Source organism: Rhineura floridana, chromosome 4 (genome assembly GCF_030035675.1).
Source record: "Rhineura floridana isolate rRhiFlo1 chromosome 4, rRhiFlo1.hap2, whole genome shotgun sequence".
Classification (NCBI taxonomy): domain Eukaryota; kingdom Metazoa; phylum Chordata; class Lepidosauria; order Squamata; family Rhineuridae; genus Rhineura; species Rhineura floridana.
Window position 1 is genome coordinate 119,617,218 of NC_084483.1, and position 576,716 is coordinate 120,193,933.

Here is a 576,716-nt window from a genome sequence, read left to right on the forward strand (position 1 = left end):
CAACATCTGGAGGGCACCATGTTGGCGGCCCCCGGGTTAGTCCACTAACTCACGGCTGAATTTTATGTCCTTGGATTGGGTGACTCAGCAGCATGTAATCCTGCAGCCCTTCTATTCACTGTGGGCATAGGTTGGTTTAGGATATGCAGCAAGCACAAGGCCCTGCTCCCCTGTGGTCTTCCACCAGGTAACCAGGGTGACACTGATGCAAAGGCAGCCCTGCATTTTCTCCTGATCCTCTTCATGACCTACAGGTCTCCTTCATACTCATTCCACTGTTTCCAGTAGCTTTGTCTGCCAGCGATCAGTCCTATCTGTTGTCCACTTGCCTTGCAACTGTGGTTATGGAATCCCTACAGTCCCACTCATTTCGATCAGCCTCTGTCATACTCACATACCCCCCTACACACACATCCCTACCAACCAGCTTACAGGATCTCAAACAATCCCAATTATTGTGCTTGCCTCTCTCTCCAATCTCCTATATGATGTATGCTTTCAGCCCTCAAGAGACTCGGCAGATTTGGGTGGCCCTACTGGAAATCTCCTTTCCTTTTGCACACTGAGTGACCCCCAACTATCCTAAAGCTATCTCCTGACTATCAGGCATGCTCAGTCATATATACAGTTATGAGTTATTGTAGCCATCAGTTTCTAGGTTTCTTCACTGCAAGTTACATTATTCACACATCATAAGTACCATTATGGCAAACTGTAACGCAAGAGTAGTTTCACAGGAGCAGAGACAAAGACTGAGTAACTGAGCACTCACGTTTATTTATGACTCCATGCTGATATGTACCCCAAGCAGTTAACTGTTAAGGTGTATTACACATGCACAAATGCAAGACGCAATGGCCTGAATCCAAGAAACATCAGCTTCTTTCAGAGCTAAAGTTTCCACACTGCTAAATATGGAAGGCTAATGTTTCCCTTCAATTTGTCATTCCATTCACAGCTATAAGATTGTTATGTGGCTATGCAGCTCGATTCTGCGGTCACAATCTGCTATTATAAAGATGTATGATGTAGTATTGGATGTGATCTGGTGCACAATCGTATGTAAATGCAATTGAAACTGATGTTCCAATATGAAACTGTGAACTGGCCTCAACCCTTTATAGACACTCTTTTTTCCTATACTTTATTATTCCTTACTTTATTATTCCTTAATTACCATCTGTATATATTCATAATTTACAGCACTTTTGTTATTTACTCCAGTATTTGAGACCCAGGAGGAAGCCAACAATAAGAACATAAGGAGAGCCTGCTGGATCAGGCCAGTGGCCCATCTAGTCCAGCATCCTGTTCTCACAGTGGCCAACCAGGTGCCTGGGGGAAGCCCACAAGCAGGACCCGAGTGCAAGAACACTCTCCCCTCCTGAGGCTTCCGGCAACTGGTCTTCAGAAGCATGCTGCCTCTGACTAGGGTGGCAGAGCACAGCCATCATGGCTAGTAGCCATTGATAGCCCTGTCCTCCATGAATTTGTCTAATCTTTTAAAGCCATCCAAGCTGGTGGCCATTACTGCATCTTGTGGGAGCAAATTCCATAGTTTAACTATGCGCTGAGTAAAGAAGTACTTCCTTTTGTCTGTCCTGAATCTTCCAACATTCAGCTTCTTTGAATGTCCACGAGTTCTAGTATTATGAGAGAGGGAGAAAAACTTTTCTCTATCCACTTTCCCAATGCCATGCGTAATTTTATACACTTCTATCAAGTCTCCTCTGACCCGCCTTTTCTCTAAACTAAAAAGCCCCAAATGCTGCAACCTTATAAGGGAGTCACTCCATTCCCTTGATCATTCTGGTTGCCCTCTTCTGAACCTTTTCCAACTCTAGAATATCCTTTTTGCGGCCTATTGCCGAAATAAAACACAGACACAATTTCTTGGGTTAAATAATGGGCCACTTTATTTAAACAGAAACAATTAACTAACGAACCTGCAGAGGGAAAATAAAGTGCGGGAGTATTCTGGTGCTCCAGGCGAAGCCTGCTTGCAGCTATCGGGTGAACAGACCCTGCCTGAGCCCGGGGCTGCCCTGTGCCAGCCCCCGGCTCCAGCCACACCCTGAAGATGTGTAGGGGGTCCAACCCGCATCACCGCCCCTCGGAGCCCTGAAACTCCGAGCGGATGAGGAACGTTGGCCCCAAAGGCGGCCTGTACCCTGCCCCCGGGCCGTGTAGCCCTGAGCTGCAGGCCTCCAGACCGCCTGTCACCCCCAAAGGTGCCTAAAGGTGTCACCTAGCTGTCCTTTCGCTTTAACCTATCCCCGCACTTCTGCGCCCGTACCCCGAAAGTGACCATTGACACATTAAGCCAAACAGCCCAATCAACCTAGTGACTCGAGGAGCACCCGTGCTAACCTTTGACCATTCCCCCTTAACCACAGTGCGGAGTAGGCAAAAGAAACCTGCCAGCAAAGTGAAGCAGGCAGGCCAAAAATTCCTAGTCGGCCCCGTAGCAACCAATGGATCACACTGTAGCAGAGGGAGGGTCGGGCGGGTGCCGCCGGAATTCAAACAGACGGCGGGAAGCTGGCGGGGTGGCCTTAAATGGCCTTTGGCTGCCCCGCCCCACAGCCGCATCACGCACCGGCGCGCCGGTGCGCCAGGTGCGTGCGCGGCCCCAACATGGCGGCCAGGACATCGGCAGCGGCCGCAAACACGCCCCTTTGCCCGGTAAGTCCCGGGCATGGAACGGGATTGCGGCCTATTGCCGAAATAAAACACAGACACCATTTCTTGGGTTAAATAATGGGCCACTTTATTTAAACAGAAACAACTAACGAACCTGCAGAGGGAAAATAAAGTGCGGGAGTATTCTGGTGCTCCAGGCGAAGCCTGCTTGCAGCTATCGGGCGAACAGTCCCTGCCTGAGCCCGGGGTTGCCCTGTGCCAGCCCCCGGCTCCAGCCACACCCTGAAGATGTGTAGGGGGTCCAACCCGCATCACCGCCCCTCGGAGCCCTGAAACTCCGAGCGGATGAGGAACGTTGGCCCCAAAGGCGGCCTGTACCCTGCCCCCGGGCCTTGTAGCCCTGAGCTGCAGGCCTCCAGACCGCCTGTCACCCCCAAAGGTGCCTAAAGGTATCACCTAGCTGCCCTTTCGCTTTAACCTATCCCCGCACTTCTACGCCACAAAAGGGGGGCAAGCCTCTGCTTAGTCTCCCCAAACAGACGGCGGGAAGCTGGCGGGGTGGCCTTAAATGGCCTTTGGCTGCCCCGCCCCACAGCCGCATCACGCACCGGTGCGCCGGCACGCCAGGTGCATGCGCGGCCCCAACATGGTGGCCAGGACATCGGCAGCGGCCGCAAACACACCCCTTTGCCCAGTAAGTCCCGGGCACGGAACGGGATTGAGATGAGGCGACCAGAGCTGTACACAGTATTTGCACAATATTAATGAACAGTGCAATCCTATCCACGTTTACTTGAAAGTGAGTCTCACAATGTTCTGTAAGATGTGAGACTTTCTCCCATGTAAGTACCCATAGGATTGCAGCTGTAGGCCCATTTCAATTAATGGATGGTTAGTTACCTTACACATAAGTATTCACTACTATGTAAATAGATGACTTCTTGTGGCTAGGGTTAAGAGTCTTTGCATAAAGTTAATTTGTACAGCTTTGTAGAACCTCAAAGCTCAACAAAGCAATAAGAACATGTAGCCATTCATTAGGGAATCCAAAAGGCACAGTATGGCCATACCTCTGTTAGGACCAACTAAAGTATTGCAGTCATGAGCAGGCTTTTCATCAGGCAGGATGGGGATCAAAACTAGTTAGGCATCAGGGAGGGAAAAATTGGGCACAATTCTATAGCCCCAAAGCCTGCAGTGTGTAGTAGTGAAGTGGAGGAAGAGTTACACAGACCTAACTGGATCAATCACACTAAGTGCAAGGCAAATTGCAGAATGCACCAAGGATTACTGGGACCAAGAAGCAGAAATGAATGCTTGAAAAGATAAAATCTAGCCATTACTTGGTTCTCTCTCCAGCAATAAATCAACCACATTGTTCCCTTGTGTAAATAGAACATGATGGACTTTTTACTGGCAAAGTTGGAGATAATCTGTTACAGACTGGGACAAAAATGTATGCCCAACTTTTTCTCCCCCCCCCTTTATATTTTTAACATCAACCCCGATGAGCTCTGGAGAACTCAAAAGCTTGTTCACAGGCTTATGACATTTTAGTTGGCCTCACTGAGTGACCTTGGGCCAGTCACTGCCTCTCAGCCTCAGAGGAAGGCAATGGTAAACCCCCTCTGAATATCATTTACCATGAAAACCCTATTCATAAGGTCGCCCATAAGTTGGAATAGACTTGAAGGCAGTCCATTTCATTTTCATTAAAAGGATTACCATGCTGTTGTTTTGAAACATTTTTCCAGACTTAATTTAGCATTTTTTCTTGTATAGCATTCTAAATAAAAGTGAACTGGATGTATAATGCCCTCTGTTAGCCAGCTTAAGAAGATATTCCCTCAAACTGGGTAAAAGACCAACCTATTTTCCTCTGTTGTTTCTTAGAATAACTGGACTTGAGATGTTCTCAGAGTTACTCAGTTTATTCAGGACATTGGAACCCCAAGGGCTTCTGACACTGGGTCCTCTCTATCATCAGTAGGAGAAGTTTATTTGAAGAAACCACTATTATTAGTTGAAGTAGAGTTAATGTTTCTCATTTCCTTAATGACTTTTAGAGGTTAGTCATGCGCTCATCAATCTGCTTTGATGCCTTTTCCACCACAAAATGTTTTTAAGGGTGATGTCATCATGAGAATCTTGGATTCATGTCAAATCTTCATGTGGCAAAGTGGATATAAACATAGTATGCCTTTCCACATCTTGCGAGTAGGACACGTTGTGGTGGAATCAGTCACCAGGATATGGCTGCATACTCTTTGTTTGATGGCTTTTCACTTTGGGACTTCTTAGTTCAGGGCCATCCAATGAAGTTGAATATTGGAAGATTTAAGACAGACAAAATGAAGTACTTCTTCACACAATGCATAGTTAAATTATGGAATTCACTCCCATAATGATGGCCACCAACTTGGATGGCTTTAAAAGAGGACTTGACAAATTTATGGAAGATAAGGCTACCAATGGCTGCTAGCCACAGTGCCTATGTTCTAACCACTGTTGGAGGCAGTATGCCTCTGAATATTTATTTATTTTTTTATTTATTGCACTTTTAGACCGCCCTTTAGCGACAAGCTCTCAGGGCGGTGTACGACAAGATAAAAACAGATTAAAATACAGGTGTGGGTACAATACAATATGAAAACATATTTAAAAACAAAATTAAGACAAAAAATTAAAATTAAAATAGATTAAATTTAAAATTTAAATAGCAGTTGCTGGGATTCACAAGGTGGGAGGGTGCTGCTATACAGTACTCAGGTCCTGCTTGTGGGCTTCCCATGGGCATCTGGTTGGCCACAGTAAGAACAGGATGCTGGACTAGCTGAGCCTTTGACCTGATGCAGCAGGGCTTCTTTTCTGGCATTCAGTCATATGCAAATTTCTCTGCATTCAAGACTTGGCACATTCAAGGCATGGTCTCTGGCAATTAAGAACTCAATTGCTAGATTCAACTTTCATTCCTTTTCTGATTCACCATCCCTAAATTCAGAATTTTCTCTATCCAAAATAAGATATTGTTTGCTTAAGGGGGCAAAGGAAGGAAGGCGGGTACTAAATATAATACTAAGTCATTGATTCCATCAGTGCAAAGATTTCTCCTTGTGCAACAGAACATTCTCTACCTCCCCCCTGCACCCCATAAATCTAAGCAGGTTTGGAGATGGCACAGGGCATCCACAGGAGGAGGAGACAGGAGTAAGCCCCATTGTGCAAGCTCTAATCCATGTCCTAGCACTATTATTTAGATGAATACCAACCCCAAAGTCCTATGCAGAGATGTCGTTATGGGCTATATCACAATTTTTTCCCCTTCAGCAGAATTGTCTCTGTCTTTATAAATAAAATAATTGAAAAGGCAGAAAGTTTAAAAGATATGATGGGAATGATACCAGCATTGGCTACATTTGAGAAGACATAGAATTATTCGGGGCTCTCTTAGAGATGGCTAGGATTGTAACAGATAGAAAAGGGGATGGGGGAGAAATTCAATTCATGTTGCATTTAGAAGCAAATTTACCGAATTTGCACTTGGCAAAACAATGTATGAATCACAGCTCAACCATTGTTTTAAATTTGCACTTCTCTGAATTTTGCAGTGTAGTTCTCTAACCAAGTCCTGTGTACACAAATGCATATACTAGTGTAAAGTGTGCATATAAATTCATATACACATACAAAACTTCATTACATTGGGAAAAATTGGTTTTCTGAAATGTGTATATTAGGAGAACATTGCACTAAACTGCAGATGAACTTTCATGAGAACTTTGTTTGAAATTGCAAACTGATGTAGAAATGCAGAGAACTGAACTTAAGACTGGAAAAATGAGAAACAGAGAGGAAACCCAAACTGACACATTTGCCTAATCCTAGCTTTTACCAAGTTCATTTTTCTTTTGCTTTTTAAGAAACTCGGAATATGAGTATTATCTTTTATGTAATGGCATTATTTTTCTAATCAAGAAAAAAAACTCAGTTTTATTTTAGGCTTAATGTACAGATTTCATCAGGGAACCCTGCAGCTGAACAGAAAAGTTGCCATACTGGATCAGGTCACAGTCCAGTTAGGCCAGTATTCTGTCTTGAATAGTGGCTAGCCAAGATGTTGCTTCTGAAAGCACACAAACAGGGTAAGAAGGTGATGGCTGTTCCCTGTCTTTTAAACATCTGTCACTCAGAAGTAGATTGCCTCTGAACAGGAAGGTTCAATTTGACTGGTATCACTAGTAGCTGATGATAGACCGGTCCTCCTCTCTTCAGTTTTGGTTGAATTTTCTTCTATGAAGCAATTAGCAGTCTTCCGGAGTTATTATATGCAGTTGTGATGCCTCCTGTTTACACTAGGGGGAGCTCTCCTCTAGCCTTATCCCTCACCTGGCACACTACTGCAGCTGTAGAATTTTTATCACCATTTACAGATCACATACTGTACTGAGTGGAACTAGACCATTTTTCTAATAGTTATGAGAAATAAAAGCACCCCGCCCATTTATTCAGTGTTTTTATTTCTTTTCATACTTGTTTCCAATGACCTTTTCAGAGCTGACGTTTGAATAATTACTCATTTCAATTTGCTTTTATTATTATTAACTTTTGACTGAAGATGAATACAGAAATGGGGCCATGTGATCTGTCTTCCAGTAAATAAATTGCCCTGAAAAGCAAAATGATTATTCTAAATCATTCCACTCTAATCTGAAAGCAAGCCCTGAGCACACTCTTTGTGTCCCAAGCACAATAGAAAAAAGCAACAACAAAATTCAACTTTTGGTTTTAAGCCTTCAAAATAATTGAATCATTGCTCAAAGTCTCTCTCTCTATATATTGGGATCTGCCTGGTAGATATAATCCATAAGAAAGGTCCATCTGTACCGTGAAGATTAAGCAGTCTATGAATTGAGAATAATCAGTATAGTTTTGATGCTTGAATTCACACAATTGCAGATTCAAAAGGTTTTCTAGGTGTGCCTGTTGGCACTGGATCACGACTAATTCTGCTTCTCTTGAAGACTACCAAACAATCAAATACCATAGATTGTCAAAGAAAAGAAGTGTGTGTGTGTGTGTATTTCTTTCTCACACACAGTTTTCTGCTTCCAGGAGTGATCACAATTACTCTAGAGACCAAAGCTGCAAAAATTATACCACTGTAACCACTTCACATACATACCTATAACAGGGCTGGATCACAAAGTTTAGTTTCATCATAATGAATGTGGAGTTTTACTGTATGGAGAAAGGCTAATATAAATTGATCTGTTCACAGAGGAATATGGCAGCCATTTCCAAGATGCTGGTTGCTGGGAAAAGAATAACTGTCATCATGGAAGGAAATGGAGGCTGGCTTCTCTTTTGTACAAAGCAATTTGTCTCCACATTATTGCATATAAGATATTGTGGAGGACTTGACAGTGTGAACCACTCCTGTCTCTTCTTGGCTGTGGAAACTCATCCAACAGCTGACATTTCTTTATTTCTGATGATTTCTACAGCCTGTAGTGTGTTTTTCTCTCTGGGGTTCTTTATGTTTGTAAATCCTCCAATCCCCTAACAGTTATGGCTGATGCTAATGACTACTCTGGTGAGGTTTGTTCATCCAAACAGCCTGAATAATGCCAGCATCCTGATTACTGTTTCAAAAGAGGCACAAACTTGGAAGCCTGCCTGGTGCTTTGTTTTCCTTGCTAGGAAGAGAAGCTATAATGGCACTCTCCCAAGTGACTGAATTCAAAGCCGAAGGAAATGGGAAAGATTTTACTTTCCCTCTGTGACACTCAGTGTAAAGGGAATAGATGAATAGTTACCATACAGGACCACAAGGCTGGAGGTTGTACTGTTGCTCTTATTTGCTCATATCACAAGGCTGCTTCCAATGATAAAGTGACATCTCCAGTTTATCAGGTTGGAGACGTCAAAGATGGGTGTGGAGCAAGCTGCTATCACAATGTGGTGTATATGCAGTATTGATTTAGGAAACCAATGTTCTAGCCCAAGTAGGTGTGACTTCCTTTGATCATAGCAGAATTGTAACATGTGGTCCAGATGCAGTACAAAGTCAAACTGTGACTTAGTTTTCTTTAAAGGGAACTATACAAATGATTGCTCTCTAAGCTATTAGCAATAATATTTATTCCCGTCACTTCACTTACACAGGGGTGTGGTGCTTGCATAGGACAAATAATTAAAGAATACAATGGAAACACTACATTGTGCTTAACCTCTTAGGATTCTGGGAGTACATTTGCAACTACTTTCTGGTTTCTGTCCTCCACTGGACAATGAGAAGCAAAGAACAGGCATCCAATTCATTTTGATTCATTGTATTTAATGTGCTGCTTTCTATTCAAGTGAATGCTAAAGTGGTGTACAAACAATAAGTAAAAACAGCAATGAACATTATAGGTATGGGGAAACTTTGGCCCTCCAAATGTTGCTGAACTGCAACTGCCATCAACCCTTGCAAGCATGGCCAATGGCCCAGGGTGATGAGAGCTGTAGTTCAATAACATCTGGTGGGCTAAAGGTTCCCCACACTGGTAACAGAAAATCAATTTCAGCAGAAAACATTGCAACGCCTGGGCCGAAAAAAGCTGGCCCTACCAAGTCATATAATATAATTAACATATCAGTGATCAAGTAATTATAATCTACAAAACAATACTAACAAAACAGCAGCTAAAGAGTAGGCTAAACATTATTACGTTCATCACACCTTGCCAGACACCTGACCTCAATAATCATTCATTCTGCTCAATTAATTAAAACATCCCAACACACAAGAGGACCCTGATCCAACAGAAGTACCTACAAGCAGAGCCATACTATAACAAACCCCCAATCTCCCAAATACCAGTTGCATAGATGTGTGTCTGAAGGCTAACTGAGAATGGTGTCACAGCCAATAATAAAAGGAAAAGGCTATTCTAGCAATAAAGCTGGGATTTGCTTATGACACTTAATTTATATACTCGGGAAATGCAGATATGCGAGGAGGGAGAAGGCCAAAGCACAAGAGTAAATGTGAATGGTGAAATAGGCCACAGTGTTTGGATAGAAGGAACCCTGGCAGACCGGTTCACTTCTGCCTTTGAGACAAGGCAACGGGTGTGGGGGCTGAAATAACAGTGTCGCATTTCAACCTAGCAAAGCATAAGAGAAATTGAGAGGGCAGAGAAATAAATGATAGGTCAGACAGTGTGGAAGGACAAAACATGGAACATTGAAGTTTCCTTGTGCAGGATAGCTTAATTTCATCCCTAGAAGGACAGATTTCAAGGGGGGGGGGACACCCAAACCCAAAAAACAAAAAGCTTTCCTTTGAAAGAGGATAGATAACAATCTGACACTGGTCACCTCTCCTTGCCCCCAGGCACTTTATCAACCCCCCCATTTGCCCAAATACTTTCCCAATACCCCCATTCACCACCCAGGCACTTTCAAACTCCCTCACTCACCATCTTCTTTCATCAGCGTCCTGTGCCGGGTGTTTACAAGCCTCCTCCAACTCGACCTTGGGGGAGGCCTGGGCTCACTAATCTCCATCACCTTTCATCTGCCACTGTCATCTCGCTGCCCTTGCCTCTTGCCAGGTCCAGTGCTATCGCCTGGGACTGGGACGATGGAGCTCCTGCTCCACAATCCCCACAAGCATTGCAGCCAGAAGGTGGTGGGGATTACAGGTCAGGAACTTCACCCTCCCAGGGAACATCAGGCAGCCGGCATGGCCTATCTACATCTGATCACACCACATTGTCATGTCAGTGTGCAATGCCTTCCACCATCCATCATCTTGGGTTATGCCAGGATGTTGCCAGGTCACTGGGCTGCCAGGCGAGTCACTCTGGAAAACTGGAGACTAGGGCATATTAGGGGGACAGCTGGAAACCCAGAGAGTAACCCACAAAAAGAGAGTCTCTGGGTAAAACCCAAAAACCTGGCAATGCTACCTCCAGATGTTGCTGAACTGCAGAGAGTGGCAGCTAGCTATTCATGAAGGACAGGAGGGCAACAGCTGTGGACAATGAAGCAGCAATCTCCCAGGATTTGAGCCCTGAACCTTTCTCTCCTCTCCTCAGATGCAATTAATTCCTCTTCCTCTCTTCTTCCCTATAACCCCAAGCCACCCAATTGGCTCCAGAGGGTCCTCCAGGGCACACAGGGAGTTGCAGGAGGAAGGGTAAGTCCTGTTTACACAAGTGGAAGTCTGTTGCACAAGTCACAATAGGATGTCACACAATGTTCCAATGCAATAGGGTGGGGATGAGGAACCTGTGGCCCCCCAGCTGTTATTTGACTACAACTCCCATCATCCCTGACCATTGGCCATGCTGGCTCGGGCTGATGGGAATTAAGAGTTCAACAACATCTGGGGGGGACACAGGTTCTCCACCCCTGTTCTAGAAGACAGAATAGGAGAACAAATAACTCTTCAGACTTTATAGAGAGAAGATTGCTAGTTTGATCACCTGGTCAAAACTGTTCTCTACAAGTCTGTTGGAAATATCTGGGACCCCAACCAGTAGAGCATCTGGAGGGGGAGTCACAAGAGGGAAATGGTGGGGAGAGGAGAATTAAGTATTTTTCTCCCTTCCTAGTTCTTCCCCACTGAAAATATCTCCCTCCCGATGCCACTTTGTATTGGAGAATGGCAGTCATCTTTTGTAAATATGGCTTCATCTCAAGGTATGGTTTGTAGGGATATGAGGCCACCACCTTGGTCATTGTTTAGCTGTTTAGAAGCTAAACAGGTCTGGATTTGGATGGGTAACTGCTTGGGAACCACATGTATCCTGCCTTGTGTTCTGTGATGGAAGAAAAACAGGATATAAATGTAAGAAAATAAATACAAATTATGAAATCCTGCCCTTTTACTCCCTTCTGTGGTAGCTTTTAGTGGGTCTCTAGAAACTTTAATTTTCTGACACATAGGTATATCACCTTTGGAGTAAAATATGACTATACAGTTTCTGTGCTTGCACAGCCATTGGGAACCCAACACATGTGCTGGTTTCAAATGCCTATTTCTGAGATGAAAAGGTCTCACCATCATCCATCCATGCATTGCACTGATAAGGCATACATTATGTATATATTACACAGATATCTCTGTGTTGGAAAAGATGGCCAATGACTATCCAGTCACTGGCCTCATGCATGAAATTGTCGCTCAGGACATATATTGCAGGCAAATAAGGGTTGCAGGCTAGACAAGTTAATCCATTAACAGGCCCATCATATATTGCTGTTTTTTACCAACCACCAGGAATGTAGCTGTCCAGGGTCTCAGGGAGTCTTAGAACCCTCGCTTTTTGGGGAGCAGCAGGGTCCCTATGTCTCCAGCATCCTGCGAGCCAATCAGCATGAAAAGGGAGTGTGTTAGCCACTGAGAAGGGTCTCCTAACATGCCTCTTTGTCCTTTTCTGCTGATTGGAGCCAATCAGAGTGAAAGGAGGTGAGTCAGCCACTGAGAAAAAATGTTTCAGTAGCTAACACTCTCGCCTTTCATGCGTATTGGCTCCTAGGGACCTCTGTTGTTATGGGGAAAGGCTTTCATAAGCAACTCATTCTCAACTCAGCAGCAAAAAGGGTGTGTGTGTGTGTCTGTGACTATCATGAAGGGAACCTGCACTTCTGAATTTGCCAGTATACTACTTTTTAAGAAAACATTTATTTTCTTGTTTCATTCTGTTTCTATTTTCTCAACTCTCTCTTTCGTCAAGCCTTTTAAGTAGAGACCTTACTCCAGTTTGCAACTGTAAGAATTGTTTTTAGTCTTTTTTAAAAAAGATGTTTTAAAGATTTATTTTAAAAAATGTTTTAAATATGTTTTGTTTCTAAGATGTTTTTAGTGTTTTTGTTTGCTGCCCTGGGTTCCTTCTGGGGCAGGGGATGGGATATAAATTTAATTAGTTAACTATTAATAATAACAACTTTGTAAACTGCCTAGACATCTTCAGGTACAAGATGATATAGAAATGTATCAAATAAAACAGATAACTTGCCAAACATTTTTATACCGCTGAAAAAGGCCACTGAATGTCACATCACTACTAACAAGCACTTTCTTGTCCAAGTGTCACTCATTCCAGTAGCCTTGAACAGAACTTCCCATTAAATAGTGCCCTTAAAAGGAAAGAGGTTTATATATCATGGAAAGACAGGAGCAGCCATGGCTCCATGGTAGAGCACATGCCTTGTGTGTAGAAAGTGCCGAGTTAAATTCCCCAGAATCTCTAGACAAAACAATCTCTGGTGGCTGGATGGGAGGGCCCCCATCTGAGCCTGCAGAGAGCTACCAGCAGCCGCTGTAGACAGCAATACTGTGCAAGAGGGTAACCAGTTGTCTGACATGGTTTGAAGCAGCTTCCTAAGATTCTTCCAATTTTTATGTCCATGTAGCTTTGAGGATGCCAGATAATTAAACTGTATGCATCTGGTAAACTTTATCATACCATTCATTCACAGTTTGCCTCAGTATGATTTTTTAAAAATCATGGAAGACCAGGGGGAGTGGGGAATGAGTTAGAACACAACAATTCTTTATAATGTCTTGGGTACTGAATCTCATGCAAATGATGGTAAATCTACTGTCCATGAATCATTTGTGGAACGTATTGATTTAATTTATCTGCCATTGTGAAGTGACTCATCTCCAACTTGGAGATCAAAATTACTCATGGGGGGGAACCTAAGAAGAAGAAGAGATACTTCATATGTTACCATTCTGAACACACAGAATTAACATGTGTGCTGGAGGGGGGAAGAAAATGGCTACAGACACACATCATTCTACATGTGTCCTGGATACTTGCCGTTCCAAATCCTGCATGCACAGATTCTTTTATGTATGTAGATTGTCTCTCTCTACTTAAGAAGATGAGAAAATCTGCAGATGACTACATTACAAAGACATCAGTCTGTACTCTGCAGCGATTTTCTGGAAAGGGCTCTAAAAACTGTGATTTATTTCTAGATTTAACACCTGCTAAACACAGTGTACAATGGCATGGCTTGCTAAATGTTTTTGCATGTGGTGTTTGGCTGCCAGGCTTCTAACGGCTTTGTTGATTAGCAAACAGATCCGGTGACAATAGTAAGAGGATAATTATACAGCCACAAGTGTGGCTGTATACTATAGCCAGCATGGATTTTTCACATTCCTCAATGTTAAATTAAAAATATGCCCCCATGTCATTCTGCTGCTTCCCATAAGCTCATTTCCAAACAAAAACATATGAAACTTACAGTCCTAAACTCAGAAATGCTTGCTTAACAACCCTTTAAATTTTCATGGTGATACACAAAACACTCAGAGAGAACCAAAGTGTAAAACAAGTGAACAAGAGTTCAAAGTGTAAAACAAGAGAAAAAAATCCAGACCCTTGTTGGACTTTTTCTTGTCAGTGGTCTCATAATTTGTTGAAATTAATTAAAACTCAGCCATGTTCACAGAGTACCTGTAATCCTATTACTGGCTTTGCCCCATACCCTGACCTTCATCTTCTGCAGTTTAAACATTTTAAAAATGCATGGCTGATTTTTAATTAATTTAAGAAATTTAACATTGGAGTCTATGATAGTGCAAACATGCTCAGTAAGAACCAACTGTGTTCTAAAGGCCAGACTAACAGCTGTTTGGCTTTGCTAATCACGGGGCCACACCCACACCAGACATTTATTCCATTTTAAACTATCATGGCTTCCCCCAATAATTATGGGAAGTGTAGTTTGTAAAGGGTGCTGAGAGTTGTTAGGAGACTCCTATTCCCCTGACAGAGCTCCAGGGACCAGAGTGGTTTAACAGTCAGCACCTCTCCTGGTGATTGTAGTTCTGTGAGGAGAATAGGCATCTCCTAACAATGCTCAGCACACTTCACAAACTACACTTCCCAGGATTCTTGGGGTAAAGCCATGACTGTTTAAAGTGGAATAAATGTCTGGTGTGGATGTAGCCAGGGACACTTTTGGTTTATATTTGGGTGGGAGACTACATGTATCTGCTGTAGAATAAAAAGGTGGGGGAAACCCTGAAAAATAATGATACTGTTCACAATGTTTTCCTTTTGGAAAGGAAAGGGGCTTTCCCTCTGCCCAGTGCCCACCTACCCAATCTCCTCACCTCCCTCCCCATCCTCCTCCCCCATCCTCCTCCCCCTCCCCTCCCCTACTCCTTCCTCCCTACCCTTACCTTTCCTCCCCTTTCCTCCCCCTCTCCACTCCTCCCCTTCCTTGCCCCTCCCACATGTCAGTTTCACCTGTCCTAAGCATGATTGCAGAGGAGTAAATCCCACTGAACTCAATAACCATGCAAATGATCAAACCTATCCTACCCCCCTCCTCCCTCCTATCCCCTCCCTCCTGCCCCTGCCCCTCCCCCCCACCTTTCCCTCCTCCTCCACCATGGTAAGTTTCATTTATCCTAAGCATGATTGCATGGGAGTAAATCCCATTGAACTCAATACGCATGTAAATGATCAGACCTGCCTTTCCCCTCCCTCTCCTCTCCTCTCCCTTTCTCCTCCCCCTCGTTCTTCTTCCTCTTTCCCTGCCTGCTCCAGCCCTTCCTACGTGGTCAGTTTCACCTATCCTAATCATGATTGCACTGAGTAAATCCCACTGAACTCAATAAGCATTCAAATGATCAATCCATTCTTTGCAAACTTGCACAGGATCCCATTTCTTACCTCCCATATTAAAAAGCAGAGAAATTCACTAATAGGCAAGAATAAAAGTCTTGTGGTTTAAGAATGTACCTATAGCCCACAGTTTTTTCTACCAAGTTGGGAAATTGGGCATCTATAGTGAATGCACCAAGGGAGCAGGAGACCTGACCTCCTTTGTGAGATATTGTACTGCCTTACAAAAACATAAAATGCAAACACATTTTTGGGTTGATCTTTATTTCCCGCTTTTCTGCCTTTGGATATGATGTTTAAGACAATAGCATGAAACTACATCCCCCTACCCCCCCTAAAAAAAATGGCTTACATTCAGCAAGTTTTCCTTCTGACTCATATAAAGGAATATAAGCTTGTTCTGATGATGATGATGATGATGATGATGATGATTAAAAAGATATATAGTCAAATGATCCAATGCATGACTAATATATTTCCTTGTTGCTAACGGGGATATTTCCGTTACATGTGGGGAAAAGAACCTCTTCAATGTCTAATGATATTATCACTATCCGGATGCAGTCCCAAGTGAATCAGCTTGGGAGCAAATCCCATTGCTGTCCCGTCCAGAGCCGAAAGAATGAGGCGGGTGCGTGTGTGCGAGTAAATCTCATTTTATTAGAGTAATAGATACATCAAAAGCATTGCGCTTCATAGGGAAACCTACACTAACTCACTAAAGTCCCTAACTATACTTTAGACATGCTCTGCAACGTGTGAAGGAAGTTGACGCAACGACCCCCCACTGAAAGCAGCTGGCTTATATAGGAGATGTCTTTGAATGTAATCTCTGACTCCTTCGTAATTCCTGTCTCTGCCCTGTCCGTTTCTCGCGGCGGCGGGAATGGGGGGATAGGGGGCGCACCTCCAACTGCTCATCGGAAGACACCTGCTCTCGAGCAACAGGCCCGAGGTCAGCGGGCAGCGCCACACTGGATTCCTTATGGGAACTGCTTGGGAAAGGAGGAGCTGGTTCTAACTCTGAAGCTTCCTCCCACTGGTCCTGTGCATCAACTGGGGGCGGCGCACTCTGCTCCTCTGCAAGAGCGTTACTCATGGGAACTGGCTGAAAAGCAGACTGTTCCCCTCCTCCACTATCCCGCTCAGACACAACAATCTCCAACTCTGCTCCTTCTGACTGCGGAGGTGCTTGAAACTCATGCCTCCCCCTTTCTTGTTCCTTCTGAGTTGACTGTCTCACAACAATTGCAGTCAATGTGACATACATGGTTAGGATTAGGCTGCAAGCTGCACATGTATGCAGGTCATGGGCAAATAGCATGAGGACCACAGAGGATAGGAATGGGGGATTTAACCCTTTCTTAGAATCATAGACTCATAGAGTTGGAAGGGGCCTATAAGGCCATTGAGTCCAACACCCTGCTCAATGCAGGAATCCAAGTTAAAGCATTCCCAACAGGTGGCTGTCCAGCTGCCTCTTGAATGCCTCCAGTGTTGGAGAGCCTACTACCTCCCTTGGTAATTGGTTCCATTGTTATACTGCTCTAACAGTCAGGAAGTTTTTCCTATGTTCAGCCAAAATCTGGATTCCTGTAACTTGAGCCCACTCTGGGATGATCAAGAGATCCTGACCCTCCTCTGTGTGGCAACCTTTCAAGAACTTAAAGAGTGTATCTCCCCTCAGTCTTCTTTTCTCAAGGCTAAACATACCCAGTTTTTCAGTCTCTCCTCCTAGGGCTTTGTTTGCAGTCCCCTGATCATCCTCACTGCCCTCTTCTGAACCTGTTTCAGTTTCTCTGCACTTTTCTGTGGTGTCCAGAATAGAGAGGAACCAATACTTCACACGATTTTGAAACTGTACGTTTGGTAATGCAGCCTAAAATAGCATTTGGCTTTTCTGCAGCCACATCACACTTTTGGCTCATATTCAGTTTGTGATCAAGGCAATCCCAAGATTCTTCTCGCATGTAGTATTACTGAGCCAATTATCCCTCATCTTATAACTGTGCATTTGGTTTCTTTTTCCTAAGTGTAGAACTTTGCACTTATCCATGTTAAATTTCATTGTGTGGTCTTCAGCCTAATGCTCCAGCCTATCAAGACCCCTTTGAATGTTGTTTTTGCCTTCAGTGGTATTAGCTATTCATCCCAATTTTGTATCATCTACAAATTTCCTGCACCTCATCATGGTCAGCATTCCCTGCATCATCCAAGTCATTAATAAAAATGTTGAAGAGCACTGGACCCAGGACTGAGCCCTGCAGTACCCCACTCATTACCTCCCCCAGTTTGAGAAGGAACCATTGATATGCACTCTTTGAGTACGATTCTGGAGCCAACTGTGGATCCAGCTGATAGTTGTTCCATCCAGCCCACATTTAGCTAGCTTGCCAATCAGAATATCATGGGGAACTTTGTCAAAAGCTTTGCTGAAGCCGAGATATAGTATGTCCACAGCATTCCCACAATCTATCAGGGATCTTACCCAATCAAAAAATGAGATAAGATTAGTCTGGCAGGATTTGTTCTTGATAAATCTATGTTGGCTTCTAGTAATCACTGCATTGTTTTCAAGGTGCTTATAGACTGACCGCTTTATAATCTGCTCCAGAATTTTCCCAGGGATTGACTGGCTGACTGCTCTGAAGTTCCCAGTTTCCTCCTTTCTGCCCTTTTTGAAGATAGGGACAACATTAGCTCTCTTCCAGTCATCCGGCACTTTTCCCATCCTCTACGATTTCGCAAATATAATAGACAGCAGTTTGCAAGTTATTCAGCTAGTTCCTTCAATACTCTAGGATGCAGTTCATCGGGCCCTGCAGATTTGAACTTGTTCAAAGTGATTAGGTATTCCTTGACCATTTGTTTATCAATCTCAAGCTGCAATCTTGCCCCTTCAATTTCACATTTCCCAGGGGGGTCATAGACCCTCTTCTGGGAGAAGACTGAGCCAAAGTAGGAATTGAGCACTTCTGCCTTTGCTTTATCATCTGTTATCATTTTGCCATCCTCATTGAGTAGCTGTGCCACCATTTCTTTTCTCTGTATTTTACTATGGACGTACCTGAAGAAAGCTTTTTTGTTGCTTTTGGAATCTCTTGCTAACCTCAGGCCTGGCCTTCCTTCCACTTCTGTGAAGCCACATTGGCTTATTTTGCTGTCCTCCCCCTTTTTTCATTGTTGGACCTGTTTGCAACTGTGCCTTCAGAATTTCCTCTTTTAGAAACTCCCACCCATTTTGGACTCCTTTTCTCATTAGGTTCACTTGCCACAGAAACTTACTTACCATTGTTCTGAATTTATTAAAATTGACTTTCCTGAAGTCCAGGGTACGTGTACGCTACTCTCAGCTTTTGCTTCCTTTAAAAACAAGAACTCTAGTATAACATGGTCACTTTCCCCCGAGTTCCTGTAACCGCCACTTCATCCACTAAGCCATCTGTGTTGGTTAGAATCACGTTAAGGATAGCCGATCCTATAGTTACTTCCTCCATTTTCTGTAGGAGAAAGTTATCTCCCGCACAAGTCAGGAATTTCTTGGAGGGGCCATGTTTGGCAGAATTTGTCTCCCAACAGATATCAGGGTAATTGAAGTCCCCCATTAATAGTACATCATGCCTCCTCAAAATATTGGCAATTTGCTTTTCAAAAGTTACATTATCGTCTTCTCCTTGATTGGGTGGTCGGTAGTAGACTCCAAGTACCACATTCCTTTTATTACTTGCCCCATTAATTTTAATCCAGATACTCTTGGTGGAGCTACCAAGCTCATCCTCCTATTTCTGTGCAGGGATAGATATTTTTAACATATAGCATGACTTAACCTCCCTTTTTATTCCTTCTGTTCTTTTTAAACAAGTTATATACTTCAATTGCTGTATTGCAGTCATGGGAGTCATCCCACCAAGTTTCAGTTATATCTATTCCTGCTGTTACCACAGCTGCTACTTGCACTGGGAAAGAAGCCTCTATTGGTGCCAATGGAGGCTTCGCACCCAATGCAAAATAGCATCTGGGGGCGGGGGCAGTGGTTGAGACCACAAACTGGGAGGGAGAGAATAGTTAAACCATCCCTCCCCACTTCTGCCACCCTGATGCTGCTCTGGGGAGGGGGAATGTAGGTAATATATACTTTTTAAAAAAAGCACCTTTACACAATTGATCCCACACTGCATTTAGCCCTCTTTTTCAATAATATTTTCTTTTTTACAACTGCTAAAAGAGTTTTTTACAACTCCTGAGAATGGGTTTGGGTGTTACTGGGTATTTTTGGTAGAGGTTCCTGCAAAACAACAACTAACCAATATTGAAAAACTCAGCTCCTCTGCTGCCTTATTTCCACCTACTGAATAGAAGTAAGTGGATTGGGGGAAAGTGCCTATTTGTGCACTCTTTAATTTTCTCACATCCTTTCATAAAATGCATGCATAAGATAGAAAGTTAAGCATGGCATTCGCACGCCAGCTTGGGATACTTCTTGGCATCCTAATATTGGCACCACTGTGTTTACCTGTCATTGCTAGTATTATGTCAGGTTTTGTTACTTTGCACTGGGGAGCTGTTGCTATTTCCTCTCTTAAATACTTAATGTCCTTCCTTACACATTAAGTGGAAGATTAGGGATTTACTAGTTACCATTCCATATGGTCTTGTTTTCACTGTGTCTCTGAACTTACGCAAAATTGAAAGTCTAGTACCAAAGGGTGAGTTGGGTGTTTAAGGGCAATTTGGGTGTTGGCTGTGTAGGAATTACTCAGGAAGAATCCTTTGCAATCAGGGTTCTAAGTAAACCAAGGAGACATGCATGGAGCAGGCTCCCCTCTCTCCAGACCTCTCTTCTCCAAGGCAGCAAAAAGGACGTGACAGAAGAATCAGGGACTCCAGCAAGCATGAACTCCCTTTCCCCCATCATGCAACTGAAACTGGGCTTATGTTTTTCTGGTACATATAAACGAATGTCCTCCAGGCTTTTAAACCAATGCAAGACAGGTGACAGCACATCAATTAATATGGCAAACAGAAGATGGGATAGAGCCTTCAACAATGCTTGCATCTTGCTATTGTTCAGTGGTAGAGCATCTGCTTTGCACGCAGAAGGTCCCGGGTTCAATCCCCGGCATCTCCAGATAGGATTAGGAATACCCCTGTCGGAATTTCTGGAAAGCCACTGCCACTCAGAGTGGACACTACTGAGCTAGATGGACTCATAAGGCAGCTTCTTGGGTTTCTAATGTGCAATGAAGGGGGTGTGGAGTGGCATTGGGTAGTGATCCTTAGTGTGAGAATTGGGGTGTTACAAACACATCCCAATATTTTATTTGTCTGTGAAATGTTGGAGGCCATTCCCTTTGGAATGTGCAGTGGGTTTTCGTCCTTCCTAGGATGAATTCAGGATCCAGACAGGGCAGAGACTTCTTGCAAGGTTGAACTCCCACATTTCTCTTGTTAGACGTCAAACAATTTTGCAGATGTTTCTGGAACATGGAGAGTAATAACAAGCACTGGCTCATCTATGATATGCCACTTGTGTGTATTTTGCACTCAGGTAGGCATAGAAGGGTTTTTCATGGTCTGCATAATACCTGACACTGCTGTTTGCAAGGATCACACCTTGTGCATCACATAAACCAGTGAACCTGGCCCTGTAACCATGTCCTGTTAACTGGCTTGTGGATCAAAGCCTCAATGCAGAAAGCCTGAAAGAAAGATATTTCTTTGCATTTCACATAGTTTTGACACCCTTTAAAATAGACACAGAAAGTACACAAGAGGTTAATGGGAAACAGTAATTTTATTCATTTTCTTCTTTAAAATGCAGTGTGAAAATGTGCTGGCAAAAGTGCTGAGACATTGCACATGCTGCAGTGTGCTGACATATCAGTGTTGGCTCATGCAAAATATCTGAGTGTGTGACTATGTTATAAAAGCAATAAATCAAATTACTAACATGTCCCTTGGTTTCTTTCTTCTGTCCCTCCACTCCTTGCTGTGGTGGCATTTGAATACCTTATTCAGGTATTTTATGTCTGGGATTTTGAAATTTTTTGAAAGGATATATATATGTATATTACTTAAATACATATATATATGTATATTACTTAAAAACACATTCACTAGAAAAGACAATAATGCTGGGAAAAACAGAAGGGAGTAGAAAAAGAGGAAGGCCAAACAAAACATGGATTGATTCTATAAAGAAAGCCACAGATCTGAACTTACAAGATCTGAACAGGGTGGTTCAAGACAGATGCTCTTGGAGGTCACTGATTCATAGGGTCGCCATAAGTCGTAATCAACTTGAAGGCACATAACAACAATAAAAAAACTTAAAAACACATGACTGAATAGAAATACAGTAGATCTCCTGAAATGGGAAAGACTATAATGAGGTAATCTTTGTGCCTGCTCAGTTTGTATATGTATGTGTAACTTCAAGGCCCCTGCTTTCTTTTCTTTAAATTAGACTTGAACAGGACAACCCTTCAAATAGAGGACATCTTCAAAAGGACTGTAAAGTAGGGCACATGGCCACTTTTGCAATAAACCTTACGCTATTTATTTATTTAAGGTATTTATATACTGCTTGATATTCAGAATTTCTTAGCAGCGGATTGAACGGAACATATGAAATTATATATTTTTCCTTCAAGGAGTTCAGTGCAGCATTCATGGCTCTTCCAGCCACCACCACCATTTTATCCTCACAATAGTCCTTTTACATGGAGGAACATTAAAATGTTTGCAGACTGAGGCAGTACAGTCCATAATTCCATCTCTTCAGTGCATCATTACAAGTTTGTATTAGTTTGTCAAGAGAACCTGAAAGAGAGCTTAGAATAGATTAAAAACTTCATCTGTTGAGACCTTCACTGGAGAAGCAATTAGTGAAGCTCTTCAAAGTTTGGGTCAAAATTCAGCTGTGAGTTCTGGATTGACCACTATCATCCAATAACACATCTTTATGGCAGATATTTTTATTTATTTTTATTTATTTGTTTCATTTTTAAACCGCCCATAGCAAATAGCTCTCTGGGCGGTGTACAAAAAGATTAAAATACAAAATATCATAATAAAAACAACCAAACAATAGTAAACACAAACAAGGAACAACAGAAATATAGAAGTTAACATATTAAAATGCCTGGGAGCATAGCCAGGTCTTAACCTGGCGCCAAAAAGATAGAAGCGTAGGGGCCAGGCGTATTTCTTCAGGGAGGCTATTCCACAGTTCAGGGGCCACTACAGAAAAGGCCCTAGATCGAGTAACTGTCCTCCGGGCTTCCTGATGAGTTGGTACCCGGAGAAGGGCCTTAGCTGCTGAGCGAAGTGACCGGGTAGGTTCGTAGTGGGAGAGGCGTTCCACAAGATATTGTGGTCCCACGCCGTGTAAGGCTTTATAGGTCATAACCAGCACCTTGAATCTGGCTCGGAAACAGATAGGTAGCCAGTGCAAACGGGCCAGAACAGGTGTTATATGTGCTGACCGGCTGGTCCTCGTCAGCAGTCTGGCTGCTGCGTTTTGCACTAGCTGAAGCTTCCGAACTGTCTTCAAGGGCAGCCCTACGTAGAGCGCATTACAGTAATCCAGCCTAGAAGTTACCAGAGCATGAACAACTGAGGCGAGGTCATCCCTGTCCAGATAGGGGCGTAGCTGGGCTACCAACCGAAGGTGGTAGAATGCATTCCTTGCCACCGTGGCCACTTGCACCTCAAGAGACAGGGAAGGATCGAAAAGCACCCCCAGACTACGAACCTGTTCCTTCAAGGGGAGTGTAACCCCATCTAGAACAGGGTAAACATCCACTATCTGAACAGGGAAGGCACTCACCAACAGTGTCTCAGTCTTGTCTGGATTGAGTCTCAGTTTATTAGCTCTCATGCAGTCCGTTATCGCGGCATTTGGAGCGGCAGCGGCTGAGGGACGGTGAAGGCTCTCTCTGTTCCAGGAGCTGGGATTATACTGGCTGGCGGGTACGCGAAGTTTGTTCACTGGGAGAATGCATTATGAGGAGTCCTCCTCGCCGGCCTTGCAGAGACCCCGCTATGGCTGGCATGAATGGACGGAGCAGAACAGTCGTCACCCCCTGTGCTAAACTGAGTCGGTTACCCTCCTACCTTGCTCCGGGTGGTGCCGCGGCGGCGGCGGAGGGGCGTGGGAGCACGTTACGGAGAGCGGCCGAGGAGCGGAGAGCGGCCGCCTGGACTCGAGTTTGGTGCGGGCCGCTGGCGGGGCGTTGCTACCTGGATGAGAGCGGAGCTGTGGGCGTTGGACGGCAGGATGGCAGGTCGCGGGTGGTGAGTGGCGGTGAGAGCGCCACAGGAGCCAGCCCCGACAGCAGTCCTGGTGGCGGTGAGAGCGCCATAGGAGCTAGCTCCGATAGCGGTGCAGTTTGGTGCAGGCCGCTGGCGCTCTCTGGTTTGGAGCTGCGACTCTGCATGGGCCGCTGCCGAGACGGCGTTGTCCTGGCAATCTTGGGACGTTGCTCCCTGGATGAGAGTGGAGCTGTAGGCGTCAGACGGCAGGATGGCGGGTCGCTGGCGGTGAGTGGCGGTGAGAGCGCCACAGACAGCCCCAACAGCAGTCCTGGTGGGAGGACGCAGAAGAGACCTGGCTTGGTGGTGGTGAGGAGGTGCCGAGAAGGAGTAGAAGGAGCGGCTTGGGGGCGACGGGAGAACCGCGGAGAGGCCCTGGAAAGCCGGCAGTGAGTGGCGGTGAGAGCGCCGTGAGAGCCAGCTCGGAAACGACCGTGGTGGAGAGAAGGCGCTGGAGAAGATTGGCTGCTTTTGCTGTTGTGTGGGTGTTTTTAATTGTTTGTTTGTTTTGCTGTTGCGTGTATGAATGAGATCGTGTGGATGTGTTTGTATGTATTTATGTGTATTTATAATTTGCTGTTGTGTGAATATATTGTTTGTGCTTAAGTGCTTTTAAAAATGTGCCTGGGAGAGCATACTTTGCACTTAACGGGGGGGCTTTCGGGGGCCCCAATTAGCGTAGTGACGGGTAATGGGAGGTATGGCGTTAGGAGGAGAACGTGCCAGGTAAGGGGAACTCGCCCCAGACAAGTTGTGTCTGTGCCTTGTTCCGGTTCTCCTCATGGCCACAGAACTGCTGGTTGTTCTATCAGCCTGCCCTTAGATCTCCAGGTGCTGCTTTTGAATGCCAGGTCGGTATATAATAAAACCTCCCTTGTCCACAATTTAATTGTGGATGAGGGTGCCGACCTGACATGTATAACCGAGACCTGAGTGGGTGAGGAGGGAAGAGTTGCCCTCTCTCAGCTTTGCCCACCTGGGTATTCGGTGCAGCACTATGGTAGATCTGAGGGCCAGGGAGGTGGGGTCGCTGTGGTCTATAGGAGTACTTTCTCACTCACCAGGCATCCTGTCCAGACGGCGACTGGTCTAGAGTGTCTCCACCTTGTGCTGGGCCAAGGAGACAGACTGGGAATCCTGTTGGTGTACCGTCCACCTTGCTGCCCAACAGCTTCCCTAGCTGAGCTGACAGAGATGGTCTCGGAGGTGTTGTTGAGGTCCCCCATACTGTTGGGGGACTTCAACATTCATGCCGAGGCTATCTTATCTGGGGCGGCTCAGGACTTCATGGCCTCCATGACAACCATGGGGCTGTCTCAATTTGTTACTGGCCCAACGCATGTGTCGGGTCACACTCTTGATTTGATCTTCACCACGGGTCATGGAGATGGTGATCTGGAGGTGGGGTGTTTCTCATCTACCCCATTGTCATGGACAGATCATCGCCTGTTGAGTTTTAGACTTACGACGACTCTTTCCCTCTGCAAGGGTGGAGGATCTATTAAGTTGGTCCGCTCCCGGAGACTCATGGATCCTATTGGTTTTCAGAGGGCTCTGGGAGTTTTTCCGGCTGATAGTACTGGCGCTCCTGTCAAGGCCTTGGTCGAACTGTGGAATACGGAGATGACCCGGGCTATTGACACGATCGCTCCCGCGCGCCCTCTTCGTTGCAGAGCTCATACAGCTCCGTGGTATACCCCGGAGCTGAGAGCGATGAAGCAAGAGAGAAGGAGGCTGGAGTGCAGATGGAGACGAACTCCAGACGGATGCAATTATGCTTTGGTAAGTGCCTCCACCAAGTCGTATATAAAAGCGGTAAGGGCGGCGAAGAAGTCTTACTTCGCTGCTTCTATTAGGACATCTCTTTGCCGCCCAGCAGAGCTTTTTAGGGTTGTAAGAGGACTTTTACATTCAGGTCCTCAAGATACCATTGAAACATCTGAAGCTCGCTGTAACGACATTGCAGGGCACTTCCAAAATAAAATCGCATGCATCCGTAGGGACCTAGACTCTGATGTTATGACAGATGAATCCACTGAAGTGTCCAGAACACAGTCTTGTCCTTTGTTATTGGATGAGTTTCAGTTGGTGCAGCTTGAGGAAGTGGACAAGGTGCTTGGAATGGTGCGGGCGACCACGTCTGCGCTAGATCCTTGTCCATCTTGGCTAGTGAAGGCTAGTAGGACTGGTACCACCGGCTGGGCTAAGGAAGTGATAAATGCCTCCTTGAGTGAGGGAGTAGTCCCTGGTAGCCTCAAGGAGGCAGTAGTAAGACCTCTTTTAAAGAAACCTTCCTTAGACCCAGATAACCTGAACAACTATAGACCGGTGGCGAATGTCCCCTTTTTGGGCAAGGTTCTGGAGCGGGTGGTTGCCGGTCAGCTCCAGGTGCTCTTGGATGAGACCGATTATCTGGATCCGTTTCAATCCGGTTTTAGGCCTGGTTTTGGCACTGAAACAGCCTTGGTCGCCCTGTACGATGACCTTTGTCGGGAGAGGGACAGAGGGAGTGTGACTCTGCTGATTCTCCTTGATCTCTCAGCGGCGTTTGATACCATCGACCATGGTATCCTTCTGGGGAGACTCGCGGAGTTGGGAGTTGGAGGCACTGCTTGGCAGTGGTTCCGCTCCTACTTGGCGGATCGTCGCCAGAAGGTAGTACTTGGGGAACATTGCTCGACACCTTGGACTCTCCATTGTGGAGTCCCTCAGGGGTCGGTTTTGTCCCCCATGCTTTTTAACATCTACATGCAGCCTCTGGGTGCCGTCATCAGGAGTTTTGGAGTGCGTTGCCACCAGTACGCTGATGACACGCAGCTCTATTTCTCCTTTTCATCCTCTACAGGTGAGTCTGTGGATGTGCTGAACCACTGCTATGATGTGAGCTATGGTGGTCTCCTTCAGCAGTTTTTGTCAAATGCAAAAGATTCTAATCGGCACGGAAGTAAAAAGTGCCTTGTTACACTAGAGATGTTCCCTCTTGCTCAGGGCACAAGGCATTTCTCTGAAGAAATGTACAGAGTGTCTGCTGAGGCTTGCACTGTAGTTACCTTTCCAGAATAAGTTAATGGAGGAGAAAGAAATCATGAGTTTCAGGGGCTTTTGCCTCTGATGAATTTCATCATCGACACAATTTAGAAATAAACATCAGGCAAATAGCTCTGCCCTATTCTGTCAGAACAAATTAGTATGGGAGGGTTTCATTCTCCCCTCCATTACACCAATTTTTTATGCTGGTGTAATTTCATTTCCCTCAAGTGACTTCTGTCAGTGTAAACCTGGTGTGATTGAATAGTGAACTACCACATTATCAAATACATACCTAGCTTGTTGCTATGTTGTGAAAAAAACTCTGTTTCAGGGCAAAGCAAGAACCCAGCACAGAGAGAGTAGAGTTGCCTCCCATTCTTCTGTGTTTAACAGCAGCCTGACAGGTAGAAATGCAGCAAGTAGTGTTGGCTTGTGTGCGTTGTTGTGTGAAACAGCATACATTACGTTGGAGTTAAGTTGAGCAAGAAACTTCTGCAGAGCATGTTAAGAGTCTTTATTGAAAGACATTAAGGCCAGAGGCTTAAGAGTAAATACATGTAGAGATTCTTCAGTCACCCCCCTTCTGGTACATCTCTCTCCATAGATAAACACAAAAGACAGCCTCTCAGCTCAGAGGCATAATTCAGAAGAACGACAACACATAGACTCTGTTAGAACTTTCCCAGTCGCTATCAGATGGCTACCATAGCAACGACCCTGGCAGTCCGTTCCCAGACAGAGCATAGACATAACTCCCCCTTAACCACAGTTACGTCTTCACACTTGCAGGCTTCATGGAAAACTACTAGAGACAGTAATGCCTACTGGTCACCAGCCCAACAAGTAGTACTTTATAGAGAGCTAGAGACCATCATAAAGGAATAGGGAAAGTTCACCCACTCTACAGAGAGAGGAAGGGAAGGTGTCAAACGACACACTACACTTAATGCATAGTGTGCAGCTATGTCTCTTATTTTTCTTACATTAATTACATGCATGGGTAGGTGATTGCTATAAGGTTTGCAGTGCAGGGACTGGGCAGGTTTATCTCGTCCATATTCAGCTGCTCCCTCTGCCCCCAGCTATGTATCATAGCAAATGTACCAACTGGAAATGTTTAACTATGCTTATGTGGTTTTTAATATGTCTATGTAGTTTTTATCGTTATATTATTTTTTTCTTGGTTGTGAATCACTTTGGGAAGCAATATATTAATTTAATAAAGCTAACCAGAACCAGCTCACCAGGTGGGGCAGAGCTCTATGCTAGCTTCATGGCAGATGGCTTACTTTTGCTGACTGGGAGGGAGAGTGGCAAGGGGGCCTGGAAGGGTTGGTGCGGTGCAAATGCACTGGCTGGAGCCAATCTGGTGCCCCTACACATCTGTTTGCACCACGCTAACCTTTCTGCCCCCTCATCCCTCCCAGGAAGCAACAGTGACTTCTCTGGCAGGAAGCTAGTGTAGCATCTATGTGCCACCCAGCGAGTAGCTCATGACCTAACCTAACCAAACCTAACCCAACTAAATCTTATCGTCTCACAGGGAAGGGTTTTTTTTTAGAGGGGGTAGCAGCTGGGAAAACCATTCATTGCAATCTCGGTAACAGTTGACCCCTTGAGAGCTGTAATTAATTTCAGAAAAACAAGAGACATTGCTGCACACTATGCATTGAGCATAATGTGCAGTTTGACCCTTAGGCAGAAAATAGTTAGATATTTTAAGCCCACTTATTTCAGTTTCCTTATATATTCTACTGCAGCCTTAATGCAATGCCATCCTTCAAAGTATCCTTGAGATCAGTGCCTCACAAAAAAACCTGCAGAATCCGTGCAGCAAATGCATGTTAAAATCTGCGTTTTCAATTTGTGTTATTGTGGCTTCTTGTGTTTTTGTGGCTGTGTGAAAATAAATATTTTTCAGCTGGTGCATATAAATCATTTTTTAAACATGCTGCTCCTTTAAGAAAAAAGGATGGAAGAAGAAAGATTATATGATGCATAGGCACTTCTAATTTACTTTATAGTTGCTGAAGAGTCATCTGGTTTTGTTTGCTAAGGGTGGGTTCTTCTCTAAGAGTGTACAATTTTGCACCTTTTGCATTTTGACTGTACAAAACTAATAAAAATGGTTAATTGGGAGAGTGCTTTCTTCACTGTGCTCAGCAAAGGCTGTGCATGTGGTGAAAGGGTGGGGTCTGTCCAACAGTTTGCCCAGCTGTCTTAGCTAAGTAATTAGCCTAATAGCAATTTGGAAGGTTGCTGCCTCTTAGGCATTGTACCTCTTTGATTCTAAGTGAAGTGTGAATCCAATGACTGACATTTTAGAAATGTGTGGAAGAATACTATAATCACGCAGCATCTGCTTTCTGTTTTCTTATTCAGGAAGCGCCCTTTTAAAAAAAATTGCTCGCCTCTCAGAAAAGCAGGGCAGCAAGCAAGGGTTTGTGTGAAGCAGACCCAATGTAAATGTGGCACAACGTGATATAATGTGTGTGAAGTTCAGTGCAAGATTGTTTCTCCAGCTAGCACTCTGAGATTGCCCCTGTATGGTTGATTTCCTCTTCAGAACAAGTTCTTATTCTGCTGTTGTAGTGACTACAGGTTTTTGTAGTTTAGGTACAGGCTCTGTGGGACAGGCAGGAAATCAACAGTATTCCGGATGGCATGAAAGGTTTGAACTGTTTTATGTGCTTCTAAAGAAAATAGTTTACAAAATAAAGTAAGCACTTAAAAAATAGGGGAATTAACTCTCTTTTCAAAGGGTACACCAGGACAAAATAAAACAAAAGACTCTGTTAACAAAGAGCCAACCTAAATAAGCTAATACATTTATGTTACTGACACATTTGTACCCTTCTCTTTCTTTGAGAAGCTCAGACCAAAATAAAGTGTGTTTTAATTGGAGGTCAGGCTAGCCTAGAGAATGAGTTGGTGCCTCCAGACTTTTAATACTTTTGCAGGGGGGATTCAGACACATACCGGGAAATTTAGGTTTGCACAATTAGAGTGTATTAAAGCACTCTATCACTCTAGTGCAACAGATCCACTTTTAAAAAAGAGACTGACTTTCCCCCCAAAGTGATGGGGAAATTCATTTAAAGGTGTGGAATGAATGAATGATTAATGGGAAAATGTATAAACACCCAACGAGCAAATCAGGATGAATGCTTATTGTCGTATAACTACCCTGCAAACAAATCAGAACAAATGCGCAGTAAAGGCCTGCTGTAATCTAACCTCTGTACAAGCTTTGTGCCAGCAAATCAGGATGAATGTTCAATAAATAGGTCACCTGGAGGAACGTAGGAAGTCAGGCCAGTGGTCCATCTAGCTCAGTATTGTCTAAGTTGACTGACAGAGGCTTTCCAGGGTTTCAGGCAGGAATCCCTCCCAGCTGTACCTGGAGATGTCAGTGATTGTAGGCAAGGCAAATGCTCTCCTACGGCCCTTCCTCAGTATCTTCTGTCATTAGTTACATTCCGTTTAGATTACTGTAACGCGCTCTACGTGGGGCTGCCTCTGAAGACTGTTCGGAAACGTCAGTTGGTACAACGTGCTGCAGCCAGAATGTTAACTAGGGCTGGTTACAGGGACCGTACTACCCCCTGTTAAAAAAGCTCCACTGGTTGCCAGTCTGTTTCCAGACACAATTCAAAGTGCTGGTGCTGACCTATAAAGCTCTATACAGCTTAGGTCCAGGCTATTTATCAGACCATATCTCCCTGTATGAGCCTGCCCGGGCCCTGACATCCTCAGGAGAGGCCCTTCTCTCAATACCCACATCTTCTCAAGTACGACTAGTGGGGACGCGTGAGAGGGCCTTCTCGGTGGCTGCCCCTAGGCTTTGGAATTCCCTTCCTAGGGAGGTAAGAATGACCCCCTCTTTGCAGTCCTTCCGCCGACAAGCAAAGACTTTCCTATTCCAACAAGCCTTTGGAATTGAAGGCTAAGGATAGGGCGTGAAGGGTGCTGCATTGCTAATGTCTATTATATTTTTAAACTAGTTTGAACTTTTTTAGCTATATGTGTGTATGATTTTAATATTGAAAATAGTTTAATCTTATTTTAATGTAGACTTTGTATGTTTTTAATTACATGTATTTTTTATCTGGAAGCCGCCATGAGTTCCAGTTTTGGAAAAATGGCGGGGTATAAATAAAGATAATAATAATAATAATTAATCTTTAGCCTCCCATAACATTTTCATGTTAGCCCTTTACATTAGTCTTTGGAACACCCTCTTCCTTCTTCCTCAGCTGTGTAGCAGCAGGGCTATGTTGATTCTCAGACTCTCTGGACTCCCGTTGAAATGGCATGCTTCCTCTTGCTATTGACTGCACTTGTATCCCACCTTTCCGCTAAGGAACTCAAGATAGCCTATATGGATCTTCCCATCTGCCCCATTTGAGCCATTTGTGGCTGAGAGAGGAATTTAATATGTGCCTCCCCAAACACCAACTACTACGCTGCAGTGGGCAGGTGTATATGTTCCCTTACAGCATGGGGGGTACATGAAACAGTCTCCCCACCTCTATGGTATGTATGAACTGGCCCTATAACTGCCTTCTTCCCTGCCTGTGTATAAAACAAAACCCTCAATGCCCTTCCCAGTTTATACCTTCAACAGGGTCAAGCAGTAGAATCTCTTCTACGCTGTGCTGTTGGACAGGTTGAAAGGGAGTTGAAAGGGAGGTTGAAAGGGAGGGTTTGAAGGGTTTAGATGTCCCCCGACCACCACATAAAACCTATCCTGTACATAGAAAACTAGCATGCTCAGAAGTCTTTCTCAGAGACAGACGTGTTTAAACATGTAGTTACCCCAATCACAGTGAGAACAAAGGATAGCATCTGTTTTTAACAGCAAAAGGCGTGCACATGTGTTACCATCACAGCAAATCACAGGTATATTCTTTGCACAATTAGCATCCACATAGACTGTTCAAACAATAGATGGCTGGTGTGAGCAGTTTCAATAGTACTAATCACCTGTTTGGTGCCATCAAAACTGCACAATGTGTGATTGACATCTATAAAATCTGTTTAATGTGATTGGCCCCAAGCAAAACTGAGACCTGTAAACACATGCATATCAGGTTCCGTAGATCAAGAACAGCACAGCCAAATGTAAGAATAAGCAGCTCTACAGAATACAGTACTGACTCAGATCCAATATATTTTTACACCTAACTTGGCTAAGCTGTCCCTGGTGAATATAAAGACTGTTCTGTTGCTGTATTTTTAGACCATAAGACTTGAAGCAGGAAAAGTGCAAGTGTGACTATGAGTCATTCTACACACACACTTGCATTTTTATAGATACTTTTCATGATAAAAAGGAATACTGTAGGCAGAACATCCTATGATTAATCACCCATTGAGAACCAAGCACCATGTGACAGTCCAGATGAGTTCTCTGCATGGGTTGCAAGATAAACTGAGAGCTCCATTGTCACACCTACCTTTTTAAGGGGTGGGGGAGAATTATGGAGACCAGAGTACATTGATGGGGGTAGTCAGGCATAAATATAAGAAACATTGTGATAGTAAATTTAGAAATAGCACTGTGGTGTTTATTTTTCAATTAGTTTCAGATGTTTTTTGAGTATAAAAGTAACTGTGAATAAATGTTAATGGACAAGAGTGTTCTGTTTGTGTCTCATAAATGTGTTGGACGACAGCCACAATGCATATATTAAATTTGCTAAATTGGGACTCTGAGATGCCTTCCAGGAATTTGGAGGCATCTCACTGCACCAAGCTCAAGTTGCATTTGCATAGAAGCTGCTTTGTACCATTGGCAGAGCCACACCATACATTAAAAGCACATCTAACAAACATGACACTCCCCAAAGAATCCTGGGAACTGAGGTTTTCCCCCGCACAGAGCTACAAATTCCCAGCAATCATGTGCTTTAAATGTCCCTTGGATGTCATTTAATAGGCCAGACTCTTTGTCCATCCAGCCCAGTCTGAATGGGAGTGGCTTTTCAGTATCTCAGGCAGAGGTCTTTCCCATTACTTCCTACCTGATCCCTTTTAAACTAGAGATGCAGGGATTGGACCTGACCTGACTGGACCCGACCTGAGACCTTCTACATGCAAGGGAGATTGTAGGTGAAATGTTGCAAGTCAATATACCTCGTGATTGTTTCCAGGCATAAGAGAGAGCTTTGTGCTTACTCAAATGCCTGTGTGCATGCACACATATGCATAGATATAAAAGCATCAAACAGAACTACAAACAAGCTTGTTTTGGATCCTTTTCAGGATTTGGTAAATCATTAAAATATAACTGTCATGAACAAAACAGAGATGTTATTTTTGTGGCAAAACAAACCTGACAAAGGCAGAAGATGACAAGTTTTCCCACATAAATAAAATCTCTGTTTTGTTAATCTCTCTCTGTCTCTCTGTCTCTGTCTGTCTGTCTGTCTGTCTGTCTGTCTCTGTCTCTCTCTCTCTCTCTCTCTCTCACACACACACACCATCCTGGGAACTCTAGTTTGTTAAGGGTGCTGAGCATTGTCAGCAGACTCCTCACAGAGCTACAGTTCCTAGCCCTTAACAGACTACCATTCTCAGGATTCTTTGGAGGAAGCCATGACTGAAGATTATAAAAGTGCTTTAAATGTATGGTGTGGATGTGATCAGTCCAGCAGAAATGATGAGAGTTGTTAACACCACGTGCTAAATAGTATACTTCAGTGGCACAGTAAAGCTTATTGCCATGGGGCAGGGGGGCACAAACTCAAAACAAAGTAAGGATATTGGCCGCAATAGCTTTTTACCATAATATCTATTGCTGAAAATATTAGAAAGGAATGGCAAGAGGTTGAAATGTGAAACAAACAGTCCAGCTGATCTCAAAATGGATGCTGTCCAATGTTTCAATTGTTTACTGGTATTCTTCACAACTATGCACCCACTTGTGGAACAGTCTGGTCTTACTATCATTACATTTGGAACAAAGTGGGTGTTCTCCACATTCAGTTGTGGGTGCAACTGCAAATTTAAGAACAGCAAACAAAAAAATGGTACCAGAGCAAGTCATCATGTCATTTTCATGCTGGGACTTGCCCCATGGCTATGCTGCAGTGCTGAAATTTAATGTAAGTGTAGCAGAAAGAACAAAAGGGAGACATCCCTGTTCCAGCTCCTTGCATGATATCCTATGAAGAATATTGGCTAATTTCTGGGGGACCACATAGTTTTCACTAGTTGCTGGGATTCTTGTTCAGATCCAGCAAGATACTGCTGACTTTCTTAACCAAGAGTGCATATCCAGGATTGTGTGTTATTTATATCCCTCATCTTCAGCCATAAAAAGGGTCGATAAAGCAGTTAACAAAAATAAAAACAGCATATTAAACAATATTTTAATATTAAAATAATCAACAATAAAACAAACAAAACAAGAATTTAGCAGTAGTGTCATAGAGAATCAAGCAACAAGCAACCAAAATGCTTATGATATAACTGTTTTTGAGAGCCTAAGTATGCTTTGTAGATTCATGATTTAAGATCATCTGCCTCTGGTCTCCTCTGCGTACCTGGAATGAAAGACGTTAGATTGACAGGCACGCGGGAGAGAGTCTTTTCAATTGTGGCTCCCAGACTTTGCAATTCCCTGCCCCAAGAAGCCCACTTTGCTCCCTCCCTAATGGTCTTCCGGAAACTTGTAAAAACTATTTTGTTCCGGAGAGCCTTTGGTTGGGACTGATGGGTCAGCTTGACACTGTTTGAAGTTTTTTATCTTTTAAGTTCTTTTATTCTCACTCTTTTATATGTGTATGCACATATATACATGTATGTATGTTTGTATGTGTGTGTATGTGTATGCATACTGCATTTTATATGTGTGTATACATAATGCATTTTATGTATTTTAATAGTATTTTATGCATTTTAATTTACTGTAATGTTTGTGTTTTTATTGTGTATTTTATTATATATGTGTGCTATTTTATTGTAGCCGCCCTGAGTGCCCTATTGTAGGATAGAAGGGTGGGCTAGAAATATTTATAAATAAAAGTTTTGTGTATCTAAAATCCACTGCTGAATGACAGGGGCTTTAGTCAAAAAATAAATAAAAATAGGTGATCATGCAAGATGAGAGTTAGGTCATCCCTATCCTGGGTTGGAGACTGAAATAACTATACTGTGTTTCATAGTAAGGATGAAAGGGGGTGGAGTTATTGCCTGGGATTAATAGAAGCAGACTGCCCAACCTGTTTAGGGTAAAATGCAAAAGAAGGGACTGCCGACACCTCAGAAAGCTATTGTGGCTTTGGGCAAGTATGGGCCGTTACTTATTTCTCTGTCTCAGTAGTCTAAGACAGAACCTGGAACTTGCATAGCGTCTAGTAGAGCTGGTGTAGGAAACTTGTTTCAGTCCAAAAGGTGCATTCCTTTGTGGGCAGCCTTCTGAAGGCCACATGCCAATGGTGGGTGGGGCCAGAAGCAAAAAATTGATGGAGTAACAGATGGGACTCTTACTTTTGTACAATAGGCTCCAATTCAGCCATTAAAAATTCAAGAGGTTTCTATACACACACACACATCCCACTCCATCCCTATCCAAGCAAGCAAGAAGCATTATCACTGTCTAAGGATACATTCCAGCCAGGCAAAAACACTCAAGGAAGGTGCAGAACAGAGCAGAGGTATAGCCTGGGGAAAGGGTGCGTGGCCTAGGGAGGAAGCATGGCCTTGGGAGAGTTTCAAGGATCAGCTAGAGAGGCCTGAAGGATGTGTTTGGCCCCTGGGCCTGAGGTTTCCCTCCTCTGTGGTATAGCCTAAGCCGATATGCTATACAATCCTATTCATGTGAGCATGGACCTTATTCCCAAGTATGTGTCTATAGGATTGCAGCCTACACCTGTTATCGCAACCTATACTCCATATTAAGTTTCTGACTAAATGCATACTTTATGGGTTCAGCACCATCAGCTTCTCCATCTCTCCCCCTCCACATAAATAAAGTGGCTTTGCTTAACATCCAGCCTGATGAAGAGTTGTTGAGAATTCAAAATCTTGCCCACTAATTTAGTGACTGTTCCTAATTTTTGGTTGGTCCTAATCAAGGTATTGCTATGCTGTAGTCATCAAAATTCTAGATCTCCAGCCACTTTGTCTCCATCCCGCCTCCAAATCCTTAATGTTTTGCTCCCTTCATGTTGCATTTCACTATTAAACTGGGGTCCTCCTGCTATTTAAGCAGGGATGTATGGGATGAGATGATCTATGAAAAGTATCAGAACTTTCTCTGGAACATCTTCCTCTTTTGAGACTGCCTCAGTTTTGTTGTACTCTCAGCTGTTCTAGTTCAGGATGTGGTTTCTAAATCATGGTTTACAAATCTATACAACTTATTAAGTGGAATTTGACCCAAAGTAGTTTATAAATGTCCTCAGTGTATTTTGCTTGTGCATATCTCATGTTCATTTTCTGTTTTGTGACAACTAACTTTGCTTATGTAATGGTTTTTGTTGTTATGTGCCTCCAAGTCAACTACGACTTATGGCGACCTTATGAATCAGTGACCTCCAAGAGCATCTGTCATGAACCACCCTGTTCAGATCTTGTAAGTTCAGGTCTGTGGCTTCCTTTATGGAATCAATCCATCTCTTGTTTGGACTTCCTCTTTTTCTACTCCCTTCTGTTTTTCCCAGCATTATTATCTTTTCTAATGAATCATGTCTTCTCATTATGTGTCCAAAGTATGATAACCTCGGTTTAATCATTTTAGCTTCTAGTGATAGTTCTGGTTTAATTTGTTCCAACACCCAATTATTTGTCTTTTTCACGGTCCATGGTAATTTCTTCCTGTACTTCTGCATAAAATGTTTCCAATTCCTCTTCTTCTGCATTTGCTGTCAGAGCATAGACTTGAATGATGGTTATGTTGTAGGTTTCCCATTTAATCTCATTGATATAACTCGCTCAGACCTTGTGTTGTAGCTTCTAATTGCTCTTGCTACATCACTTCTCACTATTAAAGCAACCCCATTCCTTCTTAATTTCTCATTTCCTGCATAAAATATTTTGTAGTTGCCTGATTGAAAATGTCCCATTCCCATCCATTTTAGTTTGCTCACACCAAGTATTGTAATGTTGATGTGTTCCATTTCTTGCTTGACAATGTCTAACTTTCCCTGGTTCATGCTTCTCGCATTCCATGTTCCTGTTGTGTGCATTGTACAACTCCGGACTCTACTTTCGCATCTGTACGCATCAGCCTCTGGGCTTCCTTTCGGCCTTGACCCAGCTGCATCATTAGTCACAGCACTACTCATACTTATCCTTTGTTCTTCCCCTATAGCTCGGTGAGTGCCTTCTGACCTGGGGGTCTCATCTTCCAGCACTATCTCGTGTTGCATTTTGGATACTCTGTTCATAGGGTTTTCGTGGTAAGAGATATTCAGAGGTGGTTTACCATTGCCTTCCTCTGAGTTTGGATGCATCTTAGTCTTGTGTCTCCGCTTTGACCATTCTGCCTTGGGTGCCCCTGCTAGGAGTCTAGCCTCTTGGTCTAGACTCCTGACGGCATTGCTCTTAGCTTCTTCAACACTCTCAACCCCCTCACCATGTTAAGGTGTGCATCCAAGAGGGGGATGGTTTTACAGGGATGCTAACAATCATCAACAGCCAAACTAGACGTGACAGCCCTGGTGCATCTCTAGATGATATTTGTTTTTACTGTTCAGAACTTTGATTAGAACAACTGTAGAGGAAGCTGCTTTTCTCCCTTCAAGGGAAAAGATACATAGACCCAGTATTTTTTCCCCTATGGGTGGAAAAGCAGTTGGGGAGAGCAATTTTGTCTAGGGAAATGGTATTCAGAGAAAAGGACAAACACCTGCTCTTCCTCTCCTCCTTGGAGAGCAACACCCCTGCTAGTGGCTGCATTTAATAAAAAATAAAAAATAAAAATAATTTTGGGGAGGCAATCAGTGTGTGTTCCATGTCACAACTAGTTGATGTGGACAGTCTGTTAGTCTACATGATCTTCAGCTGAAAAGGTTTTATGCTCAAGCTAGAGCAGTTATATTCACCCCCCCACCCCCACTCTACTGCAAATGTCAACTTGTTTGTTTAATGTGAGTGCCACCCTAAGTATTTGCCTGGGGTCTAGCAAAGTGGCTAACAGACTGGGATGTGTTGAGATTCCAAATCCCTGCTAGCTTTATCCATGAGTCGCATGGGTAATTTTAGGCGGGACACTCTTACAGGCCAATACTATCACGTGTATTCAGGAGTCTGTCCTGCTGAGTTCAATGGAGCTTACTCCATTGTAAATGGGTACAAGATTGCAGCCTTCAGCTCATTACTCTGGTACCATGGCAGTGACACTCTTTCCTGGTCTACTGGAGTATGGCAGCTTGTAAATCTTTTAATGGAGAGGCTGAAGAAAAATCTTTTAAATAAATAAAACAAATTGTGAGAAGCCCTGGGAGTTGTGGTAGGAGCCCATACTATGGCTGTTGCTCATATTATTTCCATAGGGTTTATGCTGCTGTGATAAGGAGGAGCCAGAGTGTGAGATGCTCTCATGTGGCCTGGGGCTTCTCATGCTATCCTAGCAATATAGGAAGAAATGTCGGTGTAGCTGTTCCTGTGATGCCAGAGTAATGTGAATACCATCCTCTATCCTGAACTTGCCAGTTATAGTTTGAGGATATTAATATTGATCCACTCTGTAGCATTCTTGCAAGGTTTATATTGAGACATATGATAATGTAAAGTTCTTGAACACCCTAAAGTGCTATATAAATGCTAAGCATTCTTAATAAAGACCTTGTTTAATTAAATAGACTCTGAGAGGCTCCTCTGGATCTTATCATGTAAAACCACACTGTGTTCCGTCGCTGCAGTACATACACAACATTATTATCTATTATCAGGACTGTTGGAATCTACAGATAAAAATGACCTTGAGACCTCAACCACCCACTTCCTTTGTCATAGCAACATCTTTATTTATTTGCAAAAAAATTATATCACTTTTCCATCTCAAGAATGCCGAGAGCGTATAGACGTACATTTGAACTTTTTCACCTCCAGGTTTCATGAAGACTATTAATGCTTTAAACCCATTTGAAGAACTGTCATTGCTAAACTGAACTTATTGTGCAAGATCTGAACACTCACATTTCCTCCCTTTGAATGCGTGACAATAAATCTCCCCTCCTGGTGTACAGATGGTAAGGCTATGACCCAGTGGGAGAATGAGGCTTGCTCATCAAACTGCTCTGACAATGTATGCTTCCTTCATCTCAATGGACCAAGTGCCAATCCAGTGCTTCGAGGATTGAGGTGTTTGCTTGCTTTCCCTGAAATCCTAGAGAGCACAAGAGCATGGAAGAAACTGAGCAATGATGACATATAAATCTGCAGCACTTTTATTGCTTTTTTTTAGTAACACACCATAAATTGAATAAATGGGAAATCTAAAACAAAGAACCAACTGTTAGTGCATCGTGGCTTGCAGTTGCAGAGAGGTTTTGTTATTGTAACTGAGGTGCTGTCTCAGGAGTCTTTTTAGGAGATGAGGAGGACGTGGAGGAGCCCCAGGGGTTTCATTGGTAACTAGATTCCATGGCAAAGACGGGGCCCACCCTCTACCTTTTGTAATGTCCCCTTTTAAGCTAGTGTCATTAGAAAACTACAGGCATGATTTGGCTAACAGTGGGGGCAGTGAAGGGCTGGGAGCTTGTGGATTTCATTAAGGGCCCCCTTACCTCCCTCCCCAATAATTTGAGCACTTAATTTGACCTTAAATTGCCTCCTCAGAGCATGTTAATTTTGTAAATGCCGAGGTGATGTGAAATGTGGGTGGAGGGGGCATTTGTATGGGAGGAGGAAGGGTTAGCCCTTCTGGTAGCCAACTCTCTGCTGCAAGTGATCCATCATGGCTGTTTTTCTCCTCAGCCATGGGCAAAAAGCCCCCCTTGTGTGCTGTAAACTCCTGCATAGAGTGTCATGAGAGAGACAGACATGTAGATGGGAAGTTCCACTCTTAGTTTTAAAGGTTTTATTGAGGGCTAGTGATAGCTCAAGTTTGTTCTCACTTCATGAAGTCATTAATCTGGATTAATCCTCATAATCTGAGCTAAATTCAGGGAGGATGTGTACACAGCTATTCTCATTTGGACTAGTTTCTCTACTTAATCCCTTCAGACCTTCTTGGGGTCAATTCCCAGCTCAGAACTATACTAATGAAACAGCTATTGACAATGTTAAACTAACACAGAATATTAATTCCATGTGGTTGCCTGGAAGGAATCACATTTTAAAAAATTAACTATGGTTTTGCTACAGAACAATTATTTGTGACACATACTGTCTAAGTTATAAACCATCTGGACACAAGTATCTATTCTATGAAGCTTCTTTATAAACCCATGTCAGTTAACTTGCAGCTCATTGTCTCTTGTGAAAGTAGACATTTAGTACAGCCCATTGCTAGGTTTTGTGATCACATGGTTGGAGAGGGCTACTTTGTATGATCACACTCTATACACGATGAAAAAATATGTGACATTATAGGACACATTGTGGGTACTCACATTTTATGTGAAAGAACGCTTGTTGTTACATGCCTTCAAGTCGATTATGACTTATGGCAACCCTATGAATCTTTTGGATATATTCATAGGGTTTTTATGGTAAGAGGTATTCAGAGGTAGTTTACCGTTGCCTTCCTCTAAGCCTGTGGCACCTGGTATTCCCAGGCAGTCTCCCATCCAAGTACTAACCAGGCCTGACCCTGCATGGCTTCCAAGAACAGTTGAGATCGGGCATGTTCAGGGTAGTATGGTTGTACATGAAAGAGCTGTAGTGCCTTTAGTATTTGCATATTTCTGCAGGTGAGGCTTTCCTGTATTTCCATGCCAGGAAAATATTCAGCTACTGAAATTCTGTCTGTCACGATATGTTAGACACAGGATCCAGAGCATGAAAGAAATGGTAGCCCTAGGTGCCCCTATTAATTCTATGCAATGTGAACTGAACAATTCATGAATATAGCTATAGTGGCATCTCACAGAACCAGAATTTTGGTTTTGGAAATAACAATCATGTACATTGATGGAAAGTCTTGCTCTCTAACCCAGACATGTCACAAATTTTATTATTTTATATTATTGTTGGTTACCACATGAAGTGTGGGAAAGGTCAAATACAAACAAGCAAATATGCAAAGCTGATAGAAGATAATTGATCAGCTACATTATACATGATAGTATTTGCAAAAGATAAATTAGGTTTAGCCACATCTCTTTCTATAACTACATCTCACACCCCATGAGGTTCATTAATCTATACAGATTTCAGTTTTCCTAGATTTTACATTTTCAGCCTTCTAAGCTATTGCTGAAGATAGTTGGATCATTCTGAACAGACCAGATCTTTACTTCTGACATGCTCCAAGAAAGCTCAATATCTTCTGAGGCATTATTTTGGAATTAGTGTTTTGTAAATGGAAGTGTCACTTTGTCACAAAGTCACATTGTCACAAATATTTCTATGCATTTAGTAAGTTCAGGCTTCCGCAACTTAAGTTATATATAATATCCCCTCCTACCCAGGACATATTGACAAATATCTTGTTTTTGCTGTCTGCTGTAAGCAGCTACTGTCAAGTCTCTGACAGGCCACAATACATAGCTATGTTAGGGTTGGTAGTTCACAGGTGCAGGTCTGGAATAGTGTTTGGTAGTGTTATAGACAATGAGGAAAGGTGAAGAGGAAATGTCAGATTTTCCAAAGGGCTGCTGCAACTGCTTCTAGTGTTCTGTGGAGTAGATGTTAGCTTTTCCACACTATTCCCGAGTATATTTTCTTCCTGTTCTGGACTTTGATTAACTCAGATTGTCTTTTCATCTGTAGGGCTTTGTAAAAGGTGCTTTATAAGCACCAATATATCTCTAAAGTTGCTGCTGCTGCTGCTAAATTCACACTATTCAGCCTGTGCACACAAGGCCCTAACAAATAACTTAGCGGTTTTGCCAGGCTTCTGTGCACCTTGAAAGAAGTGGATCCTCTCATAAACCACATTTCTTTTAGGGATGAAACAACTAGAATATCCTTGTAAGTTGTGCTTACAGCCTTCTTCAGCAAAGCTAAAGGACATACCAACACTACTGGAGGATTCCCCTATAGCATAATGCAATGAGCTTACTTTGTTACAACTAAATATTTCTTTACATTCAGACAATGCTGAAGGATTATTAAAATGGATGAATGGGAGGAAACCATGCCATTTTCTTTGTTTTTTTAATAAAGAATATTTTTCATGTGAGTTTAAAACCTAACTTCTGACACCATGTAAAAAGACATAAAGGACACAATCATCAGGAAGCTAGAGAAGTCTTTATTGTCTCTCCTCAGTAAGAACAGAAGAGTTACAGGAAACTCCTGGCTCCATCCAGCTAAATCCAGTCCCACTTAAGCCCTATTCTGGTGTTTGACACATAGGGTTCATCCAGACGACCTGTTTGTTGAGTATTCACCCTGATTTGTTTGCACGAGGTTGACTGATGTTGTATTAAAGCAAGTGTTATCCCACACTTCCCAGTGTATTTTCCCATCACTTTGTTTGTGGCAATAAGTCAGATCTTTTGGAGAAGTGGGTTTGTTGTGCAAGACCTCCCAATGAACTATACTTGCAGAACCTGAATTAGGCAGTGTGACTGTGACTGAATCCCACCCCAAAATAGCAACAGTCTGGAAGTTCCCGCATGGCTTAAAATGGAGAGTGCACACACACTCCCTGCCATGAAGTCTGTGCATGCATGAGCTTCTCTTTAGACCTTTGTGCACTCAACCCATCAGACCTTTGTGCACTCAACCCAAAGGTCTGAAGGGGTCTCTACATGCTTAGAAGTTCCCCCACAATTGGGAATTCTGCATACACATCCTTCCCCACCCCTTCTAGGCCCTGTCATGTTCAGGCAAATTCCTGAATAGGGCTCAAGTGATTAACTATGTAATGACTACATTCATGCATCTGGTGTGATTATAATGTGAAAAAAGAGAGAAAAATATTTTGTTGTCTTGTTAGTATAAATTATAATTTTCAGAGAATGTGAAAACACTAGTTTAGTGGTAAGCTAAAATGCACACAACACAGTGAAAGAAGAGATGAGGCCTCCTGCCCAGACTGACAGCCAGAAACCTTTTTTTAATATAAAAGCTCAACTGAAATAAGATCACTTAGTGGTTATGTTGAAGACCAAGATATTCCAATGGAGAGACAGGCTTACCCCCAACACAACACAGTGGCGAGAGTGGTGTAGTGGAATAATCAAAACATACATTTGGGACTATGTCATAGAGGGAGGAAAGACACATTAATTTAATCCAGCACTAGGCTTTCTGTGTTGCCACAAGTTCAGCACGCAAAACAGAACACGTATTTAGATATTTCCAGACATTTCTCTTTTCTAACCTAAGGAGTATGTCACCCTTCATCACTCAAATTAGCTCCCTGCAACTTTGCCACTATTCTTATCAATTTACCTCAGCTGATGTTAATGTAGCTACCATCATCATGGACTATACTCACAGGGAGTTCTGAAACACATGGGCAAAGCTTGATTCAAGTTTGGGTCTCACAGAGAAATGAGATCAACATGGGAAACAGTGCCTTTCTCCCTTAATTCTGTTCTCACAACCAGCTTTCAGTGTAAAGTTGTCCTCCAAATATTGTGTGTGTGCTCATGACAGTGAAACATTGAACATTCCAAAAATGTAATAAGCAAGCAAGCAAGCAAGCCTTGTGTCACAAGCTGGGCAGGCTTTATCCAAATAACAAGTGTTCTTCATTGTTTTCCCAACCCCTTGGTTTCCTGGTTAGCTGCATGAACTGTTATAATAGAGTAGATGAGTTTCACACATGCCATTTTACCGTTGTGGATGCATGTGACTGTATGTAGGTAAAACATGTGTTCTATGTTCTGGGAAAATTCCATTTCTCATGCATACACATTTTGGGAAGGAAGCTGCAATTGGCCATGGATGTTCAACTCAAATACATTTAAACAAAGAAAAGATAGACATGCACTATATTAATGATGACATGTTTGTGCCCTCCCCTCCCCTTGACACACACACACGCGTAAATGTGTGAAAGAGCCCTTAGGGCAGTTTTGCAGTTTATGATGCAGCAAGTAATGATGCATTTAAGTAATTTTAGACCCTGGTCTTTATGGTCCTACCAAGGGTGGCTTTTTAGGTGGCAATGTGTATAACTTCACTTACTTTAAAATGTGGTAAGCTAGCCCTGCTGAATCTGAGGTCCTCATGCTCATTGTACTTTGTAGGGGACTGATATCTACTTTGCTTTATGTGCATTGTTTGCTCCCATCATCACTTTATGCGACATTATGAGTAATATATAGGATTGAACTGAAAAGGTTTGTTCCCAATAGGTTGAAGACTTAGGATCAGAGTGCCTCCCCACATACTATCAGAGGTCAAGGCATATTTGTTGTGTCCCGTAGGGGGATAGGGGACAGTGAAAGAGCTTGCCATGCAGGATAGTGAAATCACCTCTTGCCTATTTCCTATAGTCATATTACTTCTCTAGGTTAAGTAAGGATGTATCTACTATATCAGAAGTATTGGAAGATGTTCCTCAGAAAGTGCATGATAGATTGTTAAGGAGAAGCCCCTTTTCTCCTAGTCAGGATCTGCTGATGGATAAAAGCCCTTATAGGCTCACACACAGGACAGAAGACTCTGTAGTCAGACATACCCACACAATTCCTCCCTGCAATATGGTACAGCGCACTAATGCCAGGAACTTACACTCTGGCTCACAGCCTGATTTCTGACCACTCTTAGCTCTCACAATCCTAACTACCTACAACAGAGAAATGGTGCAAGTAGGATTTTCTTCATGTAAATATGTGTGTGGGCTCCCTGTTTTGATCCTTTGGGTGATGGGGTGGAGTGTCAGGAGTTCTTGACACAAGCAGAGCAGTCAGCATGCACACATACTTTAAGTGGGGTATGCTGTTCTGAATTATGCCCATGTTGCATGTAATAAGCCAAGACTTCACTGGGTCAGCATTGCCAGAATGCAATGAGATGCTTTGACAGAGATGAATGTGAATGGCTTTCTCTGGTTACAGCGCACTTGTACTACAAGTAGATATAAAGTGAAAAATTCCCCACAGAGATATCTGAAATGTCTGTTCCTTTGCTTATGCTGTTTGTTACTAAATAAAAATATTCAGGAGTGATTTTTCTTTTTTTTTGGCAGAGCAGGGTTAGGAATGTCAAGATCCAGAGACTATTCTAAATGACCTCATCCATCTATATATCTAATAAAAACTACTATGAGGAGACTCTTTAGTTTATGGCAAATGAAACGATGCTAGCTAGATTTCATTCTGGGGTCCATGCTAGTTAGCTCTGATGTCTTTATATTTGGACAGTTAAAAGTTCTTAGGCTCCACAAACAGGAGTCTGCTGATATATCTATGCTTACCTTTGTTAATGAGTTAGCTTTACAAACTATTATTTATTCCTTTTCTACACTATAAAAAAAATTGATCAAGGCTTTATGGATTGGCCAGAGCTTTGAACATAGCAACAGAAAACAAAGATAAGATTTATTCAGGAACACAACATCACCCCAAAAGGTACATAAAAAGACACTTAAAACTGCATTTAATTATTAGATTATCCTGTCAAACATCTAAAATAAATTCTAATGACAGTGATGAGGGTACAATACTTTATGAAGTTACAAAAAAGAGTTACATAGGATTAATAGGTTTACTTATACCATTCTTAGAGAATGGCTATTTTATTCAGTATGACATTGTCCATGCAAACAGTGACCCACCCTCTCAGTGCCCTCTATTTTAAGGTAGAATGAAATTTCAAAATTTTTATTTGAAATCTTTTGAAAGCAATGGACTTTTACACAAGATTTAAATATGAAGGAAATTTAGAAGTGCTATTCGCATTATTAGCCAATGCTACCACACAGATACATCAGAAAGACATGGGAGTCTTTCCAAGCCCTGAGCTACAGCCCTTCTGTGAAGAAAAGAAAATGGGAAAAAGGATGTATAAGAATAGTAAACAGCATCAGTGCACAACTATGTGTGCTCATGAGCAAACTGTCTGATGATATTATGGTGTAGTAGTTGAGATATAAGAGCCGTCAATACTTTACCAAGGCAAGGCTGGAAAGTAAGAGACAGTCAATTCTAAAATAATGTGTGGCTTTTGAAAATATCCAATAGGGGCTGGCAAGCATATGAAAAGTGTTACATAAGAATCAAGGCACACAACTTTTCAGAGTACAGTCCCATTAATGAGGAGTAATTTGGATCCTCCTCATTTGATCATCTCTAGGTTAGGTAAGAGAGCAATCCAGTTTGACATAACTAGGTTTGCTGTATATTTACGCCCATGAGACAACTTCAGAACGTGGTTGCACAACTCTTAAATACTGCATCAGAAACAACAGGTGAAGCTTTCCCCATCATCACATATCCAATTGGAATGGCTATACCTGTTGAATTTCTACACAAAAGCAGGACTACAGCTGAACATCAAGAAGACTAAAGTAATGACAACAGAAGAGTTATGCAACTTTAAAGTTGACAATGAGGACATTGAACTTGTCAAGGATTTCGGCACAGTCATTAACCAAAATGGAGACAATAGTCAAGAAATCAGAAGGCAGCTAGGACTGAGGAAGGCAGCTATGAGAGAACTAGAAAAGGTCCTCAAATGCAAAGATGTTTCACTGAACTCTAAAGTCAGGATCATTCAGACCATGGTATTCCTGATCTGTATGTATGGATGTGAAAGTGGACAGAGAAAAAAGCAGATAAGAGAAAATAAACTCATTTGAAATGTGGTGTTGGACGAGAGCTTTGCAGATACCACAGACTGCAAAAAAGACAAAATAATTGGGTGTTAGAACAAATTAAACCAGAACTATCATTAGAAGCTAAAATGATGAAACTGAGGTTATCATACTTTGGACACCTCATGAGAAGACATGATTCACTAGAAAAGACAACAATGCGGGGAAAAACAGAAGGGAGTAGAAAAAGAGGAAAACCAAACAAGAGATGAATTGATTCCATAAAGGAAACCACAGACCTGAACTTACGAGATCTGAACAGGGTGGTCTTGGAGGTCACTGATTCATAGGGTCGCCATAAGTCGTAATCGACTTGAAGGCACAGAACAACAATTGAAGCTGTCAAATGACAGATTGGTGGTAGTGGTAGAAGTCCCTATGTACCTCTATAGGTCAGTGTGTGGGAGTGGGCTTAATACTGCTTGAAAGGAGACACATGGCGGGGGGAGTCATAATTTTAAACTCTGGACCAGGGCCTACCCTATCATTAGACAGAGGGAGGCAACTGTTTCAGGTGGCAAATGCTGGGGGGGGGAATGGCATCAGCCCCCTGGCTGCTCTTCCCAAGCCCCCTGGCTGTACTCTTCTGCTGGCGGACAGAGCTCCATGTGCCACATAGCCTGTCCTGCATCCCCATAACTAGCATGAAGACAGAATGAAGGTGGGGGTGCCATCTTGTCCTTTGAGAAGAGGCTGTAGCTCAATGGTAGAGCATCTGCCTTGCATACAGGAGGTGCCGGGTTCAACCCCTGGCATCTCCTGGTAGGGCTTGGAACGTCCCCTCCATGAAATCCTAGACAGCCGCTGCCAGTCATACTGAAGTAGATAGACCATTGGTCTGACTACGTATAAGGTGGCTCCCTGCCGGTACTTCAGGCAGTAATAGGTCAGCCCTAATTGTCTTGAGAGTAAAGTGCCAACCAATAACATCAGAATGAGACTCGCAACTTTTTCAGAGTAAGTCCCAGGCAGAAGGAATAAGATGGACCCGCCCCACTTGACCGTCTCGAGGATGGCAAGCTAGGCCTGCTGCATATGGGGCCCTGCTGCTCAGTGTAAGTGGAGCCCCGGTCTGTCTTCTGTCCCAAAGTCCTGCCCTGACTGTTCCACTGACCAAAGACAACTCCTTGCAAGACCCCGAGGAGTGGGAGGGGGCAGCCGCCAGGCAGAGAAAGGAGTTGAAGCTTTCGGGGGGGGGGAAGGAGGAGGATGTGCTTCTGCGTTGCTGTTGTCACACCCCTGCCTCGGAGCCGACAAGGGAGCAGAGTCCAGTAGGAGTCAGAGCAGATACAGCCGCCGCCGTCGCTGCGGTAGACGACCAGTTTCCGAACAAACTCCAAGGCACGAGCGACTTCCCTCCCCCCCCTTTTCTTCTTGGTCTTGGCGCGAGTTGGCCGCGCGCGACGAGCCGCGCGCAGCGGCAGCTGCCAGCAGACTGAGAATAGCGAGGCGGGGCTTGGTTTGTGTGGGATTGTACCAGCCCGCTGGGGGAGATAGTGCGTGGAGCCCTCAGGGCGGAGACAGTGGCTTCTCCTCCTGGGGAGCTAGGGCGAGCTCTCGAGGTAAAGCAGCGAATTGCTGAAGGGGATTAAGTCCTGTTGAGCCTATGTTAACAGCAACCATAACGACAGTTCTGTAGCACGAACAGTACGAGTCTATTCAGAAGGAAAGCCGCACTGAGGTAAGTAGGGACAGGACAGCAACCTTTTTCTGCGGCGGAAGCTTTTCGGGGACTAGAGCTCTCGCTTGAATTAGTAAGCAGTAGAGTAGACCCGCTGAAAACAACAGACTGAAGTGAGTCAGGACGAACTTCAAAGTCAGTTGATTTCAGTGGGTCTCCTCTGAGTATTGCTTAATCGGTTACAACCCAAAGTCTTTAACATGCCACTCTTTTTTTCTTTTTTCGGGTGGGTTCAAGGTGAGGTGCAAAGCTCGCCGCCGCCCTCTCCCCATTTAATACAAAGCTTACCTTTCACTTCTCTTCCCCTGGTGGTTTTTAAAAGCGTTTCCTTCTCTTGGATCTCGTATTTGGGTGTGCGTGAAGATCTTGCAGGTTCTGCTGTAGAAAGAGATGTTTGGTCTCTCTTGTTTACTCGATAGACCCGCTGAAGACAACAGGTTGACTTTACTGTGGCTGGATTCTCAGTGCTGCTCTCTGTCTCTCTGTGTGTGCTGTGTCTGATTCAGGATGATCACTTCACATGTAAGATGAATACTTCCTTCTGGAACTTGCTTTGCGACCCTCAAAAGTAACCCAAACCCCACTATGTTTAACGGGATTTATTGCCCATTACGTGTGTTACGGATTGTAGCCACTGTAGGGTTGGCGAGTTAGGGCATGGACACAAGAGGGAGGGAGGATATCCAGGGTTTATGATGCTTGTCTTGAGAGTAAAGTGCCAACCAATAACATCAGAATGAGACTCGCAACTTTTTCAGAGTAAGTCCCAGGCAGAAGGAATAAGATGGACCCGCCCCACTTGACCGTCTCGAGGATGGCAAGCTAGGCCTGCTGCATATGGGGCCCTGCTGCTCAGTGTAAGTGGAGCCCCGGTCTGTCTTCTGTCCCAAAGTCCTGCCCTGACTGTTCCACTGACCAAAGACAACTCCTTGCAAGACCCCGAGGAGCGCGAGGGGGCAGCCACCAGGCAGAGAAAGGAGTTGAAGCTTTGGGGGGGGGATGAAGGAGGAGGATGTGCTTCTGCGTTGCTGTTGTCACAAATTTACTCACATGGTAGCTTGTTGAGTTGGTAGAATCTGCTGTCTGAAATGTGTGGTGTAAACCCTGCCACATTTGAAAAAAACATGTCTAAGTTGTTGCTGAGTTACTGGACCAACAGGATAGGAGCCTCTTAAGTGACGGTCCCCTTTGCACATCCTCAATATCATGTGACATGTTTCAGTTACCCACTTTTAAAGAGATTAAAGATTATAAAAGGGAGGATCCCTCTCCTAATGGATGAGTTTTGATTTGTGTTAGTGATTTCCAGCATATAACTAGAGGTTGTTGTTGTTATGTGCCTCCAAGTCGACCACGACTTATGAATCAGCAAGGAATATGAGTTTATGTATGTGTTGCTAGTGAACCATTTATTCTGGCTACACACCTCAGAACAGCCAGCTTTCTTGCATATTTATTTATTTTTATTTGCAAAACAAATTCTATACTGCCAAAATATGGTGGTGAACAGCATAAAAACAACAATAAAATTACAATAATAAAGCAATGACTAAATACATCACAAATACATCAAAATACCTGGATTGTTTTTGTTTTTCTGCATTTTTAAATTTATTGCAGTTTTATATTTTTGGCAGAGAATTTAAGTTTAAGAATTTAAGAATTTAAGTTACATGGTTTGAATGGCAAGTTCTCCTTGCAAACTAATTCTGTGTACATGTGTTCAAGTTGCTTTCCTTCATGCCCATCAGGGAAAGGTACGGCTACCAGTGTGTCTGGTTAATTTCACTGCAGCTCTTTCATCAGAAAGTATCCAAGAAGATACTAAAAATAAGCATGTTAGTTGTTATGAAAATGTTTCTGAACCTTTTCTGCTGGGGGGTCCTGGCTGAGCTACACAAATGCAGATTAGAAAGTATCTGGTTTACATTAATTCATAATAACAAGTATTTTTTTTCTAATTGAAGTGTTTAATGGCTTCCCTGTGTAGTGAGCAAGAGAAAAGAAACGGGACAAACTGCTAAGCTAAATTGTATCCAAATCTTTGGTTTGTTTGTTGAAAAACTTCACTTTCTTTTACAAAGGCTGGAGACAGATAATAGCTTTTTTTTCACAGTCTGTAAAGGGATTGTTGCTCATGGTGTGTATGCTTATCCCATTTTTGCCTTTGGTAAACTAGCTTAGCATAGTTCTGTATTTAAAAACCTGTTTGATTAGCAGCATCAGTGGGACAAAGTGCTTACACCATCCGAAGTGATGCCTCTCTCAAACCACTTTCAGTTCTCTTGAAAATGGTCTCTGGTCTCTTTCTGATTTACACACTCGACATGTATTACAGCCCAGAGCACTGGGGTTAGAGTAGATTAATTTTGCATAAAAGACAATACAAGAAAACCAACACTTAAAACTAGAAATATGGGAGACTGAAAGATGTTAGCTCTGCTATAGGAATGTAGGTTAGAGGAATTTAGTGTTGTTGGGTTAGCATTAAAAATTGTATTTCTTTTTGTTTTGAAATATAGTACGATTAGAAACAAAATGCTAACTAGAGAATTTTGGTGACAAAGAACTCTGAGAAATAAGGGAAGAATGATGGATTGATGATTTTGCACACTGATTATTAAAGTTACCTCTTCACACTCAAGAAGTTTTCAATGGAAATTGACCTTTATCTGAAGAGGTGGAATCTTGCAGTAACCTTTATGCAGCTAGAACCTTTGCAGAGCTGAAGGTCCCATAACTCCAAGTATGTGGAACTCCCTACCCTTAAATATTAGACAGAGACCATCTCTGTTATCTTTTTGGCGCCTAGTGAAGACCTTCCTCTTGCAACAAGCCTTTTAAATTGAGACCTTATCCCATTCTGCTTCTGTGTTGGAATGGCTTTTTAATATGCTTTTAAACCTTTTTTTAGAAAACCCCAATATGTTTGTAACGTTTTAAAAAAATGTCTTCAAAGCTTTTTTAAAATTTTTTTAAAGTTGTTTTGTTTTAATGTTTTTTAATGTCTGTTTTTATGATGTTTTAAAGTGTTTTTTTGTGCTTTTGTTTGCCTCCCTGGGCTCCTGCTGGGAGGAAGGGCGGGATATAAATCAAGTAATAAATAAAAACAAATAAGTATTTGCTGCCTGGTGACACTTGATTAAGGCACCTGATTAAGGCATATGAGTTTTATGATAAGACTATTATTCACAAATAAGATGTGGATGCCACCTCCAATTTCTCCATCTCATGGATAGTGTTTCCCTTCCCCCAGCTGCTGTGGCAGGCAACCTACTTATTAAAATAAGAGGCATCTGCTTTTCTTAATACTTTTCTTGAATTTAGATTTATTTTTCTTCTATACATCAACAGATTTTAAAATAAAAAGTTATTCTTTTATACTTGAATAGACTTTTATTTATTCAAATCATTTCTATACCACTATACCTTTGGGGGGGGGGAAGTTCCAAGTGGTTTTCCATCTATTGTAAGACATCGTAAAATCTCAGATTTTTTTTAAAAAATAAAGTTGCACAGATACTGAGTGCTTACTGTCACAAACCTTCATCAGAACACAGAATTCAGATGTATAAAAAGTAGCATGCCGGAGAGATTATTGTAAGATCTCTTTGACTACAATTAAAAGAAAAATACTATAGCAATAGACAAATATTTTAAAAACCAGACCAGCGTGCAAGGAAAATTTTGAATTTAGCAATAGTAAATATTTCAATGAAACTTGTGGCCTTGTGTTGTGTGCATATGATTTCCACTGGTGGCTGCTACATGAGAATCTTGATAGTAGGAGAGTATAATGAATTTCTGCAGGGACTTCATGGACGTTGCATTTCTTGCTTTAGTGAGAGCTCTGTTGAAACTAAATAAATGTGTTCATTAGTGCTTATACTGATGCTTTTGCCACTTGGTTTTCTGCATAAAGATGCAGACACAATACAGTAAGCTACTGCGAATTGCAATTAAAAGAAACACATGATTATCAAACACATTCTGTAGGTGTTAAGTGGGTTTGATGCAAATCATCTCTTGCACTGAGACTACTATTTTATAGCCCCCTTCCTTTGGTTTTTGAAAACTTTCATACTGTTTAACCATAGAAATGCATATTCTCTTTAGAAAGTTGTTTGCAAATGGCATGTTAGCAAGAATAATTGTTAACTACTTACCAGTTGTAAATAGGCTTTTTTTTTAGTGCATTGATTAAAAGTGTCTTTGTTCCCACTGTCTCTTTCTAATGAAGATTATGTATAAAAATCCACACTTTTAATTTATCACAAGTAAAAGTGAATGGATTTAAGTATCTCCCATGAGGAAAGTTAACTATGAACTGTGGAATACTACTTGGGAATGTAAACATTCTTTTTTATGTGTTCTCATGTCCATGCTACTTTCTGAGAAACTGAAATTATATTTAGAAAATAATTATACAAAACCTGAATAATCCAGTGGCCCTGGACTATGTGATAATGCTGCTTTCAGTATTATGCTTTAAAAAATTATTAGTTACTTAGTGCTATCAATTTATGTTGCACTTTGTAGGATAGGAAGGGCCAGAAAGATGCCCCCCTGCTCCAGGAACTTACAGTTTAAATGTACCTAAAAAGCTTTATTTTCATAGAAGATGAAGGCTGAGACAAACATTTTATTGCATAGTTATAGAAAAAGTACATACACAAAAAATTACATAATGTCACATACCATTTCAGTAACAAACATAAAGTAAAAGAAAAGAAAACTCTGAAATCTGAAATCCCAAAGTCCAAAAATAGTTATGCATTCATTCAAGCTAAGTTATGGAAGAGGTTTGTTTTGAGGTAGACTTTGAAGGAAGAGAGGGCATAAGCATCTTCTGGGAGTGCCTTCCAGACAAGACATAATGGGGAAGTCATTTAAGTGAGCCAGAAACCTTTTGGGTGGCTGAGACTAGTAGAGTTGGATGACCTAAGGAGGACAAGAATGTATGGCCAGAGGCCACTATGGGCTTTGAAAGTAAGCATAAGGAGCTTTTAAAGGCTGCAGGGCAGTTTGGTAGAAATCCAGTGTTAGGATTTGATGAGGAGTGTCAAATGGTCTGAATGATTAGAGTGGCAGCATTGCCAATACAGGCAAGAGGCAGACATAAAGCAACAAAGGACCAGAAAGGAGAAGTTTTTGGTAATTAAAGAGTGGATATGATGAGCACATGAACAAAAGCTTTCACTGAGGGAATGGATAAGAAGGGCTGGTTTTCCTAGTGTTGTCCAAGGAAAAGTGACACAGTGCCTCTAGTATACGTTTTGTTAGTTTATTAGAAACATACAAAACAAGTATGTACAGTAGGGTTGCCAGATTAGAAGCATCCCAAACCCTGAGATTTCAGGGGAGGGCCCTAGTGACTTCATAGGCGTGGGTCCTAGTGATGTCATTAAGCATGACACATTAAGCATCAACCACAGTTGCTTGGAGCATACCACTCAAAACAAAAAAAAATATCTGATGGGAAATTAAAATAGAAATCTAAGCTAAATGAGGGTGTTTCTAAGTCCAGCTAATGGGATCATTCCTCCTCACCTGCTTAGACAGCCTGGGTAAGGAACATATAATCTAGCCTACATGCTTCTGGCAAGAAGGGTTTAAATGCCCTCAGGTCCAGTCACCACAAGGCCATTGTAAGAAGAAAGGAGCTTAGTGTTGTGGAGATGTTAGATAGGAGCACTCAGGAGTAAAGATGGATGCCCCTGAAGGCTGCAATTCTAAACACACTTACTAAGGGACTAAGCCCCATAGAACTAAACAGGACTTACTTCTGAGTAGATATTGTTAGGAATGTGCTGTTGGTAAGGCTTGACTAAGGATCCTCTTCAATGATATCCATATCCAAGCAGGGTTGGCAACCCCCTGCCTGCCTTTTAATGTGGCTGCTCCAAAATTCTTTACACACTTGACCCTTCACAGCAGGGAGAGGTTTGAGAAATGAGTAAGAGTTAAGAAGATTCTCTACTCTTTCCTGCCTACTCTGTGGACTGCTATACATTCACTTTGACACCCAACCCAATTCCAGTGAGTAATAATTTTCAGAGAGAAAACACACGTGGTTTGGTCTACCTTCATAGGCAGTAGATTGGGAACAACAGCAATTGAAGCCACACTTCCCAGTATGTGAATTGTCTTTTACTACTATTGGGCAAGAAACAAACCAGCATGCAAATAACAAGGTGAATCATTATTAGGTCTAAGGGGGTTGGGCTGAGCACATTTTAATTTTATTTACTAATTTATTTATTATTTGATTTGTGACCCACCCTTCCTCCCAGGAGGAGCCCAGAGCTGCATGGAACCACTGCTGTTGCTTCTATGGATGTAAGGGAGTAAGGTCAGAGGTAAATGAAATGCCAATAGAAAAAGAAAAGTCAGTGAGGATTTCCTAAATTCAGTACCATACCAGCCACAATAAGATTACTATAAGACAGAAAACTCAGCATCCCACAACCAGTGAGGTTTCTTAACCAAAACTAAAAAATCCTAGCATCCAGTCAGCCAGGGTCACAGAAATCCCCATGCAGCACAACCTGACCCAGGGGTTGCAGTTAGTGCAGAATGCTGTGGCACGATTGCTGACATGAGTGAGACCCTATCAGCACATAATACCTCTGCTTTGAAATCTTCACTGGTTGCTGATTTGCTACCAGGCCAAGTTCAAGGTGTGCTTTCCATATTGCGGGTGCCATATAGTACTTTATTATTATTATTATTACTCTTTATTTTTACCCCGCCCTTTTTCCAAAACTGGAACTCAGGGCGGCTTACAAATAAAAACTGCACATAGGTAAAAAACATACAAAAATATACAATTAAAATAGAATTAAACTGTTCGTAACATTAAACCTATGAAACATACACTTAAGATACTAAGACAATTTAAAACATTAAGAATAGGACCATAGAACAATACAACAGACCTTATGAGGTCCTATCTTAAACATCTTCTAGTCCAAAAGCCTGTTGGAATAAAAAAGTCTTTGCCTGCCGATGGAAGGATAGCAAGGAAGGGGCCATTCGTGCTTTCCTAGGAAGAGAGTTCCAGAACCTGGGGGCAGCCACTGAGAAGGCCCTATCTCATGTCCCCACCAATTGTGCTTGTGAAGGTGTTGGGATTGAGAGAAGGGCCTCTCCTGAGGATCTCAACGCCCGGGCAGGCTCATATGGGGAGATACAGTCTGACAAATAGCCTGGACCTAGGCCGTATAGAGCTTTATAGGTCAAAACCAGCACTTTGAATTGTGACCGGAAACAAACTGGCAGCCAGTGGAGCTGTCACAACTAGGGGGTTGTATGGTCCCTGTAACCAGCTCCAGTTAGCACTCTGGCTGCAGCTCTTTGTACCAGTTTAAGTTTCCGAACAGTCTTCAAAGGCAGCCCCACGTAGAGCGCGTTACAGTAATCTAAACTGGATGTAACTAAGGCATGCATCACTGTAGTCAAATCAGGCGTCTCCAGGAACGGGCGCAGCTGGCACACCAGTCTTAGCTGGGCAAAAGCACTCCTGGCCACTGCAGAGACCTAGGCCTCCATGTTCAAAGCTTGTTCTGCTCTTATAAGAAATCAGTCCTTTAGCGTGGCAGTACCTACACTTTTGACATTAGGCAGGCGCTTCATTGTACTCATTTTGGCACCTGCTAAAACATTTTTGTTTAGGCAACCCTACTCAGGATGTAGAAGCTATTGTGTTTTTTTATCTATTTTCAACTCATTGTTGGTTTTATTATTTTGAATGTTTTTAAATATCTGCCTTTAACTGTTTTTGCCAATAATTTTGTTGTTTTAATTCCTTCTGTAAACTGCTTTATAAAGGCAGTATATAAATGTTGTAAATAAAATGCATAAATAAATTTTGGAGTCACTGTGGCCCTTGGGTCTCTTTCCTCTTTTAGGCACAAAGGAATCTGCCTTATACCAACTCAGGCCATTTGATACCATCTAGCTCAGTACTGATGACGTGGGCTAGCATTGGCTCTCCAGGATTCCAGGCAATAGTCTCTTCCAGAGATTGAATTTTGGACCTTTGCAAGCAAAGCATGTGCCCTACCCCTGAGCTACAGCACTGTTAAAAAGTATTTTTTAAAAATTGTTATTTTCAGTTCACTAAATAATGCGCAGCATACTAGGGCAGATCCACACCATACATTTAAAGCACATTCAACATACATTTGAAGCACATGAATCCCACCACAGAATCATGGGAACTAGTTTGTTAAGGATGGTGGGAACTATTACTATGAGGGGGAACTACACTTCCCAGGATTCTTTGGGGGTAGTCATGTGCTTTAAACCTCACCTCAGGGTGAAAACAACAGAGGGGGACTGTGACCACCCCAAGGAAGAAGGGTACACTTAAAATGTAGAGGAAATAATCATTTGTAAATAATAATTTACAACCATAGTGTGAAATCATATACATATCGAGACATAGTATGAATAAACATTTATATAAGCATGAATGTCAAAGATGTTTCATCCAGAGCCAGTTTGCACAGGGCCACCCCTACCATTTGGCAGGGCGAAGTGACCACTTTAGGCAGCTCATCAAAGGGCAGCAAGCTGTTAGTTGTTTGATTTACCATGATTGTGTTGCTATGGCCAGGGAGGTAAAGAGGCTCCTGTGGAATATTTCTGCCTTGGATACTATGCACCTTGACTTGAAGAGGGAGGGGTGCCACTTGCTGTTTACTGTATCCATGTGCAGGACACCAGAAATATCCTTGTAACATTTACAAGCAATTATGTTGTGCATTATTACAGTCGCATACAATATCTCCTAGGAAGCTGTATGTGAACTGGAGTGGAAACTTCCTAGGTGACTGGAGGTGAGGTATGTCTTTACAAATCCCCTGCCACATGTGGGTTCCACTGCACAGAACCAGTGGCCTCCATGTGACCAGTTATGTTTGAGTGGGTCCATACTCTTCTCACTGCTTTATCCAATATCCTCTACTGTGATGGTCTGCCCTTTTATGTCTCCTTTGATTATCACCCCAGTTGATTCAGAGGGCATAGACCTACATGAATAGCAGTCAGACTTCTGGACTAACAGTGTGCCACCTGGGTAAGGACCCATAAAAATATGAAAATTCACTTTCATTGTAATAATTTTACCTCTCATATTTCTGCACACACAGTTCTAGGTCTGTTATGCTATTTTTTTAAAAGGAAACATTTAAAGGCTATTGATCAAGAAGTTAGACCTGTTTAGTCTCTTGTGGAAATATAAGTTAGTCTACATTCTTTGTAGTTAGCAAGAGCAATAACAACTTTGCATGCATGCATTGTCTGCCCAAAAGGAAATTCCTACTTTACAGAAAGAGGGAGAGTGGCCAAGGAAAGGAAACATATTCTTCTAATTAATTTGGTTGGTTTGCATCTATAGACATACGTGTTTCTCTTAAACAACAACATAGTAGCTCTGGAATTACAGAGTTCAATTAAAAACAGAAAGGTGGTTGGGGTGGTTGGCATTGGAATATGGACAGAACCTGCATTATGCCATATAGTATTGTTACGCGCCTCCCCCATCTGTGAGTGGTGAGATTTCAGGGGTCCCTGCGCTCACCCAGGGTTTGGTTTCCTTTGGGAAGAAGGTCAGCGGAGACTGCAGTGTCTTTATGAAATATGGTTTGTTTATTTACACACATTCCAACCTGAGCTTAGGATGGAGGGGTTCAAGGCATCAGCAGTCCAATATCCATCTTTTCTATCCGTGTTACAGGAGGTATCCTAAAGCCATGGTGCAGAGGGATAGCCTCTCTGCCTGCCTCCAGTTCCCAGCCTTTCTTCATGACACACTAAACACACTCAAAGCACAAACTTCTGCTAGCTGCCTGGAAGGGGGGGAGCTCTCCTGCAGAGTTTAAATGACAAAAGGATCTTCCTGGCCCATTCACCAGTTACTGGGCACTTGAAAGACCCATTTGCAAACTGGCCACTCTATTAGCTGAACAAAAGAAACTCCAGCAGAGCCAGCCCCTCACCCCAAGGCACAGGATTCCAAATCAGAGGCTGGAAGGAGACTCACAGGGATCATCCATTCCAACCCCCAAACTCACAACACTACCCCCTTCCCTGAAAAGGTTTGTCCCAGACCTGCAAAGAAACTACAGAATACAGCTTTTCCTACAAAGAAATAACAGGTACAGGTTAGTAAGACATTGAAATATACATCATTAAAGGCATAGTCATATTACAGTCTCATTTCCACACAAGTAGAAAAACAATCCATTCCTTTACAGCAAGTTGTAAATAACTGTTCTCCCTTTAGGCTTCCTCTTCTTTCTTGGAGCCCCCAGTCACAGTTCTGTATCCAAACAGCTTACCCAGTCCTCATAACTTGGCAGTGGCCAAGATACTGAGTTCCTGACACGTTTAAGCAATATTACAGCCTCAGTACTGGAGCTCCTTTGTCCTGCCTTGTGGCACTGCAGCACTGTAGCCCTCAACCACATGCACATTTTTCCTTGCTCCCCCAAACAGTTGTACACATACCCACAATCCAACAGACACAGAATAGTAAATCTTAAACATTAAAACCTTATTTCAAAAACCTATCAGCATAATTTCTAAAATATCATTAAACGGCTCATATCCCCACAAGCATGCAAAAAGCACAAATCAACAGCATTTCAAAAGACAATACTAAAACCATCAGAAGAATTCCTATGGCAAATCAGTACACAGTCCCATATGCACAACCCCCATCCCCAAACCATGCGGTTGCCCACATGGCCCTTTGTCTTGGGGCTTCATGGAGTTCCCAGTCCAAGTTGATCCCTGCTGCTGCCTGCAGGGTCTTAGGACTCCTCCCCAGGAACAGATTTGTTTCCTCATCATTTGTTTCCTCATCATGTAGCCATTTTCTTCCCACTCTCTGCTCTAGGAAAAGTCTTTAAGCCAGTCCACTTCATCTCCTGCCCCAAACTCCAAATCAAAGTTCTGTCACAAGTCTTTATCTGGGGGAATCTTCTTCAGGACTAGCTGGCCTAGTCTACCCAGGTTGGCAGAAAGAAATCTTCTCTGTTCTCCCTCACAATCTCCAGTGTGAAACATGGGCCCAAACAGGCAGGTAACCCTCCCAGTGTCTCTTGCCGTCCAAACTCACAGGGCGCTGGGTGCCTCTCACTGCTGGAATTTACCCAGGGACTGCACCCATCATAGGAGCTGCATCCCACCCTATAAGACCATTATGGGACACCCAGGGGGCAAAGTCACTTGGGGATTTTATCTCACCTATCTCTCCAGGCGCTGGGAGCTCCTCTTGGACTTGTACTCCCACCTTAGGCTTCTCCTCCTGCACCTTTTCTTGCACAGCCATTTCTCCAGGTGCTGGCAGCTCCTCTCACACGCACGCCTCCAACCTTTCCTCCTGCACTTTCTCTTCCACAGCTGGCACACAAGGGGCGAAGAAATCCATTAACAGCTGTTCTTCTCCAGCCTCTAGTTCACCTTTCTCAAAGGCCTTCTTTTCCTCCTGCATTATTTCTTTAACAGCCGGCTCACATGGAGCAGAGACATCCATCAGCAGCATCTGTTCTCCAGCCTCTACCCCACTTTCTTCCGAGCCATCTTCCTTTTCATTTTCCAGCCTGTCCTCCTTCAAATCTTGGGGCTTTACATCCAGCTTTCTGGTGTCTTCCCCCCTGACAGGCTCCTGGACAATCAAGGCATCTTCTTCCTGCTCCGCTACTGACTGCAACTCCTTACAGTCCAATCCCTCCAGCTGCCCATCCACTTTCTGGATCTCTTTAGCCACCCCAGTCTGGGTGCTCTGCACTCCCCTTGAAGAAGCAGGTCCGCAGATTGGAGTTACTCCTGGATCCAACATTGTCCTGGAGGCTCAAGTGGCCAGGAGTGCCCTTTTCCAGCTCTGGTTTGTTCACTACCTTTGGCCCCTTTTGGACAGAGATGAGTTGACCACAGTACTCCATGCTCTGGTAACTTCCAGATTGCATTTTTACAATGTGATTTATATGGGGCTGCCCCTGAAGATTACTCAGAAACTTCAATTGGTCCAAAAGGCAGCAACCAGATTACTGGCTAGGGTTCCCTTTAGATCTCATATAACCCCTGTTTTAAAACAACTGCATGGATTGCCAGTTCGTTTCCAGGCCCAATTCAAGGTGCTCACACTAGTGTTTAAAGCCCTAAACGACTTAGACCTCAAATATCTGAAAGATCACTTTCTTCCCTATAGATCCTCTCGGGTGTTGAGATCAGCAGAGGGGGCACTTTCGTAGTTCTGCCACTCTTGGAAGTTTGGGGGGTGGCCCAGGAGAGGGCATTCTCTGTGGCAGTCCCTAAGTTGTGGAACTCCCACCAAGGTGTTTCTGGCAACTTCATTGTACAGTTTTAGGTAAATGTTGAAGATGCACCTCTTTACCCTGGCCTTTGATACCTGAGACATATATTTTATGTGTGTGTGCATTTATAGAGTAGAGAACTCTGAATGGTTATCTTTGTTTAGAACATGAAGTTTTATTTAAACGTGAACTTATAGGATTCAGCGGCGTTTGATACCATCGACCATGGTATCCTTCTGGGGAGACTCGCGGAGTTGGGAGTTGGAGGCACTGCTTGGCAGTGGTTCCGCTCCTACTTGGCGGATCGTCACCAGAAGGTAGTACTTGGGGAACATTGCTCAACTCCTTGGACTCTCCATTGTGGAGTCCCTCAGGGGTCGGTTTTGTCCCCCATGCTTTTTAACATCTACATGCAGCCTCTGGGTGCTGTCATCAGGAGTTCTGGAGTGCGTTGCCACCAGTACGCTGATGACACGCAGCTCTATTTCTCCTTTTCATCTTCTACAGGTGAGTCTGTGGATGTGCTGAATCACTGCCTGACCGCGATAATGGACTGGATGAGAGCTAATAAACTGAGACTCAATCCAGACAAGACTGAGACACTGTTGGTGAATGCCTTCCCTGCCCAGATGGTGGATGCTTACCCTGTTCTAGATGGGGTTACACTCCCCTTGAAGGAACAGGTTCGTAGTCTTGGGGTTCTTTTCGATCCTTCCTTGTCTCTGGAGGCGCAAGTGGCCACGGTGGCAAGGAATGCATTCTACCACCTTCGGTTGGTAGCCCAGCTACGCCCCTATCTGGACAGGGATGACCTCACCTCAGTTGTTCATGCTCTGGTAACTTCTAGGTTGGATTACTGTAATGCGCTCTACGTAGGGCTGCCCTTGAAGACAGTTCGGAAGCTTCAGCTAGTGCAAAACGCAGCAGCCAGACTGCTGACGAGGACCAGCCGGTCAGCGCATATAACACCTGTTCTTGCCCGTTTGCACTGGCTACCTATTTGCTTCCGAGCCAGATTCAAGGTGCTGGTTTTGACCTATAAAGCCTTACACGGCGTGGGACCGCAGTATCTTGTGGAACGCCTCTCCCGCTATGAACCGACCCGGTCACTTCGCTCAGCGTCTAAGGCCCTCCTCCGGGTACCAACCCATCGGGAAGCCCGGAGGACAGTTACTCGATCTAGGGCCTTTTCTGTAGTGGCCCCCGCATTGTGGAATAGCCTCCCCGAAGAAATACGCCTGGCGCCGACGCTTCTATCTTTTCGGCGCCAGGTTAAGACCTGGCTATGCTCCCAGGCATTTTAAAGCGTTTAAGGTTACAATTTTAAATCTCTTTGTTTCAGTTTATTTATTGTGATATTTTGTATTTCTGTACTTTTAATCTTTTGTACACCGCCCAGAGAGCTATTCGCTATGGGCGGTTTAAAAATGAAATAAAATAAATAAATAAATCACCAAGGGCAGTGTTTGCTCTTTGGTTACTAGAATTTGGACCTTTTGTAGTGTTTGCATCTATTGTTACCCACATGACAGTTCAGTTCTATTGGCAAGATAACTACTTAGCATAGATATATTCAAATAATATACATTGCTGAAAGTAATATTTCCTCTTTCAGTGCAGGTGCAATCTTAAACCCCTGATTTTATATAACATAGCCAAACAAGCTCTAGAGTAGGCTGTAACCACTGGCCAGGGTCTGTAGGCAGATTTTTGAGGTATAGCAGTAGTCACTTGTAGCTCCTCTAGGATGCCCACAGTAAGCTGATATGGCAACTGACAATCTAGTTCAGGGATGGGGAATCTGTGAATGTCCAGTTGCTATTGAACTGCAGTTCATATAATACCTGTCCATTGGCCATGCTGACTAGGGCTGATGGAAGTTGGAGTCCAAACAAACCCAGGAGAGAAAAAACGTCAAGGTATCAGGGTCAAACAAGAAGCAGCAAACAGTGTGGATATCACCTATTTAGATATTAATTCAAGCTTGCACATTTTGGGTCAGCAGGGCCCTTTCTTGAGGGCAATGTATAATAAAATGAAATACAAAAGCACATGAATAACCCATGGAAGGATAAGACTTGTAAAGTTTAGATAGCTACAAGACCAACCACATACATTGTTGAATACATCTTATGTAACACCACACTAAAAATTATTAGCCGCATAAGGTAAAAAACAAAGAAGAGACAATCCATAAAAGTTCAGAAAAACAGAAAGTATTCCCATCATGGGTTACCTTGAAAACCTTGACAATAATTTCTTTTGGAATATCCAAGCAAAGCACAGGCAGATTTCCTGCTAAGTGGAATGTAAAAAGAACTATCAGCTTATAAACCTTGAAAGATACTCCAGGTGGCTTAATTTAAGTAATGGTTAAGGATACAGCAAGCCCAAACCAATTTGGACACAAGAATAATGACTACTCATAAGTTATATTATAGTGCATTCAAAGGTACAACCAAAAAGGTTTTACTGCGGAGGGATTGTTTTGGATTCTCCAACTCAAATACTTATTTTCTGTTGGTTTGAATGAAGACTTAGAATTTGCACCTTTGCTATAGTCTGTTTTTTGGGGAAATCTGAATAAGCACAACAGTCATGTGAATACAATAATAGCAAAATTAATTTGGGTATGCCTTTGGTGTGTGCTTGAACGTACTGTAATTTTACTTACAAATTTTTGACCTTGGCACTTTGAGGTTTTTCTTCTCCCAAGTTTTGGAAGTTGGAGTCCAACAGCAACTGGAGGGACGTGGGTTCCCCACCCTAGGTCTACTTATTAGCAAAAATGACACTCTACTAAATGTACTTACAAAACTGAGGGAATTCCTTTGTGCCACATTAGCCTTTTCCTGCTTGACTTATTCATCTTTTTCTTTATAATTTATTTATTATAACCAGAATTTATACCCTAACGCTTTAAATAAATTCCCAAGTTGGCTTACAACACAGAATTTTATAAATTTATCATGAAACACTGAAATACATGATGCAATTCTAGCCAGACTGTTCCCTGTTTCTTCTCTTCATTATTTACTCTCTCTTTTTTTTAAGAAGAAAAAGAAAATATATGTCCCAGGACTCTGTTTCTGAGTAAGAACGTAGCTTTGCAAGAATATACAGAATTGCAGTGTTGGAATAGCTTTCTGTGGCCATGGTCTGGCAGGGATCACACTGCTAGTTTCAGTGGGATAAAACTGCACAATGAACCAATAGATGTGATCTTAAAAGTCTACACACACACTATTGTTTAGTAATAAATTCTAAATATATATTGACTCTGAACAATGTTTTATATATGAAACATACCTACTTTCTTATTATGGCTTTATGGCAATAATAGTCAAGATCTTACAGCTGTATATGAAAGCAAACCTCTGTTCTTATTTATTTATTGTTATTTATTTCTTAGATTTATATTCCACCCTTCCTCCCAGGAGGAGCCCAGTGCTCCAAACAAAAGCACTAAAACACTCTAAAACATCATAAAAACAGACTTTAAAATATATTACATCCTTAAAAACATTTTAAACATCTTTAAAACATCTTTTAAAACATCTTTTTAAAAAAATATTTAAAAAATATTAAAAAGCAATTCCAGCACAGACACAGACTGGGATAAGGTCTTTACTTAAAAGGCTGTTGATAGAGGAAGATCTTCAGTAGGTGCCAAAAAGATAACAGAGATGGCACCTGTCTAATAATTAAGGGGAGGAATTCTAAAGGGTAGATGCCACTACACTAAAAGTCTTGAGCTGTTGAGCTGGCTGCGACAATGGACTGGATGAGGGCTAATAAACTGAGGCTCAATCCAGACAAGACTGAGATGCTGATAGTGGGTGGTTCTTCTGACCGGATGGTGGAGTCCAACCTGTCCTGGATGGGGTTGCACTCCCCCTGAAGGAGCAGGTTTGTAGCTTGTGGGTTCTCCTAGAACCATCTCTGTCACTTGAGGCTCAGGTAGCCTCAGTGGCACGGAGTGCCTTCTACCAACTTCGGTTGGTGGCCCAGCTGCGCCCCTATCTGGACAGGTATAACCTGGCTTCAGTTGTCCGTGCTCTGGTAACCTCCAAGTTAGATTACTGCAATGCACTCTACGTGGGGCTGCCTTTGAAGATGGTTTGGAAACTGCAGCTTGTGCAAAATGCAGCGGCCAGGTTGGTAACAGGGACCAGACGGTCCAAACATATAAAACCAATTCTGGCCCATTTGCATTGGCTGCCTGTATGTTTCTGAGCTCGATTCAAGGTGCTGGTTTTAACCTATAAAGCCTTACACAGCTTGGGACCACAATACCTGATGGAACGCCTCTCCCGATACAACCCCCCCCGTACACTACACTCAACATCTAAGGCCCTCCTCCGGGTGCCTACTCTGAGGGAAGCTCTTAGGGTGGCAACAAGGGCCTTCTTCGTGGTGGCCCCCAAATTATGGAATGATGGTGTTGACGAGGTGCGCCTGGCGCCATCATTGTTATCTTTGCGGTGCCAGGTCAAGATTTTCCTCTTCTCCCATGCATTTTAGCATGTGTTTTTAAATTGTTTTAATTTTTTAAAATTGTGTTTTAAATTGTTTTTAAAAGATGTTTTAAATTTTTATATTTGTTTTTAATTTATTTATGGATTATTTAGATCCATACCAATCGGGTTTTAGGACTGGTCATGGAACGGAAACAGCCTTGGTCGCTCTGGTAGATGATATGCGGAGGGCATTGGATAGGGGTGAATACACCTTCCTTGTCCTCCTGGACCTCTCAGCGGCTTTCGATACTGTTGACCACAGTATCCTTTTAAATCACCTAGAGGGATTAGGAATAGGAGGCACTGTCCTGCAGTGGTTCCGTTCCTATCTCTCAGATAGGCAGCAACGGGTGGCATTGGGAGATGAGGTTTCAGACCCTTGGCCTCTTCATTGTGGGGTGCCACAGGGTTCTATTCTCTCTCCCATGCTATTCAACATCTATGTGAAACTGCTGGGAGCAATCCTCAGGAGTTTTGGGTTGCAGTGCCATCAGTACGCAGATGACACTCAGCTCTATCTCTCCTTTAAGTCCTCACCGGAGTTGGCTGTGAACACCATGTCCAAGTGCCTGAAATCCGTAAGTGGATGGATGGGAGAGAATAGGCTGAGGCTGAACCCCGACAAGACTGAGGTATTACTTGTGGGAGATAAAAGGAAACTAGGAATTACTGACCTGATGCTTGATGGAGTAAGTTTACCCCTGAAAGACCAGGTCCGCAGTCTTGGGGTCATACTTGACTCCCAGCTGTCCATGGAGGCTCAGATTACAGCAGTGAGCCGGGCAGCCTGGTATCAATTACATCTGATACGGAGATTGCGACCCTACCTTCCTATTCATCTGCTCCCTCAGGTGATACATGCCCTGGTCTCCTCTCGCCTAGACTACTGCAATGCGCTCTACGTGGGGTTACCCTGAAAACGGTCTGGAAATTACAGCTGGTACAGAATGCGGCGGCACGCTTGATTACGCATAGCCGTCGCTGGGATCATATCACCCCAGTGTTATTAGATCTTCACTGGTTACCAGTTGTCTACCGGGCCCAATTCAAGGTGTTGGTGTTGACCTTTAAAACCCTATACGGTTTCGGCCCAGTATATTTGAAGGAACGCCTCCAGAATCACCAATTATGCCGCCTGACGAGATCAACCTCGCAAGACCTTCTCTTGGTCCCACCGGTGAGAACAGCTAGGCTGGTATGGACCAGAGAGAGGGCATTCTCTGTTGTGGCCCCCACCCTCTGGAACTCCCTCCCTTTTGATCTCAGACATGCTCCCTCCCTGTCCAGCTATCGCCGAGCCTTGAAGACCTGGCTGTTCAGACAGGCCTACAAGATTGGGACAGATTAATTTTATGTTACAACTGAATTAACGGATGGTTTTTTTAGCTTAAAATTTGATTATATTGATGTATATGGATTGTTTTTATTCTTGTTGTTCGTCGCCTAGAGTGTCCCTAACCCGGACAGATAGGCGGCTGAAAAATAAAATTTATTATTATTATTATTATTAATGTTTTTAGTTACTGTAAACCGCCCAGTATGGGGCAGTATACAAATACAATAAATATATAAATAAATAGCTATGACAAGAGGTGTAGTTTGGGTTTGTTCATGCCCTCTGCTTTTAAAAAGTTTTATGAAATATTTCTTTTCACTTTTATTTGAGACCCTTGAGGGTTTTTTTTTTTAAAGAAGCCATTCTCTATTGCCATCCATCGAAACTGTGCCTTGTAATGTACATTGCTTTTAATGATAAGATACTTTCTAACCTCTGGCTAAGCAATAAATGCAATTAAAATAACATTTGGAACTGGGCATTTTGTTGACATTTCTGGGGCATGAAGTGATGCTGATATGGATTGTACAGTCATCAAATGGTTTGATAGTGTCTTCCTGGTAAGAAATCAGCACTTATTTTCAAGTTATATTTTGTGTATTTATTAATTAATTGGCACCATATACCAAGAATAGTGGCTTATTTAGCAGTTTTACTGTAGAGAGTCTGGTATGGGAAATGCTGAAACCAATGACAAAGCAGATTTCAGTCAGAGCAGAATACAATTATTGACCTTTAAATAATCACATCCTTTTGTACTAATGTATGTGCATACAAATATTTTTGGGCTGGGCTCTCTAATGTCCACAAATAAGACTGTCATCCACCTGCCACCTTCTATCCCTATACTTCTGTTTCCATCAACTTTGATGCAGTAAGTTCCTAATTATTTTGAGCAGATTGGGTAGGAAAGAAGAATTTATTTTATCAAACATTGTAACTTGGACAGACTAAGCATTTACTTTGGTTGCAGTGGTTAAAATATTGGGGGGGGGTTACAATTCAAAATGTGTTTTTACCAGAACTGGTATGAGGAAAAACATAATGGAGGTGTATATTAATGTTAGAAAAATGCTACAAATAATGATAGCAGCTGGATGTTGTCAGAGTACAGAAACCAGTCAGGAATTCTTCCCAAAATTCTTTCAATTTCTGACTAAATGGATGATTTCACTAGGTGTGGCTCCTTTTTTCCACTCGGGCAATGTGAAAACCTACAGGAAAAGACCATATAACAGCTCCTCCCCACACCAGTAGTCCCAGGTTCTGGCAATATTCTATCTAGTTATTTAGTGTTTTCCCTTAACTCATCAATATTTCAGGTCACCATTTTTTTTCTGGATTACAACAAATTCCTCAATGTGTTTCTTAAATTGTTAGAAAGTTTATAAGATGTTTGCTAAGCGATTGTAGTCTCCTCTGACATTTTTGCTGATCAAACACTAGCCATGCATCATAAGGCACACTTAAGATAATGTATGGAGTTTGCTAGTTTTGTTCAGCTACTTTTAAAATGTTGCTCCTTGTTTGTACAAAATCCCAGTTTTAGTAGCATGCTCATCAGATGGCTCCAGGTTTACTAGCACAGCGAGTTACTATTTCTTGAGAGACTGCCCATGCATCAAAATCTATAACTAAATGGATTTTTGAAAACCAGATCAATGAATACAATGCAAGGTTCCTAAGAAGGAAAGTGAAACTATGCTTAAAATGTTGGTGTTTTAATAAACCAAAACTGTTTTAAAAATAATATACATCACAATTGTAGCAGTAGTTTGAGCGGCACTGAGTATTATACAGTAGATGGACAAAAGCACCAAAGTTTTCTCCATTGTTGTTCAACATTGTTTGATGTAACTAGAAAACTAGTTGGAATTCACAATCTATAACTTGGCATAGAAATGAAGTAAAACTCAGGCTCTGAGGAGCACATTGAATAGTTCTCAAAAGTAATGAATGGTTCTAATCCCCTCCTTTCTTTAAATAACCAAACTCATAAACCACACACATGTATTTTCACTGTCATATCTTTCTGCTTCACACATACTTAATGGTCTGTTACTCAACAATGAGGAATCAGCAGGTCAAAAAGCATAAAAAATAGTTTGCATACTAGGTACATGAGGTGTATGCCCACAATGTATTGGATTATGCCTACATCTGTTCATAGTCAGCATATCATATATAGCAACACTCCAATAATGAGCAATACATATTGTTTTCAATTTAGCATAGGCAAATCTTCTGAAGGACTGTGTTAATAGTGCACTGTTGTTCTACCTGTGCACTCTTAAGCCCCAATTCAGCAGCACTAGATGACTTGGAGGCTCTAGTGCTCCTTAAAAAATATACCCCCTTTTGCTTCAGTGTGAATGTGTGCATACATCTTATACAGGCCATCCCTGATATTAAGGAGAACAGGATCACCACTCTTGATGCAAATTGATTTTCAGGCATAATATGCGGCACATTGGTTTGAATGAGTACTTTTTTGACACAGACTATTTGGCAAGTTATAGTGGGTGTAGAGGTTGGGTGTTTTCCACTTGCGATTCACAGACTGCTGGGTTTGCTTCTATGGAGCAATCTGTACTCTGAAAAGTATCAGCGTATTTTTAGCCTCAGACTGCCAGTTAATTTTCATACATTTCCCTAGCCTAATAAAAGTGTTTGGGAACAGGTTACCTGTAGTGCTGCCTTCCTATAGATGTGTAAGATGAATTACATCATGTGGGAAAATTTTACTTGTGGCACTGCACTCTGCAGAATATCCCAGGTTGGTGACCCAAAAACAGGCATTGTCCCTACATTCAAGAATGCCCTTCCCTCTGCTATTTATCTATTACTTCAGATGTCTTGTAAAGATAGTTCCTGCTACTATTGAAGTTTGGTTTTTATAATACTGTCTTCCTGTTTTTATGTTTGTATGTCCGTTGTTTTTATGTTGTATTTTTCTATATGGTTTACAGATTTTTAAATATTAAGCAGTCTATAAATGCTTTTAAATAAATATATGTAATTCTTGTATAAATTCTTTTTTCTTAAGACTATTACTTTAATTAGTTACAAATGTGTAGCAAAATAGGCCATTTTGTTTCATTTATGTACTTTCTGGGTGTGTTGACCACTGTAAAGGAGTAGGCCTTGCTTGGTAAAGGATCCTCTTGGTTGGTGGCTTAACCTTGTAAATACTCTGTGATTGTACCTAAAACAATAATTGGGACTCTTAATACAGCTTTAGCTCTAGAATTACCTTATGTCTATTGAAATCACAGACTATAACAGTCTGGTCAGCAAGCTACAGCCATTGCAGATGTGTTGTTGAGACAATTGTGTTTGCTTCACTCCTCTTTGCCACCCTTTCTCCAGTTGGGAAACCAGAGCACTGGTTTAGGGTTACAAGTGATCCTGTGCTTGTTTCCTCCAGAAGCATTTTTGCATGGCTAGAATGTGGCCTTGAACTCTGGCAATTATTCTTGCATGGCTGGACAGGGGATAGAGAGGGTTGTGTGAGTGTGTATAGAAACCAGCCTACTGTACAAAGATAAAATTTGCATTAGTTGCTCTGCCCACTTTTCCTCTGGTCCCACCCACCATTGCCATGTAGCCCCTGTAACGTTGTCTAGAAGGGAATATAGCCCTGCAGCTGACAAAGGTGTCTCGCTCCTGCTCTGTGTAATCCTTTGAGTAGCTCGTGACCTTAAACTATCCTTAGATAGTAATCCAAATATTAGATATGGGCAATGCCATAATCTTACGGTATGATGATGCAGTTATTAACATTTTCGGTTTCTTGCCATCAGCATGCTTGAATATGATGGAGAGAATTCTAAGGGTAAAATATTCATGCTTCCCCTTCTCCACCAGCTATTTATCTGTAACACCTTGAAGCAATGGGGAATGTTTAAATAGTTACTTTGGGATAATAACCCCATGAACAAATCAGAAGTTGAAGGAGTGAATTGTATATTTATGATATTGAAAGAGTGGTTCCCATATTTTATCCTGCATAAATAAACAAAATCAGGGCTGTTATCTAGGTGAATGTCACTGTTCTATAGGATTCATTGTGATCTGTGAATTCACAATGGTGTTATGAGCTGCTGGAATTGGAAGCCTTCAGAACTTTTTAAAACAGGACTAGGGAACAGGCAGCTCATGGGCAAAATGCAGCCTGTGGGGTGTCCCTGTCCAGCCCACAGAGACTACCTTATATAGTCTCCTCCTTGCCTTCATCCTGCTGTGCACAGTAGTTGTCTCGAGAAAAGCCTCCTATTGGCTCCATTTAATTTTTTTCCAGGCCTGCTTGCTGGAGGGTGTATGTGTTCTTCATAGAGACTGGGGATCCACGTCATGGGTTAACCCTTCTCTTTCTGGTTATGCTGTCCATGAAGATTCCTTCCTCTCCCTGCAACATAGAAATTTGGCCAATATAAGGCTTTCCCCGAAACCTAGTTTCTATACAGGGGGCTTTTTGGGTGGTGGTGGGATTGCACCATTCAGGAAGAGTGGTTTAATACTTTTGTTCCCATGTGTAGTCCCTCTCAAAAACATTTCTACCTCAGCAACTTGGCTGGGGAAAAAGCATTTTCTTGGTGCCAGCGAAAGACTATTTTCAAACCTAATTGCTGGGGGGCGGCAGTCTTCACAGAGAGTGCAGCTGGGGACTGATCCCTTCCACTGTTGTCTTGGTCCCACCTACAACTGGAATGCAGTCCCAGAACGCTTCTCAGAAGGGAATGCACCTATTGGGCTGAAAAAGGTTCCTCTCACCCCTGTCTTAAAATCTGGTGCAACACTTCAGAATTGTCTAACTCTGACAGTTCTGGTTTGGGCAAGCCAAATCTTGCTATTACTTCCTCCTCTAGAGTATTCTGTTCTGCTGCTGTGATGTGCTACCCAGATGCAAGTTGTCTCTCAGGTTCAGTTTTCATTCAGGAGACATAGATGATTAGCCTACAGTATTACTAAAACCTGTGATCCTGAGGGCTCCTGGTATACAAACAACCTTCTTCTTCTCCATGTGCTCCCCCCTGTTGATGTATTTTTAATCCCTTGTGGTGCATTAACAGCATGTTTACTAATCAGAATATGAAACACAGTACTGTATCACAGTAAGATAATGTTCAATTGCATTCTAGATTAAAGCTGCAAACTTCAAAGGTTTAATACAGGGGTCCCTAATCTTTTTAGGCCTGCAATATATTTGGAAATCTGATAAACTGTTGTGGAAGCCAACCCATTTTATAGAAGAAAAACTGGTAATGCTCAGACACCCGCTCCCCATAGGCAAAACACATGCCTCCAATAAATCACAAACAAAAAAAGCAGGTAACCCTCCAATCTAACAACCAAAACAAGTGCCCATGGGTGCCAAACTGAGAAGCCCAGGTTTAATATAAGTTGTGCTTTCTGCTGACATAACATCAATGGGCAAAATGATATCCTAATTAAAGCTCATCTCCCCAGATATGTTCTTTAAATAATTGTAAATATTTGTAAATATTTTTATATAGATTTCAAAAAAGTATAGGTTTCATCTAGAATGTTATGAACCAGCTAGGAAAGATGCAACAGTATTGCCTGAACAGCTTTTGTACATTTTTCACCTTATATGGAAAGGTGTCTGCAACTTGTCAGGCAGAAGTAATATTTGCAGCTGTTGTCACGTTCCTTAAAGTCAGGAGAAATTATTCTTTGCTGAAAGAGTAAAATTTGCTACATTTCTTTTCTGATTCAATACAGGTTTTTAGCCAAATTGGTATTAGCTGTGTGAGTCTGGACAATCCTTATTCTTAAGCAAGATAATGCCTTTGTATGTTCTTTTGGGCTGTGTTACTGAATTCTTTCCTGTGGATGAGAACTGTGGATGTCTCCAGCTAAATTCATGATCCTATTTGTAAGGGCTGTTGGTACTTCCAAATCCTAATGCAACCTGCCAAATCAATCCCTATCATACATTGCTTTGACTTCACCCATATAAAGCTTTTCCTTCTTACTCCACTCCAATGCTACTTATGGTAGCTCCTCCTGTCAGCCATAAAACTTAAATAAAACTTCAATATTCAGGCGCAGTTTACAGCTTACAAGGGGATACTGTTGTGTATATGCCCAGCTTGTAAGTTTTTAAAGACATTTGGCTGGCCTCTGTTGAAAACAGAGTGCTAGACTAGACAGAGGCAAGCAACTTCCCAAAGACTATAAGACAAAGTGGGGGCCAATTCCCAAACACCAACTATTCCAAATCAATTGCCCTTGTTAATTTCTTCTCCTAGTCATTTGCTTCCCTGATCTACCCAAAACACATTTTTCTTCCAAAAATTTCTCATCAGATTCTGCCTTTGCTTCTCTCCCTAAAAAAATTATTTCTACTTTTTCACCGCTACTTAACCCTGAAAGAAAAATAACCTATTTTTCTAATGAAGACAACAGCTTTGTCTTTATAGCCTGATCCAAAACACCTGTTTTCCTAACTGTTCCAGCTAGAAATGCAATATTTAAACGTGTGGCAGGCTTGGGCAGCTCCTGTCCAATCAGTGAGCTAGCTTGCCTCCCCCACTCATCCCCCCTCCATAGGTCCATGATGCAACAGTGGAGACATGCATATAGCGCTCAGTAATGATCCTTAGGCACAGTTAGGGACAAAATTCTGCAAAGTCTTCTATTGTTCCTGTGGTGGCACCTCAAGAAACACTATAAAAATGATCCTAGCAATGTGCATGTGAACTAATTTTGAAAAAATTACCCTCCCCTTTCAAAATGACATACGAGTAAGAAACTACCAGACCTGTTTGGAACAATTTCATGTTTGCCCCATTGTTTGTTTTTTAAGTCTTCAGTTAAGATCAAAGCAAATACAACTGAACAACAAAATCATAGAGAGTACTGCATGTTCTAGACTTTTGTAGTGTAAACCTTTTCAGGTGTGATCCATCCAAAGCATATTAGGTCCCAATGATTTTGGTGGGCAAGTTAAGCTCTATTTTAATTTTTTTTCTATCAAACTAATAACCTTGGGCAAACTTTTCTTCAATGGGATTGTACCTGTTGTCTCTTGAGGGGAAGGCCTGAATGGGAAAATGATTGCAATCCTGCATGTGTGAAAGACAGCAGGATGTTGAGCTGCTCCTTGTGAGGCTTGTAATGCCATTCCTCACATGAAGTTTTATTATTGTGCAACTCATACAAGATCTCTAAACTTCTCGGACTTACTGTTGAGTTTCCACCCATGCACTTCAGCATTGCTATTTTAGTAAAATAAAGTCTATATATAGGAATAGTGGTAAAATTTAAATGCTGTGCAAAACTTTGTCTTAAAGATAGAAACCTTTTGAAAAATCTAGTTACAAAAGTAAATGATATTGTATGGAAACCAACTTCAACTTTCATTTTGGTTTGTTACTAAGCAAATGACTAATGTTTCTGCTGGCATGCCAACCCTATAATTGGAGAATCTAGCATGTAAATGTTTTAAATACCAGGTTTGTTTCTTTTTGGTGCATAGATCTCTGAGACTAGGATATCCTGGATACATATATTCTTTCTCATTTCAAACTCCCATTGAAGCCATTTTCAGTTTACTCCAGCAGGACATATTATAAGAGAGAACCAAAACCAGGGTCGTCACTACCGGGGTGCCGAGGGTGCAGCCCGCACCCGGGTGTCACCATGAGGGGGGTGACACCCAGAGCCGCCCTGCTCCACGCCGTTGCCCGGCAAGGCTGCTCCAACTTCTCCTCAGAGGCGGGTGGGCGGGCGGGCGGGAGAGACCGGGGGCAGCATCGGCGGGGCGAGGGAGGCGCACCAGCATTCCCAGGCCTTCTCCAGCTGGGTGCCCCTCCAGCGGCATGGACGGGGTGGCTGGCCTCGAGTGTGCATGCACGCAAGCCCAGCCACCTCGTCCATGTCCCTGGGAGGGCGCGCACCGGAGGTCCGCACCCCCTTGCACTCCCGCTAGTGACACCGCTGACCAAAACTATTGCAAAAGGGGGAAAAAGCTCCCTTTGTCATAAAAAGTGCAAACATTCTGCATTTCCTTTTAGAGGTTTAACTAAACATATGAAACTGCTTTATTCTGTCCATTAAACCACAATTAGTCCATTGTCTAACGCAGGGATCCCCAATCCTTTTAGGCCCCTGTGCACATTTGGATTTTTGAATGAGTGTTGTGGGCACCACCCCTTCTGGTCACTTCAGGGTTCTGAAACTACTGAAATGGGTAATGAAGAGTATATCCAGATTAGAAACATCTGGCCATAGCAGTGTAAAGCAATTAATGGCAGGATCATTAACCAGCTATTACAGGACTGTGTTTTGGTGAGTACAGGCATATACCTAAGCAGAACCCTGACCAAAAGGTGCCTCAAGCATTGAGTACTAGTAAGGCATCTCTTGCAAAAAGCAGCTGTGAAAGTGAACAGGCAGGCTCCTTGTGTATACTTCTGTTATGCAGATGCCCTGTCATTGCAGTGTGTGTATGAACCCATTATCAGATGAGAGAAGTACTTTTAAAAGTATGTTTATGCTACATTCTACTTCAAGACTCCCCTAGGCTATGTTCTCAAGGCTATGTTCTGTCAAAAGAGGGAGGCAGGGAGAGATTGCTAGGAAAGGATTTATTTATCCTCATTTATATCTTTCATTTTCTTCTATCATGGAACTCAAGGCAGTATATGTGGGGTTTCCAGTGATCTCCTATCCTAGTAGGGACCACATTTAGACCTAGACCTTAGTTTAGTTTTATTTATTTATTAATTATTTGATTTATATCCCTCCCTTCCTCCTAGCAGGAGCCCAGGGTGGCAAACAAAAGCACTAAAAACACTTTCAAATACGTTTAAAGAAAACATCTTTACAAACATTTTTTAAAAAGGCTTTCAAAAATCTTTTTTTAAAAAAAGGTTAAAAACATTTTTTAAAAAGGTTAAAAACATATTAAAAAGCAGTTCCAACAGAGATGCAAAATGGAATAAGGTCTCAACTTAAAAGGCTTGTTGAAAGAGGAAGGTCTTCAATAGGTGCTGAAAAGATAACAGAGAAGGTGCCTGTCTAATATTTAAGAGGAGGGAATTTCACAGGATAGGTGCCGCCACACTAAAGGTTCGTTTCCCATGTTGTGCAGAATGGACCTCCTGATAAGATGGTATCTGCAGCAGGTCCTCACCTGCAGAGCTCAGTGATTGACTGGGTTTATAAGGGAAAAGACGGTCTTTCAGGTATCCTGGTCCCAAGCTGTATAGGGCTTTGTACACCAAATCTAGAACCTTGTACTATGCCCAGTAGCAAATGGGCAGCCAGTGCAATTCTTTCAGCAGCGGGGTGACATGTTGGCGATACCCTGCCCCAGTGAGCAGTCTCGCCACTGCATTTTGCACCAGCTGCAGCTTCTGGATCAACCTCAAGGGCAGCCCCACATAGAGTGCATTACAGTAATCCAACCTGGACATTACCAATGTGTGGACAACAGCGGTCAGGCTATCCCAGTCCAGAAATGGCTGCAGCTGTCTTACCAGCTGAAGCTGATAAAAGGCACTCCTACCCACTGAGGTCACCCGGGCCTCCAGCGACAAAGATGGATCCAGGAGCACCCCCAGACTACAGACCTGCTCTTTCAGAAGGAGTATGACCCCATCCAAAGCAGGCAACTGACCAATTATCTGAACTTGGGAACCATCAACCCACAGCGCCTCCATCTTAGTTTACTTAGTTTACTGGCCCTCATCCAGCCCACCACTGAGTCCAGGCAGTGGTCCAGGGCTTGCACGGCCTCTCCTGATTCAGATGTTGCAGAGAAATAGAGCTGGGTATCGTCAGCATACCACTGACACCTCACCCTAAATCTCTTAATGACCGCTCCCAATGGCTTCATATAGATGTTAGACAGCATGGGGGACAAGATGGTAACCTGCGGCACCCCACAGCACAACTACCAGGGAGCCAAAAGACAATCACCCAATGCTATTCTCTGAAAACAACCCTAGAGATAGGATCGGAACCACTTTAAAACAGTGCCTTCGATGCCCATCTCACCAAGTTGGCCCAGAAGGATACCATAATCAATGGTATCAAAAGTAACTGAGAAATTAAATAAGAATAAAGGTTGCATGCCCCCTGTCCTTCTCCCGATAAAGATAATCCATCAGGGTGACCAAGGCCGATTCAGTCCCATACCCAAACCTGAACCCAGACTGGAATGGGTCAAGAAAATCTGTTTCATCCAACAGAACTTGCAATTGCTGCACCACAACCCTCTAATCACCTTCCCTAAGAAGGAGGTATTTGCGACTGGTTGGTAATTGTCGCAAACCAATGGCTCCAAGGTGGGCTTTTTAAGGAGAGGTCAGATCACCGCCTCTTTCAGGGCTGCTGGAACCACTCCCTCCCGCAATGATGTGTTGACCACACCCTGGTTCCCCTCGGTCAACCCCCCTCAGCAAGCTTTAATAAGCCAAGAAGGGCAAGGGTCGAGAGGAAACATTGCTGGCCGCATCATCGCAAGAACCTTGTCTACGTCATCAGGCCACATCAACTGTTTTACAAGAATTTCCTTGTGGTTTATATTAATTGCAATATTTCATGCGGTTTGAGCCCCACTAATTGTTGTTATTCTTACTTGTGGCTTGTTTGAAACGACCCAGCTTAAAACCATTGGTTATGAAACTGACTTGTTTAAACAAACCATACTTAACATTAACACAGTTTTGGTTTCGGAAAACATGCAAAACTCTTAAGTTATGGAAATTGAATGCAAAACCCTCTGAATTTCTCCTTGTAGCTGCACCAGTAGAAGAAGGGGGGGAGGGCGTAAGCCTTGTTGCAGGTTGTTCTTATCACACTAAACTGAATTATGTCTGAACATGGACAATAATTAGTTTGTCATTTCAATGTCTGCTCCTTACTGCAGTGTGTGTGTGTGTGTGTGTGTGATGTGCCTTCAAGTCGATTACGACTTACGGCGACCCTATGAATCAGTGATCTTCAATAGCATTTGTTATAAACCACTCTGTTCAGACCTTGTAAGTTCAGGTCTGTGGCTTCCTTTATGGTATCAATCCATCCCTTGTTCGGCCTTCCTTTTTTTCTATTCCCTTCTGTTTTTCCTAGCATTATTTTCTTTCCTAGTGAATCATGTCTTCTCATTATGTGTCCAAAGTATGATTCAACATTTTAGCTTCTAGTGACAGTTCTGGTTTAATTTGTTCTAACACCCATTTGTCTTTTTCGAGGTCCATGGTATCCGCAGAGCTCTCCTCCAACATCACATTTCAAATGAGTTGATTTTTCTCTTATCCATATTTTTTACTGTCCAACTTTCACATCCAGATATAGAGATCAGGAATACCATTCTCTGGATAATCCTGACTGTAGTGTTCAGTGATACATCTTTGCATTTGAGGACCTTTTCTAGTTTTCTCATAGCTACCCTCCCCAGTCCTAGCTGCTTTCTGATTTCTTGACTATTGTCTCCATTTTGGTTAGTGACTGTGCCAAGGTATTGATAATCCTTGACAAGTTCAATGTCCTCATTGTCAACTGTAAAGTTACATAAATCGTCTGTTGTCATTACTTTAGTCTTTTTGACGTTCAGCTGTAGTCCTGCTTTTGTGTTTTCCTCTTTAACTTTCATCAGCATTCATTTCAAATCATGACTGGTTTCTGCTAGTAGTATGGTATTGTCTGCATATCTTAAATTATTGATATTTCTCCCTCCAGTTTTTACACCTTCATCTTGGTCCAATCCCGCTATCCGTATGATATGTTCTGCCTATAGATTAAACAAATAGGGTGATAAAATACACCCCTGTCTCACACTCTTTCTGATGGGGAACCTATCGGTTTCTCCATATTCTGTCCTTACAGTAGCCTCTTGTGCAGAGTATAGTTGCGCATCTGGACAATCAGATGCTGTGGCACCCCCATTTCTTTTAAAGCATTCCATAATTTTTCGTGATCTACACAGTCAAAGGCTTTGTTGTAATCTATAAAGCACAGGGTGATTTTCTTCTGAAATTCCTTGGCCCATTCCATTATCCAACGTATGTTTGCAATATGATCTGTGGTACCTCTTCCCTTTCTAAATCCAGCTTGGACGTCTGGCATTTCTCGCTCCATATGTGATGAGAGCCTTTGTTGTAGAATCTTGAGCATTAGTTTACTTGCACGGGATATTAAGGCAATAGTTTGATAATTACTGCATTCCCTAGGATACCCTTTCTTTGGAATTGGGTGTTGAATGATACTTCAATTATTGCATAGTCGGGGACAGTAAATTACCGCCTCCTTATGCAGTTATAGCCACTGTGTGATAAACGTTTTAAAACATCTACCTCTTGGTTCTTGGTATTCTCTTTTCACTCAAAATCATTAAGATCTGTATCAAATGTTGTCAAAATGTGCATCAGTGAGGCTTTACCCTGAGAATTAAGGTTCAGGTGTGGAATACCGGTGTCACACTCATAAAGTATGCAATATGTTCCATTAACAGTGCTTGAAACCTTTGATAGGAAATGACTTTTATTATCCTTTTCCCATACAGATATGTTTAAATAAGATGTTACATGAAGAATTCCTTATGTGTAACAGGTGGGATAGTTATGCTCCCTAAGCAATTTTATTTTCTAAGGTGCTGTTCTATCTCATTCCTAACTAATCGCTGTTCTACCATGGAGTTGCCTTTTACACTGGGAGTGGTCAGCAGGTTGTCGTGGAATATCAGGCAGTGCAATGTATGTATGCATGATATGTGTATTTGGCTTGAACTCTTACCACGTTGACAGCATAAAATTAGCTTTAGGCAGATGTAATTATTACTTACACTTAATATAAACTGCTTCATTTTCCCTGTATGAAATGGCCAATAAAATGGCATGTTAAATGGAGTTCAGGCCTATCACGTTGTTGCTGCCTATTCCTGTAGTACTAATGTGCACTTTTCATATATTGTTTTGATTTGTTTTTTACAGTGATTTAAAAAATTATTTTGCATGGAGTCCTTCCTGTCACACATTCACAAGCACTGGGAATTTCTTCTTTCATATTATGTTAGCATAGCTAACACTTACAGGATGATGCAAGATCTATTGGACTGGGTTCTTTGTTAAAATATCAGTGTGTGTTTCCCTTAGCAATACTAACTACAAGTTATTCTTAATGTTATGCCGGATCTATTAACTGAATTTTACAAATAAATATAACACATTATTCATTCGTAACGCTCCAGCAATTTTAATTGAAATCAATTTCTTTTCTGGTTGCAATGTTGTAATGCCCTGTTTTGTATAGTGTTGCAGTGGTTGGAATCTTGGGCATTTGATCAGATGCCACTATGAACTGGAGAGTTGTTTTGCTTTTGAGGAAGTGTCTAACACAAATGCAAACAGTCTTGTTATAATAGTTGGGAACATATAATCTCAACCAAATCTTATTGCTCATGCTTCCTTTTGGGCGTGCTTTCCAGTTTGCTATTGGTATAAAATAATTCTGCTCTGCCTTTGTATTATCAAGACAAGAGTTCCACGTCTTACTGAAATTGCAAGTAATTGGTTTTTGAAGTCTTCTGGAATAGATTCCAGATCCAAAACACTGAAATTATCTATTCACATTGAAAATGACATTTAAATTCTCCATGTGTTTCCCTTCTGAGCTTAGTATAGTTTAAGAACCTTTTCCATAAATTCTTCATATTATAAAGATGGCTTAATGTAGAAACCAAATTACTCTGGAGGATCCAGTTTAAACTCTGATTTCCTATGTCTTAGCATCCAATGATTTGCGTTAGCATAATACATCTCATTTGCATCTGACCTCTGTCCATATCCATCTTAAATCTTATGATTCCAATGTACCCTAATTTCTTCAAAATACTGGGGAGGCAGTGGCAGGTCCCATCACAGTTCCATATACTGTCTGTTAAGTACATGGGGTCTGTTTAAATAGGATACATGTAGGCTTGTAATGCCATTGGGATCCCTTCTTTTTGCAGAATACTTGCTGCAAAACCTCAAGCATTCACTAAGGAGATGAACCAGGAATGAGAAATCACTGCTCACTAAGAATATAAGCTGTTCTTACCTGACATAAACAGCAAGCCTATATTACTTGGCCCTGGCCCAATAGCTGAAGAGCTTTAGGATATAGTTTAGGGAGCTGGGCCATGTCCCCTCCTGAAAAAGCTTCTGATGAAGCCCCGCTATGCCATGTGGGAAACAGAAGGGCAACAATGCAGCACTTATGATATCTGTGTGCAAATTGTGTTTTTCAGTTAGGTATTGAATGGCTTGTGCCCATATGCTCCTATATGTAGGAGAAAGTACAATTCCTACTGAGCTCTGCCCTACCAAGTGATGTTGGAATATACACATTCTTCCTCTGGGCAACTTTATAATGAAAGAGCACATTCATTTAATTCACAAATTTTATGTACCGTAGTAATCTGTATCCATAGATTTTTCTTTGCTGGCAGACAGGCAAAGGTCAGGTGCCTCTGCTCTTGTCATGTGATGCCTTTAAACATCAGTGTTATTTGATAATTTTCTCTATTTAGTAACTTCCAAAAGGAAGTTTTTAAAGAGCTGCACAATCTTTTATGTTGCACTTCTTCTAGGACTTTGAAAAAAATTTTCATTTTAAAACAGACCCGTTTCACTTTGCAACTATTGTAAAAAAAAACACCAAACATTTTCTACAAAAGGTGCTAAATTCTGGTAAGAAGTTGTTGAAAAACAGGCATGTTAATGTCATTTTCATGTGAGATGCATCCAACAATATTGCATGTTTTCTAACTAGAAAGTGACAGAGTTGGTACCAAATGAAAAGCTCTATTTAGCTATTTAAAGATTTGTTATTCAGGCTGCTTTATGTGGATAGAGAAGCAAAGTGATGATATCTTCAGTTGAGTTATTACAAAAAAAGATGATGGAGAAGAGGCCTCCTAGAAAAAGAATAATTTGCTAATATAGGCAAGTAAGTGACACTCCAAGAGTGCTGTACAGGCTTGAAGTTGCCCTCTTTCAACAAGACTTTTAGGTTGAGACCTATCCCTGTCTGTGACTGTGTTAGAAGTGCTTTTTTAATAATGTTTTTAACCCTTTTTTAAAGTTGTTTTTTTTTAAAAAAATGTTTTTAACACTGTTTTGTTTTAATGTATTTTAAGATCTGTTTTTATGATGTTTTACAGTGTTTTTAGCGCTTTGGGTGCTGCCCTGGGCTCCTGCTGGGAGGAAGGGCGGGAAATAAATAAATAAATAAATAAAGGTGATGATAGTTTTGAGAACTGAGTACAGTTCTATGCACACTATCCATGAAAAGTGTAAACAGGTCACACATGTCCAGTACTATGTGGGGGCCCAAACTGAATATGAATTTCCGTCCTGTATATCATACTACTGTGCACAGGAATCTCCTGAAAAGGACTTCAGGCCTTGTCTCCTCTATAGAATGACTCTGTTAATGTTGCCATTCTTGGTCTACCCAGCTCAAAGACCATGGAGGAAGTATGAAGCATATTGCTGTATGGACTGAAGTGATCCAAGTTGCCTAGGGTTCAAATGTTTTTGTCTTTCAGAAGAGTACCTCATCTGGTAGAGCAACAGAGGCAGGGCAATGTGCTCAGCATATTAACATGTCTCCATGCTGCTGATTCAAGAGAAAGTGGAAGCAAGGAGGACAACCATATAGCAATATCATCAAGGTTGGCTGGTTTTGTTGAATTTTTGTGGAAAAGAGAGAGACTACTTGAGCCAAAATTTCTTGATTGGGCAGTTTGCTGGAATACAGTTTAAGTGTGCTTAATAGTTTGGAATATTCATCTAAGAATAAATGCATTAGCCACTCCGTTCCATGTTCCCTTTACTCCAGGAACAAATACAGTTGCTGGAAGGAAATCTTTTCTCATTATGTGGCAATATACTTTACTAGCTTGGAAAAATTGTAGGTTTCTCTTCCTCTCTGAAAAAGGAAAATATTTGAGATATATAATAAAGATTCAGCTTATAATTTGTTTGATTCTTTCCAACATAGTTTTTTTTTTAAAGCTGGGTATTCCACTCCAGAAAAAGGATGTTCACATGCAGAAAGTGCTTACATGTCTTTTTCTAGTTTGGGAACTATAACTCTATATATCCTTTCACACTGCATTACATTCATTGGAATGTGTGTCCCTGTCCACATTCTGCAACAAGTTATTGTATAACTGTGCATTCATAACTGTGACTAATTTGGCAGTAGTAGGGATCATTCCTTGGTGTTTAATAAGGCTTCATCTAAGATACATTTCAAGAGAGTGGTAGCTGTACAGCTTTGTTTACTTCGTAATATTCAAATTTGTTAGTGTTTTTTATTTTCTAAAAGCATTGTGCCGTGAACAGGATCTGAAGACTGGTGAATAAACTTATAATTACATTTCTGAAGAGGCTTTTTAATTATCCAACCGAAGATCACATGTATTTATGTAATTTGCTTGTGCTAGTGATTAGCTGTTATAGCTAGTGCCATGAAGCTGCCTTTATATAGTCTGCTACCAGTTGTAAAGGATAGTAACTTTCAAAAATTCAGCTATAACTGATATGTTACACAACTCTGTTACATAAACTGGATGGACTTAAATCTTTTTGATGTTGGCCAAAATGAGCAGGATTATCCGCTCAGAGCATGCTGCCTCGTGCAGTGATATTATGCCAAGCATGAGAGTGTTTATAGTCAGGTTTCACTATAGCCAAATCTGAGATTGGCTGCTTTGGGCTTGTGTCCTTCACCCCGCTCCAATACAGCCACAAGAAGGAGTTTTGCAGATTTTGTTTCCATTTGTGCTTAACCATGGCTTGTAATTTTGCCCAAATTGGCAAACTGTGGTTAATGTCACTTCAAGTTCGATTGTTTAAAACAAACCATAGTTAACATTAATCACAGTTTGTTGATTTGGATAACATGACAAGCTAGACTAAGTAGAAGTGAAAGTGACAGCTTCTGAACTAGAGGTCTAGAGGACAATAGCAAGCTCAAGGATCATCAAGGATCATTCATGACATGCTAAATTATTATTTCATGTAATGTCTCAATGCAGCCATTCTCTTTAGCTTTTCTTACTTGCAAATCTAACAGACCTGAAGAGTAAGCAGGCTGTGAATTAGAACCCTAGTGACTAATTAGTTTGTGTGATTATTTCATTCTGATATAATTTTAAGAAACATGATTTTTCTGTTGGACAAAGTAATGATATCTCCAAGTTCTGTTGTTGCTCATTTTTTATTTGGGCAGGCATGTTGTTCTAGCAGGCGAACTTGAAGATTAATTAAAAAGATTCCAGGATGTGAATAAAGCCTGAAAGTACCATATGCTCACACTTAAAAAAAAAGATCACTGGAGCATTGAAAGGCATTTGATTGTTTATTAAATTTTACTTATGTGTGGTTGTTGCTGCAGAGAGCCTCCATCACAAGGAATTAGCAGAATGGATTGACAGTGCCATAGCCAGTTTAACCCTAATAAGTGTTCCATTCCATTGTATTCTAAAGTGGTAGCATTGATACTAAGTTTGATTAAGGCACTGACATTCCCAAGTCCTATCCAGAATAATTTCCTTCATGTTGTCTGTAACATCACTGTGCCTCTCCACAGGAAGAACTACCCAAAATCATTAAATATTTTTGTTATTTGTTGATTAAGAGCAGTCTGACATTACTCTGTTCCTCTTTCTTGTTTTCTTTTACTATTTTTTGTTTTCTGACTTTTGCCATTCCAAGGGCTGGGTAACAATATAACACAATAGATAAACCAAGGATATGAAGTATCTATTAATACCTAGTTGTTCGTTTAATTTAAAAAACCTTTATCCCACTCCTGGCCCACCCATCGCAGCTTACAAATGCAGGTAAATCATAGTATGGAAATTATAGAGCCATAGCTGTTGACACGATCGCTCCTGCGCGCCCTCTCCTCTGTAGAGCTCATACAGCTCCTTGGTATACTCCAGAGCTGAGAGCGATGAAACAAGATAGGAGGCGGCTTGAGCGGAGATGGAGATGAACTCCCGACGAATGCAATTATGAGCTGGTTCGTGCTTCTACCAAGCTGTATGTAAGAGCGGTAAGGGTGGCGAAAAAACAACATTTCGCTGCCACTATTCAGTCATCTCTTTCCCGCCCAGCGGAGCTTTTTAGAGTGGTTCGAGGCCTACTCCATCCAGGCCTACAGGACATGGTAGATACATCGGTGGCCCGCTGTAATGAGTTTGCTGAGCACTTCCAGAATAAGATCTTCTGCTAAGGGGGAAGAAAATATAAATAGCTTATCTTTTTTTTATTATTATTGCAAAAAGCTGACATGGAAAATTGCGTTTTAAAGATTACAACGGATGAGAGCTTTCTGATTGGGAGAGATAAGAAATCTTTTTGATTTACAAGACTTTTGTGTAATATATATAAGGGACTATTTTTTCTGATCTACTTTTTTTTTTTTTTGTTGACGAATCTGCTCATTCTCTCTGCTACTAGTTATTTGAACGCTGTGAACTAAAAGCTGTTTTTGCACTTCTGGACATTTAAGAGATAAGGACTGTCTGGCGTGTGACATTAGTTAGTTGGAAAGATTAACTCCTTTGTAACTGGATAAAGAAATAAACTGCTCTTTGCTTGGGACATTGAAAATTGAAGGAGTTTTGTTCTTTTGGTTTTAAGAATGGCAATTAAGAAGATCATGGATGTACAAGAAGGGACTTTATTTCTAGACATGCTTCAGAAAATAATGGATGGGATTAACTCAATAAAACAAGAACTGAGAAATAATAGACAAGCGTGGAGAACTGAATTTCATGAAATGAGACAGGAGCTGAAAGAAACTCAGGATTCTATGAGAAAGGAGAATAAAGATAGATCTGGAAAACAAAAAAAGGATGAAAGAGAAATTAAAGGCAAGGTTCAATCTATGGAGATTGGCTTAAATATGGACATGAAAAAAGATTTGGATTTCCTGGTTGTGACGGATCCTGGAGATAAATATTACAGTTTGGAATACAGCGCTGTCTCTGAAGGAATTGAAGAGATTGGAGATAAAGATATTATCGGTTCAAAAAAATTCCTGGACTGAGATGTCGTTGGTGGATGGTTTCTCTGATCGGATGGTGGATATATACCCTGTCCTGGATGGGGTTACACTCCCCCTAAAGGAGCAGGTTCGTAGTTTGGGAGTCATTTTAGACTCTTCCCTCTCACTCGAGGCTCATGTAGCCTCGGTGGCCTGGAATGCATTCTACCAACTTCGGTTGGTAGCCCAACCCTATCTGAGTAAGGAAGACCTCACATCAGTGGTACATGCTCTGGTAACCTCGCGTCTGGACTACTGCAACGCGCTTTACGTAGGGCTACCTTTGAAGACGGTTCGGAAGCTACAGCTAGTGCAAAATGCGGCGGCCAGACTGCTAACAAGAACCAAGTGGTCTGAGCATATAACACCTGTTCTGGCTCGCCTGCACTGGCTTCCCATATGCTTCCGAGCAAGATTCAAAGTGTTGGTACTAACCTATAAAGCCTTATACGGCGCGGGACCATGATATCTGTCGGAATGCCTCTCCCGATATGAACCCGCCCGTTCACTACGGTCTACTACGAAGGCCCTCCTCCGGGTCCCGACCCATAGGGAGGCCCGGAGGGTGGTGACAAGATCTAGGGCCTTCTCAGTGGTGGCCCCCGAACTATGGAATAGTCTCCCCGAGGAGGTGTGCTTGGCACCGACACTATCATCTTTTCGGCACCAAGTTAAAACCTTCCTCTTCTCTGAGGCATTTTAATTTAAGTTAATTTAATTTTAAATTTTTGTAATCTGATTTCAGTTTGTACAGTATTTATATACTTTGTTTTATGAGATTGTGTAATTTTATTGTATTTTTTTGATGTTCACCGCCCAGAGAGCTATTGCTAGTCGGGCGGTATATAAGTTTAATTAATAATAAATAATTTGTTGCAGCAGAAAGAACAGTGGGTACCTCAGACGTTTTATGCTAAAATAAATACCTTGGCTTTGAAGATATCACAAAATGCTTCATTATAAGTGAGGGTGATGTTATAACAAGTTTGTCATTAAAGAGCCACTATATGTACAAGGGCTCAGTTTTAATGATAGAAAATGCTCAGTTTTGCAATTCATTGAGTTTTCAAGTGGAAAGACAAGGGCATGGGAACCACAAACTGAGAGAGCCAGCCAGAAGTAGAATCATAGAATAGTAGGAAGGGGCCTATAAGGCCATCAGGTCCAACCCCCTGCTCAATGCAGGAATCCAAATCAAAGCATTCCCGACAGATGGCTGTCCAGCTGCCTCTTGAATGTTTCCATTGTTGGAGAGCTGACTACCTCTCTAGGTAATTGGTTCCATTGTCGTATGGCTCTAACAGTTAGGAAGTTTTTCCTGATGTCCAGTCGAAATCTGGCTTCCTGCAACTTGTGCCCATTATTCCGTGTCCTGCACTCTGGGATGATTGAGAAGAGATCCCGGCCCTCCTCTGTATGACAACCTTTCATGTACTTGAAGAGTGCTTCAAGACTGAGTGCCTCAGTCTTCTCTTCTCCAGGCTAAACATGCCCAGTTCTTTCAGTCTGTCCTCATAGGGCTTTGTTTCCAGTCCCCTGATCATCCTTGTTGCCCTCCTCTGAACCTGTTCCAGTTTGTCTGCATCCTTCTTGAAGTGTGGAGACCAGAACAGTATTCAAGATGAGGCTAACCAGTGCTGAATAGAGGGGAACTAATACCTTACGTGATTTGGAAACTATACTTCTGTTAATGCAGCCTAAAATAGCATTTGCCTTTTTTGCAGCTACATCACACTGTTGGCTCATATTTAGCTTGTGATCAACGACAATTCCAAGATCCTTCTCACATGTCGTATTGCTGAGCCAAGTATCCCCCATCTTATAACTGTGCATTTGGTTTCTTTTTCCTAAGTGTAGAACTTTGCATTTATCCCTGTTGAATTTCATTCTGTTGTTTTCAGCCCAATGCTCCAGCCTATCAAGGTCCCTTTGAATTTTGTTTGTCTTCCAAGGTATTAGCTATGCCCCCCAATATTGTTTCATCTGCAAATTTGATAAGCATGCTCTGTACCTCCTCATCCAAGTTGTTAATAAAAATGTTGAAGAGCACTGGGCCCAGGACTGAGCCGTGTGCTACCCCACTCGTTACTTCCACCCAGTTTGAGAAGGAACCATTGATAAGCACTCTTTGAGTATGATTCTGGAGCCAGCTGTGAATCCACCTGATAGTTGTTCCATCCAGCCCACATTTAGCTAGCTTGCTAATCAGAATATCATGGGGCGCTTTGTCAAAAGCTTTGCTGAAATGGATATATATTATGTCCACAGCATTCCCACAGTCTACAAGGGAGGTTACCCAATCAAAAAATGAGATAAGTGTCATGGCCCCCTCAGAGGACTCCTCCGATGAGGACAACTCGGGAGTAACAGCAGCAGACCCAGGAGCAGCAGACCCAGAAGGAGACACGGAAGAGACTCCTGAGAATCCAGCTCCTTCTCCCCCTCAGCTGCAGAGCACCCCAGATACAGTGGAGGCCCTGCAGCCAGACGCAGACAGTGAACAGGATACTCCCCCCTCACCTGCAGAACGTAGACAGCAGAAGGTCAGGCAGAAGAGAGGCAGGCCTGTCCCCTTAAGGCCCAAACGCTGAGGGCTCACACCTGCTGTCAACCCTGCTCTTTATAAGGCACACCTTGGCTGCAGCTTGTTGCTGACTGCAACGTCAGGCGTGGCTTCGTGTATTCCCAGTTTCCCTGCAGCATCTCTTGGACTGACCCCTTGGCAATTGATCCCGGACCTCTACTGACCTTGCTTCTGGACTTGTGACTTGGCAAGTAAGCTTCAGACAGGCCTGGCCCTTATCAGGTTCCCTCCTCGTTGGCCTGGCAGATTTACAACCAGTCTGCCGGCTAAGGACTTCCCTTCCCTGCTAACGACCCAGGAATTTCCAACCCCCACTGCTGACTCAGTGCAGAGCTGACAATAAGATTAGTTTGACAGGATTTCTTCTTCATAAATCCATTTTGGCTCCTAGTAATCACTGTGTTGTTTTCAAGGTGCTTGCAGATTGACTGTTATATAATCTGCTCCAGAGTTTTTCCAGGGACTGATGTTAGGCTGACTAGTCTGTAGTTCCCTGGTTCCTCCTTTTTGCCCTTTTTGAAGATAAGGACAACATTAGCTCTCCTCCAGTCATCCGGTACTTCACCAGTCCTCCACGATTTCGCAAAGATAATAGAGAGTGGTTCTGAGTGTTCTTCAGCCAGTTCCTTCTTTACTCTAAAATGCAGTTTATTGGGCCCTGCCGATTTGAACTCGTTCAAAGAGATTAGGTATTCCTTGACCATTTGTCTGTCAAGCTCAAGGTCCAGTCCTGACCCTTCTACTTCATGTTTCCTGGGAGGGTCATAGACCCTTTTTTGGGAGAAGACTGAGCCAAAGTAGGAATTGAGCACTTCTGCCTTTTCTTTGTCATCTGTTATCATTTTGCCATCCTTATTTATTTATTTATTTATTTGATTGAACTTTTATACCGCCCATAGCAATGCTCTCTGGGCGGTGTACATAAAAAAATAAACACTTACAAACAATTTAAAAAAGCAGCTAAAAAACCAGCTAATCACCCAATTATAAAAGGTGTGTCGTATGACTGTCTGCTAAAACATTAGATACAAATACAAACTATTAACAGATACAAAAAATATTAAAATATTAAAAATATTAAAATGCCTGGACAAAGAGGAAGGTTTTCACCTGGCGCCGAAAGGATAGTAATGTAGACGCCAGGTGAACCTCATCAGGAAGGGTGTTCCATAATTCAGGGGCCACCACTGAAAAGGCCCTCTTTCTTGTAGTCGCCTTCCGGGCATCTCTCTGAGTAGGCACCTGGAGGAGGGCCTTCGATGTTGAGCGCAGTGTACGGGTAGGTTCGTATCGGGAGAGACGTTTCATCAGGTATTGTGGGCCCGTGCCGTGTAAGGCTTTATAGGTTAAAACCAGCACCTTGAATCGGGCCCGGAAACATATAGGCAGCCAGTGCAAGCGGGCCAGGATCGGTGTTATATGTTCTGACCTCTTGGTCCCAGTTATTAATCTGGCCGCTGCATTCTGCACGAGCTGCAATTTCTGAACCGTCTTCAGGGGCAGCCCCACGTATAGTGCATTGCAGTAGTCCAATTTTGAGGTTACCGGAGCATGAACAACTGAAGCAAAATGTTCCCTGTCCAGATATGGGCGTAGCTGGGCCACCAGTCTAAGTTGGTAAAAAGCACTCCGTGCCACTGAGGCCACCTGTGCCTCAAGTGAAAAGGATGGGTCCAAAAGGACTCCCAAGCTGCGCACCTGCTCCTTCAGGGGGAGTGTAACCTCATCCAGAACAGGTCTAACATCCATCGTCTGGTCAGAGGATCCATTCACTAACAGCATCTCAGTCTTGTCTGGATTGAGCTTCAATTTGTTCGCTCTCATCCAGTCCATTATTGCGGCCAAGCATCGGTTTAGCACCTTGACGGCCTCTCCTGAAAAGGAGAAGTAGAGCTGCATATCATCAGCGTACTGATGAAAACGCACTCCAAAACTCCTGATGACGGCACCCAGCGACTTCATATAGATGTTAAAGAGCATTGGGGACAAGACTGATCCCTGCGGAACTCCGTATTGGAGCGCCCAGGGCATCGAGTAGTGCTCCTCAAGCACTACTTTCTGGAGACTACCTGTCAGATAGGAGCGGAACCACTGCCAAGCAGTGCCTCCAACTCCCAAATCCGCAAGCCTCCCCAGAAGGATACCATGGTCGATGGTGTCAAAAGCCGCTGAGAGATCCAGGAGAATCAACAGGGTTACACTCCCTCTGTCTTTCTCCCGACAAAGGTCATCATACAGGGCGACCAAGGCCGTCTCCGTGCCAAAACCGGGCCTGAAACCCGATTGAAATGGATCTAGATAATCAGTCTCATCCAAGAGAGCCTGGAGCTGGGATGCAACCACCCTTTCCAGAACCTTGCCCAGGAATGGTACATTTGCTACCGGCCTGTAGTTATTCAAGTTTTCTGGGTCCAGGGAGGATTTTTTCAAAAGTGGTCTCACCACCGCTGCCTTAAGGCGGTTCGGAACCACTCCCTCACATAGTGAAGCGTTAATCACTTCCCTGGCCCAGCCGGGAGTGCCATCCCTACTAGCTTTAATTATCCAAGAAGGGCAAGGATCTAACACAGAGGTGGTTGCACGCACCTGTCCAAGCACCTTGTCCATGTCCTCAAGTTGCACCAGTTGAAACTCATCCAACAAAACATGACCAGACTGTGCTCCGGAGACCTCGTTTGAATCAACTGCTATAACATTGGAGTCTGACGGATGCAAGAGATTTTATTCTGAAAGTGCTTGGCAAATTTGTCACAGCGTGCTTTCGACGGTTCAATCACGTCCTTAGGACCAGAATGTAAAAGCCCCCTTACAGTTCGAAAAAGCTCCGCCGGACGAGAGATAGCAGATTGAATAGAGGCAGTGATGTGTTGTTTCTTCGCTGCCTGCACTGCCCCAAAATACGTCTTATTATAAGCCCTCACTAGTGCCAAGTTGCATTCGTCAGGAGTCCACCTCCATCTGCACTCAAGCCGTCTCCTATATTGTTTCATCGCCCTCAGCTCCGGAGTATACCATGGAGCTGTATGAGCTCTACAAAGGAGAGGGCGCACAGGAGCGATCATGTCAGCTGCCCGGGTCATCTCTGCATTCCACAGATCGACCAGGGTGTCGACATGGGCACCAGCCTTATCATCCGGAAAACTCCCCAGAGCTTTTTGAAAACCATCAGGATCCAGCAGCCTCCGGGGGCGGACCATCTTAATGGGTCCCCCACCCTTGCAGAGGGGAAAGGTCGTCGTGAGTCTAAACCTCAACAGGCAGTGGTCTGTCCATGACAAAGGAGCTGATGTAAAGCTCCCTATATACAGATCACTATCATCATGTCCCGTGGCAAAAATCAGGTCCAGAGTGTGTCCTGCCACATGGGTAAGTAGCTGTGCCACCATTTCTTTTCTCTGTCTTTTACTATGGACGTACCTGAAGAAAGCTTTTTTGTTGCTCATAGCATCTCTTGCTAACCTCAGCTCATTCTCAGCTTTAGCCTTCCTGACACCATCCCTGCAATTCCGTGATACCTGCCTGTACTCTTCTTTTGTGGCCTGGCCTTCTTTCCACTTCCTGTATGTGTCCTTTTTTGTTTTCAGGTCATCTCTAAGCTTTTTGTGAAGCCACATTGGCTTCTTCTGCTGTTTTCTCCCTTTTTTTCCTTGTTGGAATTGCTTGCCATTGCACTTTTAGAATTTCCTTTTTTAGAAACTCCCACCCATCTTGGACTCCTTTTCTCATTAGGGTCGCTTGCCATGGAACCATACTTACAATTGTTCTGAGTTTATTGAAATCAGCTTTCCTGAAGTCCAGGGTGCATGTATGGCTACTCTCAGCTTTTGCTTCTGTTAAAATCAAGAATTCAAGTATGGTGTGGTCACTTTCCCCCAGAGTTCCCGTAACTGCCACTTCATCCACCAAATCATCTCTATTGGTTAGAATCAAATCCAGGATAGCTGATCCTCTGGTTGCTTCCTCCACTTTCTGTAGGAGAAAGTTATCTCCAACCCAAGTCAGAAATTTCTTGGAGGGGCCGTGTTTGGCAGAATTTGTCTCCCAACAGATATCGGGATAATTGAAATCCCCCATTACTACTTCATCATGACTCCTTGATATATCGGCGATTTGCTTTTCAAAAGTTACATTCTCGTCTTCTCCTTGATTGGGTGGTCGGTAGTAGACGCCAAGCACCACATTCCTTTTATTACTTGTCCCATTAATTTCAATCCAGATACTCAGTAGCGTCTGGAGATAGAGCAAGATGTGGAAAGAAAACCCAAGGCAGAAAGAAAGGAGCCGTGGTGAACAGAGAGAAGAAGCTAGGAAAAGGATAAAAGCTGACAACAAGTTCAGCAGGGATAAAGGTCACATCTACACTATATTTAAAGCACTTTTGTACCACTTTGACATTCATGGCTTCCTCTAAAGAATCCTGGAGACTATAGTTCATTAAGGATCCTGGGAATTGTAGGGGTCTCCTAAGAACTCTCAACATACTTAACAAACTACAGTTTCCCAGATGGTGTGGGGGAAAGCCATTACTGTCAAATTAGTGTAAGAGTGCTTTAAATGCACAATGAGATGTGACTAGAGTCAGTGAATAACGGAAGGAGCTGAGAGAAAGGAAGAACAAAATGAGTGGGGAAAGAGAATGGTTAGGATTCAAGTTAACGAAATTACTGGGCCGCACTTTAGGGAAAGCCTTCTTGAACAAAAATATCTTTAGTAGGTGCCTAAATATTAAGACACTATGTGCTTGTCTAATTTCAGTTGATAGCTGTTTCCATAGGGCTGTACTGCAACACTAAAAGCCTGTTTTTTTTAAAAAAACAAGCTAAGTACACCTCTCAGGTACTCTCAGCAGTACCCCATCTGAGGACTGCAGCTGTTGGGCAGGGATATATTTATTTATTAAATTTATATCCTGCCATTCTTCCCAAAGAAGCCCAGGGAGGTAGGATAGGACAAGGCTGTCGCTTAAGTAACCTGGTTGTTTAGGATTTACATCCTAAAATCTTGAACTACATCCAATAGCGTATTGGAAGCCTGTGTAGCTCTGTCAACAGAGGGTATGTTGTCTGCACCAGCTGCCACTTCCAGATTAAGCCCAAGAGAAGCCCCACATAAAGTATATTGTATAACCTAGTCTTACAAATTGAAGCTGATAGAAAGTACTTCTAGCTATTGAGGCAACCTGTGCCTCAAGTGACAAAGATATAGGAGCACTCCCAGACTATGCACCTATCCTTCAGAAGAGGTGCAGCCCCATCCGGAACAGGCAACTGACCTATCTCCTGGACATGGGACCTATTCACCCACAAATCCCTCATCTTGTCAGGTTTAAACTTAGTTTATTGGCCCTCATCCAGTCCATCACTGCCACAGACACTGGTCCAGAGCCTGTGCAGCCACTCCTGATTCAGGTGTTAAAAGAAAAACAGATCTGTGTAATCTTCATGCTGAGAACACTTTGCTCCATACACCCTAATGACCACTCCCAGTGGTTTCATATTAAGCTTTAATAGCATTGGGGACAAAATTGTGCCCTGCAGCACCCCACAACACAAATGCCAGGAGCCTGAAGAGCATTCCCCCAAAGCTGCACTGTGGATTGGAACAACCTTAATACAGTGGCCCATCCCACACAGAGCTAGTCCAGGAAGATACCATGGTTGATGGGATCAAAGGCTGCTGAGAGACCAAGCAAAAGAGGCAAGGTTGTACTCTTCTTGTCATTGTTGGAAGTGGGGCAAGAGCAACTCCTGTTTGGATTCTTTTGTTTGTATTCCAGAAGGAAGATAGAGTTAGGGTCCTCCACTTGGCTAGGTTTGCCTGCCTTTAACTATGCTATTGTCTACCTAACTTCCTTATGTTGTAAACTGATATGCTCAGGGAAGCTTATCTGCCCCTCCTTCCTTTTCTCTTTTCTTCGACTGTCCGAGGAGAGAGGAGGCATCTTTGTCTTTGTACTCCCTCTTGAGCCATGACAGTAATACCTACGTCTGGACATTGCACCTCCAACATAGTTAGAATTAGGTATGCTTTCCCCCCCATGTATTTCTATAAATAAAGTAGCTTTTCTTATATTTTACTAAGTCTTAAGTCTCAGTGATCTAAATGCAGGGTAAAAGCCTGCTACTTAGGTAAATACACACACTGGCACACACACATCTCAGACTGCTGATGAACTCTTCATATGCAAATTTCGATAACAGTCCCTCTCCCAATAAAGGTAATTCATCAGAGTGGCCAAGGCTGATTTAGAGCTGAAACAAGATTTGAATCCATATTGAAATGGGGCTAGACAATCAGTTTCATTCAAGAATGCCTGTAGATGCTCTGCCTCAACTCTATCAATTCCCTTCCCAAGGAAAGGTTTATTAGCAACTTGTCAATAACTGTCACAGACTAGTGGGTCCAGGGTGTTACTATTATTTTTATTATTATTTTAAGGAGCAGGCACCACCCCATCACACAAGATGGCTAGGTTTTATTAACCATGAGAGACTGGGAGGAAGAGAGAGCATGTGGGAGGGTGAATCACAGCAAACAGTCCATAGGCCACAAGTAAAATTAATACAATAAAACCTGACCAGATGTGGCATTGGACACCTCACATGATTCAGCACCAGCTATGACTTCAAGATCACCATAAAGCCAAGTGACTTTAACTTCAAAGTGTCTCAAAATGTTGTCATAGTGTGCTTCCATAGGGCCTGTGGAAATTCCCTTAGGGGGGCAGTAACCTCTAAAAGAGTACAGTTTGCTTTGAAGAAGCAAATTTCACACAGACTTCTTATCACATTTTTATTCCAACTTTTAATGAGCTTAGGGTGGTGTACATAGCGTTCATCTTTTTTTATCCTCCCAACAACCTCATGAGTTATTGGGTTGTTTGTGCCCAAGACAACCCAATTTCAAACATCATGGCCATGCCATCAGTTGGTGATTGTAAGCACTGTTTATTTATTTATTACATTTATATACCGCCTCATAGCCAAAGCTCTCTGGGCGGTTTACAGCAATTAAAAACATTAAAAACTAATACACAAACTTTAAAACCCAAAAAACAATATAAAAACACAATTTTTTAAAAAATTAAAAACATGCTAAAATGCCTGGGAGAAGAGGAAAGTCTTGACCTGGTGCTGAAAAGATAACAGTGTTGGCACCAGGCACACCTCGTCAGAAAGATCATTCCATAATTTGTTTGTATGCTTGAAGGATTTCTTCTTGTTGCCTTCCCATGGGTTGATTCCTTCTCCCCTTTCCTAGTTTACATGACATCTGAACTGGGAAACTATGGCTTGAGCAAAGTAAGAAAGAAAAGAGAGAATTAGCATGTGAGGTGAGCAACATCAGATTAACCCAGGTGGTGCTTGCAATTGCCAAAACATGGATTGGCTGTGATCTCTGAGTCCAGCCACAATTAAACACATGACAATATAATGGATATCACAATGATTTTAACACATTGATTAGTATCTACACCAGTGATAATTATGGTAAGAATATGGTCTTCATCTTTTGCCTCTGATGAATTGGATTTATTTGTCAAAGTCTTATCTTCTCCACAGGATTATGTCAGCTTTCCTTGCCAAATTTTGAATTTGCACAGTTGGCTGTCAAGATTTGATTGGTACTGGTTTACTTTAAATTTAAAACTCCATTAGAAGCGGGTGTGGAGGTAGACAGGGGAAATATTTAGTATACTGTTATTTTTGCTGTCCTGTGAATGGCAATGGCAAGGGTTTTCTGAAAAGCCCAAAGAAATCAAAAGTCCAGGAGACGTGTCTAGTTGCAGCCAAAATTTAATGAATATCCCATTCAGTTTGCAGAGACGTTTTTGAAATATTTCCATTTCATAATGGTATGATTTCCTCTTGACAAACACCTGGCACATGGTAAATGATTGTACTATTAATGCTAAATAAGCAGTATATGGGGCGGGGTGAAGAAGCTTTATAAATAGCAAACCAAGGCAGGGGTATTTCCCCAAAATCAACATAGGTATTCATTCTTTTTCCCAGATCTTTCTCTTTAAAGTTTTTTTTTCAAACAAAGATTGTGTGTAAGTGTATGTTGGTTAAAATAACTATTTGGCCCATGCTGTATAGCAATGTTGTTTTCTAACTATTTGGATTGGTTATGAGTCATCTGTACTTTCTGATTACATTGGTATGAAACTGCTTCTTGTTTTAAACTTCACATAAGTTTTAACACATTTACTCATGTGAACACAACAAATTGGAATTATTATTTATTCAATTTCTATCCTGTTATGACTATGTGATATGAGAAGCAGGACTTCAAAGTTTTGATGAGGAGCTGGACAGTGAGCTGGTTTGCGTGTAATGTTAACTTAAACTGTGGCTTAGTGTGAACATGTGAGTGTGAGGTTCTCAGAGAGAAAATTGTGACCTTTGGATTCCTTCCCTGGTCCTCATCCTGCTGTGCTGCTGTAAACTAAGCCATGGTTTGGTTTAGCATGTCATCCGAACTAATTGCTTGGCTTGCTCCAGGCAAATTGCAAGCTGTAACCAAGGTTTATTTATTTAATTTTTATTTGTTTATTTATTATTTGATTTATATCCTGCCCTTCCTCTCAGCAGGTGGAGGTTTGTTCTTGGGTTTACAACTTGTGGCTTGGCTGGAGAAGACAAACCAGGAGTGTGGGTTCAGATCATCCTACCAAGCCAAACCATAGTTTAGTTTACAGCAGCTCAGCAGAAGGAAAGCTGGAGGAGGAGTATAGTGGCCACAATATCTTCTCCAGCAATCAGCACATTTGTGCTAATCTATAGTCTAGTTTAGAGTTATGTGCAAACCAGCTCTGTATTAGGGCATGTAGGGCCTCTAAATTGAACCTTATTGTAATCCTCTATTTTAAGCCTGTAATCCATGCTTTTTCCATAATTCATATTCATATATGCAAATCCAATCCATTTTGTCTCACTCCTTTAGTAGAAGGAACATTTAGGCTTTTATTTTCAGAGAACATGAACAGTATTTCCAGTTTTTCTTCACCCATGTCCTGTTTTGTAGTACTGGGAGATACTGAAAAGCAAAACTTCACTTCCATTTAACCCATCTTGTGGCACTATATTGATGAGACAAACTCCAGATATTGTGCACTGAATGAGGAACAAACACATGTACATGTATAGTTTGTTGGCCCAAGCTGTAGAAAGCTTGATAAAGATGTTGACCCCATGTACAGCAACAGTGAAAAAAGAGAATTCCATGCTAGGCATCATTAGGAAAGGAACTGAAAATAAAACTACCAATATTATAATTTCATTATATAAATCTATGGTGCAACTGCATTTGGAATACTGTGTACAGTTCTGATTGCCTCACTTAAAAAAATACTGTAGAGTTGGAAAAAGTTCAGAAAAGGGCAACCAAAATGATCAACAGGATAGAGCAAGTCCAGAGCTTGGAAAAGTTACTTTTTTGAACTACAACTCCCATCAGCCCAATCCAGTGGCCATGCTGGCTGGGGCTGATGGGAGTTGTAGTTCAAAAAAGTAACTTTTCCAAGCTCTGACAAGTCTCCTATGAAGAAAGGTTGCAGCACTTGGGGCTTTTTAGTTTAAAGCACTGTTCTTCAACCTTGAGTCTCCAGATTTTGTTGGACTTCAACTCCCATCATCCTTGGTCATTGGCTAAACTGGCTGGAGTTGATGGGAGTTGTAGTCCAACAACATCTGGGGACCCAAGGTTGAACAGTGGTTTAGAGCAGTGTTTCCCAAACTTTCAACATGCGCGTACCCCTTTTGAGACATTGATTTTACCGGCGTACCCAACTTTCACAAAAATAATTGGGAGAGGGGTAAGGTATTATAACACATTTGTAATTCCTATAATTTTATATGAAATGTTTGTAAAAAAAATACAAAGTAAGTAATAAACATTTTAATAATAGAAATAATATTTATATAACAAAAATATATATTCAAAAATAGAGAAATAATTTATACACTAATTAAAATAACTATTATTAAAAAAAACCATTCTGGAAATAAAGAGTATTTTTTTTTATATTAAAATTGTTAATACAAAACAACTGTTTAATGGGAGGGATGGAACTGCTTGTGACCAGATATTAGTGCGGCGATATCCGGTTCGATATTTGTGATCTTAAGACGAAGATGGGGCTCGTTTTTTTGTTTTGATGTTCACAAATGCAGAGAATCCTACGTCACACAAATATGGTGTGGGGAAGGGGAGAAGATACTTAACAGCTTTATTCGATAGAGCTGAATATTCAGAACTAATGCTTAACCAAAATGAAGTCAGTTCTTTTTGTTCAAATTTTGCTTTCAGAAAACCATCTGAAGTCAGCTCTAAGAACTGTTCTTGTTCTGCATTTGAGAGCTTATTTGGCAATGTATGAACACTGGTGAGGAAAGGATTTCTTATCCACTCAAAACTGCGGTCTGGTTCAGGAAAATACTTTCGAATATCTTTCTGTAAACTTTCCAAGTGTTCTTTCATAGTTTGCAATACATAACTATCAAGTTTGTTAGTCGAGTTTGTTACTAAGTCATGTAGACATGGAAAGGAATCGAATTCATTAAGACTGAGACGTTTATGCCATAGCTTCAATTTTAAGATCATCGCTCTCACTTTGTCTTGAACCTGGAAGATGGAGGTAAGCTTTCCTTGCAAGGAGAGATTAAGGTTATTTAAATGAGCAAAGATATCTGCAATGTATGCTAATTTACATAACCAGTTCCAGTCATGTATACGGTCCCGCAGGTTACAAGTTTCATCCAAGAAAACTTGAAGTTCTTCTCGTAGCTCAAACAGGCGATTTAAGACTTTTCCCTGTGAAAGCCAACACACTTCAGTATGAAATAGGAGTTGTGTGTAGTCACTACCCATCTCATCACAAAGCAAAGAAAAAAGCCGAGCATTCAGAGGGTGACCTTTCACGAAATTGATAATTTTAACAGCATCATCAAGCACTTGCTTCAGATCTGTGTGCATGTTCTTGGTGGCAAGCGCTTCTCTGTGTATGCAACAGTGAGTCGATTTTGCTTCTGGTGTAACAGCTTGAATACGTGCAACTCCTTTCTTAGAACCAATCATGGCTCTCGCACCATCCGTGCTTATTCCAACACAGAAACTCTAATCCAAGTCATTGTCTTTCATAAAGTCATTAATAACTTTAAAAATATCATCTCCAGTTGTTCGGGTTGGTATAGGTTGGCAGAATAAAATATCATCGTGAACTTCATTATCCTGCTCGTATCTGACAAAACACAAAAGATTCGCTAAATTCACAATATCGGTGGATTCATCTGCCTGAAGTGCATAGTAGCGACTCTGTCTAACTCGTGACAATAATTGCTGCTGTACATTTTCGGCCATATCTGTGATTCTACGATGAATTGTATTATTTGAGAGAGGAACAATATCTATTGCTTTGCTTGCCTTGTCTCCAATCATTACTTGTGCCATTACTTTTGCTGCAGGTTCAACTAATGTCTCACCAATCGCTTCAGGAGCTCCAGATTTTGCTATTAAATACGCCACTCTATATGAAGCTTCCATAGCATTTAAATTTCTACCTCCAGTCATAGTGTTCATTGTTTTTTGAGATTTTTGAAGATCTTTGTGCCTACTTCCGAAAAATTCTATAGGTTTTTCCTGGTATTCTTTATGTTTACTTTCAAAATGGCGTTTGAGGTTGAATGGTTTCATACTCTCATCTGTGAGAGTTTCATAACAAATTACACACAGTGGAACAGGTTCCACCTCATCACCATTCCATGAAAATCCCAATTTAAGATAATCTTCACAATATTTGCGGGCTTTTTTCGTTTTCATTGCAGTTGATTCTTTCAATGAACTTACAGATAGTTCACATCATTTACTAATGTCATCTGATGGAGGTACATCACTACATTTTTTGTTATAGTTTTCAGTAGGGCTCGCATTTTCTTCATAATTTTCATTTTTACGTTTCAAACTTCCCTTTTTTAGCCAGCGATCCATTATAAAGAGGCTTAATAAAATCAAAAAGAATAAATTTTTATATTATAATACACTACTTTTCAACAATAATTTGCTACAATCTTTAGATTACTGTATTCTTACTCAAACTGAAGACCTCAAAACCACCATTTTGACATTGTAATGAAGCCTAAGCACTGCCTGGGTCAACAAATCACAAGCCTGGCTCCCCTTATTGGCTACAATCCTGAAAGGGTGAGATTTGAGGCCAGAGCTTGGAAAAGTTATTTTTTTGAACTATAACTCCCATCAGCCCAATCCAGTGGCCATGCTGGCTGGGGCTGATGGGAGCTATAACTTTTCCAAGCTCTGGCTAAAAGCTGCTATACAGATCGGTTAAAAAACAGATTAAACAGTCGCAGGGGGGCTGACGTTTTGGTGTATATCTCGGGAACCAGACGACCTAGAAACTTAGTGTTTTTTTTAAATTGAAGCTGAGAGTCCGGAGATTAAGGTAAATTAGCTGGAGACCCGGAGGGGACCCCCCCAAAACCGGAAATTCCAGCCGAAAATCATGCAGCATGCAGCGGGTTTGCAGAGGCAGCGCTTGCCTGGGCTGGAAGTTTGAATCTCCCACTCTTTGGCTGCAGAGCAGTTTTTCCCCCATCCTGCCTGGGAAACCACTCAGTCACGCAGCCCAAGAGCAGGCAGGGGATTCAAACCTCCTGCCTAAAATTCACAGCTGATGAGCGGGCAGGCCAGGCAGGATGGGGGAAAAACTGCTCTGCAGCCAAAGAGCAGGAGATTCCCCAAGAGGGAAGTGACTGGCGAGATGGCCGCTGCAGGGCTGAAGATAGAGGAAAAACCCCACTTCCCCACTTCCCAGTGTGAACATTTTTGTAGTCGAGCATATGCATAAATATCTTTGTGGCGCCATCTGTCTGTTTGTAGAAGCGTTTTTTGGTGGCCAAAGTCATTGCGAGGGAGTCCGAGTCTTATGAGAAACTGGAGGGGTCCACAAAAAGACAAGGAATGCATTGGGAGTGAAAGAGACTACGCGTTGAATAACATCGGGATAAACGACTGTTATTATATTGATCTTCCCTCACATGATTGTGTGAGAAATTGGAGAAATCACAAGAACTGTATTTTCTCTTAAAAGAACACACACACATGTTTTTTGCTGCTAAAACTCAATGATAAAGTACAAAAAAAACCATTCGGCTGCGTACCCCATGAAACCCTTTCACGTACCACCAGGGGTACGCGTACCACACTTTGGGAAGCACTGATTTAGAGAAACTGTGAGTAAGAGGTGACATAATAGAAGTGTGTAAAGGTGTATGAAATTATGCATTGCATGAAGAATGGATAGAGAAAAGCCTTTCTCATAATACTAGGACATGTAATGAAGCTGAATGTTGGAGAATTCATGACAAACAAAAGAGAGTACTTCTTCACATAGCATATAATTAAACTATAGAATTTCTTCCCACAGGAAGCATTAATGGCCACAAATTGGATGGCTTTAAAAGACGATTAGACAAATTCATGAAGGATAAGGGTACTAGCCACATTGGCTATTCTCCTCCTCGATGGACTGATGCAGTATGCTGTTGAATACCATTTGCTGGGAACCACAAGAGGGGAGGGTGCTTCTGCGCTCGAGTCCTGCTTGTGGGCTTCCCATAGGTATTAACTGGCCACTGTGAAAACAGGATGTTAGCTAGATGGGCCATTGGCCTGATTCAGCAAGCTCTTCTTATATCCATAAGAGCAATAGACTGTACTTTTATTTAACTTTAAAGAAACACTACTTTTATATTTGTCACAATGCCTATTTGCATTTGCTAGACACAGCCCTTAGCAAATAAATGCCTGAATGTGAACACAGGACATTCTCCTTTTGTCAACACAGAACACTCCTTTTTTTGTAGGTGCGTTGTTTCTTCAGACACTATTATGTTCTAAAAAAACCTTCTAGAGGTATGTGTGTGTGTGAGAGAGAGAGACAGACAGACAGACAGACAGGTGCCTCATCTGGCCATATACTAATCACAAGCTTTAAGTGTCCTGAGCTCCCATATGGATGAGAGATAATCATCTGCCTTGTACAGGGCAAGATAAACTTTGGCTGAAATGTTAAAAGCTAGATCATGGTAAATGGGATGATCATAGTAAGCATCCAGCTACAATGTGTGTATATGCTTACATATATGTCTTGCTGGTGGCTAGAGAGTTATGGCATATGACCTTTTTGTTTGCAGAGTGTCTGGTTGTCAGATATGGCAATCCACAACCAGTGCAGCAAGCTAACTAGCTTCAAACTGTAGCAGCACAAGCTGATTAAGTTAAGATGGACTAATCAGACAAAATCTGAGTTGCCCTTGTGCCGTAATAACCTTAATGAGGAAAGTATGGTGGGTGGGAGGTTAGGAGAGAGATTGAGCGTCAAATCTTGTATTTAGAATGGAATCACTGAAGGACATATAATTTCCGAGAGGAAAACTGGAGTTTGATGGACTAGGGTTTGGAGACACTCCAGATAAGATTTTTGGGGCTGTGGAGGGGAAAAAAGAAATCAGAAGTCTTGCTATGCAACTGAATTTCTATTGTGCAAGTTGGAAGATAAAATTGGATGCATCCCATGGGCAGGTTCATATGGATGAAGTAACCTGTTTCCCAACCATTTAGGGTAGGGATGACTGAACTGTGGCCCTCCAGATGATGTTGAAGTACAGTTTTCAATATTCCTGATTATTGGCCATCTTGGCTGGGGATGTTGGGAACTGAGAATCTAGCAACATTAAGAGAGCTGCAGGCTAGTACCCCTGGATTAGAGCTTTTAGGTCAAACCAGCACTTTCAATTGGGCCTGGAAACATACTGGCAACCAGTACAACTGATACAGTATTGGTGTTGAATGTTCCAACATTCTGGCTCTTACCAACATTTAGGTGGCTGCATTTTGTACCAGTGTGAAGTTTCCAAATTGTCCATAAAGGGAATCCAATAGAATGAACAATAATAACTAAACACTCGTATGTGGCTTCCCAACATTGCAATGCAGACCCAGTGTATAATATAATATAAATAAATTTCTGAAAAAAGGGAGAGTTTGGACTTACACACTGAGTACATTGTTACCAAATGGGCTAAATGAAGATATAGATTTGATGTCCATTATTTAAGATATTAAGAGTATATTCTGTTCTTTGATTAATTCAATTTTCATTCCTTGTCATTGTCCAAGAGCATTTTGCTCTTTGAAAGTTTATTTGTGACTGTATACATTGCATTTTTGAATTTTGAGTTTGCCGTGTTTTGAAATTTCAACATAAGAGCACACACACTATTATGTATGAGATCCCATATATATCAGTGCAAGTGTTGCATCAGATTGGAGTGGTTAAGCATGTTACCAGGATTCATTTTTAGACTAGGAGTAAAATTGTCATAAGGGGTATAAATATGCCAAACCTTGAGAATCATAGTGTATATCTGTATGATAAAATAAAGACTGAGTTATTGGTGAGTAAAAAAATAATAATAAGAGGATATTGCTTTTTTATGCTTTTAAATAAGTTGAATAATTATAATTGGGAGGGAACATTTTCTACAGGGGCTTGGACGCTGCTGAAGTGTAGAAGAGCTTTAGACTATTTTTTCATAGAACTCTGACTCTGCAGCAGCATAATATATCATTTGGTGAACCCAAATTGTCTTGATCAGATTCATTTTGTATGTTGTTAAATTTTTAAATAGATTGGTGGTTATTGTACATTCTGTTGGCTACCACTCATAGACTTGAGGGGTTTTTTTTGTAAAGTTTTTATTTTTTTTCATTCCTATGTAATATATATTATGTTTATTTAGACCTTGACTTTATTCATTTGTATTTATTGATTGGTCAGTGATTACATTCTATGGATTTGGTTTTAAAGGGAGCTTCACATTGCACTGCTGTAGTCTAGTCTGGATATGAGTAACGGTCAGAACTGCAGCAGGCAGACAGGGGAAGTTTAACCCTTAGCTCACCTGCTGTCGTCCAGCTGAAAACCAGTGTCAATGTAAATAGTAGTTTCAAAGGGGCAAGCTTTGTCAGGACCACAGTAGCAAAGGAAAGGCTTGGATTTCTCCTTCTCACTTGTTGATGGATAAATTTCAATAATTGTCACACATCCAAAGCTACTTCTTTTTAAGTGCACTTTAAATGCAAATGTAACATTGCACCTTGATCAGCTCAAAGAGAATATGTGATGGTAAAATCTGTTCAGGAGAAAAAGAAGAATCTGAGGAGTAGCAAGAATTGTTCACATAAAATACTGCTACGGTTCAAAGAAAGGACATGGACCTACATGCACATATATAACAGATAACCTTTAACTTCTCATGCAGGAAACCTTAGGAAGTTACTCATGAACCGCTTTTTTACAAGTTTTTCCAGATGTACTGACTGACTGTAAAATAAGTATTTAAAGTTAATATAGAGCAAATTGACACTTAAAGCTCATACTTAATTATATAGTTTTTTAATACTCTAAAATGATATATTGCAAGGGAATTTTTAGAGCACTAACAGTGCAGAAAGGTGTGAGTCTTTGATTTTCATGCTTCTAAAAAAAATTCAGCAGACATCTATTGTTTCCTTATATGTGCATGTAGAGAGGAATACCATATATCATTTCATCTGGACCATTTCCAACTGGTGTTGTTGCCAAGTAGCCAGAGAATGTACAAAATGCAGTCAATATATGCACATTCCCCAAGGTCTGTTAGAGATCATGAATATTGACTGAAATGCACATAATTCCCTCTTCATGGATGGATTATGTGCACATTTTCTAGAAGGCGTAGTAAACAAGCACCATGTCCAGTTGTTGTGCACATTAACCACTCAACTCACATTACCCCTATATATATACTCTGTCTTTTGTCTCTGTAATATATATCTAATATCTTTCCTGTGTAAATGTGTATTTTAAAAATATAAATTTCTGCTGTATAAATGTTGGCTAAAGCATGCACACATAGGCTTTTGGTTTTTAACTATAGCTGTATTCAGGTGATGAAGAAGAAAGCAGGTCTGAGCAAGCATTTCCACTGATGGAGCCAGAGGACAGTGCAGCTAACAGCAAGCAGAGCCAGAGGAAGGCAGAGTTAGGCGGTCACAATATGTAGATCTAAAGGTAGATGGTGCAAGGGGTGACAATAAGTGGAGCCAGCTAATTCAGATTCTGTCCTCATCCTCCTTCCTTGCAAAGACACCAAGGACACTTAAACAATGCAGTGCAACTACTGTCTTGTTCCTGTCAGACCATTAGTTTCCCTAGTTCAGTACTATCTACTCTGATTGACTTTGGTTCTCCAAGTTCTCAGGCTCAGGGCCTTTCCAGCCCCACTACCTGGAGATCTGAGATTTTAGCCTTGAACCTTCTGTATGTATACCACAGAGATATGGCTTCTCCCATAAGTTATCAAAGACAAACAGGCACAATTATTTTCTTCTTTTAACACAAAAAAGTATTAAGTGAATGGATAGATGTTTTCACCCTGCTGCAGAAGTTTGCTCTCCCATGTATGGAGGGTGGTGGGGCTGGGCAATGGGGATTTGATATGATAGAGGGGCAGAGCTAGCTAATGCATCCCCACTGTCCCTCCATGTGATTCTAACCCAATGCCTGCAAAGGCTTTCGTGTGGTAGCCTTCTGGGTTAAGGAGCTGGTGTGGAAATATGTCTCATCAGTGGAGCATATCTATTGATTATTCCTGCATTACAGATATTGAGAATATTTAAGATTAAGAAATGTGACATTAGTTTTTCTTGTTGTCTGGTGTCATTGAAATCCTTAAGTCTCTTAAAGTGAGGTTGCACAGACTTGATGAGAACCAGTTTTGGCTTCTTATGTCATGGAGGTTGCCTTAATAGACTTTCTTAGCCCTCTTGCAGCAGTGTGTCACTGGATTTCCTTACACCATAGGAAGAGAGCCAAGATGACATGCAGACGACAAAAGACTTTACTTCATCATGGAAATCTTGCATTTCTAGCCACGAGCTACTCTGTAAACAGGCAACATGCAGTGAGATTATCAAGTTAGAATTAAAACTTCAGCCTCATAAATAATTTTCATAAATGGCTGCAACTTGCACCTACTTTTCCCCTATTTTCATCTTCTCCTTCCTGTCTTAAATATTCTCTTCTTAGTATTAATAGATCAATTTAGTAAATTATGGTCCTTTCTTTACTTTTTTGTAGTTAGACAAAAATACCACATTCCTTTCAGTTTCAAATGGATGTTCAGATAAAGCTTGGCATGCTATTTTCTTCTTTCCTATCAGTGATTTCCTATGTCAGAAGATGTGCTTTTGGCTGTTTCCTCTGAGTTTTCAATAGTATTCTTATTGTGATTGTTTAGTCAGGTATATTAGTGGAAAGTGTATAAATGACAGAGGTTTCTTCCTTGGATATGTTTTGCATGGTTTTGGGGAATGGTGTACTTAAGTTTAGTTTCGGAAACTTTTAAAAATTAACTTTCAGAGGGGCTTTTAGTACATAGAGCTGTGTGCTTTAAGGTAGTATCTTTCTAAGCTGGCACCTTTTTAATAAGACTGTCAGATACAGTGTAGATTCTTTTAAGCAACAGTGAAATTTTATCTAGATCAGTTTCTATCTTGCCTCTCCCAAGTGCTTGTAATGGGTAACATTTTAGTAATGAAAAGAATACAATGGTTTGTATCCAAACGTTGCACAAGCAGAAGGCTGTCTAGCACCATTCTGTCTTCCCACTGTATGCTCTGAAAAGCCTTTCCTGAAAGATGGGGGCCTCACAAAAAGCCTGGAGTGTGGAATGGAGTTGGCAGTGGGAAGAAGGAGCTGCTAAAATTGGTTTTAGGTAGCTCCACATTATTCACAATTAAAATTGTGAACTATAAATATTGATATTTTGTAGGGTTCCTGTTCTGCTACACCTCTTGACTTGTTCTTCTGCTCAAGGCAGTGGCTGTTAATGCACAACTACTGCAAGCACTGTGTGCTGTGTCCCTGTTACTTTTATCCCACTGATTGTCAAGTGTTGTTTCCATAGGCGAACTTTTACCAAAGGGCAAGGTGCCTTTCAAGTAATCTGTGCCTTGCTATAAAAGAGGGTGTTGTCAAATCCAGTTCAGTATGCGGGCTTGATCAAGACCGCATTTGCAAGAGAGATAAGTGGAGTGCTTGCCTTCTTTCCTCTCCCTCATGTTGGCAGTAAAGGTTTCTTCTGATAAATGCAGAGTAAATAATGGCAATAATGTGTACAGGAGGCAGTTTTATCAAAGCAATGGATGTAGACTTACCTTAAATATAACTTTGAGGTAGATGTAGGTGTTTTATTAACTCATGAATTGCTTTATTGGTACAAGTCTAAGGCTAAGCCACATGGAAGGGCCTTTTGCAGAATAGCTCATCCCCCTGTGACAAGGACACATCCAGACCCCCAATTTTGGTTATCTTGTGGAAGGCAATATGTTTGCATTCCCACATTGCTATGTGGAACCTGGTTGTTCTCTTCTTTTGACAAGAGAGGATTTGTCCCAGGTCAGTTCCTTCTTCTAGAGTCCAAGCAGTCTGATACTGAGGTGATATAGTGGTGTGGATGCTGGAACTGTGGCACAGTGTATTGGTTCAAAGGCAGCTCCAGAGCTGAAGTAGGTGAAACTGTGGACAAACAAGAGCAAGACAAGGAAGAACAGGAAATAGAGATACCCAATTGGGAGCTGCTGCACTAGTAAAGGTCAGGCAGAGACTGAGGGGTTTTATGCCAGACCCACCCCTTCCTGATGTAGATACCATCTTATCAGGAGGTTCATTCTGCACAATATAGGAAACGGACCTTTAGTGTGGCAGCACCTACCCTGTGGAATTCCCTCCCTTTGAATATTAGGCAGGCGCCATCTCTGCTATCTTTTTGGTGCCTTTTGAAGACTTTCCTCTTTCAACCAGCCTTTTAGGTTGAGACCTATCCCAGTCTGCGTCTGTGTTAGAATTGCTTAATATGTTTTTTTAATAATGTTTTTCACTCTTTTTAAAGTTGTTTTGTTTTAAAATGTTAACGCTGTTTTGTTTTAATGTATTTTAAGATCTGTTTTTATGATGTTTTAAAGTGTTTTTAGTGCTTTCTTTGCTGCCCTGGACTCCTGCTGGGAGGAAGGGCGGGATACAAATTAAATAATAAATAAATAAATAAATAAATCCTCAGCTGGGTTACATGGTGCTTCTCAAGTTTCCTTGCAGCCAGTGATCACTCCTCTGCCAATCCTCTCCCATCATGCCTGATGTTCTGGGGGCTGGGATGTGTGGAAAGGGGGAAAGTCTGGATCTATGGTGTGATGTAAAGGACTCTCTGGGGCCCCAGGTGAGATATTTGCATAGCAGAGTGAGTTGGGCTGCTTCACAGGTTCTTCAGGTGTGCAAGGCCTTCTACACTGGATCCCAAATTTCTTTTTTGGATGAGGTACACTCATAGTCTGTCAGACTGACTCCTAACAGAACTAGGCTCTATATATACTTTCCCCAAAGGAATGGCACAAATCATATGATCTAATAGAGGAGGTGGAATTCCTAGTTTACTGCTTTATTACTATGCTCATAAACTTATCTGGATAACAGATTGACTAAAAGATTAAGGTGATTCAGCAAAAAAAATATTAAACAAGCCTTCTGTAACATTCCTCTGCACTCCAAACTCTGGGTAACAAAAAAGGAAAGGCAAACCTTTCTATTTTTTTATTAATACATTACTAACAATGTAGGACGATTGTCACAATCTGATTTCAACCCTAACTCCCCCCTTGATTAATCTCTGTGGACAAAGTGGAATTGTTGATTTCTGGGAAAAACATCATATACATTGTTATCTAGACTTTTTTTAAAAAAAAAACTTTCATCAGGAGTGATGCAATCATCATCATTGTTACTGTTAATAATATTATTAATAATAATAATAATTACTGTCCCTGTCCCAGGGTGGGTTTTAACCATTTAAAACACAACCTTAAGCACAGTTTAAAACAACTTACAATCACAAAAATAGGATGGTTTCTGAAAATATACATCTCACATGTCAAAGGCCAGAGCAAAGAGGTGCATCTTCAGCATTCACTGAAAACTGTATAGTGAAGTTGCCAGGCACACTCTGTGGGGAAGGGGTTCCACAACTTAAAAGTCTTCCATAGACAATGCCCCCTCCTGGGCTACCCCTTCCCCTGGCTTCTGAAGGTGGCGGAACTGCCAAGAGGGCCCACTCTGAGATGGTTTGTAGGGAAGGAGGTGTATTTGGGGCCTGAGTCATTTACAGCTTTAAACACTAGCTCGAGCACCTTGAATTGGGCCCAGAAATGAACTGTCAACCAATGCAGCTATTTTAAAACAGGGGTTATATGAGATCTAAATGGAACCCCAGCCAGCAATCTGGCTGCTGCATGTCCCACAATTTCAATTTCCCTTATTTCAGTATCTCCAAATAAGGATTTTTCTGTCTGTACAAGTTGGAAAGCATTCACTTTTCAGGAATCTAATGGGTGTTGAAAAAATGGTTGTGTACCTGACACAACCCCTCCAATATATTGTATTTTAATACACATTAATTTGTAGGTATAAAATATCAAAATATTATCAGCAAAAAAGGACATTTCTTCAGATGTTTGGCTTTTCCTTTTTGATCTGGAAGTCAGTTTACTGTGTGATCATTGTTGAGAAAGAACTGTATAAAAATGGCAATGCAGTGGCATTTAGCACATTTGAAATTAGGCAAGAGCTATAAAGATTAGTTATAAATTAGTAATTTCTGGTATCGTACCAAAAACTGAGCTGCCTTCTTCCATATGCAATGGACATATTATAGAAGCCAATAATTTTGGAAAGGGATTGTCTGAGCAAGATCGTTTTTTTTACTAATGCCTAATGTATATGGACCCTCTTGTTTGTTTTCTCAATTTTATTTATTTATTCATTTGATTTATATACCAGTTATATTTCAACAGAAATCTAAGCAGTTTACATACACCAACAAAAAGAATCAATATAAGAAATACAATATAAATCTATGTTCAAAACCAGCCACTACTTTTTTTTAGTTAAGTAGATGGCATTCTGTAAATGTTCAAATGCCTTTGATCTTGTTAATTTAATATGGAACCCACAACAATAATTCCCCACTTAATGAATCCTTCAGAACAGAAGTTCCTTTTAATGAAGTTTTTTTTTAAGGTGAAACTGACCAGCTTTGCTTTGCTATGGGTTTCAAGCCTATGCCTTTGCTTTAAGGTGAAACTAACAAGCTTATGTCTATGAACAAACTGATAAGCCTGTCCCTTTGCTTTGCTAGGGTGAAGCTGACAAGCCTGTGTGTTTGCTTTGCAATAAAGAGATCTCTTGCTTTCTCCCAGGGCTGGGAATTTAGCTCCCGGGGCTTCTGCACCCGCAATCCCTGTTGTTTCAGCCGTCGCGTGCCAAGAGGAGGACTAAGGGGGCAGCACAGGCTTAAATAAGCCCTGATGCCCTGCCACCCATGACTGTTGCCCTCACTCACGATGGCAGCCAGGGCTTCAACCCCTGGCCGCAAATGCACCCCACCCACCCAGGCTGCACTCAGACGAGTGGAGCAGGACACATCTTAATTCTGCAATACCTGTGGATGCTCACCCCCACAGATATAGAGGACAAATGGCAAAGAAGCAGATTGATTTACAAAGTCTTACGGTTAACTTTTTAAAAATAATTTTAGTTAAGTGTTTTCTCTGTGTTATATGGTGACTAATATCATTAAATTGGTCTAATTTCTTGTCTATCCTGTCCGTTATTATTTTACATTTTAAGTTAAATATTTGAGAGTTAAAATAACTCTGCGGGTTTGGAAGAAATAAAAAAGTAACTATTATACAAAAAGCTACTGTGTGTCTTGGGTTTAGAAGACTTTAATTTATTTATAAGAATGCCCTTCCTGTGCATTCACTTTGATAAGGAAATTCTCTGGATCAGGCACATCTCTTGTCAAATTATGTCTGCAGATGGATTAACTTAGTACAGTTGTTTCCATACCAGGGCTGCATTCAGATGTGGGATTTATTGCATTTTTCCTGCTTATAATTTTCATGGCTTCTGTCCTAATTTCTAATGTTCCTTTCACACTGCAGTACCTGTTGTGTTATGGAACTGTGTTTTTTTATCATTATACTGCTGTGTCATGATAAATTTCATTCACACCAGTGGGCATAGTGTGACACAACAGCAGACATCATCGGACATGTTGCCATCTCCCCACCTTTTGGCACATGTGAGCTTCTGTATGAGAAAATGCCGACCCAAATTTCATTACTTGAGGAAGGTGCTGTGGCCCCAAAAACCAACCAAATGCCCACTATTTTCCAGGTTAACGGGTTGCAAATGGATTTTTTTCTAGAAGCAGTTAACACATAAATGAGCACTAAACTTCCACATGATTCTGCTAGATTTCCAGATGTGGCTTTTATGGCATGTGAAAGATTGCATAAAACATGAAAATGAACAGGTAAGGAAATGTTAGGAAAATGGAATAAAGTGCTGTCTGAATGCAGCCAATGTGTCGAGGCACAGTATTATTCTGCAAAGCAACTAGTTCTCTGCCACAAGAAACAAATAATTTAAAGATCAGGTCTTGAAAAAGCTGAAGAAGAGCCAATTTGTGTCCTTTCAAATTGAGACTGACTTACCTCCAGAGCAGAGCATATCTAGTATAAAAAACCTGGCTGAATGCAGTTCTCTCATCGTGACACATTTAAATGTTTTTTCTTTTCTTTTAATAATATTTCTTATATAATTTTGAGAATTGCATTATTGTATTGATGTATTATGATGTGTTGTTATATTCGTGTTTTTATAAGCCGCCTTGAGGGCCTTTTGGCCATAAGGCGGGGTATGTATAAATAAATAAATAAATAAATACAGAAAGAAGGAAAGAAGGAAAGAAGGAAAGAAGGAAAGAAGGAAAGAAAGAAAGAAAGAAAGAAAGAAAGAAAGAAAGAAAGAAAGGCTTCTGTGAGTTCGAAGTGTGTGTCCACAAAGGAAGTTGGATGTATGTCTATGAAAACAGGTCTAGGCTTTCTACATTTCATTTAGAACGCACACTAAGACTAATTATTTGTGCAGAAACACAGAGGCCTGATAAAGAGAAGCTATCAATATTAAATAAAAAGAAGAAAGAAAATTATTATGTCTGCTCCAGTCCCCCACAATGTTAAATAGACATAAAGCACTCATTTCCATAGAAAGATGGGAGAAAAAGAGGGGGAAACCAAGATTCAACGAATGCTGCAATGAATGCTTCTACTTTGCTGCCCTGGGCTCCTACTGGGAGGAAAGGCAGGATATAAATCTAATAAATAAATAAATGAAATAAAAATATAATCAGTACCATTTTCTGAACTATCACTATCAGTTTCTACTCCTTCTCCTTCTTCATATTTATCATGGACTTTGAAAAATTGAAGGTTTGCCTGGATCGAAACATGTTTCTATCCTCTTTTACATGTTATAGCCCAAAGTTTTTCAATTTTTCAGAAAAAAAATTAAATAGGCTTTGGAAAAACAGGGAAGCTGTCTTTTTCCCCTCCCAAATTTGTCCAATTTTTTATGGGCCTCAGAGCTTGGAAAAGTTACTTTTTTGAACTACAACTCCCATCAGACCAATCCAGTGGCCATGCTGGCTGGGGCTGATGGGAGTTGTAGTTCAAAAAAGTAACTTTTCCAAGCTCTGGCTTCACATCTCCAGCATAGACCAGGAAGATTGTGTACAATAGGCTTAGCACAGTGTAGCAGCTGTTTGTACTACTCAGAACAGGATGCAGTCTCAAGTAAGTTTACTAGGGGGTAAGACCCAATGACCACAGTGGGACACAGTTCTAGAAATTTGAAAGACTGTATGTTAAATTTTTCACAGATGGAAAGAAAATGTTGGACATTCAACAATGGTTAAAATAATAAATCAGAATGAGAGAACATAAAATATCTGGTTTAAAATGAAAATTGTTTCAAGGTAATCATTCTTAACTAAATAGATGGTTAAATTAAGGCCAGTCTAGAAGTACGTGGAAAGGCTTCTATGTGAAGTTATTCCGATTGTGAATTACATCCAGTGCTTGACAACAATTTTATGAACTGATTAATGATCTGTATTCTGTAGGCGTAGGTTTCCGCTTTTTCTGGCAAGTAGTACTGTTAGCATTCCACAAGTGCTGCATTCCTAGAAAATTAGGAAAGAGTTCCAAAAGGAAACTCTTGAGCAGGAAACTAAACAAAATAAGAGTTAATTTTCCCTTTTGAAAACTAAAGGAAAAGTTATTTCCATAAAATACCAGTCTCTGTGTGCTTTTTGATGCCCTGAAGGCACTTTTTCAGATCACACCAGATTTGAATCACCTACCTACCACATAATGGCTCATTTTGAACAATTGTGTGACGTTTCCGAGCAAACTTGTTAAACCACTCCCATTACATAGGTTGGGTGGTTTTAATATACAAGAGGTGGTCCAGATATTTCCTTAAAAGTGACCCTCATATCTTTCCAGACCACCTAGTACTTGCAAAGAGCACACGTAAAAATTTCTGCTGCAGGGCATGCTCTGCTTCCCTCCCATTTGCTTCTCAGCTGCCATACAAACTCCTGTTTGAAATCTGTTTCCCACATGTGCCTGAGGCAGGTTGCCAACTTTGTTCTGGGGCATTTTCCTCCAGGTCACCTGAATATTATGATTGATCTACGGTTGTATTCAGTGTTTTGTGAACACAACTCTGCTTCTACAGTGGGACTCCCCCTTCCTTTCCTCCTGCTGCATGCCTCCAAAATCTGCTCCAGAGGATCCCCCAAACCTCTAGAACTGATTTTGAGTGTGTGCAGAGGGGAGGAGGGGAAGTTCTGTTCCACAAATGGAAGCCTCTTGTTTCTATCCCACAAAAAGGAGCCCAGAGTGGCAAACATCAAAGTGATAAAACAATACTATTAAAAATAAAATAAAAACACTATTAAAGCAATTAAAAACTTATATAATATTTAAGTATTAAAAACATAAAATGTGTAGAACAGTCACATACGCCGCCTAGAGTGGCTTTGGCCAGATAGGCGGCCTAAAAATTAAATTATTATTTTTTATTATTATTATACCATCACAGTTAATAATTTCAAGATTACCAGGATCAGTGTCTTTCAGTGATCAAATGCCTAGGTCTTTCAGGAATGTTTTTAATTATCCCTGAAAGTTAATAAAGAGGGAGACAGATGCATCTTACTAGGGAGGGCACTCCACAAACAGGGAAACACTACCAAGAAGGCCCAGTAACAGGGCAGTGCCAACTGTGCAGCTCCCAGCAGTGGCGCCACCAACAAGGCTTTCCCTGGCAAATGTAGGGCCCAAGATGGCTGATACTGATGTGTGTGTGTATTCTCTTAGGTACTTGGGTCCCAAGTCATTTAGGGCTTTGTACTTTAGTACTAACACATTGAATTGCGCTTGGTAGTTCACTGGTAGCCAGTGCAGTGCTTTCAGGACCACTGATACACCATCCTATCAGGCTGCCCCACTTTACCATGACAGCCACATTTTGCACTAGCTGCAGCCTCTAGACCATCTTTAATGGCAGCCCCACTTAGAGCACATTACAGTAGGAGATTACCAGAACATGGACAACTACTGAAGACCTTCCTCTTCCAACAAGCCTTTTAAATTGAGACCTTATCCCAGTCTGTGTCCATGCTGGAATTGCTTTTTAAGATGTTTTTAAAGCTTTTTTTAAAAATGTTTTGTTTTAATATATATTAATTTATATGATGTTTTATAGTTTGTTTAGTGTTTTTGTTTACTGCTGGGAGGAAGGGGGATATAAATTTAATAAAGAATAATAATAATAAATTTTATTTATTTATTTATTAGATTTATATTCCGCCCTTTCTCCCAATAGGAGCCCAGGGTGGCAAACCAAAGCACTAAAAACACTTTAACACATCACAAAAACAGACTTTAAAATATATTAAAACAAAACAACCATTAAAAACATATTAAAACAAAATATCCTTAAACATTTTTTAAAAGCTTTAAAAACATCTACTTAAAAAAAAAGGTTTAAAAGCATATAAAAAGCAATTCCAACACAGATGCAGACTGGGATAAGGTCTTTACTTAAAAGGCTTGTTAAAGACAAAGGTTCACAGTAGGTGCCGAAAAGATAATGGAGATGGCATCTGTCTAATATTTAAGGGGAGGGAATTCCAAAGGATAGGTGCCACTACACAAAATGTCCGTTTCCTACATTGTGCAGAACGGACCTCCTGATAAGATGGTATCTGCAGGAGGCCCTCACCTGCAGAGTGCAGTGACCAGCTGGGTATATAAGGGATAAGATGGTCTTTCAGGTGTCCTGGTCCCAAGCTGTATGGGGCTTTGTACACCAAAACTAGAATCTTGAGGTTAGCCTGGTAGCTAATACGTAGCCAGTGCAATTCTTTCAGCAGCAGGGTGACATGTTGGCGATACCCTGCTCCAGTGAGCAGTCTTACCACCACATTTTGCACCAGCTGCAGCTTGAGGACCAACCTCAAGGGCAGACCCACATAGAGGCATTACAGTAATCCAGTCTGGAGGTTACCAGTGCATGGACTACAGGAGTAAGGCTATCCCGGTCCAGAAACAGCTGCAGCTGTCTTACCAGCTGAAGCTGGTAAAAGGCACTCCTAGCCACTGAGGTCACCTGGGCCTCTAGCAACAAAGATGGATCCAGGAGCACCCCAAGACAGCAGGGCATACTCTAGACTTTGTTTTTGCAACTGGACATGAAGATGGTGATCTGAATGTGTGTGGGGGCTTACATCAGTCCCTCTGTCATGGACAGATAACTGCTTGCTGAAGTTTAGACTTACAGCGGCTTTTCCCCTCTGCAAGGGTGGGGGACCTATTAAGTTGGTCCACCCCTAGAGACTAATGGATCTGGATGGTTTCCAAAGGGCTCTGGAGAGTTTTCTGGCTGATAGGGCTGGCGCTCCTGTCAAAACCCTGGTTGAACTGTGGAATACAGAAATGACCCAGGTGGTTGACATGATAGCTCCTGAGCACCCTCTCCTGTGTAGAGCTCTTACAGCTCCATGGTATACCCCAGAGCTGAGAGTGATGAAACAATATAGGAGGCAGCTCGAGTGCAGATGGAGACAAACTCCTGATGGATGCAATTACGCACTGGTAAGTGCCTATGGTAACTGTATTTAGGGGCAGTGAGGGCAGCAAAAAAATATATTTTGCTGCCACTATCAAATCATCAATCTGCCACCCAACGGAGCTCTTCACAATTGTCCGGGGGCTATTACACACTGGCCCCAGGGACATGGTAGATCCATCTGAGGCCTGCTGTAATGAATTTGCTAGGCACTTCCAGGATAAAATCTTTAGCACCTGCCAGGACTTAGACTCCAGTGTTATAGCAGGTGAATCAAGCGGGGTATCCAGAGCACAGCCATGTCCCGATTTCTTGGATGAATTTCAGTTGGTACAGCTTGAGGACGTTGACAAGGTGCTTGGGCAGGTTTGTGCAACCACTTCTGTGCTGGATCCTTACCCTTCTTGGCTAATAAAAGCTACCAGTGGTAGAATAGCCAGCTGGGCCAGGGAAGTGATTAATGCCTCGCTGCAAGAGGGGGTGGTCCCTGGCTGCCTGAAAGAGGCGGTAGTGAGACCACTCCTGAAGAGACCCTCCCTTGACCCAGAAAATGTTAATAACTATAGGCCAGTACCAAATGTTCCATTTCTGGCCAAGGTCCTTGAACGAGTGGTGGCCGGCCAGCTCCAGACACTCTTGGATGAGACCGATTATCTGGATCCATTTCAGTTGGGTTTCAGGCCTGGTTTTGGCATGGAAACAGCCTTGGTTGCCTTATATGATGACCTCTTGTCGGGAGAGAGACGGGGAAGTGTGACTCTGTTGATTCTCCTTGATCTCTCAGCGGCCTTCGATACCATCGACCATGGTATCCTTCTGGGACAACTGGCTGAGTTGGAAGTGGGAGGGACTGCATGGCGGTGGTTCTGCTCCTACTTGGTGGGTTGGCTCCAGAAGGTGGTGCTTGGGGAACATTGCTCGACACCCTGAACTCTCCAGTATGGGGTTCCGCAGGGGTCAGTTCTGTCCCCCATGCTGTTCAACATCTACATGAAACCGTTGGGTGTGATCATCCAGAGCTTTGGAGTGCGTTGCCATCAGTATGCTGATGACAAGCAGCTCTATTTCTCCTTTTCATCTTCTTCAGGTGAGGCTGTCAATGTGCTGAACCGGTGCCTGGCTGCGACAATGGACTGGATGAGGGCTAATAAACTAAGGCTCAATCCAGACAAGACTGAGATGCTGCTAGTGGGTGGTTCTTCTGACCGGATGGTGGATGTCCAACCTGTCCTGGATGGGGTTGCACTCCCCCTGAAAGAGCAGGTTCGTAGCTTGGGGTTTTTCCTAGAACCATCTCTGTCCCTTGAGGCTCAGGTAGCCTCAGTGGCACGGAGTGCCTTCTACCAACTTTGGTTGATGGCCCAGGTACGCCCCTATCTGGACAGGGATAACCTGACTTCAGTTGTCCATGCTCTGGTAACCTCCAAGTTAGATTACTGCAATGTGCTCTACGTGGGGCTGCCTTTGAAGACAGTTTGGAAACTGCAGCTTGTGCAAAATGCAGCAGCCAGACTGGTAACAGGGACCAGACGGTTTGAACATATAAAACCGATTCTGGCCCGCTTGCATTGGCTGCCTGTATGTTTCCGAGCTTGATTCAAGGTGCTGGTTTTAACCTATAGAGCCTTACATAGCTTAGGACCACAATACCTGATGGAACGCCTGTCCCGACATGAACCCACCCGTACACTACGCTCCACATCGAAGGCCCTCCTCCGGGTGCCTGCTCGGAGGGAAGCTGGGATTCTGGCAACAAGAGAGAGGGCCTGCTCAGTGGTGGCCCCCAAATTATGGAATGATGTTCCTGATGAGGTGCGCCTGGCACCAACACTGTTATCTTTTCTGCACCAGGTCAAGACTTTCCTCTTCTCCCAGTCTTTTTAGCATGTGTTTTTAAATTGCTTTTTAAAAATGTGTTTTTAAATTTGTATATTTGTTTTTAATGTTTTTAATTGTTGTAAACCGCCCAGAGAGCTTCGGCTATGGGGCAGTATACATAATGCAATAAATAAATAAATAAGACTATGGACTTGCTCTTTCAGAGGGAGTATGACCCCATCCAAAGCAGGCAACTGACCAATTATCTGAACTTAGGAACCACCAACCCACAGCGTCTCCATCTTGCTAGGATTCAGACTCAGTTTATTGGCCCTCATCTAGCCCAGCACCAAGTCCGGGCAGCGGTCCAGGGCTTTCATGGCCTCTCCTGATTCAGATGTTACAGAGAAATAGAGCTAGGTATCATCAGCGTACTGCTGACACCTCACCCTAAATCTCTTAATGACCACTCCCAAGGGCTTCATATAGATGTTAAAGAGCATGGGGGAGAAGATGGTACCCTAAGCACCCCACAGCACAACTGCCAGGGGGCCGAAAGACAATCACCCAATGCTATTCTCTGAAAATGACCCTAGAGATAGGATTGGAACTACTGTAAAACAGTGCCTCCAATACCCGTCTCACCAAATCGGCCCAGAAGGATACCATGGTTAATGGTATCAAAAGCCACCAAGAGGTCAAGTAAGAATAATAGGGTCGCACTCCCCCTGTCCTTTACTCCGATAAAGGTCATCCATCAGGGTGACCAAGGCCGATTCAGTCCCATAACCAGGCACGAATCCAGACTGAATAATCATAATTATGACAATAATCATAAACCCAGACTGGATGATGATGATGATGATGATGATGATGAAACAACTGAGAACAGGCTGTTCTGGTCCAGGAATGAGTGTATTAGTATTCCTAACCACAGCTGCTACTTGAGACTCCAGTGACAGGTTGGAATCCAGGAGTACTTTGAGAGTATGAACTCCTTCAAAGGGAGTGTAACCTCTCCCAGAACAGATCATCCACCTAATTCCTAGACGTAGAAACTGCCCACCTACATCTCTTCCATCATCTCAGATTTAGCCTCTGTTTATTTGCCCTCATCCAGCTCATGACTGGTTGCAGACATTGGTCCAACACCTGTGCAGCCTGTCCTCTTGATGCAATAGAGAAATAGAGCTGAATGTCATCAGTGTACTGATGTTGCCATGCCCTAAATCCCCAGATGACTGCTCCCAAAGGTCTCATATAGATGTTGAATAGCAAAGGAGACAGAATCAACCCTGCGGGACTTCACAGGCCAAAAGCTATGGGGCCAAGCAACAGTCTGCTAGTACTACAGGCAGGAGCGGAACCACCATAATACAGTGTCTCCAACTTCCACTTCCCTAAGTCATTCTAGAAGGATACCATGGTTAATGGTGTCAAAAGGTGCTGAGAGATCAAGGGGAACCAAGAGAGTCACAGTCTCCTTTTCTCTCTCCTGATAGAAGTCATCCATCAAGACTGAAATGGCTCCAGATAATCTGTTTTCTCCAGGCATAACTGCAGCTGGCTGGCCACCACCCTCCCAGTCATCTTGCCCTGGAATGGAATGTTAGAGACTGGGTAGTAGTTTTCTAAAACCTCTGGATCCAGAGAAGACCTCTTCAAAGTGTCTGTACTGCTGCCTTTTTCAAGGTAGTGGGCATAACTCCCTTCCATAGAGAGGCATTAACCACACTGTGGACTCATCCAGTCAAACCTCCTCTTACTGGATTTCACCATCCGCAATGGGCAGGGATCAAAAGGGTCCATAGCCTGCCTCACCACTCATAAGTGTCCTGCCCATGACTTCAGTCTGCAACTACTGATGCTGATTCCACAGACTGTAAATCACAGGTGCTCCAGGGACCTCCAATGGGCCTGACATAATTATGGCATTATCTGGACTGGCCTGAGTTATTTTGAAAGTGCTTTGCAAAACTCACAGCTCTGTTGGGTGATTCACTGAAGAGGCTGAGAGGTATGCAGTCTTTGCCACCTTTGCCAAATGGTAGTGCAGATGTGTACTTGTGCCTCCATTCAGTCAGGTTTGTGCTGGAACTTGTGCCACCTGCACTCTAGGTGATGTCTGCCCTGCTTCATTGTCTGAGCTCCTCAAACAACTAATAGTCATGCTTAAAAGGCATGTTTCCCACTTTTTTTTCAGTTTGAAAAACTGCTTCTGGGGCAGGATGGTTTCATTGCTGCAAGGCCAGCCAGTCAGTGTTATGCAAATCCAGCTTCCACTCAAAGTGAAAAAAATAGGACCTCACTAGGTCCTAGGACAGTGGGAGGGGGGAACGACAGTGTATGGGAATCAGAAATGCTGTGAGTGTACTTCTACAGTAAGCTCACTGTTGAAACAATATATGTCTGGATGCACCCTTTGTTATGGGATCCACACAAGGGATCCCTCTGGGTGATTATTTCCTTCCTCAGCCCCTGTGGAATAATGTGCACAACTTCAAAGGCAGCATTATTATGCCTACCAGATGCTTAGGATTAACAACAGGCGGTTGGGTATCTGAGCACAATAAGTAGAAAGAATGCTATCTTATGCAGTGCCAGTTAGACACTGCAGTTCTTTTGGGCCCCTAACTGGGAAATGACTGACCATTTTAATCCTTTGTATACATTATTTTCTCTGTGCATATTGGATTCAATCAGTCCTGTGAACTTGGTACCATGAAACTGGATCTTTTAAATGCTAAGGATAAGTAAGATTGTTTCTAAATATCTCTTATCTCCAGAATTTTTTTTAGTTCTTCTGCGGGTGAGTAATAAGATTAATGCTTCAATTTTATGTATGTTTACTTTGTGTTCAGTGGGGCTTACTCTCTAGTAAGTGTATTTTAGAATTGTAATCTAAGATTGTTAAGAGGTTGCCTATATTTTGCTCTGTTTGTAGAACATTTACGGGATAAAAATAAATCTTTATTTTCTCACAGACTGATGATGAACCATATTTTTGTTTGTTCCCTAGAATAATGGCCTGTCTTCTCTGTCTGTATCTATATGTTTGTGGGTGTGTATAGTTTTTTCCCACTTGAAGATGCATAACTTTATATAAAATATCAATAGTATTTTTTTTTAAAGAAATAAGCATTCATTTATGCATTCAGGGACCAAAGGAATAAGACAACTCTGGATTCTAGCAACCTTGTTTGAATAAATCATGTTACTTGGTTCTGACATTCAAGGGTTGGGATCTTCAATTACTTTTTAGAGGCGATGTGGCCAAGGAAGACTCTGTTAGAATGGCTGAAACTGCTTCTGATCCCTGATAAGATATAGACCATTGTGAGGAAGCCTGCTTACTCCTGAATGAGCTGTTTTGTTCAACGTGTTTGATGCTTCTCTGGATCTTTTCATGTTGTTATAGTATACGTATCCATCAGAATGATTGATTACACGGGAAAAGATTACCATACTGCAGAGTCATTTCTTAATACGATCATTCTTTGTTTTAAATGTTCTCTCTCCACTCTTGTATCCTCAAATAGTACCTTTGAGGGCAGATAGGAGCAAGGCAAAGGCGGATTTTTAGTAGGACTGGGGACACCTTTTTCTTCAAAAGTGTCTAGTTTAAACATTTTTTTAAAAGCGTAAATAACATCATGAGTTGTCTGACCCTGAAACAACTACATATTGTTTTCCTGTCAAGCCCTGACTCCACTTCCTTCCCCTTCTGCTCTTGTTTCCCCCTGTCAAATCTTGCAAGCTCCTTAGGGCAGGGACCCTGTACTCTGTAAAGAGGCATGGACACTGATGGTGTATATTAATAATTCTAATGGTTAATAATAATGCAACACAATACAAAGGCATTTCTCTGAGATACAGTTTTTCAGAATGTACATTGCATTATAAACAATAGATTTTTAAAGCTAGAAAAGCATGTGAAAAAATAAGGGTTGCTTCCATTCAGTTTTTCTTTTTAGGTAAAAAGTTTCTTGCCTATTTTACTTGTATGATTAAAATGGGCCACATAGTGATGTTCCCCCTGATTAGCATGATGGGCTGTAAAAGAACCCCTGTGTGCCAATTCTCATTCTTCTCCCCACTTTCCATGAGTAGAAAGACTCATGAGACTCGCTGATTAAGTCAGGCCATTAAGAATCTGTCAGTTCATACAAAGGCACCTCCAACTGGCAAAATGGTTGAGAGTGATTAGATGTCTTGGCAGATGTGTCATTAATTTTGCCTTGGGCAGCTTTTCTTGTAGCAGCAAATTCCAGTACGTCACTCAACTTGTGATGTACAAATGCAAGTAGACATACTTTTATTCTACATTTTATGTTTTCTAGTTCATTTTCTTTACAATTGTAATGCCATATTTCCCCCTGGATCATGCTAAATTAGCCAAATATGTATTCCCCATGCATTTTTATGCAAACAAATGACAAAGACAATCTGATAAGCAAGCAAACTAGATTAGGTATTCTTATACGAAGATAGCATTATTTGAAGGGAAGCACTATGGGTAATAATTGTGGAGTCAAAGAGAAAAAAAATGGAATGTCATCCCCAAAGGATCAAAGAGTTATTTCCTCAATTTTCACATTATATTGGACTCAAGCTAAAACCAGGGAAATGCCCATAATCTGATGCTTCATGACCTGATTCAACCTAAGAGACATATCCACTTAAAAAGGTCTGCAGCTAAATGGGCTGAGTTATGTATATGCCAATTATATTTGCTCAAGGAGAGGAAATTAAAACAGTACAAAATAATACAGAGATTATAATACAATTAAACACCAGAGGTTGTCTATTTATGTCGCCAGAACTAAATACAAATGCCTGATTACATCCAGAAATATGATCTTTAGAAAAAATGATAAGACAATGGAAGAGGTGGAGAAACTGAAATATGTGGGAAAAATAATCAAAGAGATTCAACTGAAGAAATAAAGGCAAAGATTCACAGGGCTGATAAATGCTTTATTAAGCAAGTAAGAGAATCATGAAGACTGTAAGGGAACCTGCAGTTTTATAATACAATTTTTCAGTCAGTCCTTTATATAGATATGAATTCTGGGTGCCAGCAAAAACAAATGAACAAGACTACATTTCTTTTGATAAATGTTAAGCTTATCCTTATGCATCAGAATAAAATGGAGTGCAGAGATGACATAATCAAGAGCTTATGAATGCTGCAGCAGTGTAATGAAGTAGACACATTTTGGAAAGAAAGTTGGATGCAATGATTTAAACATTATTCTAAAACTTGATTTTGAGAAGATGGTAAACTATGGTCAAGAGCAGTCAAAGTCTGTTAAATGGGGGTGGGGGAACAGTCATGTGGCCATCTCATGTTACGGCAGTATTGTGGCAGCCCCTCATTCATTCCTTCACACTGCTACTGTAACATTTAAAGATCTGGCATTATGTGAGAGAGTACCATCATATACAGGTCCTGCCCATCTGAATGCCAGCCAATTGCTAATCAGAAAAAAACATGCAGTTCGTGCCATTTGGCCAGTGGTCAAGTCTTCAAACATTATCGTTTCATTCTGGACTAAGCACATCCCATGCTACTGCTGCAATATTTGGAAGTCCGTCTGTCCAATTCAGTTCCAGTTTTTTAGAAAAATGTGGTTCAGTTTTCTGAAATTATATTTTCACTTGTGTATAAGCAGTTGTTTTAGAGCAAAGCTGTGAAGACATTGACATGTTTAGCTATTGTTTCTCTGTCTCATGCAAGTGATGCAAGTGTGATGTGTTTCACTACCAACTGGAACAAACTGGGTCTTATGCTTTGTACAGATGAGAGTAGAAAGCTGTTGCTGAGAATGGGTGAAAATGTGTGTTGTCTTATTCCATCCCCATCCTCTTTATAGCTTTCATTGCTATTTATAGCTATAGACAAAGTTATTTAATTGAGAGTGGCTTGGTTACACAGTTCTGTGCTGATGTGGACAATTCAAAAGGCTATCATAATTTGTGTTGTTTAGCAGTAGAATAAATTTTGTAGCAATGTTGCAAAAAATAACTAGCAAGGTGACTTTTTCAGTTCTGCCTGTGTGTGCTTTTGCTAAGGCTCTGTAGAAGCCAGTGCAGCAGTCTTGTTCTACGATGACTTACTTTTCTTGGAGGGCAGGGGTGGGGTGCGGTTCCAGAAATCTCTGAAGGGGTCCATACAGGAAACTAAAATAGCTGTGGAATCTTGTATCTACAGCATATATTTGGAAATTAACCTGTTGTAACACATCATTGAGTTTTTTAGAAGTTGTGGGCTGAAAACCAACCATCATTTACCTTGTAGTGTACACTTATTTCTTAATGCACTTTATTCTTTTAATGGGACTATGAGACTTTGGAACTCTGCAACAGTGTGAAATAATGAGCTTTGGTTACAGTAATGGAGGGTTACAGGAGAATTTTTAATTTGCTTGTTAAATAAAACCAAGAAACCGTTAAGCTTGACTATGCCTAATATTACGTTGCATGATAACTTTAAGAATGCTGTATGAGAAATTTCATGGCTATAACATTCCAACTGTGGTTTTGGAAGTTGTTTGTTTATCTAGGTGAACTATATTAAAAGGAAGAATGTGAAAGTTATGCATTATTAATTTATATCTTTTAAGACGTTGAAGTCCTACCTTTTGAGCAAGCAAACCTTTATTCAACAAGCCTTTTAGTAGCTTTCCTATGGCACTTTGGTGGTAATTCAGGAATGCAGGGTCAAACAACAGCCTAGTCATAGAGTATTCCCTGATGGTTTAAAGGCATTATGGCAGGCTGTCCAGGCTAATCATTTCAAGCGGCCCATGGAAAACCACTTTCTGGTTAAGTCTGCATCATCCTGTTCCACCAATGGAAAAAATTGAACATGAGGAGGGTGTGTAGCTTGCAGACAAAAATATATCCAGCGTAGCACAGGATCTGTTTTTAGCCCATAACGGCTGAACATTTTGGAGACTTAGACACAATTTCCTGGCTTACCAGAAGCAGAAAAAGAAAGGGAGAGTCTGTGTGTACGTATGCTAAATGGCTTTGTGACATGTTTGGAGAAACAGGCTGGAGTAGAAGCACTTGCAGAAACTAATTCTGGGCTGCAGGGATTGGGGTAAGGAAGCTTGTGGGACATGCAATCTGCTCAGTAAGAAAAAGAATGTGAAGGGGAATTGTTTATGACTCTTGGCTTTCAAGTTTTGGTTTCTTTTCCAAACAGGCACATTTTCCCTTTCAGCAGTCTTATGAGTGACTTTATTGAACGTTCTAGTTGTTATTGTTTGAACTGTTGAATTAACTGCTATTCAAATTGCCTTACAGTTTGAATAAAGAATTAATTTGTTATAGAGGAAGATTCCTGTGGTAGAGTTTTTATCCTGCTGTAATACTGCACACACTCTGACTAATCCAGAAATAACTCTTTCTTTTCCTTGTCTTGCCCTGAAATTTACAATGGAAAAATGCACTGCTCAACTGTCTGAAAACTTACTTTTATACTTTTCTGTATTACTATATATGAGATGAACACTTCAGGTCTGACCTTGCTCTAATATTGAATTTAATAACTTTTGAAAAACAAAGTAGAGATATGTCCTTCTCCTCTCCAACTCAAACTGTTTGCTGGGATGGATCTTTAAGATATTGCATAGCTTCACAGATGGAAAGCTGTTCATATGTCACACTGTATAACCATTCTAATGATAGATTTGCTGTTCAAGCCTATAAGTATCTGGTGTCTGATATTGGAATTGAGATGCTAGAATAGATGGAGCCTTGGTATGATCCAACAAGACAGATTTTATGTCTTGTTGATTTTAAAAATGGTTTTTAAGAGAGGAAATGTCTTTATTAAGGATTCTTATTATTCTTTGCAATAGAAGGAACTTGCTAAATTGATATATCTCCTTTGGTGTAACTAACACCCCTTTTCAAGTCAATTATTTTGAAATAAACACTCATTGGTTTTAATGGCATTTTGTTCCAGCTTCTTTTAGAATTTAATTTTTAGTTGTTTGGGGATAGTTGTAAAGGGTTGCAATATAACCTTTTGTGGGAAATCAAGGATGACTTAATGCAGCCATAGGAGCACTAATGGTCTCAGTTCAAGGTTGATCACACATTAATGGTTGCACTAGGCCAGCAGTGACATTCCAGGCCACATCAGCAATGATGCAGAAACGGGTGACACCACTGAAGTGTCAGGCAGGGCCCATTGGCTTTGACAGAAGAAGTAGTGCATAGACTGGGAAGGGATGTGGCAAAAAATACTTAACACCCTAGTTAGGGAAGGAAGAGAACCTGTGACTAGACACAGGAGGCCTTGTATGTCAGATGAGCCTGTGACCATTTAATTTGGCCAAAGGAAGGTCAGGCTGTAGTTCCCAGCAGAAAAAGAGTGCAAAGGAACACAGACATTGTTACTAGTCCAAATAAGCAGCCATCTACCTTGACAAGAGTTTTATGTGGTGCTACGTGGCTGTCCTTTCAGCTACCCAAGGCAAGTGGAGGATGTGTATTAGGCATGGGTGGGAACCATAATTCAGGGCTTTCAAGATGGTGGTAGCTGTGTAGCTAAAGGGCAAGACCAGAAGGAAGATGCACCAAGTCCCAATGTGCACAAAGGTGTAGCGGAAATAGGGCCAGTGGACCCCTGAACACTTTAGTAGGACAGTTTTGCCCTTCTTATAGGGAAGAGTCAATCTTTATAGATGGGATTGGCTCTTATAATTTCTACAGCACACAATACTGTACAAAGTACTTTATCATACCTATCAATCATTTGATAACCTTATTAAATAAATGGAAAGACAGTGGGTACCTTTCATCAGGATACCTGATGTTTAGTGATTTGAGCTTAGGTCTCCCACATCCAAATCCAATCATCTATCGACTACATCATTCTGTCAACCTCAGCAACATGATATAGCATGACTGAGATCTTCACTTTCTTCTTTGTTTTTATTATGTTATTTCTTCTGCACTGTTGGTGTTCATACTTACAAACTAATTTGTGTTAGTAGCATAACTTTCTTTTAATTCTAAAATGCAATAACATATTTGTTTGGGGTTAGTTCTGTTGCTAAATGCTAGTGTGACAAACCTATACTGGGTCTCATGGTTGAGCACAAAATGTAATGCTTTGGTGTGTCATTACTGTAATCTTTTCTATTCTCCAAATTGAGAGGGTATCAGAAGAGACAGTAGGTAACATGCATGTCCTCTCAGTAATCATCCTGAACCATCAGTACATCCAAAGAACCATTTCCAGTGTAGATTGCATAGTAAATTAGTTTCCACATAATTTTAGTCTCATCTTGAAATAAAGCATGGAGTGTTTACTTCAATTTGTGTTAGTAACTGTGACTACAGAATCAGGAGATCATTACTATTATGGGATAATTAACATGGATGATAAGGGTGTGATGTTGTGCATGTGTTGGAATAATAGAGTCCAAATATAATTTTAAAAGCACAACACATGTACAAGAAGGCTGCAATATAGTGTCTGCAGTTGAACTGTATAATGTACCTTTCTTTCTGTTCATTTTTTTTGAGATTGCTGTTCATATTTTTTAGGCTGCTGATCTGGGGAACGTACGTGGAACATATGTAGATACTTTGGTTTCAAACTTGGCAAGAGACTGTCATAAAGGTGTCAAAGTAGCATCACAGGTAGTATAGTTTTAATTGGAATAAATGAACCACTTAAGGCTAAATAGTAATATAAAAATCATAATCATGTGTATTTGTGTGGCTGCTCATTCCTTGAATTTCTTGGTATACACAATTTAAAAAAGTAATCTGCCAGGAAAATTATAGTTGCGCTATGTTAGTGTATATTTTATATATTTGCATAGTAGTGTAGCTAAGATTGCAGAAATCAAAAACTCTGTTTTTGATTTGCAAGAGCATGTGACTAAAATGCCTCGTTTTCAAAAATGCAGTAAATTATTACCAGAAAGTCTTCTGTGAAAGAGCTGAAAAGTGACTGTTATGCACATCTCCACTCTGTTACTCAATATAAAAAAGTCTCATGTGGTCTTGGCAAAAGGCACATTAATGTAATAGTTGTATATGCAATTTTGTCCTCTTGTATTTGTAGTTTTACTTTTTATACAAATTGCTCAACTTGACAAGGAAATATACTATATCCTTGTGAGGCTGTCAAATAAAATAATTTCCTACTGAATATCCTGTTAATGCAGACATCCTGATCATATGTGTTCCTGAGTTATTTGGCATAGGCTGCTGTTAACATAAGGAGAGCCCATCTAGTCCAGTATCTGTTCTCACAGTGGCCAATCAGATGTTTATGGGAAGCCCGCAAGCAGGATATGAGCATAGCACCACTGTGCCCACTTGTGCTCCCCACAAACTGGTATTCAGAGGCATACTACCTCTGATACTGGAGGTTTTACACAGCCATTATGGCTAGTAGCCATTGACAGTCATAACCTCCATGAATCTGTCTAACTCCCTTTTAAAGCCACCTGAGTTGGTGGCCATTGCTTTATCTTGTGGTAGTGAATTCCATGGTTTAATTATGCACTATGTGAAGAAGTAACTAAACTTCCCACACTCCCCTTCACTGGAGCCCAGATTGTACCATAATGAGAATGGGAGAAAAACTTCTCTCTGTCCACTTTTTCACAATGTGCATAATTTTATACGTTTCTATTGTGTCTTGCCTTGCTTGCCTTTCCCAAAACTAAAATACACCAAATGTTGTACTTCGTGCATAGGGGAATTGTTTAGCCTCATGATCATTGTGGCTGCCCTCTCTACTGATTTGTAAGAATTAAGTTGAAAAAAAGTTAGGGGTCCAAGTTTCAGCCATTATATTGCACATCACGGCCGTGCAGCAAAATAACATTGAGTTCTTTGGAGAAATAAAAAGATGTGATTGTCTACCAGTGGAAAAAAACGTGTTGACTGAAATTAATTTATGGCCTTTAAGAAGCCATCAGTAAACTTTTTGCATGTTATTTGTCTTATAAAATAGTTCTCCCACACACACACATTTCCTCTGACATTTGTTTCTATAATCTTCTGGATCATAAAATTGTAGGTCTGGTTACATTTTTCCATTTTGTTATTCCTTCTAAACATGATCCATTCGTACAATGCCAAGGTTATATAGACCTTGACCCAATGTTTTTGAATTATGTCATGTTGTGTGATAGTTGTAAATAATTTTGTTTGATAACAAAATAAGAAGCCAGCCGTGAATTCCTTGTGAAGTTCCAGGTACTCTGAATAGTAATACCTGAGACATTGCCCCTCAGAAAAAGCCTAATCTTCTGTGTGGGCATCAACTGGATGGTAACTGGGCTGTATCTGGAATAAAGAACTGGCAACAATTCAGTATAAATAGAATACACTGGCCTTATTTGGAGACATAAAAGACCATGTTTAGCGTTATGAAAATGCACCTCAGCAAGCCTTGGGCTTATGCTCATCCTACCCCCACCCCCCACCTCTGTTGCAAGGAGGTGTTCAGGAGATTTCATTTCTATTTTCGTTTGTTTCTTAAAGCCACGTGTATGAAACTGGATTATTTCCCCTAATCATAATTAAGATTAACCATAGGTTAGGGTTTGGATGACACACTCAACGATGCTTAATCTAAACTGGAAATGGAAACTTCTGATTTCATCCTTGTGGCACACTGGGGGAAAAGATGGGAGTGGAGGAGTGTGCAAGCCCTAGGGCTGTAGCTCACTCATGAAAAGATGTAGCTCAGTGGTAGAACATGTATTTTGCATGTATACCTTCTCATTTGAGTAAGGATGGGAAAGTCCACTGTTTGAAAACTGGGAGAGCAACTCCTAGTTAGTGCAGAGAATACCAAGCTAAATAGACCATCGGTGCAGCTTGGTATAAGACAGCGATAAGGGAATGCTTCTGCAGCCAATCTAGCCGTGATACAATCTTGAAATAAGAAAGGCCCAGTTTATGAATATAAATGCAAGTGAGTTTATTGTCAAGTGCAATCAAGACCAAAGCACATAGATTTTATTGCTGGTAAGCTACTGTGTTTGCTTTCTGCTGTTAGGAAGTTGCCTTATGTGATAAGAAATAATGCTTCATGATAGCACTTTTCACACATAATGCTTGTAAACTGCTCATTGTACTGAGTGTCAGCTCATTTTCCGTACCTGTCTTTGACAGACGTATTCATTAACCATCTTCATTGTATTGGTGCACAATGGAGGTTGTATCAGTGGCTTAAGTTTGAAAAACGAATGCTGTTATACTGAGTTCTATAACAGCAGCTTGCTTGCTGGTCTCTCTGTTAAAAAGGATTATGTTGTGAGTGCACAATCATGGTAGAGACCAGATGGTCTTTGACTGATTCTTTAAACAAATTGGGCTTCATGTCCTCATATGAATAAAAATAGGTTTCTGAAAGTAGCCTTGTGAATGTAGTTTATGCTCCCATAACTTAGGTTCTGAATATAAATGCCTGATTGGTGGCTCCTCTGTGTTGCATTGGTCAATAGTCCCCTGGTGATTTACATTTATGCAGTAAGGGGTAGCTTGCAAAATTTATGTGTTTTTCTTCCAATCATCAGTATGTTTTGTCCGTATCTTAGCATAGTGCTGTGCCTGTTATCCTAAAATGTGCTTTATGTTGGTGACGTTTATACATTGCAGCAATTAACATTTACATGAAAGAAAAGTCATACATATTTTCATAGTTCATATTTTAAACATAACTATTTCTGGTTGGTGCAATAGTCACAGCACTTGTCTCAAAGTTGTAAAACTAAAACATTTTAGTGAAAGTGTTCATGGCTTTGTGTACGTAGATAGCACAGAATATAATCTGGAACGTCATTGCCACTTGTTTGCTGACCTTCCACCATGGCTTTCTTTCTGTCAGTGCTGTATTAAGGCTTCATTAACATATAGTGAAGTATCTGCTAGGACAGTGAGTTTGTTTAATAATGAGCATGGGTGTTTTGACATGTTTGACAAACATTATAACAGAATGTCTGTGTTGTTGTTTTTTTAAAATGTACACTGCCTATTCACCTATAGGGCATGTATTCTGAAAATACTTTATTTTACTTTGGCCTCTACAAACATAGGCTCCAGCATGTTCATCTGATAGTTGAAAGTTCCAAAAAGAAACAAGTCTCTTGTGCACTTTTGAAAAACAAACCTAAAGCAGTGTTCTGTGAAACTGATCTCTTTAATTTACTTTGAAATTTTTTTGTATGCTATCTGAATAAGTTTATATTATATTCAGTTTCTCCATAGCAGCTTTTGTCTCTTGATGTTTCCATGCCTAGTGCTGTCCTCCCCACCTCCCTTTTCTTGTCTGGCAGGTCAACTTTAAAATACAAACAGAGAATTTGCCAGCTAGTTAGATGAGTAAATTACCCAGTGGCCTTTCACCTCTGGGTCACAGCTGGAATTCAGACAGGACTTTGTATCAAGAACAACAAAAGCTGCACAGAGACTGACCAAATCATAATGAGAGATCTAGCTATAAAACATACACATTTTAGATATTATTACAGTATCAAACTGGAAGTAACCTTGTAACTATTATGCCTTGAAAAACCTGAGGCCTAGTTTAAGCATAATGCCGAGCATGGTTTTGCAGTACATGAATGTGCCAGGTAAACTATAGGTTTCAGGAAACCATATTTTGCCCACAAACGCATGTTAAAACCATGGTATGTAATCCTTGGTTGTGGGCAAGCTACTGTTTGCACTAACCACCTGGCTCAGCTGAAACGGCAAACTGTGATTTTCTGAGACCCTAAAATTAAGGGAAGCAATAGGGGCACAGGGTTAGTTTGCATGGTGCCAAACGATGCTTTTGGTGTTAGCTGTCAACTAGCCCATGGTTAATTCATTTGAAATAATTGTGGCTCTGTTAATGCATCTGTCTAAAAAGCTTTATGTAATGCATCAGAATCATATCTCATCCTGGGCTTCTTTTGGGAGAAATGGCAGGATATAAATTTAATAAGTAAATGAAAGAAAGCAAATATCTTATTATATCTTCTTTACTCTTAATTTTGATGGTAGAATTATTTGCCAGTAGAACCCACACTTATTTAGGTGAGGGGGTGAGAAACTTCATTGTAATTTCAGCATTGTTTAGCAACAGAATGTAAATACTGGCTGCCATGCTCCTGGCTTTTTTGGCTGTGGCAGTATCTAGTGCAATCTGTAGGGTGATTGCTGGATGACTATAATAAAATATGAATGTGTGTGTGTTAACTTGACTGAGATATTTCCCATCCACTTGTTTTACAGGGATTTATATGAAATTCTTTTGTAAACTTGGTGACCAGCTATCAAGATAATGCCAAGGACACAGACTGCTAATTCCATCTATGTTTGAGTGATTCTTCAGGTTTGTCTGATACAGACACTTTCATTTTGAACATAATTATTAGGATTTCATGAAATCCTGGTATGATAATGTAGGAGTAAATAAAAAATATTAAAATAGCTAAGATCATAACACATAATTTGGGACAATGTGGAGGGTCAGTGCATCCTGCTTGTTCCAGATGCATGGCTAATTATATAACATGAGATGGGGAACTGGATCTAGCCAGTGGGCCTGATCCTCAATTCCCAAGTGTTCCTTTGTAGTTGTATGTTTCCTTGCCCCACACATATCACATCAGATGTGGGGCAGGTGGGTGTAGTTTGGGAAAAACAGCTTCACAGGCCAAATTAGAACCCATGCTTGGCCTAATTATGCTCATGAGCTGAAGGTTTCCCATCTGTACTATATGAGGTCGCAGAGAAAAGAGACTAAAATACAGGATACTTTCACGCGCCATGGGCTAGTCCTAGTCCTAAACTGGAATAATATGTGCATTTCCAAATCTAACTTTCTGACATGTAAAATTAGTAAATTCAAGATAAGATTAATCAAAAGTTGGGTATGTGTCTAAATTTGTTCCAAGAAAGTTAGGGATAAACTTATTCATGAAGCCTCTCCCACCCACCCCACAGCACACATCTGTTTGGCATAGTGCATTAAAACTGCTCAATATTTATGCCCTATTAGTTTTCCTTTGGGGAAAATGCAGTTTTATGACATGACTTTATTCAGACATAACATTAAACCATGTCCTGTGAAGCAAAACTAGTGTGTGGTGTTATGAATTGAATCAATGCCAGCTTGCAAACCATAGCTGGCAAGGGGATGCCAAACCAGGAATCAAATCATGGTTTGAAGCTAGTTTGTAAACCACAGCTTGTGCTAATTGTTGTCTGTGGTTATCTCTGAATTCATAAACCATTGACAAACTACATTTAGTACAAATTATTATTATTATTTATTAAATTTATATCCTGCCCTTTCTCCCAGAAGGATCCCAGGGCAGCAAACAAAAACACAAAGCATTTTAAAACATTTTAAAAATAGAGACTTTAAAACATATTAAAACAAACATCTTTGAAAACATATGCAAACAAAACATCATAAAAACATCTTTAAAAAACAACTTTAAAAACAACTTAAAAAGTAATTCCAGCACAGACACAGACAGAGATAAGGTCTCTGCTTAAAAGGCTTGATGAAAGAGGAAGGTCTTCAATAGGTGCGAAAAGATAACAGAGATGGTGCCTGACTAATATTTAAGGGGAGGGAATTCCAAAGTGTCGGTGCCACACAAATGCTGCTACATCATGGAAACAGAAGTGATCCTAATGAAGTTGAGCACTGTGCAGAATGAAAATGAAAGCAGAAAAGCAGCTCTGAACCATTGTTGGCTGCAATACATCTGGAAGTTCAAGTCTAGCAGAAACCATGGTTTGAAATGCTGTTTGAGTTGTGTTAGTTTCCCCATTTTTTCCAATATCTGTGTTACATGAAAATAATATACTGAAACTGGGATGAGTTTGGTGAAATCTTTTGTTGATATTTGTGTGAATATTACAATGGGGGGCTGATGCTTCTGAATGCAGGCTAAATAGAACTTGCTAAATGAATGAGGAAGAGGCCTATTAAATGACTTGAGTATATTTTTTATTTAGTTACATATGAAGTATTTGGTGGCATCAAGGCTAATTCCTATGCAAGCTAGCTCTGCAAAAAATGTTTTGTCACCTGAAAAATTCAAATCAATGGAATTTTCTAATAAGCAAATATTTTTAGAAGTTCACATGTAAAACTAAAATTCTTTTTTGGAGTGTTTTAATAACCACTGCTGTTTTATAATATCTCAATTTAGTGAAAGATGGGGAATTCAGAAAGTCAGTACAGCCCTCAGGGAACAAAAAATCATACTAATTCTACATCCAGTGCCAAGCAGAAGCCTTGCTCTCTGAAAATTCACAGCATCCATGCTAAAGATGAGAAGTCCTGTTCCATACATGGGTGGAGTCACAGCATCAGTGGCACAAACTACAAATCTCGATCAATAGCCAGAAGCTGCCTTTCACATTTCAAGAATACTCAGCCTTATTCCTCTAGATTCGGTGACCTAGGAGTGAAAGTTTCGAAGAGCAGCAGTCATGCCAAGCATAGGACACATGCCTTGGGAAACTATAGCCAAGGGAGCAATAATGCAATTTTGCCTGAGAATGGTTTTCACTATATTGACTTTGAAGCTACCAACAACCATGTTGCCTCCAGGGAATGTAATGGGCACTTCTTAAATTGCTATGGTAAGAAAGAGAGCCCACCGTCGGATGACAGAATGAGCCCCAAAGTCCTCATTAAGACTCTGGGAAAGTTGGATGGGTGTTTGAGGGTTGAATTTCACAACAGCAGCAGCAACAGCACAGTCTCTAAAGAGGAATCCAGTGGACCAGTCCAACTCTTACGGTACTCACCTACGTTAGAGTCTGAAAAGAATAATGTGCTTGAAGTGAAGGAAACTTCTGGTACAGATTATGTTGGAAGTCATTGTCTGTCAGCCACTGACTCAAGACTTAGGTCTAGTAAAGGGAGCTCCATTAGCTCAGAGTCTTCATGGTATGATGCTCCATGGGGCAATAATGCAGATATGAATGAATTGGATAGGCCGTACATGTCCAGGAGCATCCCAGATGCAAGTATTCAAGTTGGATTTCTCCAGAATGACTGTAAGAAACCCTTGAACCAAAGTTCATCTCTTTCTTCCCTCCGTGATTTATATAGGGATTCTAATCTAAGAAGCTGCCAAACTTCTGATATTGGACTTTCTGCAGATTATATCAATACTCATGCCAGTTTAAGCAACCGTATTTCATTTACCTCAGCCATAGATGTTCCTTCTAAGGTGGAACACAGTGGACCTCCACAGTACTCTTCTTACACTCTCCCTTGCAGAAAATCTAAAGCTCTTAATGAGGATTCATCAAAGAAGGAAACATTAAAAAGCCGTATGCGCAGGATCAGTGATTGGACAGGAAGCCTCTCAAGAAAGAAGAGGAAGCTGCAGGTATGTGAAACTTCAGTCCAAAGTCTCATCTGAAGTCCCATTAGTGTTTATGCCAACTTGGTTTGCTACCAAGTCTTATTTATTCAGAAACATTTTTGCAAGAGTTTGTAAATGACAGGATTTTCTCTTCAAAATATCTTAATTGTTCTAATTCAGTGGTCTGAAAATACTGAATGTTGGGTAAACAATTAGACCATTGGGCTCTGTATATTTTTATTTATTTATTTTAAACTTGTATATGCTGCCTTTCAATTAGACATTTTTAGGATGTGATATTCCTTTAAATTTATAGGATAGCTGCAGGATTACCCAGAGCCAGTGTGGCGTAGTGGTTAGAGTGTTGGACTATGACCTGGGAGACCAAGGTTCGAATCCCCACACAGCCATGAAGCTCATTGGGTGACCTTGAGCCAGTCACTGCCTCTCAGCCTCAGAGAAAGGCAATAGTAAACCCCCTCTGAATACCACTTACCATGAAAACCCTATTCATAGGGTGTCCATAAGTCAGAATCAACTTGAAGGCAGTCCACTTCCATTTTCTGCAGGATTACCAGTGCACATATGCACTGAATTACAGCCAGTCTGGTGTTCAGAAGAAGTTAGGATTTCTGAGATGTAAGTTTTTTATTCCCTAAAGACAAGGATAAGGGTGGCATGGAGATGCAGTTTTTGGAGGCTTAAAAAAATGTGTGTGTGTGCATGCGTGCGTGCGTGAGAGAGAGAGAGAGGGAGAGAGATGAGTGGTACTGGATTCCGGATATATTGCATTGAGGGTTAGTTAATCTAATGTTCTTAAAGTATGTCAAGGCAACTGTGTTCTACTCCCCAAAAACACCAGAAAGCATCTACCAAATGGACTGCCCAAAAGAGAGACTATGTCTCAAGATGCTGATAATGTTAATTGGTAGCCCAATGCATTTCAGCTGAAAGGCCGCCTTCAGGGGCTTTCCATGAATAGCAGACAAAAAAAGAAGAAGAAGACATCACTTATGCTGCCGCTGCTGCCGCTGCTGCCACTACTACCGCTACTGCCGCTACTGCCGCTACTGCCGCTAATAGGAACAACCCACGACTATGGGTGACATTCAGCTAATGTGTCCTGTCCGTGCAAGGATTATTGCTAGTGCAATGGAATTTCCCTTCTCTCCTGTTACTACGTGTGCCCCATGCCATTCCCTAAACTGCTTTGGAGGGTTAGGGGAACCCCTAGAACAGAGTTAGGGGGCATGCAGGGGGAGGAAAGGGAGGGAAGTTCCATTGTGCTAGTTATAATCCTTGTGCTGATGGGATGTTTATTTACCACTGTGTTGGATACAGCCCTATAATGTTAATATCACTCCTTTCAAAAATTCAAAAGTTGAGTTTCTATTGATATTAACATTATAGTTTTGGGTTGTTCCTGTTATTAGTATTGGTGTTCATCCTTAAGCATTATACATATTTCCCCCCTACTCTGTAGTGATGTGGTGCTGGGTTACTTAGGGGGATAATTGTTAAATAGGTTAATTAGCCACATTGGGAGGTAGATGCAGAAAATTACAAGTTTGTTAAGGTTTGGTGAGCACCCTTAGGCACCTTTAAAGGGGAAGGATGTAGGCCTGAGACCTGCCTTCAAGATCTGTGGGAATTGCTGGCATGGCTAGGGAGCACCTTTGGGGCAGATATGTAACACCTGCCTGGAGTTGTGTGGCCCTAGGCGGAGCTGGAGCTGGAAGGCCTCCCTACTCACTTGAAATGGTGGGGGCAAAAGGAGGGGGTAGAGGAAGGGCTGCTCCTGGTCCTTGGCAGTGTTGGCTCCCCCACAGTTTGGTTTAATAAATAAATGTGGTCCAGTTTGCCCATCCTTTTTTGTCTTGCCTCTTTATTTCCCTGTGTGGTCGCAATAAAGGAGTCCTAGAATAGTGTTTGTATGGGCTGGTTCTTCTACACTGAGCAAATGTTCCCTAGCAATGGCTTTTTTATGGGAAGAATGGCCTTTCAATGACAGCTGCAATTGTGGGTGTACTGTGCTGGTTTGGTTACATGTTGAAGTGAGGTAGTCATCATATCCAAAGCATGACACATCTTTTTTGATTAGTGCCATTTTAAGAAGTGGGCAATGCTGCATGCCATTCAGTGCTTGCGATGTGAAGATCAGAAGCACACAATTAAGAATGATTCTATTGCCTCTGCTCTTGAGATTTTTTTTTTAAGGACTAAGCAAATCCTTTAATAAAGGCTACATATAAGCATTAGAGGAGAAAAATATTAAACAGTTGGGAGGATCTTCTAATGGAATTGTGAACAGCTGCACTGGATATTTCTTTCAGTAGTTAATAACATTAAGTAATTGTGTTCACTTATGACTTCACATAACACATGTGCTATTTTCAGCATTTCATTAGTAGTGTCAAACAGGGATACCAACAGAAGTGGTTCTCAAGCTCCACTGAAATTTTGTACAAAGATATTTATTTGGGAAGATTCTCTTGGAGCTTGGTGGAGTTTATGATAATTACTACCTTCTGCTATCAGGCCCCTTAAACAACAGCTCTGCAATGAGTTCCAGATAGACCAACGTACATATAAGTAGAAGATCTAGAAAATGAGTGTTGCCAAATTAAAATTAAAATCATATGTCAAGTAGTCAACTTTGAATAGTTTAGTGCTCTGCCCTTCTTACAAAATTCCTTCACTGCTTGTGCAAATGGGTAACATATAACTTTTCTCTAATGGATAATTAGGCTTGCAGAAACAGCAAACATGTTGTTCCAAAAGTATGTGCTAGAAAAGCTTGTCTTATAAATTAAAGATGAAGATACAGTTAATGGTATATGTTTGTCTGGGAAGTAATGGCAGGGTTAGGCACATTTCCAAGCAAGAGTCTACAAATATGGTCACCACAGTTGTCTTGGAGACCATGCATTTAATTCTGGCAATGAGAATTGACGTGTAGTGTCTAGCAAAAAGAAGTGGTGGTGTTTTGCCCTTAAAAAAAATAAACAACTTCCAACATTTTCCCTATTAAGAAGCCAAATTACACTGCCAAATCAATCTCCTTTGCTGTGTCAATCCTGCTGTGCCATCTCCTCCCTCTACTGTCCTTTCATTGGCTGAGTGGGAGCTGGCATTAGCTTTTTAAAATTCATTTTTATTCCCTTCTTCTGACATACCCTTTTCTGATTCTCCATTGCCTCTCTGTCTCAGAGTGCTTGTTCCTTCCCCATTCCTTGCTTGGTTTCCCAGTCTTCCCCTCCGCAAGTCTACTTATGCAGCCTCAAATAAAGAGTTGCCTTCAACTGAAGTAGTCTTCACAAGCCTCCAGGACACTGAGTGACCTTTAAGAACTAGGAATAACAGTATAAATAACTGCTATCCTGTAGACCTCTTTACAAACTACACAGAAACAGGTTAGAAACAAAGCCCTATGAGGAGGGACTATAAGAACTGGGCATGTTTAGCCTTAAGAAGAGAAGACTGAAGGAGATATGATAGCAGTCTTCAAATACTTGAAAGGTAGTCACACAAAGGAGGGCTAAGATCTTTTCTTGATCATCCCAGACTACAGGACATGGAATAATGGGCTCAAGTTACAGGAAGCCAGATGTCGGCTTAACATCAGGAAAAACTTCCTAGCTGTTAGAGCAGTACAACAATGGAACCAATTACCTAGGGAGGTGGTGGGCTCTCCAACAGTGGAGGCCTTCAAGAGGCAGCTGGACAGCCACCTGTCAGGTATGCTTTAATTTGGATTCCTGCATTGAGCAGGGGGTTGGACTTGATGGCCTTATAGGCCACTTCCAACTCTATGATTCTATTAGTTGAATGCATTCTCCTGTTAAAACTGGGTCTGGCCCTTTAAGTAACATGATGGGGGGCAACTAGGGTTGCCAAGTTAAGGTCCTGAGACTGATCCTGTGTCTTTAGGAGAAGAGAAAGTCAGCCAAGTGCAGGTGTCCTTCCAACACTGTAATGGGAAAAACCACAAGGTGGAATTCTCCTTTCCCCCTGCACAACTTTTAAAGATATAGAAGACCTTCTGGAGGCCAGGCCTGGCAAGGTCTTGGAACGGGTGGTCGCCGGCCAGCTCCAGGCGCTTTTGGATGAAACCGATTATCTGGATCCATTTCAATCCGGTTTTAGGCCCGGTTTTGGCACCGAAACAGCCTTGGTCGCCCTGTATGATGACCTTTGTCGGGAGAGGGACAGGGGGAGTGTGACTCTGTTGATTCTCCTTGATCTCTCAGCGGCGTTTGATACCATCGACCATGGTATCCTTCTGGGGAGGCTCGCAGAGTTGGGAGTTGGGGGCACTGCTTGGCAGTGGCTCCGCTCCTACTTAGTGGATCGTCACCAGAAGGTAGTGCTTGGGGAACACTGCTCGACACCCTGGACTCTCCATTGTGGAGTCCCTCAGGGGTCGGTCTTGTCCCCCATGCTTTTTAACATCTACATGCAGCCTCTGGGTGCGGTCATCAGGAGTTTTGGAGTGCGTTGCCATCAGTACGCTGATGACACGCAACTCTACTTCTCCTTTTCACCTTCTTCAGGTGAGGCTGTTGATGTGCTGAACCGTTGCCTGACCGCGATAATGGACTGGATGAGAGCTAATAAACTGAAACTCAATCCAGACAAGACTGAGACACTGTTGGTGAGCTCTTTCCCTGCCCAGATGGTGGATGTTCATCCTGTTCTAGATGGGGTTACACTCCCCTTGAAGGAACAGGTTTGTAGTTTGGGGGTCCTTTTTGACCCTTCCTTGTCGCTTGAGGCTCAAGTGGCCTCGGTGGCGCGGAATGCATTTTACCATCTTCGCTTAGTAGCCCAACTACGCCCCTATCTGGACAGTGACGATCTCGCCTCAGTTGTTCACGCTCTGGTAACTTCTAGATTGGACTACTGTAATGCGCTCTACGTAGGGCTGCCCTTGAAGACCGTTCGGAAACTTCAGCTAGTGCAAAATGCGGCAGCCAGGTTGTTGACGGGGACCCATTGGTCCGCGCATATAACACCTGTCCTGGCCCGTTTACACTGGCTACCTATTCGTTTCCGAGCCAGATTCAAGGTGCTGGTTTTGACCTATAAAGCCTTACATGGTGTGGGACCGCAATATCTGATGGAACGCCTCTCCCGCTATGAACCTACCCGTTCACTTCGTTCAGTATCTAAGGCCCTCCTCCGGGTACCAACCCATCAGGATGCCCGGAGGATTGTTATTAGATCCAGGGCCTTTTCTGTGGTGGCCCCCGAACTATGGAACAGCTTACCTGAGGAGATACGCCTGGCGCCTACGGTACTTTCTTTTAGGCGCCAGGTTAAGACCTGGTTATACTCCCAGGCATTTTAACGTTCATGTTTTATATTCAATGTTTTTTACTCTACCTTGTTGTGACCTTGTATGTTTTATTGTAACTTTGTATTTTAACTCTGCTGTTCACCGCCCAGAGAGCTATTCGCTATGGGCGGTCTATAAATAAAATAAAAATAAAATAAAATAAAAAAATAAGACCTTTGAGTCAGCAAGTGCTAATGTTTCTGGAGTCATGCCTCTGCTGACTTATGAACTTTAATGCAGCACTTAAGATACAAAGATGTAAAGGCCTACCTCCACCGTGGGTCAGACAACAATGAACCTTTATGAAGCAACTTATTTGCAACATGAAGCCAAACGAATTATGCTGTTCCATCACTGTCTGTCAGTTAATTGTGCAGTTTTTCCTTATCCACAGGAACCTAAATGCAAAGATTCAAATGAATTCTTTGTCACTGGAACGGAAAGCCTTTCTTCAGACACTCTTGCTCCTTCCCATTTCTCTGGTTCTTTGTGGTCCCCTGGCTCTGGTCAGATCTTCCCCCAGAGAAGTGTGTCTGCTAATGCAATCAGCAGTGATGTTCTGAGACAGAACATTTATGAGAACTTCATGCGGGAGCTTGACCTAAGCAGGACCAACATTGAAAACACAGATACTTCCACAGAAACTGAAGACTCGAGCAGCGAGTCGCTCAGCTCCTTAGAACAACTAGATCTGCTGTATGAGAAAGAACAAGGAGTTGTCCGCAAAGCCGGGTGGCTGTTCTTCAAACCTCTTGTGACCCTACAGAAAGAGAAGAAACTTGAGCTGGTTCCCCGGAGAAAATGGAAACAGTACTGGGTAACACTAAAAGGTAAGTAATGGCTCATGGTTCTTGATCAATGTAGACTCTGTTATTGGCAGTGCATTTTTAATTCATTTCTATTATTCATCCATTTGAAATAAAATAGCCTTTCATTTACCAGGGAAGCAGTTAGCAAAAGTATTATATTTGTAATAGTGTTTTATGGTTTTATGGAAATTTTTAACAAGATTGATAAAATATTCATGATCCAGATTCTTATAACACAAGTAGTATGTTCTGTCTGTTCTGGCCTTAGGTGTTAATATTCTTATTTCCCACCTCTAATTCCTTTGCTTATACCCTAACCTGCAACTGGCTCACACTGATTCAATTCACAGTCAGAACCTCTTGGAGTAAAAGCCACCAACAGGGTTGGCCCACTATCCTTGGATGCCCTTGCCAGAGGCATTGTAATGTCTGTCTTAATCCTCATCACATAGTATGCCCTTTTCACCCTAACTTATTAGAGTCTCATTTACTTTCCACTCTAGCTGGGAGGAATGAAATGTGCTTTCTCCCCTGAAGAGTGCTGTATTAAGCTGAATATAAAATTCAGGCTCTCTAAATGTTGTTGGATACCCAGTCCCAGCCAGTATGGCCAGTAATAATGAGAATTGTGGCCGAACAACATTTGGAGTGCCACAGGTTTCCCTGTCTCTGTTGTATAGATCTCAGTTATCCAGGATTCACTGCAGTTTTGGAATGACAGTATAGCCTCTTTCACACATGAATTACTGGGGGGGGGGCTGCTGCAGGCCCTGTCCCTCATATTGGCATGCTCCTGGCTTTACCAACACATGTTCACATAGATATCTACATTGAAGATGCCTATGTATTAGTGGTTGTTTGCATATAGGCTCCATGCAATTGGGATCACTGGGACACCTACCATATGGAAATCTACACATGAATATCTGCTCCAATGCAGATGTCCAGGCTGATACATGGACATCTGGAAGTGGGGCCAGAACTTCTCTAGTAACCATGTGATTCTTTCATGTTGTGAGGTCTGTAGTAGAATGAAAATTGGGCATACATTATTGTAGAGTGGTCAGGAGATATAATTAAGAGGTACAAGAATATAAGTGGAGGACTGTCACTGTAAGGGCAAGGAAAAACAGGAGGGATTCAGGGATTCAGATCTGATGCAACTAACAAATCGCTTTCAGTGTCTCTCGGCAGACAGCACCTCTGAAGAGCCTCAACAAACTCACCTGCATCAAGAGACACTGACTGCAAAGGAAGACTCCACACCTTGGAAGAAGGAAGCTGATGCAACCACTGCTCGCGGCAAAAAGAGGAGGGTGCTGGTGGTTGGAGACTTGTTGCTCAGGGGGGTAGAGGCACCGGTATGCCAGCAGGACAAAATGAATCGAGAAGTCTGTTGTCTCCCTGGGACGCCCATCCGGGACGTCGCTGACAACCTGCCGAGGCTCATTGGGAAACAAGATAGGTACCCCTTTCTCCTCATCCATGTGGGCACGAACGACACGGCCAGAAACACCTTGGAACAGATCACCTCGGACTATGAGGCTCTGGGTAGGAAGGTCAAGCATTTGGGGGCACAGGTGGTCTTCTCGTCAATTCTTCCCGTGAAGGATAGAGGACTACAAAGGGAAAGGAAGATACTGCAGGTCAACGACTGGTTACGCAGATGGTGTCGACGGGAGAGGTTTGGATTCTGGGACCATGGTCTAAGCTTCTTGGAGGGGGGACTGTTGGCAAGAGATGGGCTGCACCTCACGAGGACTGGGAAGAATCTCTTTGGCAGAAGTATGGCAAAACTCATCAAGAGGGCTTTAAACTAAAGCCTCTGGGGGATGGAGATGATAGCTTAAAGACCGATCCAAAGACAGCGGGTTGTAAACGGAGCGATTTGAAGGGTACAGGAGACACTGGGAGAGAGAAAGGGATGCACGGCAAAGCTCACGGTATATTAACGGAGGAATCCAATTGGGACAAAAGAGACTTCTGGTGTCTATATACCAACGCGCGGAGCTTGGGAAACAAGCAAGGGGAGCTTGAAGTCTTAGTGCATCAAGGCAAATGTGACTTCATAGGGATAACAGAAACTTGGTGGGATGACTCCCATGATTGGAATATAGCCATTCAAGGATATAAACTCTACAGAAAGAATAGAAGCAACAGAAAAGGAGGGGGAGTAGCATTATACATCAAAGACAAATACACCTCTATGGAAATCCAAGAGAGCGAACAAAATGGTCCAATAGAGACCATTTGGGTAAAAATAAATGGAGGAACAAATAAAACTGACATGGTAGTAGGTGTCTACTACAGACCCCCTGGCCAAGAAGAGGTGGTAGACGAGGCCTTTCTCAAACAAATCTCTGAAATCTCAAGGAGGCAAGAAGTAGTAGTGATGGGGGACTTCAACTACCCGGATATCTGCTGGGAGACAAACTCTGCGAAGCACAAAGCCTCCAACAAATTCCTGATGGGCCTTGCTGATAATTTCCTCTTTCAAAAAGTAGAAGAAGGAACAAGGGGATTGGCAATCCTGGACCTGATCTTAACTAACACGGACGAATTGGTCACGGGAATTAAAGCGGTCGGTACCTTGGGGGAAAGTGACCACGCAATGCTGGAATTCGGGATTCTGGGGAAAGCCAAAGAAGAATATAGTCAAACATGGACCTTGGATTTCAGGAAAGCCGATTTTAGCAAGCTCAGGGAAATGATGGGTAGGATCCCGTGGCTAGATAGACTAAAGAAAAAAGGAGCCCAAGAAGCGTGGGAGTTCATGAAGAACGTATTACAAAAAGCGCAATCGCAAACAATTCCAAAGAGGAAGAAAAATGGAAGACATCGGAAAAAGCCAATGTGGCTACACGGAAGACTGGTGGAGGAGGTAAAAGTAAAAAAGAGCATGTATAAAGAATGGAAGGAAGGACGCATCACCAAGGAAGAGTACCGACGAGTGGCTCGGGCTTGCAGGAATAGTGTAAGGAAAGCTAAAACCCAGAATGAGCTGAGGCTGGCGAGGGAAGCAAGGAACAACAAAAAGGGGTTTTTCAGATATGTTCGAAGCAAGAGAAAGACCAAGGAAACGGTGGGACTGCTGCTCAATGAGGATGGCAAAATGTTGACAGATAACAAGGAAAAATCAGAACTGCTCAACACCTATTTTGCCTCCGTTTTCTCCCAAAAAGGGAACAGTGTGCAACCTTGCATCGATAGCAATCTCAGTAAGGTGTCGGGACTGCAGTTCGATATTGATAAGGAGATAGTCAGGAAATACCTAGTTAACCTAAATGAGTTCAAATCTCCAGGGCCTGATGAACTGCATCCCAGAGTATTGAAGGAACTTGCAGATGTACTCTTGGAACTCTTGCCATCATCTTTGAGAAATCCTGGAGAACGGGAGAGGTGCCGGAGGATTGGAGACGGGCAAACATTGTCCCGCTCTTTAAAAAGGGTAAAAAAGAAGATCCGGGGAATTACAGGCCGGTCAGTCTGACTTCAATACCGGGAAAGATATTAGAACGGATAATAAAAGAGTCCATTGGCAACTATCTAGATGACAATGCTGTCATTAGAAGGAGCCAGCATGGGTTTGTCAAGAAAAAATCCTGTCAAACTAATCTCATCTCTTTTTTTGATCGGGTCACTAGCTTAGTAGATGGTGGAAATGCTGTAGATGTCATCTATCTAGATTTCAGCAAGGCGTTTGACAAAGTCCCCCACGACCTTTTGATTAGCAAACTAGTCAAATGCGGACTACATGGAAATACTGTCAGGTGGATTCACAACTGGTTGGAAAACCGTACTCAAAGAGTGGTCGTCGGTGGCTCTGCTTCGGACTGGAAGGAGGTCTCGAGTGGAGTGCCACAGGGTTCTGTCCTGGGGCCGATACTCTTTAACATTTTTATCAATGACTTAGATGATGGGGTGGAGGGAAGCCTTATGAAGTTTGCGGATGATATGAAACTGGGAGGGATAGCTAACACAATGGAAGACAGGAATAAAATCCAAAGGGACCTGGTTAGACTAGAAAATTGGGCTGAAATTAATAAAATGACATTCAATAAAGACAAACGCAGGATTCTGCATTTAGGCCACAAAAACAAAATGCACGGGTACAGGATGGGAAATACCCGGCTTAGCAGTAGTGCGTGTGGGAAGGACCTTGGAATTGTAGTGGATTGCAAGTTAAACATGACCCAGCAGTGTGATGCTGTGGCAAAAAAGGCAAACACGGTTTTGGGCTGCATAAACAGAGCTATAGTTCCCAGGTCGAGGGAAGTAATAGTCCCACTATATTCTGCATTGGTCAGGCCTCATCTGGAATACTGCGTTCAGTTCTGGGCGCCTCATTTTAAGAAAGATATAGACAAGTTAGAGCGGGTTCAGAAGAGGGCGACAAGGATGATAGCCGGTATGGAGAACAAGTCTTATGAAGAAAGGTTGAAGGAACTTGGCATGTTCAGTCTGGTGAAGAGAAGGCTGAGGGGTGATATGATTGCACTCTTTAAGTACCTGAAGGGCTGTCACATAGAGGAGGGTACAGATTTGTTCTCTGCTGCCCCAGAGGGTAGGACTAGGTCTAATGGTTTTAAGTTGCAGGAGCATAGATTCAGATTGGACATTAGAAGGAACTTCTTGACAGTAAGGGCAGTTCGGCAATGGAACCGACTGCCTAGGGAGGTGGTGGGATCCCCTTCGCTGGATGTCTTCAAGCAGAGGCTGGACAGCTATCTGCAGGAGATGCTCTAGCTGTGGATTTCCTGCTCTGAGCAGGGGGTTGGACTCGATGGCCTACAAGGCCCCTTCCAACTCTTTGATTCTATGATTCTAAGTTATGGTGGTATAATTTGCGAGTTCTTAACTGCTGCATTTGCACATCTGGTTCTTGGATATTCAGTATACTTTTTCCGGGAGTGTTGAGGGTTCAGACTATGACATGTAACATTAGGACTGTGTAGCATTATATCTCAAAAGATGCTCACTTTTGCTCCTTTTTGTGTTGATAGAACTTCTAGTAAGTAGCAGGCTGTCTCAGCATGAACAATCTGTTTCCTGGACATTTGCCATTTTCTTCACCAATAAGAATGTCTTTTTTTCTTTAATTTTAGTTCAATTTAATTTTAGTTCCATGAAGCAATCTTTGGAAAGCAATCTCTTTTTAAAGATAAATGTTGCTTCTAAGTTAGTCAATGATAAATTATGTTATAATTGAATGATTGTTATAGTTGAATCATTTCCTGCTTGGGCAGGATGGCAGATACAAATGTCCTTGTTTCACTTTTAAAATGGGAAGTGTTGGAATTCAAGTCTGTTATGACTTACCACCGAACAAATAAAATTTACTTACAGTTCAAGTCTGCGAACATCATGTCTTCTGACCTAGAAGCCTTGTTGCCTAATCCAAATGTTTGGCAGAAGAGCTGGTAATAGTTACATAGATTGAAAGAAAGTTGTTCTGCATGTGTTCAGAGCACCATGTTACCTCACCTGTTTCAAAGCTGAATTCTGGCACTCGAATAATGTTCTGAGCCAAAACTTTCAATGTTTCCTAGGTCACGTTAATTGCTTGATACTTTGTAGATGGATGTCAAGGACAATGCTGGAAAAAATTAGATGCATTGGAAAGCATGGATTAAAAATAATTACCTTGGAAGGAGGTGGTTTATTTATATTCTGCAGTTCATTTTGCAGGGTTTGTCATCGGCACATGCCACTTCAAAGCAATGTAAAAAACATAGTTTATCAGTGTGTTCTAATGGGGGTGGGACCAGAAAGGAAAATCCATTTTAACAAGATTTGCTTGCTCTGGAAAATACTAGACATTCTTTACAGTAAACATTGTCATTGTCTAAAAGGTGGAAATGCTGCTTTATTTTAATAAAGCCAGAAGAAGAAAAATAAGTTTTCATTAAGAAAATATGAAGCTTCCTTTATTACTAAGTCAATCTAGCAGAATATTATCCACACTGCCTGGCACTGATTCTTCAGGTTTTCAGGATTAGCTATAGGAGCTGAACATGGACCTCCTGCATACAAATCCTGTGCTTTTCCACTGAGCCATGACTCTCCTCAAAGAAACTAAAATGTCCAATTAAAAGTTCAGATAAAAAATTAAACCTTTAGCTCTGTTTATTTCCAAGTAAGTATGCTTAAATCCAGGGTGCATATTGGCTTTTTTTTTTCATAGACCAAAGGCCCTAAAATGATAAATCAGGCCTACTTGACAGCCTTTGTAAAATGAAAAGAACAATAAACTTCCATTGTCCTTGTTGGATTTTTGTAGCACAAGTATGTATCCAACTTCCCTTCAGTAAGCTGCAGCATATTTCCGTAAGCCCCTCCCTGAGACTTCTCATACTATGATTGACAGCTTTGTGTGCCTCAAGACAAAGCATGTGTATCCAATATGTTTGTGCACAATATCACAAGTGACGTCACTGATGTTGCTGTCTGTTTGTGCTCTGGGCTTTATTAGGATTCCTACTGCTAAAACATCCTAGCTTTGTGGATTTTGTGGAAGAACTCATACTGCTGTTTTATTATCAGGCACTTGGAACACAACTGTCCAGATAGCAATGAGTGTTCATAACATGTAAGCTTATATTTGTGCTTATAGCTTAAAAGTAGCACATAGCAACTAAAAACAGTGGCTGGTAGTGGTCTTATTTTCTGTGCCTTCTCTTGAGATGTGTTTAGTTTATCGATAGCAGGAAAGATTTAAACCATCTGGTTACCTGCCAAATGTGAATTGATTGGTGTCCTGAGATTTCAGCAGTGCTTAAAGGGCTATCAAGACCATTCCTTTAACATGGAATGTTTTTCCTTACCATCTGTCTTTCCTAATTAATTTATCTGGGCAAGGAATACTACATTCCAGCCACGTTCTGATCACAGCATGTATGTTGTAAGCTGACCCTGGAAGCTGGGGTGGGGGCAATCTCAGGAAGGCTGTCTAGTCCCATCTGTGGACAGAAACTGTGTCTGTAATTTTATTTCTTAACACAAATGGGCGGTAGCTAATTAAGGCATAGAGTAGACCCATTGAAATAAATGGACTGAAGTTAGACTTCATTCATTTCAGTGGGTCTACTGTGAGTATGACTTCGTTGGTTACCATGCATAATCTTCCAGCTCCTGCATAACACAATAGCTTACCAGTGTGTTTTAAACACATATACTTTTTGGAAAGCTTTTCAACACATTTAACATTATTTTGGACTTCTAACTTTTTGACACAATACATTGTGTCTGTACAAAAATGCAGTGCTGTCATGTGTTTTGAATCAAGATTTGTGCTATCTCATACACGTCCCCTGTAAACGATGGCATGCATGAATCTATTGAGAGATTCCATTTAAACAACAACAATGACCACAAAACTTCTTGAAATTGTTTAGTATATTTGGAAACAGCTGAAGATTTCCAATCCCACAATGTTCTTGTGGCATGTGTCACTAAATTTCACTGCTATTATCATATTTGGACTGAATCATTGTTCTTAGATTCAGATGTTATTGTACTTGCTGGGAACAAGCCACAGAGAGGCAGCTTCTATGCCATTGCTAGTAATGTATGAATGAACCCTCAGAAAACATTTTCAATAAGCATGAGGGGGAACCATTCAGTGGAAAACAGACTTCCTTGGTTACTATGGACTTCTTAGAATGAAGGAGCAGATTAGGACTGGGCAATCTTTTTTCTGCTGAATGATTCATTCCCTTGAGGGTAATATGTTGGAGGCTGGATATGTTGGAGGTAGTGAGGTGTTAGAGCCACCCCTTTTTTCTCTCCCTTCCATTTCTCTTTTTCTGCTATTCCCTCTTTTTCACACACCCCATGGCACCCATATGAAATTACCCCCAAAGCAGCATAAAATTGGTTCTAGTGCAGTCCTAAGGTCATAGATTGCCCTCTTGTGGAGTAGACAGATGAAAGAATTGAGGTCCATAAAGATGTGGAAAGCACTGAAGGAAGGTACAAGAGAACTGGGTTCTTCATCCACATGAAAAAACCTTGATGGAAACACAACTGGAATTATTGGAGATTTATCAACTTCTCACTTTCTGTTTGGATAAAGGTGCATAGCTAGAATCCTTTTTCAATTCTGAAATCTTTATAATATTGTATCTCTGCTGATGTGACATTTCCCAGTGATTTTCCTTGCTTATAATGCAAGGAAATGTTAGTTCACTGACTGTTCATATTGTTTGGATGGGGGAGTCTCTGGCCTGTGGGTCTAAATGAGCTCAACAGGGATCCTAATTTAGCTTATAAGGCCATTTCCCCCCAAGCCTTGTTCAATGGCTCCACATCTGACATAATATATAACATCCAGTGTGGGTCAAAGAGCAATCGGAAGCCTTGAAATATGTTCCTCATTCCTTGGCACACAGAGCTTATATTTGGTGCCTTTTAACTTTGGTGCCAGTTCCACTTGGGGCTCCCCTGAGTGGAGCCAGTACCTGCCAAAAGTCCCACTAGGATCAGCTATACTTTGGAGTTTCCAATTGTGAACTTGGTAGCGTGGATGATCCCTGTCAAAAGCAGGACTAGAAGACATTGCTGATAAGCTGATTGGTGGTGAATTCAAGCCCTGATGAGATTGGCTACTCTCCAGAGTTTCTGACTGGGAACTCCAGAGTATAGCTAATACAAGCCAGGGCTTGAAGTCACAGCCAGTCAACTGGTCAGCAGTGACTTCAAGCCTCAAGCTCAGGTCTTCTTTTACAGCAGTGGTTCTTAACCTTTTTGTGGATCATGGGCCCCTTTGAGAATCTAATGCAACCTATGGACCCCCTCCCCAGAAAAATGCACATGAATATATACACACAATATTTTGTATAAAGTTTATTTTATTGTATTGGAAATTTATTTTTTTTGGTGCCTGGTTCATGGAGCCCCTTAATCCCATCCATGGACTCCCATGGACCATAGGTTAAGAACTCCTTCTTTATAGCATGGATTGAATTTAAGCCATGCTGAAAAGGAAAGATGCCCCCTGTGCATCTGTCAAAGTGGCCCACCAGGGGTGGGGGAGCTTATGATCTGGCCCACTAGTTGAAAAGGTTCCCCACCCTTGGGTTAGTAAGAACATAGGAATAGCCTGCTGGATCAGGCTAGTGGCCCATCTACTCCAGCACCCTGTTCTCACAGTGATGAACTGTATTGCTGGATGAGCCAGTGGAGGCACGCCCCCTTTCGCCCCGTGCCAGGCGCCAGGAAAAGCACTTCAGTCAGAGGGAGGTCCTTCAAAGGAGTCAGATATTATGGGCTAAGACCTTCCCTACTTAAGCCTGCTCCCCCCTGACCGAGGTGCTGATTCAACTTCCTTCGCATGCTGCAGAGTTTACTTAGGTAGCCTAGTTAGGGATTGCAGTGAGCTAGCATAGTGTGCCTATGAAACGTATTGCCTTCGATGTTACTTTAATAAAACAGGAATTGATTCCATCCTTGTCTCCGTCTTGTGAGTCTCACTGTGGGCAGGACAGAGTCTTAAATAGAAGTTTCTTGTGCTGGTAGCAAGGGACAATGTTATACTCTTCTCAGCTGCAAACTGCTCAGTTCCCACAGTGTCACCAGCATCGGCTCTGGTAGAGGCCTGACCAAAGGGGCCAATTCCCAAAAAGACATCTGATGGTGAGAGAGGGCATCAGCTATGCCGTTGTCCAGACCCGGAACATGGCAAGCAAGAAAAATAATATTAAATTTAAGGCACTGACTTACAAAAGCACGTACCATCACTCTAGCATTCCTAGAAGTAAGAGAGTTGATAACACACATCGTGGCCTGGTTATCACACCCCAAATGCACCACAGAGTTAGCCAAATCAGCTGCCTACAGATGTACAGCAACTACTATGGGAAAAACTCCAAAAAGGTCAGATCCTTGGTAATGTCAGCCTCAGCCCAGGCCACTGGCCATGCCTCTGCACACCAGCTATCCCAAGATTAACCCCAAGACCTAAAGCCCCAGAGGCATCAGAGTGAACTTGCAACTCAGCCTCCAATAATAACCCCTACGCCAAAGAGAAACCCCATTAAACTGTTCCAAAAATTGTGACCAAACTAGCAAATCATCCCTCATGTCCCTGGTAATTCTAACCCGATAGGTCTGCTGAGGACCATCAGGTCACAAATCTTGCACAAAACGTCCTGCCAGCTGCTATGACTCTACACACAAAAATTTTAAATGACCAACCAATTCCTGAAGCTCCCTGAGGGTCACCTTCGTAGCATCCCTCATACTATCAACCCTGCGTTGACTGCCAGTAAACGGCAAGCCTGTGCTACTGAGTCAAGCTCAATACCCAAAGAGGTAAGCACAGGCAAAGGGCCCTCGGTTTTTCCCTGGTCAAAGGCACCCCTTAATCCTCCACCACCTCCCCAAACACAGGCATAAACTGACTGCACTGCTGTGAGCCAGCAGGACCAGCAAAAAGAAAATAATCAATGTAATGCACTACTGCCTTAGAGCCAGCTCGCCTCCTGACAGCCCACTCAAGGGCAGAGCTCGATCTACATAAAACACTCCATTAAACAAAAACCCCAACAGATCAAAGTCCAAGGGGTGGACTGGCAGGAGGTGGAAAATGACTTGATATCACACTTGCCCATGAGAGCACCCAGGCTGAAACGCCAAACCATAACAACGGTGCTATCAAAGGAAGCATAACGTACCGAACACAAATGCTTGAGAATAGCATCATTCACTGACTGCCCCCTAGGGTAAGGCAGGTGATGGATGAGGCAATATTGTCCAGGATCTTTCTTAGGAATGATGCCCAAAGGGGATACCCTTAGAGTGGGCGTAGGAAGGTGATCAAACTGACCCAAGACCCATCCCTCAGCTACCTACCTCCTTATCTATTTTCTCCTGCACCACTGACTCCATTCCAGTTACCAACTTCAGATTCCCTGACATGTAAGGCCTATGCTCCCCCACAGCTGGAATCCTAAGACCAAAACGAAAACCGTCCCCCAAGTAAACTGCTTCCACATACTTAGGATACTGATGGAGCAAATGCAAAAGTCAAAACTCTCAAAGAACTCTAATAGGTTAGTGAGACAGGTCTTACCCTTTCAGAAGCTATGCTGTTCTGCTTCAGCAAGGCTTGCTCTTCTGTATGCTTGGTTATTTTATCTTTAACAATACGTTCTACCAGTTTTCCTGGGACGGACATTAGGCTAACTTGCCTGCTATTTCTGGGATCCCCCCCCCCCGATCCCTTTTTAAATATTGCTTTTACATTGGCCACTTTCCTGTCCTTGGGTATGGAGATGGATCTGAAGGACAAGTTACATATTTCTGTTAGAAGTGCAGCAATCTCACATCTGAATTCTTTGAGAACTCTTGGGTGGATGCCATCTGGACCCAGCGATTTGTCCGTTTTTATTTTATCTATTAAGCATAGAAGTTCATCTCTTGTCACCATTATGAAGATGATGCAAAGAATTGATTTAGTTTCTCTGCAATCTCCTTATCCTACTTTAGCAAACCTTTGACTTCCTTGTCATCCAAGGGTCCAACTGCCTCCCTAGACAATCTCTAGCTTTGAATGTATTTAAATAATTTTTTGTTGTTGGTTTCCATGTTTTTAGCAAAGTGCTCCTCAATTTTTTTTTAGCATCCCTTATTGACTACTTGCATTTCTTTTGCCAGAGTTTGTGTTTCTTTTTATTCTCCTCACATGGACAGGACTTCCATTTTTTAAAGGAAACCTTCTTACCTCTAATTGCTTCTTTGATTCTGCTTGTTAACCACACCAGCATCCTCTTGGCCCTGGTGGTAACTTTCCTGATCTGTGGTATACACTGCAGTTGAGCTTCTAATATTGTGTTTTTTAAAAACTTCTAAGCGTTTTGGAGTGATTTGACCCTCTAGACTTTGCCTTTCAACTTTCTTTTTACCAATGCCCTCATTTGGGGAAGTTGTCCAATATGATTGTGTTGGATTTTCTTCGCAATTGGCTACTTACATGTATGTTTAATTTAATAGTGCTATGGTCACTGCTCCCAATCGGTTCGACAACACTTATATCTCACACCTCCCAAAAGGATCACAGCTACAGGGCTGAGTATAAGCCAAAAATAATTTGATATTATTACAGAAATTGTGTTAACTTTCCTCACAATGTACAGCCCTCTTTTGTCCTCAGAGTCACTAGTCAGCTCCAATTACCCTTGAGCAGAATTCTGTGGCAACTCAGATAATTCCTAAGGCCTTAAATTCTGTGATTCCAAGAGGAAAACATCATTTTAAAAAAGTAATTTCTAAGAGACTTGATAGGTTTTACCGGGAAGAGGATAGAGAAAATTAGTTTGCTTATGCAATGTTTCAATATCACAAGCAACTTTGGGAAAAATCAAGATAATTAGAGCAACAGCAACAAATCCAGATTTGTTACTGATAGCAGGATTTTTACCACAAAGATGCTTAGAAAAGAAAGTAACTCAAATGAAGACTATGGAGCATTCTTCTAACCTTACCAGATAAAACCTCCCAAGTGCCCAAGGCACTAGAAGTCCAAGGCTGAGAAGCCCAATTCAAATGTATTGTGCTGTGTTAATCAGGAAGCCATACTTTATTCTCTTAATATAAGAATTTCAGAACCTACTGTGATTTTCTGTCCAGGAAACTGCTCATTTGTACTAAGTCATGTACTAAGCTTAGTGTTACATGTGAACCAGGTCCATATGTTGCCATCCAAAGAGGCAGGAGAGGACCAGATCTAGTCTGGCACTACTGTGCTACATGTGAGGTGGGGGAACACAAAGATACAGGAGCATAAAAGGCTGCTATGCAAGGGTTGAAATAGGTTCAGTACCCTGGGACTAGTCACCAGTTTTAATACCACCAGGAGGGGAATCCTTAATTCATGGCCTCTGTGTGATTCAGAGAAAGTAGCTATAAAAGCAGGCTGTTGACCTTCTTTACCTTGGTTCTTATCATACACCTTTCTCTTTCACTATAAGCAATATTTGGAATGCCACAACACCTGCCTGTGGTGATCCTCAGCATTCCACTAATTAAGTCTAAAAGAAGCTGATCAAGGTCAACACCATCTCAAAGCACTTTATTACACTTTCCATAATTTTAAACTATTTTTTATTTAAGGTATTTATTTACTTCTTAATTACCGAAGTTTAAAAATGGTGTACATAAAAATTATAAAAATTGTACATGGATAAAATCAATTAACATTAGTCATACAAACAGAAAACGTCCTTAAAATTCCTGCTGAAAAAGAAAAGCCTTTGTCAGGCACCTGAAGTCAGTGGGGAGGGGGCTTGTCTCAGTAGGGAGGGAGTTCCACAGAACAGGGTTCACAATACTGAATGCACGGCTTATGGTGGTTATGAGCTGTGCATCTGAGTCATGGGTGCCACAAGATTAAGTCCAGGGTCATTGTTCCCCTGGTTGGTTCTACGACCAACTGTTGTAGGGCACAGTCATTTAAGGTATCTAGAAATTTTACCTCTTTGTCATGTCTGGAACACATACGTAGCCAGTCTATGTTAGGGTAGTTGAAGTAGTTGTAGTAACATTTCCTAGTTTGGGTGTTGCCTCAATTTCTCAGCTCTCCTTTCCTGAGACCCTCATTCTCTGTGATAGCAGGAGAGTTATCATTCTGGAAGTGGAACACAGCTATAATGTCCCCAAGGGTCAGTGGCTCAGTGGGTTTGCTGCAGTTTTTTAGATACAGGCAACAAAAGTGAAGCTAATTTCTGCTTATTATTGTTTACTGTGTTTGAAGATATAAAAAGTACTAAGCTTCTACTATTTTGCAAATGTTAAAGTTTTCAAGATGCTAGTGAAAGGCAGAACTAACAAATTATTGAAATATAAACTTTTTCGTGTGTGATTGCTGCAATATTTTGGGTGTTCTTTAGGAGTGCTTTTTGAAATTAACATAGATTGTAGCATGTTTGTAGTTTCCATAGCAAAATGCTCTATAATGCTCACCTTGCTTTTTCTTGCAACAGTCTTGTGAAGTACGTTAAGGTGGCTGAGAGAAAGTAGGTAAAAGCCCCTCACCCCATGAACAAACAGAAAACTTTGGGCATACCTCCCTGACTGTGCATTCTTTCTCAATCTATATATGATTGGTTGGGGAAGATATGAGTTTCTCTCACATGAGGACATTAAGTTACGTGCCTTGTTTTTGGATACTATGTGAACCTCTGACTAAAGCAGGAGGCAAACAAAAAAGGCGGAGAAACATAAAGACAGATGCTATTAACGGGAGTGACAGAAATCTGCTCCTATTGGATAAAAACAATCAGTGGCATGCCTTGTTGTTGACTTTTGCTGTTTGTTACCTTACACCTCAAGGATAGACATTTACCTAAAAGGAAAGTTAGTGATTTCAGTAAAATTCAGGGCAGTCCATTGATATAGGAAATGGCGGTGTTAGACTATTGTTTCGCTTAGCAAATCTATTATCTTTGGATGCCATACATATGGGAGATTGACCTTCCCCCATGTGAACTTGCCTTAGCTTTAAATTCAGATCTAGAAGCTTTGCTCTGTGGCACCATTGCTGAGATCAGATGAACAGGTATTAAAAACAGGGCCTTTGTAGAGATGACACCAAAAACATAGAATTCCCTCTTTGGAGATTTGCCAGATTTCTTCTTTGTAGTTTTTGTAATTGTGCATTTTTAAGGTATCTATCAAAGTTTTTTCTTCTTCAAGCTTTTAATATTTCAAGATATACTGCTTTTAGAGATTGATCTGTTTTGATGTTTTTAAAAAACATTTTATTGAACAAAAAGAACTACTATAAATCAATATCAGAGAATCAAACACATTTTCAAAAATACAAATAGAGGAATCATAAAATTCCAAATAACATGTATCAGATACAAGCTATAAATCTCAAAGAGTATATAAAAAACACATATAGCATTAGCCTTACAGATGATTTTCAGAAAAAGAAAATTGGAGATCTATCAAGGTCCCTTTGAATTTTGTTTCTGTCTTCTGTTGTATTAGCTGTGCCCCCCAATTTTGTATCATTTGCAAATTTGATATGCATGCTCTGTACCTCCTCATCCAAGTCGTTAATAAAAATGTTGAAGAGCACTCGGCCCAGGACCGAGCCCTGTGATACCCCACTAGTTACTTCCGCCCAGTTTGAGAAGGAACCATTGATAAGCACTCTTTGAGTACGATTCTGGAGCCAACTGTGGATCCACCTGATAGTTGTTTCATCCAGCCCACATTTAACTAGCTTGCTAATCAGAATATCATGGGGCGCTTTGTCAAAAGCTTTGCTGAAGTCAAGATATATTATGTCCACAGCATTCCCACAGTCTACAAGGGAGGTTACCCAATAAAAAAATGAGATAAGATTAGTTTGGCAGGATTTGCTCTTCATAAAACCATGTTGGCTGCTAGTAATCACTGCATTGTTTTCAAGGTGCTTACAGATGGACTGCTTTATAATCTGTACCAGAGTTTTTCAAGGGATTGATGTTAGGCTGACTGGTCTGTAGTTCCCCAGTTCTTCCTTTTTGCCCTTTTTGAAGATAGGGACAACATTAGCTCTCCTCCAGTCATCCGGCACTTCACCAGTCCTCCATGATTTTGCAAAGATAATAGAGAGCGGTTCTGAGAGTTCTTCAGCCAGGTCCTTCAATACCCTAGAATGCAGTTTAACAGGCCCTGCTGATTTGAACTCGTTCAAAGTGAGTAGGTATTCCTTTACCATTTGTCTATCAGTCTCAAGCTCCAATCCTGCCCCTTCTACTTCATGTTTCCCGGGAGGGTCATAGACCCTTTTTTGGGAGAAGACTGAGCCAAAGTAGGAATTGAGCACTTCTGCCTTTTCTTTGCCATCTGTTATCATTTTGCCATCCTCATTGAGTAGCTGTGCCACCATTTCTTTTCTCTGTCTCTCACTAACCTCCGCTCATTCTCAGCTTTAGCCTTCTTGACGCCATCCCTGCAATTCCGTGATACCTGCCCGTACTCTTCATTTGTTGCCCAGGCTTCTTTCCACTTCCTGTATGTGTCCTTTCTTCTTTTGAGGTCATCTCTAAGCTTTTTGTGAAGCCACATTAGCTTCTTCTGCTGTTTTCCCTCTTTTTTCCTTGTTGGAATTGCTTGCCATTGCACTTTTAGAATTTCCTTTTTTAGAAACTCCCATCCATCTTGAACTCCTTTTCTCATTAGGGTTGCTTGCCATGCAACTGTACTGATGATTTTTTAAAAGCTCAGCAGTTGGCTGAAGGTGGGGTCCACATACTGCAGCTGAAATGTATTTATTTATTTAATTATTGCATTTATCCTACCTTTTCTCCAAGTTGCTCAAGGTGGTGCACATGGATCCCTCCCTTTCCACTTTATGCTTACACCAACCCTGTGAGATAGGTCAGGCTGAGAGACTGTCTGGCCGAAGGTCACCCAGTGGGCTTTATGGCTGGGTGGGGATTTGAACCTGGTTTTTAGTCCTACACTGTAACCCGCTGGGGTTGGGGGACAAGACTGTACATCTTCAGACTATGTAGGGGGGGAGGGGAATACCAGTTTGATTGGACCTTTGCATTTAGAAAAGAAAGCAACACCTCCCTGTCTGCAGGGAGTTTTTTATGGAAAGGAATATTTGGCAATATGATTTTGCCACACACCTTTTTTTCAATTAACAGAAACTAAAATTACAATTAGCGTGGGGGGGATCATGACATTTTTTGAGCTTACCAAGGGGGTCCCGTAATCATAAAGACTGGGAACCACTCATATAGATGATTTAAGACAAGTATGTTGCTCACACTTGTTTGGTGTTTCCTATAGAGAGTTGCTCTCAGTTCTAATTGCACATAGGAACAATATGTTAATCCTGTATTCTAGAAGGATATTAGTTAGGAAAGCTCAAAAACATGAACCAGAACTTCATTTTTTTTAATGTTTTTTTCTTTGAAAAGGATGTACCTTGCTGTTTTATGAGACTTATGGAAGGAATTCTATGGAGCAGAACAGCTCCCCTCGATATGCCCTGCTTGCAGAAGACAGTGTAGTACAGTCTTGTCCGGAACACCCCAAGAAGGAGAATGTTTTCTGTCTCAGCAACTCTTTTGGTGATGTCTTCTTATTCCAGGTATTCTGTGTTTCTTTTCATCATTAAATGAAGTCATATTGTGTTTAAATCACAAAGAGTGGTTCAGGGATAAAAGTCTAGATCATGTTGTTCTGTCTCTCTTCCTTCTGGGTGTTCAAGATGTTATATAAGACTTTTTATAAAAAAAAAATCTGCCTTGTCAGAAGGGCTAACATACAATAAAGAAATTAAGATTAATTAATGGTATGATACTTATTCAAATTAATGAAATTAATCTGCATATATATGCCTATGAATATAAACCGTAGATCAGGGAGGGGAAAACCTCTTAAATTATGCACAGAGGTTCGGCAATGGGCATTATATTAACGACATTCCCTTCATGTGTCTAAGAGAAGAAGAATGCTTCTTCTAAGATGGCAACTGTCACCCATGGCTTTTGTAAGAACTTGTATTTTTAAAACTTTAAAAAACAAACAAAAAAAGCTGCCGTCCAATGAATTTGAGAGTGTCTTTTGAATTATTATCTTACCTAAAGGATATCCAGTTTCCTTTTACTGGAGTGTGAGGGCTCAGTAACGATAGCAAAATAATAAATAGGCTAGGTTGTCCTACCTAGCCATGGATTCTTTTAAGTGTGTATGTTTCTGGATGTATAATGGGTAGGTATGAGTTTATGCAACTACCGGCTGCTTCAAGTGTATATGCTTTTCCTTAACAGAAAGCACTTAATCCCTGTGCAGGAAAAGCATATTGACTAAATTGGCCGTTAATGCATTGTAGAAAGCTGTTGCGGAAGAATTAGTAAGAAGTACATTAGCTGCCATTGGACAGCCGTTGAACTTGTCTTGGGTTGTTGTTTTTTCCTTTCTGCTTGAAGACTGTTTCGTGTATTATGGTTTGTGAATACTTTCAAATGTAGCTTCTGTTCAGTAAAGTTCTTTAAAATTAAACTAATAATGGGTTATGTATTTGCCACCCCTGCAGCCAAACATCATGTGAGGAACATCATCTTTTATACTAAGTTCTTCAATGAATGAATGAAGCATTATTAGTAATTACAGTTGCCAGCTGTTCAAAGAAACGTTAGTATAGCAGAAATCTTTTATTATTTGCAGACTTTGATGAGGAAAGTTATATGTAACCATCATGGAGCAATGAGGTGGGAAGGATAAGTTTGTTGTTGTTATGTGCCTTCAAGTCGACTATGACTTATGGTGACCCTATGAATCAGCAATCTCCAACAGCATCTGTCATGAACCACCCTGTTCAGATCTTGTAAGTTCAGGTCTGTGGCTTCCTTTATGGAATCAATCCAACTCTTCTTTGGCCTTCCTCTTTTTCTACTCCCTTCTGTTTTTCCCAGCATTATTGTCTTTTCTAGTGAATCATGTCTTCTTATGATGTGTCCAAAGTATGATAACCTCAGTATCATCATTTTAGCTTCTAATGATAGTTCTAGTTTAATTTGTTCTAACAGCCAATTATTTGTCTTTTTCGCAGTCCATGGTATGCGCAAAGCTCTCCTCCATCACCACATTTCAAAGGAGTTGATTTTTCTCTTATCCACATTTTTCACTGTCCAACTTTCACATCCATACATACAGATCGGGAATACCATGGTCTGAGTGATCCTGACTTTAGTGTTCAGTGATACACTTTTCCATTTGAGAACCTTTTCTAGTTTTCTCACAGCTGCCCTCCCCAGTCCTAGCCGCCTTCTGATTTCTTGACTATTGTCTCCATTTCAGTTAATGACTGTATTGATAACCCTTGACAAGTTCAATGTCGTCATTGTCAATTTTAAAGTTGCATAAATCTTCTGTTGACATTACTTTAGTCATCTTGACATTCAACTGGAGTCCTGCTTTTGTACTTTCCTCTTTAACTTTTATCAGCATTCGTTTTAAATCATTACTGGTTTCTACTAGTAGTATAGTATCATCTGCATATCTTAAATTATTGATATTTCTCCCTCAAATTTTCACACTTCATCTTGGTCCAATCCTGCTTTCCGTAAGATATGTTCTGTATATAGATTAAACAAATAGGGTGGTAAAGTACACTCCCTTCTCATGCCCTTTCCGATGGAGAACCAATTGGTTTCTCCATATTCTGTCCTTACAGTACTCTTGTCCAGAGTATAGGTTGCACATCAGGACAATCAGATGCTGTGGCACCCCCATTTCTTTGAAAGCATTCCATAGTTTTTCATGATCTACACAGTCAAAGGCTTTGCTGCAATCTATAAAGCACAGGGTGATTTTTTTCTGAAATACCTTGGTCCATTCCATTATCCAATGTATGTGTGATATGATCTCTGGTGCCTCTTCCCTTTCTAAATCCAGTTTGGACATCTGGCATTTCTCGCTCCATATATGGCGAGAGCCTTTGATGTAGAATCTTGAGCATTACTTTACTTGCATGGGATATTAAGGCAATAGTTTGATAATTACTGCATTCCCTGGAATCCCTTTTCTTTGGAATTGGGATGTATATTGAATGTTTCCAGTCTGTGGGCCATTGTTTAGTTTTCCATATTTCTTGACAGATTTTTGTCAAAATTTGGACATATTCAGTCTCAGTAGCTTGTAGCAACTCTATTGGTATGCCATCCGTTCCTGGTGATTTGTTTCTTCCAAGTATTTTAAGAGCAGCTTTCATCTCACATTCTAAAATTTCTTGTTCTTCATCATACGGTTCCTCCATGAATTAATCTGTCATCCTGGCATCTCTTTTATAGAGTTCTTCAGTGTATTGTTTCCATTTTATTTCATCTCGGTCAGTCAGAGTGTTCCCCTGTTGATTATTCAGCATCCCTACTCTTGGTTTAAATTTCTCTTTCATTTCTCTAATCCTTTGGAATAGGGCTCTTGTTCTACCCTTTTTGTTGCACTCTTCTATTTCTATACAATAACTATTGTAATAGTTCTCTTTGTCCCTACGTACTAGTCGCTGTACTGTTGCATTTAGGGTTCTGACTGTGTTTCTATCTCCTTTTGCTTTTGCTTTCCTTCTCTCTTTAACCATTTTAAGAATTTCTTCAGTCATCCATTGTGGTCTTTCTCTCTTTTTAACTAGAGGTATTGTGTTTTTGCATTCTTCCCTGATCATGTATCTGATTTCACTCCATAGTTCTTCTGATTCTATGTCAACTGTTTAAAGCCTCAAATCTGTTCCTTATTTCATCTTTATATTTTTCTGGGATGTTATTTAAATTGTGTTTTGGCATTACGATTGCTTTGTTGTTCTTGTTTAGCTTTACTCTGATTTTCGATATGACCAGTTCATGATCTGTACCGCAGTCTGCTCTTGGCCTTGTTTACACAGAAAGTATGGAACGTCTCCATCTTCTGTTACCAACTATATAATCAATTTGATTCCTATATTGACCATCTGGTGATGTCCACGTGTACAGTCGTCTTTTTGTTTGCTCAAAAAATGTGTTCACAAGAAACAAATTATTGGCTTCACAGAATTCAATAAGTCTTTCTCCTGCTTCATTTCTGTCTCCTAAGCCCCATTTCCCCACAATTCCTAGTTCTTCTCTGTTCCCTGCATTTGCATTCCAGTCTCCCATGATTATCATCACATCTTGTTTTGGTGTGTGATCAATTTCTTCCTGTACTTCTCCGTAAAATCTCTCCAATTCCTCTTCTTCTGCGTTTGCCATCGGAGCAGACTTGGATGATGGTTATGTTAATAGGTTTCCCGTTTAATCTCATTGATATCACTCACTGAGACCTTGCATTGTAGCTCGTAATTGCTTTTGCTACATCACTTCTCACTATTAAAGCAACCCCATTTCTTCTTAATTTCTCATTTCCTGCATAAAATATTTTGTAGTTGCCTGATTGAAAATGTCCCATTCCCATCCATTTTAATTCACTCATGCCAAGTATTGTAATGTTGATACACTCCATTTCTTGCTTGACAATGTCTAACTTCCCCTGGTTCATGCTTCTCACATTCCATGTTCCTATTGTGTGAATCATACAACTCCGGACTCTCCTTTCTCATCTGTGCGCATCAACCTCTGGGCTTCCTTTTGGCTTTGACCCAGCTGCATCATTAGTCACAGCGCTACTTGTACTTGTCCTTTGTTCTTCCCCGGTAGCTTGGTGAGTGCCTTCTGACCTGGGGGTCTCATCTTCCAGCACTATCTTGTGTTGCAGTTTGAATACTATGTTCATAGGGTTTTCGTGGTAAGAGATATTTAGAAGTGGTTTACCATTGCCTTCCTCTGAGTTTGGATGCATCTTAGTCTTGTGTCTCTGCTTTGACCATTCTGCCTTGGGTGCCCCTGCTAGGAGTCTAGCCTCTTGGTCTAGACTCCTGACGCCATTGCTCTCAGCTTGTTCAACTCTCTCAAACCCCCTCACCATGTTAAGGTGTGCATCCTAGAGAGGGGGAGAATAAGTAGATTCCACTTAAACTGACCCCACATTGTTGTTCTTGACTGAAGTTGGTTTTGGAACCAGCTATATGCTATGGTATGATTTTGTTTATAATGTTAATTTTTTTCCTTTTCTTTTTTTCCTTTTTTTTTAGGCTACAAGCCAGACTGACCTTGAAAACTGGGTTACAGCAATACACTCCGCTTCTGCTTCTCTCTTTGCAAAGAAACTTGGGAAGGAGGATACAATTAGATTGCTGAAAAATCAGACCAAAAGCCTTATCCAAAAAATTGACATGGATAGTAAGATGAAAAAGATGGCTGAGTTACAACTCTCAATTGTTAGCGACCCTAAAAACAGAAAAGCAATTGAGAACCAGGTACTAAACAATGTATTAATATCTGCATATTTATCTCTTTAAAATTTCTTCAGAGTCTAAGCACTTTGAGGTTAGAAATCAAACATTCCTATAGATGTACATGGCAGATAGATGAATCGCTGGTGTCTGTGTGATGCTGTAGAACAGACTGAACCTATGTTCATAGGCAACTGTTCTTGCAGTCAGGTTTCCCACATGTGGAAATCCTGAAAAAATAGACAATTTTTCATTAACTTTCTGCTATGTAAATTCAGAGCTCTGTCTTTACTAGGAGCATTTATTTATTTATTTATTTATAAAGCATTTATATGCCACCTTTCAGCTCCAAAAGGAGCCCCCATAGCAGTTTACAACAATAAAGTATCAGTATAATTAAATATCTCCCTTCCCATCCCCAGCTGATCTCTTCAGAATACATTCATACCACCCTTCTCCCAATGGCCTTAACCACAATTAGGTTATTTTATTGTAATTGTGGTTAATTAGCATTAAATACAGTCTCAACTAAGATATGAAGCTCTTTATCAAATCCTGATTAAGAGAGAACCTGGTTAACATTAACTGTGTTTAACATTTGTGTCAAAGTAATGCTTCCAGAGCTTTGAAAAGTTACTTTTTTGAACTACAACTCCCATCAGCCCAACCTAGTGGCCATGCTGGGTGGGACTGATGGGGTTGTAGTTCAAAAAAAGTAACTTTTCAAAGCTCAGAATGCTTCATTTGTGTTCAGAGTACAGGGAATTTACCCTAAAGAGGAAAGAGTTCACAATCTGCTTAGCACCTAGAGTCAAATAAACTGCAGTACTAATCTTGAATTAACCACATCAAGGCAACTAGGAGCTGCTACACACATTGTCCTCATCACAGGAAAGCCATCAAAACCAGTATCTTCATGGCAAGTTCTCCCTGTCCTTGGTTCATATACTGTACATGCATGCTACTGAGGCTCTTAATTATTGTCATTGTTACCAGGTTTATACAGTCTAAAGGCTAATCCCAAAAAAGTTGGATGGGTTTCCTATTGTCCACAGTCATTAGTATTTCCATGTTTTGTTAAACTGATCTGATTTCTGTATGGATGAAGAGGTGACAACATTAATTAACCAAAGGTATCTGAACTGTTAAAACTCTTTACATTTGTAGTAAGTGGGTAGATTGCAGGCTGAAAAAGAAAGAACGAGCAAATATCATTTGAACAACTTGTAGCTCTGTGATCAGGGGGGCTGTAGTCTATGAACGATTATTTGGTATCAGCAGTTATTATCCACAAGTACATGAAGTACTTTGAAATAAATGTGCTTTAGATGGAATTAACCATTATAGCATGGTTATAAGTGAATGGATCTTTAATTAGGATAAGGTGATGGGATCACCCATTTTTACATCTCAGATGAAATGGCAGCTTCGGATGCCCCTGCAATTAAACAGATTCTGTTTAGTAACAGTATTTTGCCATCTAACCTAGAGGCAGAATGTAGTGAATCTTGAAGATTCACCTTCTGATCCCTGTTAGATTCTATCAGGAGGTGAATCTTCAGGGTTCACTACATTCTGCCTATAGGTTAGATGGCAAAATACTTAGAGTTTCAAATACTTAGAATTTAAAACTTAGTATTTAAAATATTTAAATACTTAGAAAACCATATTTGCTGTCTAAGGCTGAAACTAGGCCCTTAGTATAGGAGACAGCAGGTGTTTCATACTTTAGCAACCTGGATCAAATGTTTTGCACAAAGAAATCAGGAATCACTGATCTTCTCTCACTATAATAATAGTGCTGTGAAAATGGCATGAGTAAGATTATCGTAAGGCAGGGGTTGCCAACATGGTATCCATAGGCACCAGTGTGCCCCACAGTGGCCACATTCACACTGTACATTTATTCCACTATTATTCCACTTTAAATGTTCATGGCTTCCCCCAAAGGATCCTGGGAAGTGTGGTTTGTGAAGAGGGCTGAGAGTTGTTAGGGTGCTCCTATTTTCCTCAGAGAGCTACAACTCCCTGAATGGTTTAACAGTCAATCCCTCTTCCCAGGGGACTCTGGGAATTGTAGCTCTGTGAAGGGATTAGGAGTCTCCTAACAACACTCAGCATCCTTCACAAACTACACTTCCCAGGATTCTTTGGAAGAAGTCATGATTGTTTAAAGTGGCATAATAGTGGAATAAATGTACAGTGTGAATGCAGCCAGTATCTCCTATGGTGTCCACAAAAGGTCTCAGTAATATCTCCTCAAAAATCCACAGTGTGTTTGATCTTCCCTTTTTCAGTTCTTGTTTGCAGTGTCTTGGTCTGTCCTACAGTGAGCTTGCCCCCTTAAATATACTCACATTTCACTGGATGTAAGGGCTGGACGCCCACCCTCCTATCTATTCTGAACAGAGGTAAAGTGGAAAGAGCTACTCTCTGTGAGCAAGGTCAGTAGTAGGTGATATAGGTGCCTTTTAAGGATATTGAAAAATACCTCTTTTGTGGAAGTTATAATTGACTAGAAAAGTACATGGTAATATAGTTCTTTCTTTCTTTCTTTCAGCCCTCAGCTTCAGCCTGCTGAATTTGCCATTGCAGGTCTTAGTGATAGGGAGACTGTAGCAATGCAGTCCCTTCAATTGAATACTTACCCTGGATTACAGGGCAGTTTGAGCTCAATGGAGCCGCAGGAGATATGTTTCCACTCTTTTATTAACTGCTGTGGGAGACAGTGTAGGCCAAGACTTCCAAAGGCTTCTGGGGAATCCAGTTAGAGATGGTGAAAGTGGGGGCTACTATAGGAGCAGCTGAGCATTGCCACTTGTCCCTTCTCTGATGAGCCTGCTGCAAGCCTTCATTAGCTGCTAATTGTCACCTTTTTCATTAGAACATCTTGACTAGCTTCTGATTTTGGCCTCTAATAAATAGTCAGACCTTCCATTAAAAGTTGGCCATCTTGGGGCTCCAGGACATAACCTAACCTAACCCTGATAATTGTGTCAAACAGTGGCAAGGGTTTTTTAAAAGGGGGAAACCTCTCTGTAAATGCAAAGGATAATAAACTTACCTGCATACTTACCCTGTGACTCAGAGTCTCTTCCTCAAAGCTGCCTGTCCCTTGGAAGCATTGGATTAGCCACTTGACCTTAATTTTCACAAGCTTTTTTTGTTCTGGCTGCCCAGATTTGCATGAGTAAAATGTGTGCTATATCAAATTGGCTAGAAAGCCTTGTAAAACAAAGATGAAACAACCCTAGTACTCAGTGAGTCATCTGTATTGATGCAATAAGGGTTGTGTCTGAGATATAAGAACTGGAATGTAAAGAGTTTCTTTGTGGTGTTTGTAATGTGGTTGCCAAACTCATCATATAAAATAGCAGGACATTTTAAAGGAGGAGTGATGTCTGTGGGGTCCTAAGTTTTTGCATAGCTCAGTGGTTAGAGATACCCAATAAAAATCATCAAATACTACTACACTATTTCTTAATTAAAGTAACTCTCTGAAGTCACTTGCATAACATTTTATTTATATTATCTACATTTTATGTGCAGCATGATGCATGGCATATTTAAGGCTTTATAAACTTATTTTATTTATTTATTTATTATTTGATTTATATTCTGCCCTTCCTCCCAGCAGGAGGCCAGGGCGGCAAACTTGGGTATGAACTGTCTTTAGCATATTCTCCTGGGTTCCTTCTGCTTCTTACCAGCTTCATATGTGCTTCCAGAAGGCAGTTCTGTTTACTGCCAGAATCAGTTAAAAATTATTTTCTCACAAGAATATTTATTTATTTATTTATTTTATTACATTTTTAGACCGCCCTATAGCAATAAGCTCCCAGGGCGGTGTACAGCATGATAAAACAGGTTAAAATACAAAAACACAATAAAACATAATTAAAAATTTTCAATTTTAAATTCAAATTTTAAAATTTTTAAAATGCCTGGGCGAAGAGGTAGGTCTTTACCTGGCGCCGAAAAGATAGCAAAGAAGGCGCCAGGCGTATCTCATCAGGGAGGGCGTTCCATAGTTCGGGGGCCACCACTGAGAAGGCCCTAGCTCTAGTTATCGTTCTCCGTGCCTCCCTATGCGTTGGGACACGGAGAAGGGCCTTCAACGTCGAGCGCAGCGACCGGGTAGGTACATAGCGGGAGAGGCGTTCCGCCAGGTATTGCGGTCCGATGCCGTTAAGGGCTTTATAGGTAAGAACCAACACTTTGAATCTGGCCCGGAAACATATTGGTAGTCAGTGCAGCTGGGCCAGGACAGGTGTTATATAATCAAATTTTTTTGTCCCAGTAAGAACTCTGGCCGCAGCATTCTGCACCAGCTGAAGTTTCCGAACCGTCTTCAGAGGTAACCCTACGTAGAGTGCATTACAGTAGTCCAATCTAGAGGTTACCAGAGCATGGATAACTGTGGCAAGGTTCTCCCTATCCAGATAGGGTCGTAGTTGGGCTACCAGCCGAAGCTGGTAGAACGCATTCCGTGCCACCGAGGCTACTTGAGCCTCCAGTGACAGGAGCGGATCTAATAAGACCCCCAAACTACGGACCTGCTCCTTTAGGGGGAGTGTAACCCCATCTAGGGCAGGTCGGACATCAACCATCTGGGCAGAGAGCCCCCCCACCAACAGCATCTCAGTCTTGTCAGGATTGAGTCTCAGTTTATTAGCTCTCATCCAGTCCATTATCGCGGCCAGGCAGTGGTTTAGTACATTAACAGCCTCACCTGAAGAAGATGAAAAGGAGAAGTAGAGCTGCGTATCATCAGCATATTGCTGGAAACCCACTCCAAATCTCCTAATGACCTCGCCCAGCGGCTTCATATAGATATTAAAGAGCATGGGGGACAGAACTGAATCCTGCGGGACCCCATATTGGAGTATCCAGGGACTCGAGTAATGCTCCCCAAGCACCAGCTTCTGGAGACGATTCTTGAGGTAGGAGCACAGCCACTGCCAAGCAGTGCCTCCAACTCCTAAGTCCGCAAGACGTCCCAGAAGGATACCATGGTCGATGGTATCAAAAGCCGCTGAGAGATCAAGGAGAACCAACAGAGTTACACTCCCTCTGTCTTTCTCCCGACAGAGGTCATCATACAGGGCGACCAAGGCTGTTTCTGTACCAAACCCCGGCCGAAAGCCCGATTGACATGGATCCAGATAATCAGTTTCATCCAAGAGAGCCTGGAGCTGGTGAGCGACCACACGCTCTAAAACCTTGCCCAGGAATGGAACATTTGCTACCGGTCTATAGTTGTCAAGATTTTCAGGGTCCAAGGAGGTTTTCTTTAGGAGCGGTCTCACCACCGCCTGTTTCAGGCAGGGTGGTACCACTCCCTCTCGTAAAGAGGCATTGATCACCTCCTTGGCCCATCCGGCTGTTCCGTTCCTGCTAGCTTTTATTAGCCATGAGGGGCAAGGATCCAGAGCAGAAGTGGTCGCCCGCACCTGTCCAAGCACCTTGTCCACGTCCTCGAGCTGAACCAACTGAAATTCATCCAATAAAACAGGACAGGACTGTGCTCCGGACACCTCATTAGGCTCAACGGCTACAATATTGGAGTCAAGGTCCCGGCAGATGTTTGCGATCTTATCTTGGAAGTGTCTCGCAAACTCATTACAGCGGGCTATTGATGGTATTATTGCGTTCTGAGGACCAGAGTGTAAAAGTCCCCGAACAACCTTATAAAGTTCCGCTGGGCGGTTAGAAGATGACTGAATGGAGGCAGCAAAGTACTGCTTCTTCGCTGCCCTCACCGCCTTCACATAGAGCTTGGTAGAGATCTTCACAAGTGCAAGACCACAGCCGTCGGGAGTTCGTCTCCATTTGCACTCAAGCCGTCTCCTTTCTTGCTTCATCACTCTTAGCTCCGGGGTAAACCACGGAGCCAATTGAGCTCTGCAGAGGAGAGGGCGCACCGGGGCGATCGTGTCAACTGCCCGGGTCATTTCCGTATTCCACAGATTGACCAGGGTTTCGACAGGAGCGTCAGTTTTATCAGCCGGAAAACTCCCCAGAGCCTTCTGAAAACCTTCAGGATTCATTAGTCTCTGGGGGCGGACCATCTTAATAGGTCCTCCACCCTTGCAGAGGGGAGAAAACATTGTGAGCCTACACCTCAATAGGCGATGATCTGTCCATGACAGAGGAATAGATGTAAAATCCCTCACTCCCAGATCACCATCCCCTGCTCCAGTAGCAAAAATTAAGTCTAGAGTGTGCCCCGAAATATGCGTAGGGCCAGTAACAAATTGAGACAGCCCCATGGCTGTCATGGAGGCCATGAAGTCCTGAGCCGCCCCAGACAAAGCGGTCTCGGCATGAATGTTGAGATCCCCCAATACCATAAATTTGAGGGATCGCAACACCAAACCCGAGACCACCTCCGTCAGCTCAGTTAGGGAGGCTGTTGGGCAGCAGGGTGGACGGTACACCAACAGTATTCCCAGTCTGTCTCGCTGGCCCAACGTAATATGGAGACACTCCAGACCATTAGCTACCTGGATAGGGTGCCTAATGAGAGGGATGGAACTTCTATAGACCACAGCGATTCCCCCTCCCCGACCCTCAGATCTACCCAGATGCTGAACCGAGTACCCAGGTGGGCACAGCTGGGAGAGATTAATGCCTCCCAGATCGCTCACCCATGTCTCAGTAATAAACGCCAGATCGGCCGCCTCATCCACAATTAAATCATGGATGAGGGAAGCTCTATTATTTACCGATCTGGCATTAAGAAGCAGCAACTGGAGATCCGAGAGTTGGCTGATAGAACTACCAGCAATCCTGTGGATGTGGGGAGGACCGGAACACGGTACAGCCACCAATTGTCTGTGCCGAGTTCTCCTCAACCGGCATGTCCTCCTCACAACGCCATACCTCCCATTACCCGTCACTACGCTAACAGGGGCCCCCTCTGGTCTCCCCTCCCAATACCCTATCCTCCCACCCAGGCACATAATAAAATAAAATAAAAATAAAATAAAATAAAAATACACACACACTCACAACATACAGTCATACAAACATCCACTCATTCCATTCAGGTCTACACAACAACCACAGTCCCATGCTCCATGCGCACCAACGCAGCTCTCAAACCGTTCTTCCCGGGAAAAGCACCACCTGGAGCCTGGTCCTGCAAGGTGCCACGTGCAGAGCAGGAGCCCAAGAAGGAGAGAGCAGAGATGTTGGCCAAGCAGCAACAGCAGCAAAGCAGGCAGATGGCTCTCCCTCCCTGGGCGGTGATGGTCCTCTTCCCTTGCAGGCACTGGATCTCCCAAGCCCCCTCAGCCAGCCGGCTTATATATCCCCTCCAGAGAAGGGACAGGTGGAACAGTATCAGGCACAGCTGGCTGAGTACCTGGAGCCTGGTCCTGCGAGGTGCCACGTGCAGAGCAGGAGCCCAAGAAGGAGAGAGCAGAGATGTTGGCCAAGCAGCAACAGCAGCAAAGCAGGCAGATGGCTCTCCCTCCCTGGGCGGTGATGGTCCTCTTCCCTTGCAGGCACTGGATCTCCCAAGCCCCCTCAGCCAGCCGGCTTATATATCCCCTCCAGAGAAGGGACAGGTGGAACAGTATCAGGCACAGCTGGCTGAGTACCTGGAGCCTGGTCCTGCGAGGTGCCACGTGCAGAGCAGGGGCCCAAGAAGGAGAGAGCAGAGATGTTGGCCAAGCAGCAACAGCAGCAAAGCAGGCAGATGGCTCTCCCTCCCTGGGCAGTGATGGTCCTCTTCCCTTGCAGGCACTGGATCTCCCAAGCCCCCTCAGCCAGCCGGCTTATATATCCCCTCCAGAGAAGGGACAGGTGGAACAGTATCAGGCACAGCTGGCTGAGTACCTGGAGCCTGGTCCTGCGAGGTGCCACGTGCAGAGCAGGGGCCCAAGAAGGAGAGAGCAGAGATGTTGGCCAAGCAGCAACAGCAGCAAAGCAGGCAGATGGCTCTCCCTCCCTGGGCAGTGATGGTCCTCTTCCCTTGCAGGCACTGGATCTCCCAAGCCCCCTCAGCCAGCCGGCTTATATATCCCCTCCAGAGAAGGGACAGGTGGAACAGTATCAGGCACAGCTGGCTGAGTACCTGGAGCCTGGTCCTGCGAGGTGCCACGTGCAGAGCAGGGGCCCAAGAAGGAGAGAGCAGAGATGTTGGCCAAGCAGCAACAGCAGCAAAGCAGGCAGATGGCTCTCCCTCCCTGGGCGGTGATGGTCCTCTTCCCTTGCAGGCACTGGATCTCCCAAGCCCCCTCAGCCAGCCGGCTTATATATCCCCTCCAGAGAAGGGACAGGTTGAACAGTATCAGGCACAGCTGGCTGAGTACCTGGGGCCTGGTCCTGCAAGGTGCCCAAGTGCAGAGCAGGAGCCCAAGAAGGAGAGAGCAGAGATGTTGGCCAAGCAGCAAAGCAGGCAGATGGCTCTCCCTCCCTGGGCGGTGATGGTCCTCTTCCCTTGCAGGCACTGGATCTCATTTTAATTCCCTGCTACATAATATTCATCTTACTTATTTTATTCGGGTATATATTTCATGTGGCATCCCAAGGTGCACAAATTTGAGACAGTTAAAAATCTGTAAAAATCCACAAAATATTAAGATACAGCAGTGATCCAGGGCAAATAAAAATATTGGAGCATTCACTAGAAGCAAACACCAGCAAAATATGAAGCATAAATATTTTTCAAGAGGCACCAAAACACTAACAGTGTTGTTGCCTATCTTAGCTGAAGGAGGAGGAACATATTCTGTATCTTTTATCTTTAAAACAGGAGTGAAAAATGACACATTTTTTAAAAAAATGTGAAGGAAGAGTTTTTGTCTTTAAACCTAAGAGAAGATATAAAGTAGACTGTTATGTCCTTGTAACAAACTGATTGTAACTAGGAGCAATTTAGATCTTCTGAGGTTATGTTTATATTTTGTGTGTATATGGGTGTGTGTTTTGTGAAGTGATTTATTTATTTATTATTTAATTTGTACCCCGCCCTTCCTCCCAGCAGGAGCCCAGGGCGACAAACAAAGTGCTAAAAACACAGTAAAACATAAAAACATCTTAAAATACATTAAAACAAAACAGTGTTAAAAATATTTAAAAAATAACTTTTAAATAGGGTTAAAAACATTATTAAAAACATATTAAGGAATTCTAACACATATACCTCCAGATAACTACAAACAGTAATCTTTCAGCCTTTCCCAATTCCTTATTATTCTCAGCCAGCATGGCCAATGGTCAGGGGTGATAGGAGTTGTCCAACAATATATGGTGACCCAAGATATGGAAAAGTTGATCTCAGCAGTGGCTAGATTTCATTAAAGGTGAGCCAGCATCTTCCATTGTTACTTCTTTTGTGACAAAAAGATAGCTGGCAAATTCTTGTGGGTGAAATGCATTGCCTTGGAGATTTGTCACACATGTCCTTACCTACTTTGTTAGATTTCACTTCAGGAAGACTTGTAAATCAAGGATAAAATTCAATTTTGTACTCTTTGTTCTTACTCATCCCTGTCTTTTACGACCTTCTCCAATTCCACTTCTTCAAGGCAGTGTCTGAATAAAAGATGGAGTATCTTAGGAAGATATGTTAGGAAGCTGCCTTATACTGGGTCATTGATATTGATATTGGATATTGGTCCATCTAGCTCAGTATTGTCCACACTGACCGGCAGCAACTCTCCAACATTTCAGGTGGGGAACATTTCAAGTCCTACCTGGAGTTGCTGGGGCTTGAAACTTGGCTCTTCTACATTCAAAGCAGATGCTCTACCACTGAGCTGTGTCCCTTTTCCAGATTTAAAAGGACTAGGCTTTAAGACTTAGAATTGATTCTGCAAATTTCAGCCTATATTTCTGTATACAAATGTTGCAACTACTATAGCACTGAATTATTATTATTAATAATTAATTGATTGCTTGATTGATTACATTTATATCCTGCTCTTCCTTCCAGAAGGAGCCCAGGGCTGGCCAGCTGATGGCATGGGTGCTACAAATGGGACATGCTACAAATGGGACATGCAGCAAGAATTTGTGCCACACCATTTGAACAATTCCCTTGTCTATAATTGCATAACATTATATTACACTCTACAAGCATTTTCTGTTTTTTTTTAAAAAAAACCCCTAGTGCTATTAGTCTTATCATGGTAACTGAGTGCTTTTGGTGTTATTTATAAGCACTCTCATTTTAGTAATACAGATAGTTTAGGGATTCAGGCACAGCGACTCTGAAGGCAGGGTATAATTCTGGGAACTACACATTTATTGGCTGTTTGTGCACATGATTTCTGATCTGGTAAGGGATATGTACATTGGAAACTTTTTTCCAAACATGCATTACCGTTTTTTCAACCATGCATTGACTCATCCAGTAATAAATTTGCTTGCAAATAGGTCTGCAAAGTTAGAGCCATTAAAAATATTTACCAGCCATTTGTGGCTTAAAATTTTTTGTAAAGCTTCCCTGCATGATTTCTTGTAGAGTCTACAGTGTAGACGATTCTTATCACAAACAAACAGATCAGTGACCTACCTTAAACATTTATCATGCAATTGGTGCAGCATTGTTCCAACAGGATAGGTCACTTGTAGTAATTAAAGTGGTGACTGTGATCCAGAAATGTGAGGACAAGATTGTTCCCATATTGTCAGAGGAGAGAGCATTTATGAAGACTACATTTTGGAGCCTTCTAATCCAGTGGAGTCTGGTCCACCAGGGCTACTGGATCACAGCCCTCCCAGTGAGAATGTCAACCAATTTTTACAAAATGCCCCCCACTCAAAGCTACACATTCTTTCCCAGTCCACACATATTTTATAATGTCTTGAATTTACAGAGGTTTGTGAAAGCATTTATTTAAATCCCGTTTGCTGGCCAAGCAGCTTCCTGTTCTCTGCACCACTCAGCCAATCCTAATGCAAAAGTATAGCTATGACAAAGAGGTCCCTCCCAGGACTGTCTGCTTGTGAGCCCTGCTAGAAAGTCTCCTGTCTGGATATGATTCTGCATCCTTCCCCAAACCAAGAAGATATTCTCCCTAATCTCAGACATAACAGACGCTGATTATGATTAGTCTGGTGTGATAGACTCTGCACATAAGCAGATATTACTCCACATTTTCAGGACTGAGTCATGCATTGCAAATCTGTTCTGCTCTGATGTGTCCTGATTCAAATGAAACAATATTTGTCTATTGGTTGTTATACTTTGTTCTTTTAATTTAGAGAAAAATGAGTTTTGGATTTTTTTTGGGGTGGAGAACTGCATACAACTGGAAGCCAGCGTTCATCACATTATAAAGGTTTTTATGTGTGTGTTTAGTTTTTTGCCAATAGATGTGTAGGTGAAATCAGAACATGAATTCAAAAACTTATGTCATGTGGTATGGCTTAATTTCTAAATAAGAGGTGTGGAGTCAATCTTGTCTTAAAATCATACTTGGCTCCCTTAGATGGAAGCTCTTCCATTGTCCATAGATGTGCAGAAAAATTATAAATTTTTAGTGAGGAGACAGTGGCACTTTGCACATGTGTAATGGCACATTTTCTTCAATAAGAGCTTTACAAGTCCTATTGTGATGAGAACAACAAGACTAAAAATTGCAGTCCTACTAAGTCAAAATGTTACCAGCCACCAGTTTTAAAGTATATGCACAGATCCCTACATGTGTACCTTAGGAAGTTGCACCTAGTTTTGTTGCACTAATTCTTGCTATTCAGAATACCCAGATTGTATATTTTGCATCAGATCTGGTTATATAAAAGCATTTTGTCTAATGTAGTAATTTAATCTAGTAAATCTCTCAAACTGAAATCCTAAACATGCTTACTAGGGAATAATCCCTATTGAACCCAGAGGAACATTTCTGAGTAGACATCTATAGGGTTGCGGTGCAAGCCTCTCTGAGAGCTATTTTGCCTCATTTTGTTATATAATTCTGAAGAGAGAAACATGCCTAGCATTTTTCAAAGGCAACTAAAGGAGGAAGTTGCTTTATAGGAGGGGTTGCCAACATGGTGTTTTCTAGATGTAGCTGGACTACATCTCTCATCATTCTTGATCATGGCCTATGCTGGCTTAGGGTTGGAGTCCAACAACATCAGGAGGACACCACATTGGCTACTCCTTCTTTATAGCTTCTTAGAAAATCCTAGCTCTGTTATCAAGAAGTCTTTTAAAAATGCTCATTGGCTTAACTGTGTTCACTAAATTTTAAAGGAAAAGTTGTTTCTATGATTTTCCAGTCTAAGATCTAAAGGTTTTTATAATGATGACATTATGCAATGCATTTGAACCTCATACATTCCTTATATGAATGTTAGTATATAGAGAGATTAAGCTGTGAAACAGCTCTCTTTCTACATGACCATGAAGAAGAAACTGATGGTTCAAAAGTATTCAGCATCCTGATTACCTCAAGAAAGAATAGACTTTTAAAGCAGACTAAAATCAAAACAATGGACAAACATAAAACAATCTGATAAGTTTTTCCTGCATTTCCATGTTTAAGTCTGAAAATACTTAAGAACATATATACAGGGTAGAAACATACTGTTGTGCTGGTTCCAGTGCATCTCCACCTGTTTTCTGAAAACAAGGGCACACGATGCTAGTCAAACTCAACCCCTTTTTATTCTAAAACCTGATTGAATCAGCTTGAGTGCATTTTAAAAATTCAGCTTCAGACATATTTCGCAACTGATTGGTAGATTAATCTGTTGCATCTCCAAGTGTGACCAATGGAAAAGCTTTGCTGTAGGCTCAGGCACAGACAGTGATTGGCTCAACACTTTGCTATGGGCAGTTCTGAAAGATCTGAAGTTAGCAGTGGGGAAGAGAAGTGTGTCCAGCGAAGGGCAGAGTTGCTTCAAAATGCAGCCAGAAAAGCCAGTCTTGCTTTTAAAGTGAGTAAGGTGTCCACAACCTTTGTTACTTCATGTGGACGTATGTGTTATTTTCTTGATAATGTTTGCTCTTTTAATATTAGAGCCACCTCCTGCCTCTTTTATTAACAGTTTTAGGAGCCGATAACTGTTGACAAGAATAAACACAGTGCTGTATATGTGTGTAGAAAATATCCTGTAGTTTTCTCTAGGTAGAGATTCTCGAATATCAGATATCTGGTTGTTGGAAGTGTGTATCATTTTCTTTCTTGTAGCAGTGGAGCCTCTGACACACATTGGCTGAAACTGATGTGATGGCATGAAATGTTCTGCTGCTTTGAGAACAAAGCCATTTTTCAGTTCTCAGAGTAATGTTTCAACTTGGTTGGCATCAAAATCTTACATGGGATTGTTTTAAGACTGGGATAATGTCCTGGACCATAGGAAAGATGATGGGCAAAGAAGTCCCCAAAGGAAGGGAGGCTGAAGGAAGGATGGGCAACAGGCAGAGGACAAAGAAAGGATATGCAGGGGCTATGAAGAAAAGATAGGGGCATGCGGGGAAAAGGGAGAAAGAGACAAAATTGAGAAATGTGACTGAATAGAGAAGGGGTTATGAAGAAATTTCATAGCACTTAAGATCAAGGATGGGTGATGCTATGGTGGGGAGGAGAGATGAGAAAAAGAAAGGTGCCTTCTGCTAGGTCAGATTAATTGTCTATCTGGCACAATACTGTCTACATCAGGGATAGCCAATATGGTGCCCTCCAGATAGAGAAACTAAGCTAAGTAATCTTGCTCATCATGGATCACAAGAATCCTTTTAAAAATGTTTGGCTTCTGTGGATAACAAACTTTGTTCCTAAGTTATTATGTTAGCATGCATTTAAGGCCACCGACTTTCTTTTATTTCAAGCCATTTTTTGAGAATTCATGATACAATGTGACAGAATGTTTTTTGAGAAGAGACTAACAAATCAATCCTCATGTTGCTCAAGATGAAAGAGGTATGTAAAACTTAGACCTTCTTTATTGTCTTTCATAAGCTATTAATTGTTCTTCTGGTATTTCAATTATGTATTTAAACAGATCCAGCAATGGGAACAGAATCTAGAGAAATTTAACATGGATCTCTTCAGGATGCGCTGTTACCTAGCCAGCCTGCAAGGTGGAGAGTTACCAAATCCAAAGAGCCTTTTGGCTGCTGCCAGTCGTCCTTCAAAGATGGCACTAGGAAGGCTAGGTATCTTCTCTGTCTCATCTTTTCATGCACTGGTGAGTTGGTCAGGGCTTCATATAAAATGTAGAAATGCATAACAACAACCCCCCGAGATGTGAAGGTCCAGAAAAAAACTGGAAAATTTGGGGGGGGGGAAACAGTTTTTCCCCATTTTTTTCTGAAGCCTTTTTGGTATTTTCCCAAAATATTGAAAAAAATGAAGAAAAATTGATTATGTAATGTTTTATTTTAGCATAATGAATAAAATGTTTATTTGAATATTGGTCCCCCCTTTTTCTCAGTTCTTTTTATTGGAATGGATGCTTTATGTCTGCATAACACTGTGGAGGACTAGCGGAGACATAATAATTTTCTTTGTTATTAATGTTGCTGGTTCCTTTTCTTTTTTTATTGTTTTTTGCCTGCTCCTCATAAACTTGCAAAACAAAAGAGGTTCCTTGAAGTTCAGATTCTCCTTGCAGTTCAGGAGCTTGTAGCTCCATTTGTTACAAACACAAGTAAAAATTTTAAAAAGTAAATTCAATTTGTAATAATTGTTTGAATAAAATGTACTTTTAATATACCAAATGTGATAATTTTATGCCAAACCAACTTGTACATAATTACATTTTATGTTCCTGAAGTAACACGTTGACTTTCAATCTGTAAAAAGTTGTAATATTGCATTTTTCAATTTTTCCAAAAATTGCCATTTTTTGCTGGAAAAACCTGGAAAAAAACTGGGTTTTTTCGATGGCTTCACAATTTCTGGAAATTTTACATCTCTACCTCCCCCAATACTTCTGATATTCTGCAGATAAATGTTGAGTAACTTCCATAAGCAAGATTGACCTTAAAGTTATAGTTTTGTGACCCTTTTTCTGTCTGAGGAAAAACTGCTTTAAAATGACTAATTTATTTTATTCATTTATATAGACCATTTATACCCGGCTGTTATCCAAAGATCTGAGGATGGGTAACAGCAAAATTCAATATAATACTGTGTCCATATATAAGATAATAAAAACACAATTGAAGCAAAACTACAACAAATACTAAATATCAGTAACTATTCCCAAAAGCCTGGGTAAAAAGGGGAGGAGGAGGGGGAAGGGGAAAGAGAGAACTGGAAGGAGATGGGGATGGGGGGAGGGGCAAGGGAAGGGGCAAGAGGGAGGGGATAGGAGGAGAAGAGAGGATGGGTTTGATCATTTGCATACTTTTTGGGTTCAATGGGATTTATTTCTGTGTAATCATGTTTGAAAATGGAAATGGACTGCCTTCAAGTTGATCCCAACTTATGGCGACCCTATGAATAGGGTTTTCATGGTAAACAGTATTCAGGGGGGGTTTACCATTGCCTCCTCTGAGGCTAAGAGGCAGTGACTGGCCCAAGGTCACCCAGGGAGCTTCATGGCTGTGTGGGGATTTGAACCCTGGTCTCCCAGGTCGTAGTCCAACACTGACCCAGGGGGAGGGGCAGGGAGGGGAGGAGGAGGGGGAGGGGAGGAGGAGGGGGAGGGGAGGAGATTGGGTGGGTGGGCACTGGGCAGAGGGGAAGCCCCTTTCCTTTCCAAAAGGAAAACACTGTGAACACTATCATTGTTTTTCAGGGTTTCCTCCATTTTTTCTTCTACAGCAGGCACATGTAGCCTCCCACCCAAATTTAAACCAAAGCTGTCCCTGGCCACATCCACACCAGGCCTTTACTTCACTTTGGACAGTCATGGCTTCTCTCAAAGAATCTTGGGAAATGTTGTTAGTGAAGGGTGCTGAGAGTTGCTAGGAGACGCCCTGTTCCCTTCACAGACCTTCAATCAGAGTGGCTGATTGTTAAACCAGTCTGGCTATTGGAGCTCTGCCAGTAGAATAGGAGTCTCCTCTCATCATCCTTCACAAACTACACTTCCCAGGATTCTTTGGGGGAAGCCATGACTGTCTCAAGTGAAATCAGAGTCTGGTGTGGGTGTGGCCCCCTGATTAGCCAAACCCAGCAGCTGTGAGCCTGTCGTTTAGAATACTGATAGCTGGTTCTTACTGAGCATGTCCAACACTATCAATCAGATCAATGCAAAATTTCTTAAATTAATTAAAAAGTAGCCAGGCATTTTTAAAACTTTTAAACTGCAGAAGACGAAGGTCAGAGTATGGGGCAAGATGAGTAGTAGAATTACAGGTACTCTGTGAACATGGCTGATTTTTAATGAATTTCAACAGATTATGAGAACTCTGACAGAAAAAAGACCCAAAGGGATCTGGGTTTTTTTCTCTCTTTTTAAACTTTGAACACTCTATTCTTTCTGACTGTTTTGTGTATCACCATAAAAATTTAGAGGCTTGTTAAGCAAGTGTTTCTGAGTTCAGGACTCTAAGTTTTGTAAGGTTTTGTTTTGAAATGAGCTTATGGGAAGCATCAGAATGGCATGGGGGTATTTTCCATTTAACATTGTGGAATGTGAAAAATCCACGCTGGCTATAGTATACAGCCACTCTCGTGGCTGTATGACAAAAGCATTTTCATATTGGAAAAGGCATGAACCATCTTGTGGCGATAACACACATGATGTTTTTGCCCACATGCTCTGGGAAGCTGTAATTGGTCACTGCTGTAGATACAGTGAAACAGATGAGTGTGTGATCATCACACATGATCTCTATGTGGCTTTTACTTCTTCCATTTGTTCAATAGAAGTGCTTATTGTGTAGGAAATTTGTAACATTTGAGAAGTTGTAACTAATGAGAAGTTCCAATCAAAAAAGCAGAATTCATTGTCCCTTTTTTCTCTAACTCCCCTGCAAAGAAATTAAAACAAACCAGCCCAAAGCAACATAAATGATATTTTGTTGAAAAATGTGAAATAAAGAGATAGCATAACTTCTACCTGCTAAATTCTTGTAATATGGTATATTAACCATATTATGTATATTGCTGATGTATTTTTAACTATGTTCATCCGGTTATCATTAAAATGTATAGCTGATTGGTAAATAAAAAAGAATGACTACAATCCCTTTTAAAATATCCAATGAAAACAAAATAAAACTTTAATCAGCTTGAATTTTTTTTTTAGAAAAAATAATGTTTTAAAAGCAGAGCTTGAAAAAGTTACTTTTTTGAACTACAACTCCCATCAGCCCCAGCCAGTATGGCCACTGGATTAGGCTGATGGGAGTTGTAGTTCAAAAAAGTAACTTTTCCAAACTCTGTTTAAAAGCTCAGAAACTTGCCTTGGGATGCTGGCATTTGCCATATTCCATTAAGAACTATAAATTCAGCCTTACAAAAAACACAGTTTTCCATGCATGTTTGAATGCATCTTTCACTTTTGGAATTCAGTCAAAACACAGCTTACAATTCTTTGCTGGTTACTTTGCAAAAACTTATGTGGGTTTGGCAGGAGGTATTTCACAGAGAAAGGATAGTTAGTGTTTGTTTGTTTTTTAAAAAAATGTATTGGGCTGCTAATTTTACCTGGAAGTAAATCATACTGAGGTCAGTGACAAATAATTTTTGCACTGTTAGTTGCCTGAATTTTCAAAAGGAGGGATAGCTACTTGCAGTATTTATTCAGAAATTATTATCATATCTCATAAGCCTGTTTTTGGAAAGGATGCATACTTTTTGTCTTCCCTCAGAATACTGAATGAAGCAATTTCCTCATCATAAGTGAATAGGGCGTATATAGATGTATTTTTGAATAAATCCAGTGGGGTCATCAACCTTCCTGGACATGTTTCAGGCTCATCTTACAATTCATCTTTTATGTCATATTTCATTTTAATTATGTTTTTGTTACATTTGGTTTTGATGAACAAGTTATGAAGAGCATATATATAGATGCCTGTCTCTTCCCCCTCCCTCCTTTTCTTTTTCTGAATTAGATCTGCTCTAGAGATGAGGCGGCGCTTAGGAAGCGAACACTTTCTCTGTCACAGAGGGTACGGAGCAAGAAAGGTTTGTTTTCCTCTCTTAAGGGACTGGACACTCTTGCAAGAAAGACAAAGGAAAAAAGGCCTTCTATAACACAGGTAATTGCCAGTGAATTCATTAAAAAAAGTCTAGGAAATTGTTGTAAAATTATCAGTGATGTAAAAAACAGATTATTTAAATTAGGTGGCCTGCTTGGTTACTGCAGACAGTGGTGTGCAGAACGCCAACAGTCATTATTTTATGCACACACGCACACACGCACACATGCACCATGTTGCATTGGCAGTTGCCTGTAGCAGTTTCCACATCAGAGATGGTCTTGAGATATCTCTGTAAGAGACTACTCTAGGGCTGTCTAGCTTAGGGCTGATGAAAGTCACTTGAAATGTGTGTCCAATCTAGCATTCATGTACTACTGGGATAGATCTTACCTCGAGATATGTTCCAGTGCTACTATCTGTGGTTTATTAATTTGAGACAGTAGGGTTTGAATCTGGGGCCTTGTCCATTCAGTCATCTACTGCTGAGTTATGACTTCCCAGCATCAGCAATATGCAGGATGATCAAACATGGCACTGGATTTGCTGTTGTAACTGGATTTGCTGTTGTAACAGTCAGGCCTTTCTGCAAGGCAAAGCTAAGTGATATGTTGTTCTCAAATGACAAATGAGATAAACAGACATGGATAGGCTGTTTATCTGAACAAAACCAGCATCCACTTTTGTCAGAAAGAAGACAGTAATTAATTAATAGATAGAGGAAGTGTAAGCTCTCAATAATGGACAGAAAAGTGATGATTAAGATGATAACTCTCCCAAAATTGACATTTTTATTTCAGGTTCTGCCAGTAGAGGTTACGACTGTGGCAGCAACAATTAAGTCAATTAATTTTTGTGCAGAACAGAATCAGAGTCAGTAAAGGGGGGTTATATAAGATGAGCAGGAAGGGGGGTTGGGGAATCTCCAATTTAGAAATGTATTACCTAGCTAATTAAATTCAACATATTATCCCCTATGTAATGGGAGATACAGGTAAGCAATGGGTAAGTTTAGAAGGGACTCAAATAGAAGAGATTCCCCTGAAAGTTTTTCTGTATTTCAAAAATAATTTCATGGTCTGAAATATAGAATAGGTTTACACAGCCGATGTCTGATGCATGGATAGAGAAGCTACCAGATTTGGTTCCTGGCTTATCTCCTTTAATTCCTTTGGCATTCCACCCATTGTTTTATAGCAAGTATTGAGCTTATGACATCTCTGGATGGTGTGCCAAAGGGTTTTATCATCGTTGTGATTATTTATAAATGAGCAACCAATTTCTATGGAAAGGCTCAAAGTCGACCTACAGGAAATCCTCCTCCCATGGCTATTGGAGAGCCAACTCTTAGCCTTCTCAAATAACGTAACTATAAGGGAGAGTGCAACTAGCAGGCTGATTGGGTTTGAAAATCTTACTTTGGAATTTCAGGAAGACTTCCAAGGGTTGATATTCAATATCTAGGAAATACTGTCAGATAAATCATGTGGAGAAACATCAAGGGTCAAGATATGGTGGGAAAGCAAATTAGGATTAAATATAGAAATATAGGATTAAATATAGAAATATAGGATTAAATATAGAAATATAGGATTAAATATAGAAATATAGAAAGAGAGAACTGGGTGACTCAGTGGAGTAAACTACCTTATAGGTCAATTTCAATAAAACATAGGGAGATATCTCTCAAAATACATTAAAAATGGTATTTTACTCCCAGAAATCTATCACATGTAAACCCAGGCTGCATGCCATATTGCTGGTGAGGCTGTCAGAAGATAGGCACATTTTTACACATGTGGCGGGGTTGCAGACAAATTCAAACGTTTTGGAATGCAATATTTGAGGAGATAGGACTAATAAGGGACCAGCGATTGGATCAGTCACCTCAGTTAGCAATGCTGAACCTGTTTTTGAATGAAGGTATGGACTTGAGCAATAAACCTCTGATCAGTCTCCGATTGTTGGCAGCACACCATTCCATCGCAAGGTTTTGGAAAGTGTTGGAAGGGACAACTAAGGCATATTGGTACTGGGTAGTATGGGAGATATCATTCCTGGAAAGACAGCACACAGAACTGGGACAGGAGGGAAATTTGTTTGTTCGGTGGGATTTTATTTGTTATGTAAGTATATCTGCCCTTTATTTAGTGCCCCAAGAGAAAATTTTTTATCCCCGCTGATTCATAGAACCATAGTCATGAGTGAGTCCAAAAGTGTGGTTTTCCTTTTATCCTTGGATCAACCTCATATAATGGTGGCCACCGCAAACTTTGCTCTGGCGGCAAAGAAGCTTAGAGCTAGTTATGTTAAAACTTATAACTAATATGTGTTTTAAATTTTTTGATCTGTTTCAATTTTTATTAAGTTTTATGTGATATATTACACACTGTTTTATGTATCATCCTTGTGATTCTTTTGTAACAGCCAATGGCTATATACATTTTTCAATAAACAAAAACAAACAAGTATATGAGAAAATGACATCCCCCCCCCCCCCGAAGCATATGAGAGGATTTGGAACTTGTAAAGAACTATTCCCCCATATGAGCCATTCCTGTCAGTAACCTGAAGGAAAGGGGGGGGAGGAAGCTAATTAATTATGTAATTATATATGTAAAGAAGTGATTAATATGTCTGAAAATATACCTGTATGAAAGCATGAATTAATTAATTTTATAATTAAAAAAAAAAAGAAGACATGAGGGTGGATTCTCAGTTGATACTAGTTTCCTAATCACAACTTGTTCCTTAGAACTAATTTCACTAAAACAGCATACCTTCAGTAAATAGTGGGGACATTTAATAGGCAATAAAGGGAAAATGCAGGGTATATGGACAGAACATAGCCAGTACAAATAAAATAAAACTTTATATTTGCTTGTGAAATCCACGGTGACACATAGGCTGCCTCTTTCTCATGTTCTGGTCTGATGCAGGATTCCATGAAGAAAGAAGCAAGGTTGGAGGCAAGGCTGGTCAAAGGTTGCTGGACCATGGACAGCTCCAAGTCAGGAACTTGCTCTGACAGAGTTTGGGATCAGACTGAGGTCCTTTAAGCCTTTGACTCCATGCTTCGCAACCTTGAAAGAACTTCACAGCCTTAAAGGACTAATCCTCTGGCTAGAAAATGGGCTCTTCTTCTCCATTCCATATCCTCCCTCCTGGTGCTCTTCCTATGCTGCTGGACTGGTGATGTATGATGGGAGGCATCTGGTTCTTCATATTCAGGGACAGGTGTCTGCAAGGGTCCAGACTCTGGCCCTATAGACCCTGGTGTTCTGGGAGGTTCCTCTTAGAGTTCCTGTTCAACAGCTTCAGGTGCAATGACCTCCCTGTCTTCAGTAGTCAGCTGTCAGCCCTGACCCAGACCCAGCTTCCATCTGGTGCCTCTGCAGCAAATGGTTACCATATAATTCCTTGACATTTGGTTGTTTGGTAACCAGCTGATATCCCATGCCACTGTAGTACTAGTTTGTATGAAGTCACTTACAAAACCAGTGTTTGTGAGGTTTTTAACATTTTTGTTCCAGTCTTTTTAAAAAAGAAAGTATTTTTCTCTGTGTGTTTGAATTGGTGTATCTTAATCGATCTGGAAAGTCTGAAAAAGATTGCAATTGATACAGTCACCAATTTGAGACTAATTTAACAATGTGCACTAACCCTAACTTGGATCCATTACAATTGTACAGCAAAAGTCCCCACTGAAAACGTTGGAATCTGTGATATATTAATATGATGATGACATATGAATATGGCAAGAATAATTCCCCGATCTCTCTTGCACATAGCATGTAATAATGAATATATCCTTGTAGTATTATTTCCAGAGTTTTCATTCAAGTCTATGTTTAATCTTGGATCAACTGTAAAAGGTAGCACATATACCATGAAATATTTTAGGTGTTCCAGTTTGGTGTTCTTTCCTTACATGAGCAAACTTAGCATTACTGTGGCTCAGGAGCAGACATCTTGATGGGAAGGCAATATCACAATGGCCAGGGATACTGTTGAACAACAGAATTGGTTAAAGAGGGGAGATGGGTCGGAATTGCAGTCTCTTGGCAATGTAGCATTCTAGAGGCATCTTGTCAACCACAGACCTACCTCTCTCAGTACAAAACTGTATCCCTAATGAAAGACTACTTCATTTTATAATGATTTTTAAAAAAAAATAACTCCTTCATATCTGTAGGACCTCAAATCCATAATTTATTTTCTCTTGAGCCCAGATTTAATTTTACATAAATTTAATCTAAAACTGATACAGCCTCTTAAATGCATAACTGTTCTAAATATATTTTCTCCAATCTTTTATAAATGGAAGAGACTGGAAGCTACAATGTTTACCTACATTGGTTATCTGTCCCTTTATGTGGCATAATGATACATTGTTTGAAAAGTGATAAAGTATGGCAATTTATCTATAAATGACATAGGCCATATCTCACTGTAAATCTCTTTGGGAATATTGTTTAACCTAACCTAAATTCAATAAACCTAACCTAAAGAAAGTTCTTGGAAGCTAAGCAGGGTCAGGCCTGGTTAATACTTGGATGGGAAACTGCCTGGGAATACCAGGTGCCATAGGCTTAGAGGAAGGCAATGGTGAACCAACTCTGAATACCTCTTACCATGAAAACCCTATGAATCCAAAAAGATTCATAGGGTTGCCGTAAGTCGTAATTGACTTGAAGTCATGTAACAACAAAGAAAGTTGTAAATAGTACTTCTGAAACATTGGACAAGTATGAAATGTCAGCAGTAAGAACCATTGTTACCCTGTTGTGTATTTGCAAATCCCATTGGGTAAATTGGTTTCTTATAGGAAATCTCCCAGAGTGCTCTAGTTTGCTAATAGAAGTTGGGGACATTATTGGTGTATGTGTGGATGTGCGTGTGTCTGGAACAAGTGAGAAAAGCCTTTGTAAGGACTTCTTTCACTTCTGTAAAATATGAACTTACCACAATTGCACACTTTGATCAAATCATATTGCAAGTTTTCAGCCTGGAGATCAGCCCAGAATATCGCAGCTACCACTAAAGTCCTCATCTGATGATGGGTATTCTGGAACCATGACATAGCCAGGGACTTACAACCTTCATGTAGACTTTTATTTTATCCCACTTCCTTCAAGACTCATTTTAACAAACAAACCTTATGCCACATGAACAGGTCACTCTCACTTCTTTTTGAATTCTTACAGCTTGTTGAGAGGAGAAATTGCATGTTAATAGAATGATTATGAAGTGTGTGGCAAAGTCATGAGTGCTGTGAATCACTTAAAGCCTTAAACCTAGTTCCATATCTATGATACTTCGTAAGATACAGAACAATAATCAGAAAAGAAAACAGCTCTGCTGTTATCTTGGGATGTTTTCTCACGTTTCTTATAAAAAACCCAGCTATTAAGATCCATGAGAAAAATTACAACAGTGGTACATCAGTAGAACAGACTTTATATTAATAATTATTTCAAGGAGAAAGAATTTCATTGCCAACACACCAAGGAAGACTCGTGACACATGTATGATTGAAATGTTATATTTATTAAAATATAACACATAATCAATCAAATTCCAATCCGCCAATTAATAATCTCAAATCCTTCGGGCAGGTGAGACCCAACCTATCTATGAGGGTGTAGACCCTCCAAACCCGGAGGCAAGTCAGTCACATCATACTGCAATTCCCCAGACAAGGATGTGGGACAACTTCTCCCTCCTTGCAATCGGAGTCAGGTTTGTGGTTCCAACCTCCGCATCCTGGCCCCACCGTACAGGCGTTCACCATGATGTGCAAGTCGGTTCCACGTGGACACCCCCCGGATCCACACCAGGCATTACGCCTTGATGTTTCACCAGGGAGTGCCCTTTACCCAAATGCCTCATCCACCTCCATTTTTAACCCCAATTACCTCACCTGCCCGAATCCAACGCCACCAGAGGGGATCAGCTTAAGCTTGGTCCCCTCAACCCAAAGAAAACAAAGCCCCCAAACCCAACCTAAAATCCTCCAATAGCAAATCACACCCAATATCCGAAAGATGGACACCATCACCATGAAACAGATGCGGTGCATGAAAATGGATTCTGTCATGAGGAATATATGCCCCCCCAATGACAAAACTAAACTCCTAACTTTCCTATTCAGCCACTTTCTGGATCTGTCGATCCTGTTACCCCCTCCAAACACGACGCACCAGCATGTCGGACCACACTATAACAAGGTCCGGGTAAGACTGGATGAGTGCATTAAAATCACGGGTGATCTTCAGCAGCAGATCCATACCTGGCTGCAGCACCATATCATTTTCCCCTAAATGGACCACCAACATATGTGGCCGGTTAGGCGATGCCATACGCCGGCACACCAAAGGCATGAGTGCATCCCAAAACATGCCCCTCTGAGCCTCCCAGCCAACCGTCGCTCTAGCGGAAAGCTGCAGCTGTGTCCCGGCAAGCGTAGAGAAGGCTCTCCGATGGGCCCAAAATAAAATCGAGTGGCCACACAGGACGACCCTCGCAGGCACAGGAAGGCTCAGCACACCTAAGAAAGGAAAGAACAACACATTAGAATCAATACCTGATATAAGACTTGAAAGCGGAAGAACGCCACCTTCCAATCGCCTGAATATCCTGAATGCTCATGCCCACGAGGGCGGCGGCTGTAGCCGCCCCAATCCGAAAGTAATGCAGCCCATAGACTCCAGCATCGCGACCACTGGCCAACAAGGCCCGCCGAACAACGGCCCAAAATTGAAATTGAGTCAGGGCAGAACCATCCGCATGTATAAAGAGGTAACGCTGGCCCGCCGGCCTCATTGACAGAAATAAACGCACTGCAGCCACTGGGCACAATTCAGGGACCTGGCAAACTCTCAATGAAATAATACTGCCACGGCCCTTTTGATCAGTCTTAGAGACTCGAAGGGAAAGCCTAACTATATCTGCACCTAGCGTGCAATCGCCAAAGCAAAAGGCTCGATAGGACACATCGCGCTTCGAGGAAGGCAATACTTCACTAGGGCGAAAAGCACCATAGAACATCATCAGTGTTACTGCGGCGAACAGGTGCGACTCATACTGAGATGAGCACAGAGACCTAAATAAAGGCAGGATCTGAAGGAGAACATCGGGCGTGATTGGCCTCCTTCGGTCAGTGGGCCTGTGAGCGGAATGCGACCAACCCTGAAGGACCTTCCTGACCCTAAAATCTACAGAATGATCCTGCATTCCTCTTGCCTTGGAAATAAAGGCCAGCGCAGAGAGGTGTCCGGCGATGGTAGAAACGGAATTGTTTTGCCCTTTTAAATATAACATAAACTGCAGCAAATGTGATACAGGAATAGGCCACTCAGCCAATAAAGCACCACTGGCACGAAAAGCCTGGAATGTTGCATGAGCCCGCTGATACGCTCTCCGAGTGCTGGGAGCAAGCGCAGAAATTATGGCATCCCCAGCTTCTAATTGCCAAGGCTCCACAGGAAGAAAGGGACAGGGACAGAATCTTGGGCCGCTCCTGGCGCCAATTCCCGGAAACGTGCCATCTGTAAGCGTGAGAGAGCATCAGCAATGCAATTCTGCAATCCTGGAATGTGGCGAGCCACAAATAATATATCGCAAACATTGTAATACAAAAGCCCACACCAGACGCATCACCTGAGGCGATTTAGAAGTCTGGGTATTGACCACACACACTGTAGACAGATTATCGCACCAAAAACGCACAGTGCGATTTTGTAATGCCCCAGGCCAAATGTGGACCGCCACCACAATGGGGAAGAACTCCAAAAATGTCATATTTGAAGTAATCCCAGAAGCTAACCAATCTGCAGGCCATCTCTCAGCGCACCACTGAGACCTAAAGATTACCCCAAAACTGATTCCCCCAGCAGCATCAGAATGTACTTGTAGCTCAGCTTCCAGCAATAGATCCTCACGCCAAAAAGAGAGGCCATTGTAATTATCCAAGAAAGTCAGCCACATTTTGAAATCCTCCCTCATCCCTGACATGACCCTAATAAAATGAGAATGGGAACGAACTCCCTTCATAGCATCACAGAGACGACGAAGGAATGCCCTACCTGGCGAAATAACTTTAGAAGCAAAGACTAAGTACCCCAGAAGCTCTTGTAACTGAGCTAGTGTGACCTTTTTCAAAGACAAAACTGAACGCAACCTCTGCCTCAATGTTAACAACTTGTCAGGAGGCAGACGAGAAGACTGGGACTGCGTATCTAAAATAATACCCAAATATGAAAGAGAAGTGGCAGATTTTTCCGGAGCTAACGGGACACCCAATTCTGTAGTTAACTGCTCAAAAGTCCGCATCAAGTGCAAACAATGAGACGTGCCTGCAGGGCCAATAAATAGAAAATCATCCAGATAATGGGCAGACAAGGAAGAACCTGCCCTTGTCCTTAAAGCCCACTCCAGAAATGTGCTAAAAGTCTCAAATGCCGCACAGGACACAGAGCATCCCATAGGCATCGCCCTATCTACGTAATATTGTCCCTAAAAACGAAAGCCTAATAAATCAACATCACCCGGATGCACTGGGAGCAATCGAAATGCAGACTTAATGTCGCACTTCGCCATCAAGGCGCCCTTACCAGCCTTCCTCACAACCTTAACGGCTTCATCAAAGGAAGTATAGCGAACTGACGTATATAAAGATGAAATACCATCATTAACAGAGGCACCTTTTGGGAAAGACAAATTATGAATAAGGCGATATTCGCCAGGCTGTTTTTTGGGAACTACACCTATAGGAGAAATCCTCAAATTTGGTAAGGGAGGATTAATAAAAGGACCAGAAATCCGATCAGCAGCTATTTCTTTCTTTATTTTCACAAGGACTACAGAAGCCAGTGCCAAAACAGAAGGCTGGTTGGCAGAGGAAGTACGAACCCTCAGGCCTTCGAAAGGAATCCTAAAACCCTCCGAAAAACCATACCAAAGGCATCTAGCCGCAGATCTATTGGGATAACTATTCAATAACCTTGCTAAGGGAAACAACCTGATAGGACTACTGGCCTTGCGACGTACTGCCACTGTTGCCAGATCCACGTTAGGTGGTTGTTCCCCTGAACCCCTACGAGATGAACGGGCTCGCTGACAAGTGGAACTAGGGTGAGATCCCCCACAGATTCCACATGCGTGCCTAAAGCGACACGGGCGCCTGTAACAGCGTCCCGAACTGTTGAAGGCCCAACAGACTTGAGGGGGTTGAACCCGCTGCCAGCCCCGGATGGCACCAGTGGCTGAAGTCTGCGCACTGACTAAAAGATGCCCACTATCGGCTCTATCTCCCAAAGCGGGTCTGGCTGATGTCATAGACCGCAACCAAAGCCCAGGATGTTCGATGTCCCAACAAAGCGTGGGGTCCAAAGCCGCCCTTTGCCTAAAATTCTCGTCATACCACAACCACGCGGTCCCTGAGAATTCCCTAAAGGCTCTATGAATTATATCCTGGTATTTAATCAGAGACATGGCCCTGGATGGATAAACCTGAGTCATCACACCCATATACACCGTGAACGCGTTAAGCCAATTAGGCCATATGCGATCCACCTTCTTTTTTATCGCTATCTCCCGTTCCGAAATGTCTGAACGTTCCTTGGGTTTTATTTCAGATTCCCGAAAAAGGAGCGTGAATATATCTATATATTCACCACGCCAAATCTTTTCCTTAGTTGCAGGTAGCAAATGATCTCCTAAAGGCAGAGAAGCATCACCCTGTGGATATACACCAGAGGGGAGAGGCAGCGGAGCAGCCGAGGCACCAGCAGAGGCCACAGACGGTTGCCAGGGGGTAACTGCAGCAGCTGGCCAAGGAAGCACAGGTTGCTGAGGAACTAATACCCCACCCATATAAACTAGTGAATGCTGCGCACTACCAAGTGCTGTGGTAGCTGCAGGATACTGTTGTAATTGCGGAACCTGCGCACCTGTGGAATGCAAAGGTACCCGGCACTCACCCGTAACGGCAGCTGGCGATGCAACCACTGCCGGTGTAGCAACAGCCGGGGCAACAGGAGGCAGAACATGAATATCTGGTTGGACCTGTTGAAGTTGATCCTGAGAAATGCCAGCAGCAGCACAGACCGGAATGCGGGAAGAGGTGAGTGCAGAAGAAGCCCCAGATGTGCCAGCTTGCACCGAAGGGACGTTGAAGTCATCTCTGGGTGCTGCCGCCTCAAGGGAACCAATTCTGGCGACCAAATCAGAAATAATTCCAGATTTAGTCTTTTTAGCAGCCAAACGGGCGGACTTCTTACCTGAAGGGGCGGTACTAGGCCCAGCCCCTGGTTCCGAAGGATGCTTGCCTTCTCCCTCAAGGGCCTCCACCCTTGCGACCAGAGCACGAATTGTCCCCATGTCATCTTCATCTTCAGAGGAAAGACACTCTTGCCATGCAGGGGGGCGCTTAGCCGCCTGCTTAACCACCCGAACCCCTCGCTTTTGTTGAACTTTCTTTGGAGGCATGTTGATTTCCTATGAAGCTCGCAAAGGTACAACAATAACAATAAAAAATTATCACAATATACAGTGCAACCAACTTAAGACTGAAATTCAACCAATATTAAGTTTTACCATAAACTGCAATGTGAGCAAAGCAATTGCACACAGACAAAATTTTAATGAATCTAAATCGCGATTAAAAGAAAAACAAATAAATTTTATTTTTAATTAATTTATTATTATTATTATTATTATTATTATTATTTATAGGGGGGGGCAAAATTATAATACCAATCGATTACCCAAATATTTTATAATAATATAAATATTTTTCTAAATAGACTTCCCTTAATATATAAAAGAACTTATTTAATTATAATTAATTTTCTATATAACTCAAATAATACTAATAAATTTAACTATTTATTTATCATTCACCCAAACCAAACACTTAATATGCAGACCAGTACAATATTAATTGAAACAAGGGGGATATATAATTAAATAGGAAAACAACAGTGAAGCCAGGGAACTACTAAGAAGCGGGAAATTCAAATAGGCAAACAAACGGCTGTGAGGCTAAGGAAACAAAGCTCACTCACCGCCTCACAGCTGATCCTGCCCAACAGCTGATCAGCGGAGGAAAACTGGGGGGGTGCTTTAAAGATGCCCTGCTTGCCGCAACACAACGTTAACTACTAAAAAGCGGGAAATTCAAATAGGCAAACAAACGGCTGTGAGGCTAAGGAAACAAAGCTCACTCACCGCCTCACAGCTGATCCCGCCCAACAGCTGATCAGCGGAGGAAAACTGGGGGGGTGCTTTAAAGATGCCCTGCTTGCCGCAACACAACGTTAACTACTAAAAAGCGGGAAATTCAAATAGGCAAACAAACGGCTGTGAGGCTAAGGAAACAAAGCTCACTCACCGCCTCACAGCTGATCCCGCCCAACAGCTGATCAGCGGAGGAAAACTGGGGGGAGGGGTGCTTTAAAGATGCCCTGCTTGCCGCAACACAACGTTAACTACTAAAAAGCGGGAAATTCAAATAGGCAAACAAACGGCTGAGAGGCTAAGGAAACAAAGCTCACTCACCCACAGCTGATCCCGCCCAACAGCTGATCAGCGGAGGAAAACTGGGGGGGGTGCTTAAAGATGCCCTGCTTGCCGCAACACAACGTTAACCCCCGAAAAATCGGGGTAAAATTACCTTTATTTTAAATAAAACTGGGAACATAGAAGCAAAATACTACTCAGCTTGCAAAACCCCTGCTAGCGCCAAGGAATGGGCGGTTATAACGTAGAGGGGAAGGGGGGGAGATGTGTAAAGGAAAAACAGGGGGGGGAAACGGGGGGGATCCCCCCCGCTCGCTAGAAAAACCGTCTACACAATTAATTGGAGCTACAAATTAAAGCAATAAAACTCGTCACCAAATACAATCACCAACGACTCAATCACCCGGAGAATCACGAGGCAGCAAGAACTAAGCCAGTCACTCAGCCTTTACCAACAAGGCAAAAAAGGCACGCTCTAAAAGCGGAGCAGGCTATATATAGCCGCTCAAAACCCTTAACCCATTGGTCAAGATACCCCACCTGACCTCTTACACAATTTCTGGAACCTTCCCGAGCCTTCCTAGAAATAGGGTGTAGGCAAACCCGCCCCTACCAAATGGGCAGGACCGTCATAAATCCTCCGATTCCTAACTTACCACTCAAAGGTACTAGAGGGTTTGCTATTTACCTGACTAGCTGCAAATCCCAGTTAGTTTTAATCAGGTAGAAATGTGATGGGTTATTCATGATGAAGCGGGAGAGGACATGGGAAATAAATACATGATCCTATACTTGCGACTTGTAAATTTCATGTGCAAACCACCCGTCAAATGCACAGAAAATCACTCAGTTCTCTGTCTTATTCAACAGAGAAAACGGAAATGTCATTAGTTACTGTCATTCATAACGTGGGATTAGCCACTGCTGTGTAAATCACCTTCTGCCACCTAGGTTCAGCTTCTGAAAGGAAAAGATCCTGACCATGTTGTTTGAGAATATATGTATAGTACTACATAATTTGCACTGGTATTTGACATTTATAAACATCAATCTCTGGTGGTGTATGTTTTGAACATAGATGGCTAAAAGGTTAAGACATAATTGTCATAAACCCTTTTTTAGAGCATTTTAGTTTGATAATTAGAATAATTTTTGCAGTGAATTCTCTAACTACCTGAAACAACATGTGAGAGCTGACATTTTATTCCTTTGCCCACTTTATTCCTTTGCCCGCCTTCCTTTCCTTCCAACAAATTGTTGAGGGGGAGGGATTTGGCCCAGAGAGAGTCCTTCCTCCAATGATCATTTGGACTCCTAGTAAGCTTTCTCTAGGCCTGATATATCCATTACAGTGACAAAAGGAGCACTGCATTCTCTTCATTCTCGTCCCTCTCTTCCGAGTTGGGTGTGAAGGGAGAGTTTGGCTAAGAGACTAATTTGTCTGCTTAGGAACTAGATAGCAGGAGGACCCTGGAAAAGCCAGTGCCATGGCCTTAAGAGCTTGCCTGGCACCTATTTGTGTTGGCTGCTTGGCTAGCACAATTCCCCCAAAGGTCCAGGGCTGGTGTAAACTGCTCTTTGCTCTCTGGACAGTTTCCTGGTAGCATTATGTAGTGTGCATGTGAATTTTGGGTGTAGGGAATGGAAGCAATGTTTGCACCCAAAGTCAAAAATAGCTAACTATTACACAGTTGTTCAGCTTTACTGATCTATAGTTCATTAACCTTTCCCCCTTTTTTGTGCATGCAGAACAGTTATGCTATGAAATACTTTGTATATATTATTCTGTGTTTCTTTTTAATTAGATTTTTGACTCAACTGGAGGGCATGGATTTACTGGAACACAGCTACTTCAGAATTCCAGTAATTCTATTGAGGTAAGATAACTTGCACTGCACTATCTATCATACTTTCTTAATATATTTCTTAATTGCTATATATATATGAAAAAGAATCAAGCTGTAGAGGGTTCTTATTTGGTCTGTTCCCCCACCCCCTCCAAAACAACATTACTCTGTTCTCCCCTTACAAGGCTCTTTGTTGTGGTTATGTGCCTTCAAGTCGATTATGACTTATGGCGACCCTATGAATCAGTGACCTCCAAGAGCATCTGTCGTGAACCACCCTGTTCAGATCTTGTAAGTTCAGGTTTGTGGCTTCCTTTACGGAATCAATCTTGTTTGGCCTTCCTCTTCTTCTACTCCCTTCTGTTTTTCCCAGCATTATTGTCTTTTCAAGTGAATCATGTCTTCTCATGATGTGTCCGGAGTATGATAACCTCAATTTCATCATTTTAGCTTCTAGTGACAGTTCTGGTTTAATTTGTTCTAACATCCAATTATTTGTCTTTTTCGCAGTCCATGGTATCCGCAGAGCTCTCCTCCAACACCACATTTCGAATGAGTTGATTTTTCTCTTATCTGCTTTTTTCACTGTCCAACTTTCACATCCATACATAGAGATTGGGAATACCGTGGCCTGAATGATCCTGACTTTAGTGTTCAATGATACATCTTTGCATTTAAGAACCTTTTCTAGTTCTCTCATAGCTACCCTCCCCAGTCCTAGCCTCCTTCTGATTTCTTGACTGTTGTCTCCATTTTGTGCCAAGGTATTGATAATCCTTGACAAGTTCAATGTCCTCGTTGTCAACTGTAATAAATCTTCTGTTGTCACATTACTTTAGTCTTTTTGACGTTCAGCTGTAGTCCTGCTTTTGTGCTTTCCTCTTGAACTTTCATCAGCATTCGTTTCAAATAATTACTGGTTTCTGCTAGTAGTATGGTATTGTCTGCATATCTTAAATTATTAATTTAATTTTCACATGTCCTTCCTCTTTGTCCAATCCCCCTTTCCATATGATATGTTCTGCATATGGATTAAACATACACCCCTGTCTCACACCCTTTCTGATGGTGAACCAATTGGTTTCTCCATATTCTGTCTGTATAGGTTGCGCATCAGGACAGTCAGATGCTATGGCACCCCCATTTCTTTTAAATCATTCAATCGTTTTTCATGATCTACACAGTCAAAGGCTTTTCTGTAATCTATAAAGCACAGGGTGATTTCCTTCTGAAATTCCTTGGTCTGTTCCATTATCCAACATATGTTTGCGATATGATCTCTGGTACCACTTCCCTTTCTAAATCCAGCTTGGACGTCTGGCATTTCTCGCTCCATATATGGCGAGAGCCTTTGTTGTAGCCTCTTGAGGATTACTTTACTTGCATGGGATATTAAGGCAATAGTTCGATAATTACTGCATTCCCTGGAATCCCTTTTCTTTGGAATTGGGATGTATATTGAATGTTTCCAGTCTGTGGGCCATTGTTTAGTTTTCCATATTTCTTGACAGATTTTTGTCAAAATTTGGACTGATTCAGTCTCAGTAGCTTGTAGCAACTCCATTGGTATGCCATCCGTTCCTGGTGATTTGTTTCTTCCAAGTATTTTAAGAGCAGCTTTCATCTCACATTCTAAAATTTCTGGTTCTTGAATTAATCTGTCATCCTGGCATCTCGTTTATAGAGTTCTTCAGTGTATTGTTTCCATCTTCCTTTTATTTCATCTCGGTCAGTTAGTGTGTTCCCCTGTTGATTATTCAGCATCCCTACTCTTGGTTTAAATTTCCCTTTCATTTCTCTAATCTTTTGGAATAGGGCTCTTGTTCTACCCTTTTTGTTGCACTCTTCTATTTCTATACAATAACTATTGTAATAGTTCTCCTTGTCCCTACGTATTAGTTGCTGTACTGTTGCATTTAGGGTTCTGACTGTGTTTCTATCTCCTTTTGCTTTTGCTTTCCTTCTCTCTTTAACCATTTTAAGAATTTCTTCAGTCATCCATTGTGGTCTTTCTCTCTTTTTAACTAGAGGTATTGTGTTTTTGCATTCTTCCCTGATCATGTATCTGACTTCACTCCATAGTTCTTCTGATTCTATGTCAACTGTTTAAAGCCTCAAATCTGTTCCTTATTTCATCTTTATATTCTTCTGGGATGTTATTTAAATTTTATTTTGGCATTACGATTGCTTTGTTGTTCTTGTTTAGCTTTACTCTGATTTTCAATACGACCAGTTCATGATCTGTACCGCAGTCTGCTCTTGGCCTTGTTTACACAGAAAGTATGGAACGTCTCCATCTTCTGTTACCAACTATATAATCAATTTGATTCCTATATTGACCATCTGGTAATGTCCACGTGTACAGTCGTCTTTTCGGTTGCTCAAAAAATGTGTTCACAAGAAACAAATTATTGGCTTCACAGAATTCAATAAGTCTTTCTCCTGCTTCATTTCTGTCTCCTAAGCCCCATTTCCCCACAATTCCTAGTTCTTCTCTGTTCCCTACTTTTGCATTCCAGTCTCCCATGATTATCATCACATCTTGTTTTGGTGTGTGATCAATTTCCTCTGATAAAATCTGCATAAAATCTCTCCAATTCCTCTTCTTCTGTGTTTGCCATTGGAGCATAGACTTGTATGATGGTTATGTTAATAGGTTTCCCGTTTAATCTCATTGATATCACTCACTGAGACCTTGCACTGTAGCTCGTAATTGCTTTTGCTACATCACTTCTCACTATTAAAGCAACCCCGTTTCTTTTTAATTTCTCATTTCCTGCATAGAATATTTTGTAGTTGCCTGATTGAAAATGTCCCATTCCCGTCCATTTTAATTCACTCATGCCAAGTATTGTAATGAAGCTCTTAGAGGCAAAAAGTCTTCCTTCAGAAAATGGAAGTCTTGTCCGAATGAAGAAAATAAAAAAGAACACAAACTCTGGCAAAAGAAATGCAAGAAGACAATAAGGGATGCTAAAAAAGAATTTGAGGAGCACATTGCTAAGAACATAAAAACCAACAACAAAAAATTCTATAAATACATTCAAAGCAGGAGACCATCTAGGGAGGCAATTGGACCCTTGGATGATAAGGGAGTCAAAGGCGTACTAAAGAACGATAAGGAGATTGCAGAGAAGCTGAATGAATTCTTTGCATCTGTCTTCACAGTGGAAGATATAGGGCAGATCCCTGAACCTGAACTAACATTTGCAGGAATGGATTCTGAGGAACTGAGACAAATAGTGGTAACGAGAGAGGAAGTTCTAGGCTTAATGGACAATATAAAAACTGACAAATCACCGGGCCCGGATGGCATCCACTCGGGAGTTCTCAAAGAACTCAAATGTGAAATTGCTGATCTGCTAACTAAAATATGTAACTTGTCCCTCAGGTCCTCCTCCATGCCTGAGGACTGGAAAGTGGCAAATGTAACGCCAATCTTCAAAAAGGGATCCAGAGGGGATCCCGGAAATTACAGGCCAGTTAGCTTAACTTCTGTCCCTGGAAAACTGGTAGAAAGTATTAGATTAGATTAACTAAGCACATAGAAGAACAAGCTTTGCTGAAGCAGAGCCAACATGGCTTCTGCAAGGGAAAGTTCTGTCTCAGTAACCTATTAGAATTCTTTGGGAGTGTCAACAAGCATATAGATAGAGGTGATCCAGTGGACATAGTGTACTTAGACTTCCAAAAAGCGTTTGACAAGGTACCTCACCAAAGACTTCTGAGGAAGCTTAGCAGTCATGGAATAAGAGGAGAGGTCCTTTTGTGGATAAGGAATTGGTTAAGAAGCAGAAAGCAGAGAGTAGGAATAAACGGACAGTTCTCCCAATGGAGGGCTGTAGAAAGTGGAGTCCCTCAAGGATCAGTATTGGGACCTGTAGTTTTCAACTTGTTCATTAATGACCTTGAATTAGGAGTGGGCAGTGAAGTGGCCAAGTTTGCTGATGACACTAAATTGTTCAGGGTTGTTAAAACAAAAAGGGATTGCGAAGAGCTCCAAAAAGACCTCTCCAAACTGAGTGAATGGGCAGAAAAATGGCAAATGCAATTCAACATAAGCAAGTGTAAAATTATGCATATTGGAGCAAAAAATCTGAATTTCACATATACGCTCATGGGGTCTGAACTGGCGGTGACCGACCAGGAGAGAGACCTCGGGGTTGTAGTGGACAGCACGATGAAAATGTTGACCCAGTGTGCGGCAGCTGTGAAAAAGACAAATTCCACGCTAGGGATAATTAGGAAAGGTATTGAAAATAAAACAGCCGATATCATAATGCCGTTGTATAAATCTATGGTGCGGCCGCATTTGGAATACTGTGTACAGTTCTGGTCGCCTCATCTCAAAAAGGATATTATAGAGTTGGAAAAGGTTCAGAAGAGGGCAACCAGAATGATCAAGGGGATGGAGCAACTCCCTGACGAGGAAAGGTTGCAGCATTTGGGGCTTTTTAGTTTAGAGAAAAGGCGGGTCAGCGGAGACATGATAGAAGTGTATGAAATTATGCATGGCATTGAGAAAGTGGATAGAGAAAAGTTCTTCTCCCTCTCTCATAATACTAGAACTCGTGGACATTCAAAGAAGCTGAATGTTGGAAGATTCAGGACAGACAAAAGGAAGTACTTCTTTACTCAGCGCATAGTTAAACTATGGAATTTGCTCCCACAAGATGCAGTAATGGCCACCAGCTTGGATGGCTTTAAAAGAAGATTAGACAAAATCATGGAGGACAGGGCTATCAATGGCAACTAGCCATGATGGCTGTGCTCTACCACCCTAGTCAGAGGCAGCATGCTTCTGAAGACCAGTTGCTGGAAGCCTCAGGAGGGGAGAGTGTTCTTGCACTCGGGTCCTGCTTGCGGGCTTCCCCCAGGCACCTGGTTGGCCACTGTGAGAACAGGATGCTGGACTAGATGGGCCACTGGCCTGATCCAACAGACTCTTCTTATGTTCTTAATGTTGATACGCTCCATTTCTTGCTTGACAATTTGTAACTTTCCCTGGTTCATGCTTCTCACATTCCATGTTCCTGTTGTGTGCGTCATACAACTCCAGACTGTGCGCATCAGCCTTTGGGCTTACTTTCGGCTTTGACCCAGCTGCATCATTAATCACAGCACTACTCATACTTGTCCTTTGTTCTTCCCCAGTAGCTCAGTGAGTGCCTTCTGACCTGGGGGGTCTCATCTTCCAGCACTATCTTGTGTTGCATTTTGGATACTCTGTTCATAGGGTTTCCGTGGTAAGAGGTATTCAGAGGTGGTTTACCATTGCCTTCCTCTGAGTTTGGATGCATCTTAGTCTTGTGTCTCCGCTTTGACCATTCTGCCTTGGGTGCCCCTGCTAGGAGTCTAGCCTCTTGGTCGAGACTCCTGACGGCATTGCTCTCAGCTTCTTCAACACTCTCAAACCCCCTCACCACATTAAGGTGTGCATCCTAAACAGAGCTTGGAAAAGTTACTTTTTTGAACTACAACTCCCATCAGCCCAATCCAGTGGCCATGCTGGCTGGGGCTGATGGGAGTTGTAGTTCAAAAAAGTAACTTTTCCAAGCTCTGATCCTAAAGGGGGTTACAAGGCTCTAGGAGGCACTTAAATAGCTTTTTGCATTTCCTGCAGCTGCACAGTATTGTCACACTTACATCGTGGATGTTGTTAAAATGTGACTGTTTTTCCTTTACAGTAATACTACACACAGTGTTTTTTTTTCAGGGACAGACTACATCCTTGGTAGCTCTCCAGTTCTATATTACTGTAGGGCAGTGGTTTCCAAACTCCCTATCTCTGGGGAAACCTTTTACATCAGCTTCTCTGCCAAGGAACCGTTGAGTGCCTGCTGCACATTGTGCTGCATTCTGGGACACATGATCAGTTCAAGCGGTTTATAATTATCTGAACTCTGAGCATTACAGAGGAAAATCAACACTAAGTGGGCAAGCGGTCTTTCAGGGAAACTTGTCCACCCTTACTGATCTCATTGAGGAACCTTTGATAACCTTTCAGAGTATGCAAGGTTTCTCTAGAACATATTTGAATACTGTAATATGTTAAAAGAATTTTTTTTACATATTTAACAACGGTATTGGAAGCAGAATGAATTCATGGTGTTACTTGTGAAAAGTGGCATAAAAGCAAGCAGGAATAGGGAGCCAATGTGCTCTGTAGCTAACTACCATGCTCTGAAGCCAGTATACCTTGGACCTGATGGCTATGCTCTGGTCAGTTTCAGATACTAGATTCACAACTCTGTACACGTTTATGTTGTCAGGTTTTTCTGGGATAGACCTAGCTCTTTTTATTTCTTAGGTATGTCACTGGAGCACAGCGTTATGTTTCAAAATCAGAAACTGTCCTCTTAGGAGGATAAAAGTAGGATCAAATAAAGCTCCTGCTTCTTGCTCTGAGTATATACACAGACATGGGCATTGACAGGGTCAAGTACTTGGTTGATAATTAGTGAGTGGACTTGATTGTTTCTATTAGACGCTTGACTTATACATACTCATCTAGAAACTATTTATTCAGGAGATATGGAGGAATGTTGTTCATTGAAGTAATTTTGGGCAAATGCTGTTCCATTTTTGTGCAAATATTTCTTAGTGCAATACTGTACCAGCCTGTATGGAGTTGCTTCCACTTAGTAGTAACTGGATATAAAACTGAATTTCTGCTTATGTTCTCATGCTATTATGTGACGGCACAGTTGGTGGGAAGAAATAAACTTCTCATTGCTGAAGCACAGACCTTCCCAGGGCTGCCTCACGGACTGCATAGTCAGCATTGTACATTTACATATAATCGTCTGAAATGATCTCTTTAGCTCTTATTTTTATGTTACTAATAATGAATTGTACTGGGTGACTTAACAATCCGTTCTAAGCAAGAAGTGATGATAAGGGATCATACATCAGGCCTGTTCAGGTGGCTGTTTTTTTTTGGGGGGGAGGGGTTTTCTGAGAAGCTACTTGCTTCTCATGCAGTGGAATGGAGGAATCTTTCCTTTCAGTCACATTACTAATGCTGGGAACCCAGCAACCATGCCACAATTGTAGGCTATTGCTGATAGGAGAATTTGCTCAACTTACTGGCAAGTATCACTAAGCTCTCCTTATATCAAACGTGTGACTATTGGATGGTGGCTGTAATATGGAGGTATGTGACCACTATTTTCATATGTTATGCAGGAAGATAGAGGGAGTTAAGTGCCTGTTTGACTATCCAAAGCAACTGAACTTAATCAATAGCTAGAGATAGGATTGTTTGGCCGCTGCCATTCTGTTGACCTAACAGGCTGGTATCAGTTTGAGTTTGTTCTTTGTCTGCTAGCTGCTGTTTTTACCAATCTGTTTTTTTTACTGATAAAAATATTGATATTAATACCTATATTTTGAAATGAAATATCAATAAAGGAAAGAAATGTTGATAAATGAAAGGAAATACTGATATTTTTGATATTTTTGAAAATAGGCATGGAAAATTGCTACATAAAAATCTGATCTGCAACAATAGAGAATAAGCAAATTATTGGAAAATTTGGCACCAAATCCAAATTGGGTGGAATTTTAGCACATCCCTATCCTAGTGAGCCATTTAATACATTTTGTAGCCAAAAAGGGTTAGGAAGCCATGTGTGTGTGAAATTACTAGCAAGTCATAGCTTACATTCTTTGGGGCAGAGCTTAACTTTTCATTGATACGGTAAATATTTATCTAACCCTCATCAAACAAGTAACTGAGGGCACATCTACTAAATATTCATTTCAAATGTGTTGGTCATAACTTGATACAGATTAGTCTCCAAAAAAATTGAATATCTATAGTCTTTAATCCCATGTGGAGAAATCAAGTATAAATCAAAATAATGTTTTGATTGATTCTCCCCCATCATCACCAGCTATTAGGATATCATCTTTGTATTCCCCTCCACTGCCACCACCCGTTGGTGGACATGCGGTAGAAATATTCATTTTTCCTCTGCAAGACAAAATTGTCATGTAGATTTCCTCTGGTGTGAGTCGGCTTCAGGACCAAACCAGCTGTCATAACTGAAAAGCTTTTAATGAGTGAACACTTCAGTAATATCATAAGCAAAGCTGGCCGTGCATCATTTCAGGGATCTTCTCAGTGCTACTCAGCAGGGCTCCAGGCCTTCATGTTATTCCAAAGTTAGGCTAAGTCCTTTAACTTTCTTTTTTCTTGGCACTGGAAGTGCAGCCTCCATCTAATACCCAGTTTCCTGGTAAATCCCTGTACTGGATCATTCTTAAATTTTAAGAGCAGATCTTAAATTATTTTCTTAAAAGACATTTTTCCAACAAAAACAACAATGTGTACCAATTGACACTACATACTTTCAAAACTCCTTTCACCTAAGACTGAAAAGGCTTATAAATAGGTCTCTTATCTAACCTTCTTGTGCCCCGGGCTGTTTGAATGGATGTGATTGCATTGTTTTACACAAGATTGATAAGTCTGCATTTAAAGTGATAACTTTTTAAGGTATCTCTTTAGACTTGGACAAAAGCTTGTCTTTTGAATTTCCATTGTCCTTTCATATCACTGTACCTTTCCTCCCTGCATATGATTGCACATATCATGTATTTCTAAAATGAATTTGAATAGTTGCTCATATGTGCCCAGTGGTTTTGAGGACAGCTGGAAAAGTCTATAATTTTATAATGAACCTGGATTTCAAAGCCAAATTATTCTTCCTATGGAACCTGCGTTGCTATATGAGCCTGTAGTCTTATGTCTGCTAAATGAATAAGATTGGGCATTCTATCTATATAAATATATAAAGGAGTTAAGTAAGTGTCTGTGGATTTGCAGGAGTTTCTAGAGTCTTGATTTCTCATCCAACAACTAACAAAATAGAAGTGATTCATTGTAACTGGCAAAACCACTGAGGTTGGAAACAAGCCTATTTTGTTAGGAAATTTTGAAGAAAAATAAAATCAAACCGTTACAAGAGATTTCCTGATGAGTTCAGTGAAGCACAGCTGTGTTAAATGTTCCATGCAGGTTCTCTGAGGTGTTTCATATAAAAATGTAACAAAACAAAGACAGGAAAATCATAATGTAACCAACTGCTCTTCAGGCAACACTGTGGCATAACATAGTACACTCTACAACCCTGGCATAGATTTCTGGAAAACTGAATGTGTTGTCAGATATCTGCATGGGGATGAATGAATAAAATATTGTGGGGAAAAACAAACCCCTCAGATTCAAAGATGGAAAATGTAGACCTATGTAGCAACTGTCTTCTACACACAACCAACACATCTTTTTTAAACTCTCTCTCTCTCTCTCTCTCTCTCTCTCTCTCTCTCTCTCTCTCTCTCTCTCTCTCTCTCTCTCTCTCACACACACACACACACACACACACACACACACACACACACACACACACACACACACACACACACACACACAATGTTATCTCTATCTCACACACAGGATGTCTCCAAACACAATCAAAACTTAGATTTTTAAAATAATTTACTTATCCCTGGTAACATTAACCTAAAACAGTTTGTGAAGATTCATGTCTACGTGAATGTTAGGCATTGCTTTTAGACACTTGTTTTTAGAGCAACTGTCATCACATTCCTCTAGATTGAACATGGTTCCAAGTTAGTGCAAAAGAGAAATCAATTTGTAGAGTGAAGACAGACATGCATTCTTAAGTGTCATCGAAGTGGTTTGCATACAAATATGTACACTATCCTACAATATTGTCTTCTCCAATTGGTAGTCTTGTTTCTCTTGTCATAGTCTAAATGTGAAAGTGGTATGGTTTTGATAGTGGTAGTTGAGATTTGAATATTGGGGAGGTAAAAAAAAAAGCCTTAAAAATTGAAAACGCCCAGCATTCTATTTGTGTATCCCTCTGGTATTGAACCAGACTGCCCTCTGCTGATGAAATTTCTTATAGAAATTGGAACCTCTAAAGTCTCTTGAATAAATTATAAAATTCTTATATATAGTTTTCTCACATGAACCTCCCCCCCCACACACAGAATGAATCATTTTGAGAGCAGAGGACATTTAATGGAATTTATATCCTTTCCAACTCTTGAGTGCTCAAGGCCGTATGATCAGCACAATGATTGAATTTGTATGTAATGTAATATGCAAGTTGGGCATGACTTATCTGTATAAACATGGCATGAAGTGACATCATATAATTGAAATAAAAGTGATTTCAATTCCTATAAGAATATAAGAAAAGCCTGCTGGATCAGGCCAATGGCTGTCTAGTCCAGGTATCTTGTTCTCACAGTGGGCAACCAGTTGCCCACTGGAAACTCACAAGCAGGACCTAAGTGCAAAGTGCACTCTCCCCTCCTGCGGTTTCCAGCAACTGGTATTTGGAAGCATATTGCCTCCTCTTATGGAGGCAGAGCATAGCAATCATGGTTAGCAGCCATTGATAGCCTTTTCCTCTATGTTTCCCCCCCCAATCCTCTTTTAAATCCATCTAATTTGATGGCCTTCACTGCCTCTAGTGGGAGCAAGTTCCATAGTTTAACTATGCACGGTGTGAAGAAGTACTTTCTTTTGTCTGTCCTGAATCTTCCAACATTCAGCTTCATTTGATATCCATGAATTCTTGTGTTACGAGAGAGGGAGAAAAACTCTTCTGTATCCACTCTCTCCATGCCATGCATAATTTTATACGCTTCTATCATGTCACCTCTGACTCACCTTTTATCTAAACTAAAAAGCCCCAAATAACTTTCCTCATAGGGAAGTTGCTCTATCCCCTTGATCATTTTGGTTGCCCTTTTCTGAACCTTTTCCAACTCTACTATATCCTTTTTGAGGTGAGGCAACCAGAACTGTACACAGTATTCCAAATGCAGCTGCACTAGAGATTTATATAACGGCATTATGATATTGGCAGTTTTATGTTCAATACTTTTCCTAATGATCACTAGCATGGAATTTGCCTTCTTCACAGCTGCTGCACACTTGGATGACATCTTCATCGAGCTATCCACTACAACCCCAAGGTCTCGTCCCTGCTCAGTCACTGCCAGCTCAGACCCTGTATATGTGAAATTAAGATTTTTTTGCTCAAATATGCATAACTTTTGTTGTTGTTAGGAAACCATGGACTCTTGGTTTGAAAATTGTCAGTAAGCAAATAACAATATATGAGTGATATTACTTTACTAAAATGTTGTTGTTTTTCCAGCAGAAAGTAGATGAATTTCTAAATGTGCACTGTTCAGCTCCAGAAAGTTCTGCAAAAGAAAGTGCCTGGGACATCCAATCATTTGTTCACTTTCCTGATGGCCAAGAAATAATGTTAGCTCTCAAACCAGAACACAGAGTAGATGATGTTTTGGCTCTGGCATGCAAGGTATGCAATTCTTCACCTTAATAGTTAATCCCACTGCTTAGGTCACAGCTACTATATCCTTGCAAATGGTAAGGATGAAGACATGGCTAACAGGTTCTGTCTTCGCTGATACAATGGCACATCAGATCTTAAAGCACTATATTATTCTGTCTCTAAACAGATTGACTTTTTCAGTTTAGTAGACAGAGATATAACAGTGAAACAAAATATGAGAAATTTTAAATCATATGATATCAAAATGTACTATAATAGATTGATTCAGAAAGCCAAACCATTTCCTCTCTCAAAAGCCACTAAAGTATTATTTTAGATTAGGGGTTCCCAAACTGTGGTCCATGAACCACCCAAGGTCTGTGAACTTCACTCAGGTGGTTCGTGGCATATATGCATTAAATAGTCATGTTGATTTTCAGTTGTATTTTTATTGCTTCTTTTATTTCTTAAATTGTATCTTATGGTATTAAAATTGGAATTTAATACAATACAAGAAATAAAAGAAGCAATAAAAATACAATTAAAAATCTTACATCATTGAGCACAGTATATGAAAATGGCTAAAACCGCCTCTTTCAGGACAGCTGGAACCATTCCCTCCTGCAGTGACTCTTTGACCATCTCCTGGATCCATTTGGTCAAACCCCCTCAGCAAGCTTTAATAAGTCAAGAAGGGCAAAGGTTGAGAGGACATGTTGCTGGCCACATCGTTGCAAGCACCTTGTCTGTGTCCAGGCATCATCAACTGATAAATCTCACTAGTTTGAGATTCCCAATTTAAGTTTAGTCTTATCAACAGCTCAGCCTAGTTCAATACTGTTCCAGCTTTCCTTTTAAGCTAGGGGAGCTGTCCATAGAAAGCTGTCTGTAAATTAACTGTCCATGGTTATACAGCAGAACAAAAAGAATAAAAATCAGGCTTTTTCCTGACATCACTACCAGATGTAAATATGTTCAGCTTTATTTATACCAAGACACTACAAAGAGTTTTTTTATTGCTCATATTACTGACAATGGACTTTAGTATCTTAATATTTGTGTTTACTATTTTCTGAAGTAATAAGGAAGGGAAAAGGCAAGCTGTCATGAGCAAGCTATTATAGGCTGTGCCACTGGGTGGTGTGAGAGACCTGAAACCTGAGGGAAAGGTTTTGAGAAAAATAGTTAAACAAGGGACCCCTCAGATAAGAACGATAATAAAAACATCTACATAACATCTAATGAAAACATTACTTTGTCACTATGTTGTGGTAAAATATTTGTGTATGGATACTGTTTTCCCCTTTTGTATATGTCACTTCATTGATCTAACTTTGATTTCTTTTTCAATTAAAACTTTTTTCTATTTTATCTTTTTTTCTGTTTGAATACTTTTAATGTTTTTTATAAGCAGTCTCTTAATGATGACTCCTTTCTGCTACATCCTTCCTGGTTCTTTTTTCTTACATTTCTGTACTTCTCTGGTGAGTGTCGGGAATCTTCATTGTTTAGTGCAACTTGGTGTTTGAATGTTTGTGTATGTTTTGCATTTGTGTGTGGTCCAAGGGTAGTAGATAAGGGCAAAAGGGGGAGGCATAGGTTGCTTAACTCCTGTTGTATTTAAGGTATCTGATTGTGTCTGTGGAGTAGATGCAGCTGAGGATCTTCCCCATGACCTGCTAACTTGTCATTCTTATACTTGGATAAGAATAAGATTTCTAGATTTTTTTATATTTAGATTCAACAAAAGATTACTGCAAATCAGATTAATGTGTTTCTATATGGTACATACAAATATCAGAGCAAGGATAATGAATAGAAAATATATTAATGCAGGAATATTAAACAGACCAACACATCCAAATGTTTTACAATACGTTTCTTTAAACCTACTGCTTTATCATAGAATATATTCTTTTACTTATAATATATTCTTTTAAAATACAAATGCATAGTCACAGTAATCGCTGTAATATTTGAACTCATCATATACCACGTTCAAGTGACATGGTCTTGATCCATGGTTTGCAGAATGTGGAATGAGCCATGTCCCTGCCTGCTCCCTCCTTGCTCTTGCCCTTCTCTCTGCACCTCACCTTACTCATCAAAGGTGGACTGTATCTTCTCTTCAACCTTGCAAACCAGGAAACTGTGGTTTAAGAGCTCCTTCAAAACCAGGATATGAGACTAAGATCTGATCCTGAATTAGAGGAACCATTAAACTACAGGGAAAGATTAGGAGAGCTTTGCCAAAGCCAGTCATGAAAGGGAAAGGGGAAGGAGCGGGTCTGTAAGCTCATCGATCACTTTCAGTATGATAAACAATAGCAGTCTGATATCATGAGGTGAACCAGGCTATAGTCATCTTCAACAGTGTACATTTCAATGTACTGAGCATATCTGGCAGTTCTCCTTAACAAGTATAAACTGCTGAAGAAGACAAAATCAAAATACATGTTGTTAATGCAGTGATTTCACATACACGTCTTTTAAATAATGGATGGTATTATGAATTAGTTGATTTTATTTACAATAATACAAATTTGGATATGTTGTTCTTTTTATTGCTGTTTCATTGTGTCTTAATATATTTTAGATCTATTTTATCTAAATATATATTTAATATATTTTATTTTAGTGGTGGACAATTAATAGAGTTTTGTGGATTTCACTTCTATTCCATTACTTGTTTGCCTAAACAAATAAACCAGGAAAGTTGCTTTATTTGTAGCATCAAAGATCCACTGAAATTCTGTAAATAAAAACTTGGTCATCTACAGCAGTAATAGTTGTGGTTATCAACATCTACTAAAATGTTTTATTTGTATACCTACTTATAGGTACTTTTTTGTCTGACAAATTTTCTGCCAGTTGTAACAGCTCATAGCTGAAAATAAATCAATACAAATTATGCAAGAATCTTGCCATTTCCAGGTATTTGCTCATCCATGTCTTATGCTCCTTTATTGGTTGTGCTGGAACTTTTTATTAATGTGATACATCCAAGAAATACACATTTAAAGATAATTAAGAAGATGACATTCTACTTACAAACCATGTTGACCTTGCTAAATTACTTTGTTCACCTGAATAACATGTAGACAATTCTGCAGGGTGGAGATACAATCCCGTGAGCAGAGTTCCACTTGCAGAAAGGGCATTCTCATCACTCGCTAACAGAGGGAAGAAAGGCAATTTTCACCAGAACCACTTGAAGCCTCCTGCACCCTCTGATCTGCTCTGCAGAGTGAGGGACCCCTCCAAACAGTATGGGAGGTTGCATGGAGGGAAGGACAAATCAGCAAAAAAAGGATTTCTCCCCTTCCATTAGTGGCAATCTCCACTGGATCAAAGGCCCTTCTGTATATGGAAGGACTTCTTCCAAGTATGTAAGAGCATGATAGGAACCACCCCTATGTCTTATTGGATGTACAGTCTGTTTTGTTTCAGCTGTTTAAAATGATGCTTGAAAAAAAAGATCAGTGCAACCTCAATTATATCTCAAGAGTGTAAGCAATAGTACCTCAAGAGTTTCACTCTGTAAGGACAATATCTTGAGGGAAGTATTCCCTTTTCCATTACTTCGCTTTCTGGAGATAACATAACTTGTGAAAAATAGGTGGTGTTTCATGATCTTGGAGGAAATTGGTAATAAAAAGTGCAACTCATACAGAACACCCTTAACAGCCTGTGTGCACATACACATTTTATATATCAGATGTGCATGTTGGGCTGAGCAGAACTAAGCTATCTGGAAGATATGTAGAAACTAACAGATGTCAATTTAATCTGAGGAAGAGAACATGGTTCAAAGTTTATTTACACACCTTACCAGATAGTTAATTTTATGTGCAGGAAGTAATATTACAGCCCTCTGGATTTTTAAAAGCAACAAAAACTTAACTGCTGTGAAAGCTGTACAACCAAGTTTGTTTATGGTGGTGAAATTGTATTTTTTTAGGTGGCAACTTATTGAAGATTGTTGTTGTACCATTGGAAGACTGTATCAATGTATGCTCTGTGTGCTGTGACATCTGGATTTGTACAAATAATTTCTGAATTCCGATACATTCTTTTCATCCATTAGATTAAACATCTGGAACCAAGACACCATGGCTTACAACTAAAGAGACTCACTGATGAAAATATTGAGTGCTATATTCCTGAAGCATACGAATATATACAAGACCAGGCAAGTAACTCAGTGCAAAGATATGAAATACTTTAATCATGTTTCTTATTTGTTGGACTATATTCTTCTCTTCTTAATGATGAAGGTAGGCAAATGTTGCAAGATTGAACAGCTGGACTGAATCAGCACTTGTTCTTGAGCAGTCCCATTGTAGTCAATGGTAAATGGACACAAAACAAGATATGGGCCAGAGGCTGAACACTGGTGTGTTTTCAATGGGACCACGTCATAAAAATGGCTAGAGATTTGCATTTTCTGTTTGGTTCACTCTAAAAAGAAATACTCTAAAGAAACATGCTTGAGGCACAGCAGTTTTAACACATGAAGACCATGTATCAAGTGAGTTGGGTGGACCTGAATTTGAAATGTCTACCTCTAGCTTAGGGCCAAATTACATATGTCATTAGAAAAAATGTTTAAGGCAGTGAAAAGAAAAAATAATAGGTGCAGGGGGACCATTTTCATTGGGCCCACAGTACACAGAGAGAGGAAGTTTAACCCTCCTTCCACCTCAGCTGGGGACATGACAGAAATTGGGGCCCCCCATATACACATGGTTATTTGCCTAACAAAAAAACAGCTCCCATTGGTGCCAACAGCATTCTATTCCTAAGTAGAAATATGGAGGAGGGGGAAGTTTTCATCAGGATTGCAGCTGAGGAGGGAAGGGTTAAACCTCTTCTTCCTCTACACTGTGGGCCCACTGAAAATGGGTCCACTGCACCTATTATTACATTTTTTAAAAACCTGATATGATTTCTAATTGTGCCTTTAGTGTTTCATGTAGTTTGACCCTGAGTGTGATGAAAAGGAATGGATTGCTAGAAATTGATGAAAGTGGGATGCTCATTGTAGCAGGTGATGTTGAGGTATGCCTCCATTTAAACATGAGGTGGTCTTGTTGCCCTTCTTCACAACAAGCCATTAAGATGTTGCTGATCTAACTCATGTGGCCACAGTGATACCGAACTTAACATGCTACTACTGTGGCTACTAAGAGCCAAACTACACCCTGTACCCATCAGTCTGCAACAATTACCAACTGGTCGCAAATACCCTCTTTTTAGGGAAGAAGATTGAGAAGGTTGTGGCGCAGCAATTGCAAGTACTCTTGGATGAAACAGATTATCTTGACTCATTCCATTCCCATTCTCATTCCCAATTATAGGACTGAATCGGTCGCCCTGATGGATGACCTTTATTGGGAGAAGGACAGGGGGAGTGCGACCCTGTTACTCTTACTTGATATCTCAGCAGCTTTTGATACCAATGACCATGGTATCCTTCTGGGCCAAATTGGTGAGATGGGTATTGGAGGCACTGTTTTACAGTAGTTCCGATCCTATCTCCAAGGTCGCTCTCAGAGAATAGCATTGGGTGACTTGTCTTTCGGCCCCCTGGCAGTTGTGCTGTGGGGTGCTGCAGGGTACCATCTTGTCCCCCATGCTGTTTTACATCTATATGAAGTCCTTGGGAGAGGCCATCAGGAAATTTGGGGTGAGGTGTCAGCAGTATGCTGATGATAGCCAGCTCTATTTCTCTGTAACATTTGAATCAGGAGAGGCCATGCAAGCCCTGGACCGCTGCCTGTACTCTGTGGTAGGCTGGCTGATGAAGGCTAATAAACTGAGTCTGAATCCCAGCAAGACAGAAGCGCTGTGCGTTGATAGTTCCTGAGTTCACATAATTGGACAGTTGCCTGCTTTGGATGGGACCGTACTCCTCTGAAAGAGCAGGTCCGTAGTCAGGGTGTGCTCCTGGACCATCTTTGTCGCTAGTGGCCCAGGTGACCTCAGTGGCTAGGAGTGCCTTTTACCAGCTTCGACTGGTAAGACAGCTGCGGCCATTTGTGGACCAGGATAGTCTAACCACTGTTGTCCATGCACTGGTAACCTCTAGGTGTGATTACTGTAATGCTTTCTATGTGGGGCTGCCCTTGAGGTTGGTCTGGAAGCTGCAGCTGGTGCAAAATGCAGTGGGGAGACTGCTCACTGGGGCAGGGTATCGCCAACATGTCACTCTGCTGCTGAATGAATTGCACTGGCTGCCTCTATGCTACTGGGCCAAGTTCAAGGTTCTAGTCTTGGTGTACAAAGACCTATACAGCTTGGGACCAGGATACCTGGTCCCTTATCCCTTATATACCCAGTCGATCACTGTGCTTTGCAGGTGAGGGCCTCCTGCATATACCATATTATCAGGAGGTCTGTTCCATACAACATAGAAAATGGACCTTTAGTGTGGTGGCACTGACCCTTTGGAATTCCCTCCCCTTAAATATTAGACAGGCGCCATCTCTGTTATCTTTATCTTTTCAGCGCCTATTGAAGACCTTCCTCTTTCAACAAGCCTTTTAATTTGCGACCTTATCCCAGTCTGTGTCTGTGTTGGAATTGCTTTTTAATATGTTTTTAAAACTTTTTTAAAAAACAATATGTTTTTAATCTTTTAAGATGTCTTGAAAGCTTTTAAAAATATTTTAATTTTTTTTGTTTTAATGTATTTTAAGGTCTGTTTTTATGATGTTTTAAAGTGTTTTTAGTGCTTTTGTTTGCTGCCCTTGGCTCCTGCTGGGAGGAAGGGTGGGATATAAAGCAAATAATAAATACATATGATGGGCCAGCCACATATATTTATTCATGTGTCTGTCTCATTCGCACATAGAGTGTGTGTGTGGGGAGGGGTCTATTTGCACAAAAAGAAACATGCAGTCAAAAGAAGCAAAACCTGAAGTACTCTTCTCCCAGGCTCAGCTACAGTACCAAAAGTGAGCTAAGTTTGCGGAGAAAATTTGCTTGGAGCAGCATGCAAGGAGGTAAGGTGAGAAAGAGAGGCAGGGAGTTCACTTTCCTCAACCACATAGCCTATTTCATATTAAAAAAATGAAAAGACTGTCCCAGTCCCTGCAGACACATGAACGAAATCCACATGGCTGTCCTATCATGTCTAGGTTGATCCAGAGAATGACAAATAGTTGGATGAACAAGCGTAATTTTGATAACTTTTCACATCCCCCAATTCAAGGGTGATGTACAGTGACCACAAAACCCAAATGGGCACCACATGGTTAACATATAGTAAATAAAATAACTGGCATTTCCCTGCTCTTTACTGGCACCCAGAAACTGCCACCCAAATCGACTGAAATGTTTTGCCTAATAGTAGGTCCTAATGGTGATTTAATTGGATATACCTGCTAAGTGCATCCTGCAGCTGTATATTTATTCACAGTTCAATTTAAGATTTTATTTTCTCTCTTACAGATATATGATGAAATAGAAATATTTAATTTAAGTATCTACCATGTGCATCTGACTAAGAATGAGGGTATGACTGATTTTGGTGAGTCTGCAGTTTCCAAAATATATCTGTGACACCTGAATTATTTTTATGTCATTTTTTCTAATTGATCCTCCTTCCCTTTTACTTTGCTTTATCTTTCTAATGTATCTTGTATCTAACTTCATATATGAGCTTGCGGTCAGGGCCTGTTTATTTTTAATTTTTGTACAGTGCATTTTTTTTGTCAAGTCAGGACAGACTTTTAGGTCCAGTGGTGCAAGGAAACCAACCCTTCATTCTACACTGTATGTAGATATAGATGTTTTTTCTGCATTTTATTAATATTTCTATCCAATAAACACTATTTTGTTTTCATGTCACATGAACTATGCAAAATATTAATGAGATTTAACTTCAGTGTTGCACAGTGGTTAGAGTGTTGGACTAGGACATGGGAGACCATTGTTCAAATCCTCTCTCAGCCACAAAGCTGGGTAACCTTAGCCTTTCAGCTTAACCTATCTTGAAGGATTGTTGTGAGGATAAAACTGAGATTGGGAAGAACTATGTATGCCACCTTGAGCTCCTTAAAGGAAAGGGGGGGATAAATGCAATAATAAATAATTAAGCACATTTATGTATTTATTTCACACAACGTATATACCCTTAACATAAATTGCTAAGCAGTTAACAGGAAAAAGTATAGTAATGAAACCACAGCAAAAATCTCATAGAAACATAGTATCAAAATACAGTAATTCCGACTTAGTTGTAATTATAAAAACAGGAGTTTTCCATTTTGAAAATATCACAAATCACTATCAAATATCAGATTCTATCTGATTTTAAAACAGTACTTTTTAAAAAAAACTACAGGATTTGCAGTCACTGCACAAGTCGATGAATACCAGCATCTCACCCATATCTTCATAAGTGATGTTCTTCCTGATGGGATGGCTTACAGAGAAGGTTTGTACTTTTTTTTTACATTTGTAGGCTTTTCTAGTGAAGTATATATGCATAATGCATGGAATAAATGGAAATTTTTCCCACATCCTTCCATCTGGTCCTGTTGCAGCCTTGGATCCTAACTAGGTGTCTATGAATGGATTGGCTCCTCTGTTTTTTGAGAGGACCAAGATCTAGCAGAGGGACCTACCAGCCAAAGGGGGAAAGCAGTTTCGTCAATTTACCCTACAATTCCTTATGCTGCCTCTCATGCTGCTCCAGAAGCTTCTGCAAGCCTTTTGTGCAGGTTTCTGAGGGTCCCAAGGGATTGCAGTGTGGAGGAGGGGTTGGTGAAAGTCCCTTTGCTGCTACCCCCTCTACTGGTGGGAGTGTCCCATAAATGGAACTTTGCTCAGATGATGCTCCTGCCGGTAGAAGTCTAGTTAGGAGCCACACCACAGTCTTTCTGGCAGACTGCCAGTGCTCTTTCTCCCGTTCTCTTTTAAAAAAATTAAAAATCTTTCAGGGCCACTTTTCACATCACAGTTTCTCTGGTGTGTTGCATGAAGATCACAAAAATGACAGAAGTGTTAGCACCATTTGTATCTCTACGGGGAGGGCATTCCCTAGATGGGATGCTATCATGGAGAAAGCCCTTTCCCATGTCACCACATAATGCACTTCTCTCAATGGACCTCCCCTCCAGATCAAAGAGCATGAGTAGGCTGACACAGGGAGAGACATTCTTTCATGTATTTGGGTCCCTAAGCACTTAGGGCTTTGTAGGTAACAATCCTATACATATTCTCCTGGGAGCAAGTGCCACTCAACTCAGTGGTACTTGCTTCTGAATAGATATGTGTAGGATTGCATTGTTAGACACTAAAAATTACTTTTCTGTTGTACTGTTTTTATACTCCTATACAAAAAGCAGAACACTTTCCTTGGTTAGCAAGTATTAACCTTGAGAAAATATTAGATCTGTTATCAAAGTGCATTTCATGACAAAACAGATGAAAAAATGAAATGGATTGTCTTCAAGTCGATTCCGACTTATGGGCAACCCTATGAATAGGGTTTTCATGGTAAGCGCTATTCAGAGGGGGTTTACCATTGCCTTCCTCTGAGGCTGAGAGGCAGTGACTGGCCCAAGGTCACCTTCTGAGCACGGTCGGTACAAAAAGGCAGCCAGGTCGGGCCCTGGCTGAGGGCCCCTCAACCCACAGGGGCCCCTGAAGTTCCCCTCTTTAGGGTGGGGGAGTAGTGCTCCCCTTCCGCAATCCGCGGCAGGGTCCCTGCCATGGATCGCAGGGAGGGAATTGCTCGTTTGCTTGCTGGCCTGCCGTGCCTGCTTACTTCCCTTCCCCCTGCCCGTTTGCCTGCTCCCTCGCCCCTGCCCACTAACCCTCCCACCCGCCTGCCCACTTGCTCGCCCCCTGCCCACCCACTTGCTCACCCTCCCCTCTGCTTGCTTGGTCACCCCCCTCCACTTGCTTGCTTGCCCTCCCCTGCCCACTCACTTGCTTGCCCTCCCCTCGCTTGCCCTCCCCCTGCCCACCTGCTTGTTCGCTCACTCGCCCTCCCCTCCACTCGCTAACTCACTTGCCCGTTGTCCTGCCCCCTGGCCCACTTGCTTTCCCACCCACCATCCCACCACCGCACCCGCTCGGTAGGTAGGTAGGTGGTGCATGCATGCACCAGCCCAAGGCAGGCTGGTGCCCAAGGGCCCTGGCATGACTGGCGCCAGTGCTGCAGTGAGCTTCATGGCTGTGTGGGGATTTGAACGCTGGTCTAAATTAGTGTAGTATTTCTGGCTGCTGGTGTGTCTACTCAACTTTCTTTTGCTTTCTCTTTCTCATGCTCCCAGGGTTGCGTGTGGGCAATGGAATCTTAATTATAAATGGAGAATCCGTAACTGATCTTGACCTCAGACAGATGGAATTATTGTTCTCTGAGAAAAGTGTGAAGTTGACTTTGACTACAAATCTCAACAGCAATAAGAGTGCATTATGCACTTCCTGGTCAGATGGTGACATTTCCTGGGAAGCAAGAAACTTGTTACCCCCTCCTAATCAGTCACAACTCCTGGAAGAATTTCTGGATAACTTCAAAAAGAATACCACAAATGGTGAGATGCTGCTCAGTTGATGTTTTTGTTTTTTCATTTTGTCTTAGATGGTTGCTTTTCGATAATATCAAGAAGATTTTAAAAATACACAGATATTCTCTACGTACAAAGAGGCTGAATAAAATTAATGTCATCTAAATGACATTGAACACTTTTCAGTAAATACAATGAATAAAGCAACAAGAATAATGATTTTAAAAACCCCACAGGTAATTCCTAACAATTTTGAAATAGCAATGCTATTAAGCACTGTTTGGGGGATGAAAAAGTCTATGATGAATAACAGTTATTGGGCCAGTTTCTGGAAAGGTACTCTATGATTGAGAAAGGCCTTCATAGATTTTAAATTCCTGCATACTCCTAACAATAGATGTCAGTCCAATAAAATATATTCTTACTCAAGCTTATGTACTTCCCTCTCCCATTGTATGCTTTAAGCAAGAATTCCTGGTTTACACGTAATGCTAAGCCAAGATTCTTTGAAACTTAAAGTAAACCCAGCAGAATATTGGCCTCAAACAACACTTTGCTTGGAATCACATAGGCTTGCCACATAGATTAAAACATTTTATTAAATGAATTTAAAACATGGTTTAGCATTACATGTGAACCAGCCCTTAGACTCCCTAATACTGACTCCTGTAGAGTATCAGTTGAACATCTCTTTTGGCCCTCTCAGAGGTCCAGAGAAGTCTGGGCCACTTCTAGCTTCCAAGGCCACAGACATTAAAAAAATAAGACACACAAAAACAGAAGGCACTGAAAAGAAAAAAGTGGCTGGAATCAGTTGGAATATTTAGGAACATTTAAAAATATGACAAAATCCATATCAGTTTTTTTAAAGTATTTTACCAAATAATGTATCTTATTTGCTTAACTTTCAACCCTAAGCTAAGAGATTGTGTCACATATTGGCCCAATGTGTGTAAAAATAAGTTGTGAAACTTATCAACCCCCCCCAAAAAATAACAAGTGTCTATTAAGCCCTCTTTAGAGCTAGAGGCCCCAAGTCAAATGGCTCTCCTGCCCAGCCCTCCTCTGGTTGGCCCTGCACCTTTCTAAAGTAGTGCATTAGAATAAAATGCTGAGTTGTCTCCTAGGAAAGCAGTGTTATAAACATTGGCAATAGATCAATTAAAAAATCTGCAATTGCATGTCAGCATTTTAAAAGGATAATATATTATCCCACTGGCATATTTGCTAAGGATGCAAGCTACATAGGTATCTGTACACATGATTAGTGGCTGTTAATATTCACAGGTGTATGTGACGGTCTCCCAACTTTTTCTTTTTATGCAAAGCCACCACAGGGGACTATAGAATTCATCAGAGGGATGGTAGCTAAGAAGTTGCTTATCCTTTTCCTATCCTACCATTTTAATTTTATCCAAAACTTGCTCCCCAAACTGCTTTTCCATTCATTGGAAAAATTATACATATTTTCCCCAATGGATAGAAAAGCATCTTGGGATGGTGATTTTTGATCAGTAAAAAGCCCGCAAGAAAAGGGTTGAGCATCTCTTCTCCCCATCATTCCTTGGATTAAACTCATTGCATCCATGTCTGCTTTTTTATGTCCTTAAATAGAAATAAAGTTAGGAGAGTGTTATGTGCATCAGCCATGCAATGGCTATTTTGACTCTAGATGCAGTTTATTTTCCACAACAGCAACTTATTTATTTATAAAAATATTTGTAAACTGCTATTTTGTTAAAAATACCAAAGGGGTTTACAACATGTTTAAAACAACAACCATGGAATTAAAAAAAAATTAAAAATACAATAAAAACAAAGGTCAATTGTTGAGAAAAAAGCATGTTCTTAATTGCCTGAATAAGCCTGGTGAAACAGAAAGATTTTCAGCAGGCTCTTAAAAGTTAAAACAGAATGTGCCTGCTGAATCTCTGTTGGCAAAGTGTTCCAGAGAACTGGGCCGATGACACTGAAGGCTTGATTTTGTGTCGATGTTAAATAAGCCTCACCAGCTTGGTGAACAACCAGAGCTGCTCCTGCAGAAGATCTCAGTAATAGAGCTGGGATATAAGGGCTCAGGCGGTCCCTACGATACCCTGGACCTAAGTTATTTAGGGCTTTGTCAATTAATACAAGGAGCTTGAATCTGGCTTGGTAGCAGATGGGCAGCCAGGGCAGATGTTTTAAAAGTGGTGTCACATGTAATAGAAGTTGCTATTAAACTTCTGCTGAAAGTGCAATTGGAGTCTGTTGTTCTTGGCTAAGTGATTAATATGGTTGATTGAAGGTAGCAAGGGCTTTTGACCTAGTTCTTCCATACCTCTAAAAAAATGAAAAGTCACTAAGGATAATTTTCTAGAGCTGATTTAATTATAAAGCAGCTTTATTAGGTCATCTTTAAAATAAAAAAATGATTGCAAGATTTGTAGCACATTAAGTAGCATATTTCTCATGGGTCTTAGTCCAGTTGAAAATACTATTAAATTGACTGTTGGCATATAAAAGCTCATGTTATAAAACAAAAAATATGGAGCTAATTACTCTTCATTTTATTAGTGCTATCACTCAGATTATCTTGATATTGTAGGCCAGCATTACCTGGTGTATTTGCCATAGTAAATAAATGTGCCGATTCACCAGATTCATTATTCCTTAGGGATATAGTTTACAAATAGTGCTAATCTCCATGTATTCTTTTATAATAAGAAATTGTTTGAAATGTATGCTGCTCCCAGACACTAAAGGATAAAAGGTATTTTGGCTTTGACTGCCTGATTCAGACAGCAGCCGAGGCAGACATGTTTACAATGAATTGGGGGCACGAAGAATTATTCCAAATTAATCTCTATGAGAGAGTCTGTCGCATTTATCAGACTATAGTGTGTCAGCATTTAGTTTATGCTTTTTCAAATGACTTATTATAGAAACAAATGTAAGCAGCATAGCTTTGACTGAATGCATTATTTTAATGGGTTTACCCTTTTCCAGCCATGTTCTTTCTCATTTTTGACCTGACTACCAGCCTAGTTGTTGGTGCATGAAGTTGTGAAAAACTCCACTAATCCTAATTTACGTAGATCAAGGTCTCCCACTCCCAGCTCTGGTTTACGAACAGGAAGAATGGGGAACTCAGTGTTGCTGGACTACAACTCCCATCATCTGACTATCGACCATGCTGGTTGGAGCAAATAGTTGGAGTCCAACTGTATCTGTAGGGCCGCAGGTTTCCCAGCCCTAGCAAACATAAGAATTCCCATGCAACATTAGGTCAAAAGCCCATCTAGTCCAGCATTCTGCTTCCAATAGTGGCCAGCAAGATACTTCCAGGAAGCTCAGAAGCAGAGCATGGAAGCAATAGACCTCCCCTGTGGTATCCTGATAATTGATTTGTTGTTTTTAGTTACAGCAATAGCCTTTTAGGATAAAAAAAGACTTGGAAACAATGTAGCCAGTTTCAGCAGAATGCTTAAAAATTATGATTTACAAAGTCTGGTGGCAGACTTCTGTAGTGTGGAAATGGCCGTTCTTTGTGTGGTTCTTTGTACTCTCTTCATACCACTTATTTCCTGTTCTGCTTTTATGGAGTTGTTCTCTACATCATCCAGGAAGGAGTAATACAACAAGGCAGAGGCAACAAGAAAATTGGAAAACAGGTGGCCAGAGCATAGACAAATGTTTTGGCTGTAGGAACAGACTGATCAAGAGAAGGACTGTGGAAAACAATGGAACTGCTGATTAGTGATACCTCAATATTGATAACTCAAATAAAGATAGAACAATACAGGAGTGAAGAACTTTTTTGTGGTTTTATTTAACTTGAGGTGCTGGTGAGATATCCAGCAAGTGAAGTCAGGCTGCAAGAGAGACAAGAAAGACGGAAAGAAGAAGTTGAAGTATAAGAGCAGGTTTGAGCATCATCCAAGTAAAGGGCATTAGCAGAAACCTAGAGAATCAATGAACTCACCTATACAGAGGGAAAATGACAGAATACAAAACCAGAAAGAAAACTAAGGCAGTCTGTCTGTCTGTCTGTCTGTCTTTCTTTCTTTGACAATAATATACAGTAAGAACCTTAAATTTGGCTAGAAGAAAGTTACTGTAAATAGTAAAACAGTTTTTCATGCAATGAGTCGAGAAAACCTAATGGTTTTAGACCTAATGGTCTAGAGTGTCTACACATAACGTTGGGTCAGCGAGACAGACTGGGAATACTGTTGGTGTACCGTCCACCCTGCTGCCCAACAGCCTCCCTAACTGAGCTGACAGAGGTGGTCTCGGATCTATTGTTGCGTTCCCCCAAACTTTTGGTATTGGGGGATCTCAACATTCATGCTGAGGCCGCTTTATCTGGAGCAGCTCAGGACTTCATGACCTCCATGACAGCCATGGGGCTGTCTCAATTTGCTACTGGCCCTACGCATGTGTCGGGGCACACTCTGGACTTGATTTTTGCCTCTGGATTAGGGGATGGTGATCTGAGAGTGAGGAATTTTACATCTATTCCTTTGTCATGGTCAGATCACCGCCTATTAAGGTTTAGACTCACATTGTCTTCTCCCCTCTGCAAGGGTGGAGGACCAATTAAGATGGTCCATCCCCGGAGACTAATGAATCCTGAGGGTTTTCTGATGGCTCTAGGGAATTTTCCGGCTGATAGAATTGACGGTCCTGTCGAAACCCTGGCCACACTGTGGAATACAGAAATGGCCCGGGCAGTTGACACGATCGCCCCGGTGCGCCCTCTCCGTTGCAGAACTCAATTGGCTCCCTGGTTTACCCCGGAGCTAAGAGTAATGAAGCAAGAAAGGAGACGGCTTGAGTGCAAATGGAGGCGAACTCCCGACGGCTGTAATCATGCACTTGTGAGGGTCTCTACCAAACTCTATGTGAAGGCAGTGAGAGCAGCAAAGAACAATACTTTGCTGTCTCTATTCAGTCATCTCTTAACCGCCCAGCAGAACTTTATAAAGTTGTCCGGGGACTTTTACACTCTGGTCCCCAGGACACAATAACACCATCAATTGCCCGCTGTAATGAGTTTGCACGACACTTTCGTGATAAGATCATGAACATCCGCCGGGACCTTGACTCCATTATTGTAGCAGTTGATCCTAATGAGGTGTCCAGAGCACAGTCTTGTCCTGTTTTACTGGATGAGTTTCAGTTGGTACAGCTCGAGGATGTGGACAAGGTGCTTGGACAGGTGCGGGCGACCACTTCTGCTCTGGATCCTTGCCCCTCATGGCTAATAAAAGCTAGCAGGAATGGAACAGCCGGCTGGGCCAAGGAGGTGATTAATGCCTCTTTACGAGAGGGAGTGGTCCCATCCTGCCTGAAACAGGCGGTGGTGAGACCGCTCCTAAAAAAGCCCTCCTTGGACCCTGATAATTTGGACAACTATAGGCCGGTAGCAAATGTTCCATTCCTGGGCAAGGTCCTAGAGCGTGTGGTCGCTCGCCAACTCCAGGCTCTCTTGGATGAAACTGATTATCTGGACCCATTTCAATCGGGCTTTCGGCCGGGGTTTGGTACAGAAACGGCCTTGGTCGCCCTGTATGATGACCTCTGTCGGGAGAAAGACAGAGGGAGTGTAACTCTGTTGGTTCTCCTTGATCTCTCAGCGGCGTTTGATACCATCGACCATGGTATCCTTCTGGAGCGACTTACGGATTTAGGAGTGGGAGGCACTGCTTGGCGGTGGCTCTGCTCCTATCTCGGGAATCGTCTCCAGAAGGTGATGCTGGGGGAACATTACTCGAGTCCCTGGGTACTCCAATATGGAGTCCCACAGGGTTCAGTTCTGTCCCCCATGCTTTTCAATATCTATATGAAGCCGCTGGGTGAGGTCATCAGGAGTTTTGGAGTGCGTTTCCAGCAATATGCTGATGATACGCAGCTCTACTACTCCTTTTCATCTTCGTCAGGTGAGGCTGTTGATGTACTAGACCGCTGCCTGGCCGCGATAATGGGCTGGATGAGAGCTAATAAACTGAGACTCAATCCTAACAAGACTGAGATGCTGTTGGTGGGAGGGCCCTCTGCCCAGATGGTTGACGTTCGACCTGCCCTAGATGGGGTTACACTCCCCCTAAAGGAGCAGGTACGTAGTTTGGGGGTCTTATTAGATCCGCTCCTGTCACTTGAGGCTCAGGTAGCCTTGGTGGCACGGAATGCATTCTACCAGCTTCGGCTGGTAGCCCAACTACGCCCCTATCTGGGCAGGGAGAATCTCGCCTCAGTTATCCATGCTATGGTAACCTCTAGATTGGACTACTGTAATGCACTCTACGTGGGGCTACCTGTGAAGACGGTTCGGAAACTTCAGCTAGTGCAAAATGCTGCGGCCAGAGTTCTCACTGGGACAAAGAAATTTGACCATATAACACCTGTCCTGGCGCAGCTGCACTGGCTACCGATATGTTTCCGGGCCAGATTCAAAGTGTTGGTTCTTACCTATAAAGCCCTAAACGGCATCGGACCGCAATACCTGGTGGAATGCCTCTCTCGCTATGTACCTACCCGTTCACTACGCTCGACGTCGAAGGCCCTTCTCCGGGTCCCAACTCATAAAGAGGCCTGGAGATCAACAACTAGATCTAGGGCCTTCTCGGTGGTGGCCCCCGAACTATGGAATGCCCTCCCAGACGAGATACGCCTGGCGCCTTCTTTGTTATCTTTTCGGCGCCAGGTAAAAACCTACCTTTTCGCCCAGGCTTTTTAAACATTTTAAATTTAATTTTAAACCTAATATGGATTTTAATTTATAAACTCATGGCAATTCTATTTCGGATTTTTATCATGTTATATTTTTCACACTTGCTCATATTTTAATTGTGATTTTATTTGTTGTACACCGCCCTGAGAGCTTTCTGCTATAGGGCGGTCTAGAAATGTAATAAAATAAATAATAAATAATAAATTTATGTGGAGCCTGGACAGGGTGACATCAGTCAGTGATAGCAGAGGATTTTATCCATGTGTCAGATGTAGATGTGAGTCAAAATGGTCATCTGTATCCATTCAGATTGTTTCAAAATTTTGTGGTGCCTTGCAATGATTGAACTAAGACAACAAGGATAATGGAAAAGAGGGAGAAAATGAGCTGGCATTTTTGAATGAGCTAGAAGCTAGCATCTCTTCTAATGGTTACAAACTATGACTGAAGCTTGAGCTTTTTAGTTTCACAGCTATCCGTGTCTTCATCTGCTACCATCTGTCAGTTCAGGCATTTCATTTTCTTCATTAATCATTCTTTGGTTACATAAGAAGACTTGTAAAGTAAACCCCCACATTACTACTTGACAAGAAAAGATATGAAGTTATCTCAAATATTGTGGAAGTTTTAAAAAACTTCTGGTATCCAATTAAATTATTCCATCAGCTCAAGGATTTCTGCTTATGCAATGGAACTTCACCCCTTCTCTCCCTGTGTATGCCCCCCCACACCCTTAATCTTCTCCAGGGAAAGGAGAGAGGGGGAAATTCCATTGCACAAGCAGAAATCCTTAAGCTGATAGAACAAGTGAGCTAGACATACCGTATCTTTTTTCACATCTTTGAGTAAAAGTCTTTACTACAACCTCAAGCACTTTGCCTTGATGCTAGGGTTTTTTCCTTTTTTAGCATGACTTGCAGATCAGATCTTATTCATCTCTTCTGAATTATGTACAATGATGTACTGACGCAGAGCATGCGCTACAATTCTCATTCCTGTTAGCTTCCCTCTACAGGCACTTGAGCGTTTAGAACTAGTGGCACCTCATATTTCAGGCATAATAGCTCAGCTAGAATTATGTTAAAAACATATTACATTAGTGTTGCAACTACATCAAGGCTTGTATGTAACTTTAAAAAAAAGTATTTTCCCCATAGAATCAACAATTTGATTCTTGTCAAGTTCACAATATAATGTTGCACATTAATGCTAGGGGTGTGCACCAAAGACTAGATTCAATTTGGATCCTTTTTCAGTGGTATAGATAGCAGATTGCTTCACCTCAGACCATTTTGGGCATCCCTTGCTTTGTCTTGGTCTTACAGTCTAGCTTTGGAAATCCAAAATGTAATATACCTTCTTGTTGACTATCATGAGAAAATGGGGGGAAATGGCTAAAACACAATTGATCGAAATATGCAGTTACAGCAGCCCATTCTGAGTGGGTGAAACCTGCCAAATTTCACACAAATAGTGTAGACACCTTTAGATGTTTAATGGGGACAAAAATATTTCTTAACAGAATTTGATAAAATTTGCAGTCATAGTTGCCTCTTCTGAGATAGATAGGTGTGTCCAAGGGAGTTAATTAGAGATTAATTACCCCTCCCATTTTTTTTAATCATTTGTATGAAAATTGCATTTATCATAGAGGTGCATCTAGGCAACTAACCTGCAAAATTTCAAAAAGAGAGGTTCAGGGATTGGACAATTATGATGAATAAAGCCCAACCTGATGTTGTTTTTATTTTTTGTTTTCTGCTCATTTGGCATTACAATCATAAGCTTGATCCTTGAGGGAGTGAATAGATGCCACTTTATAAATGGGTACATCTTGTGTATGAACTGTTGATCTTGTGCATGCTATAGAATATAGTGCAAAATGAGCCTTCCAAGTTTTGGATGTTTCTTAAAAAGGATTCTCTTCCTACTCTTGTGAGGAATCTGCTGTGTTCTTTGTGTGTGTTGTGTGACTATGACTACAGTAGTACTTGATGTAGCTTTAAAACTCTGTCTGCTTCTGAAGCCCTCAAAGCACCCATCTTCCAAATTCTTTCAGGCAGAGAGGGTGGGTGGTCTCCATCTTAGTGTCAGAGTTAGAAGTCCAGCTCACTACTGTGGCTTTACAAAGTATGAATCTTTCCAAAGTAGCCTCCTTTGTCTGAAGTGGACGTATTAATTGTATATTTGCAGACAGGCTGTATTGTTTTCCTAGAATTTGTCAGATACAATGTGCAGAAATATTTTACAGAAAATCCTAGTCTGAATCCTAGCAAGATGGAGGCACTGTGGGTTGGTGGTTCCTGAGTTTGGATAATTGGTCAGTTGCCTGCTTTGGATGGGGTCATACTCCCTCTGAAAGAGCAGGTCCATAGTCTGGGGGTGCTCCTGGATCCATCTTTGTCGCTAGAGGCCCAGGTGACCTCAGTAGCTAGGAGTACCTTTTACCAGCTTTGGCTGGTAAGACAGCTGCTGCCGTTTCTGGACTAGGATAGCTTGACCACTGTTGTCCACGCACTGGTAACCTCCAGGCTGGATTACTGTAATGCGCTCTATGTGGGGCTGCCCTTGTGGCTGGTCCGGAAGCTGCTGGTGGTGCAAAATGCGGTGGCGACACTGCTCACTGGGGCAGGGTATCGCCAACATGTCACTCTGCTGCTGAAAGAATTGCACTGGCTGCCCATTTGCTACCGGGCGAAGTTCAAGGTTCTAGTTTTGGTGTACAAAACCCTATACAGCTTGGGACCAGGATAGCTGAAAGACCGTCTTACCCCTTATATACACAGTCGATCACTATGCTCTGCAGGTGAGGCCTCCTGCAGATACCATCTTATCAGGAGGTCCGTTTTGCACAACATAGGAAATGGACCTTTAGTGTGGGGGCACCTACCCTGTGGAATTTGTTGACGTGTGTGCATTGTTGCGTGAAAACAGCATACGTTACATTGGAGTTAAGTTGAGCAAGAAACATCACAGAGGCATTAGATCAGGTTAAGAGTCTTTACTACAAGACATTATGGCTTAAGGCTTTAAGATTACATGTAGAGTTGCTCCCCCCCCAGGAGAGAAGTTCTCAGTTCAAAGACATGACACAGAAGACAACCTCTCAGTTCAGAGGCAAAATACAGAAGACACAACTTACAGACTCTGTTAGAACTTTCCCAGTTGCTTTCTCACGTTACCATGACAATGGCTGGCCTTGGAGTATCTGCTCTCAAGCCAGCAAAGACATAACAGTGTTACTTCTCCAAACTTGCAGACTTGATGGAAAATAAAATCAGTGACAGTACAGTTCAATGGTCAACAGAATTTCCTACCCTTAAATATTAGGCAAGCGCCGTCTCTGTTATCTTTTCGGCACCTTTTGAAGACTTTCCTCTTTCATCAAGCCTTTTAAGTTGAGACCTATCCCTGCATCTGTGTTGGAATTGCTTTTTAATATGTTTTTCTTAAAACAATATTTTTTAACCCTTTTTTAAAGATGTTTTTAAAGCTTTTAAAAAAAATGCTAAAGTTGTTTTGTTTTGGTGTATTTTAAGGTCTGTTTTTATGATGTATTATGTTTTTAGCGCCTTCGTTTGCCGTTCAGGGCTCCTGCTGGGAGGATGGATGGGATATAAATCAAATAATAAATAAGAGATAGAAGAATGTTTTTCCTAATTTTATGTTGTACACTGCTTTGATGGCCTCCGGCTATCAATATATTATTTTGGACAAAATATTATTATGGACAAAATATTATTACACTGTGGAGTTAGGGGCAGTGCCTGATGGTAAAGGGACAGAGTCCACCTAAAAAAAAAATCTTTTCAACCTAAGACTGGGGTATCGAATGTGGTGCCCTGTAGGTGTTGATGAAGTACAACTTCCATCATTCCTGATCATTGGCCATACTGCCTGGTATTTATTTCTTTATTAAGTTTCTTTCCTGCCCTTCCACCCAAAGGAGCCCGAGGTGGCTTACAACAAAGTGCAAAACAATACAATTAAAAAGTAAAATAAATTTTAAAAACACCTAAAAAAATAAGAGCATTAAGAGCATCTAAAAACATTTTAAAACAGCCACATATCCTCACAGCTAATGATTTCAAGGTTTCCAGGAACAGTGTCTTTCAGCCATCAAATGCCTGAGTGAAGAAGAGAAAAGTTTTTAAATCCTTCTGGAATGTTAATAGTGAGGGAGACATATCTCAACAGGGACAAAGCAGGAGCAGGTTTTGACTCCAGCCAAGGCACTGCTACTGCTTGTCATGCATAAGTAAGAGTCTGAGACCAGGAGTAGCAGCCCAGCAGACATTTCAAATGTTATGCATGCAGGCTGGTGTCATGCCCATTCCCAAAGGCATCTGGGGGCTTTTCCTGTGCCCAGTACTTGTGTGTGGGTAATGGATGTATGTACAGAATAAATGGAAATGGGTAACTAAACAATTCCAAGGTTCCCCTCCTAAAAAATAATCTGCAGCAAGCCCATGGAAATCTGCTGGTAAGGGAGGAATGAACCACAACCCCAGTTTTCTAGTGTTTGTAGAAACTGAAATATGAAGCAAAATGTGGAGGCACTATTCTTCTAGTTTGTTTTGTGTAAAACTAGTTTGCCCCCCCTTCAATGTTTTTAGCCAATGAATGAAGTCATTGCAATGACTGACATTTATGAAATAACCAATTAGACAAAGGGAAGGCTACACCCATTTTCTAGACTCCTGGTTTGTTTTTAAGCATTTTCTACTGGTCTTCTCTGGTGGATAATGATTGTTGTTACCCCACAGGAAAAATAAAAAAGTATCCAGGCTTTTAGCGTAGCTGTGATCGGGCAGTAGTAGCATGTAAACTCATAAAAGGTAGCAAAGACAGGAGTTATGATATTTTGAACTCAGCTCATATTTTATACAAAAAGTGTTTTTCTTGAGTTTGATTTTTTTTTAAAAAAAACCCTTCCTCTGCTAATACCAATGCAGATAAAGTTTATTATTATACCCATGCTGCAGGGGGCAGGACTGTGGCTAAGTGAGGAGTCTAGGTTATGCCAGCCTTTGCAAAGTAACACAGTGTTGTTATGCCCATTTTGCTGAAGGGAGGGGGTAGATAGTATATGGAAACCCCAACATTTAGTCAAGTGTTATTAATCTGGCATTTGGGTTGTTGTTTTTCTCATCACCATTCAGTCACCAGATCTAACAGAAATGGCAGACCTGTCTTCAGATACTAGTTTTGTAATTATTTATTTGGAGTGTTTATTTTGCCTCTCCACCCCTGGAAAAATTAGCTGGGAACCCTATGCATTTGTTGGTGTGATCTCCCCTGAGGTTATCTGAGAGGATGGGTAACCCCATTCAGTGGATTTCTGTGGCAGTTAGGCCCCCAGAGCTGGAGTGGAGTAGGAAGTCCAATTGTACATGTGTTATAGTACGTAGCTCTAATATTCCGCACGCTTGATTTCCCCCCGTTACTCGGTCTACATTTTCACAGTATCCCTGTGAAAGTGATTAGGCTGAGATAGCAACTGGCTCAAGGTCATCTGAGGTTGCAGTCCTGTACCCACTTACCTGGGAGTAAGCCCCAGTGAACTACAATGTACCTTTGAGTAGAAATATATATGATTGTCCTTTAAGTGAGTTTTGCAGATGAGAGAAGATTTTGATGGAAACCTAATGCTTCCTTGGAAGTCAACAGTAGAAAAAAATAAGACTTTTCTAACTAAGCAATTATGGATTGTCAGTTGCGCTGCAGTGAACCATGTTTTTTACTTACTAATTTGATATTTATCCATTGGGTTTACCTGGGCAAACACTAACACTGATATTTCTATCAAATTAATCAGCTAAGTGACTAATCAGCTGATTGGCCACAAATATTTATTTCAGTTTGATTTTGAAGCAAATAGTTCAAATAGCTTATTTTAATAAAGAGTACTGAGGAAGTCATTAATGTAAAATGTTGATAATTAACCATGCATAGTTCCCCACCCCAACAAAGTAATTTGTAATTGCTCTGAAGAGCATCTGAAGCTGGAAACATACTTAGTCTGTTCTCTTTTTTAATATAAATTTTAATTAAGGATTTCTCTAAATATAAACAGGCCTATTAGGCCAATATGATTAAACAATGAAAAAGAGAGAGAGAGAGAGAGAAGAACAAAAAATACATACTATTATAAAACAAAGAGAGGGATAAGAAATACATACAATTATAGGAAGGGGGAAATGAAATAATACGATCTTATGCAGTTTAAAGCAGGGCTGTGGAGTCGTGGAGTCGGAGTCGGAAGCAATTTTGGGTGGAGTCGGAGTTGATAGAAATGTACTAACTCTGACTCTGGCTTCAAAATAAAAAACTTTAATAGGAATTTAGGAAAGTTTTCTTGTTCAGAAATTTTAATCAAATAAATATATTTTATATTCTATCAATCTAGCCTGATGATTCACGTGGTGGTGATGAAATGCCTTATGCTACCATTTTACTACAGAAAATTTGTTATTACTAGTTAATATACATTTGCCATTTATGAAGGAGTCGGAGTCGGAGTCAGACAGTAGAAAAATAGAGGAGTCAGAGTCGAAGGTTTGGCGTACCGACTCCACAGCCCTGGTTTAAAGTATTCTGAAGGGAACACAGGATAAGTTTATCATAACTTAAGAACATAAGAAGAGCCTGCTGGATCAGGCCAGTGGCCCATCTAGTCCAGCATCCTGTTCTCACAGTGGCCAACCAGGTGCCTGGGGAAAGCCCGCCAGCAGGACCCGAGAGCAAGAACACTCTCCCCTCCTGAGGCTTCCGGCAACTGGTTTTCAGAAGCATGCTGCCTCTGACTAGGGTGGCAGAGCACAGCCATCATGGCTAGTAGCCATTGATAGCCCTGTCCTCCATGAATTTGTCTAATCTTCTTTTAAAGCCATCCAAGCTGGTGGCCATTACTGCATCTAGTGGGAGCAAATTCCATAGTTTAACTATGTGCTGAGTAAAGAAGTACTTCCTTTTGTCTGTCCTGAATATTCCAACATTCAGTTTCTTTGAATGTCCACGAGTTCTAGTATTATGAGAGAGGGAGAAAAACTTTTCTCTATCCACTTTCTCAATGCCATGCATAATTTTATACACTTCTATCATGTCTCCTCTGACCCGCCTTTTCTCTAAACTAAAAAGCCCCAAATGCTGCAACCTTTCCTCATAAGGGAGTCTCTCCATCCCCTTGATCATTCTGGTTGCAAAACATGAATTAACAGAGCAAATCCACTAAACTGAAATCCATTGTCTCATGTAATTTTATGGTGGGGATCTTCCATGTTCTGATAAGTTTGTGTAATCAATACAATTGAACCACATGGCAAAAAAAAGTCTTGTTTACTTTAACCCTGGGCCAACTGTAACTTCGTTAGTTACAGTTAATTTCTCCCAAAAAGCAATACATCACCTTCAATCATACCACCTATTCAGTGAGATCCCATTAAGCTCTTTCCATTCTTTTACAAAGACCTCACAGATTGCAATTAACAACATAAAGACCAATTATTTCAACTTAAGTTCCCTATTAGGCCTAATACACTGTTATAATAATGCTAATTCTGGAGGGTTTTTTTTCAGTGTTCTGTTTGATAATGTTCTCTATATCAGTGAAAATCAACTGCCAGAAGGTCATCACTTTTGTACATTCCCACCACATATGTAGATATGTTCCTGGGCATCACATCCCCACCAACAGAAAGCAAGGGTGTCTTGTCTGATATTGTAGAACCACTTGGGAGTAGGATACCATCTATGTAGCACCTTCAATGCCATCACCTTATTTAGAGCCAAGATCACCCAGAAAGGGGGTTTTGTCCACAAAGCATTCTAATCCTACCTTTTATATTGTTAATCCCCTTCCCAAGATGACCTCTGAGCAGTTACATTGCCCACATTGTATTCAAGTATTGTTTTATATATTTGGGAAACCAGCCATCTAGAGTGTTCATCACCTGACAGTACCATTCGCTCCCATGAGATTAGATTCCTAACAGGCATGGCTTTCACCTCTGGAGCAGAAATAAACAAATTAATTTGATTCCAGGTCATCCAGGAAAAATGTATCTCTTGTAATTGCTCCCTAATCTCTGGTGTGTTAGTGGACTATCCTGTCTATAAAAGTCACAGTCTATAAAGCTGCTTAGTCCTTCATGTCGACATCTCTTGAGACCTAAACTTGCCATAAAAGGCAGGAACCACAGGAGATAATCCTGGAGTCAGATAAACTGCTCTAGCCTTCCAGATTTGAAATGTGGAGAGAGTAAAATGATTAGTAATCCAATTATGCAACTTCAATTTATGCTTAAAAATGGATAAACACCATCAATGATCTATGGCTACAATTGCACCCATTGCTTTGTAAAATCTTCCAATATAAAGAGAACCAAATAACTAAGTTGACACACCTCCAAATATTTTTTTCAAATTGGGAATCCTCCACCCTCCAAATTGTTAGCATCTGTACAGCAATGATTTCCATACACTAGGCTTCTTTGATTGAAATATAAATACCAATAATTTATTTTGCCATGAAGCTAATGTGAGTGACAGGGGAATCCAAACTGGAACTGCTCAGAATCATACCCATTAAGTCTGATTTTGCATAAAATGCATTATAAATTTGCTGCAGACTATGTATAACATGAGGCTCCAATTTCAAAAATTTAACCAATTCTGCAAAAAAACCCACCCCATTCCAAACAGTTAAAGGCCTTGAAGATGTTCAAGGCCGTTACTGCAAGGGGTGACAAGACATTTTACAATGCATACGAATGTATAAAAGTTTACACATGGGGTCAGTATTCTATTGGGAAGAAAACCAGATGTGAAGTAAGAATAGCTGTAAACAGGTTATAATCTTGATTCAGCAAGGAAATTGGCTAAGACTCATTTTGGATGGGGTCTTTAAAAGGTATGGGAATGACAGTGATTTTGGAGTATTTCCACGTTTCCGGTAAAGAGGCATCATGCAACATCTTGTTAAACAATTGAAGGAGAAGTGGGGGACACAAGATCAGAATGTTGCTTATAAAATAGGGCTGTGTATCCATTGGGACCCAGTGCCTTGCCTTCTTTAATTTGTTTGATCACTTCTGAAAGTTCTTGCTGTGTTATTAGCTCATTCAAAAACTGTCACTCCTCATCGGGGATAGAAATAACATGGGAGCTGTCAAATGTCAAATGTGTCCAGGATCCAGTTTATCAGATTTGTATAAGGAGGAATAAAACTGCACAAACTGTGAACACATTCAAAGTGTATCTCTAACCAATCCTCCATCCCTTAAGCAGGTACCAGTTATCCTGGAAGCATCCCAGTGCTTTCTCAGCCACCTAGCTAATAGCCTAGAATTCCCACCCACCCCCATACTCATAAAACGGTTGCTGCAAATGCAATAAACTTATCATCATCTATTCTGTTCTGTTAACAGTAAAATAACATGTTTTTATATCTCCTGGGCTGACCATTAATCTCAAAATTGTTGCTTGCAAAGGGAGAATTATTTAGAGTTCATTCAACAGCTGTTTTCATTCTTCAGGATACAGTATAGTATTTCATTTGCCACTTCCTTCACTGTTTTTCCAGTCAATACAAAATACCACGACCATCAAGATTTTGCACCTTTTAGAGGTTTAGCTCCATTCTTGAACTGCTTAAACAGAAGGCTTTGGCAGCTTGCCTGCTTATCAAAATAGCTAGAAGAATATGAGAACCTATAAGCTATGATGAAAGACCTTAGCTCAGCAGTAGAACATCTGCTTTGCATGCGGAAGGTTCCAGGTTCAGTTCTTGGCATCTCCAGGTAGGGCTGGGAATGTACCTAGTCTGGAACTCTGTAGAGCTGCTACCAATCAGTGCAGACACTACTGAGATAAATGGACCAATGATCTGACTCGATATATGGCAGCTTCCTACATTCCTGATAGAATAGCTTAATACATCTGGCCTTTATTCATGGGAACACCACTGCATGTGATTATACTTTTAAGCTTTTCCTCTTTTCCATATTTTAACTCTGGAGTAGAAAGGGTATACTGCAACATCCTGTTGCCGTATATCATTTTAATTATAGATTTTGCTCAACAATGTTGGTTTGTTTTATAGCAAAACCTCTCTCTGTGAGTAGAAGCTTCTGTTCTGTACATTCTGGAAAGACTAATAAAGATAATTAGGTTCAAGAACATTAAAGCTGTCTCTTCACACCAGTTTTTGTGCTTAGATCAGGGACCCAGTGCACACGGATGGTGCTATGTAACAACAACAATATTTAATCCAGATTACTAGTGGGCTACTCAACATATTCTTGATTTGTGTTGCTGATAACTTTCTCCTACAGAAAGTGGAGGAAGGAACTAGAGGATTGGCTATCCTTGGCCAGATTCTAACCAACATAGATGACTTAGTGGATGAAGTGACAGTTACAGGAACTCTGTGGGAAAGTGACCATGTTATATATATATATATTCTTGATTTTAAAAGAAGCAAAAGCTAAGAGTAGCCATACATGTACCCTGGACTTCAGGAAAGTTGATGTTAATAAACTGAGAACAATGCTAGGTAAGGTTCTGTGGCAAGCAACCCTAATGAGAAAAGGAGTTGAAAATGGGTGGGAGTTTCTAAAAAAAGAAATTCTAAAGGCACAGTTGCAAGCAATTCCAACAAGGAAAAAAGGTGGACGTAAGCAGAAGAAGCTGATGTGGCTTCACAAAAAGTTTAGAGATGACCTGAAAACAAATAAAGGACACACATAGGGAGCTGAAGGAAGGCCAGGACACAAAGGAAAAGTACCAACAGGTAGCATAGAATTGCAGGGATGGTGTCAGGAAGGCTAAAGTTGAAAATGAGTTGAGATTAACGAGGGATACTAAAAGCAACAAAAAAGCTTTCTTCAGGTACATTCATAGTACATCCATGGTAAAAGACAAAGGAAAAAAACAGTGGTACAGCTACTCAATGAGGATGGCAACATGATAACAGATGACAATGAAAAGGCAGAAGTGCTCAATTCCTACTCTGACTCAGTCTTCTCCCAAATGAGGATCTATGATCCTGCTGTCAAATGTGAAGTTGGAGGGGCAGGATTGCAGCTTGAGACTGATAGACAAATGGTCAAGGAATACCAATTACTTTGAACGAGTTCAAATCTGCAGGGCCTGATGAACACCCTAGAGTATTGAAGGAACTGGTTGAAGAACTCTCAGAACCACTATCTATTATCTTTGCAAGATGTTGGAGAACTGGTGAAGTGCCAGATGACTGGAGGAGGGCTAATGTTGTCCCTATCTTCAAAAAGGGCAAAAAGGAAGAACCTGAGAACTACAGACCGCTCAGCCTGACATCAATCCCTGGGACAATTCTGGATCAGATTATAAAGCGGTCAACCTGTAAGCACCTTGAAAACAATGCAGTGATTGCTAAAAGCCAACATGGATTTATCAAGAACAAATCCTGCCAGACTGGTGTTACCTCATTTTTTGATCGGGTCACCTCCCTGGTAGACTCTGGGAATGCTGTGGACATAATATCTCTTCATATCACATTGAAACTGAATAGCTAAACTTCTTAAGCCTCGCTGCGAGAAGATGATAAAGTCAGCTTGTAGTGGTTGTAGCAGAAAGGTGGGATATAAATATTTCAATATTTTAGTTAGTATCTTAATCTGTCTGTATCCTCCCTCCCCTCTTTTTTTTTTTTTTGGTACAACATCTCCCATACCAGAAAAGCTTGGTATGTGTATGTACATAATTAATAGATATATATCCTACCTTTCAGGAAAATGTTCTTACAAGGCATCTTACAAAACAAACTTTGTAACTATAAAAAACACAGTAATTTAAACAATCCATAGTAACCATGATATTAATAAATATAAAAGAGCCAAAGATGACATTCAATAATCTAAGATAATCAGACATAATCTGAGATAAAACAGCACCAAAATGGATTAAAGATTTTTCAGGATTGGGGAGAGGAATCTGAAGAGGAGAGCAGTGAGGACTGTGAGGGTTAGGTTTTTTAAGAGATGGACTAGAAGGAACAACTAAAATAGAAGCAAAGGGGAGTGGTCAACAGTAGAAAGAAGGAGAGAACAAGCTGGAAAGTTAACTAAGATGGAGTGCTCTATTATTAAACCACAATAAGAAGAGCACTGCTGGATCTGGCCAAATGTCCATCTAATCCAGCACCTGATTCTTACAGTGGCTAATCAGATGTCTATGGGAAGTCCAAATGCAGGACCTGAGTGCAAAAGCAAATAAATGGATTTGTTTTTCAAAGTGCTTGCCACAGAGCTGCCACCATTGGAGAAGAATTGGATGACTGGGCACTGTTGTATGTTGTTACTACTATACAATGTTTTCTGGCATTCACTCATAATACGAGGAGAAACAGCACCTGGCTGAAAAGTAGTAATGATTAGAAAGCCTTTAAACATGGTCAGTGAACCAGGTTCTTAGTAACTTTGGTGTTGTGTTCTTTTTCTGCACTGCTTACCTGTCACTGCTGCATGGTTCCCTCTCCCCTGATGGGCCATCTTCCATGGGCTGCATAAGGTACCTGTTCTCACAACACTGAGCTTTCCCCAAAGGGAGTGTGTTTGTTCCTTTGTGTGGTGAACCAGGCAACTCCTTCAGGAAGGAAAGGCGTCACATTGATACCTTGTTTATGTGCCTGATCCTGACTCCCAACTGTGTTTCACTGTTAGAGGAGGGGCAACAGCATTTCCTGGATCCTGACACCTTCCATGTGCCCAGACTGTCTTTCTATCCTTCCCCAATGGTGGTAGGTTTGTGACAAGCACTTTGCAAAAACAATTTATTGTTCCTGAAGTACAATTACACTTAAAAAAAAAAAACCATTACAAATGGTGGAATCGCTATGGCTACAAAGAGAAAATGGATAATTACAGAATAGCCAGTAGGGAGTAGAAAATTGATTAATGGGCAGGTTTCAGAAGTGCTGGCGACCAGGAGAAGCTGCAAGACACAACAAATGATATATTTTTTTAAACCAAATGGGAATTACTTCTGATTTAATAATCCTAGGAGCTTGCCCATGGGAACAGGTTTCATGGAACTGTTATGAAAAATCTAGCACTATATACTGTGTAGAACTACTGTTTTATTTATGTTTCAAACTGACTGACTCAGTTATGCTGAGTCAGTGTTCAAACTGAAGGACAATGACTCAGCTTAACTAAAGGGCCCTGCTGTGAAAAGAGCTTATTTTCCTATAGGCCATTTATATTTCTACTCCTTCCCATGTTAGTGACTCTTCCCCATGAGATCTTCCATTCTTGCTGAGCAATAATGTCTGAGTTAAACCTAATTTTCTCTTAGGCAGTCCATGCTCTGAAACTCTCATAGGCATGACCTAGAAAACTGAACAAATTTCTTATGCAGCTTTCCTACTTTGTATGAGGTTGGATACATCTAATTTTTGCTGTGCCATCTGCTTTTATTTATAGTTCTATATTCTGTCCCCTCTATTACTGTCAGTAGAGTAGAAAGTAGAACACAACTCCTTTTTTTCTGGCACAGGGAGTCTTTGCCACCTACCATGCTCTTGACATTTGATAACCCTTGATGCTTTTTCTGATTAAGAAAAGCCACTTGTTCAAAATAGAACTACAAATGGTGGGAAGAAGTCGTAGGAAGCAGATATTTAAAAGCAAGTTCTCTTTTCCTCCTTATTCGTCATTGTAATTTCCCCTTCATTTGCAGAGAGAAGGATGAGATGGTAAGAGCAGTGCTGATTGGAATGTAATTAGGCCTTCATTAATTAAGAGACAACATGTGAAGTTTACATCTGTTCTCCCTTCTTTATACAGTAGAAAGGCTTGCTTCCTCCATGAAAGATGGATGCATTTATTTAGGTTTATTCCCAGTTTGTTTTCCTGATCTTCATTATATTGGCACCAAAAACCTCTGAAGAACATGTGTAGTTTTTGTGTCTCACAACTATGCTCAGATAGTTTTCCTATTGTCTTGTTTATTGTATGGCCTGTACCTCTGTGGTTAACAAATCTGTGTACCTTATGGTTAACAAATCCATGGTCTCTCTCAGTGACTATCCCATGTGTGCACAGTCTGCTTTCCTTTAATAGAATAATTAACTGTGAGGGACTGACTTGGGAAATGTGGTGTACTCTTTGAATTCGGATGGTTACATTATCATTTCTTTTGAATGATGGTGAGTCACATCTGTCTGTCAATATAGAACAACATTGTATAAGTAATGTAATTAAGGAGGCAGCTTATCAAAATACTGGTCACATGAGACTAAATACAGCCAAGCATTCACTGAAGTTATCTGTTATTATGGGTGGTCTGTGGCTTCTGAGTGCCCTGAAACAAATTGGGTGCTCTACCTTGCATGAATGGAAACACTTTCTACTAGCATACCACTGTGACTACATACAACCCACAGTTGTTGTTGTTGTTGTTGTTGTTGTTAATCACCTTCTACAATTGTCTCAAGGCAATACAATAAAAACATAAAAAACCCAGTTAAAAATATAAAAGACAGCCAATATCTTTAAAATGACATAGAGTCCCATGGCAGAGACCCATTCATCCATCTGGGAAAGCCTGTTGGGATAAAAATATATTCAAATGTGTCCAGCTAATTATAATGTTGCAGCTAATAAAGAGCACTTTGAAATCTGATATAGAGAACATATTAACTAAATACTTTTGGATCTATATCTACAAATACACCCCACTGAACTTTAGATATCTATTTATTTATTTATTACATTTATATCCTGCCTTTCTTTCATCATAGAATGCAAGGCAGCATGCATGTGGTTCCCAGGCAGTCTCCCATCCAGACACTAACCAGACCCAAACCTTAGCTTCAGCAAAGTGTTGGTCTCATGTGCCTTCAGACTATACCCTGAGACCAATGAGTTGATTATATGAGTTGATTATCCCATTTTTGCTTTTCAACCTCTCTCCATCCTGAAACCAGATAAGGATGACAGATACTGGCACTGTCGGAACCATTCTTAATAAGTGATTATTTTGGAAATGTTGGATATGACCATTGTTTTATTATAGCCTTGTTTACCAAATTTCTAATTTTCTTAGGGTTTCATTGCACTGGAGTACCCTTACAATAATGAGTATTAGCAGGACAGTTGTTTTGGGTTGGCTTTCTCTAGCCCAGTAAAACCTTTGGTAACAGCACCTGGCTTAGCATTTGGCTTCTGTTGGCCACTTGCCATTAATGCCATAATTGGAGAAGCAGCACCAGTGGCAGATCCCTGGTGGGGCACTATGCCAGCCCATCCCCTTCCTAGAGCTGAATCAGCCACATGTCTAGTACAACTGTTTTTAACATAATGAATGGAGTGGACTTGATCCTCAAAATCCCAAAATGGTGTACTTTGGAATGGCAGACTAATAATACAATATTTTAAACTTAGTGTTATATAGTCCAGAGTGCAAATTTTATGGGGTGAAGTTAGTAAGTTTTCTGTTCTGAGGGAGTTAATGAATGCAATTTGCTGGTCAATTTTCTTGTTTTAAAGGAAGTCCCCTTTCATCAGTGTGCCTGACCCTATCTCTGATACGTCATAAATTTGCTCCAAAATGACTTTTGTTTTCATTAACAAAATGCACATGGACTCTCACAGAGTAAAAACACTGAACTTTAGTATTGGTCTCATAGCCTGAGGTAGAAATGCCTGGGGAAATTGTGGAAGTGTTCTGAAGAGTCAAAACCCATTGGGCTCTCCATCCTAGACCAGTCATTTTCAATTTTGTTCCTAGGAACATCAGAGTTTCATAGATGTTAGGCTCTTCTTGATGAGAATATCTGTGAAAAGATGTTTACAGGACAGATGTATTTATGCATATTTGCATAAGTTATATATCTGTGCAAAATTTAGGTGCTCTCAGTGGGAGATTTTAACTTTTCTTTTGGGTTGCCTGATATTGGTAAAAGACTGCTCTGTCAGTATACATCCCTCTATTGCCAGTTTTCCAAATTGTTTCTCTAGAAGCCAAGGTGGTTTTCTCTCCCTGCCCCCAGCCTATTAATGTCTTTAAGAAACTATGTCATGTTGTAGAACGTTTTGTTCGTCCAAGAGAATCACTTGAATACATGGAGTCATTTTTATTGGTTGTTCCTTTCAGCCAGCACAAACTGTGCTGCATTGTAGACAGATGATGCTACATTAGGAAATTGGGGAGGAAGAGTTTTATTCTAGCAAATCAAATAAGTGCATTACTTCAGAGAAGTTGTTTTAGCTGAACTGCCTTTTGAAAAAAAGAAAGAAGCTGCAGCATATCTTCAGTACCATACGTGAGTTCCTTCCCCCCTGGTACCAAACACATCAATGAATGAAGCAAAACGCACTTTTTTACTATTGATAATCTAACTCTCTGAATACTTTGCTTTTCATTTACATGCAGATTTCAGCAATGTGCCTGATGTTACCACAAGTCTGAAAAGAAGTAGCACGGACGGCACTCTAAATGAGGTTCCCCAAAAGGAGAAACTTGAGTTACCTTTCAAGGTAAGAGCACTTCTTCAAAGCTATAGCAGAATAATCAGCAAGCAGAGAAGTATAGGAGATTTACTGATAGTGATTGTAGGTGATGTAATTTAGCATAAAATACTGTATGCATTTGTTTTACCTTAATCTATAGTACCTGTTGGAGCTTGATTGCCATGACTACAGTACTTAACATGGTGAAGGAAAACAGCTCCTTTTGAGGAGGACAAATGCAATTTCATGTGAAGTCTGAATGAAGTCTGTCCATGATGATCATGCTTGGTAATAAATTGCAAGGTATTGCAGCCTACAAGTTCTGTATTCTAGTTGGCAAAGTGCTGGATTAATAGCTGGAAGGCATGGTTTCATCCTTCCTGCCTACTGAGTACAAATAATTTCATTTCATTTTTAATTTGTATGTTGCCTTTATATATAATTGTGTTCAAATGTAACATAGGATTGTTGCCAAAATAAATGAGATAAGGACTGTAAAGCACTCGGCATTCTTAAAAAGTGCTCTAGAAGCTGTTATTATTTTACTCCTTCAGCTGTTCTTGAATGCTGTGATCCTCTTAATGCTGGTAAACCAGTTATTTAGGCCAGGACTAGAATGGCCATTTTTATTTATCTCAATCAGATGCTCAGTCAAGAGTTTGGCATGGTTTTATCCCCTGTTTGGTTGTGTTATGGAGGTGGTGTGTGATGTCATACCCCTGTTGTCAATAGAAGATGAGTTGCTTCACATGGAACTTTCACCTGTCTCCATTGTTGTTAGGCCTGACTGACCAAAAAAGAGGTTTACTAGAGCAGCGTCACTTAATGACTTGGATAGGGAGTGCATATAAAAATACTTTAAGGAACTGGTCAGTTTGATCAACTGCAGTGCACTGCAGGTTGATGAGAGGTGTGTAGGTAGGGATAGCAAGGGATCTGTTCTGGTAGTGCAGGGCATATTTTGATCCAGAAGGTGTATTCTGACCACTATGTAGATCTGTTGATTTCTATGGGCAGCTCATTTCTGTTCTGTGCACATTTAAAAGTGGTTTCTCAGTGTGAGCCAGGAAATAACCTAGCTACACAATGAGATGCATTACGCTATCCATTTTGTAATTATTAGAAATGATTGACTTGTAGAAAAAATATAATGGCAGATAACAAATCAAAGCAGATTCTGTTTTTCTTGGATGCTGTTTGATTACATAGATCAGTTGCTTGTTTTTCTTCGGTGTGTTTGATGTTAATTTTTTTATGACTGGTAAATTGCAGAAAATTAAGGGGCAATGTCTACCTCCTTTATTTGACATCGTTCTGAAGTATTATCATAAAACCAAAAACCAAAAGGCAAATTGTCCCAAGGTCCAATTGTGGATAAGGAAATGGCATCTGGTCACATGTCCATGGTTTTGGTACTTCAACTTTGTTTTACTTTTTTTCTGTATATCAATAGCCTTGGACCTTATCATAATGACTAAAACAGCATTTGGAAGCTGGGATGGGGGATTTTCAACTTTTCTAGGCTATGGCAAACTGGTCAGGTGGATTTTCTACCATATGCCAGGTTCAAATGTTAAGATGCTTTCCAATGGCATATCAAATTCATTGGCTGGCAAATTTATATTGTTGTTGCTGCTGCTGCTGTTGCTATTATTATTAAATGTATATCCCAACCTTCCTCCCAGTAGGAGCCCAGAGTGGCAAAGAAAAACACTAAAACCACCATAAAACATAATAAAAACAGACATTAAAATATATTAAAACAAAACATCTTTAAAAACATATTAAACAAAACATCTCTTAAAACATCTTTTAAAAAAGCTTTAAAAACATCTTTAAAAGCAATTTCAACACAGATGCAGACTGGGATAAGGTCTCTACTTAAAAGACTTGTTGAAAGAGGAAAGTCTTCAGTAGGTGTTAAAAAGATAATAGAGATGGTGCCTGTCTAATATTTAAGAGGAGGGAATTCCAAAGAGTAGGTTCCTGGGCCTCTAGCGACAAAGATGGTCCAGCAGCACCCGCAGACTACGAACCTGCTCTTTCAGAGGGAGTACAACCCCATCAAAAGCAGGCAACTGACCAATTATCCAAACTCGGGAATCACCAACCCACAGCGCCTCCATCTTACTAGGATTCAGAGTCAGTTTATTGGCCCTCATCCAGCCCACCACCTAGTCCAGGCAGCAGTCCAGGGCTTGCATGGCCTCTCCTGATTCAGATGTTACAGAGAAATAGAGCTCGGTATCATCAGTGTACTGCTGACACCTCACCCCAAATCTCCTGATGATCACTCCCAAGGGCTTTATATACATGTTATACAGCATGGAGGACAAGATGGTACCCTCTGGCACCCCACAGCACAACTGCCAGCGGGCCGAAAGACATTCACCCAATGCTATTCTCTGAAAATGACCCTGGAGGTAGGATCGGAACCACTGTAAAACAGTTCCTCCAATACCCATCTCACCAAGTTGATTCAGAAGGATACCGTTGTCAATAGTACCAAAACCCACCAAGAGATTAAGTAAAAATAACAGAGTTGCACTCTCCCTGCCCTTCTCTTGATAAAGGTCATCCATCAGAGCGACCAAGGCCAATTCAGTCCCATAACCAGGCCTGAACCCAGATTGAAATGGGTCAAGGTAATCTGTTTCATCCAAGAGTACTTGCAATTGCTGCGCCACAACCCTCTAGATCACCTTCCCTAAGAAGGGTTTTTTTGTGACCAGGCAGTAGTTGTCACAAACCAATGGGTCCAGGGTGGGCTTTTTCAGGAGGAGTCAGATGATCACCTCTTTCAAGGCGGCTGGAACCACTCCTTCCCACAACGATGCATTGACCACACCCTGGATCCACTCAGTCAACCCCCCTTGGCAAGCTTTAATAAGCCAAGAAGTATAAGGGTCGAGATGACACGTTGCTGGCCGCATCGTCACAAGTACCTTGTCTACATTATCAGGCTGCATCAACTGAAACTGATCCCAAGAAGTTGCAAGAGGTGGTGCACTGGATGCCTCACTGGGGACTACACTAGATGTGAATGGAACACCAAGATTGCTATGGAGGCGAGCAACTTTACCCTCAAAGTGCCTTGTAAACAATTCACGGTGGGCCTTTGAAGGGTCTGAAACTCCACTTTCTGGACTTGATGTCAACAGACCCCTGACAATATGGAAAAGCTCCACTGGCTGGCTACTTGAGGATGCAATGGAGGCAGAGAAGTGGGCTTTCTTTACCGCCCTCACCGCCACACAGTAGGCACGGTTATGGTGTTTTACTCATGCCCGATCAGCATCACAGCATGTATTTCACCACTTGCACTCTAGCCTTTGTCCAGCCTGTTTCATTGCTCTTAGTTCACTGGTGTACCAAGGTGCAAAGCAGGCTCCATAATGCCAGAGAGGGTGCTTAGAGCCAACTGTGTCAAGAGCATCTCTTTGTTCCACAGCATAAGTGCTTCAACAGGGTCACCTGCTCTAACTACTGGGAACTTCCACAGGGCATTTAGGAATTCAGTGGATTCCATTAGTCTCCAGGGGCAAACCATATTAATCTGCAGGGGCAGATCAGAGCTGTAAGCTTAAACTTCACCAGGAAGTGGTCTGATGATTACAATGGGGTGACATCCACCCTCCCCATCTCCAGACCACCCCTTCCTCCATCTGGAACAAAAACCAAATTGAGGGTGTGCCTTGCCCTATGTGTCAGGCTGGTGACAACTTAAGACAGTCCCATGGTCTTCATGGAAGCCATGAAATCCTGAGCCAGAACACTAGAGGCAGCCTCAGCATGGATACTGAAATCACCCAGCGCTTCTCCAACACCACAGCTGAGATGGCCTCTGCCAGCTCAGTCAGAGAAGCTGCCGGGCAGCAGGGGGGATGGTACACTAGCAGCAACTCTAGTTTATTGTCTCTGGCCTGACACCAAGTGCAGGCCCTCACAGCCAGCTCCAAGACAGAGTGATTTCCTGGTAACAGAGATGGAAGTTATGTAGACCACAGCAATCCCTCACCCCATCCCTGCAGCCTGTGCTGGTGTTGCACCAAGTATCCAGGTGGGCTGGACAAAGCTGATCAACTCCTCCCAGCTCACCCACCCAGGTCTCGGTAATGCATACCAAATCGGCACCCTCATCCATATTCAAATCATAGATGAGTGTGGTCTTACTGTGTACTGTGTACTGTGTTAAACAACACTACACACAGGCCAATGGGCACAGCAGATGAGTTATGGGAGGAGTGGGAGCAATGAACAAGGCTTAGATAGCCTTGTCTTCGACTTCTATGGTAGCTCACCACTTCTCCATGGCTATACCTCCCTCTACCCATGATCATTGAAACTGAGGTGGCATCACCCATGTCCTTTCTTACTAAGACTCTTCCTAAACACCTGATATGGACTCAACAAGAGCCCACCAACAAAACCTACCTCAACTAATTGTCCAAATAGGCCTCTGAGAGAATTGGGAACAGTCAGATCCACTCAATATCTTCCACACAGGGCACAACTACTTCCCCTGTCTCACACCCAGGGAGGGCCAGCCTTCTGCCAGTTACAGACTGTCACTCTGAAGACATCTGGTGACTTTCTCCTATCATTCAGTTCACTGCACAGGCTCTCACCCTGCACAGGAACTACACAATCACCCTATGGCATCCCCACTGCCAATCTTCTCTAGACTGATATTTTAAAAAATTAAAAAATAGAAGGGGGTAGTGCCCTTGCAACTCCCTAAGGGGTTCCCCAAGGGACAACTCCCTTTAGTATTGCCCTTTCGGAAGTAACCCCATCAGGAGCAGACCCGCCACCCAAGGGCAGCCAGGCTTTTATGCCTCCTGACCCAGCCAGGAGTTGATGCAAGAGGCTGAAAGACTGACTGCAGCCTCTCTCTTGATTCAGGGTCAGGCAGGTGGTCCCAGTCCTTGCAGCATTTATCAGGGACCTCAGCTATCTCAAGCGTCAGCAACCCAGAGCAGCAAGCAAGCAAGCACCCAGAAGCTCAGGTACTCACTCCCAGGGCAAGTCTTCTCCAGTCCCCGAGTGCTGCAGCTGTTCCCCATTCGTGTGTTCCAGACTGAAATAGCTAGAGGACAACATGAGCTAGCCATGTTGCAACAGCTATCACATGATTAGATTGTGAAAATTCAAGAGCACCAGTTCAAGTCGTGGCTATATTACATTCAATTTAAATACTATTAACCACTTTTGAAAGCGCTCATTTCTGTGATAGAAATTTTATCTTGTGACTATAATGAGAGGTTAAATTGGCTGTGAAAACATATGCCTTATTCACACTATAATATTGTGGCTTTTCAGCACAGTAAGGGATTTTTTGCATACACTCTTTGAAAGGATTTGGACTTTATAGTATATGGAGAGAGAAAGGTGTTGTTTTATGACGACCAATTGAATATTTGCTTTCATAATGTTGAAGCACTTCAGTATTATGAAAGGTAATCCAGGATTTCGGAGGTGATCAAGGAAGAGTAACAAGAAATAAAAAATGTATTACATGATGAGAAAAAGAACTGGAAATCAGGGTATACTATGACTTTCATGTCAAGAACATAGTTGCATTTCATCTTTTAGTAATCTGGGCTTTTAGCCAAATTCATTAGGAACAGAAAATCTCAGGCTTCAATGGAATTCTATAGATGGTTTATAAGTCTACTGGCTGCCATAGTCTATTGGTGAAAACAGAGGATGCAAATGCTTTGGATGTTGATTTTCAGGTGGAATCCCAATTGCTTCTTCCTCTTGTTCACTCAGCCAAGAGATTTATTGTTACTTTATTTTATTTATTAGATTTATATCCCACTCTTCTTCCCAGTAGGAGCCCGAGGTGGAAATCAAAAGCACAAAAAACATTCTAGAACATCATAAAAACAGACTTTAAAATATATTAAAACAAAGCATCCTTAAAAACGTATTAAAACAAAACATCTTTCAAAACATATTTTTTTAGAAAAAGCTTTAAAAATATTTTTTTAAATTAAAAAAAAGCTTTAAAAACATATTAAAAGCAATTCCAACACAGACGCAGACTGGGATAAGGTCTCTACTTAAAAGGCTTGTTGAAAGGGAAGGGCATTAATAGGCACTGAAAAGATAACAGAGGTGGCACTTGTCTAATATTTAAGGGGAGGGAATTCCAAAGGGTAGGTGCCACTACACTAGAGATCTGCTTCCAATGTTGTGCGGAACGGACCTCCTGATAAGATGGTATCTGCAGGGGCCCTCACCTGCAGAGCTCAGTGATTGACTGGGAATATAAGGGGTAAGAGAGGCTTTCAGGTATCCTGGTCCCAAGTTTTATAGGGCTTTACATCAAAACCAGCACCTTGAACATAGTCTGGTAGCTAATAGGTCGCCAGTGCAATTCTTTCAGCAGTGGAGTGACATGCTGGCAATACCCTGCCCCAGTGAGTAGTCTCACCACTGCATTTTCATCAGCTGAACCTTCCAGACCAACCACAAGGGCAGCCCCACATAGAATGCATTACAGTAATCCAGCCTGAAAGTTACCAGTGCATGGACAGTAGTGGTCAGGCTATCCTGGTCCAAAAACTGGAGATATGCTTATTGCTCTGCTGTCAGATTAACTTTTTTGCACTGCTTGAAACAACCCAACAGCACAACTATGGAATAAGATAGTGGTTCCCAAGCTTTTCCCCCCAAAGGACCACTTGAAAATGGGCAAGGTCCAGACACTCTTGGATGAGACCGATTATCTGGATCCATTTCAGTCGGGTTTCAGACCTGGTTTTGGCATGGAAACAGCCTTGGTTGCTCTGTATGATGACCTTTGTCAGAAGAAAGACGGGTGTGTGTGTAACTCTGTTGATTCTCCTTGATCTCTCAGCGGCTTTCGATACCATCAACCATGGTAACCTTCTGGGACAACTGGCTGACTTGGGAGTGGGAGGTATTGCATGGCAGTGGTTCTGCTCCTACTTGGTGGGTCGATCCCAGAAAGTGGTGCTTGGGGAGCACTGCTCGGCCCCATGGATTCTCCAGTATGGGGTTCCACAGGGGTCAGTTCTGTCCCCCATGCTGTTCAACATCTACATGAAACCGTTGGGTGCGGTCACCCGGAGCTTTGGAGTGCGTTGCCATCAGTATGCTGATGACACGCAGCTCTATTTCTCCTTTTCATCTTCTTCAGGTGAGGCTGTCAGTGTGCTGAACCAGTGCCTGGCTGTGACAATGGACTGGATGAGGGAGGGCTAATAAACTGAGGCTCAATCCAGACAAGACTGAGATGCTGGCAGTGGGTGGTTCTTCTGACCAGATGGTGGATGTCCAACCTGTCCTGGATGGGGTTGCACTCCCCCTGAAGGAGCAGGTTCGTAGCTTGGGGTTTTTCCTAGAACCATCTCTGTCACTTGAGGCTCAGGTAGCCTCGGTGGCACGGAGTGCCTTCTACCAACTTCGTTTGGTGGCCCAGCTACGCTGCTATCTGGACAGGGATAAACTGGCTTCAGTTGTCCATGCTCTGGTAACCTCCAAATTAGATTACGGCAATGCACTCTATGTAGAACTGCCTTTGAAGACAGTTCGGAAACTGCAGCTTGTGGTAAATGCAGTGGCCAGATTAGTAACAGGGACCAGATGGTTCGAACATATACAGCTGATTCTGGCCCGCTTGCATTGGCTGCCTATATGTTGCTGAGCCCTATTCAAGGGGCTGGTTTTAACCTATAAAGCCTTACACGGCTTAGGACCACTGACGAAATGCCTCTCCTGACACAAACCCTGCCATACACTACGCTCCACATCGAGGGCCGTCCTCCGGGTGCCTACTCAGAGGGAAGCTGGGAGGCTGGCCACAAAGGAGAGGGCCTTTTCAGTGGTGGCCACCAAATTATGGAATGATCTCCCTGATGAAGTTCGCCTGTCGTCTACATTGTTATCTTTTTGGAGCCAGATCAAGACTTTCCTTTTCTCCCAGGCAAACAGCAAGTGCTGAGCTCTGACCCCATGTCTTTTTAACTTGTTTATCTGTGCTTCATGGTTTTCAAACTTTGTATGGTTTTAAAATTGTATATTTGTTTTAATGTTCACTGTTTTTTGTAAATTTTGTAAACGGCCCAGAAAGCTTTGGCTATGGGGGGGTATATACATGTAATAAATAAATAAATAAAATTGCTGGTGGCCTTTGCAGACCACTTAATTATTTTTCTGTCTGTTGTAGCAATTGTAATGCTCTGTGCTAGATGCTGTATTTTGTTTTGTATGCTGCATGATGTTTAATGGTGTTTTTATTACAATTTGCATTCCATAAAGTGAAATAAAATACAAGAAATGAAAGAAGCTATTAAAATACAATTAAAAATCAATATGAATATTTAACGTGGACATACCTTCGACTATCTGAATGAAGGTCAGTCCACGGACCACAGTTTGGGAACCCCTGGAGTAGGATGTTGCATTGGTCAAAAGGTGACAATAGATATTGACAGTCCCTTTGTACTGGAAATTAGTTAACAGTGTTAGGTACAGTGCCCAGACTCTCAGCTATCTAAATATGATATTTAGGTAGTGAAAGAAAGCTGCTGTTTACAGCTTCATCCACTAACTACTGCTGTTACCATGTGGTTTTCTAATATTAAGAATGTTGAAGCTGCATGTCTTAATCCCTGAAGAAGCCTCCATCTGGAGCCACCCTTTGATTATATCTTATGCTTGTAAGGATTAAAGTAATTTATTTACTTGTTTGTTATATTTGTACACCGCCCATATGACAGTTCTCTTAACAGTTACTATTAAAAATACAAAATGCAATACAGAATTTAAACAATAAAAATAAAAGCAATTATAAATTAAAATAGCAAAAAGCTATTTTAAAACCACCAAAGAGAGTAACTTCGTGCAAATACATAAAAACACTAAATAGATGGACCCATTATAATTAAAAGGCCTAAAAGAACAAAGGTCTCCACCTAATTCCTAAAAGACCTTTATGTGGGCACCAGACAAGACTTTTTTGGGGGAGGGCATTCCATAGGACAAACCCTGTTCCTACTAACTACCCATCTCACTTCATTAGGAGGGGAACCTGGGGAAGGAAGATCTCAAGGCCCAGGCAGACATATATGTGACAATTAACCCAGCTTGAAGATATTTTGGGCTATCAAGGTTCAAATTGGGCTTGGAAATGGACTTGGAGCCAGTGCAGATGATGAAGCACTAGCATGGTATGTTCATGTGTACTAATCTCTATCAATAATCTGACTGCCCTGTTTTGGAAACCAACTGAAGTTTCCAGAGAACTTTCAAAGGTAGGGCCACCTATAATACATTGCAGCAATCGAACTGGGAGGTTACTAGAGTATGGATGACCGTAACATGGCTCTGTCTGCCCAAATAGGGATGGGGAGATGTTCATGTGGTTCTTATTCAAATGCAAACCTATCAAACTCACAGTTCCTGAATAATGTGTAAAGTGAAACTCAGCTATCCTTAAAAATGTATTAGTCTCTAAATTTTGCAATGCACTTCTGCAACCAAAATGCATACATTAGAGAAATATGCAAACAAAATACTTATATCAGTGAAAATAATGTTGAAAAATGCATTTTATTAGGGGAAATTACTTGGGTATAGTAGGCAAAATTGCATTCAGATGTGTATATTCAGGAAAATGCTCAGGAAAATGTTTACAATTTTTCATGTTTTTTTAAATGGCAAACTAATATGAAAATCGGGACTATTGAAGTTGAGATTGGAAAAATGAGAAACCAAAATTGACAGATTTATCTATCCCTGTTAGAGTCACAGCTGGCAAATCAACTAAGTTGATTAAATTGACTGAGGCCACCTAAGCCTTAAGCCACAATGCTGGATCTAGCCACACCCTGAAGCTATGAGCCTGCTTCTTCAAGGGGAGTCAAACCACATCCAAAGCAGGTTGAACAGCACCTAACTCAGCAGATGAACCACCCATCAGTACAACCTCAGTTTTGTTTCGATTGACTCAGTTTATTGGTCCTCATCCCGTCCATTGAGCCAGACAATGGTTCAGAACATTCACTGCCTCACATGCGTGAAAGGAGATATAAAGTTTGGTGTCATTCACATATTGGTGACATCTCAGACCTCTCTCAGGGTCTTGAATAGAAATTAAAAAGCACAAGGGACAAAATAATGCCATGTGGATCCCATAACATAACCCCAATACCGAATGGGCAGAGCAATAATACTCCAACATCACCCTCTGGAATATACCATCTAGGTAGAAACAGAACCATTGCAATGCCAGTGTTGCTTACCTCCAACCCAGACAGTCTATCCAGAAGGACACCAAAGTCAATGGTATCAAAAGCCGCTGAGAGTTCCAAGAGAATCACAGGATCACACTCCCCCATCTCTCTCTCTCTCTCTTTCTCAGCAAAAGACATTCCACAGGCAACCAAGGCAGTTTCTGCTTCAAAACCAGTCCAAAATATCAGTGTCATCTAAGAGTGCCGGGAACTGGCCAGCAACCACCTGCTCAAACACCTTGCCCAGAAAATATATATTTGCAATTGGCCTATAGCTGTTAACGTCTTCTGGGTCCAACAGACAGTCTAACCACTGCCTCTTTTAAAGAGGTTGAGACCACATTCCCTCTTGCAATGAGAAACTTAAAAGCTCCTGGACTAAGTCATACATCTCCTGCCTATTTGATGTGATAAGCCAAGATGGGCTAGGGTCCAGCACATAACTTCTTGCACCTCTTGTGAGATTGTATTATGTTCTGCTTTCAGACTAATTTCCATATTCTCTGCTGTGAAAATCCCCACCCTGTACTTTCTGACTCCAATTTTATCCATTTCTACTTTCTTGTACAATCTGAAAGGAAGTCACAATCTGTCCTTCACCCTTGCCCCAATATCCTGGCTCAAAATTGATAAAGTGCAGATCATTTCATTGTGTCTGTTCCCTTGTCTTTGTTTTTGTAAAAAACGAAACAAAACCCTCCAATCAATACGTAATTTGATGACTAAAGGAAAAGAATTGCTTATCAAAATAATTTCTGTTCCCTTTGTCCTCTTCTCTGGTAGCCTGGAAATAACAGCAAGGTTAGTGGAATGGCTACACATAGACACAGTTTATTTACAGTGGTTTCAGTGCAAACAGTAAGTTGTCTTTTATGTTTATTAGCCAATGTAAAGAACATTTTTTGTCCCTTATATTTATTAGCGGATGTTACTTTAACAATTAACTGGAACGGAATGTGGAAGTGTTGTTTCTTTATACTTTATAATTTTGTGTGTGTGCACGTGTTACATGTTTGGTGCCATTGTTCATAATGCATTAAGGCTATTGTTAGAGCATTTTGTCTGAGTTAATGTTGCTGATATTTTAAATAGTTAACTAAGGATATTCTGGGTTTTAAGATGCAGTGGAAAAATGGTTTGCAATTTAACACTCTCAGACTTGGATGAACCTCCAACTGTAGCAGTGTCTTTGACAGCCCTACAATTTATGCAAATAGCTTATAATCGATTGCTTTTTTTGTTGTTGTTGGAGGGTGCCTATTACTGTCAGAGCAATTTGTATGACCCTGTCTGTTTCCATCTGGTGTGTGTGTGTTGGGGTGGGGGAGTGCATTAGAAAGTAGTAATGCTGTAAAGATCTTGTGAGTGGAAGCCGAATGATGTATCTTTTATTTTCCTAGCCTTTTTTCAGAAATCCTCTTTGCAAGTAGCCTTAAGACTTTCATAGAAATATAATATTGAAAGTGCTAGATATCCACCCCCAACTTCAAATTTCTGTATGACTTCATTGAATGCACTTTTGTGAAAGTACAGTGGAAGAGGCATCTGGGCATTATGTAATGTTGTAAAGTGTGGGACTATGTAAAAATATGATATGAGGAAGACGGTGGTGTCGCTAGGAGGTTTTCAGTGCAGACTGGAAGAACAATCAGTTGGGTATTATTTTGTGAAACAGAGATTGCAAGAAGTGCTCAGTTCCTTGCAGGTGACGGCTTTGGACATCATCCCTGGGTTTGTGGGAGTAGAATATTGTCTGACTCTCTTTCCTTAATATATGTAAGTAAAGAAATAGAAATTATAATTAATATGAACTCCATAAGTAAAGTGTGAGTGTGCATGCATGCATAAATGCAGAAATATGTCTGAGTTTGTGTTTCTCTTGTTGCTGTATAATGTAAAGCTCAAGCAAAGCAATGCTCATCTTTCTTTAAACTGTAAATGAATTTCACAAACTGTGGACTTTTGGGGGTGGGAACACCTTGCTCTTACTCTTCCAGTAGGATGAACAGAATGGCTTCTGTTTGTGATCTTAAAACTGAATTAAGACAAAAGGCAATTGAAAGGTTGCTTCATTTTCTGAAAAGGAAGTTGTTTTCCCCATATGGAATGACTTTTAAATCTACAGTTTCTTAATGATGATCCTTAAATGTTATTTAGGGGCAGGGGATTCCTTAGACTTCCTCTTTGTGGGAATCTCAACTATTTTCTTTTTAAAAACAAGACACTTCTGCTTTCCTTAAGAATTGCAATGTAATCATGTTTTACAAGACTGTGGATTTCATAGGTAGGTAGATTGATAGATTACACACATTCATTCAGTGAGACTTCAAACTGTGTTTGAAAAGTATTTTATGGTAAGATCACATATTTTCAGCAATTGTTGCCTTGAAACTATGTAGGAGATAAAAGACAAGAAGACATTGAAATAGCTGAGGATGCACTGTAATTGTTGATTGGATTGCTTGTACCATCTTGAATCATATCTGAGGATCTCTGAGCTCTCTTGTGTTTACATAAATGCTTATACATACTGACATTATTTAAGATCCATAAGTTGTCTATGCATTATAATGCCATGATCTATATGCTGTTTGACAAGATATTCCTCAGCTGTTTCTTTCTTTTTTTTATGCAAGTAAAATATTTTAGAGCCCAATCTTCGTGAGTTCATAGAATTGCAGTCTTTAAAAGATTCTGATAGGACAAGGTTGGCTAACTTTGTTTTTGGCACAAAGGCCACATTCATCCTTGGCCAACTCTCCAGGGACTGTATGCCAACAATCGGTGGGGCCAAAAGGGGTGTAACCACCTCCACACTCTCACTCTCTCATGCACCACACATACTCTTGACATATTGGACATATACCATATAGCTTTCCTCCTCACCCAATCTACGCAGATCAACTTGGAGGGTATTTTCACCCCCTTACCACTCATCAAATTTTAGAAGTAACTCAGAAGTTAAATTTTAAAAATAATTGACAAATTAACAAGTCTCTAGGGGTAGTTAGCATTCTTAAAGTACTCCCATGAAATTGCCAATGTACTGACAAAAATTTTCAATTTGTCATTAAAATCAGTCTATCAAGCAGAGGATTAGAGTGGTAGCCAGTTTTTAAAAAGGAACTGAGGAAAGCTTTCTCAGATAAATCAGCAGAAAGCTTTATGAGAACTGGAATTGTTAAGCACATAGAAAAACAATCCTTTCTGTAAATGAATCAGAATGGCTTCTGCAAAGGGAGTCCTGCATTACCAATCTCATAAAATTATTTGCAGGGTGGGTGGGTGTTGCTCAATAACCTGCCTAATCCATTAAAAATATGTGTTACGGGTTTGTGGGATCATGCCACCTAGTCCTGCCCTTCACCACCAACTTGTGCACAGCCCACATTCTCTGCTGGCTGCATGTTTACTGGCCATCTCCATGCAAGGGAAGTATACATTTATATGCATGTAAGGTCACTTCACTTCACATGGGTGCTGAATATACAACTGTTGGGGACATGGCTAACGTGCACGACTATACGGTTCCCTCATGCCTGCTTCCATGATGCTCACAGTTTTAAGAATAAAGTTAGGCTAGTAAGCCTGTGCCTTAAAAAGCATGCAAAACTGTTAAGTAGCCCTTGTCCGATCGAGTTCTAAAGCAGCTGTTTAAAGATGCAGGTATGCCATCCATTTGTTGAGATATTTGTTGTGGGCAACATACAGTATACCAGGAGTAAGCAAATCAGTTGTACAGAGTGTGGAAGCACCCCTAGGAGTTTCTTAGAAGGATATTGACTGCTATCAGGAAAAACCTTTGTACGTCGTGTGCTGATTGTACAGGCCTCTTTTGTCTGGATGCTTAAAGCAGTGCCCCTTTCCATCTGGCCCTACTAATTCACAGCAGCATTAGAAAAGCCAAACTTCATGTCCTCCATGTAGCAGCACTTGAGCTGTACAACTACTTGTGCCAGTTAGATAATTTTGTTGCCATTGGATTTTCTTTTATGTTATTTTTATTGTTAATTTGGGCTGCTCTGGGAGGAAGGGCAAGATACAAACTGAATAAATAAATAGAAATAAAGAAATAGTATTTTGCTATGGGTTTTAAAATGATTATTAGGCATTTGGAGGTCTCATTCTTTGGACCGAAGGCTACACATTTTTATGTTAATAAGACTGCATGCTCATTAGGAAGCTGTCATAAACATCTGGTCCAGTGAATTACACCTGCAAAAGTAGACAATTTTTCCCACACCGTTGTAGCATGCATATGTAGAAAATATCATGAACAGGGTGGCCATTTTTAAACTAAGCAGCTCTCCCGGCAGGATACATTTTACCGTTATGTCAATTACTGCAATGGGAAATAAGTGCCTGAAGTTTGTGCTTGCAATATGGCATGGACCGGGATGGCAGGGCCTCTGGAGCTAATCTGAAGGCCTGGGCATGTTCATATGGGTGTAGGCAGTCCAAACTGTAGTTGAATCACCTCTGCAATATTGGAAATTGCCATTGGGAATGGTTGTCAGTCATACAGGGCAAAACATGTTCTGTGATTATTGTTTCATTGAGATCTTACTGTTTCATTGAGTGCCCCATGGCCTTCCTGCATCCGCGGAGACCCCCTGCTTGGCACACAGAGGCGCCTTGCCTCCATCTCCAACGTGGCAGTGTCCTCTTTGTTTGTTTCCAAGGTGGCTTCTGCCACCAAACATACCTGTAGTGGGGCTTCCTGTAGCCTAAGCCTGGGGGAGGGGTTCTTGGCTACAATGGCTGAACTAGTAGGTTCTGAGTTTGGGGGAGAGGAGTAGCAGGAAAACCTATATTTGAGTCATATTGTGTGTTGCAATTTTTATCATATTTTTTTTATTATTAATTTTTATTCAAATTTTCAAAGACAAAAAAAACACAAAACAAAAATAATTAAACAATAAAATAAAATGTTGACTTCCGATTTGTCGCAGATCAGTTATAAGTCTACAATATATAACAATCCTGTCTCCTAAATTATATTATAAAATCACTTTCCTCCAGTAGTTATCTTAATTAATCATAAAATCTCATAAACATTACTTTATTCTTCCCACAAAAAGTCAAAGAGAGGTTTCAGTTCCTTGAGAGATATATCTTTCAATTTTTCTCCAAATAAACATGTCGATTAATCCATCTCATTCAAATCTGTTAGGTCCAATAATTTCAATAGCCATTCTCATTATCAATGTTAATTCCATCTTCTATCTTCAATAATCCTATTAAGTCCAATAATTTCAGTAACCATTCTTTCATTATCAGTAATCCTATTGAATCCTATTGAATCCAATAATTTCAGTAACCATTCTTCCATTATCAGTATCCCATAATAATCTTGTTGTCATAGTCATAATCCAAATAAATATATAGATTAATCCGTCTCGCCAAACCTGTTTGAGCCAATAATTTCAATAGTCATTCTTCCATTGTCAATATTAATTCCATCTTCCGTCTTCAATAGTCCTGTTCAGTCCAGTAATTTCAGTATCCATTCTTCCATTATTAGTATCCCATATTAATCTTGCTGTCATAGCCATAGTCATATAGTAAGAGTCTGATGGGAATTTCCTTTATCACAAATATTTTCTTGCCATCAATTCTGAATATGTTGCTAAAATATTGTTGTAAAGTCATATCTCTGTTCTTCTTTTTTACAAAATGCACTGGCTCATCTCTTAAGAATTTTTCCATTGTCACATATCTGTAGTCCATTCCATAGATTTTTTCTATGTCAAGCTCCATCACATCATTCCAGTCCAAAAAATTATCCAAGACATTAATAACTTTATCTCTATTATCTTCATTAATTTCTACAGAGACAATGTTGATTTCCAAACAGTAAACTTTATTTCTAGTATCCATAAACTCCAGATCTTTTTCCAATTTCACATTTGTTCCAATCTCCAGAGCTTGCATCTTCCCTTTAGTTTTTCTTTTTTCATCTCTAATCTCATCAACTATTTCTTTAAACTCCTGCGTCATTTTACTAAATTCATTTTTCATCTCCTGTCTACCCTGTCTCAGGGTTTGTTTCGTTATCTCAATCTCATCCATTATTTTCTGAAACATAATTTCTTCCATGGTCTCAGCCACTTTCCTGATTCCCATTCTTAAAACCACAAAAACAAAAATTATTTCAGTCGCAATTGGGTTAATATTCCAGGCTTCATGAAGTCACAGTGTAGACAGTACAGCCTGCCTTATCCCTTATATTCAGGAATACAAAACAAATTTAGTTCCCAGCTTCAAAAGAGTTAGTAGCGTCGTGAAGAAGCAGATTCGTCAAAATGAAATAGACCAAAAAAAAATTCGTCCCAGACATATAATGCTCCAAAGTTCATAAATCAAATTTATTTATTTCTTTTCCCTCCTCGAAATAGAAATCCCTCTTCTGTTTATATCTTTAGAATGCACTTCCCGGCCAGCTTTTTGCAATAAAAACTAAGATAGGCTTTTTCAGTTTCTTTCCTCCTTAGTTTTGTAAATAACAGAGAAAATTTTTAACTCACCCAGCAGTTCTTATATAGCCGATTCATTGACAAATCTCTTTTTTGCTGCAACGATTTAAACCAAATGAAAAAAAAAATATAGAAAGAAGGATGCTTGCTTGTTTAAGTTCGTTTTCTTTGAAGAAAAGATAAACGTGTCACTTAGTCAGTTAGAGCTTGATGGACGTCCTCCGGCATTGCTGGCTGAACCTTCTCTCATAAATTAATGAGATCCAGTCCTCCCAAACAAAAACAGGCTTTAATGGTTAATCTCTACGTTTTTCCCTGCCCGGGAAAAAATCATCACCAGTCAAAAAAGAAAGTTCTGACTGATTTATACTGAAAAAGTTTCTTCCGAGATGAGAGCTCGTCTCAAAAAGCAGGCACAAGCGAAGTCATCCTTCCCAGAAGTCGCAATTTTTATCATATTGTTCTATTTATTGTATTGAGTTTTGCTTGGTATGCTTTTGTACTGTTATCTTTATTCTGCTTATATTTTTGAGATTTTTTTGTAAGTCACTTTGAGTTTCATTTTGGAAAAAAGCGACTAATAAATATCATTAATAAATAATAATTCTTCAAAATTATACAAGAAACAAAAAAGTGTGTTTCTGGACAGAAGAGTTTGTGTCAGGCACATTGAACCAGTAGGCATCGGGCTGGATCTGTTTACTTATTTATGTGAGTCCAAAGGGCTGAAGGAGAAAGGGGACTGTTGGGCCACTGTTATGCCACATGTAGTGTCAGTTGTGATCACTCTTTAGCAGCTGTGGTGAAAACACCGCTGACTTAATAAGAGACAAGAATCAATGATTGCATACTTTGTGTTGTTACAGTGCTGATAAATCTAGAGAAACACTATACCAAATGTTCCCTGAATTGCAAGATTCCCGTTCCGTGCCCGGTACCTGCCGGGCAAAGGGGCGTGTTTGCGGCTGCTGCCGAAGCCAGGCCGCCATCAAGGGCGTGTGTGGGCGCACATGGCGCGCCGGCGCGATGCACAGTAAGGAGGCGGGGTGGCTGAAGGCCATTTAAGGCCACTCCACCAGCCTCCCGCCCTCCTTTGAATTTTGGCGGCGGAGGCCTTGTGGCGGCGGCTGCTGCGCGCCGTGGGGAGCCTTCCGGCCGTGGCAGGGCCTTCCGGCCGCGGCGGGCCCTTTGGTGCGCCGGCCTTGCGGGGGCAGCGGCGGCGGGACGCGAGGGCCTCCCGCCCTCCTTTGAATTTTGGCGGCGGAGGCCTTGTGGCGGCGGCTGCTGCGCGCCGCGGGGAGCCTTCCGGCCGCGGCGGGCCCTTTGGTGTGCCGGCCTAGCGGGGGCAGCGGCGGCGGCGGGACGCGAGGGGCCTTCGGGCCGCGGTGAGGCTCGGGAGGCCTTCCGGCCATGGCGAGGCTTTTGATGGGCCGGCCTTGCAGCTGCGACGAGTCACATGGGGACTTCCAGCGGCGGCGAGGCATGGGAGGACTTTCAGCCACGGCGAGGCCTTTGATGGGCCGGCCTTGCGGCTGCGACGAGACGCATGAGGACTTTCAGCCGCGGCGGGGCACGGGTGGCTTTCCAGTTTCAGTTTCAGTTACCCCTGAGGAAGAATCTTTAATTCAGAACATGTCAGGCCTAAACAAACTGCACTGCTGTGGGGGCACCTTTGATTCTCTTCTGCTCTCTCCTGTTTCTTTCCTTCAAACTATCACCTTCTGATTCCATCATTTATCATAGAAATAATGTTTGGGATTAAGGGAAACACAACAACCTACTTCTAGTTAAATAGTACCCTAGACTTTCTATCATAAACCTGTTTTTTCTTTATTATGCAGTTTTCCGGATCCTATACCGTGGCCCCCGGCTCACCCTTATGGCCAGCAATCTTAAATCAGTCTTAGGTATGGACGCACTGGTCCAGAGGACAATTGATGAAGACATATAGTTGGGCAGGGTTATTGGCCCCTTCCCATCATCCCCTACCTCTGCTCTCTCAGTGCCCCCCCCGTATAGTGCCCAAAGTGGCAGTGGGCAAAGTCTACCTGATTCACCATCCGTCATACAAGGGGGTCAGTCAGTGATGCCTTATGGGCAAGTGTGGCAGCTAATCTGCCTGCATTGCCAGCTGTTACACACGGTGGATTTTGAGCTGCTGAGTTTTGCCCTTTAAGTCAACTATGCAGCAGAGCATTACATATGGGCTGATGTATTCTTGCATGGAGCACTTCAGCCCCTTCTTGAAAGGGACAGTCAGGAGACGAGAGGGCTCAGAAGCAGTGGGGCACTACTTTCATGATTTACAGTTCACGGGTAGGGCAGACTTTGGGTGCATGTTAGTACCTGATGGCACAGTTTATAGCGTAGCTATGAACTGGGGGGTTCCTTTGGCAGCTGGGGAAATGGAGGATCCTGCCCCAGTGTTCACCTTCCAGGGTATTAAAATTGACTTCTGGACCCAGGGCTGCAGGCTGCCTGGGAAAAGCTTGAATTGTTGCAGATCAAGATCCTGGAGTTTTCAGGGGCTGGGAAAGTGTTTGCTTTCTGCCCTTCAGGTATTGGGGGCCTTCTGCGGTGGGGTTTATAGTGCCATAACAGGGATTTCACAGCCTTACCACAGGTTCAGGGTTTTGGCTGCCTTATGCGCCAACCTGCGGTGTGGCCCCCTCCGTTCCTGCAGTGCGTCAATGGTGTTTCAGTTAGAGGAAGGACCGACTCTGCTAGTCCCATACCGCATACTGGGAGATGGGGGAGGGGAGTCAGAGATGGCCAGGGCAGGAGGGGATTCCTGGGAGTTAGGGGATGGCAGGGGCTATGCAAAGTGTGGCCTATTCCTAGGAATCACGTCCTGGAATTCATCACAGATGGTAGGAGTAAAGCTTGTCTGTCAGTGTGTCGCAAGGTAGGCTGGCAGGGGGCCTTTAGGACCATTCAGATGTCTTGGGATATGTCATGTGCTGGCCAGCTGGCCCATGCATACCCCCATACCCCTTATCCTCATCCTCCATGTTCACCTGACCCGCCAGGGATTGTTGATCAGGGAGGTACCCTGTGACCATCATGCTTCAAAGCTCAGCAGTTGCATGTAGCGGCCCTCACACTTAATTTGGGAGCCTTCCGGATGGGGGGCGGGGGTGTTTGGGGCCAGGTCAGACTTCCCTTCGAGCCATCCTGGGGTCCAAGGTTTGTTTCCAGGCAGACCAGGGGTACAAGAGTCATTCCACATTATTTTACCCTCCCCTGGTCTGGACACTTCCCCATGACGGCGTCATAGTGTTTTTGGCCGGAAGCTATAGGCCTGGTTGCCTGATATTCAGGGGGAGGGATCTTCCCTCATAAAGTTTCGGTCTAGTGTCGCGATGCCTGGGAGCGGACCCATGGGGGTTTGAGGGTCATGCCCCTCCGGAGTTGGGGTTGCCTACCCGGCAGTGGAATTGCCTACCTGGGACGGTCTATTTGGTTTTTGTATATGCAGGTGCAGGCCGTTAGGAGGTGGAAGTAGGGGGCACATGGAATACATTCACCCCAGGGGCGAGTCTGAAGGTCCGGGACCCAACTGTTCACGATTGTTTCTGTTTTTGGCAGGTTGCTGAACGGGGATGGAGCAGATGCGCAGTCTACTCTGCAGCCATGGCATGAGCTCATAGGCTGGCCTTGGGGCCGCAAACGCACATTGGTTCACAGCTGGGCCTCTGATGGTGGGCCACGGTTTGGTGGCTGGGTCGACAGAGTATGCGCTGGAATGGTCTCCTACCCATGTCGTTCCAGCAGGGTTCAGGGCAGAAGGTTACTGAAGGGCAAGACATGTGAGGACATGCAGTTGAGGCCACAATAGCCTCTGGTCGTCTGCTGTGGTCAGACAGGAAGGGCAAGGCCCTCAGTGGCAGGCATGTGAGGACATGCAGCTGAGGCCTTGGTAGCCTCGGGTCGTCTGCTGTGGTCAGACATGGAGGGCAAGGCCCTCAGTGGCAGGCATGTGAGGACATGCAGTTGAGGCCACGGTAGCCTTGGGTCGTCTGCTGTGGTCAGACATGGAGGGCAAGACCCTCAGTGGCAGGCATGTGAGGACATGCAGTTGAGGCCTCGGTAGCCTTGGGTTGTCTGCTGTGGTCAGACATAGAGGGCAAGGTCCTCAGTGGCAGACATGCTTGGACATGCAGTTCGGGAGGCAACGATGCCATCCTCCTGATGGACCTGCAGAGGGGTCTGCATGAGATTCTTATCGGGTGTGGGGTAAAGGGAGACTAAGCAGAGGCTTGTCCCCCTTTTGTGGCAAAGAAGTGCGGGAAAAGGTTTAAAGGGAAAGGGCAGCTAGGTGACACCTTTAGGCACCTTTGGGGGCGATTGGCGGTCCGGGGGCCTGCAGCTCAGGGCTATACGGCCCAGGGGGCAGAACACGGGCCGCCTTTGGGGCCAACGTGCCTCATCCGCTCAGAGTTTCAGGGCTCCGGGGGGCGGTGATGCGGGTTGGACCCCTACACATCTTCAGGGTGTGGCTTGAGCTGGGGTCTGGCACAGGGCAGCCCCGGGCTCAGGCAAGGTTTGGTCGCCCTATGGCTGCAAGCAGGCTTTGCCTGGATCATCAGAATGCTCCCGCACTTGATTTCCCCTCTGCAGGTTCATTATTCTAATTGATTCCGTTTAATAAAGTGGCCCATGATTTAACCCAATGAATTGTGTTTGTGTTTTATTTCGGCAATAGGCCGCAAGAAGCGATGGTGGGAAGGGAGGGGCTTGCTGCAGGAGGGTAAAGCCAGCTGGTTCTGTTTTTCCAGATCCTCAGTTAGAGCTGTCTCCTTCAGAATTCAAAGAAAATGTGAAGGTGACGAGAAAACTACAAGCAGCTTCTATTGTAATGTCTCTCTCTTAAGGAGATCTTTGATATGTTCTTCTAAAAGGGCTACATGAATTGTGGTTATGCATCCTTCCTATCACATAAAAAATTAATTATGGCAGGTGGGAGGAACACAACTTTACAAACACTTTGTTTGTGTGTATGTATATATGTGTATTTATTAGATTTATATCCCGCCCTTCCTCCCAGGAAGAGCCCATTTAAAAAAATGCTCTGGTCATGTGGGGTGAGCACTATAGGATCATCTAACAATCTGGGCAAGGTGTGTATGTGTCTATTGCAGCAGTGGTGGGCACTCTTCTTTTCCCAGGTCGAAGCACAATGAAAAGTAGCAAAATTGTTTTGGACAGAAACCTTGAAGATCTTAAGATTAACTATCTGTGTTTTTGTTGATTACTTGAAGCCTGAATAAAAGAGCTGTGTAACTCAAACTTGTCTTTTAGCATTTTTAAACTTGCTGGTCTAAACAATAATATCACTAGCTGTTTGTGTGATGCAACTCATAAGATAAATGTTTGAAGTAAATAGAAAGTTTTGCTCTTGTATTCATTTAATTGTTCACTTTAAAAAGTTCAAATAAGGAAGTATGGAATATATAACTAAGAATAAAATGCTAGATTATTACTCAGAACTGTTAACATGTAATGAGATCATCTTATCAGCCACTGATAGAGGGACTATTCCTGTGATCCTGAATGGCTATTGTTATACTTTTACTATTCCATAATAAGTTTTTTTTACTATTTCAACTGAACACATTTAATATTTCAGAACTGAAATTATGGGTGTTTTATGTTAAATGGCTTATGAATGGCAAAGCCAAAGAATTCTTAATAGAGATGAGCGATACTGAAAATGAATTCTCAGTGGTTACCATAGTTTCAGATTCAGTTTCTTAGGAAAGGGTTATGGAACAAGGCTCTGTCACTGTGTCCAATTATCTGTAGTAAAATAGAATGTTGTTAATGTGGCAATTAAGGGTGTTTTTTTTAAAAAAAAACCAGATTAGTATTTAAATGTCTTCATAGCAAGCCACTAACTTTCCAATGTCAAATATTTTAGCCAGAACACTCTCTCTCTCTCTCTCTCTCTCTCTCTCTCTCTCTCTCTCTCTCTCTCTCTCTCATGTGGATTCATAGTGTAAACCATGTTAAGGATTGCAAATAGGATGTTTTGTGAGCTTCCTAGAAGCCTTCAAAATGAAGTTTATATTATATTGGCTGCATTCAGTCATTACACTAAATCAGCAAGCCTTAGAGTCAACAATTTGGGTAGGCTACAACAAGCCTTGAGCTTATGTGCTCTCCCCTGCTCCCAGTCTGGTGTGGTCGTAAAGAGATTGGAAGCTTCCTTTTCCATTTTAGATAATGTGCAAAGTATACCATGCCATCTGAACTTTAAACTGTGGTTAATCTTAACAATGGTTTGAAGTTGGCTTGTTTCATCCTCCAAATTCCTCATGGTCATGCCAGTGAGGGGAATTTGTTGCATGCCATGATTGTCTTCCTGGAAGCATGTGGTTGGCCACAGTAGAAATAGAATGCAGAAACTTTGGTGTAGTCCAGAAAAGTTCTCTTACATTTGTAAAGTAATTTGAGTGGGATTTCTCTTTTTTCAATTTACTTACTTCCAAATTTCAGGAATAGATATGAAGAGATTATTGGAATATTTGATACAAAAATTATCGTAGTTTGCTTATTGAGAGCTTGTGCCAGCTGCCATATGGTTGGCTTGTAATTCATGAAGCTGCTAAATCTGTTCTGCCTCCAACACGGAACGGAAACATTTGCTTTATGCTTTAAGCAGGAGCAAAGATATTGTTGACTCTAGAACTATGCAGCCTTTTTCAGTCGTGGTGTAACAAACTCACTAGAAGTCTTTTTTTAAAAAAAGATTACTCCCTTGAGAGAGTTTTATATCACATATTGTTATATTTCCCCCCAAAATGTATCAAATGGACGTAAATTAGGTTTGGTTTAATGAAGGATTGCTGAAGATGAGATTCATCCACCTATTGTATTTGGAAACCAACTAATTGGGAGAATGGGCATTTTTTCTTTTCTTTTCTTTTTTACTGAGGGTGTCTTTCAGCTGGTTCTCACATACATATACATTACTTGATTACTGTGCATTTGCTTTGAACTGACTCCATTGAAAAGTGTTATGCTTGAGCTAACCATGAAAAGTGTAAACAGTTGATGGGACATTCACACATACTATTCATCACTCAGTGCAGCATTTATCAAGTACTGAATGTGATGTGTCAACTAGCAACTGAAGTTTCACTTTATTCTTTGTTCAGTTTCAAGAGGGAAAGTAGAACCAATGGCATCATCAGATGGCAACAGGAAAAGTATGCTGATTTCATATCACATAGTTTCTAACCTTTCTCCTTCCATTTAAATTGGGGTTAGCCAATATCATGTCCTCCAGATGTTGTTGGACAACTCCCATCAGCCTCAGCTAGAATGGCCAATGGTAAGATATGATGGAATTTGTAGCCCAACAACATCTGGGGACACCATATTGGCTACCTCTTCAGCCTAAATCTTCATTCTTACCATTCGCACTCGGCACATATTTCAAACCTAGATAATAGGCTTTATATATGTTAAAGAGAGCACTATACAGAATGGAAAGTGATGCTATGCAAAGCTATTCTGACAACTGTATCTTTCCGATAAGTCTAGAGAGCAATGGTGTCATGACTACCATGGCATCATATGTCATCACTTCTATTTTTGGTTCCAGTTACACAAGCGCTAGTTACTAGACTTTTCTTAAAAACCAAGATGATATGCATTTATTTTTCAGAAATGGCATTTTCTTCTATATCTTTACAATTCCAACTTAAAATGAATTCTCTTTGTGGAGGTCAGGCATCACTATGTTACGTGGTTTCGGAAAAAATGTCATCTCTCTGTGCTGGCTCCCACTGAGGTGGGGGCATATAATGTGTCTTTGTGCATACAGCATTAGATTCCCATCCTATCCTGTCTGTCATGACTGTCATTTTGCTAGTAAGTGTAAGTAAAGTCTTAGCATACCATTCTGACCATTAATATATTCACGCTGTAGCATGTCAGAAGTTAAGAACACATATGTGTGCAGAATTATGCAAGTAATTCTAAAAAGATGCCACTTTTCAGAGACAATGGTGTCAATCCTTAAGATGATAGTTGGTCCTCAGTACTGCGGTGTGTGTTTATGTGCTTGCTTGTGAAAGCCACTTCACGCATGCAGAAGATCTATTCCATACGTCCAAGGTAAGTGTATTGTGAACACGTTCACTGTGATCAAGTGGTTTATTAGTGCATGAGGGTGTTCCTGTGCACACATACACTTGTCCTATTGCACATGCAGATATTCCGTGGCTTATAAATGAAAATAGCCATTGTATATCTGAAACTCCATATGAATATTGGAGCCCCAACTTTGAGTCATGGTCGGTATCTTCATATTCTTGATGTAGGACCAGGATGAGGAACCTTTAGACGAAGATTCAAATGGAGATCATGATGCTGGTTCATCTGGGCCTCAGTACCTTCCATGTAGTCTAGTTGGACCACAACTCCAATCATCCCTGACTGTTGACCACAGAGACTGAGGATAATGGGAGCTGGAATCCAGTAATATCTGGAGGGCCACAAGATTCCATTACTAGAGTATAGGTCCCCTCTAGCTATTTCAGCAGCAATCTATTGGGAGAGTGCAATAGGGAACCAGCTTCTCCTGTCTCCTGTTTGGCTGCAGTTCCAAGAGACACTGGGAGGCATGAATGCATGCATGCATGTGCACTACATTGGAAACCCAAGCACGGAGTGCAGAGGTTATAGTGCCATAGAGTAGGGTTGCCAGGTCAGAAGCATCCCAAAACCTGATATTTTAGGGGCGGCCCGAGTGATGTCATGGGGGCAGGCCCAAGTGATGTCATTAAGCATGATACATTAAGCATCAATCACAGTTGCTTGGAGCATACAATTTTTAAAAATATCTGATTGGAAATTAAGCTAGAATTCTTAGCTAAAAGATGGAGCCTGGGTAGGGAACATTTAATCTAGCCTACTTGCTTTTGGCAAGAAGGTTTAAGTGCCACCGGGCCAGGCCAGTCACCAGAAGGCCACTGTAGGAAGAAAGGAGCCTAGTGTTGTGGAGATGTTAGATGGGAGCATTCGGGAGTAAAGATGGATGCCCCTGAAGGCTGCAATTCTAAACACACTTACTAAGGGACTAAGCCCCATAGAACTCAACAGAACTTACCTCTGCAAAGACATCCATATCCAAGCAGGGTTGGCAACCCCCTGCCTGGAATGCCCTGCCTGGAATGCCCTGCCCTTATCTTTTAATGTGGCTGCTCCAAACTTCTTTACAGATTTGACCCTTCACTTCAGAAAGAGGTCTGAGAAATGAGTAAGAGTAAGAAGATTCTCTACCCTTTTTGTCTACACTGTGGGCTGCTATAAACTCACTTTGACAGCCAACCGAATTCCAGTGAGTAATAATTGACAGAGAGAAAACACACGTGGTTTGGTCTACCTTCACAGGCAGCATCTTGGGAACAACAGCTGCAACCACACTTTCAAATGTGTGAATTCTCTTTTACCACTACTGGGCAAGAAACAAACGGCCATGAAACCAACAAGGTGCATCATCAATGGGTTTTAGGGGGTTGAGCTGAGCACATGCAACCACTGCTGTTGCTTCGATGGATGTAAGGGAGTGAGGTTAAAGGTAAATGAAATGCAAACAGAAAATGAAAAACAAAAGACAGTGATGCTTTCCTAAATGCAATACCATACCAACCACAACAAGATTCCTATGAGTCAGGCAGACAATGTAGCATCCCACAACCAGCCAGGATTCATAACCGAAAACCAAAACTAAAAAAATCCTTGCAGCCAGTCAGTTAATGCAGAATGCTGCGGCACGATTGCTGACATGAGTGAGATCCTATCAGCGCATAATACCTCTGCTCTGAAATCTGCATTGGTTGCTGATTTGCTACCAGGCCAAGTTCAAGCTGTGCTTTCCATGTTATGGGTGCCACATAGTACTTGTTCTGCTCTTGTAAGAAATCAGTCCTGTAAAGTGGCAGCATTTTGGATACTCTGTTCATAAGCTTTTCATGGTAAGAGGTATTCAGAGGTGGTTTACCATTGCCTTTCTCTGACTTTGGACACATACCATATTTTGGACACATAATGAGAAGACATGATTCACTAGAAAAGACAATACAGAAAAACAGAAGGGAGTAGAAAAAGAGGAAAACCAAACGAGATGAATTGATTCCATAAAGGAAGCCACAGACCTGAACTTACAAGATCTGAGCAGGGTGGTTCATGACAGATGCTATTGGAGGTCACTGATTCATAGGGTAGCCATAAGTCAAAATACATGTCTTTAACTGTTTTTGCCAATAATTTTATTGTTTTAATTCTTTCTGTAAACCGCTTTGAGATTTTTTACAATAAAGCAGTATATGTTTTAAATAAAATACATAAATAAATTTTGGAGTCACAGCTTTTAAAAATATTTTTAAAGATGTTCGTTTTAATATATTTTAAAGTCTGTTTTTATGATTTTTAAAGTGTTTTTAGTGCTTTTGTTTGCCGCCCTGGGCTCCTACTGAGAGGAAGGGCAGGATATAAATCAAATAATAAATAAAAATGAATAAATAAACTTCATTCACCCAACCCAAAATTCAGAATCATGCCACTTTAAGCTGTTTTGCAACTGTTTATACTTGTTTTATGGTAATTGGTTTTTAAAGGGATTTATTTCTTATTGTGAGCTGCCTTGTTTTCTAATCACCAACCCTACCTCACAGGGTTGTTGGAAAGACTCCATACACACACACACACACACACACACACACACACACACTTGTAAATATACACCCCATATAATAGGTTATTGTCTTTTTTTTCAATTAATTTTATTCTAATTTTCAAAACCAAAATAATACAAAAAGAAAACAACACAAATCAATAACTAATACAATACAAAAAAATACATATATATAAAAATATTGACTTCCGATTTGTCATCGTTCAGCTATAAATCTATAATATATAACAAACCTATCTCTTAATAGATTATAAAATCACCTTCCTCCAGCGGTTATCTTAATTGATTTCAAATCTCATTAACATCATATCATTTTAATATTCCACAAAAAGTCAAAGAGAAGTTTCCAATCCTTGAGATATATATCAATCAATTTTTTTCTAAATAAACATACCAATTAATCCAGCTCATCAAATCTACTAAATCCAGTAATTTCAAAACACTATAATTCAACTATAAATCTATAATATATAACAGACCTATCTCTTAATAGATTATAAAATCACCTTCCTCCAGCAGTTATCTTAGTTGGTTTCAAATCTCATTAACATCATATCATTTTAATCTTCCACAAAAAGTCAAAGAGAAGTTTCCAATCCTTGAGATATATGTCAATCAATTTTTTTTCTAAATAAACATGTCAATTAATCCAACTCATCAAATCTACTGAGTCCAGTAGTTTCAAATCGCTCTTCTGTCATTATCCATATTGGGTCCATCTTCCATCTTTACGCACCCAAAAATCTTGCTGTCATAGTCATATAATAAAAGTCTGATAGGAATTTCCTCCATCACAGATATTTTCTTACCATCAAATCCAAACATAACACTGAAGTATTGTTTCAAAGCCGCATCTCTGCTCCTCTTTTCCACATGATACACTAGTACATTTCTTGAAGGTTTTTCCATTGACACAAAACAGGGATTAATTCTATTTTTCTCCATTTCAAGTTCCATCAAATCCTTCCAGTCCAGGAATTTTTTTGAACCGATAATATCTTTATCTCCAATCTCTTCAATTCCTTCAGAGACAGCGCTGTATTCCAAACTGTAATATTTATCTCCAGGATCCGTCACAACCAGGAAATCCAAATCTTTTTTCATGTCCATATTTAAGCCAATCTCCATAGATTGAACCTTGCCTTTAATTTCTCTTTCATCCATTTTTTGTTTTCCAGATCTATCTTTATTCTCCTTTCTCATAGAATCCTGAGTTTCTTTCAGCTCCTGTCTCATTTCATGAAATTCAGTTCTCCACGCTTGTCTATTATTTCTCAGTTCTTATTTTATTGAGTTAATCCCATCCATTATTTTCTGAAGCATGTCTAGAAATAAAGTCCCTTCTTGTACATCTTCTTAATTGCCATTCTTAAAACCAAAAGAACAAAACTCCTTCAATTTTCAATGTCCCAAGCAAAGAGCAGTTTATTTCTTTATCCAGTTACAAAGGAGTTAATCTTTCCTACCAACTAACGTCACATGCTAGACAGTCCTTATCTCTTAAATGTCCAGAAGTGCAAAAACAGCTTTTAGTTCACAGCGTTCAAATAACTAGTAGCAGAGAGAATGAGCAGATTCGTCAACAACAACAAAAAAAGTAGATCAGAAAAAATAGTCCCTTATATATATTACACAAAAGTCTTGTAAATCAAAAAGATTTCTTATCTCTCCCAATCAGAAAGCTCTCATCCGTTGTAATCTTTAAAACGCAATTTTCCATGTCAGCTTTTTGCAATAATAAAAAAAAAAGATAAGCTATTTATATTTTCTTCCCCCTTAGTTCCGTAAATAAAGAAGGAAAGTCTTACCTCATCTAGGTTATCTTAATTGCTGTTACTTTGACAAATCTCTTTAGCTATATAGATAAGAAAATGATAAATGTAGACAGGAGGTTTGCCTGCTAGTCCGTTAAAAAAAAACGGGTCACTTATCCAGCTGAGCTAGCATAAAATCCTCGCTCTGTCTGAACTGCTGGAAGACAGACAATTCTGACGAATTCCAGGCTCCAACAATCAAAACAAAACTATGTGGCAGATCTCACGCTTCTTCCTTATCCGGAAGAAATCATCCCCAGTCAGAAAAAACCCTTCTGACTGAATTTAAAACTGGATAAGTTTCATCCAAGACGGGAGCCCGTCTCAGAGGCAGCACAGGTGGAGGGATCCTCCTGGGAAGTCTATAATAGGTTATTGTCAAACCAGTTGGTCATTGCAGAACATGTTTTTAAAAATCAGTATTAGTTTCCTACATAATAAAAAATGTGATACCGAGGTAAACCCTGCCTAATTGCTTTAAAATAGGATTGGAGAGGGAGGGAAAGATTTACAACACAAACACAATTCTTTGATATGTTTACTCAAAAGTCCCATTAATTTACAGCACAATCCTAACCATGTCTACTCAAAAGTCAGTCTTAATGAATTCAATGGGGTTTACTCCAGGTACATGGGATTAGCATTGCTTTACTCCCAGAAAAGCAAGTATTGGATTAAATACTTTCATATTGCCAAGGTTTTCAAAGCACTGCCCTCTCCAACAGCCCAAGGCCTGACTCTTGCACACAAGAGAAAAAAAACTTTAAGCCATATTCTTACTTACTCAAACAGAAAATCTTAAAACCACCACATTCTGACCTTGCAATGAAGTCTAGGCACAGCCTGGGTCAACAAATCACAACCCTGGCTTCACTTATTGGCTACAATCCTGAAAGAGCAGGGTTAGAGCCAGAGCTTGGGAAAAAAAAATTTTTTAACTACAACTCCCATCAGCCCAATCCAGTGGCCATGCTGGCTGAGACTGATGGGAGTTGTAGTTTTTAAAATTAACTTTTCCAAGCTCTGCTGGGAGCTGCTATAACAGATCCGTTAAACAGATTTAACAATTGCAGGGGGCGGCTGATGTTTTGGTGTATATCTCAGGAACCAGACTACCTAGAAACTTAATTTTTTTTTTTATTGAAGTTGAGAGCCCGGAGATTAAGGTGGGTCAGCCGGAGAGCCGGAGGGGACCCCCAAAAACCGGAGTCTCAGGCAAAAGAATTGAGATCTGGCAACCCTACCATAGAGATATATTCTAGCGTTCAACTGTCCAAACCTAAGACCCACCTGTGACTCCCAGCCTGACCCATTTTCACTTTTGATATTTAATAGTGCTAATAATGCACATTTTAATCTTAAAATGGCAATTCACAGAGTCATATACATAGGGTTGTATTCAGCTAAGTCCTACTCAAATTAGACCCATTGAAATTAATTAACCTAAGTTTGTTATGTCTGTTAATGTCAATGGGTCTACTCTGAGTAGCATTGAATACCACCCATAGTGTTACCATAGCTTTACTACTATTACTATTTCTACTATTACTACATGAGAACAAATTATTTTTACACTTGATCTTAGCTAAAAGGATCAGATGATATTGAGTGAAGACTCACAATTTTAGTGGGATACCGAGGGATGTGTGTTCTTCCGGATTTCTTTCTGGTGAAAGATGATATTAGAAAGTCTAACTCGCAGCTCAGTTCCTATGGCTAAACTGATTTTGCTTTGTTTTGAGAGTCACCATTGTTGAGAAGCCTTCCACACAAAGATGGGTGCCACTAAACGGCAGCAGATGGATGATAGCTTCACTTGCCAATTCTGAATACTCTTTCCTAATTGAAATCCAAAACTTTGGTAATTTTAGTTGTTGAAATTTTAAGCTTGTGTCACAACAGAGTTCAAGGAATTGTTTCTGCAACTTGCATCTTAATTTCAGTGACTCTGGGTCCACAGTGAATGATGATTTTATCCACTGTATACCCTCACATAAATTGTGGGGGAAATAGGCACTGAATCATTCAATTAATTGTACTACATGTTACATTACATCTCATTTGATAGAAGCAAAATTTTACTGTTTGATCTTTCTCATAAAAGTGTGCAACAGTTGGAAACATGTCAATGGAATTTTCTGATTAATGTCTCAACCAGAGTCACAGCAGTTTTTGAATGCCTCTAGTTTAACAGACGTAAACATTGTAAAATTTCTTCCCTGCACTGAGGTGTTTCATTCAAAGCAGCTGAATACATCTACAAGGTATGCCAACCTTAAAAGCCACAATGAGTTCTGAAATAAAGAAGCATATGTTGATGAGTTATTTCTCAAGAACTGTAGAATAACTTGTGAGCGCTTTTCCTTGCAACAATCATCTGACTTTTATGTGTAACAATAGATTTTTGTGTTCAGAACCCATTTCTTTGTAGAAGACTTATAGTGGCTTTGATGAAATTTACAATTCTCACACTTTTTTCTAGATTTGAATGCAGGATTTCACCCATATGTTTGGAAGCTAGTGCTTCTCTGTGGAGAAAGCAATGAATCCAAGCCACTTTGTGAACAAATTGGATCAGTTCATTCTTCCTTTCTGTCACAGATAGAACAAAGTTTTCTTGCTCTTAAGAAACTGATTCTCCATTCTTTGGGAATGGGAGGAATTAAGTGGCTTGTTTTTAGAACTGTCATCCTTTGTTTCTAAATGCCTCAGCAGCTTTGATGGTTTCAAGCTTTCATTTGCTTGCATCTTGACACATTGTGGTATCAGTATGCTCTTTTTTTTTCAATGTAAGTGAATCCATATTTCATGTGTTGTTGGTCAAACCTTCAGACCCCTTTTAGTAGTTCTGTCCTTTTGCTTTCCTGGGTTTTTCTCTGCAGTGAAGCTTGTCTTTGATGCTGAGCAAGAGCATAAGTCATCATCATCATTAAGTTTGTGTTTTCTTACCAAAATAGCATCTATGGCAACCAAGAGGATTCAACTCTCCCTTGTCTTTGGTATCTCTTCTCACTTTCTGTTACACTCGCTACCATCTTTCTCTGTCACCTGCTGTTGCTTTTTTCTCTCCCTACTTTCTTGTACTTTTTGTCCTCTATCACCTGACTTGACTTTGTTTTTCTCTTTTCTTACTTGCTGCTGTGTCTTTGCTTCTTTCTTGCACTTTCTCAGTCTTTTCTCTGTTGCCATGCTGTCCCTAGTCACGCCTTCCTTCATAATTGTCACTCACTAGCAGTCTGTCTTTTGTCTTTTCCTCTCTGCTGACATCTTCCACCTTCTATTTACCTTCACACATTTCAATCCTTTCTTTCTCTCACCTTCTTCTACTTTCTTCCACCTACTGTTGTTGCCTTTCCTATAGGCATTTATAGCCATCCATCACATATCCATGCTCAGAACAGAAACAGCTACGTTTCCCTCTCCACCTTCTTCCACACACTAAAAGGTTACAGCACTTGAGGCTTTTTAGTTTAGAGAAAAGGCGAGTAAGAGGTGACATGATAGAATCTTATAAAATATGGGTGACTTCCGGGAAGGGTTGCTTTGCCTGTGCCTGCCTTTGAGACGAGCTCTCGTCTCAGAAGAAGCTTTTTCAGTTTTAAAATCAGTCAGAACGTTTTTTTTTACTGGTAAAGACTTTATCCCGGGAAGGGAGAAACGTAGAGATTAACCACAGAAGCTTGTGTTTGTTGGGGGGACTGGATTTCATTAGTTTATGAAAGAAGGTTCAGCCAGCAGCACCGGATGGACTTTCAAACAAGCTCTAACTGATTAAGCGAGACGTTTATCTTTTCTTTAAAGAAAAACGGATTAACAGGCAAGCACCCCTCTTTCTATTTTTATCATCTGGCTTAAATTGTTACAGCAAAAAGAGATTTGTCAATGAATCAGCTATAAAGAATCCTTGGGTGAGTTATAACTCTTCTCTTTCATTCACGAAATTAAGGAGGAAAGAAATCGAAATAGCTTATCTTTGTTTTTATTGCAAAAAGCTGGCCTGGAATTGTGCATTTTAAAGATACAAACGGATGAGGGATTTCTATTCTGAGGAGAAAAATAAATAAATCTGATTTATGAACTTTTGAATATTATATGTCTGGGACTATTTTATTTCATTTTGACGAATCTGCTTGTTCTCGATGCCACTAACTGTTTTGATGCTGTGAACTAAATTTGTTTTGCATTCCTGAACATATAAGAGATAAGGCAGGCTGTGCTGTCTACACTGTGATGTCATCAAGCTTGGAATATTAACCCCTTTGTTGCTGGAATAAGTAGTGGGTTTTTTTTCTTCGTGGTTTTAAGAATGGCAATCAAGAAAGTGGCTGAGACCCTGGAAGTAATTATGTTTCAAAAAATAATGGATGAGATTGAGATAACGAAACAAACCCTGAGACAGGGCAGACAGGAGATGAAAATTGAATTTGGCAAAATAAAGCAGGAGCTTAAAGAAATAGGGGATTTTGTGAGAGGGGAGGTTGATGAGATCAGAGATACAACTGGACAAGCATCAGAAGATGAAAAAAGAAAAATTAAAGAGAAGATGCAAGCCCTGGAGATTGGAACAAATGTGGAACTGGAAAAAGATTTGGAGTTTATGGATATTAGAGATAAAGTTTACTGTTTGGAATTCAGCGTTGTCCTTGAAGAAATTAATGAAGATATCAGAGATAAAGTTATCAATGTCTTGGATAAACTTCTGGACTGGAATGATGTGATGGAGCTTGAAAAAATCTATAGAATTAATTACAGATATGTGACAATGGAAAAACTCTCAAGAGATGTGCCAGTGCATTTCGTAAAAAGGAAGAACAGAGATATGATTTTACAACAATATTTCAGCAACACATTCAGAATTGATGGCAAAGAATTATTTGTGATGAAGGAAATTCCCATCAGACTCTTATTATATGACTATGGCTATGACAGTAAGATTATTATGGGACACTGATAATGGAAGAATGGCTACTGAAATTACTGGACCTAACAGGGTTGTTATGGGTGCAAGGATGGAAGATGGAAGATGGAATTAACACTGATAATGGAAGAATGGCTATTGAAATTATTGGACCTAATAGATTTGATGAGATGGATTAATTGACATGCTTATTTGGAGAAAAATCAATAGATATATTTCTCAAGGAGTTGAAACCTCTCTTTGACTTTTTGTGGAAAGAATAAAATGATGTTTATGAGATTTGATGATTAATTAAGATAACTACTGGAGAAAAGTGATCTTGTAATATAATTTAAGAGACAGGCTTGTTATATATTGTAGACCTATAACTGATCTGCGACAAATCGGAAGTCAACATTTTATTTTATTGTTTAATTTGTATTTTTGTTTTGTTTTGTTTTGTTTTTGAAAATTTGAATAAAAATTAATGATAAAAAAAAGAATCTTATAAAATATGTATGGCATGGAGAGAGCATGGAGAGAGAGAAGTTTTTCTCCATCTCTCAAAATACTAGAACTCATGGACTCCTAATGAGGCTGAATGCTGCATTATTCAGGACAGATAAAAGAAAGGACATCTTCATGCAGCACCTAGTTAAACTATGGAACTAGCTCCAAGAGGTCACCGTGATGGCCACCAACTTGGATGGCTTTAAAAGAGGGTTAGACAGATTCGTGGAGGATAACAGTATCAGAGGCTACTAGTTGCAATGGCTATGCTCTGGCTCTGCAGTCGGAGGCAATATGCTTCTGAATACCAGCTGCTGGAAACCATGAGGGTGGGGGAGAGTACTCTTGTGCTTAGGTCCTGCTTGCAGACTTTCCATGGACATCTGGTTGGCCACTGTGAGAACCGGCTGGACTAGATGGGCCGGTGGCCTGATCCAGCAGGCTCTTCTTATGTCCTTATCTACCCTGCCCACCCCTGCACACTCACAGACCTCAGGACAGCTTTCTTCCCTTGGAGTTCACCGGAACATGAGCTAAAAAGCAAAGTGCTGCTGTGCAGCTGGCTGAAGTGGGCATGTGGCCTGAACAGATATTCTGAAATGAGAGGAGGAAATAAGTGAAGCAGGGAGAAGAGAAACGAGAGCAGGGTCACTTGAGGCATTGGGAACATGACAACTATACAGAGAGACCCATAAATTGATCCCCCACTTTGCCCAGCAAGGAACTTTCCCCCTGACCTAGCCCTGTTTCAGTTTGCAGGCAGTGGGATGAGGATGATGTGGCATCCCTGCTTCCTCCATCTCTTACCTTCTTCAGCCACCAGACACCTGCTGTCCCTGCCTGGGCCCCCAGCTGCTGCCTCTGGGCAACTGAGCTACCCTACTGCAGGTGACACTTCTGCATTCTAGTCCCCAGCATGCTTCTATTCTGGGAGAAGTCTAAAATGTCATAGAATTAGACTAGAAAGTGAACAGAGTGCCCCTGCTTCATATAGAACTCCATCACTATTATTTATGTATTTACTCCAGGAGGAGTCCAGGGCAGGAAACAAATGATAAAACTCTAAAAACATCTTAAAATGTCTTTTAAAAAATTATTTTAAAGCATCTTTTAAAACATCTTAAAAAACGATTCCAAAACAAATGTAGGCTGGGATAAGGTCTCTACTTAAAAGGTTTGTTGAAAAAGAAAGTTTCAGTAGGAGCTGAAAAGACAACAGACAGCACTTGTCTAATATTTAAGGGGAGGGAATTCCAAATTGTCGGTGCCCCAACACTAAAGGTCTGCTTCCTTTGTTGTGCAGAACAGACCTCCTGATGAGATGATATCTGCAGGAGGCCCTCACTAGAGGTACAGCTATAGGATGGTGGGGCATATGGTTGGCTAAAAATATGTATCCTACTGGAAAAGGTGCATGCCTTTCTCCCACCACATTATAGCACTCATGGACATTGATAAGTGAGTGTCTCATCAGAATAATGCACCCTATTTATTTATTTATTTAATTTATATTCTTCTCTTCCAGAAAGAGCCCAGGGCAGCAAACAAAACACTAAAAACTCTCTAAAACATCTGAAAAACAGGCTTTAAAATATATTAAAACAAAACAACTTTTTTAAAAAGCTTTAAAAACATCTTAAAAAGGAATTCTAACATAGGCACAGACTAGGATAAAGTCTCTACTTTAAAAGCTTGTTGGAAGAGGTCTTCAGTAGGTCCCGAAAAGATAACAGAGATGGTGGCTGACTTATTTTTAAGGGGAGGGAATTCCAAAGGATAGGCGCCACAACACTAAAGCTTCACTTCCTATGTTGTGCAGAATGGACCTCCTGATAAGATGATATCTACAGGAGTCCTTCACCTGCAGAGCACAGTGATTGACAGGGTATATAAGTGGTAAGGCAATCTTTCAGATATCCTGGTCCCAAACTGTGTAGGGCTTTGTAAACCAAAACCAGAACCTTGAACTTGGCCCAATAGCGAATGGGCAGCCAGTACAATTCTTTCAGCAGTGGGATGACATGTTGGTGATACGCTGCCCCAGTGAGCAATCATGCTGATGCATTTTGCACTAGCTGCAGCTTCTGGACTAACCTCAAGGTAGCCCCACATAGAGCACATTACAGTAGTCCCTAGCCCAAACACCACATGTAGTGCTCCTTTGGTCTGATCAGCCTGAGCTAGAGTCCCAACAGAGACTGTGGCCCATCTGGACTGGCTTCATCACCCACCTGTGGGTCCCGACCCACTGATTGAAGATGTTCTCATGCTCTGTGATAAGGAACTGCAGCCAACCAGCCTGTCTCTTCCCACTGTTCTTAGATTTGAGTAAGAAAGGGAAAGTGGGGGGGAAGAGATTTTGTTTTCTGAATGGATGTGATGTGTGTATGCCTTGCTCTTGTTGTGCCCATTTGTTCTACCCCATCCCCGCCTGCTTTCCTGAAATGTGGACCCTGGCTGGTTTCAACTGAGAACTTTGCCAAGAATAAGATTGCCCACCCTTGCTGTAGACCAATCCATAACTTGGAACTTGGCCAAGTTCAAGGTTCTAGTTTCGGTGTACAAAGCCCTATATAGCTTGGGACCAGCTATATGTATACCCAGTATACAAATTTTCTTTTTTAAAATGTTTTTAATCTTAGAAGATGTTTTCATAGTTTTTTTAAAGTAACATTTTTGAAGATATTTTGTTTTAATGTGTTTTAAAGTTTGTTTTTATGATGTTTTAATGTTTTTAGTGCTTTTGTTTGCCGCCCTGGGCTCCTGCTGAGAGGAAGGGCAGGATAATAATAATAATAATAATAATAATAATAATAATAATAAAACATCCTGCCATTATAGATCAGACAGGCGGTCTTTTTAGCACCTATTGAAAACCTTCCTCTTTCAACAAGACATTGAATTTGGAGATTTGTATTCCAGTTTTATCTGTATTGGATTATAAATTTTATGTATTTATATACACTTTTATTGTGGGTTTTATTGATAAATTAGTTTGGGGTGTTTTATGATAGTGATTTATAAACGAAATAAACAACTTAAGGGGGTGAAAAACTGGGATTTCTTATTGTTCAGTATCAGCATGAACATGTCTTCCTTCTAAAGTAGTATATTCTTTTTTTCAAAAATAAAAATACCATGTGCAGAATTTTTTTCTGTAGATTTCTTCTTGACTAGTTCCAAGAAAATCAGGTTTCTGCTTTTATCATGCATCATATTGCATAACACAACCTACTCAGAGGTTGTGAAATGATGAAGGGAAGGACAGAAATTGAAAGAATTAATGGTGAATGAATAAACAATATGTCAGAAACATGTTTTCAAATCCTCTCAAAATGCTGTAGAAATAATTCCATTTGTATTTGTTTAATTAAAATCCCACTTTTTGAGCTCTGTGTCTCAAGTGATGTTGCAAAGTAAACATTACAAACAGTAGTAATCAAATTTCAAAAACCTGCAGTTAACCTCCTCCTGGGATTTAATTCACAAAACTAATATCTACCTTGCAGTATTTGTTTTTCAATGTATTTATATTTAGACGTCGGTTTTCTTTAAACAGAGAAATCCCATGCTGTCCAAATGCATCTAGAGGGTATTCCGTGCCCCACCCACCCCAGAACTGGAATAATTTTGTAAGAGATATTTTGTAGGTAGAGTGATATGCTGTTTCCTGTATGCTGTTTAGCTCAACTAAATGCAGGACAGCAGTATATCAAATTATCATACGTCAGCGCACAAGGTACTGCTGATAATGTTTTTTCCGTATTGCCAAACTGCATCTCCGAGAAATGTGCCAGAGTGACCTAATGAAGGACCTTGTCACTTTGCCTTTTTGGAGTAGTTGTTTCTTTAAAAGAAATATTCATCGTGGCAAGCTACAATGCCTGCCTTCACATACAGTAAAACCAGAGTTAGGAGCTTAGCTTTGGGAAGGAAAGGAAAACAGCAATCAGCAGCAGCTTATGGATCTCTGCAGACGATAGTTTCAAGGGTAAGTGTGTGTTTTAATGGTTTGTGCATACTTGAAATAGGAAATTAGCAAGGTTAAAAGAAGGATAAATTGTACATAAAAACCTGTGGACTATCCTTCCATCTAATGCATGCACAGTTGTTAATTGTGCCATGAATGCATAAGTATGGCAGTAATTAATAGACTCGAACTTGAGTAAGGATAAACTCAATTTGTGTGGTTTTTAGAACAGATTGTGTTTGAGATCTGTGGCAAAAACAGTGCTACTATAAATTGAATCAAACTGCAACAATTTGTTCTGTTTCCAAGTTCTTGGCAAAATTGTCTCCTTTCTGCATGTTGCTGCTACGCTATCTGAGATGGCATGTAAAAGAACAAATAAAGTGCAGCTCTATGATAGCTGTACTGATGATACAATTTGCAAACTGCTGAATTCCTTCTGCATTGGCAGTGGAGGAGTATGCTTCTCAGATAACATTCCTGTCAGTATCACTCTTTTTTGGATTTTGGACTGGAGTCCTATCCCTTGTTCCTTAAGCATCCTCCCCACTGATTTACAATATGGATACAGGGAAGGAGATGTGTATATAGCAACTGTGGGCATACATGCAGAAGTCTTCTATTTAAATTGTATTACTTCTTTGAATTCTCATTTTCACATTTAGATATAGATTGAATGTAAAGCATTGTGGATAGATGGATTCCATATTCAGATGTGCATCTGATTTGGACTTTCATTCTCGGTGTGAGAATGAAGAAGCAAGACTTCCATGTATGGTTATCCTCTCTGGGCTGGTCTTTAGTCTGGAAACTAAAACGAATGTAAAATACAAAGAACAATGAATTAAGTAACACACACACCTTGACTGTTGTTGCAGTAGCCTGCGCCTCACTTCTTAATTAATGTGTTCTGCATTTTAGAGTTGCAACAACAGAGCATGACAGATACCCCCAAATACAAGGACACCTAAGCTATGTTTTAAACAACTAGGATAATAATGAATCTTATAGTATATTTTCCTCTGTGTACAATGGAGATTACAGAAAGGGATTACATTCCTTCTAATTCATTATGAACACAGTATTAATAGCCATGAAGATTTGGAATTAGGCTGAAGATCTGCTTTATGTCAATACTGATTCAATGGCTTCCACTGAGCGAAGCCTCTTAAGTACATCACCTTAAGCAGTTTGTGGATTGCCTTGCCATGTTTCACATGACTTGTGATGATCTAATCCAACAGCAGGTTGTTTGTTAGAAAAAGATACTGTGTTTGACATATTGATTGGGGATATTGTTTTCCTGCTGTGGTTGGAGAATGTCTGGTAAGACACTGGATTGCTCAATAAGACTGGTTTGAGCCTTTTCAATTACAAATGAATCCAGCTCTCAAGACATTTGGATTAGATTTCTGAATTGAATTTTCCTTAGACTAGAGATCATTTATCCTTCTGTTCCTCCCCCCAAGCTATATATTACCAAAAATATTTCAGTGTTTGTAGATTATAATAATACAGTGGTCAGAATCATCTAAGCTGTAGTTGTTTGTAGCAGCTGTCTATGTATGTAGCAGCTTGGCTGTCTACTTCTGTGCCAGACTTTTCCTTTGTTTCTCATACTCTTATTAGAGAATAAGTGATTGCCCATAATCTAAAATATGATAGGAGTGAGGAGAAGCCAAACTCTAAGTGGACTCTGGGCTACTGACATTTCTTACATTATGTTACCTTTGAACACAACACAGTTCACAACACAGCTTCTGCATAGTTCCAAAAATGTTTTCCCTTTCTTGACAGGAAAACGGCTTTTCTTTAACAAGCAACTTAAGAATGTTATTTATGCTTGAAAATAGATTTGATTAGACAATACCATGTTTCCACTGATAAAACTGGTCATGTTGTTGTTATGTGCCTTCAAGTTGATTTTGACATGATAACCCTATGAATCAGCGACCTCCAATAGCAATTCCAATACAGACGCAGACTGGGATAGGTCTCAATTTAAAAGGCTTGTTGAAAGAGGAAAGTCTTCAAAAGGCACCACAAAGATAGCAGAGATGGCGCCTGCCTAATATTTAAGGGGAGGGAATTCCACAGGGTAGGTGCTGGCACACTAAAGGTCCGTTTCCTATGTTGTGCGGAACGGACCTCCTGATAAGATGGTATCTAAAGGAGGCCCTCACCTGCAGAGCGCAGTGATCAACTGGGTATATAAGGGGTAAGACGGTCTTTCAGCTATCCTGGTCCCAAGGTGCATAGGGCTTTGTACATCAAAACTAGAACCTCGAACTTGGCCCGGTAGCAAATGGGCAGCCAGTGCAATTATTTCAGCAGCAGGGTGACATGTTGGCGATACCCTGCCCCAGTAAGCAGACTTGCCGTCGCATTTTGCACCAGCTGCAGGTTCTGGACCAACCTCAAGGGCAGCCCCACATAGAGCACATTACAGTAATCCAGCCTAGAGGTTACCAGTGCGTGGACAGGCTATCCCGGTCCAGAAACGGACGCAGCTGTCTTACCAGCTGAAGCCAGTAAAAGGCACTCTTAGCCATGGTGGTCACCTCTACCAACAAAGATGGATCCAGGAGCACCCCCAGACTACTGACCTGCTCTTTCAGAGGGAGTACGACCCCATCCAAAGCAGGCAACTGACCAATATCCAAACTTGGGAACCACCAACCCACAGTGCCTCTGTCTTGCTAGGATTCAGGCTCAGTTTATTGGCCTCATCCAGCCCACCACTGAGTCCAGGCAGTGGTGCAGAGCTTGCATGGCCTCTCCCAATTCAGATGTTACAGAGAAATAGAGCTGGGTATCGTCAGCATACTGCTGACACCTCGCCCCAAAGCTCCTGAGGACCGCTCCCAAGGGCTTCATATAGATGTTAAACAGCATGGAGAACAAGATGGTACCCTGTGACATCCCACAGCACAACTGCCAGGGGGCCGAAAGACAGTCACCCAATGCGACCCTGGAGATAGGATCAGAACCACTGTAAAACAGTGCCTCCAATACCCATCTCACCAAGTCGGCCCAGAAGGATACCATGGTCAATGGTATCAAAAGCCACTGAGAGATCAAGTAAGAATAACAACTCTGGACTCTCCTTTCACATCTGTGCATATCAGCCTCTGGCTTCCATTCCGCTTTGACTCAGTGGTGTCATTACTTGTCTGTTGTTCTTCCCCAGTAGCTCAGTGAGTGCCTTCTGACCTGGGGGTCTCATCTTCCAGCACTATCTTGTGTTGCAGATTGGATACTCTGTTCATAGGGTTTCCATGGTAAGAGGTATTCAGAGGTGGTCTACCATTGCCTTCCTCTGAGTTTGGATGCATCTTAGTCTGGTGTCTCAGCTTTGAGCATTCCACCTTGGGTGCCCCTGCTAGAAGTCTAGCCTCATGGTCTAGACTCCTGACAGCATTGCTGTCAGCTTCTTGGACACTCTCAAATCCCTTCACCACATTAAGGTGTGCATCCTAGAGGAGCTGGTCGTATGAAAGTTAAAAAGCAAGAGTTATGCAAATTCCAGCCTTGTAATTTCTAGAGAAGTCTAGAAAGGGCTGGATCTTGCTGCCATTCTATAGATCTCAGTACCATTGCAGAGCAGGAATATTTTATGAAGAGCTTGATCCTGATGATCAAAAACTATTTTGAATTTTGCCTGTTCTGAAATACTGTTTGCACAATTTGTTACTTAGTTGTAGTATAGCCCACACCAGATTCTGTTTTATGCCTTCCTTTGTTCTTGATTACAGCTTCAGTTCTGGGTTTTCTCACATTAAATGTTGTGCCTTATAAGAAAATATAGGCTTTCCTGCAATTGGTCTGGATGAAAGGATCTGGGGTCCATCTTCTCAGCTGTCATACCAGTCTTCCTCCTTGTTTCATTTTGTTCATCAGTTCACCTTTACACCTTGCACATTTTGTCTGTGGATTCATTTGTAAGCAAAAGCTAAATCCAGTCATTTTAAGATTCCCCATTAACCTTTTTGGGTAAAGTTTTTGGTACATTGCATTTAATGTATCGAAGGGATGTAATGTATCGTTGGGCTGCCCTTGAAGACAGTTCGGAAACTACAGTTAGTCCAGAATGCAGCGGCCAGATTGTTGATGCGGACAAGAAGGTCCGCTCATATTACACCCGTTCTGGCTCGTCTGCACTGGCTTCCTATTTGTTTCCGGGCTAAATTCAAAGTGCTGGTTTTGACCTATAAAGCCTTACACAGCATGGGACCGCAATACCTGGTGGAGCGCCTCTCCCAGTATGAAACTACCCGTACACTGCGCTCAACATCTAAGGCCCTCCTCCGAGTACCATCCCATCGAGAAGCTCGGAGGGTGGTGACTAGAAATAGGGCCTTTTCGGTTGTGGCTCCCGAACCATGGAATGGTCTCTCCGATGAGGTGCGCCTGGCGCCGACGCTGCTATCTTTTCGGCACCAGGTGAAAACCTTTTTATATTCCCAGACATTTTAATGTGTATTATTATATGTATTGTTGTATTTTGCTACTGTTTGATTATTTTTGTTTACCTTTGTTGGTTTGATTCTATTGTTTTATTGTATTTATATATTCCTGATTGCTTTATTCTATGTACACCGCCCAGAGAGCCCTTGGGCTTAGGGCGGTATATAAATTAAATTAAATAAAATAAATGTATAGATGCAATTGCAGAAATTCATTTTAGGGAAAATATTTAAAGCCTACATTTCTGTAAGGTTAAAAACTACATTAAATACCAGAATAATGAGAAACATCACAAAATGAAATGTGACAAGTTTGTTGGATCTGAACACAGTTTGAAGTCACGTTCCTGGAAAATGCCTTGGACAGATAAATCTGGCACAGATATAGGACTAAACTAGAAAAAGACAATTTCTGTTATTATCAACATCTATCTATTCTGATCTATTTGTGAGCATGATGATAAAATTTTGTTGTTTATGACAGGTTAACATTCTGCATCCATGAATAACAAATTGAGGATTAATGTTGACATCGTTTGCAGTGCATCCATTTGTTTTAAAAATGTCAGAATCTGAAATATTGACTCCATTTCTATCTTCCTCCCGTGTTCTGCATATAGCTGGTATAGCACAGTAGGGAGGACAGCCTGGCTGGGAGTCCAGAGTCTGTGAGTTCAAATCCCCGCTCATGTCTCCTGGGTGTAAAGGGCCAGCTAAAGTTCACCCCCACAGTGAGTGGCTCAGGGGTTACGTGCCCTGCCACCTGTGCAGCCGTGGGCAAGCTGCATAGTCCCAGCTGGCAGTTGCGGACAAGGAAGGGGCTGGCTTGTGCAGCTGTGGCAAGCTGAGCAGGCCCTAGCCAGCTGGGCAGGACTAACCTCAGAGGGAGGCAATGGTAACCCCCTTCTGCATACCGCTTACCATGAACACCCTATTCACAGGGTTGCCGTTTACTTACAAATAGCCGCCGCCGTGATCACATTACGCCGGTGTTAGTTCATCTACACTGGCTTCCAGTTGCTTTCCGGGCCCAATTCAAGGTGTTGGTATTAACCTTTAAAGCCCTATACGGTCTCAGCCCAGTTTACCTGAAGGAGCACCTCCAGTACCACCAACTTAGCCGCCTGACTAGATCAGCCACGCAGGGCCTTCTCTCAGTACCACCAACGAAAACAGCTAGGTTGGTGGGAACTAGGGAGAGGGCATTTTCAGTGGCGGCCCCCACTATCTGGAACTCCCTCCCGTTCGATCTTCGACATGCCCCTTCCCTGGATGCATTTCGCCGAGCATTAAAAACCTGGCTCTTTGGACAGGCCTTCGGGACCTCCGGGGTGGGCTAAGCTTTTATCACTATTACTGAATGTCCGTTGTTTACATACTGTTTTATGCTGTAATTTAATCCTTTATTGTTGACTGTATTGTATTGCTATGTATTTTAAATCGTATTTTAAATTGTATTTTACTGGAATTTAATTGTGTACGTCGCCTAGAGTGGCCTTGGCCAGATAGGTGACACAAAAATTAAATTATTATTATTAAATTATTATTATTATTATTATTGCCATTAGTCGGGATGGACTTGAAGGCAGTCCATTTCCATTTCCCTGTGTTCTGCAAGGTTTAGAAAAAATACACAGCAGTGTTTCTTCTATCACTTCCCCCCCCCCCATTTCTACTGGGTTTTATAGCACTGGGATTGTGAAATGATCTGTTTTTAATTTGGAACATAATAGTGTTTAAACAATATGTAGAATGATTAGGCTGTTTGAAATGCAGCATAACTGATAATGAATGTCATCTTTTTGAAGCACCTACAATAAGTGTGGTGTGTAGAAGAGAGAAAATAAAGGAAGCCCTTGCACACAGACTTCAAGTCTACAGGACAGGAAATAAGAGGACAAAGGGGGAGGCTGGTAGGAGTGGGATTCAAATAAGAAAGTGCAGGTGGACAGAGCTAGTGTTGACTGATAATCTCAAGAAAGTTTGGAGAAAAGATGTGATTGAAAAAGGAAGTTATCATTCCACATCCATAATTAAAAATCAGAGCATTTAATTGTGCAGAAGGAAGGGGGATTAAAAATTGTATTTTGCCTCCTTTTGTACAGAGAGATGAGCAAGAAAAATGGAAAGGGTTGTAGACAGGCTTGTTTCTTCCTGTCCCCTCTTTTTTTCCCCTGCCTCCCCATTTTTGCACAGTGGAACAGATAGATTATCTGTGGAATGCATTAGAGAAGGAAGCTATTGCGAGTTAACATTTTGCCTTTTTTCAGGTGCTGATAAAACATTTTACATGTACTTGCCTAATGCATGTTTCCAGCCACTTGTATCATTCATGCACTAAAGAACTGGTATTGGCAGGGAGTCCCCTAATGCATGTCCATGTAAAGCATCTGTGGCATATGTTTAGGCAGGATGATATTGCAATGTCCCCTCCTCAAGGCTTTGGTATATTTCCACTTTCATTGCTTTTGTATGTTCATATAATAGTTAATCAGGTTTTGAGTAATTTAACATGGTCTTAAAGATCTTTTGCGATGTTGGTCATTCTGTGCCAGTTACAAACTGACAATGCATTTGTGAATGAGAAATTTTGTATTCTAATATTTTCTTTGTAACACTGTGCAAATTATGACCTGCAGATGATTACAGGTCTGTTCAGTATTTTTGTGGATCATTTACCTCTCTGAAATAACTGGAATTAAGAGCCAGTAGGGTATAATTGTGCCCTGAGGCTGCAATCCTAACTCCCCAGCTGGGAGTAGCAGGGCTGAATGGAATGGCAGAACCTTCACCACATCTGTAAGCCCTGCTGCTTCTGCCAGCTAGGACAGAACATGAGCAGCCGTGAAAATGCCATTTTTCACAGTGGCAACTCCAATCTGGCACAGTAGGAGGCCTGGTTCAGGCCCATCGCTGGTGGCTAGACAAGCTGAGAATCTAGTGGATCCTTGGCCAGACTAGCTCTGTACCCTCCCTAGCTCTGTACCCTCCCTATCCCCGAAACACCTTATTTTGGAATTTATGTTGGCTACAACTGGTGGGGATTCCACTGGCAGTAGCTTCTACTCAGTCATGCTTTTGGTGGGCACAGTGGGGACCTCTGCCACAGTGGAACTGGGTGGAGGGACACATAACTGCCACATTCTGATTCCCTAGAGTAGGGCAGATGGTTAGGAGTGCTCTGTAAATTAACTTTCTATGAAAGAGTATAGTATCTCTAGTTGGAAGCTAAGTTAACCGCGACTGATATGTTTCTGGATATTTTAAATTATTTTATAAGGTTTCCTTTTAAAAACAGGTGTATATATATATCAGTTTAAGTTTAGGCTGAAGACCTTTTGCTGGTTAAAGTTACTTAACTTCTAATTCTGCAAGATCCCCACAATCATTTCTTCAGTACAAATTGATGAATTCATGTATCTTTTTTTAGCAGCGCAATCCTGTGTTTCTTCTCTTAGCTATCTAGTGTTTTTGATTAAACAGTTGTTTTCTCAACTGTCATTCAAAGGCTGCTCTTAAGAACTTACATTGAATTGTATATTTTTCTCAAGAAAATAAAAATAAATAGGATATAAAAATAAAATAGTGAATCAAGGACAGAGAATCTATGCTCTTTCAAAAATCTTTTTCATTGTAACTGTTCTTAAAATATATGTCTAAGTCACTAAGTAGACAATATGAAAAGAACATTGGAAATTACTGGCTTAGGAGAGGTCTATATGTTTTCACCTTGGAGAGCTTTAGCCCCAGGAATGTTTAGGCTTGGATTCTGTATTTCTGTTTCAGTTACATAATGAAGAAGATTCCCACAATCCCCCCTCAATCTAGAGCCCCTTGCACTATATCCGTCATAATTCCCCAAAGTCCCCCAACTCAAGGACCTGATGGAGGGGGCACAGAGGGTTGCAGTGGCAAAGCCATGAACTGTGAACATGAATTCTGTTCTGTTCATGAAAGGAAAGTTAGGACCCAAGCACTAACTTCTACTTCTTATAAATGTAAATTGTATAAAAGTTCTTAGAAATGTATAACTATTGACTATTGAAATCCTGATTGTCTGGATCTGTTAAGCACTGAGAATTATGAGAATTGTAAACCTCATGGTTAGAAAGCTGAAAAATGAACATGTGTAACCTTACTATCTAGCCATGTACAAATTAGTACATTATACACTGTTTTCCATGGATATTTTAAGTCATGCAAGATCCTAAATAATTTGGCCACGAAAAAGAGCAAGGTGGAAGCAATCAAACATGCAGATTGTAGTCTGTATGTTTAATGGATATTCTGTAATTCAGGTATGGACAACCTGTGGCCCTGCAGATTTTGTTAGACTTCAACTTTCATCATTCCTGACTGTTAGCCATACTGGCTGGAGCTAATGGGAGTTTGAGTCCAACAGCAGGATCACAGATTGCCCACTCCTAAATTACAGTATATCTATTAAACATGTAGACTGCAATCCTATACCCATGTGCCTGAGTCTAAGTCATATTGAACTTAGTCGGGTTTACTTTTGGGTAGACATGTATAGGATTGCACTACTAACAGACCTACAGAGCAATCCAACTCAGGGGAAGCCAGCATAAGTGGTACTGGCACAAGAGAAGCCGGCATAAATTTCTACCACATCCATTTGCCGTTTAGGAGTCTCTGGGTTGGCTGAAAGCTGGCTCAGCCTGAAACTGCCCACAGGGACCAAAAAGTGAAAGCCTGCTCTCCCAGATAGCCCTACCAGGGAGTAAGCCCTCTCTACTGACTTCTGTTGTATTTATTTTCTGAGACTAACCTTTTCCCCAGTGTAACTTTTGCCTGCATTGAGACTTGCAGAAGTGCTCCAAACATGAGTTGGATGTGGCCTAAGTCCCCTCACCTCAACCTCTCCTCCTACATACCCCAGGAACACCCCTTTTTCAGAATTTACGCTGGCTTACACTGGCTTCACTTATGCCAGTCTCGGCTGAGCTGGCTGAGCTGGGCTGAGGGATGTACACCAGGATAGCCCAGCTGAACCAGAGCCCAGCTGGCTCAGCTGGAGATCTGCTACATCCAACTTCCCTCAGCCTGGCATAAATGTGAGTTGGATTGCATCTTTAGGCTGCAAAGCTGTACCTGTGAGTATGGCCCATTAAACAGTTTTGAATTGCATGGTTAGAAACTGGATTCTTTAGCCATGTGTTTGCATGTCATCAAGGAGTCCAATGTGTAATGGTAAGCAAAATATAATGAATATTGTATCTCTGTTTTTCAACCTACAGAGCGCTGAACAGATTTTGGCTTTGTGTCCACATTTCCGCGCATCTCAGGTAAACAGTATGGAAGGACTAAAGAACATACCCCCTCTAAAGCCATTGGCACGTCAACTTACTGATGCAGATAGACTTAGGAAGGTCATCCAAGAACTTATGGATACAGAAAAATCTTACGTAAAGGTAATACAAATGTTTTACCATGTTCATTTTTCTTCATAGTACTTATGTGGTTGAAATAATTTATTTTCCTCTGTGTTTTAGCTGCTGCTTTCCATATATTAATTGGCAATATTTGCCTTTTATGTGATGTCCCACCATCTTTTATGAGTATTCTCTCATGACTAAAAAATTCAAGATTTGGAGGGCATAGATTTCCCAAAGGCTTTCCTATCTATGCTTTTACAGTTTCCTCTTGCAATTGCAGTTCCTTCCACCTTGGGTGACTCTGTGTTGCGTGCACATGCAGAAACTTCGCAGTGCAGACCTTTATGCCTCTTTCCCTCTCCACCAGATTCCAAGTCTAGTAAATTTAAATCTTTTCCCTTTCTATAATCCACCAAAAGAGTGACAATAGCGAGTCAGTTTAACATGTGGTAAGTGGAAGATGATTATGGGATGTATTCAGCTAACTCGTTGCACTAGAGTGGAAGCCAGCACAATGATTCCCACTAGTGCAACAAGACTTTACCCTCCTTCTGCCCTGCGTGCCCCCCAGATCTACTCCAGATCTACTCTACTTCTCTCCATGGGGGAGAAGATCATTCCATCAGGGCAGCAGAAATACTTGCACCAGTGGAACAATCTCCTTCGCACTGCATTGCATACAATCTTAAGTCTTGCAGCTTAATTTTCTTTAGCTTATTTTCCATCATTCTCAAGGATCTTAAACTTTCATTTATAAAGTTCACTGTACATGTTCTTTTGAAGGCATTCTGTTGACAGTATTGAAATGCATGAAAGTTAATGCCCAGTATGCCAAGAATCATCAAATCGGCTTTGTGTGAAACATGTCTGTCTGGATACAGATATTTATGATTTTGTGAGAGGTGGTATAGCACAGTGATTAAGAGACTGAGCTTTGGAACTCACTAAGGGCTTGTCCACATTTGAGCATTATTTAGCTGTTAATCTACTGTTTCCCCATTCAAATTAAACCGAAGTAGTCCACATTGACACATATTTGGATATGTATATGAGGAGCAACTTTAGTCTTTCCTGTTCATACCAGGAGGCATTCCCTTTTGTGTTTATCCCCACCTTCTGATTTGTTCATTGTATTATGCCGATTAAGTATTGACAGGGCATGCACACAGATAGCTGCACAGGCACCCTTTTTTTTAATTGCCGCCCAGGAAATGCACAAAAGCACACAGTCAGGCTAGTGTAAATTCACTTGTGTAGTTTTCTGGTTTTATGCAAATCTGAGGGATCAAAAGAAAAAAAACCTCAATAAGGCTAGGCTTATTTAGGAGCCTGCCAGAAATATTTGCGAGCACTGCCAAAAAAGAAATGAAAGCATTGAGAAGCAATGGGCGTGGAAATGGGAGTAGCAGAAAATGACAATTGATCTACCACCCAAAAACACTGAAACAAATTGCCTGTGACCCCAAGTGGAGCAGTTTGGAGCCTCATATTCCCCATCGTATTGGATTATCCCTGTACTGGGTAAATCCAAATTTCCAGGGGAAAAGGTGTTTAAGAGTAACATCATGTGGATTACGCAGATTATATGGGAATGTAAACAGCTGCAAACACACAGTAAACTCCGGTGTGGACAAGCCCTAAGTAGCCAGAGGCAAACAGTTCTTCTCAGCCTCAGCCCTCCATCTGCAATATGGGATGATAATATTTACTGAATTTATAGGACTATTGCGAGGATTACATCATAATATATGTGAATGCTTGAACACAAAAACTGTTATGTAAGTGGTACATATTTGTTGTATTTCTTTAGTGTTTATTGTTAGTTATTGATACTGTTATTGTTTCTGTCATCGGTGCGACTTTCAGTAGTATGAATGAAGCTTACAGAACAGAAATAGTATTGTAGACCTTCAGATCGGGCACCTGGATCACTATTGCATAACAATTACTCACCATGGCCAGTTTCAGAACATAATGCTAAATTATGGTTTAGTATTATAGGGATGAGTCATGTTTCTCCCATCCTCTTTGCTAATCTTTTGCACATATGAGATTGAAAGCTTACTTTTGTTTTAAAACTAATCATAGTTCTCTGTGAACTCTTTACCCGTGGAACTCTGGTTCATTCTAACTCTGGTTTATTAACTAACAATATTGATGAGTTGACATCACAGGAAACTATGGTTAGTTCTATAGCAAAAGTTTTCAGTCTTCTCATGCGCAAAGTAAAAAAGATAGGGGAACAGGGCATGAGCTTGATGCTTCTACAGCTCTGTTTCCATAATACTGAAACATGGTTTAGTGATAAGTAATGAACCAGGCCCAAGAACCTGCCTAAAGAGCGCTTGGAGACATTAGCTTAGTAAAATGGTGTCATAACCTGGTTGCTTTTTATGTTTTACAGTAGGGGTAGGTAACCTGTGGCACTCCAGTTATTGGTGAACTACAATTCTCATCATTCCTGATCATTGGTCATGCTGGGTGGGGATGATGGAGTTGTAGTCCAACAGCACCTGGAGGTTGAATCCTCTGCTTCAGAGGATTCATGTTCACATATACGAAGTCTTTTTTTTTAATGCTGTTATGTTCCATAGTTGCCTGTGCTATCCATAGTAGGAGTGTTACAATGACAGAGTTCAAACAATAGCACTAGAATAATAGTTTGGATCCCAGTTAAAAGTATTTCTCATTAGTTTTATGCCCATGTGAATGTTAGCAAAGTATTATTGTTTAACTGGTGTAAAGCTGTGCAATTTTGGTGCCTTAATAGGACCTGAGCTGCCTCTTCCAATTATACTTGGAACCTCTTCAAAGTGAGACCTTCCTCACTCAAGATGAGGTGAGAGAATTTTGTTTTTGTTGTTTTAACTGCTTTCCAATCTTTTGCAATGTTATAGGTCCTTTTATCATATCAGACATGAACGAAAATGCATACTGTGTTTTTTGATGAGCTGCATTTATCGCGTCTTAGTTACAAAAGTTGACTGCACTTCTGATGACTATGTTTCTAATACATCTTTATTTCAAAAACCATTTAGTCTTCCACATGAGCACCAAAACTATTAGGAGACAAATTCATTAATGTTACATGTCTCCTGGTTTGCTCTAGCAACCTATGGATGGGTGGCATACTCTTCGGTAATATTACTGCAAAGTACAAACAATTCACATTGTCCATGTTTGATTCTTTCCCCTCCCTCCAAATGTAGATGGAGTCTTTGTTTGGTAGTCTGCCAGAGATGCTGGATTTTCAAAAGGTATTTTTAGAGACCCTTGAAGATGGCATTTCCTCCTGCTCCGATTTTAGTGTCCTTGAAACACCTTCTCAGTTCCGGGTAAGTACAAAATCTTTTTTTTTTACAATAATTTTTATTCAAATTTTCATAAAACATACAAAACAAAATCATAAAACATTCAAAGACAAAAAACAAAACAAAACAAAAATGATTAAACAAAAAAATAAAATGTTGACTTCCCATTTGTCGCAGATCAAATCAGTTATAGGTCTACAATATATAACAATCCTGTCTCTTAAATTATATTATAAAATCACTTTCCTCCAGTAGTTATCTTAATTAATCATCAAATCTCATAAACATTACTTTATTCTTTCCACAAAAAGTCAAATAGAGGTTTCAATTCTTTAAGAAATATATCTATCAATTTTTCTCCAAATAAACATGTCGATTAATCCATCTCGTTAATAATAATAATAATCTTATTGTCATAACCATAGTCCAAATAAACATATCGATTAATCCATCTCATCAAAATCTGTTAGGTCCAATAATTTCAATAGCCATTATTCCATTATCCATATTAATTCCATCTTCCATCTTCAATAGTCCTGTTAAGTCCAGTAATTTCAGTGTCCAATCTTCCATTATCAGTATTCCATAATAATCTTGCTGTCATAGCCATAGTCATATAATAAGAGTCTGATGGGAATTTCCTCTATCCCAAATATTTTCTTGCCATCAATTCTGAATAAGTTGCTGAAATATTGTTGTAAAGTCATATCTGTGTTCTTCTTTTTTACAAAATGCACTGGCTCATCTCTTGAGAGTTTTTCCATTGTCACATGGCTGCAGTTAATTCCATAGATTTTCTCTATATCAAGCTCCATCACGTCATTCCAGTCCAGAAGATTATCCAAGCCATTGATAACTTTATCTCTAATATCTTCATTAATTTCTTCAGAGATAACGTTAAATTCCAAACAGTAGATTTTATTTCTAATATCCATAAACTCCAGATCTTTTTCCAATTCCACATTTGTTCCAATCTCCAGGGCTTGTATCTTCCCTTTATTTTTTCTTTTCTCATCTCTGATCTCATTCTCCTCTCTCACAGGATCCCCTATTTCTTTAAGCTCCTGCGTCATTTTGCTCAGTTCAATTTTCAGCTCCTTACTGCCCTGTCACAGGGTTTGTTTCGTTATCTCAATCTCATCCATTATTTTCTGAAACATAATTACTTCCAGATTCTCAGCCACTTTCTTGATTGCCATTTTTAAAACCACGAAAACAAAACAAAACAAAAATAAAGAAGAACCACTTCTTATTTCAGCAACAATTGGGTTAATATTCCAGGCTTGATGACATCACAGTATAAACAGAGCAGCCTGCCTTATCTCTCTATGTTCAAGAACACAAAACAAATTTAGTTCCCAGCATCAAAACAGTTAGTGGCGTCGTGAAGAAGCAGATTCGTCAAAATAAAATAGACCAAAAAGAGAATAGTCCCAGACAATATAATGTTCCTTGGAATAGAAATCCCTCTTCTGTTTATATCTTTAGAATGCACTTCCAGGACAGCTTTTTGCAATAGAAACAGAGATAAGCTGTTAATTTCGTGAATAACAGAGAAGAGTTATAGCTCACCCAGAAGTTCTTTAAAGCTGATTCATTTGACAAATCTCTTTTTGCTGCAACAATTTAAACCAAGTAAAAAAAATAATAGAAAGAAGGGTGCTTGCCTGTTAGTCGGTTTTCTCTTTGAAGAAAAGATAAACGTATCGCATTAATCAGATAGAGCTTGTTCGGAAGTCCGTCCGGCATTGCTGGCTGGACCTTTTCTCATAAATTAATGAAATCCAGTCCTCCCAACAAAACCAGGCTTTTGAGGTTGATCTCTACGTTTCTCCCTGCCCGGGAGAAATTTCATCAGTCAAAAAAAAAATGTTCTGACTGATTTATATCTGAATAAGCTTCTTTTGAGGCGGGAGCCCGTCTCAAAAGCAGGCACAAGCGAAGTCACCCTTCCCGGAAGTCCGTAAGTACAAAATCTTGAAAAAATACTTGAAAGTGCATTTTGTTAGTAAAGCTTTCATTTTGCTTCTTTTCCTGCTTCCTTTCCTTCTCTTCAACTTTTTTTTTTTGCTTGCATAAAAGCTAAACCACCCAGAGGTGAAGCTGTTCTGACATTGGCTCAGTTTGCATGTAATGTTAAACTATGATTTAGCATTGCATGTACAAGTCTCTATTAGTCTATGTGAAGTGTTGGGCTCCCACATTCCTCATCCTGCTCCCATGTAGCAGGATTTCTGAGGAGTTTAGTTTCTCTTTCAAACAATCAGGATCCATACTTAAAAGGAGCAATGACTAGTTAAACAAGTCATTGTTAGAACAGGATGCTGGACTGGATGGACCACTGGCCTGATCCAGCAGGCTCTTCTTATGTTCTTAAGAAAAAGAAAGAAAAAAGTAATAGCATTACTTAAACAAATCATATAAAACATTTGACAATGCTTCATGTGTATTGTTTTCATACTCTTAGGAACTCTAAATATCTCTCCTGACACCAAATCTTGAGGTTACCAATGCATGAATCACAGTGGCCAGACCATCCCTGTCTAGGAACATAATTGACCCAACACTTGTACCTGGAAAAAGCACTCTCTGAGCCTCCATCGACAAAGATGGATTCAGGAGAAGCCCCCCCCCCAATTCCAAACCTGTACTTTTAGAGGAGTACATCCCCATCCAAAACAGGCAACTGGCCAATCTCCCGGACTTGGGAACCTCCTACCCCAGTGCCTCTGTCTTCCCACTGTTTATTTGTTTGTTTATTGAACTTATATCCCTCCCTTCATCCCAGAAAGAACCCAGGGGAGCCTTCATCTAGTCTGCCACTGCACCCAGACAATGGTCCAGATTATGCATGACCTCTCCTGACTTGAATGTTATGGAGAAGACAGAGGCACTGTGGATTGGTGGGAGAACTATAACCACAGATTTCGCATACCATAATGTATGCTACCTAAGCAGCCTATACACATTCAGTGAATTAGTAAAACAGACACAACAGTTAGATGAAGCATATTGTTTCTGTGGTTTGTGTCATTATGTCAACCACAGACATGACACCTTGCCTTTTTCATAGTGGTGGGCCCTCCCAATTCTGAACTTGCCTCTTTTGATGTCCCAGAGAAGTTGGCTGTGGACCTTATTCTATTAGAAAGAAACATCTGTTGGGATGTTTGCACCTCTATGGGTTCAGATTTTTAGACTTTTAAGTGATCAGTCTTAGCCAAAAAAATGAGTATGTGGAGACCATCTGGTCACAGGTGCCTACACTATTATCACACGGAATAATGGGCTCAAGTTGCAGGAAGCCAGATTTCGACTGAACATCAGGAAAAACTTCCTAACTGTTAGGGCCATACGACAATGGAACCAATTACCCAGAGAGGTAGTGGGCTCTCTGACACTGGAGGCATTCAAGAGGCAGCTGGACAGCTATCTGTCGGGAATGCTTTGATTTGGATTCCTGCACTAAGCAGGGGGTTGGACTTGATGGCCTTGTAAGCTCCTTCCAACTCTACTATTCTATGATTCTATGATAATAATGAATGATGTCAAGTTTGGAATTGTTGTGCACTGAATAAAGAACAATTGCTGCCCTTCTTTTCCTTGGCACATAACTTGCAAGTGTCAAATCTTCTTTTCAACAGCAGTGTTTTGGGTTTACATTTCTGGATTTGAGGGAAAGACTGGGATGAATTTCTGGTTTGCTTGTTTTCAATGTGCCATCCAGAATATAGGTTTTCCTTAGTGAATCCCTTCATGGAAAGACCTTGGCAAAATGTGTTGTTGAAGTCTGCCTTCATCACTTCCAGGGCACAATGTCTTCGGTGTGTTTGCATTAAATTTCATGGTTTTGATTGTTACACACTTTCGGAATCCTGACTAAAGGCATGTTCTACATTAACCTTCTGACTGTGTTGGTTTCAGAAACTGCTATTCTCTTTGGGTGGCTCTTTCCTGTATTACGCTGACCACTTCAAATTGTACAGTGGATTCTGTGCAAACCACATAAAAGTCCAGAAAGTTCTTGAAAGAGGTAATTGTCTTGCTGACATAATCTATGTATGTGACAGATTTATAGCACCAAGATCCCATTCCGTGCCCGGTACTTGCCGGGCAAAGGGGCGAGTTTGCGGCCGCAGCCGAAGCCCAGGTCGCCATCAGGGTGTGTGTGTGTGCACGCGTCGCGCCGTCGTGACACACAGAAAGGAGGCGGGGTGGCTGAAGGCCATTTAAGGCCACTCCACCAGCCTCCCACCCTCCTTTGAATTTTGGCGGCAAGGCCTGCAGGGCAGTGAGGCCTTGTGGCTGTGGCAAGGCGCGGGGAGCCTTCCGGCGCCAGCGAGGCGCAGGAGGCCTTCCAGCCGGGGCGAGTCCTTTGATGCGCCGGGAGGCCTTTGATGGGCCAGCCTTGTGGCGGCGGCTGCAGCAAGGCACGGGAGGCCTTCCAGCAGCAGCGAGACGCGGGTGGCCTTCCAGCAGCAGCGAGACATGGATGGCCTTCCAGCCGCAGCGAGGCCTTTGATGCAGCGGCCTTGCGGCGGCGGCTGCAGCAAGGCGCGGGAGGCCTTCCAGTGGTGGCGAGGCACGGGAGGCCTTCCAGCCACAGCGAGGCCTTTGATGCGCCGACCTTGCGGTGGTGGCAGCAGTAACAGGAGGCCTTGCGCGAGGCCTGGCTGAGGAGCCCTACGGCGGCAGGGCCTTTCTGGGCCAGCAGGTGACGCAAGGCTTCAAGGAGGCCTCGCGGCACAGGTGGGAGAAGCAACTCCGAGGCTTCGGGGGGAAGCCGGTGGCTCAGTGAGGCCGGGCAGCAACAGCAGAAGCAGCGGCGATCCATGCTAGCGGAAGTGGCGCGGGACCCCATTGGGCGGCCAGGCCTTTGTGTGCAGCGGCGGCGGTGGCAATCCCTCATCTTCTCAGGAGAGGTGCAGTAGCGGCAGTGGCGAGGCACGGCAGCGACCCACGGCGCAGCAGGCACTCAGGCCAGGACATTTAAATTTCTTTTTGTGAGCTCTTGCTGGGGGGGGAGGCTAGCGCTAAGGGACAGTCAAGCGGGTCTCAGGCCCCCACTGCCGACTTTAGCAGAATAGTAGAACAGGTAAAGCTGGGGTGGTGGTAACATAGGTAAAGCCTGGGCGGTAGCAGCGCAGGTAAAGCCTGGGCGGTAGCAGTGCAGGTAAAGCCTGGGCGGTAGCAGCGCAGGTAAAGCCATAGGAGCGCAGGTACAGCCGGGTGGTGTGTGTGTTTGGTGCACTGAGTGGGGCAGCTACATGAAGTGGAATTTTATCCTACCTAAATGTCCCTTGTGTATGTCTCAAGGATGTACCTCGTACCTGTTTGCAGATGCCCAACAGTGGAACAGAGCCAATGCACTTCATGCACTGGTATTGCTATGATTATTTCAGCATTTACAGGGATCTCGGACCCTGGAGAGGGAGGATTGTAGCTCAGTAACAGATCACTTGCTTTGCATGCAGAGGGTCCCCAGGTGCAGCCCTCAGCGCCTCCAGTTAGGGCCAGGAGATACTTCTATCGGGGTCCCCTTCCCATTACAGAAAGCAAAATAGGAATAGACTCCTTTTCTTGATACTGAAGTGTATTTTTAGTTTAAAGTAAATGTTACTTTTCAGTTACCAATTACCTAGAGAGGTAGTTGGCTATCTGACACTGGGGGCATTCCAGGGGCAGCTGGACAGCCATCTGTGGGGATGCTTTTATTAAGGGATGTACTGAGAAGGCCATTCCACTTCCACACTGTTTTTGCAAACCAGGAAAGTTAGTCAATTAGGGAGAACTTGAGGAGATGAGAGGGGCAAAAATTTGCCTGCACTCCCGCACCCTCCTGCTGCCTGTGGCCGCCACTTGTTTTTGCAGAATAACCTAGAAAGATGCTCTGTCATAACGTAGCGGCCATTTGGATTGGAGCAATGCAATGTAATTACAAAGAGCAGAGGCTTTTTGAGGAGGGCGGGTGGCCGGAGACAGAAAGGAGGCTGCAGGAGCCAGTAGGGATCCCAGTTAGTGCTGCAACCTCACCTTCAAAACTACCTCAACTCCAAAATGCAAAGGGAACTCATCCCCTCTTTTTCACTGTCAAGCTTCCCCTCCCCAAATACGTTCTTCAAAACCCAGGTAAAAATATATGAACCTTTCCATCAGTTAAGTCCCATAAACCTCTGTCCTAAGACCCATTTAATCCTTGATATTCTGAGTAAACATACATAGGATTCTGCTGTATGTGTGCAATCACATGCACCCTTCCGGGGGAAGAAGTAACGATACACTCAGGGGGATTTTCTCATAAGTACGTATGCATAGAATTGGTCCAATTCATATTTCTCTGAGTAAATTATTTAAACAATGGAATTCTTTTCAGTAATCACGTGCAGGCTGCACATTTGCTTGCATCTTCTCTTTAGCTAGTTTACAAACTGGTCTGTAGATAAGGTGGCCACCTTTTTTACAGGCCACTAGTCCTGTGCTTTTAAGAGTCATTTGATCTGCAGACATTAGAAGATGACATTGCTCAACTCCATGCCATCTAATAACTGCTGAATACGAACCTGCTATCAAAGAATATGGAATAAGAGGAGAGGTCCTCTTGTGGATAAGGAATTGGTTAAGAAGCAGAAAGTAGAGAGTAGGAATAAACGGACAGTTCTCCCAATGGAGGGCTGTAGAAAGTGGAGTCCCTCAAGGATCGGTATTGGGACCTGTACTTTTCAACTTGTTCATTAATGACCTAGAATTAGGAGTGAGCAGTGAAGTGGCCAAGTTTGCTGACGACACTAAATTGTTCAGGGTTGTTAAAACAAACAGGGATTGTGAAGAGCTCCAAAAAGATCTCTCCAAACTGAGTGAATGGGCGGAAAAATGGCAAATGCAATTCAATATAAACAAGTGTAAAATTATGCATATGGGAGCAAAAAATCTTAATTTCACATATACGCTCATGGGGTCTGAACTGGCGGTGACCGACCAGGAGAGAGACCTCGGGGTTGTAGTGGACAGCACGATGAAAATGTCGACCCAGTGTGCGGCAGCTGTGAAAAAGGCAAATTCCATGCTAGCGATAATTAGGAAAGGTATTGAAAATAAAACAGCCGATATCATAATGCCGTTGTATAAATCTATGGTGCGGCCGCATTTGGAATACTGTGTACAGTTCTGGTCGCCTCATCTCAAAAAGGATATTATAGAGTTGGAATAGGTTCAGAAGAGGGCAACCAGAATGATCAAGGGGATGGAGCGACTCCCTTACGAGGAAAGGTTGCAGCATTTGGGGCTTTTTAGTTTAGAGAAAAGGCGGGTCAGCGGAGACATGATAGAAGTGTATAAAATTATGCATGGCATTGAGAAAGTGGATAGAGAAAAGTTCTTCTCCCTCTCTCATAATACTAGAACTCGTGGACATTCAAAGAAGCTGAATGTTGGAAGATTCAGGACAGACAAAAGGAAGTACTACTTTACTCAGCGCATAGTTAAACTATGGAATTTGCTCCCACAAGATGCAGTAATGGCCACCAGCTTGGACGGCTTTAAAAGAAGATTAGACAAATTCATGGAGGACAGGGCTATCAATGGCTACTAGCCGTGATGGCTGTGCTGTGCCACCCTAGTCAGAGGCAGCATGCTTCTGAAAACCAGTTGCCGGAAGCCTCAGGAGGGGAGAGTGTTCTTGCACTCGGGTCCTGCTTGCGGGCTTCCCCCAGGCACCTGGTTGGCCACTGTGAGAACAGGATGCTGGACTAGATGGGCCACTGGCCTGATCCAGCAGGCTCTTCTTATGTTCTTATGTTCTTAAAGGCACAACAAGAAGCCAGAAGGATATGTGGGGCCAGGGCCCCTCAAAGGAGTGGGAAGTAGCCCCCAGCAGAGGCTGCTCAAGAAAATGTCCCTTCCCAGCTACGCTCGAGGGCTATGGACCTTGCTTGCAGACTGCCCAGTTATGGGGAGACTCATTTTATTATGTGGTTTTTCTTTATTATGCGGTTTTCCGGATCCTATGCCGTAGCCCCCGGCTCACCCTTATGGCCAGCAATCTTAAATCAGTCTTAGGTATGGACGCACTGGTCCAGAGGACAATTGATGAAGACATACAGTTGGGCAGGGTTATTGGCCCCTTCCCATCATCCCCTACCTCTGCTCTCTCAGTGCCCCCCCCGTATAGTGCCCAAAGTGGCAGTGGGCAAAGTCTACCTGATTCACCATCCGTCATACAAGGGGGTCAGTCAGTGATGCCTTATGGGCAAGTGTGGCAGCTAATCTGCCTGCATTGCCAGCTGTTACACACGGTGGATTTTGAGCTGCTGAGTTTTGCCCTTTAAGTCAACTATGCAGCAGAGCATTACATATGGGCTGATGTATTCTTGCATGGAGCACTTCAGCCCCTTCTTGAAAGGGACAGTCAGGAGACGAGAGGGCTCAGAAGCAGTGGGGCACTACTTTCATGATTTACAGTTTACGGGTAGGGCAGACTTTGGGTGCATGTTAGTACCTGATGGCACAGTTTATAGCGTAGCTATGAGCTGGGGGGTTCCTTTGGCAGCTGGGGAAATGGAGGATCCTGCCCCAGTGTTCACCTTCCAGGGTATTAAGACTGACTTTTGGACCCAGGGCTGCAGGCTCCCCTGGAAAAGCTTGAACTGTTGCAGATCAAGATCCTGCAGTTTTCAGGGGCTGGGGAAGGTGTTTGCTTCCTCCCCTTCAGGTGTTGGGGGCCTTCTACGGTGGGGGTGATGGTGCCATAACAGGGATTTCACAGCCTTACCACAAGTTCAAAGTTTTGGCTGCCTTATGCGCCAACCTGTGGTGTGGCTCCCTCCTTTCCCGCGGTGCGTCAATGGTGTTTCAGTTAGAGGAAGGACCGACTCAGCTAGTCCCATACCGCATACTGGGAGATGGGGAAGGGGAATCAGAGATGGCCATATGCCTATCTGCTGCCCCAGCATGCTCACCAGCTATCAGAGGGCAGGAGGGGATTCCTGGGAGTTGGGGGCTGGCTGGGGCTATGCAAAGTGTGGCCTATTCCTTTGAATCACGTGCTGGAATTCATCACAGATGGTAGGAGTAAAGCTTATCTGTCAGTGTGTCGCAAGGTAGGCTGGCAGGGGGCCTTTAGGACCATTCAGATGTCTTGGGATATGTCATGTGCTGGCCAGCTGGCCCATGCACACCCCCATACCCCTTATCCTCATCCTCCGTGTTCACCTGACCCGCCAGGGATTGTTGATCAGGGAGGTGCCCTGTGACCATCATGCTTCAAAGCTCAGCAGTTGCATGTAGCAGCCCTCACACTTAATTTGGAGCCTTCCGGATGGGGGGCGGGGGTGTTTGGGGCCAGGTCAGACTTCCCTTTGAGCCATCCTGCGGTCCAAGGTTTGTTTCCAGACAGACCAGGGGTACAAGAGTCACTCCACATTATTTTACCCTCCCCCTGGACTGGACACTTCCCCATGACGGCGTCATAGCGTTTTTGGCCTGAAGCTACAGGCCTGGTTGCCTGATATTCAGGGGGAGGGATCTTCCCTCATAAAGTTTCAGTCTAGTGTCGCAGTGCCTGGGACCCATGGGGGTTTGAGGGACATGCTCCTCTGGAATTGGGGTTGCCTACCTGGCAGTGGAATTGCCTACCTGGGACGGTCTATTTGGTTTTGGTATATGCAGGTGTAGGCCGTCGGGAGGTGGAAGTAGGGGGTGCATGGAATACATTTACCCCAGGGGCGAGTCTGAAGGTCCGGGACCCAACTGTTCACGATTGTTTCTGTTTTGGCAGGTTGCTGGACGGGGATGGAGCAGATGCGCAGCCTACTCTGCAGCCATGGCATGATCTCATAGGCTGGCCTTGGGGCTGCAAACGCACATTGGTTCACAGCTGGGCCTCTGATGGTGGGCCACGGTTTGGTGGCTGGGTCGACAGAGTATGCGCTGGAATGGTCTCCTACCCATGTTGTTCCAGCAGGGTTCAGGGTGGAAGGTTCTGCAGGTGGTGGTCATTCCCCTGGGTGGGAATTACCTTGGTTACTGAAGGGCAAGACATGTGAGGACATGCAGTTGAGGCCACAATAGCCTCTGGTCGTCTGCTGTGGTCAGACAGGAAGGGCAAGGCCCTCAGTGGCAGGCATGTGAGGACATGCAGCTGAGGCCTTGGTAGCCTCAGGTCGTCTGCTGTGTTCAGACATGGAGGGCAAGACCCTCAGTGGCAGGCATGTGAGGACATGCAGTTGAGGCCTCGGTGGCCTTGGGTCGTCTGCTGTGGTCAGACATGGAGGGCAAGGCCCTCAGTGGCAGAAGTGTGTGGACATGCAGTTCGGGAGGCAACGATGGCATCTTCCTGATGGACCTGCAGAGGGGTCTGCACGAGATTCTTATCGGGTGTGGGGTAAAGGGAGACTAAGCAGAGGCTTGTCCCCCTTTTGTGGCAAAGAAGTGTGGGAAAAGGTTTAAAGGGAAAGGGCAGCTAGGTGACACCTTTAGGCACCTTTGGGGGCGATTGGTGGTCTGGGGGCCTGCAGCTCAGGGCTATACGGCCCGGGGGTCAGAACACGGGCTGCCTTTGGGGCCAACGTGCCTCATCCGCTCGGAGTTTCAGGGCTCCGGGGGGCGGTGATGCGGGTTGGACCCCCTACACATCTTCAGGTGTGGCCTGAGCTGGGGCCTGGCACAGGGCAGCCCCGGGCTCAGGCAAGGTTTGGTTGCCCTATGGCTGCAAGCAGGCTTTGCCTGGATCATCAGAATGCTCCCGCACTTGATTTCCCCTCTGCAGGTTCATTATTCTAATTGATTCCGTTTAATAAAGTGGCCCATGATTTAACCCAATGAATGGTGTTTGTGTTTTATTTCGGCAATAGGCCCCAATCATTATTTTTCACGGTGAGAACACAAACAAAATGACTTTTGTTTTAGTTTTTCAGGCTGCCTTTTGATAAAGTATGATGATAACGGAATCTTTTCTAATGCTTATTATAGGGTATGCTTGCACCAACATCACGTGTTGTATTTTTCCCATTTGGGCTTTCCCTGTTTTACAATCCATGTTATGGAAGTAGTCTTCTTGTGTGACCTCCTTTTTCAATATGAAGGGGTTGCATTCAGCTAAGTCATTGTGCAAGTGGAACTATTTCCACCTGTTCAACAGAAGTTCCCCCTTCTCTCCCCTCCCCCTATGCCACCCCCCAAAAGATATGCTCTGGGCTTTCCCGCAACCCTCTGGGGCAGATTGGCATGGGGTGGGAAGTAGAGGGAGGGGAAGTTCCATTGCAGGATTAGAAGTTATTCCTCTTGCACAATTATTCAATCCTAGGTATGTGGGAGCTTATGTCATTTTTTCTTTTTAAAACATGTATCATTCGAACATGTTCACAAACACCTAGTCATACAGTGCAGCTTTTTAAAATAGTGTTTTTGCATGAGTGGATGTGGCAGCTTGCCAGCTGGAAAGAAGATATATTGCCACAGCTACTTGTGTATAATTTTACATGTGAATGGAGTCTGTGACATACCCCCTAAAAGGAGGAGAACAATATACTTTGTGACTGCTGGGAAAGTTTGTAACTCTTTAGTACGATGCAACAATTCTGGTGCAAATTCCAGAACTAAAATCTTTGTCAGATACTGCTCACAGTGATTTGCAACATACTCCTCAAAACAAAACAAAACTACCTGGTGCAAACATCCCTATAGTGACTCAAGTTTTTTTTAATAAGCCTGTCTGTCCTCAGCTTGTGAGAAGTATTATTTACTTTTGTTTTTTATATACTGCCCAACAAAAGCAGCTTGCCCAGTCAGGAAGTCTACAATACTAGTTTTGGGATTGCTGCTGCTTACTGGCCGGGAGAGGGAGAAGGACTAGGTGGTGGGGAGGTTGGTGTTGGTGTAGGCAGACTGGCGGGAGCACCAGGTTGGTTCCACTGCTGGTCCTGCATTGTGCCACTCTCCCTGCCATCTAGTCCCTCTTGGTTGAGTGGCGGTGGCCCAGCTGCCATTGCAGCTCTGCCCCACCAGGTGAGTCACTTCTGCTGCCAAATAACAGTGTCCTCTGGTCAGTTCACAGTTTAATAATCATGAAAAAGCATGGTAGTCTAAGCTATCCAGAAATAATTGCTGATTAAGATGGAGTAACAAAGGATTATCATTATGTTGCTTATTCCTGCATAGAATTTTGATGGTCTCTGCCAAGAGAGACGCCTGGGGAGTCTGACTTATTGATTCTCCAGGTCCTGGAATGAAATGGAGAAGATTGATTAATATGGGCTGCAAATGTGATCATGGTTTTTGTTTTGTTTTCCTTTAGCCAAAACAGATAAAGCCTTTAAAGCCTTTCTGGATGCTCACAATCCAACTAAACAACATTCTTCCACATTGGAGTCCTTTCTTATCAAGCCAGTTCAGAGGGTGCTGAAATACCCATTGCTCCTGAAAGAGCTAGTATCTCTGACAGACACTGAAAGTGAGGAGCATTACCACCTCACAGGTACTGTCCAAGGCAATCGTTTTTGCTGTTTAAAAACTGTCACAGCTATTTGTATCAAATCATGTATTTAGCACGGAGCTGTTTGATAGGGAATCTTATGCACAGTGTGAAGTGGCTTCCCATGTGGTTTGGATTCCCCCCCCCAAAAAAACAAACAAACTTTGTTTGGGGACAGTTTTGTTGATCCTGGTTATCATCAGCAATACATTTGTTTCTGCATTTCCTAAGATGATGCATTCCTAGGTTTTAGGTGATTCAAGTGTACACTTTTCAAGGGGCCTATTTAGCTATATGTTAAATTCTGGACTTGTCTTAAAAACTGCAGAAGCACTGAAAGCAATGGAAAAGGTGGCCAGCCACATCAATGAAATGCAGAAGATCTATGAGGATTATGGTGCAGTGTTTGACCAACTAGTTGCAGATCAGAGTGGAACTGAGAAAGAGGTACGAGGACTGGAACAAAAATTAAAACTCTGGCCTAAATCTTGGTGAAACAGTAGTGTTGAAAATGGCTTACTTGTACATCAGGCTACAGTAAGGCAGCTGTGAATTTATCAGAGCAGGAAAAATGAACACACCAACAACTTCTTAAATGGTTTGGATTGTTGATAGTTGTTTTACATGTTGATGTTTTAAAATCTATACTGTTTTAAACTGCCTTGGAATTTGTATGAAGGGCAGTATAAAAAGATTTTAAATAAATGAAAAATTAATTATGCTTTGCTTATCCTACTATGTATTCTATATCATGCAAGCAGCATTAAAATACACTAGAGCAAGCAGTCATTTGGTTTCTTGCCAGACAGTTAATTGGCATTCCTAACACATATTCAGTGCGATTGATTGGTAATTTTTCATTTTGCTATTTTATACTGTTTTATTTTACTTTTATTGTATATTTCTTTTGTATGCTGTTCATTAGTTTGGGAGCCTTTGGGCCCCAACCACAAAATAGCATAACCTGATCCCTGAGGTGCAGGCCACCCTGTCACTTGGTTCAAGTGCTCTATATTAAATTTAGGCTGCAGTCCTAACCATACTTACCTGGGACTAAATCCAACAGCTTATTATTAATGAAAGCGTTCAAAATAAGTTGGATAGGCTGCCTCTGAGGCCTGATGTGTAAATATGCTTTTTAACCAAATTCAGGAGTATCCTGTATTTGTAATAGGATATTAGAGCATCTCCCACATTATATAACCAGGATGCTGATCATTAGCCAAAAAATTCTGAAATATGTGATCCTTACTACTATTTTCTTAGAAGGCTTATACTGGCAGACATTCTTAACTGAGTGAAGAAACTGCTTACATTTTTACAACCATTATCAGTGCTTAATCTATCTCCATTCACAGCAGTAGGTACTTTGGCAATTTATTTCAAGATTATGTCAATTGATGTATATTATAAACCCTGTTAGAATTTATAGCACTTCTAATTTCCAATGGACACAGGTCACTGAACTTTCCATGGGAGAACTTCTAATGCACTCTACTGTTGCATGGCTGAATCCATTCCTATCATTGGGCAAAACCAGAAAAGACCTGGAGCTCACAGTATTTGGTGAGTGATCTATACTAACTCTATATTAAAACATAGCCTAAAACAGTCATACAGTGGTTCACAGGCACTTTGTGTCATTTCATGTCAGATCTGTTACAGCTTTGTATTCTGTTATTTGCACATAGTGCATAACAGAGGTAGAACTGGATTGAAATGTATACTTCCCCACTAGGGGAAACTGGTGATGGTATTGTTCCTGTAGGTAACCTAGCTCATTTAAAAAATTGAAAGCATTTGCACATTTTATCACATTGATATACAACTCTGGAAGGTAGGCTAGTGTTATTTCACTAATATGGAGAGAAGACCAATACAAAGAAATAAATGAGACCAGCAACAAAATGTTGCAGTGTGGATTGCTCCTAGGCAGGTTCCAACCAGTTAGCCATTCTCCATTTTTCTCCTTCCATTTTTCCATGTTTCCCTACAATCAGTCAGGCATTCTGTGGACTCTCAGCATAGTTAGTCCTTATTGGGCTGTTTGAGATTATCATGCTGGCTACACCTGCTGAAATTCCTTCTGCGCAACTGGTAAAGAAGTAAGATCCTAGACCCTCTCCCCAACCATGGGTTTTTCCCCCTAAAGATTTTGTACTTCTGCAAACCCTGGTTTCACTGAACCTACTGAAAACTCCTTTCTTGTGTGAATGGGATTGATTTTGCTACATAATGATCCACATTTGGAGTATGTGTTTGCTGTTAATATAGGATAGTGATTTTACTTAATAGTATTCAGTTCATAGCTGAGGGACTTCCCATTTTGTAGTGCAATTACACCACCTCTTAAGTAATGTAAACTGTAAATTGGATCCTTTTATCTCTGGGTAAGAAAAGGAGTGGAAGAGAAATTGGGTAAAACATTGTGGGACAGCAGGCTGTAGATGGCAAAGGACATGGGTCAAGGATGAAGCTGAGAATCGACCGGGACTTCTGCTGAGTGAGACAAGTTACCCACTTATTACCTTGCCACAACCTTCTCAAGTTACTTAGCAAGATATCCAGTGATGTCTGGCTGGTTACACAACAGAAATCTGTTCACGCGTCAGAACTTCTAGTTTCTCTTCTGTCCCCTTCAGCCCCCTGTGTGTCCCCAACCCTTTGGAACAGATTTTGGAGTGGGGGGCGGGCTGTGAGTGAGGAGAGGAAAGAGAACCCCTATTACACAAGCAGTTGCCTGTTCATGCGATGTTGGAGCTCACCTCAAGTAATATTTGAAAGGTGGTGACATGGATGCTTTCCATGAAATTGTACGGATCCACATGGCAAGCTTCCAAACATTATGGCCCCACATGGGATCAGTGCCATGCAGAAGGTTTTCTAAGTAGTCACCATTTCAGGGCAGCAATGTTTCAATTATCCATGTGCGATTATGATGTAAAACCTGTAAAAGTCATGCAAATTTCTATTCTGTGTGCCTGTGTCTATAGTTTTGTGATGTGTCTGCACATTATAAATAGCTCTTGCCAACGGATCAAATATTATTCTTAGTTTACAAGACATAATTATTGAGGTGTATTTGGGCTCACATTTCCTTTCATATTACTTTATTTGTGTGAAGATGACCCACCCCTTGCACAAATATCTGTAGCGGATTGCTTTGCCAGTTAAGACACATTATTCACTAATAGGCAAAAAAACTCTTGCAGTTTAAGAACATACCTAAAGCCAACAGACATTTCTATCAAATCTTAAAAAGCAGGGAAATTGGGCAGCTGTAGTGAATGCACCAGAGGAGCAGGAGCCCTGCCCTCCTCTCTTGAGATATTGTGCTGCCCTACAAATTTGTAAAAATGAAACCAACATTTGGGTGGATGGGCACTGGGCAGAGAGAAAGCTCCTTTCCTTTTGAAAAGGAAGATACTGTTAATGGTATAATTATTTTTCAGAGTATTGCCCACCTTTTTATTCTACAGCAAACACACGTAGTCTCCCACCCAAATTTAAACCAAAGTTGTCCCTGGCCACATCCACACCAGATATTTATTCCACTTTATACAGTCATGGTTTCCCCCAAAGAATCCTGGGAATTGTGAAGGGTGCTCAGAGTTGTTAGGAGATGTGCTATTCCACTCACAGAGCTACCATCACCAGAGTTTTCTGGGAATAGCGGCTGACTGTTCAATCCCTCTGGCCACTGGAGCTCTTCAGGGAAATAGGAATCTCCTAACAACTCTCAGTACCCACACAAACTACACTCCCCAAGATTCTTTGGGGGAAGCCATGACTGTTTAAAGTGGAATAAATGTCAGGTGTGGGTGTGGCCCTGATTAGCCAAGCCAAATAGCTCTGAGTCTGGCTTTTAAAACACGAACACCTGGTTCTTACTGAGCATGCCTCTGCCATCATAGACTCTAAAGTTAATTTTCTTAATTACAAATCAGCCATGCAGAAGATGACGGTCAGAGTATGGGGGCAAGGTCAGTGATAGGATTACAGGTATTCTGTGAACATGGCTGATTTTTAATTAATTTCAGCAGATTATGGGACCACTGACAGAAAAAAGTCCAACAGGGGTCTGGATTATTATACTCTTGTTTTAAACTTTGAACTCTGGGTTCTCTCTGAGTGTTTGTGTATCACCATGAAAACTTAGAGGGTTATTAAGCAAGCGTTTTTGAGTTCAGGAGTATAAATTTTGTAAGCTTTTGTTTTTAATGATCTTACGGGAAGCAGCAGAATGGCATGGGGGTATTTTCAATTTAACATTGCAGAATGTGAAAAATCCACACTGGCTATAGTATAGAACCACTCTTGTTGCTGTATAACTATTAGTGTATGTCACAACTGAATTCAAAAATTAGAATATAGTACTTATTTGGAAGCCTAACCAATAAAAGTTGTCACTCTCTTTTTAGCATTCAAAAGGGCTGTCATATTAGTATATAAAGAGAATTGCAAACTGAAAAAGAAATTGGTAAGTTTTTAGTCCAAAATCAACACTACAAAATGAGAAGCATTATGTATTATTATGTTATTATTTTGTTGCCTAATAAAAAATACCTCTAGGCATTTTACATAGGTACAGAACATACATTTTAGGAATGTTTGATAAGCTGTTTAGAGAATCTTTTTCTAGATGTCAATAGGTTAACAATAGGAGAAAACAATCTATATTTTCTTAGAATCACAAGGCCTGGTTCAGGTATTACAGTGCATCTGAACTCATTTCAGCCGTTGCTGAGTATGATGTGTGAGCTATGCAGTCACTAATTTACTGCGAGCAGCATTTATGCCACCAATGGTGGTGATGGTGGTGGGAGAACCCTTCTTCAATCATGGAAGTTCTTGCTATCCAATAACTTTGATTGCCAGTCTGATATAACCATCATCATCATTAGTTGTTGTTACTACTACTGCTACTCCTCCTCATGTGAGCTCATATACTTCATGATGGGCAAGACCGTTCAGTATGGAAATGTTGAACCCCGGCTGGTTTTATGTGGTTCAATTATTTGTAGTACTTCTACGTTAGGGTTGCCAGGTCCATGGCCTGAGACTGATCATGTATCTTTAGGAGAAGAGAAAGTCAGCCAAGTGCAGGTGTTCTTGCAACTCTGTAATGGGAAAAACTACAAGGTGGAAATCTCCCTCCTCCCTCCACAACTTTTAAAGATACCGAAGACCTCTTGGAGGCCGGGCCTGGCAACCAACCAAGAGGTCTTCTGTATCTTTAAAAGTTGGGCTGGGGGAAGGGAGAATTCCACCTTGTGGTTTTTCTCATTACAGAGTTGCAAGAACATCTGCACTTGGCTGACCTTCTCTTCTCCTAAAGATACAGGATCAGTCTCAGGCCAAGAACCTGGCAACCCTATTCTAAGTAGGATAGAAAACTTGAGCATTTAATTGTGATTAATTTACCAAATGCAGTCATTTAACATGAAATTTAAGCAAGCAAAATTCTTATTCTGGTCAAAATGACAAATCTTCTAGGAGGAAAGGCAGGATATAAATTTAATAAATAACTAAATAAAAGCAGCAGTTTCCGCTTTAACATGTAATGTGGTGGAATTTGAGATACTTTCTTACTATGGGCATGTCTTAAATCAGGGGTGGAGAACCTTTTTCAGCTTGAGGGTTGCATTTCCTAATGGGGTCTTTGAAGTTCTTAAAAAAAGATTCACTTAATTTTCCTTATTGTTTTATGAATGATTTATATGAAAATTAAGAGGGTGTGCCACCCACAAGATTTGGGTTCAACCCATTTCAGTTTTTGGAGGCTGTCTAATTCTGCTTGTGATCTGAATCCCAATTTGGAAAAATGAATCTCCATGCCTCCCACATTCACTTAGGGAAAATAAAAAAGTGGTTATGATTTTTTCCCCTTTTAACAGATTAAATATGTAGGTATATTAGCTCTCTTGAGTAGATTATGTCTGCCAAATTACTGACACAGGTCTAGGGGTTTTTGTGCTGGGCTCTTTTAAAATTTGATTTATGTTTTTTTACAAAAAGGAAGTTGTAACTTTTTAAAATTTTGGCAAAAGATAGTAGCCCTTTCTGAGGGGATGAATTCTGCAAAAGTTCAGAAGAATAGCTGCAGTGATTTACATCATAGAGGCATTCCTATAAGAAACCTGAGAAAATTCAAAAGAATAGATGAAGGGGGTTTTGTGCCAGGCACTGCTAAAGTTGACTGAAAGGGATTTGTTTCCCACCATTTCATGGGCAATGACTTTAGTATGAAAATGCATACATTGTAGAGGTGCTAGAAGTTAGTAATAGTAGCAGTAGTAAATAATAAAACCAGTTTCAAGCTTGTAGGCTACAAAAATTGCAGGAACTTGCAAAACTGATTTGGCAGGGGTGGATGCGTGGGACATGAATGTCTAGTATTGTCCAAGCAAGCAACACAAGTAGAACTAGCGACGATCATAGAACAATCAAAAACAAGGTTATATGTTACTATTGATCTCCCCCCCTCCAAATCATTGTGATTGAAGATCCCTGATAAAATCATTCCCTCTGATTAGAAGTTTGACCTGTCTGACATTCTAAATGGTTTGGAGAGATCCTGCATTGGTTTGGGCAAGGCCCAAATTTGTCTGTAGTAGTCTGTTTTGGTTTGGGAGTCATCCAGATACACTGCACACCCCTAACTTAAATAATAGAAGGCTCTCCTTTGTTAAGCTTACTCTAGACCAGGCATGCACACTAAGCTAAACACAGCCCACATATTGACACCCTGCTTGGGACTGCAAAAGCAAAATAGCATTAAAAAAAAGGCAGGCCACGGGCAAAGGGGGTGAGGATATAATGTAACATTTGGATACTTACATTTTTGTTACCACTCCAGTGGTTTATAGTCTTTATTTTGCTGATCACCAAAATATCTTCATTAGAGGTTAATGTTAAGCTAGTGAATTCTAGAGTTTGAAATAGATTGGCTTGAATCTGGATTGAAGGGGTTGTGAACAAGTGGAGATTCCTTCTTATGGGAAGAGGGGTGATCTCTGCTGGTTTTTCATAGCTCAGAGGCTACCAGCAAAAGTCACCTGCTCACAGGATCTCTGGATCCAACCCACTTTTTTGGAAGTACATTTGATTTCACTGGAACCTACTTTAATAGGATTCTAAGATTGCAGTTTTAGTCTACGTTTTAAAAGGCAATGCCCCCTAAATGGATTCACTACTTTTTTTTTTTACAGGCAACAAATGTCCGTACTACCCATAATCATAGTGAGTTGGACTTGTTTAAATTTCGTTGGCTGATTCCTCTATCTGCTCTTCAAGTCCGACTGGGCAATACAGCAGGTAACTTTCACTCTATAGATTCTTACTACTATTAAACATATCTTATTGGTAATTCTGAATGTTGGTCAATAATGGAGATATAGTCAACATTTTTATTACTTCTGTATATGCTGTTAGGATTCAAAGTAAGGCTGAATAGCAGTAGTCATTGGTCATATTCCAACAGTGAAATGTCACCCATTTAATGAACCTCCTAGACCTGCACGCAGCCATTTGGTCTGTCATGCAAGTGGGGAAGCAAGCCAGGCATAGCTTTCCATTAAGTCCGAACTAGGAAATGATTAATGTTTTCCAAACAAGTCAAGATATTAAGACATTTAAACTATGGAAGCCATTAACAGTAGTGTTCCTAATTCACTCATAATGGGCATCTGTAGTTAACTGTGGCTTGTTCCCTGCTGACATGAAGACAGGAACAAAGATGGTAAATATGGGTGCAGGTGGCTGGTTTATAACCTGGCCTTATGCAGAAATTTCATTTTTCACTATGGCTAATCAAGCAATACATTCATCACAAGATTTAAAATACAGATTTAAATAGCAGTTGTGAGAGATCTTTGTGTAGTTGTCAACAGTTTAGTGCCTCTGTACATCAGGCAACATGTTTAACATGATCTTCCAAACAAGTGTCCTTTTACTTAGCTAAGAGAAAATGAACTTCTCCAATAAATAAGTGTGTATTTGATATTTTGATGCTAAGACTTTTTAATTCAATAGAAACAAGGTAGATAATTGATGAAGAGCCATGTGTTGATTGACAAACTCGGTACAACTTTAAGCAGGCAGACAGGGTAGAGTTTTTAATGGGATATAATTAAATACAAATAAGAGGAACAACCACTTTCCTGTAATAATCCCCCCCCGGCAATCAACCTCAGTAGCTAATGGTGGGGTGGGGCTGCAGCTCTCACCAGACCTCTGTCCAGCAGTTGCGGTTACACCATGCTGACCTTGCTCCTTCCCCTTCCCATCCCAGTATCCATCAGGAAGGAGGTCAGATATGTGGTGCAGATCCACCATGCTGTCTGTTGCTGTTCCATCTTTTGCTTTCTAACCTATGAAATGTGAGTGAATTTATGTGAGTACACAGTGGTGTACAGTAGAAGGAAATCAAAATTATGGTTGTCAAGGTAAATAATCCCCTCTCCTTAAATGACACACAAAAATAATTTGTCATTTTAGTTCTTAAACATTTTGTAATTTAGAAATATGTAAGATACAACAACATATTGTAGATGTCACATTACTGTACTGCCATTGTTGTCATGTAGCGTCAATGGCAGTACAGAAAATAATCAAAGATGGGCATAGAATGCGTCAACTAAATATTTATCAGTTCCTAAACTTTTAAGATGCAGCTGTGACAAGCTGTATCCTAAAAAAATTCTACTCTTGAAAGCTTCTAAGCAGTCCCTGCCAGAGCCAATGCCTGGAGCAGGCCTTGGCAGCGATGAAAGAAAAAACTGGCTCTGTTTGCTGTGGGGAGCCCACCCCACGCTGATCCTTTTCAGAGGTTGAAGGGATCAGGTGGAAGGAACTTTCCAAGCCTGCCCATGCCCCCCATTTCAAGCTCTGCTTGCGGAGCTTGCAAGGAGGGGCTTGGGGCAGGCTTTGCAAGTGCAAGGGATTTTGACAGGTAAGCAGGTGGGTTGCCCACCCACCTGTCAAGGTTGTCCTGTGGGACAGGGCCAACAATGATCTGGCCTCCAGAGCCAAAAAGATTCTCCATCCCTTTTCGAAAAGCTATTCCTGGTGTTTGTCTCTCTTTCAAGGCATGGATCTCTTAGGCTTAGGAAAAATATCTTGATAGCCAGTTTCTTCAACATTGAAAATGAGGGTTTGAAGGAATTAAAACATGAATTATATTTTAGCAATTCATGTTATCTTTCAGACTTGCTCCCCCCCCCCGCCACCCCCAATCAGTGGGTGGTATTCTACTAAGTCCTACTCAGAATAGATCCTTTGAAATGAATGAATCTTAGTCATGTTCATTAACTTCAAATGGATCTGCTGTGAGTAGGACTCATTGAATAACACCCACTGGTTTCTAAAATAAAGAGCTTGCAGTATTAATAGGCCCTTGGCACTATCTCTTGGAAGCTTTTGAAGCTCTCATTGTGGTATAAGTCTTCCTATGAACACTGTTTGGCTACAAATGTGTGGACATCACGAACTATTTACAACAAGGCTTCCTTTCCACACGCAGGAACAGAGAACAATTGCATTTGGGAATTGATTCATACAAAGTCAGAATTGGAAGGAAGACCTGAAACAACCTTCCAGCTATGTAGCAGGTATGCTTTCTAGTTCCAGTAGTGGGATTACTTTTCTCCCTAAACAATCTTTTGTCCTTCAGTGCCTACTCCAAATAATAATCTCCTCTGTAATCCTGATATATGTGCTTTGGGCCATTATGATATGTATCCTTTAGAAATAATCATAACATACTGAATTTTATGTAATGGAAATTATATGTACAGTTTCCCAAGAACTCTCAGGAGAGGAGGATTGACTAATCTACCTATTGGGGCATACAGTTCGGATGTACTCTGCCCACTTACGTGAAGGGTGGTGAGTGCCAATCCCACTCTCTAAAGCTCTAAAACTGAAATGTTAACTCTGTGCACACACAGAAGCCTTATGCACAGAGATCACAAAGAATCACATATTAATGCCAATTCTCCAGCCACTTAATTGTTCCATCTGAAGCCAATCAAGGTTTCCAAATTGTTCTCTGATTTAGATGACAATTTCAAATTGAAATTATTTGTATTGTCTAAAACATAACTAATGTTTTCTCACAACTTGCAGTGATTGTGAAAGTAAGACCAGTATAGTCAAAGTGATTCGTTCCATTCTAAGAGAAAACTTCAGGCGTCAAATAAAATGTGACTCACCTTTGGAGAAAACATGTAAAAGTCGCAGAGTCCTGCATAAGAATCGAATTCCTGTTTCAGCAAAATTGGGTAAGAATATATTTTGTCAACATTTATATTCATACTGTGCTGTAATATCCAAACATGTTCAAACACTCATCTGTAGTTGTGCTTCATGAAGAGTGCTAGAGAGTAAACAAAGATAACAATAACTAGGCTCAAGCCACTTATCAATTCTGTTTTATTTGTATTGTACTTCCAAAACTTACCAGTTGTACAACTATACAAAGAAAGGGGTAATATCAGGTCTGTGCAGCAGAGTCCTGGGCCTATGTGGAGGTTTTTGGGTTTTGGCCAAATCAGGGTGAGACAGCCATGGATCGCTACAGGTTTGATTGGATGGCCCAGAGCAATCTCAGGCTGTCAGAGGGTAGGGCATCAAATGGGAAAACATGCAAAAAGACTGAGACTTTCCTGCTGCATCTTCCCCAGAGAAGATAGGAGCATTGCCGTGACTCTCCTTCATGTCGGAGTACTGCCCTGCAGGATTGCTGCCTCTGTTCAGCAGTCATCAATCCTGCGGGGTGCATTTCATCACTCCGTAGAATTGACCCCACTCTTCAGTTGAGAGGAGGATGAGATGCAGCATCTTCCCCCAACCTCTACTAGCTGTATGCTTAATTACAGATTTTACCCTAATTAAACATTAGCCCCACACACAACGGATTTATTTAGGAGTGGCTCCGAGGCAGATTGGGGGGGGGGAGGGCTGTGCATAGCCCTAGTTAATACTGAAAAGGCAGGAATTCAAAGCACAGTATTATACAGCCACAAGAGTGGCTGTATACTACAGCCAGTGTGGATTTTTCACATCCCACAATGTTAGATTGAAAATACCCCCCTGCCATTCTGATGCTTCCGATAAGCTCATTTCAAAACAAAACCTTACAAAACATATAGTACTGAACTCCGAAACGCTTGCTTAACAATCCTGTCAGTTTTCATGGTGATACACAAAACGGTCAGAGAGAATCGATAGTTCAAAGTCTAAAAAGAGAGAGAAAAACCTCAGAGCTCTTTGGGACTTTTTTGTCTGAGAGTTCTCATAATCTGTTGAAATTCATTAAAAATCAGCCATATTCACAGAGTACCTGTAATCCTAGTACTGACCTTGCCCCATACTCTGACCTTCATCTTCTGCAGTAAAAAGGTTAAAAAAATGCCTGGCTGATTTTTAATTAATTTAAGAAATTTTGGCTTGAAGCCAATGATAATGCGGGGCATGCTCAGTAAGAACCAACTGTCAGTGTTCTAAAAGCCTCCCAGCTGCTGGGCTTGGCTAATCTGGGGGCCACACCCACACCAGACTTTGATTTCTCGTGAGACAGTCATGGCTTCCCTCAGAGAATCCTGGGAAGTGTAGTTTATGAAGGGTGCTGAATGGAGACTGCTATTCCCAACAGAGCTTCAGTGGCCAGACTGGTTTAACAGTCAGCCACTCTGATTGAAGGCCTGTGAGGGGAACAAGGTGTCTCCTAGCAACTCTCAGCACCCTTCACTAACTACACTTCCCAGGATTCTTTGAGAGAAGCCATGACTGTCCAAAGGCCTGGTGTGGATGTGGCCAGGGATAGCTTTGGTTTAAATTTGGGTGGGAGGCTACATGTGCCTGCTGTAGAATAAAAAGGTGGGGGAAACGCTGAAAAGCAATGATACTGTTCACAATGTTTTCCTTTTGCTCTCTGCTATCGTTTTGGTGCCTTTTGAAGACTTTTCCTCTTTTAACAAGCCTTTTAAGTTGAGACCTATCCCAGTCCGCATTTGTGTTAGAATTGCTTTTAATATGTTTTCTTTAATAATGTTTTAACCCTTTTTTAAAAAAAGATGTTTTTAAAGCTTTTTTAAAAATGTTTTTAACGTTGTTTTGTTTTAATGTATTTTAAGGTCTTTTTGTGATGTTTTAAAGTGTTTTTATTGTTTCTGTTTGCCGCCCTGGGCTACTGCTGGGAGGAAGGGTGGGATATAAATCAAATAATACATAAATAAATAAAGGAAAGGGGCTTCCCTTCTGCCCAGTACCCACCCACCCAATCTGCTCCCACTCCCCTCCCTGCCCCTCCCCCAGGTAAGTGTTGGACTATGACCTGGGAGACCAGGGTTCGAATCCCCACACAGCCATGAAGCTCACTGGGCGACGTTGGGCCAGTCACTGCCTCTCAGCCTCAGAGGAAGCCAATGGTAAAACCACCTCTGAATACCGTTTACCATGAAAACCCTATTCATAGGGTCAACATAAGTCAGGACTGACTTGAAGGCAGTCCATTTCCATTTTCAAACATGATTGCACAGAAATAAATCCCATTGAACTCAAAAAGTATGCAAATGATCAAACCCACCCTGCCTTCTCCTCCTATTCCTCTTGCCTCTTCACTCCCCCTTCCTTTGCCCCTCCCTCCCCATCCCCAACCCCTTCCAATCCCCTCCTTCCTGTTCCTCCTCCTCCCCCTCTCCTTCCTCCTCCCAGTGGTCACTTTTACCTATCTTAAGAATGATTGCACGGAAGTAAATACCATTGAACTCTATAAGCCTGCAAATGATCAAACCTGCCCTCCCCTCCCCCTTCCTTTGGCCCCTCCAATATGGTGCTTCCCCCTCCCCCTCCCCCATGGTCACTTTTTCCTATCCTAACCATGATTGCATAGGAGTAAATCCCATTGAACTCAATAAGCATGCAAATGATCAGACCTGCTTTTTCCCCCTCCTACCCCTCTCCTCTACCTTCTTCCTCCCCTCCCCTCTTCCTTCTTCCTCCCCTCCCCTCTTCCTTCTTCCTCCTCCCCTGCCCACTCCATCCCCCTTCCCCCCCTCCCGGTCAGTTTTACCTATCCTAAGCATGATTGCACAGGAGTAAATCACACTGAATTCAATAAACATGCAAATGATCAAACCTGTCCTCCTCCCCTCCCCATCCTGCCTGCTCCCATCCCAGTCCTCCCCTCTGTGTTTCCTCCTCTCATCCCCTGTGGTCAGTTTCACCTATCCTAAGCATGATTGCAGGGGAGTAAATCCCACTGAACTCAATAAGCATTCAAATGATCAATCCATTCTCAGCAAACTTGCACAGGATCCCATTTCTTACCTCCCAGATTAAAAAGCAGGGAAATTCACTAATAGGCAAAAAACCTTGCAGTTTAAGAACATACCTATAGCCCACAGATATTTCTATCAAACTTTAAAAAGTAGGGAAATTGGGCAGCTATAGTGAATGCACCAGGGGAGCAGGAGACCTGACCTCCTCTCTGAGATATTGGACTGCCCTACAAATTTGTCAGAATGTAAACAGAATTTGGGTTGGTCTTTCACAGTCCAATCCACTTGCTGTGTAGCTTGCAAGAATTTGGTAACATGTGCCTCTGAGCATATGGTGAGTGGTGGCAACACCTGCAATCAGCCCAAATAATAGAAAGAAGACATGTGCTGTGCTGATCTTGTTTTAGCTGGGAGGAAGCAACATTATTAAGACAGTTGATATAGTTCAGATGGTCACTTTAAATATGTCTGATTTACTTTGCAATTTTAGTGAAGTTTCCTATAGGAAATCATTTTCTTTTGTTTCTATTTCTGTGAATATGTGAAGTAGAGCAAAATTTGCACTAAAAAAACCTCCAAAAATAATTGTGGAATAATGGCACTGACTTCTGCAGAATAGTCTCCAGTAGGGTTGCCAGGTCCATGGCCTGAGACTGATCCTGTGTCTTTAGGAGAAGAGAAAGTCAGCCAAATGCAGGTGTTCTTGCAACTCTGTAATGGGAAAAACCACAAGGTGGAATTCTCCCTTCCCCCTGCACTACTTTTAAAGATATAGAAGACCTCTTGGTTGCCAGGCCCGGCCTCTGTTAATTGAAAAAATGGTGCATGGCAAAATCACATCTCCAAATAAACCTTTCCACAAAAAGCTCCCTGCAAAGAGGGAAATGTTGCTTTCTTAATGCAAAGGTCCAATGAAATTGGTATCCCCCACACACAATCTGAAGATGTACAGTCCTGTCTCCCAACACCAGTGGGTGACTGTGTTGGACTAAGATCTAGGTTCAAATCCCCATCCAGTGATGAAGTGCTCTGGGTGACCTTAAAACTGATGCAGTCTCTCAGCCTGACCTATCTCACAGGGTTGGTATAAGGATAAAATGAAAAGGGGGAGAGAACCATGTGCACCACCTTGAGCAACTTGGAGGAAAGATGGGATATAAATGCAGTAATAAAATACTGCAGTATTTGGACCCCAGCCTCAGCCAACCGGCTGAGCTTTTTAAAAATCATCATCATCAAGAAGCAGCAATGTGGTAGTGGTGGGGATGCTAGATTGTGAAGACAAAAGGGTGGATATATTGGGGAAGGGGGTCAGTGCTTTCACCTCTGTACCTGACTCTTCACTCTTTATGACTTCCTAGCACTTTTGATTTTCAGTTTTGCCTTTTCCTGATTCATCCTACATTTGCTGAGCCGCCTCCTTTAGTTTTTCTTATGTTTTGTACAGTGATTTTGTTCTTATGTTCAGTTCTGAAGTGGTTGAAATGGAGTGAAATCCTTCAGATGGTGTGTGGCAAAGTCACATCTCCAAACGTCCCTTTCCATTAAAAGCTCCCTGCAGACAGAAACCCAGAATCATAAACTGCATTAGAAATTCTCTGATGTGCGAATCTTCTGTCTGCAGGGAGGTGTTGCTTTCTTTTTTTAATGCAAGGGTCCAAACAAATTGGTATGCCCCTCCCCACCCACCCAGTTTGAAGATGTACAATCCTGTCTCCCAACACCGGTGGGTGGCAGCGTTGAGCTGCTGAGTTTTGTGGTTTTTTTTAAATCAAGAAACAGCAGTGTGGTGGTGATGGGGATTATGCACTGAAAACAACAGAGTGGGTGGATTAAGTTGGGCAGTTAGTGCTTTTAGTCCTTGGAATGATGATCAGAACTGATGACTTGGTCAGCATGCATTTGGGAAATGGGAGCGGAGCAGAAGACAGATCAGTGCATGTACACACACAAACACACCTGCCCCTCCTGCAAGCATCTGCAGGCATGCAGGCATTTGGGCATGTGGGAGGGGGGAAGCCCTCAACTGCCATAGCATCTTGGAGAGATTGGGGGTAGAGTGTAGGTGAAAGGTGGGACACTGGCGCACACACTTAGCCTTAGAGATGGGGGGGTGAGCAAGTCCTGGGTTTTCTCACTGCTTCTTGGCTCTGTCTAGGCCGAAGGGGAGATCTGGGCAGTCTCGCAAATAAGAATATTTTTTTAAAGGAGGTGGCAGTGAAGCAGGAGTCAAGAAAGGCAGGCAGGCTGATGGCCAGGAAAGAAGGGGGAAAACAGCTTTTCCTTGTAGCCTTGCTTCTTTTTGCTTCACAAAAAGCCCTCTCCTCTCGTTCTGAGCAAGGGCACCGTCAGCAGCAGCAGTGCGAGGAGATGGGAGTTGGCAATAGTATTCGCCTCTTATTCCTGGTAGCTTCATCCTCAGTCTACCTTGGAGTCAGCCATGTGTTTTAAAACACATGTTTTATACACCCTTGGTGTGCCTGAAAGATGCTCTGTGCTTCAGCAAAAGTCCTCCCTCTTGTTTGGAGCAAGGGGAAGGTGTTGTCTGCAGTGATGGGGAAACAGACACCATTCAGGGTGTGAAGACTTTTCTTTTTTAAAAAAAATTTCATTTCTTTACTGTTTGCATCCCCCCACCAGGTTGGGAACCACTGCTGTAGCCGATACAGAGCAAGTTACTTTTGCTTAAACTAAAATAATGTATTTTATAGTAACATCCCTATTACGGCAGTACCTTTATTAGATGAAGTAAAATGTCACAAGATAATGTGCAAGCGTTCAAGTTCTCCAGCACACTTAATCCAGCTCAGTGGTAAACAAAGCAAGGGGATGGGAAGAAAACTTTAATGTTCTACTTGATAGAGCTACAGAAACAAGCACTTCCTTTGGAAGAGTTTGAGAGTCAAAGTTGTTGGAGAGAAAAGCATATTCTGACCTGTAGCTTCAGGGTTTTCTCCTGGAAGAAACCACACAGATAACCATTGTGGCACAACTCTTAGTGATTCAGTTAACGCTTGATCAGTTTTAATCAAAGTGATTCATTATGGAAGACAGTAAATAAACTTCTCAAGCTTTTGCATGAGCTGATATCCTCAGCTTATATTTGGCATAAGTGAGCCTGCTTTTAGTTTTACACATTAAAATTGCACACATGCACTTCCAGAGAACAAGCGAGACCACTAACTTGTAAGTAACAAAGGAGAAAGTCTGAACGACACCCTAAACCAGAAGCTTTGACTATATACCGCTTTCCTGGCTGACTTACGTCTTTGTTAGGCTGTGACTGAAGGGCCAGGTAATTGCCATAGCAATGGCTTACCCTTAGAGCAGATAAGGCAAGGCAGGATCCTCTGGGTGTGGAAGCATAGTACTGGCAGCTCATCTTGAAATGAGCAGCACTGTAATTTGAACATGATGTGTAAGCAGTTGGCTTGCTTCAGCAGTCTATTCAGCTTCATGCTCAGATCCTTGCCCAGCAGTTTCTGCTTCAACTTTTCTTCATGGCATTGTGGGGTTGGTGCTGTCTACTTTTCTGAGTGGCTTTCACAGTGACTAGGCAGGAAGTTCTGGACCTTCCCCCCCCTCTCTCAGTTGTGGTATGTTATTTGGAGGCAGCTCAGGCTGCTACTTTCATACAGGCAGTGTCAAATGGACAGTGGACGTTTGGCAGTATATACAGAAATTTATATAGGAGCCCACAGAGCCATTCCCAAGTCCAACTCTTAAGGTGCAAAGTGTAGCTTTTTAAATAATCTTCCCAGTGACACAATAAAGTTAGTTTAAAATGCCTGAATGGTTAATTCAGGCAGACTTCCCCATAGAATCTTAACCTTAGTCAATCATGATTCAATAATGGGATTGTAAAACTATGTAACTACTATTGTTATGGTTGCAAGAGTTGTTGAGTACAGGAGTTTAGAATGTGTTTTATGTTGGCAGCTTCCTCAAGATCCTTAAAGATACTGAAGAACTCTCCCAGTAATGAATGGCACCCTGATGCAGGCAAAGTAAATGAATTGGATTCAGATGAATACAGTCTGAGTAGCACTACTCCAAGTAGCAGTTGCCATACTACCGATAGCATCCTGGAATCTAAAAATTCATCTCCCATGAAGCATCTGCCGAATTGTGCTTCAGATTTTTCAAACAGTCCTGTCAAAGAATCTGACATTTTAAGTGATGACGAAGATGACTACCAACAGATTCTAAAGAAAGGTAGTCCCACAAAAGACATAGAAATCCAGTTCCAGCGGCTGAAGATTTCGGAGAACCCTAGTGATGATACAGAAGAAAAGTATTCTTCCGCAAGTGAGTATGGAGATGGGGAAAGGGCAGGAGAACATTCTAAACTAGTGCGTGCACACTTTTGCCCTATTAAACGGAAGGTGAACAGTACAAGTCGTGATAAAGGAACATTACTGGCAATGCAAGAAAGGCACCAGTCTCTTGACAGTCATCCAGATGCTGCAAATTTTGACCTCAACTGTATTTTAGAAAGGGAATTTAGTGTACAAAGTTTAACTTCAGTGGTTAATGAGGACTGCTTTTATGAAACAGTAGACAAGCATGGAAAGTCCTAGTTTGCCTGATTCCAGCACCACCCTATACAGAGATTTGATTTACATATTTTACTTTTAAAGGCTGTTATTGTAACTTAAGAAGCTAACTATCCAGTTTAATGCACTGCTGTGTTTCCCCCCAGAAGTAGTTGTAAAGGCTTAAGTTATTTTAATTTATTGTGGAAAAGAAAAAAATAGATTTAAGCTGCCCTAAATCTGTAAATCTATTCCTTTTAAATAAGATTAGGTTAGATTTTTTAAATTTTGAAAAAGGGATGAAACTATTATTATCTATGTCTTTTGAAAGAAGTCTAAACAACTTTAGTTGTTGGGCATTTAACTTCCAGTTAATTCTGCTTTAAGTAAAGCAAATATTAAGTTATTTTTAATTCATCTTAGAAAAATTAAAGTCCTGCACCATGTTGCACTAAGATGTTTATACTTGATTTATATATATGTAAATATAAAAACCTGTACTGTAATCTTATTTTATTCTATTTTTTATTTTCTCTACAAGCTTGTACAGTAAAATGTTAAATGCAATAAGGATGTGTTTTGTCTTTTTTTAAAGTTTGAATGCAATAATTTGGCATTTGACATTCTGGGCACTTTATCTTCTAGTCAAGCTTGTCATGTGATTGTACTTGAAAGAGAATCTCTCTGAGCCTTATCAGATAATACAAGTAAAAAGATAAAAACAGCATCTGTTTGAAACTTGAGACAAGAAATTATGCTTATTTTGTACCATTTTCTTTTAAAATGTAGTTTATTATCCTCAACAGAAATGGTTAAACATCATACCTGGCTAATTTTAGAAAATTAGCTATATCAAGTCATCATTGTTAGTCCTAAATTTGCCCTTCTTCCTTTTTCTCTTCTCTGCCAATTCATGTCTATAGTTATATGCAAAAAGATTTGGATCTTCATCACACATTTTCCTATACACATCACAAAGGCTTTTAAAATGAAACATGGACAGTTGAGTTGGGCGTAGAGTGCGATCAACATCTGCCAACATGAGCATCTGTTCAGCTTTTTCTAAACGTTCAGCTTCTGGAAATAAGATCCTGAAAGAAAGTAGAAGAAATAAGCAAGGGTGCTTGTTAAAACCTGTCTTACTTTATTCAGACCATCAGAAACTGCCAACATTGTGACCGACTCCAATAAAATGACCTTACTCAACCATGGGATAAGTGGTTGCCTGCACAATCAAGCTCTTGGTTATTACATAACCAAATGCAATCATCTTAAGCTGCTCACCATTTTTACCTTCCATCCCCACCATCCCCCGGTTGTTTGCGTTCCCTGTCCAGTTTCTGCCTTCACTGAAAACATTCAACTTTCTAAACACTGCTGTTCTCCATGGAAAGCTTAATTTCTAAACTGAAAAACTGTGGAGCTCAAGCTTGTCCTAACCATAAACCAAAGATTTATTCTGGCTTACAAAAGCAACATAGAAACACAATGTGATTGTTTTAAACTGGTAATCAGCTCAACCAAAACAGCAGTATCACTAAAGCATCACTGTTTAACATGCAGACGTTGGCAGATCAATTGATGTCAAAAGTCAGGCCATGCTGTTAAACACCTGTCCCACTGAAAACAGACCACCCATAAAAAGAGAATTAAGGAATTCCTTAAGGAAGCTACTGCCACCATGAACAGCCCAATCAAGCCTCAGATAATAAAGGAACATGGAAGCAAGGCCTCATTGGTTGATTATAGGGTGCAGAGATGTGCCGACAAGATGCCGTTCTTCAGCGGAAGGAAAAGCCTTCTTTGGGGCCTGTGTCCTGATATTAAAGCAAGGATAGGGAGCCTGTGGCATGCCAGATGTTCTTGGATTCCCAACTCCCATCAGCCCCAGACATAATGGCCAATGGAAATTGCAGTCCAGCAACAGGTTCCCTATCCCTGCATTAAAAAGATAATCCGCACCCTTAAATTATCACAACTCAAGCCACTATTTGTCAGTTGGCATTTACAATGATGTGCTAATTTTTTCTTGGTGTACTACAGTCTGGTTTGTGCAGTAAATGCTAATGAGTGGAAAGGAAGTTGTTATGTACCTTCAAGTCGATTATGACTTATGGCAATCCTTTGAATCAGCGACCTCCAATAGCATCTGTCATGAACCACCCTGTTCAGATCTTGTAAGTTCAGGTCTGGGGCTTCCTTTATGGAATCAATCCATGTCTTGTTTGGCCTTCCTATTTTTCTACTCCCTTCTGTTTTTCCCAGCATTATTGTCTTTTCTAGTGAATCATGTCTTCTCATGATGTGTCCAAAGTATGATAACCTCAGTTTCATCATTTTAGCTTCTAGTGATAGTTCTAGTTTAATTTGTTCTAACACCCAATTATTTGTCTTTTTCGCAGTCCATGGTATGCGCAAAGCTCTCCTCCAACACCACATTTCAAATGAGTTGATTTTTCTCTTGTCCGCTTTTTTCACTGTCCAACTTTCACATCCATACATAGAGTGGGAATACCATGGTCTGAATGATTATGACTTGAGTGTTCAGTGATACATCTTTGCATTTGAGAACCTTTTCTAGTTCTCTCATAGCTGCCCTCCCCAGTCCTAGCCTTCTTCTGATTTCTTGACTATTGTCTCCATTTTGGTTAATGACTGTGCCGAGGTATTGATAATCCTTGACAAGTTCAATGTCCTCGTTGTGAACTGTAATAAATCTTCTGTTGTCATTGCTTTAGTCTTCTTGACGTTCAGCTGTAGTCCTGCTTTTGCGCTTTCCTCTTTAACTTTCATCAGCATTCATTTCAAATCATTACTGGTTTCTGCTAGTAATATGATATCATCTGCATTATCTTAAATTATTGATATTTCACCCTCCAATTTTAACACCTCCATCTTGGTCCAATCCCGCTTTCTCTATGATATGGTCTGCATATAGATTAAACAAAGAGGGTGATAAAATACATCCGTCTCACATCCTTTCCGATGGGGAACCAATCGGTTTCTCTGTATTCTGTCCTTATAGTAGCCTCTTGTCCAGAGTATAGTTGTGCATCAGGACAATCAGATGCTGTGGCACCCCCATTTCTTTTAAAGCATTCCATAGTTTTTCATGATCTACACAATCAAAGGCTTTGCTGTAATATATAAAGCACAGGGTGATTTCCTTCTGAAATTCCTTGGTCCATCCCATTACCCAACATATATTTGAGACCCAGGGCCTGCAGGAAGAGAACATCGCCGCCCAGGGAAGGAGAGTCTGCTGCTGCTGCTGCTGCTGTGGGATCACCACCTCCACCACCCTTCCCTGTGGGACTTCTGCCTGGCAGACCTGCATCCTGCAGCACCAGGCCCCAGGTACCCAGCCAGCTGGGACTGATTGCTACCACCTGTCCCTCTTTGGAGGGATACATAAGCCGGCTGGCTGGGGTGGCCTGGGTGTGTGTTTGTTTTTTGTGTGCTGCTTTTTTTTTGTGGGATTAAGGAGGATTAATTTTATGATGTTTTAATTGGAAATTGGTTTTAAATTGTTTAGGACTGTGGTTTGTTTTTGTATATGTATATTATGTATAGCTTTTTGTTATTGTAAGTCGCCTAGAGTGTCCACTAACCTGGACAGATAGGCGACCAATAAATAAAATATTATTATTATTATTATGTATATATGGATGGATAGATGTAAATCCAGCTTGGATGTCTGGCATTTCTCGGTCCATATATGGTAAGAGCCTTTGCTATACAATCTTGAGCATTATTTTACTTGCATGGGCTATTAATAGTTCGATATTTACTGCATTCCCTGGGATCCCCTTTCTTTGGAACTGGGATGTATATTGAACACTTCCAGTCTGTGGACCATTGGTTAGTTTTCGATATTTCTTGACAAATCTTTGTCAAAATTTGGACAGATTCAGTCTCAGTAACTTGTAGCAACTCTATTCATATGCCATCTGTTCCTGGTGGTTTGTTTCTTCCAAGTATTTTAAGAGCAGCTTTCACCTCACATTTTAAACTTTCTGGTTCTTCATCATACGTTTGTCATCCTTGCATCTCTTTTATAGAATTTTTCAGTGTATTGCTTCCATCTTCCTTTTATTTTATCTTGTTCACTCAGTGTGTTCCCCTGTTGATTATTCAACATCCCTACTCTTGGTTTAAATTTCTCTAATTTCTCTAATCTATTGGAGTAGGGCTCTTGTTCTGCCTTTTCTGTGGCCTCTTCTATTTGTATACAATAACTATTGTAATAGTTCTCTTTGTCCCTATGTACTAGTCACTGTATTACTGCATTTAGGGTTCTGTCCGTGTTTCTGTCTCCTTTTGCTTTCCTTCTGTCTTTAACCATTTTAAGAGTTTCTTCAGTCATCCACGGAGGTCTTGCTCTCTAGAGGTATTGTCTTTTTGCATTCTTCCCTGATAATGTCTCTGCACTCCATAGTTGTTCTGGTTCTCTGTCAACTAAGTTTAAAGCATCAAATCTGTTCCTTATTTAATCTTTATATTCTTCTGGGATGTTATTTAAATTGTATTTTGGCATTATGATTGCTTTATGGTTCTTCTTTAGCTTTACTCTGATTTTCGATATGACCAGTTCATGATCTGTACCGCAGTCTGCTCCTGGTCTTGTTTTCGCATAAAGTATGGAACTTCTCCATCTTCTGCTACCAATTATATAATCGATTTGATTCCTATACTGACTATTTGCTCTGGTCAAAATTTGTCAAAGCTGGTGTCTCAGCTTTGACCATTCCGTCTTAGGTGCCCTTGCTAGGAGTCTAGCACTCTGAAAACCCCTCACTTACATTAAGGTGTGCATCCGGGGGGGGGGCAGGACTGGATAAATTATGTTACTCTGAAAATGTTTTGCAATTCAGGTTGTGAAAACTTTGGCCTCAAATGCTATACAGTTAGATTTGTGACTATCCTGGGGATTTTACTGAAGTGCAGTATAAATAACTATGTATTTGGTCTTAAAGTAATAGGCATCTCTTTCATAAGGGTTAAGTATAAAAGGAAATAATTTCACAGTTACAATGTTGCCACCAAGAACATCCCACTTCTCTTCCACCTGACATACTGTACACCGCCCTGAGAGCTCGTTGCTATAGGGCTGTTTAAAAGCGTAAATAAATAAATAAATAAAATAAATACGAAGAATAAAACATCCGACATGCAGAGTACAACATACATTGCCTAGCATGATCCAAATGTTTTATAGCTCAGCTGCCTGAATTATTCCTGAGCGACAAACAGTGAAGCACTAAGTGAAATGTGATTTCAGTAAACCACTCATGCCAAACAGCAGGCCTTCTATATCAGCCAAGGCTTCCCAACAACAGCCTACAGCGGCAGCACCATACAATACGTTATAGTAACCACAATGAAATGAGGATCACCATCACCAGTCATTTTCTTTCCTTTATCTCTCTTTGCAGGTCTAATTCATCACAAAATGGGAGTGGGTGGGTGGTAGAGTGCAGGCTGCTTATTTTCAGAGGCATCACTGAAGATAATTACCTTGTTTTCATGTTCCCTTTTCTTCTTGCCCAGTAATAAAAATTTATTATGTTTATACCCTGAAGAGGTAACGGTATGCCTATTTTCCCCTCAAAATAAATTAGGATTATATCCTATTGTGATCCACTGCTCATGCAAATCTCTCTGATTCAGGGGAGAATTGTTTCTGATTCCTTGTGCAGCCCACTGTGCCCCCCCACACCACCTTGAGCTCCTTGGAATAAGATGGGATATAATGTAATAAATAATAATAATACAAGTTTTAAATGCTGGAAATGTAAGAACCCTTGAGCAGATGTTCTCCATATGGGATGGCACTGACAGCTTGCATAAGAAAAAAAGTAGAAGTAGGGAACAATGTTGTTGTTGTTATTATTATTATTAATTACATTTGTATATCGCCCCACAGCCGAAGCTCTCGGGGCAGTTTACAACAATTAAAATATTAAAAACAAATATACAAATTATGGTTCATTATTTTGCTTAAGTGATTAGCAAAATTGAATGGAAAACAGTTCACCTATTTCTAATATTCAGAAATTACCTATTATGAAATCATAGATTCTAAACTTGCTGACTGCAGCCAGAACAGCATGGACAAGAAACTAGAAAAATCCTAATTCTCCAACTGTCAGGTAGTAGAGGTTAAAATGTCAGGATCTTGGTGCAATGGACAGAAGCTATTAACAGAAGATCTGGTATATGAATGTCACTGAATGTACCCTTCCTACATCTATTCCAATATGGAGCTGATACACCCTTTGCTGCTTCATACAGACCTGGGACAAGACACAGTGAAAGACTATTTGAATGCACCAAAGGATGTATTGCTATATTCAAGTTTGTATGACTCGTTCTCATGTTATTTTGCACTTGGGCACAAATATATGAGCAATACATATATAAACCATGCTACATGTAGTGGTATCCCTGTTTTTCAATACATACAGAGGGACCAGTTGCTTTGCATGTTCACAAAGGAATAGTTTACATTTGATGTGCCGTTTAAATTTGTACTCCATCATGTACAAAGGTTATTGGAGGAATTGCCCTTCAGTGATTGGCTGATCCCTGCCACTTTTGCTCCCCTTGGTGTGTCCAATCACATAACTAAGACTATTGTCCACAGTGGTCAATATTCTTCAGCAAGGGACCATTGACTTATGCATGTATGCCTCGTAGTGATGAATTCAGCTAATGTGTGAACTGCTTTAACTGAAGTAAAACATTCCTATCACCTGTCAGGGGCCTGCTCTTAAGATATCAGAGTAACAAGGTTGTTGATGCCCCCACTGCTGCTCTGGTAACACCTGCATACACTAAATCATGTGAGATAGGCCTACATGACTGTTATCCATCCACCAAAGCAGACATTCCAGGAATGGCAAGGATTAGAGTCATGAGGACAGGAAACCACACCACTTCAGCAATGTGGGCAAATTTTTGTTTCTGTAGGTAACAAGGGATACAAAAGCTCTTTCTGTGGAATGTGGTGGATGTTGGTCATTTCTATCACACACTGCACTTACTGCAGTTACCAAACAAATATGCATGTGTGAATCTACTCTGAATAGCCATTGTACTAACAATACACTTCTGAAGATATATTTTTGTATGTAGGAAAAAGATATATTACCGTACACCATGATGACAATATTTCCTTCTGAACTGAAACACACTTTGAACAACTTTTTCCACCAGCTTAAACGGCTGTTCTATTTTTGGTTGCACCAATGGTGTAAAATGAACTACGGATACATCCACCTGTGAATTAAAAATTAAGAAAAGGATCTGAACCTAATGAAAAGTTGGGTACAAGTAAGTTTGAAAAAGGTGTTAGCCCAATTAAAGTTCTAAATAGGCAGGAAAAATTATTGTCATTCTATAAAACTCAAATTGGGTACAACTTTGTTCCTGTAGTATCATGTAAATTATGTTTTCAGGTAAGTAGGAGAAGAGCTGCTGCTGAACGCACAGGATAATTTCCTGTTGCCACAGACCTTATGTCTTGCCTTCTATAGGGGCATCACATTACAATTTGTATTAAAAAGCCAGGAGGGGAACACTGGATAATTACACCTATCCCAAACAAATTATTCCTAATTCACATCAACGTAGTCAAGGGTCATTGTCCTAATTCAGGGGTAGCCAATATGGTGCCCTCCAGATGCTGTTGGGCACCATCTTCCATCAGACCCTGCCAGCATAGCCAACAGCTAATAATGATAGGAATTGTAGTCCGGCAACTGGAGGGCATCACATTGGTTATTCCTGGCCTAATTTATTAACCTCTTTTCATTTTTTTATCATAGCACACAATCCAGAGATAAAAGCATCTAAGCCTTTTGGAAAGCAACAGGACTTCAATTTAAAAACTTCCATTTACATCAGTAACATCCAAATTTCTTTAGATTTCACCTATAGTTTTGTATTATTTATGAAAACTTCAAGAAGAAACGCTATCCTAAAATGGACAGTTTTCATATATGATGGCAGTTAATGGGCATTTTTAGAGAATAAAATGTCTGAAAGTTTATCTTGTGTTCCAAGCACTTTCCTCTCCAAAATTACTTTCAGAAGGAGAAGGAGCCATTCGAAATCATTCTTGAAAGATAAGTTTCTAAGAACATGTGTAACATTTTGGAAGATCCTATGTTATCAAAAAGAGTAAGAATTTTTGATTAGGTTTCAAAGAAAGATGAGCTTGTGAATAGCTGCATAACCAGGAGCAGAAGATTTGCAGTGCAGTGCCACAGTTGCATCATTGGTGATGTTACCATATAAGAAACACGGTGAGTAAGGAAAATATAGGATGTAGCATGTAAGAACTCTACTGGCCCTTTAAAATGGTCTTGAAAAGAGCTTGTGCAAAACTCTTGTACAAACAGAAAACTTCTCTGGCTTTGGGAATTACTTTTCTCATGCAGCACTCTTCCACTAGGTCATAACCAGTCATTCAATGAGCAAAAGAGACTTTCTGCTAGCACAAGGGCACGTTTAGCTCCAATTCCACATGAATGATATTTTAGATAAATAAGATATAAGTTAGGGTTCAGATGCAAACGAAAACGTATCAAAAGAAAGCATACTTCAATGTTTTCCTTTTGTGGAAATACAAAGAAATTCTCACTGCTCACTCCATTATAGGCTTGGCATACTAGAAAAGCTTCTTTGTTACTATGGGAACAAATGCAGGAAAATGCTGTTCACTTGTAAGTGGATGCTTTGCAATTACTAACATATCCTATTTCTCAGCTGTGCATATGGACAGGATGGATTACAAAATCTAACAAGGTACACACAAGAAAATTTAAACATTGCTGATAATCATACTAGCTTAATCTTCTTTTGCAAATATTTTAGTAGAGCAGACATAATAACTGCAAAGACAAAATACAAGCTCACCTAGCTGGGGGAAAGTGTAAACCCACTTTCCGTCACCTCTGCTATCCAACTATGTTTTGCCCAGTACATTAAGAAAACAAAGATTTCTAGATAAATAGACTGCGTAAAGCTTTTAGAGGAGAGAAAGAAAATTAAACAGCATGCAGCTATAGATAGTGAGCTACATATGCTACCTTAAACTCCTTGGAGGAAAAGCAGGATATAAATGCTCCTGAAAAAGCCCACCCTGGACCCATTGGTTTGTGACAACTACCACTGGCTGCAAATACCCCCTTTTTAGGGAAGGTGATGGAGAGGGTTGTGGCACAGCAACTGCAAGTACTCTTGGATGAAACAGATTATCTTGCCCCATTCCAGTCTGGGTTCAGGCCCGATCATGGGACTGAATTGGCATTGGTTGCCCTGATGGATGACCCTTATCAGGAGGAGGACAGAAGTGCGACCCTGTTATTCTTATTCGATCTCTCAGTGGCTCTTGATACCATTGACCATGGTATTCTTTTGGGCCGAATTGGTGAGATGGGTATCGAAGGCACTGTTTTACAGTGGTTCCGATCCTATCTCCAGTGTCATTTTCAGAAAATAGCATTGGGTGGTTGTCTTTTGGCCCCCTGGCAATTGTGCTGTGGGGTGTGCAGGGTACCGTCCCCCATGCTGTTTAACATCTATATGAAGCCCTTGGGAGCGGTCATCAGATTTGGAATGAGGTGTCAGCAGTACGCTGATGACACCCAGCTCTGTTTCTCTGTAACATCTAAATCAGGAGTGGCCATGAAAGCCCTGGAGTGCTGCCTGGACTCAGTGGTGGGCTGGATGAGGGCCAATAAACTGAGTCTGAATCCTACCAAGACGGAGGTGCTGTGGGTTGGTGATAATTGGTCAGTTGCCTGCTTTGGATAGGGTTATACTCCCTCTGAAAGAGCAGGTCCGTAGTCTGGGGTGCTCCTGGATCCATCTTTGTCACTTTGTGGCCCAGGTGACCTCAGTGGCTAGGAATACCTTTTACAAGCTTCGGCTGGTAAGATGACTGCGGCCGTTTCTGGACTGGGATAGCCTGACCACTGTTGTCCATGAACTGGTAACCTCCAGGCTGGATTACTGTAATGTGCTCTATGTGGGGCTGCCCTTGAGGTTGGTCTGGAAGCTTCAGCTAATGCAAAATGTGGCAGCGAGACTTCTCACTGGGGCAGGGTATCACCAACATGTCATCCCGCTGCTGAAAGAATTGCACTGGCTACCTATTAGCTACCGGGCTACGTTCAAGGTGCTGGTTTTGGTGTATAAAGCCCTATACAGCTTGGGACCAGAATACCCGAAAGACCATCTTATCACTTATATACCCAGTCAATCACTGTGCTCTGCAGGTGAGGGCCTCCTGCAAATACTTATCATGAGGCCCGTTCCACACAGCACAGAAAACGGGACCTTTTGTATAGTGGCACCTACCCTTTGGAATTCCCTCCCCTTAAGTAGTAGACAAGCGCCATTATCTTTTTGGCGCCTACTGAAGACCTTCCTCTTTCAACAAGCCTTTTAACTAGAGACCTTATCCCCGTCTGCATCTGTGTTGGAATTGCTTTTTAATGTTTTTAAAACTTTTTTTAAAAGATGTTTTGTTTTAATACATATTAAAGTCAGTTTATATGATGTTTTAAGAGTGTTTTTAATGCTTTTGTTTGCTGCCCTGGTCTCCTACTGGGAGGAAGGGCGGGATATAAATCTAAATCATAATAAATGTAATAAATAAAAAGCAAACAAACTGCACTATGTTAACTCTCCCGTCTTCCTCATCCTGCTTTAACAGCCTTTGCTCCCCTCGGTCTCCTGCTCTTTTAAACTCCACCTAGTCTCCCTTGTTGCCCCTTACACTTGAATTCCTTGCCCGAACAGCACGGGTTTTTTATTATTATTATTATTATTATTATTATTTGAATTTGTTAGTTATCTCATAATGTAAGGTCCTAAGATGGTAAAACCAACCGATGTTCTTCAGTCTATATTCTTTCCCACTTTTTACACCAGACTGAAGGCTGTGTTTTAGCCCCTTGGCCTTCCCTCAGGCGAGGATGAAGACTAAGTATTCATATGTTACCTTTGCCTCTCCCACCACTCTCTTTGTCATTCCCCCATTTAAAAAGTTTTAGATTATAGACTTTTCAGGACAGAGAGCTGCTTAGATTATTCTGTAAAATTCTGTAAAAGCCATATAGTGTCAGTAATACAACTATATAAATACATTTACAAAACCACCACAGCGACCTTTGGCTACATGGACTGTTTACACTCACTTCATCTTCTAGTTTGATTACATGGCAAGGTGTTGAAGCAAGATAAATGGGATGATGAAGTTTCAGTGTGGTGTAGTTGTTGGACAGTCTGGACTAAGACTTGAACAGCCAGGGTTCAAATCCCCATGCAGCTGTAAAACTCACTGGGTGACCTTGAGTCAGTCACCATCTCTCAGCCTAACCTGAAAGAAATAAAAATGTAGAGGAGAAGCCATCTTGAACTCCTTTGAGGAAACATGGGACATAATTGTAATAATAAATAAGAGAGATTTTTGTTTACTTAGGCCTGTCCTAGGCTAGCCTGTATCACCATTATGTTAAGTATTTGGGGCTGTGGAACAGGAAGAGTTTACATTTCATTGTAGACACACAGAACGTGAGACTGGGAAAGGTGTCGCTAACATTTACTAGGAATAGCTCCTATGGTTTTCATTTCCTTGCCTTTAAGTGTGATTAGAAATGCAGCTTAAGATATTCTACAATTCAATGTTTCTATAAGCAAGGATTGTTCATTTAAAAAATAATATTTATTATTACAATAACCCCCCTTTACACAGAAATCGATCTACTCACTCAATTTCTCCTTTGAATTTATTGTTACAACTGCACTAAACCAGTAGGCAACAGCCGCCAATGGAATGCAGTAGGTCAAGTGCTGGTTTTGAAAAGCATGGATCCAGTTTCAAATCCTGACTGGCCACGACAGCCAATGTATGGCCCATAGTTAAGTCAGTCTAATTTACCTCCCCTGGTGGTAATGGGAATAAAAGGAGAAATAGCTGCCATCTCCTCTCCCTTACCGGGTTAGAGAGATTCCTTTGTTTAAAGAATGGGGACCCTGTGGTCCTCCAGATTTGTTGACTCCAACTCCCATCAGCCACAGACAGTATGGCCAGCAGAAGGTGCAGCCCAGCAACATCTGAAGGGAGTTTGTTGTGCTCTTTCATTTCATGGTACATTCCCAATGTCAGCCATGGTGCTGCCTGAACAAACCATCTGTTTCATTGCGTCAAATTTATTGCTGTTAAATCCAATACATTTACAGACCAATCCTGGGATCAGAATCAAGTCCCACTGAGTTCAAGGAGATTTACTCCCACATAAATGTTCAGAGAATTACAGCCTTCTTCAAGTGTCTTCAAAGCCACTTTAAGACCGTACCTTAAGCTGGAGAGGGATATGGGTTTATCTCTGTTGCTGCACTGAACTTCACTCCCAAGGAGCACAGGTTTTTTTACTGCTTCTGAACACCCCTAAAGCTCAGAGAGACCCTGTCTCACAGTAGCAGTTACCAAGCCCTGACAGAAGTGGCAGAATATTAGCAGAGGCTGTGGAAATCAAATATGTAACTGCACTACACCATTATGGTGGAGTCTTATAAACTCTACATTAAACCTTTACTGGAAAAAACAACAACAGAACCTCAGTTACTTCCAATACTAATGAAGCAAGGGATAAAATTATGTAGCTGTCAACCATCACATGTTACAAACCAACGCCTTTTTTCTTTCCACACATACAGAAGAGCCAGCCAACGATAAGGAGAACTCATATTTATCTTGCTGCACAATCAGCAGGTTCCCCGTTTTCTTTGCTTTATATTCTCCATCTTGCTGACTTGTCAGGATCTCCTCAGCAGTGCTCTGCATTTAATCACGAAGCCTCCTCAGCAAGCACTGCTACTTTTCTTTTTTGCCTTCTGATTTTTAGAGAAAGGTGGCTAATTACAGAAAGAACTAGAAAAGGGCTACAAGCTACTAGTAGAAGGTATGTAAAACTCAGCCATATACTTCTGTCACTTTAAACATACTTCTACTCCATAATTTCTAGAAGGGATTATAATCTTATTGTGGAGAATCTGGGGTAGTGGTGGCTGTTTTGCAATACGAATTCTGTTTTTCAGGTGCAGTAAAGGCCATTCTAAAGTTTCATTTCCTTATAATTAAAGCATCTCTTAAAATGTAAGGGGAGAGAGTTAAGTCTTCATTTTTTAAAATACACATGTTGCTCTACACATTTGTCCAAATTTCCAAGTTACTGCCAAACATTCATCACAGGATCTGGAAATCATTATGCATTGACAACTAAGGGTTTACATGTGTTTCCTCCATAATCTCTTTGCCTTTGCTCCCTAAACAAAGTATTTTTTTCCAGTGCAGATTCATTAAACAAAGTAGTTCTTTATTCTCTGGGTGATGGTACTGAGACGGGAAATGGGCAGGACTGCTGTGGTCATAACACCAGAGAGCTGTATTTTTGTTTAATTAAAAAAAGCAATTTTTGATAAGGAAGCAAGGTGTTTAACATTTGAGAGAAGTTGTTTCTACAACTTACACTGCAAAGAAAACATATTGAACCTCCCATTTAACAGTAAGTATTGACCACAATTAGCCTCTTTACATTACAGTTTGTGGTGTTTAAAAGAGTTCTAACAAAACATTACTTTTTAATGAGCTTGTAAATTTAGTTTGCTTCTAAACGTTACTGGGAGAAGCTACCATTGCTGTTGTCGTGGCATTGTGCTTGTTTCAATTTATAACGCTGCTGAAACTGAAATACTGAAGCAACGATAAAGACCAGTAATAGTCAGATGCAGCAGATAGTGCCACACAGGGACGGCTCCATTTCCCATCCCCTTAGTATATGAAATGGATGTGGGGTAAACAGAGGCACCTGCTCTGTGGTCGATTCACAAGTTGTTTGGTGGGCTGTTGGTCCCAAAGAAATATAGACCTAGTTAGCAGGATGCTTCTTTTACTGGGCCAAGTAGCACTTTAAAGATGCTGCAAACTTTCAACCTACGTACAACTCTGTCATGCAAAAGTGAGGACATAAGAGAATAGAAAGGCTCTTGCATGTCCATTTTAAGTTTTAGGGTGGGCTGCTTTTGAAGCAGATGTAACAAGGCAGCTCCTTTCTCCAGCTCATGTCTCTCACTAAGAAATTAATGAAGCAGGAGATATTCCTGTAGTTGTCGGAAGCCATGGAAACTTTCTGCCACTGTAGAACATGCAGCAGCTCTATAAACTGATCACTAGCTTTAACAATTGCTGGGTGCCACACTTCTCAAAGCCTACAGGTAGGGGAGGAAGGAATGTGCACCTGTGCATCATAGGAGCCAAAGAGAGCTGGAGTAAGAAATGCCATTTCTCTGTTGCAAGGGAGATGCAGCCATGGAATAAGAAAAATGGCATAAGCAGCTCAGGTAAGGGTTGCTGTCGGTAAAAGAAACCCCCCTTTTCCCTATCTGGCTCATGGGTGCCAAGAAATTCAGGCTAGGAGCATGCACAAAATCCTTCCTCTTAATGCACCCTGTGCAAAAATAAAAGCATGCATTGTATGGGTGACCCCCTTCTCTAAAGAAGTCGCAGTAAAGCATTTGTGGTGAACAGGGTACCTTTTGGACCATAAAACTGAAAAGATGGCACTTTGGGTCCACAAGAAAGTGAGCAAGATTTGTTCAGCAAACTTATTAAATGTGCTCATTTATCTTTAAGGTCATCATCCAGAGAACAACATGTTCCTTATAATACAGTATACAAAAGATTGGGAAATAAATACATCTTCAATAGGATATAGAGTATTGCTTATCTAAAACTATAGATACTTAAACAACTGAGAAAATCCTGCTTTCTTCCTTTGATCCAAGAAAAGGTTAAAATCAGCAGGTATCATAACTAGTACTCATATAGATGCCAAGAAGATGAACAGACAGACCCTTCTTCTCAGCATAAATATGTAGTGCTGCAATATGTTATTTTCAGAAAGGGTCAAAAGTGTTTTTTAAAAAAGCACTTTATTCTTCAAAAGATCTAGCTGAGCAAGTTAAAAAAAAGCTGTTTCAGCAGAAGAATGTTTTCATGTTTTCAAAATGTTGACAGCATGTTTTGGAATCTAAGTCTTGTTATTAACACAAGAAATGTACAAGCAGTAGAATCCATTAATTACTGGATTGTGAATATGTTCAGACTTGTATTTCAATTACATGCTTCTGTTTGCAAGAGGTGTCAGCTAATCCACCATTCAGGCCTTCAGTTTGAGCGGAGCCCCTCCAAATCAAATACATGTATTTTAAAAAATCTAATCCCACCAAGTTCTGTTACTTTTATTGTGCAAGTTAGTTCCAAAATGTATATATAAAGGCACTGAGGTACTGGTCCACATGCCCAGTATTGTCTGCTCCACCTCGCAGCAACCACCTGAATACAAGGTGTGTGCTGTGTCACCGAACCTAAATCATTTCAGAGGGACTGAGCCCAAGTCCACCTCAGTGGGCAGCAAATGAGATGCTCGGGGGTGGAGAAGACCTAAATGTGACACCAGCCCCTGCCCACAGATATATAAGAGCAAAAGCTGATTGGACTTCCCCAAGCCTCTCTGCTTAGACCTTCAAGTGGTTCACTGGCAAAGTCTCACCAAAATAAATGGGCCTGAAATTTTAACCACTCTGCTACAAAGTAATACCAGTCAACATTGGCAGTATTTAAAATTTTTAAATGCCAGTAAGCACTTGAAAGATGATAGCTTTGGAGCAGCCAAATTAATTAGATGGTCTTATGCATAATATGAGTGAATACAGGAAAAATATAACAATATTTTAAGATTAATACTATAAAACTAATGACTTTTCTCTATAGCTAAAGCTTCTATATCTCCTCCCCTTCTAAATCAAGTCATCTGAACTGGAATAAAAAATATTTATGAAACATTATTCTATCATTTTAATGATCATGAAAAATAAGCCCCAAATGCCAGACCTTTATCCAACAAAATATTGAAAACATAATGCTGATCAGGAGTTTTTCATATAAGTGCCAGACATTTTTTAGATTGCAAGGGCATGATCCAGCTAAAATTAAACACACTTAAGAGTCACCGATTTCAATGCAAGCATTGATTTCAAAGCTAACTACATTTAAACCCAACAATATTTAAATATGCTTAACTTTAGGCTGATTGTTCCCTTCAGTCTCTACTAACTATTTATTTACTTTCAGTGATTGTACTTTACCAGAGGTGGCTAGAATGAATCAAGGGGTAGGGGAAATTTAAAGTTCTAGTCCTTAGGAAATTCAATATTTAAGCGTTTAACAGCTTGAACACAGAAGCTTTAACTCTTCAGAAAATAATAGTAAAGGAACAGATTTTTGTAAAACAAAAAGCGCTTGAACTAGCAGTAAAAAAAACCCCTTTGAAGTCAGAAAATATTAGACTGAACTAAACAATCAACATGTTCTATAGAAACAGAAGAAACTGTATACGTACAAATCATTTGAGGTGTCATTTATAGGACTAGAAATAGATACCCTTCTTTTTTTACTGCCTTCAGTCACAGAAGAGAATTAAGGCATCTGAGCTGCCCACTGAGGGCAGAAATTGCTCAGTTTTGTATTTCCTCAAATTTTGTTTTTAGTTTTTTTTCCGCTGCAGAATATTGAAGGGTAGTTCCCTGTGCTTCAGTTGCTCACACATTGTTCATTTGTAATCATTTCTGTCCAAGTGTCCTCAGTGCTTTTGTAGCCTTCCCATCTGCTGCAGGGTCACGTTCAGCCATTCACTGAGATAGCCGTGATTTTAAATGCAAGTGCTCTTGTTTGCTCATTTCTCTTTCCTTTGCCCCTGCCATCTCCCCGCCCCCCGCTCCTTCTATCACATACGGATGGCTATAGCCTTGGCTGGGGAGCTAGCTATCAGGCAATTACACAGGTTTACAACAGAAGAGGAACAGGCAGACAAAGGTGACAGACAGCACATCTCATGATGGCATCAGCAGCTCTACAGTTCTTTGCTTTCATTCTAGCCTTGATTGGCATTTTCGGCGCAATCACAGCCACCTTGTTGCCGAATTGGAAGGTGAATGCAGACATGGGTTCAAACATCATCACAGCCATAACTCAGATGCAAGGGCTCTGGATGGACTGCACATGGTATAGCACCGGGATGTTTAGCTGCACGTTGAAATATTCAATTCTCTCCCTCCCCGTTTACATCCAGGCAGCACGGACCACCATGGTTTTGTCTTGCATCCTCTCCGCTTTTGGGATTTGCATTGCCACTGTGGGGATGAAGTGCACCCGCTTGGGAGGGGACCAGGACACCAAAAGCCACACTTCATTTGCAGGAGGAGTTTTCTTCATCCTTGCAGGAATATTTGGTTTGATACCAACAGCCTGGTACACGAGAGAGATCATTTCGAATTTTCTGGACCCAACAGTCCCAGAAAGCAGCAAGCATGAACCAGGAGGAGCAGTTTACATTGGATTTATTTCGGCAGGACTTCTGCTCACAGCAGGTGCCATCTTCGGCACTTCCTGTTTCACAAAGCAGCAAAGAGCATGGATTTATCCTAACAAGCCGCAGCAACAGTTCCGAGCTGCCCAACAGGAGAACAACACTGGATACACCCTAAAGGACTATGTGTGAATACAGTTGTGGGTCTGCCGCTCAAGGCTCCTGATTAATCAAGGTGCGGGTGTTTACTGTGGTTCTGGGTTTTTTAAAATATCAAAGCAAGATTTTTTGTTTTCTGATGTGAGGTTTGTAATTACATTCTGGTATGGTATGGTAAAATCACTGCAACCACCATTAATTTATGTTGATATTGCTTTGCAGCTGAATTGTATTGAAAAAGAACAAACTGAACAGTATGGGTTTTTTTAGTATGCAAAACTTAGAAGATATCTATAACGTGCCACACTTGATTTCAACACTTTAATTAGAGTATGTGCTAAACCTACTTTGTCTTTATGTGAAACTCCAAGTATTGTTTTTAAATTGTAGCTTTCATTGTCAGTACCCAACTACCATGGTAACTATATTTCTTCATTTAAGAACAAACAAAACAAAGCCTCATGTATTTGCATATCAGAGGCTGTTCAGTTGTTGCCAAAACTGCTCCCGCAATCCCCTGACCACATGCAGCAGGTTCCATTTTTACTGCAAAAGGAACGTCTACTTACGTCTGCTGCTAACTTGAAGGGTTAAACACACCTCAGGACTACGGTAACTAAGGGAAACTTTTTAACAGTCCAATTTCACGCTCCACTTTTAAAATATTGTCTCTTTCTTGACTTCTGTATATCATACCGAAGTCACTTCACAACTAGATTTAACTAACTGAAATGCTCCTGTTGCCTATCTATTCAGGGCTTCAGCATGGTTTAACCCGTACATCATTTGGCTTCTTTAAAACCTATACTTTACGCAACCTATTTAGAAGGCACTTTTAGATCAGACCTCAGAGTTACTGGCAATCTGACACACAAGCAGTTCTTGCAGGTGATAACAACTCAGTTTGCAACTACTTTGCCAGCGTGATTGCCTTGGTTAATTTGCCTTGCTTCTCATCACCTTCTTTTTATTATATGTTGAAATGATTATTAGTCACTGTGGGGAACCCTTCATTTCCATTCATGACAGGCAGAGTTTGAATCTCTTGGTATAACAAAGGAGGAAGAAAATAAAGGGGAAACTTTGGCCATAACTTGGGACACAACTTGAGTTACACATATATTTGCCTACACACAGATCTTCTAGTACCAATATTATGAGTTTATGTTTCACTAAAGGATATGGCTTAGCCACTTCTGTACAAGGCACATAAAATTATTAGTTCCATATTAGCTTCCATTTCTCCACCCATCTTGCATGTACTCTGAGTGGGAGATGCTAACAGCTATTAATGATCTGGGAAAGGGCCACCAAAATGATCAGGAGGTGGCTGAAGTAACTCCTCTACTAAAAAAGGTTACAACATTTGGGGATTTTTAATTTAGAAAAATGTGACTAAGAAGGGACATACTTTAAGTATATAAAATTATGCCTTCTGAGTATGTGTGAGTGACACACAGAGAGAGATTTTTCTCACTCTTTCATCATACAAGGTATTGTAGCCACTATCATCTCATAAGGATGAGTGATGGAGATTGGAGCAGATAAAAGGAAGAAGACCTTCCTTCACACAGTGCATAGTTAAATTATGGAATTCACTAGCACAAGATGTGGCAAAAGCAATCAAGTTAGCTTTAAAAGGAGTGTCGAAAAATTCATAGAAAATAAGGCTGTCAATACCTACTAGTCATGATGGTTGTATGCCACCTTCAGGATCAGATGTAGCATACCTCTGAATACCAGTTGCTTGTCAACAATGGGGAGAAGTCTATCACTCTAGTGTCTTTTTTGTGGACTTTACAGGGGAGTCTGGTTGGCAACCTGTGGGAAACAGAATGCTGGACTGGATAGGTCTTTGGTCTGAACAATTAGGGCTCTTATCATACAATTATAGAGTTGTCACAGAATTATCATATAGGGGCCTATAAGGCCACTGAGTCCAACCCCTGCTCAATGTAGGAATCCAAATTAAAGCATACCTGACAGGTGGTTGTCCAGCTGCCTCTTGAAGGCCTTCAGTGTTGGAGAGCCCACCACCTCACTAGGTAATTGGTTCCATTGTCGTACCGCTCTAACAGTTAGGATGTTTTTTCCTGGTGTTTGGTAGAAATCTGGCTTCCTGCAACTTGAGCCCATTATTCCATGTCCTATACTTTGGGATGATCGAGAAGAGATCCTGGCCCTCCTCTGTGTGGCAACCTTTCAAGCACTTGAACAGTGCTATCATATCTCTCCTCAGTCTTCTCTTCTCAAGGCTAAACATGCCCAGTTCTTTCAGTCTCTCTTCAGAGGGCTTTGTTTCTAGTCCCCTGATCATCCTCATTGCCCTCCTCTGAACCCGTTCCAGTTTGTCTGCATCCTTCTTAAAGTGTGCTATCCAGAACTGGATGCAGTACTCAAGATGAGGCCTAACCAGTGCTGACTAGAGGGAACAAATACTTCACACGATTTGGAAACTATACTCCTGTTAATGCAGCCTAAAATAGCATTTGCCTTTTTTGCAGCCACATCACACTGTTGGCTCATACTCAGCTTGTGATCAACAACCCCAAGATTTTTCTTGCATGTAGTATTGTTGAGCCAAGTATCCCCCATCTTATAACTTTGCATTTGGTTTCTTTGCACTTATCCCTGTTAAATTCCATTCTGTTGTTTTCAGCCCAATGCTCCAGCCTATGAAGGTCCCTTTGAATTTTGTTTCTGTCTTGGTGTCGTGGTTAAGGTGTTGAACTGCAACCTGGGAGACCGGGGTTCAAATCTCCACACAGCCATGAAGCTCACTGGGTGACCTTGGACCAGTCACTGCCTCTCAGCCTCAGAGGAAGGCAATGGTAAACCCCCTCTGAATACTGCTTACCATGAAAACACTATTCATAGGGTTGCCATAAGTTGGAATTGACTTGAAGGTTTTCCATTTCCATTCCCATTAGCTAACCCTCCCAATTTTGTATCATCTGCAAATATGATAAGCATTCCCTGCACTTCCTTATCCAAGTCATTAATAAAAATGTTGAAGAGCACTGGACCCTGGCCTGAGCCCTGTCGATACCCTGCTCATTACCTCTGCCCAGTGTGAGAAGGAACCATTGATAAGCACTCTTTCAGTACCATTCTGTAGCCAACTGTGGATCCACCTGACAGTAGTTCTATCCAGTCCACATTTAGGTAGCTTGCTAATCAGAATATCATGGGGCACTTTGTCAAAAGCTTTGCTGAAGTCAAGATATATTATGTCCACAAGCATTCCCACAATCTATTAGGGAGGTTACCCGATCAAAAAAATGAGATAAGATTAGTGTGGCAGAATTTGTTCTTGACAAATCCATGTTGGCTTCTAGTAATCACTGCATTTCTTTCAAGGTGCTTACAGACTGGCAGCTTTATAATCTGCTCCAGAATTTTCCCAGGGATCTATGTCAAGCTGACTGATCTGTAGTTCTCAGGTTCCTCCTTTTTGCCCTTTTTGAAGATAGGGATAACATTAGCCCTCCTCCAGTCATCCTGCACTTCACCCATCCTCCACGATTTCGCAAAGATAATAGACAGTGGTTCCCTGAGTTCTCAGCCAGTTCCTTCAATTCTCTAGGATGCAGTTCATCGGGCCCTGGAGATTTGAACTCATTCAAACTGATTAAGTGTTCCTTGACCATTTGTCTATCAATCTCAATCTGAATTATGTTCTTAATCAGATGAGCAACTGGTTTTACAAATAAAGGAGCTTGTTTTACTAGCCACTCTCAACAGATAGACAGACCCAGGATGTACCCAAGTTATTTGACCACTGTAGCGGTTCAGTGTGCAGGATAGCTATCTTAGGTCTGTACATAATAAGATGTCTGTATGTAGTCTCCCCAGCACCAGCAACAACTTTATATCTGTGATTCTTATACAAATAACCAAAAGAAAACAGCATACCCAAATAAGCCTTAGAGCAGACAAAAGAAGATCCATAGAACTATGCATGTTATTATTTCATCATTAAGTTCAAGATTTTATTATGATCATGGCATGAAAGGAGACGCAAATGCAGAATCGTCCACATTTCAGACACCTACAGAATAAGGAATATAACCCAGATCACATTGCTCCCCCAACAGAAAAAGGCTGGAACAAATAAAGTTCCCTGAAGAGAACAGCTCTTCATGGAGATACAAGCTTGAATATACACTTATTCCAAAGCAGCCTCAATTATGTCAGCGGGTTTAACTCTTTGGTGGTGGTTTATCAGTGTAAACAGTTTATCATTTTTTCCAGTGCAAATCATAACTATCTTAACATGTCAAAGATCAATAAAGTATTGGGGGGAGGTGTTCTGACATAATGACAGCACATGGCTCAAAAGCCAAGAGAAAAAAGCACCGATCTAGCTCAGTCCCTCTTCTTCTCCCTATAGATAAAAACCACCATCTCCAGCATACAAAAAACAGTAATTTTCATACAACACCTGAAATCTAAAATGTCACACACAGAAGACAGTCTACTATTTCTCACCAATAGCAACAGTGAAGGATAAAAGTAGTTCTGAGAACCCCCAAAACCACTTTTCAGTGTTTATAGAGAGGTCACTATCAAATTCACAAACACTAGGGGAAAAAGTTTTTACAAAGAAAATAACTTTCATGCACTAAGCTTCTTACTGTACTTGAATTACTTTGCAAAGATTATTTCAACCTGAAAATGTAGGTTAATCTCAGGCTACTACATAACCACTATCCCTAGGAAATCTGCCTTGGTTCTGTAATGTTCTAATACTATAAGTACAACCCATCATCTCATTAGTAAATAAAGTAGGGCCTCGCTTTTCAGCGTTCCACTAATATAGCGGCTTTCAATTTATTTTATTTATTTTTTTATTTATTGTATTTGTATACCGCCCCATAGCCGAAGCTCTCTGGGCGGTTTACAGTAACTAAAAACAAATATACAAGTTTAAAACACACTTTAAAAAATTTAAAACAATAAAAAATATATGCTAAAATGCCTGGGAGAAGAGGAAAGTCTTGACCTGGTGCCAAAAAGATAACAGTGATGGCACCAGGTGCACATCATCAGGAAGATCATTCCATAATTTGGGGGCCACCACTGAGAAGGCCCTCTCCCTTGTTGCCACCCTCTGAGCTTCCCTTGGAGTAGGCACCTGGAGGAGGGCCTTAGATGTGGAGCGTAGTGTACGGGTGGGTTCGTATCGGGAGAGGCGTTCCATCAGGTATTGTGGTCCCAAGCTGTGTAAGGCTTTATAGGTTAAAACCAGCACCTTAAATCGAGCTCGGAAACATACAGGCAGCCAATGCAAGTGGGCCAGAATTGGTTTTATATGTTCAGACCGTCTGGTCCCTGTTATCAATCTGGCCGTTGCATTTTGCACAAGCTGCAGTTTCCAAACCGTCTTCAAAGGCAGCCCCACATAGAGTGCATTGCAGTCATCTAACTTGGAGGTTACCAGAGCATGGACAACTGAAGCCAGGTTATCCCTGTCCAGATAGGAGCGTAGCTGGGCCACCAACCAAAGTTGGTAGAAGGCACTCCGTGCCACCGAGGCTACCTGAAACTCAAGTGACAGAGATTGTTCTAGGAGAACCCCCAAGCTACGAACCTGCTCCTTCAGGGGGAGTGCAACCCCATCCAGGACAGGCTGGACATCCACCATCCGGTCAGAAGAACCACCCACTAGCAGCATCTCAGTCTGGTCTGGATTGAGACTCAGTTTATTAGCCCTCATCCAGTCCATTGTCGCAGCCAGGCACCAGTTCAGCACACTGACAACCTCACCTGAAGAAGATGAAAAGGAGAAATAGAGCTGCGTGTCATCAGCATACTGATGGCAACGCACTCCAAAGCTCTGGGTGACAGAACCCAATAGTTTCATGTAGATGTTGAACAGCATGGGGGACAGAACTGACCCCTGCGGAACCCCATACTGGAGAGTCCAGGGTGCCGAGCAATGTTCCCCAAGCACCACCTTCTGGAGCCAACCTGCCAAGCAGGAGTGGAACCACCGCAATGCAGTACCTCCCACTCCCAACTCAGCCAGTCTCCCCAGAAGGATACCATGGTCAATGGTATCGAAAGCCGCTGAGAGATCAAGGAGAATCAACAGAGTCACACTCCCCCTGTCTCTCTCCTGACAAAGGTCATCATACAGGGCGACCAAGCCTGTTTCTGTGCCAAAACCAGGCCTGAAACCCGACTGAAATGGATCCAGATAATCAGTCTCATCCAAGAGTGTCTGGAGCTGGCCCGCAACCACTCGTTCAAGGACCAATTAGAGTAGGGCCCCACTCCTACAGCGCTTGTTCCGCTTTTATGGCGTTTTTCAGGCATCAGGTGCCATTCTATTGAATGAGTTCCGCTTTTCGGCGGGTTTCACTTTTAAGCGGGGGTCTGGAACATAACCTGCTGTATGAGTGGGGCCCTACTGTACACAATATATTTCTTTAAAGGCTCCATACCAACCTTGCAAAATGAATTTATGAAACTTGTTTATTTGACATACAGTAGGGCCTGCTTTATAGCGCTTCGCTTTAAGGCACTTCGCTAATGCAGCAGTCTCAATTAGACGCAATTAGACTAAAGCCCCACGCATACAGCGCTTGCTCCACTTTTACGGCAGTTTTCGGGAGCCGCACACCATTCTAGTCAATGAGTTCCGCTTTACAGCGGGGGTCCGGAACATAACCCACCGTGTGAGTGGGGCCCTACTGTACTTGTATCTCAGTCTTCTCTTCAAAAGATGTGAACACAGCATATGTACAACTGTCTTACCTGAGGTCAGGTATCTGGCCACTCTAACAGGCTGGATAAGGCCCAACAAACTAAGACTGAATCCCAGTAAGACAAGAGGTTTTGTGGCTTGGCTGTTCCAAGATCCAAGAATTAGATAAGCAACTTATTCTGAATGGGATTGCACTCCCCTTGAGCTTCATCTATCTCTCACTGAGGCCCAAGTATCTTTAGCGGCTTGGGGTGCCTTTGGTCAGCTTTGGCTGTTCCTGGACAGGGATAACCTTGTCAGAGTAATCCATGCTCAGATAATCTCTCACTTCAATGTACTCTACACAGGGCTACCCTTGAAGATGCTGCATCTAGTGTAAGATGTGGTGGCTAGGTTAAGCAAAGCAGCCAGCTGGAGCCATGTATCATTTATTCCGTAAGGATTGCACTGGCTTAATGTTACCAGTTCAAAATCAAGGTGTGTTGATTGACTTATAAATCCCTGAACAGCTTGGAGCTTAAACTAGTTGGGCTCCTTTTGGGAAGAAGGGCATGAAATAAATTTAATAATAAAACAAGCAAACAAACACTTGAAGAAACATCTTCCTCCATTTTGTTCTGTCGACAGATTAAGACCTTGTGGGTCCATAACGCAGTGACACCTGAAAGGGCTTCCTCTATTGTGGCACCTCAGCTGAGGAGTGCTCTTCTCTCTGAGATGCAGCTTCTTTTGCATTTCAGTGCCAGGTTAAAACATGGTTGTTTATCCAAGCTTTTGGAAATTATTAGCATACAGTTGCAACTTTTATACAGTTTTAAGCAGACCTGTAATTTTACAAGTTCTTATGTTTGGTATTTTGTATTTGTTTGCTGTTTTATTATTTATTTTATTATTTGATTTATATCATATAATTTATTGTAGCCCACTTTGAGATCATGGGATGAAGAGCAGTATAAATATTTGGAATACATACATAAATATGCTCACAACAACTTTGTGATGTAGGCTAGGCCAAGATATAACAGTTTACCCAAAGTTGCACACTGAGTTTCATATCTGAGCAGGGATTTGAACCTGGGTTTCCCACAGCCAATCCCAACATTTCCCATACTGGTCTTATAACACTGCCACAATTCTATTAATTACCAAGCTCTACTTCAGGGATGAGGAACCTCTGGCTTGCGGGCCAATCACGGTCCTTCATGAGGTTCCATTTTATCCCTGAGGCCATTTCCCCCAAACCATGCCCATCTACTCATCAGCTGATGTCACTGATGGTCAGAAAAATAGGGTTTAATCCTGCCTTGACTGTGCAATCCTGTTTCCACCAGGGAAGAAAATCACACAGCAAAAGTATCAGGATTTAATCTCCACTAACAAGCTACTTCAAAGATGCTTTTTCAAAGGCTTTAAGAGAACTTCTGAGCTCTCATTTGCTCAAACTGGAGATTGAGGCTGTCTTAAAGCATTTGTGAAAGCCTTCCCCTTCCCCCATTAACAACAATGGGAATGAAAGAGAAGACTTGGAAAAGCATTTGTGAGTCTCTTTCCCTTCTTCTTCAAGTCTGCAATGTTGGGAATTTAAAGCAGGAAAGAGGGAAGACTCACAAAGCCTTTTCAAGGTCCCCCTCTGCCCCCTCAAGTCCCAAAAGGGAGACTTGGAAAAGCATTTCCTTCTCTTCCGTCAGGTGGTGCACTGGCTTCCTTCTTTCCCTTTTTATGGCAGGGGGTGGGGTGGGGTGTGGACAAAGGAGAGAAATAAGCTTTCTTTCTTTCCTTCATCCTTCTTATCGCTGCCACCAGCAGCAGCAGAAGGGGGAGTAGCAAGCCAGCATTTGCTGCTGAAGCTTGGGAAACCTCCCTGCAAATGGTGTAGACTGGTGGGCAGGGCCAGTCACTTGCCAATCACATGATGTCATTATAATGTCACATGATTGACAGGTGGCACTCACATGTACCTGCCAAGTTGGTTGGGCCCACAATGCCCACACACCTGTCAAATCGGTTGGGCCCGCAATGCTGATCCTGATAAGGATCTGACCCATGGAGCCAAAAAGGGTTTCCACCCTTGCTTTACTTCATGTTAGGAAGCAGGTAAAAACTAAACACATACTACATTTAAACACATACTACACACTCATCTATGCTGAGTTCCTATTTCACAATTAACTTGGTAGTAATAACTGAGGAAAATACTTAACAAGGAACACAGATGTCCCTATGGGAGTGGTGGTGTGGCACAGCAAAGCCAGTCTCCTGGCAGCAGTGTCCCTGCAACTTATCAGAATGGCGTGTGGACAGATCAGGGCAGTGCAAGGACATTCACCCCCTTCCTGTTCCAGTAAGTGGCAGCTCTGCACTGGCACCAGACCATGCTGGCTTTTCCTATTCTGATGAGAACACACTATTTATTCTGCACTACTTAGAAATGTCTGCTTATCATTTTGTTAGTCACTTCCGAATCTGTTTCAACCAAGTTTGATTGGCTCCAATGCTGTAAGCATTCAGGACAACTTTTCAAAGCAGCATCTGACTATTGGGCTTTTGAGCAATTGAGTTGAAAATGACCAGATCAAATTATATTCACAGCAGTGCAGGTTCATTTATCCTCTGCTAATGCAAAGTATAATCTTCAAGTCTGCATTTCTAGTTTGGTATTTTTCACCTCCCTTAGTTCCCACACTGAGTGCAACTGGCTATTAATCTACTGGCAAAAGCAGCTTTTCCGATTATATTTTTTCTCTGGGCATCTGATGACCATTCTTCAAAGTGCCAGTTAGCTGCAAATCTTTAGGTTCAAGGTATTGTCTCTGATCAACACTAATGCCTATAGTTGTTTTGGGGAATTTCCTCACAAGGTAGGAATCATTGGACAAAGGCAGGGTGGATTAAAATTGCAGCACCATTAGAAATGAAGTACCACCTGCAAGGCTATGGCCCAAAATGGTCAGACTGAAGAATTACTCAAAAAGAAGTGAGTGGAATAGATGCAAGTTATATACATCATAGAATTACTCAGCCTTTTTAATTTACAAAGATCACATACAAGTCCTATTAGCATTCCAATTCTGTAATACATACCTCAGCAACAATATTACTGCAATATGATATGATCAATTTTATCTAACCATCATCTTGCCTTTGACTATGAGATTGGTTCAGGAAAACTCATGAGAAATAATTTAAAAAGTGGACAAACTGGTCTCCTGATCTCCACAAGAGCAGGGGGCAGCCCACTCTAGGCAAGTCTTACCCAGTCAATGGACAACTTCCTGAGAGCTGGGACATCCCTTGTTGTTCTCATGAAGTTTAAGATTTCCCCCCAACCTAGCGCCACTGCTGCCTGAGAACATGTCTCAGGAAGGAACAATAACACATAGTACCAATACCAGCAACAGCAACCCAAAGGTCAAGTTCATGGAAATTTGACAAACTGGACTCAGCATCCACTGTGAAATGTTATCCATTCTGCCCTTGTGGAAGACAGATATGAAAAAGGATTTTCTTTTCTACAGGATTGTTGTCAACTCCCAGACTGTTAAAAGAACAGGACTGCTGATGACAAGGCATGCTCCAAATACAATTTCAAGTATCAGCTGGAGCACTGACCTATGAACCACTGCCCTCAACAGTTTGTCTGGCTCCAGTGCTATTTCTGCACAGGACAGCTTTTAAAAGCAGCATCTACCTATCAGGATTGTAGCAGCTGAATTCAAATTTACCAGTCCAAATTATATTCCTAGCAGTGATACAAGTTCATTTATCCTCTGCTATTGCCAAGCATAATCTTAAAAGTCCATATTCCTAGAGACCAGGCTCCACTTTGCATTTATCTGACTCTGAAAATGAAGGTGCTAGGACTGCAGGGAATTAAGTCCAAGGGACAATCTACAAGCACACTAGGAATTTAACTATGGTCTTGAGCAGTGCAACAATCCTTTGTGGTAGCTCCTTTGTGGACACCCTCCTGGCCTCATGTCCAAAATCTCCCAAGGATTTAGAAGCATCCCTGAGATCATTTTAAATTGGGATTCTTCACCATCATAAGTGGTAAACACAAGTGAGGGAGCAGGCAACTGGGATTTTTCGTTTGTTTGAAGATTTATAAACTGCATCACAGCCAGAAGGCTTACAACTTTAAAAGCTAGGGCTTGTCTATTTTCAGTTAGCAACCTATTCCCAAGAGCTAGAACTGTAACACTAAAAGCCTGGTTTCTAGTACAAACTAAGCTCACCTCTGGGGCATGTGGCATTTAGTAGTACCACATACGAGGAGTACAGTTGCTGGACAGGAATAGATGGGATGAGGCAATCCCTTAGGTAACCTGATTCCAAATTATTTAGGGTGATAAATTCTTAAAGTAAGACTTGACCTGCACCCAGTAGCATATTGCCAGCCAGTGCAGCATTCTCAACAGAGGTGTTATGGTGTTGCCCCAGTTAACAATGTAACTATGCATTCTGCACCAGCTTCAGCTTCCGGAATGGGCCCAAAGGGAGCCTCACACAAAGCCCACTGCAGTAATCCAGTCTTGAGATTAACAACACCAGGACCACAGTGGCCAAGCGATCCCAATCAAGTAATTTACCTGTTAAATGTACATCTGCACCAGCTCTTTCTTGGGCAATAAAAGTGTAATAATTCATGGGATATATACTTTCCTTATATGCTAAAACCCATTAGCCAACATGGTTAGCTCCAGATGCAGTTACATTCCACCTCCCACCAGTACCAGCCAGCATGGCCAATAGTCAAGAATGATGAGAGTTGGAGGGCAGCATGCTGGCTAGCCCTGTATTAGCAGATATTAAATCACCATTAGCACTTGCATGATTAACTTATAGTCAATGCCAATGGAGTCAAATCTCTTTGGTACATGTGGATATCTATATATGCTCTTCTGCATATTGATGTAACACTTATGAACTGATTTATGACCCAAAGTGTTTAAGTGCAAGAACTCACTCATAATCACATCAACTAAACCTGAAACAACAAATGATCCATACTAGTATTTCACTATGATTCCTGTTAAGGAGATTCATGGATTATTTATATTAATTTTCCATATATAATTCTATATTTTATTACTTTGCCTCAACTTTCTTATGGCCTTTATTAACAGTCCAGTATTTCATGGGTCTTCCAGCAGTAAATGCCCTTTATTACAGAATATACTTTTTCAGGATCTTTGGAACTGAACTTGCAAAGTTGTGTGCAATTTTAATTTTAATTCACTCCAACTGCCCTTGTCAGTATTAAAGGAACTCAGTGCCTCTCAGAATTGGACAGCGAATTCCACTTTCAAGTATGTATTGGTGGCTTTGTCATTTGAACTTTGAACCTTCAACTTCCGATTCTTAGGACTAAGGAAAGAACAGACTTACCTCTGGCTTTGGAACAAAAGCACAACCTGGAATCATGAAACACTTGTGAACAGTGCACAAGTACTGCGACATAATGGAAAGTCTGCTTCGCTGCCTGGTTCCTGTACTAGCCGTCAATCTCTGTGGAACAAACAAACATTTTTTTAATGAGTGAATTCATTCAAGCTAATTGTTATCTTTGTTAAATTTAATAAACAATATTTAAATTAATAAAAACAGAACAGCCTTTTAGAATATTCTCTTAATCAGCAAAAATTATCAAATAGTTTCTGACTGTGTCCATTAATGTCTGTTTGATAAGGACATGCGTTTTATTTATTTAGATAATTTATATACTACCCTTTAAACAAGCCACAGGGCAGTTTATAACAGGCAAAGAGATAAAATACACAAAATAACACAATATTTAAAAACACATAAAACACATCGCTAAAAATGATTACAAATAGCAACTGCAATCCGGCCTCTCCTCCTCCAAGCACCTGTTGAAAAAAATGCAACTTAACAAGCTACCTAAAACTATAAAGAGATTAGGCCAGATGCACCTCAGCAGGAAGTGAGCTCCACATACATACAAGGAGCTGCCACTAAAAAAGCCCGTTCCTGAGCCCCCATACCACATACATCATACTGAGTAGGGACCACCAGGAAAGGTGCTGATCTGCGAGTATGGGAAAGTCGATGTGGATTATGCTTGTTAATAAGATCATTAAGATCAGGGTTTTACTGATGATAACAGACCTCGTATAAAGAACATGCAAACAATGACCAGACAGACAAGTAACGCGGTAGCAAACCAATAACATAATGATGCAATATCCTCTGCTAATTATTTTTTTTCTTTCTGCTCAAGAATGCTATTCAAATGAGACCCACATTAAATGAAGAAAGAAAATATGTATGAATTCATCACTGTAACATTCCTATACTTACTGGAATTATAAAAATCTATATGAAAGGCATTTTAACATAAGATCTCAAATGCAGTATTTCACTTAACTTCCCAAATTACAGAGTAATCCAACTTGTTGGAGGCTGGCAGGAGTGAAGCCGGTGGAGCTGGCAGAAGAGGCCACCATATCTAGTTGCCACTCAGAGGCCTGTGGGAGGGGAGCAAGCATGGTACAGCAGAAGGAATTAAAATACATGCTTCCTTCCGCCACTTCTTTTCCCAGCGTACTGGCTCCTGGGACGGAGGGTCACGGGAGGCAGCCTAACGTGGCCTGGATATCGCACAAGTTTCCCCTGCCCGGACTTTCCTCTGACACGCCCTGGTCCAGCATATCCAACTCACCTCAGCCCAATGTAAATAGCAGTTGGATTGCACCCTTGGGCTCGTACCTACACAGAAGCATTTAGAAATACATTCTAGAGGTTCTACCTCAGAATTTTTATGAAGACAAGAATCAAAGCCAAAGAAAGGGAGGGACAGGTTCTAAACTTTTTTGAATGTTGTAACAAACATGCAATTTTTGACTCATAAATGCTTGTAGCATTTTATCGGCTGCTCACACTGTAAACAGAGAGCTTGCTCAGTGCCACCAAACTAGCACCTTATGGCACAGGCAGGAGTCTTAACTTAAGCACAATTCCTTCTTTAGCCAACCATTACTTACTCTATAAAACATGGGTGGGGAACAAATCCAGCTGATGGACTGAATCTTCAGCTCCCCATCCCCGGCAGGCCATTTAATGTCAGGTGACTCAACTTCAAAGGAAAGTATCGGATGTGCACGCAAACTGGGCTAAATCACTGTCAAAAGGGGCTTGCAGTGAGCGCTCATCAGCACTAACAGAAAACCCTGCTTTGGAAGGGACCAGCTCCATTCAGGACCTCCCAAATGGAACCAATCCCAACACGGCTTGCGTTTGGTGTCAAATTTAGGCCTGCCAGGCCTAATTTGCCCTAGGGGGCAAAGGTCCCCCATGCCTGCTAATCAACTAGTAAACATAGCTTCACACATTTGATGGACCTCTTACACAAACAGAAGATGTCTCTTTGCTTGTTAAGAAGTCTAATCTACCAAAAGTGCCTAATAACAGAAGAGGAAGTAAAGATATTTTTGCCAATTCCCCTTTTGCCCTGAAGCTATCCAAGCCATCTTCTACCATATTCTGGAGGATTCCTCAATCTGCCAGAGCAAATCTTTCGGGGACATGGAGCAACTGGCAAAAATTATCTTCTCTTCTGTTAGTGGAGGCACCTGCTGGTTCAAAAGGATTCACCCTATTATTCCTACCCTTTTTCACTTTTTGCCCTAATATTATAACCTAATTTGGCAATTATGTTGTTTATGCATTATAGGGCATACATTCATGCCTTAATAAACCACCAGGATGGATTTTGTTGTTGTTATGTGCCTTCAAGTCGATTATGACTTATGGCGACCCTATGAATCAGTAACCTCCAAGAGCACCAGGATGGATTACTGTAACACATTCTATGAGGCTGCCCTTGAAAAGCATCCAGAAACTTCAATTTATGTAAAAAACTGCCATCAAATTGCTAGCTAACACTAAACACCTAGCACTGATTTACTCCAGTGTTATGTGATCTGCACTGATATTTCTGGACTCAATTCAAGATGCTGCTTCTTGCTATAGAGCCCTTAATGCCTTAGGACGTGGACACTTGAATGACCCCTCTATATATCCCTGATATGCTCCATTTGAGGTTATTCTCTGGAAGACTGCAGTTTAATCTCTCAGAAGCACAGCCTTTCCAGTGGTGGCATTACCCTTATGGAATGCTCTCCACAAGCAGGCCCTATCCAATATTTTCAAGCACCAGGCAAAAATCTGGCTTTTTTCAGAAGGCTTTCAGAATTAGCTGGTGTCTTTAGGCACCTTCTTTCTGTTGCTGCATTTACATAAACACATATAGTGCTGGACTAGAAGCAGAGAGACCAGAGTTCAAATCTTCTCTTAGCCATGAAGCTTAGGTAGTTATACTTTTGGTCCATCAGCTATTTCAGGCTAACCTACTTCACATAGATATTGTGAGAATAAGAAAGGTGGGGAAATCATGTATACGAGCCTGAGCTCCTTGGAGGAAGGACAGAATAAATATGTACTTAACAGGGGGAAAAGCACTTAAAGACCAGAAAAATCTCAACTACCACCAAATCTAGTTCATTCTATTGCCATGATCATGTTATCGCATTTCCTGTAGCTTCTGGTCTTAGCAGCCAAGCACAAGCAACTTACTGTACATGGTATTTTCCATCTCATTTAAGCTACATTATGTGCAGAAACACTATAATCTGCATGTCACATATGAGAAAAAAACCTGATAGCATATACAGCTGGTTATAGCTATATAAAGCACAGACTTAACTCTTTGTATTTCCTCCTAGTCGCCAACATACTGTTATCCTTCATTTTCAACCTGTGTTACATTTGAAAGCTCATCTGTTAGCTCATATCACTGAGCTCAGAATAGCAGTCCACACTATCAATTATTTTAGCAAACCAAACAGAGCTTCTGTGCCAGAAACCACTGGACTAAGAACTGATAAAAGAGGTCTGTTCTGTCTCACAGCTGCAGTGTCTGAAGAGGTTGGTGCTGATTATCTTTACACCTTGACAAGAACATTAAGAACTAATCTTGAACATACATCTTACGTAGTGCAATTTATGGAATGTATAAAATGTGAGGTTCAGGGCCAAATATTACTGAAACAGTGCCTTCAAAGTTTGCAGAAGTATGAAAATAAGTAGAGGAAAAAAATCTAATGGAGCAAAGGACTCCAAGAACAGTCCATTGAGGATTGAGCATACCACAGAATACACACTGGCAGTAGTTTGCCTGACAAGCAACCTAGCTACCACATTTTGAACCAGCTGCAGCCTCTGGACCAACCTCAAGGGTAGCCCCACATAGAGCTCCTTATAGTAATCCAGGCATGATGTTACCAATGCATAGACAATTGTGGTCAAGCTATTCCAATCTCAGAACAGCCGTAACTACCTTACCAACAGAAGCTGGTGGGGGGGAAAAGCTCCTAGCCAATGAGGACACCTGTGCTTCCAGTGACATAGCTGGATGCAGGAGCATCCCCCAGACTACATGCCTACTCCTTCAGGGAGAGTGCAACCCCATCCAGGGCAGTCAACTTACCAAGTTCCCAGACCTGGTAACCACTCACCCACATAGACTCTGTATTGCCACAATTCACTCAGTTTGTTAGCCCTCATTCAGACACCAGTCCAGGACCTTCTCAGCCATTCCCAATTCAGATGTTACAAAGAAACTGAGATGGGTATCATCAGCATACTGATGACACCTGGCTCCAAAACTCCTGATGGCCACTTCCAATGGCTTCCTGTAGATGTTAAATAGTTTCAGAGACAGTATAGTACCCTGTGGCACTCCACAAGTCAGAGGGCCAAGAAGCAGTCACCCAATGCTACCTCCTGGAGCAGTTTCTAGAAATAAGAATGAAACCACTGCAGAACAGTGCCCTCGACTTCCAACTCCCATAGACAGTCCAGGAGGATACTATGGTCAATGGTATCAAAAGCTGATGAGAGATCTACAGGGTCTCACTCTCCCTACCCCTCTCCTGATACAGGCCATCCATCAGGGTGATCAAGGCAAATTCGGTCCCAAACCTGGGTCTAAACTCAGATTGGACTGGGTCAAGATAATTAGTTTCCTCCAGGAAAGTAGGAGGCATGCATGAAGGACCCATGGGATCCCCAGAAAAAGTGTGCAACTCTCTGTGGGAATGCTCCCACGTAGTCACAAATAATACTCTAGGAGAGTTATCTTGTTGCCAATATTAGAGCAACAAGCTTTCTGCAAAGACGAAGACCCAAAGAAGAGCAGAAGCAGCAACACGAAGGTCAAGGGCCCACTACCTAGAGCTGCCTGATAGTTTAATTCAAAAAAGCACTGCAATTTCAACCAGGAAATATAGGTCTGAGAGCTGCCCCTGGGAGATTCTGGGAGTAAGCTGCTTGGGGCAATGTTTACTTTTTTGATATTCTTCTAGCAGCAGTGATTCTAAATGCAGATGGAAAGCTAGTAGGATAACAACTCGTATCTCCCACACCACAGAACAATTCCCTAATCATACAATGAAATACAGATTTCATAGCGGGGGCTTTGTAGCATTCCAATGGCCTAGCCCATGGCACACTCCCCTCCCTCACAGGTCCAAACACAACCATGTAGAATAGAAGAGCCCCCTTTGTGGGATGGTAGCCCAGTGGAAGATCACAGGAAAAGTTCACAACAGATTCAGTTTCTGAGGCCATGTTGATTTTAGTTACTTCTATTCTGGAAAGAGGTACTATCACTATACACTTCCAGAAGAGATGCAACAAATCTCCCACTGGTGACTTATAAAGCCAATATCTACTACCCATGGATATCCACCCTAAACAGGCACAACATTGGTCTTAAGTTCTGCTCAGCTCTTACCATCTCTCTCCCTGCCTCCCCACAGCTCCCTTGCCATATATCTGCTTCAGTCACTTTTGCCCCTTGCACTTGCAGTTTGCTGCCAGTGTTTTGATTTTGCTGGCACAAACGTAATGCCAGTGTTAAGTCTTCCCCCCACAAACAAAGCACTGTGCTCCAACGTCAACCTGGGGGAACTTGCGTGATCCTATCCCATTCAGTGGGTGTAACCCATGGTTAGCATCACTATACTAGACTCTGATATGCACAGTCAGTCAGGTCATATACTTTGACAGATGTCAGTCAGGATTTTGTCAGGATTTTCTTGTGGGGCTGTGATTCCCCTTAGAATAGTTGTGGATAAAAGTGGTAATGGTTTCACAGATGTGTTTTCAGTCCAAGAATGGATTCAGAAAACTCAAAGGCCAGGACTAGTGGACTTCAAAATAATACCTCTTGTACTTGAAGAGTTTAGTGACAACGTGACGTAAATTTGGTAATGAAAAATGATTCCCCACAAATCTTGAGATGGCTGAAGATGGAAAGAGCAGTACACTAAGATGTACAGCACATTAAACAGCTCTAAAAACACAGAAGCAAACTAAATCGCAGACATTTCATTTACATATTAGATCTGTTCCTGCTTAAATAATTTATCAAGCAACATGCAAAGTTACCTCTCCTACTTCCTTCTGAAAGGTCAGAGTCATCTGTGTTCTACCATAACTAAAAGGTCCATCTCTTTTTGATATATTCTCAAGCCACTTGATTATTAGAGGAGTTGAAACACTGAAAGGTAGATTTCCAATAATATGTATATCTGGTGGATCTATCAGAAAGAGAAAAGGAAAACACAAATCATCTTTAAGTGACTAGCAGGTTATTTATGAAAGCATGAAACACACATTTTTACTAGATGTAGGAACTGGCCACAAGATGTGAGTTTTATCTGTTACATTTGAGAAACAGCCCAATCTGTTTTGGAGCTGCTCTGTGTCTTTCCATTATTTGGGACTGAATTAGATATGTTAAAAATTAATCTGTTTCTCCCATCCCCAATTCACTATAATGGGGAATCTAAAAACAGCTATAACCTTTTTTCTCTTTTTTAAGTAAGTGGATGACATTTTCAGGCATAGAAGCCCCTCCAGAATGGATTAAGTCTGCCACACTGTAGGCAGATGTATCCAGGGGCTTTTGTAAAATTCAGCTGAATCAAGTTTTTTAGGGGGGGGGAAGTCTCTTATTTTCTGCCAAAAGTGGATATTTTTCACAGGCATAGTCACTCCTTCTGAGAGGGCAAATTTCAGAATGATAACTGCAGTGGTTCTCCCCAAAGGACAAGAGTTTACCATGTGGGGCTGGGTGCAACAGGAATTCCTGCAACAGGAATTTGGGGGAGGGGAGGGAAGAGTATGGCTTCCCAGTAAAGGACTCTGCACTTCATGAGTTATTGGTAGGAGATGGAATTCTGCCCTGCTTAAGGCATTTTTTGCAATACAGCATCTTCTCCCTGGGAGAGAGAAATCTCTCCATTGAAAAAGAATGGTGGTGCAAAAACAGCACAGAACCAGATGAAAAACAAACACTTTTTAAATGTAACAGTTACTTTAATATCCCTCACTCAAATCATTGTGACCTGGAAAACTAATTCATTGTGATCAAATCCTAGACCTATCCATCATAATAAAGGATATCCCCACCTCTCCCTTGTCAATCTCAGATCTTCCCTAATCAGCTTGATTTTGCATTTTTTTAAAAATGCAGCAGTTACTTCAACATGCAACATTTTGGGGACACCTGAGTCTACAGAGCAACTTGGGATTTTAGGGAGCCCCTGATCTAATACAAGATGCCTTGTTCATGGCACAATCTGACATGGGCATGTGAAAACCCCACCCAAATCACCCTTATTTGTTTCATAATTCATGAATTTAAGTCATTCACAACAAAGCTCCGTATTTTTCTGCAGTATGTTCTTATTCTTATTGGCAGAGGTTCCTACCCTAAGTCAGGGCAGGACAAGTGCTCTTAAGAAAGTGAAAGCAGTGGGATGCTTAGTTTCATTTTTCATAAAGAGAATGCACTATTCCTTCCCTCTCCCTTGGTGTGTTCCCAAGTTAACAAGAAACAAATATTCAGTAAATTACTAGGTTTTAAAATATGAGCAAATGCACTAAAAATGGAAACACCAACAGCTAAAAATGCACTGATGGGTAGGCAGAAAGTGAGTTATCTGAGATACAATCAGAGAGACCTGGAATTTGAGACTTGAGTTTAAGACTCTACTCTAAGAACGACAGGTAGAGAAGCCCAAATTAACCACCCACCCCAGTGGGGTAAAAGGACATCTTATCATCCACGTCTTCCATATTTTTCCAGCAAAACTTAAACAGCTAGAAAAGAAGCTTTCAAAAAATAGTGAAACCAAGTATCAGAACCTGGTAAATGCCTTGAAAATGCATCCACACAGTACTAGCAGAGTAGTCATAGAAGAATAGCTGCCTGACAACTTGAAATCAAACATCCACAACTGCTTTGAGGAAGCATTTATTCATGCCAAGACAAGTATACCAGTCTCCTAGCACAATAGCAAAGTCAGAAAAATATCCCAAAATATTGCGGCTACTTGTGTTCAATTCTGTTAATGTGCAGCTAGCAATCTTGTTTAGTAAACTGATATTAAACAGTATTCTGAATCACTGCAGTTCTTGCATACTGACCATCTTCCCAGTTCTTCAAAAGGTGCTTTGGAAAAGCTTGGCCCAACTTATTATATGTTAAAATATCTCCATGAACGATACGAACTTTTCCTGGAGCTGCTTCGGAGAGCATCTGGGATTTTTCAAAGAAAAAAGATAAAAGATACAACCTATCTTAAAACAGTGCATTACAAAAATATGAAAATAAAAAGATTACAAATGAAAATCAAATACAAAATACAAAAAAAATTAAAATTAGGGTTGCCAATTTTTTTCTAGCTATGATTCTGTGTCTTCAAGAATTGAATGACAGGTAAAACTTTGGCATGGAAATATTTTCCTGCCATGGAAATGCACTGGGAAAAATAACTTTACATTTTGAATTTTTGCCTGGCATGCAGCTATCGAAGGCACAAGAGCCATGATTGGGAAAACCAGGTGGCAACATCCTTCCCTTTCCCTTAATTCTGTTCAGCATCACTGCTTTCCATCTATTTGCCCCCTCCCTCCTGAAATGGCACAGCAGTTCCTGCAGCTGGAAGGGCTGGTGGCCTTGCACTCTGATTGGTTGGAAACAATGTTGAGGAATGGGGGCAAGAAGAGACAGAGATGGCTTTGCCACTCGTCTACTGGCCATCCCATTTGCATGTTTGTTGCCTGCCAGCCAAGTGTTGCTGGTGGCAGGGCTCTTTTTTCAGTATTTGGGGCAGGTGAGAAAGGAGTGACTAAGATTATTTCTCCAACCATTTGTGAAGCTGGTGGCAAACATTTCCTTCACCTGTGGAGAGGCATTTCTGAATGTGTGTGCATGTAGTTGGGGTTGCTCAAATATGCTCTGTGTGACAGAGAGATGCATAGGGCAGGGAAAGAGGGAGAGAGGCATGTGTGGTTTGTGTGTAAGAGAGAGAGGGAGGTGTGTGTGTGTAGGGGGAGGTATGTCCATATGGTCTGAAAAGAGATGTATGAAGCGCTCTCTCTCTCTCTCTCTCTCTCTCTCTGTGTGTGTGTGTGTGTGTGTGTGTGTGAGAGAGAGAGAGAGAGAGAGAGAGAGAATGTATGTATGAATGAATGAATGAATTTGTAGTCTATATGCGTCGTCTGAGAGAGAATGAGAGCTGCACTTGGCCAGAGAGGGAGCTATGTTTCTTTAGCTGTGTATATTAAGTCTGTGAGTACGAGTGCAAGTGTGTGTGGGGAGAGAAATGCATATGCGTCTGTGGTTCGTATGTGTGCAGTAAGTGCATGTGTCCAAACTATAATCTGAAGATCGGAACTTATTTGATATTTGTCCCTTGACGTGCAGGAGACAATAATGCACAAAATGAATAACCCTATTTTCAAAATGAAGCTAGTTTTCTACAGCACTTTTCTATGAGACTGGCCTGCCTTAGAAGGTGGTTGGGAACACCAATATAATGTACATGAATTGTTTTGAAAATTACTAAGTATTATTACATGTAGCAAAAAGAAAAAGAAAAAAAGAGCATAGTCCATAGTAATGTAAAACAATTAACTTAATCCATTAGAGAGCAGAGTTTTCCCACAAAGTCTCTCTAGAAAAAGCAGAACCATCAGGAGGCAATACAAAAAACTTGTTTTTTTAAAAAAAATAACCTATAGTTAGGTCTATAAAACTTAAGACTCTGAATCAGGAGAACTTGAATTTTGAAAACCCTTTTCCATTTCTTGCACATGCTAACATGTATCTCTTCAAAATCTGGTAATAAATGCTAAACACTGTTTGTTCTCATTCAACACTATCAAACAACAACATCTCTAGAACACTGAACAGCCTATCAAAAGCATGTCAATTGCTGTTATGAAAGCCCATTGCTCACACAGAAGGGTGAATCATTTCTTTTAGTCTCAATAGCAAAATGGTACATATATCCAAGGCTTTCACTGAAATGACTATTCAAACCATTTTTATTTTTCATGTTTGGAGAGATGACTGCCAAGCCTGATCTTACATGTTTATGATCCTTCTAGATGGACCAAATATCTGCAAGTGTTGCTAACAGAACAATCCAATGTATGTTTACCCGAAGTCAATGGATATTACCTTAAGTTACGTGCACACAGAAATGCATTTGTGCGGGATTCAAATTAGATGTAACAGATGGGAGACTCCTTTATCACCTAAAGCAATAATACCTAGCTGCAGCACTGAGACTTAGTCCTGGCATTAGCCCAGCAGCTGTTCACAAGTTCCACTCAAGGGTCTTTTGTGGGGCAAAACCAGATATTATTATTATGTTGATTGCCCACAGCCTGCCCTCACCTCCTTGCCTAAGACTCCAAAGGCTGAAGGATCCAAGGTGTGCATTTGTGTGTTAAGAACGGCATCCACAAACATGCTCATAACTACTGAGTGCATATTTTAAAGGGAAGAAACAAGCTCAGTGCAAAATCAGAGAGTGTGTCCATGCCAGCTTCAGGAGAATGGCATGCTCCCTCAATATTGTGCTAAGCCTTAGAGACATCTGGAGAGCAGCAAGAAATCTTCTAGCTTTCTGTGTTCCTCCAAAGACTATAGGCTTCAAAGAAACCTATAACAGTACAAACAGAAGTCGCTGAGATCAATTTGATACTAAACTGACACGTAGGCACTGGAGAGCGCAGTCTAATCAGATAAAAACTATGGTTAGATAAATAACGAGTTTGAAAATTCTTGAAATATTTACAAAACATATTGTAAATGAATTCCCATATTATTTTAATATTAATATCGGGCAATAATTCCTTAGTAAACAAAGCAGCCAATTAAAGTAAAAATTTCATCAGAGTCATTTCTTCTGATAACCAGGCAGACAATATCAAAGCACTAATAAACAGATAAAGGACTTAATAATTGTGAATAATGGTAGAATCCAAATAATATTAACTGTGAAGTGAATCCACTTAACAGAATGGGCTGTATTCAATGTAGCACTAAACTGAGGTCTGCACAACCATTTTTATTTGTGCAATGGAACATTATCTCCGTGTGCCTCCTAAATATGTTCTGCAGCTTTCCCCAAACCTCTGGAGCAAATCTTGGGAAAGTGCAGGGGAAGGAGAGAAAGGGAAATCGCCTTGCGCTAGTTGAAGTCATTCCACTAGCTCAAGAATACTGCCCAATACCTTCTGAGTAAACAGAATTAAGACTGAACTGTGACAGAACAACTGAAATGTGTTGGTTATGGCACAAGCTTAACAGGATATCCAATTTTTAACACAACAACTTGCAAAATTACTACTATTATAAGAAAATATTTAGAAATATTTGGATACCTGAAGCCCTGGAAAAAAGCGAGGATCTTTCTCAATTAACAGGAGTTCTGCAACACCAGCATTCAAAATGGATCTTGTGATTCCTCCTGGCCCAGGACCTACCTCACACACATGGGCATCTTTCAGACTGCCAGCATTTCTCACTATCTTATCTGCAAGAAATGACACAAAGCAATGTTTATTTTTCTTCAGAGCACAAAACTCATTAAGAGAAATTGTTTTTACAGCATCCAATGAATTCATTTCAAAATGGACATCAACAACTGCACATCAAGTTAAATAAACTGGATAGTTTACTGTATAGAAAAAACTAAGATATCTATCACAATGTATATCTATTTAGTCTTTAGCATATAGGTTTAACTACAAAACTGTAAACACAACTTATTTTTAACTGAGTTAAAATCATTTATTTCATTTGCAGCAATGTTGGCTGGGGCATACACTCCCTAGCCTATACAGGCTTACCTAGGTGTAAGTTCCACTGAAGTCAATGGGATTTACTTCTGAGGAAACATATATATGGGTGAACTGTAAAAGTAATAAACCTTATTACAGTTTGCAACATTTTCTCATTTTAACTACAACTTTGGTTGGGGGATATTTTTTAAAAAAGAAAAATGCACAAGTATGCCATTAACTGCATAAATGTGTGCAAATGAATAGACATGGTCCTCTATGTTCAGAAAGATTTGTTTTTGAGGAAGCCTGCACAAGATTGTACTGTACCATTGTTCTTTAACCTTGGGTCCCCAGATGTTGTTGTACTACAGCTCCCATCATCCTTGGCCATTGGCTAAACTGACTGAGGTTAATGGGAGTTGTAGTCTGACAATATCTGGATACCCAAGGTTGAAGAACAGTGTATTGTAATTCATCCTTTCCGCTCCCTACCCTCACTTGATCAGCAGTCTCTCTGTTTGGCAGACTTGATATAGTTAGACCTCAAAAATTATCTCACACTTGCATCAGTTGTCCCTTCACTCACACCCCTTCCTCAACATGAGAATGGCACCAGACATGTGTCACTTATGTGATAAGCAGATCCCATGGACCTGAAAGGACTAGGTCACTTTATACTAATTTTTAAAAGATCACCATGTTAATCTCAATGAAATTTTGGCTATTTACTGGCTATTCACAAATAATGTTCCCAGCTCTCCAATTTCTCTATCCAAACCCCTACACCTTGGCAAAAAGTAATCTTTTGGACCCATGGGCACAATTGGAAATTTGAGGAACTGTCACAGACAATAACACAAAATTGTCACCATAGGTGGGTCTATCTACTCACAAAACACCTGCCAAGAGGGAGACAGAATTGATTACATTGCAATCAATACCAAACACACAATGGATCACACATCACACCCTTTGCCTCCCAGAGACAGTGACTGTGGCAGTGCATTCTAGTGTAATACATGTCATATGATTAACCAGTCCAATAGTCAGACTACATCACATTGACTCTGTACTTTGGACAAAAGGACTGTGGTGCTACAGTGCAAAGTTGGCAGGCAGTATGGTCTAGCAGACAAGTTAAACACATAGCATTTGGTTCACAGGAATATGCTGCCACAGTTTCTACCTCTCCAAGTGAGCTACCTCACTGGGTCACTGTGAGATGAAATAAGGAAGAGAATAACCACTATTACTAGCAATTTCAGTGTAGGACACAGTATGTATATTTCAGTTTGGGGTGGTGCATTTGTGAGGGGAGGTTGGTGTGTATCAGGGATTTAAGTGCAAGGCAAAACTTGGATGATTCAGTGTGGAATTCTGTGTGGAATAAGGTGAGTGGTCAGCAGGGTGGGCTGTGTATTAAGTTTCAGTGCAAGGTGAGGTGTGAGGGGGTTGCATTCATGGCTGTGAGGCATTTGGCCTGCCATGACAGCTTCTTAGGTTTCCAGATATGTCCATAGACTCCAAAAGGTTGACAAGTTCTCATCTATCCATTGCACTGTGATATTTCATAACTAAAGGAATAAACAGTTCACTTGGCATCCACTAGGCAGCTCCCTCTGCAAACTTTGCTCTCCCATCAAAATTTTAGCTTCACTTTTGCTTTTAATCATGCATGACTTTATTTAGCCAATACATGTTTTCCATACTTTAACAGAGCAGAAAAAATGTAATAACTTTTAAACCACCAATCAGAACTTCACAAAATCAACAAAAGTGCCTGCTCCGCAACAAGCCTGAATAAAGCTTCGATACATCAGCGGCTTTCACCAAAATTGGAAAGAAATACATGATGTTTTCCTAGTAAGTAGAAAACAAAGTGCCAAAGTGTCAATTGTTAGCACTTACCTCATTAGGTAGATTATGTATGCCAGTGTTCAAATTATTACCCTAATATATGCCCTTTTTTAAACTATGGAATTTTGAGACTTATAATCACAGAAGCTTGTTTTTGCTATTCACCTTAAATATAAGAACACTACTATGCTCTTATAGTTGACTATCATTGCTGAACTGCAAAATCTAAGGTTCAACAGCTGCTCTTTTAGTGCAGGGCAATTTAACACAAAGGAACAAAAAGAACTAACTAGATCAATGATCTGACTTCATTTACATTAGCTTAATCTGTTAATTTCTATTCCTGACCATATGCCATAGAGGTGTGTGGTTCAACATGATATTCTGCAACATCTGCTCTGCATGATATACAAATAGTATTACCTCTACAAGATATGGCAACATAGCATTCTGTAGAGGCAGTATTATTAAGGCCTAGGATACAGTATATCTTCATAAATCATGCAACATGTAGACTGTAATCCTACCCACACTTATCTGGGAGTACGTCACATTGAACTCAATGCAACTTATTTTTAACTAAACACAGTTACATGCTTACAACATGAATCCACATTTCAAGATTTTAAATGTAATTCATTTAATTAAAAACATACAAATATATTTAAAACACAGCTAAAAATTAGAAAACCATAAAGTAATTCATGAATAAAAAATTGACAGATAACACAGACAGCTAACCTGTAAGTCTCAGATCCAGAAGAAAGTTCTGGGACAGCTGCTTTTCAGCTCTGAGTTTAAACAATTTAATAATTTCTCCAATTGTTGGAAGAGGTGGTAGACGGAAAGCAGCCACTGGTCCTGATGCAGCCATTGATCAAAAGGTTTATTTTTTCCTACTAGCCAATCATCAGGAAACAAAGAATAAATTAAAACATATTTATATATTCAGCTATCAAATCAATTTTAAAATAAGCCTTGGAACTATACACACAATTACACATACAGAAATGTATTTTCAGTTGGGCTGACAACATCTAAGTTAATTTTTTAAAGATTTTTTAAAGGTATTAGATCCCATTTTTAAAATATTCAAAAGTACTTGATCATACAGGCAACATGTTTCTGCAGACTTTCTGACTGAAAATAGTGACCTAGTGTGGATGGAAACTTTTATTTATCGTTTAGGAAGAAAGCTACAAGATCAGGATTCTCCCCTTCCCTCTCCCCGTGCATTACCTATAAGCACTGCAACCCTGGTTAAAACGTATCTGGGGATGCACTTTGAGAATACTTTCAAACCCAGGTCCGTAGACCTTCATATGGCAGTCCTAGCTTCTCTCACAGAACTTGCAAGGCCCATAGAAACCCTAGTCCTCCATGACTATAATCTACTCAATTTAAGATGCCAAAGCACCACACTCGCTCCCTTCCTGCTTACATATAAACTGAGGGCACAGATTAGTGCTGCTAACTGAACAGACCAGGAACCGACTGGCCTGCTCTTGAGCCCTGTAGCTTGTTAAAATTTGCACGTGCAGTTTGTCACAATATCGAGACAAATGGGGCGGCTGTAATGTCTGGTCGAGCTGCTCTGACATGAGGGAAGAGGAAACCCCGTCTCGGACTTCTTTTAGTTTGGCTCAGGATCAATTCATTAAAAGGAGAGGGAGGGGGAGAAGGAGGGAGAGAGAGAGGGAGGGAGGCGAGAGAGCAAAGCAGGAACGAAACAGCACGCAAACCCAGCCAACTCGCGCTCAGTGCGCTTCTGCGCACGCGTACTAGCAGGAGAGCGGGGGGGGGAGACGGGGGAGGCGCGCGGAAAGCAAGCAGAGACGCCGCACTTACGTTAAGAACCCGTTTTTCTGATAGTTGACATTAGGGGAAAGGAGGAATGAAGAAAATTGATGAGGAACACAAGGACTAAGTTCTTGTTTGCTTCTAATGAGCTTTTGGCACCGTTAATTCCCCCTTCCCCCTCCCTCAAAAGAAGTACCCTCATAATCCCGGATCCGGATGAACACTAAGCGGAAGTTCTTGTCGTTAATCCTCCCACTATGGACTTTGATAGACGCTCTATGTCTTCTTGTTTTCTCTCCTCTCCTTGAAGAACTCCGCCCAAGGGCAGGCACCTCGTCGCTCATTGGCTGGTGTTATTGAGCCTAAATGGGGGCGTCCCTTTGGCTGTATTTGGCTAGAATGGGGGAAGTTCTGGTACGTCAGCGGCGCTCATCATCTAACCCTCTTTCATTGCTTCGCTGTGTCTCCGCTGCTTCACCTCTTTATTCTTTCCTACCTGTGCTGTTCGCCCCCTACCTTCCACCTCTCAGCATCCTTAGCCCACAGGAGCGAAGGGCGGGAAAATCTGAGTTCCTTCTGTGTCATTTTTGTCCCTTCCTTCATCATTAGTGGAGATTTGACTGGATCAGGATGGTCCGTGGAATGGAGAATAAGGTAAAAGAGGACGATTCAGAGTAACACAACATGGGGCATCTGCAGAGTGCCTTTCTTCTACTACTTAGTAAGAACGATAGATTGTACTTGGTATTAGTCTGTGAAAGTGTGTGGCTTGTATGCAGAATACAATGCAGAATTTATTTATTTATTTTATTTTATTACATTTCTAGACCGCCCTATAGCAGAAAGCTCTCAGGGCGGTGTACAACAAATAAAATCACAATTAAAATATGAGCAAGTGTGAAAAATATAGTACAATTATAAAAACATTAAACATGATAAAAATCTGAAATAGAGTTGCCATTGAGTTTATAAATTAAGATCCATATTAGGTTTAAAATATTAAATTTAAAATGTTTAAAATGCCTGGGCGAAAAGGTAGGTTTTTACCTGGCGCCGAAAAGATAACAGAGAAGGCGCCAGGCGTATCTCGTCTGGGAGGGCATTCCATAGTTCGGGGGCCACCACCGAGAAGGCCCTAGATCTAGTTGTTGATCTCCGGGCCTCTTTATGAGTTGGGACCCGGAGAAGGGCCTTCGACGTCGAGTGTAGTGAACGGGTAGGTACATAGCGAGAGAGGCGTTCCACCAGGTATTGCGGTCCGATGCCATTTAGGGCTTTATAGGTAAGAACCAACACTTTGAATCTGGCCCGGAAACATATCGGTAGCCAGTGCAGCTGCGCCAGGACAGGTGTTATATGGTCAAATTTCTTTGTCCCAGTGAGAATTCTGGCCGCAGCATTTTGCACTAGCTGAAGTTTCCGAACCGTCTTCACAGGTAGCCCCACGTAGAGTGCATTACAGTAGTCCAATCTAGAGGTTACCATAGCATGGATAACTGAGGCGAGATTCTCCCTGTTCAGATAGGGTCGTAGTTGGGCTACCAGCCGAAGCTGGTAGAATGCATTCCGTGCCACCGAGGCTACCTGAGCCTCAAGTGACAGGAGCGGATCTAATTAATATTAATGAAAAGCTAATTTTTAGACAGATATCTTAATTATCTGCCTCTTTTCACATAATAAATGAAACACAGGAAAAGACCTTATATGGAATCAGGCCATTGGTCCATTCAGGTCAGTTGCTCATCAGATGGGTACATTCCCAACCCTGTGTGGAGATGCTGACAGTCCACTGAGCTATGGCCCTTCCCCTGTGAGCTGCAGTGCAATCCAATATGTATCTACTCAGAAGTCAGCCCCACTGAATTCAGTTGTCCCCAGGTTAAGCTAAAATCCTAACATCACTAACCTGGGAGTAAGACATTTTGAATTCAGTAGGACTTAGGGTTTGGATTGTGCTGTAAGTGTGTAACGGACTGCAACCTTAGACTGGAATACAGCTATTTACAGTAGGGCCCCACTCATATGGTGGGTTATGTTCCGGACCCCCATTGTAAAGCGAAAACCGCTGTAAAGTGGAACTCATTGAATAGAATGGTGCGCAATGCCTGAAAACCGCCGTAAAAGTGGACCAAGCGCTGTATGAGTGGGGGTTTAGTCTTATTGCGTCTAATTGAGACAGCTGTATTAGCGAATCGCTGTAAAGCGAAGTGCCGTAAAGCGGGGCCCTACTGTATATGTTATTTTAAGGTACGCCGCCCTGGCTTTCTGCATATAGCTGCTAAGGCAGCTAACAACAAATAATAAAAAATGTAATGAAACCATTTTTAAAGTCAGTAAGAAAATGTAGCAGCTGATGTTTTACTTTGTATAGATCCATGATGGACACAGTTTCACCTGATACTGTTCTGTGTCTCTGACAGAAGAGCACCTTCTCACCCCCTATGTGGCAGTGGAAATGGGCTGACTTCAAGTTGATACCAACTTATGGCAACCCTATGAATAGGGTTTTCATGGCAAGCAGTATTCAGAGGGGGTTTACCATTGCCTTCCTCTGAGGCTGAGAGGCAGTGACTGGCCCAAGGTCACCCAGTGAGTTTCATGGCTGTGTAGGGATTCGAACTCTGGTCTCCCAGGTTGTAGTCCAACACCTTAACCACTACACCACACTAGAGCTATATTCACTGAAGCGAAGATTGATACCCCCCCATCCTCCAAACAAGAGCAGTTACCATGGATTAGTTAGGTCTTGGATGTAGGATGTCCTACAGTGTGTGTAGAAGATGGAATGAATGAAATGTCATTGATGGCTTGCCACTGAACCTGGGCTCCCTTTGGGAGGAAGGGTGGAATATGAATGTAATAATAAATACAATAAATAAATAAAATTCATAGGGTCGCCATAATCGACTTGAAGGCACATGTTAGGTCCAAACCCAACACGCAAGTCGCCCTGTCAACCCCAACTCGCTTATTACACCCGGGAAGAGTGCGGAGTTGAGTGCAAATGAACCCACTATCAGAGATCAAGTAACACGAGACGAAAACCTTTGCAAAGGGGACCCAATACTTACAAGCCGAAGCAGGCCAGCATGGGAACCTCGTTTATTGGTGTTCAAGGGTTTATATAGGCTTACCCCGAAGTTTACAATATCGGGTTCACGTCATAAAATACAAAAGAAGCAATTGCTAACTGTCATAGCTTTGGGGCATATGTAAGGAGGTAAAGGGGTACAGGGGGAAGGACAAAGTGGAAACATCAAGACTATCTCTTAGACTCTATGTCTGCATATTTCGCATGTCCTTGAGATAAGCACTATACAGGAGCAGACAAAGGCAACTATTGAGGGGAGGCCCAGCTGCAACCGGGCGCCCCCTAAACTGGAGACAGACATGATATTACTTTGCTTACATATCAAAGGAGTTTTACAAGTCAAGGTTTGTGGGACATTGGAACAGCGTTTGACATTCCTATGCAAGGCACATTAGTAACAATAAGCAAGGTTATAAGCATAAATGTGATACAGAAATGCATAGTAGGGACGTGTCCAGCTTAAACCGGCTTTTATTATGCAAGCCACTGGAATGTAGGTAAGGGTCAGGTCACCAGGAAATAAACCGACATTTTATATCAAAAGTCAAATAAAGGCCACTTTGGTTCTATTTCCCATAAAGCCCAAGCTGGTTTAGATAGGACAAGTGAACTATAGTTTTACAAGCACTGGGGATTTCAATTTAACCCCAACACACATAATAACAAAAACTCCGTCAAGGTGGAGGATCATGGTCGTGACTACAAGCTCACAGGGAACTTCAGAGACAGTTATGTCTTCATGTCCCACTGCAACTGTGGGGGTAAACCCCTACCCTCCTCTTCAGCCCTAACCTGAAAAGCAGACAGGAACTCTTCTCTGTCATGTTGAGCCTTGGAGAGGCTCAGGTCAGTGAGATCCCACATCTTCCCACGCCTAGCAAAAATGTGAGGGAATTTCCTAGACTTTATGATATCAGAAAGTATTATCTCACTTGTTTTCCAACTTTTCCACACAATCATGCACAGTTGCAAGTTTTCCCTGTCCTTCTTCAGCCAGAAGTAAGACAGGAGTTCTTGACAAATTAAAAAAAGAAAAACAGGCTTGTTAATGGCAAACTGACAAGCATATATGGGAATCCTACTCATATGGCAACATGAGCTGTATGAGTCATGTTATATGGAGAGGGTTTTTGAAACATTTCTGAATTTCAAGAGAGGTTTGCCATGTGGCATAGAGAGATTCTGTTTGAGAAACAAGTTTGGGTACATGGAAGCATTAGACAGGGATTTTTTTTTTAAAAAATCCAAACCATAGTAGCACAAGTGTTTTCAAAGGTTTACCAAGCCCCTGATGTGAGACATGGGTGCTTCCAATGGGTGTTTATTGCACGCATGCAAGTTTTTTGCAGTGTCCACACAACATTGTTGACATCAAAATACCTGCCTGTATTTGCCTCCATTTAACCCATTTATCCTTTCCATAAAAGATCTGGTAAGTTAAAAAAAAAAGTTACCAACAACCCATTTATGACATATTAACAAGCCATTTATAGTATTAAGCTCCTGTCTGTAAGCACCCATACAAACTGATTTTGAGAGGTTCTTCTGAAGCTGTAGATTTCGGTCTAGATTTGGTGAGCATACCATAGTTCATTTGTTCCATATTCTTTATTTAATTTGACTATAGCAAATGTTTCAGGTTCTCAGTTCTAATTGGGTCTTTTGGTGGAATTCTAGCAACATGCAATCATTTCAACAATATTTGCATTTCACACAGGCCCTGGGCACCACTTAGAATTAAGTTTAGGGTTGCCTCCTTTCTGGTTGATTCCATGACCAGCTGTTCTAGGGCACAAGTTATTGAACACAATTGAAATGTCACAAGTTAGCATTCCAGCTGCCATATATAGTGTAGATAGAAATGCACGTACCTTCTTTGAACAATTTCTAGGAATGATTGTCAGAGGGGCCCAGCTGGCAAAGAAAGTGATTTTGGCAGGCCATTTGTGAAAGTTCAGGGAAGAATGTTCTTTCTATAGTACTGTTTAACTGATGACAGGTTTTGAGGATTTCCCTTTGCCTGTTCATTTTCTCACTTGCTGTTCACTGTGAGTATAAGTGAATGGCAAGACACTGTTTTGTGTTAATGGGATATTTAATAAAAATACACAGAGATAGCTTGGAAAATCAGACGGTGTATTAGGTAACGATAGACATCAGTTTCCCTTTAGCACTTTCAGCAAGTAATCCTCTTTCACACATTCACCTTGCACAAGTGTGCAGTATTAAATGGAAGAACATTTACTTATAATTTGGATCATCACTAATAAACTATATTTAATAAAACAAGTTAGTCCCACCCATTTTATGTACAAAACATGTGACAAACATTAGCCTCAACTCGAGCACCAGTATCATAATGACGTGTAAGTGCTTCTTAAAGGCATTAGGTACTGTGAGACAGGACATTAATACATTTCAACCCTGGATGTTTGAACACAATCTAGAAATAAAACAGATATTGAAGAAAGTGAAGGAAAAGAGCCCAGATAATCAGAAGCCCTTTCCTCATCATTTGTTGTCAGCTTAAAGTGCAATACCTTGTAAAAAGCAACTAGAGGAACAGAGATGGGCACAAGCAATAGCAAAACCAAAAACAGCCCCACTCTAATGTAGATGCCTCTGTGGCATTTTCAGTTTGTAGTTCATTTGTTTCAGTTTTCACATACTGGCTGGATCTAGCATTCCTGTGAGAGGAACTCTGCTCGCAGGACACTGGGAAAGGCTATTTAGCCAGTTTCTCTGCTCTGGAGGGTTGGGGGACCTTCTAGAACCATGTGGGAGGTGGTTTGGGAGGAAAATCTGGACTGACCCCAATATGTGTAGTTATTTTAAACACCTTTTAAACTATTGCAGGAATGAAAATGGTAATCACATTAACGAAACAACAACATTAGTGTGTTTTTAAAGCAAATTCACTCATAGGCAAAAAACCTTGCGGTTTAAGAACGTACCTATAGCCCACATGCATTTCTATCAAACTTTAAAAAGCAGGGAAATTGGGCAGCTATAGTGAATGCACCAGGGGAGCAGGAGACCTGACCTCCTCTCTGAGATATTGGACTGCCCTACACATTTGTCAAAATGCAAACACAATTTGGGTTGGTTTTTCACAGTCCACTTCCTGTGTAGCTTGGAAGAATTTGGTAACATGTGCCTCTGAGCATATGGTGAGTGGTGGCAACACCTACCATCTCCAAAGATGGAGAATTATTTTTTTCTATGTTTGTTGGGGTTCTTCTTACTTTGCTTCTTTCTCATGTTACTAATGTTTTCTACAGAGAATCTAATTAGATAATTTTATTTCCCTCATTATTCATCCAAGAAATCTGTGTCAAATTTATTTTTATTAATTTCAACACCTTTTTATTGGTCAATGTCATATGATGGTGAAGACAACCTTTTGTGTTTCAAATTGGAGGTTATGTTCTATATCTATTTTGGGTGCATTAACAGTTGAATCTGAAACTGCAGTTTGATGTAAAATCCGACTGATTACAATATGTTGCTACTTCAGCAATGACTCTAGCTGTTGGAAAAAAGAGTATGCATGTTTTCAACCTGCTATGTTTAAACCACTTCATTTAAGGCTAGGTGGGCACGGTCAATTAAAAACTTAGAGCACAACTAGCATTTTGCTAGAATATATTTCACCTCCCATTTTTTTATCTTGTGCAAACTGAGACACTCCTCATGCCCACTGGAGACTATTCTGCAGAATAGTCAGTGCCATTATTCACAATTATTTTTGGAGTTTGTTTAGTGTAAATTTTGCAAAGTGTTGCTGTACTTCATATATTCACAGAAATGGAAACAAAAGAAAATGATTTCCTATAGGAAACTTCACTAAAATTGCAAAGTAAATCAGACATATTTAAAGTGACCATCTGAACTATGTCAACTGTCTTAATAATGTTGCTTCCTCCCTGCTAAAACAAGATCAGCACAGCACATGTCTTCTTTCTATTATTTGGGCTGATTGCAGGTGTTGCCACCACTCACCATATGCTCAGAGGCATGTTACCAAATTCTCCCAAGCTACACAGGAAGTGGATTGGATTGTGAAAGACCAACCCAAATTGTGTTTGCATTTTGAAAAATGTGTAGGGCAGTACATTATCTCAGAGAGGAGGTCAGGTCTACTGCTCCCCTGGTGCAGGAAGAGGGAAGCTGGTTGGCTGGGAAGTGTTTGAAGTGCCAGGTGGGGATCCCTGTGGGGTTATGGTTGGCGCACGCAAGGGGTCGCTTCCCAATGGCTCAGGTGGGGGGCTCGCAGGCGGAGCAGGAACTGCCTCTATGGGGGGGGCTGGCTGATGGAGTCTGCGGGCTGACTGCACTCTCCCTTCCTTCAACGCTTCCAGGGACCTCACCCTCATCTCACTCCTCTCCCTCTCCCTGATCTAACTCCTGGAGTGCCCAGGGTGCAACAGCTTGTAGAGTTCAATGGTATTTACTCCAATGCAATCATGCTTAAGATAGGTAAAACTGACCATGGGGAGGAGGAGTGGGACAGGGAGGAGGGAGAAGGAGGGGATTGGAAAGGGAGGGGGATGGGGAGGGAGGGGGCAAAAAGGAGGAGGGAAGAGGGAGGGGATAGAAGAGGTTGGGTTTGATCATTTGCATACTTTTTGAGTTCAATGGGATTGATTTCTGTGCAATCATGTTTGAAAAAGCAAATGGACTGCCTTCAAGTCGATCCCGACTTATGGTGACCCTATGAATAGGGTTTTCATGGTAAACGGTATTCAGAGGTGGTTTTACCATTGCCTTCTGTTATGATTGCTTAGCTAACCCCATTTTGGTTCAAGTGGAACCCAGAAGGTGCAAGGCCAGGAACTATACTCCCACCACCACTCTCACACCCACCCACCCACCTAATGGTATGGCTGGTGATGCATTCCAGAGGTTTTGTGCGAAGGGTAACAAGGGCAGAATTAAGATACAAAATTAACCAAAAACTACTGCATAAATGTTCTGCATAAATGTTATCTCTTCCTTTGGCAGACTTCCCTCACCCACAGTGAATTCCATTGTTCATTAGGAGCCTTAGTTTTTCAGGGTCAGTTAGAAATACACATTCAGATACACACACACATACACAAAAGTACCAGACTTTCAGACCCCTCCTTGGAGGGGGAGAGAGGAAAAAGTCTTTTAAAACCGAGGCTTGAATCTAGTAAAGGAGAAGGAAGAAGAAGGGGGGCCAAGGAAGATCATAGCTCCCACACGTGTACTACGCTCTCAAGGAATGCATCAAAGGACTGCAGGGACAGAACCGGGGAGAGACTCTGGGTCTCGGTGCAAAACCTTGAGACCAAGAGATTCTTTCCTGGTTTTGGATCAGAGCTCTTCCACATAGCTTCAGCTGTATTCAACTGCCCACTCCGTGCATAGGATAGGTAATCTCTCCTACCTTTCACTTCTTATAGTAAGAGGGTCCTTTAATCTCTTTAGTTTAAAGTTATGAATGGGTTAGGATATTAATGATTAATGCTGCCATGCACCCAAGTAATTCTATAATGCTTTTCTACTCTTTCTCTCAATAAAAGAAAGCTTTGCTTTATTTTGGTTTGGACCTGCATTTCTTGGGGAAAATATAGATACACCATTTAGGCACATTTCAGGGCAAAGCGCTTGTTTTATCCCTAGCAAAAGCAGAGCTTGGAAAAGTTACTTTTTTGAACTACAACTCCCATCAGCCCAATCCAGTGGCCATGCTGGCTGGGGCTGATGGGAGGTGTAGTTCAAAAAAGTAACTTTTCCAAGCTCTGAGCAAAAGTTCCCCTCCTCTCAAGGAGGTGTGCTTCATGGGACATGAGGGTGGCAAGTTCACACACTCAGGTTCCCAAGAGCACGTGTCGTAACACTTCCTCTGATGCTGAGAGGCAGTCACTGGCCCAAAGTCACCCAGTGAGCTTCATGGCTGTGTGGGGATTCGAACCCTGGTCTCCCAGGTCATAGTCCAACCTGACCCGGGGGAGGGGCAGGGAGGGTTGGAGGAGGTGGAGGGGAAGAGATTGGGTGGGTGGGCACTGGGCGGAGGGAAAGCCCCTTTCCTTTCCAAAAGGAAAACATTGTGAACAGTATCATTGCTTTTCAGCGTTTCCCCCACCTTTTTATTCTACAGCAGACACATGTAACCTCCCACTGAAATTTAAACCAAAGCTGCCCTTGACCACATCCACACCAGGTCTTTACTTCACTTTGGAGTTGCTAGGAGGAACGTCCTGTTCCTCTCACAGACCTTCAATCAGAGTGGCTGACTGTTAAACCAGTCTGGCCACTGGAGCTCTGTCAGTGGAATAGGAGTCTCTTCTCAGCACCCTTCACAAACTACACTCCCCAGGATTTTTGGGGGGAAGCCATGATTGTCTTAAATGAAATCAAAGTCTGGTGTGGCCCCCTGATTAGGCAAGCCCAGCAGCTGTGAGTCTGGCTTTTAGAACACTGACAGTTGGTTCTTACTGAGCATGCCCGACACTATCATTCAGTTCAATGCAAAATTTCTTAAATTTATTAAAAATCAGCCAGCATTTTTATAACTTTTAAATTGCAGAAGATGAAGGTCAGCGTATGTGGCAAGGTCAGTAATAGGATTACAGGTACTCTGTGAACATGGCTGATTTTTAATGAATTTCAACAGATTATGGGACCACTGACAGATAAAAGTCCAAAAGGCTTCTGGAGTTTTTTCTCTCTTTTTAGACTTTGAACTCTCGATTCTCTCTGACTTTTGTGTATCGGCATCAACACCTCTTCCCAATCCAACCCCTGCCCCCCACAGCCCAGCACATTACAAAGGGAGTTTGGATTGTTCTGTACCTAGTTTAAAGTTCAGATGATTCCTGAAAAAGTGTGAAACACAGTGACTTGCCTACTAGCTTTATTTTTCAATTCCAAATGCAATGAATAGGTTTCATTTAGAGCACCGGTTTAGTTTTCACTGGGGGGAAATTCAAAAGGGCATGTTTATATCATGAAAAGAGACACTTAACATACATTTTAAAATATATTTCTTTGAATAAAGAAAAATTGTGAGCTATGTATTATATATAATATGAACTGATGTAGGAAACGTAATTTTATCACAATATTCTACTGGCATAAATCTCTGATAAGCTTGCACTTTTAAATTAAAGATAGATTATTTACTCACATATCTTTTGGGTACCTGTAAATCTGGCAGGAGATATGGCTCCCATATCTTATTGGGACCAGTGTCTGCTTGCTTGTACTTGGTCCTCTCCTGAAGCCTTTCATGATGACTTCTGAAAGTGCACAGAAAATGCCACCAGGATCTAAATAACTAGGAAGCTACCTTATACTGAGTTAGCCATTGGTCCATCTAGGTCAGTGATGTTCACACTTATGGGCAGCAACTCTCCAGGATTTTAGATGGGACATTCCCAGTCCTATGTGCAGATGTTGGAGAGTGAACCTGTGATCATTTGAATGCAAAGAAGATTCTCTACCACTGCACTACAATCCTTACTTAAACTGGTACTTTTAGCTCTTAAGAGACCAAACATATTGGAAGGCACACTACTACCTGTCTCTCCAATAAGAAATCCTAGGGCAGGCATGGGGAACCTCCAGCCTGCAGGCCAAGTTAGGGCCTACAGGAGCACTCACATAGAGTGAAAGCAGGGCTTGCAGGCAGTACTTATCTGCTGATCAGCATTGACTGCAAACACTGCTGCAATTGGCTGCACTCAGGAGTTTCTGACTTGGAGCTCCCAGATGCAGCGGATTTTTGCCAAAAGCAGCTTGCAGTTGCCGTTGAATTTCAATGCAGCATTGACTGCAGCCCCATTTTCAGCAGCAATCTTTCTTTGGAGTCTAGTTTGAGTTCAAGCTAGGCTGCAAAAGAAGAATGTCAAAGTTGTCCACGGGGGGGAGTTGGGGGAACTCAGATGAGGCCCATTGGTTGTATCTAATTCCCCATTTGCAGAGCTGCAATAAATATCATTCTAGACAGATTCCTAGAAAGTAAGTGTGTTGACTGTAAGCTGGATTTCAATTTTTTAAACTTTTAACTTCATTTTAAAAAGTTAAAGTTAACCCTATTTAACTAGTTAAAGTTGAAAGTTGACAGATGAAAAAAATAACCAATTAAAATTAAAAATTAGTCATCTCCTTAACTTTGTAACTAGTTAATTCCCATGGCTTCCATAAAGAAACAAAGTAGAGAGCATCAAGGGAAACAGAATGATGGAACAGACAAAATTCTAAGGCAGAAAAAGGCTTAAGAGCCCATTTAGGTGTGGAGGAGGAAGCACAGCTTCTATAAAAAAGATGACAAAAATGGGAACAACTCTGATCTCCAGCACTCAAGAAAATAGATAAGATGCAGAAACAAAACCAGAGCAAATAAGTAATATGCACCCTAGTCTGACCACTAGGTGCCACTCTAGTTCCATGCTAAGATTTCAAGATTCCACCACCACCACCACCCACAAAACCCTGAATGCAGTACATGGAATCTGGTTGCTTGAATATAAATACTGTATCTAGGAACTATACTATTTATTTATTTATTATTTATTTATTATTTCAATTTATATACTGCCCTTAGCAGAATAGCTCTCAGGGCGGTGAACAAACAAGGTAAAATACAATATATCATGGTAAAAAATCACAAAAACATGTACAAACAAACAACAGAAAGCACAACAAAAACAAATACAACATAAATTAAGAAGGATACATATTAAAAATAGAAAGATTAAGAAAATTAAAAGATTAAAATGCCTGGGAGCATAAAAAGGTCTTTACCTGGCGCCGGAAAGATAGAAGTGTAGGCGCCAGGTGTACCTCTTCGGGGAGGCTGTTCCACAACTCAGGGGCCACCACAGAAAAGGCCCTAGATCTAGTAACCACCCTCCGGTGGTTGTACTAGACAGTCAATGAAGTAAATTTGCTATGAAAAATAAAGGAAATTGCCTATTATAGATGCCAGCTTGACTAGGAAGGGTAGATTCACACAATGAGCCTTTATTTGCAATGGGAGGCTACTTTTTGAGGTGTAAGGAGGGGACATACACATGGAACCCCTACTTGTGAATCCACTGTCAACTCACCTGGAAAAGTCTTCAAAATGGCAGCTTCCTGAAGCACAGTGAGCTAATACCACAGATCAAGTTAGATATGTTCAGAAGTCTGGCTCCATGATAAAAAAGTCCCATTGCTATGGGAAATATGGCCTTATGCAACCCATAGAGTGCACTTAATTGCACACAGTGAAAGAATGATGAAATATTTGAATGAAGATTGAGCAATTCCTGTTCCTCTAGTCCAATATTTTTGCTAGGGTTGTGGCCGAGTTGGGTTCAGATAGCCCAAAATTGCTACAGGTCGGGTACAGCAGCCCAGAGTGATCTGGGGCTATAAGGGGGTGGTGCATAGGGCAGGAAGAAGAGAACTTGTAGTGCATGCAGGATGTGGTGGTAGTGCTGGTGGCGGAGGGAGCATGGGAGCAAGGTGAGGGGCTGAGGACAGAGCTAGGTTGTGACGTGGACAAGAGAGAGAAAGGGGGAAGGCAGAAGCATCCTTCCATGAGGAGGAGGCTGCAGCTGCATTCCTTCCTCTTCCTTGTCTTGGTTCTCCTCACAGGCTGCCCCATTCCACCATGACCTCCAGCGGCAGTGGCTCCCGTCAGGTGCTGTGCTGGGCCAGCTGGACCTCCATCATGGTGGTGATGGTAGCAGCTTCAACTTCTGAGCTCTCCCTGACCTGCCTGCTCTCAGTCGGGAGGTGGGCGGAAAAGATGTCGCATCTGCTCCTGCTCCTCCTAACTGTACTTTTAATGTTTAAAAAACCCTTAACCCCACCCCATGAATAACTTCAGGAATGGATCCGCGGCGGGTGGGTGGTCTCATTTTTGGGACAGGGCGGATTGGTCCTCTTTGGGGCCCCAGATCTGGGCCACGGAGGCACAGCCCTAATTTTTGACCTTACATTCAAATTAAGCCACTCATGGTTCAAACCACAATCCATTTTCTCCATGCTAGTGCCATTACACTGAATGAGGCAGTTCCAGAGTAAATTGATCTAAGGAGGTTGTGATTTCAACGTTGCTGTTTCATTGTTCAGATGGCAGAGAAACTTAGGCTTTTTGAGTGTCCCAGGAGTTGAACCAAAATGTTAATAAGGTAGAAAGGTACATGTGGAAGACTCTTATGTCTCTATATCTGGCAGTGCTAAATCATTTTTAAATACTTTGGTGAACCTATCTAATGTTTCTCCCTTAACACTCATTCATTTAAGAGAAACTGAGCATGTGATTAACCAGTTGTAGAATGACTGGATGGAATTTTAAGTGGCAGCCTAGTGGTGCTGGGGGGGGATCCTATGGCATAGCTTCTGTCATTGTGATGGGTTGGGGTCAAGCTCAAAAGAGTACCACCTATAGCCCATGAACCAAGTTTGTGATTACCAGATTTCGTAACTGACACTACTTGCTTCAGTTGACAGAGCTTTCCCTGCTTAGCACTGTAACTGAATACTCATGCATTTGGGTAGTCATTAGAATTAATTAACATAGTCAAGTATGACTGCAAAATTGGGACAGGGGGAGTATTACAGTTCTCTGTTCATTTTCCTTGATATCCCTTTGAAAATCCATAAATCCTGCAATAATGATACAAGAATCCTGTGTTAACACACAGGAAGTCAGGATAAAACCTGCCATACTGTTATACTCCAGAAATTGTCCATCATCTGCGCAAAGTCCTGAAGAATGGAAATATTGACAATAGTCTCTTTAGGCTGTAGTCCAATACCTACTTACCTGGGAATAAGCCCCACAGAACTTAATGGGGGATTACATCTGAGTTAACATATATAGAACATGTATAAGCACTCTATCACAGTTCAGATTTCAAAAACAAGGTATATGTGATGCTTATCTTGGTTCTGGACCTTCTACTACAGCTTTGATTAGATCTGATTCTACGTCTACATTTAGACAAAATTATTGTCTAATTACAAGGGACATAACTATTCCCATACTTCCTCGTTTAAAAAGTACAGCTGGAATGCTAGTTCATATTTGGACATAATACCACAAATGACTGTTTCATTATAATAGACAGGACAACTACATACAAAGAGAAAATGTATCTTGGCAATTGCAATCAAACCATTTTGAAAAATGAAATGGACTGCCTACAAGTCGATCCCGACTTATGGTACCCTATGAATAGGGTTTTCATGGTAAGCAGTATTCAGAGGGGGTTTACCATTGCCTTCCTCTGAGGCTGAGAGGCAGTGACTGGCCCAAGGTCACCCAGTGAGCTTCACGGCTGTGTGGGGATTCGAACCCTGGTCTCCCAGGTCTCTAACCACTACACCACACAGAATAGTAGCAAACCATTTTACAGGATGAGAAATAAGCTTTTAAGGATCTCATTTTAACAAAATTATTAAAAACAATTGGGGTTAAGAATTAAAGAGGGACCTCTAGTACATATTCCTTTTTGAACTGGCGCAAATCAGTGTGCATAGATATTTTTAAATATTGCACCTGCCTCTGCAGATATTAACATAAGAATTTCCTGTTCCCTGTTTAGTTTACACTGCAAAACATCCTAACCCCCCCCACACACACCCATTTCCCTAAAAAAACCCAACAAGCCAGGATAACAACACTGAACTTCACTTCTGGCTGACAGGACTGGTTAGGAGGAGTGACCTTTTCCCTACCCATATGCAGAGTGAAGCCAATGAAGGACGAAAAACAGGGGGACACCAAGATAAACAAGTGGGATTCTTGAGTGACTTCACTCACTGGCTCTGATTCTGCTGATCAGACGCAACCATCTTTACATAGACACAACATGAATGATGATGTTCTGTTCTACGCTTAATTTACCAATATTTGATTTTGCAGCTATGATGGGGCAAGCTTATTTTTGTTTGTTATTAAATTTTGCCCTTCACTCCACCCAACTCCAGGCTCAGCTGCAATATGCATTCCTAATGTTGTAGTCACTGGGTAAAATAGCACTTCTCCCAGCAGGGTTCTACACATCCTCATCCAATTAACCATATCTGATTTGATCGATTGGCACAGTTTGATCGATGGCCAAGGAAGTCCTGTGCTGCTTCGGGCTGCGGGAGAGCTGCAGCCTCAGTGTGGAGCAGGTGCGGTGGCTCTGGGAGAAATATGGAGCCAACGGAAACAAACACCTGCAAAAGCTGTATTGAAGCCCCCACGCCTTTAACAGTGGTATTAAAAAGGGGGTTGAGATTACAATTTTATCAACATGGCAAGTTCTCTGGAAGATGATGGGACTTGTCTGAGCTACCATGCATAAAATCATGAACGTGGTATTTCCAGCTACCCCACTACCTCCAGCCTTTGGAGGGCTTGCAAGAAGTGGCTGCAGGAGTGAGACTGTGAGTAACATCATGGGTGGGGTGTTTCTAGGAGCAAAGCTGCAACTGTCTTAATTTCCTTTTATTTTTGCCATATTGCCAAGAGTTGTAATGTGGCCTGCTAAAGAATGTAATGTTATACTTATAGTATTGAAAAGGCTTTTGTGTTTGCTGTGACATTTGTTATTGTTTTATTACTGCTGTTGTATTACTTTATAATGAAATTGTTTTTGTAATTGTTGTTTGCTTTTGTTGTAAGCCACTTTGAGCACAATTTTTTTGGTGTAAGTCACTTTGAGTTCCATTTTGGAAGAAAAGCGACAAATATCACGAATAATAATTTCAACTGCATCCATAATAAAATTATCTTCATTCAGTATAAATACGGTTTCATTCTTGTCTAACAAGCCTCGTTCATCTTTCCCCCACCTCCTCCTTTTCTTCCCCTTTCATTCTAAGGACCTCACCCTGATACCAGTGAAATTCATCTCTAACGGCAATAACACTTCTGCTACTCAGTGAACTACAGCAAGGGCTCAAAACGCATCTTCTGTAGCATACCACAGTAATTTTGCAAAAGTGAGAATAAATCAAAGCACTGAAGAGATGCCATGTCGAGCTAGAAGCAAAATATCAAATCTTGTTGCAGGAGGCTGCCCTAAGTACAGGTTGTGTAGGTGGGTGAGGTAGCATAGTACTTTCCACACTATGCTTGTTTCCCATATAGGCCCATTAAAATAATCACTCCAGATCTGTAGGAAATCACCACCTCTTTCTTTCACAAAGTGTCAGCTGATACTACCTTCTGCACAGCATTCCTCTTTTCTTACAAAAGCTTGATGTTTCTCTCTATATAAAATATGTATTTTAAACATGTCAACTTTGTCTGAGGTTTAGTACAACATTGAGGCGGAGGTATGCCTCAAGGTATACCAGCACAGAGATTCATTCATCACTTACACTATGGCTCCAGTCAATGCCCCACATTAATCATTTCACACAGGGAGAAGAAGAAAAAAAACCCCTCATCTTTTAAAACTATTTGGAAATAAAAGATCTACAGCCTTAAACTCAATTATAGTACAACTGCGTCTTGTGTGTGTGTGTGTATGTATGTGTAGGTTTTCTTGCCATTTACATTCTCTCTTGTCTTTTCCAGTGCCCCCCCCACGCCTTTTGTGTTTGGGTGTGTGTATAATGTTTTCATTCATCTTGTTCATCTGGTGAAACACATGGGATGTTTTGTACTTCAGATTTTATTGCATGGATCAGTAAATGCATTATCTGAGCTCCCTGATCCATATTTTATACCTCAGTACCACTGTAATACTTTTCTTTGGTTTACTGTTGGACAAATCTACTGCTATGTATTAATTCTTTGGAGTTTTCATGGATTCTTTTTTCTTTTTAGAAACTCCCCCATGAAGTATGTGAGTGTGAAATATGAATATGAAACATATTCTAAATGGTTTATCAATGACCAAATTAAAGAAAAAATCGCATTTATAAGGGGAAAAGAGCAACGTACCTGAGATGGAAAAGTGCCGCGCTACAGGATTAAAGCGTAGAAACTAATTTGGATTAATCTAGAGGCACTTCCAGAGTGTTGCTGTTTTTGGGTGAGATTCAGTAACATATTGGCAAAATCAGGAAGCCCAGTTAAAGTTGATTCAGAGCTCTTGTGCAACAAACTAGCTTCCCCCCCCCCAAAAAAGGAAACCTGGGCTTGTTGTGATAAGAAAAGTGATGGGAAAATGCAATGGAAAGTGTGCATAAATGCTGAATTAAACATTGTGTGGAAGCAACCTAGATACTCTTTGCTAAGAGAGGATATCTGTTGGGAAGGGCCGTAGCTTAATATGTTTCCATGCAAAATATCCTAGATTCAACCCTTGGCATCTCCAGGCAGGAGTGGAAAATATACCTGTCTGAAACTCTGGGGAGCTGCTGCCAGTCAATGCAAACAATGCTGAACTAGGCAGAGCAATCTGACTCTGGAAGGCAGCTTCCTGTGACCCTATTTCTAAAGCACCGCTGCGACATCAATGCCACTTCAATGTTACTGAAATTATCCACATAAAGAGATACCACCGCTGACAGCCTGATCCAGCCTTTCCCAACCTTTGGGTCCGCAGATGTTGCTGCACTACAGTTCCCATCATTCCTGACCATTGGCTATGCTGGCTAGGGCTGATGGAAGTTGTAGTCCAACAACATCTGGGGGCCCAAAGGTTGGGAAAAGCTGGGGCCCTGATCTCTTGCTGAACTACATATATAGGTAAGGATCCAATAGTCTTCTTAGGAGGGAGATGTTCTTCCTGCCCCAGCTTCTGCACATACCCTCTGGTAAAATATTGTAAAGGGAAAATTAAGTAATTTCCCCCACATGCTTCCGTTCTTCAGCTGGATGTGGCAACCCCTATGTAATATTGTGCAGTTATTCTGCTGCCTCTCATGTGGCTCTTTGTCTTGCGTTCGATCGCCTGCAAGCAAAATGACAAAAATGTGTATTTCTCCTCCATTCCAAATCCCTTGAATCCCAGCAAACAGTGAGAGATTTCCTCAGCTGCTCCCACCACATTTGATTCTTCATTTCCTTATTATCCTCCAAAGCTTGTGCAAGCACTGAAGTGCAGACATTGGCAGTTGGAGTGGAGGAGGAGGAGGAGCTGTTGTAATTTTGGAGCTGGAGCAGAGGTAGCAGGGATGCTGGCCCTGGAGATGAGCAAATCTGTCAATTTCAGTTTCACGTTTTTTCCACTAATGCAGTTTTCCCCCTTTCTGCATACGTTTGCCTAAGCTGCATGAAAATTTGCCTGTTTTTTCATATGCATTTCTCTTAATATGTTTACTTTTGTATGTATTTTAGCAAGCAAGTTTCCCCTACGAAAATCCATTTATGTATGTTATTTTCACTCATAAATTCATTATTGTACACATTTCTTTGGTTGAAGAAGTGCATTGCAACATTCAGAGGAATGCAAATTTTGAAGGTGAGCTGTGCTTCGGTTTGTGTTTTGGTTCAAGAAATGTTCATTGGGTAGATTCACATTAAAATATGAACTGTACACTTTTGTCACCCATCCATAGCTGGTACTTTTCTGTATCCCTCCTCCGTAGGAGCTGCAGGGGTCATGCATTTATGATCACTGGGAAAAGATTTGTGGTGGTGGTGGTGGTTTATTCCCTGCCATCATATCAAGTCTTGTTATTGGAGCAACAGCTCTGTAGCTCTCCTGTGATATTGCTACCAAGAGTAAGGCAAGGAGAGGAGGAAAATCCATTTCCTGTCCCATACTGCACTAGTTCAAACTGAGTTACAGCTCAGTTTTATTAATGGTCCTAAGAACTTATTTGATTCCATACAATAAGGAGGGAAGAACAATATGGCAAAAGCTGCCCTGTCCTCCAGGCCTTGACATTGTCACCAAATCTGCTCCTCGATCTGATCTGGAGGGAAGGGTGCTTCAGGAGAGGGCCTGCTCTTTGTCAAGGGCAAGGCAGCCAGAACCACCACAGACTTTGGCTGAAACTTTGAAGAACTTGAGTTCAAGCTTTGCTCCTCCCTCCCATTCCTTTTTCCTCATGTGCCATGACTTTTTAGATTGTGAGCCTGAGGGCAGGGACCATCTTACAACCTGATTTTTGTAAGCTTCTCTGAGAGCCTTTTTGGCTAAAGGGTGCTGTAAATAAATACTGTAAATAATAAAAGAAACACAAAAACAATACAAGGAAGCCATAACAGTACATTATCATTGTTAATTTTTTAAAGAAGATTAGGACAACACTAAAACCAGTATCCCTTAATTCTGAAAAAGTTGCTTACAAATCTTTATAACGTGGAATACAAAGTTTGCAACTGATTCAGTTTCATGAAATTGTGTATCTATGACTAGGAAGGCCATATATCACTCTGCTAAAGACCTTCCTGGGAAGGGAGCAATCAAGGGACAGGTAAGTCTGGATGTTTTATCTCTGCAAAAATTACACAACAGTAGCACAATTTCTTACTCTTCATCACACAAACACGATTCTCATATGGAATGCCATTAAATCTCCCTTCGAATGTGGAGTGTGTGAATCTTGAGGTCCCCTCTTTAGAATCCTGCCCATCACTTTTTTATTCCGACCATGAACTAGATATACTAACATTTATATTTGATTATTAGCCTTGTAAGGAGCTGAAAACCAACTTAATACGAAGTTGGTTTTCAGCTCCTTACAAGGATAATCATTATATATAAATGCTAGTATATCTATTTCCTTTATAGGCTGTATATAGCTAGCCTTAATAGTCAGTTGCAAAGCATGGCTGGTACATCTTTTGTTAAGGAAATAACAGGTAAATGCCTCTCGAGGGCTAGGATATAATGGGAGGCAGGCCTGGAAGGTGAAAGCTATTCCCCACATAAGGAAAATGAAGTAAGATCTGTGTGAGGGGAAAAAACAGGCTGCAGGGTTGTTGTTTTTAGGAGTGCTAAGAAAGAAGGAGAGGGCTAGCTCTGGAAAGCACCTTTTGGGTGCTTTCCATTATATCTCTCCAAGATACAATGTGGGCTGTGGATTTGCAGTTGGAGTGTTTATGCCTTCCCCAGCCTTGGATCTCCAGAAGTTGTTGGATTACAAGTCCCATCATCCCTGATAATTGGCTATGTTGGTTGGGATGACAAGGGTTGTAGTTCAGCACCATCAAGGGACCCAAGATGGGGGAAGACTGATGCTGTCTGCCTTCATTTATGCTCTACTGCTATATTTGTAAATAAACACAACTGCAAAATCCTTTTAAGTCTTCAGTGAGCCCTCCTTTCATGGGAAGCCAAACCTGGGTAAGCACTGCATCCCAGAACTTCTTGCCATTTAGAAAATTAGGTCAAGCATAACAATATATATCTCTGAAGTTCGCTATAACATCAGTGCTCAGGACTACTTGTTTCCATAGCACTTGGGTAAGTCAGAATTAGGGATGGGGGAGAATATCCTCTAAATCAGACTTAGTGGCGGATTTTGACTCAATCCAATAGTCCACTGTCTTTTTGGAACAGCACTGATTTCTTGCAGCAGGTCGTGGCTGTCATCGGCACAGATTCTGCTCCAAATTATTATGTTATCTTTGAAATTGGCTGTCCTCTAAGTTGATGTATTCATAACAGTTGTCTAGGTGATAACGATTTCCATTTACATCCATTAACCTCCCTCCAATTTTCTCTGTTTTGTTAATTTTCAGATTTCTTTAGGATCTTGTAAGGAATCAAAGAAATAAAAATACAAGGTAGTAGTGTTGCCACTGTGGATAAAGGAATTCAAGAAGTCACACAAGCAGGGTTAAAATTTATTATTTAAATATACTTAAAGAAAAAAGTGATTTTCAAATATAAAATAGTGACAAAATAATAGCGTTCTGCTTTTAAAACACATAATCTTCACAGTTTTCATTATATAAATACATAGAATAAATAAAATGCAATTTTTGGTTAAAAGTTATTTGTTGCTTTAATTATTTTAAGATCAAAATTTAGCAGGAGAAAAGTTAAAACAAGCAGTGGTGGTCAACCTTTAATAGTAAAAATCAAAAGCACTGCAAAACAACAAGAACAGCAAAAGGGAGGAATCATTAAGCAGCACATCAGTTAGCCTGAAGCAAGAGACAGACTCAATGGGCGGTTATCTGCCTAGTTGATATATAAATAGGAAAAAACCACATGGAACATCATAAGCATTTTAGTTAGAAATTACATTATTTTTTTCACTTAAAAAAATTAGCGGATCGGCAATTGCAAAAGCAAACAGAAACAAAAAGGGGCAGACCAGGAACAAAAGCCAGACTCTCAGAAACCAAGCAGATCGGAACTAGACAGCAAACCCCATCCCTACTCGGAATGCAAAGGATTGTTGGAGCTGTTGGGAATTTCCCTCCACTATTTTTAAAGCATCACACTCACTGTAAGCAATGTCAGGTTGCACTACAGAGATACAATTTCATTTACTAAACATGGAATACTAAATGTTCTGATTCAAAATTGTATAATCCCACCAAAATCAGGAAACGTATAGAGGGAAAAATACCCCTAACACAGAGCTGTCAATTATAATTTCCCAAGGAAGTTCAGAATCTAGAAACTTTCTTTGTTGTAGTAAAATTGAACACCTCTTGGATCAGTAGATGAATACCAGTTGCATTTCTTTCGAAGGCTTTGAGAAAGAGATTTTGGTCCACAAAAGAAAACACCAATGCTGTTACTGCCAAGAAAATTAAGATATCCAGGTTAGTTTCAGAAAGGAAGGAAGGAAGGAAGGAAGAAAAGGAAAAGTAATAGCATGCAATGTCTACTTTATTACAGAACATGGGAAAGGACTGGGTTGTTTGGCAAAGTTTGCTTCCTGACCATTTTGGGGGGGATACTGTCAGAACACTGACAGGCAAGATATAGTTTGCACTGACCTGACGTTTTCTTTTAATTCACCCTTTGAAAAGGGTCGTAGAACTAAAAATGTACCAAACATTTTACAGGAGAAAAATATTTTTAAGCATGAACTGTATGGTTTTATAATAAACACTTTATATTTTACTATTTTCGTGTACCACTGTTAATTTCCAGTGGCCTCCCAATTCAATAGTTAGGCATTTCTAAATTAGGTAGTCCATAGATATATTAAATTTGTATAATTTAATATTTGATACATATGCTTCCTAATGCTTGAATCTTTACTAGGAAGTAAGTTTCACTGATCTCAGTGTGACTTACTTCTGAGTAAACATTCTTAGATGTCCACTGCATTTTTTCTTATTTTAAAAAGATCTTTAAAAATTCTTTTTCTTTGGCATTTCTTCTTGGTCAGTGGGCAAGTAAATAATAGGCACTGGGGCGGATGAATGTATTAAATTCAGTTTCTCATTTTTCCAGTCTTAAGTTCAGTTCTCCATATTTCCACTTCAGTTCGCAATATTTTTTAAAAAAAACTCATAAAAATTAGTCATCACTTTAGTGCAAATTTCTCCTAATATAAATAATTTGTATGTAATTTTACCTAAGGTACACATTTTTGCAAAGCGTTTCCTAATATAATGCATTTTGCATGCTATTTTCATTAATATGCACATTTCTATGCACACTTTTCTTCAGTATGTACATTTTTGTACAAATTGCTTGGCTGTAGAACTGCATTGCAAAATTTGGAGAAGTGCAAATTTTGTAAGGTGGCTGTGTTTTGGTTTGCATACTGTTCGTTGGCTTGCCTTTAAAGGAGAACTCAATCTCATTTCAACCCCATCTCTGCTGTTAAAACAATCACAAAGATTTTTGTTTTTGTCTTTTCTGGGTGACAAAGAAAAAATAAATTGCAAAGATATCTTCAGAGGCTTCTAGGAACAAAGACACTTTTCTAAGCTTTTCCTAGCAAAACCCTGGAGTTTAACTTAGACCTTTCAAGAAGAAATGAACTAATAACATAGAGCATTGTCTTTACATCCACAGCCAATTATGTTAGGGAACAAACACATCCTTGACATCATAAGAAAAAGGCCTTACTGTTTATCTCTTTAATAACCATTTTCAAGGGAAATTAGTGTTACTTTGTCCTTTGTGCTGAACAATAATTGGATTGTGTCTTTCAATTATAGCTGGACAAACGCCAAGATATTGAAATACTTTGAAATATTAGATTCTCTTGTCCAAAAATTAGATTTTATTGGCATTGTCTATCCACGATTTCTTCTTCTAAAACTTTATTACACATCAAGATGCTTTCAGCATAAATTTCAGCATCAAATTATTCTTGAAAGGGTTACTGTTAGAGAGGTACAAATTCCCTTCCCTACCTAGTACACTAGGGAAGACTCAGTATAATGACATTATTTGCTAATTTGCCTTACCTAGGATGATTTTCTGCTATTTGTTTGAATTCAGTGTCCCAGTTAGGCCGTCCATAGAAGGTCTTTTGTTTCAAGCCGGTAATTACGTCCAACTTTTCATCATAATGTAAGGCAATATGAGTAGCCTATATTGTTGTGAACCAAAAGGCCATTATTTTAGAATCAACAAGTTTAGCATCACAAAAAAAGAGGAAAGGCTATAATAATACTACCGTATGCAGTAAATGAAGGAATCAATTAAAAAGGAAAACACAGGTGCCAGGAAGCATGCAGGGTCTAGAACAGGGGCAGCCAATGTGGAGCCCTCCAGATGTTAAAATCAGAGCTTGGAAAAGTTACTTTTTTGAACTACAACTCCCATCAGCCCAATCCAGTGGCCATTCTGGCTAGGGCTGATGGGAGTTGTAGTTCAAAAAAGTAACTTTTCCAATACTGCTCCAATCATCCCTGACTATTGGCCATGCTGGCTGGAGCTGATGGAAATTGTAGCCCAATAAACATCTGGAGGTAACCATGTTGCCTATCCCCCCCTGGTCTAGATCAAAGGGTATCTTCATAATTTATGCTGGTGGTCATGTTTTCACAAGATAAGGATGCTGTAATTCCTGTAATCAATATCCAGTATGGATCTGCTCATTCACAAGTGAAATGTGGTGCTGTCAGGAGACTTTTCAAGCAGGTCCACACAGGTAGCTTACTACATAAATTACAGAATTCATCATACAAGTATCTACTCAGAGTCAGCAAGAGAGTGCCCTGCCTAGTCCTTTCTCTGCTCTCTCTCTTGCCCCACACCTCACTCCATCTTCCAGCTGTGCATTCATACATCTTAGCCCTTACTTCAACTTTATATTACTTTATTATCCTGGTGGCATCTATTTGTGTAGCAGTCTACATGGTGGGCTGAAGTAGGAATGTCTGCCTGGTCATCAGACCAGCAGAAGATAACCCCAAAACATGTATAGGTTATTGCCTTCCTGTTTCTCCATCAGTTAACCAAACCAGCCAGCAGAGACTGTGGCTGCCACGGTTGACAGAGTGGCACTGCCATAATGTCAGTGGGCAAGGTGAATTGGCAGCAAGCTGAGCCACAGGGGAAAGAAAATTTGGAAGGAGAGAGAAGAAAGAGTGAGCAAAGAGCAAAAGAGAAAGGGCTTGGGGAGCAGTTGCAGAGCTGGGTGCCAAGCTGCCAGGGTCTGAGTGCTTCTGTATCTGCAGAGAACCTTGGCTTGTCATGTACCTGGGACTACCATGGCAATGTCATTGGAATGAATACTTTCAAAAGACAAATGTTACAGCTATTCACTCTCAGGAAGCCATGCTTTATGTTATTAGGCATTCATTTGATTACTGTTCCTGAGGCTGCAGTCCTGGAAAAGTAAGATTCAGTAACTGAGTCCCACAAGATTTCATTTATACCTGACTTTCATCCCAGCCGGTAAGAAATATGTGATAGCTTAGAAAATGGGCTTTCCCTTTCTCAGCCATTTGTGCTTCCAGCAAGCACAGGAGATCAGCAAACCACTCAAAGGCAGATGGATCTCGGCAAATCCAATAGAAATAAACCTGTCAAGGGAAAGTAAAACAATTCAACAAAGTGCAAGCTTTCATCGAGCGTCCTATATGGCTCTTAAATTATTTATTCGGAGATAAGTGGCTAATCTTATAGCCAGCTACTGTGCTCAGGTGTAAATTTATACTTGATTTTCTATCCAGCGTTGACAGTGCAGAGTTTTTAAACATACTCCAGCAGTCATTCATATACAGCTTAAACTGATTTTTGAAAATCACAGCCACTGCCTCTAAGGCACTAAGATGTAGACATTCTTAATACTTGATCTAAACTGCTTCCAGTAATATGGCAGCATGAGGGACTTGGACCAGGGAGATCTGGTTCAAATATCTGCTAAGCCATGATGTTCTGTATAAGTTTTGGTAAATAATATAAGTTTTGGTACAATAATATAAGTTTTTGTATAACACCTTTTAAAATGTTCAAAGCACTTCACATCCTTTATCTCAATTAGTCTTTCAACGACCCTGTGATATAGATCTTTATTATTATCCCCATATTTCAGATGGAGGTGAAGTGAAGAGTGGCTTACCTAAGGCCACCTAACGAGTCATGTCTGAGGCTGACATTTAAAGTAGGACCTTCCTGGACCACATCTCACACTTGTAGTCACTACAAAGACAGCAGATGTGTGGACTTTCAAAAAATCCAGCCCCAAGTCTGATTTTGACAAAATTCTCACCCGTCCCTAATGTATAGGCAATAATTTTAACATATATTGTTGTGGAATCAAATTTTTATTTTCAATTTATAAATTTAATTTGCTGTAATGTGCTTTTAAACAAAAAATATTAAAGACATTTTTAAAAAATCCACTTACAATCCATAATGGCCCACAATTATAAGGAAGGCCACTTGTGTGGACTTGTTGGGCTTTTGATTCACATCATGAGCCACAGAGTCCTTTGCAACTACATGCTGATCAAAGGTAAGAATAAACAACCATTGACAGAATTTGCCTGAGTACCAGGCAGCCAGCTTTGTCTCCCTTCCTAGACATAGGATGCCACAAATTAATAAATTAATAAAATTGGGACATTAGCTGGAAGTGGCTAGTATCAGCATGATACCAAAAACTATCAGGAGGTATAAAAGCATTTTTGCAAATGAACCAAAATATTGCTTACCTTTTCCAGTCTCAGTCCTGTATTTAGATTACAGCACTTATACCATATAGATTTCAGAATGGAAGCAAAAGGAGTGACTCCTATTCCTGCTGCAATGCATACACTAATTTGATACTGAAAGGCATCTGTTGCTGCCGCTCCAAAGGGTCCATCCACAGCTAATCTGCAACAATAACCATTAAGCTGATATGTCTGTAGCTGTTAGGGATTTTGTTTTTGTTGATTTATGTTTTTTGTAATACTTGTTTTAATATATGGATCATTAGCTGTCATGGGTAAGTACAAGAACAGCAGGATATAATTTTTAATAAATAAATAAAAATATGTTCTACAAAATATAATGGGACTCCATTTTCTAAAAAGAAGATTCGGGTGCATTTGTTACAAAAAGGGGGAGGCACAGTTTTCAATGAGTTCTGCTTTGATATCAAGGAACCTCCATCACAGTGCAAGAGAGAAGAGGGCCATGTGAATAAGGGCTCCGGCCATTTTATCTAAGCATGCAATCGCAATTTTAAGGATTTTGGAAATCTGATTAGTGACTTAATTGCATGACCAAATTTAGTGGCAGTATTTGCATATTTAATTATGATTTATAAAAAAGCATCCTGGTTTTAAAGTCTTATTTTTCCATAGTGTGCAAATCAAAGCACAGAGGAACTGATTTAATTTTAGAATGTTTTTAATCAATTTTGAAAGTTCTTGCTATGCAGCAGTAAAGGAATGAAAAAGTAAGGAAGAGGACAGAATTAGATATATTAGCATCTAATTCATAAGCATATTAAAATGCCTGAGTTAAAAAGCAGATTTAAAGGCAAATCAAGATTGCTGCCAGTTCAGGAAGGGAGATCTGCATGGAGAAGCAGTCTTCTTCTCACACAGTTAGCCTGGCTAGATATGCTTTTTCATAAGAACATCATATGGAGCCACTAGTTCTTGTATGCACATGACTAGTGTATACCTAGAGCAGAATCTATTTTTTTCTTTGATGCCATGCTTAAATCATCTGCATCCAGAGTATTGAAGAGACTGGCTGAAGAACTCTTAGAACCACTGTCTATTATATTTGTGAAATCTTGGAGGATGGCTAAAGTGCCGGATGACTGGAGGAGGGCTAATAATGACCCTATCTTAAAAAAGGGCAAAAAGGAGGAACCTGGGAACTACAGACCAGTCAGCCTGACATCAGTCCCTGGGAAAATTCTGGAGCAGATTATAAATCTGTAAGCACCTTGAAAACAATGCAAGACGCCAACATGGATTTATAAAGAACAAATCCTGCCTTAGTCTGGAACTATCTCATTTTTTGATAGGGTAACCTCCCTGGTAGACTGTGGGAATGCTGTGGACATAATATATCTCGACTTCAGCAAAGCTTTTGACGAAATGCCCCATGATATTCTGATTAGCAAGCTAACAAAATGTGGGCTGGATGGAACAACTATCAGGTGGATCCACAGTTGGCTACAGGATTGTACTCAAAGAGTGCTTATCAATGGTTCGTTCTCAAACTGGGTGGAAGTAATGAGCGGGGTACCACAGGGCTCAGGACTGGGCCCAGTGCTCTTCAACATTTCCTGCCAGTAGCAACTGTCTTGGAACTGTGATAATGCCTGTTGCTAGCCTGGATGGAGAGATGTGTGTGGTGGGTGTGTGACTCTATGTAGAACCCTCTGACTTTTATTGTACAAAGGTAAGAGTGACACTAGTTACTCTGCCCAATTTTGCTCTGACCACACCCACCACTGACGTGTTCCCTCAGGAGGTTGCCCATGAGGGAATGAAGCCCTTGGGCTGAAAAAGGCACCCCATCCCTGGCCTAATCCGACTGGTGGCTGCTCTTCAGGATCTCAGGAAGAGATATTGCCCATCACCAGTTCCCTAATTCTTTTGATAGGAATAAACCAACAGTTGAACGGAGGATCTTCTGCATGCAAAGCACGTGCTCTGCCACTCAGCTCCAGTCTCTCTTCTACACTTCCTCATTTCAATGGTTCTTAAGCACCTTTAACTTTCACTAGATTGCAGCTCAGTTCAGAAATATTCCCAAACGGTGGATGATATGAATAGTGATTTTGTGTCAGGTTTCAATATCTGTCAGTTTACTGCAAGCTGCAAGGAGATGTGTACAAAGAGATTTATGGAGAACTTCCTGAAAACAAAATGTCAGCATCCAGCGCCAGTAAGGATCACCTTGCCCCAAACAGTCTGTTACATTGCTGGCACTATTTATAACAATTAGGAGAGATACAGAGAGTTAATGGAAATGATGGAAAAGGTAGTAAGCAAGCATGATAACAAGCAAAGCAGAATTGGCCAGAGAGCCAGGATGGATGCAAAAAAGTGCATTTTCAATCTGGGGATATTCTTGGATTGTTTGTAAACCTCTCTCCTCCCTGTCTCCCCAGGCAGCATAATGGGGGTATGCATAGTCACTTAGCAGTAAGTCTTATGGAGTTCAATGGGACGTCCTCCCAGTGCTTGAATTACAGGGGGAGGGGCATTGCCCTTTGTGTTACTTTTTTTTTAACTATGGAGGGCCATGATTTAGCTAAAATTCAAGGGGTAAGTAATGGGATTTCATTAAGCCCCCCCAATAATTCAAGCACTTCAGGGACCTTAAGTTGCAGCCTTAAACAGATGCTTAGCTTTCCCGCTGAAAACCATACTTCATAGGGTGTATTCTACTCAGAGTAGACCTACTGAAGTTAATTGATATGACTGACATAGCAATCCAAATGATGAGGAGCTGGCGGCGGAGTAGCCGGCGCAAAGCTCCATGGCATCCACTCCCCATTTGGAAGCCATCAGCCTGGCTGAGAGTCAACTCCGTCAGGAGCTGCATACAGGAGCCGGCAGGGAAGAGCTGGCTCCCATGAACAGGCCTGCCGGGAAGTAAGCGATTCCCATAGGCCACCATGGGAATATTTTTACTGTGCCAGCCTATTAGCCGGCAGAATTCTCATGGGGACTGGGACACGCAGGAGTGCTCCAAGGCAGACTTGGATGTCACATGAGTCCCCCCGTGGCTCCTCCCCCACCACGCTCCCAGAAAGCCCCATTTTGGGGGCTACCACTGGATTCTGCTAGTCCCCGGCAGACCCTTAGCAGCACCAGCAGGCGGAGCTTGGTGGATTTGGGAGCCTGCCAGCTCAGCCGGGGATCTGCCACATTCCCCTCACCCTAGCCTGGCACAAATAGAACTTGGATTGTGCCCTCACTTAGGTTTATTAATGGGTCTATTCTGAGTAGGATTTAGTTGAATAGAACCAAATGTGCTTAGTTTCAGCTGGATCATAACCATATCAAATAATATTTAAAATCTTTTCTAAGTAACGTGAATTAAGTAGTCTTCCTGAAGGAAAATATTAATATAAGTTTTTCTGCCAGTGAGACTGCAAGAATGCTGCATTTTACTACACCTGTAATGATATAAACTCTATATTATATTCTATAAATATGTACTCTATTTTGATATGCAAAAAAAAAACTTTCACAAATCTTTAGCTAATCAAAACAAAATGAAAAGTTTGCAACACTTCAAATAGTTCTCAAACCTTGGCAGCTTCCATGGCTCCTTAAAGGTTTTTTCCTCTGCTCCAAAGGCACTGAAAAGAGCTTCTGTCCAATCTCCGACTGACCTTATGTGTACACTGAAAAAGTCATCTTCTGGTGCTGAAGTGAGAGTGAAAGGATGCCACTCCATCTGTGAGATAGCAGGACACTGGAGAAAGATATACTGACCGGCCTCCATCTTAAAGCCACATTTTTTCATATGAAGCTCCAGAACTCCAGAAGAATGAGACACCACCTAAGCCACAGGCAGGTGACAATCAGCACAATGTATTTAGGAACATAGAAAGCTGCCTTATACTGAATCAGACCATGGGTCCTTCTCGCTCAGTATTGTCTACACTGAGTGGCAGCAGCTCTCCAGCGTTTCAGCCAGGGAACTCTCCCAGCCTGACCCTGGCATGCCAGGGATTGAATTTGGGACCTTCTGCGTGCAAAGCAAATGCTCTGCCACTGAACAATGGCCCTGAACTTTGTTGTGTTCAACACGAGGAATGCCTAAATATATATATATATATATATATATATGTAGGCTAAGTTATTCTTTCAAAAAGAGCACCCCCAGGTTAAGGCCACTTCACTTGCAGGAATCTCTTTTTTCACCCTCTCCTCCTTACAAGTCCTAATTTTTATTATTTATTTATTGCATTGATTTATATCCCACCTTTCAAATACAGTTCTTTCAAGGACAGCTTGCAGGTATCATCAGAATACTTTTTTAAAAACACAAGAATATCAACATACTAAAAATAATCAGGATGCTTTGGACAGGGCAGTTGGTGATTGATAATCCTGTGGAGGAAGTGGACAGCCCACCCAGAATAAGCTTGGAGGCGGTCTTTGCCTGCCCTCCATTGTCTCCAAATATTGAGGTTCCCTACTCCAAATAAACAATGTTTCAAAAGTCCTTACACGTCTGAGCCATATATTTGTTTGTAGAGTGAAGAGTGGTGAAAGACAGATCTTTTGCATTTTAACAGAACACATGTTACATTCAATGAGTATACCGTCCGTACAACCTGTGTACACACATAGCTGAGCTGTACAAATCAGCATGTGGGCACTTCCACATAAACACATGTGTAGAGACAGTTTGTATCTGTGTTCAGTTCAACACATGAACAAGCCTTGTGACAATATCATTGTGGGTTTCTTGAGATGCAACCCTTGTACAGGCAATTGGGAATATAGTGAGGTTTGCCCACTGAAGTGTATGGGAATTCTGAGACAGCCACTTTTGCCCAGGTTCACTTTCTTTTCTTAGTTTGATAGCCAAACTAGATATGACTGCAGCAGCCATGCTTGTTTATTCATGTCTGCCCTGTTCTTATATGAAGCAGGGAATGGAATTTTTACACATAAGTGTTTGTGGGACTGTGCCCTTTGTCTTTCAGTATTTTCTATATGCTTTTTGGTAATGTGATTTAAATCATCTGAGTAAGGATGTGGAGCTGGAGCAGGTCTACAAAAAGCTATTTGGTTATTCAGGGAAGGAGAGGAAAAGAAAGGGATTGCTTTGCTACCTCCTTTGTTGACTTCCACTCTTTGCTGTTGTGGACATTTTGTCCAAGCTTTGAGGACCAATTAAAACAGGTGTAATAGAAGGCAGTGGATGGTTAATGTGGCGCAGACTCAGTGGTGGCCAGTGAGACAATTCACTAGGTGAAACTGTCTGTGACTGCTTATTATTTGATACCAGGAGGAAGCAGTGGAGATGGAGTGAGTGCCACAACCAGCACCCTGTACATGCATCCTTGTTGAATGGCTAGTCACCCTTTACATCAGCATGTCTACAGCCTGTGCCTACAACAGGGCATCTATCCACTCACTCAGCGATCATGCTCTTGAATGCCTGCATAATGTGGGTGCAACATCCTCCATTTCCACTACATCTCTCCAGCAGCAAATAGCATTGGTGGCAATACCATCCCCACTCCCTACAGCAGCCACCAGTGATGAGGAACATAATATAGGAAGCTGCCTTATAGCGAGTTACTCCACTGGTCCATCTAGTTTTACACTGACTGGCAGTGGCTCTCCAGGGTTTTAGGCAGGGGGCATACAAAGCCCCACCTGGAGATGCTAGGGATTGTACCTGGGACTTTCTGCATGCAAAGCAGGTGCTCTATCACTGAGCTACTGCCCTTCCTCATCTAGAAAACTGCATTTCCAGCAACTGCTGTCCAAAGCCTACCTTGACGATCATTTGAATGACATCTACTCTTCAGTGGTTAGAATGGTGCTACTGATTGTCAGATGTGACGAGAAGAACAAAACAATCTTGAAATTAAATTGTGATCTTGTGACCATCTCAGCCCATTTCCTCAAGTAATAGCATGGGTAAGGAAAAAATACTAGGCACTCTGGACTCATCCTTGTTCCTATCAGCAGCTACAGTGCACTCCAGTCAATTAGGGAAGCCAGCTAGTTGCCCAGATGATTCACTTGACTATAAATGTGCAAATATTATCTCCTATTTGCACCAAGATGCTTGACTCTTACAATCCATAACTCCTCTGCATTTTTCACATGGAGTTGATGTTGCACACCTTGTAGTTCAATTTCAGACTTACTGTTGCAGAAAAATGTTTTTTCTTAATAGTATTATGAAAGCAAGGCAATACTGAAATGCTTAGTGATACAGTAATGAAAACGAAGCCATGAACAGAATGTGGAATACACCAAGAAAATATAGAATGCAGAACTTTCTTTTGATGAAGCAATATAACCATACACTAGGGTTGCCAGGTCAGAAGCATTCCAAACACTGAGATTTCAGGGCCAGGCTCTAGTGATGTCATGGAGCAGGCCCTAGTGATGTCACAGAGGTGGGCCCTAGTGATGACATTAAGCATGATACATTAAGCACAGTTGCTTGGAGCATATCACTCAAACAAAAATAATTCTCTGATTGGAAATTAAGATAGAAATCTTAGCTAAATGAGGGCGTTCCCAGGTCCAGCTGAAGTGACGGGATCATTCCTTCTCACTTGCTTGGGGAGCCTGGGTGGGGAACATTTAATCTAGCCTACTTGCTTCTGACAAGAAAGGCTTAAGTGCCCTCAGACCAGGCCAGTCACCAGAACGCCACTGTAGGAATAAGGGAGCCTAGCGTTGTGGAGATAGGAGCACTCAGGAGTAAAGATGGATGCCCCTGAAGGCTACAATTCCAAACACACTTATTAAGGGACTAAACCCCATAGAACTCAACAGGACTTACTTCTGAGTAGCTATCATTAGGATTGTGCTGTTGGTAAGTCTTGACTAGGGATCCTCTGCAAAGATATCCATATCAAAGCAGGGTTGGCAACCCACTGCCTGGAATGCCCTGCCTGCCTTTTAAGATGGCTGCTTCAAACTTCCTTACAGATTTGACTATAGACTACATTCACTACAGAGAGAAGTTTGAGAAATGAGTAAGAGTTAAGAATATTCTCTATCCTTTTCTGCCTACCCTGTGGGCTGCTATAAACTCAGTTTGACACCCAACCCAATTCTAGTGATTAATAATTGAAAGAGAGAAAACACACATGGTTTTGTCTACCTTCACAGGCAGTAGATTAGGAACAACAGCAATTGAAGCCACACTTCCCAGTATGTGAATTCTCTTTTACCACTTTTGGGCAAGAAACAAACTGTCATGCAATCAACATCATCATCATCAGTGGGTTTAAGGGAGTTGAGCTGAATGCATAGAACCACTGTTGTTGCTTCTATGGATGTTAGGGAATGATGTCAGAGGTAAATGAAATCCAAATATAAAAAGAAAAGATAGTGATGATTTCCTAAATGCAATACCATACCAACCACAACAAGATTACTATGAGTAAGGCAGAAAACTCGCACGACCAGTCAGGTGTCCTAACCAAAACTAAAAAAAAATCCTGGCAGCCAATCAGCCACGGTCACAGAAATCCCCATACAGCACAACCTGACCCGGGGGCTGCAGTTAATGCAGAATGTTGCAGCACAATTGCTGACATGAGTGAGATCCTATCAGCACATAATACCTCTGCTCTGAAATCTGTACTGGTTGCCGATTTGCTACCAGGCCAAGTTCAAGGTGTGCTTTCCATGTTATGGGTTCCACATTGTACTTGTTCTGCTCTTGTAAGAAATCTGTCCTTTCGTGTGGCAGCACCTATGCTGATAAACGGATTATTTAGATCCATACCAATCGGGTTTTAGGACTGGTCATGGTACGGAAACATCCTTGGTCGCTCAGGTAGATGATATGCGGAGGGCATTGGATAGGGGTGAATACACCTTCCTTGTCCTCCTGGACCTCTCAGCGGCTTTCAATACCATTGACCACGGTATCCTTTTAAACCGCCTAGAAGGATTAGGAATAGGAGGCACTGTCTTGCAGTGGTTCCGTTCCTATCTCTCGGATAGGCAGCAACGGGTGGCATTGGGAGATGAGGTTTCAGACCCTTGGCCTCTTCATTGTGGAGTGCCACAGGGTTCTATCCTCTCTCCCATGCTATTCAACATCTATGTGAAACCGCTGGGAGCAATCATCAGGAGTTTTGGGTTGCAGTGCCATCAGTACGCAGATGACACTCAGCTCTATCTCTCCTTTAAGTCCTCACCGGAGTTGGCTGTGAATACCATGTCCAAGTGCCTAGAATCCGTAAGTGGATGGATGGAAGAGAATAGGCTGAAGCTGAACCCCGACAAGACTGAGGTATTATTTGTGGGAGATAAAAGGAAGTTAGGAATTACTGACCTGATGCTTGATGGAGTAAGTTTACCCCTGAAAGACCAGGTCCGCAGTCTTGGAGTCATACTTGACTCCCAGCTGTCCATGGAGGCTCAGATTACAGCAGTGAGCCGGGCAGCTTGGTATCAATTACATCTGATACGGAGACTGCGTCCCTATCTTCCTGTTCACCTGCTCCCTCAGGTGATACATGCCCTGGTCTCCTCTCGCTTAGACTACTGCAATGCGCTCTACGTGGGGTTACCCTTGAAAACGGTCCGGAAATTACAGCTGGTACAGAACGCGGCGGCACACTTGATTACGCATAGCCGTCGCTGGGATCATATCACCCCAGTGTTATTAGATCTTCACTGGCTACCAGTTGTCTACCGGGCCCAATTCAAGGTGTTGGTGTTGACCTTTAAAACCCTATATGGTTTCGGCCCAGTATATCTGAAGGAACACCTCCAGAATCACCGATTGTGCCGCCTGATGAGATCAGCCTCGCAAGACCTTCTCTCAGTCCCACCGGTGAGAACAGCTAGGCTGGTACGGACCAGAGAGAGGGCATTCTCTGTTGTGGCCCCCACCCTCTGGAACTCTCTCCCTTTCGATCTCAGACATGCTCCCTCCCTGCCCAGCTATCGCCGAGCCTTGAAGACCTGGCTGTTCAGACAGGCCTACAAGATTGGGACAGATTAACTTATGTTACAATTGAATTAATGAATGGTTTTTTAGCTTAAAATTTGATTATGTTGATCTATATGTATTGTTTTTATTCTTGTTGTTCGTCGTCTAGAGTGTCCCTAACCCGGACAGATAGGCGGCTGAAAAATAAAATTTATTATTATTATGCTTCAAAACTTCCTGCCTATTTTCATTAGACAGACAACTTCATTGTACTTTTTTTGGCACCTGCTAAAAACATTTTTGTTTAGGCAAGCCTATCCAGGCATGTAGAAGCTATTATGCTTCTTATCTGTTTTTAACTCATTGTTGGTTTTATTATTTTGAATGTTTTTAAATACCTTTCTTTAACTGTTTTTGCCAATAATTTGTTTGTTTTAATTCCTTCATTCATTTAAAGCACATTCAACACACATTTGAAGCACATAAATCCCACCACAGAATCATTGGAACTGTAGTTCCAGGTCGAGGGAAGTAATAGTCCCACTATATTCTGCATTAGTCAGGCCTCATCTGGAGTACTGCATTCAGTTCTGGGCGTCTCATTTTAAGAAAGATATAGACAAGTTAGAGCGGGTTCAGAAGAGGGCAACAAGGATGATAGCCGGTATGGAGAACAAGTCTTATGAGGAAAGGTTGAAGGAACTTGGCATGTTCAGTATGGTGAAGAGAAGGCTGAGGGGTGACATGATTGCACTCTTTAAGTACCTGAAGGGCTGTCACATAGAGGAGGGTACAGATTTGTTCTCTGCTGCCCCAGAGGGTAGGACTAGGTCTAAGGGTTTTAAGTTGCAGGAGCGTAGATTCAGATTGGACATTAGAAGGAACTTCTTGACAGTAAGGGCAGTTCGGCAATGGAACCGACTGCCTAGGGAGGTGGTGGGATCCCCTTCGCTGGATGACTTCAAGCAGAGGATGGACAGCTATCTGCAGGAGATGCTCTAGCTGTGGATTTCCTGCTGTGAGCAGGGGGTTGGACTCGATGGCCTACAAGGCCCCTTCCAACTCTATGATTCTATGATTCTATGATTCTAGTTTGTCAAGGGTGGTGGGAACTATAACTGTGAGGGGAAAATTACATTTCCCAGGATTCTTTGGGGGAAATCATGTGCTTTAAATGCAAATTGAACATGCTTTAAATTGTGTGGATCGACTTCATAAACTTTGCCTGCATGTAAATCATTTTAATTATTTTTTAAAGAAATAGAACTCAGGTACAAAGTTTGCTGGGTGACCATAGGCTACTCACCATCTCTCAGCCTAATCTGCCCCTCAGGATGAAAACAACAGAAGGGAGCCAAAGGAAGAAGGGCACACTTAAAATGTAGAGGAAATAATCATGTACAACCATAGTGTGAAATCAAATACTTATTGGGACTTAGTATGAAGAAATATTTATATAAGCATGACTGTCAAAGATGTTTATTATTTACACAACCTGTAAATATATTTATAGTGCAATCCTATGCATGTTTACTGAGAAGCATGTCCCAATGTATTCAATTGGGCTTACTCAAATGGGAAGCATGCACAGGACTGCAACCTCAAGTGATAAAGAACTTCACTCACCCAATCCAAAATTCATAATCATGCCACTTTAAATTGTTTTGCAACTGTTTCATTCTTGTTTTATGGTTATTGGATTTTAAATGGATTAATTCTTGTGAACTGCCTTGGTTTCCAACCCTACCTCACAGGGTTGTTGGAAAGGTTCCATACACACACACACACACTGGAGATGTAAAAATACATACATCCCACATAATAGTTTATTGTCAAAAGCAGTTAGTCTTTGCAGAATGTTTTTTTAAAAAAAATAATAATATTAGTTTCCTACAAAATGAAAGCAGTGACACCTAGGTAAGCCCTGCCTAATTGCTTTAAAAATAGGATTGGAGAGAAGGAGAAAGATTTACAACACAAACACAATCCTTTGCTATGTTCACTCAAAAGTCCCATTGATTTACAGCACAATCCTAACCATGTCTACTCAAAAGTAAGTCCTATTGAATTCAATGGGGTTTACTCCTGGTATGTGAGATTAGCATTGCAGGTTTACTCCCAGAAAAGCAAGTATAGAATTAAACCTTCATATTGGGAAGGTTTTCAAAACAGGCTATGAGTTAGACTACCCTCTTCAACAGCCCAGGAAAATTTAAACAAGTTGCATGTACACTTCTTTTAAATTTCTGTTCAAAAATTATTTGAAAGATAAAATGTATAATATGCCATTTTTCCAAGTAAGTTAAAAAACCCTGCATATACACTTTTATTATAACTGAAATTGTTTACAATAAACAATTGCCTACCAAGATCCTGCTGTGATTTTTCTGTTCTACATCTCCTGACCTGCACACAGAAAGAAAACGATAAACCAGGAAAAGACAACAGTTTTCTGGCCTTGCAATGGGTTCTAGCTATTGCCTGGAGGTCAACAAATCCCTTGTCAATCACAACCCTGACTTCACTTACTGGCTACAAACCTGAAAGGGCGGGATTAGAGCAGCCAGCTGCAAGCTCATTTAACATAAGTTGCAGGGGTGGCGGCTGATGTTTTGATGTATATCTCTTGAACCAGACCACCTAGAAACTTAATTGTTTTTTTAAATGAAAGCTGACAGTCTGGAGATTGGGGTGACTCACCCAGAGACCCAGAAAATACCCCAAAATCTGGAGTCTTCAGGCAAAAACCAGAGACCTGGCAACCCTACCATACACTTTTATGTTAATACAAATAATGAAGTTGATATAATAAACACACCTTTGTAATGACAACCTCTTGCTTAAACCTCCAGAAGCGAATAATTCTTTCCCAGATGTACAATATCACAGGGCCTAAGACCCACTTCCAAGCCTATTGGGAATCATATAAAGAAAAGTTTCAGTATACATATATATAACATTTACATTTCTGATGGCAACCCCAGCAGGCATAATGTTATTTTAGTCCATCTCTGTCTTGTCTTTATGAACAGCATGCTAAAACAGGCAATATATCAAAAATTCCTAAGCTAAGAGGAGGAATGTTGAAAATAAACCATCACCCCATTGAATGAGAGTGCAAGTTTCCATGCCCTCACACTTGTCCACAGGGCCTGGCAACAAGTGGCCCATGTATCGCGGGACAGTCAGTTGCTCTCCCTGTGGCCTACCAGCATCTGCCCTTTTCTGCTGATGAGCTGATCAGGCATCAGCTCAGCAACAGGGAAAGATAGCTGTTCCCATACTACTACTAATAGTGACCCTGCAAAGACTGGGAGCACTGAGGGAGGAATAGGGTGTTAGCGGAGTGACTGAAATGAAGAAGGCAGAGTGCAGAGAGAAAAGAAACTGAAAATGCTGTACTGAGGTAAAATAAAGAACAGGGTAGCTCTATGGAGGGGGACAACTCCTTCAGAACCACATTTTCTCTCCTACTCCACCGACTGTCAAATTTGTACTTCCAACATAGGAATGGAGAAATTTTATTCAGTTTGCATTTAAAGGTGAGTCTGCCTAATTTGCAGTTTCTAAAACAATACATGAACCAAAACACATCCATTGTTCAAAACTCATACCTTTGTCCAAGTAATGTGTACAAAAATGGTATATACTAGACTAAAGTCAAGTGTGCATAAAATTGCATACATTAGTGAAAATAATATAATGAATACATAATGAATTATATTAGGGAACATTGTTTTGCAAAAATGTGTATATTAGGCAAAACTGCATACAAAAATGGGTATGTTAGGAGACATTTGCAGTAAAATGCTGATAAATTTTGATTAGGATTTCTTTAAAAAATACAAACTGATTGGAAATGTGGAGAAATGAATTTAAGATTGGAAAAATGAGAAACAGAGAGAAAACAAAACTGACAGATTTGCCAATATCTAGGGAGGAGACTTTAATCTTCTTCCCACTGCTACCAATCCAGTGAAGTTTACCAGATGTAATATTTTTGCCTTCATCCAGAATGTCTTGGGCTTTTTTTACTTCTTGGGTAAGGAGTTTGGTGGGTGGAAGAGACAAGGAATGACCAGTGGGTGAGTGGAAGAGAAAAGCCCTCCTCCTCATTCTTTACAGAGGCTGGGCCCAGTCTATTAAGGGGGTTGACATATAGAATCCTACCACATGGATTCTGTTTGGCTCAGGGTGTATATATGTATGCTCCGTAAAATTAGTACTTCTCTATTTCTGTCAGACACTCCAGATTGGATTCTTCAGTATTTAAAACGGGACAACCAATTCTCCCTCCCTGCTTCTGCTGTAAAATTAGCTAAGTTTTCTAGTGTCATGCACTGGACAGAAATTGACCCCAAAAGTTCATTTATGCTGAAATGACCTATTTTTATTAAATTGATTAGGCTATTTTATTGTCAATAATTACAGTTAGCAGATCTATGACATTAAGTTGCTTAGACCTCAGGATATTATAGCTGATAATTGCACTTCATGGTCATATATACTGATCATCTTATTGATCAAATCTACTTAGCCGACTATATATATTAACTGATCATTCTGTTCAGCTTGAAGTACAACAGCTTTAGATAATTAGATATAATGGAAGATGCAGGATTTTTAGAATTACAAGCATTCATCCTCACATTTTAGTTTTAGTATCTGAAAAACAGCTTACAGTGGCTTATTTTAGTCAGCAAAGGATATGGAAAATGGATGCTCTTTCATTTATTGAGTCTACAACCCAATTACACAAAAGTACTTGGGTTTATGTTATAATAAAAACAAAAATAATAGTATGTATTCTACAGAAACACTGTGCAGAGTTGTTATCAAGAACTGAACAAAACTAGATCATGTTACTATTTGCAAAATATCAACCTCACTTCTTTTAATTCATCCCATTCACACATTGCCATCACATTTCAGATTTTCTGCAACCACGCATAATCAAAGGAGTTGATTTATATTTCCACACTTTTGATCATTAACATGCTAGGTGCCAATTAATGGAAAGATACTAGTTCCAATATATCAAAAGGAAAAATATATACATATTTTAATACAACCCAATAGCATAATCATTCCAAAATCAATAGTTGGGCAATATTGTTATCAGAACCAGACACTGTGTCACAAGAGTTGTATAAAAAATTATTGTGAACATTGGGAGTCTCTCAGCACATGTATAAACAGAACTCTTTTCTTCTGTAAGCTTCCCACATTTTTCATGCCCTTCCTCCCATATTAACTTCAGTTTTCCATGGTATGATGCTATCACAGAATTGGTTAGAACAGTTTCCCCAGAAACTTATCACTGTTGATATTGACAAATACAACAAATACAATGGGTTGTATCCAGTGGGACTTTTTGACTAGCAGAAAGTGCTTTCACTTTCAAAAAATGAGGCAGCTGATTTTCATCGATCCTACTCTAGCCTTATATAGCCTATCTCATCCTGTTCCAGAGGGTCCCTCAAACATCAGAAACAGCTTTTTTTGGGGGGGGGGGTTGAAAAAGGTGGAATCAGCAAAAACAGGTTGCCCACTTTATGGAAGGAGAAGTACAGTCCTTCTGACTAGCACAAAACCGCCTGAAGTCTGGGGGAAGAACTATGTGGTGGGAGCAGCCCTGTCCTCCTGGCCTGGACATTGTCACCACCAGCTCTGCTGTGAAGTGGACCTGGGGTGGGAAGCTTCCAAGGAGAGCTTACTCTTTATCATTCTTTATTCTGGTTGCTAAGGCAACCAGAACTGCCCCTGACTTTGCAACTCAGCAGTAATTCTTGAGGACAGGAGGAGGATGCAAAAAGGAAGCAGAAAGAAGGCAAGTCATTTATGACCCATAACTCTCTCCAACATCACTGCAACACTGAATGGTGGCAGTTACACTTAGGGAGCAATGTCAATGGCAACTACAGCTTTGTCCCTGGACTTGAATAGAAGATCTTTTAAGTTACAGAAAAACCAACAAAGAGTCTTAAAGACTAACATATTTATAACGGGTTAAGCTTAAGTGGACTTTAGTCCATGACAGCTTGTGCCATATTAAACTGGTTAATCCTGAAGATGTCACAAGACTCTGTGTTGGTTGTCCTGTGAGAGCCGAACTCAGCTGCCCTCTCAAACTGTTTAGCTTAATTTTAGTTTTATTTTATTTAATAAAATTTATATATATTGCTGGATTGTAAATAGAACCTCTAAGTGGTTTACAAAAAAATAAAAACATTAAAATTGTCAATAAAAGACAATGTTTTTAAATGTATTTTTGAAAATTCAATACATAATTAAAATCAACAGTTAAGCTAAAAAGATATTAAAACTTCTAAATGTCTGGGTAGACTTGCCTAAAATTTTATTTTTAGCAGGTGACAAAAAGAGTACAGTGAAGGCGCCTGCCTGATGTCAATAGTCCAGGAATTCCAAAGCATATGTGCTGCTAAGAACATAAGAACATAAGAAGAGCCTGCTGGGTCAGGCCAGTGGCCCATCTAGTCCAGCATCCTGTTCTCACAGTGGCCAACCAGGTGCCTGGGGGAAGCCCGCAAGCAGGACCCGAGTGCAAGAACACTCTCCCCTCCTGAGGCTTCCGGCAACTGGTTTTCAGAAGCATGCTGCCTCTGACTAGGCTGGCACAGCACATAAAAGACCAGTTTTTGGCAAGTGCAGAAAGTTCTATAGCAGTGCCAGTTCTTCAGTGGTCAAGTGGGCACATATGGAGCAAGGTCATCCCAGCAGCACAAGCCTATGCTTGTGTCAGAGGGCTTAAGGTGGCACCACAAGATCAGACTGTGAGTCGTCAGGGCTGTGCTCCCTTGAATCTTCAATATAATAGGATTGTTGATAAGGGTATTCATCTAAACAGAAATACTGCAGGTTAAAAATTTTGCTTTGGCTTCAGAAACTATGGTGGTGCAAGTCACTGATAAAGAGAAAAGCATTGGCCTAATTATTAGCTAAAGAAAAGCAAAAATCAATAGACTTCCTTCTTTCTGTTTGTACTGCACAGACAAAAATCCCTGCTGAGGAATTTTTAAACTATTTGATATCCTCCCTGAGAATTCAACCAAGGCTTTCACATATGCTCCTTTGATCCTTTAGCAAGCAGCTGTTGAAAGTGTTATCTTTAAAGTGTCTTTTTGTTGGAAACGAAGAGCCTTTGATGATTTGCTGAGTGACCAAACTTTCTGTCCTTGTGTTCAGGACACTTGCCTTTTGCCAAGGTGACAAATTCATTAGTACTGACATTAAATGATGTTGGATAGGCTGATGATGGGGGCTGAGGATATAGTCTTTAGTACTCTAATGGCTGATTAGCATCACCTGGAAGTGAACCTGATCAAATCTATGAGGTGCGGCTCTTTTATATATGTTCTATACATTTAAAAACAGTTTAAATAACACTAAAGTCCATATGAATTCTTGAAAGGGGTGACTGACTTCATTCCTTCCATCTCTTTGCAGTGTGACACTTTAAATGTAGACCTGCTTTGGATCTAATGTATTTTTTTACACTCCTGCAAACAGGCATTTCCATTTTTGATACTGTTTAAGTGGCACTATTGCCATGGGTTTTGATTTACACCTGTGTACTATTACTATTACTAATTAGATTTATATCCCACACCTTCCTCCAAAGGATCCCAGGGCAACATGTATGACCAGTTGCTCTGAATTTCTCTGACAGAGTGATAAACTGAATCCCCAAATCCTCCAGGAGATATTCTCACAGAGTTTGCTTGTGGATAGATTTGTCACATTGTTAATCAGAAGGGTGATTTTACCACTGACTTGTTGATGCTCAGTTAGACATCCTCACCCATTGCTGCCATGGCATAGGCGCAAGAAATAAATCTTGAAACTCTTGAAAGAGTAAGATAGATTTCTGTCACACTCACTGATCATTACAGTAAACATTTTTTTGAATGTCTATGTTGGGATGGTGATGAGAGAAAAGCTTCCTTTTTGGATATCATAATATCTACTGAGTTCCACGCAGAGGAAATGTTTCAAGCGGCAGTGAATGATTTGTAAATCTAGGCTGCATGTATCAACATTGTGTTTTCCCAATTTTGATGAGTTTGCTATCTACTTCATAGACTAAATCATCCCAGTTTGGATTAATTGAAGATTCACTGCAAAGGAGTGCAAGGGAGACTAGTCCATTAGGGAAAATGGAGCACTGCTCTACCAGTCTTCCTTCAACCAGCAACGCCCTCCCTGCCGGCCCATCTTCTTTCTTACAACCAGTCTAGGGCTGTCAGCTTCCTCCTCCTTAATCTCAGTATTGCAGAACTCAGAGGAGGATGGGGACAAAATTGGAATTGATTGGCTTTGCCAGTCATTGGCTGTGGTTCCACTGGCTCATGGTTACCTTGCCTTCTGCCTTACTAGTCCCAATGGGCACCAGCCACCACTGAAAGTATGGCACACCAGCTATGAAACTATAGAGATCTATCTATCCATCTATCTCAAACCAATGTGGCTATGCCAAAATTATCAGAACATAAAAACGTAGGAAGCTGCTTTATGCTGAGTCAGAACACTGGTCCATCTTGCCCAGTATTCTCTACAAAGACTACCAGCAGTTCTCCAGGCTTTCAAGCAGGGGTCCCTCCTAGCCCCTACCTGGAGATTTGGGGGATTAAACCTGGGGCCTTCACCATGTAAAGCAGGTATCCTACTACTGAGCCATGACCGTTCCCGATCTGAGTGCATTCCTTTGGGTGTGCAGGGCAGGAGGTGTGCTTCATTGATGTTATGCATATTAGTTTCAGTGCATGGTATTGCAAGACAACTGCTATCTCTATTGATTTTTATGGAGACACTAACTTAGCTGAAGTTTGCAGAGATGCTTTCATTTGCAGACAGAACATGGAAAATAATAGTTTTATGTGGGACCCAATCTATGTCAGTCATCACAATCCTTACAAGATATTGACTCATGTTTTTCCTTGTATTTTAACATAGTAATTTTATTCCTACTTTCTTCTGCCCAACCCTAATCTTTTGTGACTAGTAGCCTAAAATATTTGGTCTTAATAAATGTTAGATTGTTGTCACTCAGGAATTTAACATACTGTGCATGATAGTTACTTGCAATCCTGTTTGAAAACCAAACTCTCCAAACCGTTAGACCTTTTACTTGTTTCTTAAAATATATTTTTAAATGCCTCTAAATCAAATTTTGCTCTTTGCAGCTGGCAGCCAGGCAGTCAACATTATTCCAATCAGAGACTTGTAGAAACAATGTGACATATAATGAAATCACCTAACAGCTTGGAAGGCATTGTTGGCAAAGCCAGACTAACAAATTAATTGGGATTTTTATACAGGTGCTGTTGTGGTTCATTTTGTACAGGGGTACTCTTGTTTTTCTATAAACTTGTAAACAGAGCAATGGTCTTAGGATTCTTTCAGACGTAGCTTTTTGTAGCAGTATAGCTGCTGTTGTTATTTTGGATTTTTCTGCATGCTTCTGTATGATGCCATTACCATTTCTACTGCTATTCCAGAATATTGCAGTCGTCACACCACTTTTTATTTTATTGAATTCCAGATAGTAGGTGCAAAATGTAATATATATATTCCACAAAACCCTGTGAAAGAGCTATCAGTAACTTGTGTGCATGCTCATAATGCCAACATTTACTGGTTAGTGGAATGCAGGAACAGAAGGCACAGAACTTTTCTCAGTTGGAACACATTCTGCCATTGGCCAGGATGGAGGAAAAGTGCAACCAAAAAGTAGCAACATGTGACTGGTGGTGTGGACATTCTGCTACAATTCCACTGCAAAACCCATCAGAATAAACAGCAGTACAGAATGAGAAGGCACTGAAAAGACAAAAGTTGTTCTTACCGCAGGGTCATTGCCAGAGAACTGTGGCAGAGGACACTGAGCTGATGTTTCCCACTCCAAATAATGATCTTTGCAGTGAGTGACATTGTGCAGCAACAGACTCTGAGTGGTCTGACCCCTGATGAGCTGACTAAACAGAAAAAGGAAATCGTATAAAGCTAGAGCTAAGCCAAAACTGATCTTTGACATTTCATTTCCACTTGTGTTACTATAAAAAGCCCCTCTCTAAATCAACAACTCATGAAAATTTGGTTCAGCTCAATGTAAACCCTGAGCCTTCTTTTTAGCAGGAGTGCCCATCTTAGTGGTGCCCTACCCTGTTGCTATCTTCCTGACAGTGGAGGGGTGGAGCAGGGTGACAGTGAGGTCAGGGCTAAGAGCCAATCCAATGGTCCACCAGTGAACCTGGGCAGCCACAATCTCACCCTTGCCCTGCCCCACCCTTGTAGGGTGGTGCTACCCCACTGGGTCAGCAGCTCCTGATGGGGGCAGCCTGGGAAAATATGTGGGCAGGTTTCAAGAGGAAGCAGGGGTGGCAGCCTCTGAGACTGTTTCTATGATGTCCTTAGAAATCATACACCACCCATATTGCATAACCTCATAATATGTGTTGGAAAAATCTTTAGAAAAGCAGCATCCCTATAAATGGATGATAAGTGGTGATGGTGATGATGACATTATGCCATATGATATATATGATATATATTGATACTCACCCCGTTCCATGGATAACCAAACCAATGAAGAAAAAGACAAACAGGTGATGGGTATACCAGAACACCTCATAGAAAGATCTTGTGATGATCTCTGTAGATGTAGTCATGATCAGAATTAACAACACAGTGATCAGGAGACCAGTCAGTCCAGCAGTAGTTAGTATTTCAGTTACTGTATTCTTTAAAAAGAAAAAAGAAAGAAAAATAATAACGTGGGTATGGGAAGACTGAATAAATGCCATGCATAAAACTAAATATATGAAAGACTTTTTAAAAAAATACTGACATTGATTTTTAAAACATCTATTTCCACTTAGGTTTGTGCTGGAAAGTTGTGTAAATAATATTAGCTGCAATTTATTTGCTTCTATGAAATGATTACAGGAGTAGCTATTTTGCTACACTGGAGTATTTCTGAAGGAAAGAAATTATTAGAGCAAGATTTAATGAAGCAGAAAGATAACAATGAAAACAGCACAGAATAATCTAGCTGTAATTTTCCAAAAGAAGAATGTGGGGTAATAATGAGTTACATGCATGGTACCACATTCTCCATCCTTCAGAATAAAGTGTGCTTGTGCAGAGGTCTACTGCTTTGGGCATGTTCTTTGGGAAACCTTTGTACAATAGGCTATTTTGTATACACACACAGCCTTTCTGTCCTCCATCCAAGTAAGCAAGAAGCATTATCAGTCCAAGGACACATTGCAGCCAGGCAAAAACAGTCAGGAAGAGTGCAATGCAGGCCCACTGATGTGTGTGGCCAGGGGAGAGGGGGGAGGTGGCTGAAGAGGTAGTGCCACCTGGGGAGAGTCCTGAATGTCATATATAGAGGCCTAGAAGGCCACGTTTGGCCCCTAGGTCTGCTGTTCCCATTGTGGTTCAGTGCTGTGTGAAGGACCCTAGTCACCTCCTGGGTTCACACACTTCCTCTCCTGTGTGGCTGAAAGGATGAACTTGGAAGCTTTAACCCATGTTTGTCACTTTATTTAAACAGACAACACTAACTAAGGTTAGTTTAAATAAACCAGCTTTGTAAACCACAATTTGAAGTTGGCTTGTTTTTGAACTGACAAACTATAGTTAAGCAAAAGTTTCTGAACTCTGAACTCAGTCACATAGGGAGGAGAGAGAAGTAGGAGCACATGAGCCCAGAAGGAGGCTCGGCTCCTTCAAGTAGTGTTAAACTATATTTTAGTGTTACATTTTGATCTCTAGTTTGAAGGCTGAGATTAAGCAGTCATGTTCAGACTGGCCGTCAACCATCACCCTGTTTTTTCTCCATCCAAAGAGTCTAGCAACATAGGAAGCTGCCTTATACTGAATCAGAACATTGGTCCATCTAGCCCAGTATTGTTTACACTGACTGGCAGCAGCTCTCCAAGGTTTCAGACAGGGGTCCCTCCCAGCCCTACCTGGAGATGCCAGGGATTGAGCCTGGGACCTTTTGATGCTCTCCCACTGAGCTACAGCCCTTTCCCATCACACATCACAATGGCACGGGGAAGTTCCAACAAGGACTCTTTCTCCCCTCCGCTGCTTCCTCCCCCCCTAATATTCTGCATCTGTTCCACAACAGTCTGAAGCTCTACGGTCTCTTGGTCCTGGCTTCTTTGCATCTGTCTTCCATCCATTACTTTGTATAACCCATCCCTGAGTCCACTTTTCTCTCTCTCTCTCTTCTGGGGCACTTTCTCTTGTTCTGAAAGAAGATGTTTCTTTAGAGCTTTCATGTAGAGTTTCAGGCTTTGCTGCATGTCTTCTCCTCACTTCCCAAATCCCTGTCTATAGACTGTTGCAGAACCTGACTAGTACCAGACAATACTTGAGAGAACCATGAAGCTATTGGAGTGTGTGAGCACAGGAACTCTGTGCCATATCACAAGTGTTGCTGTTTTGATTCAGGGGATTTTCAAAAGTAGTTTGCCAATGTGTGGCATGTGGCAAACTGTGTTTTCATATAGGAGAGAAAGGTGTTAACTGTTGCGAGTGTGGAGGAATCACATATGTTTCGCACTGGATTGAAGCCCTGTTCTTAAACTAATGTACAACCAAGCCCCCCTTCATGGAAGATACTTGAATCACATTTTATTCACGAAACATATGAAGGCTTTCTGTTTTTCACATTTTTGGTGTGTGTGTGTGTGTGTGTGTGTGTGTGTGTGTGTGTGTGTGTGTGTGTGTGTGTGTGTGTGTGTGTGTGTGTGTGTGTGTGTGTGTGTGTGTGTGAGAGAGAGAGAGAGAGAGAGAGAGAGAGAGACAGACAGAAACAGAGACAGAGACAGAGAGAGAGACAGAGAGCAGTCCAACATTAACATCAACCAACCCCCAAACTGCCAACTTACAGTGTCGTAGTTCCGGATTGGGTTCAAGTAGGTTTCATTGGGGCTCTTGCCAATGCCAGACAGTTTATTGCTTAACTCTCCTGCTTGTTTTGAATGGCTAAGGTGGTATCGCTCTATGTTGACCAAATGTGCAATGATATGAATGGCTATTTTAAAAAAAGAGTTGTATAGTGAAGATTATGGCTACATTAGTTGCCTACAGTAAAGTGTTTCCATTGGCCACACCTGGTGGGGGAACGGGTTGATCCTCCAATCAGTTGCAAAATCTCTTTGAAGTGATTTTTTTTTAAAAAAAGCGCACTCAAGCTGATCCCACCAGGTTCTATAGTAAAAAGGGGCAGGGTTTGACTAGAGTTGTGTGCCCGTTTTCAGAAAATAGAGGTGGAGACACACAGGAACCGGCAGAACAGTAAGTGTGTCTCTACCCTATCATACTAAATATATGAAGCAAACAGAGCCTTCCTTCATTGATGCACGATTGCTTAAATGATGGGCTTCTAAACAGACATGTATCCCCAACATGGTGCTGGGCAGCTCTGATTATGAATAATAATTCATTGAAATTAATGCACCTAATTTAGTCATGCCTATTAACTTCAGTGGGTTTACTCTGAGTAGGACTAGCATTGAACACCCTGTGATAATAATTTTCCAACAACATTCAGGTAATGACTAATGCAACTGACTGATGCAACGAAGTTTGGTGTACCTTTTGCATTCAGTTGGCTATTAAAGAACTGACTCTTGTGCTCTGTTTCTGTGTAAAAAAAATCTAGAAGTATATGCTGCCAATACTGAATGCAAATCCTCAATTATTTCTTCAGTACCATGATGTATAACCCCTTCACCTATATATACATAGTTTTATATTGTAACATAAACTATGAAAGATTGATATATTATCATCTCTGAATACATCTTTACACTTTAAAACAATATAAAAAGTGTTTCACTTCATCTGTGATACTTAATGTTCCAACAGGTAGACCATCTACCTGTGTGAGTTTCTGCAAGACCTGCTCCCTGCATTTCTGGCTGATTTCCACCTGGCCTGGAAGGGCGGGGCCCTGTCTCTCTCCAGCTACAAAAGCAGCAACTGCTGAAGGGGCCAGAGACCATCTACCTGTGTGAGTTTCTGCAAGACCTGCTCCCTGCATTTCTGGCTGATTTCCACCTGGCCTGGAAGGGCGGGGCCCTGTCTCTCTCCAGCTACAAAAGCAGCAACTGCTGAAGGGGCCAGAGACCATCTACCTGTGTGAGTTTCTGCAAGACCTGCTCCCTGCATTTCTGGCTGATTTCCACCTGGCCTGGAAGGGTGGGGCCCTGTCTTTCTCCAGCTACAAAAGCAGCAACTGCTGAAGGGGCCAGAGACCATCTACCTGTGTGAGTTTCTGCAAGACCTGCTCCCTGCATTTCTGGCTGATTTCCACCTGGCCTGGAAGGGCGGGGCCCTGTCTCTCTCCAGCTACAAAAGCAGCAACTGCTGAAGGGACCAGAGACCATGTGTGTGTATGTGTGCGTGAACCTGCTGCTCGGGATGTCTATAGACTACTGGGGTTTTGTTTTGTATTATATGTTATATTTTACTCTATGTTATATTTTAGTCTATGTACGCCGCCTAGAGTGGCTGTTAATTCGGCCAGATAGGCGGCCTAGAAATAAAATTTTATTATTATTATTATTAACGCTTAGGGGATAATCCAGACTCTCACTTTATCCTTCCATTTTGTCTGTAGCACTCCATACCATGTTCAAGCTGTGAATGCATGTTAGGGGATATTGTTTCCTCCCCATAGGTTCACCTCATACCAGAGTCGCTGTCCCATTCATTTCAATGGGATTGAAGAGGACCGGGTACACAACATTGTTCCTTTCATTACTGTGAATGAGGCAGCCTTTGCAGATGATGTGATCTGTTCGGTTTAATTTAAAGCCTTTCTTAGGAGTGGCAGATTTAAATCTCCCCTTTTTTCCACTGAAGAGAAAAATATATATATATACTGTATATATTTTTGCCAGTTGTCGTGTATGGAGTATCCCTTCTATTTAAAATGTGCCCATCAGGATATATGGAAGAGAAGAATGTAAATCTAAGTCTATGATCATACATAAGTAGTTTACATGTGCTATTATTACTTTCTTGCACGCTAGTCTATAATTTTCCATCTATCTCATTTCTGGATTGTTTTATGGAGAGAGGGTTAGTAAATGAGCTGCAATTACAGGTCATTATCCATCAGCTCAGTAAGCAAAGAAAGAGCCAAGCAACAGATATGTCTTCATATATTTGGTTAATCTGTGTTTGTTCTCAGTGAAGCATATACAGCTCTTATTGAACTGGTGTATGTACTTATGCAAGAGTAAAAGTCACTTCTCTGTCTTTCTGCATGCCTGTCTGGGGTAATAGCTGCACTGAAGTTAGTCGCCTTCTAATTAACCACTTTAGTATTCCCATTACAATCAATCCATTTCCAAACTTACTTTGTATTAATTCTATACTCTTCTATTTATCAACGATCACCATATAACTAAACAACTCAATAGCAAGCCAAGGTTATTTTTCTCTGATTTTTGCATACAGCACTGAATCGGTTTCACATTCAAATGCCGGGCTAGGACTGCAAATGGGTTGGATTGAACCACTGTTAATGCTGATGCAGACATAATGCTGAACTACAGCTAAAAAGCATCAGGAGGAGGGAGAGGGAATCTGTATGAGGCCAGTGGAGGGATGAGGAAGAGGGACTGTATGTTCCCACAGCCTCTTCCTGAGCTCATAGGAATTTAGGAAGCCACCTTATATCGAGTCAGACCACTGGCAACCTTGTTCAGTCTGTCCCCTGGGTTTCAGGCAAGAGTCTCATCCAATTCTACCTGGAGATGTGGATGATTGGAACTTGCTGCATCCAAGGCAGATGCTCTACCACTGAGCTATCGCCCTTCCATGGTTATAGGCAGGACCGGCCCTACTCTAAGCAGAGCGAGGCGACTGCCTCAGACAGCAGATGCTGGGTGGGGAGAGGGAGCCATGACAAGGTGCTGGAGAACAGAACAATACCTCTGCTCAGCTCACCCAAGATAAAACAGAAACTTGCTTTTCATATAGACCTCTGTGGCACATCTTCCCTTTCCCACCAAATGCGTAAAGAACATCTCACCACTGAGTAATTTTAGGAGGTTCTAAAGCAGTAACGTTTTTGTGATTTTACTGTTTACAATTTTATTATGTACATGTTTGATTTTATTTTTGTAAGCCGCCCTCAGTGCCCTATTATAGGGTAGAAGGGCAGGATAGACATATTTTAAATAAATAAATAAATAAATATTCCATTCCTTGGCATATTAGATGCCTTCCTTTGTTATGGGGTGCTGCTGGCTACCATCTTGTCCCCGATGCTGTTTAACATCTGAATATGAAGCCCTTGGGAGCTGCATTAGGAGATTTGGGGTGAGGTGTCACCAGTATGTTGATGATACCCAGCTTTATTTCTCTGCAACCTCTGAATCGGGAGAGGTTGTACAAACCCAGGACTGGTGCCTGGACTCAGTGATGAGGTGGATGAGGGCCAATAAACTGAGTCTGAATCCTAGCAAGATGGAGGTGCTGTGGGTTGGTGGTTCCCGAGTTTAGATAGTTCGTGCCAGCTTTGGAAGGGGTCGTATCCCTCTAAAAGAGCAAGTCCGTAGCCTGGGGGCAGCAGTGTACTGGCAAATTCAGAAGTGCAGGGTCCCTTCATGATAGTCACAGCCATGCACCTTCCCCCTTTTCTTGCTGCTGGGTTGAGAATGCATATTAATGCTTTCTCCCATGTCCCTAGGAGCCAATCAGCATGAAAAGGAAGTGTGTTAGCTACTGAGAAGAGTCTTCTCAGTGGCTGACTTGCCTCTTTTCACTCTGATTGGCTCCAATCAGCAAGAAAGGACAAGGAAGAATATTAGAAGAGCCTTCTTGGTGGCTAACACACTGCCCTTTCATGCTGATTTGCTTGTAGGATGCTGGAGACATAGGGACCCTGCTGGAACCCTGCTTCCAAACAAATAAGGGGTCTGAGACCCCTTGAGATTCCTGACAACTACAGTAGGGCCCCACTTATACGGCGGGTTCCATTCTGGACTCCCGCCGTAAAAAGGAAATCGCCGTAAAGCGGAACCCCATTGACTTTAATGGGGCGCGTTGTGCAAAAATGCCGTGAAAATGCCACAAAAGCGGCTTTAAAAAAGGGGAGGAAAGCTGCTGCATTAGCGGAGCGCCGGTAAGTGGAGCGCCGGTAAGCGGGGCCCTACTGTACAAGCCTGTCTGGGGGTGCTCCTGGATCCATCTTTGTCGCTAGATGGCCTCAGATCACCAGGTGACCTCAGTGGCAAGGAGTGCCTACCAGCTTTGGCTGGTAAGACAGCTGTGGCCATTTCTAGATCGGAATAGCCTGACCACTGTTGTCCATGCACTGGAAACCTCCAGGCTGGATTACTGTGATGTGGTCTATGTGGGGTTACCCTTGAGGACACTGTAGCTGGTGCAAAATGTGGTGGTGCGACTGTTCATTGGGGCAGGGTATCGCCAGCATGTCATCCCACTGCTAAAAGAATTGCACTGGCTGCCCATTAGCTACCAGGCCAAGTTCAAGGTTCTGGTTTTGGTGTACAAAGCCCTATAAAACTTGGGACCAGGATACCTGAAAGACCGTCTTATCCCTTATATACCCAGTTGATCACTGCGCGCTGCAGGTGAGGGGCTCCTGCAGATACCATCTTATCAGGAGGTCCATTATGCACAACATAGGAAGCGGACTTTTAGTGTAGTGGCACCTACCCTTTGGAATTTCCACCCCTTAAATATTAGGCAGGCGCCATCTCTGTTATCTTTTCGGTGCCTACTGAAGACCTTCCTCTTTCAACAAGCCTTGTAAGTAGAGACTTTATCCCAGCCCTGTCTGTGTCTGTGTCGGAATTGCTTTTTAAGATATTTCTAAAGCTTTTTTAAAAAGATGTTTTTGAAAATGTTTTGTTTTAATATATTTTAAAGTCTGTTTCTATTATGTTTTAGAGTGTCTTTAGTGCTTTTGTTTGTCAACCTGGGCTCCTACTTGGAGGAAAGACAGAATATAAATAAATAAATAAATAAATGAATGAATGAATGAATGAATAAATATTTCAGTGTGCTGTTGGTGGTTTTAAGGAGAATTTTGGGTTAAGATGTTCTTTACTATGTTTTATATTGCTTTTTTATCAATCCCCCATTGTTGGACTTTAGTTTGGTACCATAAGGAAACTCAAATAAGTCCAATTAATAGATTTCTTTTCCCAGAATGACTTGTTAATTAAAAGGAAAAAAATCCTGTGCATTCTTCAGGAATCCATTCTTACGATGAAAGAAAATTGATATGTTGCTGGCCATGATAGAGAGGCATATCACCACACTGCATTGTAAGATGTTCTGCATTCCACACTCTTTTGAGGTTTTGAGCAAAACAAAGAACAAAAATTCAGCTGATTGATCCTGGTGGGAATTATGCCCATCTTGGAGCCTTTCCATACTTTTTGTTGAAGGCAAGGAATTATCAACAGCTGTTACGCAGAGCTCTTGAGCCACTCATCCTATTATTTAGAATTATTCCTTGTGCATTAGATCTCTATTGAATGTAGAAGGGCCTGTTTTTCTCATTGGATGTAGTAAAGACGACTGCAGAAACCTTTGTAGAAAACTAAATTGGTTTGGAGAAGAGCAGATGCTCCCATTTCACTCTCACCTGCTATAAAAATGTGAGAATGGCAATCCAATAATAGGGATACCATAAGTGCTGCCTTTTCCCAGAAGGAACCCAAATTGGCCCTCCCTCAATAAACCATCCCTGAAATAGCAGAAGCGATCTGCAACACAGCATAAGGTGCTGTTATTGGGGAGAAGGGGAAACATTTTAGAGCACAATCCTATACATATTTAACAGGGGGTGAGTCCTGTAGAAAACAATGGCTTCTGAGTATACATGTATCTGAGTGCACGTTGAGTGTCTCTAGATTGTAATATGTGTAGAAAGGTGAGATTTCCCCCTGTATTTAATTTTATTTTTTGTTTGCTCACATCTGAACTCTGATTATCTTCAGGATAGGAATAATAGCTATGAGCATTGAACATAAAATCAAAAGTCTTACTGTTCTGATTTTAGTACATTAGTTGGCTGTATGGGGGCATCTTGATTTCAATTAAGCTATTTCCAATGTCTGCTGCAACTTCTTCTGATCAGTTTTAGTTGATGCAGCCTGATGACATGGACAAGGTGCTTGTGATGATGCGGCCTGCAACGTGTTCTCTTGACCCTTGCCCTTCTTAGCTATTAAAGCTTGCCAAGGGGGCGTGGCCAAGTGGATCCAGTGTGTGTTCAATGCATCCTTGCGGAAGGGAGTGGTCCCAGCTGCCCTGAAAGAGGCAGTGATCTGACCGCTCCTGAAAAAGTCCACCCTGGACCCAATTGGTTTGCAACAACTAACACCCGGTCTCAAATATCCCCTTTTTAGGGAAGGTGATTGAGAGGGTTGTGGCGCAGCAGTTGCAGGTACTCTTGGATGAAACCAAGAAAGTGAAACTTGGATGAAACTTGGATGAGAGCCAGAGTGGTATAGTGGTTAGAGTGTTAGACTAGCAACCTGGGAGACCAGAGTTCAAATCCCACAGCCTTGAAACTTGCACGGTGACCTTGGGCCAGTCACTATCTCTCAGCCTAACTTACATCACAGGGTTGTTGTGAGGATAAAATTGAGAAAGAGGAGAAACATGTATGCCACCCTGAGCTCCTTGGAGGAATGGTGGGATATAAATATAATAATAAACGAATAAATAAATGAAACAAATTATGTTGATCCATTCCAATCTGAGTTCAGGCCTGGTTATGGGACCGAATCAGCATGGTCATCCTGATGGATGATCTTTATTGGGAGAAGGACAGGGGGAGTGCAATCCTCTTATTCTTACTTGATCTCTCAGCAGCTTTTGATACCATTGACCATGGCATCCTTCTGAGCTGACTTGGTGGGATGGGTATCGGAGGGACCCAGTGCTGTTTAACATCTGTATGAAGCCCTTGTGAGTGGTCATCAGGAGATTTGGAGCAAGGTGTTAGCAGTATGCAATGATATTTTTTTTAAGTGTTTTGTTTTAATATTTTAAAGTCTGTTTTTATGATATTTTAGAATGGTTTTAGTGTTTTTGATTGCCACCCTGGGAGGAAGGGTGGAATCTAAATTTAATAATAAATAAATAAAACAAATACCTATTGGCTTGCTGGTCTTTTGGACTTGCATTAGGACTTAAGTGTGATGAAGTGTCTCTAGATTATGTCCACAGGAAATAAAGAGTTGCTTTTTCATATAAAAGCAGCAGCCTTATGTAGACATTTGATTGAAAATGTGTGGGCTAAGAGCAGGGAAGGGACAGAGATGCATATAAGCCCTGGCTTCAGTGTCCTCACATGTGCAAACTCCACTTCAGGCCTTCCTGTATTATGAATTCATGCTTGAATAACACTCTAAACTTATTTCACCTCAGACAAAAGCAAGGAAGCCTATATTGCAAGCATAAACTTTAAAAACTTACTTGCATTTACAGCTAATCCATATGCAATAGTCTTGTGAAATGTGATATTTTTGTCAAGTTGTCTCCTCAGTACTCCGGTACAACACTTGATGAAAAAGGAAAAAAATATTTGAACTCATTGTTATGATTTACAGATTATATTCCAACATAATGATAAACTATGGTTTATCAATGGCAGAAAGGGGAAGGCATGATCCCAAGATTTACCTAGCTTCACTCCTATAATAATAAACTATGGTTTATTATTACAGGAATGAGCAAACATTCTTGGGCAGGGGGGTAAGGGGGAGAGAAAGAAGCTTTGCTACTGCCATTGCTATTGGTGAGCCATAATCCTGAGAACTGTTGCAGAATTTCTCCCCACTCTGGAGAAATTTAATGAAATAGTCCCTGCAATTTCCCTGCTCAGTAATAGGGTGGAGAAGTTTGAGAGGCCATTTACTCACAACCCTAGTAATCTGAGCTGTAGTTTATTGTAACAAGCCAGCTTCACAAATCAAGATTTGAAGTTGGTTTGTTTCAGTAAACCATAGTTAAGGCTAACTGAAGCTTGTCCAAATTGGGCCACAATGCTGAACTGCAGTTAGTCAAATAAGGTAGCAAAAGCTTCCAACATCCTCCTCACAGATGTACTGACTGAGGAGAAAGGAGGAGTACACAAACCTAAGGAACCTAGACTTCTTTCAGTAATGATAAACCATAGTTTATTCAATTGTTATGTCCAAACAAGGTCTGAAATATTTACATATATGTAAAAGAAATATGTTTTTACCAGAGCTTGGAAGATTACTTTTAAAAAGTAATAAATTATAGTTACAATTACATGGCCCCAAAAAGTAGTAATTACTGCTACAATTACAATTGCTCTGAAAGTAACTGATTACTTTACTTTTCCTCCAAAGTAATCGCTGCAATTACATTTCAGTTACTTTAAAAAAAAAGCCTACAATTTGCTGGCCTTGGCAGCTGCACATCTAAGTAGCCTAAAACAACATTAAAAGTAAACAAACACATACAGAGGTAGTAGAATAATTATTTTTATTCATAAGATAGCAATGGTGGTCTCTCCGCTGGTAAGGGAGGTGGGGAGGGGCTGAGGACACTACTCAGATCTTTGCACGTCAAACCAAGTGCCACCACCACCCCTCAGCCAGCCAGCATAATCTCTGTCACTTAACCACCTCCCGGATCCTGACCTGCCACCAACTAAGGGACACTCACTCAAGCAAACATTTTCCCCTGAGATGCAAAGAAGTTAAAACACTGCAAATGCAGCACAGTAGCCAGAGAGAGTGGTGGAGGCCAAGTGCAAACACAGTATTCTCTCTCTCACACGAACGTACGTTGTCATCTTTCACCTCCACAGTTCTTTATCTCCATTCTGCTGCTGCCTCCTTCTCCTCCTTTATCCATGTTCTTGACCTCCGGATCCTTTTCCCCTCCACTCCATTCTTCACCACCACTATCTGTTTTTTAAAATAATTGTTTTCTCCACTCCACCCCGTCTCACTCTCCATCTCCTCCCTCGTTGCCTCCTACCCACCCACAGAGCATGAGGAAAGAGCGACACTGCACAGAAACCCAGTTTGAGGCACATGATTTTCATCCACAAATCAGAGGAGCAGAAGACTTCCCCTGCTCCCCCCCCAAGTAATGCCCAAAAGTAATTCTGGAAACGTTACAATTACTCCACAAAAGTAGTAAAATTACTCCTAGTTCTATTACAATCAAAATGTAAAGGAATTACCCACTCGTTACTCAAAAAAGTAATAATAATAATAAATTTTATTTTTCAGCCGCCTATCTGTCCAGGTTAGGGACACTCTAGGCGACGAACAACAAGAATAAAAACAATCCATATACATCAACATAATCAAATTTTAAGCTAAAGAAACCATCTGTTAATTCAGTTATAACATAAAATTAATCTGTCCCAATCTTGTAATTACAAGTAATTCGTTACTTGTAACTAGTTACTTCCAAGCTCTGGTTTTTACATATCTATTACTTTAGCAAAAATAAATATTATTTGCATGTGGAAAAAGCAGCAGTATAGAGGTTTAAAAGCAGCTTGATAAAATGACGGGATCTGACCATTATGAAACAAATATATTAAAATGAGGGCTATTTTCATTTACTTATTAGAACAGTGGTCAAGCTATACATTTTAGTGTGCATTTCTCCTAATACACACATTTTATATGTAATTTTGTGTAATGTACATATTTTTGCAAGCAATTCCCCCTAATATTTTTTTTAATATATTTAACAAAATGTATATACAGTTGTAACAAAACCTCTAAGTGGTTTATAAGGAAAAAGAATCTTGTATATGCATTTGCATGAACATTTCCCCCTAATATATGCATTTTTGCACACATTTGTTGGCTGGATAAATGTGCTGCAAAATATGGAGAAGTGTGAATTCTAAAGGGTAGCTGTGTTTGGCTTTGCTTCTTGTTTCGGGAAATGAAAATTAGGTATATTCACATTAAAATGCAAAGTGAACTGAATTTCTCTCCTATCCATACCCTTAGCTATCTTTCTCTCTTTGCCTTCTTCTATTAGCAGAATTATTGGCCATAGTCATCATGTCTGACATTCATAAAATATAATGGGTTGGATCTAAAGGTTTTCCTTTCATTCATGGAAGAAGCTGGGATCCACTGGAGGCTTCCATTACAGAAAGTGGTGGCGGGGGAGAGTGATGTTGGCTGTTCCTCCTTTCCCCTACAGCTCACTGTGCCACTGTCCACATAGTCTGGAAGATCTCCCAGTTCTCTAGAGCAGTTTTTTAGGGCGTACAGGGGATTGAAGGAAAAAGGAATCAGCAAAAATCACCTTTTCTCAGACGGGAACATCTCATGAGCGGAGTTCTGCTCACATTAACTTTATACCAGTGGTTCCCAAACTTTTTTTCCACAGACCACTTGAAAATAGCTGGTGGTCTTGGCGGACCACTGAATGGTTTTTCGACCTGTTATGGCAATTATAATGCGCTGTGCTAGATGCCGCACCATTAATTGTGTATTTATTGCTTCTTTTATTTCTTACATTAGATCTTGTATTTTGTATCTATGGAATATTATGTTCTATAAAATGCAAATTGTAATACAACAAAATACAGTATAAGAAATAAAAGAAGCAAAAAAAACAATTAAAAATCAATATATTTAATGTGAACATGTGGCAGATCTCCTGAATGAAGCTCACAGACCACTGCTGGTCCATAGACCAGAGTTTGAGAACCCCTGCTCTAGATCCAAGCTAGCGTTTCATACCAATTATTTTCTAAATAGAATGCCTTAAATAACATTATAGTTATATTTGCAGTACCTAGTGCACCTATAAAAATGCATTCCTCAAATATAAATACCCTCTTGCAAGTAAATGCTACAGGTTATGTGTTTCTTTTGAACATGCATTTCTAAGCATACTGGTCTGAAATTGGAATGTATTAGTGAACAATGTCAGTGGTAGTTTAAAAGGCAATAGTCATGCAACAGAAAGGAGTACTTACAAAATTTGTTCCCCTTAAGAATGAAATCAGGTTTCTACTGACTGGTAAGAGGATTAAGAGGCAGTTGAAGTTGAGGCAGGCGGCAGAAGCTCTTGCCCAGGCAAGCGTGGACTGTACACAGATTGACAAAAGCTGTTACACATTTGAAATGAATAAAAACCTAAGAAATGTTTTAGTCCCCCAAAGCTGACAAATTTCTATTTGATTGTATGTTTCACAGCTTTATGTCCAGGGAAGCCGACTTTGCAATGCAGCAAGGTGAAGTGACCTGGTGTGTGTGTGAAACAGATGAAGGCAGGAATTTATTTATTATTTATTTATTATTGGATTTATATCCCACCCTTCCTCCCAGCAGGAGCCCAGGGTGGCAAACAGAAATGCTAAAAAACACTTTAAAACATCATAAAAAGACCTTAAAATACATTAAAACAAAACGTTAAAAACATTTTTAAAAAAGCTTTAAAAACATCTTTTTTTTAAAAAAAGAAAAGGGTTAAAACATATTATTAAAGAAAACATATTAAAAGCAATTCTAACACAGACACAGACTGGGAATTGGAGTCCTGCCTTTAGAAGCAAGGCTTCTAAAGCTTTGGCCTTAGTAGTAGGGGAACATTTGGGCTCAGCATCAGGCAACAAAATACCTTGGGCTGGGACTGCTTATGTTCTGATTGTAAGACTTGCTGCACCAGAAAAACAAGTTAAGATGTACCAAATGTTAAGATGTACCAGCCTTCCCCAACCTGGTGCCCTCCAGATGCTTTGGACTACTGTTCCCATCAGCCTCAGCCATCATGGCCAATGGTCAGGGATGATGGGAGTTGGTCCCACAACAGGTGAAAGGCACCAGATCGGGGAAAACTGCACTAGAGTAATGTCACAAATCATACCATGTCGGCGAAGCTGGTATGTTATGATGTCCTTGCAGTAAGTGGTTATGCTTGGGTAAAAGATGTTTCACTTAAGATACTTGAGCAGAAGATTCAAGAACTAATGGATAAACTTTAAGCAACCAAACAATGAAGCAAATCTCGTTTTAAAAATATGTGGCATTTGGATGCAAGAACCCCAAACAAATGGTAGCAGAATGATATGCAGATCAGGAGGACTTAGGTGTACATAACAATGCAGGAGCACATCTAAGAGAAAGCCTTATTGAGGAGGCATTTAACAAACGTTTACTTACGCCCAGCATAACCCGTGTATAGAGATAGGCATCCTCTTCTTCATACCAGTTGAATGTGTCAACAAAGAGGTATACGTTTATTGCCAACCACAATAACTACAGTAAATAGAAAAGATTCCAATGATCAATGACATTTTCAATATTTTCCTTTAAGGGTTAGTCTTGTCATTTATTCCTTAAGGGGTACTGAGAAATTTGTAGCTGCCATTCTAAAATGCAGATGTAAGAGACTGCAGAAAGAACCTAGCGGCCTGATACTACTTCTCTAATTTTTCTTTCTTTTTTGCAAATGCAAAAATGTATAATTAACAAATCTCATAACTATATTGTATTTGTCAAAAAGAACCCAGTTCTAATAAAATGAAGGTTTTGTGTATCTGCTACAGATGGTGGAACTGAAACACTTAGGAAAAGGTTGAGAGTTCCTTTAAAATATCAGAAAATGAATCAGAATCAGCAGCTTGATTATGAAATAGATACTTACAAATAACAGAACTGACAAGCTTTCATTCAAAATCCGATACACCATCTTGATTGTCTCTGTTCTGTGTTAGTAACAATTCACTGCTCCCTTGTAATACAAATAGAGTTCTCTGGATCATCCGGTTGCTGCATAATCAGCTCTCTGGAGCAGCAGCCTAGGAATATTCTAATTAAGGACATCCTACCAGATGCCGATCTCCAAGGGGGACATAGTTTGTGATGTGAGAAACTAATCTAATAGGCAGTTTCTGTCCAAATTATTCTTGGAGACATGAAGGTTTGTTCTAATCAGTGAATCCTATTTCCCCTTCCCCTTCCCCCCATGATCCACACAATTTGACAGTTTTCAAATTTACCCCGGTTTTTTCTCTGCTCTTTACAAGCATGGGAACAAAGGAAGCTGCCTTATACTGAGTCAGACCATTGGCCTATCTAGCTCAGCATTGTCTGACTGGCAGTGGCTCTCCAGGTTTCAGGCAGGGGACATTCCCAGCTTTACCTGGAGAGGCCAGGGATCAAACCTTAGACCTTCTGCATGCAAAACAGAATAACACCCAGCTCTAACACTGAGGTATGGGTCTTCTCCAAAGGCAATGCAGTGTTTAACACGGCACATATTGCTTACTTACCAAAACCAAGCCTTGAGTGTCATTGGACAAATCCTGTGGAATGCTTTTCCAATAGTTAGCTGTTGATCCATTTTTGTTTTTTTATGTGTTTTTACTGTGTATATATAATTGTTGTAAACCACTTTGATATTCTTTATGAAATTGAAGCCTACAGGTATTTGAATGAATGAACGAAAGAATAAATAAATGAATAAAATAAGGGAAATATCTAAAGAAGTATGGGCAGAAGTTCCACATGCGGCCTGGAGTTTCTCAGCCCCCTTCACCCTGCAGCTGCTTGCACTCGCCATAAAGCCACTCCAAAAAGGTCGGGGGATCTCTGCTCCACTACATGGAATTGCAGCCAGAGTGGGAAATCCAAAGTATATGGTGCAGAAGTAGTTGCTTGGCATGTTCATTGGGCTCCTTGTATCTCAGTGTATGTTCTTTCTTTGCAAGAGCGACACATAATGACACCTTTTGACTGTCATCTCTACAACATCAAAGAAAAAGAACAGTAAACTTAGTGTGAGCTAGAAAGACCATTATTTACTAATTTCTGATGGCTGTATATTCTGGAGTATTTTAGAGCTGATCCATGTGCCTACATGCTTCCAGCCACAGGAACATCCCATTGATTGATAATATCTAAGTTTTGGATATCCTTAGAATGTGAGCATGCTGTTAATTACTTAATCAGGCAGTCTCTCCTGCTCACTGCCCAAGGTAGCTTTGTTCTTCCTAGAAACGGGAGGGAGGACCTAGTCATTCATTTAGAGGTCCTGAAACTGAGCCAATCCCTGACAATGAGATGACATATTTTGCTATATTTCTACCCATGTGGGAGACATTGTTCAAGATAGGGAAATCTATCTTCACTATAGAAGGTATATTTTTCAGAAAACCAAGCAATCTGGTACCCTATCTACTTTTTTCTCCTTGGAAGGAGAGGCAAACTACAGTACATGTTACACAGATGTCTACCAAAACTCCTGATGACTGCATCACCTAAAGAAAAGCAGCTTCAGGAAGAGTGATTTGCAGTGTAGAAAGTTGCAGGGTGAGGCCTGCTTAACTGAACCATCAGAAGGATCATCCTCACATACCATGGCTTTCAGTGCCCCCTCTATGTTAATGACACCCAGCTCTAATGCTCTGTCCCAGAACTCTGCCCCCATCCAATCCTGCATGGCTAAATGCATCTCTGATATTTTACTTGGATGCTTTCATGTCATCTCAAGCTCAATATGTCCGAGACCAAACTTCTTATCTTCCTCCTGAGCCCTTGTATTATCCATTGACAACATCTGGATCCACCATATCAATCAGGTGCTAAGTCTTGAATTTCTCTTTGATCCCTCTCTACCTTTCATATTCAATCTGTGGCCAATTCATGTTGCTTCTCTCATTACAAAAATATAACCCTTCCTCAAAAAAAGCTCTGATCCACATTCTGGGCATATTTCACTAAGGGCTTCTCCATATTTGAGCATTATTTGGCTATTAGCCCACTTTCCCCCCATCCAAATTAGACCGGAGCAGTCCATACCTAAACATATATACATTTGTATATGAGGAGCAATTTGGGTCATTCCTGTTCATACCAGGAGATGCCCCCTTTTGTGTTCATTCCCACCTTCTAATTTGTTGATTCTGTTCTGCCTATTAAGTACTGACAGGGCATGCGTTCAGAGAACGTAGGCACCTTTTTTAAAAAAAATCCCACACACAAAAGCACACAGTCAGGCAATTGTAAATTTGCTTGTGCTGTTTTTTGGTTTTGTGCAGATTTGAGGAATCAAAAGAAAGCTATACATAGGGCTAGCAACTGGAAATAGTGCCGAGTATGGCAGGCATAGAAATGACAGCATTTGTAAATTCTCAGCACTCACTTTTCAGATTGCTGCACAATATATCTGAGGTAGAAATGTTTAATGTGGTTTGCTTGTGCAGTTTTCTGGTTTTGTGCAAATCTGAGAGATCAAAAGAAAAAGTATATATATAAGCTAGGCTCCATTCAGGGAATAGTTACAAGCATTGCTGGAAAAGAAATGAAAACATGGAGAATGTAGCAGGCATGGAAAGGGGAGTATCAGAGAGTGACGATTGATCCCCACACCCCAAGACACTGAAAGAAATTGTCTGCGACCTGGAGGGTCATGGTTTGGAGCCTGATTTTCCCAAATTTATTGGACAATCCCCATATAAGGTAAACCTAAATTTACAGGGGGAAGGCATTGAGACTGGTGTTGTTTGAGGGTAACATAGTCATGTGGACTATGCAAATTAAATGGGAATGCAAATAACTACAAACACACAGTAAAACCCAGTGTGGACAAGCCCTTAGACTCTTGCAGTCTTCTCCTCTCTAGTCTTCAGCTATTTCACCTTCGTCTATTCCACCATATCCATCTAGTATTCTGTGTCAAAGTTATTCATCTCTCTCGTAGCTCTGGCCACGTGGCGCCTCTCCTGAAAGCCACATTCTGGAACCTTGTCTACTCCCCCATCCTGCATAAGATTTCTTCTCCATACCTTCAAAACCTTCCACAGCACTGCCCTCACCCCCCGTTATCTCTCTACTCTTCTAACCTGACACATCCTTTCCTGTGACCTTGCTCATCCAGCTCCACCATTGTCAGCCTTACAAAGTTTTCCTGCTCCTTGAAAGGATTTTGCCCATTCTCCTTTGCTGACTTTTATGCCTGGAAGTTTCTTCCAGAATGCTTCTGTGCAACCACCTCCCTCCCTTTCTTTAGATTGTCCTCAAAACTCACCTTTTTCAGGATGCCTTTGTAATATCCTCCTAGTTGCAATATTGTAACTAAGCCATGGTATGAAATAACATATTCTTCACCTGTTTACCCCTGCTTCCACCTACTTCCTGTTTGTTTCCCTGTGCCTTTTAGATTGTAGGCCTCTTGGGGGCAGGGAACGGTCAAATCTGTTATTTGTAAAGCAACACACACATGGATGGTACCATGTAAGCAAACAAACATTTTTTTCAGATTATTATTACAGCAAGACAGACACTACAAAAAGATTTTCATACAGGCTGAAGGTGAAAGTAAATGAGAAAGCAGCAAAGCAGAATGACCCGAGCATGACTAAGGTGGATGCCAATTCTGACTACTTTTTTCCCCTTAAAAAAGAAAAAGAAAGCCTGCATCTGAATTAGCCATACTTCAAAGCAAAAAAAGAAAGAAAGCTGTATGAGACATTCTGCTTTGAAGTACAGCTGATTCAGACACCAATTTTCTAAAATGAGTTTTTTTAAAAAAGACATCTGACTGGGATTTTTCCAAGTACAGCAGTCAGAAACTGATCTGGGTTCCTAAACTTGTCTGTGCTTGTAGCTGTACTTCAAAGATGAATAGCTCTGTGTAGTATTCTGCTTTGAAGTACATCTGATCCAGATGCTTGTTTTCTTAAAGAAGTCAGTACTAGCACACAAACTGATGGCGCTTCTCTAAATTATCTGGCACGTAGTAGAGTACATTTTCTTGTTGTGTTGTTATGTCCCTTCAAGTCGATTACAACTTATGGCGATCCTATGAATCAGCGACCTCCAATAGCATCTGTTATAAACCACCCTGTTCAGATCTTGTAAGTTCAAGTCTGTGGCTTCCTTTATGGAATCAATCCATCTCTTGTTTGGCCTTCCCCTTTTTCTACTCCCTTTTGTTTTTCCCAGCACTGGGTCACCTAATTGTGGTTAGGAAAGTGACAGGGAAATGCACTAAAAAGTGTGGGATAAACTGTTGATAAGTGGGAAGATGTATGCAGGACAAATACTCACTGTTGTATAACCTCCCCACAAACAAATCAGAGTGCATATTTTTGTATATATAAGGACCAGGCACTGCCTAATCTCTGCATAAGTTTTGTGCAAGCAAATCAGGATGAACATTCAATAAACAGGTGTCTGGAGAAGCCCTGTATCACATCAGACTGCTAGCAGGGGGATCATATCATAAACTCCAACTTCCCTCAGTATCAGAAACAATGCCTCTCTTGTGCCATCTGTCCGTTTTCTTAACTGCTGTCTCTGCTCCATCCCTGTTTTGTCTTTTGGAAACATTTTGGGTGCATTTTAAATTTTTGGCAAAGTGTCTTGTAGCACCTTGAAGTCAAACAGATTTATTATGTGAAAAGCTTTCAAGCAGTAAAACCCAATTCATCAGATGCTACAAGATACTTCATTTCTTTTGCTGCAACAAATTAACACAGCTACCTGTCTGTAAGTTTTTAAAATTTTAATTAGCAAGAATTGCTAGTAGAGCCATTTTTCAGATTTCAGCCACTTTCCTAAGTTTCCTAGAAATGAAATCTCTTGAATGGAGAGTTAATGCTGTTTAATTTTGCCTCTGGAGCACATTTGTGTAAATGCACACACATTGACACAAAATATCTGTGTGGGGAGGACTGAAGCTCAGTGGTAGAGCACATGCTTTGCATGCAGAAGGTTCCAGATTCAAATCCTGGCATTTCGGGGTTCCCTCTGTGAAACCCTAGAGAGCCACTGTCAGTTGATGTAGACAATACTGACCTAAATGGACCAATAGTCTGACTCGATATAAGGCAGCTTCCTGCTTATTCATATATTTATGACATTTTTAGCCCATCATTTCTCCACAGGCTACAGGACTGTGCACAGGGTCATCTCCTCCCCAACTGTAGTCTCACAACAACTTCACGATGTATGTTAGGCTGAGAGATCATGACTGGCCCAAGGCCACTCAGTGAACTTCATTGCTGAGTGGAGCTTTGAAGCTGAGTCTCCACAGTCCTAGAGCAACACTCTAACTACAATGCCACATTGGCTCTCTGTAATCTGAAACTGCAAATTCAGACAATAAAAGTATGTCAAATGGGTTTGAGTTGCAGTCATTAAAAAAAGTGAAAGTCCAGTTTTCTCAGCCTGATGTCAGGTTGTATTCAACTAAGTCCTACTCAAAGTAGAGCCACTGAAATTAATCAACCTAAGTTAGTCATGTCTATTAACTTCAGTAAATCTGCTCTGAGTAGGACAAGCATGGAATACCATTCACCCTCCAAATGTTTTGGACCAATAGGCAATCGTCAGCTTCGATGAACTTGTAATCCAAAACATCTGGACAGCACCTAATTGTGGAATGCTGCTATGGTCAGTTTACACACAGATATCAAGTGCACAACAATCAGATAAAAATGTTTAATAAAAGGAGGATGATCCAGGGTGTGACAATTTGGGTGTTACAAGTACATAGAGTGTTCCTATTTTGAATGCTCCACCCCAGTGGGGGTGGGGTTTTCCCTTCATTAAGGAAACAACATTTGGGGAAGAAGGTTAGTATTGTGCCTTTCCCCTGACATGCTCATTTTCTATGTGCAGGGAGCTATTTCCCCCCGCCCCCGAAAAGAATTTAAATATACTGTTGCTCCCATCTGCAGTTTGACTGTGAATGGTGTCCAGGAAAAGCTGCAGTGAATGCCTCTATGTTGTATGTGGCACTGGGGACCATCAGCTTAAAAATTGAAAATGAACTGCCTTCAATTTGATCCCAACTTATGGCTACCCTTTTATGAATAGGGTTTTCATGGTAAGCGGTATTCAGAGGGGGTTTACCATTGCCTCCCTCTGAGGCTAGTCCTCCGCAGCTGGCTAGGGCCTGCTCAGCTTGCCACAGCTGCACAAGCCAGCCCCTTCCTTGTCCGCAACTGCCAGCTGGGGGGCAACCAGGCTCCTTGGGACTATGCAGCTTGCCCACGGCTGCACAGGTGGCAGGGCACGTAACCCGAGCCACTCACTGTGGGGGTGATCTTTAGCTGGCCCTTTACACCCAGGAGACACAAGCAGGGATTTGAACTCACAGACTCTGGACTCCCAGCCATGCTCTCCTCCCCACTGTGCTAAGTCCCACTCATTTTGATATAAATTAAGGTGTGCATAGGGCCCCAGTCTGAGTTATTTGAAAAGAGGGGAAAACCTGGTAATTCTGTTCTTCTCTCTGCCTCCAGAGCTTTAGACTAGCTCAAGACTTTTAGTTCTTTAGGAAAAAATGCATTTAAAGAGGGTTTTTTAAAAAAAGTTGTGTGTAACAGGTAGATATAAAACGTTTCTCATTCTGTTCAAAATGAGTACTTCTGTTACTAGAAGATTGAAAGGAGCCATTAAAACATGCAGGGCGTCTTAATATTCCCTAGGGAATGACAGGGAGGGAAACAGAGTAAATTAATTGCACTCTATCATGAATAATTTATTTTTTTTTAAGAAGAAATCCAAATATATCTTATTAGCATGACAAGTGCTACTAGGCATCTCCAAAGTAAACAGAAAAGTGCTAATCCCTAGAGAAACTTGGAGAGGAAGGGGTGGAACAGGCTTCCTCTTCAGGGGTGAGAGAGAGTTGGTCAATGGGCGCTCACGGAAGTCTGGGTACATGCAATAGAACCCATGGATGTGTGTGTGTGAGAGAGAGCATACCTGACTTTGTGTAGCATGGGTCTTTATGCCTATCCCAAACCCCAGTATCCTTCAAGTGGCTAAATTTGCCACCCTGGACTCCTACTGGGAGGAAGGGCAGGATATGAATCTAATAAATAAATAAATAAATAAATGTCCTCCTGTCCCATGGCTGTCTTTGCATGACCCCCATTCAGCTGTTGCTACTGCAGATGCTACCACCACCACTACCACTACCATCTTCTTTTGTGCCAGCCCATCACGTAGCTGTGCCATAACCTCACCAGTGCCTTATTGGCTTAGGTTGCATACTCAGCAAAGTGTTAATGTGCACACGAGTTGCACTTTCCCCTAAGAGATGGTAGAAATATAACAGTCCTCTTCAGGTGTTATTTTAGGGGGAAAGTGTATGTGTGTGAAGGGGGAAGCAGGTATGAGAGTCCCAGCTCCACCCCCTCCACTGTTGCTTACATTGTCTTCCTACTGATGGAAGGCAATTGTCTGATGTAGGAAGCTTTTTGTATCTGTGGAGGCTCCCAGCAGGTTTTAGCATCCTGATTTTTTCCAGGGTTCTAAAATATGCAATGACCGTCCACAGATTAAAAAAAAAAAAGGCTCCCTAGTTCAATCAGTCACCTCCCATGAGCTGGAAGTAGGGATGAATGAGAATTTCGATTCAGTTTGCATTTCAAGGAGAATTTATCAGATTTGCACTTTCTGAAAGAATATGAGAACCGAAACACAGCCATCCTTCAAAATTTGCAGGTCCAACCCTCTGCTCAATGCAGGAATCCAAATCAAAGCATTCCCGACAGATGGCTGTCCAGCTGCCTCCTGAATGCCTCCAGTGTCGGAGAGCCCACTACCTCACTACGTTCCATTGTCGTATGGCTCTAACAGTTAGGAAGTTTTTCCTGATGTCCACTCGAAATCTGGCTTCCTGCAACTTGAGCCCATTATTCCGTGTCCTGCACTCTGAGACGATCGAGAAGAGATCTCGGCCCTCCTCTGTGTGACCTTTCATGTACTTGAAGAGTGCTATCATATCTCCCTTCAGTCTTCTCTTCTCCAGGGTAAACATGCTCAGTTCTTTCAGTCTCTCCTCATAGGACTTTGTTTCCAGCCCCCTGATCATTTTTGTTGCCCTCCTCTGAACCTGTTCCAGTTTGTCTGCATCCTTCTTGAAGTGCGGAGACCAGAACTGGATGCAGTATTCAAGATTAGGCCTAACCAGTGATGAATAGAGGGGAACTAATACTTCACGTGATTTGGAAACTATACTTCTGTTAATGCAGCCTAATATAGCATTTGCCTTTTTTTTCAGCTACATCACACTGTTGGCTCATATTCAGCTTGTGATCAATGACAATTCCAAGATCCTTCTCACATGTCATATTGCTGAGCCAAGTATTCCCCATCTTATAACTGTGCATTTGGTTTCTTTTTCCTAAGTGTAGAACTTTGCATTTATCCCTGTTGAATTTCATTCTGTTGTTTTCAGCCCAATGCTCCAGCCTATCAAGGTCCCTTTGAATTTTGTTTCTGTCTTCCATGGTATAAGCTGTATCCCCCAATTTTGTATCATATGCAAATATTATAAGCATGCCCCCCAACTCCTCATCCAAATCATTAATAAAAATGTTGAAGACCACTGTGCCCAGGATCGAGCCCTGTGGTACCCCACTTGTTACTTCCACCCAGTTTGAGAAGAAACCATTGATAAGCACTCTTTGAGTAGAATTCTGGAACCAGCTGTGGATGCACCTGATAGTTGTTCCATCCAGCCCACATTTAGCTAACTTGCTAATCAGAATATCATGGGGCACTTGGTCAACAGCTTTGCTGAAGTCAAGGTATATTATGTCCACAGCATTCCCACAGTCTACAAGGGAGGTTACCTGATCAAAAATGAGATAAGATTAGTTTGGCAGGATTTGTTCTTCATAAATCCATGTTGGCTCCTAGTAATCACTGAATTGTTTTCAAGGTGCTTACAGATGGACTGCTTTATAATCTGCTCCAGGGATTGATGTTAGGGAGACTGGTCTGTAGTTCCCCGGTTCCTCTTTTTTGCCTTTTTTGAAGATAGGGACAACATTAGCTCTCCTCCAGTCATTGGGCATTTCACCAGTCCTCCACGATTTCGTAAAGATAATAGACAGTGGTTCTGAGAGTTCTTCAGCCAGTTCCTTCAATACTCTAGGATGCAGATTATTGGGCCCTGCCAATTTGAACTCATTCAAAGTGATTAGGTATTCCTTGACTGTTTGTCTATCAATCTCAAGTTCCAATCCTGCCCCTTCTACTTCATGTTTCCCGGGAGGGTCATCGACCCTTTTTTGGGAGAAGACTGAACCAAAGTAGGAATTGGGCACTTCTGCCTTTTCTTTGTCATCTGTTATCATTTTGTCATCCTCACTGAGTAGCTGTGCCACCAGTTCTTTTCTCTGTCTTTTACTATGGATGTACCTGAAGAAAGCTTTTTCGTTGCTTTTAGCATCCCTCACTAACCTCAGCTCATTCTCAGCTTTAGCCTTCCTGATGCCAACCCTGCAATTCTGTGATACCTGTCTGTACTCTTCCTTTGTGGCCTGGCCTTCTTTCCGCTTCCTGTATGTGTCCTTTTTTGTTTTCAGGTCATCTCTAAGCTTTTTGTGAAGCCACATTGGCTTCTTCTGCTGTTTCTCCCTTTTTTCCTTGTTGGAATTGCTTGTCATTGAGTGTTTAGAATTTCCTTTTGTAGAAACTCCCACCCATCTTGGACTCCTTTTCTCATTAGAGAAAACATGCTAGGTACATAAATAATAACCTGGAGATGTAAAAGGTAAACCATATCTGTATGTTTTTATAGGCATGTAGTCTTAACTTTGAGGGCAAAATTTGCCTAGACAATCACAGGCACATGAAATCCTATATTATAGGTACAGCTTTTTAAAAGGATGTAAAATACTCCTTTCTAATGTTGCCTCATTTTCCAATTTCCCGAAGAAATGACAGTGTGACATATGTCTCTGTGCTGAATGGATCAAGTAGTTTTGTGATTCATTTGATCAACCATTCAGACTCTCAAAAGAGAAAAATATGCAAGATGATTGGGCTGCAGAGCCATTTTCAGATGGTTTTGAACATGTAGAAGTTAAGGTTCAAAGTGTGCTTCCAATTTTTGCAAAGAGAACTTACTGAATTTCTGTACAGTTTATCTGAATAAAGGTAGCTGAGAAATAGTCATATGTGGCTCTATCCAGTGGTGCATGTATTCTCCTGGTCTTAGTAGCATCTAGCCATGTTTCATCAGGTGTTGATATCTTATCTAAAGAAATGGAATAATAATAATAATAATAATAATAATAATAATAATAATAATAATAATAATAATAATAATACTTTATTTTTACCCTGCCCTTTTCCAATAGGACTCAGAGCGGCTTACAACTAAAAACAACATCATTAAAACATACAGAGTATATTATTAAAAAAGAATTAAACTATCAGGGAAAATTAAAAACTATAAGATAAAAGTTAAAACAGCGAACGATTTAAAAAAATAAAATCATATAATATGATCACCAAGCCTATAAGACATTAAACCTGGTCATTCTCTGTCCCAAATGCCCGCTGAAATAAAACAGTCTTTACTTGTCGCCGAAAAGACGGCAAGGAGGGAGCTGATTGTACCTCACTTGGGAGGGAGTTCCACAACCTAGGGGCAACCACCAAAAAGGCCCTATCTCGTGTCCACGTCAAATGTACTTGCGAAGGTGTAGGGAACACAAGAGAAGGGCCTCACCTAAAGATCTCAAGTCCCGGGCAGGTTCATGTAGGGAGATATGATCTGTCAAATAGTCTGGACCTGAGCCGTATAGGGCTTTGTAGGTCAAAACCAGCACTTTGAATTGTGACCGGAAACAAGTTGGCAGCCAGTGGAGCTGTTGTAACAGGGGAGTTGTATGGTCCCTGTAACCAGCCCCAGTTAGTACTCTGGCTGCAGCTCTTTGTACCAATTTAAGTTTCCGAACAGTCTTCAAAGGCAGCCCCATGTAGAGTGCGTTACAATAGTCTAAGCGGGATGTAACCAAGGCATGCATCACCCTGGTCAGATCAGGCAGGTCCAGGAACGGGCGCAGCTGGCGCACCAGTTTTAATTGGGCAAATGCGCTCCTGGATACTGCAGCAATCTGGGCCTCCAAATTCAAAGCTGAGTCCAGGAGTACACCCAAACTGCGAACCTGAGACTTCAGGGGGAGTGCGACCCCATCCAGTACCGGTTCAACCCCTATTCCCTGATCTGCCCTCCGACTGACCAGGAGTACCTCTGTTTTGTCAGGATTTAATTTCAACTTGTTTACCCTCATCCAGTCCATCACTGATGCCAGACACTGGTTTAGGGTCTGTACGGCTTCCTTGGCTTCAGGTGGAAAAGAGAAATAGAGTTGAGTGTCATCAGCATACTGATGGCACCGAACACCAAAACCCCAGACAACCTCTCCCAGCGGTTTCATGTAGATGTTAAATAACATGGGGGACAAAACAGAACCCTGAGGGACCCCATAGGTCAATCGCCAAGGGGTCGAGCAGGAGTCCCCCAGTACCACCTTCTGGGTTCGATCCTCCAGGAAGGATTGGAGCCACTGTAAAACAGTGCCTCCAAGTCCCATCTCGGCAAGGCGGCCCAGAAGGAAACCATGATCGATGGTATCGAAAGCTGCTGAGAGGTCCAGTAGAACCAGCAGAGACACACTCCCCCTGTCCAGTTCTCTGCGTAGGTCATCCACCAAGGCGACCAATGCCATCTCTGTCCCATAGCCAGGTCTGAAACCAGATTGAAATGGATCTAGATAATCCGTATCATCCAGGATATCTTGCTTAAAAATGGAATATTGGAGACTGGCCGGTAGTTGCCCAATAAAGAGGGATCAAGGGAGGGCTTTTTCAGCAGTGGTCTTATAACTGCCTCCTTTAAGCATGATGGAATTCTGCCTTGTTGTAGAGAGGCATTAACTATTCCCCTGATCCAATTGACCAGTCCCCCTCTGGTACTTCTAATGAGCCAGGAAGGGCAAGGGTCCAATACACACGTAGTGGTGCGCGCCGCTCCAAGGATCTTGTCCACATCCTCGGGTAGAACAAGTTGAAAAGAATCCATTTTAATTGGACAAACAGGCGCCGAAGTTACATCCTCAGAGACTGTATCAATTTTAGCGTCCAAATCACAGCGAATCTGAGCAACTTTGTCCGCAAAGTGCCGTGCAAATTCTTGACAGCGGACTGCTAAGTGGTCAGAATTACCTTCACTGGGGCTAGTAGTTAAAAGCCCCCTAACCACTCGAAACAGTTCCGCTGGATGGTTCCCAGCAGATGCAATGGAGTCCGAGAAGAAAGATTTCTTCTTAGCCTGTACTGCCTCAGAGTAGGCCTTCAAGTAGGCTCTAGCCCGAGATCGGTCAGATTCGCTCTGAGTTTTCCGCCAACGTTGCTCTAGTCCCCGTCTGACACGTTTCATCACCACCAGCTCCTTGGAGAACCATCGAGCCGGTTTGGCTCCACTCCGAAAGAGGGGACGGTCGGGAGCGATCGTGTCCACCGCCCTGGTCATTTCTCTATTCCAAAGATCAACCAGGGCTTTGACAGGATCGCCTGCCAAGGCAACAGGGAAATCTCCAAGAGCCATCAGGAAGCCATCCGGATCCATCAGCCTCTTGGGACGGACCATTCTAATCTGTCCCCCACCCCTGCAGAGGCTCTGAGTCCCAGTTAGTCTAAACCCAACCAGGTAGTGATCTGTCCATGACAACGGAACCACCGCAAGTTCTTCCACACCCAGATCACCATCATCCCGACCAACACAGAAAACAAGGTCGAGGGTGTGACCAGCAATATGAGTGGGGCCAGATACTACTTGGGACAGACCCATGGTTGTCATGGAGGCCATGAAGTCCTGAGCCACTCCCAACAGAGCAGTCTCAGCATGGATATTGAAGTCACCCAGTACCACAAGCTGAGGGGACTCCAATACCAACCCCGAGACTACCCCGACTAGCTCAGGTAGGGAGACTGCGGAGCAGCGGGGTGGACGGTACACCAACAGAATCCCTATTCTGTCCAGGCCACCTAACTTCAGGTACACACACTCAAAACCTGAGAACTGCGGGAGAGGGCACCTGGTCAGGGGGGTAGTATCACGATAGACCACTGCGACCCCACCTCCCCGTCCCCCAGGTCTCGGCTGGTGTTGTACTGAGAAACCAGGAGGACAAAGCTGGGAGAGATTAACCCCCCCCAGGTTCATCCAACCAGGTTTCCATGATACAAGCCAGGTCAGCATGCTCATCGAGGATCAAATCCTGAATGAGCATCGATTTTCCATTCACCGACCTGGCATTCACCAGCATCAGTTTTAACCCAGGGGCACTGTCACCAAGGGCATCCAGATTGTTTGAACGGGAAGACAGCTTGGGGGTTATCAACAGTCGGTTACACTTTACCCTCCCATGATAGCATGGCTGTCTCCCAACTTCGTATCTCCCTCTGCCTTCAACAACATTAATGGCAACCCCTTGGATTCCCTCCTTCACCCTCCTTCAAATACACTTGATTTTCTGCCAAGTCCTTCCCGATTTTCTTATTCCAAGGGCCCAGTGCTTTTGTATGTGTAGAGAAACGGTATCAGCTCTGGGGCAGGTTTTGTTGTTCTTATGTGCCTTCAAGTCGATCACGACCTATGGCGACCCTATGAATCAGCGACCTCCAACAAAGAAGTGGAAAGAAATTGTATTTGTGTGTCAGATATAATTGTGTGTTAGGCTGGCACTCAAAGGCCCTAGTTTGATAGTCATCCTGCTTATTGCAAACTGCAGACAGAAGCTTCTAATGTCCCTACTCCACATGAAAGAGAGAAGATGAAGGGGAGTGCATGAGCCCAAAGCATGCCACAGCGTGTGTCTGTTAACAACACAGACATTACAACGATTAGTAAGTGTATACATAGCTTATTGAGAAGTTCATTGAGTTACTCAGACAGAGGAGCAGCATGTCAGTTGGTGAAGAGGTTTGTAAATGTACAAATAAGTGACAGAAGGTTATGGATTTGGTCTACTTGCATCAAGACACGCAAATCTGCAAAGTCTTCTTGTATTTTCCCCAATGCAGTTCTTGGGAGAAGAGTTGCAAGATCTTCAAAACATGTTCTCCCTGTTAGTTTTCTAATTGTACCTTTGTCCTCTATGTTGGCAAAAGGTTTCAATGGAAGACAGATACACAGCTGAATCTACAGATGGGGTAAATTATATGGAAACATGTGGTAGCAGGAATGCATTTTTAGCATTAAGAAAATTGCTATCAGTAGACATGTTTAACTGATCTAAAATAAATTTACAGAAAAGAAACATACAGGACAAGAAGTGTTAAGTGTTTGACTTGCTATGTGGCACCTTGACAAAAAAAAATCCTGAAAATTGCTTTGCATTTTTACAGGCATTTTCAAATATAATCCCTATAAATATATATTATTGTGTACTATTCCATCAAGTTTGTATATTTAATTTTCAGGTGAAAATTACAGGTTTCTGATACATTCATGGATAGACACAGTGTGTTCCCCTGAATTATCTGTACTTTTTTCATAAGAACAGAAACTAATGCAGTTAGATCACAAAATTGCTGAGATAACAGCAAATTGTAGTAGTATATACTTTTCGTCATCCACAGAGCAAACATCTTTGACTGAATAAAACAAAGTAAATTGTTCAGCTTCTACATTAGGATAACCCTCAATCTCTGTTTATTTTACTAAAGTCCAGGGGATTATGCAGTATTAATATTTTAACCTCCCAAGACAAACACTTAATTTTACAAAATTAATTTTGCCTTGTTTGCCTAAAACATAGATTATTGGATTAAGATGATCTCACTTCTGGCTCTTATTCAGACAGTTTCAAGGATGCTGACATGCTTTCAAGTGAGTTGGATAGAATATTAGCAGCAGGATATTCCGGGTTATTTCCTTGGTTACGGGCCTAATTTTATATATTTTTCCTCTGGATATAGTAAATGAGGACCATGTGAAGAGTGGAAATGGGAATTTTACCACTTCTAATAAGAGGTCATATGAGCCTATTTAATGGTTTATGCTACAACCGGTAGATTGTACTAAAAGATAGATTAGGTAAATTGTGCTGGACTGAACAATTGTTAATAATTTCTATTAAGCAAGTTTCATGAGCCCAAATCTAAGTCAACTATTGGGGGAAATCCAATTGTGGCAGCCCACTAGCATGTCAGAAATCCGTTTGTGCAGCAGGACTTCTGTTTTTTCTTCTCCCCCCATCAGCCCCCTTCATGGCCACATAATCTGCTCCTGAGGGTCCCCCAGTCCTATGGTGCATAGGGGTGCACAGGGAATGCAGGGGGAAGAAGAGGAAGGAGAAGTCCCATTGCATGATTGGACACACGGTCACCATTCTGTTTTTTCTGCAGAGCATTTTCTTGGTGATCAGTTTGATGTAACCCTTTTTAAAGGGTTCATAACAGTTTGATCAAAATGACTCTATCAAATTCCTTAATAGTCCAGGGCTCTGCCAGCTTAGTCATGAACTTGAACCATTTGTTGTAGGTGGCTAATGTTCACCAAGAAGAGCTTTTATTTCAATCACCTTCCAGTTAATACAATCAGATATTGATGAACAATATAATGTATGGATTATATTATTTCTCACTATATGTTAAGTTTGGTGTGGCAGCACCTACCCTGTGGAATTCCCTCCCTTTGAATATTAGGCAGGCTTTCAGCGCCTTTTGAAGACTTTTCTTTTTCAACAAGCTTTTTAAGTTGAGAGCTATCCCAGTCTGTGTCTGTGTCAGAATTGCTTAATATGGTTTTTTAATAATGTTTTTAACCCTTTTAAAAAAAATTTTAAAATGTTTTTAACGCTGTTTTGTCTTAATGTATTTTAAGATTTGTTTTTATGATGTTTTAAAGTGTTTTAGTGCCTTGTTTGCTGCCCCGGGCTCCTGCTGGGAGGAAGGGCGGGATACAAATTAAATAAATACATAAATAATAAACAATGTTGCCCAATTGTCAAAATAAGATAAACTAGCTGATGAGAAAGTGGGAGTTGAAGTATTTCAGTGACTATGCATGTTGAGGCAGTGACTGGCTTTCCATAAATGAATGAAATAAATGTGATTGAATGCAGTGAAGTTTCACAAATGTAGTATCCTTTTAGTTTGTCAGCACTGCCTTCCTAAAATACATCAGTTGTTCCAGAATAGTGGAATACTGTTCCTAGTTTATGGAACCTCTATGTAAGCCTCATCCAATTGGAAGTGAGCCCTGCATCGGAAGCTGCAAATAGATAGCCATGGTTAGATAACTGGGAATGGCACCAATCTGATGCCTGGAGAAGGAGTGGAAAAGGTCCTCATTTGAACAGCTGATTGGTACTATCACTGATGATCTGGGAAAGAAATGGACATTTATGTATGTATGTATGTTGTCTGCCTCTCACCTGGAATGCAGATCCCAAGGCAGATTACATAGATTTAAAAATACAAAGCATTCAGAAACCATATAGAAATTTAAAACTACAAAAACATAAAAGGAGCCACACATAAACAAATCCATAAAATCTTTATTATCCTTAAAAATGTCATTACAAAGGGGAGGAAATGCTTGTATAAAAATATGGGTTTTCAGCAGCTGTCTAAATATGGGAAGAGAGAGAGAGGATCTTACCTCACAGGAGAGGGCATTCCATAGTCTGGGTGCCATGACAGAGAAGGCTCTATTGTGAATATTCACAAACTGGGCTTCAGATATAGTAAGCACTTGCAACAGGCTCTTGTGTGATGGGCATGACTAATGAGGGGAAGGCGGGCAGACATCTAGGTCCCAAACCATTTAGGGCTTTAAAGGTCAAAACCAGCACCTTGAATTGTACTCAGAAACAAACTGGGAGTCAATTTAGCTCTTTTAGCACAGGCGTTATGTGCTCAAAGTGGCTCTTTCTAGCTAACACCCTGGCAACAACCCCAATACTGGTTAGCATTTCTGCTCATCAACAATACCTCTGTCTTGTCTGAATTTAATTTCAGCTTGTTCACCCACATCCAGCTCTTTACATCCTGGAGCCCCGATCCAGCACCTGCACTGCATCCTTGTGATCTGATGTGACCAATATGTAGAGCTGGATATCATCAGCATACTGCTGGCAGCCCAGCCCACTTCCTTGGATGACAGCTCCCAACAGTTTTATGTACAGTAGATGTTAAATAGAATGGGTAACAAAATGGAGCCTTGCAAAACTCAAAAGGCCAAAGGGTCTAACTACAGTCCCTGAATACCACCTTCTATACACGACCCCCAAGTAGGACTGGAACCAGTCAAAGAGAGTTCCTCCCAGCCCCAATCCTCTAAGGTGGTCCAGAAGAATACCATGGTTGATCGTATTGAAATCTGCTGCTAGGTCCAGCAGAACCAGCAGGGACACACTCCTGTCTAGTTTCTGGCATAGGCCAACAAACCCAAGGTGACCAAAGCAGTTTCAGTGCCATGACCAGGGCAAAAACCAGACTGACATGGGTCAAGGTAATCCATTTCATCCAAGGTCTACTGCAGTTGGGATGCCATCACACACTCAGTAAGTTTGCTCAAGAAGGGGAGGTTAGAGATAGGATGGTAGTTGTTAAACTGCAGTGCATCCAAGGAAGATTTTTTCAGTAGTGGATGCACTACTGCCTCCTTTAATGACACCGGTAACCGTCCCTCTCATAAAGATGCATTTATGAAGTTGCTAATCTATTCCCTCAACTCATTCTTGACAGATTTTACTAGCCATTATGGGCACAGATCCAAAGCACATCTGGTACTCTGAACACTGGAAAGGATCTTGTCCACATCCTTAGGATGAACAAGCCAGAAAGAATCCAAAATTCAAAATCCAGTTCCTGAGGCAACTCGGTAGGTACAGTCATAACTCTCAAGTCAACATCAAACCGGTTTTGAGTGATTTTATCTGCAAAGTTTGAGTGATTTTATCTGCAGAGAACGATGCAAATTGGTCACAACGGACAACCGAGGGCTCCAACCCTTCCTCCTGAGGCTTCTGATGTAGAAGGCCTCTCACCCCTTGGGAAGGTTCGCTGCAGACACAATGGTGGTGTTATCAATTAAACAATAACGCCTCAATATTTTGGAATATTGATAGGCTTAGGCACGCTCCCAGATCACAAGGTTCCAATAAACCCAGGAACTACGAAACAAGTAGATAAAATATGCCAAGTTTATTAGTACTCTTGCAAGAGGAGAAATAGCTAGGCCAGTTCTGCCTGGGCTGGGCGCAGCCAGCCTTTTTACTCCCAGGAAAGTTACGTATAGAAAGTACAGCATATGCCCCTGCCCATTTCCCCGGAATCAGCCCATTTACAAGAAATCCCATACGTGTAGTTTCGTTCTCCCCTCATGGAAGACCCCTGTTAAGTTTCCATTTTCCTTATATGGTGTTGTTTTTCTCTTCTTCAGGTTAGGGCGTTGGTGGGGGGGTGTAAGCGCCATTACTCTAACATAGGAATGTGATGCCTAAGCAAGTTAAACGACCTTGACACACATCTTCCCTAATGCTACAGGCTTTTCTACAAGAGCTACTTCAAGACATTTCTCTCAGGGTGATGTGGGCATCTATTTCTTTTTTAACATTCTAACAAACAACTTATAACAAAATTAAAATCATTTTCCACAGTGGCTAAGAAAAATCTTTTCTTCACTGCCATCATCACCACAGAGTAGGCTCTAAAATGAGCTCTAGCCTGTGTCCAGTCGCATTCATTGAAAGTCTTCCATGATATACCAGGGACCAAAATGAGTTCTGCCGTTCCAGAGAGGACTTTTGGGAGAGACCTTATCAATTGCCTGAGCAGCTTTCCTATTCCAGAGGGCTACTAGAGCATCAACAGAATTGCTGGAACTAGCCAATGGAAACTCCCCTAAGGCCCTCAGAGATCCATCCAGATTCATCAGCAGATGTTTTATTTCTTTGCACTATGAATATCATATGTGAGAAAATGGCAGAGAGTAGATGGAAAGTTCTACCCACTCTAGTGTGTGACCTCCCCCCCCCAGCCCTCTCTGAGTAAGAGAGCCAACTTCTAAATTGCATGGAGAGGCTCCACAAAACTCCCATGCAATGGAAAAGGGCACCCAAGAGAGGGAGAAGGATACAGTGGCTGACTAGATTATGTGCCTGAATGTTGACCTAGGATGTGATCCAGTCAAAATGAAGCGCTCTAACAACCCAGTGATCACAAGGGAAGAGCTGTGCACATGCTTAACTCTGTCCCACCAGAATCAACAGCTTTAAAAGTAGTTGGCAGGATGGTTTCTGCAGCCTTTCCCCCAAATGCTCAAAGTGCTGAGGGCCAAACTACATGTGATAGTATTCATATGGGATTTTTAAAAAAACAAAGACAAAACCACACCTAATTGCCAGCACACAGGACGTTGAGCCTGATCAGAACTGTGCCAGCGTTGGGAGTGGGTAACCCTTTGCTCCTGCCATGTTCCTGATTGGAACCCCCCCATGCCTGCTGTTCACAATGAGAACCAACTAGCCAAGTTTTTCTCTTGGAAAAGTGTGCCTGCCCACATCTCTTTAGAAGCATCAGCTCAGAGCTGAGTTGCCACTTGGTGGCAGTGCAGGATTGCATAGCCTGAAGAAAAATAAATCTTGTCTGGCCAGATGTAGTCCAAGGGGCCTTATGCTGCTTACCTCTGGTTAGGTTGCACCAGTATAAGTAAAGATAACAGAGCCGAGCACTGGAAAGTCCTTTATGTTGATCTTTGTATTCCCCATTTGGAACTTTACCATTAAAAATAAAACCTTTGCCCACAAAAGTTTGAGAAAGACAGCAATCTGAACTGAGCAAGTTTCCAGTTTCAGAACCATCATATATGTAAAATATACTAAATTGTACAAATTGTGAAACAAATTTTGTTTGATTGTGACAGGGGAGACCTGGGTTCAACTCCCAGCTCACTGTGAAGCCCGCTGGGTGACCTTGGGCCACTCTCTCTTTTACTCTAACCTAAGTCACACTGTTGGTATGAGAATAAATTACGAGGAGGGAATTAGGCATGCCACAGTGAGCTCCTTGGAGGGAGGAATATGAATAGAATTGAAATTTTGTAGTGAGAACTGCTCCTGTTCAAGGTTCTATCCAGCCATGCCCTCTGCACAATATTCTATTCTCCTCCCCCTGGTTTTCCGGGTCTCCCACTCCAATAATCAGTCAGCATTGTGCGGCCATTGAACATTCTCAGTCCACATGGGACTGTGTTTCAGGTTCCCTTCTCTTCTTTTCTCTAAATATTTTTTGTAGTTCTGGAAGACTTGGGGTTTTCCCAAGTCTGCTGATACCTCCTTCTTATGTGTGGATGGTGTCATTTTGAGTACGTAAGGATCAAAACTTGGATCATGAGTTTCCTAATAATACTTAGGATACCTCAGCTGCACATACAAAGAGAATAAACCAGATTAGGATGCTCCCCTCTCCCCACAATTTAGGTAGTAAATGCTGGAGGGCAGGGAGCAATAGCCAGGTGTTGAAGGACAGCCCAGCACTAGTCTACTACCCTTGGTGGAGGACATTCTGTCAGCAATGTTGAAGTAAGATTCAATTGCTTCTCAGCCAGCTTGTCTGTGTGGAATGGGGAGGCATCTTGTCCTTTGCTTCCGAGCAAACTTTCTTGGCTCAAATCTGGCTCCTTCCCCCAAATGATAAGAACAGGGGCTGTCAACTTTTTTGGGCCAGTAGGTACATCTTGAGTTTTGAGAAAGTGCCATGGGCACCGTCACAAAATGGCTGTGGCATTTTGTTGTGGGGGCGTAGCATAATGGCTTCAATACAGGAGAGGCTGAACCAGTGCAAATTGAACAGGAAAAAGCAAACAGTCTGTTGTGCATTGTAGATTTTTGAAGGGATATTTATGGAGACTTTTCACAGGTGCCATAAGAGGTACTGGCTGAGGCAGTGCTGCCCAAGGATACCACATTGCTGACCCCTGGATAAGAACATACAAATTGTGCTTGACCAGGAGAAAATCCATCCACTCACACTCTCTGTCTCAAGAAAGTTCATAAGCAGGACATAATGGAGACTATGCCACTGAGAGTCTAACTGAACTGTTCTGGTACCTCTGAATATTATTTTCTTTGATAATACTGTAATTAATTTGCTTTGTTTCCTGCATTGTGACGTAAAATTAATATCTTCTTTCACTGCATTGCTAAGAATTCCAATATATATATAGTTTTTGATTTACAGTTCACAATTATAATTTGCAATTAGATGAAATGATTATGAGTATCTTTCATTTCCCTCATATTTCCTTAAGGGACAAAACAAAATTGCCTTCCACTTCAAATGAATCAGGATAAAAGCCTTTCTGTATCTTTAATGTCCTTTTGGTTAAGGTCAGTGGGCAACATCTGTAGACAATATGTGAGGTAACATTAATTTTTGTGATGCTAGATATTCCAGACAGCACATGAAATGGAAAATTCACCCAATGTTTGCACGATGCTGTAAATCTCATTGGATTATGGCAAGTTTAAATTTTGTACAGTAGAATAAGCTCTGTTAATGAGTTCAGCTAGACTATATAAAGAGGCAGGCGAGGATGCATGGGTGAGCTCTTCCCCCACAGTGAGGTACTCCCTGGACCATGGATGATCATCATTAATTACTCACATGTAAGGTTTCCAACACTGGGACAGAAACCCCAACTCGCTGGTTAGAGACAGACAATAGTCCTTTTTAGAGATCTGCAGAAGGTATCCATGGTATCCACACTATTTATTTATTTATTGTCCCATTTATTTATCTATTCAAAAATATTTTGGAGGCTTCAAGAACCTAGAAAACCTATTTGACCTAAGACAACAGTGGGCTAAGATGAGTACCATTGTGCAAAAACTATTGCTTTAGATCTCAAAATTTCTAAGCAGATGTCTGCTGCTTGTGGGACAGACCTTTACCACATCCTTGACTTCCTAATGCAGCCCTCTGTGTTGACCCCGAAGCCATTCCTGTGGATTGTGGGAAACCTCTGGAACAGCATTCAATGGTGGTGGTGCCACCGGGGGTTGCCTGGTTGGCACTAACCCATGACAGGGCCTTGTCAGTGGTGGCTCCTTGTTTGTGGAACGCTTTCCCCTGTGAGATGCATCTGTCTGCATCATGACTCACTTTCAGGAAGAAGTTACTTAGGCATTTGATGGCTTAAGGAGATTGCCCCTGGGAACATGGAGATCACTGGATAAATGAATGTTTTTAAACTGGAAGTATGATTTAGAATTATTTTAAACTGTAATTAGATTTTATAATGTTTTTAACCGTTTTTAGAATGATTTTCTTTTTGTTGCTGTCAGATTTGTTTGTTACATTTGCCGCCCTGGGCTCCTTCAGGAGGAAGTGTGGGATATACATTTTATTATTATACATGTTGATGATGATGATGTAGGTGGCAGAATGGGGAGGCTGCAATCATGGGGAAAAGGGAAATCAAAGACATTCCATTTGCACTAGACTGCTGGATCCAAGACATTGTCTATTTCTAGCAATATATCACAAAAAGTAAACACTCTTCGCCTGCAATCCCGAATACACTTACCTGGAAGTAAGCCCCATTGAATAGAACTGAGTAGTATGAGTAGCATGCATAGAAATGTGATGTTAGTACATTTTAGAAGATTTATTTCTAGATGTATCTGAAAGGTTATTTTGCCAGAATTGGGACAGACGGTATATGCTCTACTGCTTAGGCAGTACGGCCCATTGTTATATAGAAATGAAATAGTCTTAGTATGCAGTTAAGGTATGTTAATGCTGCTGACATTTATGTGTATTTTCATTCATTTTTGTGATCTTTGCTCATGATGCAATAGAACAGCAATACTGATTCTTTTTGTAACAAATAGATTAATTACACTAATCTTCCTTATTGCATAATGAGCTCCCATTAGAAACGAATGTCATTAAAAGCAATTTGCAGTTTCTTAAATTTATGGGGGGAGTCTGTGCTTCTAAGCAATCATCATTCTCTCTAACTCTCTCTGACAACCTACCTATGTTGCATCAGGATGTTAAAAGCATTTTGAATGCCATTTTTAGTATGTTTCTGAAACATTATAAGTAATGTTGCCTATTTGGGAAGGGGAAAGCCATAATTCAATCTCTTTAGCAGTTACTACAGTACAATGTTCTTCAGCATTGGGTCACCAGATGTTGTTGCTGGACTACAGCTCCCCTCATTCCCAGCCATCCTAGCCAATGATCAGGGACTATAGTAGTTGTAGTTCAACATTTGGCAGCGGTGGGTTTATAGGTATGTACGATACGCACAAAAGTAGTGTCCTGTGTGGTTAAGAGCCCCTGAGTAATTAGTATTGTCAAGAACGCCTGATTTCTAAAATGGCTCAGAAGCAAAGGACTGTGGGGATTTCATCTTGTCTGAAATGGGGCCTCTGTGAAGGCATTTTTCACACTTTTCACACTTGCATTTTTTCACAGCTGAAGCTAGTTAATAAGGCCCAAGCAACAACACCTGCTAATCAGTAGAGACTGGTACAATCAAGTCCACAGGCCTGGGAAGGTTTGGAGAGTACAGTAGGGCCCCGCTTATACGGCAGGTTAGGGACCAGACCCCCGCCGTAAAGTGATAATCGCCGTAAAGCAGAACATCGATCAGCTGTAGTGCGGGGAGCTTCCCCCCAACAGCTGATCGATGTTCCGCTTTTCTCCGCCGCCTCCCTCGTTTGCCTGTTCGCTGCCTGTTTGCTTAAGCACTCACTTGCCCTCCGACGCCTCTCTCGCTTTCCCCCCCTGCCCACTCACCCTCCCCTCTGCCTGTTCGTGCGTTTGGTCGCTTGCCTTCTGCTGCCTCCCTCGCTTGCCTGTTCACCGCCTGTTCGCTTAAGCGCTCGGTCGCTTGCCCTCCGACACCTCTCTCACTTCACCCTCCGGCCACTCACCCTCCCCTCTGCCTGTTCGCTTAAGTACTGTAATCTTAACCTTTGAACGACGTTTGGAAAATTGCCAGAACACAGAGACGCTGAATGCACAAACGCTGAATCAGACTACACTGACAATACAGTAGTACACTGTAAAATGGCGCCCGACGCTCTTCTCGGACTCAGAGCTTGGAAACGTTCCTTGCTTCAACTACAACTCCCATCAGCCCAACTGTAGGAGGAACATTTCCAAGCTCTGACGAGGCACTCAGAGCGACGGGCGCCATCAATTGCGTCATACTGCAAAATCGTCGCAAAAACAGAACAAGCGCCCCACATATGGGACAGGGACCCAATTCAAAACCACCACATTAGCAAAGTGCTGTAAAGCAAATCGCCGTAAAGCGGGGCCCTACTATATGTGCCAGTTAGGCACGAAAACTCCAGAAGCATTTCATCATCTGAGAGCCCTCTGATTGGCTAATTAATTCTTGGCTGTTGCTAGGGTTTTTCCCATAAGTATAGGATTCAAAATTTAGCCTTTGTTCTCCTGGGTTCTATCATGCTGTTGGTGTTACCTGATTGGGGGTTCTGTTTTCCATCTTGCTATCCAGGCTATGCATCTCTGGGGAGATGTGGAACCATGCAGTTATTCACCTGTTACCTCTTTGTAAGTATAGAATAGGCTAGATAGTTTTGTTGCTTTGTTTTGTTACGGTAACTCTCTGTATTTTACCTGGCCCTCTGGGTGTGGGTTTTAAGGAACCATTTTGCTGCTATTTTCGTGCACTTATATTTATTTAATAAAGCTACTTCTTTTTCACCAGTGTGTATTCATTTTAGGAGTAGTGTGGCTCTGAATCTGGTACCTTGGCCTTTTGCCCACGGACTACCGTATATTTGGTTATTTGCCTAAGGTTCCAAAACAAGGAGTGTAATTTTGGCTATTGTTTGTTGGAATCCTTGGCAGGTCTATTTCTGGCACTTTGGGTTTCCCCTTGGCCCAGAGTGGTTGACCAGTTTAAGGGATGGTGGCAGTCTACCTACCTTGCGGGGTTGTTGTTATTCAGCCCTGGTAAGGGAAGCACGGATTTGTGCCTTGCCAGGATCAGTGCCCTGTGTTTGGGAATTGAGTCCTGGGACTGAACCGGGCCAGATTTATGACAGGTTCATGACAAGTATACATTGTTACCTTTGAAATGTGACTATTAACAATGAATTGGCATTGTTGAATTCTAATATTTTAGTTTATGTTGTTTCCAGTCTTCATTTCTCTTGCTCCCTGATTAAAGTGTAGCAGCTATTTAATAATATAATAGTAAAGGTGAATGAATAGAGCCACCCAAAAGGCTGCCTGCAGGGTCCCACAGGCCATCAATCTGCTATTGACATCTGGGGATCCAAGGTTGAGGAACCCTGCTGTAAAGCATGGCCCTAATCGAGAGTTTGTTGCCTAGGCCCTGATGAAATCAGAAATTAGTCACAATTCTAGCCACCTGCGTTAAATTTGTTATTCAGGGCCAAGGCTGAGTCTGAACTGCATTCTGGTGCAGAGGCTTTTAGGTACTCATGTAGGCCTATGATACAATCAGTCTATGTTTAGAGATATGAAGACCTAGAAAAAAATGAAAAATTGACACACATACCCTGCCAATTTTTCTATTTTTTCCCCTGGGCTTTTACGCCTCAACCCATGCTGGTTCTAGAGGCCTCTGCAAGCAGTGACCTACATTGCATGAATAAGGCCTCTTGACTACTCCCCCAATTAGGTTGCCAGGTGTCCAGTTTTTGACTCCGGTTTCTGGGGGTCCTCTTCGGGTCTCCAGGTGACTCACCTTAATCTCTGGACTCTTAGCTTTCATTTAAAAAAAATAAGTTTCTAGGTGGTCTGGTTCAAAAGATATAAACCAAAATGTAAGCCCCCTCCCCTGCAACTTCTGTTAGTACCGGCTGCTCTAATCCCTGCCCTTTCAGGTTTTTAGCCAATAAGTGAAATCAGGATTGTGATTGCCAAGTTTTGTTGATCCCAGGCAATAGCTAAACCCCATTTCAAGTTCTCAGAACAGTTTATTTTTCCTCCCTGTCTCATATCAAGAAATATATAGCTTTCAGCAGCATAGAGTATTTTCTCTGTACAGGATTGGGACTTGCTTCTGAGTAAACATGCATGGATTGCACTACAACAGAAAATCACAGCAGGATCTTGGTAAGCATAAAAGTGTACATGCTGGGTGTTTTAATTACTTACAAAAATGGTATATTATACATTTTATCTTTTAAATAATTTTTGAACAGAAGTTTTAAAAAGTGTACATGCTGCAGTGTTACACTTTTCTAATTAAGGAGCTTAAATTTAATTGAGTGCTGAAGAGGGCACCTCTTTCAACCTGTTTTGAAAACCTTCCCAATATGATTTTTTTCTGGTAGTAAACCTGCAATGCTAATTCTACATACCTGGGAGTTAACCCCATTGAATTCAGTAGGACTTACTTTTGAGTAGGACCCTCCATGGCGCAGAGTGGTAAATGGTGGTAACGCAGCTGAAGCTCTGCTCACGGCCGGAGTTCGATTCCAACGGAAGAAGTCGAATCTCCAGTAAAAGGGGTTGAGGTCCATTCAGCCTTCCATCCATCCGTGGTCGGTAAAATGAGTACCTGGCACATGCTGGGGGGTAAAGAAAGACTGGGGAAGGAACTGGCAATCCCACCCCATATATACGGTCTGCCTAGTAAACGCAAGATGTTACCCTAAGAGTTGGAAACGACTTGCACTATTAGTGTGAGGGGACGACACCTTTACCTTACTTTTGAGTAGACATGGTTAGGATTGTGCTGAAAATCAATGGGACTTTTGAATGAACATAGAAAAGGATTGTGTTGTAAATCTTTCTCTCTCACTTCAATCCTTCCCCCCCCCCCAAAGCAGTTAGGCAGAGCTTACTTAGGTGTCACTGCTTTTATTTGGCAGGTAACTAATACTTTTTTAAAAAAGAAATATTCTGCAATGGCTAACTGGTTTTGACAATAAACTATTATATGGGGTGTATGTATTTCTACATCTCCAGTGTGTGTATATACCTTTGAGTAGGGTTGGAAACCACGGCAGCTGACAAGAAATAAAGCCGTTTAAAATCCAATAACCGTAAAACAAATATGAAACAGTTGCAAAACAGCTTAAACTGGCATGATTCTGAATTTTGGATGAAGTTACTTATCACTGAATTGCAGTCCTATGCATGCTTCCCTGTCTGAGTAAGCCACATTGAATACATTGGGATTTGCTTCTGAGTAAACATGCATAGGATTGCACTTTAAATGCCTTTATCTTTAAAGGTTGTGTAAATAACAAACATCTTTGACATTCATGCTTACATAAATATTTCTTCATACTATGTCTTGATATGTATCTGATTTCACAATATGGTTGTAAATTATTATTTACAAATGATTATTTCGTCTACATTTTAAGTGTGCCCTTCTTCCTTGGGGTGGTCATGGTCTCCCTCCATTGTTTTCACCCTGAGGGACATATTAGGCTGAGAGATGGTGCATAGCCCATGGTGACCCAGTACACCTTGTAGTTTATTTCCATTTTAAAATTTAATTAAAATGATTTATACATAGGCACAGTTTATGAAGTAATGCAGATCCATATAATACATCTAAAGCACATCCAACTTACATTTAAAGCACATGACTTCCCCTAAAGAATCTTGGGAAGTATAGTTTCCCCCTTACAGTTATAGTTCCCACCACCCTTAACAAACTACAGTCCCCAGGATTCTGTAGTGGGATTCATGTGCTTCAAATGTATGTTGAATGTGCTTTAAATGCATGGTGTGGATCTGCTGTGCATTCATTAGTGAATTGAAAAGAACAATTTTAAAAGATACATTTTTAAACAGGGCTGTAGCTCAGTGGTAGGGCACATGCTTTGCATGCAAAGGTCCAAAATTCAATCTTTGGAAGAGACTATTGCCTGGAATCTTGGAGAGCCAATGCTAGTCCATGTCATCAATAATGAGCTAGATGGTACCAAATGGCCTGACTTGGTACAAAAGAGAAAAGAGACCCAAGGGCCACAGTGACTCCAAAATTTATTTATTTTATTTACGACATTTATATACTGCTTTATTGTAAAAAACCCCCTCTATATAATGAATTAAAACAATAAAATTATTGGCAAAAACAGTTAGACAGGTATTTTAAAACATTCAAAATAATAAAACCAACAATAAGTTAAACAGATAAAAACACAATAGCTTCTACGTGCCTGGGTAGGCTTGCCTAAACAAAAATGTTTTTAGCAGGTGCCAAAATGAGTACAATGAAGATACCTGCCCAATGTAAATAGATACTGGACTTGTAAGGATCAATGTCTTACAAGAGCAAAAAAGTAGTATGTGGCACCTGTAACATGGAAAGCACACCTTGAACTTGGCCTGGTAACAAATCGGCAACCAGTGCAGATTTCAGAGCAGAGGTGTTATGTGCTGATAGGGTCTCACTCATGTCAGGAATCATGCCACAACTTTCTGCACTAACTGCAGCCCTCGGGTCAGGTTGTGCTGCATGGGGATTTCTGTGACCTTGGCTAACTGGCTGCCAGGATTTTTTTAGTTTTGGCTTTTGGTTAGCAATCCTGACTGGTTGTGGGATGCTGAGTTTTCTGACTTTCTCATAGGAATCTTTTTGTGGTTGGTATGGTACTGCATTTAGGAAATCACCGTCTTTTCTTTTTCTATTTGCATTTCAGTTACCTCTGACCTTACTCCCTTAGAAGCAACAACAGTGGTTCCATGTGGTCAGCTCATGGTCAGCTCAACCCCCTTAAACCCACTGATGATGCACCTTGTTATTTGCATGATGGTTTGTTTCTTGCCCACTAGTGGTAAAAGATAATTCACATACTGGGAAGTGTGGCTTCAATTGCTGTTGGAATTGGGTTGGCTGTCAAAGTGGTTTTATAGCAGCCCACAGAGTAGTCAGGAAAGAGTAAAGAATCATCTTAACTCTTAATAATAATAATAATATTAATAATAATAAAACTTTATTTTTACCCCGCCCTTTTCCAATAGGACTCAGAGCGGCTTACAACTAAAAACAACATCATTAAAACATACAGAGTATATTATTAAAAAAGAATTAAACTATAAGGGAAAATTAAAAACTATAAAAGTTAAAACAGCGAACAATTTAAAATAATAAAATCATATAATATGAACTCTTACTCATTTCTCAAACCTCACTCTGCAGTGGAGGGTCAAGTGTGCAAACCAGTTTGAAGCAGCCATGTTAAAAGACAGGCAGGGCATTCCAGGCCGGTAAATCCAGACAGGGGGTTGCCAACCCTGCTGTGGATATTGTTGCAGAGGATCCCTAGTCAAGCATTGCCAACAGCACAATCCTAACAATATCTACTTACAAAATCCTGTTGAGTTCTATGGGGCTTAGTCCCTTAGTAAGTGTGTTTAGAATTGCAGCTTCAGGGGCATCCATCTTTACTTCTGAGTGCTCCCATCTAACATCTCCACAACATTTCCTTTCTTCCTACAACAGCTTTCTGGTGACTGGCCTGGCCTGAGGGCACTTAAACCTTCTTGCCTGAGGCAAGTAGGCTAGATTAAATGTTCCATACACAAACTCTCTAAGGTGAGAAGGAATGATCCCGTCACTTCAGCTGGACCTAAAAACACCCTCATTTAGCTAATTTCCAATTAGAGATTTTTTTTGTTTGAGTGGTATGGTCCCAGCAACTGGTTGATGCTTAATGGGCCACCACTAGGGCCGCCCACTATGACATTACTAGGGCCTGCCTCTGAAATATCAGGATTTGGGATGCTTCTGACTTGGCAACCCTAACCCCAATAGATGACTACATGGTAACATGGGGGATGGCATGGAGTCATTCCTCAGTTCACACTGAGCAAGCCACAACCTGTGTGGAACATTTTGCTCATGTGGAATTTCACTGCATCATGGTTCTCATGTGCAGGACCCTTTAGGACTTTATGTGCAGTCTGGCATCTGAGCAATACAGATTGGAACTACTGAGCAGACCCTTTGATTCAGATCCTGAAGGGGACCCATTGACTCAGATCCCACTGTGCTCCCCAAATAATTGACTTTCACTGGTGCTTGACACTCGGTGTGAACTGCATGCTATTGTAAGAACACTAAATTTAATAATGTTATTTGTTATTTAGTTTAATTTTTGTAAATTGTATTGCTTTTATTGATGTATTTTTATACTTGTGTTTATTTTTCTTTGTAAGCCATCTTGAGGGCCTTTGGCCAAAAGGTGGGGTATAAATAAATTTAATAATAATAATAATAAATGCTCAGCCTGTTTTGTGATATTTTGTGGTGTTATTTATTTAAATTATGTTCTGAATTGTTTTTATTATATTGTTTTGTTCTTGCTATGGAAGGCACTTTGAGGTCACCTGGTGATGAAAAGCAGCATACATATACCAAATAAATAAATGAGATCCAATGAAGTGAGCTAACCACAGGCACGGTTCCTGACTGACCCATTGCTATATCAGAATGGAGTCATTCAACTACAGGGACTATACATGCAAGTATCATATTGAACATACAGGTTCCCCTGAATGTATGTGTATTGATTGTTACTCAATAATAGTGAAACAAAGAACAATGAAAGGAAAGCAAACAAAAAAGCAATTGTTCTGTTGGAACTATGCCCACAACTTGAATTAAAAGAAAAAGATCAAACAATGTGCTGAGATGTTAGTGTATGATATGAAACTAAATGAATCATGAAAAAAATTATAGTTCCTTGCCTGCAATTTGGACACTTAATTTAATTTTTAGTTTGTATTATTTAATCAAAACTACAGCAAGCAACTCATTTGGGCTGTAAATCACATGACGTCTGCCCTTTATTTCATACTCTCTTGATCACTTTTGTCAGGTGTGATGAAATAATTCAATCACGGGCCAGACAAAATTGCCACTTAATCAATAGGGAAGGTCAAAACTTTAAAAGTGATATGGAAAAGCATCTAATAAAAATCTAGAACAATTAGGTCCACATAATGTTTTGATATATTTTAGGCACAGTTATTGACTTCACGGCCCTTATTGGTTGTAACAAAGTGTCTTCAAAGCCAGCAGCATCACATTTGCATAGCTGTTAAGACGGTAAGATCTTCCATCCTGTATATTGATTGCTTTGAGTGATCTGATATTCTGGCCTTTACATCCATGGATGCGCATCTGTCTCATGTGAAGAAGTTTTGAATAATAATCAACAAGTTCTGGCCACATTTATCTATCTGTATTTTTCAGTGAAACCTTCCATCTTTCCAGCACAGATTTTACATTTGGATGTGACCATTATATCATGATCACAAAGTGAGAGACTGTCATATTAAATCTTCCATTACCTGCTATATGCAAAGTACTGGATGCAGCTAAATTTATTATGATTTTTGATTTGTTTGACAATTCTAGTGTTTTCTCAGGTGCCGGCATGAAAATCTTAAATCTCTTTTGATTTGGAATAATTTACTGATGATAATGTTTATTGAGATGATTTTATATAATATGAACAGTGTGCTTATTGTTCAACAGAATTTAAGTGAAGGAGGAGACAAGGACGACTGCATCAGCACTGTGAACAAATGGCATGCCGATCAGACCCCTCTGTGCCTCAGCCCATTCCATTAAAAAGGGTCCCTGAACTCCAGGGGCAGCTTTTTCAGGGAGCTCTTAGGGTTGCTTGTCAGAAAAGATTCAGAAAAGTCACCTTCCTCCTGCCCCTTTACATTGATAGCTCTCTAGAAAAAACATTTAACACATTTATTTGGAACCAGATCCAAGGCCAGGCTGAAAAAACAAAGATATCTTCTATTTTAGATATTAATGTATCAGTCAGTCAAACATCCTTAAATGGTTATCACAATTTTGCTTTTGCTAGATGGCAATTGCTTTTGCCAGATAGAATTGCATTAATACTCCATGTAGTTGAGTGCTGGCAAATAAAGCACACCTTTATTTCTCTGCATGTACAGTGCCTCTGGCCATATATATTTATGATGTAGCACCACACCTGGAAGTTTATTGTTGTAGCTGATCCATGTAGAAGATAGGTGTTGTTGGGTCATTCTTTTCTCTCCTTCTGGGAATGGTGGGCGGGCTCACCTGATAGCTGCCGCAGTTCTTGGGGAACCAGGTTCAACATCTCCCTCTAAACACTCCAAGGAAGCATTGTTTTAAATAGTCATGTTGGGTTTCATAAAGAGAGACATCCCTAGAAAGAGGGCCTAGAAAAAGGGGATAGATGCAGGGGCATTGCAGGCTTCTAGCGTGAGAGGGGTGCTGGAGATTCCGGATAGGAAAACCTGCCAAGGGAAGGAGAATTTGGGAGTCAACCAATCCACCTGCATATCTAAGGTCTAGTTCTTGCCAAGAACAAATGATACAATAAACCTGTTTCAACGATGCAGATTGAAAGCTAGGAGCTACCACATGGTTGAATATCTCCCCATATCAATACTACTACTAATATACCTGCACACAGAAAACTTCCATGTCATGGGACAAACTTGGGTGGAATCCTCCTCAGTATATAGTTTTCTACGTTCATGGATTGCAGGGATTTATTTTTAATGACATCATTAGATCATGTGAGACATATAGGCAGTTTGAAGTAGCACAGTCAGCAAACAGGTTTGTTGTCTCTGCTCTTTGTGAGAACTGGACCTAAGCCATTCATAACTCTGAAGTGCTGCTTTAGGAACAAAACAAATCAGGATATGACCCTCTGAACATGTTTTTTTTTTTAGAACACATCAGAATATTTTGTGAATACATGGACTTTCAATCAAGATACTAAACATTGGCTGTAAATGGTGTTACTGTTCAGCATTATTGAGCTCACTTAAAGTGGAAGCAGTTTCGGTTTAAATATACTGCACTATTTCATTATGGCTCTATAGAAGTTCTCTCTAACTCTAATTAATCAAAAAGGCAGTATAAAAATGGTAATGTAGGGCTAAAATGTTTTGGAAGTAAATGCATTTTTCAATTGGATTTAAAACAGGGAGGTCCTCTAAACCAAACTGCCAGCTTCTCAAAAATAACAGTGAACTTAGCATCGCACAGCATTTGACATCCAGTGATATTTGACATCCAGTGAATCACTATTTACATTTTATCCCAAAACATTTACCTAAGAAAAGGTCATGGTGTTAAATTTGGAGACATTTACAGCAATTGCCAAATGTTTACTATCCACATGAATGTCATGTTTCTTAGTCAAAAGAAGCCAACACACTAAATGTCAATTATTTCAACGTGTCTGATAGCAGCACAGATTGCCATGCAACATGAAAGGAGGTTTAATAAATATTATATACACTGGTAACCATTAATCTAACCCTAGTAGAGGTTAGAGTTTCACATATAAAGGATTTATCGCAAGAAGCAGAATAGGATGTGAAGGCTCACTTATTGAGTCCTGGGAAAAAAAGCATTATCACTAACTTGTGGATCTTATCACTTGTTTCTTCTGATGTACTTAGAAGAAAGCTTAAGTAACAATGACATTAATATCAGATAAAGTAGCAATGAGATTAATATAGGAAGTGGTGCCGCTGTTCTGTGATAGAACTGTGCTGTCCCTGTCAGATTTAAGATCAGAGATGCTATTTCATTTGCAGACATTTTTCTTATTGATTGTTTAATAGAAAGGCTAGGATGCAAATTTATTTATTTTTTATTTCATTAATTAAAAGGATATCCTGCCCTTTCGTTCAAAGGACACCCTAGCGGCAAACACATAAAAATACAATTAAAAACAAATTTTTTAAATTGCAATGTTTAAAAACCATTAAAAACATCTAAAAACAATTAAACAAACATGTAACCAATTGTACAAGACGGCTAGACTAGCTTCCTTTGAGCTGACAGAGCTGTAGGAGGCTTCCCAAGTTATACTGTCTAATAATATGCTTACTCTACTTCTCCAAGTGGCGAGACATTCCAGGGGCTCAGCACTAGCCCACTTCCAGTGCTGTTTGGAAGGATTTCACTTGAAGTTTATTTTTTTGTAATATTTGTGTTTATGTACAAATATACACATTGATCACAGGTAGACACAAACAAAGAGTGGTATTCAGTGCTAGTCCTATTACGAATCAATCCATTGATGGTAATGGACATGACTAACTTAGGTTCATTACTTTCAATAAGTCTACTCTGAGTAGGACTTAATTGACTACATCCCAAACATTCCAACCAACAGCCAAAGTACACTGCTTCCACATCAGATAGCACCTCATATGCTGTTAGCTTACAGAGCCCAAATTTATCTCTTTGCCTGTGTCTTTCTTAGGGCACTTCCAGACCACCTGTTTATTGAGTACTCATCCTCAGTTGTTTGCAGACGGATTAGATGATGTTAGCTATTTAATAAGCATTCATTCTGATTTGTTTATAGGGAGCTTAGATAACTTCGCATGACAAAGTAAATGTTATCCCCTCCCCAGTCAAGAGAATTTCCCCATGACTCTCCGTATTGCAAAAAGTCCGATCTTTTGGGGAAGTAGTTTTTTTTTGCACAAGAGAACAAAATTAGATTGCACTATGCAACCTGAATTTGCAGATATATGACTGAACCCCACCCGAAAATAGCAACAGTCTGGAAGTGCTGTGAGTCTCTGTCTCAGATATTATTTTCAAACTTAGACAATTTGCCCCCTTGGCTAGAGTGGGAAGAGAATTCAGATGTGTCATCTCTTCTGATCATCCCCTACTTCTTTGCTCCAGTAGAGGCACATCACTAGAACATGATGGGCTGTCAACACTCCTTTGTCAAGTCCAGGTATTGCCTGAGGCCAACCCATGCTGATAGCCCTGGTCACAGAAATCTAATCGGAAACCCATAACAATACTAGCATCTATATAAAATACAAAGAATTTTGTGTCTAGTTCTTTCTTTTATTATTTTTATGGGGATACTTTTATAACTTCATCTTAAAAAGCTGCACAAAATCATAAAGTTATGAGATTTACCCTGCTCACAGTCAGTTGTCATTTCTTGGGTCACTACATTTACGTGAATTTAGATGCTATGCATAGAGGTCTGTTCTCCTTCAGAGGCTATTTCTGTTTACAGAATCCATAAATTCTAAGCTTGAATGACTGATAGGTCACACAGAGATGGTTACAATGCTGAGATAGCATAGCACAGCATACCTTTGTATGCTAAACTCCTTGCAAAAAGCAATGTTAAGAATTCCATCCTGAATAAAAAGCAATCCATCAATAATCCTTCCTCTGCTAACACTCTTCACAACTTCTGGATACAATGCCTAAAAGAGCTTACTTAGAAAATGAAATGACATTCCAATTAATTTGCAATTGATGCATAAAATAAGCTTGTCTGTGAAATCGCCAGTCTGAAATTTCTGTTCTCATGCATTTTTCATTGTTACTATTTGGTTACCTTGACTCTTACGGGTCAAATTAAAATTCATTCAGCCAGGGCTGATATAGAGAGAGTAGATAACTTCATATTAGTGATTCCATTTGAGGTTTATACAACTGTTTTCAAATCCAGAAAGCATTCTGATTCTCCAAGTGTACTATAAACTATAGCATCAGGTACCACAAAATGCTTTTCAGGAGGTTTTAAACACAAACATATAGGGAGATTCTCACATTCAATTCAATGTCCCATAGAAACAAAACAAAGAAGGTACACCACCCTTGCTGCTTCCCCATGCTTCCTCTTCTCTCTCTCCTCTTCATCTTCTTCTAGCCATGTTAGGACAGAGAAAGCTGGTAGAAGCAGAGCCACATACAACAGCAGGTCAAGTCCAGCAAAATCTGAGGGAGAAGTGGTGGAACATGGTGACTGTACCTATAGATGGGAGGAGGAGACTGTGAAATGAGGCTCATTGGGACATCGCAGAGCCAAGCAGAGTGTGGTTGCAGCAGGAAGTTTTGGACTGTTTGTATGCTCTCAAGGACTTTCTCATCTAAACATTTTTCATAAATGACTTGTAGAAGTCATTGTTTTCCACATGCTGCTGTTACTTCAGTCACTTTCATTTGGCTGGTGCCTCTAATGCTGTCAGAATTGAGACATAATCATGACACCTAATTCAGGCCTGTCAGGAGAAATTGGGGCCGTTTGTGAAAACCACCACTAATAATCTACTAAAACAAAGGAAATTATTTCCTCCCCTTAAAAGACAGTAATTTGGGGTGGAAGTGGGAGCCTCTAGCTCCCAGTGATCCGTTCCTATGAACAGTCAGTTTCCTATCTGTTCTTTTGGGGAGTTGCTGTCAAACTCCCATCATTTTTGGATGGTACATCTTTCCTAGACCCATCCCATACCGATTTGGCTTCTGGCCTGGTGCTGAAACTGAGGCTGCTTGATTATTGTAGTGGATCATTTGAACAGTGGTAGTATAATATTCCCCTGATATTCTTACCAGAACTGACAGTAGCTTTTAATATGGCAGGCCAACAAATATTACTTAAGCATTCACACTTTTGGCAGGACTGAGTGGGGAAACATTACATGAACAATCTTTTCTGAAGCATTTTTCTTCCCTGTGGGAATTATTGTGTGCTGTTCTGCAGGGTTTTGTATCATCACATTTATTATATGATAGCTATGCAAAACTGCTGGAAGCAATCACTGGTAGCTTTGGTGGTATAGGGTATGGTGTAGGGGTCAGAGCAGGGATGGAGAATCTATGTCCCTCAGATGTTGATGGACTCCAACTCCCATCAGCCCCAGCCGGCATGGCCTATGGTCAAGGATGATGGAAGATGTAGTTTAGCAACATCTGGAAGGCCACAGGCTCCCTGTTCATATGACCCTGTTAGCATAGCATGTTTTCTCTATCAAAAGTGCTCCTGGGTTTTGTTACATATACGACATGTCATACATAACCTAGCAGCAGGTTCAGGACAGACAAAAAAAGGACTTTCCCAAATAAAACAAATAGATTATGGAATTTACTGCCAAATATTATGGCTAGGGTGGCTTTAAAATGGATTAGCCAGTTTCATGAAGGATATACTTTAGGTCTGTCAGAAATACAAATAGCAAGCTCCATTCTTTGAGTGTCTAATCTTTCTAACATTCCCTCATTTTAAAAGCTGAGCACACTTTTTTATGTACTATGCAACACCTACTAGCCATGAGTTGGGCTTAGCCAAGAACTCTGGAACAGAGTTGCCAATGAAATGTTGCCCAAAGCAAAATTCAAAGGAAATTTGGGAGTTTTTCATTAGATGAAAAATGATGAAGTAGTTTGAGAAACTCTCTTTATTTCAATAAAATTAGTTAAATTTATTGGGAGGTTCCACACTTCTATATATGATGAGGGGACTGAGCTAATCAGGAGCATTGACATTCATAAGATCTGGTCTGTGTGCTTTGAGGAAAGATCCAGAGAAGGCACCTTATCACTCTTTTCTCAAGGTAAGAGTCACCAGTAGTGAGCCTGCAGTATACCTTCCAGCAGTTGTTCTGGACGAGAAATCTCCCTTATTTTGAGAAAGACACGCTATCACTTCCATCAAAAGCATCTGAAGAAAACACTCCAGAGACTGTACATAAAGAGTCAAGGACAAAATTTGTATTTCAGCTGCGGATGTGACAAGATTTTTAAAATTTAAAAGTGGAACACATCTGAGCAAATGATTTGAAACATTAAAGAGGGCTTATTGTACAAGTTGCACTCTGATGTTTATCACTTGACCACAACTACTCCTCAACACAAAGCCTTAACTCCTTCTAACTCAACCTGCATCTCCATTTAGGTCTTCTTAAAGAAAGAAGCAGCAGTCCTTCAGAAATAATTTCAACATATAGCTTGTTTTCTCATTGCTTTTAACTCAGGTTCTGGCTAGTTTTGAAAGATTGTATTAGAGGGAAGGCACTTGCTAGTGATCAGTTTTTTTAAAAAGAAACCTGCATAATTACATAATGCCTCAGTATTCTAAAGATGACTTTTAACAGTCTAATTCCTTCTATTTGAAAATCAGAAAAATAAGATGCTCAGACAGTAAAAAAGGGGTGAAAACAATATAACTGATATTGCCATCTTGAGGCTGAAAGTGGGTTTAACACTCAAGTTGAAAGATGATGTGTCCATCTCTGATGTTCTGTAAACATAACACATTTTCAATTAAATATGAGAATCAAAGTAACACAAGAAAGAAATACTGTCCAGACACACACATCAAAATTAATTGCATGAGTAGAGGAACAATCCTATTTGACCAATCTCATGAGCAACCATTAGAACTGATGTGCACAGATTGTTATTCAATGAAACAGTGGTATGGCATGTTTCCACAACAGCAGCTCCTAAATGAATAGGAGTTCCCAGCACAGCCCCTCACATTTTTTCATATACATATAGTTAATATGAATATGTCCCACCATTTACAAGCATGGTCCCGAGTCCAGTAACAGTCATGTGGAACAATGCATTGTGAAACAAATGTTCAATGGATTTACCTTGAATAGCTCACTCTCTTTCAGCCTAACCTGCCTAGGTTGATTTAAGTATAGAATTGGACAATGCCATAAATATGACCCTTTTCACATTGGAGGAAGTGTGGGATAACGTGATAAAATAAAATATAAATACACTACTCATGTGCAAGTAATAATCCTATTAGTAGTCCCCAAAGAGCAGATAAGAGTATATACTAGGGTTGCCAGGTCAGAAGCATCCCAAAACCTGAGATTTTAGGGGCGGGCCTGGGTTATGTCATGGGGCGGGCCCAAGTGATGTCATGGGGGTGGGCCCAAGTGATGTCATGGGGCGGGCCCGAGTGATGTCATTAAGCATGATACATTAAGCATCAATCACAGTTGCTTGGAGCATACAATTAAAAAAATATCTGATTGGAAATTAGCATAGAAATCTTAGCTAAAAGATGGAGCCTGGGTAGGGAACATTTAATCTAGCCTACTTGCTTTCGGCAAGAAAGGTTTAAGTGCCCTCAGGCCAGGCCAGTCACCAGAAGGCCAGTGTAGGAAGAAAAGAGCCTAGTGTTGTGGAGATGTTAGATGGGAGCATTCGGGAGTAAAGATGGATGCTCCTGAAGGCTGCAATTCTAAACACACTTACTAAGGGACTAAGCCCCATAGAACTCAACAGGACTTACTTCTGAGTAGATATAGTTTGGATTGTGCTGTTGGTAAACCTTGACTAGGGATCCTTTGCAAAGACATCCATATCCAAGCAGAGTTGGCAACCCCCTGCCTAGAATGCCCTGCCCTTATCTTTTAATGTGGCTGCTCCAAACTTCTTTACAGATTTGACCCTTCACTTCAGAAAGAGGTCTGAGAAATGAGTAAGAGTAAGAAGATTATCTACCCTTTCTGTCTACACTGTGGGCTGCTATAAACTCACTTTGACAGCCAACCCAATTCCAGTGAGTAATAATTGACAGAGAGACAACACACATGGTTTGGTCTACCTTCACAGGCAGCAGCTTGGGAACAACAACTGCAACCACCCTTTCAAATATGTGAATTCTCTTTTACCACTATTGGGCAAGAAACAAACGGCCATGAAACCAACAAGGTGCATCATCAATGGGTTTTAGGGGGTTGAGCTGAGCACATGGAACCACTGCTGTTGCTTCGATGGATGTAAGGGAGTGAGGTTAAAGGTAAATGAAATGCAAACAGAAAATGAAAAACAAAAGACAGTGATGCTTTCCTAAATGCAATACCATACCAACCACAACAAGATTCCTATGAGTCAGGCAGACAATTTAGCATCCCACAACCAGCCAGGATTCATAGCCAAAAACCAAAACTAAAAAAATCCTTGCAGCCAGTCAGTTAATGCAGAATGCTGTGGCATGATTGCTGACATGAGTGAGATCCTATCAGCACAAAATACCTCTGCTCTGAAATCTGCATTGGTTGCTGATTTGCTACCAGGCCAAGTTCAAGCTGTGCTTTCCATGTTATGGGTGCCACATAGTACTTGTTCTGCTCTTGTAAGAAATCAGTCCTGTAAAGTGGCAGCATTTTGGATACTCTGTTCATAGGGTTTTCGTGGTAAGACATATTCAGAGGTGGTTTACCATTGCCTTCCTCTGACTTTGGACACATACCATACTTTGGACACATAATGAGAAGACATGATTCACTAAAAAAGACAATACAATATTTATTGTATACCGCCCCATAGCCGAAGCTCTCTGGGCGGTTTACAGCAACTAAAAACATCAAAAACAAATATACAAATTTAAAACACATCTTTTAAAAACAATTTAAAACACAATTTAAAAAATTCAAAACAATTAAAAAGCATGTAGAAGCTATTGTGTTTTTAAATCTGTTTTTTAACTCATTGTTGGTTTAATTAATTTGAATGGTTTTCAATACGTCTTTAACTGTTTTTGCCAATAATTTTTATTGTTTTAATTCTTTCTGCGAACCGCTTTGAAATTTTTTTTACAGTAAAGCAGTATATAACTGTTGTAAATAAAATACATAAATAAATTTTGGAGTCGCAGATTTTAAAAATGTTTTAAAAGATGTTTTGTTTTAATATATTTTAAAGTCTGTTTTTATGATTTTTAAAGTGTTTTTAGTGCTTTTGTTTGCCGCCCTGGGCTACTACTGAGAGGAAGGGGCAGGATATAAATCAAATAATAAATAAAAATAAATAAATAAACTTCATTCACCCAACCCAAAATTCAGAAACATGCCACTTTAAGCTGTTTTGCAACTGTTTATACCTGTTTTATGGTTATTGGTTTTTAAAGGGATTTATTTCTTATTGCTTTCCAATCACCAACCCTACCTCACAGGGTTGTTGGAAAGACTCCATACACACACACACTTGTAAAAATACACCCCCTATAATAGTTCATTGTCAAACCAGTTGGTCATTGCAGAACATTTTTTTAAAAATCAGTATTAGTTTCCTACATAAAAATGTGATATCTAGGTAAACCCTGCCTAATTGCTTTAAAATAGGATTAGAGGGGAAGAGAAAGATTTACAACACAAACACAATTCTTTGTTATGTTTACTCAAAAGTAAGTCCTAATGAATTCAATGGGGTTTACTCCAGGTACATGGGATTAGAATTGCTTTACTCCCAGAAAAGTAAGTATTGGATTAAATACTTTCATATTGCCAAGGTTTTCAAAGCACTGCCCTCTCCAACAGCCCAGGGTCTGACTCTTGCACACAAGAGAAAAAAAAACGTTAAGTCATAATTATTACTTACTCAAACTGAAGATTTCAAAGCCACCATTTCCTGAGATTGCAATTAAATGTAGGCACTGCCTGGGTCAACAAATCACAACCCTGGCTTCACTTATTGGCTACAATCCTGAAAGGGCAGGGTTAGAGCCAGAGCTTGGGGAAGTTACTTTTTTGAACTACAACTCCCATCAGCCCAATCCAGTGGCTATCCTGGCTGGGGTTGATGGGAGTTGTAGTTTTAAAAAAGTAACTTTTCCAAGCTCTGCTGGGAGCTGCTATAACAGATCCGTTAAACAGATTTAACAGTCGCGGGGGGCGGCTGATGTTTTGGTGTATATCTTGGGAACCAGACCACCTAGAAACTTAATTTTTTTTAAAATTGAAGCTGAGAGTCCAGAGATTAAGGTAGGTCAGCCGGAGGGCCAGAGGGGACCCCCAGAAATTGGAGTCTCAGGCCAAAAAATGGAGATCTGGGAACCCTAGTATATACTTCACCTGTGTCAGAAGTAATGAGGTTTCATATTTAAATGTAGTGTGGTGTACTTTAGTGAAGGCCTCAAGTCACTACAAACTGTTCCTGACTTTGCTACTACAGGAATGAGGACGGGGAGTGAGCTAACAGGTTGAGCCAATGTTGCTGGCTACTCAGCTCTAGTTCCAGAGCTGTATAAAGGAAGCTGAGGCCTTAAGCTATGTCAAGTTTAAGAGGCCCCACAGAATTACCAACAGAAAGGAAGGAAGGAAGGAAGAAGGAAGGAAGGAATGTCTTCTAAGAGAAAGGGTAATGAAAACAGAAATAAACTTTTATATTTGCATATATACCAGCACATAGGTGAGGATGCAACCAAAAACTAACAATCAAACTAAAGCAAATATCTTAACATTTATTTTACTACATTTAGAGACTCCTAATAATCTGAGGCCTGAAGTTGAGATCTGCCACTGCCTTGCTTCATTGAAGATATAACTACTGTTGTAAATTAGTTACTGAAACAAGCAATTTGGGGTTATTCCCATCTGCATTCCCATACAGGTGGTATACGCATCCTAGTCTGCAGGCTGTGGCCCCATTCACATGGAGGTTTCGTGTGGATCTGGTGGTTTTTGCAGATCTTTTTAATTGCAGATCCATTAGTGAGTTCACAACTACTCTTCCCCATTTCTGTGAAACACATAACAGGCCTGTTACCCCAGTGTCCTTGGGAAAGTGTTAGGTTTTATTATTATTGGTTGAGATTTTAATATCTTAATGTAACTATATGTTTTAATTTTGTACGTTGCCCAGAGTGGCTGGATTGCCAGCCAGATGGGCAACTAATAAATTTACTAAATAAATAAATAAATTTGGACCGTTTACATGATGTTTTTGCCAACACAAGTGCATTGCTGTTATTGCTTTTAAATCCGGATTATATCAATGTGATAAAAATCCAAAATTTGTTTGAAAATCCGCACCTGCTTCGGTGCCCACCTGCCGTGTAGTTGCTTTTCTCCGCTGTTTTGGCTGCACGGGTTGTTCGCCATTTTAGATCCTTCCTTTCTCTGCCCCCTATACTGTCTATGGACATCATTTTGTTTCCTGCCGCTGACGAACAAACTTCCGGTCGCTCTAGCCTTACTTTCCCCCACTCTCCCCCTGAACAAGTTCCCTCCCTCAGTCCTTTAAACCAGCAATGAGCTCCGTTTACTTTCTATTTTTACTTTTCTCTCAACATCTGTATGTTATGCTTAGACCAGCCTTTCCCAACTAGTGGGCCACCAGATGTTGTTGGACCACAACTCCCATCAGCCTCAGCCAGCACTGTTAATGGTCAGGACAGATGGGAACTGTGGTTCAACAACGTCTGGTGGACCACTAGTTGGGAAAGGATGGCTTAAATGTATTCTGCCATCCTTGTCATGCTCCTCCTTCCTGGCCCTGCTGGGTGCCCTTTACCACCGTGGCTTTGCCCAGGAGGCTGACGCTATCACACACCAGCGAGGGCCGCAAGGCAAGGGCTGCAGCAGGCGGGCATTGCTGCCGCTGCTGCTTCTTTCACTCACAGTCCCTCAGGAGGAGGAGGAGGAGGCCCCAGAAGGGTGGTGGTGCCGTTGGTGCCAGCAGCGCCCCCACTTGGCCCTCACTGTATCTCACAATTGCCAGCAATGAAGGCGCGTGCATGTGCACGCACGCACACACACACACACACAAATATACACACTGCACACTATAAACATTTCATTCATTGCTCACAAAAAAAGGCTATGTGTAGAGGAAATGAAACTGACAACAGAAAAAAGTAATTTCATGTCAGTTGCACCCCCCACTGTCTCCCGGCCTAGTGTGAAATTGACAGAAAACCCCTCCACTTCTTGATTAGCGATGGGGATGTTCTGGAGGGAGTTAATATGTAAATTTGGGGGCAGGGCCACAAGGAAACAGCTATACTAATAAACATGAATGTGTATGAATGCAAAACAGCAAAACAGTGAATTGAAAGGTAGGGAGGACGGACATGTGTGAACTGTGGAATCTTGATGGGGAAAAAATCACATTCAATACAGATTTTAGCTCCCATGTGAACCTGACCATTGTGTCTAAATAGGACCTTAATTTGAGAATAATGGAGAATATTAGCTACAATACAGAAATACATAAGTGTGACTTGTAACAAAGTGTTGTAGTGTGGAGTACCTCTGTTCAAAGTGACAGCCAAGCAGCCATGCCCTTTTCCAGGATACTGCATTCCATTACCTCTGGCTTTCTGTCACCACCACCAGTCGGTATTCCATGACTTCTCCTCATTGGGCTGTTTGGGGATTGTTTGCTTGCCTTAGTTTTTCCTCCAATAATTATGCAGCCAATAGAGTGGCTGTATACTATAGTCAGCATGGATTTTTCGCATTCCGCAATGTTACATTGAAAATACCCCCATGCCATTCTGATGCTTCCCATAAGTTCATTTCAAAACAAAACCTTACAAAACGTATAGAGTTCACAAAACAGTCAGGGAGAATTGAGACTTCAAACTGTAAAAAGAGAGAGGAAAAAACAGTCCCCTTTTGGACTTTTTTCTGTCAGTTCTCATAATTTGTTGAAATTAATTAAAAATCAGCCATGTTCACAGAGTACCTGTAGTCCTATTACTCACCTTGCCCAAAATATTCTGATCTTCATATTCTGCAGTTGAAAAGTTGAAAAAAATGCATGGGTGATTTTTAATTAATTTAAGAAATTTAGCATTGGAATCAATGATAAGCCCAGGCATGCTCAGTAAGAACCAACTGTCAGTGTTCTAAAAGCCAGACTCACAGCTGCTTTGCTTGCCCAATCAGGGGGCCACACCAGACCTTTATTCAATTTAGACAGTCATGGCTTCCCCCCAAGAATCCTGGGAAGTGTAGTTTGTGAAGGGTGTTAAGAGGAGACTCCTACTCCACTGACAGAGCTCCAGTGGCCACACTTGTTTAACAGTCAGTCGCTCTGATTGTAGCTCTGTGAGGGGAACAGGGTGTCTCCTAGCAACTCTCAGCACCCTTTACTAACTACACTTCCCAGGATTCGTTAGGGGAAGCCATGGCTGTCTAAAGTGAAATAAAGGTGGTATGGATGTGGCCAGGGACAGCTTTGGTTTAAATTTGGGTGGGAGACTACATGTTCCTGCTGTAGAATAAAAAGGTGGGGGAAACCCTGAAAAAGAATGATACTGTTCACAATGTTTTCCTTTTGGAAAGGAAAGGGGCTTCCCCTCTGTCCAGTGCCCACCCACCTAATATCCTCCCCTCCCCCTTCCTCCCCTTCCTGCCCTCCTCCTACCCTCCCTGCCCATCTGCCCGGTCAGTTTCACCTATCCTAAGCATGATTGCATAGGAGTAAATCCCACTGAACTGCAAAAGCTTGCAAATGATCAAACCTGTCCTCCCCTCCTCCTCTTCCCATCCCTTCCTTTGCCCCTCCCTGCCCATCCCCTTCTTCCCCATCCCCCTCCTTCCACACCCCTCTCCCCTCCCTTCCTCCTTCTCTCCCATGGTCAGTTTTACCTAATCATGATTGCATGGGAGTAAATGCCATTGAACTCAACAAGCATGCAAATTATCAGATCTACCTTTCCCCTCCTTCCCCTCTCCTCTCCTTTCCTCCCCCTTCTTCCTCCCATTCCCTCTTCCTTCTTCCTCCTCCCCTTCCTACTCCAGCCCTCCCTCCCCCCATGGTCAGTTTTACCTATCCTAAGTATTATTGCATGGGAGTAAATCCCACTGAACTCAATAAACATTCAAATGATCAAACCTACCCTCTTCCCCCCTCCCCCTCCTGCCTGCTCCCATTCCCCTCCTCCCCTCCCCATCCCACTGTGGTCAGTTTCATCTATCCTAAGCATGATTGCAGGGGAGTAAATCCCACTGAACTCAATAAGCATGCAAATTATCAATCCATTCTCTGCAAATTTGCACAGGATCCCATTTCTTACCTCCCAGATTAAAAAGCAGAGAAATTCACTAGTAGGCAAAAAAAAAAAAATGCGGGTTAAGAACGTACCTATAGCCAACAGATATTTCTATCAAACTTTAAAAAGCAGGGAAATTGGACAGCTATAGTGAATGCACCAGGGGAGCAGGAGACATGACCTCTTCTCTGAGATATTGTACTGCCTTACAAATTTGTCAAAATGCAAACACAATTTGGGTTGGGCTTTCACAGTCCATTTAAATTCATTTTCATTTAGGGTTTGTTTGTTTTTCTAAAAAAAGCATACTCATTTTGAGAAGGAAATGGTGTCAGGTGATTTAACTTTACTACTCTACTTCTGATGATTCACTTAAAAATGAGAAAGGATTCCATTGTTCCCATTAGAAATATAATCCTGAATGAGCCCTTGGAGCAAAATCTGAAATCAAACAGTTACTTATCAACATGGAATAGATTGACTATGATTAATAACATAGGCTGATTTTGTACCCTTATGTAACTCATGCAAGTGAGATAAAAGTGCATGAAGATGATGTGTAAAATAAAGAATTTAATACCTGAAATGGCTATACTAAAGCAATGGATAGCTTATCCCAAGCTTGTGCAAGGGAGGCTGCTTTAATATTTGTTGTGTTGCTTGTTAGATATATTTGCTTATCTCATTTAATTTACAGAAAGAATTTTTAAAAGTTCTTATAAATGACAGACATCTTGGGGCACAATCTATCCTCAACAATAGCCGTCTTCAGGTGTTACAGTTAAAGGGATATAAATACATGGGGCAGGGCAGCAGGGGTAAGCATGCTAGCTCCACCTCTCCTTTTTTGTCACCTTCCAACTAAGGATAAAAAGGTCTGTCAATTTCAGTATTCTCAGTTTCTCACTTTTCTAATGCTAAATTCAGTTATCTACATTTCTACAGCAATCTGCATTTTTTTTGAAATCCTCATGAAAATTCTCCATTTTAGTGTGAATTTCTCAAAAGTAGGCAGGTTTTAAAAAGGTACACATTTGTGCAAGCCATTTCTCATCACTTCATGCCTTTTTGCATGTTATTTTCACTCATGTATTCATTTTTATGCACACTTTCCCTAACATATGTATTTTTATAAATATTCTTTAGTTGGTGAACTGCATCCCAAATTTCTAATAAATGCAAATTTTGAAGTATGGCTGTGTTTACATTTAACTTGATGCTATATAGAACCATATTTCTCACCAATATAAATAAGCCTAGTTCTTTGGAACCCTCCCAACGAAACCATGACATTTTTGGCCTCTTAAGGTTCCTGGCCAGCTCAAAAAAAACAAAAAACAAAAAACAGAGGCAATGGGATGGGGATGGAGGAGGGCACTAGTTGGGGTTGGAGCAGATTACTCCTGTGGAGGTCAAGCTGTCTTGAGCCAAGCTTGGAGCAAGCAAAGGAGACTGAACTGGCTTGGAACAAATTGGGTAAGGGAGTACCCAAAAAGTCTCTTGGGGACAAACAGTTAAGGACTGGGCTTCCTGGGAGGAGGGGTTACCCGAGTCAAAAGGTGATTAGATTGAGGCTGTGGCTAGGGGAGGCACAGGATACTTCAAGACAAAAGGCTGCATACTAAACCACCAACGTTAGTGAAGCTAAAGGAGTCTTGGGAAACACACAAAACACCAGCAGACCAGAGCACCTCAGCAAGAAGACAATGACAGTGAGCCAGGAATGCCTAATTATGCACACAATTTGAACAGCAGCAGCAGCAGCAGCAGCAGCACAACACTGTGTGTACATTTATATTCACACTGGGCCAGGAAGGAGAGGTTGTGCATCAGGATTAGTGGAGGAGCAACAGAAAAAAAAGCCTGTTTGCAGCTTGACTGTGCATTTGTATTGGACCGAGAGGGAAAGAGAGGTTGTCTTCAGTGCTTCTCTGAGCAATGTCAGCAGCAGGAGGCACAGAGTTGGACATGGGAAAATGGGTGGGTGGGACTCACTTTGTTCATTTAATGTAACTTTTGGAGGTTGATTTTGGATGTGGAAATTGGGGGGATATTTTTACTTAAAAAAATCAACAGACTTTTTCTTCCACTCCTGCCCCCCACTTTTTTTTGTCCTTCCAAACAACTCAGTGAGTGGGCATATTTTACCCACAATGCCTCCCTTGACATCATGGTGCCCAAAATATTAAATCATTTTGGCAGCTTTTTTGGGGAAAAACTAGGGTGGTACCCTTGGGACTGTGTGCAATACATAGCCATTATTTGAAGGAGCAAAACTGAGGGGAGGGGAGTCTCTTGTGCTCCTGCCCTTTTCATTTAAAGCTTCCCATTCTCCTGAAAATACTGTGATTTTTCTCCTACCTCTAAAGAGCGAGAGCACACACCTGCTCTTGAAACTCACTCATTTGATTGAATGTCTGCAAGAACCCCAACACTTGTATATTTCCATCCCATCTCATTACTGCACTCAGGGAAATTTACAGTTCAATAACATGTTAAAGCCAAACACATTTTTTTAAAAAAATTGCAATACACATAAGAACAAAAGCAGGAGAAAAAAAATGAATAGCAACAAAACAACTACAACATCAATCAGTATCACGCTAATACAAAGCAAGTTTAACAAGTAAAAAATGTACCAACACACTTTCAAGAGAAATGCACATGTGGATTGACTTTCCCCCGGCTTCTTAAGAAGCACCTGTTTACGCAACCATTCCCTCGACTTCTGGGCCTGAGTCTCCTGTTTTTAGTTAACATATTGTTTTAATGATACTGTGTTACTGTGGACTTTCAATTATGAATATTTATATTTTAATGTTTGTATAACTTGATTTTTATACTTTGTAAACAGTTTGAAAACCTATTTTGACATTAAATGGTATAGAAATTAAATAATAGTAATAGTAACAACAACAACATGACTGTGGCTGCTACTGTATTACCGTTGCATTAGCCACAACTGTGAAGGAGCCATACTAATTATGCTTTCCCCATCCACCATGATGTGGAAAAAGAGCCACTTAGGCTGCAATCCAATACATGTCTACTCAGAAGTAAGTTCTGTTAGATTCAGTGAAACTTACTCCCAGGTAACAAAGTTATCCAACTCAGGTGAAGCTGGGGTAAGTTGTGCTGGAGCAAGGGAAACTGGTGTAAAGTTCCACCACATCCAATTGCCATTCAGGAACCTCTGGATTGGCTGAATGCCAGCTCAGCCAGGAGCTGTGCACAGGGACCAGAAAGTAAAAGCCTGCTCTCCCAAATACCCCTACCGGGGAGTAAGCCCTCCCTACCGACTTCTATTGTATTAATTTTCTTAGACTAACCTTTTCCCTGGCAAAACTTTTGCCTGAATTGGGACCAGCAGGAGTGCTCCAAACACAAGTTGGATGTGGCCTGAGTCCCCTCACCTCAGCCCCTCCCCTGACACCCCTAATAAGCCCCTTTTTCAGGCCTTACACTTATGCCAGCTCCACGTGTGCCAGTCTTGGCTGACCCAGCTTGGTCTCGGCTGAGCCGGGCTGAGGATTTACGCTGGAGTAGCCTGGCTGAGCCTGGATCCAGCCAGCTCAGCTGAAGATACACTGCATCCAATTCCCCTCAGCCTGGCATAAATAGAAGTCGGATTGCGCCCTAAGTGTGTATTGGATTGCAGCCTTGGATTTTGTCCCTTTTCCTCTCCTTTCTCCAGGGACAGGAGTTTGTTTTAATCCAGCTAGCAGGGCCTTATCAACTTGCTGTGAAGATTGAACTAGAAGTGTTTCCCAACCTCTTTTTATTTTTTTGTTGCTGGACTACAACTCCCATCAGCCCCAGCCAGCATGGCCAATGGTCAGGAATCATAGGAACTGTAGTCCAGCAACAACAACAAAAAGGTTGGGAAACACTGAAGCACAATCCACCTAGTCTTCCCCAGCACATTATTGATCCACAAGCCAAGGTTACCTATCATGCAATTACAACTTGAATATTCTTTCCCATGGATTGAAATCAAGATGAATAGTAGTTAGGATTTGTAATACAGTGCTGCTAGCAGCTAGAGCATTTCACAGCACTTCACATGTATATTACTTCCATAGAATCCTAACAACCCTGGAAGATCAGTCACTATCATTATCCCCATACAGCAGATGGAGGGCTGAAAGAAAGTGGCTTGCATAAGACTAGCTAGCAAGTGCATAGCGGAGGTGATCAGATGAGGGCCTTCCTGATTTGTAGCTCAGTTTCTTAGCTACTGTGCTTCCAGACCCGAAGAAAAACTTAATAATTGTAATCAGTACATTGCCAAGAACTCAGTCTTGTTGCTTTTGGCAATTGTTAATTAAATTTTATTTTTGCAAGAGAAGCATAATGCTTTGCTTCTGACCTATTTTTTTTTTCAATTTAAGCACTTAATTTGCATATATGTCTAAAGGAATGAGGCACAGTATTTAGTACAGGAGGTTTTAAGCTCAGAATCCTTTTTTTTTTTACAAAAACCTTTTAAGATTCAGGGAAGTTACCACATGCTATCACTGAGAACAAATCCCAGTCTTGAAAACAAGTGTTTCTTTGCCCTTGGACCTGTTTTCATAGTATATTTAAGAGGCGTAGGGAAGAGCATGGCCACTGCAGCCTGGGAGGCTTCAGAACACAGCTGATCAGCTGGCAAGAGACTCTACCTGAAAGAGAAGGGAAGGATAAGAGGTGGAAAGTATCTATATGTATTACTCCATTGTCATTTACTCCTGCTTATGGGAGCACTGCAGCGTAGTCTGCCATTAATACTGCAGGTCAGAGTTGGGGCTGAGCTCATTTGGGTTAAAGCTAAAGATCACCCCCACAGTGAGTGGCTCAGGGGTTACGTGCCCTGCCATCTGTGCAGCCCTGGGCAAGCTGCATAGTCCCAAGGAATGTATTGCCCATTCCTAGACTGAGCACATCTGCATGGAGTTGAGTAGGTTTTAAACAGCATTTGATGCACTTCATCCCCTCCTCTTCTCCCCACCCCACCACCCAAAACAGTTATATATATGTGCTGCTGCTATTGCCATGGTTTCCCTTCTTGTCCTTACAGCACGCATCAAGAGCAGAGAATCTGCAGTTGACCATCTGCTTTTGCTGTAACAAAGTACGAGGAATTTACAGAGGGACTCTTCCCGTGCCCTTCCCATTTTAGCACTAGGGAATTAAACCTTTAATAGGGAAGCTGTAATGCAAATGTGTACTTACTGTAATCATTCTGTTGATGCTCTGTCACTCAGGGAAACAGTTGTTTTCTTCCCTTGACTCCTATAGAAATTGGCTTTGCTCCAGAAGAAGTTAATCCTGCTCAAGTCCAATTGAAATTAATGGGAGTTAATGTTTACACATCAATTTAAATGAACTTTAAACATTAATTGGGGCCATTGTCCTTCCACTTTTTTTTTTAAATTGGGCATGAACCAGCTAAAGTTAAGCATGAAAATTTCTGTTTATTTCAGTGGGAGATTTAGGCATATGTTTCATTATTTCCTATTGAGATCTAAAATAACCTAGCTGTGGCTGAATCATATCCATGGACTTTAAATTCTAGAGTAACACCTTATCCCAGCTTTCTATTCTGTAATATATTTTTAAAAACATATTGATGAGGTAAAATTGTTGTAAGCAACCAGGTAATGTTAAAGTACAATTTAGCTCTATTGTTAGGGTGGAATTTGGTTGTGAAAAGACATTATTCTCTGCATGTGTGGTACAAAACACAGAATTAACCAACAATTAGTTGTGAGTTTTAATTTCTCACATTAAGAAAAGCTTCCTTTCACTGTGTCCAAATGATTAGCTCACAATTGTTGCATGAATGCGACATAAACCATAAGATTACCAGAGGCAGCTATGTAACAAGGGATTAAAGGAGAAAAAAATCCATATATTTAAAGATGTGTTTTCAAAAACAGCCTAATATTGGTACTTTTTGTGCTTTATCTCCCAGAGCAGGGTTTCAATTGTCTCTTCAGAGTCTGAATAATATTATAAGCCACTTGGCCACTGTTCATTCTAGTACGGTAAGATTATTTTCTACTTTCAGATCTCTTCGTTCTCTTTGTTGGGAGTTCTCAGTATGAGAAAAATCACCTGAATTTAAGAAGGGGTGTGCGTGCATGTGTGCATGCGTGTGTATGCATATACATAGGTTGATGGGTGAGTGAATACTTGGAGTTTTTATTTATTTATTTATTTATTTAGTTGCATTTCTAAACCGCCCTATAGCTAGCAGCTCCCAGGGCAGTGTACAACATGATAAAACCACAATATTTAAAATACAGCAAGTGTGTATTGCGCAGACAATATAAACATTATATAAACAAAGTGAAAGAAAACTAAAAAAAAAAGATTAAAAGCTTAAATACTTTAAAATGCCTGGGTGAAGAGGTGGGTTTTTACCTGGCGCCGGAAAGATGACAGAGAAGGTGCCAGGCGTATCTCATCTGGGAGGGCATTCCATAATTCGGGGGCCACCACCGAAAAGGCCCTAGATCTTGTTACTGTTCTCCGGGCCTCTGTATGGGTTGGGACCCGGAGAAGGGCCTTAGACGTCGAGTGGAGTGAACGGGTAGGAACATAGTGGGAGAGGCGTTCCATCAGATATTGCGGTCCAGTGCCGTTAAGGGCTTTATAGGTAAGGACCAACACTTTGAATCTGGCCCGGAAACATATTGGAAGCCAGTGCAGTTGGGCCAGAATAGGTGTTATGTGATCGAATTTCCTCGTCCCAGTAAGAACTCTGGCCGCAGCATTCTGCACTAGCTGAAGTTTCCGAATCGTTTTCAAAGGTAACCCTACGTAGAGAGCATTACAGTAATCCAATCTAGAGGTTACCAGAGCATGAATAACTGAGGCTAGGTTCTCCCTATCCAGATAGGGTCGTAGTTGGGCTACCAGCCGAAGCTGGTAGAACGCATTTCGTGCCACCGAGGCTACCTGGGCCTCAAGTGACAGAAGCGGATCTAATAAGATCCCCAAACTACGGACCTGTTCCTTTAGGGGGAGTGTAACCCCATCTAGGACAGGTCTGACATCAACTTGAGTTGACTTATTCGCGGTTTTGGGAGGATAGTTTGACACTATGAGGACCAGACTGGAGAGCGCTTCTTGCTGCAAGCTCAGAAGTAATACTTACCCAGAGGAAATCTCCATTGAGCTCAGTGGGAATTACTTCTAAACTGACTTGTATAGGATTGCAGAGGCAGGCTCACAAGCTCCCCCCTTTCCTTCTCCCAAGTTCACCAGTTCACTAATTCATTACTTTTTTATTTTTGGCAAACCAGTTTGCCATTACATCTGAACTGGCATAAATGGGAAGTGTGTTTGCCCTGCAAGCTAGGATTATTTGTAGGGCAAACAGAAACCTTAGGTTGCAGGTACAAATATATTGGCAAACTACGGTTTACGAAAAATGATAGAGTAATTAATGGTTCTGAGTGCATTTGAGAGAAGAAGGAGCACTCAAGTCTGAAGCTTTTACCAAAGGTTTGGTATTACATCTGAATCAAGACACTGATTCACTCACTTATATGACTATGAAAAGTATAAGGGTGGCACATCTAGTGGAAACTACCCTGGTTGCTGGGGAAAAATGGGACCCTCTTTCTCTTATGAAGCAGGAAATGTGAATCATGCCATGGAGGCTTGTGTGGTGGCATCCTTAATGTCAGGCAACCATCTCTTTATTTCCTAGGCTTTTTAATCCTCTGTATGACACTGTGTGGGTGTCCTCTGTGTGGGTGAGAAGTTTGTTGCTGGTATTCCCAGCTCACTGCCAACATGCGAGGAATTTCCTTACTTTAGCCTGTACCCTCAAGTATACTACAATAGACTGGTTACTGCCAAGGACATTGTTAAGGTATGCCAAGCCGTTCCCCCTGTTTTTTAAAAAACCTTTCCTTATAGGGTGGGTTGGGCACACCTTAGCAAAGCACAGTAGTAATGAGGCCTCAGCCCCGCCCTCCACCTTAATTTGTCCACAGTGGCATCACTAGGGTTGGTGTCACCCGGTGTGGTAACTCATGGTGTCACCCCCATGGACCTCCTCCGGTACCAGACCATACAGAATCCTTAGTAATGTTTTTTGTACTAATGTTACTCAATTCAATTCAGTTTATTACAGTCATAGACCCAAAATACAAAATACAAATTTTTACAATACAACAACTCGATATATATTTCAAAACATTTAAAATCTCATATACTCTTAGATTTGCTGACTATTCTTACTTCAAACCAAATTTCAGCCGAAGCTTAGGCAACATAACAATACCTTCTATCTATTAAACTAATCTTAAAATAAGCAATTTAAAGAGACTCATAAAACAAAATTTAAAATAGAATATATCAAGACTTTTAAATCAAATGAATCATTAACATAAAATTATAAAGCCTGCCTTTTACGTATAGACTGAGCTATATAAAGAAATTTTGCCACATGTAGAATAACAATTTTACATTTATCAGATAGAAGATAGTGTGTTTTCCAGGTTAAAGATCTACCTGGAAGACCTATAAAAGGAGGTGAGATGAGTTTTTTTCTTACATCAGAGTATAGTTCACAAACAAAGAGGACATGACAAATAGTTTCAGGTAAATTCATCTTGCAGATACAAAAACGATTTTCCACAGGAATACCTTGAAAGCGACCCGTTAGGATAGCGGAAGGTAAGCAATTGAATCTAGCTCGGGAAAACAGGAATCTGTATTGCGCAAAGGTTAATTCTTCTAAATATGAAGCTTGATTTGGAAAACAAAAACTCAGGCCAAAATGAGATGGAGAACAAGAAGTTTTTACTTTTGACATTAGAGACTGACGATCTATATCTTTTATCCGTTGGCCAGTTGTGTGCATTGCAGCCTGTGGGTCTCAGGAAGCCAGAAATTCTTTAGATAAACCTAAGTAATTTAACTTTTCATTTAAAATTTTGGACCAGGAGCTATCAAAAGGGTCCCCCCCATAATAGGTGAGGGTATCCCAGGGAAGGACCTGTGTATGCCATTTTAGTCCAAAAACTAAAAGCTTGCAACCATGCTAAACATTCTACAGAATTAATTCCTGCTTCCAGACGAAGACCGGCTGGAGAGGCACAACAAGGAAACCCAAATATGGTCCTCAAGAAATCCGAGAGTACTTGTTCTACTTTGGAGTTGAAATTTGTAATCCAAATAGGTATGCCATAAAGTAGATGCGGTAATATTTTGGCTTTAAAAATTTTTAGGGCTGCAGGACTATACCTGCCACCTCTAGAATGGAAAAATCTAATAATGATTTTGGAAATGTTTTGTGCAGAGGAAGTAACCGCACAAATCTGAGGGGACCATGACAGGGAAGAACAAAAAGTTATACCAAGATACTTGAATTTATTTACTTGGCTAATTTGTTGGTCTCTAATTTTCCAATAATGTTTCCGTTGATTTCGTGAGAAAACCATTATTTTGGATTTAGAAAAATTTATACTAAGGGAATTTTTTTCGCAATAAACCATAAAAATTCTCAAAAGACGCTTTAAACCTATTTCTGAAAAAGACAACAAGACAGAGTCGTCGGCATAAAGCAAGAGAGGACAACTTACCTCTGCTATTTTAGGGGAGTGTAACTTTCTTGAGCAAAAGTTTTCTTTTAAATCGTTAATAAAAAGGTTAAATAAAGTTGGTGCCAACACACACCCTTGACGCACACCTATTGTTACTGGGATGGGATTGGTCAAATTTCCATTTGGCTCATAACGTACCCGTATCGACGTAGATTGATATAGACGACTGATTAAAAATAGAAGACGTTTGTCAATTCAGGTTTTGTTTAATTTGGCCCATAAAAGTTTTCTAGGGACTGAGTCAAAAGCCATCCTGAGATCCATGAAGGCTACATAAAGGCCCCTATTCAAGCCATTCATATATTTTTCCGCTAGATGTCTGAGTACTAAGCAGTGAGCTAGTGTAGATCTCTTTTTACAAAAGCCCGCTTGTTCTTGACCCAAAATGGAATTTTCTTCTATCCACAATTGTAATTTCACATTCAAATAGCTCGCGTAAATCTTACCAACAACTGAAAGGAGGCTAATAGGCCTATAATTTGCAGGGACTTCCCTATCACCTTTTTTAAAAAGAGGAATGACAACTGCCTCCAGCCAGATTGCGGGGATATTTCCAGACCGATTTATTTGAGTAAAAAGAGAGGATAGCAATGGACCCCACCAATCTACATTTGTTTTTAACATTTCTGGTAAGATTAAATCAATTCTGGGGACCTTGCCATTTTTAAGATTTTGGATCAAAGGAACAACTTCTGATTGGTCAACTGGGGGCCATTCAGATACAGCATTAAGACAAAGTTGGGAAGGAGACCAAATGGACTTTTGAGTATTATTGGCAAAAACAAGAGAGAAATGTTGTTCCCAGATAGCTGGAGCAATAGTACATTTAGAGGAAGCGGACGAACTTAGGGCATTAGTGACTAACGCCCAAAAAAGTTTGGAGTCATTATTTAATGAGGCATTTATTAGAATTTTCCAATTTTCCTGAATAGCTGATTTCTTTTTCTGAGCAATTAGTTTTTTATAAGATTTCTTTGCTTGATAATATTCTAAAGGAAAAGTGTTTACCCCAATTTTTCTATATGAGGAGTAAATTTTTAATAAATTTTGTTTAGACTCTTTGCATTCCTTATCAAACCATCTAGGATACATCTCATTGATTTTGCAATTTAAACTAAAAGTTGTTTTTAAGGTCTTAGTTAGAACAGAAGATAAAGAATGATACTCAGATAAAGTTTCTAGAATTTCCTTGGATTTAATTATGCGAGATCTAGAAGAAAGACCCGAATGAGAGCCAAGGAATTCATTTACCTTTGCAATAACTCGTTCATTCCAATTTGGTATTTTATAATAGGAGTCCGATGATGTGTTTACATATACATGCTTAGTGACAAAACAATTTGGTCTAGATAAAAATAAACTAAATAATAAAGGAAAATGATCACTCTCGGTCCTAAGTCCAACTGAGAAATTTTGAAAATAGGAAAATAGAGAAGAAGATATCAACACATAATCTATCACACTACATCCAAACCCTGAGACAAAAGTAAATTCCGCTAGGGTATCGAACATATTATGCCCATTTATGATTTCCAAACTTAAACGTGCCGCAAATTGTACTAAGCATATACCAGCAAGGTTGATCTTATGATCCTTAGAGTTCCTAACATATTGCGGAATTATATTATTAAGGTCCAAGTCCCCCCAAAGAGTAGATGTAGCCAAGACATAATTATTTGGGCCTATTCTGGCATTAAGATCACCTGTGATTATGAGTTTGGCCTTAGGATAAAGATTTTCTAATTTTAATACGTAATTTTCCAATTTTTGCCAGTTTGATACTATGTTGCTCCTTAAAGATAATGGGGGGATATAGACATTTATTAAAACAATACATAAGGAATTAAATTCTACTAAAGCAGAAATAGCTATATTGTCACAAGTTATTAATTTTTTAACTTTTGCGCCCAACGCCATTGAGATCAAAATTGCCATGCCAGCCCTTGGTCTACCCCTTTTATTAGCCAGACTGGCATGGAGTTCTAATATTTCAAAACCATTAAGGGAGATATTTTTAGTAGACCACGTTTCTTGTAAGCAGATCACATCATGGGAACTCAGAAATTTCACACATTCAGGGCACTTGGACTTAGAAGACCATCCTGCAACATTCTAGGAAAGAAATTTAGCCTGATAAAGGGATGAAACCGACTTTCCGCTTTGGGAAGGATTAATTTCTGCTATGGGGCAAGAGTTGATTGAACTGAGTGAAAAAAAGTTTGGATTCATAGGAGATTTTGCAATAGGTGACACAGATTTTCTATATGAAGAGGAAGATAGTCAAATTTGATCAGCATCCATTTGAATTTTTGTTACTAATGTTATTCATAAATTGTAATTCCCGTATATCACTGAATGTAATAGCACACACACACACACACACACACACACACACACACACACACACACACACACACACACACACAGCCAGCTGTGGGATCGTCAGACAAACAACCTAGAACATTTTTTCCCTTTCACAAGGACATGCAAAAGATTGAACCCAGGACCTTCCGCATGCACTGGGGATCATATTACACCAAGTCTAACAGCAATGGTAAATTTCTATTAAAAAAAAGTGCCAAAGCTCACGGGTGCTTGCTAGCTCTGTACCCCTAAACCAAGGGATGTTCTCAGTTTGCGTAAAGATTTGTGTGGTTTGGGGACATGGAAAGCTGTAGCCTTTCTCGTGGGAGTTCTATGCAAAAAGAAATATCTAAGGGCCATTGTGCTTATGACACTAAATAATAATTATAACAATAATAATAAGAATGATGATGCAGGCTCTGAAGGAAGACCATTCTGCCACACAAAGAATTTATTTCTTTAAAAGAGATGTATACTCTGTCCTTCAGAATAAATGTTCCCAATCCCTGGCAGTTAACATGTAGTAAAAATTCTCCTTGCCATTCGGTGGGGTAACATACATGACTAAAGTCATACCTCTAAAGCGCTCTTATAACAGTCATGACTACCTGAAAGAATCCTGGGAACTGTAGCTCTGTGAGGGGGGGTCTGATAACAATTCTCAGCACCCTTAAGTAACTACAGTTCCCAGGATTCTTTTGGGAAAGCCACGACTGTTAACGCGGCACAAGAGTGCTTTAAATATGTGGTGTGGATATGACCCAAGCTTTCCCAGAAGAGCACACCCTGAGACTAACTGGTCATCTGTATGGGCCGTATGGCTGCAGTGCTTTGTATCCCACATTAATGCAAAGAGAGACCAAATCTACCTGACTTCCTGGATAGCAGTCTTGTGTACATTTTCTTGAGAAGCCAAGCGGGCTTTCTTCCGAGTAAACTTGCACAGGCGGATCGCTCTGCAAATAAAAATGCTCCGCTCTGCAAATGAAAATGCTCTGACTGTGCTCAGGTGCAGCAGCCTCTAGCCTAGCCTGGGCTGGTAACAGGCTGCAACACCACTGCTCCCATGCCCCGCCCTTCTCACCAATATTGTTGTGGCCACCGGTGCTCTCTCTACTGCGTGCGCCTTGAAATTCCTTCGCTTTTTGCAAACATTCCAACTCCACGTCGCCCCGGCCCCGGCAGGCCAATGGCGAGACGAGCTACAGGAAACCGCAAAAGGCTAAGCCAATCAGAAGAGGCACAGGGGGGGATGTGACGCCCTTCCCTGGCTCTCCCTGTCAGGTTCCTACCTACTCGTGGCTACTGCCTTTCACTAGGCACCACCAGGGACTCCACCAGTCCGGACTGTCCTTTTTTATGGTTTCTCTCCCCGCTCCCTGCTAGGCAGCACCACCAGTCACGTTCTACAACCAATGTTCCCAGAGACCTTGCCTGAGTCTCCCTATCCGGTTATATTTGTTACTGCGTACCTATGCTGTTCCCAACCCCCTTGTATCACTGCAGATAACTGATAACTCAGGGTTGCTCTAGAGGAATCTTATAATCTCCTCTTCACCGCTGCCACCATTTGTTACTGTTTCCCTTCAGCCTTGGTCATTACCTTACCCTCCCTTCTGGTCTGTGAAACCCCAACCAAGGATCAGGCCTTCGGTAAACCCAATATAGTTTTTATTAAATAACTTTAATAACAAGATAACTTTGATAATGATCTACAAGCTTATGGTTTCATCTATTACTGTGATATTTGACTTATTACTAATCCGAACTCCACCTCCCTCTTTCTCCACACTCTCCTGACATACACCAACTCACACCCACCTCCAAACTCCACCAAAACAACCCACTAACGTCCACCAAACACCTCTCAAACAACCCACTCACGTCCACCCAGATTCAACTGTCATCCTTCCATTTATACTCTCAGCCATCCTAACACTCAGCCAATCATCCAGCATTCTACTGCTCATTTACTCCCCCCTCCTCTTTCATTCCACTTACCATGTATCTTCTATACAAACAGCACTTACCATATATACATTAATACAGGAACATCACAGGGGACACAAATTAAATCGGGGCAGGTAGAAGAGTCCTTAACGAATTAAAAAAGTTGAAGCGCGTAACAGCAGCCAATCAAGGAGAGGTGCGCGAGAATTCTTTCTTGTCTCCTCCCCCTCCTTCCGCTTGTTTTCCCACATGCGATAGTCAAAGTTGGGCTTTTGAAGAAGCCAGTCTGTGTCCCAGTGATTAAATCCCTGAGGCCCCGCCCCACGGGAGATCATCCAGCCTGGCGGTGCCCTTTTCTCATGCCTCCGATGTGTTAGCGCGCATGCTGCGTGGGCAGGGCAGCTCTCCCCTGCTTCCTGGTGCCTAGGGCGGGGGCTCTGGGTGTCACCCCCCTCCATGGTGTCACCCGGGTGCGATCCGCACCCCCCGCACCCCGCTGGTGATGCCCCTGTTTGTCCACATGCAAATTAAGCCCTGTTGCCAAGAGTGAATCCTGACAGCAACTTTGTTTTTTCCCTCTCTGAAAGTCAACCTAATTTTGAATCTTTACAGATAAATTAGCATATGCATATTTTATGCAAATGTGTGACTCTAGGCCCTGAGCCTTTTAAAGTACCTAGCAACATTCATGGTTGTTCCTGCAAAAGCTGTTAACCTGGAGAGCAGCAATGTGTGCTTTGAATTCATCCAAGCTGCACTGAATAAGCAATTAATGTATTAATTCTCCTTTTAAATAAGAGTAACAGCTTGAGGGGTGTGTGTGACACCACTGAATCAACATGGCAAACTAACCCAGAACTCTCCTCACGACCCAACATTATACTTTTAAAATAGCCTTAAAATGACAACAAAACCTGCCACAACAGTTAAAGACTGACTTGCTATGCTCCAGAGCACTCAAGGTGCAAAAAAAAGATATCTTATCAACTACCCAATCTCTAATCCAGAAAGAAGACCTGGAGCTTTTCAAAGGTGTTTTAGAACACTTTAAGAAGGAAATGTCAGATGAGTGGTCTGCAACTCTCAATCCTGTAAAAGAAGATAGAAAGCCTGAACAATTTGATTACAGAGATAGCAAAACCCACAAATGAAGCAATGACTTTAAGCTTGAAAAATAAAGAAAAAATAGTGTAACTTAGTAAATGACTTAAAACGACACCTTACAGACCTCGAAGACAGAAATCCCAGACACAATATTCAATTAAGAGACTTAAAAGATGATTTGGAAAAACAGGATTTGAAAGATTTTTTTATGAATTGGCTTAATAAATTAATTTCTTATCTTGCATTAAAATCAGAAGATACTGAACAATATTATAGAGCACTTTATCTAAAGCCTAAACCTGGCAAAAGACCCAGGGATGTAATTATTAAATTTCTGAGAAGTTACACTGCCAAGTAATTCATTATGCAACAAATAAGAACAAAAGGCAACATAGAATATCAATAGCAAAAAGTATATTTTTTCCAAGATCTCCATTCTGAGACTCTATGAAGAAGACACAACTTTAAAATCTACACTGAGCAACTCAGGTCAGCAGGCATAGCCTATAAATGGGGCTATCCTTTCAAATTAATAGTCTGCTATGACCATGTATAGCAGGCAATCACAAAAACAAAGATGCACAAAAATTGATGATTTTTACAGGACTGAATCCAGGAGACACAGAATCACAGAACAGTAGAGTTGGAAGGGGCCTATAAGGCCACTGAGTCCAACCCTGTGCTCGATGCAGGAATCCAACCTAAAGCATACCTGACAGGTGGCTGTCCAGCTGCCTCTTGAATGCCTCCAGTGTTGGAGAGCCCACCACCTCTCTAGGTAATTGGTTCCATTGTCGTATCACTCTAACAGGATATTTTTCCTGATGTTCAGCCAAAACTGGCTTCCTATAACTTGAGCCCATTATTCCATGTCCTGCATTCTGGGATGATCAAGAAGAGATCCTGGTCCTCCTCTGTGTGACAGCCTTTCAAGTACTTGAAGAGTGTTATATCTCCCCTCAGTTTTGAGTCCATCTGATACTGAAACTGACAATGAATATATTGAGAAGAAGATTGGCAAAGAGATAAAAAGAAGAAAGAGGATTTCCACAAAAACCACCATTCCCAAGAACCAGAGCAAAATAATGAGGATTTGATCTAACCACTTATTACAACTACATATTTTATTAATTTCTCTTTTAAATCTTTTTTTCTTAAAGAATTCTTGAAGCAAAACTGGCAGGGACTGACAACAGACTGAAGCAAAAGGCTTATGTATTTCACATATAATTATGTTGGGTAGGGAGGGATTTGAAATCATTAGGTTTATACCCCTCTTAATTCCCTCATCAGAGTGGTGCCATTCTGGCTACTCATATGAAAGTTCTTAGATGGTAGGAAAATGAGTTTCATGTTGTTTATGGTTACTGTTGTGGTTATGAACTGGGGCTTTGGGGGAGGGTGGGGGGAAAGGGGGAAAGAGCATCAGATTTAATGAATTAAGGCCTGATTGGAATACAGCAAGGAGGTGGTGGAGGACTGGACATGAATTACTTATTTACTGATATATGTCAAACATGAAAATGTGTTTCTGAACCGCAGGGGACAGAGAATACCAATCCAAAGTTTGGGACTCACATTTAAACAAGAAACTCACACACACACACAAAGAATGGAGATAATACTGTTTTATACTCAAGGGGTAGGCAATGGTTTCAAGCACCAGGTACTTCTAAATCTAGAGGGTAGCTATTTGGATTAATGATGAACTTGGTTGTCACGTGTAAGAAAATAAAAAAAGAGCCTGAGGGAAGATACCTATTTTTTCAAGGCACAATCAAAGGAATGGAATTAACTGTAGCAGTGACTTACAACCCTAATAATAACCAAATACAGTTTTTGCATGGCACATTACATACTCTGAAAAAAATCAAATGGGGGAGGTGATTTTAGGGGGGAACTTTAATTATGAACCATAGCATGGATAGAACGGGGTAAAAACATGCAAATGTACAAAGGAATAGCAAAGATTTCTGCGACTTGTTAAAAAACATAAATTTATTGACACCTGGAGTACTCTATATAATGATTCACTAATAGGCAAAAAACCCTAACATGCTCAGAGGCACATGTTCCCAAATTCTTCCAAGCTACACAGGATGTGGATTGGACTGTGAAAGACCATCCCAAATTGTATTTGCATTTTTACAAATGTGTAGGGCAGTACAATATCTCAGAGAGGAGGTCAGGACTCTGGCTCCCCTGGTACATTCACTATACCTGCCCAATTTCCCTGCTTTTTAAAGTTTGGTAGAAATATCTGTTGGCTATAGATACGTTCTTAAACCACAAGGGTGTTTTTTTTTCCTATTAGTGAATTTCTCTGCTTTTTACCCTGGGAGTAAGAAATGGGATTCTGTGCGAATTTGCCGAGAATGGATTGATCATTTACATGTTTATTGAGTTCAATGGGATTTACTCCCCTGCAGTCATACTTAGGAGAGGTGAAACTGACCAGAGAGGGGGAGGGCAGGGAGAAGGGGAGGGCAGGGTAGGCAGGGGAAGGAGGGGGGATGTGAGCAGGTGGAAGAAGAGACGGCAGGTTTGAACATTTGCATGCTTATTGAGTTCAATGGGATTTCCTTCTGTGCAATTGTGCTTAGGATAGGTGAAACTGACTGTGGGGGAGGAAGGGAGGGCTGGAGTGGGAAGGAGAGGAGGAGAAGGCGAGAGGGAAAGGAAGGGGAGGAGGAACGAAGGGGCATGAGGGGGAGGGGCATGAGAGGGAGGTCAGATTTGATCATGTGCATGCTTATTTAGTTCAATGGGATTTATTCCTATGCAATAGGATAGGCGAAACTGACCTGGGGGAGGGGCAGGGAGGGGAGGAAGAAGGAGGGAGGGATAGGAAGGAGGAGGAGGGGAGGACAGGTTTGTTCAGCTGCATGATTATTGAGTTCAATGGGATTTCCTTCTGTGTAATCATGCTTAGGATAGGTGAAACTGATCCAGGGGAGGGGGAGGAGATGGAAGGGTAGGGAGGAAGGGGGAGGAGGTGGGATAGGGGGAGGGAGGGGGAGGGAGGGAGGGAGGGAGGGGATGAGATTTGGTCGGTGGGCACTGGGTAGAGGGAAAGCCTCTTTCCTTTCCAAAATAAAAACATTGTTAACAGTGTCATTTTTTGCAGTTTCCCCCACCTTTTTATTCCACAGCAGACACCTGTAGTCTCCCACCCAAATGTAAACCATAGCTGATCCTGATTAGCCAAACCAAACATCCATTAGTCTGGTTTGTAGAACTCTGGCAGTTGGTCCTTGAGCATGCTTGTACTATCATAGATTCCAATGTTAATATTCTTAAATTAATGAGAAATCAGCCATGCATTTTTTTAACATTTAAACTGCAGAAGATGAAGGTCAGAGTATGGAGCAAGGTCAGTAACAGGATTACACGTACTTTGTGAATATGGGTGATTTTTAATTAATTTCAACAAATTATGAGACCTCTGACAGAAAAAGTCCAACAGGGGTCTGGATTGTTTTTCTCGTGTTTCAGACTTTAAAGTCTGGATTCTCTTTGAGTGTTTTGTGTATCACAATGAAAACTTAGAGGGTTGTTAAGCAAGCGTTTCTGAGTTTTATAAGTTTTGTAAGATTTTGTTTTAAAATGAGTTTATGGGAAACAGCAGAATGGAATCTGGGGGTATATTCAATTTAAAATGTTAGAATATGAAAAATCCATGTTGGCTGTATAATACAAAGAATTTCATACATTACTCTGGGAAAAATAAAATTTACACCAGCACAGATTATATATTCATATCTAGAATATGGTCAGATGAGCTTAAAAGTGCAGATATTACACCTATTATCAAGACCCTCTGTGGGGCAGAGTGGTAAGCGATAGAAACGCAACTGAAGCTCTGCTCACGGCCGGAGTTCGATTCCAATGGAAGGAGGAAGTCGAATCTCCAGATTCCAATGGAAGGAGGAAGTCGAATCTCTGGTAAAAGGGGTCGAGGTCCACTCAGCCTTCCATCCATCCGTGGTTGGTAAAATGAGTACCCGGCATATGCTGGGGGGTAAAGAAAGGCCGGGGAAGGAACTGGCAATCCTACCCCATATATACGGTCTGCCTAGTAAAATGTTGCAAGACGTACCCTAAGAGTCGGAAACGACTTGCACTATAAGTCCGGGGACACCTTTACCTTTTTATCAGACCAGATCATGCTCTCATAAGAGAATTTGAATTAACTCCAAAAATACCCCTTTGATATTTGAATCCGATTTTGCTTCAAGACTCAATAACAACTGAGAAAATTGGTAAGGTTATTAAAAAAAATTGAGAATCATAATCAAGAACAATATGAACCTGCATTATTAAGGGATACTTTAAAAACTGTCCTTAGAGGGTCTTTTATATCAGAATTAACTAGAATAAGAAAACTAAACAATTTATACAAACTCAACTTTTAAAGAAATCGCAGAGCTTGAAGAAAGAAACGAGCAATGAGGAAGAAAGCAGAATTGGATTCTCTTGAGCTGGACAGGACTGCAGGAACATTACAATATTTAAACCTGAAGTACTATGAATATGACAATAAGAATTCTAGATTATTATCAAATTGATTAAAGAAAAATGCACAAGGAATGATATTAGTTCTTTGAAACTTCCAGATGGGACTGAAACTTACAAAGAGAACAAAATTTTAAACCAATTTAAAGAGTATTACTCCACTCTGTATTCGCCAACACTAAATTCCACTCAGATAACTGACTATTTAAACAAGGTAGGGGTGAAACAAATAACAGAAGAACATAAAGCTAGCTTAAATAACCCTATTTCTACAGAAAAGATATATCAAGCAATTAAGAAATTGAAACCAGAAAAATCTCCAGGAAAGGATGGCTATACAGTAGCTTTCTATAAAAAATATAAACAAGACACAACCCCTTTCTCACACAATTTATTCAACAGAATAATGACAGGAGGACAAATAGCCTCCTCTGGAAGAAATCTCATTTAGTTGTAATAAAAAAACAACCCTAATAAAGATAGTGAATAAGTGGCACCAATCCCACTCATAAACATAGATGCAAAATTATTCACAAACATTTTTTCAGAATGGTTGTCTAAGATGATCCCACAATATATACAAAGCAACCAAGTTGGTTTCATCAGAAAAAGATCCAACATAGGCCCAACACATTCTGAATGTAATTCACTTTTGGGGGAAAACAAAACACCCATTGGCAATTATTTCACTTTGTGCCTGTAAGGCTTTTGACAACTTAACTTAGGCCTTTTTATTTAATGTTTTTAAAACCATGAATTTTGAAGAACACTTTATAAAAATTTGGAAAGACTTTATATTGGAAACACAGCCAACAACAGAATAAATGGAGAGGACTCAAAACCAGTTTCCAACTGGCTGGGGCATGAAGCAGGGCTGTCCATTATCTCCCCTGGTTATTTGTCCTGGCCATGGAACCAGTCATTGCTTTTAAAAAAATGATCTGGACATACAGGATATAACTATAAACCAAAACAATCTTCTAGATTTCTTTGCTATATAATAATAATAATAATAATAAAATTTTATTTGTTAGTCGCCTATCTGTCCGAATTCACGGACACTCTAGGCGACTTACAGCAACATAATAAAATACAATAACAATCCAAAACATAATTTCAATTAATCCAACATCAAGAAACATCAATTAATACATCAGCAAGCTAATCCACCCCAAAATTCCCATAGGCCTGCCTGAATAGCCAGGTCTTAAGAGCTCGGCGAAAACTCATCAGGGAGGAGGCATGTCGAATATCATAAGGGAGAGAATTCCAGATGGTGGGGGCCACAACCGAGAACACCCTCTCCCTGGTCCGCACCAGCCTAGCTGTCTTGACCGGTGGGACCACGAGGAGGTCCTGTGTGGCTGATCTTGTAAGGCGGCCTAATTGGTGATACTGGAGGTGGTCCTTCAGATAAACTGGGCCGAAACCGTATAGGGTTTTAAAGGTCAACACCAACACCTTGAATTGGGCCCGGTACACCACTGGCAGCCAGTGTAGGTCTACCAACACCGGGGTGATGTGATCCCGGCGACGGCTATGCTTTATCAAGCGTGCCACTGCATTGTGCACCAGCTGCAATTTCTGGACCATTTTCAAGGGTAACCCCACATAGAGCGCATTACAGTAGTCTAAGCGAGAGGAGACCAGGGCATGTATCACTCGTGGGAGCAGATGCATAGGAAGGTAGGGGCGCAGCCTCTGTATCAGATGTAATTGATACCAAGCTACCCAGCTCACTGCCGAAACCTGAGCCTCCATGGGCAGCTGGGAGTCAAGAATGACCCCTAGGCTGCGGACCTGGTCCTTAAGGGGTAATCTCACCCCATTAAGCACCAAGTCGATATCTCCCAACCTTCTCTTGTCACCCACGAGCAGTACCTCGGTCTTGTCGGGGTTTAGTTTCAGCCTGTTCTCGCCCATCCATCCACTTACGGACTCCAGGCACTTGGACATGGTCTGCACCGCCAACTCTGGTGAGGACTTAAATGAGAGATAGAGCTGAGTGTCATCCGCATATTGGTGACACTGCAGCCCAAAACTCCTGATGATGGCTCCCAGCGGCTTCACATAGATGTTAAATAGCATGGGGGAGAGGATAGAACCCTGTGGTACTCCACAATTAAGAGGCCAAGGGTCTGAAACGTCATCCCCCAATGCCACCCGTTGGTACCTGCCTGAGAGATATATAGCAATAATGATGTCAAAATCTGATCAATTAATTACTAAATTAATGTGTATTCTTGAAGGGTACAGCTTACTAGCAGGTCTCCAAATTAATTTTAACTAATCACAGGTTCTCTGCTTAAATATGACATCAACAGCAGAACAAAATATTCAAAAGGACACTGGCCTAAAGATCTCTCCTAAGTAGGGTTGCCAGGTTCTTGGCCTGAGACTGATCCTGTATCTTTAGGAGAAGAGAAAGTCAGCCAAGTGCAGGTGTTCTTGCAACTCTGTAATGAGAAAAACCACAAGGTGGAATTCTTCCTTCCCCCTCCACAACTTTTAAAGATACAGAATACCTCTTGGTTACCAGGCCTGACCTCCAAGAGGTCTTCTGTATCTTTAAAAGTTGTGGAGGGGGGAGGAAGAATTCCACCTTGTGGTTTTTCCCATTACAGACTTGCAAGAACACCTGCACTTGGCTGACCTTCTCTTCTCCTAAAGATACAGGATCAGGATCAGGCCATGGACCTGGCAACCCTACTCCTAAGTCACTGACATACCTTGGAGTAGTAATACCCCAACATCTAAATTCCCTTGAAAAGCTAAATCACACACTGTAATGCCAAATACGTAGCCTTTGCCAAGCACAAGACTATTGGGCTAGAGATGTCAAGAGAACCATAAACGCTGAGATACTTGGGCAACCAGTTTTGGAACTGGGCCACATTATGTTCTTCTGTTACTTAAATTATGACACTATCTTTTTTTATTTAAGTGCAATATAAACTAACTCCTGGCTTACTAACACTTCAATGCAGCTCAAACATACTCTTAAGAATTGATTTATTTGTTTCCTCTTCTTGTCTTTGATAATTTTGGGTCCCAGCTTCTGTGAAATGGTGCTCAAGGTAGCTATGAAGAATAAAAGAAAAATACAAAACACAAGTCGACATACTAAATCCTGTATATTATACAAGCATTGTATGATATAAATGGCTACATTTAACCTGCATGGCTTCTAACACCAGCCTTTAGTATATGCACACTAATGAGCAGTGTTTTTGCAATAAATACACTTTGCATATGACATTTGAAGCTGTTGATTAAGGGAAAAGGCTAATTAAAAACTTAATAGAAATGCTAGATTTCAGTTTGAGCACTTTCTAGATTTCATAATTGCATTAGAGAGCTACAAGTACACACCATTCTTGAAGGGGAGAAAAAAAAACTAGATATGGCTTCCTGGAACATTCACTGTAAAATAAATTATAAATCTTGTTTCCTGTATAAAATAGATATTCATTTGAAAGGTTACAGTTTGCTGAGTACCGGTAGTTGTTGCATTTGTTAATGTAAGTGCGCTTGCCAACGTAAAGCTATAATTTGTCTAAAGGGATGTGGGGGTGGTGGAAAGATGTGGTCAGGTGTGTCCTGCTAAAGGAAATGCTAATATGCCTCCAGCAAAAGCATATTACGCCTTTATTTTTGACTGTACATTGAATTATTTACACCTTCAAGGCAGTTGATTGAACTGCACCATCAGTCAATTAGCAAATCAAAAATTTATATGATTCCAATTTAGCATGGAGTCCAATCTCTCTTTCTCCCTCTCTCTCTCTTTTTCTTCTTAGATTTTCACCCTGACAGTGACAAATTACTCCTCTGCTGGCTGAGATTGGAAATTAAAAGCATTTAGAGTTGCTCATGCATTTATGCTAATGAGAACTCTGATATGATTTGCATGCAAAAGAGGACAATTTGAAAGCTCATCAGTTTTTCATGCTCCTGCATTTTGATGTGGTAGGATTTTTTTCCCCTCCTGTTTTTTGGCACAGCAAAATAAAAAATAAAAAAATTGGGGAAACAATATAGATGGCAAAAAAGTGTTCCAAGTTGGAAGACTTCTTTTTAGAAAAAAAAAGCTTTTATATGCTTGTAAAATCATTTGCTTTGCTTTTTCAGAACTACAGCCCACCTTCATTAGCATTTGAGATGTTTATCAAAGGAATGATCCAGTATCTGCCATCCATTGCCATGCAAGATTATCGCACAAGCCTCATTTTAAATTCAGCAAAGGAAAAGAAAAAAGAAACTAAAATAAAAAGTCCCCAGGACAGATCAGAAGAAGGATGTATGCCCCAACTGTTTTTCTTGTGGAAACACCTGAATTAATCTCATTTAGAGTGAAATCTGATTAATCACCAGAGCTGGTACCTTCAAGTTTATTGAAGTAGTTAGCAGCACTGACATATTTTCAGGATCATTGTGGCAAAGCCTTTCTTGGTATTCAGCAAAAGAAGGTGAAATATAAAACTTTAATTTTATTGAAGTGGGTATTTTAGTATGCAGGTGCTTAATTTTCCTCATTAGTTTTGTCGAAGGAAAGAATGTGTCAGAGCTGCCCTGATGGATTTGGCAGTTTTCAAATTCTATGAGCCTGATCCAAGTAAGGAAGAAAATAAGGTTCTCGATTAAATCAGTGGAAATTAGAGCCTCTTCGTACATTGTATGCTTTTAGGTGTATATATAAGAAGTTTTAAATGTATGTAATATCTTAAGCCTTTTGGAATGTTGGTAAGGAGGCCCGTGTTGTGACTGACAGGAGCATCCTGGCGCAGTTACAGAGTCAGAGTCAGTTAAAAAGCATTTGAAAAGAGAATGCAGTCAAAAGCCCTGTTCAGGTGTTCAAAGAATGCCCAGTGAAATCAAGTGCACAGTGGGTGCAGGCAGGACTGCTCAAGCCAGCCTTGCTTCCAGCATTCCCATCCCTACCAGCTCCACCCAACTTTCCAGGGTTGAGCGCAAGGGCCTGAAGGGGGATTCTGTGTGCATTCAGCTGATTGCTCAGGGTTCCCAATCATGGGGAGAGTTTTAAGGGCATTCAGTTGAACTTTAGACCTACCAACTCAACACAGGAAGGTCAAATGTGGAGCCGGCCAGGGAAGGCTCCATTCATAGAGATGAAGGTCCTCAGTATTTAATAAACCCTCAACAGTTCTCCTCAGAAACTTAGAGTTGATCCCTAAAAAGCCATTCAAATGGTCCCATCAGTATTTGCTCTCTATTCTCTATTATCCACCTGCAACAGATCATTCTATGATATCCTCGCACAGTTATGTTGGCAATAATCTTCATTTGTGTTATAAGACACTCATCACCACGCCAAGCTATGCCTTGTTCAAGATTTGGGTGTGTTTGCTAACCTGTAAATGTCAACCTGGATCCTTGTTACTGCCACTTTAGGCTGCAATCCCATGCACACTTTCCTGAGAATAAGCCCCCAGATGTTGCTGTACTACAATTCCCATCAGCCCCAGCCACATGGCCAATGGTCAGGAATTATGGGAACTGCAGTCCAGCAACATCTGGGGACCCAATGGTTGGGAAAAGCTGGACTAGAGTCCTGCATACTTTCTTGTTACTCTATATGACTTGCAGAAATATGCACAATATGTAAATATGTACACATTTGCATAGTCCATGCACATTTCAGAATTCAGCACAGAATATCAATTATTTTTAACACAGAACATACAACTCCTTGCATATATTTATGTAACACACTGACACGGAAGGCCAAACTAGATATGTTAATTTATTAATGATGTCAAGCATGTGCTTGCCTCCTCAAGATCTAAAATGGGTGTGGGAGAATCTATTATTTACGTAAAAAGGAGAGGATGGGGAGGGGAAAGGAATCCAAACCCTTCCTGCCTGCACCTCACTGCACTCTTTTGCTATAAAGTAGTTTCTTCAGGTTTGCTCCAGTGAAGCTTTGCTCTCCCCTGACTTCTTTTTGTGCAGAGAGTACCCCCCCCATCCGCACAGTATATGTGAACAGGGTAAATGTGTGTTTAACATACACGTAGTTGTCCCACACACCTGGGCCTAAATCTGCAATGGCTGCTGCATGCACACCATACATGTAAAGCACACTACTTTCCCCCTAAAATCCTGCCGCTTATTAAGGGTTTTGGGAATTGCAGCTCTGTGGTGGGTAAACTATGGTTCCCAGGATTTTTTGGGTAAAGCCGTGTGTTTTAAATGTATAGTAGGGTATGCAGTCATATATACACACTCACATGCAAGTAAGCCTCATTGAACACAATGGTAATTTATTCTAAGTAAATCTGGATAGGACTGTGGTGTCAGTCTACTTGTTAATAGTTTACAGTGGAAAACATGGACCTCATATTGGCTACCCCTCATGTTCTCATTATTTCTATTAACCTTTCTATTTATTTCTCAAATTGAACTCAAATCAAGGAAAATTAATGATCTAAAAGAGATTTGCACTTGGTAACTGCAAAGTGAATGGTAAAAGAATAAGGTTTCATTCATTTAAAAGAATTTCAATTTATTATTAATGGAGAGAAGAGATACTATGGGCTATTTAGTAAGAGTATTGCTTATCTATTAAAGACCCCTGACTTTTCAAAACTTCTTGATCTTTCCGATTTCTTCCAAGCACCTGTTGACAGTTTCTACTACAAAATCTCAAAATGTTCTTCACCATTCTTTGCTTCTTATTCCCCTGCCACCCCATCCCACCCTATCCCCTTCTTACTCCCACCCAATCAGCAGATTAGCTAGCAGGCTTGGGGGCCTGGAGAAGTGGAAATTAAATTGATTTTTATCACATGCCAACCTCAATGCTGAGCTATGCAAGAGCAATATCATATGCTAAGAGAGTTTCTGCTTCCTTAAGGAACCCAACGGGTGGCTAAGAAAGATCAAAAGTGTAATCAAAGACTCCTTTAAAGTTGTGATGTGTAAATAGATCACAATGGCTTATATAAGAGGCAATAATTACATAATTATCTAACAGCAGCAGGGCTGGAGAGGAACACATTATATCCTTGTTCAAAAAAAGTTCACAATTATTTTTTCAGGGTTGATTAATAATGTTATGAGTATGTGGGTTGGAATGGATGGTTCCTGTGGGTCCCCTTTCCAGCCTCTGATTTGGAATCCTGTGCCTTGGGGCTGGCTCTGCTGGCCAGATGAATTTCTTTTGTAAAACAAATAGAGTGGCCAGGTAGGATAATGGGTCTTTCAGTTGCCCAGCAACTGGTGAATGGGCCAGGAAGACCCTTTTGTCATTGACTCTCTTCAGGAGAGCCTCAGCCCCTTCCAGGCAGCTAGCAGAGGTTTGTGCTTTGAGTGTTTTTAGTTGTGTCTAGAGAATGGCTGGGGCTGCAGGCAGGCAGAGAGGCTATCCCTCTGCACCATGGCTTTAGGATGCCTCCTGCAACCCAGATGGAAAAGCTGAATATTGGACTGCTGATGCCTTGAACCCCTCCATCCTAAGCTCAGGTTGGAACGTGCGTAAACAAATAAACCATATTTCATAAAGACACCACAGTCTCCGCTGACCTTCTTCCCAAAGGAAACCAAACCCTGGAGGAGTGCAGGGACCCCTGAGATCTCACCGCTTGGAGATTGGGGAGGCGCGCAACAATATTGTGATTCCACTGATTCTAGCCAATGTGGTGTAGTAGTTAGAGTGTTGGATTATGACCTGGGAGACCAGGGTTCAAATCCCCACACAGCCATGAAGCTCACTGGGTGACCTTGGGCCAGTCACTGCCTCTCAGCCTCGGAGGGAGGCAATGGTAAACCACCTCTGAATAACGCTTACCATGAAAATCCTATTCATAGGGTCGCCATAAGTCAGGATAGACTTGAAGGCAGTCCATTTCCATTTTTCATCTTCTATGACTACCAATAGGAAGTACCACTAGTGATGAGTATAGGAGCTGAAAGTGGTACCTAATGGTTACAGAATATGTCAGTTAGCAGAATGGGGAGACAATTTCCAGCAATTCCACCTCCCCCTGAAGCCCTCTCCAGGTCTTGAGCCCCCTCCATCCTCCAAATCTGCTCTGGATATTGGAAGGAGCATGGGAGCAAAAAGAGATGACCAAAAATTGCCTTCTTCCCTGCCTGCAGGTAATTACTCATAATTAAATTCCCTTAGCAAAAGGTTCTTTTTTTTATCATGGCCAAAAGGAGACTAAACATTGGACATCATGAAAATGTGTTATTTCATGAAAATGCAAATGACTGAGGCAGTATCTAATTAGACTCTATAACTATTTGACCATACAATTTCTTTCACTGGGGAAGTGTCATCGTTAGTGTAGCCACTAAATTCCACGCCCACCCCCATTCTTGCTTAAGTGTATATACTAGAGATTTGCCTCCATCGCTATTTTCCAAATTCCCACTCCCTTTCAAAAATAATAACCATCCAACATGCTGGTACTTCATGACAAAGACCACTCACACTTCTGACTGGGACACGGCGACATCCATGAATGAAAGAGCGCCATGTCAGGATGAGAGTAATGTGTTTACTCCCTAAATGCTCCCTTATGAAATCCCAAGCTTCTCATCAGTAAGGTTTTTCATTCTCTACCTCACCCCAAAATTAAAAGCTGGGCAATGTGCATTTTTCCAGGTTTGGAGAGCTGTTTCCCTCTTGCTAATTATCTGTCAACCAGCTTTTTCCTTATTAATTAAAGCATATTGAACCAGGTCACTGTTCACATGTTGCAACAGCAGATGCAAAGGGAAATGTGAGTGACAAGATGAAAATTATTCGGCACTATCTTGGCACCTGGCTCCAGAAAGACATTAGGAAAGCTTTTTGGCATTAAGTATTTGGGAGCTCTTCCACTGTTCTGATTACTAAGTATACAGTACAAATGCTTAGGTTCAGATCTGCCAACACTGTCATTCCAATCTATCAATGCAGGATTTCTTTTTATGAGTGCTGCAAATGTAGTGCTCATCATTGTTATTCTGTTCCGTTATAACATTTGCCAGTTCTCCATACAATCAAAGGCATATGACAGTATTTGAGAAATTGGTACTGAAATGATCCACTCAGATCTATATCCAATTCTCAAGAGTGCTTTTTACCATTATTGGTAAGTATCTGGGTTTTAACTCTGATACTTCTAACAATCATACTGTACACAGCAAATGATTGTCACAGAATTGGTACTGTACTGGCTGCATTCAGACATGGGGTTTATTGTGTTAGTTTTAATGATTATAATGGTAGCGCTTCTGTCCCAGTTTCTAACATTCCTTTCACACTGTCCTAACTGTTGCATTATGGAACTGTGGCTTCTTGACAGATATACTACAATCTCACACTAAATTTTGTTCACGCTAGTGTCCATGGTGTGACATAATAATGAATGTCATTGGACTTGTCGCTACTCCCCGACCCTTTCTGCATATGCACACTTCTATTCCCCCATGATTCCCCCAGGAAAATAGTGTGAAATAATTGTCATGTCAGTATGCTACCCCTAATTTTGCCACTTTATTCCTATGATTTTCTGGGTTAATGGAGTCTAACCATTTGTCCCTCCCTGTCTTGACCAAGCATTTCAATGGCAGCCATTAAGACAGTAAACAGACTGTAACCAGGGAACCTGTTCAAGGTGATGGAGTTTGCATCCTCTCAGACGCGGGAGGCAATTTCAAGTGGTCCATGGGCGGGGGGAAGTTTGGGAGCCACTGCCTTAGTGGTTCTGTTCATGCAGGTTTTCACCAATCACCCCCACAAACTGCACCATGTACCATTCTGTTCTGGATGATCCCACAGTGCTCAGGAACAGCTTTTTCAGGGGGCTGCAGTGGGTAGGAGGCATCAGCAATAATTAAGTGTCTTGTTTGGAGTGAGTGGAAATGTTTTTCACTAAGGTAGAGCCAACATTTGATTCAATTCTTAGTCTTTAAGGTGCCACAAGACAAGTCTGCTGTTTCCCATTGTCTGAAGAGTTCTATTCAGCAGTCTGCTTGGATTTTTGGAGTGTTTAGGGCAATTTCTTATTGCCACTTATAACTTGTGTACACTCTCAGCGAAAAGATCCCCGAAGGCATGTACAGAGGGTGAATCCCAAGTAACAAATCAGAATGATTGGGGGTCTCACAGCTCTTCTCTTCAGCCCTGGGTTAGTGCCACTGTTCCCCTGCAATAGCATTGCCTCCAAAATTACATTTCAGATTAAATTTGAAGCAAAACATTTCTTGGAAAAGCAAAAGTTTCAATAAAATTTCTCAGATGATTCTATGCCTCCCTAGATTTTCTCTGGATTTTACTTAAAGGAAAACCTGAAGCTAAGGGTTAGGATTGCTCGTTAAGCAAAACATCTGAGAGATTTTGAGGAGAGCCACAAGCATTTTGACAAGGACAGCAAAATTTCTCAGGGGTGTTCTGCCAATCTGAACAATGAAAATACAGGTGTGTGTTGCCCCTGCAGCTCCCCCCCCATCTTAGCTCCTTTGTAGGTGTGTGGTGTGGGAAGAGAACACTGAGAATATCTATGCAATTCAAAGACTGTGTTAAAAGCAAAACATTTCATAAAATGGGGGAGGGGTTGGATGATGTTGGGGGGAAGGCAGGGCTCTGTGGAAGGACATCTGATGCCAGGTTTTATAAATTGTTTGAAATAGGAAAGGCTGCATCTGCCAGTATTACTGGAGTTCAAAGTTAAAAGTGTAGTGAATTAATTGTTTTCTACAACTGTTTACATTTCAGGGCAATCCTGATTTCTGTATTCTGGGTGCTCCATTCTGAACCATTCAGAATGATGGCTCATTTTGCAGGACCTTCCAACTGAAAGGAGGCATCCAACCGGCACTGGATGCCCCCCCTTCCTTCACAACACATGCTACTTTTGGTTGCTTGTATGCTTCTTTTCTTATGAAACCAAGAAGAAAGGCAGTGCTGTTTCAACTCCACTGAGATATATTTGCTTTCCCTGTATACTGTAAGTATGGGGAAGAAAAAGCCATAAAAGAGAACAGGGGGAAATGCAGAAAGACACAAATATGAATATTACTGATCAGCTGAAAGCGAAAGATAAAACACATAATAAGTATGTTAATTCCAGTAACTTGGGTCAGACTTGATGAAGAAAGTAATGCAAAATCAAAAAATATTTCCTTCCACTTTGAAAAATGTGTGCGCTTTCCCATTGTCTGAAGAGTTCTATGCATCAGTCTGCTTTGGATTTTTGGAGTGTTTAGGGCAATTTCTTATTGCCACTTATGTCTTATCTACTCTGTCAGTGAAAAGGTCCCCAAGGACATGCACAGAGGGTGAATCCCAAATACTTTGAGTCAAGGAGAAACTCTGCCACAGCTTTAGGATATAATCCTCATCCTACAGAAGTTAAGATAGCAAAGCTGCCATTGATCTTAATTGCTCTGTGTTGCATGCCTAAGCCAAAATTCTAGACAACAACAAAGCAGGTGGAAAAGAAGCCTGCACGGAAAGAGAAGAGATTTGAAAGTTTTTACCGAAGCTAATCATCTGTGCAAGATGAAAATCACTTTTCCACTTAAAACAGGCTTGCTTCTGTGGCCACGTAATAAGCCACACATGCAGGCTTTTTCCTTGCCCATGTGACGACTACCTAGAATTGCAGCCCTAATCTTTACAGGCAACAGTGTTATTCCGACCACTTCCTAGTACTGAAACAGATATGCAGCCTGTCCTTATGCATGTTTACTCAGAAGTAAACCCAACTGATTTAAATGTGACTTTCTCCCAGTACTGTTCACAGGATTGCATATTCAACAAGTTTTTGCTGAATAACTTTGAGTGTGTGTGAAGGACCACTAGAGACCGCCCTGCTGGATCCTATGGTTCCTGCCTACTTGAAAGCAGCATCAGGGCCCCACTCCAAAGGGGTTGCTGGGAGGGAGTCTGATAGAAAACAGCTAGAGTTAGATGCAGCTGCAAGGAATGACCTTGAAAATGCCCCAGGGCTTCTATAAAAGAAGTTCTGGAGGACGTGAGAGGGACGGTACCAGAGGGCTAGGTGGGAGTTAGAGGTAGATAAGCGAGAAAACCTCTGGAGGAGAAACCTGGATGCCCTGGAAGCAGAAGAAAGGAGCTATCTGGAGTCTTTGAAGGGGTTCAGTGTGGATGGGGAAAATAGAGCTCATTCTGTGGACCCCTTTAACTCAACATTTGTTTACCTGGAAGGGAACTGTAAAAGGGTTTTTCGCTTCTTCATGCCTGTCCCTGAAAAAGGCTGAGTCCGAGTTGCTAAAAAAAAGAACCATCTTGCTTAAACAAGTAAAGAAAGGACTATGTTTGCAGTTTGTGAGAGAACATGGATTGGGGTTCTTGGAGTCTCCTATAATGCTTAATGTCCAATAAAATCCATTGAGTTAAACCTTTCCTGTGACTGTGTCTATCTGTAAAAGGAGGAGGAGGGTAGTGGGAGTGGAAACAGGTCCATTTATGTGTCCTTGCCCATGGATGTTGAACAGGGTGGAAGCAATTGAGAATTAAGACATTTCAAGGGTGGTAATTAAAAATGCCACTGAGATAAAAAGTATGAATTGATGTAACAGTAAAACTTGTAATTTTTGATGGTATTTTACAGTGGTATTCATGTACCACAAGCCAATAAATATTTACTCAGATGTAAGCTGCACTGTGTGCAATGGAACTTATGCTCAAGTAAGTGTGCATAGAATTGTAGCCTGTTTACTTTGGAGTAAGTACCACTAAGTTCAGTGTGACTTATTCCCACACAATTGTGCATATTATCACATTTTTAAACTATAGTTCTAAATACACTTATTGTTGGACTAAATCCAACTGAACTCATTGGAACTTACCTTTGAATAAACACCCACAAGATCAGGCTGCCTCACACCTGGATGTTGAAATTGGTACTTTAGAAAATGAGTTTTCCCCCCATCTAAGTATTAATTTCAGTGTCATAATGTCTATTTGGTAGGCCTATTAAGATGTCTATTTAAAAAAAAAAAAACTGGGCTACTTTCCCAGACATTTTTGGCAGCATTTTTAGATAGAGTTTTCACTGAGGTCCAGATTTTGAATTTGATGTGTGAATTATTTGTTTTCCTCCACTGTGTGATATTTCAGTTTCTTTCAAGGAGGCAAGAGAGGTTTTATAATACGCATAAAACAGCAAAGCTAAAGTTAAAACTGAAATCATACACCAAGATACCAACAAAGTGTTGAGTGCACAGGACAGACAAAAGCCACAAATCAATCATGTGTGGCTTTTATCCAGTATCTCAAAAGAGTATCCACTGAAGCAGGACACATTCTGGAGCTAAACGTCACAACATCCAATATGAAAGGAGTTCAAGTTGCGGGACCCACATGTACCACAGGAGTTAAAAAGGGTATCTGTTTTATGGAGCCTGAAATTTAAAGTGATGTTCAGCATTGCGTATTGTGAGTGCAGCAATGAAACAATATATCTGACTCTTTTTTTAAACTCTCTGCAGTAAGAATGTGAAAGCCCTAACCTCTCAGGAACAAGATCAACATAAAAGCTTCTCTGCCAGCACTACAGTTCTACAGTGAGTGCATTAAGATTATCCACCACTTTGGAAAATTTACAGAAACAACCACAAAAAGTAATGTGAGCCATTTTAAAAGGTCTCTTAACTTTACTATTTTATAAGCAAATAAAATCATTTTTGGCCCTAGAGCATTCTCCTCATGTCTTTAAAAGATGGACACATATACACAGAGGGAAGGATTTAACAAATGTATTTCAAAGAAAAGGAATGGCAGATGGAAGTCTTAAAAAATCTTTAACATCTTTGTGGGCAATTCTGAATATATTATGTTCTGTTAAGTGGCAACTGCAGATGATTGAACACCTTTTAGGGCTCATCTACACCGTAGTTTAGTGTGTATTTGGTGCTACTCACATCTTTTAATTTGCATGGCTCACATGATGTTACTGGCAAACAGAAGCTATCACACAGTTTCTCCCCTGTAAATCTGTACTAACCCAATATGCTGATAATGCGAAAAGTTTAGAACAATATGGCTCCATTCCGCTCCACACGTCTTTGAAGATGGTTTGCTTCAAAGGTTTTTAGTGGGTGGGTGAATTGTCATTTTCAGCTATTCCGCTTTCTCCACCAACTAACTCTCCCATGAATTCCATTTTCTTTCCAGTGGTTTATCTAGCAACTTCTGACTGTTCTGTCCTCCCCCATCACAGTTTGCTGCTGCCCTCCCTTCTTTCCTCCCTTTCTTCTTGAGTAAACTTTCTTCACTTCTTTTAACAAGTGATGGGAACTGCCATTGGATTTTATCATTCTTTCTCATATTCTCAATCTTTGCAGAGAGAATTTTGAAGTAACTTTCTCTGCGCCTGGTTTCTGATTTTTTTTAAAAAAATCTAAAGTGGTTTTTTTTTATAAAAGTCACCTCAAAAGTATCAATATTAATATTGATATTTTCTCAAAATATCAATATATTGATTTGTTTTTCCAGCAAGAAATATTTATATAAGCATGACTGTCACAGATGTTTATTATTTACACAACCTGTAAAGATATTTGTAGTGCAATCATATGATTGTTTACTCAGAAGCAAGTCCCAATGTATCCAATGAGGCTTACTCAAACAGGGAAGCATGCACAGAACTGCAACCTCAAGTGATAAGGAACACTCAGCCCAACCCAAAATTCATAATGATGCCACTTTAAGCTGTTTTGCAACTGTTTATACTTGTTTTTATGGTTATTGGATTTTAAAAGGATTTATTTGTTATTGTGAGCTGCCTTGGTTTCCAATCAGCAATCCTACCTCATAGGGTTGTTGGGAAGACTCCATACACACACACACACACTGGAGACGTAAAATATATAGACCCCATATAATAGTTTATTGTCAAAATAAGTTGGTCATTGCAGGACATTTTTTTGAAAAAATAAATCAGTATTAGTTTTCTACATAATAAAAGCAGTGATATCTATGTAAGCCCTGCCTAATTGCTTTAAAAATAGGATTGGAGGGGGAGAGAAAGATTTACAACACAAACACAATCCTTTGCTATGTTCACTCAAAAGTCCCATTAATTTACAGCACAATCCTAACCATGTCTACTCAAAAAGTAAGTCCTATTGAATTCAATGGTGTTTCCTCCGGGTATGTGGGATTAGCATTGCAGCTTTACTCCCAGAAAAGCAAATATTGAATTAAAGCTTCATATTGGGAAGGTTCTCAAAACACTGGCATCTTCAACAGGCCAGGAAAATGTAAACTTGTTTGGCTTCTGAACACAAGAGAAAAAAAGATCTTTTGGCACTGCTGAAAGCTATATACTTGCACTGTTTATGAGATTTTCAAACAGGGAAAAACAATGGTTTTCTACCAGTGCAATGGAGTCTAGGTACAACCTGGAGGCCCAGAAGTCCCTCGTCAAGCACAGCCATGACTTCACTTATTGGCTACAAACCTGAAAGGGCAGGGTTAGAACAGCCAGCTAAGAGATCATTTCACTGAAGTTGCGGGGGGGGAGCTGACATTTTGGTGTATATCTCATGAACCAGACCACCTAGAAACTTTTTTTTAAAAAAAATGAAAGCTGAGAGTCTAGAGATTAAACTGACTCACTCAGAGACCTGGAGAGGACCCTAAAAATATGGAGTCTCCAGGTAAAAACTGGATACCTGGCAACCCTACTCACCACTGTGCTTTGTACATGCCTTGAGTATTTTTACCTGTCTGGAATGTGTCCATAACCTCTGATCAGGGCCAGTTCTAAAGAGCGGCCAGGTTGGGCACTGACCCGATGGCCCCTGGAGCTACAGGGGGCCCCTCAGCCGCCCCTCCACTCCCCTTCCGTGATCCACGGCCCCATGTCTCCCCACTTACCTGACTGCTGTCTTTTACCCTTGCCCTTAACAAAGATGGCAGCCACGTTTTCCCTAAGGTACTGAAGCCCCTGCCGCCATCTTAGTTGATGGCAAAGGATGTGTGTGCATAGCACGCATGCATGCCATCAACAAAGATGGCGGCAGAGGCTTCATCCCCATAGGGAAACCGTGGCCGCCATCTTGGTTAATGGCAATAGTAAAAGACAGGAGACAGATAGGTGGGGCTGGGCTGGGCTGTGCACACACACAAGCATGAATGCAAACGCACACATGCACACACGCCGGGGCCCAGGGCAAGCTGATGCCCAAGGGCCCTGGCATTCCTGGAGCTGGCCCTGCCTCCGATAATGCTTCTTGCCTGTCTGGAGGATACAGAGGGATGTTTGAGTGTGAAGACACTAGGCTACTGTACTAGGAAAAAAATAAACATTCATTGCTCTGCTCACTTTTGCCTTTATTGTTCCCACTACTGGCATGTAGGCCCTAGGAGGTTGTGTAGAAGGGAATGTGGCCTTGAACTGAAAAGCTTTCCCCCCACCTCTAGTGTAATGGGTTGGACTTTGTATATGGAGACCTGAGTCTACATCCCTTTCAGCCTAACCTACCATGCAAGGTTGTTATGATAACCCCCCATGAGCTTTTTGAAGGGAAAATGGAATGTGAGAAATAGAAGTGGCTAATACTCACCTAAAGGCTGACACCTAGATGTGCCGTTATTTAGTTAGATAATTATGCAAAACCTGTTTTGTCACAAAACTTGTTTGTTCTACTGCATTCTTACCCACTACGATGCCCTACCTACAGCCTTGCATTTGAGTAAGCACCTTCAGTTTTTGGCGGCTTCCACACTGTCACTATTTTGCAGGAGAGAGTCAATCAGATTGGCAAATTCAGGTTATGCAATTAAAGTGAATTTTGTTGTTTTGCACAATAAACTTGTTTCTCTCCCCCCCCCCGACTGGACCTTTTTGGGGTAAAGGAAGGTATGTGTGGGATAATAATTATTTGATGCATCATTGCATAACCTCCCCACAAACAAATCGGAATGAAACTTCAACAAATAATGGGTGTTGCATAACCTCTCTACAACCTACATGCAAACAAAGCAGAAAGAATGATCAATAAATGGGTCATCTGGAAGCAACCTTATCACTCATCTCAAAACAGTGAAACATATAGAGCAGAAGTGGACAAGGTGGTGTTTCTATCTTAGTCTGTTCAAGCTGAAGCTCACTGTAAATCCTGTTGTATGTGTGGTGCCAGCTACAGTGGCTTGGACACCCTATAAAGAATCTCTACCCAGTCTTCAGTGTTCCTGTGGTAGGCATAAATAACCTTGAATCACTTCATTTAATTATAATAACACTGTTATGACAAATGTGTTCCATTACAGAAATAGAGTTAGTAAGTGAAATTAGTCATAGCCGAGCAACAGCTTTTTCAGCAAAGATAATAGAACAATGCCTGAACACAGATAACACTAAATAGGAGCAGATGACCCCTAATGGGACACTGCCAGAGATGGATTTCAATTGGAATCCTGGGCAGTTGCTCTGTCTATTCATCCTTTTCCGATAGACTGTACAGCTCAGATAGAATTATGTGAATATGCGCATATTCCGAGTTCTTACTGACATCTAATCAGCTGGCTGCCAGTGAGATACCAGACCATGTTCAGGGTCTTATTGTTAACATATAAAGCCCAGAGCAGCTCAGGGCCAAGTTACATGGAAGACTAGCTTGTTGTTATGTGCTTTCAAGTTGACTACAACTTATGGCGACCCTATGAATCAGCAACCTCCAACAGCATCTGTCGTGAACCAACCTGTTCAGATCTTGCAAGTTCAGGTCTGTGGCTTACTTTATGGAACCAATCAATCTCTTGTTTGGTCTTCCACTTTTTCTACTCCCTTCTGTTTTTCCCAGCATTATTGTCTTTTCTAGTGAATCATGTCTTCTCACTATGTGTCCAAAGTATGATAACCTCAGCTTCATCATTTTAGCTTCTAATGATAGTTGTGGTTTAATTTGTTCTGACACACCCAATTATTTGTCTTTTTCGCATTCCATGGTATCCGCAAATCTCTCCTCAAATTCCCCCATTGAACCTGGGGCATAGAGAATACTTAAATAGTCCTATTCTTTATGAAGAGATAGAAGTTGCTATAAAACATCTGAAAAATGGGAAGACTCCAGGTCTTGATGGCTTTGGTGCAGAATTTTATGACATTTAGTGAAATTCTCCTTCCTCATCTACAAACACTGATGAATGGAATTATGAAGGAGGTAGGATCCCAGAGACCTGGAAGCACACTAAAATAGTTGTCATCCCTAAACCTCATAAAGATCCACGTTCCCTGGGGTCCTATCACCCAATAGTTCTCCTGAATCAAGATGCTAAGCTACTTATTTTGATAATGGCTCAGAGCCTAAATGTCTTTATCTCTAGATACATTTGCACTGATGAGACAGGTTTTATTCCTATGCGGCAACTTTCAGATGCTGCAAGACGGATTCTTAATATTGTCCATCATAGTTCAAACAGGTGCTCCTCTTGCACTACTTTCCCTAGATGCTTTCAAAGCCTTTGACTATCTTGAGTTGCCTTTCCTACTCCACTTATTAACTAAATTAAATTTTGGTCCTTACTTCCTTAATGTCATTCATCAGTTTTATTCTGGTTCCCAAGCGATAATTCATATCAATAGATTTGATTCCCCTTTTATTAATTTAACAAGAGGCACTAAGCAGGGATGCCCTTTATCTCCTGTATTATTTGCAATTGCAATAGAAGTACTGGCCGATAAGCTGAGAGCGGACCCAAATACTGAAGGTTTGGTTATTAATGGCCAAGAGCACTTTGTCAACCTCTTTGCGGATGACATACTCCTGTTTTTATGAGAACCCCATGATGTGGTTCCATGGCTGCAAACCCATTTAGCTAATTTTAAAGAAGCAACAGGGTTAGAAATCAGCTGCAGAAAGTTATAACCTTTTTGCATCAATTTCCCCTTACGAGCACAGGCTCACTTGAGTGTTGTATTTGGTTTCCCACTGGTGTTTGGTAGCTTTAAATATCTAGGGGTAACTATTACCAAAGATTTAAAACAATTAAAAAAGCGTAACTTCAATCCATTAACGTTTTCTTTTGTTTATTTATTATTTGATTTATATACCACCCTTCCAGCAGGAGCCCAGGGTGGCAAACAAAAGCACTAAAAACACTTTAAAATATCATAAAAACAGACCTTAAAATACATTAAAACAAAATAACTTTAGAACATTTTTTAAAAGCTTTGAAGACATCTTAAAAAAAGGTTAAACATATTAAAAAGCAATTCCAACACAGACGCAAACTAGGATAGGTCTCAACTTAAAAGGCTTGTTGAAAGAGAAAAGTCTTCAATAGGTGCTGAAAAGATAACAGATGGCGCCTGCCTAATATTTAAGGAGAGGGAATTCCATAGGGTAGGTGCCACCACACTAAAGGCCCATTTCCTATATTGTGCAGAATGGACCTCCTGATAAGATGGTATCTGTAAGAGGCCCTCACCTGCAGAGTGCAGTGATCGACTGGGTACATAAGGGGTAAGACGGTCTTTCAGGTATCCTGGTCTCAAGCTGTACACCAAAACTAGAACCTTGAACTTGGCCCGGTAGCAAATGGGCAGCCAGTGCAATTATTTCAGCAGCGGGATGACATGTTGGCAATACCCTGCCCCAGTGAGCAGTCTCACCACTGCATTTTGCACCAGCTGCAACTTCCAGACCAACCTCAAGGGCAGCTGCACAGAGTGCATTACAGTAATCCAGCCCGGAGGTTACTAGAGTGGTCAGACAATCCTGGTCCAGAAATGGCCGCAGCTGTCTTACCAGCTGAAGCTGGTAAAAGGCACTCCTAGCCATGGAGGTAACCTGGGCCTCTAGCAACAAAGATGGATCCAAGAGCACCCCCAGACTATGAACCTGCTCTTTCAGAGGGAGTACGACCCCATCCAAAGCACACAACTGACCAATTATCTGAACTCGGGAACCACCAGCCCACAGTGCCTCCGTCTTGCTAGGATTCATACTCAATGTATTGCCCCTTATCCAGCCCACCACTGAGTCTAGGCAGTGGCCAAGGGCTTGGATGGCCGCTCCTGATTCAGTGTTAGAGAAATAGAGCTGGGTACTGTCAGCATACTGCCGACACCTCACCCCAAATCTCCTAATGACTGCTCCCCAGGGCTTCACACAGATGTCCCCCATGCTGTTTAACAAGATGGTACCCTGCAGCACCCCACAGCACAACTGCCAGGGGGCCAAAAGACAGTCACCCAATGCTATTCTCCAAGAACGACCTTGGAGATAGGATCAGAACCACTGTAAAACAGTGCCTCCAATACCTATCTCACCATGTCAGCCCAGAAGGATACTATGGTCAATGGTATCAAAAGCCACTGAGAGATCAAGTAAGAATAACAGGGTCGCACTCCTCCTGTCCTTCTCTTGATAAAGGTTATCCATCAGGGCGACCAAAGCCGATTCAGTCCCATAACCAGGCCTGAACCCAGACTGGGATGGGTCAAGATAATCTGTATCATCCAAGAGTACTTGCAAATGCTGTGCCACAACTCTCTCAATCACCTTCCCTAAAAAGGGGGTATTTGCAACCGGGCGGTAGTTGTCACAAACCAATGGGACCAGGGTGGGCTTTTTCCAGGAGTGATCGGATCACCACTTCTTTCAAGGTGGCTGGAACCACTCTCTCCCGCAATGATGCATTGACCATACCCTGGATCCACTCGGTCAAACCCACTTGGCAAGCTTTAATAAGCCAAGAAGGGCAAGGGTTGAGAGGACACATTGCTGGCCGCATCATTGCAAGCACCTTGTCTACGTCATTAGGCCGCATCAACTGAAACCTTTCCCAAGAAGTTGCAGCAGAAGTTGCACTGGATACCTCATTGGTGACTACAGTAGATGTGGATGGGGCATCAAGACTGCTATGGAGGCGAGCAACTTTATCCTCAAAGTGCCTTGCAAACAATTCACAGTTGGCCTCTGAAGGGTCTAAAACTCCATTTCCTGGAGTTGATGTCAACAGACCCCTGACAATACAGAAAAGCTCCAGTGGACGACTACTTGAGGTTGTGAAGTAGGCAGAGAAGCGGGTCTTCTTCACCGCCCTCACTGCCACACAGGCACAGTTATGATGTTTTACTCATGCCCTATTAGCCTCACAGCACATCTTTCGCCACTTGCACTCTAACCATTGTCCAGCCTGTTTCATTGCCGTTATCTCACTGGTGTACCAAGGTGCAAACTGGGCTCCACCATGCCAGAAAGGGCACTCAGGGGCAACCATGTCAAGAGCCCAACGTGCCTCGCTGTTCCACAGCGTGACAAGGACTTCGACAGGGTCACCTGATCTACCTACTGGGAACTCCCCCAGGGCATTCAGGAATCCTGTGGATTCCATTAGGCTCCGGGGGCAGACCATCCTAATCTGTCCACCACCCTCAGAGCCATAAGTCTAAACTTCACTAGGAAGTGATCTGACCATGACAATGGGGTGACATTCACCCCCTCACCTCCAGACCACCCCTTGCTCTATCTGGAGAGAAAGCCAAGGTGAGGGTGTGCCCTGCCCTATGAGTTGGGCCAGTGACAACTTGAGATAGCCCCATGGTCGTCATGGAGACCATGAAGTCACGAGCCAGAACACTAGAGACAGCCTCCGCATGGACATTGAAATCACCCAGCACTATCATTTTGAGCTCCTCCAACACCACAGCCAAGACAGCCTCTGCCAGCTCAGTCAGAGAAGCTGCCGGGCAGCAGGGTGGGCGGTACACCAGCCGGAACCCTAGTTTACTGTCTGCTCAGCACAACACCAGGTGCAGGCCCTCACAGCCAGCTCCAAGACAGAGTGGTTTCCTGGTGACAGAGATGGAAGTTCTGTAGATCACAGCAACTCCTCCCTCATCCCTGCAGACTGTGCTGGTGTTTCCATGGAGTATCCAGGTGGGCAAAGCTGGGTCAGATCAACTCTTCCTAGCTCACCCACCCAGGTCTTGGTAATGCACAACAAATTGGCACCTTCATCCACAATCAAATAATGGATGAGAGTGGTCTTATTGTGTACCGATCTGGCATTAAACAACAACACACACAGGCCAGTGGGCACAGTAGATGAGCAACGAGGAACCCATCCATGAGAGGAGTGGCAGCAAGGAACAAGGTGCAGATAGCCTTGCCCTCTTCTTCTATGGTAATTCACCACATCCCCATGGCTATATTTCCCTCTACCCAAGATCACTGAAATTGGGGTGGCATCATCCATGTTCCTCTGTACTAAGACTCTTCATAAACACCTGATATGGACCCAACACAAGCCCACCAACAAAGCCTGCCTGAGCCAATTATCCCAGTGGGCCTCTGTGAGAATTGGGAACAGTGAGACCCACTCAATGTTTTTCACACAGGGCACATCTACTCCCCCCCCATCTCACACCCAGGGAGGGCCAGCCTTCTGCCAGTTACAGACTCTCAGTCTGAAGGCATCTGGCAACTTTCTCCTATCATTCAGTTCACTGCACAGGTTCTCACTCTGTGCAGGAATTACACATGCACCACATGCCCTCCCCACCACCAATCTCCTCTAGATTGGTTTAACAGAAAATATAACCATTTAAAAAAATATAATAGAAGCGGGTAGCACCCTCGCCCTCGGGACTCCCTAAGTGGCTCCCCAAGGGGCAATCCCCTTTGGTGTCGCCCCTTCAGTGGCAACCCTGGTGGCAGCAGACCCACTGCCCAAGGGCAGCCAGGCTTTTATGCCTCCTGACCCAGCCAGCAGCTGATGCAAGAGGCTGCAACATTAACTATGAGCTATTAAATGTGAGCTATTAAAACTGAACTTTATTCTTAGAAAAAACTTTCCCTTTCTTGGCTTGGCAGAGTGACTGCAGTAAAAATGGCAATTCTGCCCAAATTCCTCTTCCAAACTCTCCCCGAGACACTCCTACAGAAATGGCAACAAATGCTTGACTCTTTCTGGAATTGTGGTAAATGTTCACGCTTAAGTAAAGCTTCTGTATCTCTTGCATAATAAGGGAGGTTTTGGCATGCCAAATCTGCAACTATATTATGAAGCATTGCAGATTAAACAACTAGCTCAAATAATTCATTTTGATTTAAGTATACTTTGGATTTCAATGGAAATTACTTTGGAAGTGAAATGCCAATGAACATGATTACTCTTTGTTACCACTGTCTAAATGTGCTTTTTCCTCAATCACACACCCTTACTTGAACGCCACCTTGAAAATCTGGACTCTATGGGTCCACAAACTAGCTCCTTGGCCTTCCCCTCTTCCTCCATTCCTAGATCACCCCAAATTTCACCTCATTGACAAATACAGGCAATCTGAAGGCTGGGAGCAGAGGGGATTGCTGATGATGCAAGATCTATTTGATTGAGGATGTCCTTTACAAATGTCTCAGTTAGAAAAACGTCTCTCTGGGTTAAGAGTCAACTTGTATATTTCCGATAAGAAAGCATATAAAAAGACAAGCCACCCTAGGCTTAGCATCCATCTCCATCTGAAGATGTGGTCCAACACCTGCAGGAGTGATGTATTTCATCCATGTCATCTGATGGGTGAAACATATTTTGACATGTATTTCCATGTACTTTGTACCTTGGCTCTGTAACAAGATTTTGAGTTCTAAAACAGTCCTTTTAATACATTGTAACCTAATTAAGTAAGTTTGTATCTTCAAGGTCTTATACGTTGATGTTAAGTTAGTATATACAACAACCTCTTGCATGCTGATTTGTATTCTTATTTTCTGTTTCTGCTATGATGGCTAAAGCCACTTAGAATGCCTTTTATAGTTGTAGTGTACAAGATATGAATCAATACCATATATTAGAAGAACATCCTGTTGTCTGAAGTCCGATTCCCAATTGAAAAACTTCTGGTATCCCCCAAGACCCAGGAAACCTTGGGTGGGGTCTCTATAATCACAAGTAGGTGGATTATTCCACGACTGCTGTTGGAAACCTGTGAGCTTAGGTGAACTAATGTTCAATATATAAGGACTCTGAGTAGATATGGGTAAAGGGAGAAAGCAAGAACTCTCAACCCTGTGCATTCACAGGAAAAAGGGCCAGCCTTGACAGTATCATGCCAGTGTTCTCAGCCTTGCCTGTTCATCCCTTAACTAAACGTTCCACACAGTAAAGTAGCCTTGGCCAATCTGGCATCCTCCAGATGTTTTGGCTGGTGCTGGTGGGAGTTTTAGTCTAAAAAGCCTGGAGAGCACTAAGTTGGTGAAAGCTACAGTAGAGTTTCAAACAAAAAAAAATAACGTAGGCAAGTACTTCAAAGCAGAGAGAAATGGTCATTTGTGATAATTGAATCTAACAGATACATTCCCAAAATGTAACATACCACAACAAATGTTTACAATTTTCTTTCTCAACTACAGCAGTAGCTGTTATCATGTTGTAGACAGCAGTGTGAGGTGAAAAAGGAACCAGGAGACAGGTCACAAGTCAGAAATGGGTAAGGTAGTACTGAAGAACAAGACAGGTATCAGCACTAAAGGAAGTTAAGACTAGGGGATGACCCATGTACAAAAAATAAGTCGGAACACACCAGAGTTCAGGAAGACCTTATTTCTCAAACAAAGCGCAGCTGGAGAAGGAAGCTTTTTATATTCTTTCCTGCCCTGAAAGATCCAATGGTCAGCCTGGGTGAGCAAAGCCATCCAGAAAGTTCTTCACTAAAAGCTGCTATTTGCAGTCCACATGGAGCAGCCACACACAGACTCCAGCAGCTCCTGACAAATCGACCTGGAGCTTTACTGATTAAAACAAAGAGCAGATCCAGCTAATCAAGAGGGCCACATCCTAATACAAGAAATAAGACAAAGATTCTGTGGATGTAAATGAGATTAATATGCACAAGTCTCAAAGCATTTCAAATTCAAATAGGTTTTCAGGGAGAAACTTGTATAGTACTGTCCACACCATACATCTAAACCACAGTCATGGCTTTCCCCAAAGAAAATGGAAACTGTAGTTTGTTAAGGAAGCTGAGAATTGTTAGGAGACCCCCATTCCACAGTTCTCAGAAGGGAAGCTAACAGAATTTCCTGGGCCTCACACACTGTATGTGAATTAGGCTTCCTGCATCCCTCTGCCCCCTGGCAATCTATTGGCAAGATCTGCTGCTTATGTACATATATTGACTTATCTTAGCCTACCTCACAGGTCTGTCACAAAGATAAAATGTGGGAGGGCAGGATAATGTACGCATCCTTGAGCTCCTTGGAGGAGAAGCAAGATACAATACATAATGTGAAGAAAAATAAATAGGCACAAAGCCAGAAAAGCAGCCCCCTTGCTTTAACTGCAACATTTACAGCAAAACACCAAAAGCAAACAAACATTTGACAACCCTGATAAACAGCAAGTAACAAATATTCAAAGTATGTGCAGTTTCACAACTTTGGTGTGTGTACTATCAATTCTGAGCCTAGCCTACCTCACAGGGCTGTTGTGAAGATAAAAAGGGGAGGGAAACAATATACACGGCTTTGAGCTCCTGGGAGAAAAAACAAGATACAGAAAATGAGTTAAAATGAACACAGTTTATATCGATTGCAAGCTTACACTAATTAGCATGGCATAAGGTGAGGATTCAGCTACTGGGCAGCCTGCCTAGTATGGCTCTGCAAAACCCTCCCTACCCGTCCTGTGGCTCCGATTCAGGGGCAGCTCTTCAGGACTGGGGTGGGGTTGTCCTCGGGACCACCACCCCTGTTCCACCTCATATTTACTCCTGAATAAGTTTGGGGACAGGGCTACTGTTTAATTAGCCCTAATTAAACATGTAGCAGGGAAAGAAGACCCTGTGTTTCCTCCTCCTCCGCATGTCTGAGAGGGGGGGTCAATTCTGCAGGGTGCTGTGATGCCTCCCCTCATGATCAGCACCTTAGCAGAGGCATTGCAGCACCCTGCAGAATCACCCCCTCTGCTGAAGAGCTGATCAGCAGAGGGGATGATCCTGTGCTGGTGATGCTTCGCAAATGGCTTTCTAAAGGAACACTATTTGCAGAGCATCACCTGCAACATGCAGAATCCACCCATCCGCTGAACAGCTGCTCGGTGGAGGCCAATTCTGCACCAGTGATGCTGAGCAAGACACTTTCACAGCATCTCCCTTACTGTGCAGAATTGCTGAGGGAGCAATCTGCTGGGGGCAGGGGGGAGACAGCAGGCAGGTCAGAAGCTAGGGCTACCTTTTCCAGAAAGACACAGCTGGAGCTCCAAGATAGGTCTTGGCCTTGTTTTCCCGCTCTGCTTGGCTCTTCTTCCTGCCCTATGTCCCATCCCTTGACAGGCATGGAGTGCTCTGGGTCATCCAACACAACCCATAACAATCCATGGCTGTCAACTTAACTCGGCTGAGATCCAAATGCCTCCGAAGTGGCCCGATTCTCCTCTGGTCTTGGCCAAACACAGAGCACAGCCCTACTGCCTAATGACCAATACATTCACTCAGCCCACATGCTGGGAAAACATTGAAGGACAATAGGAAGCTCAGACTCACCACAGCACAGAATGAGAACATGGGCTCCAAGGTCTGAGTGGCAGCGTAGCTGGATGACTGTCCAGCTCAGAATGCTGCTGGTCATCTAAGAGGGAAGAACCTCCTGTTCTCTGGCACAAGAGGTCCCCAGTAAGCATAGGCCAATGGTTTGCATTCATTTTCCTACCCACCATTTTGTTTTTAGCTGGGAACATCTCATGAAGTTACCATTTCAAGAAATTGAATGTTTCCATGATTTTAATCAATCAGCATGAGCATCCATGATCAAAGACTTCTTGTAAAGCAAGTCAGATAACAGAGCAGCACTGCTGGATCAGGCCCCTGGCTTATCTAGCCCAGCATGCTGTTCTCATAGTGGCCAGCCAGATGCCCATGTAAAGCTTGCAAGCAGAACCCAAGCACAACTGCACTCTCCTCCCCTGCAGTTCTCAGGAACTGATATTCAGAGGCACACTGTCTCTGAGAATGGAGGTAGAACAGGATCATATTGTGAGACCATGGAGCCACTCCGATTAAAATGCTGTAGCCTTATAATGAACTACTGAGCAAACATCAGGGTTTGAGGGTGGTTGTGGAGGGAAGACACAATCATTCACAAAGCCATTTTTAATAACGAATAAATTCCAGAAAATTGCAATATGTATATATGGATAATTTGTGAATTAGAAAAAATGCAGTATCCTCAACTAAATGATTGTTATATGAATTATTAACCAAACCCTGGTCATGACATTGAAGAAAAATTAGCTAATATCTTAAGGGAAAAGCTATTGTGTAGCTCAGGCACAGAGCCAGTTTCATGTAGGCTGGTGAGCCAGGGCCCAGAATGTTGGACTTAGAAGTGACTCAGACTGCAGAAGTTTGTCCTGTGAACATGCAGTACTGCCACCCCACCTGGTCCTAAAAGTGCATCCACTGCTATTTTAACACTTTTTCTGAAATGTAAACATGATGGAAAGAAAGGAAGGCAAGGCACCCACATAGAATATGTTGCAACATATATTACTTTGCTACATGTCACTGAAGAGCGTATATTAATATTTTTTTCAGTAGTACCCTTGAAATTCATCTAATTTGAAACACATTGGGCCAAATAAAGTACATTTCTATGCATCTAAATGTTTCTTCTTCATGTGTTTCTGGGCTCATCCATACATTCGTATAATCTGTAATGCAAGCTCCTTGCACCTCCATTAATTCACCCTCATCCATACAACATTCTCCTGAAATCACTGCCTTCCCACAATTTCCGCTCCCTTGATCCGGAGTTTCCAACACCAAGTATACACTGAAAAGGAGAAAAATAGCAATTACAAACAGTTGCTGAGGAGGGAGACTGGTTGTTTTGACTTGCAGTTTCCTATGTGTGTAGCTCTAACTCTACCTCCTTCCATGCCCCCTGCTTCTGTTGGGTTTCCATTGGCTCCCTCAGCCTTCTGATCTGAGCCAATCAGCAATACAACAAGATAAGGAGGAGGGAGGGGGAGTTGGTAAACAAAAAAGGGCATGTCTACAAGCATAGATAATGAAAATTGTGATCCGAGTACAAAGGAAGTGCAAAAAGGGAAATGTGGATTTTAAGTATGGTCTGGATGAGCCCTCAATGTACAACATTTACAGGAAACTGCTGGGAGATATAGTTTGAGTATTTGGAGTGAGGTGTCTGTCAAGAATGCTCAACAAGAGCCCAGGGCAATTGATCCTAGCCAGGCACAACCCATGCCTCTCTTACCAGGGAGGAGTTAAACCAACAACAACCCTGAAAGGTAGATAGACTGCCACCACCCCTTAAACCTAGTCACCCACTCTAGACCAAAGGGAAATTCAAAGTGCCAGGAATAGACCTGCCAAGAATTCCAAAAGACAAGATCCAAGGATGTGCTCTTTGTCTTGGAGCCTTAAGGCAAAACACCCAACTATACGGTAGACACTGGTAAATAAGAGGTAGCTTAAAAGCTAAGTGCAAAAAATAAAAGCTAAGTACAAAAAATATAGCAGCAAAATTATTCCTTAAACCAGACACCCCAAGGAATAGGTAAAATACAAAAGACAGAGAGTTCAAGTCACAAGAATCTGTCCAGCCTAATTTATACTCACACAATATAAGAAAACCAACAGAGTAACTCCATGGTTCCACATCTCCCCAGAGATGTATAACCCAAATAACAGCTAGAACCCCATCATTAGACAGGACCAAGGACCATTGGAAAACAAAGACTCAGACTCTTAGTTCTATTTTTATGGGGAAAAGCCCAGCAACAGCCAGGAGTAAATTAGCCAATCGGGGGGCTTTTTGATGATGAAATCTTCTAGAGCTTTCATGCCTCACGATCACATGCTTCTCCAACCTTCCCAGTCCTGTGGTCTTGAGGTGCCAATCTCAGGCTGATAAGCAGGCGCTCTTGTTCACTGCCTAATTAACTGAATTCAGCTGTGAGAACCAACAGTTTCATGGCCTTCCAGAGGTCCTAATTCAGGCAAGATGTCCCTCCCCCCCACAATTCCTTGCCACAGAACCATTTTAGTTTACAACCTTACAAACCAGGCGTTCTTGACAGTGTCATCAAGAAATTAATAACATGAACTCTAGTTCTCGTTTCCATCTGAGTCAGGTAATGTAATAGATGTGCTCATCTGGTGTCTGGAACTGGGCATGGACTCAAAGAAGGCCAATAAGCTCAAGCTTAGTTCAGAATTGATGTAGGTACTATTGGTAGGCAGTTTGTCTAACTGACAAAGTGAAGCCAACCTGTTGTAGATGGTGTTGCATTTCCCTTCCAAAAGAATCAAACTGCACAACTTGGGGGTGGGGGCTTGTTTCTAGATCCAGCTTTGTTACTGGATGCAGCAGTGTCATTGCCATCATTGTTCAGGGGTTGCATTACAGTAAAAGAAACATAGTGAATAAGGGAGATGCAGACTATTGCATATAAACTCTAGTGGGTTATAATAGGCTATTGAAAAGAGCCTTGCAAAGGCTTGTGGAGAGTAGAATGTCTCTGGATTTTGAGTCACTTTTCTCATGCAATACTTTTCTGCTAGGCTTGAGGCTTTCTTCATGTAGAAGGTAACCTTTGGATGCAAGCCAAGCTCACCAATCCAGTAACTCTTGGGCCCATGTCAAAGCTTTACAAAACACACATACACATAGATATATGATATGTTAATGAATGGGGGATTCCACTCCTGCCTGTGTGGAATTCCATGGTATACTGAAGCCCCACAACATAAAGAATAAAAACCTTTATTGAATGCTTAGAAAGTTAAGGCCATCTACAATCAAGCCCTAGGAATATAGTGCTAATAGGTACAGAATACTTTAGAATCTGTCTGTGGACTTTAAGAAGACCTGCCGTCCTTGGTGAAGGGAGTAAGGAATATGCAGACAGGCAAATGGATCACCCAACTGCCAGCAATTGGACAAATAAGGTAATGGGATACAAAGTAAAGAGAACAGCCACAAAAGCTTAATAATTACTGCATTTGTGGAGGGGGGGCAATGTTCCAGAGCAATGCATTGCATCAGAGGGGACACATCAGTGTCAATAATTATATTTTATTATCTTATATAAGTCACCTTAGGGAACCTTCTGGGTGGAAAGGTGGGATAGAAATCAAATAAATTTCCAAATAAAGCTGAGAGACTGTTTTCTCTAATCATCCCAGTCCTTGAGGAATCTGTGAATATGAATTCGGACCCTTTGTGTTATCAGGCCACTTTAGCCTCTCTCACATCTGACTAGGCCCTTTAAAATCTCCACTCTCTTTTTATTGATTATAGTAAGCTACCAACATACTGCAAGCAGGCCTCCCTTGGCTGATGCCACTTAGCCTGCTGCAAATTGATGTGGATAGCTCTTATGCTTTGGAGACTGAACGTTTTCACCTTCACCATGAACTCAGCTTTGAGTGGCTTGGGGCTTAACAGGCTGCGATAAATCCTTAACTAGTATATTTCCTCTTTACATTGTAGCATGTTATAACAACGTTGCTGGAATAAAATCTCAAATATCTTATCACCTAGGAAGAGCAATGATTTAATGGAATGTCATATACTTCCATCCTCTTTTGTGCATAGTAAGGCTTCAAAGTAAAGGTAGTATTGGATTACAGCTGAAGTTATAATGCAGATGAGGCAAGTGCAGAAGAAGCCTGTGCTTGTTTTCATCTATTATTCTGTTAATCACATGCCATTTATGCATCTACTTCTTTAGCTAAAACTCCCCTTGTATCTTCAGCACACTTAGCAGTAGCATTTTAACAGAGACAATTGTGCAGAAATAAGCATCAATTGTTCCCAATTACCAGGGATGTCAGTTTTCTGCTGCTCATCCCAGGAAAATCATCTCTGTTTTGTCTTTTAGAGGACATTTGGGGAGAAAGGTTCCTTTCAAAAAACTATTATTGAGATTTACCAGAACTGCCATTGTTCAGATTTCAGCTGCATTTCCTAGTTCTCTAGAAACCGAAATGTTGAATTAGAGCAGTGGTGACACGAATCATATGGCCAACATCCAAGTAAATGCACAGATATTGGTCTGGTTCAGATGTAACACTCTTAGTCCAATAAACCATGGCATCAGATACCTTCTGAGATTTGTCAGTCCATAGTTTCCTGTTACATTCAGTCAGGGAAACTGTGGTTTAATCTCTGGCCAGCATATCAAACTAAGATTATAATGGGAAATCCCAAACGTTATGATAGTGTAAAAAGAAAGAGAGGAGAGAATGGGAAGAGGTAGTTAGCAACATGCTTGTTCCGTTCAAAAAGGGGGCAACCTTTATTTCTGTGAAAGGCCGCATTTCTTCATGGGTAATCTGTCATGGACTACCTATCGGGTGACTGGGGCCAACACCAATGGTGGGTGGAGGCAGAGCCAAATGTTCTCTCACCAGAGGTGTGAAAAGATCGCCGCAAAGAGCTTTTAAAATTAGGCTAAGGGCCACATGAGGCCCTAGGGCTACAGGTTGCCCACTCTTGTTTATTGGTCTGAGAACATTATGTCTGAATCAGTCCATTGGCACAAAATGACAGTTTATTGCTTTCTTTCTAATTATCCTCCCCCATAACTGCAAGTATAGATGATACAATGGTACTGAATGAGCTTGAATTGTGGTACAATCAGATCCATTATGAAATTAAACATCCATTTAAAAAAAGTCAACTACTACAGTCATTTTTTTAACATGCAGGAGAGTAAAGGAATAGGCAGAGAACATCATTCAGCAGTGGCAGGAGGATAAGGACTCATGCACTAATCCTGGGGTGCAATGATATGAATGTTATAAATACACAAGAGTGTACCCTATTTTGTAAGGCTGTCACCTGATTAAAGAAATGGCGGTTTTCATGGTAAGCAGTATTCAGAGGGACTTTACCATTGCCTTCCTGATTAAAGAAATATTAGTTGATTAATTGTATGAGTTTTACTCAGTTAAATAATTAATTGAATTTACATAACTGTGCATGTAAGTAAAAACAACAGCCTTAATGGAAAAGGCTTCCTCTTGCAAAAATGCCCTCTTTAAGAACATAAGACAAGCCCTAGACCACATTCATACCATACATTGATTCCACTATTATTCCACTTTAAACAGGCATGGCTTCTCCCAAGGAATCCTGGGGAAGGATATTGAGAGTTGTTAGGAGACCCCTATTCCCCTCACAGAGATACAATTCTCAGTGTTCTCTGAGAAGAGGGACTGCCTATTAAATCACTCTGACAATTGTAGCTCTGTGAGGAGAATAGGTGTCTCCCAACAACACTCAACACCATTCACAAGCTTCACTTCCCAAGATTATTTGGGGGAAGTCATGCCTCTTTAAGGTGGAATAATAGTGGAATCATTGTATGGTGTGAATGTAGCCCTTGCAGATCCTACTATCTAGTACAGCAACCTGTTTCCCAGAGTGGCCAACCAGATGCCTATTGGAAGTCCCAAAGCAGGAGTCAGACCTAAGAGCAATAGCCCTCTCCAGCTTTTGCTCTCCAACGACGGGTATTAAGAGGCATGGAGGTCATATGTAGTCATCAGAAGCAGTTTGCCCAGTGAGGCGGAGCTGCAACACTAGCTTCCCTGCAGCAGCATTGCTGCTACTTACTGGAAGGGGGAAGGGTGTGGGGTGATTGGTGTGGTGTGGGCACATTAGCAGGAGCACAAGATTTATTCTACCAGTGTGCCTGCACTGTGGTGACCTCCCCATTGCCTCTACCATCTTCCTCCCAGTAAGTAACAGTGCCACTGCTGTCGGCAAGCTAGCAATGCAACTCTGCCCCATTGGGCAAGCAGTTTTTGGTAGTCATCAAGATTAGAATCCATAGATAGTCTTATCCTCCTTGAATATATCTAATTCCCTTTTAAAGTCATCTAAGTTAGGGACCATCATCACATCTTGTGGAAGCAAATTCTATAGTTCATGTACTGTATGAAGTACTTATTCTTGTCTGTCCTGAGTCTCTCACCCTACAACTCCATTGGATGATACATGCATAAGGAACAGCAGGCACCATCTTAGAAGAGGTCTTTCCCCTGAGAGTGGGTGAAAGGAAAATGACTTTCAATTTTGCTTGCCATCAGCAGTTTTAATAAATACTAGTTATTTGTGTCTATATCTATACATACAGTATTTTTGTAAGCTGTCACACAGTGTATGATGGCAGGATACAGCAGGTGTGAGGCAAGTGAGATGTGGATTTGAGGGAAGCAAGGATGATCGGCAAGTGAGGCAGGTGGGTGTGGGCCAATGGGCAGATGTGGGGTGAGTGAAATGGGCAGGCGTGGGGCAAGCGAAGCGGGTATGTGTGCAGCCAGCAAGGCGGGAGGGTTCATGGCCCAACTGCATGGCAGCAGTGTTTGTCTGGGGCAGGGTAGTGGTGTGGGGCGGCAGCAGAGGAACAGGCAAGGCAAGCAAGTTGGCAAGGGGAGTGGGGGTGCCTGAGGGATTGGTGGTTGGCGAGTAGAATGGGGTTGCCTGGGTGGGTGAGTGGAGCGAGCAGGGGTCTCATTGAACTGGGACCACATTTTAGTTTGAAAAAAATCAATTAAATGTTGCAGCCCTACCATTTTCATGTGTGAAATGTTAGAGGGTATTGAAATGCATAATTAGGAATTGGCTTTGTATCTGTAGCCCAGCATTCTCAGGCAACAGCTAGTAAAAAAAGGCGGAAAGTGTTATCCGTCTGCCTTCAACTGAGAAGATTTTTCTTCAGTAAAGGAGAGCAACAGTCTGGAACAAAATGCCACACTAGGCTGCAAGATGTGGAAATCTTCCCTGACAAATCAAAGCAAGTTGTCAAGCATGATTTAAATTCTTGGCAAAACTCTATACTAGTATAGAGTCTATGCTATAGAGTCTATAAATAAGAGAAATAGAAGGAAAGGCTGCTTTTATTCCATTTCATTTACATTTTTTAAAATTACATGACTCTTTTTGTGTGTGTGAAATACCATTGCCCTTGCCAGTGACCACAGATGGGAGCAGCATATGATTCCCAGATATGAGGAAATTGTTGTGGGTTGGCAAGTAAAGGACAGAAAGATACCTGCATATCTCCTCACAACATTCACACCACATCTACTTGGATGGGGTGGTGAGGGGGGTGGGGCGGCCATACACTAATTCAATAATTAAATACACTTTCATTCAGATAAGCTTCAAGCCCCTCAGTTGCTTTGAGTATTTTTGACAGTGAAATGTCATTACATAACAATGATTTCTTGTAATTGTCCCTTAATGATTTTTGTTTGTTTTCAGTGCACTCATATATGGCCTGTTTTATATATATTACAGTTACAATTACATGGCCCCAAAAATAGTAATTACCGTTACAATTGCTCTGAAAGTAATGAATTACTTTACTTTTTCTCAAAAGTAATCACTACAATTACATTTCAGTTACTTGTTTTAAAAAACGCCTACAAGGTGCTGGCCTTGGCTGCTGCACATCTAAGTAGCCTAAAACAACATTAAAAATAAAAACACACATCCAGAGGTAGTAGAATAATTCTTTCTATCCATAAGATAGCAGTGGTGGTCTCTCCGCTGGTAAGGGAGGTGGGGAGGGAAGCAGAGGCCGCTACTCAGATCTTTGCACGTCAAACCAAGTGCAACCCCCCCCACTCAGCCAGCCAGCATAATCTCTCTCACTTAACCACCTCCTGGACCCTGCCCTGCCACCAACTAAGGGACACTCACCCAAGAAAACATTTTCCCCGAGATGCAAAAATGTTTAAAAAACTGCAAATTCAGCACAGTAGCCAGAGAGGGTGGTGGAGGCCATTTTGTGTGCCAAGTGCATACACAGTATTCACACACACACACACACACACACACACACACACACACACACACGTCATCTTTCACCTCCACAGTTCTTTATCTCCATTCTGCTGCTGCCTTCTTCTCCTCCTTTATCCTTGCCCTCTGGCTCCTTTTCCCCTCTACTCCATTCTTCACCAACCACCATCCATTTTTTTAAACAATTGTTTTCTCCACTCCATCCTGTCTCACTCTCCACTTCCTCTCTCATTGCCTCCTCCCCACCCACAGAACATGAGGGAAGAGTGACGCTGCATAGAAGTCCAGTTTGAGGCACATGATTTTCACCAGGGCTGTGGAGTCGGTACGCCAAACCTTCGACTCCGACTTCTCTATTTTTCTACTGTCCAACTCCACCCAAAATTGCTTCCAACTCCACAGCCCTGGAAAGGGCTATAAATGTCTTTTTAAATTGGAAGCTCTCAAAGGAGCATTTTTATCGCTGCCTGACTATGTGCTGATCTTGGCATCATAGCATTTGTCTTCATCTGGGTCCTGTGTCATACACTGACACACAAAATGTTTTCCATCTTGAGTTATGGTGAAATGCTCAACTACAGCTGACTTCATGGGAAGCTTCTTTGACATTTAAAATTTATATTTTAAAAAAATTGTCAATCAAAATTTATTTTGAAGTCGGAGTTGGTACATTTCTACCGACTCCGATTCCACCCAAAATTGCTTCCGACTCCACAGCCCTGATTTTCATCCACAAATCAGAGGAGCAGACGACTTCCCCTGCTTCCCCCCCCAAGTAATGCCCCAAAGTAATGCTGGAAACATTACAACTACTCCACAAAAGTAATACAATTACTCCTAGTTCTATTACAATCAAAATGTAAAGGAATTACCCACTGATTCCTCAAAAAGTAATGAATTAGAAGTAATTCTTTACTTGTAACAAATTACTTCCAAGCTCTGGCTTGAAGACATGACTAAATAGAAACCTTGACACCAGGTAGGGGTGGAGGCTACATTCACCAGAAAGTTTTATGAGGAGAGCATGTCAGAGAAAAGTTAACACCTAGGCACCTCATTTACTCCTATGTCCACAATGAGTGGTTCCAGAAAGCAATAATTTAATGAGAAACTTTCTTCATCATCACTGAGTTGATATGAATCCAGTCAATATGAGGACAATTAAAATTACCCATTATTATAATTATGGGAAGAAAATGTAAGGGCTGCTTCACATTCTACATAATCTATCTTTCTTCCTTTCATGTTACCCTTTTCCTCCTTCCCACCGTAGTTTTCTATTCATCCTTTGTATATCTCAAATTCTCCTCTACATTCTAACCTAACTTTTTATCTCAATCCTTTGTTCCATTTATCTTTCTGATGGCTGACAAGATAAAATTTGACAAGACTGACATAACCCACAGCAGGACTCATCTTAATGTAAAAAGTGAAATATATGAAGCCTGAATATTTTAACAGCATTTTTTTAAAAAAAGGTTAACCCTTTTGATTAACATTAATTTATATGATTTGAATTTTTAATTTTCAAAAATACTTCCCAGTAGTAGCTCAGGGTTGATTGAGCAACTCGGTCCAGGAGAAGGGCTACCTTTTCTTTAACTTTCACTGCCTCAGTAGGGTGCAGCAGTATGGCCACAATAATGCCTTCTTCCTTACCCTTGTCACGCATGAATCAGTGACAGTGACTGACTGTACATGACAGGGAAGGATGTTTCTGCAAGCTCGGTCTACTAAGCCAGATGGAATGGTATCACTCACCACAAGACCATTCATTTATTTACATCAATTTTCCCAAGAGGTTTTCTTTCTCATCCCGTAAGCCACTCTTACCCTAAATCCTCTGGAAACACTCCAGCAAAAGTTACTCACAAGTCCTATTGACAGAAATGGGACAAATTAATAATAGCTGGGTCTCATTCCATTGTTTTCAACAGTTACACCTAATTTTTGCTGGATTGTGCCCTCTAGCTACAAGCAGCTGAAACCATGATTACTGGAGGATTGTTTCTCAGGATGCCGTCCTCAGGACGTCTAAGGGCTCATCCATACTGGAGTTTAATGTGGATTTGAAGCTGCTTATTTCTCCATGGGCCAGTTCACGTGGCGATTTAACCTGAGATGGGTTCTACTTGCATGCCTGTTTAATTTGCGGTGATCACATGACGTAGGAGGCAAAGGGAAGGCGTCCTGGTGCTTTTAGCTTTTAATCTGCAGCAAATTGATCAAATTTTAATCCGAAAAGGGAAGGAAAAACTGTCTGTGCTTCGCATCTCTAGGGGCTTGTAGACACTTAGCTCCGATGCTTTTGTGAGTCCACTCCCACTCCCTCCTCCTCCCTGTGTTATGTCATTTCCTGCTGGCTCCCGTTCTGCAAGCCTGCTGCAAACGGTGCTTTTTTTTCTTCCCCTAATTTACACACAAAAAAATAACATTGTTCAAACAAATATTTGTATTTCTGCTGGATTCTGAAAATACAAATAATCAAACTTGAGGATTTTTTCTTTTTTTATGAAACTTACTCTGGAACAAACGGAGCATGCTTGGTTGCCAAGGTAACCAGAGGAAGTGATAGTTGGCATGGCCACTAGGAAGCTGCGTGATTGACTCTTTCCCTTCAGTATGAATGGAAAACAGCGATTGGAAGATAGAAAGTATGATCTTTAAATTCCCATTGCAATGGAAAAAGCTTCATCTTTAAAATGTAGTTCAGCTCCCGTGTGAATGAGCCGTGTGTGTGTGTGTGGTGTCCATAGGACATCCTACTCATCCAAGTGGCAGCCTGCACTTTCTCCTCACTAAATTAAAATTTTCCCAATCTGCAGATAATCCAATAAGGGAAGAAAATCCAACAGAAAATTGCATGTTACCTGACTGTGGTAGCTCTGAAGCACATTGTGTAGATAGGCTTTTTTACACATATGGTGACATTTTACTGGATGCAGTCTATGGTCACACTCTACTTCCATTTTGTTTCCTTCATTCCAAAGGAAGGAAGCAGCCTGGTTGTTGCTGAAGGCACATTTGTAGTAATTTTATTTTTAAAACAGCTCTTTTGTGCAGAACTGCTCTTGCACAGAACAGGTTATTAAAAATAAAATCTGGAGCCAGGAAAGGATAAGAGGTGAAAAAGAAGTGGCATCCTTTCATTTGAGCGACTCCAAATCCTTGCCTGACTTGAAGGACATTTTATTTTCTGAGTCCTCTTTTATGTAAATGTGATATATTGATAAACTTGTATTTCAAAAATTATTATAAAAAATAAGTGTATGCCCATAGGTAAGCATTTACATTAGTGGCTACCCACAAAGGACCACAAAGACATCCTGGTTTGGAGCAACACACACACTCCCCCCCCATTCTTTTGTGCAGTTTGATATATTGGAAAACTTATAATTCAAACATAATTTTAAAGAATGTAAAGGTGCCAATGCACAGCTGAACAAATACTGTAGCTGTGTGCATGCCCACAATGGACCTCAGGTTTCTGAACTTATGGTGAGTGGTGAGGTACTAACTGAAAGGAGGAGACAACTACACACACGGCATGAATATATCCCACCAAGCACCACCCACTAGTGTGGAGGAGAAACGTTGAGATAAATTTCAGAGGAATAAATTGAAAGCTCTCATGTGTGAATGAAGGTGCTCAAATGCGCACATGGGAACAGTGACCCATGTACATGTAAATACCCTAGCCTAAGCCTTCTTCAGGTGTTCTATACCAGAGTTAAGCAAACACATGAGGAGGCAACAGAGATTAGCATTCTAGCTCTACCTCCCTGCTAGTCACCCTCCATAACAAATTGGAGGGTGAAAATCTTCTGTACTTGGGGAGGGTCCCCATGTGTTTTAGAACCCTGGAATACCAGAGAGTTCCAGAATGTGTGGGGAGCCTTCATGAGTACAGGATGTTTCCCTTCCTTCAGAAGATTGCCCCATATAATTTGGAGGGCATGGGAAATTGTGACAGGGTGGACCTAGTGCACTTGTCCCTGCTGCTCTTCTCCTTGTGTGTTTTCATAATTCTGAATACATGGAAAGGGTTTTAGTTCTAGTCCTCAATGAAGTAGTAATACCATTTCAAACTGCAGGTGGAATGGAACTCATAGGATTCACTGCTTCACCATATGAAAGTACTGCACACAGAAAACTAGGTGTCAGAAAGGAGTCTCAAGTTGTGTGGCCCATACTCAATTTTACTACCATAGTGAGAACTAGACCTTGTTCTATACAATGAGTTACAATGATTATATATTGTGGAAGAAACAGAGCTTCCCATTGTATATAAATCCAGATCTTCCCAGAGACACTTTATTAAAACAAAGTAAAAGAAAACCAAGCAAAGCAAAACAAAACAAACCAAGTGGCCACTTGGAGAGAAATTCAGACAAGCATAAGTCCAAAGTTCTCTGTCTCAAGCTGTTTCCAGTGCATTTTATCAGGATTATTCAAAGGCCCACAGAAGCTGCTTTCATCAGCACTAGGCACATATGTTTATGTAATGTTGAACATCAGCAGTTTTTCTTGGAACGTTCTGTGATATCTCTTGCAACACAACCTTTGCAGCATATTACAATGCCATTCTTCCCATCACCCCCTCCATACTTGCAAGGCTTGACCAGAGTTTGAGGCCTACAGAATTTTAATTCCACAATATTAAAAACTTAAATGCAGCTAATACACTGGGTATGAACTGTCAAAGGCGCACACACATTTATTTTTAAAGGTAACTATTTGACACATGGTGTTTGGTACAGCAATTATGAGATAGTAAAAAAGCATATATATACATAACTAATGGCCTTAAAATATGCTGCTTTTTTGCAATTTAATATTGCATTTTATTCAAGAGTGAGATTTTTAAAAATATTTTTGAAGAATGTCCCTCCCACTCTGTGAAATGGCAACCCTGGCCCTGAAATTGATAAGTGGATGCCTGTGCACTTCAGCAGAGTTTAGGGTTGCCAGGTCAGAAGCATCCCAAGTCCTGAGATTTTTGGGGCAGCCCTGAGTGATGTCATGGGGCGAGAACAAGTGATGTCATGGGGTGAGAACAAGTGATGTCTTGGGGTGAGTCTGAGTGACATCACGGGGCAGGCCCGAGTGATGTCATTAAGTATGATACATTAAGCATCAACCACAGTTGCTTGGTGCATACAATTCATACAAAAACATTTCTCTGACTGGAAATTAAGATAGAACTCTTAGCTAAAAGATAGACCCTGGGTAGGGAACATTTATTCTAGCCAACTCACTTCTGGCAAAAACAGTTTAAGTGCCCTCAGGCCAGGCCAGTCATCAGAAGGCCATTGTAGGAAGAAAGGAGCCTAGCGTTGTGGAGATGTTAGATGGGAGCACTCAGGAGTAAATATGGATGCCCTGAAGGGCTGCAATTCTAAACACACTAAGGGACTAAGACCCATAGAACTCAGTGGGACTTATTTGTCAGTATATGTGGTTTGGATTGTGTTGTTGGTAAACTTTGACTAGGGATCCTCTGCAAAGACATCCATATCCAAGTAGAGTTAGCAACCCCCTGCCTGGAATGCCCTGCCCTTACCTTTTAACATCCAAATTTCTTTACAGATTTGACCCTTCACTTCAGAAAGAGGTCTGAAAAATGAGTAAAAAGATTCTCTACCCTTTTCTGTCTCCTTTGTGGACTGCTATAAACTCACTTTGTCAACCAACCCAATTCCAGTGAATATAATTAACAGAGAGAAAACACACATAGTTTGGTCTACTTCATAGGCAGCAGCTTGGGAACAACAACAATTACAGCCACACTTCCCAGTATTTACCACTATTGGGCCAACAACAAACAACAAGGTGCATCATCAGTGGGTTTAAGATTGTTGAGCGGAGTGCATGGAACCACTGTTGTTGCTTCTATGCAGGGCCAGTCCCAGGCATGCCGGGGCCCTTGGGCACCAGCCTGCCCTGGGCCCTGGCACCCGCACACATGCATGCCCCACCTACCTACCTACGAAGCAGGCAGGCAGGTGGAGGGGCAGGAGGTCAGGTGAGTGAGCAAGCAAGCATGAGAGTGAGCGAACAGGTGGGGCGCTTGAGCGAGCAAGGGGCATGCGAGTGACTGGGCGAGCAAGGGGCATGCGAGTGACTGGGCAGGCAGGGTGCGAGCAGGCAGGGTGTGAGCAAGTGGGCGAGCGAGTGAGCAAGCAAGCAGGTGGGAGGGCGAGCGAGCAGGTGGGAGGGCAAGTAAGTGGGCAAGGGGGAGCGGGAGTGAGCAGGCAAGGGGGAGGTGAGCAAACAGGCAGGGGGAGAGCGAGCAGGCAGGGGGAGGGTGATTGAGTGGGCAGGGGGAAGGCCACCTAGTGGGCAGGGGGAAGGCCACCTAGTGGGCAGGGGGGAAGGCCAGCAGGCAGGTGGAGGGAGGGCGAGTGAGCGGGCATGGGCAGGCAGGTGGGCAGCTCTTTCCCTGTCATCTGCAGCAGGGACCCTTCTGCAGAAGGGGAGGGCTACTCCCTCAGCCTAATGAGGGCCCCTTCAGGGGCCACTGTGGGCCATGGGGCCATCAGCCAGGGCCCCACCTGGCTGCCCTTTGGCGCTGGCCCTGCTTCTATGGATGAAAGGGAATGAAGATAAAGGTAAATAAAATGAAAACAGAACAAGAAAAACAAAAGATAGTGATGATTTCCTAAATCCAATACCATACCAACCACAACAAGATTCCCATGAGTAAGGCAGAAAACTCAGCCAATTCCACAACCAGTCAGGATTCCTAACAAAAACCAAAACTAAAAGAATCCTGGCAGCCAATCAGCCAAGGTCACAGAAATCCCCATGCAGCACAACCTGACGTGGGGGTTGCAGTTAGTGCAGAATGCTATGGCACAATTGCTAACAATAGTGAGACCCTATCAGCACATAATACCTCTGTACTGGTTGCTGATTTGCTACCATGCCAAGTTCAAAGTGTGCTTTCCATGTTACAGGTGCCACATAGTGCTTGTTCTGCTCTTGTAAGAAACCGATCCTTTAGTGTGGCAGCACCTATGCTTTGGAACTCCCTGCCTATTGACATTAGCAGGTGCCTTCATTGTACTCTTTTTGGCACCTTCTAAAAATATTTTTGTTTGGGAAGCCTACCCTGGTATGTAGAGGCTATTAATTTTTATCCATTTTTAACTCATTGTTGGTTTTATTAGTTTGGATATTTTTAAATACCTGTCTTTAACTGTTTTTGCCAAAAATATTTTTGTTTTAGTTCTTTCTGTAAACTGCTTTAAGTTTTTTTTTTTACAATACAGTTGTATATAAATGTAATTAAAATACATCAATAAATCTTAAAGTCAGTGTGGCCCTTGGGTCTCTTTCCATTTTTAAGAACAACGGAATCTGCCTTATACCCCTGAGGCCATTTGGTGCCATCTAGCTGAGTACTGATGACATGGACTAGCTTTGGCTCTCCAGGATTCAAGGCAATAGTCTTTTCCAGAAATTGAATTTTGGACCTTTGCATACAAAGCACATGCCCTACCACTGAACTACAACCCTTCCCCTGTTTAAAAAATATCTTTTACAATTGTTCTTTTCAATTAACTAATGAATGCACATCATACCTAGTGCATATCCACACTATTCATTTAAAGCACATTCAACACATATTTGAAGCATATGAATCACACCACATAATCATGGGAACTGTAGTTTGTCAAGGGTGGTGGGAACAATAACTATGAGGGGGAAACCACACTTCCCAGGATTCTTTAGGGGAAGTCATGTGCTTTAAATGCAAGTTGGATGTGCTGTAGACATATTGTGTGCATCTACCTAATCAACTTTGCCTGCATGTAGATTGTTTTAATTAATTAATTTTAAAATGGAATTAAGCTATAAAGTTTACTGGGTGACCATGGGCTACTCACCATATTTCAGCTTAATCTGTCCCTCAGGATGAAAACAACAGAGGAGAACCATGAACACCCTAAGGAAGAAGGGCACACTGAAAACATAGAGGAAATAATAATCTACAACCTTAGTGTGAAATCAAATACTTATCAGGACCTTGTATGAAGAAATATTTATATAAGCATGACTGTCAAATATGTTTATTATTTACACAACTTGTAAAGATATTTATAGTGCAATCCTATGCTTATTTACTCAGAAGCAAGCCCCAATGTATACAGTGGGACTTACTCAAACAGGGACAGAACTGCAACCTCAAGTGATAAACAACTTCATTCACGCAACCCAAAATTCAGAATCATGCCACTTTAAGCTGTTTTGCAACTGTTTATATTTGTTTTTATGGTTATTGGATTTTAAAGGGATTTATTTCTTATTGTGAGCTGCCTTGGTTTCCAGACTGCAACCCTACCTCATAGGGTTGTTGGAAAGCCTCCCATATATATATATATATATAAAAACACACTGGAAATGTAAAAATACATACACCCCATATAATAGTTTATTGTCAAAACCAGTTGATCATTGCAGAACATTTAAAAAAAACATAAAATCAGTATTAGTTTCGTACATAATAAAAACAGTGATATCTAAGTAAGCCCTGCCTAATTGCTTTAAAAATTGGATTGGGAGGGGAGAAAGATGTACAACACAAACACAATTCTTTGCTATATTCACTCAAAGGTCCCATCAATTTACAGCACAATCCTAACCATGTCTACTCAAAAGTAAGTCCTATTGAATTCAGTGGGGTTTACTCTGGGTATGTGGGATTAGCATTGCAGTTTTACTCCCAGAAAAGCAAGTACTGGATTAAACCTTCATATTGGGAAGGTTTTCAAAACACTGCCCTCTTCAAAATTTAAACCTGTCTGACTCCTACACACAAGAGAGAGAAAGACTGAAAGCTATATACTTATTCAATTTGTGAGATTTTCAGAAAAGCAGGAAAAAGCAAGTTTTCTGAGTTTCAAGGAAAAAGCAAGTTTTTGGCTCTATAGTTTTTGGCTCTATAGTTACTGCCTTGTCAATCACAACCCTGACTTCACTAATTGGGTACAAGTCTGAAAGGGCAGAATTAGAGCAGGAAGCTGTGAGTGAGTTAACTGAAGTTGAGGGGGGGGAGTGGATGTTTTGGTGTATATATCGGAAACCAGACCACCTACAAATTTAATGTTTTTTTAAATGAAAGCTGAAAGTCCAGAGATTAAGGTGAGTCACCCGGAGACCTGGAAAGGACCCCCAAAAACTGGAGTCTCCAGTCGAAAGCTGAAGGTCTAGTAACCCTAGCAGAGTTCATGTTTTCTGCATGCAAGACTTTTTATGTGTGTGCAGCATACAGGACTTTTTATGTATGAACCTACTGAATAGATGGATAACATTGCGAGCTTTGATAATACGAAACATCTGTTGAGGTGTGGAGTCCCTCTAAGCCTCAAATAGGGATGGAAAGATCTGACCATTTTTGTTCTCTCAGTTTCTCATTTTTCCAATCTTAGATTCAGTTCTGCAGCAATTTGCATTTAAAAAAAAATCCATATGAAATCCATGGGACTTAGGCTACTATCCTATGCTTTCTTGGAAGTAAGCTCCATTGAACTCATTGACACTTCTGAGGAAATTCATGTAGGAACACACTGCTTGGCACATACACAGACAATACTAGACTGTAGCCATTTGCTCTGATCCATACAAAGGAGCAACTATTACATGTTTACATTCTCTGCTTAGGAGAGTTATCTGCTGACCACTTAATCAGTATAGTTCCCTTAAAAGGTAGATAAACAGTATGTCATAGTCTTGGAATCCCTTCTTTTGGCTGTTCAAGGATGGTTTGTCTTTTTATTTTTTAACTGCTGGAGTTTCAGATGTTAACTGAATTGGTGAAAAGTAAAAGTGACACTCTGTAATATATTTCAGTATACCGGATACCTTTTTTCTACTTTAAATATTCGTATCTCACTTGCTGAATCTGAAATTGCTTACTTTTTTTTATAGGAACCATGCCAGGGTATTACAGACAAAATTGCTAAATTGGTTCTGGAAGGGAACACAAGCTGTTTAAAATAAGATTACATTTTTTTTTTACACATCTTGTTTGTATGTATGTATGCATGACTTAAAAGTGTTGGTATTCTGTAATTTAACTGTATGATTTTATGCCTATTGAACTTTAGAACCCTCATAAAAATTAGATAGCTGTGTCTTGCTTTTCTAGTGAATATGATTTTCAATAGTTGCCTTTGTTATTTCTGTTCTTCCTTGGGTTAATTTTCAGGATATCTGCTTTAAATCCCAATTGGTAATTTATTATGGAGGTTTTAAAAAGTTCTTACATTCTCTGTTCTTTATAGCTTGGTGTACATATTCTGTCATTTCTTTGCTATATCATGACATTTATTTTTGTATCTCCTCTTGTTATTTCAAGCATTAAAATACCTATTAACTGCAGACATGTATTTACCAAGTGGCAGCAAATCATGTAACCCAGGGGTGGGGAACCTGTGGCCTTTCAGATGTTGTTAAACTCCAACACCTATTACACCTATTAGCCCTAGCTAGCATAGGATTATGGGAGTTATAGTCCAGAAGCAACTGGAGTGCCACAGGTTCCTCATCCCTGATGTAACCACTTGGGCTACATACATATTATACATTTAAAGCACATGATTTCCCCCAAAGAGTCCTTAGAACTATAGTTTACCCCCTCACAGAACTACAGTTCCTAGCACTCTTAACAAACTACAGTTTCCAGGATTCTTTTAGGAAAATCATGTACTTTAATTGTGCTTTAAATGTATGGTGTATATACAACCTTGGTAAGACAGTTGTATTTATAGAATCCGGCTTCATGGTAAGAATAATTTTGTTATGTACCAATTTTATCTTATGCCAAGTGGGGAGAGTGCTGTTGCTTTCATGTCCAGCTTGTGGGATTCCTACAGGTTGGCTGCTATGATTGGCCTTTGGCCTGATCTAGGAGGACTCGTCTTACATTCTTAAGTAATGAACTTCAACTGTTTATAGACTTACAACTTTAAATAGCACAGCACACTGTTCCAATATGTAGATAACCATCATGATGTCAACAGGTACCAGTCTAAGACAAAATATGTATTATTTTCTTTAGAAAGAACATCATTTTGGTACATCATTCATAAGAGATTGTAAGGACTATGAAACAATCATGGATCTTGCCAAACTGGTGGGTTGGGATCCACTATGGGGTTATGATCTGATGTAAGGTGGGTCACAACAGTAGCCCTACTATCATACAAATATATAATAAAACATTAAGAAATGGGTCCCCAAGTGCATATTTTGGGTTGATAGTAGGTCCTGGGTCAAAAAAGGTTGAAAGCTACTGGACTAGACCACCTTGTTGTGAAACACGCAGGCTTCACCTACCCAGGAAGTAATAATTTTTAGTAGTTCTCTAGCCATTTCATTTGCTCTGGCTAGTCATTTCATTCAGTGAAATATAGCAAGAATACAGAGAGAGAGAGAGAGAGAGAGAGAGAGAAAGAGAGAGAGAGAGAGAGAGATGAGCAAAATTGTTATTCAGATCCAGGGTTCTCAGACTGACAGTGTTAATTTGACTATGTATGAGAATATGTACTTAAATTCTGGTAAAACCTTTGGTGGAAGCTTTATTGAGTATACAAAGGAGGATTTATAAACTAGTATGCCGTATTGTAGAAGAGGCAAGTCAAAAGTAGCTTATAGTCCAACATATGCTTGTTACTCACATGGGACAGCAATTATTTTTCTCTAGCCATTATGATAACAAAAAGTGGGAAGAAAGTGTCTTGGGGGTGAGGGAGTTAAGTAAAGCAAGAACCAATTAAAGTTCATGGGAGAGTTAAACATAAATAATTAGTTTCCATGTCTAAAGCTCATGCCAAGTGTGAATTTCATGGGATTTTACAATCTTCAATACAGCAAACATAACATCTTTGCAAGAAAATGCCATTCTCATTTCATAGGTCCTGAGAAGAAGCCAAAATAATTGGCTCAACTTCTCAGATAAATTTTGGGTAATAGCCATGATAACAGTAATGTTTTCTAGGTCTCCTTCATTGCATTATGTTTTTAATCTTTTGATTCACTTATTCCCTGGGACTACTTTTTCCTCTCTTTATGATATCATCAGCACTGAGAAGTAAATACCCAGTACCCAAGTAAGTACCCAGTATTGAGACCCCCTGTAATCAATGTATTTTACTGGAAATGTAGTCCATCCTTGATTCAGGTAAAAATTTACAAATTATTGTACCCTAAACCATGTACCAAATGCACTGCTAACTATATGATAATGTTGCAAGTCATCACGTATGGTGGCAGGGAGTGGCTGCTGGATGCCAGGCAAGAGAAGCAAGGGAGTGAGTGGGGGGTGGGCAAGACAGTAAGCAGATGGGCAAGCAAGGGGAACAAGCAGGCAGGCACAAGCAAGTAAGCAGGGGGTGGGTGAGCGGGTGGCAGCGACAATGCGGGAAGCAGGTTAAGTGGTTGAGGTGGGGCGGAGGCAGCCTGGGCAGGCAGGAGGTGGATAAACTGCTGAGTGTGGTGACAGCAAGTGCTTGGGAGGCTCTTTTGGGGGTTGTCAGAGGTTGGGATGGTTGGGAGTTGCCTGAGGGTGAGGAGGTGATTTTGAGAGTGCTTGTGTTTGTGTTTGGGAGTGCCTGGTGTGGTGGTGTGGTGCCTTTTGGGTGTGTGTGTGTGTGTTTGGGAGTCCCTGGGTGGGGGGTTGGCATGCAAAATGCACAGGGCCTTCCAAAAGACACATATACTTAGGCTTTGGTGAATCCCCAATGGGAAAGTATTCCAAATCAAAGAAGCAAACACCAAGAACTCTGTGTGAGTGCACTTGTGGTCCTGACTTGGTATGTAATATCTATATGGTTGTTTATTTTATTTGTAAACGTATATTTTGCATCTTCCACCTCAATTGAGTTTTCAGACCAACCAAAATTATGAAAACAATATTAAAATGATAAATCAACAACAATCCATTAGGAACAATACAAAAAAAGAAGCAAACAGCAAAACATCAACAAGGTTGCCATAAAATGCAAATTCTAACAGGGTAATTTTAACCTGCTGTCTGCAAATGCCCAATGAAATAGATAGCTATTTTTTGTTGTTATGTGCCTTCAAGTCAATTACGACTTATGGAGTGTCCTGCCCAGAGTGAGAATCATGAAACGGAGACAAGACTGGAATTAATTCCTGTTTTATTAGAGTAACATCAAAGGCAAGGCGTCTCATAGTTTTAGCTAACTAGCTCACTGTAATCCCTAACTAAACTACTCAGGCTTACTCTGCAGCATGTAAGGGGAGTTGACTCAGCACCCTCATCAGGGGAGCGCGGGCTTAAGTAGGAAAGGTTTTCGCCTGTAATCTCTGACTCCTGCATGGGACTTCCCTCTGGCCAAGCCTCTTTTCTTGGCGGCGTGCTGTTGGTGTGTGCGGTGATTTGCGTGTCAGCGCATTACTACTAAACAGCAAGACGTCCAGAAATCCACAGACAAAGAACTTGGTTAAGAGTCTTTTACTTCAGACATTATGGCTTACAGCATGCAAGTAGTTTCACTTTCCCCCACGACACCTCCTAACAAGAACCTCTTCACTCAGAAACAAAACCCCCATAGAAGGCTGGCAGAACTTTCCCAGCCTATATCTCCCTGGTTGCCTTGACAGCAGGTGCTGGCCTTGATGGTCCGTGCCAAGGCTCTCTGCAAGGCTTTGCAACAGCTTAACCCCTGCCTTGCTCTCAGGCTTTATGGAAACTCTAGTCCCATCCATGTCTATGGGTCAACACGTGCATGAGGTGACAGAGGGCATGCACACGTCTGCTCATCGGACAGTCTAGACTTCTCAGGTGCCAGCTCTATTGAAGGGACGGAGACGTTTCTGGTGGGGAAGCGTTTGAAGGGCCAGACAAGGAATCCGGGGGGGGGAGGAGTTGGGCACACGTGAGGTCTTGCTCCAACGACTCTCCTGGGGCGCTTAGCAAGGGAGGGGTCTCCACGTGAGCGGGCAGATTTCCCGTGGGAATCAGAGAGTGGTTGGTCGTGTCTCCTCCCCCCAGATCTTCAGGAGCATCCTCCACATCTGACGTCTCTCCCATCTGCAGAGCTGGGGGTGTGCCTGTGATGTTCCTCTATTAGTGTAAATATGGTAAGTGCTGTTTGTTTAGGAGATACATGGTAAGTGGAATGAAAGAGGAAGGGGGAGTGAATGGGCAGTAGAATGCTGGATGATTGGCTGAATGTTTAAAATGGCTGACAGTATAAATGGAAGGATGTCAGGTAAATCTGGGTGGATGTGAGGTGGAAGGTGGATGTGAGGTGGACGTTGGTGGACTTGAGAGGGTTGTTTTGGTGGGTTTTGAGAGGAGATTGTGTGGAGAGTTGGTGGATGTGAGGAGAGGGTGGAGTTCGGATTAATACTAAGACCAGTACTTCAGGAATAGATGAAACCATATGCTTAAGTGCCTTTATAAAGAAATCTTGTTATCTTTGTTATGTTTAATAAAAACTATATTTGGTTTACCGAAGGCCTGATCCTTGGCTGGGGTTTCACAGACCAGAAGGGAGGGTAAGGTAATGACCAAGGCTGAAGGGAAACTGTAACAATTGGTGGCAGCGGGGAAGGGAAGAATAACACCACAAGTATTCAGAGCAAACCAGGATTATCTGCATTGATACAAAGGGATTGGGACAGCTTAAGCACACAGTCACAGAGGTAACCTGATAGAGAGACTCAGGCAGAGTCTCTGGGAATACTGGTTATAGGATGTGACTGGTGGTGATGCCTAGCAGGGGGATCTGTTGAGATCTGTGCTAGAGCAGGGAGAGAAACCATAAAAAAAGGACAGTCCGGACTGGTGGAGTCCCTGGTGGTGCCTAGTGACAGGCAGTAACCACGAGCAGGTAGTAACCTGACAGGGAGAGCCAGGGAAGGACCGTCATAGGGCCCTCAAACAGCTCCCCCCCTAGAGTCACTCTGCACCGGGAAGGGGCCTTGGGGCTCCCCCACCTCCTGATCCAGGCCCCCCTGGGTCACCTGGGGCTCGACATGGAGACCCTAGTGAGCTCCAATAGCATCTGTCATGAACCACCCTGCTCAGATCTTGTAAGTTCAGGCTTCCTTTATGGAATCAATCCATCCCTTGTTTGGTCTTCCTCTTTTTCTATTACCTTCTGTTTTTCCCAACATTATTGTCTTTTCTAGTGAATTATGTTTTCTCAGTATGTGTCCAAAGTATGGTAACCTCAGTATCACCATTTTAGCTTCTAGTGACAGTTCTGGCTTAATTTGTTCTGATACCCAATTATTTGTCTTTTCCGCAGTCCATGGTATGTGCAAAGCTCTCCTCCAACATCACATTTCAAATGAGTTGATTTTTCTCTTACCCATTTTTTCACTGTCCAACTTTCACATCCATACATAGAGATTGGGAATACCATGGTCTGAATGATCCTGACTTTAGTGTTCAGTGATACATCTTTGCATTTGAGGACCTTTTCTAGTTCTCCTTGATCTTAAAGATTATGTTACAACATAGGGGTATACATGTTGACCCTTAGGCTATACTACCTCTGGTTGTTTTTCATCAAATCTGAAAGCCTGGAGCAAGGAAGAGTTTTTGTTATGTCTTTGTAGGAACTTGCAGGCTGCCAAGGTCAACTGGTTCCTAGGCAACCGGGAGATAGGGCTGGAGTGAGAGCAGCCAGCTTCTCTGTGTTTTTTTCTGTGGGGGGTTTTGTTCTTGAAGGAGCAGCAGCTTTCTGTATGAGCTCTTGCTATGTGTGAAAACGAAACTGCTTAATGCCTTAATGTCCTGAGTAAATGGACTCTTAACACTATGTCGTGTTCTTGGAATTTCTTGATCACTTATACTCTAATGTAACAGCGCTTACAACGCAAATACCGCACACATCAACAGGGTTATGGGCCCAGATCCAGCGCGCGTTACAACAAAGTAAGTGGTCTGAGCTGCAGACTGAGTTCCAGAGAGCAGTGTGATTGATTGTGCCAGACAGAGGTGAGCGAACATGGCTGTAAACATGTCTGGAGGCATGCCAATGGAGAGACTTAATGAAAATAATTACGCCAGCTGGAAGATGAGAATGCGGGCTTTCCTGTTAAAAGAGGAGTTATTTGCTGTGATTGAAGGGACCCCACCGGTACCACCAACAGCGGCCTGGACACGCAGAGATGAGAAGGCGCAGGCTTTTATTACCTTGGCTCTATCTGACTCTCAACTGCTGCAGGTAAGAGATGAACCCACAGCCAGACGTATGTGGGACGCGTTGCAGGATTTGTCCCAGGAGTGGCAGCGGAGACAGGAGGCGAAAAAGGCCGAACCGAAGGAAGCTGTCAGAAGCAAGCAGGCAAGCTACCAGGAGCAGCAACGGCTGAAAACTTGTTATTTCTGCAGAGCGCATGGACATATTCATTGCAATCAAGCAAAGAAACAGAGACGGAGGCTGGAAGCAGGGCAGTGTGAACTTTGTCAGCGCAGAAAAGCCTCAGTTTATGGATACAGACTGGATTTTGGATAGTGGAGCATCCCATACCCTCGTAAAGGACTTACATTTATTTCACACGGCAAGAGAGGTGCAGGACTCTGTTTTACTGGCTGATGGATCGAGACGAACTGTCAAGGCGTGAGGGACGTTGAAAATGAGTAAGATTGGCATAATTTCTGATGTATTGTATGTCCCTGAATTGTCGAATAATATTCTGTCTGTTTGTAAATTGACCAGCATTGGGTTTTCAGTGGTGTTTGAAAGAGACAAATGTTTTGTGAAAAGAGGGGGTGAAATATGCATGCAAGGGAGCCTGAAGGATTTACAGTTTGTAATAAAAAGCACTCAAGCAGGGTGTGTTGCGTTTGGTGCTGAGGCGCAGACACATAAAGGCTGTGTGCATGATTGGCACAGAAGGCTGGGGCATGCAAACTACGAAACAATTAAGAAAACCCCGAGTCTGAGTGAAAACATGCGTTTGACAGATTGTGGTCAATTGATTGATTGTGATGCCTGCCATAAAGCTAAAATGACTATTGCACCAATAAACAGGGAGGCTGAAAGCTCAACAACCGCTCCCTACCAGCTAATTCATGTTGATTTATCAGGGCCAATAAACAGTTCACGAGGAGGTGCGAGGTACTTTATGGTAGTGGTCGACGATTTCTCCAGGTTCACTCATGTTTATTTGCTGAAAAGGAAAGATGAGGCAGAGCAGAAGTTGCGTCTGTTCCTCAAGAAAATTCAAACGCAGCATAATGTCACTGTGAAGGCGATACGATCAGACCAGGGGGGGGAGTTTACAAGCAAAGCATTACATGCATACCTTGAAAGTGAAGGTATAGAACAACATTTCACAGCTCCATTTTCTCCGTTCAGTAACGGGCTTGCGGAGAGAAAAAACAGAGTGCTTCAGGAAGCTTTGAGAGCCATGTTGGAGGATTCTAATCTCACACACTCTTTTTGGGGAGAATGTATTCTGTATGCGAATTACATACACAACAGGGTGTTGCACAGTGCACTTGGGATGTCACCATACGAGAAACTCACTGGGAGAAAGCCGAGGGTGCAGCACATTGATCGATTTGGAGCCCGTTGCTGGGTCCATATTACACAAGGGAAAAGACGTGGCAAATTGGCACCTAGAGCACAGGAACGGTTTGTGCTGGGTTTTCAGAATGCATATTACAGAGTGTGGGTACCAAAAACACAGCAAGTTGTTCTGAGCAGAAGCATTAAAGTCTCAGACAAGCCTTGGGATCAAAAGCAAACAGTTATTCTCAATGGATCAGATGACACAACACCTACACTAGGACCTACACCTACACAAGGGGTGAAAGTGGAAGGAACAGATATTCCACTGAAGGATGCATTAAATGAACTGATATGGGGCAAACGTAAAACAAAGAAACGTAAGGCTGACGATCTGATGTATTCTGAGCAAGTCGTGCCAAGTACAAGTTCAGATGGGGGTGCAGCTCTAATTCCCTTAAGGCGTTCTGAGAGAGCTAACATTGGGAAACCTCCTGACAGATTTACTGTGGGTTTAGTCAGCAGCCCAGGTATGCACCAAGTCGTGGAGATGGATGCAGAAATGTTATATCTCACTTGTGTACAACCAAAGTTTGATTAATAAAGTTTGAGCTTGGAAACTGTAATGTATGATGCAATGAATTGAAATGTATTACTGGATGCAAATGTATAACCAAGTATTGTAGAACTGTACTGCTGAAATTGAAATGTTATAATTGCAAATGTTATAGAAGCAGCCTTGATGAAAAGGTGGGAGCTGTTGACCCTTAGGCTATACTACCTCTGGTTGTTTTTCATCAAGTCTGAAAGCCTGGAGCAAGGAAGAGTTTTTGTTATGTCTTTGTAGAACTTGCAGGCTGCCAAGGTCAACTGGTTCCTAGGCAACCGGGAGATAGGGCTGGAGTGAGAGCAGCCAGCTTCTCTGTGTTTTTTTCTGTGGGGTTTTTTGTTCTTGAAGGAGCAGCAGCTTTCTGTATGAGCTCTTGCTATGTGTGAAAACGAAACTGCTTAATGCCTTAATGTCCTGAGTAAATGGACTCTTAACACTATGTCGTGTTCTTGGAATTTCTTGATCACTTATACTCTAATGTAACAGCGCTTACAATGCAAATACCGCACACATCAACATATTTGAGGTTCTATTTTTCACTATAATACTTAAGCCATTGTACTACCGACCTTACTCTATGCCTGTGAAACATGGACCATTTATAAACACCACTCCCAACTTCTTGAAAGATTCCACCAACGCTGCCCCTGGAAAATTCTGCAAATTACTTGGGAAGACAGACAGACAAATGTTAGTGTTTTGGAAGAAGCAAAGACTACCAGTGTTGAAACAATGATCCTTCAACATCTACTTCGCTGGACTGGCCATGTTGTTCGAATTCCTAATCACCGTCTTCCAAAGCAGCTACTTTACTCCCAACTTAAGGATGGAAAAAGGAACATTGGTGGACAGCAAAAGAGGTTTAAAGATATTCTTAAAGTGAATCTAAAAAAATGTAACATGAACATCGACAACTGAGAAGTCTTGGCCCATGAACGTCCCAAATGGAGGTCGGCTATTATCAAAGGTGCTGTGGACTTTGAAGAAGCATGAATACAGGGCAAACGGGACAAACGAGCTAAGCGGAAGGCACGCCAAGCAAATCCTCATCATGACCATCTTCCATCTGTAAACCTATGTCCTCACTGTGGGAGGCTGTGTGGATCCAGAATTGGCCTCCACAGTTACTGTTAAAGACCTTATCTTGGAAGACAATCTTACTCAGCCACAAGTGATCACCAATGAATATTTGAGAACTCACTAGCTTTCCATCTTATTTGATAACTTGTTTAAAAATGTGTATACTATTATGCCAACTAAAAAATTGGTTCAACTAAAGATATGAACTTGCACATTTGTATCTCACAGTATGGTAAACTAAGATGGCAATAACTGTATTCTAACCTATGTGCATAAAGGCATTTAAGTAAGAGCTGGTTTTACATGCAGATTGATATGTTTTAATTAGTTCTTAGAAATAGCACGTCATGGAGTGTTATCTCTTCACACCTGGTATTTCATGTTTGAATGTACTCCATGGGGAAAAAACCCCTCCCTGAACATGGAAGCTTCTTCATGGGGAAGGCTAATCAGAATTCCTGTTTTTAACATTAGCTTTACGTATACAGCAGGGCCCCACTCATATGGCGGGTTACATTCCAGACCCCCACCTAAAAGCAAAACCCACTGAAAAGCAGAACTCCTTCAATAAAATGGTGCCCGACGCCTGAAAAAGTTGTAAAAGCAGAACAAGCGCTGTATGAGTGGGGCCTTACTCTAATTTTAGCTGCCGTATTAGCGGAACGCTGAAAAGCAGGCCGCCAAAAAGCAAGGCCCTACTGTACAGTCCCCACTTATATTCTGAAATGGTCAAGTCCAGGAAGAACTGTCTATTCTTTTGCAAATAGACAGATATTGATATGTCCTGGCAACAATTATAAGATGCTTTCCTCATAATTGAAGTATCGTGGTCTCATTTGGTATGAGATCATCCTACACACTCCTGATTTTCCCAAGAAAACTGCCTTCTCTATGTCTAGTAGAAGGCAAACTCACCAGATAAGAGAATAGATGGGTTATTTGGAATGACAGCTTCAAATCAGGAGTATTTAACACTGTTTCTAAGGAAGATACAAATAAATGCAATTCAACCTTCTCTTCAATACCACATAATACCTTATTTGCTAGTCTTCTTACCCTGACTGAGAGAAGTCTTAATGAAGACATTAAAATGTTCTACACAAGCTCACAACCGGGGCCATTTTATACATTTCAAGGGGTAAAATGATTAGATGTTGTATAGCATTTATTCTATAACATAATATTGTACTTTACTTCTCCTCAGCAAGAAATGAATTATTGTATCAACCTGTCCTTTGTGTTGGCATTTGGTGAACTTTACCTACCTGGTGTGTGTTGGGAAATGGTGTCTGTGCTGAAATTTGAATATATATGAGCAGATGGCAAGGGATTATGAATTATCTACACATTCTTGTATATTTCAATATAGCTCTGTCAAACAGAGCAATTAGAAAAGATATAAAGGAAATGCAGAGATCATGAAGGTTGGTCTCCAAAGGTCAATAATACAAAACAAATATTTTATATTTGAAGCTTTTGTTTTTTTTTAAAAAAGCAGAAAGCCTAGAACAGAAAGCAGAACATTATATTCACACATGCACATTTTTGTTTTGATTTAACATATTTGCATATACAAAAATATATTGTGCTTAAACATTACAATAGTTATTAGTACATTTCATTTATTTTTATTCTATCATGCTGTGTAACTATTTATATTGTAAATGTTTGCACTGTAAATAACTTGCCAATCTGTGTAAATAACTGAGGCCTTATCTATTAGAATCTTTCATGTCCTCTCTAATGTGTAAGATATTACAAGAACGACATAGAAACAACCCACATATTCATTTAGATAAATAATAAACATGGCACAATGTTGATTGAATGGTCCTATTTCAGAATGCAGATGGAAGATATTTGAATGAGTTCATTGGGACATACTTCTATATAAATGTGTATAGGATTTACTTTATTTATTTATTATATTTATATCCCACCCTTCCTCCCAGTAGGAGCCCAGGGTTAGGATAGTAGTCTAAGGCTGTGTTTACATTAAAAGCCTTTTCACATGTGCATCACATGAAGTAGAATCAGAAGTAGAATGTGTGGCTGTGCCCCTGAAAGCACATGGCACCACAGTCCCTGCTCCCAGCATCCACACATTTGGCATAGACGTCTACAAGAGAAAACCTGTGTTTGTAGACAATCCCATTCCGCGCCTGGTACCTGCCGGGCTAAGGGGCGAGTTTGCGGCCGCAGCCGAAGCCTAGGCCGCCATCGTGGGGGATGTGTGTGTGCACGCAGCATGCCGGCGCGCCTGCGTGACACACAATAGGAGGCGGGGCTGCTGAAGGCCATTTAAGGCCGCTCTGCCAGCCTCCCGCCCTCCTCTGAATTTTGGCGGCGGTTTGGAATAAACCTCCCCCCTGGGATAAAAACCAAAGAAATGATGAAATTTTAAAAGGGGTAGGTCTAGAAGTAGGCATTGTGAGAGCAGGGGCACAGGATATAAATTCAGAAGAGCAAAATTACCACAGGCCAAACCACAAGTGCCAAAGACACTTGAAGAGAGACACTGCTTACAAGTGCCTGTACGCTAATGCTAGGAGCCTCCGAACCAAGATGGGAGAACTGGAGTGCTTGGTCTTAGAGGAGACCATTGATATAGAGAGCATAACGGAGACCTGGTGGAATGGAGAAAACCAGTGGGATACGGTTATCCCTGGATATAAACTATATCAGAAGGACAGGGAAGGACGTATTGGTGGCGGAGTCGCTCTATACGTGAAAGAAGGCATTGAATCCAGCAAGCTAAAAACCCGAAAAGAGGCAGGCTCCTCCACAGAATCATTGTGGGTGGTGATACCGTGCCCCAGGAGGGACTTAATACTGGGAACGATCTATCGTCCCCCTGATCAAAATGCTCAGGGAGACCTTGAGATGAGATATGAAATTGAGGAATCATCCAAACTAGGAAATGTGGTAGTAATGGGTGACTTCAACTACCCGGACATAGACTGGCCGCATATGTGTTCCAGTCATGACAAAGAAGCAAAGTATCTAGATATTCTAAATGACTATTCCCTAGACCAGTTGGTCATGGAACCGACCAGAGGGACGGCAACCCTGGACTTAATCCTCAGTAGGGACTGGGACCTGGTGCGAGATGTAAGTGTTGTCGAACCGATTGGGAGCAGTGACCACGGTGCTATTAAATTAAACATACATGTAAATGGCCAATTGCCACGAAAATCCAACACGGTCACATTTGACTTCAAAAGAGGAAACTTCACAAAAATGAGGGGATTGGTAAAAAGAAAGCTGAAAAACAAAGTCCAGAGGGTCACATCACTCGAAAATGCTTGGAAGTTGTTTAAAAACACTCTATTAGAAGCTCAACTGGAGTGCATACCGCAGATCAGAAAAGGTACCGCCAGGGCCAAGAAGATGCCAGCATGGTTAACGAGCAAAGTCAAGGAAGCTCTTAGAGGCAAAAAGTCTTCCTTCAGAAAATGGAAGTCTTGTCCAAATGAAGAAAATAAAAAAGAACACAAACTCTGGCAAAAGAAATGCAAGAAGACAATAAGGGATGCTAAAAAAGAATTTGAGGAGCACATTGCTAAGAACATAAAAACCAACAACAAAAAATTCTATAAATACATTCAAAGCAGGAGACCATCTAGGGAGACAATTGGACCCTTGGATGATAAGGGAGTCAAAGGTGTACTAAAGAACGATAAGGAGATTGCAGAGAAGCTAAATGAATTCTTTGCATCTGTCTTCACAGTGGAAGATATAGGGCAGATCCCTGAACCTGAACTAACATTTGCAGGAAGGGATTCTGAGGAACTGAGACAAATAGTGGTAACGAGAGAGGAAGTTCTAAGCTTAATGGACAATATAAAAACTGACAAATCACCGGGCCCGGATGGCATCCACCCGAGAGTTCTCAAAGAACTCAAAGGTGAAATTGCTGATCTGCTAACTAAAATATGTAACTTGTCCCTCGGGTCCTCCTCCGTGCCTGAGGACTGGAAAGTGGCAAATGTAACGCCAATCTTCAAAAAGGGATCCAGAGGGGATCCCGGAAATTACAGGCCAGTTAGCTTAACTTCTGTCCCTGGAAAACTGGTAGAAAGTATTATTAAAGCTAGATTAACTAAGCACATAGAAGAACAAGTCTTGCTGAAGCAGAGCCAGCATGGCTTCTGCAAGGGAAAGTCCTGTCTCAGTAACCTATTAGAATTCTTTGAGAGTGTCAACAAGCATATAGATAGAGGTGATCCAGTGGACATAGTGTACTTAGACTTTCAAAAAGCGTTTGACAAGGTACCTCACCAAAGGCTTCTGAGGAAGCTTAGCAGTCATGGAATAAGAGGAGAGGTCCTCTTGTGGATAAGAAATTGGTTAAGAAGCAGAAAGCAGAGAGTAGGAATAAACGGACAGTTCTCCCAATGGAGGGCTGTAGAAAGTGGAGTCCCTCAAGGATCGGTATTGGGACCTGTACTTTTCAACTTGTTCATTAATGACCTAGAATTAGGAGTGAGCAGTGAAGTGGCCAAGTTTGCTGACGACACTAACTTGTTCAGGGTTGTTAAAACAAAAAGGGATTGCGAAGAGCTCCAAAAAGATCTCTCCAAACTGAGTGAATGGGCGGAAAAATGGCAAATGCAATTCAATATAAACAAGTGTAAAATTATGCATATTGGAGCAAAAAATCTTAATTTCACATATACGCTCATGGGGTCTGAACTGGCGGTGACCGACCAGGAGAGAGACCTCGGGGTTGTAGTGGACAGCACAATGAAAATGTCGACCCAGTGTGCGGCAGCTGTGAAAAAGGCAAATTCCATGCTAGCGATAATTAGGAAAGGTATTGAAAATAAAACAGCCGATATCATAATGCCGTTGTATAAATCTATGGTGCGGCCGCATTTGGAATACTGTGTACAGTTCTGGTCGCCTCATCTCAAAAAGGATATTATAGAGTTGGAAAAGGTTCAGAAGAGGGCAACCAGAATGATCAAGGGGATGGAGCAACTCCCTTACGAGGAAAGGTTGCAGCATTTGGGGCTTTTTAGTTTAGAGAAAAGGCGGGTCAGAGGAGACATGATAGAAGTGTATAAAATTATGCATGGCATTGAGAAAGTGGATAGAGAAAAGTTCTTCTCCCTCTCTCATAATACTAGAACTCGTGGACATTCAAAGAAGCTGAATGTTGGAAGATTCAGGACAGACAAAAGGAAGTACTTCTTTACTCAGCGCATAGTTAAACTATGGAATTTGCTCCCACAAGATGCAGTAATGGCCACCAGCTTGGACGGCTTTAAAAGAAGATTAGACAAATTCATGGAGGACAGGGCTATCAATGGCTACTAGCCGTGATGGCTGTGCTCTGCCACCCTAGTCAGAGGCAGCATGCTTCTGAAAACCAGTTGCCGGAAGCCTCAGGAGGGGAGAGTGTTCTTGTACTCGGATCCTGCTTGCGGGCTTCCCCCAGGCACCTGGTTGGCCACTGTGAGAACAGGATGCTGGACTAGACGGGCCACTGGCCTGATCCAGCAGGCTCTTCTTATGTTCTTATGTTCTTACGGTTCACGGGTAGGGCAGACTTTGGGTGCATGTTAGCACCTGATGGCACCGTTTATGGCGTGGCTATGAACTGGGGGGGTTCCTTTGACAGCTGGGAAAATGGAGGATCCTGCCCTAGGGTTCACCTTCCAGGGTATTAAGATTGTCTCTTGGACCCAGGGCTGCAGGCTGCCCGAGAAAAGGGCTTGAAGCGTTGCAGATCAAGATCCTGGAGTTTTCAGGGGCTGGGAAAGTGTTGGCTTTCTGCCCTTCAGGTGTTGGGGGCCTTCGACGGTGGGGTTTATGGTGCCATAACAGGGATGTCACAGCCTTACCACAGCTTCAGGGTTTGTTTTGTTTTTGTTTTTTGGCTGCCTTATGCGCCAACCTGAGGCGTGCCCCCCCCTTTCCGACAGTGTGTCAATGGTGTTTTTAGTTAGAGGAGGGAACGACTCTGCGGAGGAGAACTGCTAGTCCCATACCACACACTGGGAGATGGGGGAGGGGAGTCAGATATGGCCATATGCCTATCTGTTGCTCCAGGATGCTCACCAGATATCAGAGGGCAGGAGGGGATTTCTGGGAGTTAGGGGCCGGCAGGGGCTATGCAAAGTGTGGCCTATTCCTATGAATCACGCGCAGAAATTCATAATGGATGGTAGGAGTAAAGCCTGTCCATCAGAGTGTTGCAAGGTAGGCTGGCAGGGGGCCTTTGGGACCATTCAGGTGGCTTGGGATATGTCATGTGCTGGCCGGCTGGCCCATGCACACCAACGTACCCCTTATCCTCATCATCCGTGTTCACCTAACCTGCCAGGGATTGTTGTTCAGGGAGGTGCCCTGTGAACAGCAGTTGCAGGCAGCGGCCCTCACACTTAATTTTGGAGCCTTCCAGATGGAGGGCGGGAGTGTTTGGGTCCAGGTCAGACTTCCCTACGAGCCATCCTGCTGTCCGAAGTTTGTTTCCAGGCAGACCAGGGGCACAAGAGGCACACCATTATTTTATCCTGCCCCGGGACTGGACACTTGTCCCGTGAGGGCGTCACAGTGTTTTTTGGCCTGTAGCTACAGGCCCGGTTGCCTGATACTCAGGGGGAGGGATCTTCCCTCATAAAGTTTTGGTCTAGCGTTGCAGAACCTGGCAGCAGACACATGGGGTTTTGGGGGACATGCTCCTATGGAATTGGGGCTGGGGAATTGCCTACCTGGGCAATTGGTTTGGTATATGCAGGTGTAGGCCGTCGGAAGGTGGAATTATGGGGCACCTGGAGTGCATTCACCCCTGGGCTGAGTCTGAAGGTCCAGGACCCAACTGTTCACGATTGTTTCTGTTTTTGGCAGGTTGCTGGACAGGGATGGAGCAGATGCGCAGTCTACTCTGCAGCCATGGCATGATCTTATAGGCTGGCCTTGGGGCCGCAAATGCACATTGGTTCATGGCTGGGCCTCTGATGGTGGGCCACAGATTGGTGGCTGGGTCGACAGAGTACGAACTGGGATGGTCTCCTACCCATGTTGTTCAACCAGGGTTGAGTGCGGAAGGTCCCGCAGGTGGTGGTCATTCCCCTGGGTGGGAATGACCTTGGTTACTCAAGGGCAAGGCCCTCAGTGGCAGGCATGTGAGGACATGCGGTTGAGGCCATGATAGCCTCTGGTTGTCTGCCGTGGTCAGACATGGAGGGCAAGGCCCTCAGTGGCAGGCACGTGAGGACATGCGGTTGAGGCTATGATAGCCTCTGGTCATCTGCTGGAGGGCAAGGCCCTCAGTGGCAGGCATGTGAGGACATGCAGTTGTGAGGCAATGATGGCATCTTCTTGACAGACCTGCAGAGGGGTCTGCACAAGATTCTTATCGGGTGTGGGGTAAAGGGAGACTAAGCAGAGGCTTGTCCCCCTTTTGTGGCAAGGAAGTGCGGGGGAAAGGTCAAAAGGGAAAGGGCAGCTAGGTGACACCTTTAGGCACCTTTGGGGGTGATTGGCGGTCTGGGGGCCTGCAGCTCAGGGCTATACGGCCTGGGGGCAGAACACGGGCCGCCTTTGGGGCCAACGTGCCTCATCCGCTCGGAGTTTCAGGGCTCTGGGGGGCCGTGATGCGGGTTGGACCCCCTACACATCTTCAGGGTGTGGCCTGAGCTGGGGTCTGGCACAGGGCAGCCCCGGGCTCAGGCAAGGTTTGGTTGCCCTATGGCTGCAAGCAGGCTTTGCCTGGATCATCAGAATGCTCCCGCACTTGATTTCCCCTCTGCAGGTTCATTATTCTAATTGATTCCATTTAATAAAGTGGCCCATGAATGGTGTTTGTGTTTTATTTTGGCAATAGTCCGCAAAAGTGTATAGGCTTTCCCTGTTCTCTGAATCCCTCCACAACCGGGTAGGCTTTTCCCTTACAGACATCCATGCCTAATGGCTGGGGCCAGAAGTGTTGCATAACCTCAGAGGAGGGGCCAGAGGCATGTCCCTGCAGCCCCATCTATGCATGAAAGGTAGACAATATTTGGGACTCCTGTTAGGGTTATTCAGGAATACGTGTCTTACATTTTACACCAGGACTAATAAAATGACAGCTGGAAAATACTTGCTTCTTCAAATGGGCAGAAAAAAGGATTGGGGGGAAGAGGTAGAAGCCACCATAGCACATAGCACATAGCAGGGGCACAGGATATAAATTCAGAAGAGCAAAATTACCACAGGCCTAACCACAAGTGCCAAAGACACTTGAAGAGAGACACTGCTTACAAGTGCCTGTACGCTAATGCTAGGAGCCTCCGAACCAAGATGGGAGAACTGGAGTGCTTGGTCTTAGAGAAGAGCATTGATATAGTGAGCATAACGGAGACCTGGTGGAATGGAGAAAACCAGTGGGATACGGTTATCCCTGGATATAAACTATATCGGAAGGACAGGGAAGGACGTATTGGTGGCGGAGTCGCTCTATACGTGAAAGAAGGCATTGAATCCAGCAAGCTCGAAACCCCAAAAGAGGCAGACTCCTCCACAGAATCATTATGGGTGGTGATACCGTGCCCCAGGAGGGACTTAATACTGGGAACGATCTATCGTCCCCCTGATCAAAATGCTCAGGGAGACCTTGAGATGAGATATGAAATTGAGGAAGCATCCAAACTAGGAAATGTGGTAGTAATGGGTGACTTCAACTACCCGGACACAGACTGGCCGCATATGTGTTCCAGTCATGACAAAGAAGCAAAGTTTCTAGATATTCTAAATGACTATTCCCTAGATCAGTTGGTCATGGAACCGACCAGAGGGACGGCAACCCTGGACTTAATCCTCAGTGGGGACTGGGACCTGGTGCGAGATGTAAGTGTTGTTGAACCGATTGGGAGCAGTGACCACAGTGCTATTAAATTAAACATACATGTAACTGGCCAATTGCCACGAAAATCCAACACGGTCACATTTGACTTCAAAAGAGGAAACTTCACAAAAATGAGGGGATTGGTAAAAAGAAAGCTGAAAAACAAAGTCCAGAGGGTCACATCACTCGAAAATGCTTGGAAGTTGTTTAAAAACACTCTATTAGAAGCTCAACTGGAGTGCATACCGCAGATCAGAAAAGGTACCGCCAGGGCCAAGAAGATGCCAGCATGGTTAACGAGCAAAGTCAAGGAAGCTCTTAGAGGCAAAAAGTCTTCCTTCAGAAAATGGAAGTCTTGTCCAAATGAAGAAAATAAAAAAGAACACAAACTCTGGCAAAAGAAATGCAAGAAGACAATAAGGGATGCTAAAAAAGAATTTGAGGAGCACATTGCTAAGAACATAAAAACCAACAACAAAAAATTCTATAAATACATTCAAAGCAGGAGACCATCTAGGGAGACAATTGGACCCTTGGATGATAAGGGAGTCAAAGGTGTACTAAAGAACGATAAGGAGATTGCAGAGAAGCTAAATGAATTCTTTGCATCTGTCTTCACAGTGGAAGATATAGGGCAGATCCCTGAACCTGAACTAACATTTGCAGGAAGGGATTCTGAGGAACTAAGACAAATAGTGGTAACGAGAGAGGAAGTTCTAAGCTTAATGGACAATATAAAAACTGACAAATCACCGGGCCCGGATGGCATCCACCCGAGAGTTCTCAAAGAACTCAAAGGTGAAATTGCTGATCTGCTAACTAAAATATGTAACTTGTCCCTCGGGTCCTCCTCCGTGCCTGAGGACTGGAAAGTGGCAAATGTAACGCCAATCTTCAAAAAGGGATCCAGAGGGGATCCCGGAAATTACAGGCCAGTTAGCTTAACTTCTGTCCCTGGAAAACTGGTAGAAAGTATTATTAAAGCTAGATTAACTAAGCACATAGAAGAACAAGCCTTGCTGAAGCAGAGCCAGCATGGCTTCTGCAAGGGAAAGTCCTGTCTCAGTAACCTATTAGAATTCTTTGAGAGTGTCAACAACCATATAGATAGAGGTGATCTAGTGGACATAGTGTACTTAGACTTTCAAAAAGCGTTTGACAAGGTACCTCACCAAAGACTTCTGAGGAAGCTTAGCAGTCATGGAATAAGAGGAGAGGTCCTCTTGTGGATAAGGAATTGGTTAAGAAGCAGAAAGCAGAGAGTAGGAATAAACGGACAGTTCTCCCAATGGAGGGCTGTAGAAAGTGGAGTCCCTCAAGGATCGGTATTGGGACCTGTACTTTTCAACTTGTTCATTAATGACCTAGAATTAGGAGTGAGCAGTGAAGTGGCCAAGTTTGCTGACGACACTAAATTGTTCAGGGTTGTTAAAACAAAAAGGGATTGCGAAGAGCTCCAAAAAGATCTCTCCAAACTGAGTGAATGGGCGGAAAAATGGCAAATGCAATTCAATATAAACAAGTGTAAAATTATGCATATTGGAGCAAAAAATCTTAATTTCACATATACGCTCATGGGGTCTGAACTGGCGGTGACCGACCAGGAGAGAGACCTCGGGGTTGTGGTGGACAGCACGATGAAAATGTCAACCCAGTGTGCGGCAGCTGTGAAAAAGGCAAATTCCAAGCTAGCAATAATTAGGAAAGGTATTGAAAATAAAACAGCCGATATCATAATGCCGTTGTATAAATCTATGGTGCGGCCGCATTTGGAATACTGTGTACAGTTCTGGTCGCCTCATCTCAGAAAGGATATTATAGAGTTGGAAAAGGTTCAGAAGAGGGCAACCAGAATGATCAAGGGGATGGAGCGACTCCCTTACGAGGAAAGGCTTCAGCATTTGGGGCTTTTTAGTTTAGAGAAAAGGCGGGTCAGAGGAGACATGATAGAAGTGTATAAAATTATGCATGGCATTGAGAAAGTGGATAGAGAAAAGTTCTTCTCCCTCTCTCATAATACTAGAACTCGTGGACATTCAAAGAAGCTGAATGTTGGAAGATTCAGGACAGACAAAAGGAAGTACTTCTTTACTCAGCGCATAGTTAAACTATGGAATTTGCTCCCACAAGATGCAGTAATGGCCACCAGCTTGGATGGCTTTAAAAGAAGATTAGACAAATTCATGGAGGACAGGGCTATCAATGGCTACTAGCCATGATGGCTGTGCTCTGCCACCCTAGTCAGAGGCAGCATGCTTCTGAAAACCAGTTGCCGGAAGCCTCAGGAGGGGAGAGTGTTCTTGCACTTGGGTCCTGCTTGCGGGCTTCCCCCAGGCACCTGGTTGGCCACTGTGAGAACAGGATGCTGGACTAGATGGGCCACTGGCCTGATCCAGCAGGCTCTTCTTATGTTCTTATGTTCTTATGTTCTTATGTTCTTACCTTGTCTCTCATTTGATCAGTTGTGTTTCTTCTCCAAATTGCAACACAGTAAGATTACTAGTATGAAATGATCAACCTGCCTTAATCTTTGCCTGATGTGCTCTGCCTTTGAGTTGTTCCAGGTAGTTATGGAAAACAGATTCAATCTGTTTATGGATCCGTTTCAATCCGGTTTTAGGCCTGGTTTTGGCACTGAAACAGCCTTGGTCGCCCTGTATGATGACCTTTGTCGGGAGAGGGACAGAGGGAGTGTGACTCTGTTGATTCTCCTTGATCTCTCAGCGGCGTTTGATACCATCGACCATGGTATCCTTCTGGGGAGACTTGCGGAGTTGGGAGTTGGAGGCACTGCTTGGCAGTGGTTCCGCTCCTACTTGGCGGATCGTCACCAGAAGGTAGTACTTGGGGAACATTGCTCAACTCCTTGGACTCTCCATTGTGGAGTCCCTCAGGGGTCGTTTTTGTCCCCCATGCTTTTTAACATCTACATGCAGCCTCTGGGTGCCGTCATCAGGAGTTTTGGAGTGCGTTGCCACCAGTACGCTGATGACACGCAGCTCTATTTCTCCTTTTCATCTTCTACAGGTGAGTCTGTGGATGTGCTGAATCACTGCCTGACCGCGATAATGGACTGGATGAGAGCTAATAAACTGAGACTCAATCCAGACAAGACTGAGACACTGTTGGTGAATGCCTTCCCTGCCCAGATGGTGGATGCTTACCCTGTTCTAGATGGGGTTACACTCCCCTTGAAGGAACAGGTTCATAGTCTTGGGGTTCTTTTCGATCCTTCCTTGTCTCTGGAGGCGCAAGTGGCCACGGTGGCAAGGAATGCATTCTACCACCTTCGGTTGGTAGCCAAGCTACGCCCCTATCTAGACAGGGATGACCTCGCCTCAGTTGTTCATGCTCTGGTAACTTCTAGGTTGGATTACTGTAATGCGCTCTACGTAGGGCTGCCCTTGAAGACAGTTCGGAAGCTTCAGCTAGTGCAAAACGCAGCAGCCAGACTGCTGACGAGGACCAGCCGGTCAGCGCATATAACACCTGTTCTGGCCCGTTTGCACTGGCTACCTATTTGCTTCCGAGCCAGATTCAAGGTGCTGGTTTTGACCTATAAAGCCTTACACGGCGTGGGACCGCAGTATCTTGTGGAACGCCTCTCCCGCTCTGAACCGACCCGGTCACTTCGCTCAGCGTCTAAGGCCCTCCTCCGGGTACCAACCCATCGGGAAGCCCGGAGGACAGTTACTCGATCTAGGGCCTTTTCCGTAGTGGCCCCCGAATTGTGGAATAGCCTCCCCGAAGAAATACGCCTGGTGCCGACGCTTCTATCTTTTCGGCGCCAGGTTAAGACCTGGCTATGCTCCCAGGCATTTTAAAGCGTTTAATGTTACAATTTTAAATCTCTTTGTTTCAGTTTATTTATTGTGATATTTTGTATTTCTGTACTTTTAATCTTTTGTACACCGCCCAGAGAGCTATTCGCTATGGGCGGTTTAAAAATGAAATTAAATAAATAAATAAATAAATAAATAAATAAATTTGTTTTGGCACATAGATATATAGTACAATAATGAAACTGCAATACCAACATAAAAATAAATCACAATATTACTATTATTGAACTATTGGCATTGATTCCTTTGCAGAATAAGCACTGAAACAAAATGATAAGATTAAAAACAATCACACAAAAGGGTGAGAAATATGCTGGTCAATCTACCTTTGATAGTGTTGCCATATAAAGGTAAAGGTGTCTCCGCACTTATAGTGCGAGTCATTTCTGACTTTTAGGGTGACGTCTTGCAATGTTTACTAGGCAGACCATATATTTGGGGTGGGATTGCCAGTTCCTTCCCCGGCCTTTCTTTACCCCCCAGCATATGCCGGGTACTCATTTTACCAACCACGGATGGATGGAAGGCTGAGTGGACCTCGACCCCTTTTACCGGAGATTCCACTTCCTCCTTCCGTTGGAATCGAACTCCAGCCGTGAGCAGAGCTTCAGCTGCGTTACCACCGCTTACCACTCTGTGCCACCCATCCTATAAAAAAGAAACAGGTTATAGAACAAACACAGAGAGCCAACTTCATTCCTGGATGATTACAGAAAATCTATGGAGCTACACTAGGAGTAATTTTCTCTCAGGATAATTTTTGTAACATTCTCTCTATAATTCAAAGACATTTTCTGTAAATGCACTCAGTGCAATATCTGACAATATAATTGGAAACAACGTAATTGTTTGAATTTTAGAGAAACATAGACATCCTGTAAAATAAGTTTTATAATCATCTCCTAGCACACACACACATTCTCCTAGGCTTTGTTTTTGTTGTTTTTACTTTTCCCCTCAAGCTCACTCTTATATCTAATACTTAAGCAGCAGCAGGTGATGGCACTTTCTGCTAGTACACGAATGCATTCTGTATATCTTTTTTTTTAAAAAAGTTTCTTGTTCAGATGTGGTGTGCCTCTGGAAGGCTGGCTTCTTATTTATAATGGAAGGTTCTATACATTGTTTATATTGTTCTGCCATTCAGATTCACAGGAGTTGTTTGTGTGTGCATCAGGGAAGTCCGTAGCTCAGTGGAAGAGCACATGCTTTGTATGTAAATGGTTCCAGGTTTAATTGATGGCATTTCAATGTAGGGCTGGGAGGAAAGACCCTGTCTGAAACTTTGGAGAGCTACTGCCCATCAGTGCTGGCAATGCTGAGCTAGATGGATCAATGGTCTGAGTCTGTATGAAGTAGCATCTTATGCAAGAAAGGGCCACAACTCAGTGCTAGAACACATACTTTGCATGCAGATTTTCAATCCCTATAATCTCAAAATAGGGTTTGAAACATGCCTGTTTGAAACCCTGGAGAGTGTAAATCATACTGAAGTAGATGTGTCAATGGGCCAGATTCCTATTTCTGCCACTCTTTTTTTACTTTAGGGAGATGGGAGGCTGAGGAAAAATAGGGTGAAAGTAAGCCAATAGGGTGAAAGTAAGCCAACTTTAATATACTTAGAAACACTTTAGTAGTAAGTCAACCCAAGCTTCCTCTCAAAATAAGTTACCTTTGAGTGGTAAAGCTAGTGTAGCCTTGCCTTTCTTTTTTGGAGAGCAATGGCTAGGGATGGGAGAGAATTCCACTTACTTTGGATTGGATACTGGATTTTTCAATAGTTCACATGCTCACTCTGTGTGCAGAGCAAGCATGCTTGCTGTGACCTCAGCAGATTCCCCCCGACACCTGATTTCCCCAACACTGGACCACACGGTGCATAACCCCTGACTGAAGGCCCCCCCACTGCCAGACATGCTTCTCTTCCCTGCCCACACCTACTGAGCCCAGCCAAACCTTTGCCCACAGGCCTAGCTCACTGGGGACACTTCTGCCATGGCTCCAGAGCCCTCCACTGCTGCCACTGAGCTGTTGCTGCTTGCCTTGCAAAAGGACACCTCCTCTTTCTCCTCTACAATCTTGCCCAGCATGGAGCAGCCACACCACTGTTTCCTTCCACTGGGGAAGGCACCTCCTCCTCCACCCTCAAGTCAGCCAGGAGCCATGATCAAGCCATGCCACTGTGGTAGGGTGCACCTCCTCCTTCTTTCCCTGGAGCCACCAGGATATGTGGCTGCTGGCCGCTGCTGGTCCTGGTGGAAGGCATTTTAAGGGTTAACAATATAGAGATTAATTTACAAGCTTAGAAAAGTTGAGGAGACTCTCTAGGTTTGCCAATTAATCTCTGTGGTATTAACCTTTTAAATGCTCTTCCACCCTCACGGGGTTGGGGGGATCAAATTTATTTATTATTATTTAATTTATATCCCACCCTTCCTCCCAGCAGGAGCCCAGGGCGGCAAACAGAAACACTAAAAATACTTTAAAACATCATAAAAAGACCTTAAAATACATTAAAACAAAACAACGTTAAAAACATTTTTAAAAAAAGCTTTAAAAACAAGAGTTAAAAACATATTATTAAAGAAAACATATTAAAAGCAATTCTAACACAGACGCAGACTGGGATAGGTCTCAACTTAAAAGGCTTGTTGAAAGAGGAAAGTCTTCAAAAGGCGCCGAAAAGATAGCAGAGATGGCGCCTGCCTAATATTTAAGGGGAGGGAATTCCACAGGGTAGGTGCCGCCACACTAATGGTCCATTTCCTATGTTGTGCGGAATGGACCTCCTGATAAGATGGTATCTGCAGGAGGCCCTCACCTGCAGAGTGCAGTGATTGACTGGGTATATAAGGGGTAAGACGGTCTTTCAGGTATCCTGGTCCCAAGGTGTATAGGGTTTTGTATACCAAAACTAGAACCTTGAACTTGGCCCGGTAGTAAATGGGCAGCCAGTGGATAAATGAAGAAGCTGGTGGAAAAGATAGACATGGGACAGAACAGCCTGCCAGTCTGCTGGAATTGAGTCAAATTGCCAACAACAAGCAGATCCTATCTCTAGTCATGGCTGTTTAACAGCTACAGAACATGTACTGATTTGGCATATGTAGGCATCTACATGAAGCTGCCTTATACTGAGTTAAGCCACAGGTCCATCTAGCCCAGTATTCTTTCCACTTGTTAGGGGCAGCTCTCCAGGGTCTTACTCAGTCGTATCTGGAGATGCCATGAACTGAAACTGGATGCAAAGTATGAGCTACAATACCTGCCTGAACAGTACTATAGCTTTCCCCTCTAATAAACAGGGGAAAGGAACTTTAGGGGGCAAATCTGTTCCTCCAGGCCCCACACTCCTCCCACAGACCACTTCCTCCTTGAGTGCTTTTGCCTGGCTGATATGTGTCCTTGAACTGTGATAATTTAACATATATATGAAGCTACTAGGAGCTGTCATGAGGAGATTTGGAATGAGGTGACATCCAGCTCTATGTCTTTGTTCCATCTGAATCGGGAGAAGCAGTTGAGGTGTTAGATTGGCAGTAATGGGTTGGATGTGGATAAACTGAAGCTGAATCCTGAAAAGACCAAGGTGTTATGTGTTCTGAGTTCTCAAGTCCAGGAAGTGGGAAGGCGGTGTGTTCTGTAAAGAGTTGCACTCTGTGGAAAGGAGTAGGTCCATAGCTTGTGGGATGCTCCTGGATTCAACGTTGTCACTTGAGGCTTAGGTGGCTTCAGTGGCTCAGAGTGTCTTTTTCCAGCTCCAACTGGTTCACCAGCTATGGCTCCTTGTAGACAGAAATGACTTGGCCACGGTAGTCAATGCTCTCTGGTAACTTCCAGACTGGATTATTGCAATGTGCTCTGCATGGGGCTGCTCTTGAAGAAAACTCAGAAATTTCAGTTGGTCCAAAATGCAGTAGCCAGATTACTGGCTGGAGTTCCATTTAGATCTAATATAACCTCTGTTTTAAAACAACTGTTTCCGGGCTCGATTCAAGGTGCTCACATTAGCAATTAAAGTCCTAAACAACTTAGGCTTCTAATATCTGAAAGACCACCTTGTTCCTTACAGACCTTCTCAGGTGTTAAGATCAGCCTGGGGGGCCCTCTTGGTAGTTCCACTGTGCTCAGGTAGGTTTATGGCTGTCAACTTTAACCGCTAAAGATGTTAACCACACAGTAACCCCAGAGGAAAGAAATGTTAGGAACTTTACATGGCTTTCAAGCACAGAAATAAGTTATTTTCAAGAAACATTGTTGCTTGGGAGAGTTTGTGACTGGTGACTGATGACTTCAAATTCAGTCCCTTCTTCATGACCAGACTTGCCTTCCTCTGAAGACAAGAATTTTGCCAGAAACCACTGTGTCCTCATTGCTAAGCTATATCTAATGGGCTGGTCCTTATTTTGGAAAGGCAAAGAGTCTACTTGGCCAACATCTTCTGTGACTCTGCTGTGTATGCTCCATTATATTGCCTCTTTCTACATACATATGCAATTTCCTTATTCCAGGTCAGACCACTGGTATTCAAATACTCTGTATTATTATCTAGTCTGATTGGAAGCAGCACTCCAACATTTCAGATTTTTCCAGGAGCTTTTTACACCTCTCTTCTCTGAAATCCTAACTAGAGGAGCTGCTATTGAATCAGAAACTTTATCTGAGAAGACTGTGGTAAAGTTGCCTCCAGGAAATAATGAACTAATGTCTCAAATTCCCTCAACTACCCTTAATGGGCTGAAGCTCGGTTTGCAGTGGCATTGCATTTAACAAAAAACAATGGTAATGTGCAAATCTGGATATAGCGGGCTTTACCTTTTCCTGATTCAAACAGATTTTGAGATAGTTTTATTTCTAATCAAAGAAATAAAAATCCAGTGGCCTTTATTGCTTGCATCATACCCATGTACTGCATGGCTGTTGTGTAATATAATGGCTAAAATAAGGCATTTCAACTCTGCTTCATATTATAAATGGTTGATGGTAGTCTTAATTAACAAGTAATATTTGCAAGCAACAAATCAGTAAGGGATTACTATATTTTCCTGACCAGTTTCCTGCACCTTTAATAGCTTCATAGCAGGCAGAAACTCAACAGGTAAAACAGTATAGCAGGCAGAAAATCAACAGGTGAGCTCCTCATTACTACATCTGTATGCTGGTAAAAGCTGCACATGCTGAGCCACTAAAAATGGCCTTTTTGGGTGGTATAGAAATATCTTTTTTCAAAACTGGAATGCAAATAAATTTCATAAAGAAACTGTGAACCTCCAGCTTGCTGTAACTCCAAAAGTTGAAAAAGAGCAAAGCCCTGTTTGATGTAAATACATTGCTACTGTGTTAAAATAAAATAAAAACACCTTTTTCCCTAGCCCTTTTCTCATAAAGTATTTATTAGGTGTTAGGTTTTATAAATTGTTTGTTCCTGCAACTTTTATTTTAAAAAGAAAGAGGTTTTTTCTCTGAATGCATTACCAAGAATCATGTGGAATACTTCACATAAAAAGGAAACAGAAATTGTATAAATGTAAACAGGCTAATTGTATGCAGACAGATATAAATTATGCATGTTGGCCTTATGAAAAAGCCTCCCTGATTTGCAGGGATCTTACTCAGCAACTTTGTGCCTTTTCTGAGGGGATATTAAGTATGGCTGTGATATGCAGAATTTAAAGCAAAACTTTGAATTCTGAAGGATATAATATAGCTCCTCTGTAATAAGACCACACGATAGAGGGAAAGGGGCTCTCTGCTACTTTATGCATGTTGACTGTTGTGCTTGTTAGCCATGGCATCTAGTAGCCCAAAGATACAGTGCCAAGCAAAAGACTTTGTCAAATTTTAACATGTGCAAAGGGGTTAGGGTTTGTTTGATGTTACTTAATAAGAAGATATAAAACATTATCAAACCACAAGCCTTTTCATGATTAAAATCTTGCTGGGCTATTTCTAGGCGTTACCAGCCTGGTTAACCAAAACACACACACACATTGTCCACAGCTTTTGTTGACTTTCATGTGAATTGTGCATTGTCAGCATTGTGTCAATGGCCAAGCTAGACATTAGAATAGCAAATCCATGACATGTCTCCAATACTGTTCCACTCATGAAAGGCTTGGATCCAACCCAAAGGGGAGGTGATTTTTGCCAATTTCCCCTTCCTACTGCAGCCCCACCATGTTACCTCCTGTACTATTTTTGAATGTCCCCCAACCCTCAAAGAGTCTTTCATGAGCAGAATGACACCATTGGATACAACTCCATATGCTGAGGCCCAGATCTGTCAATATATAGGCTGGTGGGTACCTGATATTTGAAGCAAGAAGCAGGGAGGGTTACCATGCTTCCCTGAGACACATGTATCTAATTGTAACATGTCTGACTATGTGTGTTAAATTATGCATACTAGCTCTGTTTAATTTGGCTGAGGTGCTAGTTTTCTGAGCCACCTCTACCAGGTGCCTCTCCTCCAGTGGGAATAGAGCCAGACGCTGCAGAGGCAAGATGTTTCCCAAGCCCTAAATTGAATTCCTAGCTCATCACAGTTCCTTTAGGGTTCACTCTCTGAACACATAAGTAGAGTCAGATGTGTGGTAGATACACGTGTCCTGAGCCAGCATGGATAAAGCAAGTGCATGAGTGAGTGGAAGAAGGGTTGTGGGAAGCTAAGTCATATGGCTGGTGGAACATTCTGCATTCCTTCCCTGCTCCAAAAGTCTCCCCTACCTATGATTAGGGCAGACCTGGATTCACACAATACAGATCTATTTCAATTATGTCTAAAATTGGACTACTAAAAATCAGAGTCATTCATATGCCAACAAGTAAGAGATTCAATTCATGGGGGAAAAAATAAGGGGTAGATCACCCTTTGGTGTTACACACAATTTATAATCGTGAGATGGTTATGTTGGCAATGGCACTCCAAACTGGCATATCAAGGAACCAACAGCAGGAAGGAAAGGCAAGAAGAGGAGACTACAGCATGGGATACTTGAATAGTACGTTATTAAACTATTGATATAGGTTTTTATATAAAGGCTCAAAAAGGAAAGTCTTTGGGACACTGAGAGACATTGGGGCATTTTGTTCCCCATTTTCTTCTATATTCTGATAACCTATGGCTTAAAGCAACACATTTGAATGTTTTGATTGACTGAAAAGCAACTAGTGGCAGGACTTGAAAACTACCTGAATTTGAAGGAAGAAAAGGGATGACCTACTACACTGTGTGCCTGCAAAAGCAAGAAACGTGTGTTGGGAATGGAGTTACTACAACATTGCACTCTGGTCCTGCTTATGGGCTTCCCATAAGCAGTGGCTGGCTGGCCATTGTGAGAACAGGCTGCTGGACTAGATGCATCTTTGGCTGATACAGCAGGTCTCTATATTCTTAACATGAAGCACATCACTTTTTCCCCTTTATTCTGTTCATGTTAAAGTTAGTGCAAGTGTCTGTTTAGAATATTAGATTATAATGAAATACATGCACATCACCATATTTGATCAGAGTGATAGACATTATGATACAGGATGGTGTATCAGAAATAAATGGAGGATTTAGATGGTGAGGTGGGATGTGTGCAGTATATGTGAGATAATTCTTCCCCCCACCCCTGGATTAAAATTCTCCCCCACCAAAGCTGCTATTTGCCCTAAATGGTAAAACATATAAATATAATGTAACAAGCTTTAAGAGGGAATAGAAATTTAATTGGGGAAATAGCATGTATGGTAAGTGTTAAGCCCCATTCTCTCATGCCAAATCATGGCCCCTTGTGATTGCTGCTGTGGGTGGTCCTATTCATGGCCCTTAACTTCTGGAAGCAGAGGTGGTGCTGCAGACTGTACAACATACTCTTTACAAGGATGGTGACCAAACCACTTTGTTGAGAACAAACTCTTAACACATATTGGGAATGAGAAAAGACCACCAGAAACCTGTCTCTTAAACTATCTCATGCCTAATCTCTAGAGGTCATGAGTTTTGTGTAAAATCTGGCCAGGAGCTGCTCCAGACTCTGGTGAACATGGACTGGATTCTCTTAACTTTACACGGATCACACTCCACCAGCAGAACTGCAGATCTTCTCTCTAGCATCATATTGAGCTCTACAGAGCTGGCATATCTATAGACAAACACCTGTTACATACTTCCCTTTCCCCACAGCTACGAAGTCTCATAGCTACAGGTTTTGTGTGCCCAAAAGCAACACTTAAAAGGGCCATAGGCCATGGTGATGGCCTCTAGGTTAAATAGCCTTTGAGAAGGATTTTACAGGTTCATGGAGGACAGGCTTATTGATAACTATTAGCTATGACAGGCTGACAGGTACATGCAGTCACCATATTCAGAGGCAGGGTATTCGTCTGATAACCAGCTGCTGGGGGCAAACAACAAGGAATGCCTATTTCCAGCTTGTCAGCTTCCCAAGGGCATTCAATTGGCTACTGACAGAGACAGGAGGCTGAAGTAGAAGACTGACTCTTGGTCTGGTTCAGTTTAGGGAGTTTATAACTTAAGACTTGAAGATTTGATTTCCTACGATTTGGATGCTGTATCAGCAAATCATCTTAGTTTCCTGAGGCCAAATTCTGAGCTGCATAGTATTCTGCCCTCAGGGAAAAGAACATTCCCTATCAGTTCCATTCAATTCCATATTTGAAGTTCTAGGCTTAATAGACAAAATAAAAACTGACAAATCGCCAGGTCCAGTTGGCATCCATCCGAGAGTTCTCAAAGAATTCAAATGTGAAATTGCTGATCTTCTAACAGAAATATGTAACTTGACCCTCAGATCCGCCTCCATACCTGAGGACTGGTAAGTGGCCAATGTAGCACCATTATTTAAAAGGGGATCCACGGGGGATCCCAGAAATTACAGTCCAGTTAGCTTCATGTCTGTCCTGGGAAAACTGATAGAAAGTATTGTTAGATAAAATAACCAAGCATATAGAAGAGTGAGCCTTGCAGAAACAGAAACAGCTTGGCTTCTGCAAGGGTAAGTCCTGTCTCATTAACCTATTATAGTTCTTTGAGAGTGTCAACAAACATATAGATGGAGGGGATCTGGTTGACATAGTGTACTTGGACTTTTAAAAGCTTTCAGCAAGGGACCCCACCAAAGACTCCTGAGTAAGCTTTGCTTATGACTATGGAATAAGAGGAGAGGTCCTTTTGTGGATCAGGAATTGGTTAAGTAGCAGGAAGCAGAGAGTAAGAATAAATGGATAATTCTCCCAATGGAGGGCTGTAGAAAGTGGAGTCCCCCAAATATCAGTATTGGGACCTATGCTTTTTAACTTGTTCGTAAATGACCTAGAGTTGTGGGTGAACAGTGAGGTGGCCAAGTTTGCTGATGATACTATCAGGGTTGTTAATACAAAAAGGGGTTGTGAAGACCTCTAAAATGACTTCAAACTGAGTGAATAGGCAGCAAAATAGCAAATGCAATTCAATGTAAGGTTATGCATATATATAATACTTTATTACAGTCATAGACCAGCATAACAGTTATGCATATTGGAGCAAAACATGTTAATTTCGCATATATGATCATGGGGTCTGAACTGGTGGTGAATGACCAGGAATGAGATCTCGGGGTTGTAGTGGATAGTTGGATGAAGATGTCGACCCAGTGTGCAGCAGCTGTGAAAAAGGCAAATTTCATGCTAGGGATCATTAGGAAAGGTATTGAAAATAAAACTGCCTATATCATAATGTTGTTATATAAATCTATGGTGCGGCTGCATTTGGAATACTGTGTACAGTTCTGGTTGCCTCACCTAAAATGATATTCTAGTGCTGGAAAAGGTTCAGAAAATAGCAACCAAAATTATCAAGAGGATGGAGAGACTCTCCTATGAGGAAAGATTGCAGCATTTGGGGGTTTTGTTTAGAGAAAAGCCATGAAGTAAGTGTATAAAATTATGCATGGTATGCAGAAAGTGGATAACACTAGAACTCATGGACAACCAATGAAGCTGAATGTTGTAAGATTTAGGACAGACAAAAGAAAGTACTTCTTCACACAGTGCCTAGTTAAACTATGAAATTCACTTCCAAGAGGCATTGTTGGCCACCAGCTTGGATGGATTTAAAAGAGGATTAGACAAATTTATGGTGGAAAAGGCTATCAATGGCTACTAGCCAGGATGGCTACACTCTGCCTCCATAGGTGGAGGCAGAATTTTTCCAGATACCAGTTACTGGAAGTTGCAGGAGGGGAGAGTGCTCTTTGCACTCAAGTCCTGCTTGTGAGTTTCCCATGTACAGCTGGTTGGCCACTGTGAGAACAGGATGCTGGACTAGATGAGTCAGTGGCCTGGTTCAGCAGGCTCTTCTTATGTTCTTACATTCATAGGAGCTACAGAGGATGGTGGGCTCTGTTTTTTCAAAAGTGGCAGCTTATCTCTGTTAACTCCCTGCCCAGAGAAGCTTCTATGGCCAAGTCTTTCATTCAGAAAATAGGCCTGGCTGGCCCAGCCCTATCATTAGACAGAGTGAGGCAACCGTCTCAGGCAGCAGATGCTGGGGGTTGAGGAGAGGTGATGAACAGTTGGAGACACAGAGCTGTGTGTGCAACATGGCTTGACCTGTGCTCCTTAAGCTAGCCTGCTGTCACATGGTCATTGTCGAATTGAGATTCATCTGCCAGTCTGGTTGGTTTCTTATTGTGGAAGATGCCATCTTGCCTTTTGCCTCAGGCAGTAAAATGTCTTAGGGCAATTCTGCAAAAAGGTCAAAGCTGATCTAAGGAATATTGGGTGAAGGAATATTGATTTTGTTTTTCTGGTTCTCCCATGACTGTTCTAGTGTTGTTGTTTTCAATTACTGGTTATTTAAAATAGTTTTATATTTTAGTATGATTTTTAAAAACAGGTTGTAAGCAGCTTTGAGAGGGCTCCATCCCCATGAAGAAGGTAAAAATGAGCACATTCATACACCTTATTGTTCAAAAGTAAACAATGTGTTTTCCCAGCAGAAATACCAGAGCTTTCTCTAATTTCTTCTCCAGGAGGCAAAATTTCACTAATGCTTTCCTGGTCAGCATTACTCTATGCCTTCTAGGTTGACTTACTCCTACGGAAGTGGCAATGCTAAAAATAAATGCTAGCTCTCTGAATCAGAGCCCAGTTGAAGCCCAATGTGAAGCCAGAGGCAATGCTTCCATTGACTTTAACATGAACAGAATAAGAGCAATGCTAAAAATCCCACCCACTATTTTGTGTCTATGCACAACCAAGTAAATGTGTGTGCATTTCATGTGCTTTGTAGGCTTTTCTCCCTCTCTGGCTCCCATTACACTGAATGCTTCCAATTTGGGTCATTTCTCTCCTGCTGATGCCAGTTTTCCAATCCAGCATGATCCAAATTAAATAACCTTCTATTGTGCCATTCCCGATAAGCGTCAGCTTATTCTGAGCAGAATCTGGGGCTTTGCCTGACAAGATGATTATTGCAATATTTAAACAACCCTTAGGGCCCTAATTCACTAGCAATTTATGATGCATCAAATTCATGACTGCCATCTTAGCAAAACCCATGTGTAGCCTGCCATGAAAATGTGCTACAAACTGAAAAATGCATTTACTCTATTTGCTTCACTTCTTTGTTGTGTGCTAAAGAGCATAGTAATAGCCCACGAGCCTCAGAGAGTCAGACAAGCTTAGTTCTGTATAAAAAGTTAAACATTATGATTAAAAAGGGGGGGAAATTGGCAAAGGCAATCATTTTGATGTTCTTGTTGTCTGTTTGGGAGAAATAGAAACCATATCTGTGTGGTGATTCAAAAGTAGGGAACAGAGAAGAACTAGGCATTGTGGGGAAATGGGGCCTAGGAAATAGAAATGAAGCAGGAGACAGACATATTGAATTCTGTGAAGCCAATAATTTGTTTCTTGCAAGCACATTTTTTGAGCAACCAAAAAGACGACTGTACACGTGGACATCACCGGACGCTCAATATAGGAATAAAATTGATTATATCATTGGTAGCAGAAGATGGAGAAGCTCCATACTTTCTGCAAAAATGAGACCAGGAGCAGACTGCGGTACAAATCATGAACTGGTAATATCAAAAATCAGAGTTAAGCTAAAGAAGAACAACAAAGCAATCACAATGCCAAAATATAATTTAAATAACATCCCAGAAGAATATAAAGATCAAATAAGGAACAGTCATTTGAGGCTTTAAGTGTAGTAGAGAGAGAACCAGAAGAATTATGGATTGAAGTCACAGACATTATCAGAGAAGAATGCAAAAAGACAATACCTCTAGTTAAAAAAGAAAGACCTCAGTGGATGACTGAAGAAACTCTTAAAATGGTTAGAGAAGGAAAGCAAAAGGGATATAGAAACATGGTCAGAACCCTAAATGCAACAATACAGCGACTAGTACGTAGGGACAAAGAGAACTATTACAATAGTTATTGTACAGAAATAGAAGAGGACAACAAAAGGGTAGAACATTATATCATTATATCATTTTTAAACTAGTCTGAACTCTTTTAGCTATGTCTGTGTATGGTTTTAATATTGGAATTAGTTTAATCTCTTTTTAATGTAGACTTTGTATGTTTTTAATTATATGTATTTTTTATCTGGAAGCCGCCATGAGTTCCAGTCTTGGAAAAATGGCGGGGTATAAATAAAGATAACAACAACAACAACAACAATAATAATAATAATAGAACAAGAGCCCTATTTCACAAGATTAGAGAAATGAAAGGGAAATTTAAACCAAGAGTAGGGATGTTGAATAATCAACAGGGAAACACACTGGCTGACCGAGATGAAATAAAAGGAAGATGGAAGCAATACACTGAAGAACTCTATAAAAGAGATGCAAAGATGACAGATTCATTCACGGAGGAACCATATGATGAAGAACCAGAAATTTTAGAATGTGAGGTGAAAGCTGCTCTTAAAATAGTTGGAAGAAAAAAATCACCAGGAACAGATGGTATACCAATAGAGTTGTTTCAAGCTACTGAGACTGAATCTGTCCAAATTTTGACAAAAATTTGTCAACAAATATGGAAAATAAAACAATGGCCCACGGACTGTAAGCTTTCAATATACATCCCAATTCCAAAGGAAGGGGATCCCAGGGAATGCAGTAATTATCAAACTATTGCCTTAATATCCCATGCAAGTAAGTAATGCTCAAGATTCTAAAACAAAGGCTCTTACCATATATGGAGCGAGAAATGCCAGATGTTCAAGCTGGATTTAGAAAGGGAAGAGGCACCAGAGATCATATTGCAAACATACGTTGGATAATGGAATGGAACAAGGAATTTCAGAAGGAAATCACCCTGTGCTTTATAGATTACAGCAATGCCTTTGGTTGTGTAGATCATGAAAAACTATGGGATGCTTTAAAAGAAATGAGGGTGCCACAGCATCTGATTGTCCTGATGCGCAACCTATACTCTGGACAGGAGGCTACTGTTAAGACAGAATATGGAGAAATGAAGTGGTTCCCCATTGGAAAGGGTATGAGACAGAGTGTATTTTATCACCTGATTTGTTTAATCTATATGCAGAACGTATCATATGGAAAGCAGGATTGGACCAAGATGAAGGAGGTGTGAAGATTGGAGGGGGAAATATCAATAATTTAAGATATGCAGATGATACTATACAGTAGGGCCCCGCTTTTCGGTGTTCTGTTAATATGGTGCCAGCGGGGTGATCAGCTGGAGGGGGGCTGGAGTTCCCTGCACTCCAGCTGATCGGGCTGGAGGAGGGGAACATCAGCTGTAGCATGCTACAGCTGATCTCATCCTCCTCAGGGGCAGTCAGACTTGCGCACTCCAGCTGATCGTGCCCGAGGAGGGAAAGATCAGCTGTAGCTCACTACAGCCGATCTTCTCTTCTGGCACGATCAGACTGCTTGAACTGATCACGCCCGAGGAGGGGAAGATCTGATCTTCTCCTCCTCTGGTGCAATCAGCGGGTTAGGTTCCAGACCCCTGCGCTACAGCTGATCTGCTTTTCGGCAGTTTTCGCTTTCTGGCGGGGGTCTGGAACCTAACCTGCCATATGAGTGGGGCCCTACTGTACTACTAACAGAAACCAGTAATGATTTGGAACGAAAGCTGATGAAAGTTAAAGAGGAAAGCACAAAAGCAGGATGACAGCGGAATGTCAAGAAGAGTAAAGTAATGGCAACAGAAGATTTAAGTAACTTTCAAGTTGACAACGAAGACATTGAACTTGTTAAGGATTATCAATACCTCAGCACAGTCATTAACCAAAATGGAGGCAATAGTCAAGAAATCAGAAGAAGGCTAGGACTGGGGAGGGCAGCTATGAGAGAACTAGAAAAGGTCCTCAAATGCAAAGATGTATCACTGAGCACTAAAGTCAGGATCATTCAGACCATGGTATTCCCGATCTCTATGTATGGATGTGAAAGTTCGACCGTAAGAAAAGCAGATAAGAGAAAATCAACTCATTTGAAATGTGGTGTTGGAGGAGAGCAAAAAGGATAAATAATTGGATGTTAGAACAAATCCACAGATCCTCCACAGATCCTCCGTGGCGCAGAGTGGTAAGCGGCGGTAATGCAGTCGAAGCTCTGCTCACGGCCGGAGTTCAATTCCAATGGAAGGAGGAAGTCGAATCTCTGGTAAAAGGGGCCGAGGTCCACTCAGCCTTCCATCTATCCATGGTCGGTAAAATGAGTACCCGGCATATGCTGGGGGGTAAAGAAAGGCCGGGGATGGAACTGGCAATCCCACCCCATATATACAGTCTGCCTTGTAAACGTCGCAAGATGTCACCCTAACAGTCGGAAATGACTCGCACTATAAGTGCGGGGACACCTTTACCTTTACAACAAATTAAACCAGAACTATCACTACAAGCTAAAATGATGAAACTGAGGTTATCATACTTGGACATATAATGAGAAGACATGATTCACAAGAAAAGTCAATAATGCTGGGGAAAACAGAAGGGAGTAGAAAAAGAGGAAGACCAAACAAGAGATGGATTGATTCCGTAAAGGAAGCCACAGACCTGAACTTACAAGATCTGAACAGGGTGGTTCATGAGAGATGCTATTGGAAGTTGCTCATTCATAGGGTCACCATAAATCATAATCGATTTGAAGGCACATAACAACAGCCAACCTACAATGGAGTCAGACAGGGATGTGTACTTGCCCCCTCCCTTTTTAATTTTTATATTAATTCCCTAATTAAAAGCTTAGCGGTTGTGAATTCTCACCCCCCCTAAACTGGCAAGTAGGACCTTGTCTGCCCTGCTTTACGCTGATGATGCGGTTCTTTTGTCCTTAACAAACATGGGTCTTCGGCGTCTCCTGAGAGCGCTAACCGCCAACTGCATGGAAGAAATGCTGGAAATCAATTATGATAAATCTAAGATCCTGGTCTTTACTCGGAAAAGGACCAAATACCGATGGCAACTAATAACCATTTGATTGAACAGGTCTTAGCCTTCAGATATCTGGGAATACTATTCCACTCCTCGGGGTCGTGGACAGCGCAAATGAATAACGTGGCCGAGAACGCACAGAGAAGTGTAAGAGCAGTACTTGCATTTTTTCTCTCTAAAGGCAGCCAGCATATCCCCTCGGTTTTACAAGTGTTTAATGCAAAGATTCTTTCCCAAATGTTATACCTTTGTTTGCCCTTGTGAGATCGGGGCAGTGGAATCTGTGGACCATGTTTTATTACACTGCCCACTATATTATGATTTCCATGACCTTTTTATTTACCCGTGTCTGTCTAAAATGTCGAGGGCCCCTGAGGCAACATATGTTTACAGCTTACTTGCAGATCGGTTCCCAGGGGTCACCAATATGGTGGTGAAATTCTGTGCAGCCACTATTGCTCGTAGGAGGGTCTTAGTTAAAGATTTTAAAATGTTTCACTAGTTTCTATTAATAATTAGTTTTAACGATACAGTTTTGTAAACTGAAGTCTCCCTCTGTAAATATTTATTTTATAATGCGAATTTGTTTTGTACTGCATTTGCTGGTCTACGACCGAAATAAATAAATTCATTCATTCATAACAACAACAATCTGTGCTGTGTTTGCTCCATTGGAACACAACACAGCTTACCATTTCTGATCACTTTTATGCTCATTCATCAATATCATTAAGTGGGCAAGCTGAGATAAACCTTTCTTTATGAAAGAGGTAGGTCCTCATCCAAAGGAAACCAGAACTGGATCTGAAGAGTTTGAAGGGAATGAAAGATGAAACTAATGTCCTAGGCTTTCTGCTAGCTCAAGGGTTTTTTATTTTAGTTTTTGTTGTTGCCTTATATGTGATGGAGGCAAGGATGTAACTCAGCATCTCCTACAATGCTGGAGAGAATTCTAGGACTTACTCTCAGTTCCTGTGGGAAGCTAGCTGTGGTAGAAGCATTGCCAGCACCAAGGCTAATGTGCTGCTTCTAGTATGGCAGCCACCTCCTTTTCAATTATGCCACTCCAAGTGCTTACCTAGCCTTGAAGAATGATCCAGCTTGCCCTGGGTCCAACATATATAATGAATGAATGAATGAATGAAACTTTATTTTTACCCCGCCCTTTTTCCAAACTAGAACTCAGGGCGGCTTACAAAGCTCAGGGAGGCTTAATGTACTACTTCCTCCTAAATCTTCTTTTATGGCCACAGTAAGCCATCTGAGACATATGATGGGCACCATTTGAATTTCCCCAGAATCCTACCAAAAGGGTCATAGCCTGGATGACTTCACCATTTCATGGAAATCAAAAAAATGCTCACAGAGATGAGTATTCTTGCTTGAATTCCAAGAAAGCCCACAAATGACCTCTTAGCTCATGGCAGGGACAGGGTCTGTACTAGCAGCTTCTTTATGTTATTTAAAGATTTCTAGGATACCTTAAAATTTATTTATTTATTAATTTATGGACATCTTAATGCCAAAATTGAAAGTCATGTAAAATGTAAAATCAAGTAGACATTTAGTGTTCATTTCCATGTTTATTATTTGATTTATATCCGGCCCTTCCTCCAGCAGGAGCCCAGGGGAGCAAGCAAAAG

At 41.5% G+C, this 576,716-nt stretch overlaps 4 protein-coding genes and 1 pseudogene across 20 annotated transcripts; 2 read left to right on the forward strand and 3 right to left on the reverse strand.

Annotated features, from left to right (window-relative positions):
• Window positions 1-47,676: 47,676 nt before the first annotated feature.
• TIAM2 (TIAM Rac1 associated GEF 2) lies at window positions 47,677-322,441 on the forward strand. Of its 12 annotated transcripts, XM_061624187.1 has the most exons (29): window positions 47,677-48,211; window positions 48,631-48,733; window positions 81,956-82,081; window positions 132,306-132,405; window positions 134,243-135,436; window positions 141,145-141,580; window positions 158,482-158,654; window positions 163,167-163,391; window positions 177,336-177,521; window positions 181,348-181,494; window positions 194,763-194,834; window positions 206,012-206,179; window positions 210,240-210,344; window positions 213,608-213,686; window positions 214,503-214,595; window positions 216,442-216,702; window positions 239,807-239,910; window positions 288,248-288,421; window positions 291,156-291,224; window positions 291,595-291,720; window positions 295,621-295,729; window positions 303,986-304,165; window positions 304,491-304,609; window positions 305,620-305,728; window positions 308,584-308,642; window positions 311,374-311,479; window positions 313,686-313,773; window positions 314,291-314,445; window positions 321,385-322,441. In XM_061624187.1, the coding sequence occupies exons 5-29, from the start codon at window positions 134,249-134,251 to the stop codon at window positions 322,023-322,025; spliced, it is 5,172 nt and encodes a 1,723-aa protein (XP_061480171.1). In that variant the 5' UTR covers window positions 47,677-48,211; window positions 48,631-48,733; window positions 81,956-82,081; window positions 132,306-132,405; window positions 134,243-134,248; the 3' UTR covers window positions 322,026-322,441. The 12 variants fall into 12 exon arrangements, with proteins under 12 accessions (XP_061480171.1, XP_061480175.1, XP_061480169.1 ...); XM_061624191.1 differs by lacking the exon at window positions 81,956-82,081; XM_061624185.1 differs by lacking the exon at window positions 48,631-48,733.
• Window positions 98,183-99,877, reverse strand: LOC133384177 (zinc finger BED domain-containing protein 5-like; annotated as a pseudogene).
• A 310-nt stretch (window positions 322,442-322,751) lies between the features above and the next one.
• On the reverse strand, window positions 322,752-367,425 carry TFB1M (transcription factor B1, mitochondrial). 6 transcript variants are annotated; one of them, XM_061626352.1, is made up of 8 exons: window positions 367,170-367,425; window positions 366,063-366,217; window positions 363,063-363,214; window positions 359,811-359,922; window positions 357,765-357,916; window positions 351,681-351,800; window positions 329,134-329,261; window positions 322,752-323,071 (listed from the first exon to the last, which is right to left on the reverse strand). In XM_061626352.1, exons 2-8 carry the CDS (start codon window positions 366,193-366,195, stop codon window positions 322,828-322,830), a joined length of 1,041 nt encoding a protein of 346 aa, XP_061482336.1. In that variant the 5' UTR covers window positions 366,196-366,217; window positions 367,170-367,425; the 3' UTR covers window positions 322,752-322,827. The 6 variants fall into 6 exon arrangements, with proteins under 6 accessions (XP_061482336.1, XP_061482335.1, XP_061482338.1 ...); XM_061626351.1 differs by having other exon boundaries at window positions 366,063-366,220; window positions 367,170-367,424; XM_061626354.1 differs by having other exon boundaries at window positions 366,063-366,220; window positions 367,318-367,423.
• CLDN20 (claudin 20) lies at window positions 334,763-339,739 on the forward strand. Its single transcript, XM_061626350.1, has 2 exons — window positions 334,763-334,957; window positions 338,860-339,739. The coding sequence occupies exon 2, from the start codon at window positions 338,948-338,950 to the stop codon at window positions 339,611-339,613; it is 666 nt and encodes a 221-aa protein (XP_061482334.1). The 5' UTR covers window positions 334,763-334,957; window positions 338,860-338,947; the 3' UTR covers window positions 339,614-339,739.
• A 20,690-nt stretch (window positions 367,426-388,115) lies between the features above and the next one.
• Window positions 388,116-427,814, reverse strand: NOX3 (NADPH oxidase 3). The gene is made up of 13 exons (XM_061626101.1): window positions 427,770-427,814; window positions 427,286-427,381; window positions 426,100-426,210; window positions 422,580-422,664; window positions 414,992-415,137; window positions 412,647-412,825; window positions 411,931-412,060; window positions 404,884-404,976; window positions 396,718-396,971; window positions 393,161-393,323; window positions 391,880-392,026; window positions 390,461-390,585; window positions 388,116-388,827 (listed from the first exon to the last, which is right to left on the reverse strand). The coding sequence occupies exons 1-13, from the start codon at window positions 427,812-427,814 to the stop codon at window positions 388,701-388,703; spliced, it is 1,701 nt and encodes a 566-aa protein (XP_061482085.1). The 3' UTR covers window positions 388,116-388,700.
• Between the last annotated feature and the right edge of the window lie 148,902 nt (window positions 427,815-576,716).

Excerpts from the sequence above, each read along its gene's own strand:
- TIAM2 (XM_061624187.1), top strand. The coding sequence starts at position 134,249 with ATGGGGAATTCAGAAAGTCAGTACAGCCCTCAGGGAACAAAAAATCAT. Across the intron at positions 304,610-305,619 it reads AGAGTGGAACTGAGAAAGAG|GTCACTGAACTTTCCATGGG; the intron begins GTACGAGGACTG and ends CAATGGACACAG. Across the intron at positions 308,643-311,373 it reads GCAAACTGAAAAAGAAATTG|GCAACAAATGTCCGTACTAC; the intron begins GTAAGTTTTTAG and ends TTTTTTTTACAG.
- CLDN20 (XM_061626350.1), top strand. The coding sequence starts at position 338,948 with ATGATGGCATCAGCAGCTCTACAGTTCTTTGCTTTCATTCTAGCCTTG.
- TFB1M (XM_061626352.1), bottom strand. The coding sequence starts at position 366,195 with ATGGCTGCATCAGGACCAGTGGCTGCTTTCCGTCTACCACCTCTTCCA. Across the intron at positions 359,923-363,062 it reads GCTTTTTTCCAGGGCTTCAG|ATGCTCTCCGAAGCAGCTCC; the intron begins GTATCCAAATAT and ends GAAAAATCCCAG. Across the intron at positions 351,801-357,764 it reads TTCAGAAGGAAGTAGGAGAG|AGATTGACGGCTAGTACAGG; the intron begins GTAACTTTGCAT and ends TTTGTTCCACAG.
- NOX3 (XM_061626101.1), bottom strand. The coding sequence starts at position 427,814 with ATGGTGTATCGGATTTTGAATGAAAGCTTGTCAGTTCTGTTATTT. Across the intron at positions 415,138-422,579 it reads TGGATTAGCTGTAAATGCAA|CCATTCATATCATTGCACAT; the intron begins GTAAGTTTTTAA and ends TTTTTAAAATAG. Across the intron at positions 412,826-414,991 it reads CAATCCGGAACTACGACACT|AATACAGTAACTGAAATACT; the intron begins GTAAGTTGGCAG and ends TTCTTTTTAAAG.